We start from the raw sequence: 427,527 nt of genomic DNA, 5'->3' as shown, positions 1-427,527 counted from the left end.
CAATGCCAAACTGCATAAAGGGATTGGGTCATTCATAATCCGTCATGAAGATGGTAGAGCTAGAAATAGACTTCGGTTTTGCTGGTTCGACCTACAAACTTCACAGTGCCAAGGACCTTTGGTCGTCACATTGAACGGTTTATTGAAAGGCGATGAAGGACAAGAAGCATTGTGAGACTTATCGCCCTCTCCAAGCAGGGACAGTCTCAGAACGATTGCATTGTTTTGGACCTGAGTTGCATCAGTAACAAAGATAAATGTTGATGTTGAAAGAATAGCATTGAATGGGCCCGGACTTACCCTTCAATTTTCCTTCCTTTGTCTTGGCTTTCATGGTCACAAAGAGGTTATGAAAGATGTTGTGCCGGTAAAACATAATGAAGTTTTGGTGATCTAAAGACAAAGGATATGCTGAAACCAAGAACCAGGAGATCCTCAAGAAGCATGAAAGCAGCCGCTTGTTTGAGATTCGTCTATTCATCTGTTCGTAGCTCCAAAAATGGAAGTCAAAGAACAGCATTCTAAGTTATAACAAGAAGGTCCTGAAGTGACAATATCATCAAACATGACGCGAGATCTGTCACCAATCCAATCCTTAGAAGAAGAATGCTGCCAAACGCTCTTCCCTCAATCAAACTCCTCCCGCGCCGGAGTCTTATGCAGCCCATACAGAATTGAAAAAATGAGTCCTAGTGTAAACGCAATGAAATGGAGAATTGCAAATGAACCAAAGGAAACCGTGGGCGATGCTGATAACTGGATATACTTGATAGAACGATTCCAGTACGGTTACTTATTGTGGCACATAGGGGGATCCACGAAAATGGTCGAGCATCCAGACGAGGGGATATCCTGCAAACCGAGGGTAAAATCGTATGAGATGAGGTGGTAGATGGAATGTTGCAAGAAGGTTAAATCCACGAACGCGAGGGGGGAAAAGCATTAGATAATAGGTAGTTCGAGGGCAATATATGCCCATCCAAGAATTAGGAAATATCGTCAAAGTGAGTAGAGCCGTTGATTATAAGGTCGGAAAGATGAGGGGATGTATAAAAACGGGCCGCAATTTCGATGACGGTCATCGAAACACTCGCCCATTCTGCGCAACGGTTTCGAAGTCGATTTTGCCTTTGTATCTGAGGGGCCCGCCGTCTTCGAGCCATGGAAGAAGGTTTTTGCACTGACTGACATCAAACGACTCCAGCTGATTGCAGCCCTCTGCGACCGCTTCAACGCCCACGCCAGTGACCCGGACGCAGCCACGGACTGATAGCCGTTTGAGATTTAGGAGGTGGAGTCCAATGCTGCGCAAGGAAGGGTCCGAGATCGCGGACCCGCAGAACGACATGTTGAGATAGGTCAACTGCGAGCATTGGAGTGCGAGAACTTCTGTCGCTGTGTCTGACAAAGCGCAGCAAAACGACTGGTCACGGTCAGCGGTACTGCAAGATAGCTCCTGTAACAGTGATAAGCTTACCAAATCCAGTTCTTGTAGCTGTTTGGCTGCGTTGGTTAGGTAAACAATGGCATTGTCGGTGAGATAAGTGCAGTCCGCCAACGTGAGTTTGCGCAAATTGATAAATTGGGCATTTCCCCAGTACTGGAAGCCTTGGTCAGTGATGGTCGTACATCGGGTCAAATCCATCTGCTCGATTCTGGAGGCAGCGTGCGACGCAATATGGTGCATCGAGCGATCCGTGACATGTTTGCAGTAAGACAAGGTTAATTTCTTCAATTGCGGACAGCCATATACAGTGCCCGCTTCAGTCTGCATCGTGGGCTTCAGAGCTGCTTTGCCCATCTTTCCAGTCTCACCGTTGGGCTTATGTTGTCCAGGAGCAACCCAGCCTATTATCCGAGCCAGCAGCGTGTCCCCGACTTTTCTACAATTACTCAAATCAACCTCCTGTAGACCAGTCGCCTTGCCAGTCATCTCAAGAATGGCAGTTGCAGTAACATCCCAGACACTTTTCATCTTCCAACTGACGACGTTAGCGCCGCATGTAGCGGCTAAATTCGAGAAGCCCTCGTCGGTGATGTGGAAACAATTACTGATATTGACGTGGCGAGGTCGTTCCCCAACAAAAGGGCAGATTATTTTGACCAAAACATCATCGCTAAGTTTGCGATTGTATATGCTCAGATCAAGATAACGAACGAGTTCAGAGGATTTGGTAAGAATCTCAGACCAATGCAGAGAGACAGCTCGAAGGCGCATAAGTTCGTGAAGCTCCAGGTGTTGGAAAATCCTCACGAGTATATTATCCGGTAGAATGCCGACATTATCGCCGCGCGACTCGCGGTGTGCCTTCTGTGTTGTCGACAAAGTCGATGTGTCGGAAAGGGAGTGAAGAGACGACCTAGTCGAACGAGTCCCAGACGGAGGGGATTGTCGCTGTTGCTCCCCAGACACTTCGTCTGGTGTCAATGGGGCGACGGACCCGCGCCGGCTGCGTAGTCGAACCTTGTCCAAGCCAACATTCAGAAAAGGGTCAGGATCTGAGGGTTTCAGCACATTCTGATCCTCCATGGCACCGGGAGCTCGCGGGCTATCCAACTCTGTCTCTGTAAGCGTCAAAAGCGGCATTGATTGTCTCCGAGCAGCTCTGATTTTGAACTCCCCATCGGTGGGCTGATCAGCGCTTCCTGCATCTGACATGACAACGTCACCATCAGAGGCAGACTGAAGTCTCTCCTTGGCCGTGTTCTCGACCTGCTGGCGGACAGTTTGGGGAAGCTTGTCCCAGAATTCGGCGAGGACATCGCCACTAAGCATGAGGCACTCGACTGCAGTAACGGAGCGTACCGTCGCTGTCCTGCGGGGCGCCAGCGACAGACTCACAACCTCTCCAAAGTATTGCCCTTGTTTGAGTCTTGCTTTGACCTCGAATGGTGGATTCTCGATAGAAGCTGCTAGAGAATGGCGGTCTTGTGCGTCCGTTCTTTCCGTGAGGACTTCAACTTCGCCCCGCACAATGAAATAGATTTCACGTCCCTGGGAGTCTTGTCGGATAATGTCCGTGAATGGAGGGTACGATCGTGGTTGAGCATTGAGCCCTAGAAAGTGGAGTATGTCGGGGGGTAGGCTAGAGAAGAGAGGCAACTCCTTAAGCAATAGGCGGACATTGACCGACCCGGTCGCCAGCGCGCTTGACGAAGCGTCTGCAACACCGACTCCAGGACTTGGCGACTTGCGCTTTTTGTTGCCCGCCTTCAAGGATGTGCCTTCACGTTCGATAGGTGATAGGTCCCCAGAAGACGAATCTCTTAGTCTCTTCGAGCCTCTGCGTACAGGGCTAGTGAGGTCAGCCGAAGGGGTTGATGTTTCCTTCTTCTTCTTCTCCAGTATCATCAATCGTTCCTGGGCCTCATCCCGTATCGCTTGCTCCACCTCTGGAAATCGGGGAAGAATGTTCCTGAAGTCCTCCTTGGACAGAACGACCAGGAGACATCGCGTTCGAGCGATGATGGTGGCTGTTCGGGGCCGGTCCATCAAGACCCCAATCTCGCCAAAGAACGCGCCCGGTTCCAAATCGGCATAGATACTTTCGCCATCGCGAGAAGTGGCTGAGACAGCGCCCCGAACCAACCAGTATATCGCCTTGGCCTCGTCACCCTCTGTCAGGATATAATCGTTCGGCGCACTGAGTTGGGGGCGGAGATGCTGTGCGACCTCCACCAGAAACGATTCGGGAGTGGATTGGAACAGGGGAAAGGAACGTAGTCGATCAATCAAGTCCAGGGGTAATGCTTGGATATGCGAGGATGCCAACGGGGACGGTCGTGCAGGTCGATTTGGATTTGTGACCGAGTCGAATGAGTGTATCAACGAGACGGTATCGGAGACGGGCGTGACGGCCTTGGTTCCTCCGCCAGCCCTGCCGTGACGCCGCATGATGAATGGGTTTCAATGGCTTGCGAAGTGGGAACGGACTCTAGAAAGGACTGATCTTGTGTCGTCCGATTAAGCAGCATATAGTTTGCCGGGAAGCGATCAATGGGCCGATGACGTCGACGAGAATAGTGATCACGGGAGCTTCAGAAAAGCACCGCCGAGGGGGCGGGGAGGACAAGGACGGGCGTCAGTAGTGGCGCGACATATGAGGTCGTGGAGTTTTCGATTATGAGGACGCAACGATTAGATGGGAACTGGGACGTTTCAGCGATTTGCGGAATTTCGCGAAAGACGAAGCATAGCACACAGGTAGTACTAGTGCTAGGTGCTTAGCGGACGGCAGAAACCGTTCCAACAGAATATAATACCAAATGTTAATGGAAAGCGGGGATCACCAACGTCAAATCATAGTGAGAGTGTGGTAGAGCTCCACCATTAAATCAGTAGAGCCAAGTCAGTAAGCACACCAACTACGAAGAACTTCTTCAGCTGTTTTTCCTGGGTATTAGAAATATTCTCTATCCGGCAGAGATAGAAAGTGATATGTTTATGGTGGAGAGGCTAAGGAGGCTGAAAATGCAAGACAAAATATTGAGTAATGCTCAGCAGGGGAAGGAATCATCCATCCTTGTACTGCAAATGCGGGACAACAATTTGAGTCGGCAGATTGGTCATGTATATGGGAGCCGAAACTGACAAGAGGTGTCAGTGGTGGGGGTACTCACAGCGATCTATCCAACAGTGCTTACAGCGGCGGTCAGAATTTATCTAATCCAGGTAGGATCAGCAGGTAATATCGGTAGAGAACGATATCAATCACACATCCAAGCGTAGGAAGTAGATACCTTGGTAAGATTAGACATTAGGATGCTCAATCTATGCGAAGAATCTTAGGATTGTTTCATCTTCATTGGCGTTTTTCTGTGCTTTGAGTCTCTTTCATTTGTTTGCTTTCAGATGGTAGAATTCGGCCGAATAGACAGCCGTTGTTTTAAGACTTCCATACTAACCATAGGTATCTACTTTGGGTACTGAGTACAGAGTACTTCATACATACGTCTACGGAGATCGTCAGTTGTATTTTCAATGGGTAATGCAGTGGATATGCATATTATTAAATTGTGACGCCCACAGACGTTCAGAACCCTGTGTCCTAATAAAGATGCCTAACGGAGGATTTAGGTATCCCTTACATACCTACCGATAATGTCACCTGATCATTGGCTATGTCAAGTACATACCTCCGAGTCAGCATTTGTATTGATCGGACTTGATTGGCTCAGCAGCCGTATGATAAGCATATTTTAATCTACAGTTTCTTTTGTCACCTCTTTATATGGAGTTCTACGAGAGATTTGTACCCACGACTAGCAGGAAATGCTGAAGCCATTGATATTATCTGTGAAAGACCTAGTCCTTTGATCTAGCACCAGGAGCGAGACATTATACTTCCAGAGTCTAAAATGTTATTACATCTGAGGCCTGAGGAGAGTACATAGGCCAGATAAAGCCTGAGAATCATAAGATCAAAGTTAGAGGGTGCCACTCCCTCATGGTGTGGACGATGTTCTTGGTCGGCCAAACATGACTCTGTCCCTAAGGGAAGGCGTCTTGTCTCGTACACAACTGCTAGGTAGTCCGTATACTGAGAATGAGGGGCAGCTACCAGATTGTTCATCGACAGTCCAAGCCTGCCCAAACTGGCATAATTGAATTCAACCCCGATGCTGCCACCCCAGCCTGGAAAAGGAATGGTCTCGTCGAGGAACGATGAATTGTTCCCCTACCAAATCTCATTGTGCCAAGTGATCTTTCTGCGGATTTGGGTGACGTAGACCTCGAGTCAAAGGCATCACTTTCTGCCTGATGTGAAGTATCAGGGAAGTCTGACATTCAAGCCGCGTCTGTGATTGTGTACCCATCTGCCGTCACTTCTGTGTTGACCATCAAGGTATCTCCAGGTGACGTGCAGGTATGAAAGTCACGTCGGACCTTAGGTTCAGTATCGTCACCAGAGGGAGGAAAGATTCAGTTGTGAATATGCCTCAATCCTCGCTTTTGCTCACGCGGTTGCCTAAAATGAAGTCGACATAGGCTGGACGGTTTCCTTTGAGAGTCTCAAGAGCATCCTGCATCAGCCCATAAGCCATACTCAATTTCAAGCCGAGTTTCGTTGTGCGAGCAGCCGTGTAGACGTCGTGTCGGGCTATGAAATATCTTCAGTTAGCTGTGATCTTATTATATGGGTACACTGCGCCAAACGGGATTATACCTAGCAAACTGTAAATGCCAGAAAAGGACAGCCCGGCCGTGACAGTCGAGAGGAAATCCCTCCTGTCGTGCCGAGCATAGTCCACAGTCTCTTCGAAAATGCAGAACGCAAGCGCACCAGCACTCAGTTTAAATCCCATCTTCATACCCTCTTTCACACCTCCAACTATCGCTATGTAATTTTTGGTCTTGTGGTATTGAAACCACCCCGTCGATGTGGTCGGAAAGCGGTGCGCATTTTCAGCGCGAAAACGGTATGCGGCCTTTTTGCTTCCATGCGATGAACCAATTGCCATACCAACAGAGAAAGCCGACAAAGCTGTAAACGGCAATCGCTTCCCAACCTCAATACCTAACCTTGGTGGAGTATCAGATTCGAAAAGCTTGTCCCAGTGGAGGATCTTTAATAAGGTTGAAGGCTCGGTAGAGCGCGTCTCGGTCGGGGAATCGGTGTCCATATTGAAGTAGGGAGAGTCTGATGTCAAATTATGAGAACTGAACGGTCTCGTTCAATAGAAATTTGTGACAGACTCTAGGTCGGATCAGTCGACGCAAGGAGCGGTGCGTTGGATATTTGCAGCTTTCTTGTGTAGGTTGAGAATGAAGGACGCACTAGACTATTCGGAGGTCCCGAGTCAGTATGGAGTATCTACGGAGTAGTTGATTACTTACTCCGAGGTCCCACCAAAGCTTCTTTTAGACGCGCATCATCAGAAATCAAAGGCCACTATGGTAAGTAACTAGCTTCAGCGCAGCAGTGGAATTATTGAAACTTGTGCTGACATGACACTATATTACAGTCGCAGGTGGACCCTCTGAGCTTGACCCTTCTGTTCAAGAAGCACAAAACTACAGTGCTTCTAATGCTTCCGCCCCACGAGACGATCGCGACAGCCCAGGAGATGCTTCTCACAGCTCTCCGATCGCGAGGTATCAGGGAGATTAACGGGGATCCTGTACCTGACGACTTCTCAGACATTGAATTTGGTGTTACGGTGGACAAAAATGACCTAGAAAAAGGATGGTCGAAACTGGAGATAGCGATGCCAGAACTTGAGAACAGCGGAACATCTAAACGAGGTGCTCGAAAGCAGACCAGTCTGAAAGCAGCGGATATACGGAATGGACAGGTGATCGCTTTCAGGTTTCGCAAGCCTCGTGAGGAATCTGAGAAAGATGGCGACCTCGACATCGACCTCGAGTTGGAAGATCCTGGCTGGGACGTCGTTGTTCCAAGCCTTGATGACGAGGAAGGAGAGCCAAATTAACCAAGAGAGACTCATTTCATTTCGTCTGCTCCTTGCTTTTGGCGCTCGGCTGGGTATATGGGTTTAAAATAGAGTGTTCATATGATGCTTTGTACTATAAGGTGGCAGGGCCTTTCTTTTTAATTTGATGACGGACTTGAACCGTCCAGATAACAAATACTGCAACATGATGAATGAATGAATGAATCTTATACCTAATCAGAATATAGCTCTATACACGTAGTAGAATAATAGGTTCTACTTACGAACGCATATCGCATGCTAAATCGTCTTTTCTCTCATGTTCCGCGAGAAAAAGATATTGTTTTAGTCTAGCTCACCACAGTAGAATATTACATCGTAACCAAGATTTCACGCTCATATGTTATCGCTGCTGTCCTTAATAGTCGCAGCGATTTTGTGAGGAGAGAAGGCCGGTCGAGTGCTGAAGACAACGGTCGTCGAACCTGGGAAACCAAGAAGTATTCTGATAAGATCTTTTGCACCATCCATGTTGAACTCGGCAATAACAAAGGCTCTTGGCTGTGGCTAGACTCTCTATTTCATAGTACCCCTTTTAAAGTATCTCGGAAAGCGACTGTTGTGGATGCCAATCTCTTCGAATACTTAGTGATGATCAAACCAATCACGATCGAGTTGTGTGTGGCCATAAGGATCGAATGTTACGTTGCTTGCCATTTCTATGCATAATCGGGTTCAATCCGGTGGAAGTAGCTACGCACACGCGCAATGACGCTAATCGACACCGCTGATGGTTGCTCGGAGCAACGCAACGTGGACAAACAACCAAAAGTCAACAGCTTGACGTGAAGACAACTCATTGGAGAGTAACTCAATCAGGAACAGTCTAGAGAGGTACCAGAGTGTCGAAAAGGCCCACTGTCAACATTCCTCAGCTGTGGACTTTCGACACCTCTTTCTCTATTGATAAGTTCCTTTTACCTCATTCTCTCCATAATTTTCCGCGTGGCCGAAGGGTGGCAGGGCATCGCGGGATACCCAGAAATCGCCCTTCACTTTGTATCGTCTTCGACGACTAATTCACAGCCCAAACTGGAGAAACGCTAACATATAGACGCCATGGCAGCCGAAGGCGGCTCCTCATCGATCACAGTCACCGTTCGAGTCCGACCTTTTACAATCCGAGAAGCAGCACAGCTTCCAAAATGTGAAGACGGTCCCCTATTTCTAGGAGATGGCTCCCTGGCCGGAGCACCAACCCCCAAGCTCAATCAGAAGGGAATCCGGTCCATTATCAAAGTTATTGATGACAGATGCTTGTGAGCGCAATTTTCAATCAGCTTATTGATTCACAAGAAAAACTGACATGCTCAAAGAGTCTTTGACCCTCCGGAGGACAATCCAGTCCAGAAGTTCTCGAGAAGCGTTGTGCCAAACGGCAAACGCGTTAAGGACCAGACATTCGCCTTCGACCGCATCTTTGACCAAAACGCCACACAGGGTGAGGTGTATGAAGCGACTACACGAACCCTCCTGGACAGCGTACTTGACGGTTACAATGCCACGGTTTTCGCTTACGGTGCCACAGGATGTGGAAAGACGCACACAATCACCGGCACAGCACAACAGCCCGGCATCATCTTCCTTACCATGCAGGAGTTATTCGAACGAATCGAGGAGCGGAAAGGAGAGAAACACACCGAAGTATCACTCTCATACCTGGAAATTTACAATGAAACAATTCGCGATCTTCTGGTCCCTGGCGGCAGCAAAGGGGGCTTGATGCTCCGTGAAGATTCGAATAAGTCGGTTTCTGTCTCCGGGCTATCAAGTCACCATCCGCAAAACGTACAACAGGTGATGGACATGATCATGCGGGGCAACGAATGCCGAACAATGTCGCCAACGGAAGCTAATGCCACGTCCTCTCGGTCGCATGCAGTTCTTCAGATCAATATCGCCCAGAAGGATCGCAATGCGGATGTCAACGAACCACATACAATGGCGACATTGAGCATCATTGACCTTGCGGGAAGCGAGCGAGCTAGTGCCACTAAGAACAGAGGCGAGCGGCTCCTGGAAGGAGCCAATATCAACAAGTCCCTTCTCGCTCTAGGCAGCTGTATCAACGCCCTCTGCGACCCTCGAAAGCGCAATCATGTTCCTTACCGGAACTCAAAGCTGACTCGTCTTCTGAAATTCTCCCTGGGCGGCAACTGTAGGACGGTGATGATTGTGTGCGTTAGCCCATCTAGCCAACATTTCGATGAGACACAAAACACGCTGCGCTACGCAAACCGAGCGAAAAATATACAGACTAAGGTCACGCGCAACGTATTCAACGTCAACCGCCATGTGAAAGACTTCTTAGTGAAGATCGATGAGCAAATGAATCTGATCAATGAGCTCAAAGCTCAACAGAAAGAATCTGAAAAACTGGCCTTCGCAAAGTTCAAGAAGCAGACTGAAAAGAAGGACGCAGCTATTCGGGAAGGTGTCTCACGTATTCGCAACGCATATGATCACTCGTTGCTAGAAAGGCAAGAGAAGATCAATACTATGATCAAATTGAAGCAGGTAAACCGCCGGATCGGCATGTTATCTTCATGGATTGCGGCTTTCGACGCGGTGTGCGCGAACTCTGGAAACGATGAACCTTTATCCAATCTGCAAGCGATTCGGAAAACGGCGCAAGGTATCCTCCTCGAACTGGAGGGTAGCAGGCAACATTACCATCAGCGACTGGCCAAGAATAACTGGGACCGAGCTATGAATTCTGCTGTAGAGAACGCCATCCGTCAACTCAGAGACTTCGAGATTAGTGACAATAGTGACTTTGCCAATTTCGATCGGGAGGCGGAGCTGCTCCGGGCAAATGCGGAGCGAGAGGCATTGTCCGCAATGGCCGACCAAGACAAGGCAGGCGAGGTGGCAACAATTCAAGTTCTTCTCCAAGCTCAATTTGAAATCATTGCCTCCATTGAGCAGATAATGCGACTGAGCGAGGAAGAGGCAGTTGAAATGGGCAAGAAGATTCTTCTGAAGATGCTCAACTCGTCAGCTAACGTCGCCACCAATGTCGTGAAACCGGACGGCACACTACTGTCTGCTCAACCATTCAGCCCGTTGAAGCATAGTTCTCCCAAACAAAAGAGGAGATCGAGCGTAGCTCATCTTCCCACTGTGAAAGGCTTGGGGGCACCAATATCGTTTACTCCCGCTGCCCCGGCATCACCAACAAAGGGATCTCCACGACGGCGTAAAGTGGGTGCCGGAAGGAAGAGTGTCAGTTTCTCGCCGAAGAAGACACAGGCAAAAACAACGAAGAGAAGTGTCCGCTGGAAGGACGACGAGCAAGATGGTGCCTTGACGGAGTATCAAAAGACACCTCAAAAACCACTTACTGAGACTATCCCTGAAGAACCTCCCAGCGAGGAGCCCCAACTGCCCCGAGCCTCTCCAATCCCACGTGGAATCCCTGTGCCCAGCCGAAACATCAGTCCTTCTGGCTCCTCTCCCATCCCGCCTCCTTCCAATGAACCAACGCTGCACGTTCAAAAGAACAATCGATTTAAAGCGGGATTTCTGTCAAAGAAGGCCGGCAGCTCGCCTGTGGGGCCGCCTCCAACCTCCACTCTCCCGCTCTCTGACAATGAGAATTCACCTTTGCGAGATATTGAAAACAGCAGTTTCCTGAATCGCAGCTCTATGGACCGTCCGTCTCGAATCGCAGTTCGAACATCCAGCGGAAGCTACTCCAGTAGCCCACTGCCCGACAGTAGGGATAGCTGGAAGGCTAGCAAAGATGATGCCATAAAGATCACTTCAGCTATGAGGCGAATTTCTGGCGGACAATTTGGCTCCGCTGCCTCTACCAACTCCCTCCGCATCAACCGCCGGCGCAGCCCGACATCTGCAACATATGGAAGCTCTCCAAGCGAAAACACAATGTTTACCGCGTCGCAGGCCAGGCGGATGGTCAAAAGTGAGAAGGAGCTTGATCCCAAGCCTAGGGTTTTGAGTCCTCGAACTCTCCCAATTATGAAAAGCACAAGTCATAGACGAACCACATTCGGTGGTGACATTCGGCCCCGAGATATCAGTCTTACTAGCAGAGACGCTATAAGGCTTAGTACTATGGCCGCTCCAAGTATCGAGCGACCCCCGGAGACTCTCTACCCCAGCTCTGGAGCAGGCTGGAGGTAGTCGTTGATTGCTAACTTACATTGGTTACTTGCGGGCGATATGGAGTATTTGGGACGGTGTTCAGGAAGACAGATACCACAGTTTTTGTTATTTTTCCTTCCTCTCCTTCTTTTTCACTGTTCAAGGCATCTTTACAGGGAATCTTGCCTTTTTCTAACTTACCAATGCATGGCCAAGGATAGGCCCACCCCACCGACAGAAAATAGGAACACTTGCCGTAAACTTGATTGTTCTTCAATGTTGATACCTCTTTTTTGTACAATATGTGCCAATTTGACTCGAAAGATTGAAGGAATTCTGAGAAGTTGTCTTGCTCGTCCAGCGGTGGCTTTTGTTCGCCATACTATCGCATATCACAACTAATCTGTACCCCAAATCTCGTGCGGAGAGCTTAAGCTCGATTATGTCATCGCGTTAAATGACGCCAGTTGAGCGTCGACGAAGCCATAGTGGGATCTAAGGAAGAAGACATCTGTAAAGAAGTTGACTTGCCTTCTTGTATCTCAGTGAGCCGCTTGTCTCATAAAAATCCAAATGTCTAATAGAAGGGGGGTCCGCCTTTTCTCCTCATCTGACGCATCATCAACCCCCGAAATCACAACATTCCGCCTTTTGCCGTTCCCTCAGAAAATTTCCTATCTCCAAAGTCCGGATTTCTGATTATCTGAGTACATATTCCATCTGATTGATGGCTTTCGCTCCATCGGCAATCAGATCGACTTTGTTCTCACGATACTTTCGCGCTTTCTCGACTATCTCTACTTTCCTATCCTTGACCTCTGAATCCACAGCTCGGAACATGTCCGAAATCACGCAAACGGCAACATTGGCCGCGGGCTGCTTCTGGGGAGTTGAGCATCTCTTCCGCAAGCACTTTGGCAATGGAAAGGGCCTGCTCGAAGCTAAAGTAGGCTACTGTGGTGGATCAACGTCTTCCCCATCGTATCGCGCTGTGTGCACTGGAACTACTGGTCGTATGTTGCCTTTCCTTGGGACTTGTTGGTCAAAGTTATGATGCTCACGTTATTCTTTTTTTTCTGTGACAGACGCTGAAGCTGTTCAATTAACCTTTGATCCCTCGGTCGTCAGCTACGGCTCCCTGTTGGAATTCTTCTACCGCATGCATGATCCTACAACCAAAGACCGCCAGGGCCCTGACGTCGGCACACAGTACCGCAGTGCGATCTTCACGCATGGCGAGGAGCAGCACAAGATTGCGGAGGAAATCACGGATAAAGTCTCCAAGCAGTGGTACAAGCAACCTGTCTCAACGCAGATTATACCTGCAGGCCAGTGGTGGGATGCCGAGGAGTACCACCAGCTTTACCTAACCAAGAACCCGTCCGGCTACGAATGTCCTGCTCAGTAAGTTTGAACTAGATACATCTGTAGTTACTAATCTGTTGCTGACTTTGTTCTCGTATAGCTTCGTGAGAGACTTCCCTCCCCTCTCTTGACTGTCCACCAAAATTTAGATATTGTATATATAATCTCCATGTGTGCTATCTATGGTCAAACTCTTTCCAATACTTCATTGTGACCTTGGTTCACACGGGAAAACTCACCCCTTCAGGACTAGTTTGCTTGTATATGCAGCAATGCTGGAGATAGTATGGTCTTTTTGCAAAATCCAAATCAGTACAACAATACTTTGTCTGTCTCAGAGGCCTGTTTCACAGACCAGTTTCTGAATGTCAATATTTTCTACAGCTTCCGTGAAAAACGTCAGAGACTGGGGATGTTATTGTAGGAAGTTGCAAATACCAAGGCAGCTTCAGACACAGATACTTATGATAACCAAGCATCCACAGTCAAAGGGTATGTGTTTCTACTTATACTAGATGTGAAGGGGCTTACAGTATGCTATGAATGAAGTAAGAGGATCTCACTAGGGTTTCTAATAATCAAACTACAGTGCCTTATATCGTGAGAAACTAGTTAGAGAATGTCTAAGGAGATTATGTACTCACTTAACAGAGGGAGGAATATAATCCTTTAGTACCTAGTAGTCACTTTAAGTTTACAGAGAAAGGGTATTAGAATCTTCTAGGGTGATAATAGTAGAATATAATTACTTTAATAGTATAATATATGACTTAAATCAAGAACAGTACCTTGCTTCTCTATGAGAGATTGCACCTACAGCCATTTCCTAAGCTCACTTTTCTCCTCTTTCTTTCAGTTGCTCCAGCTTCTTCTATTCCTCTTCTCTACATCTCTCCTTCTTTTGTAATCAGACTAGGCTATGAGGGCTTATTTATCAATTTAGATGCTCAATTACTCGCGAGACACATTCACCTTCCTCACAGAGTAACACTGGGACAATAAAGGTCCTTTTGAGGCCTGCAAATACTCTCTGCTCATTTTCAACGTCCTTTATTTACGTCTACTCAACTTCCATTGTCTGTCATTAGTACAAAGAGCACCACAATCTGTGTTGATCTTTGCCTTGCCTTCTCGTCTGGCTGTATCTCTGACAACTCGGCGTCGTGGTCGCTCCCTCCTACAGTTTTCTGTCCCGTGAAAACTCATTTAACCCTTTTCAAAAGCTTAAGCAGTGAGTAACCCTATGGCTCAGAAAGACCTTGCTGTCCTGCACCTGTGTCTAACATTGGCATCATTGAAAGCAGCATAAACGGAGCTTGAGCTCTCAGATACAGACACCTCTCAACACACAATTGGGAACCTACGACAAACTGGCTTAACATCTCGATCCTACTGAAAATGGCAATGTATACCATTGATGGGGCTATGGCTGAGGCCTTGGGCCATCTGAATCGCATTGCGTGTCACGTAAGTCTCACAGAGTGGAGGTAATGGGGACGGCTGGCTGATGACAGCAGTTCCGGAAGCATGAGCAACACAGGCCAGCCAATGAACTGGGAAAGTTGAGCATCATGATTGTCAACGCCTTTTCTGAGGGAATCGAGCATATTCCAGATAGCGACTATGTGCTCGACGACAAGGTAAGTACTTCGGGTCATCTTGTTACATGGTCCCGGAACTAAAACACAATAGCTCCCTACCAGGAACATGGGTGCAGAAAACCAGCAGATCATGCGTTATGACATAATCCAGAAGCAAGCTGTTGCTGCCCTCATGAACGAGGTTGAGAAGGAGAACAAAGAGCCTGTCAAGGGCCACGGCAATCGAGCTGGAAGCTGGGCGCAGATTGCCGGATCCATGACGAAGGTTCAGTGCCAACCAAAGGAAACACTGCACTATCTGTCGCCTATGTCAATGTCATCTGTTTCTGGATCCAAGCAGAGTCACAGCATTGATGGCGAGAATGGCGCGAGAGCCATGAATTTCTCCGGGGCACCACTCTCACCGGAGATTGCTGAAGCCAAAGCGGGCGTCGTACGTATTTACGGCAGGGTCACCAGGGAGGCGATCCGCTTCGTCACCACCCGTATCCACGAGGGTCCGCTGCAGGAGATCCGCATTGAGACAAACGAAAGGACCAGAGTCACCTTCCAGTATGCTTCTCACGCACTTGCCTTTGTGAAGTCAAACCAGGACATGGAGGAAATGCTCGGATACGGGCGCTTTGGCACCGGCTACACTGTCGAGATGGCCGAGATCATCAATTGGAACGATGAACACCGTCGGATGAACCAGCCCATCCGAGAGCGTCGGCGCCTGTCCTTCGCGAGAAAGAGGTTGTTTGCCGATAATATGTCGCCGGAGAAATGGAAGTCGGACGTTCGTGCCGTCGCTGGACTCGGCAACATCGACTTTCTCTGGGTTTTTAACTCTGGAAACGGTGAGTTTCATGTTATAGGTTCCTTGTATACACATGAAGGCTAACAATAAACATAGCAACTGCTGTGTTCACGAGCACCGCTGTTGCTCGCAGAGTCCTGGAGGCCTTCAACAAGTGGAAGGACACCCGTGCTGTCTACAGTGGCGTTTCAGTGACTTACTCCTCGGATCCCTGCGAAAAGGAGTTGGTTCTGGTCAATGATACAGCACGGTCCGGCTTTGCGAAGAACTTGAACTTCGCGAAGAAATCGATGCGTTGAACATGTCGCGGAGAGGCGGAGAAAAAGTCATGGTATGGCCACGATACTGATGGATGAAATAATGTGAGGGAACGAAGTGGATATATCAGGAGCCGAGAAGAGAACGGTTAAGCAAGGGCAATTTGTCCACGAGTTGGAGCTTTCTGTGGAAACCATGGAATGGGAGCACGACACGGATAGTTCCTTTAGCTCGTGGGAACAAACCCCTCGACCTCTTTGAGGTTGATATCATTTTACAAGCCATTCCAGTTCAAATGAGGCCATGGAATTGCAGTTGAGCAAGTCATCCTACAGTAGATTGAGTCAGAATGTCCTGTAATGGAAAGAATTTTAACTATCTGATATCAAGCACTACTGCACAGTTTTAGACTATCGTTTCTACAAAGTACATGTTTTTCAACCATAAGACTCAACTTTCAACTCGAATTATGACTCAGTGCTATGGGAACACTTGTCTTCATCTACATTGCTCAAGGCGTCGATCCTGTTGGTTGGATGTTGACTGATGCTGTAATTAGTGACCACCGTTTGGTGGAAGAAATATATCTCTGCTTTCCTACCAGACTTAGACTTGCAGCAATACCCAACCTCCTTACATGAAAAGATTGATGGCATATCACAAATGTCGTAAACAGCACACGTACACTTCCTACAATACGATGCAGCCGGCAATGTTCATCATCAGGGGGGATAGAATAATCTGACTGTGTCGCAGATATGGCGTCCATATGATGTCTGTTGGAATGTAGGATTGTTCCACAATATGTATGGAAGGGTCATGGAAGGATGGCCAGGTGTTACGGACTGTTTTCTGCTTGTTTGTTACATGGAAGGTGCTATAAGTAACCTTGTGATGGTTTAGAGGTTAGAATCAGCTGTTTGTTTATTGGAGTAAGGAGATTATACGTTGTAAAACTCGTGCTGGCATGGCTGCAAGTAAAGGAGTAATCAATGTGACGTTACCATTCACTGCTGTTACTCCAACCAGCAGTTCTGGTATCATCGTCATGGACCATGGCGATCAAATCAAAGATGACAATGATATGCATCACTTAAGGTATATATTTTACCTGATCGAATCAGTTCGATCGAAATGCATGGTCGGAGACGCGAATGTGTTTCCTTTTTCTGCAGCTCTCTTACTTAGTTGTCCAGCCGCAAGTAGTAATAACCATTCAGCGGCATTCCAATGAGCGCATAAAACAGACTTTTGTGGCGAGAGGTAAGACTTTGTAGCAATCTAAAAATAAACAACCGTATAAATTCTTCAAAAACCCTACTGTGGAGTTGTCACTTGTCAGTAGTCACGCTTCTGGAAGTTCATTCAGGGCATCATCACAGGTTCCTTTGGTTGAGTACTGCTGGTTAGTGCTGTGTTTTCTCTTTGTCATTGCCAACTCATACCAAGTCACCAGTCGATTGACGGTCGCTAATCCAAGAAGCCAACCAAGAGTCCAAGAAATTGAAACTCTTGTTCTTGACTTCATGGAGTAAAGAGAACAATATGCATAGCAGAAGTAGCGGTATATATATATATATTTTTTTTTATTTTTTTATTTTTTTTATTTTTTTTTATCGAAGCAATATGTACTCCGTAGTTCATATCGAATAGACCCTTGGGAGATTATCTGATTGGCTCAGAGCAGTTCATCGATTCGAACATACCTAAATGGTGGGTGCATGTGGGTTGATTATCATCTGTTGTGTTTCCGGAGGGTCTGTCTGTTTCTCCCTTCCACCTTGGGATCGATCAATAGTCCGGCGTATGGCGTGAGACAGATTGGAACTCTTTTCTTAGTGGTCGGGTGTCTCTCTTCGGCGTCTCCTTTGAGGGTCCCGTGCCTGTCTTGGGCGTATTTTTTCACTTTCCTTGTCCACCAAAGACTTTTACCCTACACTGGATAATTTCTTCTAGAGAGTCAAGCATCGCGCGCTCCTGGAAATGAAGGGTAGCGCTATGAAATCTAAAAACCCCATAGTCCGGAGTAATGACTTGTGCTTGGACTGTTGACCAGGCAGAAGCCGCAAAATTGACTTTGGGGGCTGTGGGTCCTGCCACTGGGCCCTGTAAGTACTCTGTATTGTAAATACAAGGATCTTGACTCCGGCTTATCAATGGGCAATAATACCTTACCATTCTGATTCGGTAGTTGTGGCTGGTGAATGGACCGACTGGATTGACTGTTCTCGAAATTTCGCCCTCAGATGATTTGCATGGTTGAGGTCATTCTTCTCTTCCTTGAAGAAGTGAGATCACAACTATTATCATTTTCGATCGGAGATCGAGATTATTCCATCGTCGAGGAATTGACTTGACCGAATGCGGGCCCTGTTCAGGGCCATCAGGGTCAAGCCGCCTCCAGATGACCTGAAGCTGCTGTATGGAAACGGAACGCTAGTAAGACACCCTCACGGCTGGAGCATCCAACTATACAGTACTCCAAGGTACAAGTTGGTGGATTTTATGCATCCAGACCAGTGATAGTTCGATTCTAGGACCAATAATCTTCTGATGTCTCTAAACTGTATTATTATTATCGACACTTATTAAATTCACTCTCTTCTTGTTTCATTATTTAAAATCGCCCCCGACTTCTGATCGCTTCTCCTTTTCCTCCTCTTGGTTTGACGGAAGAATATCACTACGCTTGGTACTACGTACTGACTGATCTATCTGGAGACAGAGTCGACAAAGAGCTCAAGAGGGGCAAAGGAAAAGAACCACACTCGTTTCTCTTATTCTTATTTGCTTCTCTCTTTTCCTCCTCTTCTTTCCCCCTTAATTCTCCAGCGATTGCTGATTCCCCTCGTTGAAATCTTCCACGGCCTTTCGTTGATTGGTGCGTCATCCTGAGTGCATACGGGAGTACTTCTCCATATAATCACCCACTGTTCCAGTCCGACCCTCACGATCTTGGGTCTGGCTCAACTTTCGTAATCGTTTGGTATGTTCCATGCATCAAAAGATCCCAAAAATAATTCGTAATCAGATGGGTTCTGTGGTTCTCATTACTGATTCTTCACAGTCCTCCATCCGTTCACCCTCCTGGTGATCTTTCTTTGTCTTTCAATTATTCTTTTTACCGGTGTCTGCACATATCTATTCTCTTGTACAATATCAGCCACCATGGTGCGGATCGGCTCTTCACTTCTCCTGGCCACTCTGGCTGCTACAACAGTCTCGGCTGCCTCCGACCCTCCAAAGTGCAGCCAGGACTCTCACTGCCCTGAAGAATGGCCTTGCTGCTCTCGTAAGTTCAAGACTACCTAGTTGCTCGAACCTAACCTAACCATTCCTCTACCTCAGTGTACGGCCAGTGTGGTACGGGCGCTTACTGCTTGGGCGGATGCGATCCTCTCATGTCCTTCTCTCTCGACTCCTGTACCCCTGAACCGATTTGCCAGGGCAAGACCTACAAGGACTGGTCGAACCTCGACAATCTTGCTTCGAACACCAAATACCTGGGCGATGCGAGCAAATCCGACTGGGTCTACAGCGGTTATCCCAAGGTTGAGGATGGAAACCTCCTGCTCACCATGCCTAAGAACAGCGTCGGCACCCTGATCGCAAACAACCACTACATTTGGTACGGCAAGATTACGGCCAAGATTAAGAGCAGCCGTGGCGCTGGTGTGGTCACTGGTTTCATTCTGTTGTCTGACACTAAGGATGAGATTGACTACGAGTTCGTCGGTGCTGACCTGACCAATGTTCAGACTAACTACTACTTCCAGGGTGTTCTTGACTGTAAGTTCAACTGTGGATCCCGGACCATGGTTTTCTGCAATTTAACTCACATATGTTTTTTCTTTTTCTAGACAACCACGGCGGAAACGCATCCGTCTCAGGTGGTAACACCTTTGGCGACTGGCACGAGTACACCATTGACTGGAAACCCGACGCCATCACCTGGTCTGTTGATGGTGAGGTGAAGAGAACTCTTAAAAAGGAATCCACCTACAACGAGACCAGCAAACAATACATGTACCCTCAGACGCCCTCCAGAATGCAGCTGTCCCTGTGGCCCGCTGGTCAAGCCAGCAACGCCCCGGGTACCATTGCCTGGGCCGGCGGTGAGATCGACTGGGATAGCGAGGACATCAAGGACCCCGGTTACTACTACGCCACCTTTGGCGAAATCACCGTCGAATGCTACGACCCTCCCAGTGGCGCGGATATCAAGGGCACCAAGGCATACATCTTCAAGGACAAAGCCGGCCTCGAAAGCTCCGTCCAAATCACCAACAACAAAACCGTGCTCGCCTCCTTTGGCGCTACTGGACTTGACATGGACGTTGGCGCCAGCTCTTCCGCTTCGGGATCTGCGAACAAGACCAGCAGCAGCGCCAACACTGTTCCCTCTGGCAATGGTGGCTCTGGAAACGAGCCTGGCAACTCCCATAGCGGTAGCAGCGGCTCCGGTACCAGCACCTCGGACGGCTCTGGCAGTTCCACCGGATTCAGCCAGGGCAGCGAGACTTCTGCTTCGAGCAACAAAAACGCTGCTCCGTCTCAGAACGAGCGAGTCCTGAATGGTTCCTTCTTTGCTGTTCTGGTTGCCGTTGTTGCCCTGGTCACCCTGTGAGCGTGGGGTACTTGACACTTTCCACACTTTCTTTCTTGGATATTCTTTCTTTATACTTTTTCTTACCCATGACTTGGATATTCCTGTGCATGCCTTCTTCCGGTCACCTCGGCGCATGTTCAACTTCTTGCCCTATCCTTCTTGTTCTATACCTGGCGTTCCCCTCTCCCTCAGAAGCCGACCGGAACGCCATTGATATACACTCGATTAACTAGTTCATTTTTTTGGCCCACCGTTTCCGATTGGGATGTTTCATGTTAAAGTAATGATGTGCGCATGGAACGACCCAGCGCCCACCTGGAGAGACCGGTCTCTATGGCGAGTCCGGCCTTTCAATATACATACACATACACATACGCATATGCATATGCATATGCACCATTCTGCTAATACCCTCGGTCTGTGATGAAGGTTTATTGCGCTCATGTTTCGACTAATATGGTTGTTTCTGCATCTGTTGGTGTTTGACAGTGTAATACCCTAGTCAATGCATGATTGTTCTATTAAAGTGCCCCTGAAGCTCTGTAAACTCAGTATTCCTTCTAGTCTATTCTTTCTTCCCACACTATTCCTACTTACACAGGGTATACCGCCATCTGCGATACAATCCTCCCAGTTTATGGACCACTCACTATCCCTCAACATCTCACATCGCATTCAGAGACTGTGGGTCAACACAGCAACGTACGTCCCAACTGTAACACCCACACCTCCACCTTGATATTTTCTGTCAGCGGTACCACCGTCTGTTCATGCATCAGTACTATCAAAACTTGTCATTCAAGCTCTACGCCATTGGGCACGCACTCAAACACGTGAAGAATGACAGGTACAGCTTATCCCGACGCCCAACATCCACATGCACACAATGCGTTAGCAGACAGCGGCCGTCGACAGGAACAAATAGTTATCTACCTGTGTATATGACTCTCTGTTAAATCTAAACAGGTACATACGACCATAGGGTGTGGAAAACAGGGCTTCCCGTCCGCTCAGCCGTACTTAAGCCACACGCCGGCCGGTTAGTAGTTGGGTGGGTGACCACCAGCGAATCCCGGCTGTTGTATGTGTTTTTTTTCTTCTTCTTTGTTGTGCTTCGTGTCTGTTTGAAGATAGGAATGGCCCGTCAGTGTAAGACCTGACCTCTTTGAGACGTCGGCACCCCTGTTTCGGAGGCAATCTATTTGGTGGGCGATGTCTATGAGTGGTCAAGCATGGAGAAAGACAAGGTAACTGGATCCGACGGTTTGATTGGGATGGTTGCCCCAAGAAATGTCATTGATGCTTGATATGGTAGTATGTCCAAACGCCGTGCTTCTGAAGGAAAATAATATATTACCCTGTTCCATCAAATCAATGCATCCCTCCGCACCCGCACTCCCTCTTCTCCATGCCGTCCACGTCCATAGAGCGTTTCCTGAACTCTCCGTGGTAGGTATCAAAGCCCTCGGTGCGGACATCCGCGCCCAAAGGATTTCCTAGCCAGGCGAAGGGCCGCTCTACGTCACCGCCGGCGAACGACCAGGCGCTGGATGATTGTAGGTGCTTGGTGATGTTCTCCACGTCCAGGTCAAGGTAGTCTGAAATGAACTGGCCGATCTCGGTATTTTCGTGGTTCCCAACCAGGGGCCAGGCATCTTTAGAAGAGGATGCATAGATGTTGACGTCAACACCTGCGACAGTTAGCCGATCTCCACTGCTCCATGGTATAGAGCCTGGGACTTACCAGAGTGGCCATGGGTTGACCAGCCGATCTGGGCTCTTCGACTGATCATGTCCGCAAGCTGATACTGCGAGCTTACTGGCGAATTTGGATCGAGAATAGAATCGATCTCCTCGTCTGTGGCATCGGTAATACCTAGACCCTTCTCCAAGAGCTCTCGGACATAATGTTGCTGCTTGTTCTTTTCCGTCTCCGTGGAGAGAAACTCCCGAAGCTTGTTGTCAATGTATTCGGTGGAATGGCTGGCGTTGGCCAGAACCCCGGGAAGCCACTTGTACTCCGGGTAGGAGGTATGCAGCTGCCGAGCGGCCGCCAGGCCACCCGTTTCATGGTCAGATGTGCTAACCACAACACCGGGCGTCGAGTCTTTCCCAAGGAAGTCCAGCACTGCAGCGAATGCCTTATCGTACGCAATAACCTCGTGGACCTGCGCTGCGGGATCATTGCCGTGCCCGGCATGATCAATACGAGAACCTTCGATCATCAAGAAAAACCCCTGCTCGCTATCAGCGGTAGCATCGCTGAGTATCTTGAGTGCGGTGCGGGCCATCTCTTCCAGGGACGGGTAAACGTCGTTCTGATTACGACGGTCAATCTCAAACGGAATGTCCTTCTCCGCAAACAGACCCAGGAGGGGCAGCTTGGCCTCCGATCCGCCATTCAGCGAGTCAAAGCCCTTCCTATCATCAAGGTAGCTGAATCCCCTCTTCTTTGCGACACTGACCAAGTCGCGATCGTCTGCCCGGCAGCTCCCCTCAGTCGAATTGGGCAGGAAATGGCAACGACCACCACCAAAGATAAGATCGACCACGCGCCCGAGTGGGTGCTCGCCAATTTCCTGCTCGGCAATCCGATCTTCGTATTGCCGCAAGTTCACGTGCGACGCAAAACAAGCAGGGGTGGCATCGGTGATCCGAGTCGTTACAACAAGTCCGGTCTTGTAACCGGCCAACGACGCAGCCTCGAGGACGGTTCCACAGGGCGAATGATCCGGAAGCACAGAGATGGCACCATTGTAACTCTTGAAACCGCAAGAGAAAGCCGTTGCACCGGCCGCCGAATCCGTTACCAGACTGGAACTCGACCTCGTCCTGGAAGTTCCAATGATGTGGCCATCCAGCACCAAAATGTCGTCAATCGGCAATCCCTCCACGAACTGTCTATAGCTTCTGGTCATGGTAAGACTGGTAGGGCCCATTCCGTCCGACACCATGAAGATTAGGTTGCGCTTGCCGGTCGGCTTCCCTCCGGGACCCCAGGGGGGTCTCGAGCCACCGTTCGGGTTGCTCGTTTCATGCTGGTAGACGACTGCGAGCACGATAACAGCAATTGTAGCTAGGAGCGCCCAGCTGAAGAGACCGACTTCTCGCCAGAAAGTCCAACCCCGTCGCTCCTGGCCACGCCCAGTCCGCTCCCCGGTCAACAGTGCGTCCTCCTCTTCCGCATTCCGAATGGAGTTGTTCTCCGAAGATGGGCGCGGAGCCAAAAGAGGCTCGTCTCGCGCCATACTAGGCAGGATATTTCAGGTTGAATCGGAGGATGGAATCGACGAGATCTATTTGTTGTACTGAATCATTTAACGAACGTAATGCGAGAGATTAAGGTCCTGAAGCTGGGATCAGGCGTCCCTCCTGGCTGCAGCTGAATTGGGCTTGGCAGCTCACGGGACCAGGAAAACGTCACGCGCTGAGTCGGTTGATAAGCCGCGATGGGATAACCAACTTACAAATACTCTGTACCCCGTACGTAGGTACCCCTCGACTGTAGCTATAATAGGACCCAAATTGCGTGTAAGCCCTAGTTAGCTTCTGACGTCCTACGGTGATGAAGATGTATAATGAATCATTGGGAGGGTATGCATTAGATGGTGCACAACTAGCGGACAGAATGGATGGGTGTAAAAGAAGCATTAATGACTGATTCCACTCAAATATATCCATCTAGTAGAAGAACGATGCTTCTACTTCCCATTCCACCCAATAGGAATCATAGCTGCAGCAATTTCCGAAACGCCTCTCTCGGTCGCAAGCAGATTAAACTGCGCAGCCGCATTCCGAGTATCCAGCACCTCAACACGAATACCCAGGGAATTGATAAGCCGTCTTGTTTCAGGAGATAGAGGAAACACCGAAGCCCCCATACCAATAAGCAGCAAGTCTATCACACGAAGTAATCCAACAGTCAACACGCACGCCTTTAAAACAGTATCGGGGAAAAGTGGCCGACTCACCAGGACGAGGCCACACAAGCCCCAGGAGCCCCCACGCCTGCTCGTCCACCTCAAACTGGCCCTTCTTATTCAACATGTCGGATTTCATGCCCGCATTGACTTTCCAGGGCCTCCAGGCGAATGCCTCCCCGCCAACGAGCAGCACCCCATCTCCACCGGTCACCTTGACCCCACTATTCAGGTGGAATCCGGTATCAAGGCAGGCATCAATGGCGGTGGTCGGCGCAGGAATGTTACCAAGCACATTGAGCGCGGCAAAATCTGTCTGCGTGTCCTCCTTTGAAGGTGGGCCTCGGTCATGGCTGGTTGGCTTTGGCGTATGGGAGCGAGGAATCATTCGGGTCGGGCGGGCATTGTTGTTGCTGTAGCGGCGGGAAGGCCCTGATAGAGCAGTTTGTCGTATAGCACAGCGGGATCGAGGGATAGCTGAGCAAAGACTGCCGGTGTTGACGCCGGAGATGCTGGTGCGCAGCGCTCGGAGTAACTGGGTTGATGGAGGTTGCATCATCGAATCGAAACGATTTCGCGAGTGATTGTAACACAGAGACGTTGACGGTTGAATCCCTATTCCAGCGATCGATGCTCGGTGGGATACTTATGAAAGTTATTTGAAGCTGACCGGTTCAATGAAAAAGGATGCCCAGGAGTCGAAAAAGCTATTGAGCTAGGCTGCTAAATGCCTGGGATTTCAGGCCAACAAAAACCTGCATCCATACGAGGAACAGTGATGTAAGCGGGTAAACGGTAGCCAATCGAAGCCTGCGCAATGGCAATCCTTCCCCAACACGTCGTTGGGGGACATATAAACGGCCTCAGGCATCAAGCTTATCACTGTTTCCTATGGAAATCACGTTTATGTATTCAAGGAGCAAAGCTGCCAAAGAAGCCCTTCTGGCGATGTGATTAGATTAGGTAGTCTATGTTCTTGCTATCCAAGCATTGATCCCTTTTTGTTCCACCTGTGCTTCAAAATAAAGCCTAGGCATTTACAAAAGTCCCAGAAACTTCTTGCCATCTCATAAGCCACTCGGAACGCCAATAAACTCGATAGTACGACAGCAAGACAGCACAGAAAGGCAGAAATTCAGTCGGTAAACCCGAGAATGGTATCTCATCACTCCGTCAACTCTATAATGACAAACGAAATCGCTCTTCATAGTATGAACTGTTTCTTTACCCGAGAAGAATAAAGACTGGGTTGGATGACGCTTTAACCGTTTCCATACTCTACCCTTTCTGACTATCTTCCAATGATTTGCTTGAAAATTGACCTTGCGCTGGTCGAGTTGTGGTCGGATGATCTTTGCCGTTGCGATCCTCATCAGACTGGCTCGAGCTGTCGTCTCCAACAGCAGCCGTAGATGCACTTCGCAGACGTTGGGCGCGATCTTGAAGGACCTGTGCTTCTGCGGCAGCGCGCTGAGCTCGAATCTGTTTGCGCCACATGCTAGCATACCGGCCTTTCATAGCCAGTAGCTGCTCATGTGTGCCGCTTTCTGCGACCCTACCCTCATGTAAGACCAAGATGCGATCCGCTGTGGTAATAGTACTGAGGCGGTGCGCTATAACCAGCATGGTGCGGCCACGTGAAAGAGTCGATAGCGCGCCTTGGATGTGCTCTTCAGTCTCTGTATCCAGTGCGGCCGTCGCCTCATCCAAGAGGATGATCCGGGGGTTCTTTAAGATGGTTCGAGCAATCGCCACCCGCTGTTTCTCTCCTCCACTGAGTCGGAGACCACGCTCGCCCACCTTGGTGTTGTAGCCATCAGGGAAGGACATGATTTTATCATGAATGCTGGCAGCACGGCAAGCCTCGTAAACTTCCTCATCCGTAGCGTTCTGGTTGGCATATTTCAGGTTGTACATCAACGTTTCGTTGAAAAGAACCGTGTCTTGCGGCACAACGCCGATGTGTCTTCGGAGCGAGTCAATCGTAATGTCCTCCACGTCGTGTCCGTCGATCCGGATGTGTCCATTCCTCGCATTGTAGAATCGGAACAGGAGACGAAAAACGGTTGACTTGCCACCGCCTGACTCGCCAACAAGTGCTGTGCTCGTGCCCGGTTCGCAATGGAACGTAAGGCCATTTAGAGCAGGCTTGCGGGTATCGTACGCGAACTCAACGTCCTCGAACTTGATGTCACCTTTGCATACGGCCAGAGGCATTGCGCCAGGCTTATCAACCACAGTGGGCTGCTCCCTGAATAATTCTAGCATTCGTTCCGAGTTTATCAAGGCCGATTGGATCGAACGGTAAAAGGTGCCGAAAAAATTGAGTGGTCCTTGAAGCTGTGCCATGTACGTGAGAAGGGAGACAAATTGGCCGACATCACGCTGGCCGAGAGAGACTTGATAGGCGGCAATGAAACATGCGATCAGTAAACCCAGCATGAAAACGGTATTTTGGGAGGTATTCATCAGGGTCAAAGAGAAGAGAACATGGTATTCGGCTTTTTGATAGTCCGAAACGGCGCCTCGATATCTGTTAAATTCGTACTCCTCTGCGTTGAAGTACTTGACAGTCTCATATGAGACCATAGAATCGTTCCTGATCCACCATGTCAACCTTCAGATTCCTCCTGATATTTCATGGGCAGTACTTACTTCACGGCATCCTCTTGCCTCGACGCGTTGACCATCTGCCGTCTGATCTCTGCTCTCCACTGGGCCATGCGTACAGTAACATAAAGGTAGCAAAAGGTGACGATAGTAACAACGAGTGCATAATAAGCGTCAAGGGCGATAAGCAAGTATCCGATGGCGACACAGAGATCTACCAGCATTGGCACAACCTGAAACGTAACCTGTTCCAGGAAGGTATTGATAGAGCTGCCTTTGCTCAGGGCAGACAGCACCTCACCGGTCTTCTTTCCCAAGTGGAAATCGAGACTGAGACCGTGCACGTGTTCAAAGGCAGCCGTCGATAGCTCCATGTAAGAATACTGGCTCACTGGGATCCATAGGCTAGACCGCAGCGAACCAATCAAGCCCTGATTACCTTGTAGCCACCGATAAAGAATGTAGAGACAGATTTCAAACCACGGGACACGGAAGTCACCGTCCGTTTTCGACAAGATGTTGGTAATCACTCCCACCTGATAGGGGACCAGAACGTTGACGACACATTGGAGAACAATCAGCACAAAACAGATGACCACAATGAACTGCAATCGACGAGACTTGGAAGGCCACAGGTAAGGAAAGAATAAAGAATAGCCGCTGAGATATTCCCACCAGCTGGTTGAAGGGACTGTGGTGGGACGGACCCATGGATCGGTCGGTCTGGAAGGCTGCTGGTTTCCTTGAGAGGTATGAGTCGTGCCGTAAGCCGTGCCATTAGTGCCTGTTTCTGCGTGCGCGGGATCGAGCAATCCTGTCGACTCGGTTGGGCCATCGGTCTGATCTCGGGCTGGCTTCCGTGCACTGGTCCTCGCACTGATCGAGCAGAACAGGTAGATCATAACCAAGCTCGCCAGAATGAGTACTCTTATACAATTTGACACGACCTCCATTGACTCCCACCCCGTCATGCCCTGCCGTAGTCGACCACCGGAAGGGTTCCCAACCACGGGTTCATGGTGAACGGTGGAGTAGATCGAAAGGGAGGCTCCCACAATGGCCAATTCGATAGGGATTGCCACAATCCATGGAATGAGCTGGGTTGAGGACGGAGAGGGTTTACTGTCTAACAGAGAGACGAGGATTACCGCGTAAACGAAGAACGACCCCACAACGTAGATCTAAACGTATCTATCAGCCACCGGGTCGACAATCGACGCATCAGTCGTCCAAGCCTCGAGTTAGCTGACTTACCACCACAGCCTGGCCACACCACCAGTGCTCCGATCTGGCAACCATAACATGCGCCACGTTGATGGCGGCATCGGCAACCAAGGTGACGAGCACACCAGCCGACAGCCACTTGAAAAGCAATTTTGCGCTCTGAGAGAACTTCTGTGTTTCTTTCACAACAACCATTGTGCTCCTTGACCGCTTTGGTAGAGGTCGTCCACCCGGCCCTGTGCACACTGCATTGCGGTTTTGATTCACTGTTCTAGCAGTGCGAATGGAATTGGTCACAAAAGCCACGACGAAAACAAGGAGAAGTGCAATGGGGGCGGCTGTGCGAAGATACGCCAACAGCTCACGTGTTCCATGATGAGAAGCCATCATGATCGATCCTCCGCACAGTGTCCGACACAATCACACGTTCATCAAAATGTTTCCATGACACAATTGCCGTATTATTCCGTCTTTGACCGAGGGATACAAAAAAGAAGCGGTAGGGACAGCGGGTTGGAGTAGGAGCCGGGCCGGAAACGACTGTCAGCGTAGGGACAAAGGCCAGAGGACAGTCGAGAAGTAGAGAGCCTGCAGATTAACTGTTATGTAGGCTTGTAGAGACTGAACGAAGCAACAGCTCTTCGTTATTTCCCCTTCCTGGTTGTGATAACGGACCTCGGTACCAATTCAGGTGGCGGAGAACGACAAAAGCAAGAAAAACACAGAGAGAAGAATAGAAGAATGCAGACAATAGGTACAATAGAACAAAAACGCGTATTGATTAAAAAGCTATATGTGGGACGAGGACACGAACAGGGATGAAGGAAAAACCCCTACTATATGGTGAAGCATTGGGCCATACAAGAAATAGGAGGATAACGAAAGAAGAGATCAGGAAGGAGAGAGGAAGGAGATTGAGAGTGAAAGGAAAGGTAGAGCAGATCAATGGAGAAATCCAGCTCAGGATCGATCATCAAGGACAGAGGAAAATAATTACTAGTCCGTCTGGGTGGAATGACGGTGTGGGTTCCGCCATGCAGGATCCGGACTGGGTGTCGAGAACTCTCTGTTTCTGTCTCTGGGACTGGTTTATCTACTCCATAGTCTGGTTAGCTCCGTTTGAGCCCTGCTGAAGCTTGTGGATACTGGGAGGCGAAATTCTAGCAGGCGGTACGTTCTATACGTACTAGTCAATTGCCAGATAGATACTAGCACGAAATAAATCAAATCAAATTAAATAAAAAAAATATTGTTAAAAAAATATTCCGATACAGCAGAAAATTCCAAGCAAAATCGACAAAATTCAGTGGGCTACATTAGTTGTAGGTTACTTTGGTATGCATCTCCGCCCATATTTTTGGTGTACGTATTCCTAAGGTCGGATGACTATTTTTTTTAAGGTATCTTTCGAACACCTATTTTTTGATCCTTCCTGCGTTCTGAGAGTATCTTTGAATCTAATTTCCTTCAAAACTGTCCTTTGTCAATCCACTTCGTGGGATCGAGGTTTGTGTCTAACTCGTTCCTGTCATTGTTTGTCTAGGGTGGAAGCAAGAATGTCCACGGAGACGCCAGTTGGCAAGGTTCTCAAGGATTCTATAAATCGAACATACAAGGTCAGAGCTTCATGCCCAAACCCTACAGGGGTCCAACAGCTCCACTGAAAGTTATGATTGGCTTATGGAGCAGAATGACCCTTCCGATGGGGAGGAGTGATGATGGGGTAGAAGGGAGGAGATTGGATGTCAGGGATTAACTTCAATGACGCAAGTAGTGCTCGTAGTCCAACCTGTCGGGAGACAGAGGACACTCTAGACTCTAGGATGAAACAGAAAGATGACTGGTCAGCAGGCGAAAGGAAATCGTTGTGGAACAGGTCAAGATAGATCTTCAATATACCATAGGTACTAAATTTTTACTGCTTACTTCGAGAGATGAATGGGTCCGAGCTGCAATCAAAACATGCGGCTTTGTTTGTGAAGATCGTTGACTGCCAGCCCTATGGGTACTCTGTCTGGATGCTGGACTACGGTCCAAATTCAACCTGATATATTTGGATTTCCGATTTCCATCTTGGCTTGAATCGCATATGTGAAGTAACTACATTCGATGACACAGGCCTAGCACCTTGGGTGTTGACGCTTAGTTTAAAGTGATATTCCGAGTGAGACGCGCAGTCCAGCATTTCAATGCTGGGAGTATGAGAGGTATTACTCTGCGTAAGTGGCTGACAGCAGGTTGAGGCTTTCAGGGGTGGTATACCTGTTCAATCACAAACGTCTCGGAAATTTGTACCCGGTCTTGGAAGTCATAACCCATCTGCAGATATACCTGAAAACCCGAAGTACAATAATTAACACCTATGGAGGAATATATCCGAACCGGACTCTTTCGTTTGAGTACATGAGGCCCCGGTTAGGCCACTTGACGTTTGTTATTGGTTTTTTTCTGATTAGATAGTTTGTCCCACCACTTCGTCCCGAGCGTCCGGATGATCTAAAACATCTCTCAGGGTTGGTATGTACCCATGCGATGTACCACATCAGCATGGATGTTTAAGACACAAAGCTCAAAGCTCTACAGAGTACACCACCAGGTAAGACACGAGTCTCAGCTATTAATAATTGAAGAAATCCGGATTTAGGCCGTGAACTAGTTCGATTGCCCGAATCATCTACTTAATTCAACCGAATTATCATCTTTTACCTTGGGGTTTGGTTGACTACAATCCATGTGTCTTGAGACAGTAGATGCAGAAAGCTTCCAGACCGCCTCTTATCATGCATGCATGCAGCCAACGCTTTGATATTCGATTTGCATACATCTAGATGTCTACAGTAGTACCTCTCTGCGTAGGATTAAAGACAACACATTTTTTCAGACCCATGATCTCGGCTGATATGCAATCCTTTTCACCTGTCTTTCCAACAGCCGTGCACCGCGGTATTATTCCAAGGATTCTCCTTGTCAACTTGCTGGTCCCTAACTGCTTATGATCTATCAGCTGGACAGGTAGCATACCAGTGTTTGCCTTTGGACAGACTGCTAACTAGTAGTACCTTGCCTACTCTATTTGCCCTAGTATGACGGATTCTCAACCTGAGTGGTTGCTATTATTATTTAGTCTCACAGGTCTTAGGTAATCTCAGCTCCATGAGCTCAAAAGTTTCAGATTATCTATCGACTAGATGCTTCCCGCCTGCAAACAAATGAACCCACTCTGGACGCTAATCATTCCCGCACCAAAAGCGCACACATCACGAGCCCTTGCCACTCTTCTTTTGATCCTCATCTTCCTACCTATCGATCTGTGACTATTACGCTAAGGTACTCCGTACTGGGTTGATCATTACTATCTGACTACGTCGATAGTACGTTGCAATTTGTACATTGATCCATTATGACAGCGTGCCAAGCAATCGAAGCATAGTGTGGAGCATTGCAATTGGCCTGTTCACTTCATTGCCATAAACCATCATAGGCATCTTCCTCACTTCTTGTCATCTACGGAGTACTCCGTATTCCTCCCCTCAATCGAGCTTGGAAGCAGCATCCAACCAGTACTCCCTTCTTGTCCGTTTTCTTTGGAGCTGCATTAACTCGGTCATCCGCTGCCTGGTTCCAACCAATAATTATAACACCAAGCCTACATGTAACCTTCTAGCTCCAATCCCCAGCTTCCCCTACTTGAAGGCATACACAAATTCCACACCTTTTTGCAACCGCTTGTGGCTCCGCCTCCCCCTTTCTGCCCCCACCCCCAGACAATCCATGGATTGCTGCCATCATTGACCATCAAGTGACTTGACTCCCCCGTATTCTGTGTTCTGTTCTACAGCTTTTGTAAGCATTTCGCTGTTCACCTGACTCTTGCTGGGTACCTACCTAATGATCGAGGATGAAGCTTCGACTTCATCAGGATGAGTCTTGATCGACTAACCTTGTCTCGATGCTGAGTCGTGCATCGTTTGATCCACCATGACTGATGTTCCTCGACTGCCCACTCGTGGCAACACATCTACTTCACATCAATCTCCAGCTCCTCCCCCTCCCCCTCCTCCTGCGCCTGTGCATCAAGGCCAAAAATACTCCCACCGAGCGGCCAATGCTCTAGCAAGATTTGCCCAGCCTTTCTTCTCTGGGTCTCGGCCCCCCAGCCCACAGACTTCAACGGGTCGTGCAGACCTATCTGCTGGTCCCCGCTCAACCAGGTCTAAGTCATTGTACGGCTTTCTTTTCCTTTTTCGGTCTGGGTTTCTATCATTCTAATTTTATCGTTCATTGTCACACCTACTTCCCTTGCTTGGCTTCACTTTCACCACTCCACCGCCGATTAGTTTACAGCCGGCATAGAGCTTGAGTTCAAGCCTCTTAGGAACGATCCAACTAACGTCACTCCTAGACCCGGGGCATCTCAAACGGTTACACATAAGACCGGTATCCCTATAGCCGCCCTAGACATCTCTCCGCAACGGACGCACGCCGTCATTGGTGGAAAGGAAATCTTGAAGACCATTCGCGTCTCTCCCGATCGTCTGTCAGAGGAATTCAATCTTCGCAATGCTATCATCAGTTACTCCTCCACGCATCATGGTGGGAGTGGGCTTTCCGCGCGCCACAAGGACCAGCTGACCGTCAGGGACGTGAAATGGTCACATGGCAATTATGACCGAACCATCGCCACCGCTGTGGCCAATGGTCGCATTGTCGTCTATGATCTCAATCGGACTGGCTTGGAGTTTTGCCGCTTTCAAGGACACAGCCGTCAGGTTCATCGCCTAGCGTTCAATCCCTACGCTCCGGCATTGCTTTTGTCGGGGAGTCAGGATTCTACGATCCGGATGTGGGACTTGCGGACAGCGTCCGCCGAGCGTGGAGTGTCTATGTGCGGGAGTAAGGAACAGTACGTTGGCAACAGTGACGCCGTCCGTGACATCAGATGGTCACCGAGCGACCGTTTCGTGTTTGCGACCGCTACGGATAGCGGTGCGATTCAACTGTGGGACTCGCGGAAAAACTGTGCTCCCTTAATGAGGATTACTGCTCATGATAGACCATGTTTTTCAGTAGATTGGCACCCGGATGGACAACATGTTGTCAGTGGCGGCACAGACAGGCAGGTCAAAGTCTGGGACTTCTCCTCGACTGCTGAGCGGAGACAAAAGCCTACTTTCCAGTTCAGGACACCCCAGGCCGTCCTCAATGTACGATGGCGCCCGCCTTCCACAGATAAGGAATCCGGCGATTGGCAGTCCTGCCAGGTGGTCACGTCGTACGACAAAGAAGATCCGCGAGTTCACCTCTGGGACCTTCGACGACCCCATATTCCCTTCCGGGAATTCGATCGGTATGACGCTCACGCTTCAGACCTGCTCTGGCATTCTAAGGATCTTTTGTGGACAGTAGGCGAAACCGGTGCTTTCACACAGACCGACATTCGTTATGCTCCGCATGTGATCCATCAGCGGCCCACGTGCGCCGCCGCTTGGAGCCCTACTGGAGAGGTGCTCGCTTTCGTTCAGAAACGAGCTCGGCGAAGTATATCGGGTCTCAGTGCAACCGACTTCACAGATCGTCTAGAGATGGAGCACAGTAGCGGAGAACTTCTCGGCCAGAGTCCGACGGAAGAGGTCCTTGATGAACCTTCGTTTATCTCCGTTCGCGCTCGACCCAGTAAGCCCAGTAGCACTCGTCCTCCTAAATCCTTGAGCAGTACCCCGCCGGGGCCTCCCGAAAATCCTCCCGTCCTTCCGTTGGGAGAGACGCTATCCAAGATTCCCCCACCTGGACCACGCCAGCTCGGTGTAGTGGGTAGCGTTTCCGGAGCCACTTCGGATCCTGTGGTCTTCCGATTCCTCGCTCGCCACTATTCTCCCTTACTCGAAGCTCCCGAGGATAGCTGCAAACATGCGGACTTACTTCGCGCCTTGTTGGACTCGTTGACTCAGAATTCAGAGCGCGCAGAAGATGTGTCCCTACCCAAGCTAGCACAGACTTGGAGGATAGTCAAATTTGCTGTTATTCAGGAGCTTGAATCCAGGGCCAGGTCGCAACGACAGGCCCCGGAAAGAGGCTCACGCAATGTCAAGAAAAAGCTCTCCAAAGAGGGGCAGCATGCCGAGCGACCTCCCGCCCTGGAAGATGGGAGGACTGACAGATTGAGAAACCGCTTGTTCAGAGGGGTAATGGAAACAGATGCATCAAAGCATTCCACAACTGAAATTGAAAGCACGTCAAACATCACCACACCTCTCGCGCGACCCTTACCGGACTCACCCGTCGAGTCACTGCATAGTCCGCACTCGCAAATGACCTCTGTGAACGATGACGCGGCGGATATTGAGCCCTTACCGCCCTCTGTTCTGAGCTCTAACCAAGGCACCATGAACACGATGAACTCGAACGGTTGGTCGTCAATGTCAGATGTCGAGCCCCATTCCATACCCCAATTTGAAAAAAGCCATTCAGATGCAGGCGAGAGTTCTCTCAGTTCGTTCGAAAGCCCGCCACGGGACCTTGCTGGAACATCGGCAATTCAAAGTCCGGAAAGTGACCAAAGATCAGCACCGCGGGCCATTAATCGTCAGGCGGACTGGCGTCTTCGAAACCACCCCGATTATGTCAAAGGAGCGTCAGAAGACGAGTTTGACCAGAAAATGGAGGACAAAAGGGCAGCGATTCGTGATTACAAGCTCTTTCCTAAGAAGGTCTTATCGCTTGAGTCCCATATCGAGCCCCCAAGACCACCGCCTTTCCACCGACATGAATCCTCGGAGAGCTTTCCAATGTTCTCAGAATCTACAGGAAGCTCACACCCTTCCAAATCACTGGCTACATCTTTTTCCTCTGCGGCACGACTGTACGATAGCTCGAAGATTGCTGAAGCGGACGAATCCGTCATTGAGGACTATCCTCGCGAGCATGAGAATCTAGAGCTTGCTCACACCCCGGTATTGAACGAACAGGCGGTTCAGGATGACGGATTGTTTCAAGAAAGTGTCATTGATGCTAGCCGTGTTCATCTGGAACGTCCTTCGAGCCCTCCGCAACTTCTAACGGAGTCTAGTCCCCTGCAGATTCCTAAGGACAGTTCAACATCGGCCAAGAATGCACCGGATTTACGATCTGTACCAGAGTCGACCGAGGACCTTTCCGACATCGTTATTCCTCTCAGCCCAAACCTGAGTGGGAACAAGCCTTGGAGTCCAGAAATACTGCTGAAAGAAGCGATCAGGTATAATCACAGCAGCACGCATGTTGATATACAGTCTGCTGCCCATCTTCTTCAGAAACTCTGCATACTCTTCGGAGAATGCGAGAAACTTCTCCCAAGGGAGGAGTGTGAGCTCATCTTCAAAACTTACCATGAGCACCTCGTTCGCCAGTCGATGTACCTGGAGGCTGCCGAGCTTCGACTTTTGTGTGTACCATCATACCCAGCGGTGTATGAGTATGCCCAGACAAATACTTTCATAAATGTGTTCTGCTTCACATGCAAGCGACCATACGAGAATCCGAAACAGGATAACCGCAGCTGTTACCAATGCAACACCCCGCAAGAACCTTGTGCCATTTGCATGAGCGTTGACCCACCGGCCGACTGGATTACAGAGCAGATCTCATCATTTGCCGATACCGAGGAGCACTCTGAGGCTACCTCACATTTGCTATCCTCATCGCGATCCTCACTCAAGACAGAGCAGATCCCTCTCTCCGAGTTGCAGCGTTTGGATGGTGCATTGCTGGGTGATTACACTGCTCCTCGACCAATGGGCTCCACTCTCTGGACCTGGTGTCAAGGTTGCGGCCATGGAGGCCACATGGCTTGTATTACCACGTGGCTGAGCGACCCTTCCCTCAGTGAAGGGGGTTGCGCTACCCCTGGCTGTATGCACGACTGTGGACCAGGACCACGCCGTGAGTTCAATCGGGCCGTTTTGCAGGATGTATCCAGAAAGCGAGACGCTGCCAGCAGAAAAGCCGGATTGGGGTTCGTCAAACGCGACCCATGGGCAAAAGGCGAGAGCAAAGCGGTCGAAAAGGTCCGTGGTATGCTCGGTGTTGCCACATCAGGCGGAAGCACTGTTGCACCTGTGTCCGCCAATATAGGGGCCGCGTCATCTTCTGGCACGATGTCACCTAAGAAAGTACGATTGGTGACACCGATTGAGCAAGGCAAGCGACGGAGTGGTCCGTCGCGGGCGAGCACCGGGGGCAGTAGCGGAATCAACATTTAACGACTGACGACTTACAGCTTACTGTATACACATTAGAACTTTTATGGGGTCACTCATGGGAATCACGTTATGAGTACGATGGTTTAGGAGGGGTTGTGATAGATGACTAGACACAGCATCTTGGTTCCGATGAAGGAAGTTAGACAGATCAGATGCTAAACAGAAGTTTATGTCCAAATGTGCTCCAAAGCGCTCTCGAACCACGAGTACCTTGAAATATCCACGACACATTTTGTTATAGACAAGCCCAAAGCTAGGTTAGAATCTCCTTTTCTTCTTCGCCGGAGCCCTGCTCTTCGCTTCAAGCTGCCTTTTCAGTTCCTCTCGTTTGCGATCAGCGCGCTCCTGCTCCGTCTCCTGTGGCGGTGGTTTCACTGGCGAAGAAGATCGCTTTACAGCACCTCGCCGGGAAAACTCGCCGCTCTCGGACTTTGCTGGAGGCGGCGATGTCGTCGTCTCGGCCCGATTCTTGGGAGAGGCAGCTGGGAAAACCTCAGTGGTCTTGCGGGCTTTATCTCCGATCATACCCAGCTTGCCCCCGTGTTTTTGCTTTGGCTCTGAAGTGAGAACTTCTTGCGCTTCCGGCGAGAGGGAAGGCTGAGGAATCTGCTGTGGTGATTGTTCTTTCTTCTTGCCTCCGATGACGCCTAGGCCGCGTGGTTTCGATGCAGTTGTTACACTTGCGCTGGGTTTGAGAGCGGCTGGTGGTCGAGGAGGAGACGGCAAGGGTTGAGTGTCACGGTCAGTACCCGAGTCCGTTGCCTTGTGCTCATGGGATGCGAAATCTCGTGGCGGAGAGGGCGGTGGAGGTGTTTGAGACTTCTGCTTGATCTGCTTTTTACCGCCTATGATACCCAGTCCTCCTGACTTCTTTGCTGGAGGCTTCTGTGGCGAGGGTGATCTTCGTTTCGTGGGTACATGTTCATGATCTATCTCACTGTCGGTTCCAGCGGCGGTAGGGGGTGAATGTCGTTCAGGTTTTTTGGCTTTTTTGAGCCTGGGTGGTGTTTGTTGTCGCTGAGGCAATAGCATTAAAACAAGTACAGGGATACCTGAGGGTTGTACGCACCTCAAACTCATCGTCATCATCGTCATCATCGTTGTCTTTGTCCGTGTCCATATTTGAAACAGGCTTCGTGGGCTTTTCCGCCGCGGTTTTTGTGACTTCTCCACGCTTTGAGGGCGCTCTAATGCTGACTCTGGTTGCTGAGAGCTTCACCCACCAGCTGTCTGGGGGTGGTCCGAGTCTCTCTATCTCTCTGGTCTCTACGGATCCAGATACTTCCGCTACAATGTTGGCAGCAACAACTGAATCAGGCGACGATTTGGCGACTCCGTCAAGCCATTCTTGTTCATCAAAGGGCGCCACTCCTTTGACGTAATTAGCAGCGTGGGAGAGTAACGTATCCCCATGAGCTTTCCGTAGCCCCGCAACTCCAGGAAAGATGGTACTCAGATCGATACCCATACTCTCGATCTTATCGAAAAGCTTCCCTAGAACCCAGTCTTTCTTACTAAGGTGGTCAAGGAGAGTTCGCTGGCGCGACTCCCATCCGGCTTCTGCCCGAAGTAATGGGAGAATAAGATGCTGAGATGTAGAAGATTGCGGTTCCTTCGAAAGATAAATAGTCCATATTAAAGGTCTCAACGGTGCAGGAAGCTTTGTTGATACTGTCAATTTCATAGAATCCTCTCGCAATCCATTTTCTAGTGATGCAGTACAGCCAGATTCGCCACTTAGAGCTTCACCTATCTTTCTAAGAAGCACTTCAAACTGTTCTGGGTCTTCGCTCGGGTCAATCGTAGTAGCATCTTCATCAGCTCTGTTGAGAATGTCCTGGCGACTCATATGCTCGGTCCAGACATTGGAAAGGTCAGTCATGTAAACATTGTAACTATCAAGTGTTCTGGAGTATCTTAAAAGAAGAGGAGGCAAGCCATCCTGCTTTGGAAGATGAAGTCTCCTCCATTTCGAGGACATCATCAGAATCTATCGCTGAGTAGTTGTAAGTGATTAATATCATCCCAGGCAGCAGCACTCCCAGTTGATTGTATTCGGCGTGATAGCGGAGAACGGAGCACGTGCCGAACTGTGGAAACTCTGCCGCTCGGCTAACCTTCCACCCTGGAAGCTTCTCCAGAGTCCAGACTATTCGCGGATCTTCCAGAGTGACAGCCATTCGTGACGTTCAGCAAAAACAACTGCTGCGACTGAAAGTCTCTTTAACAAAACCCCAGGCGATCGGACCACGAGGATGTCGTCACGACTGCCTGACAGAACAGGCTCTAAGCGAAGCCGCTCTCGTTCCCCTTCATCAATGCGCCAGCCCCAAAAATATCACCGCAAATACGACGAGAGAGACCGACACCGGGACGGTGGAAAATGGGAGGATGGAAACAGTCGATCATCGCAGCCGCCGGTAAGGAACATGCGAGACCAGGTGCGTCTCAATCAGTTACAGGAAGACGAGCAAGTGCGTGAATGGGTGGCGCAGGAAGACATGTTTGTTCTCAAGCAAGCGAAAAAGAAGGCCGAGATCCGCGTCAAAGAGGGTCGTGCGAAACCAATAGATTGGCTTACGGTTACTCTGCGAGTTATTGATCCAACGCGTAATCCTCTTGACGACGAGATTGCGGACTCAGAGCTGGATCTGGTGGACCCCGATGGTGTTTTCGAGGGGTTATCTCAAAGTCAATTACTTGAGCTGGAGAAGGATATCGATACATTCCTGAGTCTGGAGAAGAACTCAAAAAATAGGGATTTTTGGAAAGTAAGCCCTATCTGCGTCTCGCTCTCATTCGCTCGAGACTAATCCCGCTGCGCCTCCGTTCAGACAATGAAGGTTATCTGTCGAGATCGCCAGAAAGCGACTGCCCCTGAAGGACGTGCCCTCAGCTCCGTTGCCGCTGACATCAATCGATTGTTAACCCCGAAAACATACGAGCAACTCGAGACCCTTGAGGTGCAGGTCAGGAAGAAGCTGGACTCTAACGAGCCTATTGATACCGATTATTGGGAGGAGCTTTTGCGCAGCCTGACGGTGTGGAAAGCTCGCGCTAAGGTGAAGAAGGTCCACAGGGCCGTGATCGATGAGCGTGTTAGAGGGTTGCGCAAACAACAATATGAAGAGGCTGAATCTATCCGAACGAAGCTCGCTCCTCTTGCGCCCGTGATTCAGACCTATCAGGAACGACCTCAACAGCTTTGCGAAAAAGAAATTCGTGATCTAGATCCAGAGCCACTGCTTCAGATTCGTCCAGAGGATAAAGGGTTGGAAATATTGGATGAAGGGGCTTTTCTCAATCAAGTCGTAAGTTTCCCTTGCTCTTATGTCTGTGGTCCCAGTTTGTTGCTGACTACGCTTGAAGGCACGAGAGCGACAAAAGATTCTAAAGATGGGCTTTGTTCCCCTTCGTCAGCGGCAGACGGAGAGACCCTCTGCAGCTTCCGCAAGCCAGTCAACGAACATTTCTGCTGCTACAGCATCCACCCGCTTCTCATCGATTACCAACGAGGATTTCTCGCAAGCGACGAAAGCTCTTTACGAGAGAGAACTTGCTAAAGGAGTCAGTGAAAACGAAGAGATATTCACGGGCGAGGAGTCTGTTAGCACGGGTGCGCAACCACAGTGGGCCAGCAAGTACCGACCTCGCAAGCCGCGGTACTTCAACCGGGTGCAAATGGGGTACGAGTGGAACAAGTACAACCAGACGCACTATGATCATGACAACCCGCCACCAAAAGTTGTCCAGGGCTACAAGTTCAACATTTTCTACCCCGACCTCATCGATAAGACAAAAGCCCCTACCTACCGCATTGAACGCGAACATGGACGGAAACGTGGACAATCATTTGCCGCGGCTGGCGAAGAGGATACGTGCCTTATTCGATTCATGGCCGGACCCCCGTACGAAGATATCGCATTCCGGATCGTAGACAAAGAGTGGGACTACAGCGCCAAGAGAGAGAGAGGATTTAAGAGCACGTTTGACAAGGTATATCCTGGGCCCCCTCCTATTGTATTTACAAGTATTGACATCCTAAGGGAATCCTACAACTTCATTTTCAGTTCAAGCGAGTAAGCTTTCTTCCCAATTTCCTAACTTGAGTCGCATTTGCTTGTATGGGCAGCAGATACTAATCTGTCATAGATCTACTACCGGAAGTGAACCGTCAACGCAGGCTTACCAACCGAACGATCTCACCGATTTGTATCTCTTCGGCTGTCTGTGTGTGGCCACTCACTTTCGATGTGTCAATAGCTACGTACCTTGGATCAGGTAGATTCCGTACTCGCGAATATTTCGGTTCAGGGCAGTCTACCACGAGAGGAAATCCTGTTCTATGATTGGCTGGGAAATACTTTCCATATGCTTCCACACTGAATCTCAGATGGCCGAAAGGTCCCTTTCTTAGTGGAAGGGCTAAGACGTGTCATACGAAGCTACCTTGCCTTGCGGAGATGTCAACTAGGGTCTGGCTCCGGTTCTATGACCGCACTCGCATATGAGAGGTTCCACGTCGGGGAGATCACTATCCGATGCTTAAATCTACCTTATCTGCGACCCCTTTCAAGTATTGCACTTCTTCAGCTTTGAGCAATGTTGATGAAATCACGTGGGAACCCGCAACGCATCCTTGGCACCTTATGGCATCTCGGATTCTTCGCCACGAAATTGATACGGAGCAGGTTGTGGTGAAGCGGCGGCTATGTGGCACCTTATGTCACCTGCAGGCCGTTTGACGGCTTCCGGCTGGACAGGGAACAGAGGAAGTGCTTGAGTATCTACAGGATGGATCGAAAGAGAAGCACTTGGGGTTCCTCAAGACCCTATGGCAATATCGATTCCAGAAAGGCCTGTGTCCTGTATCTTCTTTTTTTTTCTTTTCTGTGTTCTCATAGTTCCTTTTTCGGTTTGCTCCATGTATTCAACATGGACCATAGGAAGACTTTCTGCAGGCATCCGCTATCTGCGAGCTCTAAGCTAATCCCGGTCGGCCTAGCTTGTAAAAATTTCACTATTGATCCGTTGCAGCCCCCTGTAGTACCAGATCCAGTCTCTTCACAGTCATGGAGGCCATAGTTGCGACCCTATACTGGATCCCTGTTCCACAGCCTGGGAAAACATTTCCTGCAGAAGGAATGGCTTGAAGCACGACCACTGCATGAGTCTACCACACTCAAGACACATGACACGGCCAAAAAGTAGTCCCCCTACGTCTCAGACCCTTTCCCCCTTGTTCGTTGGGGCCAGATGTGCATGAATCTATCGGGTAGTCCGCAGCAGAAAGGGCGACAGAAGGAAGGACGTCAACTTTAGGTATGAGCTGGCACTATGCTTTCACCTCATGATAGTTCACCTTGAAAGACCTGTGCATCTTCTCTTGCTCAATGGTCCCGCCTTTCCTTTTTTTTTTTTCTTTTCTTTTTCCTTTTCTTTTTTTGTTTTTTCTCTTTCCTTTGTCTTTGGAATTTCTGTCAATTTTCGGGGCTCTTTCTGGCTTCTAACCCTTTATTTTGCATTTACTCTCACAATCCTGGTCTACTCTTCCCTGTATCTGACGGAGCCATCTCCTCATCAGAGCGCTTGATCTTTCTCTCTCTCTCGTGAGCCAGTCTTACACCTTATTAAACACTACTACTATTATCGCTTCTCTGTGGATGTTATCTTCTGATGTCACTTCACCAAGGTTGTGTGGGGAGTTTCAAAACAGCCTGTGATTGACATTAGCCTGTCTTAAGAGTAGACAATATGGTTCACTCCAATCCCTCCTACGATTTACCCGCAAATTACTCTGACTATCAAGCCTATCATCATTATTCTTCGCAGCTGTCACAATCATCATCCCCCTCTTCTGATGGCTCCTCAGCAGAGAATCCTGATAATTCCACTCCCTGCTCGATAGTGTGGGTCAATACCCTGGAGACAGCATTCACTTTTCTTGACCCATGGGCGCTCAGTACGACTCAGGTTTATCCCCTCGGTGCTTCTACTTCGCTGCTGGAAGCTCCAAAAGATGGAAAACTTGATCTATTTTCATACTGCGATGAAGGGACGTCTCATACGACAGCGCCCAACACCAGACCGGACCATGTGGAAATTTCGTTGGGATACCCTCGTGCGACTGAAAGTTCGTCGGGCTGGATTCATGGAGTAGAGGGCTACGGTCGCAATGGCCCTGATTTTCAGATTTACCTTACGCCTTCCCCAGCCGCTGAACACTTTCCACAACCCTCTGAGGCGATGCATAACACGCCCTCTCCTGCAACAACATCAACTACGTCTTCCGATTCTTCACAGCATGTCAATTGGGGGAGAACAGAAGTTGAGCGAGAAATTGAGCGCAATGACGCAGAAAAGAATTCAATTCCAGATGACAGTGGCCCCACAGACCTTCCCTATTCTCATTTGATTGCGGAAGCTCTCAAGGCCGCTCCTGATAGGAAGCGTACACTTCAGGAGATCTACAGCTGGTTCGAGCAGAATACAAGCAAAGGGAGAGATCAGCGCTCAAAAGGATGGCAGAACAGTATCCGGCACAATCTTTCAATGAATGCGGTATGTAATCCCACAGATCTCCATAGTTTCACCTTTTCTTTGTTTTGATCTCTGTTGGAGTTGTGTGCTAAGATCTGACATGACTCGTAGGGATTTGAAGCCGTAAGGGTAGAATCTCCCAATGGCAAAAAGGCCGTGAACTACTGGCGCCTCACGGACGAGGCATACAGGAAAGGCATCCAGTCGACTACCCGGTATAGGAAGCAAGCAAATCATAAGAGGCCTTTGGGCTCGGATCCGCCGGCTCCCCAGCGCCAACGATCTGGGGCCAAAGGAGGGAAGGCGACCAAGATTGCAACCAAGTATCGCGGCCAGATGGTTTTGATGACAGGAGACCAGCAGGACGCTGCACCAAGGGAACGACTGTATCTGCATCCCGCCCCTCTGCATCTGCAGCAGCAGCTACCGTCACAGATGGTGAATCGCCCTCCGTACCTTCGCGCAGCTACTTCTGTGGCGACAGTGTCACCAACCCGTGCGTCAGGTCCGGCCACGCTGATGCATCGACCATCAGTGGAACAGTACAATTCGGGTAGCATCATTGGCTGCACGGAAGCCCCACTGTACCCCTATGTTCTATGACATGGCGGGGCCTAGCGAAGAATATTGTTTTGCATATGAAAGTAAGATTGGAGGTCCCGATTGATTACCTACAGTTCACAAACCATGGCTGGTGGACCGGCCCGGAACCTTCATCAGATCTTCAGCTCAGTGTATGACAATTTCTGGACAATTGAGAAGGGAAGAGTGGGCCGCTGTCAAACGGATTTCTCAGACACCAGGGCCAGTGCTCTGATACTTGACTTGCACAAACTAAATTTGTAGTGTAGCTGACTATTTTCAGTCCCAGCCAGCATTTGCTCATGAATTCAAGTCGATGCATTTTCCTTTTTGCTCATCTTCTTTTCATTTCTGGCTTAGTAAGAGCAAAAAAGTTTTCCTGGCTGGGCGTCGAAGATTTTGTATTTGTTATGTGTCCTGGCCTTATTACCTCTCCAGGCTGATTTGATTTGTCCCTCTATTCAACGTTGATCATGTGGACAGTAATTGCAGACACTGACGCAACGATGATGGTGATGATAATGATAGGTCAATGCCAGTTCCGAAGAGGCTTTCAGCATCCATGTCAGCTTGTCGTAGGACTCGCCTCATTAAGGACAAAGGATGCTGCCCGATGTCCTCCGTTCTCCCTATAGATCGTTCCTCTACACGAGTCAGCACACAAAAACATGCCAACATAATACATGCAGATAGGACGAGCGATCATTCGGCCGAAGATTCAGCCGTCCTCGAGCTCAATTTTCTGCCATACAGCCGGGCGGCTGGTGGTGTTTCTGCCTTGTGATTACCTACGCAAGGCATCTAATTGATAATGACAGGGAGCTAAGGTGCCATCTTCAAGGGTGTGTGCATGTACGTATGTACACAGTATGTATGTATGCATGGAGTATGTGGAATATGTAAGTAAATGTCTCTGGGGGAGTGGTGGGGTCGATTGACAGTTGGACGATCCCTCATTACGCCGCGGACGGATGAGATGAGAAGAGACTTCGTTGTCATCTCGTTGGTCTGATTGAGGCGACATGGACATCTGGCGAGTCATCTCTCCAGAAGACCGATGTCTCCAGCGCGCTAGATGACCCTAAGGCTCTAAGCATGTACCCTTGGTGTTTTAGCGCAGAAAATTAAACTCCGCGAGAAGGCGCTATCAAAAATACCATACAAATGTCTAACTGGCAGGTATCCAAAAAGATAGAGTCTAAATATGTTAATGCCAGACTCTGACGTTTCACGTATGTAATTGCTGTCAGCCTATCCCATTCGACCCGAGTTTGGATGTAACTCCTTACACTCTCATATCTCAGTCGGCTTCGTGGATGTCAATCTGCCTGTAATGCAGCCAAGCCCAATGGTACGCGACGACAGCGACGCCAGACAGAGTAACGGCTGTGGATTCTGAGTGGCTCTGGACTTGATTCGATGGTTTCCATTTCTCGTGTGCTCTATTATTCGATGGTTCGAGTACGATATCTGTTTTTCTTCGGGCGTGGATTGTACCGGAGAAAGGAGTCCGAGGTGAGTATCCACGTCAAATCCTCTGGGATGAGTCACCGATCAAGGTCATCAACATCTGACAATGAGATTCAAATCCTTAGGTCTGATGACACTCCTCCAGTAATTACAGTGCCCCTCTACTTATAAGCGAGTTGGACCGCTTTTTCCTGCAGGAACTTGCGACATGAACTCCACTGCCAAACTCAGTCAAGTGAAGATCACATTTATGTCCGGGAGTAATCACTTACTTCATGCTTTCAAAGCTTCAACGAAAAGCCAAGAAGAAACGTTCTCTATAGAAATAATGGTCCACTCCAAACTCTAAACTGCTTGACGTAGTCTACCTGAGGGCAATTGGCCGAGATACAGTCTAGCCCAGCCATTGTCCTACAACTACAAAAAGGGATCACCATCAAAACGCTGCTTTCTCATTATCCTTCTATTGCGGCTGCATACTCCGTAGAGTGATCGACTCTTAAGTGCTTGACGAATTCTACGTCTTCATGAACTAGCATCATGACTTGAGCGCCATGATTGGAGATTCAAGGTGAAAAGAGTAAGCAGACCACGGTTTTCCTCCATCTCGTCCTTTGTTGGGCCTCATGTGGTTTCTTATTGTTTTCCCTGCTTTACATTGCTGGGGCTTATGGGATGTTCCTCATGGTGCATGCTGCTCATCAAAGAATAGAACATGGTTCCACTTCGGACTAGCTCGTTGCCTTCACAATCTGGGTTGCCTGGATTCTCCTTCCACCTGTCCTCACCGGATCTTAAACGCCCGGGGTTGTCGCAGCAGGGATTCATTTCGTATCAGCCTCTAAACTAGGTTATATTCGGTGCGTCCTTATTTCTCACCCCTCTTGCAGTTGCAGGGAATAGTTTCTAGTGTTTACAAGTCAAAAGGGGACTCTCCGCCGTTTCCGCCATCCCCGAGCATATGATCTCCTTCCTAGATCCCGCTTCGGGATCAGCTTCCGTGAATGCTATTATAGATCCCTCGGGGTACCAGCACGGAGATACAGCTGATTTCATGGGTTACCAGTTCATTTGACGACCGGTTTCCGTGTCGAAGACAAGGTTCTCACGAGGATCACGGGTACCTCGAACGCGAGAAGAAGGCGCCGATAGCTGGGTGACGTTCACCGCCTCCATAGGATGCCTACAGCAGTGTGATCTGTACAGCAATATGCGTCAGGTGTCTGAGCCGAAAAGGTATATAGGTGTGATCTTTCCATGGCTGGTTACATAATTGACAGGTGACGTTCCTCTGTCGATCAACCTTTCTGTGACAGATCTCTATCTATTGATACTATACTAGCCTGCGTTCCTCAGACGGCAGACCTACAGCACAGCTTCTTCTTTTTGTCCAAAATAAATCTTCAGAAACGCTGATCAGTAGAGATCGTCAAGCACCAAACGATAGATGCATGACTTAGACTCGTGCTGATGGGGCCATTGGGCCTCCCTCAGAATCGATGACCGACTCTCTCCAGTCAGATCCCCCAAGATCTACAGCACGGCAGTCGATTTCACAATCGTGGAACACCTTGTTAGACCCTCAGCAGTGTACTAGCTCGGTGCATGCTGTCCTCATAACCGACCAGGATTCACCCCGGTCTCGGTACCTGAGTACTTTGACATGGTTAAAAAAAAAGGGATATTGTCAAAAATACGGAGTAGATCGACGCGATTTGTTTAGTGATGAGTTCAAGGATGCGTGTATATTACGACATGGTCCACATCCCCTACATAGTTTCATAGTTTTATGGATTGATAGGATAAGAGCAGCACTCTAGCAGGTTGATAATTGCCTTGTCGAAATGGCCTTCGTGATGGTAGACTTGTATTATTGATCACGAGGGGGGAGCTCCGACATTATTCATCCATCTGTGCGCTCTTTGGGAAGGGTATTGTTACTTCTGCCGCAAGAGATCTGGTCCTCATTTTCACATTTTGCCGATGTAGCACAATGGTACCCGGAGTAGTAGGTGTCGGATCCTAGTACATGTACGAGCAGCCACCCTCTTCATCAGATATATTATCACGCCTGACTCTGATTTCCACACTGTGCTTTCCCAAATGTCAGTGCAGTGTATTGTTCTTTTCTTTTCTTTCTTTTTCTTTTGTTTTTGGAAGTACTCAATATTTCGACTGGGTCCATAAGAATTTTCTTCTCGAGGAGAAATTGCAAGTACGTTGCAGCGTGCCCCAAGGTATCTTTCAAAAGCAATTGATGCCCGACCATTCAGGCATCGCCACATCGGAAGACGCTGGCAATCTACCATGACTATTTGAACATGACCATCGAAATCTTCGTTTGAACCCTGAACAGATGACTTGAGTCCTAAGGTAAAGGAAACGATTTTTTAACGACCGACGAGTAATCCGTAACTACGTTATAATCAAATGAGGTCGGCCTGCATAAGTGGGAAGCTACGGGTCTGGACAGACTGAAATGGTCCTCTGATGAGCGTGATCATTATTTCATCGCTGGATCTCTCGTGTATTCCCTCTGGACAGATCAACAGTGACAGGGAGAGCTGATAACTCATGGTGAAAATGAAATTTCATTGATAGCCACGACCTTACAAGGTTCGCATGCTAGCCGTGTCTGTTCATCTTTTATTTCTAAGAGAACCGTACTCGGCCGAATTTTTCCATATCATTCGCTTCCCACTTTAAAAAAGACCAACACCGAGAACAAAACGTAATCCGTTTAGCGCTTGCCAGCGGCCTTCTCCTGAGACTCCTTGAGGACCTTCTTGACGATTTTCTGCTCCTCAATCAGGAAAGCACGGACGATACGGTCCTTGACGCAACCGGCGCAGCGAGAACCACCGTAGGCACGGCTGACGGTCTTCTTGGGCCGGGAGATCTGGGAGTATTCACGGGGACGGAGGGCAGGAATCTAAGCATTTCAATCAGTGATCCTGCTCATCTTCCTATAAATTGGCCAGAGGCGATCGGGATGTGCGCTTTCCGTCCTCGAACTTGTCATGTTTCGAATTGACAGTACAATCGAAGGACACCAAAAAAGCGCACAGAAGACCACTTCCTAGCCAGAATTTCACTCGGGAGTACTCACGCCGGGGAGCTTGATGCCGCAGTCACCGCACTTGGGAGCAGTACCCTTCTTCTTGATGTGGAGGTAACGGAGCTCGCCGCCAGGAGTCTTGATGATGCGGACCTTGTTGGACCGCGTGTTGTACCTGTAGAACAAAAACCTATCAATATCGTGCTCCAAGGGCAGACTCGAAACTGATGTGTCTCGTCGCGCCAAATATCATGCCATATGTCACTGAACTAAAGCGAAAAAAAAACCGATGATTAAAGCGACGCAGGGGCATAGGATTGTGCACTTCTGGGAGGGAATTTCAAACGTACGGGTTCCGTCTCCGCTGTGTAATAAAAAGAGAATCAGTATTTCATCCAAGTAGAAGTTATATACCAGCATAAGAAACTCACGTATTGCAATCTGTTGTTCGCCATTTTGATTGTCCTTGAACCTCTAAAACGGTGATCAAGAGATTGGCGGCGGCGTCGTCGGTTGTCGTCGTTGTCCTCGTAGAATTCTCAAAGTCATCTGGATTTGTGTGGGTTTCGCTCGGAGCCCTGGAAGGCCGCGCTAGCGCAAATTTGGCGAGCTTGCGCTAACACCAATATGGACTAGCGGCTTTTTGCGGAGAGCCGCCACCTCTGCTCAAGCTTGCCCATCACCAAGAAAGGAGCCAGAACAGCGTCTTCCATCACCCATTGTGAGAAGGGGATCGTTCGGGAGTTGGGATTTTCTCTTCGGGGCTATCATTTCATTTTTCCGACGCGAATATATCTTCATAACCATCAGTCTTGTGAAATCCCGTCGGTGCTTTCGCCTTGGATTTGATGATTTTTCTCGACGTGGTTTGACGCGACTTTTGCTCCTTTATCACAGTCGGCTTAAGTCGAAAGCGTCTTTCTTTCATTAATCGCCATCACCATGGCGTCGTTGCCTCCCCCCCCTCCCCCAGGATGGGGTGCAGCCCCTCCTTCCATGCCTTTGGCGCCGCCGCCGCCAGGATACCAGCCCCCAGCGGATCCGAATGTCGCAAAGTTTGCTCAGAAGAAGAACGAATGGCTGCGGACGCAGCGCAATCGTTTTGGAGAGAAGAGGAAAGGCGGGTTTGTTGAGACACAGAAGGCGGACATGCCTCCGGAGCACTTGCGGAAGATTGTCAGAGATATCGGCGACGTATCACAGAAGAAGTTCAGCAACGAGAAGCGCAGCTATCTCGGTGCGCTGAAGTTCATGCCTCATGCCGTGTTGAAGCTGCTGGAGAACATGCCCATGCCTTGGGAATCGGCGCGTGAGGTCAAGGTGCTCTACCATGTGAATGGTTGCCTTACGCTCGTGAACGAGACTCCGAGGGTCATCGAACCGGTTTTCCATGCTCAGTGGGCTACCATGTGGGTGTGTATGCGGCGAGAAAAGTGCGACCGCAGACATTTCAAACGGATGCGCTTTCCCCCTTTCGATGACGAGGAACCTCCCCTATCGTGGTCGGAGAATATCGAAGACGTCGAGCCCTTGGAGCCGGTCCAGATGGAGCTCGACGAATCCGAAGATGCTCCCGTGTACGAGTGGTTCTACGATCACCGGCCGCTACTTGATACCCCTCATGTCAATGGACCAAGCTATAAGAGCTGGAATTTGACCCTTCCGCAGATGGCAACTCTCTACCGGTTAAGCCATCAGTTACTCAGTGATGTGGTTGACCAGAATTACTTTCACATGTTTGATCTCAACAGTTTCCTTACGGCAAAGGCCCTGAACGTTGCTATCCCCGGTGGCCCACGCTTTGAGCCTTTGTACAAGGACATCGATCCCAATGACGAGGATTTCAGTGAATTCAATGCGATCGACCGCATCATCTTCCGAGCACCCATCCGGACAGAGTACAGAGTCGCTTTCCCTTTCTTATATAACACCCTACCGAGAAGCGTGAAAGTTTCCTGGTATTCTCATCCTCAAGTCGTTTACGTCCGAGCCGACCCTAACCTTCCTGCTTTCTACTTCGACCCTGTCATCAATCCCATCTCGTCGCGCTCTGTCGCCCCCAAAAACATTACAGTCAGTCATGAGGATGAGATCTTTGGACCTGGAAACAATGAGGATGACTTTGAACTCCCACCAGAGGTGAAGCCCTTCTTCGCTGACGAGGAACTGTACACACCTGATACCGCCTCAGCGATCGCCCTGTGGTGGGCTCCTCATCCGTTCAATAAGAGATCAGGGAAGATGGTGCGCGCGCAGGACGTGCCACTCGTCAAGCAGTGGTACCTGGAGCATTGCCCTCAGGGCCAGCCTGTGAAGGTCCGAGTCTCGTATCAGAAGCTTCTTAAGACGTATGTGCTTAATGAGTTGCACAAGAAGAAGCCTAAGGCCCAGAACAAGCAGAATCTGCTGAGGACCCTGAAATCTACCAAGTTTTTCCAGCAGACGACAATCGACTGGGTTGAAGCTGGTCTTCAGGTTTGCCGCCAGGGTTTCAACATGCTCAACCTCTTGATTCACCGAAAGAATTTGACTTACCTGCATCTCGACTACAACTTCAATTTGAAGCCAGTTAAGACACTGACCACTAAGGAGCGAAAGAAGTCCCGCTTCGGTAACGCTTTTCACTTGATGCGTGAGATTTTGCGCCTTACGAAGTTGATTGTCGATGCGCAAGTTCAATACCGTCTGGGTAACATCGATGCTTTTCAATTGGCGGATGGCATTCTGTATGCTTTCAATCATGTTGGACAGTTGACCGGTATGTACCGTTACAAGTACAAGTTGATGCATCAAATCCGTTCCTGCAAGGACCTGAAGCATTTGATCTACTACCGATTCAACTCTGGCCCTGTGGGTAAAGGTCCTGGCTGCGGTTTCTGGGCTCCTGCTTGGCGCGTTTGGCTGTTCTTCATGCGCGGTATCATTCCTCTCCTTGAGAGATGGCTTGGAAACTTGCTTTCTCGTCAGTTTGAGGGTCGTCATAGCAAGGGCGTTGCCAAGACCGTCACCAAACAGCGTGTCGAGTCGCACTTCGATCTTGAACTGCGAGCCTCCGTCATGGCGGATCTGATGGACATGATGCCTGAAGGTATCAAACAGAACAAAGTCAACACAGTTCTGCAACATCTGTCTGAAGCATGGCGATGCTGGAAGAGTAATATTCCTTGGAAGGTGCCGGGGCTCCCAGCACCTATCGAGAATATTATTTTGCGATATGTGAAGAGCAAGGCCGATTGGTGGATATCCGTCGCACACTACAATCGTGAACGTATCCGCCGCGGTGCCACCGTGGATAAGACTGTTGCCAAGAAGAATCTTGGTCGACTGACTCGGCTTTGGCTCAAGGCTGAGCAGGAGAGACAGCACAACTATTTAAAGGATGGTCCTTATGTATCTTCCGAAGAAGCGGTGGCGATTTACACAACCATGGTGCATTGGCTCGAGTCTCGCAAGTTCTCGCCAATTCCGTTCCCAAGTGTCTCATACAAGCATGACACCAAGATTCTTATTCTTGCTCTCGAACGCCTCCGCGAGGCCTACTCTGTGAAGGGTAGACTGAACCAGAGTCAGCGAGAAGAACTTGCTCTCATTGAGCAGGCATATGACTCTCCTGGAACCACGCTAGCCCGAATCAAGAGATTCCTGCTCACCCAGAGAGCATTTAAGGAAGTTGGAATCGACATGAATGACAATTACAGCCACATCAACCCCGTTTACGATGTTGAGCCGATCGAGAAGATCACGGACGCGTACCTGGACCAGTATCTTTGGTATCAGGCAGAGCAGCGCCACCTCTTCCCAGCTTGGATCAAACCTTCCGATTCTGAAGTCCCTCCACTGTTGACCTACAAGTGGGCTCAGGGAATCAATAATTTGTCCAACGTCTGGGAAACTGCCGATGGCGAGACGAATGTCATGATCGAAACGGAGTTATCCAAGGTCTATGAGAAGATTGATCTTACTCTCTTGAATCGTCTGCTACGTTTGATCATGGATCACAACTTGGCTGATTACATTACTTCGAAGAACAATGTGCAGCTGAGCTATAAGGACATGAACCATACCAACAGCTACGGATTGATCAGGGGTCTGCAGTTTTCTGGTTTCGTCTTTCAGTATTATGGTCTTATGATTGATCTGCTGCTCCTTGGTCTGCAAAGAGCCAGTGAGATGGCAGGTCCGCCGCAGAGTCCCAACGACTTCTTGCAATTTAGAGACCGTGCCACTGAGACAAGACATCCCATTCGTTTGTACACTCGCTATGTCGACAAGATCTGGGTATTCTTCAGATTCACCGCCGACGAGTCCAGGGATCTTATTCAGCGCTTCCTTACAGAGAACCCTGATCCTAATTTTGAGAACGTTATTGGATATAAGAACAAGAAGTGCTGGCCGCGTGATTGCCGTATGCGTCTGATGCGACACGATGTTAATCTCGGTCGCGCTGCCTTCTGGGATCTGAAGAACCGTCTGCCGCGGTCAATTACGACGATTGAATGGGATGATACCTTTGCTAGCGTGTACAGCAAGGACAACCCGAACCTGCTGTTCTCCATGTGTGGCTTTGAGGTCCGTATTCTACCAAAGATTCGCAATCAGAACGAGGAGTTCTCTGTCAAGGACAGTGTGTGGTCTCTGGTAGACAACGCCACCAAGGAGCGCACAGCCCATGCTTTCTTGCAAGTAACGGAGGAGGACATCCAGAAATTCAACAACCGAATCCGGCAAATCCTCATGTCCTCGGGTTCAACCACTTTCACCAAAATTGCCAACAAGTGGAACACCGCCCTTATCGCGCTCTTTACGTACTATCGTGAAGCTGCTGTCTCCACCGTCAATCTTTTGGACACGATTGTCAAATGTGAGACCAAGATTCAGACTCGTGTTAAGATTGGTCTGAACTCCAAGATGCCCTCGCGTTTCCCTCCTGCGGTCTTCTACACGCCAAAGGAATTGGGTGGTCTGGGCATGATTTCGGGTTCTCATATTTTGATTCCCGCCAGTGACAAGCGATGGTCGAAGCAGACGGATACCGGCATTACCCACTTCCGTGCGGGTATGTCACATGACGAGGAGACCCTCATTCCTAACATCTTCCGATACATTATTCCATGGGAGGCCGAATTCATTGACTCTCAGCGAGTCTGGATGGAATACTCTCAGAAGCGGATGGAAGCTCAGCAGCAGAATCGCCGTTTGACTTTGGAGGACTTGGAAGATAGCTGGGATCGCGGTCTCCCTCGTATCAACACTCTTTTCCAAAAGGATCGAAGCACACTCAGCTTCGATAAAGGCTTCCGTCTCAGAGCCGAGTTCAAGCAGTACCAGCTGATGAAGAGCAATCCATTCTGGTGGACAAGTCAACGTCATGACGGTAAACTCTGGAACTTGAACGCTTACCGCACAGATGTCATCCAAGCACTTGGTGGTGTTGAGACTATTCTCGAGCACACCTTGTTCAAGGCAACTGCTTTTCCATCTTGGGAAGGTCTCTTTTGGGAAAGAGCATGCCTTGCCAAGGGGACACGGCTGCTACGGTATGACGGTAGCGAAATTGAGGTCCAGGATGTCAAAGAGGGAGATTTGCTCCTTGGTCCTGACGGCGGTCCTCGCCGGGCTTTCAACATCGTGAACGGTAAAGACCGTCTCTATCGTATCAAGATTGGTGGAAGTAAAGAGGACCTTGTTGTTACGCCAAACCATATTCTGGTTCTTCACCGGGAGAAGAGAGCGAGAAATGTGTATACTGGACCGTCCGTCCAAGGTCATATCCAACGTTCCGAAAACGGGCATGGTAACCTTCCGATGCTCAGTTCCAGCCCTGCGGCCGCCCATCACCCGAATAACCTTGTAAAGAACCGTGGAGATTTCTGGTCTGCTTTGAAGAGTGCTATCGCTTGGGTTCTCCATGCCGAACGAAGTTCGACCGGCGCCAACATGGTGCGGAATGTCCTCAATGGTACCGTTGGTCTTACGGCTCATAAAGAGAGCTATACTGTTACCAATCCTCAGCAAAAAGGCGTATACTACACCTATGTATGGGGAAACCCTCAACGAACGAGCATCAAGGGCCATCGCGACCACCCGCCCGTCTTCCTACCAACCAAGGAGGATGCTTTCTCTGCTGCAATTGCGAAAAGTCGTGAACTCTATTCGCAAAGCGAAGTTACGCTGGCTACACTTCGTCAAAGATTCCTTGCAAAGTCTGCCGATGGTAAAGGCGGAGAGATTCTGGTCGACGCCAACTTGCCAAACATATTCCTTCTGTGGGACAAGAACAGATCTAACCTCAAGTTCCGCGTGCTCTGTTCCCGCAACTTCAAGACATACGGGCGCGTATATACTTTCGAGTCAATGCCAAGCACCAACGCTGAAGAACCAGGATATGGAGACGATGACGAGCTACCTCAGGTTTCAGCAGAAGAGCGCTACGATACCGTTGAAATGACAGCAGCTGAGTTCGCCTCACTGAGCACAGAAGAACGGAGTCGGTATCGTGTGTTCAGATGTCCTGGCTTCGAGTTGCCTGAGCAGCCAGTGCCGGTAAACCCGTATTTCCTCGGACTTTGGCTTGGCGATGATAACCATGAGAAAACCACGAATCACAACATTCATGAAGAGAATGTTCGCGAATTCCTCGTGAACCATGCTGCTGAGTTGGATATGTACCTTGCATGGCAGGGTCTGATTGACTATGCGACTGTCGCCAACCCTGCACCTATGATGGTTCGGCTCCCGCCCACCAATCCTGATACCATTGAGCATCGTCCGGTTGTTTGTCAAGCACGGCAGAGCATTCGGAAGCTACGCCTTGCTGCTAAAAATATCGCACAACCAGAAGTGGTATTATCGACGTCTCCACGTCCCGAGTCGCAGATGCAACCAAAGCGAGAATTGCCGTCGAATACGGAAACTGCTCTCCGATCGGAGGCTGAAGCCTCGAGTATCTCGGCAATTCTTGATTCGAAGGCCGGTCATTCCAGTCTGGATACTGGTGATCCCAATTCTGATGTCGTTCCTGAGTCTATTCCCAACGACGTCGCCGATTTTGGCCTCGATGGAGTCCCCGAACTCACTTCTAGCGGTTTCTCAGAGCTTACCTCAGATTCTGAACTCATGCGGTTGATCGAACAAGTGGAGCGGTCAAGCCAAGGTTCGACGGAAGAACCAAGCCAGGCTTCTGTGGTAGAGCAGGAAGCTGATCTCAATCTGCTTGAAACCGATAGCGAGGACGAGGAAGCCGACAGCGCTGACGATGATGAGTTTGGAGACCCAGAGGCTTCCGAATTTCGGCCGGAGCCAGAAAGCCAACTTTCCCAGTCTCACTTCTCCAATCGTCGGCGGAACCACCGCTTGCGAACAGGTCGTCGAGTATACGGAGATTTGAATGGCGAGGAGGAAGGTATACTTCTTGACCAGATCGTGGAGCAATCTGAAGGCAGTCGTGTTAACTCGCTCCTCCGGGCGCTCGATGCCTTGGGGATTATTGCTCAAAAAGGAACAGGTCCTGAAACCAACCGGAAGCATATTCCGTCGATCTACATGAAGAACTCTCGGTCTGTCCGTCTTGCCGTTCTGGCAGGACTCATTGACAGTGACGGTTGGTATGTCTATCCAGAAAATGTGCTTGGATTTGCCCAGAGTGAGCGTTGGCATTCCAAGCTCTTTTGGGACGTCGTCGCGCTGGCACGTTCTTTAGGTCTCAGTGTCTTGACGAAGCGACGTATGATGTGGAACCCTGCTCGCACGGAGAGGTATCCCCAGCTCTTTGCCCAGATCTCTGGGAATGTGGCCGAGGTTCCTTGTCTCATTGCGCGGAAGAAAGGCGTTGAGCGTTTGATTCCTCAGACTCACAGTTTCATGATCAAGGACATTTCCCTTGAACCTGAGGCTACGGAGTGGGCTGGTTTTAGAGTCGACAAAGACCAGCTTTACCTGCGACATGATTACCTTGTCTTGCATAACAGTGGATTTGAAGAGTAAGACTGTCGTCGTTTCCATATTTGAACAATCTGCTAACGAATATTTAGATCGATGAAATTTAAGAAGCTCACAAATGCTCAGCGGTCTGGTTTGAACCAAATCCCTAACCGTCGGTTCACTCTGTGGTGGTCCCCCACCATCAACCGTGCCAACGTCTATGTCGGTTTCCAGGTGCAGCTTGACCTTACAGGTATCTTCTTGCACGGCAAGATCCCCACTTTGAAAATTTCCTTGATTCAGATCTTCCGAGCGCACTTGTGGCAGAAAATCCACGAATCTGTCGTCATGGACTTGTGCCAGGTGTTTGATCAGGAACTCGAGCAGTTGGGCATCGAAGCTGTCCAGAAGGAGACCATTCACCCACGTAAGTCTTACAAGATGAACAGTTCGTGCGCAGACATCCTGCTCTTTGCAACAAACAAGTGGAACGTGACTAGACCATCCATTTTGTTCGACACGAAAGACGTTTACGAGCCGACCACTACGAACAAGTTCTGGCTTGATGTGCAATTAAGATACGGCGATTACGATTCTCATGATATCGAGAGATATGTCCGCGCCAAGTACCTCGACTACACTACTGATAGCATGAGTATCTATCCTTCCGCCACTGGCCTTATGATTGGTATTGATCTTGCATACAACCTCTATTCGGCGTACGGACAGTACTTTCCAGGCTTGAAGACTCTCATCCAGCAGGCCATGGCCAAGATCATGAAGGCAAACCCTGCCTTGTATGTACTAAGAGAGCGTATTCGAAAGGGTCTGCAGTTGTATGCTTCTGAAAGCAACCAGGAGTTCCTCAACTCTCAGAATTACTCTGAGTTGTTCAGCCCGCAGATTCAATTGTTCATTGACGATACCAATGTTTACCGTGTCACCATTCATAAGACCTTCGAAGGCAACTTGACCACAAAACCCATCAACGGTGCCATCTTCATTTTCAACCCTCGGACTGGTCAACTGTTCCTCAAGATTATTCATACAAGTGTTTGGGCTGGCCAGAAGCGTCTTGGCCAATTGGCGAAGTGGAAGACAGCCGAAGAAGTTGCAGCACTCATTCGGTCTCTGCCTGTGGAAGAACAGCCTAAGCAGCTCATTGTCACTCGGAAAGGTCTTCTGGATCCCCTTGAAGTCCATCTCCTCGACTTCCCCAACATCTCCATCCGTGCCTCTGAGCTCCAGTTGCCGTTCCAGGCTGCCATGAAGGTCGAGAAGCTGGCAGATATGATTCTGCGGGCCACCGAACCTCAGATGGTACTCTTCAACCTCTACGATGAATGGCTCAAGTCCATCTCTCCGTATACCGCCTTCTCCCGTCTAATTCTTATTCTGCGAGCCCTGCACGTCAATATTGACAAAGCCAAGATCATCTTGAGGCCTGACAAGACGGTAATTACACAAGAGCATCATATCTGGCCTACGCTCTCGGACGAGGACTGGATCAAGGTTGAAGTCCAGCTTCGTGACCTGATTCTGAACGATTATGGAAAGAAGAACAACGTGAACGTGCAAAGTTTAACGAGCAGCGAAGTCCGAGACATAATTCTTGGCATGGAGATCAGCGCGCCTTCCCTTCAGCGGCAGCAGGCCGCAGAAATTGAGAAGCAGCAGGAGGAGGCCAAGCAGCTTACAGCTGTCACGACGAAGACGCAGAATGTTCGCGGTGAAGAAATCATCGTCACGACCACGTCTCAGTACGAACAGCAGTCGTTTGCTTCGAAGACCGAATGGCGTACACGGGCAATTGCGACATCAAATCTTCGCACGAGAGCCAACAATATTTACATTTCGTCAGACGATGTTTCAGAGGAAGGATACACTTATATCATGCCAAAGAACATTCTTCGTCGCTTCATCACTATCGCGGACCTTCGAGTGCAGGTTGCTGGGTATCTCTACGGTAGCTCCCCACCTGATAACGACCAAGTGAAGGAGATTCGGACCATTGTCATGATTCCGCAAGTCGGAAATACTCGAGATGTTCAGTTGCCCCAACAGTTGCCACAGCATGAGTATCTGAACGGACTTGAGCCTCTCGGTATCATCCACACGATCTCTGGCAATGAACCACATTACATGACTGCTATGGATGTGACTCAGCATGCACGGTTGATGAATGCTCACCCCTCGTGGGACAAGAAGACCGTCACGATGACAGTGTCATTTACCCCTGGATCTGTTTCCCTTGCAGCATGGGGCTTGACGCCCCAAGGTTACAAGTGGGGAGCTGAGAACAAAGACACCACATCTGACCAACCACAAGGGTTCTCGACCAGCATGGGTCAGAAATGCCAACTGCTGCTCAGCGACAAGATTCGTGGATACTTCCTGGTCCCTGAAGATAACGTGTGGAACTATAGCTTCATGGGAAGCTCTTTCAGCAGCGTCGAAAAGCGACCTGTTTATGTCAAGATTGATACGCCGTTGAGATTCTATGACGACCAACATCGTCCTTTGCACTTCCAGAACTTTGCTGAACTCGAGGACATTTGGGTTGATCGTTCCGATAATTTCGCTTAAAGCAAGGACTTGTGTTGAATTCCCTTTTCCTTTCTCTATATTGTCTTATTGTCCCTGATATCGAGGCGTTTTCCGTTTCTTGCATTGTTCCCCAAGCATGACCGAAATGTTTCCCCATTGATCTGTTTTTTTAGGGCGACATAATTTGAGCCACGGCTAAAAGAAAAGCGAGGAACGATCATCTTTATGCGATGCAGACTACAAGTAGAAATGAATACTGGGGCCTTGTATGTACAGTAGTTAGTACAATCATCAGTTGTTTGATTAATATTCTATGGTCACTCTACCCTGCGACTTGATTCGTTCTATCGAGTTCGATGTTTGCTTGATTCTTGATAAGCAGGTCGACTACGCTCCATAGATGGATCAGAGAGTAGTATCCTTTATTTTCTATTTAAAAAAAATAAATAAAATAAAAAAAACTAGTACGGGCTTAGAAGGATTGGTAAATCGGATAGTGCAGTCTAGTGAAAGACACACTCAAGACGGAGCTGGGCTGGAATCATCTTTAATTGGGAGATGATTTGATTGTTTGACGATGGCTTCAGATCATCCCACCAACAGGACCCACGCTACGTCGACATTTGACAACCACTTCTTCCTGTCTATCTGTCTTTCTACCCAGCAGACTAGTGATGAAGCAACTCAGCCATCTCCCAACCTCCCGGCTTCCTGCTGCTCCATTCTGGCTCAGTCTTTTTGAAGGCTTAGACTAACGCCATTCCTTCCGGCTGGCTCCGGTGGCTCCAGGGTACACAGTAGGTCTCGGTTTCTAAGTCATGGGGATCGCGCAACCTCAATTTTTTTATTTCTTGGCCAACTATTAGCGGTTTCTTTTGAGAGAGCGAAAATTCGTTTCACCATTGCCTCAAGGGACTTTAGAACCAAAGTCAAATTCTATGCGGCCCAACAGTTGTTACAGTCGTGAGGAGTGGGTGGAAATCATCGATTGCAAGGCATGCTGAAGATTGCGATCATATCCACCAGCGTTCGCTATGACAGATCCTAATCAACTGACGGGTCTAGCTTACTTCGCATACGGATTGCCCGTCAAACACACCATGTTGATGGCGATCTCGACGGATTTAGATAAAGCTCATGAGAACGACGGTTGACAGTCCCTCGCCGAGTCCCAACTCACAAGTCAACGAACGTACACGGACCACAAGCCTTCTCGGAAACTAGGCAATTGAAATCCGACCGTTAGTTGGGGAGGGCGTACCCTTCTCATTCAGGAGGTATTTTCTGTTTTCCAAAAACCTCAGCGAAACAAACTCGGGAAAAGCTCCCTCCGACAGTCCTTTGACGGTCTCGAACTTATGCTGCAGGGGACTCAGGTATCCCGTTGTTGGTTTCTGACAGCCGTTCTGGCGAAAAAGGAAAAAAGAAAGAAAAAGAAAAATCCATCCGAAGAGAAACAGGGAAGCTGTCGACGAAAATAAAACAAAGGGAACTTTGAGTGGGTACGTTTTCAGGTCACAAACACTAGCCTGCGTGAGATCCTACGTCTCCTGCTTGACAGCATTGCCACTTGCTCTATCACGGATTCGGAGCCTGGCATTCGCAGCTTGATTCCATGACATTACCCCGAGGTCCCACACCATTTTTTGAGACCTACAGGAGTTATAGACCAGGATCGTTCTCTTATGCTCGAGTCAGAACGCTAGGCTGGAACTGCCTGGCAGGGCCAGGCCCACCAAACACCAGCCATAAGCTAGCTAGCATCCTTGCGCTAGTAGTAGTTCTGATACTCTGGTCACCTCCCGTCTTACCTCGTGGAAATTTCGCCGGTTGCTCCTGTGTGCTCAGCGCCTTTCTCATTGATTGGCCTGTCTTTGGGTGGAGTCTCTACCACACAAGTACCACCCTGTCTTGCCTCGACGGTCAACCAGGGGCGTTGGCTATTTCAGTCTGACTAGTCTACGACATGTCGGTATCTAAAACGAATCCCTTTAGCCCGACGTCCAGCATCCTGCTCATCATCTTTCGTATCCAATAGGTGAGCATTAGTTTATCCTAGCCCAGCCCTGGTATAAGTGGACTTGACTGTCTCCGCTCCTGTTGATCCTGTAGGCATACATGCATGGTGACAGAGAAGATAAAAATGAGACTCTCTTTGTCTAGCGCAGTGTTTCAAGCTTAGGTGTTGATGTCGGTTTGCTTCCCGCCTTCTTGACCTTTCCGGAACCTGCTATACTCCGTACTTTGGCAGTCATCGGGCAGCCTGGCAAGGAGCAAATAACCTCTCAGTGCCTTAAATTGCCTTGTTCCAGTACAGTCGTCATTGTATGCTTTAGGTCCCATCTGCGGCTAGGTAAGCTTGACTGGAGACGCAGATCCGTCGAATGGGCGATTTTCTTGCTCAGTACCGATTCTGCGATGTATGAATTCCGCCTCTCGTCTACCATCTGATGACCCTTTTCATTCTAGAACTTTTCTCCTGTCTTCGCATCCATTATTCTGTATTGTTGGCCGGCATAAAGAGACTGCGGTTTATTACCGAAGAGGGTGTGCGCCTTACGAGAGATTTATCTGAGCCTGTCTCGGTCTTTGTAATTTCCTTTTTCTCTTCGTTTATCTCCGTGTCCTTGCACACTTCAGTAACGACAAGGAAGGCCTCGAAAGTTCCATTTCCACATATAATCTCCCCTGATGCCAATTGAGCTCTGTGTCTGAGCTGTCCGTTCCTCGATCCGGTCAAGCTGACCCATCGCAACTAGTGCGTTGACGACCGTGTTTAAAACATTCCATTTCAGAGACCCAACTGGCCATCGTACCCTGGTAAGAGGAAGCTGTTTCCATTTGCCAAGTTCACCCCCAAGTAAGCTATAGCCTGGGACTTCATCAGAAACAGAAGTCCTAAATGGCCCTTCCTGCCCCCGGACATTTCTCGACTTGATATGCATCCCACGCTTCTATTCGCCCCCCCCCCCCCCCCAGCTCAACATCATCTGGATATATTCCATCTTATTGACCAGTGGGACAGTCAGCGCGTATCAGCGCGTATCAACGCGCACCACATCGCTGGCGGCCAGTCAGGGTAGGACCGGTTTACTCAAGAGTCTCGCTGTCGTTGTGCATGGAGAAATCATCTCGTATCGCAGCTCCTCGCATTAGCTAACGATCGCATCGCAATCTCTGACATTAACGAAGCGTTTCCCCTTGTCACAATACCCAATCACCAATCATCTTCTATACAGTCAGATCTCGTTCGAAGCTTTTCATAAAAAGATCGAATAGCCTGCCGGGGCTTCGGAGCCCTAGCAGAGCTGATGTATGTCTGTGACGCTGGCGGATCCGTACCGAGATTATGCTCTTGATTATGCCCAACATGCTAAACCGGAGGGGCATGAGAACGCACTCGCCTACCAAACGCAGCATTCGCATCTTCAACGTCATAAAGAGGCCAACCCTCCGTTCCCGCAGGGTAGTCCACACAACACGGCATACGAGCAACATCATGCAAGCACGACCGTTCTCCCAGCAGCAAATCCTGACATCTCGCAGTCCGTTGTTCTCACAGCAGCGCACATGCTCCCTAGACAGCTTCCAATGCAGTACACCCCTACCACCTTCGAGATCCCACCAGTTCAACGCGGCAAGAAACGACCCCATTCCGAGGCGGAGGGCGAGGGTGACTACGGGGACCATGGAGTTCGCCCGCGCTTGTCAGCGCTTCCCACGCAGGCATCTACAGAGACAGCACAATCCCCAGGGATGCTCTTTTCTGTCCAAGGCGATTCCTCACAGCAACAAGCACACCATCAACAGCAGCAGCGACCGCCACAACAACACCACCATCATCAGCCGATGCCGAGCCATGGGTTCGGGCCACCTGAGTCGATGGCGCTCCCTCAACAACATCACCACCACCGTCTACCCCCGCAGGCATCGCTTCACTCTGCAGAGCGGCATGGCACGAATGCAGAAACGTCTCCTATACCTTCAGGACTACCAAGCGTGGTGGGCCAACCAGGCATGCCTGATCCGGCTCCCAGGCCACGAGGCCCAAAACTTAAATTTACGCAAGAGGAGGACGCCTTACTGGTTGAGTTGAAAGAGAACAAGAATCTGACGTGGAAGCAAATTGCCGATTTCTTTCCTGGTCGAACGAGTGGCACGCTGCAAGTTCGTTATTGTACCAAGCTGAAGGCCAAGGATGTGACATGGACAGATGAGATGGTAAGTATTGCTCTATGGGGGCGTTCCGTCAACTTACCAAGGGAACCATTGACGTACTAACTGATACCTGTCTAGGTTCAACGACTGCAACGTGCGATACAAGAATACGAGAATGATCGATGGCGAATAGTCGCAGGGAAGGTTGGCAATGGCTTTACTCCAGCAGCTTGTCGGGAAAAAGCGTCTCAACTGTGACAAATGTTTTGATGGATATCATATGGCATACCCAAGGACGGGAATGGTCAATGATGCGTGGGATTTCCTACTTCTTCTTTTCTCGAATTTCTCCTTTTCCCTTCTGTGACGGATGGACAGAGAGAAGCCATGGCTGGCTATGGAAGATACCTATTACAGCATTGTGTATATATTTGTATTATAGGGATTAGAACAGTCTTTTGGACCAAAGGCGTTGTAATGCTGCGATGCCGTCATGGAAGCAATTATTTAGCCCTAAGCCCTGAGTGGACAACCGGAACGGGAAGGAATGCTATACTGGTATTAGTGGTGTACCGTAGAAGCTCCGCAACCAATCAATTGGGTCTGCTGAGTAAGACACAGCGCACGACTCGGAAGTTTGGGCGGCTCTCAGTCAGGTGCTCCAGTCGTCAGCGGGCCGAAACGGCTTCAAACTCACCTCAAACCTCCAAACTCCCTCTCCACCAACCCTTCTCCCTCCCCTCGTCCAGCCGTGATACCATCAATTGCCTAGGACAATGTTCCTCCAACGCACAGCTTTCGCCCTTGCAAGGCGCGCCCCTGTTAGAGCCGTTGCTGCTCGTCCATTTTCCTCTTCCGTCGTCCGCTGTACGTGAACCCACATAAATAGCCAGCACCACCTCGATGACACCATTGTCCCTTGCGTGACCCAATTGAGTCTGCACAAGGCAATGGATAACTTTGTCGATAACCTCTGTATGGTACTCTGGCTAACATTGGAATTCATGCTTTAGGCCAAAAGAAATATGAGGTGAAGAAGGAGGGCAAGATTCTTCCTTTTGAAGGTTGGTGATAACTCGATCGTCCGGTCTCCTATCTATCATGCAACATTACGAGAACGCCGCAGAATACCAATCGGTGTCTCTGTCGAGAAGTACCTATTTATGCTATGCGATGTGCCACTGGGCTCGTTCTTGGTCTCGTTCTTACATTTTCGTCATGCGGGATCCCATTGACTTTCCCTCGGCTACAACACCCCTGTGTATCAGGCATTGTGCTGACCTTTATGATTGCTTTGCAGAAATCAAGACTGAAGATGACCTCATTGCTCCCGGTGCTAAGCCCGGTACCGTCCCCACGGACGTTGAGCAGGCCACCGGTCTTGAGCGTCTGGAACTTATCGGAAAGATGCAGGGCATTGACATCTTCGACATGAGACCCCTCGACGCCTCCAGAAAGGGTATGCGGATCTCCTTGCAGGAAATAAGGCGTGGGAGCAGCAAATGTCACGCGTTTGAATCGTGACTAACGAAGCTTGCGTCATTAGGAACCCTTGACAACCCCATCATTGTCAAGAGCGCTGGTGACGAGCAGTACGCCGGTTGCACTGGATACCCCGCTGACTCTCACCACACTGTCTGGCTGACGGTAAGTATTGCATGCTTTGTGGCTCTGTGCCCCCAAATTGCGCAGATGGCTAAAACATATCTCTTCTCTCACCATAGGTATCTCGTGATCGTCCTATCGAGCGCTGCGGCGAGTGTGGTAATGTCGTCAAGCTCGAGTATATTGGACCTGATGAGGACCCCCATGCTCGTAAGTTCCCTTCACTTGGATCATATCGCTCCTTGCCTTTTCTCGGTTAGTTTTTCGGCTTCTTACATATCCATTCACAGACGAGCATCACAGCCACCACCCCCCTCACGAGGAACCCAAGACCTTCGCCGACTACGTCAAGCCTGAGTACTGGTACCGGTAAATATTCCATGCTACGAATATTGTGCGATTGTCCTTTGGCCTCTTCCTCCACGAAAAACGATTTAGGAGAAAGAACGGACGATAAACAGCAAACGTCAAATAGCTAGTATTCCCACCTGACCGCTTATTTGTCACGCGTCTAAGGCGGTTGTAGCTTTACTGTTAACCGTCCCTGGGATTTTTTATTTTGTTTTCTGTAGAATATAGTTGAAGTTGATTGAAAGGAGTGCAATTAGTGTTTGTGTAGTGTCGATTTCTCTTCTTCCTAGCTCCACTGATTTACTGTAGATTGTCTTCCATGACGGACTTCGTCCAAAGGCCAAGTCTATGCAAGATTGAGGAAGGATGTGACGACACGTGCTGAGATGCAACCACGGCTGGATGGCATGACATGGCCTAGTACGAATTAAGGAGTATGGCCTGATCTACGGGAATACCGAAGAACTGGAGGTAGACTGAGACCCCGTGCCGTCATTTGTGGCTTGGCCTTTGACTGGCATAAATGCCAGTCAAGTGCGCGAATGGATGTGAATTAGGCATCAGCAATTTTAACGACGGAACGAACTGATGGCTTAAATTCGTCAATGGCATAATCGCTATAGAATAGGCGTATATGCATTAGGAATCCAACAACGAACTTTTCAATATTATTCTCGCGACGAAACATTCTTCTGGGCCTTTACATTTCTAAAAGTTGTATATGCCTATTTCTTAGGCTGAGACAACTCTTTGTCGCATCTAAAGTACTCAGTTGCCAGAAGACTCACCGTTTGAGCCAGCGGAGTTCAATGTACCGTAGAGGAGGGTAGACGAGGCCGGCCCACGTGAATCCCACGTAGTTGCCCATCTATGAAAGTCAGGGGGAATTTACTGGAACGGGAACGATGATAGCACTTACATCTGCACCATATTCCCCGACCAACTTGGCAAGCGGTCCAATGTACCACAGCTGCGCCATGCAGAGGACTGCACCGGCCCAGCCCACCAGAAATGCGATAAAGGCTGCAATGCCCATGGGCAACTTGGACGGATCGTTCCAGGCGTACCAGTTGTATCCGCTGCGCAAGCGGAAGATGCACCGCTCTTCGAGAATGATGGCGAACCAGATCGCGACCCAGTATCCCATAAGCGCCAGGAAGTTGGTGAAAATCTCGGATAAGTGGCTCCGCCCTGCCAGCCCGCAGACGATGTAGATGACTACGCCAATGGTGTTCCAGATAGCGCGAGGAACCATCTCCGCGTATCGGCCAAGGATCTGGAAGTCGACCCCGGCAGAGTATGTCGGCGCAACGGTGTTGGCGATCAAGCCGAGGGCGACAACCACGGAGCAGAACTTGCCGAATCCGTGCAGAGGGCCGAATCCTTCGACGATGAGGGCACCTGCACCCTTGGCGTATGCTGCGCTGTATTCTAGGTGGGAAGGTATACCGGAGGCGAGTCCAATACCGGCGAGGAAGGCCAGGGTGAAGGAAACCATCAGGCCGGACAAGGATAGGGAGAAGATGGCTAACTTGGAGGTTCCTTCTGGATAGTAGACAAAAAAGTCTGCCGCCAGGGGAGCATAGGTGATGGCAGCACTCACGCAAATCGAAAAGAATGATAGCCTAATGGCGTCAGACGCGCGAACAAAGTCTTGTCACGATATATCTCTGAAACCTACCGGTTCCCAATGATTGTGCGAGTATCTCCCATCGATGGCGTCGACAGATCATATTTCGTGGAGGAGACGCCGAACAAGATGCAGACGACAATCATCTGAGGAAGGAAGGCGTAGCTGGATACGTTCAGTCTTTGTCTGTACAACTCTTTCAAGCTCTACATACCGCTCATAGTAATGGAAGGCATCAATGCCGAAGGTGGCAACGACCCAACTTATCAGAGCTATAATTACGATACCTTCGTCTTGTCAATTTAAGGACATGTAGTAATAAGTGACATGTTACTCACCAACTGCAACTGACAGATTCCCATTTGGTGAAACAGCGGACAAGATCTGTCCTCCAACTACGCAGTCAATGAGGCAATACCCGAGCATTTGAATCAAGTTCAAAATCACGACGATCTTGCTGGGCCACCATCCCATCGCATAACGGCCGAAAGCCTGCATCACTGTCAGAGAAAGGTGCTTATCGCGCAAATCCCTTAAGCGAGACGAGAACATACCATGGTGCGGATTCCAGAGAGAGGTCCTCGAGTAGCCATCCACGACGATACAATGGAACCAAGCAACGCACCCAGTACAGAACACAACGCCGAATCGAGGAAGCTGAGCCCATAAACAACAGGGCCCAACATTCCCAGAGTTATGTTGTTTGCTGCCAGGTTGATCGAGACCCAGAGTAGGAAGGCCTGGGTGTAGGAAACCCAGGTGAGCTTTTTCATGCGTTCACCCTCATGCACTCGTTCGATGCCGCGAGCCTCGAAGTTATACTCGACGAGCTGTTGCTCGAATCTCCTAAGATACATACCCACGCGAGACGGGATAACGCGGCCACTGGGGCTCTCGCTATTGGTTTCACCAGTCTTGTGAGGACGAGGAGTCGGTTGCTCCTCGGAACGGAAGCCCGAAGGCTCCTTTTCGGAGTGCATCCCTAGCGATGGATTTGCGATTTCAGACGACATGCTGTTATCCTGAGTTAGTCTTCATATACATTTGAAAGGGCTTGAAGCTGAAAGAGCGCGCATGAGTCCTTTCGCTGGAATTATCCAGATCAAGTTCAACCGTATGATCTCAGAACGACAACAGCGACGCCACATGTACCCAGGAACCATTGGCGATAATCTGACGATGCGACTAGCGACAATGACCACCGGATGATATGTGAAACGCAACACTGAAGCCGAACACCGGTCTTCATGCGGGTAGATTATCTAGATACCTTGATCGATAGACAAAACCAGGCTACTCGTCTTCATGATTGGCTTGAAAGCTATCTGTTGCAGATTAAAGAAGACAGGAGAGATGTACTGGAATGCTGCTTCGGGGCGCAATGGAGATTGAACCGGTGTGATACTCGATGACTCGGTAATCGACGGCAGGAGAATCTTTTGACTATGCGAATTTTGATCCGATGAAGGATTGTCTCCACACCCTGATGGAGAGAACTCCGTACTGAATAAGTAGTATGTGGGGAACTCGATGATATGCCAATGGGCGCAAGCCTCTTCCTCTTTGACAAAATTTGATCGACGCAAGGATAAGTACCACGAGTATGATGAAGAGGAGAAAGAAAAGAAAAAAAACAGAGTCAAAGAAACGAGCGGGGATCCGAGGAAAGTTTCTCAAGTACTTATTTCCCACCGTGGAAAACTTTTTTCAACGTCAAAAACGTTTCTTTTCTGGTCTCCGCCCTTCGCGCCTTGGCGAAAATCATCCTCAACGGGACTATGGGTCGAAATTTGGAGGTACAAGATAAACAACAGATTAAGTATCGGATAACCATGACAAGTAGTTGTGATCTCTATCTCTTTTGTCGCGGGGCCCCCAGACCCTCAACGATCAGCCCTCGGAGAGCTTGGGCCATCCAAGCCCTACTACGATGTACATTATCGTCTTGGTAGCACTGTGTATGATAATATTGTTAAGCAAAGGGGAATGAAACAAGGGACGGCTCCATTGGCTCGTGTGGCTCGGGATGTCTTAAGCAATCACATTGACTCTAGCGCATGCATCAACCTTGATAGAGAGATGCTTATAATCGAAAATGAACAAGTGAAGTCAAGTGCATATAGTGACAGTAGAAGAGCACGGCCGAAAGAAAACCCAACGAAACGAAAGAACATAGACTGGATAAATGAAAAACGACGAACTCCATGAACCTGTGCCGTTCCTAAACCTGGTTTCCGTGTCATGCGCTCTGTGCCCACCAAGAAGCTCCGAACTTCAATATATAGAGCGTTGCATCATTATCCTGCATGAAAATCGTCACGTCATTGAATGCCATATCACAATCAAAGATTCTTAAAATGCTCCTTCGCATATTGCTCGCATGCCTGTTTATACACAATGATTTAGGAATCGAACATCAAGCAAGTTAGGGGAAGAGGCAACCAACTTTGGCAGGCTTTCCAACCTTCTGTCCGATGACCTTCCACTTGTTGGCTTCGTATTCTTTTATTGCCTCCCGTAGGGCAACCGACTAAATGGTGTCAACGCGCAAAGATCATGCAATAATCATTCAGGCAGTACCTCTTCTTCTGCGAACTCAGCATAATGCATATCCTGTGACCGATATAAGTATCATGTCTGAGTTCATGGGAGTGAGAACACGCCCGACCTTGTACCAGTGCTTTTTCACACTCCCCTCAGTTCGGGTGGGAAAGGTCTGCAGGGTTCGCAAAGGAGCAAACAATCAGCGAAGCGAGATCTATCAAGAAAAGGTGGATCATCGAGACGAACCTTGGCAATCTCGCTCCAGCTGCGACCCGCGTCGCGCATCGTCTTGAGTCTCTGTTCTTCCTCCGCCGTCCACGGAGTATTGGTCCGTCCTTTCTTCTTTGGGGCCGCTTCTGGGGCACTTTGGGGGGTCTGTGTTGCATCTGCTGAAGCAGAAGTGACTGGTGCAGCCATGGCTGCTGCGGCACTTGACTGGGGTGAAGCGCGGCGTTTGCGGGAGTTCTGAGGCGCCACCTGAGCAGAAGGCATAGGAATGCCCTCGTAAGTAGGGATTCTCTGGAAGGGATTGATTTGTTGCTGTGTTAGGAGTTGTGGTGGTACGCTGGTGGAGACAGTTGTCTTGATGCGCTTGGATGTTGGAGGCGACCTAGTCAAATAGAGAATGAAGAGAGACTCCAGGTCAGTCTAGTAAGTGAGACTTGCTCCTTTTCCCGCCATGAGCGGAAAGTGTATCAAGAGAAACATGCCTATGGCATGTACATGTATGTCCCATGTATATGGGGTACATGGAAAGGGAAAGAAGGTCTTCAGCTCCCGCGCAGGACAAGAAAGAGTTCACTTACGACATGCTGGAAGATACGCCGCTGTCCCAGTCACGCTGCGACGATTCATCTGTCAATACACATGCGTAGGAGATTAGCCCATCTGCTACTGACAGGAGTTTTGTGTAGATTGGCCGTCAAAGCCTAGGGAAGTGGGCTCGTTTTGTTACACTAGACGCGGTGATGACACGGGCGCATATCACAGTGTGGCGGTAGCGCCGCAGAAAAGGAAGGAGGGAAAATGAGCGAAGGGTAGAAAGGAGCGACCGTAGGGTGATACATGCATGCATGCATGTACTGTATGTATGCGATTAAGTCAAAAAAAGAGAGTGCCGGGATGGAGTGGGTAGGAAAGTGAGTGTTCAGAGGGAAGAGTAGGCGAGGGAAGGGAAAGAGAAAGGGATGTATAAACAGGTTCAGGCACAATCACAGGAGTAGTTTTCTAGCATCTTTGGATACATTGGCTGAAAATAGTACGGACTGACTCGATGTTGTTGACTGGAGTCGATGATGATAAGACACTCTTTGTCAGGACCTGGTGGAGATACAGGAGGGAACGGAGAGGAGTGTGAGATCAGAGTGAGGCTTACTGATCGTCAGAGTTCATTTTATTGGTATCTTTATCCTCAAGGAGAGTAAATGAGGGGAAACATCAGAAGTATTTAACGCGAGCTGAAGAGTGGGTAATGGTAATAGTTGTCAGTAGCAGAGACAAGTTACATTCGGAGGTTGAAGAAGCAGCAGTGGGAGGACGAGTAGAAGTAGACTGACGAAGTGATCGATAAACAAATAGGGAGAGGGGAGGGCAAGGGAAACAGAAAAAGGAACTAATAATAATGATGGGAAGGGAGCAGTAAGACCAACAGTTCGTCTTTCTCTGTAACAATGCTGGACGCCAGATCCAGTAACCGTCAGCTAGTCTAAAAGTGTGAGCTACAGTACCTAGAACCAGGTAGGTAAAGTACGTCAACTAGCTACATTACATACATCTCGAAAGTACTTGGTACTTGAATACTTGATGTATATTCACTGTTAGACTCATATTTCGAAACATCAGTATGTTACGGATAAATCACTACGATTTATAGAGGATAGGCAAGAGTTGATAGGTACCTCTGGCTAAAAGTCTGCGGAGGGTTGAAGAAAGACTGTGATAGAAAAGACCAGGGGAGCATCGAGAACCATCCTCCATCCATTCTTCGTTCATTCCCGCTCAGTCCGAATCCACTTACTTGCGTTTTCGCCTCTGTCTTTGGACAGTGCTAACCAATGAACATCTGATGCCGATAGAGATTACCCTCATAAGAAAGAGACCATCACTTGTGATTTGCCTGCATCCCTTCAGAGAGCATTTCCGTTCCTAATGTGACGGCTCAAACCTGGGACAGGCTCTCGTACCATGTGAGAAGGCAAGCAGGATCTGGTACTGTCCTTCATACAGCAAGCCACATTTGCTAACTGCAGGGTATGTGGGTTCTCCAACATGTCCAAAGCACGCTTGACGACTTCGTGCTTTGCTCCATTAGATGAGTTGATACTTGTATAGAATTACTGATTCTTCTCCATAGTCTCTGTAAGCTTATTTATAGGGTGAATCTATACTCTTTTGCAGAATCAAGGTCAATCACAACAACAAGGCCAGCTTCATCATCCTTTAAGGGAACAACCGCTTAGATGGTAGGCAACGGAGAAGCCAAGACGAAGATGGAGGGGGAGGTGGCGGGATTTGTCCTGTGCAAGTTGCGATCCTGTAAACTACTGGTACGAGAGGCGGCAGCTAGATTACTCCGTAGAGAAATAACACAGAGTAAGGACAAGTGGGGGGCCAGTACCTAGTAATATGGCCCAGCTACTTTACCGAGTATCTCTTCATGGTGGACAAGAAACTGAAACCAAGCTGACGCCAGGAACTCCGGAGAACTTTGTATATCTACTACTGTTCTGTAGTCTCCAGAAGCGACAGCGTGGAACGGAGTACGACCTCAGAAATCCAAAGATGCTCTCGTCTATTGGTGTAATTGTATGTATTGCGACACCTTCTCTGTACCGTACCCAAGATACACAGTCCAGCCCTGTACACCGAGCGTCAATGCTCCAGACAAGTGCGGGGTAAGCTGAAGGCCTCAATCAGGCAGAATCCGACCAGTCAGACAATACGAAACTTGTCCGTTGAGGACAGAAGTGCCTGCTCCGTCGGGATATGTTGCAAAATCACGTACATCAGTGACTTGACCAGTGATATAGGTACTACCACCTTTGACAGAAGATGGCGAGATCTGATGTAATGACTCTTGCAACATTGTGCTGATCCCCACTGGTAATCTGCCAGTATGACAGAGTTCCTGTCTAGCATGTACCGACCATCGATTAGAAAATAAGATAGGAGATACCTCAAATGGTTCAGGGTTGAAGAGCTCAAGATCGTATAGTGGTTTGAGTTAGTGATCATCCAGATAAGCATTATCTCAATTTATCGAGATCCACATCAGGTAAGCAGTCATATTTCTGTTCCTGTCGACGACTGAGCTATTGGAACTCCATATAAGGTGTCCAATCTTCAGCGTAACATCATAAGCGACTGACCTGCAATAGAGAAAGGCATGTCGAGCTGAAATGCGAAGTACCGGCATTCTTTTCAGCCAAGCACTTGATGACCGTGCTTATCGCGGAATAAAAAGAGACCCAGATGTACGGAGTACTCCGTACGGCAAGCCCATCAAAAGCATTCTCTAATCTGGTACCACTGAACATCCAGTACCATCAGAGTTTGTACTAAATTTATTGTACAAGATTATGCTTATTCGATCTCTAATAAGCATATCGCCTAAGCGTCCAGTAGACACCAAACTGGTAAGCAGACAGAACCTTCAAGTACGACGCAACAGTCCTATCTCATCACTACAAATGCACTTACCCCTAGCGCTGTCGAGTCAGCAAATCTCAGATGCTCGGTAATGGAGAATATAGCAAGGATACGGAGAGCAAAAAGAATAAGCTCGCTCGCGAAATTATCTTAACCTATCCTAGGAAAAAGATTGTCGGTTTACGCCATTGAAGAGCTACTTATGTTCGCAAAGAGCTGGAGTGGCTGGAGCGCCTGGACCAAGAGCTAAGAGTCGATGTCGGTCACATTATCTGGAGCTACTCACGTGATGGGCAACGCGGCCCCGTGTTCTAAGACCATATTGGGGAAAGCCGGATGGGCGGTGGATCACTGAGGAGAAGCTGAGATAACAGATTCACGGCTGCTACCTCTTGTTACGTACCTCGACCTCTGGTTCTGTTCTATCAGTCACCATGCACTATCAGCATTTGATTCTTTTTTAAGTGATTATCTTCCTTGAGTATACAAGTCTTCTTTCTTTCCTTGCCGACACCACCTGTCGACAATTCCAACTGTCATCTCGCAGCCCAACAACGTTCAGCTACCGCCGCAACCAGGTAATCTTATCTTGGCCTCCCGTGAGGAGTCCCAACACACCCCAAGCTCCAAAAGTTGTCTTCTCCACAAACCAAGCTTCAGTAACGAGATTACCTGAGCGCCTGCTTGGATCCATTGAACGTTATTGACGGTGGTTTTGACGGTGACTCTCCAGACTGTATCTCAGCGTTTCCCCATCAGAGTGCAAGTCGGGGCTCCCTCAAGTCCTCGAAGAATAAACCAAGATGAGTATGAACGTCTTTCGCCTGTTAGGCGATCTGTCTCACATATCGTCGAAATGCATCCTGATGTGGGCCATTCATCGGAACAAAAGTGCGGAAGGTATGTACAGACACTCCCGCCCTTCGCCATTGGCTAGGAACGTGCAACTGACTCTTCGATTCTGAACGTCAGGTGTCTCGCTACTTACACAGATGCTTTATGCTGTTGTGTTTGTCACACGCTACCTTGATCTGTTCCGAGGGAGTGGTTGGAGAAGCATCTACCTCGTTTTCTTCAAGTTTTTCTATATACTGTCTTCTTTCTACATCATTTTTTTGATGATGAAGGTCTATCCGCGGACACGTGAGAGAGAGAGGGCATGGAAGATGGCTCTCGGTTCTGTCGTGCTTTCGCTTGTCCTAGCGCCAATCGTGACTCCAATTTTAGATGATAAAGAATTCTTCAAAATCCACTGGTTCACCGAGGTGGGTCTAGCATGCCGTACACACAGAGATCTTGTTGCCCCAGTGCTAATTGAAGTATTATGCAGACAATGTGGTCTTTCTCCATCATCCTAGAATCCGTATGCGTGCTTCCCCAGCTCCTTCTACTCCGCCAGACTACCGTTCCTACGGTCATCGACTCATACTATCTCCTGGCTCTGGGCTCTTACCGCGCGTTTTACATACTGAACTGGTTTGTGAGAGGCTTCGGTCCTGAGAAACACTGGGATCCAATCGCTATGATATTTGGTATCGTTCAAACTGCCTTCTACGTTGATTTTGCTTGGGTCTACTATTCTCGTCAGCGCGTCAAGCTTCGAAATGGTGGTGTGGTCGATTCGGAAGATTATAGCAAAAGTTGGATAGTTAACAAGGTGTTCAATATCCGACGGCGACGAGAAAGCCTGGACGAAGAGCAGAACCTTACCGGAGAAGGAATGGAAGGGGAGAGCGGTGATGGTGGTGATAGGCCTCGCAACAACCGCTGGGGTGCTCGCGGCATTTCCATCTCAGCGGACGATATGTTGGACGAGCACACCCGGCGCAAGCCCGGGGATGCGGATAACGAAGGCTTGGAGGGATTTCTGGAGGATGAGGATAACAGTATGGACGATCAAACTGGTGGGCGGAGCCCATTGCATCACACATCGGTCACGTCCAATCGTGACTGATAATCGCTGCCGTTGGCGATACTTATATATAGGAACCCTGGAGCAAGTGGATTGATCTCCCCTATCCCAGTGTCTCTTTGGCTTTGGAGTATCAGTTAGTGATTCCGGCAATGTTTTGGGGATTATTCGGATAATGGCTCAAGGCGCAATCATCGATCAATGCTATTTTTGATAATGGGCAGTTCGCCTTATCTACCTTTAGGTTATAACAAGATCATGAGGATCATACAGGTCCTTTGACTAGGTCATCAATTTAAAGTAGTGCGGAGAACCATGGTAGTCCGCCGACTAAGCTGTGATTTTATTTTTTAGTGGAACCTGAAACAAAAGCCAGACAGAGTCCAGTGTTTCAGAGTCACTCTAAGCCATTGCTGCGCCAGGGCATAGCCACGGAAGAAGGGTCGAGTTATACTTCTATCCGTCCAAGATGCAAATAGACAAGGATCCAATGATTTCTGGAGAAGAAGAACGCCTTGCAAGGCGGATGATTCTTCTTTCGAGTATCAACTTCAGACATTGTTGTCCCCATCATGAGTTGATGAAGACGGAAAGCACTACGGAGTAGGAGTAAGCTAAATCTTGGCACCGCCTGCCGAAATCCAGCGATATCACGTGCCAATGTCTTCCTGTGTCATTTCGATGATTTTAGAGCCGAAAATTGCCAAAAAGAAATAGCCTTGGAAGAAAAGAATGACAAATCATTCGTCAAATTAACTAACTACCCATCAGACAAAAAGTACCATTATGAATTTGTCAAGAAATGCCAAGCTCGACGAGACACTGCTCAGCTGAATCGACCTTGGTTTCTTTCAGCGGGTCATCCTTTTATTCTTGAGCAAACGGTTCATGCTCTTTAAGCGCCAACGCCAGCGCCATCCCGGAGATAACGTTGATTTGGAAAATGATGGCTCAACCCGCTCAACCGACTGGCAGGAAGCATGTTCTCTGGCGCGTATGCGGCATGGTCTTTGTGGGACACGTGGCTCTGAATCGAGCGATGCAGACAACCGGGGAGACATTAATAATGATGGGAATACTTTTCATTGAAAGCTTGCTAGTCATGCAACCAAACCAGTTAGCGATGCGCAATTACGGGAGATTGATTGAGGCTTTGAGCCAGGCTCTGCTTAAAATCTCACCTTCATGGCTCAGGCTTCGAACTAGTTCCTCTAACTAGTTTAGCTCGGTCAGATCAGGCGTCTAAGACACATCTCGGAGCCCATTGAATAAGCCAAATCCTTCAGTGGTTTGCGGCCGCAATTACGAACAAGCGCTTAATGGGCCGCTATCCGTGCATCCGTGCCTGGCTCAGGACACGGACTGTTCCTTCATAGACCTGTCTTCTCTGACATAGTCCAAGTGGGTTTCTAGTAATGATTTCCTGCCCCCTAAGTCATGCTGAGCAGTCAATTATTCCGTACCTTGGCCCCATAGCTGTCTGGAATCAAGGATGTAAACTTGCTTTTCTGGAACTTCAGCCCTTTTTCTTTTTTTTTTTATTGCACTCATCCTATGATCCGCTTACTGGCATCATGGAGAGCGTCCAATTCCTATCCTACTCCACTAGCTAGTTAGTCCTTCGACATCTTTAGCGCTAACCCCTTTACTATCATTTGACTCCTGAACTGCTACAGCGGGCCACTAAGCGACTGATGCCATTCAAATGCCATTTTACAGGCTCCCGCCGTCCCTTACTGGGTGATCCGATGCATTGGGACTTTGATGCTGCGGGACCTACCCTTCGTTCCATCGATCAGGGTGGGCCAGATGCTGATGTCTGCGCCCCGAGAGTTTGGGGGCTGGAATTCTAGCTGTCATGTCATCGCAGGAGAAGATATTGCTTCCTTTTGATAACATTTCGGACCCCATCTCCGGGATAGCCAGGCGCTTAAATGCAGAGCCATCGTCGTGTCTACACCTCTCGTTACGAGCATCTTTGTGCGGCACGGTGATAGACGGCGGTATATCCGATGCTCTCTGGGGCTTTTTGGCCCGTTGACGTGAGAGATACTCGAATCTGGGCCTGCCTTGCAAGGCACTTCGACCAGGTTTGATCATCCCGACTGGCGTATATGAACCTGGATCAGACTTTTGTTGGATGTTCTTCTCGTCTGCAAATCATTCTATACCTTCATTTCGTACCTCGAGAAATAAAAATCAGCTGTTGTGCAGAAGTGACTACTCTGAAGTCGTCCTGGCGGGCTTTTATATTACTTTCAGTCGTCCATCCCTTCTGCTTCTTGCCGCCGACACCTGTTTTGTCCTCCTGCTTGTTTCATCAAGCGTTTCATCTTTTCACCACACATCAGTTCACTGGCTCTCGCTCTGGTCTAAGCGCGTGTCCCGTGTTTGCTCTATGTATCCTCAAACTCCTTCCGGGTTCGCCGGTCAAATGCCCTATGGCCAGGCCACTCCAGGAAGACAGGGTGATGACTTGGATGAATACTATGAGCCACTACCGCCTCAATGGTCCTGTGTTGAAACGGTAGGCCAACCTTCCGTAACGTCTGTCCGGTGTTTCAGCTCGCTGACCAAACATTTGTGCGGCTTAGTCTCCGTATCTGGCAATGAACCATCCGAACTCTACCACAGCAGCTGCATATCCGTCCGCCGCTATCTTAACACCAATCAGTCTCCCAGACAGCTCCTTTATCCAGGCAAGACCGAGCCCGGTTGTCAGCCATCGTTCGCAAGAATATCAGTATAATATATCTGAAACGGTCGCGCAACATGGGCTCGGGATCACAGCACCGTTTCCGAGTGATTTTCCCCGAACAGTAACGGCGGGTCTGGGACACGCTATAGATCAGTACGACTTTGGCCATGCTGAAGCTACACTGTCTCCACATCCACCTCCAGCGAAACGAGCTCGAAGAAGCAGCCCGAAAGCCGCAAGTTCGAATCGCGAAACCCCGGTCTCAATACTGCCTCATCCTGAGGGACTTCAGCGACTAGAGCAAGAACGGCGACAAGGACATATTGATCTGCATTCCCACCACAGGTCCCGCGCTCCCGGCCGGGGCCGGCGCGACCCGCAAGCCGAGGAAGAAGATGCTTTTGTCGAGGGATTGCGAGAACAGAACCTGGCATGGAAAGTCATCCGGGAGATGTTTCGCGAAAAGTTCAACAAAGATGCATCGGAAGCACGCCTGCAAATGCGGATGCTGCGCCGGCGCAAAGAACGGCTAGCGCGGTGGGATGAGCATGATGTGAGTATGTGTGTCATGTCTCTAGCCTCTGATTTGTCGTGAGTTAATAATAACCCAGAGCCCCAGATCCCACTTCTCATAAGAGCTCGAGATCATTGGAAACGTGAAAAGTATCGTATCATTGCTCAAAAGGTGAGGTCGTTCCATTACTTCTTCCATGACGTACCCATACATGCTCCGTGTGCTAACATTCGTTGATGCAGATGAGGGACCTAGGCGCTAGAGGGACGTACACCCCGCAGCAGTGTGAGGCTCAACTAAAAGACATGGAAGCTGAAAGCCGAGAGCGTGCCGATGGCTTATTATCGCAGATGACGGAGCGCTCACGGACTGGAAAACGAGTTAGAGCCAACAGCGACGCGGGGCCGTATCTTTACTGAACTCTCTATCTTCTTCTTTTTTGGCTGACTTCCACAAACATTGTCCACAAGCGCATTGATTTCATCTTGCACATGCCGTGTTGGATAGCATTTCTGATAAGCAGGGTTAGGCGCAGCGCATAGCATTGCGTTCCCATTGCCTTAGTGGCATCTCACCTCCTTTGCATATTTTTCTCTTCGCCGATTTTTTCATGGACATAATTTTTCTATACGACTCATGTAGAGCCATGTCAATACGAAGTTTGCCATGAGCACGTCTACTGGTCATATGAATACATAGAACCTTCTATATTTCGGGGTTTCAAAAACAAGTGAGACAGTATTTAGTCTGAAGGAACACTAGAGAGGTCCGGGGCGGCCACTGCAGTACCCTCCAAGGCATAAAAACAGGGCCCGATCGATTCCCTACGCTTACATGTGGAAATACCCAAATCCTGCTTTTCGAGAATTGAATCTAGAACCTCCCACAAGCCAAATCAGGCCTTATGCATACTTAGAATCATCTGCGGCTGAAAACTAGGTCCAAGGAGATAAGCAGTAGAGCATGTGCATCTGTCCCTCTTTTCAAAAAGAAAATTAGACTACGCCACGGCGGTGGGGGCTATATGTATGGATTAACTACGCACCAGTGAGCATACGGTGTAGGCGCTTAACCTGCAGGACATGCAGCAGACCCCGCGCAAAGGAGTGGTGAGCCGGGCTTGAGTTTCAGACATGCGGCTAAAGATGGAGCATGAGCTAGGGGATATTATTCCGGGCTAGGCTATGTAATCATCGCTTTAACATAGAACAGGGATATCCACGCAATCGGACATATACGGACATGAGGAACTTTATTTCCGTTCTGGGATGCATGTGGGCGGAAGATGATGGTATCGGATCGTTGTCTATGGTCAAAAATGTAATCGCTAGTGCAAAGATACACGCGCCGAGATTTGTTCTGTTCAACGGTATCTTTCTAAAACGTGTCGGTCATGTCGGCATGTCTGCCCCCACTTCTGAAGACCATGGATTTCCGTTGCGCGTTGCTCAAAGATGATCAGCTAGCTTCAGCAGGTTCTTCGTCCGATTCAAAGTCCTCCTCGACTACTGGGAACGTGCACAAAGCGGCCACACCTCCCAATCCGTCCAGTCTTCTCCCGCTCTCATGGTCGGAGCTGAGTACACGCACTTCGCCCCCCTCGACGTCCCGGACTCGGTCAACAAGGGACACCCATCGTTTGCGCTCCGCCACGTCCTGTGACCGGAACAACCGATTTGAGATAATGAGGACACCGCCCCCACGGCCCACGGCTCCTTGGTCGACTGCCGCCTCGACCTCACGAGGTCCATAGATGGCCTTGTTAGTCTCTTTGCGGAGGTGCCCAAGAAAGTCGTCCATCAGTTTGGTCTCACGGGCATATTTGGTATCCGCAAGGATGGTCTTCACTGCAGGCGATTGCAGAACCTCCGCGAGAGAATGCAAATAGCCCGAGGCTGAGTGAACGACGACAATACTCGGCAAGAGTCGTTTGAGGGCAGGTGTAGTCGTCGAGGCAACAGACTGTATGTATTTCTGGAATCCGGCAGCGACAAAGCCAGGCGACGCAAGAAGAACGGGCTTGACGGGCTCGTTGCTCGTGAGAGAAGTAGCGCTGGTGTTAAACTCCATCTGTCGGAGAAGTGTGTCCAATGTTACCTGGTAGAATTTTGACATTCCCTGTTTCGCGTAAGTAACTATTTCTACGCCAGTGGATTAGCAGATGGGTGGAGTACCTTATCATGATCCCCGCCTCCGCCGCCTTGTCGTTTTCGCGGAACCGACATCTCGACCTTCTGCTTCAAGACGGTTTGGAATTGCCCAATGAAGCAAATGTGGGCCAGTCCCTCCTGCATCACAACAGCAACCGCTTCCGCCCTCCGTTTGCCGCTCTCGTCAACGGCATCCTGGAGCATCTGTACAGCAATACTGTCCCACCCAACTCCTTCCCCATTCGCACCGATCTCTTTCTCCAAGGTGAAATTGCGATTCAGCTCCAAATCCAATGTATGATGTTGTCCGACTTTGGTGTGCGGTGTCTCGTTCACAATTGTTCCTCCGACATGCAGTTGGGAGCTCTGAGGGTCGAAATCTAAACTTTTCACGCGGATTTCGAGCGTTAAGTGGACCCGGGATGAAGTTGTTGTACCGGTGTCGTGTGTCGTTGTGACGCGACGGATTGCGCTTGCGCGAAGGAGGTCACCAGGTCTGATCAGGTTGTAGGCGTGCCACTTAATGCAGGGCCGTCGTCAGAGCAGCTAAGTATCCAGTGGAGCAACGGGTCGCATACCATATCCTCTGGCTCTTCAGGACATAGAGTGACGGTGCCTGAGCCACCGTGCTCTATCTTGTTCTTTATTAGACGCATTTGACCAGTAGGTGTATAGATGTGGGATGTTGAAAAAATAGACAGCCAATAGTATGTATATTCCAAAGTAAGAGCGTTATAAGTTGTTCTGATAGGATTATACTTCCCCCAAGGAGGTGCTTAACACTCAATCAAGCCAATGGAGGAAGAGACACTGTTGCCTTCACAAATCATGAAGAAAACCGACGTCAAGTTGAGAGACGATTCAACTTCAGGCGCCAAGGCAACTTCAGGAGATGCGGGACAGTTCCTGAATAGGACTAGCGCAGTTGCTTATCGATAAGAAAGATGGAACCCTAAACCCTGAAACCATCAGTTGTGCAGATAGACAAGCAATGTCATTCATAGTATGCAGTATTTGTCGATGATAGGAACGTACATCGCCTCAGGAGAGTCCCGAGATCATCAGAATGGCTTGCCTCTGGGCCAAAACGAAGGTTCAGGAACACCAAGGCCGGTTTATGGCCGGTTTTCTCCAACAATTTTAGTCTTCCTGATATTGAGCCAAGCCAACTCAATGCCGTTATCCTTTCCCAAAAACCGGCAATTGCCCCACGTTTAGGTGAACCCCACCGCAAGACCCATCAGGAAACTCATGATGGCATTGACTGAGTTTCGGGGAGGGAAACGGGAGCGACTATCGGTCTCCAAGGTCTCCAAATCGTCATGGACTCCAATGAATAACCGGTGGTATAAATACGGCTCCAAGTCCGTGCAGCTGTGTGTGTTTTCTCAACCATCCGCTCTATTTGTCCACTGATTGTCCCTTTTTGTCATTATACCACTCCGTAGTAACTGCAACAATGGCGCCCCCATCTCTTCAGTCGACCTACAAAATGGTCTCAGGATATGAAATCCCGGTTGTTGGGTTCGGTGTGAGTAACAAACCACCAGTGATGTAGTTTCGCCTATGAAAATCAGCTGCTGACGCAAGGATCGTAAGGTCTATCAAACGTGTGTTGAAATACGATAGCAAGTCATCATTCAGGATTGAAACTCCATGCCTAACCTGTAGATGGCAATGCAGGCCACCCGAAATCACCGAGAAGGCCACTCTCAAGGCCCTGGAAACTGGATACCGCCATGTAGGTGCCATGAGAACTATTGAAGCACCAGGCAATCGAGGCTAACCAGCCCTGCTCCACTAGATTGACAGCGCGAAATACTATGCGAATGAGAAAGAATGTGCGGTAGCTATGAAAAAGTCTGGAATTGACCGTTCCAAGATCTTTTTCACCACCAAGGTTCCCGCGTCTTCCATGTCCTATGAAAAGGCCAAGGAAGCCATTGAGCAAAGTGTCGCTGCTACTGATCTTGGTTACATCGATCTGTAAGGCGGATAAACCCGGCCTTCGACGATCGAGCAACGCCCCTAGCTAACTTGGGTGCAGAATTCTGCTGCACGCGCCCTACGGTGGAAAGGAGGGCCGTCTTGGTGCCTGGCGCGCCCTCGTGGAGGCTCAGAAGGCAGGCCACGTTCGTTCCATTGGTGTCTCCAACTATGGCATTCACCATCTGGAGGAGTTGGAGGAGTACATTAACAGCGGTGTTGGAGGCGAGATTTCTGTTGGCCAGTATGAGATTCATCCCTGGTGTGCGCGAGAGGACATCGTTGCCTGGCTGAAGAAGCGCAACGTTGTCATTGAAGCCTATTCTCCTCTTGTTCAAGCTCAGCGCCTGGACGAGCCTGTGTTACAGAACTTGGCCAAGAAGCACAACAAGACAGGAGCTCAAATACTGATCCGGTGGAGTCTGCAGAAGGTACCTCCTTTGTCGCTATTATCGACTGAGTCCGTGACTAATGGAGTCTTGCAGGGGTACGTTCCTCTTCCGAAGTCTGTAACCGATTCCCGTATAGTTGAGAATACGCAAGTCTTTGACTTTGAATTGTCTGGCGAAGACATGGAGAGTCTGAACACCGGCATTTATGCTCCTGTTTGCTGGGATCCTGCTAAGGATGTTCCACTGTAGAGCGACTCCTTAAATGCACAGAAGTCTTGGAGAAAGAGTTGCAGCAGGCGAAAAATATATGCACGTCTATTCGCTCATGTATAGAAGTAGCAACACGTCGACTTAGATAAATGCAGTATTTCGATAGGCAACACCGACCAAATTATAAAGAAGTTGTATCTGTAGATATAACGAGCACTTTTGTGACTTTTCAGTGGTGGTGGTGACTGCCGTGGGAAACTCCTGTTGATCTTCAGGCCGGGACAACATATCGCCGCCGGACAAGGATGTCAACAATAACTCTCTGCGCGATGTCTGTACAATCTATTGCGGTCAACTAGCAGAGAGAAGCCTACTGTTACGATTTTCAAATGCACCGCTACATCTCGATCTCGAAAACTTAGATTTTAGCCTACCTGTCGTCCCTCTACCATGCCCGATCAGCCGCGGCGCATTATTCTGGAAAAATCCAAGACAGTGCGCCGCCGGTATCAACGCAGCAACAAACGTTTCCAATTTACAGCTTCACAAATAGAGCGCATCCAACGCGAAGAGGAACGCGAAGCACGAGCTAAAAGGCTCAGAGAAAAGGAGAAGAAACGCCAAGCCAATAAGAAGAAAAAGGCCGAAAAGGAAGCCAAAGCACGCGAAGCACGACGCCGCCTTGGTCTTCCCGATCCTCATGCTCTCCCCATACCCTCCAGTCAGCCGTTGCTTTCCAAATTCCTCAAGAAGCCTGCAGCGAAACCGGATACAGAGACCGAGACTTGTGAGGATACCGAACCAGACAGCCACAGCCAGGGGAGCATCGCGACCGAGATCGACGAGAGCCTGCTCTCGGATTTAGATGTCGCTGCCTTCGACGGTCAGACGGCTGCTGGCGCGTCAGGTCCAGATAATCATCCTGCAAGCATTGATGAGAAGGGTCACGTTGGTCGGACACAGGGTGATGATGACGAGTTCTCCGAATGCTCGATTTTCTACGACGAAGACATCATCAAAGAAGTGGAAACAATTGCTACTGCACAAGTTACGACAGGCAGGCTGGGGGAAATAGATCAGGCGATGAAAGAATCATGCAAACCTGCGTTAACGGTAGGAGAATCATTTCAAGACGACACGGCGATACTCCTTGAAGAGTTTGGCCACGAATTCGCAAGCGATGAAGAATTCGAGCAGGAATTGATTAGACTCGATACTGTATCCGTTGGAAAACAATCTTGAGTGGACTACACGAATATTGGATATTAAATATGCGATTGGGGACATTGTCTAATGGTGCATCCAACGTACAAACCCGTCGCACAAGTTCATACTTGTGGGGTCAGCATTAATGCATTGGGAACTATCCTTTGATAATAGACTATGATCCCACAACCGCCCAGAGGACAGCCGTCTCTGACCCGACGGACGGTCAAACGGTCAGACCCGCACTGATCGGATCGTGATGCCCCTCTGTCGGGTCGGACATTGATAAGCTGGGCGGCTCCTCAACCCCGCCCTGGTCGCAGGCATTCCGACAGAATCAATTATTCTGAATGAGACGTATGAAGGCAGCTTTCACGAACAGAGATTGCCGCCTTATGGTGCTGAAGACTTGATCGGAGTGCATTATCGATAAGATAGGAGAACCAAGCCGAAGGGTTGACGTCAATGCGGAATAAAACATAGCGCATCGGCTCGTTTTGTTTGTGATTCATTGCTAGGTATGTATTCTCGCATTCAGTTTATTCGACCGCTATTACAATCTCCTTCTCGCCTTTCCTCACATTTTGTGCTGGAATCGTTTACTTTTAGTCTCAACGTATCGAAAAGATGCCCTGCCTCGAAGTCTGTGGGCACTCAATCCACTATGCTGATTCCCATCCCAACGGAGCTCCCAAAGACGGTGCGACCATAGTCTTCATACATGGCCTTGGCTCCTCTCAAAATTACTACTTTCCTATTCTCCACCATCTGACCCTGAAGCACCGCTGTATCACCCTCGACACCTATGGTTCTGCCCGCTCCCCGTACACGGGCCAGGCCATCACCATTTCCACCATTGCCTCGGATGTCATTGCGGTGCTGGATGCTCTACATATCCCTAAGGCCGTCGTAGTCGGCCACTCGATGGGTGGACTGGTCGTGACACTGTTGGGTGCGCAGTACAGCGATCGCATCACGACTGTAGTAGCCGTGGGCCCCACCCATCCCTCGGAGAGTCTAGCATCCACAATGCGCCAGAGGAGCGACACTGTGCTCGAGGGTAGGTTGCTTCCATAGAGTCCATATCATCGTCGAAATGCACCATATGAGCTAACCCAAAATAGTCGGAATGGAAGCAATGGCCAACACCGTCCCCAACGCCGCTACAGGCTCCCAAGCCTCCCCGCTCGCCAAAGCGTTCATTCGTGAGCTCCTTCTAGGCCAGAACCCGAATGGCTACGCCACGCTATGTCAGGCTATTGCCAAGGCTTCCGCAATCGACTACTCGCGCATCACAGTGCCGTTTCTGCTCATTGCCGGCGAAGAGGATAAGTCTGCGTCATTGGAAGGATGCAAATATATCTTTGACCGGGTGTCCAGTAAGACGAAGAAGATAGAGGTATTGCCCAAGGTCGGCCATTGGCACTGCATCGAGGCACCAGATCTGGTGGGTGGGATGATCGCGGGGTTTATTGAGAGAGTGTGATATGCTGTAAAGTCATAGTATCTTGGCAGAGGCAGAGATTAAGCAAATTGCCTTTAGTCAAATATTTAGCGCTTTGTCGCTCTTTAATATCCAGCTGTATCATTGCATCTGTCGAGCATCAAGCTAGGATGGCAATCTCGACAAGTCCAGATCACAACAACATAGGCTCAGAGCTGACTCCAGGGAAAAGAGAATCCATCATCGCATTTACGGTATCACGGAAGAACACAAATATGTATATATACACAAATCCCAGCTATTGTCAGCCTCCAGTCCGTTCCACGGGCCTACGCCTGGTCCGCCACCAGCTTGACGTCGTATTCAAGCTCAAGTCCAGCCTGCGGGTCATCCTTGCGCGGCACAAAGTCCACGATCAGCGAGTCCTTGACGGCAAATACTGAGTCGTTTGTTAGGTACTTGTCCTGGCGGTCGAAGATCTGCGTGGTGAGGGGCTTGTAGCCATCGTGCGTAGCCTGCAGTGCAGTTAGCCCAGGCTGACTCTTTACTCAACAGCAGCGTATACTCACAATGATGTGGATATGGGCAGGGCGGAAGGGGTGTCGGTCCATGAGCTCGAGTAACTTCCCGGCGGGACCTGTACGTCGTTCAAGATTAGCGTTTGCAAAGTCTCCAATGCGATAGGCGATGGAGCATCAGAATACGCACCATCATTCGGAACAGGATACGGCGTCGGACGCAGGCAGTAAAAGTAGTACCGCCCGTCAGCATCCGTCTTGAACTTCCCCCGCAAGTTAAACTCCTCCTGGTTCGGATCCTGCTGCTCATACAGCCCGTTCGTGGACGCCTGCCACACCTCCACCGTCGCTCCAACGAGCGGCTTCTTGGTCTGGAAATCGATCACCCGGCCGTGCATGAACACCATCTCGCCGTCCGGCACGTCCTTGACGATATTGTCGCCGTTGTTGCGGTAGGGGGTATCAGCGCGGAAGAAGGGGCCGAGGATGGCGGTCGCGGTGGGTGCGTCGGCGGCCTCATCAGCAAGCTTGAAGGTGATTTCGTCGACAAGCCTGGACACGCACAGCAAGCGAGGCGGTTAGTACTTGATGTCTGGGACTGTGAGTTTGGTGGATGTAACACATACGACTCGAGCCCGATCACGTCACAGACAAGTTGACCTTCGTTGCGCTTGTCATCGCTCATCTGGCCGGCCCAGTTAAGCAGCTTGACGCCGGCCATCCACTCGTCGACGGTAAGTTCGTTCTCGCGCGCAAAGTCATGCACATGGCGGATTAGGCTGGCCATGACCTTCCGGAAGCGCGGATTGGTCTTGGGACCCATCGCGTTGATGACATTATCGGTAAAGTTGGGGTCAAATCGATGAGTAGCCATGACTGTATGTGCCTCAAGGGTCGTATCCGGTAGAGAGGTCAGGTATATCCTGTATCGACGTTGGGAAGAGAGGATGGGAATGAGGATCAGCAGTAGTTAACGAAAGAGACAGTCGCAAGGACTATCGTGCAGCTTATATTCCAACGAAATCTTAATCAACAGAGTAAGATTGGAAATACTCGCTTTCCGGATGGCAATATGTGCGCCAGATCCCAAAAGACCCCGCAATTGGTGAGAGACTGTCAACTGCTATTGAACGCCGGCTCACCAACGTGATGGTTGTTGGACAGTTCACCGATTGGCCATTTAGTATTGACAGACATTGCAATCGGAAGCAGGCTCAAGCCATCAATCCAATTGCGCATTGTTCCGCCCTGTCATTTGCAATGCAAAACCGTATGACATTTTTTTCGGATAGGGAGTACGGAGCAGAGGACTACGGTGCTGATCCGATCCCCCGCAATCCGTCGGATGTCGGAAGGTCCCAGCATTGTCCCCGCACCGTCAGGTGATTGTACTTTGCTTAGGGCTATGTACAGCTTCCAGAGCTAGGTAGGTGTAAATTTAAGCATATACGTTCAGATATACTCCGTAGATCGGTTAGACTTGTTCATGACAGGATCATGGAGTTCATCCATTTCTCTTACTACCCCTCCTCCCATCCAATCGTGCTTTTGGACCCTTGGGATTGCCTTTCTGAAGCAATTCCTCCGGCAGTTCCTTGATCGTTTGCCCGCGTTCCCAAATCTTCCCCAGCCCACATTTCCGTTCCACAACAACGTCAAAGAATTCAAGGGGAATGATTTTCTGCGATGCGCCATCTCCAACCTCCTGATTCTCCCCTACATCCACGCCCTCACTGAGGATGACTCCATTCTCACTGCGCCAGAACGGACAACCCGCGGCCATTGCCTTCTTGATGTCAATGTAGATCAGAATCTGCGCATCTCGCCTCATCCCAGAGATTACCCGCCCATCGTTCAGACCCGAGGACCCCATAGCCGAGTGCGCTGTCCCGTCTACATGCGCAGGTAGCACGGATTCCACGGAAGGCCCCGTTGCAAAATGGACCTGGTTCCGCCCCATGCACCGCAGCCCACCGGACTGCAGAATGGCCGGCCAAACGGGATGGTATGTCCCGTGCACAACAGTGTCCGGTAACCTCGACTCGTCTTCCAATGTCAGTCTCTCCAGGAACGCGGCCGCGTCCACGCTCTTAATGCTGTGTCCCTGCGTCGCTCGAATCAGGAAATGAGACGGATCTGTATCGTTCACGGCGAGTGCCGTCGCCGTAGCGTTCTCTTGTCCCGCGCTGGTGGTTGGAACTTGTGATGTAGGCATCGAGCTCGGCTCTGTCTCGCAGACGGGGGTTTCCCCTTCGCGTGCCCCAGTCGTTGTTTTGTCGCTTAGAGCCTTCGCCGAAGGGATGTGTAACAGCGCAAACCGCTTTTTGTCGGACGAAGCAACCGCGTGGATGATTTCAGGAAGCGTAACCTTAAGTGACTTGAGTTTCTTCCATGCTAGCTGTGCGAGATCTGTGTATCAGTCATATACCCCATTGAACGGTTCCGTCTGTCCTGCATACCACGTCCGCCACGTTGGCATAACCTTGAGAATCCATTTTCAGGCCTTCCTTTTCTGCCGCATGGCGCAATAGCAGACTTAACGCTTTGGAAATTGTTACTTCACGGCTCTGGTTACCTCCTCTGCCCCTGCGTTGATTTTGCGACATTGTGACGGACTGGGCAAGCGGAGAGGAGGGGTATCTCGTCAACGAACGGAGGTTCCGGATTCGGCGTAGAAGAATGGTTATGAAACGGAACTTTCGGTTGATCGTGCTGACTTTTCTACTGTATAGAAGCTCACAGTGTCAGTAACTAACTGACTCGATAGACGACTCATCCGGAGGCTGAAACTCATGCGATGACTCAATATGACTGCAGGATGACTGGGCAATAGTCTTCCCATACCATGAGATTAGGGAAGCTATGAAAACCGAGTCCACTTGAGCGCCTCAAGCTGTGGAAAGAACATTTGCCATCAGCATCAGCGAGGACAGGGATTTGATTTAATCTGGACATACAATAATGACAGTTCGGCAATGTCAGCTGTACAATAAACGGAGAAATTTTGTTTACATCATCGGCGGGGCGGGCAATAACATAACTAGTTAACCAATACCCCCCAACCAGCCCACCGGACTAGTAAGAAAGGTCGATTCCGTCCAATTCGTTATAACAGTGAATTGTAGACTTGGCCACCCATCGAATCTAAGCTTATAAAGAAAAATACTTGAGGGAAGAGTATGTATAGTGGTCAATGTAATGTATTAGCGAAAATACTTAATCAATAACCTCATGCCGCCATAAATGGGTATCAAGAGTAACAAAAAAAAGTATCCCACCATCCCTCATGAACTTCTAAAACCATCCTCGTTGCAAGCCAAATATACGAACGAAATTCCTAGGGTATAGGTATAGGTCATGGTCATCGATCACAAATGCAGCTGCATTCTGCGACGGGGCAAACTTTATGCTTTGCAAACCATTCTCTGGCGTGATGTGCATGGAAACCATGATTGCAATTAATACAGAAGACGATGAATCGGCGCATGATGTCGGCCTCTGTGGGCTTGCGCTGCTCCTGACCAGCATCGGCGGCGATACACGCCCTGGACATTGGATCTGGGGAGCCCATCCAGAGCGTGCAAACTCCACAGCGGGGCATCGGCCGTCCACACCTGGCGCAAACCATTCCTGACATAACAGCTGTACCCAAGGGATTGCCAGCGGTTTGATGCGCCCCTTCCCCTGAAGCCGATGGAGAAAATTGGGAGGATGCATCATGTTGGGTGAGAGGTCGAGTGCAGTAGTTACAAGTCAAGCTGACTTGTTGCCGGGGCGGCTCGACGAGTTTGCGCCCATCCCAGGTGACGGCGAACTTGCGCGAGCCGACATCGAATCGCGCTCTCTCTAATTGGAGTTTCCATGAGTTCATCTGCCAGCGATAGGTCTCACGCCATGCTTCATATCGAGCCCTGCCCCAACCAGTCCTGATGAAGCGTGGGACTGTGTGGCTCATGGCTAGAACCGGCGTCTGAACATCATTGAATTTGTTGATGTAAGATTGGAAAAGGTCCAAGGCAGAGTGGCCAAGCCCCGTGAGAACTATACCTTCAATGTCGCCTTGCCGGATGACTTCAGCAATTGTTTCCTTCAAGTAGCCTGACAGTTCGGCGTCAGGAAGCCAACGTAGAGCTACCTCGATCCGGTATCTCAAGGGAAGGGTAGACTCGTGGATAACAGACTTCCAGTCTCCTTTACTCACGAGCGCCAATATGGCTCGTGCGTAGGGGTCAGTGAGTTCCTTGGCGATCTCCGCGCATGTCTCTTCCCAATCTGAGTCGGTATCGCCTTTGGCCGCACCTGCGATAGCCATGGCAAGCAGCTTATGCGCCTGGGTGGGTGTGTGACTGCGCAACGCCTGATATGCCAGTTTAGCCTCGTCCTGGAAGACGGCCAACGCCGCTGCTTTAGTATGTTGATTGTCTGCGGAAAGCATTTTGACAAGTTCCTCCAATTCGCGATGAGATTGTGCCGCACCACAGAGACGCAAACAAAGCCGTCGATGTTCCGGACGAGCTGTCTGACACCCTTTTGATTCGGGCAATCTTAATTGCTCCCGCACAATTCCGATAATACTTTCGCTGATCGACGGAGGCTCATCGCCGCTTGGACCGATGTGCCGGCTGTCGTAACTTTGACCTGCAAAGAGATGAGCAGGCCGCATAATCAACAAAGACGGAATTACCTACCTAGGTCATTGTTCCAGACATCGTAAATCCCGAGGTAATTGAAATCCAAGCCATTAATGATCATCGACTCGTCAGACGAGTCTGAACGTGCGCCTGATCGCCTGTCAGAGAATCTTTACCAAAGCTATCGTAAACATTGACTCACGTTCGACCCAATCCCAAAGGCACTGAAGTTGAGGGTCATCGGCTAGAATTTGCTTGTTGCGCGTTTCGTCGAATAAGTAGCCTTCCTTGCACCGTAGTCTGTTCACGGTTAATAACGCCAAGGCTTCCTCTGCAGTGAGAGGTTGACCCAGAGTTCCCAGTGATAAATTCCTTTCGCGAGATTCACGACTGGAGAAAGGATCTCTGACGCGGGACTCCGATCGTGCAGCCCGGCCTCCTTGCGACACCTTCCTCTCTTCTAGAGCTGCGAGATTCGCCTCGCGAATGTTCTCGACTACTTCTGAGACCTTTGTCTGATCCCCGAATGCGGGCCGTAACTCAGTAAAATCGAGATGATTCTCGGAGCTACCGCGGATCAGAACACCCTGGGAGGATAGCCGCACAGGTGGGCACGGAAGCTGTACCGTCACCAGGCTGACCTGGCCATTTCCAGCTAACGTTATGGCAGTGGGCTCGCTGGAGGTACTCAGGTTCAGAAAGTCGAACGCCACGATTCTATCTGACTCCTTACAGCCTCGGGTCGGATGATCGAATGGGCTGAGGACATCGCGGATCGATTTCGTATAGATCTGTTCTGGATAGGTATGGAACGACCCCTGCCCGAGGGTCTCCTCCACGGACATTCGGTACTCTTCTGACAAGTATTCTTTGACGATGTCAAAGGTTTTGAAGCTTCCAGTGTTCGAGAGCGCACCCAGACAACCTCTTTTGGTCTTAGAGAATCGCAAGCTCCAAAGAGATGTTTTGGGCCCAAAGGCATTCTTGAATTCAAGCGCTGGGCCCGAATATCCAGACTCCAGCATATTCGCACCCCCGGTGACGTTGAACCGGGAGCTGGCCCGTCGGTCCCAGAGGCAGATGGTAGGGTCGTTGGTTGGATAACAGGATGCTATATAGTTCTCATCAAGCGAGTCGATCGCAAGATTGTGGACGCATCGCGTGGGAAATTGTAGAGATGGATGGCCAGGGCCTTCTGTAGGGAATCAGTCGCGCACTCCAGCCAGAAGAAGGAAGACGACAGTGCACAACACCTCTGCAAAGAGTGGCAACACTTACCTCGAAGATCATATATTCTCACATACTGGCCCTTCACCCCGGTGACCAGCACATCCGGTTGGTCTCTAAAGAATTTGACACTCGTGATCGGCTCCGAGCTAGCCAATTTTCTGAGAGGCTCGACATATCCCTTGGCACTTTTGTTGATCATACGCTGATTGACATCCCAAATATTCAAACAAAAGTCATTGCGAACTCGGTCCAGCCCAGCAGCCAGCAGGCCATGTCTGCTGAACGAGACAGCATTACAATACCGCTGATGGCGAATGGGGAATGAAATAGACTCCGCATTCTCGCTGCTCAAACGCAAGACAGTCGCGTCACCAGAGGATTGACCGACAGCAACTAGGGACTCATCCACAGGAGACCAATCGAAGGCGCGAAAGGCGGGCACCTTGGTGTGCGTCAACAGTACTTCATGTTCCAGATTCTTGCCGTCGAATCCAGTGACTCTGCAGAGTCGGAAGGTTTTCCCTGTCACGTCCACCAAGAGAAAGCGCTGCTCCGCTGTGTTGGAGGACGGGGACCAGCGAATGGCGGTCTCCATTATTTCCTTGCGGATTGTCCGGGCTGCTGAGGGTGCTCACAGGAGGTACCGTCGTCAAGCAACCTGGCCCATTCTAAGAAACAACGACCAGCTTGCAAAGCTAAGCTGACTCGAATCGAATGACCGGGCACATAGTAGCAACTGGAACTCTTTAGTAGTCAAGGTTGACGATACGTGGGTGCAATCCCAGTGTTTCCCAACTTGCATTGATTAATGGACAGGGTAATTCCTCCCGTGCTCTCTTGAATCGCTAAGCGCGTCATTACAACCGGCCCCGCTCTGATTGGTTGCAGCTGCTATCCTGGGGAACTCCTCGGGCCGACTGCTGTCCGCTAATTTTTTTGTCGCTGTATTTTTATCTTCACCTGTGATCAGCAGTGAACTACTGGACGGCATTACAACCGTTTTTAGTGACAATATGCCTAGAGAATTCTCGAGGGAGAAGCGCGCCCATTCTGATTCCACGACGACCAGTAAACGAAAATACCACGAAGGCTCGGAAGACTCTCAACCAGCAAAGAAGAAGAAGGTCCATCCTCCTAAACACGAACACAATTATCCCTCCGTCAACGAGTTGAAGAAGCGTATCCGGGATGTCAAGCGCCTGCTCAACCGGGTCGATCTGCCAGCCGATGCACGCATTGTCCAGGAGCGTGCGCTTGCGGGATACGAGAAGGATCTCGAGGACGAGTTGGCGAGACGCCATCGGTCACAGATGATCAAGAAGTATCATTTTGTTCGATTCCTTGGTACGAAAACTCCGACCACGGTTCGATGATTATCTGGAGCTAATATGAACGATCGCAGACCGGAAAGCCGCCTCAAAGGACCTCAAGCGTCTGCTCCGCCGCGAACAGGAAATCTCCAATTCTGACCTCGATCCAGCAGCCAAGAAAGAGAAACTAGCTGCTCTCGCAGGAAAGATCCACGCTGCACAGGTGAATCACAACTACACCATCTATTACCCACTTACGCAGAAATACGTCGCGCTCTACGCAGAGCAGAAGAAGAAAAAGAAGGAGTCTAGTGCACAATCGGAAAAACCGAGCGAGCCCGAAGCGGAAGTTGCCAGCAAACTCATATATGACACTACGGGTGAGAGACCGCCCATGTGGCGTGTAGTTGAGAAGTGCATGGAAGACGGCACGCTGGATCTTCTCCGTGAAGGGAAATTGGACGGTAGTGAAAAAGGCGAGAAGAGCTCACAAGCGCCCGAGCAAAAGAAGTCGAAGAAAAGTACGGATGACGATCAGTATGCGCGCAACAAATCCAGTACGGAGAAGGTCTCCGACAAGCCTAGCGGAAAGTCGAGAAAATCAGGGGGGAAGCAAGACAGGAAACCAAAACGGTCCGCGGCAATGGAGGGCGCATACTGGAGTGCTAATGAGCACGATGACGATGATATTGAGAGTGACGGTGGTTTCTTCGAGGCGTGATACATCAATGCCCATTGCATTTGCGGCATGTTCATTGAGCGGTCTGTTTTCAAGTTGGTTAGCGTGTGTATCCGGCTCTCGCATTCATCCTGTCAGGAAGCATTCATGTCGTTGTCACTATCTTGTACATCTTCTATTTGATACCCAAATCATGAAGACCTCTCAGTGGGACTGGAACTTTTTGCGTAGTGGTTCGTGACATGGTTTTGCTCACTCTAGGTGCCTGGATATTCTTGGAAAAGAAATCTCTTTCTGCACCAACCGATAAATGATTTTTGAGTCAAATCACTCTAATATGAAGACTCGATCAAAGAAACTCCATTTTACCATTTCCTCTCTAAGTAACTGCAAGACATAGATACTGCTCAAAAATACACCATGAACACCGAACCATAGCACCGGGTCAAAGAAGACAAACAAGTAACTGCGAAGGAAAGGTACCAATCAAATAGACTGGAGGCACGACCCAGACTTTCAGGCTCGGCTTGAGCAAATCGCTCGAGTGCTTCCTGACATGAAGAGATTTGCTGCAACAGGTGACTTCGAGCCTCATAGAAGCAGCCGATATGTATTGGGAAAGTGCGGCAGCCCTCCAGCATGACCAGCACTGAAACTGCCTGTGTCCTGGTTCCTCCTGTTCCTGAGGAGGCGGCATGCGCTAAATTTGCTCGGAATTTCAAGTATTCACCCGGTGGATGAATAGAATGAAAAGAGCCTGCTCATCCCACATAACCACAAAACGCCCGCTGATGCAGTATAAATAGAAAGGGAGACTGAGGTACCAAGGCACTTGGATGCTTTTTACATGACAGTGCAACCTCCACTCTGCGCCCTTCTGCGCCTTCCTCCAAGAGCGGAAATACCGCCAATGCCATACGCATCTTCATCATCGTCGGCATTGTAGAGTCGCTCGGCCTCACGAGCTCGGCGCCGTCTGCGTCGCGCACCGGCTCCACCAGCACCAGCTTCTTCTGTCGCCATCATATAATCGGCCCATTTGCGGTCTAGCCTACTTGCAGCAGCCAGGTCCCCGCGCAAGACTCGCTTGTTATGCTCATCAACGGTCATTTGCCATCCATAGAAGCATTTGAGTTGGATGATCTCGTTGGGAAACACCGGCGGTGGCGGTGGCGGAGTAATCGAGGAAGTACTCATCATTGCTGTTGTTGGTGAATTGTCTTCCTCAAGCTCGCGTGTCACCGCTGTGACCGCCGAACTAGGTTTGCGAGAGCGTGGTATGTATGCGTTGCTCGAAAGTACCTCCTTCACCCCTGCCCAAGTGACATTGGCACAATCAAAAACTACCAGGCGCAAGCCAACCTTGGGAAGATTTTCAGAGTAGCCGCGCTTACGGACGCGGAAACTGGCCTCCATCAAAGTGAGATCAGAGATCCGAGTATTATCCATCTCCACGAACCGAATGTTGGGGCAGCTCTTCATCACCTGAAGCATTCCAACGTCACCTATGCTCTCGCAATAGCTGATATTGAGGTGTTCAAGACGTTCGGCACACGGACACTTGGCAAGTTCAACTAGAGTGTTGTTGGTGAGCTGTTCCAAGTCTTCAAGTTCAAGATGAGTTAACAAAGGAGTCGTGCGGATGACATCGATGACTGAATCGTCGCTCAACTGCGGGCATTGAGAAAGCTGAAGGCCTTCGAGCTCAGGAACGTTGTGGGCCAGACTCTTTACTCCAACATCCGTCAATTCTGGGCACTGGTGCACGTCCAGATGTTTGAGACGCCGGGGTGGGACGATTGGCCGGTCCGTAAGCACATCAATTTCCGGGTCAATACCATGCATGAGAACCTTGAGGCTGTCGTCCGTCAGATCGGTACGGCTGATGATTAACCTTTCCAAGGTGTTCCTCCTGAATAACTCAAGGGTAAATTCTTCATCGTGAAAACCACTGATTTCACTAGCCCGCAAATCTTTCAATCTCGGGCAGGCCTGGATAACTTTCCTCAAGCCGGTCGTGTTGACTCCAGTGCACCACGAGATATTAAGAATCTCTAAATGCGGGCATTTCTGGGCGATAATCTTCATGGCGGAGTTGGTCACAGTCGATAATCCAGAGACATTGATGTATTGAAGACGAGGATTTCGTAACAGGAAACAGTGAATGGAAGTTTTGTCAATGCGGCACCCTTCAAGAGAAAAGTTGACAATGTTGCGACAAAGGTCCGTGATACGCTCGCCCTCAGTAGCCCACTTTTCTCGAAGTTGAATGCAGCCTCGTAGGTTGAGGTCTCGAACGAAAGGACCACCAGAGGTCATAAGTTTCACGAGGCTGTCGCTGGGAATCTCCCGGTAGTAGTCTGCGGCATCGACACAGGTCCACAGCTGGCCATCAAAACACATCTTGTGCCAGGCTCGCGAAACAGCAGAACAACGTACGATTTCCTTTGGGGTCAAATAGCGGAGGATGTTCATTTTGATTTCGTCGGGCATGCGGCCCCAAAAGTCGAAAACGACCTTCGGCTCAGACGCGGGCTGCTCCGTAACCACAGTCTCTTCTACTGGTGCAAATTCCAATGGCGACCCACGGGATGCCGGTCTCAACTCGGTTGGCAAGGGAATGGTCTTCGCATTGGAGCCATTCGGCGGATCGGTCCCAACTAAGCGGATGCGGGCATTCCCATCAGTGTGCTCACCCTGCGAGCCCGGGGTTACAGGACGGACATTCAAACCCCCATATAATTGTGACGAGCTTCCATTTCCGAGGCACGGATTATATGCAGACTGGCCGAGCGAGACGCAGGATAAAGAAGCTTTCCCATCCCGACGGTAACCGGTCGAATGAGATCTGCCGCGTCTGGTGAGACTCGGGCTGGACGACATCCGCTGGAGACTTTGCAACAGCTTGTGCCTCCCTTTGAGCTTCTGGGGTTGTTCTATGGGTATTTGGCCCGTCGATGAAGTCGGACTTGCCGGAGAGACCGCCCCAGGTGAGGGCTCAATCTCGTCGGGAAATGCGGCGGCCATACTGGCGATAGTGGAATCAAAGTACGACGGACGGTTGGTCGAAGGGTGCGATGAGCTGCAAGGACTTTTCCTATTTGCGAACGGATGCAATCAAGACAATTCGTGAGAAGGCCCTGAGGCACAGATAGGGAAAGCCGTGAAACTGACGACAGGCGGGGGGATCCGCAATTGAAATTGGCCTAGAAACTCATAGTGAGGTGATGCAAACCATTCCGCAACGATACACAGCCAGATAATCCGATGATGCCAAAACCACGTTCTGAAGACAAGGACCGTCCTTTCTAAGGATCAAGCACTGCTCAGAAACGCTGAATAGAAAAAAAGGGAATATGATGGTGGACAGTCGAGTTTGGGTGAAGGAAGTGTCAAGCAACAGTCGTTGAGGTGTTTTCTCGGCTATGGGACCGTCACAAAGCGTACCATGGACCCCATTAACCGCGTAACCCGGGGCTGGCCAGAGAATCGACCGGGGAGAGAGCCAAGATAGTTTAGCAAACGTCACCCAGGCATCACCCACAGGTGTTTCGTGAGAAATAGATGAGAGAGAGAGGGAGAGATGGAAGTCTATGATGGCCTAGAGTGACATGGAGCGAATGTCGACAAACAGAAAGGGGAGGAGAAGGAGGAAAGAGATGCCTTACCCTTACAGAATAGAAGAGGGGAGACTAAGACATCCAGTCAGACTTTGGGGAGATGTGGGTAAACCTAGTAACGAATGTGTCAGACGGCCATTGATAGCGAATAATTACTATTGTATGATCATACATCTAGAGTGTCAGCAGACATTTGGCAACAGTGTCGGCTGAGCCCCCATTTAGTCTCAATCTACCATCCTCTTCCTTATCATCACACCAATTGATTTTAATATGTCCTCTTTGAAACAGCCATATTGGTGAGGAATATTGGTAACATTGATACAGAGAGTCAAAGACATGTGGGAGTATCCAAGGTCTCTTCCGCCACCAAACTGCTCCATACCTATTACTTGTTAGGATTGATCAGACCCCCACCAGCCTTATCATTTATCGATAGGTATCTTGTGTTATCCTTAGGCTCCCCACTTAGTGTCCGCCAGTGGCTCGTCTTGAATGTCACACATCAATTTTCCTCTTCTCCCAAAAAACATATGGCCATAGATAATATTAAACCTCGTTTTAGACTGTCAAGAGACAAGAGCTTAGAGAAATGGTAGAGACTTTGTTATTCACAGAGTAGCGTCGTTCACTGATGAAAGTGCTCAAGCTACCAGCACAGTGTGACAGGAGAGTGAGACCACCAGAAGGTCATTCTCCGGAGTACTAGAAGTTAATGTCCTGTCATCAATCAATCAACAAATCTCAACCGAAAACAACCCTCAGTCAAACAAGACAAAGACGATCCAAGGCATTTCGCCCGAGTGGCAAGTTGCAACGGGTACAAACCCACACACACACTAGATCCAATTTCAAAACCCAATAAAATCACCCGCAGTCTCTCCGTTCCTGACCATCACTGGAGGCGACTAGTACTGAGATGGTATTCCCGGTGACTTTAGATGGTAGTACATTGAATATGGAGTGAGAAATTTACTTCCAACACTCCACTGGAGTGTTTTTTTCGGACAATCTGCAGCCCAAGTACATCTGGACACTGCCTTGGACTCTTTTTGCCTCTTCACCTCACTCTTTCACGACGGGAGTCGCTGTAAGGTACTATTGGTAACGTCACGCCACTTACAAGGGGTTATTGATGCATGTGCATCTTCTTTGACAATATATAGCTCACTCACTCTGGTGTACCTATTATTAATATTAACATCCCTCATGCCCCATCACAAGTATTGAACACTAGCCAGCGTTCCCTCATACGCCATAGTCGTAGTTTAGTCCCTACCACAGAATCCGGTGTAGTATTCCACAGGACGACACTCCGTATCGCCCTACCCATCTGGCCCGTTGCAATGGTGGCTGATACAGTTAACTTAGATCCGTACGGACCCTGTAATCGAGTCAAGTCACCGGCCGAACAGAAAAGGCCAAGACTGATCATGGGCTGGACAACCAACCATCGAGCGAACCGATGCGCATTGACCAACTAAGGAATTTCTCTCTCCCTCTGGTAGAAAAGGTACTTCCTCTGCAAAGCGTGGGGGTATCCCTGATTGGTCTACACAATAAAACTACTTGGTAAGGTAACCCCATGTCTCCATATTAGAGACTTGTTGGTCTAAAAGCGGCCTAAGGGGACTAAACATCCTTAGTTTAGACATAGTCTCACTTCCCCGCGATGCCCCGCACCTAATCGAAAACAGTACCTCGAGACTAAGCCAGTACGGAGTTAGTTAAGGATATGTATGAACATGGCCATCCCACTAGTATGGCTGTGATACGCTTGGTGCTTCATGGAATTCTTGCGCCTTGGAATCTAATAGGCCTATAGATCTTCCACAAAGACTTTCACCAATTCGTCTCGTTGCATGTCTAAGCCTATCCATTATATTAACATATTTGCTGCTTCATTAATGTGCCTCCGGACTACGCCATGCTATCCAGAATTGGAGACAAAAGCGAATATCTGCAGCGGCGAAGAAAAGCCAAGTATATAGACTATGATGATGGGTATCTCAACTTTTCTATGCATCATCATCTCTCATTCCGCCGAAAACGTTTTTTGTTGTTCCCACCCTGTGTCCCATTGATGCTTCTTATCTCCTTCAGCCTTGAGGAAATGCCAATATCATACAGCTTCGTGACTCCATCTTCTATTGTCATCGTGCCTGTCATCAAGAGCAACTGCGATCGTTTGGAAAGATCTTCAACGCCATGCAAATTGGGTTCGTGACTAACAAGAGCGCAGACGAAAAGAAACAAAAACCATAGGTGGGTTAGACGCAAGGGTTGTGGATGAGTGGTTCATAAAAAGAAAACCGTAATAAGAGCATGTCGCCATATTTCTTCCAGCGAAAAAATGTCGGTATATAGAACTCTTAATTCCTAGGTGTGTCCCAGCTGTTATCCAAAAGAAAAGAATCTCGTCGCGAGTCGGAAGTGCAGGAAGCGTTGTAGCTCAGTTGTAAAGCATCCATGGATGCTCCATAACTTCTGTGATCGTCAAGCGGTTGTCAACATCGCGATCAAGCATCTTTTTGATCAGATCAATGCAGTCCTCCGAGAACGGCAAAAATGGTATTCGGAGCGGATGGTCCAGGATCTCATCGATGTTGTAGAATGGGTTTTCTTTGTAGACGATGGTGTAGAGAAGAATACCGAGTGCCCAAATATCCTGCTCCTTGCCTCTGTAAGACTTGCCTTGCAGTACTTCCGGGGCAGCATAGTCTAGAAGTCCGGTATGTCAGTCTAGACGATAACCGTTAGGAGCAGCATGATGATGGACTTACCAATAGTTCCTACAAAGACATCAAAAGGCCCATTCTTGATATAGGCAGCGCTTCCAAAGTCGATGATTTTGATCCTGCCTTCGCCGTCCAGAATCACATTCTCGTCTTTGATATCCCGATGAACAACCAGCGCTTTCGTATGAAGATGATGGATAGCATCCACCACCTGTCGGAAGATGTTCCTGCACTCGACCTCATCCATATTCACCTTGAGTTCGATGTAATCGAAAAGATCCATTCCCGGAAGACCGTGGGGCATCATTTCGATATAGTAGTTGACATCATCTTCAAAGAACCCCTCCATCTCGACAATATTCGGGTGCTTCAGGCCGTCACGCCGAAGGTAGTCGAGAACGTGGATCTCCAGAGGCACTGTCCCCAGCCGACGGTCGCGAGTCCAGGTGTCCACCAGAATCCGCTTCTTTGTGACGTACTTCAAAACGACCTTCTTGGACGGGTTCTTCTTTAAGCGAGCGAGTTTGACTTCACCGTACGCTCCTTGTCCCATCTCCTCCAGTATCACATAGTCCGCAATTGTTCGTTTCTTCTGATTCTCCTTAGCTTTGGCATGGTTCACCTCAGGGACAGGTTGAACAGGCCGATCTGTCAGTGGTTCCGATGCTGCTTCGCTGAGTTGTTGACTTAACGTAGAAGATGGTATCCGAGGCTCCAGCGATGGCTTTTCGAGGCCGGGAGAGCGCGCAATAGATGGGCTTGCCGTCTCGGATCGTTGTCGCGGGGGAGGAAAGGTTGCTGACGGCCCTATTGAGTGGATCTTTCTCGAATACGTGACCCATAAAGCATAAACAAGTTCCTTTATGGCGATTGCATCTTCTTGGTAATCACTTGATTCGTCATGGCTTTCCGTGTCCTCACTGTGGTTTTGACGGAAAAAGGTCTCGCTTTCCACAACGCGCAATTGAACGTCTACGGCAATTGTTGACCCGTCACGATGGGCAGCAGTGATGCCCATCGGTTCCAGGAACACGGAAGCCACGTTCGCCTTACCGTCGCGGAGGATGGAAAGTGTCCGTGCTCTTCGGAAGCTGGGTTCAGGAATCACCACTCCCTCCACCAAGGGCAAATTTTCCTCTTCGCTGAGCACGTTGAGCAGGGTGTCAAAGCCAGGTATTAGGTCGTTGACATGCATACCCTCCGGTCGTGCGTGGCCGAAGAGGGCCGACGAAAACACTGGATTAGAACTAATCACCTTTAGCGTGGACGAAGACAGGACCATCATGCCCGCAACGTGAGGGAAACTGGATACTCGGAGACAGCGCGGATCTTCTTCCTTTCCAACAATAGCCGGGATACAGATCTCAGCAGAAGCCCGGGCAGCAAAGTATTTTATATCGGCAAGTTTTGGTATACCTTTGCTAGGTGAAGCCTTTAGGCAATCCGTCGGCAAGTGGGGGAGAAGGTCTGTGATATGTGATCCAAGCTTCACCACGCCCTGGCCCCAGATCTTGTCGGTTTCCCCACGGGTGCCAGTGATGGTCCAGGAGTCGTCGCAGAAGATGTAGGCGACATTCTCCTGTATTTCCTCAAGAACCCAGATAAGGCCCCCGCGTTTCTCCATGACCCAGACGCTGGCAGAGCCTTTCGTTCCATTACGCTTCTGAATAGGTATAACATCCCCACATAACAGGACACCTCGCGATTTTGTAGCTGGATGATTCAGATGTCTCGAGTTGCGTTTGCTGGAGCCGTACCCGTCATCGGTCTGGGCTCGCCCCGATTTGGCCATTCGAGAAGGCGGCTTACTGAGGAGTTGTGCGGTGACACCATTGCCCATCCCCATAGATTTTGGGTGGACCGGTCTGATTTGTGATCTCTCGGCTAAAGGTTGGAGTTTCGCTGCGGCGCTAGTTTTGGGGTCTCGCAATTTGGATTCCAGCCATTGTCGATGGTCCGGTTGGACGACCTCTAGGATACTCAACCTGCGGAGCTCCGATTGTGTGACACCAAATACGAGACAGGACAGGTCATTGGCAGCTAGTATCGTCCATGGCGCTTGCGACTCGGTCCTAAAGACGGCTTGTGAGATGGGATTCCATTTGCTGCTATGGGTATGTAAGGCGGGAACGGGGAGGCCCAGGCCCAAGATCGAAGAACTGGCAGATGTAACAGAGTCCGCAATAGAGTACGGTTGTGCTAGATTCTCCATCAGCTTGTTCTGGGAGCAGACAGAGCTGGCATCCGTGTATGTACGTTTTAAGCTTACGCGCCTGGAGGAAGGAGCAGACTTCATCTCCCTTCTTTGGTGAGGTATGTTTCCAGTGGATAAAAGATTCCCTCCACTCGCATCATGTCCTTGTCGTGTCGCTTTGCTCTCAATCGCAGAGCCTCCAGGCCCAGTGAAAGCTTGATCAAAAATATTGCCGCTGTCCACATCTGCGGGGCTCGTCAACGGGCCACGCGATAAGCCAGCATAATTGTGTCTGTCGTCCTTCCCCGCAATACTTGTTTTGGACATGAGCTCTACCATACTTTGGGCCTCCGCATCGCCAGCCATGCGAGCCTGCGCGTTGGCAATGGCGGAATTGCCAGCGGACCAGCCGAAACGGTCACGCATAAAATCTATGGATCGTTTCAGAATGTTATGACGACTGTTGAGTAATTCGTCGGATTGCTGGGCAAAGGAAAATGAATGTAACGACTCCAGGGGGAAGCGATGAAGGTCTTCCAACGTGCTGATGCTGTCATTTGAGGATATGCGCATGAGGCTGGGTTTCGAGGCCGTGCTGGATCGACGAGAAGGAGTGTTGCTTTGGGGCGATAGGGGAACAAGCGATGAGGCAGATCTGTTAGGGAGATTCAGAGTTCGTGAAGGTGGTTGGCGGATGCGGTCCAACCCCGATGGGCCTAGTCCATGCTCGTGCTCGAGTAGAGAAGATCTGCAGTATATAAAGATTCCATCTCAGTACCGCTATTTCTGCACCATCACATGCAACATTCTTCGAAATGCAAGGAAACCCGTCAACTGCTGCTTTTCGCATTTCTTACCTCGAGAGATCATATCCAGAGGGAAGGCTATCGACCGAAAGCTTCATCGGTTCATCACGCTGTAAAGAAAGCCCTCCCATGAAATATTCGGATTCGGGGGATTCTGAAAGTGGTCCCAAGGGGGACGACAAAGGACTCGGTTCACCTATAGTTTTAGAGGCGTTGTTAACCGTTGATTCACAACGTATCAGACGATAAGCTCGCTCGTTCCCGTCTCCACCTACGCGCCTTTTCTTTCTCTGCTTCCTCACTTTCTACTCTGATCCTTGAAAGGGCCAAGAGTGCCGGTTGTGGAGGCTCTAGTTGTTATTCGCAGCAGGCTTGATCACTCGGCCAACGGATACCTCCATGTCACAAGAAACAGATACTATTGAAGCACAACTGACACATGAAAGGGCGGGGCAGAGAGGGGAGACAGAACGAAAGACTCATGGACAACAAGGCAAAGGGAAGAGCGCATGACTAACCATCGGAGTTGTATGATGTATTGCCCATAATGGCCGAAGAAACAACGATGTAACGACCCGCGATAACGATCGGATCGGGTGAAGAGCTCAAATCGCAAAAAGCCCGGGTACTGAAGGGGGTGGAAGAGAAAGAGAGAAGAAGACCCGGTATAATAATGCTACATGAGATGGATATTCGGCATTTGTGGCCTGCAGGCAGGAAGTTGGGTCGCGGACCGTTTTCTGGTGTGTTTCCCTTTTTTTTCCTGGTCGGCGGGCGCGCAGGGACCAACAAGTGCAATCGATGAACCGACCCCCCTTTTTCCAATTATTCGAAATTGCAGAACAGGTGCACAGAATAGTAATTGTCTCCTCTAAAAGAAGGTCGCCTGCCGTCTGATTGAAGAATAGGCAATCAGCGGACTGAGTGCGAAAAGCGTAATTTCTAGAGGGCAGCTGCCTCGTAGGTCACAGGCACCACCACCAGGTATACGTTGCTGTAGCACGCGGAGCTCCAGGGTATGGTAGACAAATCTAACGTCTCATTGAAAATTAAAGAATACCTACGCTTTTGTTCTCGTCATTGACTAATGACAGAAGGTAGATATATCCACGTTCAGGTAGACAAAGGCGAGAACTTGAGATATAGAAGAAAGGATAAAAGCTATCCAAAAGCCTAGAGAGAGCGGACAAAAAGGCGGGGAGATGTGATGAGATGACATTGAATAGAAAAGGCAAGTCTGGTTAACGGTGGATAATAACCACAGGCCATTTGTCGTTTTTATCGTTGTGGAGACTATGGATGTGCTTAGAACGTAGGGTCTTAGGCATTTAAGTAGGATCGTCCGTCTATGCCGGAGGCAATGACGTCCTTTGATTGTTGGGCTTCTCTTTGATTGTATGGACGGATTGAGACATATGGAGCACAGTGTTTTCTTTAGTCTGTTTTAAGTCATACGTGGGGTACAACTGGTAAGCCAGGATCATGGAGGAATAGCAGAATAGAGTATAGATATGAGGTTGTAACTATAAAGATGACGGGAGAAGCGAAACTTGAAAGATTTGGCAGTAAGATTTAATCAAGATGCAGTTACAAGATTTATCAGTCAGGCATACTGAAACCTGGGTAGGATATGTCTACAGAGATCCAGTTTCCTCCCTCTCTATATGGAGTAGATGTAGATACATGAACAACAAAAAACAATCACTGGTGATGTAATGTGGCAACCCGGTATGGAGTCCTATGGAGTCCTTAAGGGTTATACCAGTCAACGCGGCGGAGCGGCTGCCCATCACATCAGGTAACTGTTTGCTATCATTTGAAGGTGGATTCTGGTCCCATCTTCTTCACCCCTCCATACGCCTTTCGACCACAATGGTTGATCCTTCTATCTTGTGATATTGTGATTAGCCTACTCCGTAGAGAGGTACTCCGTACAACTTCTCTCTTTCCTTTGTTAACAGTGGGTCAGTGGAAATTTCATGGCCGCTCCAGAGAGACCATTGTAGGCTGGGCTTGCAGACTTAGGTAGCTGTTAACTACCCTTGATTCCAATCGGCGCAATCTGGGGATGTACGCTCCGACCAGCCTTCGTCCACACAGTAGGCTTACTCTGAGAACTGACTTGAGTCTCATTTGAGGAGCATAGTAATATGACATTGTATAATGTAAGCTGTGCTAAGTTCTATTATACTTCAACCGACCACTCCATATCACGCATCGGATTCAAGGGAGTGAAGGTCGGAGTGTTCCTATGGCATGCCATCCTCCTAATACGTGCTGTTGCTTTGACCTTGAACCTTGGCGCCCCCAAGACTGCGCAACGCGAGACTATCGACCTCATCCGAATAGCGTTGCTGTTCATCGGCTCCATTGCCAAATAGTGTATGGGGTTTGTTCCTTGTGTCGCCGTATCGAGTCTCCTCCGGCGGTACTGAGGCCGGGCTGACAAAACTGGAAAGATGCCGGTTACCGCCAAGCATCCAGGAGAACTCGGAATCTGCCAGAGATGAGCGAGCTGCCGGCCTTAATGGCAGTGATGAAGGCACTTTGTTACTTGACGGCAACTTATGAACCTTATTTTCCACTGCGATAGATGAGACGGATGGCCATCCAGGATCGCTGGGGGCTTGCTGCCCTTCTTTTGCCCCTCCGTCTTCGGCCTCCTTGTCCGTGGATATTGGAGGCTGAGAAGGGACATTCAAAGAGGTTGCATTAGTCGCACTCTCACGTCCAACAACAGTGATCAAAGCCTTGGAAGGGTCTTCCAGGCATGTTTGAACCGACTGAATCTGCGTAAGAGCTTGTCTCAGGGCGTCCGCAGTCGTGGTTTTGAGATCTTCTGCTTTCATCAGTTCAGTCCGTATGTCGTTCAGAGCTTTACTGAGCGTCTTGGCCAGCGATTTGTTTCGTTCCTCCAAGGTCTGTATCTGAGCTTTGAGAATGCTCACCCTTTCTGGTTCCTCGGATTTCGACAAATTCCTCCTATGCACCGCGGATGGCGTGCTATCATACACGGCAGTACGCGGGAACCTCTCCGGCTGCATCGCCTGCATGTTCCTCCTAGCTTCGCTGACTGCACCTCGTACTGCTTTGGCTACACCCCATGATTCAGTACGTCGCTGAAGACCTTCGGAGAAATCCTGCAGTAGACTTTCGAAGCTCTTGGGACTACTCCTCGCCGGTGATCTCGACGGAGAGCTTGTTTGGCTGTCCTCTCTGGAGTCGTTACGAAAGTGGAACCGTCTTAGTGAAAGGAATCTTTCACCTGATCTATCGAGCGTCTTGGTGGGATCGGGCGGCTTTCCCGAGTATTTAGAGATGAGAAATCTGCCTCTTTCTGGCGTGGGATTTTGCTCCAGATACAGGCCATCGTGCACAAAAGCCTGTGGTGAGTGCGGTTGCGGGGACGGATAGCGAAGTAATGTCGTCAGAGCGCTTGAATATCCGGCACTCAATACTAAGGTGTATCAGCATATTAGGCGCCAAGGATGTAATAATGGATCGTATCAGACATACATTGCCACCGAATGCGTAGGAGCATCGCAACACATGTGAACTCAATAAGCTCCGACCGTAATCCCTCTGCAAAGAGGATATCCCACAAGGAAAGTACATCTTGGAAGGGAAATTCACGACCAAATAACAGGCGCATCCACCGACTACTCGAAAATTAGCAAGCCTTCTCAGCTGACAAATAGAATATAGAATATAGATTTGCTCGTCCTGGTGCACTTACGTGAGGAATATTTGAGGCAGAATTTCCAGCGCTTGTAGATGATCGGCTAACTCGAGGTCGGTTGTCGTCAGGAGATTCTGATGAATGTGCTGACACTGGTTGACAATAGGTATCTCATCCATCTGGCCGTTGGCAGAGCGTTCTTTGTTATGCTCATAATACACTCGAGTAGTTTGCATAACAGAGCAAAACAGCGCGAAAGAGTCGTGCTCAACGTAGTCAAAGTTGAGCAAGTGCAGCATCAAATCATCTCCCTCTTCTTTAACTGAAGACTCTTCGAGCACCTTCCCATCAACCGCATCCCCGTGTATAACCCACAGAATAGGCGCCAATAGCTCATGCATTCCTTGTCGGTAACCAAGATCTGGGTTTAACTTTGCATAGATAAACAGAATATCAATCATTTTCGCCTTGGTGGCGGGTTCACGGAAGAAGTAGTTCTCTTGTAAGCATCGATCAACATCCTGGGATATATCCGCTCTCATCTGCTCATCTTGTCGTAGAGTTTGCCAGGGAGACTTTTTGCGGCAGAAAACAGGGTCAGATGTGCGAGCAAATGACAAGCCACGGTAGCAGACTAGAAGTAGCATACCTCTGCATCATCCGCTAGTGGGTCGATTGTTGACGGTAAATCATCTGGGTGCTCAATATATTTCAGATAGTGCGCTTTCAGCGCGGTATATGCATCCCGCGACTCGGATGTCCTTCGTGACCATTGTGAGCGATCGAGATCGTCGAACAGCAGGAACGCCTGCAGGCAGGTAAGCTAAATTGACCGTCTTGCCAAGTGCCGCAGCTGCATGCCTTCCAGCAGACAGATCTCAATCCGTCATTGCATAACTTGTCTCCTTGTTCTGATTTGATCGCATCTCGGAGGGCGGAGGGCGTAGCATTGTAGCGAAACAGGGTATTCCATCTCTCTCTAGAGAACCATTAGCAAGTCTTTTTTGTCTGGCGTCACACGCAATTGTACCTCGTATCTGAAAGGGTTCTCATCTCTCCATAGGGCCTTTTAGGGCCTTTCAGCAGTGATGTCTGAATGAGCAGACATGCGATGACGGAAGGTGGATTGTCAAGTGATGCGGATTGGATCATATGAATGGGGCCTTAGTGTTTAGTGGCGGGCGGTGGTCCCGCCGTATGGAAATGCACTTCTTCATGGTTATTATGGTCGCCTCAAGATCCTCCAAAGCCTCGGCCTCTTATCTGAAACCACACAATGATCTATATTATCTGTATAGACTCGAGAAGCGGGCTCACGCCATAGAGAATCTGGTGTATTTGGACAGCGGATTACGACTGGAACGGATGACATTTTTTCCACATTATCGGAGTTTGACTGAGAGCTGAAAGCATTCTACCTGCTCATACAGAATCTCTGAACCTACGAAGTGACTGTTATTCTCTCCTTCTATTTCAATGTCCGCAGACTTATTCGCCGAATTTGGAATCAAGGCACCAGCTGTGCAGCCTTCAAATGTTTCACATCAGCGGCAGCAAGGGTCACAAGCACACCCGCTAATCCCGGATTTGGACGTATTAGATGTGGTCTCCTCTAATCCTCGAACCGATGTTCAAGATCAGGCCTCGTCATCATATATAAACAAGTCACAGGCATCGCCAAACCAGTTTGCATTAGCCTCGACTGCGGATTTTCCAAAGTTGCAGGATTATAGCAATGGAAGTAACGTCGTATTATTTGACGCTACTTTGGAGTCTATGCCCGATGACGAGGACGAGGACTGGGGCGAATTTGAATCTGCGGAGTCAGCGATAGGCAAGAACCAGCCAGCAGCACGCTTTCAACAGCAGGACGGCCTACGGGACAGCCAAAGTCGAAACAAAGATGCTACTACGCTGATTGACATGATGGATACTCCATCAATTGCGGACTCGAAACTACCAAACGCTAGTAAGCCCGCTGTCAAACAGCCGATTGATAAGCCTAGGTCACATATGAAAGCTGCTGATCCTACTGCTGTACCCGACCCTGTGCAGGACGATTCTTTTGAAGATTGGGGTGAATTCATTGATGGGCCACCTGCAGAGGTCAAACCAACGAAGTTCCAAAGCTTTTCCAAATCGAGAAGTCCTCAAGGCAAAATCGCGCAGGCTCGAACAACTGTCATTACGCCTCCTAGTTTTACTATCCCAGGAGAAAAAGTCTCCGAGTCTCAGATCCGTCCTACAAACATACCCCCGCCATCTGTTCTCTTGGAGTTGTTTCCCAGGCTTTTTGAGCAACTTCGTGAAGAAGCTACCAAGACGAGGAGAGGTCTGCAACAGGAAGTCCAAGTCGAGACCGCCGCATCCCTTGTGCTCTGCACTTTAAAAGTGGTCGCAAGAGTAGTTGCTGGTCGCACTCTGCGATGGAAACGGGATACAATATTGAGTCAAAGCATGCGAATAGGCCCAGCGCGCTCAGGGAAGCCAGGCGGAATGAAACTCAGTACCGTAAACAAGAACGAGAACATCAAGGAACAACAGGAGGCTGTTGACGTCCTCACAATGTGGCGTGATCAAGCCGCACTCTTCAATTCTGTGATCCAGGCGTCCGGAAGGCAGCCGGTCCAGGCCATTGCAGAGAATACTCGTGTAGTAACAGCTACCGCGGCTGAGGGAGCCATCAAAGCCCCTCATGCTTGCGCCCTTTGCGGGCTGAAGCGTGATGAGAGATTGCCGAAAATCGATGAGAACGTGCAAGACAGCTTCGGAGAATGGTGGGTTGAGCACTGGGGTCATAGCGAGTGCAAAGGCTTTTGGGAAACGAACATGGGCCTCCTAGCTCAACGATAATAGTGACATACAGACCATGAGTATAATGCCACATTCTGCGAGTTTCTAGGATTTGCAGCATTTTAGCGAGGTTTTTGGGCTCCTTAGTTGATGTCAAAACTTTCTTTGCGCCATTCTAGCTCTTTGTCTTCGCAGTGCAGAGTATGTGACATCCATCAAACGTTCCACTGTGTAGCCAAGATACCAGTTGATTGCTCGAGCTGACATATCACTGGGTTAGTCTAGCTCGGCATATACTGTGATATCAGAGGAAAGACCATCTTGCCTCCAAAACAGAAGGGCTCTTGTAAATAAAGAACTTGAGGTTTGTCCACCTGAACACGGCTAATTCCTTAAGATGAATAGAGGTGGTTCAGGATGTTAAATGATCAGGAGCTGAGTGGCTGCTCTTGCGCCACTGGTGGTGGCTGGTCTGGGTGTCCAGACTGTGTCACGTAGTTGACCTTGTGGTCCCGTGCGGGGGTACTTAAGCGTCAGCCTGGAATGAGCTTATGAGCAACTGCCTGATCACTGCGCCTCCTTTTCCCTGCCTATGTATCTTGAGTACCACTTTGTACCTGCCGCGTCATTTGTATCACATCTTCACTGATTACACTTACCTCCTTATTAGCTTACTTTGAAGCAAATTTAGAACATTCGGTACTGCCTACTGTGGTCAACATACATGATCCCTTTCACCCGGTGCTACAGCCGCTGTTTCCGAATTCCCCCATATATACTTTCCTACTTCCAAAGTTGTACAGTCAGTCCATAAAGCGGGGAGCGTATCTTCGGAAACTCCCCATTCGTTCAGGCTTGAAGCCACGTCGACTATAAGTATTGTTGGCGGGGTTCTTCTCAGACCGGGAACTCCTTGAGAGGACATCAAGAAGGGCGGGCAATTCAGAACGCCAGTATAACTCGTTGATCACTCCTCTCAGACTTGTTCCAAACTCCATACACTGAGGCCACTACGGATTACCCACCTTATCTCGTTGAGCTTGCACGCCAGGACTTTCCTTGAGAGGTCGGTGGTAGTGGGAAGGCAAAGCGATACAGGTCACCATGGGTCTTGCGTACAACGTCTATCTCACTTCCAATAAGATATTCGGGTGCAAGAAATGCAAAACGCACCTTGCCGATTACAATGATATCATCAGCCGGGTCAGTATTACCGTACTGTGGTTCTTCTCTATTACATGATTGATGCATCTGCTGATCCAGTCATCTACTGCAGAATTTCCGTGGCCAACATGGCAAGGCGTACTTGTTCAACACTGTTGTCAATGTAACCCACTCCGAGGCTGTGGAGCGTAACATGACCACCGGAAGGCATATCGTCCGAGACATATTCTGCAGGCAATGCGCCGAACTAGTAGGGTGGAAGTACGACAAAGCGTACGAGTCGAGTGAGAAATACAAGGAAGGAAAGTTCATTTTGGAGGAAGAATTATTATGTGTGGTGTGTTGAAGCCAGTTTCCATTCCCTGATGATGGGCTGTCCTTTCGACGGCACAAGAGGCATTCAACTACCTGACAGCAACGTCGTCATTGAACGATTTGGAGAAGGGTTTGTGACTCAGATCTTCAGAGCTTCATTCGAATGAGCGTTCTACTATGAGTGTTTAGGGGAAAGGCGTTGGACAAGGTGTTCTGGACTTCATCTGTTTCATACTGCATGGCGTTTACATCAGGCTAGGGTGCAATAGAGGCTCCCTATCTCAATAAACCGACAAACGGCTCTTCTTCATGGCCCTTCATATATCGAACCTGTGTAAATGCAGATACCTACTATTCTACATTTTCACCTGGATTGTAGTCTGGCTTTCCAGTGAGTCGTAATTTCGCACCAAACCGCACATAACTAGGTTTTTGTCTTGTAGCATGCATAAATTGTCAGCGTGGACAATTGTGCTCTGTTTGTTTTCAATACCCGAAAAAAGTGTCGTAAGCCAATGCCAGTTCCTAGATCTATGATGCCCTGCCCGGAGACATCATGAAATGCAAACGGTGGATACTATGCGCAATGACGAAGACCAATTACCCGAAGCAAGCCTCCCAAATCTGGTATCCAATTATTTTTAGTCATAAATGAAATACCTGCAAGCTGGATGCTGCCCCGCATCAAAGAACAATATGTGAGGGACTGCCGTTATCGGTGTGGAGCAGCCCAATCTTTCTAAATTCACTCCGCACCCTTGCTTTTGGAGACAAACTCATATGTAGATGTCTACCATTGAGGCCTATTGCAAGAACAGTAGCTCGTCATATTGACACAGCATGGCCACCAAGGATACGATGCGCGGGGTCGTGTTCCACGAGCCCTTCAAGGTGGCCGTTGAGGAACGACCAGTGCCCAAAATCCAGGATTCGGCCGATATCGTCGTGAAGGTCACCTATACTGCCCTCTGTGGGAGGTAAGTACAGCCGCAGCTACGATAGTGATTGTATATGTGCTAATTGAGCCGGGGGGTGGTAGCGACCTTCATACGTACCGTGGCATTGAGCCTTCTGGCTCGGGATTTATCATGGGCCATGAATTCACCGGTGTTGTTGTTGAGACCGGTGATGCCGTCACAAAGTTCCAGAAGGGGGATAAGGTTGTGAGTGCCTTTACAACGTCCTGGTATGTTGCGTCACAAATGGGAGCGTTGGTTAGAATTAGCCTACGGAGTACATGTTGATATAGACCAACAACAGCGGGAAATGCTTCTACTGCAAACAAGGATACTCCTCCCGATGCGAGGAGAATATCCTGTTCGGATGCGAAGCCTTGGATGGAGGGCAGGCGGAGTATGTGAGTGCTCTTTACTGGCCCATGGTTACCGCTTAGACATTTACCAAGGCCACATAGGTTCGAATTCCAAATGCAGAGGGCACTGCAATGAAGGCACCCGAGGGCATTGACGAAAAGTTCCTTGTTCTCATGGGCGACATCTTCCCAACTGGCTACTTTGCGGCCAGCAACGCGTTCAAAGGACGGACCCCAGAGCAGATCTCCGAGCAGACAGTCGTGCTCATCGGCTGCGGCCCCGTCGGCATGTGTGCTTTGATCAACGCACTGGAGTTCAAACCGAAGCATTTACTGGCAGTTGACTCTGTCCCGTCCAGACTCGAACTTGCCAGGTCGCTCGGTGCCGAGCCTTGGAACTTCAAAACAGACGGAGAAGGATTGCGCAAACGCGTCGAAGAGTTGACCAATGGGCGAGGAGCGGATGCTGTCATTGAGGTGGTTGGGCTTAGCCCAGCGCTGAGGACTGGATTTGATCTGCTGCGGCCATGGGGCATTCTCAGCAGTGTGGGTGTTCACAACGGGGAGGTGAGTCTTCATCAGCCGTCAGGAATCCAAGCATGATGGTCCTGACCACTTTCAAGATTCCGTGGAATGGAAGCGAGGCATACGGAAAGAACCTCATTGTCCAGATGGGCAGATGCCCCGTCAGGTCTGTTTCTGAGGCAGCGTTGGAGGTTCTAAAGAAGAACCAGCATCTACTAGGGTACGTCTGCGCATCATTTTGTGGAAAGCTCCTGCGGAAGCATGGTTTTTGACTTCTGTTTTGGCTAATGATGTATCAGATTCATGACCGAGAATATCATGCCCCTTTCGCGCGCGGCGGAGGCCTACGAGCTCTTCAATGCGATGAAAGTCCAGAAGGTCATCTTCGAAGCTGATAAATGAGGTAAAATCCATGTCCCAGGGCAGTGTAAGAGTCATCCATCTCCTGTGGCGCAAAGTCACCTATAGAATAGAGAGGTACCCTTAATAGAAACGCCTTCTTCTACAGTGGAAAAGCTATCTAGATCAATGAAGCGTGACCAAACTTCATCTCCGCCTGCCAAAAACAAACAGAATCCCCAACCCAATAGGAGCCAAGCCAAAGCTTCCCGCAGTAAGGTAAGGTAAAATAATGAACCACGTACCCAAAGCAAAGCGGCACTACTTTCTTCTCCTCTTTTCCTCTAACATTATTATTCTGTCTTCTTTCCTCTCCTCCACCTCTTCCACCTCATACCCCCTCCTCCCTCCCTTCAGTAACTTATCCTCTTTCTCCTCCATCTACCATCTTCTCCCACTCCATCCCTCAATTTCCTTCCCTTCTTCCTCTCCGTCTCCTCTACTTCTCTTCCTCTTCCTCCTCTTTCTCACCGTTCCGTTTCCCTGTCTCTCTTGGGATTTCTTCTCCGCCTCCCCCGCCTACGGAAACCCCTCTGAACAGCTCAACGCCTTACACCCCTCCCGACATTTCTTTGTCCGCCGTTATACCCTCGTCTATTCCGTCTCATCTCTCCTCATCGGTTATCCGCCTCTTCTGGACCTTGATCATCTTTCCTAGGTAGGCCATCTCCGTTTCGTCTTGTTCTTTTGATGCTCCATGCGCACAAATCAACATCAAATCTGGTCCTCTCTGGGGTCTGTCTATACTATGCTCTCCGCTCCATGAGCTCGTCATGATCGTTCTGGAGGAAACCGCCAGTCAACCATTTCCGTGTTTTGAACGTATTCTCTGACCAGCGATAGAACGATCCATTCTCGCAGTTTTTTGTCGAATTCTACACTCTCACCTGCCAAGACCTATCTCAATCACTCATCTCCGCTTCTAAACCATGGACACCACCGAGATGCGCGATGCCCCTCCGGTTGACGAGACGATGGCCGATGCCGTGAATGTCGCCGATGAGGGTGACATGGAAGTCACTCCGAAGACCGAAGAGGAATACGCGCAGTCTATGCTGACCCTCCGCGCCATCGTCTCCTCTAAGGAAGCAGGCGTGATCATCGGCAAAGCCGGTAAAAACGTGGCTGATCTCCGTGATGAAACCGGTGTCAAGGCTGGCGTGAGCAAGGTTGTTCCTGGTGTTCATGATCGTGTCTTGACCGTCACGGGGCCCCTGCAAGGTACAGCGCGGGCTTATGCCTTGGTTGCAAAGGGCTTGCTTGAAGGAGCCCCGCAAATGGGCATGGGTGGCATTGTGAACAACAATGGAACTCATCGTATGTTTCCCTTTCTCCATGGAGGATTCCGGACCATCTGCAACGACGGTGTCCAAGCACGCGCTTATGCAGCTTTTGAACCCCATTCACTAACTTGTAATGTCTAGCTGTCCGCCTCCTGATCTCCCACAATCAAATGGGCACCATTATCGGTCGACAGGGTTTGAAGATCAAACATATCCAGGATGCTTCCGGTGTGCGAATGGTCGCTCAGAAGGAGATGCTTCCTCAGTCTACCGAACGGATCGTGGAAGTGCAGGGCACTCCAGAGGGTATTGAGAAGGCTGTTTGGGAGATTGGAAAATGCCTCATCGACGACTGGCAGCGGGGAACCGGCACAATCCTTTACAATCCTGCGGTTCGTGCATCGGTTGGCGGATCCACCTCGATGAACACCAGCAGCGTGGGCAATGGCTACAGCAGTCGTCCGTACAACCGCACTGGTAACGGCGCCGATTTCAGCGACGGTCAATCCGGTGGCTATGGCAGACGCTCTAATCCCGATACCTCCAACCGCGGCTATCCCCTTGTCACTGAGGACGGCGAAGAAATTCAAACTCAGAATATCAGCATTCCTGCGGACATGGTCGGTTGCATCATCGGCAGGGGTGGAAGCAAAATCACCGAGATACGCAGAAGCTCTGGAGCCCGCATTTCCATCGCTAAAGCGCCTCACGATGAGACCGGAGAGCGCATGTTCACTATCATGGGCAGCGCTCAGGCTAATGAGAAGGCTCTGTACTTGCTGTACGAAAACCTCGAGGCTGAGAAGACCCGCCGAAGCCAGTTGCCTCAGGAATAAATGCGCTGTATGGTTTAATGGGTCGACACGTCTCGTCATAGCACCCGCCTTATTCCGAGGAGCAAGAATTTCTTCTTCAATGTCTTGCTTTCATTGTCGTGTGTCTCTTTTTGTTCATTTCGTCGGTCTCATTATTTTACATACAATTCAGCTGCCTTGATTACAGGCAAGCCACAGAGTTGCTGCGGTGGAGCACACATACCTATCAATTACCATGGATCTCACAATCTTCCACCGGTCGCCTCATGCTGAATGACTTTTGAGCTCAGAAATACGAATGACACCATCTACTGATACTGAGTATTTACGTCTCCTCCCAGCTCCCTCTCTTTGAGCATCTTCGTTATCAGATTCTCCTCTGGCTCCTCCTTTACCCGCTCACGTCTCCTCTGAAAAGTTGCTCGCTGCAATGTCGTTGTCCTCTAGCTCCCTATTCTCAAGATCAGACCTGAACATTCTTCCCTAATATTTTACACTAAACCAACCTACGATGTATCATGCCCATTTCCATGGCTTTTTTCCGGTGCAACTGTCCTCTGTGACTCATACTGTAAGCACACATCATGGGGGCTTTTCTGTTTCCTGTCTCCCCCTGTTGTCACATCTTGACAAGACCATCCAACATGCGTGTCCGCATGCGCTCATCGTGTTCACCGTGGATCAAGAGAAGAATAATGATTTTTACGAGGCTAATTTATCTGAAAATGAAATAAATGGACTGCAGTGAGCGAACGAGTGTATCTGGGTAGCCGACGCCTGACCTCAACTGATTGAATCGTAGTTTTCACCCTTACGACTTAATCTCTCCAGTAGTCAAAACAATCACTGTTACATTGTAGACAAGCATGACGTCGGATAACATGGAGACCCATCCAACTTGGTATCAAATTTGGTGTCGCATTTGAGATCGTTCATCATGCAAGTGTTGGCTTGGAAACAGTTACAACAGAAAGTCAACTTTATACATGAGTTTCGGAGACGGGAGGTTAAAAAAAAATAAAAAAAATAAAATAAACGCGAATGAAAGTAGCCTATGCTGTATGCACCTGAATGTGCGGATGCAAATCAAGAATAGATTGGTGGCGCTCTTCCGACCCAGAGCAGGAGGTACAGATATGTATAGGTAGAAAGTAGAATGAGTTAGAAAGGGAAGGGACTGTAGGCCAGACCATGTACTGTGCTGAGCACGAAACATCGAATGGGATGTGGATGTCATCAATGCATGCAGGTATGCATGAGTCGGGGTAAGTCGGGAAATTGAAATTCAGCGTTGATCGTGAGGATATGCTTCAGTGCGAAAAGAATTTATGATGCGTCGCAATTGAGCCCGTATCGCCGTGATTGTTTAATGTTCTGGTGACAAGAAACGCCAGGGCACTTGAATAAGCCGCATGCTAAAGACGAAAGGAAAAAAAGCGCCAGCTGAAGAATATCCAAAACCCAGGTATGAATCGCTGCGTTAGGTGGGGAAAAAAAGGCCGTAAATGAAACCGACGGACTCCGGGTGGGTTCAAAGACGAAAAAAGTACAATGGACGAACAATAAGGGCCGATTGATCAGTCAATGCTCACGTCTAAAGGGTCTTCATGTGTGGCCGTCGGTCGCTGCCTGAGGCCATATGTTCGTACTCCCAAACTATTTGCTCGTACTCGGTTCTGCTGTATGGGGGTATAACTGGCTGCCTGCTTGCTCGACGGTGCAGTAATTCTTGTCTGACACAGACCTTGTTGAGAGGACATACCGTCACTCTGGCCATCTGGCACTGAACCATCACCTGCGGCTGAAGGAATGCCAGAGGTACCATATCTGCGAGAACCAGCAAGGATATTTAAGCGGGATGTGGTCGGTGTATAGTTCGCAGGAATTGCAAGGCTTCTGCGTAGTGGAATGCTAGACTGTGGTGCGGTCGGGGTGCGTGGTTGCTGTAGCTGTGTACGCGTGGATTGATACGACAATCTGGAACCTTGGGGTCGCTGAGGATCTGAGACCTGTTGGGAGGTGGTATAACCATGCGCCACCTGCTGCCGCGGTGAGAGGCGCTGTGCCGCTGCTGAATTGTCAATGTCGGTCATCGCTCTTGAGATCGAGCGACTATGCGGACTTGGCAGGTCGGTGTCTGCGTCCTCGGGCTGTAGCCTCTTGCTACGCAATGAAGCCGAAAGGCGACTGAGTCGGCTTTTGGGAGCAGATGCGCTGGGCGATGAGGGACTATTGCCATCTGGGAGAGCAGAGAGGTCCTTCTTGATGCTGCTGTTGCCGTTCGCGGTGGCCAGGCTTTGCCGACGTGCTTCCAGACGACTTGTTACATGAGTGGTGCTCTTTTGTCGGCCTGGGATTCCAGGTTCCAAGGTCATACTACGTCGAAGGGAACGATTGAGCGTCGACGACTCCTCGTTCGAGCTGGTATGTAACTGGGTTATAGTGTCATCGTCGCTGGCCGGCATTTGCTGCTTAGAAAGCTGTTCGTCTGATAAAGCGAGACAGAGTTCCGTCAAGCTGCGGCAGACACTGTCGGCTTTTCGCCTAGACTGCCGGTCAGAGGAGCTGTAGCCATTGACAACCGAAACTCCGCCAGAGGGAGCTTTGTTGGTGCCTAATAAGCTGGAGAGAGCCAGCGCATCTGTGACTGCGGCCTCGAGCGACTTGTACACCTCGTTGTTCAATACATCTCTCGCCTTGAGTAGGGCCGATTGCAAAAGCGGGTGCACTGGATTAGTGGCCGTGGAAGCCTCCGTTTCCGCCCCCGAGGGGCTGATCTTATGGTTGTAGTTGGGAGACGAGGATACGGTCGTTACTGTAGTGGTTGCAGTTCGGGGTCGCTCTCCGGAGGCTGTCGATATCGCAGCTTGAGACGATGGCGGCAGCTTTCCGGTCAATTCCAGCTTCTTGATTCGCGACTTCAGATCCTCCAGCTCATCCCAGACTGTAGACGGAGCGGTCGTTGACAAGGTCGACTCGGTGCCATCATGCCGGGATCGTTCAGGCTCGGGCCGCGGCCGTTCTGTGACATCGGAGCCCGACGCCTGTCGACTGGTTCGAAGGCTGGCAAGAGCAGAATGGCGGTAAACTCGAGGATCTTGCAGCGAACCTCTTCTTTCTATGTGAAGTTCGGCTGAGTATGGTGACGAGTCTGGGCTTGCCTGACCAAGCCTACTTCTCGATATGCCAAGAGTGGACCTCGAACTCGAACCTACTACGGAATGTCGGGAGCGGGGATGGTCATCAAGGGGATGAGCGGAGGCCGAGTAGGAGTAAGGAAGGGCGCTGTAAGGGTTTGATGGGGAATTGTTGAGGGAGTGCAAGGGGGTGTCGTAAGTGCTCAACCGTAATTGACCAGGGGAAGACGTCTGTTCATTTAATCGAGAATTGGGTGAACGAAGGTGACCATTAGACAACCCAAGCCGCGACTATATTGTATTCAAATGTTGTCAGTAAAACATGCGTGAGGAAATTCGGACAGGATTACAAGAGTGTCATGATCGTCGTCGAACACAGGTTGTCACTCACCCGTCTATGTTCTGAGCGCCCCAAAGAGTCGCGCCGCTTTGAGTCTGATCGGGCAATATTCAAGAAGATGTCCTCGTTCTTGGATTTGGAATCTTCTGCGACTGGCGTTCTAGCGCCATCTTCTTGATCGGTCTGGTCTAAGTCGTGGATTGCGCGATCGCGGTCGCTTGCCTGTGGGCTCCCCTGGACGTAAGTCGCTGTTGACACTGGCATCCTCCTCTTCACATCTGCCTGGCTTTCCTGCTGAGACTGTGACAAGGATTGTTTACGACGACGCTTCGATGCATTGAAACTCAGGGCGTTGTCGATCGAGTTGGCATCGAACGGTAGGGGCAAGTCGCTAGACTTCTCTGAGATTGATAACGGGGACGGCAATTGGGACGGAGAAGCAAGCGCGGTTGATTTGCGAACACGGGAGGTACTGAAGGTTGACACTGACCGCCGAGATCTGTCGTACAAGAAAGCGCGCTGGGGGTTCGGAGTCGGATCAGTGTCTGAGGGGATTTCACTGGGAAAGCTAGCGGAGGTCGGCAGGGCCTGCTTGTGCCGGGGAGGCTGATACTCGAAGCTAAATCGACTTTGTGGTAAACGAGGTGGTGAAGCAGAAGATGGATAAGGATGCGATGCTGATGATGAGGTCGAGTTTGCTGGTGTCGTTGTTGTTGTTCCTGGTACTGATGGGGAGGCACTGGGACCAGCGGATATTAGCGTGGCTGCCCTGCCCGTGTCACGGGAAGCTGCCGCAAACATAATGGTCTGACGGCTGAAAACTTTAGTTCTAGCGATACTCTGGTCGTCGCGATGAGACTTGTAGCCGGAGTCTTGGTTATGTTGACGATCATCTAGGTCATGGCGTGCTGTCTGCCGGCGTTTCTGAGAGTCCTCAGTCTTTGTTGGACCTGCCGATGACCCTGTCAGGCTCAACCTGGACGAGACTGAAGAGATAGTAGGAGAGAAAAAAGAAGGAATCGAGTCTGCCGCCCAATCAGGATTCGCAATAGATCGTCGAGCCAGAATGGGGTGCTGGTCTCTCTGGGGCCCATGAGTGGTACGTTTCAGAACCACCGCGGAATCTGTCTGTCGGCGCCGGCGTCGAATATAAGGGTTTGTGGGATCGTTCGGAGGAGATCGTGGGATGATGGTGGACACGGGGGAGAAAGTTACGTCTTTGGACATCTGCAATGTAGGTCAGGCATCGACAAGATGCACAATTGCATGTTCGAATCGAATTGGTGGGAAGACTGGCAGGTGATGATGGGATCATGGGAGAGATCTGAACTTGAACGTTTGGATTTCTGGGAACAAACAGGGAAGCGAGTCTCGCAGAAAGAAAAGGGGAAAAAATGCATCATAATTATCTACGGAGTACCACTCTACTCTAATCAACCAGCTCTCTACGGATACTAATAGCAGTAATCTCCATGACGATGGGCTCTGATCTCATTAGACAGGAAAAAAGAACGCTAAATGGCCACCAGGAACAGAAACTGATGGTGGCTGGGATAATCCGGAGCTGTGGAGCACCTTCAGACGGGGCTACAGATGCCGGATAATAAATGTTGATCAAGAGGATGTGTCCATTTCTCTATCCGAGATAAGAGAAATGACATTTGGATGCAAGACTTAAAAAAGAAGATGGAGTTTCGGGTAGCCGAATTCCTTGGGGTTCGTCCGCCAGCGGAAAATACAGAGACACTGTGCTGATGGATAGGTCTCCTGGCACAGAAAACCGTGTCAATTCCAACACAGCCAGTGTTTGGAAAGAAGTGGATAAGAAAACGCCGTTTGAGTATTTGGTACAAAACCCTAAGAACCGAGCACGCATTCTCTCTTCTTTCACCGAGATTCTCTGCCTCGTTTACATAAGATGGATATAGTTTCTGGAGCAACAACAAACACGAAGTCGCTGAACCATGGTTTATATAGTGTCCATCTCTGGGCCACATTTTCCATAAACTCCCGAGGAAAATTATTTGCCTAATCTGACAGTGTCCGCTCACGACTTCTCTCTTGAAGTTGACATGAAATGCTTCCTAAGTTAGCAAACCGACAATTCAACTGTTGTTGGCATTTGGGTCATCAGGGACTGCCACGTCCTCTGCAGACAGAGCCCTTGCTCGATCATTCGAAGAGCATATCGCAGTCATTTGCATGATGCGAGCTTGATAATAGTCTCTGTCGACCGCCGCGTATACACAAGACCAAGTTCGCATCGCTTACCTTCCGAGACAAGACCCCTTACTTCCTCTTACACCTCTGCTGTAGTGTATCATCATCGACTGGCAGAGAATTGTCTTGCGGGGAGAGATAGATCATATCTCTGAACGTAGATATTATTGGGAAATGAGAAAGGGAAGACCCTGTTCTTATCTGAAGTGGTAACTAGGGTCAGGTTCCTTTAGAGGGTACCTCCTGATTGTAGTTTGAAAAAATGCAGTCATACTGAGGCCCAGCTTGGTCTGAAAAAGACGAGACATGGAGGACGAGTGGCTAGTTGGAGTGGTCGTGTATGTGTAGATAGATCGAATCTGTCCTCGTCAAACAGGGCTCAGTATGATGCTGATGCCTCCTATTGCTCAGTAAAAATTCAATGTCTGGAAGGTCTTGATCACTAAGAAAATGAACGGAGATAAGCATTAGTATACTTGTTTTAATAGAGTCCTTGAATAGCTCACCTGAAGCACGCAATAACATTATGGGGCGAGTGTGTGATGTTCTTCACAGATTTTGGGATTCAGGAAGATTCTCTTCGTCCTCGAAGAGCATAACTGAACCGAGGCCAAGCGTTCACAGTGAAAGGACCGGTTCGGAAAGGCCAAGAAGGTCGATGATCTCCGGAAACGAACAAGCCCAGAAAGGTCAGAAAATGCAACTTTGATCTCACGGTAGGTCAACTCAGAGCACCAGCTTATGAATCATTACAAGGGCAGCTTCTTTTATGTTCCAGGAGGGTCCAAAATTCTTATTTTCTGAGCCATAGCCATATTTGAAACAAGTCCAACTTGAGACACATCAACTATCAAATGGTTCGATGGTAATCAGATTAGTTTATCACATGCATCAATAGCACTGGGTGATAAAGGCCCCAGATACAAGCGATTGGGTAGAACCTCATCGCTATGCCAACGACAGTGAGTTTATACATGCCTGGGGCCGTTTTGGCTGGATAACTTCATATCGTTCGGGTAAGGGCAACATTTCGGAAGCAGTTGAGAACCATGTGATCTGTGATTTGACCCAATTCATCCAAGCGATGACTCCTACCGAAACCTGAGTCAAGAACAATGATAGTACGGAGTAGAGCGCCCCTTTACGGAGCCGAAGAGCTGAGGACTACTCCGTATACGCCGTCTGAATTATATTGGTCTGGCATGCGGGATCACGGAAACAATCTGAAACATGTTCTGAATCCTCATATGTCACTACTTGGCACTAAAAGTGACAGAGCTCTCCGATTGAAGCTTTGGCCAAGTGGCCCCTGATGCTTGAGGAGCTGTTAATGCTAGCTACCTCTAGTCTGAGACATGAATGATCAGTTAATGAATAATGACGCAGTCTTATGGAGCCGCTGGCCTTGGTTTGCGATAATGGATTTTCGAACTGAAGCAACGCATCCGGTTCTCGGCAGTTCCATGAAGCATTTGACTATGGATGGATGTAGATCAAAGTCGCCATAGACCATCAAAGCTAAGTACTTTCCTTAGCTTGTATCGACCGCTGCAAAAGGGCGAAAAGCCGACTGCAACGAGATGCCATCAAACATGACTCTGTGGCTCGAGTAATAATAGGGCGCAATAAGCCCAACTCAACAGTATCCCTGCTTGATTCACGTTAGAAGTCGAACTAGAGGTCCGAGTTCTTGGAATAGTGCAAATGGCGATTCACCTCAATGATCATGACGTTGTTCAATATAACAGTTTGTTTCAGAATGACCGAATAGCCACGTGGAAAAGATGATGGCTTGCTACCCATCTTAGTAGGAACTGGACTATGAAACTGCGCACAGGGCACTTGGGTTAATTGAGTCCAACAATCATAGCTGCTGCGTACTTCAGTGGAAAAAAACAGCACTTATCATTTATAGCGAAGCAAAGACCCATTGAGACGGGGGATACCTCGTAACCCCAGTCGGTGTCACCGCAGAGTTGAATGATGATCGGATGTCATCTCTTCGTTGATGGAAAAGATCAGGTTGATCGGTTCAGGAGGTGATTGGCCTGGAGACGAACAAGTTGCTGTCCAGCAAACAGCACGTGACTGGTCCTGAGTCCTAGTTTTGGAACTAGCAGCTCAGCAACTCATCTGGTGCGTTTCAGAAACTGACTCTAAACTGCAAGAGTTTGAGCTAGCGCGCGCCATTATTGCTAAGGTCGACTAGTTTGCCTCTGGCCTGTTTCAGATTTCAATCCCACTGAAGACGGATTTCTTCATGTCTTGTCTTTCTCCTCTGCATAGCCTGGCAAGTCAGCGGAAATATTTCACTTTCAGAAGATCAGAATAGCAATGGTGTTGATTTTCAGACTACATACGGAGTAAAGGCAAAACATGCAGCTAGACACATCTGTGTGGACTCAGGACACAGCTTCCAGAGTTTTTAAGTTGTTTGGTTACGTGGTCTTGAGGATCAAATTACAAATTGCTAGCCTAATTTCCATCCTTGGCGAATTTGATCAGGAGTTCTCCATATCGCCTTGCTGATTCTCCTCCAACGCCCCCAGGGGCGCGTCTAGGATGATCTCGATGCAATCCTATGGTAGGACGGCCATTTCTTATGTTTCACCTTTGTTCAGATTCAGCTTATTTGAGGCACCTAAAACAATTTGCCTAGGCAGCGATTACAGAGCCTCTCTTCCGAATTACCAGCTGCCTAACTAGGGTAGTACCTGAGCGTGTGCAATGTAGTCAACGGGATAAAGAGACTTAGAGGTGTTCCTTGATATTTTACCATGTTATTGCATGCCGACATACTTTTCCAGTATTTTTAGCTTTAATTTTTCATCCCCTGTCAATCCAGAACGAACCAGCTCGATTCGAGCCTTGAATAGAAGCAAACAGCCGCAGAACCAGGTAACCGTGCACAATTAAAACGGGTCAGATGGGCAGCGGATTTGGAATTTATCAAGTGTGGCTTTCTGATAAATACTCATTGATCTGTGATTTCTGTTTCGGAGAATTTCTTCATCTTCATCTGCAATTGTCCTGTGCTTCTTCTGGAAAATGATCTCTCTGCTTGTTGTGCTCATACCTTCTTCGAGATTCCTTGACCATTCGCCGGAAAAGGAGAGTTATTGGATGCGTGCTTGTTGGGGTTGGAGTATGGAGCCCATGGAAAGAGTACTCACTGTTCTGTACAACCCGTGTGCAAATGAAAATCCTATCCGGATCTAGTACGACTGTGGCATAGACCCATGTTGAGCCGTGATACCCCAAATCAAACAGAGCGAAGGGACCCTTGAGTGTTCTGAGGACAACAGCACAAAGATATCCCACATAGCATCTGATTTGTATTTTTCTTCGTAATTGACTCTGTCAACGTCTGTTTCCTATCAGGGTCGTCCTTTGTTCAGAATATTTGTCATGACCTTTTTATCGATCTGTCTATTGGGTTGACATCTGCCACACCGTCGACCTTTCCCGATCTTGTTTTTGACTTCCTTTGTCACTTCCCAAATCTTTCGCCCCAGTAGCGTCGATTGTGGAGCCCGGTTCTGTGAATCAATGTTGGGCTTGGACTTGCACCAGACCTCTCTTGATTGACGAAGAAATAAGAGAGGGGGATCCAAAGGGGCAGCCCAAGGGCCCTAGGTTTTCTTTTTTTTTCTTTTTTTTTTTTAAGAGAAATTCGAAACAAGGAAACCCTCGATTCAGGACCGCAACGGGCATAGGTTCCATTCACCAGATAAGTGTGGTATTCTTGTTTACATAGTCAGGTCCTCGAAATGTTGCATGAGAATTTATGCTTACCCACCAGCCCCGGTTTCAGTTCCATTTTCAGCTGGAAGATCACCTCAATGACTAAAGAGACTAGGAAACTTGGTGAGAAGATGAGCAATACAGATGCAAATCAGTTGTACTCTGTACAATCTACATCAGACCTAGGACAAGCCGACTAGCTGATACCGCTCGTGTTGGCAGGATCTAGTACGGAGTACTGTATGTAGGTAGTATCTGATTTGCGAGCTCTTTGGCGCCCATGCTGCACATACCAGCCTCCCATATCAAGCTGGGCGGCTAAATTTAGAGCTGCAGGCGCTAAATATCCCGCGGTACTGCAATATGATTGGCCTCCCACTTCTGGCTTACTGGGGTCAATCAGTCTACTCCACGACTGGAAGTATTTTGATAGGCTGACCATTAGAACGCAGGCCGCCATCCTGCCGGGGCTGTTTCCAATCACTTTTGGCTCCTTCCCGTTGGCTCAAACCTCTTGCTCCGGCGTTGTTTTATTCTTAGTGATCTCTGTTCGTTTTATTACTACGTTTATTATTTATTATTATACAGTGTATATTTTTTTTTCTTTCTTTCGCGGTCTCTACAGTTTTATGATGGGCTTTCTGTGACTAGAGAGGGAACAAGTCGTTCCTCCTCCTCTGCCTCTGCCCACACTTATCGTGGGTCATTGTTGGAGGAACCTCTTTCGTTTCGTTCTCATCTTTCCTTTCTCCTCTTCTCTTCTCTTCTCTCCTTCCCCTCCCTCCGTCTCCCCTCCTCAGTTGTCTTTCTCCCCTCCTTCTTGATAGGATCCTTTCCTACATACTCGACTCGCCCTCAATCTCTCTATCTGTGGGCAGTCGGTCTTGTCGCCGTTCCCCTCCCTCCCTCCCTTCTTCTTGAGCTCAGACCTGGGATAAGTACTTTCGATACCTTATTCATTTCGTCATTCCCCGGAGGAACGACTGCCCATAGAAGACACGGGCGGCAATTCTCTCCCCAGTGCTTTGCCTGCCAAAACCTGAATCCATCATAAGTCATCTTTATTACTATAGTCTCTTGCAGTAATCCTTGAGAAACGGAGCAGACTTCTTTATCCTTTTATCTCTTTATTTTTTCCCGGACGGGCTTCGTTGTTTTGTGGCTACTCTGTCCGGCTTCCTTCTGTTTCACAAATACAATCCTTTACCCGTTCGGCATTGGCATATTTCAAAGAGGAAACGGTCCTCTTGTGACATTCCTTGGTATGTTCAACGTTGTCTCAAGAGTCAGTCCATCCGTCCACAGGCTGGCTCTATCCCCTCTGTTTAACTACCTTGCTCTTCTCAGTCTTTCTTTCAAAGCATTTGTTCCTCCGCTCGCCTTTTCGACCTTCGCTTACTCGTCCCTGATGAAGTCAATGGCTTTTTGATCCCTTTCTCATTTCTCGATAATCAGCCTTGTTGTCGTTCGTTCTATACTTCAGTCTGATCGTCGGCCTGGTCTCACTCCTTACAGCCGCCTTTGCTTCATTCTTCCACTTTGGGATGCTTATGTTTTGGTAAAGCGAATGGAAGTTGGGAAGATGGACGCTGATCGCTCTTCGTCGAAAAGGTCGTTTGCGCAGGTAGCAAGTGCGACACTTCTTTCCTTTCAACTGTCTGGATGCAATCAGTGTACATCGGTTTTTGCACCAGCACCTCGCGAGAGTTGCGATCCTGAGAGCGTGTCCCCTTTCAAACGCAGATCCACATCAAGGCCTTGGTCCATCATGCCCGTGCAGACTAGCCCACCGTCACTCCCGGACTCGTTCCCGTCCTTGATGTCGGTATTCGGTGGAATCTCGCCCAAATTCGCCGAGGGTGGAGAGCATAGCGCAGCACTCAAACCTCTCAGAGTCCCTCCACATGTTACCATCAATACATCTCGGCGTCCACTTCCCTTTCGGCACCGGACGAGTATCTCATCCGTGACTTCGGGATCCACAGATTCATCTCCTACCACTACTATCTCTACGTTCGACTCGCCAGTGGCCGCAGATACCACTCCCAGCTCTTCACCTGAATCTCCGTCGGCGATGCCATTGTCGTTTCCTAAATTTATGCCACCATCGCGCAATATTGAACATCAATCACTCTCAGGAGAGCCAAGTACCATGTCGAAACCCTCGCAGGATGTAATAAGCCGAGCGCGTCCGGATTCTCCAGGACGGCGGGCGCGCAATCTCAAGAATCTTTCCTTGAGAATGCCTCCGCCGTCGCAATCGTCGCGACCAGCTATCGCAACAGCCTCGGTAGTTGAGACAGCCTCCCAGCGCAATCTTTCCGCCCCACCCTCCCCCGCGCATATCCCTCCCAAAAGCAGTCGACGAAAGCCGGCAAACCTCACTATTCAAACTCCTGGACTTGACAGATCCTTCTCAAGCAATGTCATGGAAATGGTCCCACCAACACCTGGTGGCCTCCATTCCTTGAGACACACAGAGTCATCGCCTTCTCTGACTTCAGTGTTCTCGCCGTCTTTTGGTCCCAAGGGGGGCATGCAATTGCCGCGACCAGTGACGCACCATGGGAGCCGACGCCCGTCAGGAGCTTCGGAACATAATTTCTCGCCCATTCAGTCGGCCGTCGAAGAGGGCTCACCTGTGGGTGGAGTCCTGCATGAACTGGAGGAAGAAGAGGACCACCTGGACTCGAGAGAGTCAACCCGGCAAAACGAGCGCGGCTATCCGAATGGTCCCGTGCAAATATATGATTCTGGAGTCTATCTTTATTTGGAGCCGACGATGCAAGAGGCTGCTCAATTCGATGTTGTTGTGAACGTTGCGAAGGAAGTTGCAAACCCATTCGCTAATGCCCAAGGGGATAATGGAACGGTGATGAGCGCTTGGCGAAGTGCCTCAGCCGGCGCCAATCGCTCATCAACTGCAGAGCCGCCGACTGCGGTCTCGGAAGTTTCTTTCAAGTCTGCCTTCGAATACCTCCCATCCGAGACCGAGTCTCCGGTCACGCCCTGCAGTGACTCCTCCCGGCCAGAATATATCCACGTAGGCTGGGACCATAACTCCGAGATTCTGGACGACTTATTACCACTGTGCCAGTTGATCGATTCCCGTGTTTCTCAGGGAAAGAAGGTCCTCATTCACTGTCAACTGGGCGCTAGCCGATCCGCCTCTCTAGTAATTGCCTATGGCCTTTACAAGAACCGGCACCTGGACTTTAATTCCATGTACGAGATCGTGAAGGGACGGAGTCGCTGGGTTGGGCCCAACATGAGTCTCATCTATCAATTGACTGATTTTCGCTCAAGGCTGCAGCAGCTGAGTGGTACGTCCAAGCCTGCGCCGGAGGAATGGTTTGTGAATGGACCCCGAAGAGGCTCAGAACCGCAGTCATCGAGATCTGAGAGGACAACCGAAGCGAGTCTCACTCCTCCAAGCAGTAGTAGCTGCAACTCAGGCTACTCTAGGATCGCAACCCCTGCCAGCTGGTCACAGACATCCTCGGGTACTCTCTCTGTTCCCTCGACAGAGCGAGCCACGCCCCCGTCAGTCAGCCCCTGGAGGATCCCCAAGTCTCTGTCTCACAAGCGAAGCTTGTCTCCTCGTCCCTTACCCCTTCGCCAGCGATTCGAAACGGCACAGACAGCGGCTAAGGATGTTGGGACGCGTTCTCTGGCACCGGCAGATGCCATTGAAAAAGACACTGTCGAGGATCCGCTAAACTTGTTTTCTCCACGGACGAGCCAATTCCTGGCGCCATCTCTCGCTCCTCCATTCCCGGATGGGCTGGAAGATCGCCTCCCTGGTGGTCCTCATTTTCGGACAGAGACGGCAGATCCTCGGTCTCCCCCTCCTGGGAACGAGCGACTTATAATGAGGAATATTGATGAATTTTTATAAACACTGCCTTAATGGTTTTTAAGGCAGCCTGTCTCTGCCGTGATGCCTTGGGCTTACGTCGGAGGAATGATTCCATGACCTGATTCTTTTCATCATTCATTCTTTGAGCATTACTTACTTTCGCTCTGTCTCTTTCCGCATCTTCATCCTTCTACTGGGCTACATTCTTTCTCTCCTTGATCTTCATTCCTTTTCATTTTATTCGCCATTCACTTCCGCTTTCATTTGATCTTCCAGTATTTACCCTTATGTTTACTATACTTTGATGACTCGATGACCAAAGCAGGCTTTGATGTCGTGATTTGCATTCTTATTCCCAACCTTTATCTGCATTTTTTTTTCTTTTTGACAAGTGGGTGACTGGTCGACTGGAGGCCTTATTGTTGCATTGATTCGGCATCGACTCGGTCTCGCATGCTTTGTTGGTCGAATGGCGTCCGGGGTTATTCAAAAGAACCAAGTGTGGCATTGTTTGCCTAATAACCTGTAATATTAGTGGTGTACTGTGAGTTGGCCATGGCTTCAACAGTCAGAAGCGTCTGGCGTGGTGCTCATTTTTTCACACTTGTTGGTGTGAATTGCACCTTAAAGAACGGCGAACGCGGAATACCCATTGAACAATATGCTTGAAACATTGTTAAAATCTTTACTGAAGTAGATTCCTGAGTCGTCTTGAAATTGCGAGTAGATCTGTCCACAGTACTCCGTACTGGAGGTCTTATCCACAGCGGGCCGAAACCCCGAGCAGACAGGCACTGATTTGGCACTTCGCGTCATCCAGGGACTTTTATCCGTATCAACTTTTCATCGCCGCAGCTATAGACTATTGTAGCCATAGCATTGCACAGCGAAATAATGGCAGACGAGAATCATCCGGCGCACCTGTCTCCCAGCGAACTGGGCACAAAGAATTAGTAGGTAGCCGCATACTATCGGCCTTTCAGAAAATCTTCAAAGCCTACCCCGCGTACCCCTCCACCCGCATGTCAGCAAGGGGAAAAAAAAAAAAAACCAACACCACGAACAAGTTGAATAGCTCAAGCCACCATGTCTATGAATCAGATTGAGTCCGCTTGCTAATTGAAGCTCCATGCAGCTGGGAAACCTACTACGCCCGAACTCTCGCTCACCTCTCCAGTAAACACCAGCCAAACGCCCGACCAACCCCCACCGCCGACGCAGATGCCGACTCCGCCGAATCCGAGTCCGAGACTGAATCTGTGGATGACGATGACGACCCAGGCACATCGTGGTTCTCCGAGCACAAAGCCCCGGAAAAAGTCCTCCGCTTCCTAACGGATGAGAGCTTCCCGCTTGCGCCGTGCAATACACTCCCCGCAACATCTACAGCGAAAACCGCCGCGAAAAAACCACAGAGCGATGAGGAGAGGGGCAGGCAGCCTAGCATCCTGGACCTGGGGACGGGAAATGGGAGTATGCTTGCGCTGTTGAGGAAGAGGGGCGGGTTCCGGGGGGTGATGGTCGGGGTGGATTATTCGGCGAGGAGTGTGGAGTTGGCGAGGGAGTTGCAGCGATTGAAGATTCATTCGGCTTATTTGAGTGGGAGTGAATCTGAAGGGGAGGAACAAGAAGAAGGGGAGGAGGAGGATGTGGTGGTTTCGAACGGGGCGGAGACTGCGGAGGCGATTCCGGTCCCTGAGGAGGATAAGGACATGATGATCAGGTTTGAGGAGTGGGATATTTTGAATTCGGAGGGGCAGTTGGAGGGGGAGGGTCGGCTGGATTGGTTCCCGTATGCGCAGGGCGGGTTTGATATTGTGCTTGATAAGGGGACATTTGATGCGGTTTCGTTGTCAGAGGAGGTGGTGGTTGAGGGGAAGAGCGAGGGGAAGGTGATCCAGCGCCGTGTATGCGAGCGGTATCCCAGTATTGCGCGCAGGTTAGTGCGCAAGGGCGGGTTCCTGGTTGTGACGAGTTGCAATTGGACCGAGGAGGAGTTGGTTCGCTGGTTCACAGGCGAGGAGGCCAAGGGTCCTGGCGCTGATCGGCTGGAGGTCTGGGGACGTGTGGAATATCCCAAGTTTAGATTTGGAGGGCAAGAGGGTCAGGGTGTTTGCACGGTATGCTTCCAGAGAGTGGACTAGATAGATCTTTGATATATATATGCGGTCATCATACAAAACATCATCTATGACACGCTAGTAAACATGGCTCTCATCATGTTAAATGCATGAACCGTGACTTTTTGAGACCTTTTCGGTACAGCCATAACACACTTATCTCCTGTACTCCTGTTGCCTCAACCTCCCCCACAGGCACCAACCTCTGCGGACCTCTTCTTCTCTTGTTGCCTAATTGTCCCATTCACGATCCTCTCACTTGCCGAATCATTCTGCACTGCGGCCTGAAGAAAGCAACAATTTGCTCGACCTAAGTTGAAGCCAGCAACGACCCAGATCTTGTCCATGCAACATCCTCATGCTGAGAACGCATCCAGTAGCAGCGCGGCGGTCCTAAGAGTAAAGGCACCCTTATCCCGAGATGAAAAAGAGTCGTCGGAAACGCTCCAATCATGCGGTTGGGGAGAAACATTTGGTCTTTACTTCTGTCGGGGTGACCTCTCGCGACAAATATAGGTACACTCCAGAGGAAGTGGGTAAACAGGTTTCAGCGTCCCTCGTCCTAAATCACCGTCCCTTCCTGCGACAGGGTCACAATATCTTTGGCCCGTTCCTCACTTTGGCGAAGGCACGAACGCACCGTCATGGGATATATGAGGCAGGAATGCGCTCAAGAAATCCTCGGATTTTCATCGCATTCCAGGTCGGTCGACTTCACCTAGAGATTCGGGCGCTGGTGCAGAAGCCTAAGAAGTTGGAGGATGGAGGGGTACTTGCGGGGGAGGGGAAGAAGCCGAGGAGCGACATTGAAAAATTTGAGGCAATCCGGCGAAATGGTGGTGGTAGGAGTGGCCACGGAAAAGAAAGCTGAGCAATGTGTTAGAGCTGTGAGTCAATAAAGCTGTTGAGAAGCCCTGTGATTAGTTAGTAAGGAGCAAATGGTTCCTTTTTTGTTGATGAATTTGACGCATTTCTCCGCTCTCCGGAATAGAATAATGGGGTCTGAATGCTGGGCATTATTTAGGTTGATGGGTACCAAGTCGGCATGATATCTATCAATAGGGGTCTCTCGCTCCCTCGTAATTGGAGTGGACTGCAAATGAAGCCCTGGAGAAACAGCTTGTTTATCATAGTACCTCTCCTCTCGAGAGGTCCAGTAGCAAGTTCCGGGCGATCATGATTGAGCAACGTAACTAAGGCATGCTGGACTTGGCAAGCAACGTGGGTTTCTGGTAAGCCATGGGTAATGATACCGGCATGTAACATTGAAACAGGCCTATCTGGGATGGGATGGGATGGACACGGGGATCAGGTGCTCAGTGTACTGTAAGGCATAGATGACATCATTTGCCTTTTTCCCAAAGCCCTAGACCGGTCGATGGGAGAGCAGCGCCAGCGAACCAGAGTACAGAGTGTTCGGCGTCAGTGACCAAAATTACGGGAGTTACAGTATGCCCATACATGAGACTGAACAGTGGGGTCAGCATCTCATACAATCAATAGGATGAGGCAATTCCGATACGGGCAATGGGTGGTGCTAGTGGGGCAGCGCTTTAAGGAAGTCTCCGTAACTGAGTAAATTACCTGATTGATTACGCCTAATGATGCGATCTCCTGCTAAAGAGCCCGTGCGAATGACAGGGCAGCTGATCTCTGAAGTCTTTGCCCAGTTCAGTTTTCACGTTCAGGTCATATTAGGTGCTCTCACTGGTATTGCCGATTTTTGTGTCCTGTGTGCTGGAATTCCGTCCGGGTCAGTACTCCATCTAGATATTGGCCTCCATCTACTATGATGTTCGAGCTGATTCTGGTAAGTTATCATAAGCAGGTTCTCCCCAGATCCAAAGTGGATCCTGAATGATCACATCCTTGCCAACTATTTTCAACCCAAGTTCTCTACAGCCATTTTCTCTTTGTCCCTGCAACTAAGGTAACTGGTTGTATCCACGCTGTATTTCTTCCTGACTCTCGCCACTGTTTTTCGCCGCTGGCACTTTCGGCCCTTTAGTCAGGAACCTGCGCGATATCAAATCAAGCTGATCGGAACTCTTTTGTTTTTTTCAGCCAGGGGAGATCATCATTTTTTTTTGGCCTTTCCCCTCTTTTGTCAAGGTTCAATAATAATTATCCTGCAATCTTCAAACATCAATGATCTTTCTCTTTACTAACTTACCGTCTGATCAATTGCATTCCCTCTATTCAGGTACATTTTACTGCTCAGTGTCCAGAGTCCCCGCATCGTCTTGACTAGCGAATTTCCACTGGAGCCAAACCACAACCCCCCCCCCCGCAAAAAAAGGAACTGACAGTCAATCAAGCACGTACAGTACAGAGCACATAGCAACTGTTGATTATTATTATTAACTATCGTTATTGGCATTGGCATTTTTATATTACGATTGTTATTATTATTATCATCATCATCATCACTATCTCAACATTCTTTATGATAACTAGAGAAATGTTTCCTGTACGGTTCATGTTTGCGCTTGATTTTATTTTATATCGCTCATTGATTATAATTAGTACCTACCTAGCAGTAACTCCGTCGTAGCAGCAGCAGTATTAGTATTACCGAATGGTTTACCTAGTTGCAGCAGCAGGTGGATTACTTCCCAACTTACTTATCCAAAGGTACCTGGACCTCCTCTTGCTTGTCCACCAAATACCACGTACCTACTTACATCGACTGCTGCTGCTCTCTTCAGCTTCTCCTCTTATCTTTCTTTTCTTCCTTTTGCTTTCTCTTCCTCCTACATTCCCTCTCCTCTCCTCTTCTCTTCTCTTCTCCCTACGTATCGTATCCTCTCATCCTCTGGTCTTTCCACTTTCCGGCATTCTATCTACTTTCCAATTGCTCATCTCGTCATTTGACTTCCAGCCCATATTACTCATTCAGCCTCCCCAGAACAATTCCAGGTGACTTTCCTCTTATAACCGGCCCAACCACACCACCCTCTCACCACTTTTTTTTGGGGACGATCACGACCAAACCTTAACACACGCACAAAAAGAGTTGCCTTACCAACTGCCTTGTGTTCACGGGGCTCTCAGCGATTGAAAGTTTGAGAGTCCACGTATACAGCATGGCTTCATTCAAGGTATTTTACCTACCTTCTTTCACTTACTCTTCTCGCCTCCTCTCTACAGATCAGTTATGAGCCATGAATGACCGCCTTGAGATGACCGCGCTAACTGATGTGCCTGCTCCCTATTTGAAGGAATTATCCCTGTCCCGCCCACTACCTCAATCCACTCCTCGTCACCATGCCCACTCCATATCCCTTGGGGCGGTCAATCATAACCACCGTGTTACTCGTCGGAAGAGTGTCACCACCACTGCTGCTGCAAATGCCGCTGCCGCGGTCGCCGCATCCATGAAGGACACCAATGGGGAACCGATAGGTGTGCCGATGCCTTCTCACCGTCGAAGCAGCACCAGGAGGGGCCTGGAATCCACTTCGGTCGGAGCTCCCTCCGGCTTCGGCCACTATCTTTCTCGGAGCATGAACAGCCCCAGCCAAGAACCCGCGGTCGCTCGCAAACCCTCGCCCAATCATTCCAACATCGGCGCTTCTTCCGTCGCCGCAGCTGGCGGCGAGGAGAGTAGTTCGGATAACAAACCCGTCAACACCAAGAGTCGAAACCGTCGCGCCAGCGAAGGATCGCACTTGGTCAAAGGCGAAGGAAAGCGCGCCTTGGCGGAACTACGCTGCGATCGCTGCGGGAAAGGGTATAAGCATGGCAGCTGCTTGTCCAAGCATATGTGTGTATACTCCCCCCCAAAATGCCATCCTGCCGCTTGGATCGAATCGGAGCAATGCGCCATGTCGGCTCTGTTGCAAGGTCGCCCTCGTGGTCATGCAGCTCCCCTCGTCTCCCCAGACCCCTTCCCCCCCCTCTGAGGCTTTCTCTCCCCTCATGGCGGTTCCAGTCGGTTGACGCTTGTGGTCGAAAATCTTTAGGTGGGAACATGACCCGGCATGGGCCATTACGTCGAAGCTCCTGATCTCCAAGCACCAGCAAGTTCAACTGCTGGAGGCCGCAAGCGTCCTGGTTAACATGAACCAGCACGCACCTTCAGAAAGCGCCGAAGCCGAGTCCGACCAGTCATCTGCGTCACCCGACACGTCATCGGAGCTTCGCGACGGCATCAGCTCGGCGGAAACTACCCCTCCTCCTATGGATGAGGACGACGAGAACGAAGAGGACATGGAGATGTCGGGCATGCCCGTGTTCCCAAACAAACGATACAGCGTGGGCAATGTATCGGCTCAGTATTCTCACTCCTACCAATCTGTTCCCTCGAGCTCCTTCAATGGTGATGCACCCCTGCATTCACCTGCCTTTTCGCACTTTCGGCACTCTAGCATCGACACCCGACCTTCCACCGCCGAAGCCAAGTTGCATGAGGACGATGAAGCGGATTTGGCCGCTGCCATTGGCCTCTGCAATTTCGGAACGCCGCGCACTAGACCGGTGCCGATGTCCCCTGGCATTCCCCCGGTACCCCCGCTCCCGTCTCGCTACCTCGATCTTAGCAACGGTACTGGCAGCATTAGTCAAAGTCTGGACCCTGCCGCTACTGTCAATGCCACTTCGTCTCTCACCGAGTCCACCCCGAACATCTTCCTCTCTGTATCATATAACCCATCACTCTCCTACAAGATCTCCGACGAGCGGGAGGTGAAAATGGGTGATGCGGATCGCGTGCAAAGGCAGAACCGCAATGCCGATGTTGACTTCAGCAACCGTCCTGCTCATGCGGATGACGATGACGATGGCGTCTTTGGTCGCATGGAGGAGTAGAGGGTTTGCAGGTACCATCCTCTCAGTATGTGCCGCATGTTTCCCTTTAGCCCTCCTATTCTCTCATCCGTCCTATCCTTGCGGGTAGTTGACACAGCTGTGCCTCAATTTGTGGTATTTACGATGATGTATGAGCATTGCTTTCGTCCCAGCCATTTGTCCGTGGTCTCTGCTTTTCTCTTTTCCTTTTCCTTTCCTTTTCTTTTCTTTTTTTTTTGGACTTAGCATCCCCGTTCGCGTCTAGGATCATTGTCAGGAACTGTATTACCCGAGGCTTGCACCTCGATACCACCTGACTACCTGGGCTTCTGAGATGCATGATGGATACTACTGGCCTATTCAGCTGCGTCGCATGGGCTCTTCCTATTGACCTAATGTCATAGTTTTTATATCCTTCCCTCATTATACCTTTTCATTGTTCCTGTCTTGGTACAAACCATCTCATGTATCATTGGTCTCAGGATGCCCACCCCCGGCATGTTTCCTTTTCCATATACAACATGACATTCCTCATTTGTCGATGTCTACGATTGTCCACTTTTCCTTGTTCTTTGTATACAAATCCGCTGTCGAGTGAGTGGTCAATACGACAATATCATACCTTATCAAGCATCCATGTGACAATTGTAGAAGTGATTAGATGGTGTTGCAGTGGAGCAGCATTGACGTGTTATGGAGAACTCGTGCCAGCACATCCCTCCACAATTTGAAATAAATACATGAGTCAGCAGAGATCGAACTCCAGGTGCGTCCCGAAATCAGATAGCACCAACCCTACAAGTCCAAAAATAATAACACAGGTCCAGTATCCACGCAATGCATCATCCATCCCGGGTCATAATATCATAAGTCAGCGACCTTGCTTCAGAGACAACCTTAGACAACCCTTCCTCTTAGCAACTTCTCCTTCTCCTTTGTAAGATACTGCCTATATCACCATTGCATCCTTCTTGTCGGCAGTAACCAATGTTCAGCATAGATGCCCGTTTTATGCGGACAACGCGTCCATGGGCGAGCAAAGGGGGCGGACTTCCATGTGTGAGTGGAGATCTCGCTGATTGCATAGAGCGCAGGTGAGATGAGTTTTGAGTAAGCCCGAGTGAGAGTGTGAAGGGTCCAAGAATCAGGCGAATGGAGATGTATATCGCCGCTTGCATGTTGTAGCAAGCAGGCTTGCGCGACGACGTGATGATGAGAATCTGGAAGGCATTGATCCAGGTTGAGATTCAGTTTGTGTCAGAGACGGAAGGCATGTGGCTCAACAGAGGGAACTTTGTTTCTCCGGTCATGAGCTTCGCGATGTGCGAGCAGAGAGGGAAGTCTTCCGAGTTTGTAAAGCAGAAGGTCGTGGTCTGTGCCAGACAGCGACTCTGGTTAGTCAAATTGATGATCTTGATCGAGGAGGGTTGCTAATGAAGGGCCCGTTGCTTTTGAGGCAGTGGCTGATCTTACACGTTGGCTCGATATTGCCTGCCGGTTGGCTCTGAAGGTCTGATATCCTGCGAAACGAGAAGGATGCGTCTGTTTCTGCGGAGCGTGGAGCCGGTATGACGACGGTTGTGTTGCTTTCTGTGGCTGCAGTAGGTTAGAGCAGATGAATGTGCTGGATCTCCCTTACTCACCTGTTCATGTGCTGGGTTCTGACATGATAATATCGGCATTTATCCAGTATGGGCAGTCCCAGCAGCATAGTGCATTCATCCTAGGGCATCGCGCTGGACGTGCTCCAGAACGAGCAGTCCAGCAGGCTTGAATAGAAGCTGAATGGAGGTTAGGGAAACGACGCAACTCCGATATTTTAGACTGAAGTAGCTCCTGAGACTGCGACTCGAAGGAGTCAGGTTGAAGCATTGTTACACAGATCGTCGGCCCGAGGTTGCAAAGTTGCTTCATGTGTTATGACCGAGTGATGTGGCAGAAAAGCATGCGCAGGAGCACTCATGCGGAGAGAACAGCCATTGCAAGACAAAAAAAAAAAAAAAAAAAAAATATTGCCTGAGTGCTCGCACGGACCGTTTGCACCGAGGTGTTTTGTCAACGTGTAAAACGTGGTGTCGTCGGTCGTCAAGGTATAAATAAACGTGGTATTGCCGGGCTCAATCTCGGACCTTCAACAAGACGAGCAGTTTCTTCTCAAAGGGAGAACAACGAATAATAACTCATTCCCCGAGGGAAAAGTACTACCACCCACGTCAAAAAATGAATTGCAAGGCAAGATATGGGAGACACTCGACAACCACGCTTTACGTGCCGTACCGTCACTCACTCCCGAGCTCCACCGCCAGACGCACAACTGACACCATGTCTCTCCTTAAAACTATCCCAACTCGCAAGAAATCGTGGCGACCTAAGAGCAGCCGAGCCAGGATTCACAGAAAGCAACCAGACTGCAAGACCGGGAGGTCCAGTCCGAGGACTGGCCCTATCAACCTACCTTGCCTTCGGCTCCTGAGGAATGACTGGCCAAAGAAGAAGGGGGGAGATACGGAGGCACACATCTTGGTCCCAGTCGAAAACTGCGAAGTCAGATTGGCGCAGTACTAGACGAGCTAGTACTGGCCGTAGTAGTAGTAGTAAGGAGGCGATTGGCTGTACATGGGTTGCTGCCAGTCGTACGGCGACGGATACACACCCATGACAGGTGTGGGGGCCGGGCGAGGACCACCAAATTGCCCGTGCCTCGCGTCTTGCGACGGGACCCTGTTGCCTACAACAAGAGGCGCCCGGCTTTGATTCGGCGCCGGAGGGTCACAGGCGGTTGGACGAGCTGCCGGGGAGGGCGTTTCATGCGCCGCCCCGTTCAGACCTTCTTCCAGTTCCCTGAGTCTCCTTGCGTAGCGCCTCCTCTTGGCCTGGCTGGGTCGCTTGCGTCTCCGACTGCCAGGGGTAGGCGCGCGTTCTGCGTCGGCCTCTGGCTCTTCGGCCACCTGTGAACCTGGAGAGTCAGGAGCCGCCGAAGCGGTATGGCTCTCCCAGCCGGCGAGAAAAACACACACAACTTGGAGCACCAAGATTGGTGACAGGTTCTCAGGACGGCGGAGCACGAGGGCCCACTTCCGGGACGGGTGGAGAGCAGACGAACCGACTACATCGGACGCGCCTCGGGCGGTGCCCGTGAGTCCATCGACGACGCCGTTGGTATTGACTTTCAGCCCTTTGACGGTGCAAGAATCCAGTTCCATGGACACTGTGACGATCCGCTGGCGCTCCGAACGAGATATCGCTTTCTCCACCTCAGGGTGGATACTCACGAATCTCCACGTCTGTTGCTCTTCCAAGGGGGCCACAATGGTGGATATGGTGAGAGCGTCAACATCGGAGCTGGACACGGCAACCCCTGAGGGCATTTTGCCTTCGACCAGAGCGTCCACCTCTTCGTACAGAGATGGAGCACTGTCGGCCGCAAGGCAGTGGGCTACCTTGGGTGTACCCTCGAGAAATTGGCCGAGCCAACCGAGTTTATCTCCCAGTGCGGAAACACCATAAGAGAGAAGTCCCTTGCAAAGGAGCGCAATGAAAGCCAATAAGCCCCATGCAACGATCAGACCGGCATGAGAAGACGACGTGGGCGAGTTTGATGCCGCCGTGTCGTAGCCCACGGGACTAGAGTCCACGCAGATCTGCAATACGTCGGCCACCTCCCACAGCGGGATAGCCACGCTGATCGTCGACTTCCGCGTGCCGGTGGCGTTCGGGAAACCTACATGGGCCGCAGGACTTGGAAAACCAGTCGAGCGGACGTACAGGAGCTCTTTGTGCCCAGGAGCCGTGTACGTGGAGGTTATGGCCTCCGCCAGGTCGTAGATCCCCTTGGCCAATGCTGTTGCACCTACGGCGTCGGATATGGTCCTCACGAACCTCCCGTGAGAATCATTGTTTCCTGGCACTTGGAAGAATGATCCCCAGAGAGTGAGGAAGATAAATCCTCCGACAAAAAGTAAAAGCATTGTCTGTTCTCCACAGTACGTTAGCCACTAACACCCGAGTGAGCTTTGAACGGAGAACAAGAAAAGAGAGCACAGCAAAGCTGCTTAATACTTTTTTCTGTTTTGTTTAAAATTGTTTAAAACGACGCAGAAAAGCAGTCTGACTTGCTAGTGCGAGTTGGTGGGTAACGATCAGTGTTGAGGTAATAAGCTTAGTGACGATGAAAAGAGAGAGAGGAGAGAAGAGAGAAGGAGAGGAAGAGAAGAGGGGGGAGAAGGATACCTGTGAGCAACACTTACTGCTGCGTCGATGGCAACTCTCGTTCACTTTTGAAGGTGAATGTCTCGACAGTGAGTGCTGTCAGGGTGGCTGGCAGGTGAGCTGATGCAAGCGAGTGAGAAACACCCAATATATAGGGATAGAAACACAAACAAGCAGGAAATTAGTGTCAGGCATTGTATTTGAATAGAAATGAATCATATATGAACACCAGAAGGGCTGGAAAGGTCACATATAGGACAAATGCTCGTCATAGGGTCCTCAGGATATGCTTTTGTGATAGAAAACTGTTGAGACACAGAAAGAAACCTAACTCCACCATGTAAACCCAAGATATCATATCTGATGAAAAGGAAAGCAAGCAAGAATTCAGCAAAGAGAACCCCCCTAGTCGAGGTCCATTTCCTCCTCGACACCTCCATCCACCAACAATCTTGTCTTCTTCTTCTGTCTGAGCTTCTCCTCGCCGACCACTCTGCTTGATATCTTGCTGACATCCAAAGGCTGGCCCTCTTCTCTCTCCCGCAGTTCCTTGCGGATGAGGTGCTCGCCCTCCGCAACGACCCTGCGGTCTTCCTCGCGCTTGCGCTCGCGGGCCAGCTTGCCGCCCAGCCTGCGTTTTGTGAAAGCACGCTCTCTGCGGGCTCTGATCTCTTCCACTCTCTCCATGGCCTTGATGGTAGCAGCAACCAAGTTTCTGTCGTATTTGACGGGGATATTCCTCTTCTTGGCGAACTGAGACAGCACCAAGGACGAGTCGACAATCATTTCCTTTCCGCGGGCGGCACGGTGAGTCTTGGTCCACTTCAGCTTTCGGGGTTGACGCTTCATCTTGAAATTTGCATGACACTTGCTCCGACCTGCAACCGAGTTAGATCTATTGTCGTGCGTGGGGTGGATGAAGAAGTAAGTACTGACAGAATCGGAAAGATTTCGCATCGTTGCGGACGAATGTGATGCCCTTGCTCGGGTATACGGGCCTGTTTGAGGAGTCAGTGTTGGATCGCAATTTCTGTGATCAGACAGATATTACCTGGAGCAAAAATGACAAGTTTCTACTCTCATCGTGATGTTATAGGACCCGGTTTATTGCAGGAAGTTGTTATCGTGAGAAAGGCGGCTCGAAAATCCTAGAAACTTTTGCAAAGCTTCAAAGCGTGGAGGAGGCGGCGCTAAACCCAAATAGGCATCGTGGCGGCGGTCCGATTTTTATCTCGACAGCGCTCCGATCTTCTCCAACATCAGAACTTCGATTGCCCATCTCGAAGTCATAACGCATCGATATATTGCTTGAGCAGTTCTTCGCTCTGCTTCATCTGCAGCCCACTTGAGCATGGCTTCGACTTTCGCTATCGGCCTGGGTGTCGCTACAGCGGCCTTTCTGGTAAGGAAGGAGTTCTGGATGTTCCTTTGCGATACGTAGTCGGCTGACTGTTTGCTTTCTATTCTGCAGGGTCGCGCTGGTTACGTTGCTCTTCGTCGCTACCAGGGAGGTATAAATGCTATGGGAAAGGCATTTTACAAGGGGTAGGTCCCATCAGACCTGATCATACAGTTAGGACGAGTCGCGGTTGGCTGACAGATGTTTAGAGGATTTGAGCCACGCATGACCCGTCGTGAAGCAGCCCTGATCCTGGAACTTCCGTACGTCTAGCAATCCGTCCCTTCTACCGTCCGGTTTGACTAACAGAGCACAGCGAGCGGACTCTGAACAAGGAGAAGGTCCGCAAGAAGCACCGCCAACTGATGCTGCTGAACCACCCTGATCGTGGTGGAAGCCCTTATCTCGCAACCAAGATCAACGAAGCGAAGGAATTTTTGGACAAGCACATATGATGATTCCTCTATTATCATCGATAAATCGCTCTCAACAAATCCGGGACCAATGTCGGTATGCTAGGATTCTGATCTCGTTTCGAGCATCCGTTCGTCCATTGTACAAAACATGACTTTTTGTGGGTGCATAGCGTGGGCGTTTGGTTGGATTTTGAGGACGGGACATAATCATACTTATAACCTCCCAGGCTCCTTTTCGGAGTTGTATATTTTCACCGCATATGTCCTGACGACATCGCCGCTCTTGATTGATAAGTTCTGCGCTTCATAATTGTATCTGACTATGCATATTCGAATCACACTGCATTTGAATCTTACCCGCCCTACACAGTCACTGGACGCTTAGAACAATGTGGAAAGGGATGCTGATAGTCTTAATCCCTGTCGATGTCGGTCTCTGACAAGGATGGCTGTGTATAAACCAAACAAATGACACACTTTCTGCCAAGGAGATGGAAGGTTAACGAATACGGCCATACGAAATACGAATACGGCTAGCACCGAGAAATAGAGGCAGCAAACAAGAGATCAGGCAGTAGACTGGTAGATAGCCCCGAACGATGACCTTTCGTTGTAGACTCTTTCACACACACACACAATTGCATCAATTACGGGATCCGTTTTGATACTCTATGGATCGTAAGTCCTAGATCCTGGATTCATGGCTCATGAGACCATCAGAAACTCGGAAGGGGGGAAGCAAATGACCACCGCCACCTCTCGCCAACCCACCGGGTTCCAGCGATGAAAGGACGGAACCTCGAAAATCCCAGAATCCCTTGCGGTGATTTTGCTCGGATTTCGGGGTTAACGGCTTCCGTTGCGCTGATCCCGCCCAGTCGATTGTGGTTAGTCGCGGAGGGAAAAAAAGAGTAGGGGAACAATCATAGCCTAGTCTAATTCTAGTTGAAACGCTGCACCACGGGAGACGGACTCTTCGTTCAGCGTCTCCGACTAGATAGAGTTAGAACTCTGGAAATTATTCATCCGTTGATACCAGAAACAAAAGGAACAGCGCTCTATCTGTATGGCCAGGGAGCTTCAGCCCAAGTCTTCTGTGGCAGCCTGTGAGAAATTAGCTGCACTTTAGTCTCTCAACTAAGCGGACTTGGTCAACCAAAGGCAGCACCGTTTGATACGTAACCGCTATCTGCAAACCGAACTATGATTCCTTCTTTCTTCTTGCAACGAGTTTTATCTTGTTCTTCTTGATAATCGTCCTTGTTGCCTACATGGTACCTAAATCATAGCAGATATTGTCTGCAGCTGACACGAGAGAAGGCTTTTCTCATTCCCCGCCTTTGAAAGAGTAGTATCTGGGCTCGCCACGTGCTTGCCTCGGGGCAAAGATCGAGTAAGCCAGGTCTTTGATTCATCCTTTTATTCTTTCTCGACAGCCTATACCGCCTCTTCCAGCGATTTCGCGCTGGATGGCGAACGTCACCGACCATCCCTAGTCACTCATTTTGCATACTGGTCGAATTGGAGCGCATACCAACCTGCTTATCCTCTACTTCCCCTCCGCATCTAGATACCGAAACCCCGCATTGATCAGATCACTCGAGTCAAACGCCTGTTTAACTCCACTCTGCCATTGGAGAGCTACTTGCGACAACAGGCATCATCGACCATACATGCAACTGCGATGGACGGTATAGGGGATGGAACCGAGAGCATGGGTTTCGATATGCCCATGCTAATGAATCAGCAACCCCATTTGTTCGGGTCATATGGACATGATGGCTCTCCCGTCGCTCCTATTTTCTCCAATCCCACCTTTCAGGATGAACCTTCCATCGGCGCGGCGGACGATAACAGTGACGCGAAACGCAGAAGGATCGCGAGGGTGAGTGGGGACGCATCTCTTGCTCTGAAGTCGAGCTCACCCGTTGACTTACTGTCTTTGAGGTAGGCCTGCGACATGTGTCGGAAGAAGAAGATCAAATGTGACGGGAAGATGCCCAAATGCTCGCATTGTACCAACTACAAGACGGATTGTGTGTTCACCCAGGTTGAGAAAAAGCGGAATCCTCCTAAAGGGTATGCTTACTTCTCTGCTTTGCCCCTGGGTGCCCATGCTGACTTTCCGTCGCGATTAGTGCCAAGTATATCGAGGGCCTCGAAAACCGATTAGGGAGGATGGAGTCTTTACTGCGTCTTTCTGGTCTCTTGTCAGAAGACGATGGAGGAAAAACAGACCTTGGAACGCTGGAGAAGCGTCTTGCTGACCGGTATCATGCAAGCGGCTCGAATACTCCGCATAATCCGCAGAAGATCAACATCCCCAGCCAGAGTCAGATCGCTATGTCACAGCAAAATAGCTCATCGCACTATTCAACCCCACGCTTAGAGTCTCAATCAAGCCCACGGACAGCTGCTACGTCCCCGGAATCGCAAAAAGAATCAGAGACGGAGGTTGAAGGCCTATCAGACATGATGTGTTCCCTCGTAACAAACAATTGTGGGGAAACGCGATACATCGGTAATCATCTCGATAACGGACATTGCTGGTACGATAATTTACTGACCGTCCTGATCACAGGTTCGTCATCAGGCTTTTCGATCTTCTCTCCCAAAGGCATCCAATGGGTAAATGAGAAAACGGGCGACAACTCATTCCAAGAAATGATTTCGTCGGCATATGTAGATGATAACAAATGGATGTACTGGAAGCCTGAAATTTTTAGCGATATATTTGCTCGCCGCGTGTTCAAGCCGTTGCCACCGAAGGATGAAGCTATGTCGCTTTTCAAAGACTTCTTCGACAACTTCAACTGCATGTTTCCGCTCTACCACGAGCCGACTTTCATGCACCTGGTTGAACGACAATATTCCCGAGATCCTTATGAAGGTTCGGGCTGGTGGGCCAGCATCAACGTTGTGCTAGCCATTGCTCACAGATTACGAGTTATGAGCAATCTGGTCCCACAAGAAGAGGACAGGAAAGCCTGGCTGTATTTGAAAAATGCCATGGGAGTGCTGACGGAACTGACCATGCGGAATACAGATCTTCTCAGTGTTCAAGCGCTGCTTGGAATGGTAAGTTTGAGACAATGACAAGAACGCGTAACCGTTGCGTGTGCTGACAGCAAATTAGTCTCTTTTTCTACAGGGAACTCCAAACCCCCAGCCGTCCTTCTTCTTAGTTGCGGCGGCAATCAGACTTTCTCACAGTATTGGCCTCCATAAGAGAGGTTCTGGCTTCGGTCTGAACCCAGTGGAAGTTGAACAGCGAAAGAGAGTTTTCTGGATAGCCTATCTTCTTGACAAGGAGTAGGTAGAACTAAACACAAGTATCTTGCAATTGTGCTAATCTGCCACATAGCATCTGTCTCCGTTCCGGGCGTCCGCCGGTACAAGACGATGACGACATGAATGTGGAATTACCAAGCGACGATCCACCCGACAACATCGGCAATGTCCCATTATCTGACGGTAGAAGCAAGTTTAACCTGTTCCGATCCATGTGTCGCTTCGCTACTATTGAAAGCAAGGTGTACAAACGGCTTTATTCCGCAAAGGCGTCAAAACAGTCTGATGGAGAGCTTCTGAATACCATCGGAGAACTCGACAAGGAACTTGAAGACTGGAAGGACAGTATCCCACTGGATTTTCGGCCAGAACATGAAATCAAGGCTTCGCACACACCTCTCATTCTCCATGTTGTTGTCCTACATTTCGCCTACTATAACTGTTTAACCACCATTCACCGTATGTCTGTGCATCACGGTTATTGGACAAGCCGTCTCTCCAATTACGCCATCCAGGGCCTGAATGCCAGGCCCTTGAATCCTAGGGTCTTCTTATCGGCGGTACTCTGTGTGACTGCAGCCAGGGCGTCTATTAACCTAATCAAATACATTCCACAGGGTGATTTCGCCTGTGTCTGGTGAGTGCATCGTGCTTTGGAAAAAAGGGATTGCTTCTTAAGTTAACAATACTCAGGTTGATACTATACTATCCCGTGTCAGCTCTTGTCACACTCTTTGCCAATATTCTCCAGAATCCCAGTGATGCTCGCGCTCGGTCAGATGTCAAGTTGATGAATGTAGTGGTCAATTTCCTGTCGACCTTGGTCTCGGATGAGTCGAACGGCAGCATCAAGCGAATGCTTGGTCTATGCGGAGAATTCGAGAGGATTGCGAAGGTGGTACTTGATAAAGCTGAGAAGGAGTCATATTCGAAAAAGAAGCGCAAATCACCCGAGGAACCGGTCAACCTACAGCAAAGTACCCCCGAAGAGCATCCCGCACCCTCCCCCTCGACAACGCAGCCCACTCAGGCGCCGTCAAGAAATGTCCCAATGTCGTCGCCTTTGTTCGCTGAAAATCCAGGTGATCCCGGCGGTAATACTATGGCCGACGATGCAGGAGGCTTTGCCTCCAGTCGTGAAATCCCTGGGACGACTGGTGTCTCAACCAATATCCCTCCAAACATACAGGCTATGCCCGGTATTGCACAGGATTACCAGGACATGTTGAGTCCCGATCCGCTGGAAGGTGTCAGTTTTGCCGATCAACCACCATATTCGGCTACCGCAAATACCCCTTTGTCATCCTTTCAACAGCCCTTCGTCCCTCAAGATTTGTGGCAGATGCCGATGACCATCGAATGGGACTGGGCAGACATGTCAACAAATTTCCCGGTCTTCGACACCAATGGTCCACCCCACGGTGGATTGTGATGACAGCCTAATATTGATTAAAACCGAATAACGAATCGGACACCAGCGTGGGAGGCTTATTTGGGCTCAGTAGAGCATCGGAGTTAACGGAGTCAAGCCGGGCTTTCTCTACTCGCTCGCTGCGGTGCATTTATTTTTCTTTCTTTCACATTCTCGGGCATAAAAGGCGTTTATGGCTTTTCAAGGAACTCGACAACACTCCACTTGCTCACCTTTTCCATTGGACAATATTTATCACGATTTGGACAAAGTAGTAGAATGCCTCTGGACAAGACGGAAAGGAAGGGTTGACCTTAATATGAAACAGATACTCATACAAACGACGTCTGACAATATACCTTGAACAAGATGAATGTGTCTGATGTAAAATGACCCGTAAAAGGTCATAAAATAACACATTAACGGATTCATTTCGAACAATTATACCAAAATCATATTGTAAAATCATGTTCGTTGAGATTTTGATGCGACCTCTCTGGTTGCGACTGATGAGTCAGCAAACCAGCGGAACTGCGAAAAATCCCAGGCCGACGGAAGGTGTCAAGGGCCGGCGGCGAACTGCGTCCGCAAGAGCTCCTCTCAGGCCCGAACAAACATCTACCTATCCTCTTTTTTATCTCATCTAGAGCCTCTATGGCTTCTGCGGACTTTTTTTCTAACTGAAGTGAGCCTAATCTAATTCCTTGACCTCGCCTTCGGGCTCATCTACCTCGTCCATGGCCACCTTACTCCGACGGCCAGGCAATCTTGCTCGATATTCGAGGAGAGCCGCAGAATGCATAAATCGCACACGTCCGCTGTCTGCGCGTGCTCCGCAGTCGAGATTATCATCGTTGATAACGGCCCACCGTGTCAGGACCTATGCTACTGGAACTCCCGGGGGTCCGAACCCCCCGAACGACAAACGCAGCCAGAACAAAGCAGCGACGGGACCGGGGAATGACGGCGGGAAATCTGGAGATGGGAAGACGCCGAACGATCCCGAATCCTCTCTTAGCAAGGAGGAGCAGGAACAAGTCAATCTATTCGTCGACCACCTGAAGAATAAGGTGCCGCCATCGCAACATCAGATGCTGGATGATATCCGGACACTCTTGCTAAGAGAGGGGTTACCGGCGGAGATGCGGCAGTTCATTGAGAAGCACGTTCAGTCCGGAAGGCCGGCGTCTCTGATGGATTATGTCAAGTTAACACGATACATGTCGCAGCACATGACCGACTACGCCTACAAACTGAACCAGATCGAGGAGGAACGGAATAAGGAGAAAGCTAAGTCAGAGGGCGGTGCACAGGGCGAGCAGCAAAAGCAACAACAGCAGCAGGAGCAGCAGCGAGAGCAAAAGAAGGGGCGAGATCAGGCGAACAAGCAAATACCTCCGAATTTTCGGACCTTCGAGATCAAGTTCGACCCCGCCTCGTTTTTGATCACCTCGCTCATCACCTACTATGTATACCGCAGCTTTTTTCCTGGGGAAAACGGCAAGGAGATCACATGGCAAGAGTTTAGAGCAAACTTCTTCGACAAGGGTCTTGTGGAAAAACTGACCGTTGTTAATCGTGCCGTAGTCAAGGTAGACTTGCACCGCGACGCGTTGGCTCGGGTATACCCTGACTCGCCGGCGCTACAGCCGAATTTCCGCTATTACTTTAGTATTGGTTCTGTGGACAGCTTTGAGCGCAGGCTAGATGAAGCTCAAGATGAGCTTGGGATTCCAAGCTCCGAGCGGATTCCCGTCGCCTACGTTGACGAGGTACCATGGTTTACCACGTTTTTGTCCGTCGCTCCTACACTTTTCGTGATAGGTACTTTCTTCTGGTTGTCAAGACGTGCCGCCGGCGGTGCAGGTGGTCAGAGCGGGATCTTTGGTATGGGAAGGAGCCGGGCCAAGCGCTTCAATCACGAAACCGATATCAAGATCAAGTTCTCCGACGTTGCGGGTATGGACGAAGCAAAAGTCGAAATCATGGAGTTCGTCAGCTTCCTCAAGACTCCTGAAAAGTTCCAGAAACTCGGTGCCAAGATCCCTCGCGGTGCCATCCTCTCAGGTCCTCCCGGCACAGGTAAGACATTGCTCGCAAAGGCCACTGCTGGTGAATCCGGCGTGCCTTTCTTCAGCGTCAGCGGTTCCGAGTTCGTCGAGATGTTCGTTGGTGTCGGTCCTTCCCGTGTCCGTGATCTTTTCGCCAACGCCCGGAAGAATGCCCCTTGCATCATCTTCATTGATGAAATCGATGCTATTGGTAAATCTAGAGCTAAACAGGGCTTCAGTGGAGGTAATGATGAGCGGGAGAGCACCCTGAACCAGATCCTGACGGAGATGGATGGTTTCAACACTACGGAACAAGTTGTCGTTCTCGCTGGCACCAACAGACCCGATGTCTTGGACAAGGCTTTGATGCGGCCTGGACGCTTTGATCGGCACATTACTATCGACCGACCAACGATGGAGGGCCGGAAACAGATCTTCCGCGTCCATCTGAAGAAGATTGTGACCAAGGAGGATATGGATTATCTGGAAGGCAGACTCGCTGCTTTGACACCTGGCTTCGCTGGTGCTGACATTGCTAACTGTGTCAATGAGGCAGCTTTGGTTGGTAAGTTTCAAAACTTAAGTCTGTGGGTGTCCAGTAATGTTAATTTTTCTTTCATCAGCGGCTCGTGAGAACGCGGAGTCCATCACCATGAAGCACTTCGAGCAGGCTATTGAGCGTGTCGTCGGCGGTTTGGAAAAGAAATCACTTGTGCTCTCTCCTGAAGAAAAGCGGACGGTTGCTTACCACGAGGCTGGACACGCCATCTGTGGCTGGTATTTCCGTTGGGCTGATCCCCTGCTCAAAGTCTCGATTATTCCTCGGGGCCAAGGAGCTCTGGGTTACGCACAGTATCTGCCAGCAGGTGGTGACACATACCTGATGAACGTAAACCAGCTGATGGATCGCATGGCTATGACTCTGGGAGGTCGTGTCAGCGAAGAGCTGCACTTCGACACGGTTACCAGCGGCGCCAGCGATGATTTCAACAAGGTTACCCGCATGGCAACAGCCATGGTAACCAAGTTCGGCATGTCGCCCAAACTCAAATACATCTACTACGAGGAGGATCCTCAACAGCAGCTTCACAAGCCCTTCTCCGAGGACACCGCTCGGGAGATCGACAGCGAAGTCCGCCGCATCGTCAATGAGGCATACAACCAATGCCGCGCTCTACTCACTGAGAAAAAGAAGGAAGTTGGCATTGTCGCCGAAGAGCTCCTGGCCAAGGAAGTTCTCAGTCGTGATGACATGATTAGACTCCTCGGTCCTAGACCCTATCCCGACTCTGGAGAGTTCGCCAAGTACTTTGGTGCCGCCAATGGACAGACCATTGCTCCTCCGGAACCTACGCCGCCGATTGAAGGAGGTTCCGAGAGTGGTGCTAAACCGCCCTCGTAGACAACGAACTATAGAAACAGCGGGTATCCATGGTTAGGCGAGGTGGGTGTTACATGTTTTTTTATGCTAGGATTTGTATTTATTGAACGACTGAAGCCTCTCCGCTGTATTCACATCTTATTCTCCCCGTTGGGTTTCCCTTGTATCATAAATATGAGGATTTCTGTGATATCTCTGCATTTCCCTTCCTCTTCACTCATATCGCTCTCTTTTCAACTTCTGATTTTTGACTTATCTAGAGTACACTTGTATATCTTGTAACCATCTAGGCTTGGGTGGTGGGTGATGGAGTGTCATTTGACACAATTAGATCGCTACCTGACTTGAGTTTCTCATATTCTCTTGAATTATGGGTGTAGCAGCCTCGTGTCCCCCCTGATAGCAAAACTAACCAAAAGTCGATATAGCGGACCCAATACTCTAACCAGAAACAGATGTCAAATTCCACTCAAAACTAACAATATATATATATCAAGAAATTTCAGTCTCCCAGTACCCCAGAGATTAAAAGTAACAAAAATCAATCGACAGAAATCATGCATTGGAGATCTCCCATCACTGACTTTTCTTGCCCTCCTGCGTCGCAGTGCCTGCCGACTCAGTCTTGGACCGAGAGGTCTTCTTCTTACTGCCATTGTACTTGGGCTTGACAGAAAAGCGAGGAATGAAGCGGCCGACACGCGCCTGATACTCGCTGTACTCAGGGTACTTGCCTGCACTGATCGACTCGGTGAGCCGGGTGCTTGACTGGAAAATGAGCATGTAGCCCAAAATGCCCAGACCAGTCCACTGGATGTAGCTGCCGGTGCGGTAGCAGTTCCACAGGTACAGAGTAAGCCAGATGGCTTGCTCTGCGACAAAATTCGGGTGACGGGACAGTGACCAGAGGCCGCTAACGACGAAGCCGCGCTCCAGGTCCTCGGGAGTGAATTGGCCCTTGTACTGATCAGGGATGCGAGCTGTCTTCTGGTACTCCTTCTTTGCGCTTTGGAAGTTCCATTGCTGCTGGTCGGCGAAGTATTCGATGATGAGGAAGAAGAATGCAAGGCGCGAGAAGGCAAGGTCGGGGAGACCGAACGGTTCAGCTCCAGGGAGGCGCGAGAGGAGAATGAAGTTGTAGGTAGGCGCCGTCACGAGCAGAAGCAGCAACGGCTGAATGAGGCTGATAAAGGTAACGTTGAACAGGAAGAGGAAGAAGCGGTTGTTAATATGAGACTTCACGATCTCCCAGCGGTAGTCCTCAGAACCGATCTGGTACCCTCCCTTGCGCCAGTAGTTGAACGTCAGTCGGATCTAAGCGGAGTTAGAGTCAGCGGCAGATACAAAGTCCTCGCTTTAATATACTTACACCCCAGAGCAAAGTGATGAGAGCGATGGTATCCAAGCTCTGATTCTTGATACCCCACAGGCGCGCCCAAGCGACAAAGTGCACAGTATACACAGACGGCAGGATACTCCAAAACCGATCAACCTGCGAATAGTTGCGGTTGAATTCCGCTGCCACAGCGAAGAGCACCCACAAAACCAAAGTGAACCCGAGCGCCGATATAAACGGGTTTGTCGAAAGATAGATATCTTTCAAAGAGTCCACATCTTTTGTTGAGGCGGCCACTTGCAGCTGCGCAGGAAGCGTTGTCAACTGAGACAGGAAGGGCAGCACGGTCCGGTTGAAAGAAGCACAGTCCACAACAGAGTGAACTTGAGGAAGCGGAATCGCCATTTCGAACGAATTCAAAGCAGTGTCGCAGTTTGAAGTTATTGGACACCCCACTGTGATTCTGTATGTTTTTCTTGTCGATCAAGGTGAATCAAAACATCGAGGCAAAACAAAGAGATGGATGCCATCATGACAACGCGGACGAGCGCTCTCATTGGACAGAATGCTTACCGCTTTGGGCAAAAACAATGGGGGCGATGATATGGCTGCCTCAGGCGTTAAGGCTCTCAGGCATACTGGCAGACAGGCAGAAATCTACTATCTCCGTTTCTGGAAGTCATTCGCGTCTTTTGCGCGTCTTGGTTGTTTCTCAACTCGAAGACGCAATGATGTCGGGTTCATGACAAAAGTTGGCAACAAGGGCGGATCGGGTATGGCATAAACGAGACTTCTTGAATCGACTAGCCATTTGCTATGCCTGTCCCAAGGATTCTCTGCGTGGCAGAGAAACCTGCCATCGCTAAAGCTGTGGCTCAGCATCTTTCTGGGGGTTCCATGCAAACTGTGAGTGACCGTTGGCTTAAGACGGCACGGGTTATTGAAGTCACACATACTGAGATAGACATAGATATCTATACACGGTAACAAATATGTGAAGAACTATTTATTTGAATTCAATTTCGGTGACCCCTGGGGCACCTGCTCAGTCACAATGACCAGCGTCCTGGGACATTTGATGGCCCTCGACTTTGAGAGTCAATACAAAAGCTGGCTCTCATGCCCACCTGGCGCACTCTTTGAAGCTCCTGTGCGCGAATTTGTGGAAGAAGTATGCAATATCAACTTCTTTTCGGTCGTCAAGGGCCTGGTTATGGGCATCTCTTGAAACACGCAGCAAGGTTAACTCTGTGTATAGGACAATAAGCCAATCGCCGAAAACATCAAGGAGCAGGCCAGGATGTCCAAGGCTCTATTTATCTGGACCGACTGTGATCGAGAGGGAGAGCACATCGGTACCGAAGTCCGCAAAAAAGCCAAAGAGGGAAACCAGCGTATTCTGGTCAAAAGAGCTCGATTCAGCAACACAGAGAGGGCGTGAGTATATATGGATTAAGCTTTTTTTCCATCGGCAATGCTCACCCCATAACAGGCATGTTCTACGCGCTGCTCGGGCCCTCACAGATGTGGATGAGAACCAAGCGAATGCAGTTGCTGCCAGAATTGAACTCGACCTTAGAATTGGTGCTGCATTTACGCGACTGCAGAGTCTTCAACTGCAGCGTATGTGTGCTGATCTGTCAAATAAACTCATCAGTTACGGTACGTACCTTCTACAATATATTTATTATAAATAATTCTACGCGGCCTACCTTTGAGCTTGTCTGATGCCAGTATCAATCTAAACTGACTCAATCAACAGGATCATGTCAATTCCCCACCCTGGGTTTTGTTGTTGATCGATATCTACGAGTGAAGAATTTCAAACCGGAGACTTTCTGGGGAATCAAAGTGGTGCATGTCCAAGAAAGGAAAAAGGTCAACTTCTTGTGGAGGAGAGTCCATCTTTTCGACAGGGCGGCCGTGACCGTCATGCTGGAAAGGTGTCTGCTAGCAAAGACCGCTAAAGTCACAAAAGTTAACCAAAAACCCACGAGCAAATGGAGACCTCTGCCGTTAACGACGGTGGACTTACAGATGATGGGGAGCAGGTACCTTCGCATGGACAGTTCGGCGGTCATGAAGGTATGTCATTGTACGATGTGCTGAAGCTCTCGCCGGCAAACTTATTCAAGATTAGGCCGCAGAATCTCTCTATACCAAGGGTTACATCAGCTATCCTCGTACTGAGACAGATCAATTTGACAAAGGAATCGATTTGAAGAAGTTAATTGAGAAACAATACCCTGATACTAACTGGGGCGAATACGCCCGAGGGTAAGAGTTCTCTAAAGGTGACATTCTCTGACATTACTGACTTTCTCAACTATGAAGTCTCATCAATGGCGCGTTCAAAACTCCTCGTTCTGGGCGCCACAATGACCGCGCGCATCCACCTATCCACCCAGTATGCTGGGTCTCACCAAGTGCACTGAACTCTGACGAGAAGAAGGTCTACGAGTTTGTGGTCAGGCGATTCCTCGCATGCTGCTCCGATGACGCGAAGGGTCAAAGCACCGAGATTGAGATCCAATATGGCGACGAGATGTTTCACGCCAATGGACTGATCGTTCTAGAAAAAAACTACCTCGAAGTTTACATATACGACAAGTGGGAGAGTAGCCAACAATTGCCCAACTTCCGAGTGGGTGAAGTTTTCGTGCCAACTGAAGCGAACATGTTCGAGGGCAAGACAACGGCCCCCAACTACTTGACCGAACCAGAACTCATCGGGCTCATGGACGCGAACGGAATAGGGACGGACGCTACCATGGCCGAACACATTGCCAAAATCAAGGAACGCGAGTATGTCGCCGTTCATTCGCGAGGAAGTGGTCGCAACGCTGTGAAGGAATTCATCCCAACTCGCCTAGGTATTGCCTTGGTGGAAGGCTATGACAACGTGGTCGCCAATCTACCGGATAAACCATCTCTCAGCAAACCATTTCTACGTAAAGAGATGGAGCTCCGTATGCGTGAGATCTGCGCAGGCTCCAAATCGCGCCAGGAGGTTGTTCAGGAGAGCTTGGATATGTACCGCGAGGTCTTCATTCATACCCAGAGACGTATCGATATGCTGAAGGCTGCCTGTCGAAAATACCTGATTGAGCAGGCCACCGTGTGAATTTGTTGAGGACTTCAGTTCATTGATTTGGCGCTGAAGCTTGCAGTGGCCCTTTCGACTTGACGATTATGATACCCTTGATCGATGCCTCAACACGAAAGACCTCACATTCGCAACTACGTGAACCGATATGACTTGTCCCAAACAACCAAAACTGAATCTCAGACGGCAGAAACTAACAAAACAACTCACATGAGCATCAACCTTAGGATTCCCCAAACAGACAAAAGACAAGTAATCCAGCTGGCACAAAGAGCGACAAATCTTCTGCAGAAACATTAGAACTAAATCACAGAAGTCTACTGAAAGAGCATCAATTCTGAACTATGCCGTCAAGTTCAAAAGGTTTCACCAAGGTCTCCTTTCGGGTACTTTTCGGAGGGCAAGGAAACACCCTTTGACCTCTTCGCGTCTGGAGAGTCATCCGCCCACCTGCTTTTGCTCAGTTCACCAGAAGCGGGTGGCTTTGACGGAACTTCTGGGGTTGAAGCTGAACTAGCCGGCTGATCCCCTTTAGTCCCTCCATGAGTAGGTGTTTTGGACTGAGTCTGGGTCGGGGTTGAGGCCCACCTGCTCTTGCTCATTTCGGCAGAGGCAGACTCAGTGCTTGACTTTGAAGGCGACTGAGCTGAAGCCGTATCAGCTCCTTTGCTCTTCTCTCGCTTTGCGGAGAAGGCAGATGCCTCCTGCTTCAAACCGGGTGTTCTTGGGGTGTGCTTCTTAGATGATTTGCCCTCCGCAGAACCCGATGTCTGAAGCGATTGGGTTCTTTCTAATGTCTCCGGTTGCGCTTGAGTCGTAGTTGAGGGAGCCCACTTACTGTTGCTCATTCCGGAGGAGATAGACTCAGTGATTGGCTTCGAAGGCGGCTCGGTTAGAGTTGGCGTAATCAACTGGCCCTCTTCAGTCTCGCCATGAGTAGGTGTTTTGGACTGAGGCTGGGTCGGAGTTGAGAGAGCCCACCTACTCTTGCTCAGTTTAGCAGAGGTAGATTCAATGCTGGGCTTCGAAGGCAACTGAGCCGAAGCCTGGTCCTTCTCGTGCCTCGCGGAGGTATGTGTCTCGATCTTCAGACGGAGGGGCTCTGGGGCGTGCTTCTCAGATGACCTGCCCTTCACAGAACCTGGTACCTGAAGAGACTGGGTTCCTACTGATGCCTTCGGTTGCGCTATAGCCTCTTTGTGTGTTTCATATGAAGCAGATTCGTGGCCCTTCTCATCCTCTTGATTATGTTCTGCGCGCGATTGTGCTGTATCCGCTTTGTCGTGCTTTACAGCTTCATCACTCCGGCCTGCTACGGGTGATTGCTTTGGACCACTAATTGCTTGGGAAGCTGGATTTGAAGTCCTAGGATTGATCGGCTCAGACTGGGCACTCGCACAGTGTTGATCGTCGGATGTCTGTATTTGTTCTTTTATTTGAGCCTCGCCCTTTGGGCTTTTGGCTTCATCCTTTGTAGGTTGGGCTGTCTTCTTTAGTGATTGAACCCCAAATCCTGCGGCTTGAGCTTCGTCCTGTGAAGGCCATTTATCGGCCACGTCAGTTTCGGTCTTGTGTGCGCCATGCTCTGCAGCAAGATGCTCATCATTCGACTCAGGCTTTTCGACAGGATCCTGGTTCTTATCGTGTACAGTCACTAGATTAGCGGCGCTCAAGTCGAATCTGATGCCAAGAGCGTTCATGCATTTATGTAGGTGTCCCCAAATACTCATGTTCATGTTCCTTTGATGCCACTTGTATTCTTCGAGCTTATCCCTGGTTTCGGTTGATATATGCATCCGGGCATTCGTTTCCAAGATAGTCTCTGTTACTCTGCTGATCTTCTGCTTAATTCCGTCCTCAAGCTCCTTATTCCACTCTAAGGCACGGTTAACGGCCTCGCGCAGACTTTTGTGTTCCACAGCATGTGTGTCAAGATCTTTTTTGAAGCATTGTACCTTCCTTGCTGAATCATCGATCGCCCTTTCAATATCTTCCAATTGTTTGGCAAGTTCAGGGTCATTGTTCTTCGACTGAATCGCAGCGTGCTTGACTTCGTCCAAAGCTTCCACGAGCCCGCGGAGTTGGCTTTTCATTCCTCCAGTTTCTTGCTCGAGGTGCGCGGCTATTTGTTTCAGGGCTTCTTTCACTTGTGTTTCGGTGACGGTTGAGTCGAGCTTCGACTGGATTTCCGCATGCGAATTCTTCATATTAATTACGGCTTGGTCGAGTTCGTCAAGTTCTTGTTCAATCTGCTTCTTGTCGAGTGGAGTCACTGAAGCCGCACGCTCGAGGGACCGCACACGATTCTCAAGGCTTTGCAGTTGCTCGTGAACGATGGTATCGACACCAACTTGCGAGTCACTACCTTCGCGAGAAAGTGATTGCAATGACGTTCGGAGATTCCCCATGTCTGCTTTGAGACCACCGACAGTCTCGTTCAGCTGTTCCTGATCAACGACACCAACAGACAGGGATTGTTGAACCTTTACAAGTGCGGACTCTATATTATCAATCCGCCTCTTTGTTTCCTCGTGAAGGGCTGAGATATTTGCAAGTGCAGACTCAATACCAATCCGCTTCTTCGCTTCCTCGTCAAGGGCTGGAGTATGATCGTCCACTGTTCCGAGAATGCGCTTTTCCATGGCTGATGTTGTCACCTCCAGGGTGTCCTTGGTGAGAAGCTCTTGCTGATACAGACTAAACTCATTAGTTGGATCTATAAGCTTCTGATCTCCTTGACTGTGGCCGTAGCTGTCTACCGGTTGTTCTTGTAGGTTGATTTTGTGGTCCACCCGTCTACTGAGTTGGTTAAGCACTTCCAGGGTACTTTTCACTGTTTCGGTGCAAAACCGAAGGTGACCATCAAAGACATGGGCGAGTGTCGTTTTGTTTCTTTCCACATCATCTCCTTCCTTGGATTCGGCGAGCATGGAATCAGACTGGAGAATGCTTTGGAATCGACGCAGATTTTTTGGAATCTCCATGATCTTTGCTCTAATGTTGACGCTGTCATGGGAAATATCGTCTTTGATATCCAAAACGACTGCAAAGCGAGCGATACGGATCCAATCCAGGACCTCTTTCTCGCTTGAAAGGTCTGCTGACTTGTTTGATTTTTGACCCGATGTAGTATCCGTGTCATGCTTGCAGCCTCCCTGGGTAAATCCCTTCCAGAGCACGAGAATGATAGCAATCAGTACAAGGGCCGTGAAGAAGACAGTCCAGCATATATCGACAGAATTCTGACTGACAGGGATGTCAAAATTTCTTCCGAAGAGTGTGTGATGGATCGTGGTAAGTGGTGGCGGTTGATCACTGCAAGAATTGCCACTATTTCTGGGACGAGGGATCACCAAGTTTGATTTCTGGACATACTGATCCATGAGATTCTTCAGCATGCCACCAAGTTCGATTGTTGTATTCTGTGCTGGGCTCTCACATGGACCTTCGCATCTGCTTTCATATTTTGCAGCTTCGGGAAACACAAGAGGATGCCAATACCTGAGAGTGTAGATGGTGCAGGACACCTGAACAGAGCCAACAAGTCGCTCAAGGAACGTGTGATGAGGATCAACGACGGTGAAGGGGACTTGCCTGTAGATTCCAGCGAGATTGGTGGCCAGAGAACTGAGCACGAATATCGTGGCCTCCATCCTCAGCCAGGAGGAAGGAATTTGCTTTGAGTAGGCAATGTGATATTCGAGAATCCTGTTGAGTACGGGGTAATACTTACAATGTGAAAAAGAGGATAAGAGCGAGAAAACCAAAGAACGAAACCTGTTCGAGACCTCTTAGTCCCTGGGCAGTACATAGAATATATAGCCTTGGATGGGTACTGCTCTTGGATGAGAACATACTGTGGCAGTGAACGTTCTTTGACAGATAAGACTTTGAGAGGACGCCATATTTACAAACAAGTTGAGTCAAAGAAATGGTTCGAGAGTGAACAGAGTCTAGGTCGTGCTTCGGTTATATAAAGTTGCGAAAGAAGATGAAACTTCCAAAGACAGATTGCTGTTGAAGGGCCAAAGCAGTTAGCAAAAAGCAGTCGGACTAAGGACAAAGTGATAAAGATTCGTGGTCAAGTCTACAGTAGTAAAAATGGTAGAAGAAGAAGAAGAGAGAGGAATACAGGACATGGGTTATTGTCTTTGAGATCTAAGAGGACTTGCCCTTTGTGGACTTTCTTTGTCCTGGGGAGCTCTGAGCAACAACAACAACAACAAACACCACCACCACCAATACGTCCTGATCCAAGCCAGATGAATACCTTCACTTCCCGTACCAGAGGAATATTGGCTCATGTCTTTGATATTCCCATTACGGATACACCCATTTATCGTTTTAGAAGTTTACCCGTGGCACTCATCCTTTGGAAGAGATCTAGCTAGGCGCATCCCACTGACAATGCTACCTAGCTTGACTGATCGAGGTACTCCCATAACAAACAATAATCAATGCAGACACAAAATTTCTTGCTCCATGCATCTCAACCTTCTTTCCCAAAAGATAATCTAGTGCAAGGTAAGGTTGAGGGACTGGCGAGCCGCTGCGTGGTCTTGCTTGTGCAACCCATGAAGCCTGTTTCGGAACAAGCATCTGTGCTTTCTGGGCCCAGACTCGCTTCTCACATATCGCTGACCATTGTTCTCTGTCAAACGTTTTGCGACTCTCTCACGCCGAATTCTCCGTCCTTCTTCGATTTCCGCTGGTGTGGGTGCAGGGTACCCAGACGCTGTTGCCCACAGCCCCATTGTCGAGATTGGCTCCTCAGCTTCTGAGCATTGCTTTTCGCTCACAGTAAGGCTTGCAGGTTCGTTTTTGTCCACTTTGTCTTGCATGGCCTCATATTTAGTCTGAGTAGCCTGAGCGGTCGGTGCTTTCTCTGGGAGCTCCATGATACGCTTGACAGGGATCTGTATATTATCACTCCTTTCAGCCTCGGAACTGGCGTGCTCGAGAAAGTTGCCCATTCGCTGTCTCCAGCGTTGGAAGACAGACTGCAAACCCTTGCATTCTGCTTCAATGCCTCCAGGATCTGGAAATCTTCGTCGTGCACGTTCCAAGTTGTCCGCAGAATTCTTCACTCCCAGGATATGGTGGTCATCTTCGTTCTGGAATTGGGTGTCGAGAGCATCTCGTAGTTCTCTGACTTCAGCATCAAGGAAGGTGGGTAGTTCAGCTGAAACTCGCTCATGTTCCATCACGATCTGCTTTATCATGCTGTCAATTTTGCCGTTCAGTATTGAAACAGCAGCGCTCATTCTTTTAAATAGAAACTCTCTCCAGGAACGCACTTCGTTAATGAAATCTAGAATCTCAATGTTCGCTACTTGGAAGCAGTGCCTGCGAGAATACCAAGTGCATATTGATGTTACTGCTGGTATGATCAACAGAAAAATCATCATGAAAAGCAAAACTTGCCAGTTGAGCAGCAAAACTTCACTGTGAAGGCTCCCGAAAGTTGGTCCATTGTTAAGATGGCCCGAGGTGGGAACCAGATTCTGACTGATTCGACCGAGCCATAGTGAGCCCAGATCACCCAAATCCAGATCAAAGAATGTGTGGTTTTTGTGGTGGAGATTATCGGTCCCTAAGCACGCATTATCGAACTCAGGCACCGGCGTAGAAGCAGAGAATGGTTTCACGTTTGATGTGTGCAGTTCCCGCCACAGATCAAGCTTTTTCAAGATACCGTCAAGCTTGAAAGCAGACATCCATCTAAAAGCCTTCGAAATATAGATATTGGCGCAAGCAAGATATTCTAAGATCGATTTGACGGCTGATATGAACATAGGGCTGACGACGGCGACCACGACAATTGCATCGGACAGGATAGACATCTTACGATGGCAGGTTGAGGACTGTCTGAAGCAGGATAAGGGAGCAGGAATAAATATCGGTAGAAAAAAGGCCTTCTTTTTCGGGAAGAGGGAAAGATGAATATCCAGATGCTGAAGCAATGGATGCAATCATCTCTGACACAAAGAGCTGAATGGCATTCAATTTGCAGCGGCCATTCCGCGTACATGTCTCAGTTGCTTCAAAGCATGCATGCAAGTGTGCTCAACAGGGACAAAAGAATACACCACAGATATTGGTTCTTAATCTGCTTCTTGGTTTCTGGCTAGTGACACATGTATTACGACCGAAGCCAGAGACGTTTTAAGCCAGACGCTGGTGGATAGTGTGTCTCAACGCCATAAGAAACCTCAAAGCGGAATTCAGGCAATGCAATCCACTGCAACAGAAGACAAGATATTTAAAGAGTCTTCTTTATACTTGCAGACGGGTTGATGTATGGTCACCTTGTTGGAACGATATATACAGAGCGTTAAGGACATAAAGGAAGAGCTTGATAGACTGGTAAGCAATCCTGAGATTAGCGATCAACAGAAATGTTCCATTCAGAGAGCCCTTCAAGACAAGCGCTTGCTGAGAACTACACCGTAATAGACTGTAGCAATAAGGCTGACCATGTTGATCAGACTTGACAGACCATGAAGTCTGCCGAATTTCTTGTTCAGAGCCATCATCTCCTTTGAGTGGGGTGCAGGGTCGTAGCTCTTCTTGCCATCACGAGTTTCTGTAAAAGTTTAGCAGCAAGTAAGTGAGATGAGATAGCAGGGCCCAAGCATACCCTGGTGCTTCCTCTCTTTCATCGTCCTGACAGTGAGTGGGCGCAGGATGACCTGATTGATCAGCCCAGACACTGCAACAGTTGCGAGAGGCAGGAGTGTCCCAAATCGACTTTCAGGAGCGAGAAGTCCGGAAATGCCATTGAGCTGGCCACCTTTGCTGGAAGTCAAGGCGATAACTACGGGGAGTGCGGACTGAAGCGTGAAGTACACCGGGAATATCGAAGTTTGCAACGCTGAGAACTGAGGACGAGGGAGCACTCGGAAAGCAATAACGCCCCCAATAAATGTCTGTTGCGCCTTTGAGTTAACAGCGTAGTGGATATCTAGCTGGCAGAATGAAGTTCACCTGGGACACTTGCACACCCAATAGGGTACCGTAGCTTGCGCCCGAAGTCAGCGACATGTTCACATCCTGATAACCAGGGATTCTGTACCTAAGAAGATGGTAGGGGCGAGGATCAGTCATATTGCCTGTCCAGCAATTAATGATGCACTTTATAATCTGTCAACTGCTGGGTCTGGGATATTCGGATGCAGATAAGACGACAAGACGGGATCAGATGGTTGTTGGAAGATGAAGAGCTAGGGAATGCCGGAACATATTTCGACGCACCCGTCCTGCGGAATATGACAGGTGCAACGGCTTTTCATTGGACCCGAAGTATGTACACTTACTACGTGCAATGTCCACGCACCTTCCATTAATGATGTCATGTGCCTTCGCGTTCTGCCTAACACCCAATCGGGAAATATTGCGCGTCTGCCTGGAGAGTCGTGTTTGTCCATGCATCAATGAGCTACCTTTATCTGGCTCTTCCTTCCCTCATGCCCTGACTCAATTTCTATTCTAGAGCATCTTGATCATGGCTGAAAAGGAAGCAACCGTCTATATCGTGGATGTAGGGAAATCCATGGGAGAGAAGCGCAATGGCCGATCAATGACGGATCTAGAGTGGGCCATGCAGTATGTTTGGGATTGCATCACAGCAACTGTGAGCATAGCATTGAGCATGAGAGGCTATGGTCGTGAGGCTAATTGTTGATAATCAGGTGGCCACAGGTCGCAAAACAGCCACAATCGGTGTAATTGGCCTCAAAACAGACGGTAAAGACACCAATGGGTCATCAAGTGTCGTCCCTGTTTTACTGACGCAGTCGGACAGAAACCTCCAACGAGCTTGACGATGACCCTCATTTTAAACACATATCGGTGTTTACTGAGATTCAGCAGTAGGTTTTTTTGTTATGCAGGCTTCATTTGCTGTTCTAATGTACCAGGTTTCTTATGCCAGATATCCGAAGATTGGGTGCGTTAGTCAAGCCGAGCGAGACGGATAAGGGAGATGGTAAACAATTTTCTCATAATTTCGTTACTCGGGATGTCAGCAAGTTTTCTAACTCTTTCAAGCTATTTCTGCCATAATTTTGGCTATCCAAATGATTGTTACATATTGCAAGAAATTGAAGTACAAACGGAAAATTGTGCTGGTCACAAATGGCCAAGGATGGATGAGCAATGAGGATCTCGACCAAATAACAAAAAAAATAAAGGAAGATAACATCGACTTGGTTGTTTTGTTAGTAGTACCGGCAAAGAGCATGAGGCAGTGTGCTGACTATATACAGAGGTACTGACTTTGACGACCCTGAGTATGGCTTCAAAGAGGAGGGAAAGGATCCGCGAAAGGTGAGGTCTTATCTTGCTACTAGGAATGGTCCTTTTTGACAGAGAATTATAGGCCGAAAACGAGGCTCTTCTCCGCGGACTGGTTGAAGATTGTAACGGCGCATTTGGAACGCTGGAACAAGCTGTCTCAGAGATGGACATTCCGCGGGCCAAAAGGGTAAGAACGGTAGCAACTTTCAAAGGATTTCTGCAACTAGGTAATCCGGAGGAGTATGACACTGCTCTCCGCATTCCGGTTGAACGGTACTATCGGACATATGTGGCAAAACCTCCAAGCGCAAGTAGCTTTGTGCTACGCTCAGACGTCGGAGCTGAAGGAGAGCAAGGCGAATCGTCTCAACTACCAAAGTCCCCTCCCGAGGGGGGCGCTCTCACAAGTGTCAGGAACCTGAGAACATACGAGGTCCCTGATGAGAATGCTCCTGGCGGTAAATTCGACGTGGAGCGGGAGGAACTAGCCAAGGGGTATGAATATGGACGGACGGCAGTACATATAAGTGAGACAGACGAAAACATCACAACCCTCGAAACATACGCAGCATTGGAACTGGTTGGGTTCATACAAACTGACAAAGTGAGTTTAGCTTCTTTGATCTGCACGTGCGAAACAGGAACTGATGGTCTATTCTAGTATGATCGCTATATGCACATGTCGACAACCAATATTATCATTGGGCAACGTGGCAATGATAAAGCTTCACTAGCACTCTCCTCTTTCATTCATGCTCTCTTTGAACTGGAGTGCTATGCCGTTGCTCGCTTGGTGGTCAAAGAGAACAAGCCTCCTGTCATGGTGTTGCTTGCTCCTTCCATTGAACCTGATTATGAGTGCCTCCTCGAGGTCCAGCTACCCTTCGCGGAAGATGTCCGAACGTATCGTTTTCCTCCTCTGGACAAGGTGATCACCGTCTCTGGCAAAGTAGTAACCGAACATCGAAATCTGCCGAACAAAGATTTGCTTGATGCAATGAGTGAATATGTGGATAGCATGGAGCTTGTTGATACCGACGAGACCGGGTAAGTTCGTCAATTAGTACCAGTCTGCGCGCTTTCGCTAATATATCACCAGAAATCCGGTAGAGGGCCTCCCCATCGACGATTCATTCTCGCCGGTATTGCATCGCATTGACTCTGCGATCCGCTACCGTGCTATACACCCAGATGATCCAGTGCTTCCGCCCTCGAAGAATCTAACAAAGCTGTCTCAGCCGCCACAAGACCTGGTCGAGAAGTCAAAAGCGTATCTACAGAAGCTTATGGAGGCTGCCGATGTCAAAAAGGGTGCGCCATAATCAGTCCCTTCAGGAATGGCTCTACTTGCTAACCTTTCTCTAGTACCGCCCAAAGTTAAAGGGCGCAAGCGCATTCGTGAGAGCGAGAAGCCGCTTTCTGGTCTCGACGTTGATGCTTTACTCCATCAAGAGAAACGGGCCAGAATCTCTCCTACCAATGCGATTCCCGAGTTCAAACAGACCCTCACACAGGCAGAAACGATCGAGACGATCAAAGACGCCGTGAAGCAGATGACGTCAATCATTGAGGATCAGATCAAAAATAGTCTTGGTGATGCAAACTATGATAGGGTCATTGAGGAGATGGGAGTAATGCGAGAGGAGCTTATTTCATTCGAGGAACCGGCGCTGTACAATGACTTCCTAAGGCAGCTGAAAGACAAGTTGTTAAAGGAGGAACTAGGTGGGGATCGGCGAGAACTTTGGTGGTTACTTCGACGAAGTCAGCTGGGGCTGATCAACCAGCGTGAATCTGATCAATCGGATGTGACTGAGGAACAGGCCAAAGAGGTGAGTCTTCGATGCCATTTGAGTTCGAGAGGCATATACTGATCTTCTATGAACACCTAGTTCTTGTCTGCCCGACCTGCCAAATCTTGATGCAGGATGTATTAGCTAGCAGTTACGGGGAAGTATGACAATATATACCAATTTGACGAGCTTCCAGACGGTGCCGCCGCCAGAGTAGAATAAAGACTGGGCAAAGTGATAGCCCGCTCAATTGCCAAAAGTAACATGCAAGTCGCTCCTCTAAATGGTTCAGAAACAATGAATAAGCTGTGTAGAAGCAGAAGTGCCCGTGAGATGCCAAGCTAAGATATTTTGCCAACCCTCTTGTTCCCGATTTCGATCTTCTTCCCTAACCTTTAGGCGACAGATGTTAGAATGGGTTATTAGAGCCGAAGCCTGGGTCCACACATACCTGTCCGTATCTTCATCCGTGAGCTTCAGAAGCTCATTCTGAATCTCCAACTCAGCATTGATAGCAATCCCCAGTTCCTTCTGGCGTTGTACAATCTTCCTCAACTCTTCAATGCTCATATCTTGATCCTCCATCGTCCGCTTCTGTAACTGCAAAACGCCTTGGTTATCTAGCTCGCGAGTCCGCTCCGTCTCCTTGCCCAGCACCCTCCCCGAACGAGGTGGCTTCCGGCTCGCAGACCCAACCAACGCCTCCTTGTCTTGTATCGACGCAACCGCATTATCAATCCTGCTCTTAGCAGCCATGGCGTTTAACAAATCCTCCAATCCATTCTTCTCCTTCTTCGCATTAACCAGCAAGTCCTTTCTTCGTCGAATCTCCCCGTCGCCCAGCCCATTTCCGCTCCCCCAAGCACCCCTCTTCCCAGACGCAGTGGACCTCGCATCCGCATTGGCATCCCCAAGATTCTTCAGGCCGTCCTCCAGCGCCCCGATCAGACTTCCAGCTCGTACAAGACTGCTCTTCGCCCGCGCAGAGCTCTCATGCTGCTTTTGCGGCGTCGTTTCCTGGTCCCGTCTTGTGAGATGGAGTCGCGCATCGTGCAGATGCGCCTTCATGTCGCGGTAGCAGTCAAGCCACAGCGTCGGATCCGTAATCGCGCTTTGGGTGCCCGCCGCGCCGGGCTCCGTGATGGCCGCATGCAGCTTGGCGGAAGTTGTGGTGCTGCCGTTGCCGTTGCCGATGGCGGAACTGGGGAGGTTCAGGAATGCGCGCCAGGCGCTGCAGGTGCGCCACCGGGGATCGTCTGCTTCGTTGATGGCGCGGAGGTAGGATTCGAGGCCCTGTCGGCGCTCTTCCCGGAGGACTTGGTTTGAGACGGTGTTGGAGAACCAGTGTTTGCCGGGAAGGGGGGCTGGTGGCGGGGCGTTGGTTTGGTTCAGGAGGGAGGTGTGGAAGGCAACGAAGTCGGAGTAGCGCTTGGAGATGGTGAAGGAGCGCAGGGGGAGGCGCAGAGTGATGTTGTAGATTGTGTAGGGGGGTGAGGTGTGTGAGGTGGTAGTGGTTGGGATGGAGATTTCGACTTTGGGCGCCATGGCGGCGACTTTACCGGAGGTGCAAGATATTAGTTATGTAGCTTCTTCATCTATGTATGGGCTTCATCAGCAAGTGAGTACAAACTAACCCCTCTTCAGCGTTCGATGGAATTGAGGTGCTGAGGAAAGGCAAGGGTGTTGATGGATGAATGATGGACGGAGATAAAGTCGGCTGGGGCGTGCAGCCTAAACAATGACGCAAAGAGTCATTCGTCCGCTGTTCATTATACAGGACCACATGTCACAGCAGGCGCCAGCAGATAGATGTCAGGATATCCCTTAGTCGTAAGGGTATGTATAGCCCCTGAAGCAGATAGATACATTTTATTTCCTAAATCTATAAATTTAGATTTTCTACGTCCTTTGCAGTAGGTAACAGAAGACTGATACGGAGTACTGGTCCTCAGTCATACTAACTGGAAATATCGACACAAGTCAAATTGGGTATCTCGGCTTTTCCTGGGATAAAAGACTGTCTAGGGGCGTTTCAAATACGACATTATGTAGAGACCACACTATGTGGCAGGCGACGAGGAACCAATCCATACCTCCCGTTCCTTGAGAAGATCCCTTTGCCCAAAGTACTCGCCAACAACAGTGATAATCATATCGAGCATAGCACGAGTCTGCATCGCCACTTCTATGGCACTATCCTTTCGGCTCTCTTCAGCGTGATTGGCAACGTCGACATTGTCTGATTTGTCGGGTTCAAGAGTTTCATTTGCATTTCCCTGAAGCATCGCTTGAAGACGCGCTTTGGCTGCGTCAAGGTCTTCTGCAGGCGGCTCCCTGTCCGAATCTTGCATTTCATGGCCAATCTGCTCCGCAGCCAGATCATTCTCTTGAGCATTTTCGGGTTGTCCGTGGTCGTCTTCCTGAAACTCGTCATCATCCGATTCCTCATTCGATAGACCACCGTCTCGCCGGGCAGCCGTGGTCTTCTCATCCTCCTCCCTCATCTTTTGCAGTATCTTCACAGCCCTTTTGCCCAAATCTCGGATATCCCCCACTTCCTCGGTCCCCAATTGTCCGACATCGCGGCACTTGCCCAACAGTCCCCAAGCCCAAGCTCCAATCCGTCTGACTCGTTCCGCATCCCCACTTCTGACATTCTCGGACATCAGCCTGGCCATTATTCCCAGCACAGCCAGTACGCTGTCCATATCCATACAGGCCAGCTGAACAGTCTGCGGGTCCACCGCCAACAGAAGCCGTCGCCACTCCTTGCGGGCAGTCTTCGAATGTCGGGGGAAACTAATTGGATGCGAATCGTCCAGGGCAGCAATCGCGCTGGATGGTGGCGTGCATTTTAGGATGGATCGGAGAAGGAGAAAGCGATGGTGGAGAAGATTGTAGTAGCTCGACTGCGCTTCGGAGTATTTGTCTTCCTGTGGTCCCGTAGCGACTTGGGCAATTTCCGGTTCCGCAGGAGCGGCAATATAGACACCATCTGCATAGATACCGTCGCGCAATGGCGCAGATGCTGGTTCAGGCTCTTGCTCTTCTGTGATCACGACTTTGGTCGTCTCTGTTGGCGTCCCCGCAGGTTTGGGCGCGGTAAACAGGAAAGGTAGGGAGTTAGCTTCGGATCTGTACTCTCATGAAAGAGTCATTGACCGGCGATTAGCCACGAAACTGTCAAATGCTCGTCGCAAAAAAGGACTATACATGGGGCAAGTGACATGTAGACTTTTAGCAAGCGGGGAACAGAAAAAGAATTAGCCAGGATCCGCAAGGAAAAGCTTACCGAACCATGCGAAGGTACTCCATTCCATCCTCTGCTTCGCCGTAGAACAGCTCATCCTCCACGTCGACATCCAAGCCTGGAAAGGCGCTCTTTTGCCCATACACGGGGTGGTTGCGAGGGCGTTCGTAAGGCGTCAGGGCGGGCGTCATTTCGTCGGCGTCATCCTCTTCAGCATACGATGGACGGGGACGCTTCGAATAAGGGGATAAACCAGAGGCAGATGTGGGTGGTTTCCGCTTTTCCGGCATGATTTGAACGTGGGTTTGAGTTTCAGGGCGTTGTTGTTCTGGTGCTGGCAGGATTCACGATTCTCCGACCAAAAAGTTCCAGCCTCGGGAGCTTGGGCCACCTCTTATAAGGGCAGCTCAACGGATGCCTTGCACCCTTGGCAACTGAAATGGCCTCTTTTGAAAGCACGCTACGCAGACACAATCTGATCTGAGATTGTCTCTTGAAAGTGATTATGTGGCTTGTTCAGTTCCATGTTTCCCATTATACTTTTGTTCATACGGGTATGTAATGTCGTCGCTAGCTAAACTAAATGCTTAAGGGCGCAGGCGCTGGGGGTCGCGAGGGAACAGACTTGCCAAACGAACATTAGGCAGGCCCAGGAAGAACATGACGATACGGTTCAAGCCCAAGCCACCACCCGCGTGGGGAGGACAGCCCTGGCGGAAAGCAGCCAGGTAATCTTCGAAGCCCTCCTGCTTGGGATCGAGGCCCTTCGCGATCATCGACTCCTCGAGCTCCTTGATGTCATTGATACGCTGCGCTCCAGACATGATTTCCTCGCCACGCATGAAGAAATCATAAGAGTTCGAGAACCTGGGGTCCTGGGGACAGGCCTTAGTGTAGAAGGGCCGGACGGCCATAGGGAACTTGTCCAGCACGTAGAAATCGGTGTCGTACTTATCGCGAATGATCTGACCCAACTGCTTCTCCATTGCGGTGGTCAGATCGTTCTCGAATCGCTCCTGCTCAGAAACATCGACTCCGGCTTCCTTAAGCAGAGCCACACCGTCCATGTAGTTAAGTCTCAGCGCCTTGCCATCCTTGGGAAGCTTGAAGTCGCCAGCCTTGGGGTACGACTTCTGGATAATGGCAATCTGATCCTTGTAGCGCTCCTTGAGTTGGCTGAGAATGAAGACGAGGAGGTTCTCGGCAAACTCCAAGACCTCGTGGTAATGGCTGCGGAATGTCTTCTCGAAATCGAGACCGGCGAACTTTAAAAAGAAGGATTAGTATTAATCGATGTTCAAAAGAAAACAGATCGGTTAGCATACCTCAGTCAGGTGTCTGTGAGTGTTGCTGTCCTCAGCACGGAAGACAGGAGCAATCTCGAAAACGCTCTCCATGTCACCCGCAATGCACATCTGTTTGTACAATTGGGGGCTCTGCGCCAAATAGGCGTTGCGCTTGAAGTACTTGACCTCAAACACATTGCTGCCACCCTCTGTGGCGGCACCGACCAACTTGGGTGTGAAAATCCACCTTGATCCACTCTTGATCATGTACTCTGCGAACAGCTCTGCAACACCACTCGAAATCCAAGTAATGGCCTGGCTAGTCTCTGTTTGTAGATCAAGAACGCGGTTGTCCAGACGAGTCTTGAGAGTCACAATAGGAGCGCCCTCTGCGTCGACCAGATTGCCCTCCTCAGTCGTCTCTGGCGGTGGTCTCTCGGCATCCTTAACCTGCATAGGAAGCATCTGGGCGGCCTCTGAGATCATGTAGACTTTTTGAATGTGAATTTCGAGGTCGCTAAGAGTAGCAGAGGAGATGGGGATGGCAGGCTTCTTGACGATACCGGTAACCTGGACGATGGAGTTGACGTTCAGACCGCCCGTATACTTGACCATCTGTCTCGAGATGGGCTCCGCAGCCGCAATGACAGCCTGCACCTTCTTCCCCTGCTGCCTCAGCATCAGGAAAGCAAGTTTAGCACTCTGAACGCGTGCATTGTCCACACGGGCCACCACTGTAACCTGCTTCTCATAGTGGTCCTCGCCGAGCTCGGAGAACTTCGTAGATGGAACGACATCTTCAGAATCGGGGAGCTTGCCGTACAGGCCCTTGGCGGTATCGTTGGCTTCAGCAGCAGCAGCTTGAGCCTTTTCCTGGGCTGCACGAGCCGCAGCCTTCTCGGCCTTGGCCTTTTCCTTTGCGGCCTTCTTCAAGGCACTCTTGCTAGGACCTTTTTCGGCTCCTTCGGCGGGGGGCGCCGCGGGGGTTTCCTCGGGCTTGGGACGAACGGGCAATTCGGAGTCCGCCATGGTCGCTGGTGTTTCACGGAGTTTGCAGACTGGATCGGGGAGAGGTGGGCGTTGTTATGACTCTCCAAGTTCATGAGTCAATGAGATCCTTTCGACTCACCCCGCCAACCCATACTAGCCCTGAGCCCTAGGAGGGGCTCCTCTAGAGTCACGTGCCTGTACTCCTGTGCCTTAGGTATCAGCTTATACGGTTGTCTTGGAAAGGCGAACGAAATGTACTTGAACCGGTTCTATAATAATGCTACATGTTCCGAGAGCAATTCAATACAGAAAGTCCGTGGTATCTCAGATATGGACCTATTAAAACGCAGGTCTGCCAACACTACCTATATACATGCTTTGCTTTCTTCCACGGGCATAAACCCTAATGCAATGCAGTCAGTTCGCTCTATAGAAAATGAACTGTCCAGTTGATCCAGTCTTTCACTCTGTGAGTTTCCACCCAGAAGACTTTATTCCCCATTCGACAGCCTTTTTTACATCGTCAACGATGACTTTTGGAGTCCAAGCGGGCTCTCCTCCTCTGTAGACACCAGTGCGCACAAGAATTGAATGCCAGTTGCTGCCATTTCCGCTACGGTAGCTGTTTGCGCCTCGGATATCGGACTCGGGGTTGTCCCCGACCATATAGACGTTCCGGAGTGGCTTAGTGCCATCCGTTCCAAAGATCTCTGTGCGATTGCGCAGCAGTTGTCGCTCCGCGAACTCATACGTTCCTTGGTATGGCTTCCCGATGATCGTCTTCTTCAGCTCGACGCCTTTGCTTGGCCCTCCGGTAATCGCGGCCCAGGTGCCTTCCAAGGCCTCGCGAAAACCTCCTTGGCCCAAACGCGGTAAATGGTAAGCAGCTGCCCACCACAAGTCGGGGTTTGAAAAGTACAGATGTGGCTGGCCGTCTTGCAAGAATCCCCTATTTGGGAGATCGGCTCGCCCATTCTTGTCCGATATTGTACCCAACACACCCTGCGATGATAGTAGAAGGTCGATAATCAGATGAGCGTCCAAGCCCCAGTCGCGGGAGTCATTAAACACGAAGATGGCATCAATCTTCAACCCTCTGGTTGGATCCCGAGGGTCCAGCGGGTTCGGTATCGGCCTTGCAAATTTCTCGTAGTAATCTTTAAACCCTTTGGAGAAAGGCCAAATGGATGGATTGGCCATAAAAATATCGCCAGGAGTGAGCACATTCTTGAAGCCGTACTGCTCCGCAACCCGACGACAGCCATCACCATCACCTCCGACAACTAGCACGCGTTTATCCTCCAAAGAGCTGTGTTCATCTGGCCCCTTCACAAGCTCCGCAAAAGGAGAATGGCTCTGGATGATGACTGAGGCGTCCAATGGTACCTTGAGCTTCTCACTAATCTCCGCCACTCTCTCTGTCTCATGTTTTCCACCGCCATTTGTCAAAAGAATAAAGGGAATTCCTTGGTCCTTGAGCAATGCTAGAGACTCCGCTGCACCGGGGATAGGCTTGGACGACCGGAGGAGTACACCATCGATGCTAGGTCACAATATGGTTAGCGAGGACATTCGCACATTGCGATGGTCTCGCACTTACTCAAATGCAAATGCAAAGTCTGGAATCTGAGATGTGGAAGTTGCAGTCCGGATGGCTCTGCGACAAGAGTAAGAGTATGCGCTCTGGAATCGTCCAAGAGAGCGCCAAAGGAGTTGCGGTCTCATTCTAAGCAGACGTAGCTAAACGAAAGATATATGTACATAAATATATTATGACAATGGTGCAATTGTGCAATTGAGTGTAGAAAGTGAATTGACGCGAGTCGGAGACGGGGAGACAACGAGGAGTCACACAGCGGGCAGCGGACCGACACCAATGAGATCATTCCCCGGTTCTTTAATCTCTTATCTTCTGGACCAACGACAAGGGCCCCTCTACCTCTCTACACGGCATTTCATCTTAGGTGTCTCTCTACTCTGCGCCAGTATCATGGCATTCAGCATTATATACGCCCCCGATGCACTCTACTCGCCAAATCTACCTGCCTACTGAGATTGTTGTGCAAATTGTCCGCTTTGTGGCTACAGATGAAGCCCATCGTCAAGAAGCGCTTTACGCATGCTGCTTAGTATCGCGTCAGTGGTATTCCGCAGCCGTCTCCCTCCTGTATGAAAAGCCCCGGCTACATATCGGAAACTCTTTCCAGCAGTTTGTATCAACTTGCTCAGGAGTCGGTGGACGGAGAAATAAATTGAATCTGGGAAGTTTTGTCCGTCGCCTGGACCTCAGTCGGCTGGTGCACCATAGCTCCAACAGCGTGACTGCCCGACTGCTTGGCCGAGTCAAAGAGAACCTGGAAGTTTTCGTGGCTCCAAGAGTGTCATTTGCGTAAGTATTGGTTTTCCCGTTTGGATTCTGTCGGTTTTCTTCTCTTAATGCTTCCGACCTTGCATCAATCGAAATTTGCCGCTAACATGAGTTACAGTGTCAATAGCCTTCCTGCTCTGTCAAAATGCACGAATCTCCGCCATCTTGATCTCTCCCTAGTTGCGGATCCGATTGCCTTCCCCAATCTCAAGAAAGCGTTAAGTCGTCTGCCGCGACTGCGTACTCTTCGAGTTCCCCGCTCAACCAATCTTGATGTCCCGGACTCATCACGAGCAGAATGGCCTCCCCTCCTTCATAAACTGCAACTGAGCGGTAACTTCTCAGCCACTACGATCCCCTCATTTTCCTGGCCGCCTGCTCTCACCAGCTTGACTTTGAAGAATTGCACGGATTTGTCGGTGACGAGCATTGCCTGCTTGTTCAGTAGTCCGCAGCTGAGCGAGACCCTAAAGCATCTTACAATATCCTATGCAAATCGGGGACTTGAGCCCGGGTCTATCAACGCTGTGACAGCGTTCTTACCCAACCTAACATATCTAAGCGTACCCGGCGATATGGTAGATGAGACATTCTTCGATGTTCTATACTTCCTGTCGCCTCCTTTGGCTCTTGAAGTGCTCGAGTTTGGCATGCCTTACTTGGACCCAGTGCTCCATTTTGAAACAGGATCCTTGATCATGGCGCTGGACAAGGGTCTGGGTAATGTCCGTTCCGTCGGATTTTCGGATATATTCTGCACCGACGAGCGCATTGTCGAAGACGAAGAAGTTGACGATGTCCTTCATAAACATGCTAGGCAGAGAGCTGAACAAGGTGCGCCGACCGCAGTCGACGAAACTGAAGTCGGAGTATATTACATGTGACTATCATGGCTCCCCAATTCTATGAAATTGCATGTACCTGCCGCAGATGACTGATGATAATGACTGATGACCTCACTACACTCTTACCTCCATGATGACAAAAGTACCTGGCCAGTGTGAACTTAAAAGCATATTTCTTTACATTCTGTCGACGTCATGTACTCTAGACTCAGTTGCTTCACAGCTAGAGTGTGTGAATCACAATGTACTGCCAAAAGGCATGACCTGTTTACCATGTACAGGCCGACAAGTCCAGAATTTATGGTATGTAAGAATTTCCGAACCTTAAATCATCAACTTCTTGACGCTTATTCAGGAAAGGTTTCTTTTAATAACTACGGATGCAGGGCTGTTGATGGGAAATCGCCTGCACGCTGTGTAAACATATAGATCTTTCCCCGATGAACAGCAATTTTAGACAAAAGCTCAAAGCGCTGGCACAGTTAGCGCTTGAGTGACAACAGAGATGTCTGGTCGAACAACAAGGTTAGGAAGACACCAATACTATAGCTCTGCCAGTCTTATTGCGGCGAGGTTTTCGTGGGCAGCTGTCGACTTTGAAATCCCGTGGAATGGCCCCGAGACTGAGGTATCAAGAAGAGCTGGTCATAATGAATCCTTCTAGCCTACACTATCACGCTGCATAAGTCTGATCGACAGATATGGAACAGTGACCTGAAACATTTTTGATCGGTTTGCTTCTTCGACGACTAAGTACATCCAAGGTCTAACTAAGAATCCTCGAGTCATGATACTGCCCTCCGGGGACAGTAATGATCTGAGGGTGAGAACCAAAGGTACGGAACGTCCAGAAGGGGGACGAAACAGGTGATACGGCCAAATGGATATAAGAAAATGTAGAAATCAAGTGGATAACGGGGTTTGGCGCGACTACACAAAATGATCATCGCATCTAGCTTGACACCTGAATTATAGGTAGAAACTGGCAATTGAAGGAAAAGGAACAAAACGCAGGAAATGGTTCTGGTCTCATGAAAATGCAGAATCCGTCGTTAGTGCACGCCTGCTGAAACGTGCACCCATTACAATATACAACCTTAAGCAAGAGCTGCCATGACAGCGGGAGCCACACCTTCCTCCTCTGCTCGAATGGTGATCTTGGTAGTGACACCTGTCTTGCTTGAGAAAGCCATTTTGATCAAAGCTGCAACTCTACCACCTGACACAGTTTTTCCGAAAAGCTTGAGCGTATGTGTGCTGTTGCTTAGAGCCATATCTGAGCCTTCTAGAGGCTGGAGAGAAAGGGCAGTGATCAATTGCTCAGTGGCATCTGCAGTCAAGTCAGTATATCGAATTGAATTCACATTGAAACGTCGAATTCGAGACGCACCTGAGATGTTCTTCATGTTACTGAGTTGCAGAGTCTCGCTGACTTCCTCCCCGTTCGCGCCGGTCTGCTCCCAGACGTGGTCAAAGCTGCCGGCAAACGTGGGAATGACATAGTCGCTGCCAGTAAGTTCCAAGTCCTCGACCTGATACTCGTCCTCATATCCGCTATCCTCCGGCTCTCCGGAGCTAGGGTCAATCTCTTTGCTGGTAAATTTTAAGATGTTTGTAAATGATGTGACAGGGAAGCTGTGTTCGCCGGAGAGTTTCTTGAAGGTGACGTATACGATACCAGGCTCGTTTGCAGCTAGCTTGGGAGCTGGCACGATGAACTCTTCTTCCAGGACCTCTTCCTCAGAAGGAGTGGCGACTACCGTTACATCCTCCAGTACCGTATCGGGCAGAGTGTTCTTAATGTCGTATTGCACCACAATGTGCTCCTTGAAAACATGTTTGACGGCTGTTACCACGTATTCGGTCTCACTCTCAGTAAGCTCAACAGGCACAGAGGACTTGAGCAAAGTTCCGTAGGCCTTGAGCTCGGGAATCTGCATGAGCTGCTCGGCATATTTCTGAGTTGCCGCTGCGGTTGCCGCCTCGGCGACGCCATTGGCCTTGCCTTTGGGAGGACCTGCAGAAGGAGCCTTGAGGGTGGGTGTTGCAGTTGTGAGCTTCTTGGTCCTCTCTTCAGCCAATGCCTGTTCTTGTGTGACAACAGGAACAGTGGAAATGTCGAAAGCCGCGGCAAATGTCTCCTTGTCTGTCGATGTCACGTACATGACAAGCTGGTGCTCGAACGTAGAAAGTGAAAACATAGAATCTAGTTATGTAAGTTTTCGAAAACAATATCAGATTGGATCAGAAAATGTATACATACCGTTCTTAATGAACCGTTCGGCCATCTCGTCCTCTTCCGCCATGAGACGAAGATTGAGGGCAGCTCGGTCTCGAACCTCATCGTCCGTATCGTCAAGACAGCGTGTAAGGAGGACGGAGACACTGGATTTCACTTCAGGGTCCTTCTGTCCGACGCCAAACTTGGCCAGGGCCGTTACAGCGGCAGCTCGTACGATAGCATTCTCCAGGACAACTCTATTGTAGATGTAGCGGATGTACTTAGTGGGGTGAGATGTCTTGGGCCCTTCCACACCGAGAAGGTGTAGAATTCGGACGGACAACTTGGTGAATTCACAGTCCTCAATGAACTCGCAGAGGTGGGCAAGGGCTAGTTATTGTTAGTTGGGTTGGTTGCCAATAGTAGGGTTGGGGGTTCGCACCATCTTCTTTGCTCTCAGGAACGAATTTTATCAGGTCAAACATGCTTTCAACGACACTCCGCTTGAATTCATATCCACCCTCGTCCCTGAGAATGCCGCTGAGGAACGCCAGCATACCGGCTTGCTTGCTGGGGAATTTCAAGCAGAGAGTCCGAATAGCCTCAACAATAGTGATCTTGAACTCATCCGTGATATCAGCCATGAAACCAGATATCTGCTTCATCAAGCGATCAACACTGGCCTCGTTGCCAGTCTTGAGCAGCGTTGTGATGGCAAAAGTGGCGATGGAACGGTTGGAGTTGGAGATAAGAGATTCAATGTCAGGGTTGCACACATTGACAACATGAGGCTTGAAACTGGCAAAGTTGTGGAGAATACGAATGGCAGCAAACTTGGTGATGGCGCGTGGAGAAGAGAGGAACAACTGGAGAACATGAACAGCCTGCGACGCTTCCGCATCGGTGACATCGCGCATATTGCAGATTGCCTTTGCCGCCTCGAAGTTGACCATTTCATGCTTATGCCGGAGCCAGCCATCAAGCATTTGCATCATCGGTTTCCTCAGGCCCGGATCCTCCTCCGCCAACTTGGCTGCTAATCGCACCAACAATACCAGCGCGGCGGGGCTCTTCACAACGCCAGCTGCTCCATACTGCTGAACCATCTTCACCAACGCCATCCTATCGTGCGAGCGCATCTGGTACAGAAGACCAATGGCATGATATTGAGTCATGAAGTTTGATTGTGAGATAGCGTGACTCGAGGAGCTGCCGCCGAAGCCAAGGAAACCGGTCGACGACTTCGATGCGGATGCAGCTTCCTGCGTCTCACTCTGCCATCTACGAACGACATCGCGCGCAATTGGAAGGAGGTGGTATGAAGAAACCAGAGCGGCAGAGGAGACAGAAGGGGTCTTGTCGACAATCGCGGTTTTGATCAATCGCTCGATACCTTGCACGGTGGTGGCCTTTAGAGATTGCATCAGCTACTAAGCTTAAGGAATGTAGTATAACGAAGGATGCTCACATCAATGATGCGGCACAGAGCCCGAATGGCGTTTGCTCTGTAGAGGATGTCGCTACCGACAGCGGTATCCTTCATGATAATGCTTGTTGACATGATAACATCCTCGGCCGTGTTCGCGAGTTCCTTCAGAATCAGATAGACCATTTGCCGCAGGGAAGGATCCTTATTCTGAAACAGCTTCGAAATGCCGAAGAACAGAGTGGTCGCCTCATTCGTGGGGAATTGCTCCCCCGTAAACATAAGGACAGCAATCTTGGTCAAGAGGGTTCGACATCTTCGTGGAGAGATTGGAGAGGAATTGAAGAGACGTGCTATCAGCCGATAAAGGGAAGAACATGATTAGTTAATTGCTTGGTAGTTTGGTGGCCTCTTCAGGGGAACTGAGAATCCCCTTACCATCTTGGAAGACGGAGGTCCGATCGAGCTTGATCATCACCTGATCAGCGTCCTCATCTTTTTTAACGTAACTCATGGCGAAAAAAGCTGCTGATCTAACAGCAGCAGAGAGGTCTGTTCTGATACCCTCTTCTGTTGTAGGTTATCGGTAAAGGTTACGCCGGAGTCAACAATGGAATAAGGACGGGTGGGTAAAGTATTATGGGGAAGTCAGTAGCAATTGGGGTGTGCAGGCGGTGTAAACGATTAACGCGCCCTCATTATCCGTGAGGGGTGAAGTAAAAAAAGAGAAAAGCGAAAGGCCAGGCGAGTAGAGGCAGCGTCCAATGTCAGGGCAAGGCTACCGACCCTGTTCAAGGGGAGAATCGAGCATGAAAGGAGAGGTTGTTGCCAAAGCAGCTCCCAATACCGTCGTACAATCTCCAGGTGGCCTTCCGCGTCTGTGGGTGCTCTAGCCACTGTGGCTAATGCTGCAAACAGAGCAAACCCGCGGCATGCATCATATCATCATCTCTGGTGCTTGGGAGCCTCAACAAACAATTGCATGCGAGCTCTCATTCTACCTACCTAAACTTGCAATTTTCATTTTTCACGATAGATCAACTTATTTCTCATTATGGAGGTCCAGGTAAACCCCAACGAGGACACCGAGTGGTAGGCAAATTCAATCTCCGTAGTTTCCTCAGCAAAGCCCCCGATAATCGCTCACCCCGCCCTAGGAATGACATTCTCCGCAAGCATGGCATTATCCCCGAAAAGCCCCAGGACCCTGAACCATTGATCCAAGAGGCCCTCGTGGAGGCCGAACGAAAAGCACATGAGAACAGGCTCGAAGACAAAGACCTCGATGAGCTGCACGATCTCGAAGATGAAGAAGACGAAGAGTTCCTCGAACAATACCGGTACGTCGCTAACCATGAGAGTTCTGGTATCCTCGGCTGCGGGCTTTGGGCTTTCAAGAACTGACCAAATCCAGCAAAAAGCGCCTCGCCGAACTCTCTACCCTTCAGAAAACCAGCATCTACAACCAAGTCTACCCCTTACAAAAAGTTGATTACGCCCGCGAGGTAACAGAAGCCTCCAGCAAATCGTTCGTGCTCGTCCACCTCACATCTACCAGCGGGAACGTCGAGTCGCGGGTCCTGTCCGACCTGTGGCGTCAACTAGCTATGAAATACGGTGACATTAAATTCTGCGAGATCCGCGGCGATATGTGCATTGAAGGGTACCCAGAACGGAATACGCCGACGATTCTGGTATACAAGGACGGAGAAATTAGGAGGCAGCTTGTCACACTACGGGAGCTCAATGGACCCAAGACTAAGCTTGAGAGTGCGTTTACTAATGATTAATGTTGTATAAATGTTGGCTGAAGTTGTCTCGCAGACCTTGAGCGTATGCTAGTGGATCTGGGCGCCTTAAAAGAAAGCGATGTCCGGCTAAAGAAGCGATCTTACTCGTTCGACGAGGAGCGTCAATCAAACATTCGGAGTGCGAACGTCGAAGATTACGACGATGATTGGGACTAAGGAAACGATGACTGCGAATTATCTTCTAGTACAACATTGCCATTATCATGCTGATTATACCATATCGGTTCGTCGATCTTTTCAAACTCAAACGATGCATTCGTTGAAATCTGGGGCAAACTGAAAACGACATGGGTGAACTGGTGTTGTTGATCAACTATCTGCATTCAATATTGCGACTTTTAGGTTCATGTCAAAGGATAGGTGTCTGCGGAATGACAATTGTCTTTCATGATTATAAGCATGCATATACCGAATTGTGAACCATTTAGTCGGCCGATAATGCTGCCGCAAACGCTAGCATTCTCGACAATCATTACTTCAAATCCCATTACCAGCATTCTTGCGTGCATTGATAACATAAATGAGAAATATCATCTGATGAGCGTATATCAAACCCAGACACGATCCCTGCGCCAAATAACACCCTTCTACATAGCGCCGTATCCTCCCATAAGTAGCTTCCAAACGCACCAAAATCCATGTACCAGATCATAACTCAGTCCAAATTCGCCCTGCCAAGGTCATATCAATTCATCGCGGCAAGCCGCAGCACTCGCCTCAATGGCCTGGAGCACCTGGCCCTCCCTGAACGCCGGACCCTGTCCATTACACTGAGCCATTCCCTTCAAACGATTAGAGACATCCCCGATATCGACCAGACCCTGCTTGTACAGCTCATGCCCCTGGATCAGATCCCAGGTCGCCCCGGCATCGAGGAGCCTCTCGCCCGTCTTCTCACAGACCGTCACTCGATGTGTAGGCGCCGGCTCCCCCTTCGGCACGAGGTTCGTGTAAAAGTCAGTAGGGGTGTACTTCATCGGACCTGTGATGGTTGGCTCCGAGTCCAGATGACGGCCTTGCGAGCTCGCCAATTGGCCCGTGGTAGCCCGTAGGACCTCATTCTCAGTTGCGAACTTGGCCAGCTCCCGCTTCAGCCGTTCGTTATCGGCGGCTAGGGTGGTGGATTCTTGCTCGAGTGCGCTGACTTTCTCTTCCAGTTCGCGGACATGGCGCTCCTTTCGCTCGCGGAACGCTCGCTGACTGAAGGCATCGATGGGGGATATGTCAGTCGCTCTTATTCCACAGTATGCTTTCAGCGCGGGCATGTATTGCAGCCCTAACACTTTCACAGGAACGAATGAATCACATACGCAGCTCGGTTCTGTGCCTTGCGCTTGCTTTGTGCTGGAGTCAAATTGTCCTTTTCTTCGCTGCTGCTCCGATGCTGAAGTTGGTCGTCGCCGCCTTCGACGGATCCAGGCTCCGCATGGCTATTGGGGAAATCATTGCTCGAAACTGAGTGTTTGGAGAAGGATTCGGGTGGGGAGTGCGGCGGAGGGACAAACGACGAAGGGGCGGCGGGGTTCTGAATGCGAAAGGAAGGGTGGAACGAATGATAATTCTAGGGTAGGACAGGATTAGTATCAGTTTAGCAGAATGGGCGACGTAGGCCAACAACTAGAGAGCTAAATGGATCATTAATATCATCGCCATTAGGCGCTGGGTTGTTCTGATCGGGTGTAGGTAGTCCGTGGAGATCGTAGACGGAGAATGGCTGCTGTGACTGAGGATTGGAATAAAATGAGTAGTCCATATCTGTGCACTTCCCTCAACCGAAGTACGTCTTTTTGCAATGGATGGCTGGCTTATAAGAGAGCAGGTAAGAATACAATATTGATAAAATCGCTGAGATACTTTCTCTCTTATCGATGGGAGACAGCGGTCAGGATGGTACGGAGACGGATTTAATGGGGCTGAGTCTTGGATCTGCTTTTGTTCGGAGAACCCAAGAAATTACAAGGAAAGGAACAACTTAGAATAACATAGATGCAAAGCAACCGTTAATTTGGCCGCTCCCAATAATTGACACCAGCTTCTAAGCAGCATGGCATGATTCTGCGTAATCATAATGATGAAGATGTAGATGTAGATGTAGATATTAAAAGCACTTCGGAACAACATGGGTTGGTGGGTATGATGGCAGCTTCATGTATGTCAACGAAAGGAATCGCCTCTGATAATCTGATCGAATAGAGGGCAAGAATTTCCAGGTAGCTTATCGGTGTCATCACTCCACGAGAGACTTAGATTCTTTACATCAAATTTACCAATGACTTCCGCATTTGCTCCCTGGAGCACAAAAGGAGCTATAGACAGCTACGGAAGTGCCAGCCTAGTGATACTGCAAAGATAAAGGAGATTGATTCACAACAAAAGACTGAAATATTATCTGAGTGACCGGAGAGACAGTATGAGAGAACCTAGCCGATAGTTTTGAGAGTTGGCTCGCGTTAGGCCCTCACAACTTGACCCCTTCACACAAATGCCAAAGAGAGTAAAAAACACATCAAAGCCATAAGATGCCGTTAAAGTGAACACAAATCGACGTGATACCCCCCCGGAAGCGACCCTATCCATTTTCCGTCGCCAATTACCCAAATGCAAAGACGCAATTCCCTCATGCCTGACCCACTGCAAGTCGTCCCATAATCCTCATAACCGGGTAGTCGTGAGATAAGTTTGTTGAGAAGGACAACAGCAGAGGCCTCGAAAGTGGACACTCAGAGATTGCCGTCTTCACCACATCATCGCAGGTCGTTCCTTCCGTCATCGTCCCCTGTTGACACGTCGATAACTCACAAGCAAAACGGTGGAAAGTACATGAAAGCATGCAGGACATAAGAGAACGATGAGAAGTGCAAGAGCAAGGTTGGGTTGAGAAAGTGTTGAAACAGGACGGCAGATGATCAACCTGAGGATCCCCAGTGACATTTGTCGACATTCTGATAAAGCTGCTTCGTCACAATACTGATGATCCCGTTCATGCATCTCTTATCACCCGACCCACCCGGCAAAATGCAGAGACTGAAAATCTCGATTCAAACATGAATTCGAGTGACTGGACCAAGGTGGGTAAACGGGTAAAATATAGCCGCAGTAAAAAGCATTTCGAGGCTGCTATCGATTTCACTTCAAAGAAGCGTCCGCGTATCGAGTACCGAAGTAGTGAAAAATGGTGGTGTTGTCGAGCGTTGAAGAAAAACCTCCACCGAGTGAAAACACAAGCGAACTGACGAAGTAGAGAACGATGAGCGGTCCGTCGAAGCGTTGTAGATCGAAAAACGATCAGGTCCGGATAAAGGGCCGATAAGAGTGCACGGGAACAACAAAAGAAAAAAAAAATGAATGGAGATCCAAGGCAAAGAAGTCCGAGAAAATTGCTGCACGATGTCAGATAGGTACCGTGATCACAGGAGGTCCCGGGCTTCGAAGTTGGTGTAAGTTGTTGGCATGCAGGAAGCTGAAAATACGATCAAAAGACGAGTAAAATCAAGCTGCGCTGCCATGCTGCACAATTAGTACCACTGAGCACCGTATCCATCGTCCCGCTTCGTACGGCTACCGGTAGGCCCATAAGCACCTGAAGCAGCAACCTTGGAAGCAGAGCGCAGCCTAATGCCGAAGACTATGAGATTAGTCAGATTCTAGAAACTGAAGAGGACCTCCACGCGCAGAGCGGATCTTGAACACCAAACGCAGAGGAAAGGGGTTCCCTACACGGAACCTAGGTTTCAGATACTCACATCCTGTCACTCCCTCCCATAGCACGGTTGGTGTCAGGGGTGTTGTTGAGCGTGTTGTGATCAAGGACCTTGCGACGCTGGCTGGAGATAGCACCAGGTTTGGCAGCAGTAGCAGTGGTAGCCATGGGGGCCTGAGCTCCAGCTGCATTTTGGCGGCCATCAGCCTCCTTGTCCTTCTTGTTATTGGTAGCATCCGCAATCATGGCAGCGTTCTTCTGGTATTTGTAGACGGTCCAGTCGAACACGTAATCGTACTGGTAGGACTCGCGGACGAACAGGTCGCGGAAGATCTTGCGGAGGTAGGAGTAGTCAGGCTTGTCATCAAAACGCAGGGAGCGAGTGTAGTTGAGGTAGATGGAGAACTCGTTGGGGAATCCACGGCAGAGGACCTCGGTGGGCGTGGTCATCTTCTTTTCCATGATGCGGTCATATTTTTGCTTCTTGGTGGCCGCCTTCAACCCCTGCCAAGGGAGAGTGCCACGGCAGAAGTAGAGCATGACATATCCGAGAGATTCCATATCATCACGACGAGACTGCTCAACACCAAGGTGAGTGTTGATACTAGCATAACGAGCCGTTCCGGTGAGGTTCTTGTTCTCACGGTACGGGATGTGGAAGTGCGTCTTGGGATCGCGGTACTTCTTGGCAAGGCCGAAATCAATCACATTGACTTGGTTTCCACGCTTGCCGATACCCATTAGGAAGTTGTCGGGCTTGATATCACGATGGATGAAGGACTTGGCGTGGATATATTCGATACGGGAGATGAGTTGATCTGCCAGGAGAAGCACAGTCTTCAGGGAGAATTTGCGGTTGCAGAAGTTGAAGAGGTCCTCCAGGCTGGGACCCAAAAGGTCGATGACCATAGCGTTGTAGTCACATTCGGTACCGAACCAGCGGACAAATGGGATTCCAACACCACCAGCGAGGGATTTGTAAACTCGAGCTTCATACTCGAGTTGGGGGTGCTTGGCCTTGACGCTCTCGAGCTTGATGGCGATTTCCTCCCCAGAGATGATGTTGGTACCTGTATCCTTTTGTAAGCGGTTGCTCACCAACTGACTTCCTCAGAAAATATCAATGCCATACCGAGATAGATGTCACCAAAGCTACCGCTTCCGATCTTACGGCCGATGCGGTATTTATTACCGACTCGCAAATCCTGTGTTGTGACAATATTAGTACAAAGTACAAGGTTCGAAGGATGCATTGATGCAAAAACTAACCATTGTCGTCATCTTGACTGTCGATTTTAGGCACAGCTGAAAGCTGTGATTGGAGATGATGTCAAAGACTGTAGAAAAAGAAAGTGAGTTGTTAGTCAAACAATTGACAATGCTGTGAACAAATGCTAGGACGAGTCGAACGGGGCAAAATAACGGGAAAAGCCTAATGCAGTGAGGAACAAGTCAAGAGATTGAGAGTGGAAGAAAATGGGGCAAAAAGTGCAAGCTCCAGCTTCCAGCGCGTAGTTGCTTGGCAAAGTGAGTGAATGGTGATGAGGCTGCTACGGGAAGCTGCTGACGGAAGGGCGCCTCAACGACTCAGCAGAAGAAGAAGGGCCACCAAATAGACGTAGGAGCTTGAGAGAAGTGAGAGCAAAATGTTGAGAAAAAGTACTCCTTGTTGTTTTGTTGCAGACAAAACGGGAGTGGCGATGAGGACATTTGATTCCGACTGTAAAAGCCCGACCGAAGAAAAGGCGGAGGAGAAGAGAGGGAAAAAAAGGAGACTGGGAGGCCAACTCACCTTAATAATGGGACACGTTGGAAATACAGAGAGGAGACGCGTAGGAATTAACAGACAGGAAAGAAGTACCTGCTGTTGAAAACAAGAAGGAAAAGAGAAAACGAAAACCAAGGGCAGAGCCTTGATATCGGAAGGTGGAATTGGAAAAGAGGGAGGAGAAGGGAAGAGGAGGAAGGAGAATAAGAAGTGAGTTTGGGTGAGTGTTGGGTGTACTCAGAGAGGAGACTAAGCAGTACTGAGAGAGTAGGTAGCCAGTACACAGGGAAGAGGGGGCCGGGTATTGACAAGTAAAAGCGGTGATGGAAGGTCAGCCTGAGGTTAGGCACTACTTTGCGGGAAAAATGAAGGCAAAGAGGAGGCAAAATCTGTTTCAGGAAGCAGCTAGGCAGGTATCGTAGGTAAGAAGACAGTATGGTATATTACGGTATCACATACATAAGTCTAGGCACGGAGTAGATTACAGATTATCTTCACCTGATATCAGGCAATCTAATAATAACAACACCATCAACACAATTTGGCTACTACATTCATCATGCGACGAAGGGCCATTGTGCCATCGATCATCAAGTAAACCAAGAACAAGAACAAGAAATGGTCTTCAGACGAGATTCCCGGCCATGAAAGGAGTAATCAAAATGGTATGGAGTAGACGGTCAACATCCGATGATAGCCAAATAGAGCGGTCAGCCCGAAACCTGATTGACTAACCTTCTTCCTTGGGTCTATTATTATACTACCGACTGCAACATCGAAGACACTCATCCAGACAATAGCAACCTATGTCTCGGGCAAGAATCACATCGCAAAGGAGATTCCCACCACTCTTCATCCATTTCCTCTTGCATCAGATACAGTGAGTTCCATCAATGGGTGGCAACTGACTGGTTGGGGCAGATAGGGCGGCGAAACAGTAGAGAGGAAACAGCTGAGAGGTACAAAAGGCTGTGTTCTTCGCATAATCTGATCATCTCACCTCATAGCCACACTCATACCTGGATCAAATAGCTTATAGGCAGATAACAATCTGGAAAATTCCAGCATCTCACTCCTCATTCTATGTACCCTGTCGACGACCCCGGGGCTCTCCAATATCTTTGTATGGGCGTTGCTGCTCAGATGACCTCGTCTAGATACGTAAGTACCAAGGTACCTGTGGAAGTGATACCACGTTATCTGTATTGTAATTACAAATACTATCCCAAGATATAATGTGCATCAACAGATTGACCAGAAGAATCGAGTGACACCTACTCAGTATTTGGGCAGAAACAGCTACATGGCAGCCAGGTCATGTGTTTTGCTGTCAGTGTTCTTGTACCTTGCTCCATGCCATGTACATATCAAGGATATACCGCATTCCAGTCTGCACACTTCATCCACTTCTGCACAAGGCTCGATTGGATGGTCAATCGCCACAATCTCATGAATCAAGATTCGATGTCCAGAGCTGCATATATGGAGACGCGGCGGCACAGCAAGATGATTATCACATCACCCACTCATCAGAAATTACCCTTGGAGATTTCGATCTCTATGGACTCGGCCAAAGCATGCATCTAGAAGTGCTTGCTCTATTGTAGGCTGTAGCCAACTGGTTTCAAGCCAGAAGATGACACCATACACGCAGCCAGACCAATCAACGACCCATGAGACTGAAGTGACAGACATTAGGACACCTGGTATTACTCAAATGGTTGTTCGGAGAAATCTGTGTTTCATTGCAAATGATGATCATATTAAATATCACCCCTTATGTGCCAGCGAACACTCTGAACTCCCAACGAGCCAGGATACGAGTTTGCTGGCACCAGTCTTTGTGGAGCAAGCAAGCTGGACGTCGACTTGCTGTTCTATGATTAGTTGCAATGCCAGACAACTACATCAGACCGAGCGAACCCAAGGTTCAGGAGCAACCAGCTTTCATTGAGAAAGTTACATCTGACTAGGATTAGGCAGAGGCTCCTTTGAAGCATAAGAAACTAGTAGTACAGTCAGGATGAGGTAGCGAGATATTGAAGGGGTATAAAAGAGGGCTCAACAGAAAACGGAGAAGAGAAAAACCAGGAAGGAAAAGATAGTATAGTGCGAAATAAGAAGTAAAAGGAAATAATCTCGAACATGAAGCCGTTTTCAAATCATTTTCCCACGGAATCGGAATTCGGACTGAATTCCATAGGGAAAGAAAGCACAGGCGATTTTGGCATCGCAAACATGCCTAGAGACAAACAACATGAGATAACACAGGATAGAAACAATCCCCAAGGGAGATGATATGGTGATCGCACGGTTTTGGACTGGATGAGAGGCGGTGGCATTCCTGATTTCATGGCAACGTTAGGAATTGGAGAGTCACATCATTATGCTGTTAGACCGGTCTAGATCATGTTCGCTGCGGCTTGTTCCCCGGCCGCGCGAGGCTTATTCTTCTCTGGAGAGCCTGCTCTTGCTTCCTCCTCGTCCAGTTTGCGCCGCCACTCGGCCAGACTGTCACTCAACCCATGGGTCTCCTTGGTAGGAGTTCGATCAAAGTCCGATTGCGTGCTCAGTCGATAGTTGCGGTTGGTACTCTCCCAGTGACTGCGCAATGCCTCCAGCTCATTAGCAAGGGAGTCCAACGCCATAGAGCCACGATTGTCAGGGAACGGGTCATCTTGCGACACGGCGCTGTCCGCTCTTGACCGACCAGTGACGCCACTGATCGTGTTGCTCGACGCATTGCTGTGGGTTCGCGAGATGCCGTTCATGCCCTGGACAGGCTGCGACTGTCGTCGGTAATGCCCAACGGAGGCCTCGACTTGATCCAGAAGCATGGCGACCTTTTGGTCAGCGTCTAATGCGCGAGCCTCGAGCAGGGCGTTCTCCTGCTTCAGCTGCTCCAGTTCCGCCCGATTCTTCTCCGCTGCAGCAATGAGCTCCTGTTTGACGCTCTCATATTCTGACCGCGATTTGTCCTTCTCAGCCTCGGCGGCAGACAAGTCCTCCTTCAGTTTCGCAATCTGACTCTCGAGGTTGGCAATGGAAGATGCAGTATCTTGCTGCAAGTCAGAGATGGACTGCTGCAGCTTCGAGCGTTCAGATTCCCATTCCGCTGGTGGTTCTGACCCCAGGCCAGATGCCTGACTTATGCTTCTTTGCGCCGCTTCGAGATCGGCCTGAATCTTAGCATTTTGTGCTTTATAGCGGGTCAATTCATCTTTCATCCGCTTGAGCATCTTTTCGGTCCCCTTGACATAGTGAACAGCAGACTGGTAGTCGTTTTCCAGTTGCTCCAGCTTCTCTCTGTACGCACGGTCCGCTTCCTGTTCGCGAGTTTCAAAGGATGCTTTGAGTTCTTCATGAGCCTTCAAGCTAGCCGATAGTTGCTGTTCCAGCTCACGAAGTCGGGTTTGCTCGGGCGTACCGAACCGAGAGCCTGGGGATTCCAGCCTGGGAGAACGCCTGCTGTCAGTATAGCTGACTCCACGCTCTGCGAGAAGGTCCTTCAGAGCGGCGTGTTGGATGGCCAAGGCTCCAGCCTCTCGCTGTTGATTCTCCAGCTTTGACTTGAGCTCTCTGTTCTCCGCAGCATGCGCTTGGCTCTCCTTCATAATGGCTTGCAGCTGTCTGCGAAGTTGCAGGCCTTCTCGACTTGCTTGCTCTTGGTAGGCCTCAAGCCCAGCGATCCTCTCTTCGGCTCGCCTCAGTTTGTCGGCTGCCTCATCAGCCGCAGCTTGGTTGGCCTTGGCCAGTTTGTTAGCCCTGTCAACCTGAGCTTCCAGAGCAGCCACTCGCTGGTCGGCCATTGAGCGGATAGACGTTTCGGAATCGAAGGAGGAGGCGCGTTCAAGTCCCGCCAGAAATGCGTTCTTGTGGGTCTCCGCTTCTCTAGCATTGCTTTCAGCCAACTCCTCTGCGTCCCGCAGGCGGCGGGTGGCGTTCTCCAGCTCCGCAGTCCTTTCTTCATGCTCTGACCTCAACTGCAGCAGCTTTCTTTCAAGTCCTTCGCGCAGCTCACGTTCTTCCTCCAGTTGCCTTTCCAGCAGGGCAGTCTTCTCCGAGGATGCAGTCACCGCTTCCCGAAGATTGCCAAGATTGTTACCAAAGTCCCTCAGGCGAGATGATGAGTCCTCGAGCCTCTTTAGCAGTTCCTCCTTATCCAAGGTGAGTTGTTTCAGGGAGGCTTCGGCTTCTGAGCGCAGTAATGACTCCTCTCTTGCTGTCGCTTCCACGCGGTGAAATTCTGCGCGCAAGCTCTCCACCTCCAGCGTATTGTTCTGCATCTCCAGCTCTGCCAGCCGCCTCCTTGTGGCTTCACAAGTCTCTTCCGCCAGTTCCCTGCCGCGCTTCTCTTGATCCAGCTCTGCGGAGACTGCTTCCAGCTTGGATTTTAGTTCATTTTGAGACGCGAGAGCCAGAGCTAGCCGTCGGCCCATTTCGGTTGCACGGTCGGCTATCGCTTCATCTGGATCCTGCGAGCTTCCGTCCGGTTGCGGAGTACCCCTTTGGCTTCCACCGTGAGCTGCAAGCTTGGCGCGCGAGTAAGCTGCTTCATTGACAGCCACATCTCGCTGATGTTCTACTTCGGCGACTCTCTTAGATGCGATGGCAGCCTGTCGATCCACTGTAGCCTGCATTTTTGCAAGCTCTGCCCGCATTGCAAGGAAGGCCTCAATCAAGGGCCGATCCTCATCCGCAAACATGTCTACCGCACGCTCGTCGGCGATGGCATTGTTCGAAAAGTTTATCGTGTATCCGGCTCTCTTGGCCAGTGCAAGTTCAGAAGCATACCAAGCATTGCGATTCTTGGCTGCTTCCAGCTCCTTGATCAGAGCCTCCTGGTGAGCAGTCAGCCGGGGAGACCTGGGCTCATCCCCCATGGACTTGGAATTCCTGTGACCTCGGGATTCGATGGATCCATCAATACTGGCATGTCGCCCCAGGACAGACTCGTCCGCACTATCCATGGAGCTGCGTTGGCGATGCTGACGTAGAGAGCGCTGTCTGGCTAAAGGAGCAGCTTCGCCAGCCTCCATGGCTCTGGCAGACATTCTTGACGGCGTTTGAGTGGGAGTTCGATGTCCACTTGACATAGACCCTGGGTCGTTAGCAGAGCGAGGGTCTTTAGAAGAATCTCTCGCGACTGGAGACTCCCTGTCTCTCTCGGATTCCATCGTCCGGACAGTGTCCGCTGCCGGACCGCCGTAGTTACGATCGGTTGGCGTTTTACTTCTGGGGTTCATGGCGTGTTGTGGTGTGCTGCCTCGGGGACCAGGTGTAGGTGCCTGACCTGGCGGAGGAGGGCCCGCAGGCGCCTGCGCGATGGACGCTCGTGGTAATCGAGAGCCCGGCCCTGGACCATGGTCGCCTGGTCGACCGTTCGGGGCTACCATCATACTCTCCCTTGTTTGACCTGGTCCTCGCCGTTGCTGTGAGTCTGCAGGTGGGGTAATCTGCGCCTCTCGTGACGTTCTGCCAGTTGGCGCCCCGTGTCGGTCACTGCTTCCTTTCCTCATGGCCAGAGGAGGTGCACCGACCTTGTCTCCATTCTGGGTTTCGGTTGGGTAACGAATCTTGGAGGTGTCAAGAATATATGTCATACTGAGCTCCACGGGATCCCGAGGTGCAGAGCTTGGCTCACCGGCCAAGACAATGATTTGTTTGCCAAAAGCTGTCATACTGTGGCCTGATCTCGGGGAAGGCGCTGGTCCCATGTTCTGAAAAGAATACCATCGCCGAGTCGTAATGCGGAAAGCGGCTAAATCACCCAGGTCAATGCCCTCATCCGTACGACCACCGAATATATACATGACGTCGTTGACAAGAGCCGCGGCATGTCCTTCGCGAGGAGTAGGAATAAATCCAACACAGTCCAACTGAGACCATTGATTCGCTCGCGGGTCGTAAGACCAGACATCGTTGAACCATTGCAGGCCATTTGTGCCACCAAACCTTTATGAGATGAGTAAGCCAGCCCGACAGGCATTAAAAGAGAAGAGTTGCGAGTCTTACAAGTAAAGCTTGTCGTTGAAACTGACCATTGTATGATTGGTCCTCGCCGGAGGAATTTGACCAGGGGACGGTCCTCCCTCATGGCTATTGTGAATCAGAAACTCCCATTTATTCGTAGGATTCTGAAGCTGATTGAGATCAAAGGCGACAAGATCGTTGAAAAAGTAACCTTCGACCTGACCACCAAAAACGTAGAGCTTGGAGCCCAGAATATTAATGGTGTGACCATAACGTCCTGCTGGACGAGGGTTGGGGGGAATTGCCCGCGACCACTGTCGGGACGCTGAGGGAAATCATAACGTCAGCAAGGTGAACGTGCGCTGCAAGTGACCGAAAAGAGCTGGAAACCCACAGGTGTTGAGAAGGTATAGAGTATCGTCCAAGGTGTCATTTTCATCGACCTTTGTATCTCCTCCAAACACGATGAAAGCATTTCCAACTAGCAAACTTGCATGGCCGACTCTGGGACCGGGTCCTTCGGAAACAGTAGCAATTGGAAAGCACGACAAATTCCCGCCGCTGCTCTCAACCATCCAAAGATCGCCCTTGACAGTAGATCCATCGATCAATCCACCCATCATGTAAATGTCACCTTCTTTCGAAGCGACCGCGTTGATTGCTGCACCATATCGCGGAAACGGATTTCCTTGGGGTGTAGAGAAATTGAGTCGACGTTGCGACCAGGGATAGAGCGAAGCACCGGGGCTAGAATTAGGAGAGGTGGTGTTCGCGGCCTGTGGTGGTCGGTGTGCCTATAATGCCAGAGTCAGAATGAACAATGTAGCGCTCCTTTGCTCCGCAAGCGCCCAATCACCAACCTGAGATTCGGACTCGGCTCTCGGCCGCGCCCTTTGATGTTCAGGACTGTTCGTGCTGTTGACCGAATTCAATGAATTATTGTAGCTGCTGCTGGGTGTAGGCGTTTGGGAGATTCCTCCGCTCTGCTCCTTCGCTCCATTAGGAGCACCCAGCGATGCGACTGTCGGAGCACCTTCTGAGGTATGTACATGCCTTGTCGCCGGTGGTAGGCCGCTAGCCTGCTGATTCTTCTTTGATTTGAACAAGAATGCCATCGTGGGTATTCGATTCGTAACGGTCGTTCAGAGTGCAAGATCGTGTGGTGCAGAACACTTCGAACAAAAACACAGCTAGTGTAAACCGGCCCAATCACGACTCTCCACGAGTCTCAATGGCAAGCTGCATAGAGCAAGAAATCGTAGCGAAAGTCAGTGGAAAGGAGCAAGCGCCAGGCTGAAGGTTACCCATACGAGCGAAGAGACCGACTGATTGATGGAGGGAGGCGATGCAACGTTCGTGTTCGAATATTGAAGCCAGCAATGAGAGTCTAAAGACGTTGTCAGAGTATTATGCGACTGGGATCATAATTGATTCTGGGGGTTGTAAATAATACCTTGGTGCAGTAGTGGCCGCAGAACCCCCTACTATCCCTACAACAACCTCACACAAGCGCAACTGCGAGTCCAAGTGAGCATGAGAGATTATACGTGAAGCGAAAACAAAACGCAAATAGGACGGAAGAAAGGAAATCGTATTAAAGAAAACAAAAAGAATGGAAGATGAGAAAGAGGGAGAATGAGGAAGATAGAGAGAAAGGAAACGAGGAAAAAGAAATGAAAGGCAAGCGGAGAGGGACGATGTCAAGAACTCAAGATGGCCAAATCAATGGAGGTAAGGCAGTTTGGGGGTTCGTATGGCGTGGGATTGGAGAACCGCAGCAGCAACAGCAGACAGGTTCTTTGGGCGGTGCCGGCGTTTCAAAGTTCCCTGAACAGCATTAATTATTATTCGTGGTACGGAGGAGAATATCTATTCTGCATTAAGGCTGGTAAACTGCCTTAAGTTGGTGGCTGATTATTATCGAGCGGTTGACGGAAGGGGGAAATTTTGAGCCACACCAGGGCCACGAGGTTGGAATCGTTTCTGCACCACAGTTCAGATACTTAGTTGATAGATAGATAGGTAGTCGTATCCAGAAAGATAGCAGTGGCTTACGGTATAGAGTAGCTACTTTCAAACTTGCTCAAGACTAGGCTGCGTTCCAATTGCTTCAGCTGAACACAAGTTCTTCCTCAACAATACTAGGAATACTCAGTGGTCGACATGGAGCGTTTCCAAAATCTAGCTCGTCCAGCATCCAAATTAAACCAACCTCCCCTACAGCCATGGATATGGTACTTTGTGTTAATCGGTACCTTACAGCTTCAACCAAGAACAGCCTCAACACGCCACAGAAAATTATTGCTCTTGTGATACCTCTTTACCTCGAGGCAATCACTAAACATGCACCGAGTTCTTTTTGCAAACCAAACCTGAAAGATCAAGGATCAAGATACCATTCCTTCCAAATGAACATGTAAGGGCCTGAGGATCCTTGTCTATGTCGGAACGAAGATTAAGTGTGGCTCCTTCATTCCAGTGCTTGGGTTGTTGTTATGACAGTGCAACCTGAAGACCCTGGACTAACACTATCTAGACTGAGGTATATTCATGAGAACTGTTTGTTTGGTGAATGCATCGCGATCTTGGTTCCGAGTCGAATCCTTGCCTAAGATGCATCCTAATTTATGAGGAGCAACCTGCCTTACTTTGCAATGTGTGCTCACGGCCGCAAAGATCTCCTTCGGATCATTATTGTGACAACCTAGGAATCAGGGAAGGTCAACTCTCAAAGCAGTTGGTGAGGACGATCTCACTAAAGTAGGTAGGGTCAGATGATGGACGGGATTCAGGGGATTCTGCTCTTTGGCCGTTGCAAGAAGGTGGAGAAGCAAATTATGGAAGAGATGATGAACATCGTGATCGGCTGTGTGAGTATGTGTTTGCATCATTCATTCCATGGCCCATGGACGGGGGAGAAGGGGGATCACCAATTAATCTCATTGGGGGTTCCTGGATTGAAAATTCAGGTACCAACGGGAGGTTGGGAGGGGATTCGCACGGTTACTGGGCCTATCAGCGGCCGCATATCCTATTTAGCGCCCCCTGACAGAAGCCAAGTACGTAGGAAAGGGGACGATGGAGAACATAAGTATAACAAGTGAGATGAAATTCCATTCTGTCTGCTCTGAGGATTGAGTGCTTTGGGCGCCTTCTGCTACTAATGATACTACTGCTAGATAGGTATCTGGTACTCCATAAATCTGTCTACTATCTACTCCGTACTTTGGTGATAAATTGGCAGCTGGACCGTTTTATGCTCTTGCTTTCAACACTAGTGGCGCCTTGTTTGTGATAGCCTTTGGTATTTCACCTCAATGCACGTGTCATCTTTAATCCCTGTTCACGACGGCATTCATACTCGAACAAATCGAGATGCATCTGGGAGACAGCAAGGTAGTTTCAGAGATACATATCCTGTTTGGAAAGCTTTTTTAAAACTGAGGGATCTTTGCACAGTCGAGCTCTCGCTTGATGGGGGCTCGTACAGTGCGGAGTCAAGTGCTTATCGTCCTACAACAGCGAACCTGGAATACTGTCGGACTGCAATTCAGGTCAGATATCTAATTGTGAGCCATAAGCAGGGTCGATCTGCAGTACACATGGCTGATAGTTCTTTCTTCCTTGCTCAGCAATAGTACCAAAAGCCGAGTATTTGAGTCGCTGTGTATCTGTGATGTAATAATGCTACCGTCAGTTACGGAGTGAATGAAGACAAAGATGGGGACCGGATTAAGTACGTTCCGGCGATCTCCCACGCCAATACATCACCGCCGTAGCTCATGAATCCGTTCACTCCCAACCACGGCGACAGACAGCTGCTTGTAACGCTGTGGGCCCGAGATTGAGGCTGCTTGTCACAGACTTGTAGGCAAGCTTGCACTCATTTATCTTGTTGACTTAAGTTCGGATATTCCAGCGAAACCGTCCCTTTGTTGACCGAGGACTTCCTGTTTGGACTGCTCCCAGAGGAGGCATGATAGGCATCTACAACGTACAAGGTAGGAATTTCAATCTCTGCTACCCCGCCGGCAAAGAATTTACTTTGAACTTGTGGTCAATGTCATAGCAGACATGATACCTAGCGATATGACCGGCGGCTAATAAAGCGCAATTTTGATATTCAGACCCTCCTTTCTTACGGTGACGCCATTCGGAAGATGATCACCTCTCATACACCATGAGGGATCCCACCATCAACATGGAGCAAGACATTGCAGCGAAACCGCAGGCGACAAGCCTTCAAGTTGAACCACGCAAGAATCAAAAGTCCGTCCGTGTCGCTTTCGGTCCGGATTTGGACACTTATATTCCTCCGCGCGATAAGTCACCCGCGCCGTCCTCAGGCCACCACAGATCTTACACCACTGTTGAACATTCGCAACCATCTATATCGTCGCTTCACCGTCCAGCCAGTTCATCAGCAGGAGATAATGCGGCAGCCTTCGAGCCGAGTCCTCGGTTGACGTCAGATCGAGCTTCAGACTCCGGCGGAAGACCGACAGCAGCTCTGAAAAGGGCTCGAAGTGACTATGGACCGAGATTGGGATTCGACAAGTCTGCTGTTGCCGATGAGGAAGAAGACTTTGCCATGCGACATGGGTGGCAGGAGGAGTACACCTCAAGCGAGTACCTTAAGGTTCTACACTCGGTAAGTAGTCGGCGCGGCGCAACTTCACCATGGTCGTTTGGCCCGAATGATTGGCTGACTCTTTCAAGAACTTTTACATGTACTTCACAGAGAAGCGGCACGATACGAACGGCATCCCAAGAGACCCAGTTGGAAGCTGGCCCAGTCAGGATTGGCGCATGAAGGATCGTTTGAAGACAGTTTCGGCTGCCCTCGCCATCTGCTTGAACATCGGTGTCGACCCTCCTGACGTGGTGAAGACGAACCCATCAGCCAAGTTGGAATGCTGGGTGGATCCTACATCGACCACGGGCGGTGGCCAGAACAAGATAATGGAGCAGATTGGAAAGAAGTTGCAGGAGCAGTACGAAACTCTCAGCTTAAGAACTAGATACAAGCAGTATCTTGACCCTTCAGTTGATGAGACGAAAAAGTTCTGCATTTCTCTGCGCCGTAACGCTAAGGATGAGAGGGTTCTCTTTCACTACAACGGTCACGGTGTTCCGTTGCCTACACAATCGGGAGAAATCTGGGTGTTTAACAAGAACTATACCCAGTACATTCCAGTTAGTTTGTATGATTTGCAATCCTGGCTCGCTGGTCCCAGTCTCTTCGTTTTTGATGTTTCCCACGCAGGGAACATCGTGCAGAATTTCCACATTTTTGTGGAGAAGCACGAAAAGGAGAACCTTGAAGCCAAAAAGCGTGATCCAAATGCCGTGGTTCAGAACTACGGGGATTGCATCCTTCTGGCAGCTTGTCAGAAGAACGAGTCACTACCTACCAATCCCGACCTCCCCGCAGACCTTTTCACCTGCTGCCTGACCACACCGATAGAGATAGCACTGCGCTACTTCATTCTCCAGAATCCCCTCCAGACAAATCTCTCAATTGACGAATTCAGAGTCCCTGGTCGTTTGCAGGACCGCAGAAGCCCTCTCGGCGAGTTGAACTGGATCTTCACCGCAATCACTGACACCATTGCATGGAACACATTGCCACGGGCATTGTTCAAGAAGCTTTTCCGACAAGATTTGATGGTGGCTGCACTTTTCAGGAACTTTCTTCTCAGCGAGCGCATCATGCGCACGTACAAGTGTCACCCGATATCCTCACCCGAACTCCCAGAGACTCATCATCATCCGCTTTGGAAAAGCTGGGATCTTGCTGTTGAGATGGTGCTATCTCAGCTACCAGCTCTCATTGACCATGAAGAAGGCCGCAGACAATACGAGTACCAACATTCCACTTTTTTCGCGGAACAACTCACTGCTTTTGAGGTCTACCTCTCATCCGGTCCAACCGAGAAGAACCCGCCGGATCAACTCCCTATCGTTCTGCAAGTTCTACTTAGCCAGGCACATCGACTAAGGGCCCTCATCCTCTTGAGTAAGTTTCTTGACTTGGGACCGTGGGCTGTTCATCTCGCTCTGAGCATCGGTATTTTCCCGTATGTTGTCAAACTGCTACAATCAGCAGCCCAAGAGCTGAAACCTGTCATGGTGTTCATTTGGGCACGGATTATGGCAGTGGATCACACCGTTCAGAACGATCTGCTGAAGGACAATGGCATCCATTATTTCATCTCTATCCTTAACCCTTCATCACCCATTCCTGTGGGTAACGCGAGTGAGCACCGAGCAATGTGTGCCTTTATTGTTTCGATATTTTGTAAGAACTATCCTCAGGGACAGAATGTGTGCCTTTCTGGCGAGCTTTTTGACTCTTGTCTGAAGCATCTGACTGATGTGGAAAATCCTTTACTCCGACAATGGTCATGTCTCTGCATCAGCATGCTCTGGTCCGACTTTCCCGAAGCCAAGTGGATGGGAATCCGGTGTGCTGCACCCGCAAGACTCTGTGAGCTCAATTTCGACCCCGTTCCGGAGGTCAGGGCAGCGATGCTCCATGCAGCGACCACATTCTTAGGCATTCCTGATTTGACCGATCAGGTGGCACAGATTGAAGAATCCCTGGCATTGGCTGTGCTGCCCATGGCATCAGACGGTAGTGTCCTGGTGAGAAAGGAGCTCCTTGTCTTCTTCTCGACCTTTGTCAAACGCTACCAGAACAAATTCCTGGTCGCCGCATACGAAGAGTTCCAGGACGAGAAGCAAACCCTTCTCCTTCGGTTAGAGCACGACGGCTCTCGAGGCTTCACAATGGAAGATGTGCAGAATGGAACTGCAAACTCACGCAACAAATCACAGAAATTGTCGCAGAATACCGCGTTCGGCACGATCTGGAAACAACTTCTTATACTCTCTGTTGACCCACACCCTGATATTGCGCAAGACGCTAGCACGATTATTGACTACATCCACCTCACCCTTCTAGCGTCTCCCATGGCGTCGCTTACTGACAAGGCCCGAAAGGAAATTATGGAACTCACTAGCCGGTTGTCACAGAAATTACAAGTTCGCGAGAGAGCGGAATCGAAAAAGGCCGCGCCTCCACCAGCTCCTCCTTCCCAGACGGCTGCTCCCAAACAGGAAGGATACTTGTCATTGAGTATCAAAAGAACAGCCAGTGTGGCCGCTTCACTCAAGAACCTTGCTTTCGGTGGACCCCCTCAGAACGAGCAACAATCATCGCAGAACGTAACATCGCCCACAAAGAGCCGCACTCCCGTCACCCCTCGAGGACGTGCCCCCCCCGAATGGACCCGGCCTCCGGAAGTCAACGACCAGGTCGCTTCCGCGGCCGCTTATCACCAGGCTCCAATTCCTCCCTCGCGCGGTTTTGAACCCCGAGACCCATCTCTAGCCCCCATGATACCCCTTCTGAGTCGGTTTCTTGATTGGTCCACAGAGGTAAGCCCGAGCCTTTCTCCATTTGATTCGCGAACTACACCCACATGTATGGACATTTTCTTACCCATCTTCAGTATTTCCGTGAGCCCCAGATGAAGCCCAACGAGCCCGACGAACCCGGTAGCGCCGACTACAACGAGCGCCTCTGGAGACGTGGCCGCAACGAGAAGATCATCACGGAAACCCAGCCTCTCAAGGGAAAAGCAGGCAGCAGTCGCTGGGATAACTCTTTGGCCCTGCTTACTAATACCAGTCAGCCCCTGAAGATGTGTTTCCATCAATTTGAGGATCACCTCGCAGTTGCGGATGACCGGGACACGATCGCGTAAGTAAGACTGTCGCAAAGTAGTGTCTTGATGCTAATTTTCTTTACCTGGTCAGAATTTGGGACTGGCAGAGACACAAGCGTCTTAATAGGTTTTCCAACGGGAACCCGCCGGGCTCAAGGATCAACGAAGTTCGCTATATCAACGAGGACGATCAAGCGCTGCTGATGACCGGGTCCTCCGACGGGGTACTCAAAGTATTCAGAAATTACGAATCCCCGAAAGAGGTGGAGATAGTGACAGCTTTCCGTGCTTTGCCGGAACTAATCCCAAGCAATAGAAATGCCGGTCTTGTTTTCGATTGGCAGCAAGGCCAAGGCAAAGCATTGGTTGCTGGGGATGTGAAGGTGATCCGTGTGTGGAACGCGGCCACTGAAGTCTGCACCAACGTATGCTCCTCTTAAACTCTCTACCTTGTGAGGTGACTACTGACGCAGGTGTTGAAAGGACATCCCCGCTCGCTCAGGGTCTTGCATTACCTCCCTGACTTCCGACCAGGTGGCAGGGAACATCTTTGTGGCCGGATTCGGCGACGGTGCAGTCCGCGTCTTTGATCAACGTCTAAAACCTACAACCTCGATGGTGAAGGTTTGGCGTGAGCACAAGCAATGGATCACCAACGTCCACATGCAACGGGGTGGGTTGAGGGAGCTCGTGTCCGGCAGTCGAAATGGCGAGATCAGATTGTGGGATCTTCGCATGGATGGCCCGATCTCAACAATTTATGCCACCAAAGATACCCTCAGGACGTTGAGTGTTCACGAGCACGCTCCCGTATTCATGGTGTATGTGGTTCTCCTTTCCTTCTGGATGCTCTCCAGTCCTGTAGCTGACTGATTCAATCAAAGCGGCACGAATCGCCATGAGGTCAAGACATTCAACATGGATGGAACATATCTGTCCACGTTCGAACCATACTCTAGCTTCCTGCACCACAACCGCTCTTCCCCCATTGCCAGCACTGCCTTCCACCCACATCGTACCATTCTTGCCTGCGCCGCGCTTAATGATAACCACATCAACCTTGTGAGTTGCTAGGCATCGACTCATCCCCTCAAGCCCCGGTACACGATCCACACGACCTTGTTTCTCTTTCCCCTTTTTTTTTTTTTTTTTTTTTTTTTTTTTTTTGGTTTCTTTATGGCTCTCGGCATGCATGTCGCACGAGTAGATACGGCGCTTTGGGTTATGATTCTTAATGAAGGGTTCGGTTTCTTTTCAGATGATATGAGACACATGTGTCTGGGTAGGACAGTCGAGCTGCAGCAACTCATGGCGTTTGTCATTTCTATCTCATCCTTGCCATCTGTTGAAATCTGTTAGCCCTTTCAGCAGTGTACAGCTGCCTCATAATGTACAGCGAAGCTGCAAATGCTCGATGTCGTTTTCCAAATTTTCCTACTCATGGGACTGCCTCTCGCCAAGTGATCTTCTCATTTACTGCTTCAGTTATGATTCCATGTATCTCTGGCAGTATTGAAGATTCAATATGAACTCGGCGAGAACATTTACCCTCCTGGGCTGAGCTGAGCTCTAGCAGGTTCCCAATGTAGGCAACCGCACTAGACGCCTCCTTAGAGCAGCAAATCCCAACTCTCACGTAACAGGCGCGCAGGCATCGCGGAAGGCATCGAATAATGGTTTCATTTTGTTCGGCCTCAGTTGGTTTAACAGTTCCACGTCAGATCTGCGCCCCTCGAGGCGCACACACCCTTGCAGAGAGGCCAAGCTCCACTCCTGACTCACGAGTCACAACATCTCGTATAGAACAGCCTGAGCTGCCTGCTAGCAGATCAGCACCGCCACAACTGCGCATTTAAAGTCATTTCTCTCACTTCTGATTTAAGTCACGTAAGTCTTCACAACATCAATGCAATAAGAAATTATATGAGCCACAATTCACACAACCAGACCGCCAAAATAACAAACAACTACAGAAGCGTTCCCGCGCAGAATGTCTATCCTAAAACCACCCAACAACGCGCAACGCCAGCGCCTCGCCGCCGAGACCCTCTCCCTAACCGAGTACGTCATCAAAGCAACAACAGGCGCCTCGCAAGCGTCCCGCGCGCACCCTCACCTCCTCCCACCCATCAAAGGCATCTCCAACAGCGCAACCCAGAAACCCACGCTGAGCGTCACGAGCCAGGACAGCTTCACCGCCGCGCAGGACATCCTGCAGCGCACAGGCGGCAGAGCCAGGGTAGGTGTTCTCAATATGGCGAGCGAGCGGACTCCCGGCGGCGGGTGGTTGAATGGGGCGCTGGCGCAGGAGGAGGCGCTCTGTCTGCGGAGTACGTTGGCGGCGACGCTTGACCGGAAGTATTACCCGCTGCCGGTGTATGGGGCTGTGTGGTCGCCAGCGGTGGTGGTCTTCCGCGATGAGGTTGCGAATGGGTGTCGACTGTACCGGGACGAGGAAAAGTTTGTTGTTGGAGTGGTGAGTTTGGCGGCGTTGAGGAGGCCGGTGTTGACGGCTGATGGGAGACATTTTGGTATGTTCTTTCTCTCTTCTGCAGGGATGGGTGGGGGGGCGAGACTTAACGTGTGTGACAGCCAATCCGAATGATATGTTGGTTTTGAAGAACAAGATGCGCCAGGTTTTCCGCGTTCTTGCCGAGAATGGGATATCGCATTGCGTGCTTGGGGCGATGGGCTGTGGCGCGTTCAGGAATCCGCCGTATGAGGTTGCCAGGATCTACAAGGAGGTTTTGCAGGAGGCGGAGTGGGATGGAGTGTTCGAGGAGATTGTCTTTGCGGTGCTGGATACGAAGGGAGAATCGAACTATACCATATTCAAGAATGTCCTGCTATCTCGGAATGGTAGATGAGCAGGAGGATATAAATATATTACTACTCCAGGTCATTATGAACGATTCTGGTCCGTCATGCTGATCCTGTGTGGTAAGAGAACTGGTTGGTCATCACAACTTTCCAGGAACAGTAAACTTCCAATCCTCCGGAAACCTTGCATACTGGATATCATCACGATCAGGGAAGATATTCTCATACCGCTCCATATGAGACTCCGGAAGCTCCGCCTGGCGGTAATACTTGTGCGCCAACTTCTGCATGGTAGGGTCATTCCACATGGTCTCGATCCACTTCACCACATCAGCGCTGGCGCCTTCGAGAGGGAGATTGTACGTGCGGAAGCGCTATTCAAGCTACGAGTTAGCCACTGGTTCAACCGCTCAATAGCAAACACAATAAACAAGCGAGTTCGCACGTACCCAGAGCACCGGCCAGAAGAACGCATCCGCAATACTGAACCCCCCAAACAAGAACCCGTCGTCCTTCTCGCCCAGCTCAGCCAACCGCGTCTTCGCTGCCTGTCGCGCATTATCCCAAATTGTAAATAGACGCTGGATATCTTTCTTCGCGGCCTCAGGCACGGGGATATTGCCTGTATACTGCACTATAAAGTTTGTGGGGTATGTGTTTCGCAGTGCCGCGAATCCAGAGTGCATTTCGGCCGCGGCACTGCGCGCCATGGCTCTGAGGAGGCGGTCAGGCGGCCACAGGCTGAGATGGGGATTTGACTCTGCGAGAAACTCGCAGATGGCGAGTGAGTCATTAATGCGCATGGTCGAGCTCAGAGAGTGACATTCGAGCAGGGGGACAAGTCCCGAGGGGGAGAATTTGCGGATCTGGTTTTGGTTAATAGTTGGGGGTGTTTAAATGACCAGGACAACGGACATCGTCAACTTTGATTTGTTGCTCTGTATATGGGATTTGGAAATACTCCAGGACTATTTCGACGCGCGCAGTCCAGCCTGAGACGATAGCTTAGCAATTCCCTCTACAACTGGAGAGGCACGACAGCGTACGTACTTGAATATCGGGTGAAGAGCCCGATGAGGTGATAGTCTGCTTGTTCCTGCTTTGCGGCCATTGCTTGACTTTCTGCTTCCGATCTAGTTAGAATATCTGAAATGACAGAGCAGAAGTGACAGGGGAAAGAGAAGATAACTGATGACAAGATATTTATCCTCCCTCGGAACCATTGGTGGGATGACTCACCACGATGCTCTTTCAGTGACCCACTAAGCCTTAGATACGATTGACTTATGTATGTCCTTTTGAATAGTTAGTTACTATAGATTTGATTAATAATGGATGTTTTGTTCTGTTCCCAGCGGGTTGTGGATAATCATCTACATTGGAATAGAAACCAATATTCATAATAACAACTTGGTGCACTAATCAGACCTTATCATTAACATACACCAGCTTGTCATGGTGCGTCATTGAGGGACTATCTGAGGCATGTGTACTTCTCAAGCAGAATCTTAGCTTATATCACCCCAACAGTGCCCCTTGTCGATACCTTTTATCTTAGAATAACGATGAAGGGTTTCTGGAAAACACGTGACTGACTTTCAAGGTTGAGAACTGATTCCAAGCATTAAGCAGAGTCTTTAAAAACTAGTCCGAGGCTGCATAAGGCCGATAACTGATTGCTGGCAGTATCCCTGCTGCACCCATAAGAACTGACCTATTATTTCAAGAAGAAAATTCTGACTAGGAGTCTGTTATAGTTCCCTCAGTCAATGAAGCTACTAGCTAGGCATGATCCACAGCTTCTGCCCTTGATAAGTATCTGCATAATATGTGGCTCTTTTATACTTTACCTATGGACAGTGTTAATTTGGTCCCTGGGAGGCTTTTAGGAGAGGATGGAACAAGCACGAATACCTGCCGGCCGGTAGTTTTCGCTCTAGAGAGTTCGAGATATGTGAAGGTGAATGGCCAGACAGACCTTGACTCAGTGATGAAGACTAGATGCATAAAAATAATTTACCGAAATGGGAAATTATCACGGCGGATGGCAGGTATCATAGCCCTGATTCGAGCTGTTAGCTCGTTCTTAACGCTGTGCAGCATGATTTTGATAGCTTGCGAGGCGCCATAAGCAACATGATATGGGTCTGTGTAATAAAAGTACCATATTATACAAGATGTAACTGGCGATATTCTAAAGATGAGTCTCTCGTGTGAAAAAAAGAAATCATCCGCTGGAAAAACCAGACAAAGGAAACTGGTCGGAAATGCTCGACCTGTATGGTCTTCTTTCTAGAGCACGTCCAACTTCTTCCTGAGCTTCATCTCAGTCAAATCACCCGGCTGACACACCCTCACACGGCAACCTTGGTAGGCGACTGTCGACGCGTTTCAGTCCCTTACATAACTGTGGGATGTTTTTACAGCATGGCCACACTCACAAAAGTTCGGCTCGAAATTGACCTGCATGTGCTTATTTATCCCCTCCGTGGTGAGATCAAGGATGGACGTCATGTCGAACAACTCACCAGCTGCCCCATCATGCAATCACATGTCTGGTCAGCCAAAATGCCTACCATATACACACTCCGGTGAAAATACAGACCACCTGCAGCATATACCGGCAACTTCCCCTTCCGCACTTTCTCTACTACACCCTTTACTCTCCGATCAGACATGATGTCCGCCTCTACCGTCGTGATGCCCTCGTGAGCCCCTACATTGTAGAACAGCTTCTCCGCCGAAATATGCTTGCGCACCATGGCGAGGACGTGAAATTCGGAGCTCAGAGCGGCGTGAATGGCCGAGGCGCCAATTTTGCCTGCTGCTCCAACGCTCAGGACTGTCTGCATCTGGTTTGTGGTGGTGGGGGTCACGATGGTTATGGTGTTGGTGCGTGCTTCAGAGTTTAGAGCACGGCAAGATAGTTTCGACAGAGATACATAGGGCATTGCTAGGCAGCAACCCGTCTGACTGTCATGCTCTCTCTACAACTCCACTGCCATCTCGCTCACCCAGTCGTTCCCCTGTCTGCATCTCCGACCTGTAACCAGTCTGCATGGCCTTCTTGAAGCTCCGGACTCCGGACTCCGGACTAAAACCGGATGGAAAAAGCGCTTATCTCCGTACGTACACAGATCTTGCAGGTCCTCACTATAGGTAAGATTCAAGTTGCATCAGATAATTTCATAGTTTGTGCCTCAGAGGCTTCCATTCCCTTTCTGCTTCACCCCCGCCGTCCATGTCTCAATCAACTCTCAAGGAGCACTCGGTGCTCACGGTCATGCCGGCGATGATATGAATTGGGGAGAGCAAGTATTGAGGTGATGAACATATACCGGCAGATGGATATTACGTTGGTAGTCACTCTCAAGTAATTCAAGATCTCATTTGATTGAACGCCATGTCTCGCATAATTTCCCTGATCAACATAGATAGTGCTCGAGCTTTTTATGCTAGATATCATAAGATCCACGTTTGATTTGAAAAGTATCTATCCCCGAAAGCTGCATGATCATTGTCGGTGCACACGGTCGCTGTCAAACCCTGAGCACAGTGGGGATGGGAAACTGATCTTTGTGCATGGCGCGGAACGGGTAGCTGAAATGCTACAAAAGCCCAAGAGAGTGGCTTGCATCAATAGTTAAAGGCCGTCTGTATGCTATATCCGATAACTGCAATTTACCATGTACCAATTTTAGTCCCAAGTCCGTCTTAGACAGACCCAAATCTACTGCATCGCCTTCTCCATGTCCGTAGCCCAGAGCGCCGCACCAACCGCATTCGTGAACGAAAACATCAACGAGGCAAACGGAATCATTTCAAACAGAAACGCAGCCATTCCAAACCTGCTCTCAATTAGCAATCCCATAAGCATAGCACAAAAGCCAAGCTGAATCATACCCAGTATACCCTCCCTGATTCTTCTTCACCCACTCCTCTCTCTTCCTCTCATCCCACCCCTTCAACTGAAAATATCTCAAATGCGCCACTGGCCCAGTCTTCTTCCCCTGCATATACACATACAGTATTGTCCCTATGACTGGAATAAAATTCAACGGCAGGAGCATCAGCGACCTTACCAGCGCCGATGGTCTCATCCGCTCCAGCGGCCGGTTCAGCAACCTCCCCAGTCTAGACACCGCTCCTCCACCAGAGGCTTTGATCTGGCGCCCTTTTGCCACCAGCTCCGTGTGTCCGCGTGCGACAAGAGTGCCATCAAAGGTATCGGTCAGCGCGTCAGCGAGGACAAACGACCGCGCGAGAAGATTGGTGATGGTCGAGCTTTCGCTGAGGACGAGCAGCGCGGCGGAAATCGGGGCCAGCGGGCCGCTGGTGAAGGTCATGATGGCTGCTTGCGGGACGTAGGTGAAGAAGAACATGGCGGTTGTGACGCCGAGGCCAAGACCGATGGTCTGGACAGCACGAGAGATGAAAGGGCGCCAAAGGTCTTTGTGGTAGGAGAAGAAGAGAATGCCCTGCATTATATGTCAGTCAAACAGGTACTTAGAATGTTCTCGGACTTCTGAGCTCACTTTCACTGGGTAGAGATACGCGCCTGATACGGCGATGCCGTGGGCAACAGCTTTGAAATTGTCTGCCTCTTCGTGGAGGGCGCCTTTCAGTTTATCCGCCATTGTTTATCAATACCCACAGTGCGATTGACAGCTGTCGTCTGACTATAATCTGAGTATGGAGAAGAATTGGGCGTGGTGGTGCAGTTGGAGTGAAGAGTGTTGATGTGGAGACAACTGATAAGGATGGACGCAGCTATGACGTCATGCGGCATCGCCAATTTGGACGTAGATTTCCCTCGCCGTTACATAGTAAGGTACGTCTGACGTCTGACGTCTGACTAATTTGACTTGTAGGCAGACTGTCTATAATGCAGAAGGATGTGTATACAGATACCTGATAACCATGATTTAATAAGAATCCGTCCAGTCACCCTGCCTAGCCAATTGTGTTAGTTGTCATGGACTGAGCCTGCACCCCAAGTAAACAACGCCCCCAACGCCTAGCCAAGCTTATTATTCAATACCAAATGTTCGCTAATGCAGTACATCCCAAGTGTCTCAAAGTTAAGGGAAATATCGTGATGAACAAAGAAGCTAGAGTAGAGAGAAAACCTGGTGATAGGGCTGCCCTCTCTTCATCGGTCGTTATCTGGCTGAGTCTGATGCCAAATAGTATCGCCACTCAAGGCTGAAAGGCTAAGCGATGCCATATTCCTCCAACTGGAAGACGGAGGTGCAGAGGAGGCATGACCTTGCAGTGGCCCCAAATCTGAGGCTCCGTAGTGTTCAGGGGCAGAGGTCTCTTCCTCCCCCGGGTTCGCAATGAGCATAGGGGCGGACGAAACGCTTCGATGGGATTCGAAGCCATGATGATCATCACCATCAACCATTCGCTGTGACGAGTCACGTGATTCCGCAGTGGTGTTTTGAGCCATGGAGCGAACGACGTCTCCCTTACAAATTGGGCACGTCCGCCGACGGGTCGTCAGCCATGGAGTTCTGCGCTGAAGTTAGCAGACTGTAGAAATACAAAACTATCAGAGAGAGCTACTTACATGCATTCCGCATGGAACTCATGGCCGCAAGGTAGGCTCATCACTCTGCTTTGCCCATCAATGTATTCTTCGAGACATACAACACATTCCACCTGCCGTCCAGTGTACTTGCGGCGCCAAACAGAGGAGGCCGAACCGGACTTCTCGCCTTTTGCCGAGTCCATGTTCCGAGTCTTCTTGGCTTCAGCTGTACCGCTACGCAAGAACGAGGAGCGTGATGGGGCCAGCTCCGGCCGACTCCGAGAACCTAGCAATGGGGAAGTCGGCGAGACTGGTCCAGGACTGGAAGATCGAGAGGAACTTGCTGCAGACGAAGGCGTCGGGATTGTGTGGTAGGTCCTCACCGGAAGGCGTTCCACGATGGACTTCGGAGCCCGCCAACGCCTTCGACGAATACGAGATCGAATCAAAAGCAGAGCATACACGACCGTCAAAGTGAGCAGGGGACTGACAACTAGAACAAGCAGGGTATCGAAGAAGGGGCTTGTAGACATGCTTGTTGGGGTCAACGTCACCCACAGGCCCTCATGTTCGGTAACCTTGGCATTTTGATCGGTATTCCTGCGCATCTTGTTGTTTGCTGGTTTATACAAGTTGGCGCCTTCTGTACGTCTAGGTGCAAAGAAGCGCTTGAAAAACCAACCCTTGTCTGATCCGGCGTTTCCAGCAGAATTTACCGGAGAGCCATCACGCGAAGGGACTTCTTTGTTGTCGCTAGATCTATCAACGCTCCGATATTCACCGCTTCCTGGAGTGATGCTACCGCCCTTCGGTGAATTAGAAGTCTTCTTTTGGCTCTTCGCACTGTTGCCCGACTCAGTCTTCGCCGAGCTTGCAACGCTACTCGGCGACGGCAGAGAGATGGTTCTGGCGGGTACAAGATCTGGATCTCGCCAGTCCTGCACACCAATGATGAAGCCATCGCCGTCGGCAAGGCTCGAAACGCTCTCAGATTCTTTGCGATCATGAGCAGCACTGTTGTGTGGCTTATTCGATTGCTGCTTATCACCCAGCCGAACCCAGTCAATGTTTCCGCTGTTAGGTGGTCGTCGACTGTCTTCAAATTTCTGCAAGGCGTGTCCATTGTTGCTCCTACCCAAACCTAGTAGTGAAAGGAGAGAATGAAAGAATCCAGTTTTCGGTCTTGGGGCAGTCTGAAGCTGCTCATCCACCGCAGCCTGGGTCGTAGGGGTAGAAGACGGGGTGACCGATGTGGTTGTTGTTGGACTCAAACGCTGCTTGTCCGGACCGCTGGAGACTACAGTGCGACTAGACGCGGCTTTTTCGTCCAAGCTTGACTCTGCTCCGGCCTGCGGAGGCATCAAAGATGATAGCAAGTGCGCGGTCGTGTAAGACGTGAAAACAGCCGGTATAGTCACATTGGATGTGTCCCCTCGGGCATACATCGTCACGAGACTTCCTCCTCGCGTATCATCACCCACAATCACGGCGATCGCTCCGCGTCGTTGGGCCCATTTGACCTTTTCCAGAAAACCACAGCCGCCTCTGCTTAGCAATACAACTTTGCCATCTATCTCAGCGCTCTCCTGCAAGGATTGTATATCTGCATGAGCAGCCGGCTTATTTTGGCGCTCTCGAGGCTTTTCCGGCGCACCTGCGTCTACCACATCTGAATCAGGTAAAGGATGATGCAAATGGTCGTCGGTGCCGTCGTTCGTCGAGGGTGGAGAGGCTACCCCAGCTGCAAGATGTTCTGAATCTGATTCTTGCTGGGGATCAGCCCGGTGTTGACCTAAAGAGGCCGCAAGACCATCCCTAATACCAGATGAAGAGGTCTTGTCTGCGGCTATCGTGGACTTATCCGGGCTGCGACGGCTGTCACCATCCCCCCATCCTGGGATATCCGAACAGCCCAACTCTCCCTCTGCGCCACCACTAGTTTTCTCCCCAAAACCACTGCCCACCCAGAGCGGGCCACTTAGTCCCTTATCTGAAAGAAGAGGGCCAAATGCTGCAGGTCTGGCCAGGAAAAAAGTCGAGTTGTCATCGGTAAGGCTGATTATAGCGGATGGTGGGAAAAGCGAGGAAGGTATATTGAAGGAGAAGAAAGCGTGAAATCCAGTCGTTTGACCAGCGAGCGAACTGGGATCAGCCACGCGAGGAGATGACGAAAGAGCTGAGAACAGGGTAAGGAAAATGGGAAAGAAGAGGATACAAAAGACTATAGATACTAGGCGTGGCGGTCGCATGGTTGATGATTTCTGAGTACAAATAACCCAGATATGGTCCTGCTAGGGAGACTGAAATTGACCAAAGTGTGATTTAGGTGCAGATGCCCTCTTGTAGGCTGCTGTTTTATGACCAATCACAAGGTCGATCAAGGGGGATAGAGCCGGGGCTCATCGAGGATAATCACAAAGCGGATGTAAGGGCAGGAATTTGACGGAAAGGCTATAGGGACAGGAGATAACGGAAGAAGATAACTCAGAAACAGAGAACCCGATGAGAAAATGGAAACGGCAGGATGGACAGACAGTTTTGAGGAGACGGAGAAAGAGGAGAAGAGGGTAGAAGCCACCACCACCACATGGAGCGAGCGTCACTGCGTCAGAGAAACAACAGAGTACAACACGCCATAATAAAGGTGGGAACGGCAGCTAGAAAACGCAAGGCAGGCCCTCAGGCAGGACAGCACAGCCTCGGAGTCACGTGGTTCTGCGGGACTGAGGCGGCGATCCATCAGGCAACGAACATTCTGTTTCGATGGCGGTATCACTGTATCGTACCTTGCCTTTATTACACTGGTTGTATCTAGGTAAGGTAGTAAGAAAGTGTCTACAGAGTAATGGATATATCGGTTAGTATTTCCACTTTGTATGATGATTGCTTTATTGCTTTAAAATTGTCCTTTTTTCCCCTGGGTAGAAGTTCAAATGATGGAGGTACGTACTTGGCCCCCTCATGCCTAACCAGACTGTCTTACTTTACTCATTTATAGTGCATTTTACACCGGTCTCCACAAATCGTGCTATATTTACTCCGTAGACAGCCCGCACAGCCCGCCCCACATCTTCAACTGCTTAGTTGTGCCTGAAGATTTAGGTCGTTTCTACTCTTCTTACTCCGTATCATCTTTGCAATCTTAAGGCACCTGCATGATGGACGGACCGCTCACAAGTCCCCTGGAGCGGAAACTCAAAAGACTATCCATACATCAGCGAACGACGCAGCCTATGATTTTGTTTAGTTCTACCAGTCTGCTTTGATCAATGAACCCAAGACCATGTCATCTTAGTGGCTGTCACACAGTACTATTTTCTATTAACACCAGTAACAATTATTCATGATGAGGGATCATCCCTGTCTCAGAAAAGAAAAAGAAAAAGAATAATGATAATGATAAGCATAATAAGTTAGCTCATGATACAGTCGCTTTGGAGATAAGGCAACGGGCTGGTGGATATGTCGTCACTATTATTCTCTACCGCAACTCGCCGTAGAGCGTCTCTGGATCAGATGACGCCGGATGACACAAGACTGATCCCACCACCTTTGCGGTCGATACTGGTCCTAGTCATACTTCATGACTCCTCTAAGCTTTGGGAACAATTGGTCCGATATCGTCACGCTTGGTTGCTTGGTGGCGGAGGATTGTTTGGCTTTGTATATAGTGAGCCACGCATCGCTCCGTTAGACGTCCAAGTGGCGGGAAATCATCAAATCGATTCGAATTCAGTTGCACATAATCATCATGGACAGCATCTTCCGCGGGGCCAAAGATGTCTTGAGTGGGCGTCTAAATGATCCCAACGACACCGCTCAATACAGTGACGGTGGTAAGTAGATGGCTGACCGAACTTGCGTGTGGACGGTGTGGCACCGGGTCTGACTTGTTTGTAGACAAGCGTACTTACAATGATAGCGCAAGTGGTATTGATTTCGGGTCTGGTGTCCACGATGCTCTTCCTGGTTCTGGTAACAGTAGGCCGAACGTTGGTGAGCCCGAGACCGACAGGAATGAGCAACCTCCTTCTTCCGCAAAGGAACACCGTGGCTCGCGAGGCTATTACGGGTCAAATTCGAGCAGTGAAAAATATGCATCTATTGAATAGCATTTCTGCGGAACAGCATCGTCTTTTCATTTCCAGAACAAGCTTAGGTCAGCGCTGCTTTTTTTGCTCTGGGATCAGCTGGGATTGTTGCATGAGTGCCCTTAGTGTGTGTACTGATTGCTCTTGGGATCATGCATAGAGTAATTTAGGCGTGATTAGGAGCAAGTTTTAATCACTTCTAGATTTGTCACTGGCTGCCTAGACTAGATGCACTTAGCCATGATTCCTACAAAATACCGTTAAAAATTATTATGCTAAGTGAGTCCAGACCCCATACAGTTCAGCGGCCTGTTATAGGTCCTAAAATTCAGGAACCATATCCATAGGGGGATAATAAATCCTTTCTAGCATCATGAACTATACCAGTACTATGGCAGAAGATAGCAGAAGATCCGAGCAAAGGAAGAGGTGAGTGACTGCTCTAATGAAAGTAATTCAGGTACACTGTATCAATGCAATGCGACAAGATCTCCCTTCTCTAGGCGTAAACAAGCATTCAGTCATCCGATATCAACATGGTCATTTCTCATTTTCTCTTCTTTTTGTCTTATAGCCATCCCCACCCAGATGGCCAAGAACAGGATATAAGGACAGACACCATTACCATGTACTTAGTTCTTGTTTAGTTCTTTGTGTTCAATACAGCTGTCCTTGATAACTACAAAGTTACCACTGCTAGTACAATTCGTCCATACTCTTATTACACGTGGATATATGTATCCTCTTGGCCTTGCTTCTACCTTCGCTGCTTGGATCTTAGGATCGTTGTGTTAGTTCTCCAGAACCTTGACACAGCTCTCAGGAGCCGTCCCGCTCCCAGGATAAGTATTGTAACCTCCTCGGGCTAGTTGGATTATAGCCAACCTCGTGCTTGAACTACTACGCCAGCAAGTCGCGCAGCTTAGGCGGATCCCAGGGTTTGACACACAATTGCTAACACGACATCGTGCCGAAACTGCCTTAGCCCGCCATCTAGGGAGCATACAGCGCCTCAACAAAGTTCTTTCCTAAGACAGCACCTACAGCCTCCGATACAATTCTCGATAAGCGAGCAGCTGTGTTCATGGCGAACAGAACACGCAAATCTCGACGCGAGGATCAGATCTTAACACCGGACTTGTTGACCCTAATCAACGCCAATATACGTGGTCTCCTTCCGTATAGTGGCTTGAAACGCATAGCTCACATAATCATATCTTGTGGAACCGCACTTATTATTTCTTGTGGCTTATAAGAGAGTTATGATATACAAAGCTAGCAGATCTTCCGTCGAGCCCAGGTCGGCTCCGGAGAACCTGAAAAGTATTACCACTTAAACCGCCGAATATGGTGCATTGACTATGCCGGATCCCTTCGTTGAAAGACAATAACTCTAAGAATGCCCGACAAGGCCTTCTTCCGATACCAATTGAATAGCAAGACTCAGTAGCCTCCCGGTGCACACCAACCATGTAGGAAGATATAGCAGCACTTTACATCCTTCGTGAATCCTATGAAATCAAATTCTTCATTCGGTATCTATCACATGGAACTAAAACTACAAGTCTATGTAAGAATGTTCCAACATGTGATGCTTGCCTCTGCGTTGTAGATCATACTCTGCTTTTTCTTCGAGAACAAACGCTGGTTGTCTTGCGTGTTGCCAATTCTCATCCTGAAAAGGTGGCGTACAAGCAGAGGCTATTTTCGATCTATATCTTATATACTTGGTATGTAATGTCTTCACTTGACCTGTTTTTGATTACTGGAAGACTTATCCGACTCCCAGGACTCCTCATGACAGCCTTGAAAGGTAACCTTGTTACTTCCGCCAGGCAAGACCTGGATGGGCCAACCTGATTACCATTCCATGTGCTTTCCCGGAAACCTTGAGTCTGTATTAACGATCGGTCCAGATCAGATTATTCAGATACTTTTTCTGGCGTTCTGCCTTCTGGGGAATCCGAGAATAGTTTATCCCTCCACGTGTTCCAGTGGATATAGAGGAGACTCGGCCATCTGCATGTACAAAAAAGTAGCGCATGATTGAATAAGTCGGGTTCAAAGGAGAGGACAGTTGCTAGGAATTGACTGAGAGACTGAGCTGAGAGCCATTGGTCGAATCTTTGACAAGTCCTGGCTCACTGGTGAGAGCACTTGCTCCTCCAGGTGAGCATATGACAACAAATAGAACAAACAGGAAAGACTTGGGTGACTCCTTCTGGGAGTAGGCATTCTCACCTTTCACTATGACTATTCTAACCTTTGCATCTTCTACCACGTCCATCACAGCATCTCAGGTGAGCGGGTCAACAAAGTGACTAGACTCTCAAGCACAGCACGTTACGTCTTGGTCTCGGCACCATCTGACGTCCCAGTTCGAAGGCCCCCATGTTGAAACTTCTTGTATTTTGTCTCTTCTGCAGCAACACAAACTGTCTGCACCAGCCATCCGGTCTACATTTCTCAGTGTTCCATTCCATCCCTTCTCCTACATCAAAACACATCCATTCTACGCATATCATCCTTGAGCTTCAAGTATCACGATTGATTGAATCTCATTCGGGCCAGCCTCTCACGCTTCTCATAGCTTTCCCCAGGGCGCAAAGCGTTGTTGAGCGCTGTCTCTATCACCCGAAGCCGAACACCAACATCCTCGCGACGTGCATTCCACAGCTTCTAGTCGGAAACCCTCAGAACAAGCCAACCATGATGAGTCAGATACTGTCTCGTACTCATCAGAGTAAGCAGGGTCTAGTTAGAGCTGCCACCGGAGACGGCATAAACATGGGCGTGCAACATCCACTGCACAGTCTCGATGACATTGCTTCCTCTCAACCGATTGCATTGAGTGAGCTCTGGAATAGAGCAAGCTTGCGTGGCAAGGTCACAAAGCCATTGAAGCCCCTGCAGATTGCCGATAGACAGTTTCACGATGCCAAGGAGATCTCAACAGACACTGGATCTATTGTCGTCGCACAATGCAAGCCTCGTTCTCACCTTGTTCCGATGCACCGCCCTTGTACCGAGACTGGTCACCACAGTGGTCCGCAAACCGAAATATTGCAACGCTCCCGTATTCGTTCGGAAGCATACTATCCGACATACGCACATGAGGCGAAAGAGTACCTCTGGCAAGAAAAGGCTGATGGTCATGTTCAACAGAACCCGCTAAGCTACTGCGGCGGCTACGATCCTTCCTATCCTCAGTGTCTCCGCCATGATTATCGCAGCATATCAGATGGGCTTTTCTACAAACATCAGAACATCTTGCAATCCGAACATGCGATCTGGCCTGCAGAACCATGTGCGGCCACGAACAACACTCGTGTTGCCTCCTACGAGCAATGCCGCGTCGCTGATCACAAGTACATACAGGAGTCGTACATTGAGCTCCCGCATGACGGCATCAGAACTAGAGATGATCTCTCAGGCTATCTGTCGCTGGAGGGTCCAGGCTACCATTATAGTCAGAGAGACATGCGTGGAGCGGCCCTCCCAATTGAGAATGCGTATTCCAACCAAGCCCAGCTAAATTATACCTGCCACGACTCCGTTCAAGCCGATGCAGAAGTTTTGAAGGTCGTCCGTCAAAAGCTTCTGAGAAATATCTCCAGTTCAACTCGGGCAGAGGCTTTAGGCGATGCTGAAGCTCAGGCTCCCAATTCTATCCGGGTTTCCTTACCGTCTCATGACAGGAAGCCAAGCTCTGCTGAGAGCGATTCGTCCAAAGCTAGCAGCAAACGATCGATCAAAGAAGAGGCAACTGCATTCCTTCAGAGCGTCGTTGAGAACTCTCACTTGGATGCCAAAGGAACCAGGTCCCTGGCTGTGACGGTGCAGTCCGAGGAGTCTGCTGTTGCGCGGCTCCAACAAGGAAGTCAGGAAACAGAATATGTGAAATCAGAGCCTGTTAGCATGTGTGACCGTAATGCAAGCCTGGAAGACACGCGCCTAATCAATGAACAGATCAACCTTGGAGACAAAGGTACCATTTCGCTTTTAAACGCGGGCACTAATGAATACCTTCTCCGCAACACGAATCATCATCTTGTTCATAGGGCAGATATAATAAAGGACAACCAAGGAAACACTTACCATAAGCTGTTTATTGCTAACAGCAAGGCTGTCCCACCTCCACCGGGGCTTCCTATACCATTGGAGCAACAGAAGGATGCTGATTCCTTGTTCTTCGATACCTTAGCACCAAACAGAGCTAGGCTCGAGGAAGCGAATTCTTGGTTCCATACCGATAACAGGGGTGCCAGTGAGCTCCGACAGCTGGTTTCGTCCATCGCTTATGATAACGTTGAAAGAGGAGCATTGCTTCACGGTAATTCTCGCCCTACTTCAGAGACTACAACTGCATGGCAGACGACTCTGCTTCTGGGAAATGTTATTGCCAATCTTCAATTGCATGCATCCAGTGATCTTACCCAACAGGCAGACTACTTTTCAGATTACGCAGTGGTCGATTCGGCTTGTTGCGAGCCTAGCCACGGCGGGCGCCGCAGTTATTTCTTTCAGGACCCTGCAGTTACCCATTGGAAACTTCCAGCCGATCGAGCTACCCCGGGAACTGCAAAAGAGTCAGAATATGAACTTGCCGGGCCTCAAATCTACAGTCAGCCTTCTGGTACTTGGTAGAACCCTTGCACAGATATGTGATAACCCATGTTATTACTATATGGTGGGTCACACAACCAGGCTCGGAAGCATGGATAGCATGGTAGAAGCTGGTGTTCTATATGGCAATGGGAAAAGAGAGAAGGAGGATGGAGGATCTACAGGGCAGATGGTTCAGTAAATAGCTTTGGAGTCTGCAGTGTGTAGTTCGAAGATCTAGGTTACCTTGCGACTTTTCGTAGCTCTACACAACCTAGAAACTACAGCTTAGCTTCTCCAAATTGGAAGACTTAGTGCCTATCCATTGTAGGATCCTAGTCTGAGTTTCTAAGGGGAGAAAAATTTCGATCAATCTTGGATCACGCACTATCTTTACGTAGTGTGCTCTGGAAGCGTCTTCTTTGTCTGATATTTCCCAAGGTCGAGCCACAATAGCCATACAATATATCCCATTCACAGGATGACCAGTCGTCTTCTTTGCCCACCTTCCTCCTTCATGAAGCCTTCCAGCTTCCCATCTACTTATCTTCCAGCAATCCTCTGAGTGGGAAGTTCTTTAGCTTTTCTCCTACTAATTAGGAAAACGCCTCTCCCCTTGGTGACTTGGTCTTTTAAATTTACTGAGAGGCCATAGGTTGATCCTTTCATTCACAATTGAATAACCTTCTAAGTATCATGCGTTTTACAGCTCCCAGTCTCCACGCTCCAGTCAATGTCAGATTTGGCAATATCGGTTCGAGTGTGTGCATTGGCAGTTGAGATACTACATCGAGAACATTTCAGTGTGTCTTCAGCTTGCACAGCCGGTTCACCTGGAGAGACTCGAGATCTGACATGACGGCATATATGCAAGCATTCTGAAGTCATCATTGGTCAAGATTTCCATGCTGAGTGGCGTAATGAATCTCCAATATCTCTCCGCTGTTCCCTAACTTTATTGTTCTCTGTATATAGGTACCATAATACTCCGTAGTCTGAGCTCCTTTCCACAGAGCAAGTGGTGTTGGACACTCAGTATATGGCATGATATGCCTAGTCCCCGACTCCGGATTTGTTAATCTACCTATTGCCTCAGGCAATACTATTAAGCCTCTCCAAAGCTTGCGATGATAGCAAACCGCCGTGTCAGGGACTGAGTCTAATAGAGTAAAGCTAAATTTGCTCTTAGCTAATTGACTCCCAATCCCGTGGCAGTTAAAGCAGTGCATAAAAGTATGAAAACATTTGACGTCGAGTTGTACATTCAGTCTGCGGTCCGTAGACCTGCAGCATCTGCTTAGCAAGCCCAGGCCCCAGGGAGCCTAATTGCCTGAGGCATCTGAAGCACAACATTCCTATGAAAGAGACTACCCAGTCATATGCTGGTCGGTTATGCAGGTTTCAAATCAAGAGAGTATTGGGAGCAGCCCAGTCTTATTGTTGTGCATCTAAAACAACAATAGACATCTATCGCTAAGGTCGACGTCCTTCGCTGGCCTGACTGAGCCTCTGCTCATGTTGGGCGTCTTACTAGGTCGTGCTCTCCATCAGCTCGAGAACGCTCTTGGCGGGCATGCAGCGTTTATGGGCTTTGTGGGAATCGATGGATTCCATGCGCATCGCCAGATATCAGGTTCTCGCCGTGTCTAAGGATTTGACTTATAGTGGAGTTTCCCCTGCGGGCCATTCGGCTGAACCCAAGGTAAAGGCGTACGGTTTGGAGACTTTTTATACCTCTCAAGATAGGGGGGTGATCAGACGGTGGGCTTTCAAGTAAGCCATCCTCAGACGTAAACTCGGACCCTGCATCATAATAAATCCTCAGCTTCCTGAGCCTGGGTAGCTGCGCAAGTTGAAGAGCTTCAATTATCTGCTCGATGTGGCCACCAGCAGTCATGCTGCTTTCCCTCTTAGGATATCTGAAGAACGCTAGTACAACGCATCTTAAGAACGGGAAATGCTCGAGACGAAGCGCGAACTTTTTGCAAGAGCAAGCAAAGTCCCCGGGATTATATGCAGCTGGACCTCTCGTCCTTTCGCAGCATTTGATAACCAATCTTTTAACATAGCGAACGTTGGCATTGCGGCAGAGCTCTTCAAATTTGCGAAAGGGAAAGCTATGACCCTGAGCTTCACGATCCAGGGGGATCAGAAAGGTTGGAACATCAAGCGTGTGGCGCTGTAATAGAACGCCTTATTCACTTGACGAAGGTCACAACATCTCATCACACGCTTCTCGTCCATATATGACAAGGAACAAGTATCCTCAGGACATCGCGCACAATAGTTTCTCACAATCTTTTATGCCTAATCAGCTCCTGTCTGGGGAAGTGATAGATCCTGATCTATTAACATACCTCATCATATAGCTCCATGGGTAGGGATGCTATCCCAGTCATTTTCTGTTCTGCGGATATGCTTTGCTTCAGTAGTTGTATGAGCAGATGAGGAGGGATAAAACAGGATAATGTCCTTGGTGGAATGTGTGTTTTTTAGTGATGCTTTGTCGTATCAGCATTATGTCAGAATCTTAAAATGAGTTTTCACGGCTCAGTGTTCTCAGAACCTGAGAATAATTCTGATATTACCAGGTTGGGACCATTCAAGAAGCCCTGGAAAGTATGGTTATCGGCGGTTAGTTGAACAGACCACCCAAGGTTAGAGTTGAAGCTGATGACTTACCATTCTCTCCAGTTCAAACTCACATGTCCGGATATCTTCACTTAACTTATGTAGGTAGTGCTAATCACTTGACTTAGCACCTCCTGGTGTATGTATGCAAGTATTCTGGCAATCTGAATCAAGAACCATCATCAAGGTAAGGTTTAGCCTCTCTCTTAAGGCTTTCTTTGCCTTGATATGCAGTGTGCTGGAGGATACGGCCCAAGATGGGTGGTGTTGATGAGGATGAAGCGCTCATCTCTTGTGTCTTACAGGTGAAGGGTCACCGTGGTGTAGCCCGTTTTCTGACGGTGTGCTGTTGTCGACGGTGAGGAAATTGGCGAACGGGTCGATGTCCAGTGTCCAAATCGATGATCGGACTGTGGACTCCTCAAGGTTCCATGGCTTTGGCGAAGCCTACATTCAAGTCTCCGACGGAACCATCAGCATACATGCCATTCAACAACTGAGCTATTGAACGGGGTTCTAGATAGAGCGCTTCAACGTTCACAGATGAAAGTGCCCGAAACACTGGATCGTCCTTCTGTTATAGGGCTGTCACATACCGTTAAGGATCTGATATCTGGTGAGTTTTCCGGGAAAAAAGTCCAAAAGAGAAGCTGTTGACCGAAAGTTGTCTTACTGAAAGAGGAACGAGGGGCTGAGTAGACGTCATAGCTTATGCTACAGAGCAATCAAATGCATGATGGCGAATATACACCAACATATGTACAGCATACATGATACAGTCTATCGACAGTCGCTTAGAATCACACAATGCACATGCCCATACCAACTTCCAAATGACGCTATTAGCCTTGTTGGCCAGTTTCCGCTTGGAGCATTGACTCTTCGGCTTCGGGAACGCATGCCCAACTGCAACCAAACCTTCGAAATGGCAATGGGCGTAGTTGCTCCCCAGGACACCGAGGTCTCTTGAGCCCGTTTTCGTAGGTGCTGCAGTCCCACCACTCAATCCATTCGGTGCGAGGAATTACGAAGCTCCGGTGACATATCGAGCAGCTTCTACCACCGGCATTTCTAACACCCTTAGCCTGTCGAAGGAGGCGAACCATTAATTCTGGATAGCCGATCATTTCGGACTCGGATATCTGGTCGCAATAGGCAGATTTGCTGAAAGCCAGGAGGGATACCTCACGCAACGAGGGTACATGGGACGGGGTATCGTCCGATGATCTCAACGGTAAGGCGCCGCTTTGGCCATCCGTTATGGGAATACCTTCCATGTTGAATCGTCGGATGGGGCTGATCGCCACTTGAATTGGGGCCCATGCTTCCTCAGGTGGGGGTCCTTCATAATGGCACGCTTTCAACGCCTCCTCCGGTGATGCTGCATCGCTGCCATCGGGCGTGTACCACCTTGTAACTTCTACATCATTGGTCTGAAGAAGGGGGTTGGGTCGGACCATCAGATGTTTCAGGTCACCCTTCCTGATTAACCATAGTAACTCCCAAGGAAGACACCGCAGGCGATTGACTGCAAGATTGATCTCTTGTAGCATTGTCAGCTTTCTTATAGCAGGAGGAATCTCCGTCAGCTTGTTGTTCCGCAAGCTGAGAACTCTGAGCGAGTCGAGTTCGAATATTTCTCCCGAAACCGCAGTAAGCGCATTGCCAGCCAGGAACAACCGCAGAAACGGTTTCAAGGAGCTGTAGCCCTCTTCCGATATTGGAGGCTCTCTGACTGAGGGCAACTTGGTGAGGTATTGAAGAGGACGGAGCAAGCCCGACGGAAGCGCTCTCAGATTGCCATTGCTGCAAGAGTTAGCGCAATTTCACATTACTCAAACAGAAATTTTCTCACCTCAAGTCGACGCTATCCTGCCCTTTTTCAAGACAGTCATTGACAATCGTCCTAGCGAGCTGATGTTCCCTCGGCTCCTCCACCTTCCTGGGACCCCGCGGCTGTGACACCGTCGGACGCAGCTGTGAATTCGCAGGTTGTGAACTGGCTGCGCCCATTTGTCTCTCACTGCACGCCCCAGCTGACGTAGAAGTCTGCATGTTCCGCATCAAGTCTTCCCCCCATATCGACGCATCCTCAGACGGCAAGAGCGATTCTGCCGTCGACTCATCACTTCCCATCCACACACCGCTATCCACAAGCCGCTTGTCCTTAAAGTCTGCTCTCTTCCGCTTCGGATCGACTACCGTCTCTCCCCACCAGGTCCCCCGGTAGCGTCGTTTCCTGCCCACTGCATCTCCAGAGGAGACGGGGGCGTTGTAGTTTTCAAGACCGGACGCAGGGATATCATCGCTGGAGAAGAGCGCAGGATCACTGGATGGCTGGCTGGAGCGGTCATCAAAGCGCGAGAGTCGGTATGTCTTTCTGAACGAGGAGGCAGTTGGAGGGTTTGCAGTGGAGGAACTGGAACTGGCGGGGGAGCGGTGCCGGATCCGTCGCGGCGGGGGAAGAGGGATTTCACTATCCATGCCGGGCGCAGCTCTTTTTCAGTGTATTTCAATAAAGTTGGTTATCAGTGAAGAACAATGAGATGGAATTCTTGTTTGTCTGCGACCACGCCACTTGTTTTGGACTGGGGCGCGTCACCTCCGGAGTGGGGAAAAGGATCTGCGACGGACGTCAACAGGCCTTAGCGAGCAGGCGCAATCGAGACCACGAGGGAGAATCTCAAGTCAGGCATGTGGAAGCCATGACGTCCGCAAGAATGTGGAATCAGACTGTCCGAGACGTGACGGTCAACCGGTGGTCAGTCGACTGTTTACCGAAAACGGCGCACGCGTCGGCTTCCAACTCCACGCGTTCTGCCAATCGGGCCGGGTGTTCCTCATAAGAGAACTCCACTTGATGATTAGACGGGAGCATCAAGCATTGACTATCTTCGTTTTGATCGGCAGAATACTATCTAAGGCTCAACATGGGGAATTGATTCAATTGATCTGATGCACTGGTCATTTAAAACCTGGGCGCTACCGTTTGGTTGTGTACCAGAGGTTACAGAAATGCAAATGGACGAAACCAGGCCAAGGGATTCTCTAATGAAGGGGAAAATGGATCTTGACCAGCAGCTTTGAAATTGCTATTAACTTGGCCTATGTACTACGCTATATGCAACATAATAGTATCCTCCAAGCTCAACAAACCACCTCGCAGGTCGAATGAAACCGAAACTCCGTGATCATAACCGTATAACCGGTAGACATCATGGAGGTAAAAGGGGAATAATCACCATCAACTCGTAGAAGAAGTCGTAAAAAGGGGTATATGAATCCAAAGCGCCTCGACCACTGCCTCATTCTTCAAATCGTAGAATCTCAGACGAGGAGGAAGAAGAAGTTGTGGAAAGAAAGAAAGAAAGAATCAAAAGTATGAATATAATCGAAGACCGCATTCGAAGTAACAAGGTGATATACCATGAGGGCATAACCTGTACTTCACTTGGCGCGTAGAAAAGAATTCAATGAACTCGTTCGCAAGCTGCCAGGGAGCGACGAGCGCGATGTTGATCAAGTACAGCTCTCGCATTGTGCTTATTTGCAACGCAAACAAAGTCGGATTGCTGTTCATTCAATTACAGCGCAGCACCCAAAAGGATGGCAACGGATCCGGCGACGAGCGCGACAGGCATACGGACATCGGCAACACTTCCCGCTCCAGAATGATTCACGAGGCCAGATGCGGACGGAGTGCTGGACGCAGGAGTCGAAGTGGCAGCAGCACTGCTGCTGGCAACCCAGCTGCTAGAGGGAGTAGCAGAGCCTGAGGGAATGACATAGGAGCTGACGCTTGCGGAAGCTCCTGGGGTCTCTGAATTCACGCGAATCAGCGTCTTGGTGATGGTTTGGGTGTAGGTCGAAGTGGTGGTATCTGCGGCGACAAGCTGGGTCGCGGCCAGGCAGAGTACGGACGAAACAATGGCATTGATCTTCATATTGACAGGATGGATGAAAATCGCCGGGTTTTATAGACACCTAGGAAATTGATGTTGTGCACGCGACAGCACTATATTCGTATGAATCGATTGAGATATCCTTATTCAAGGGTAAGGATCGAGAACGCAATGCGCAAGAGAGCAAGGTGTGTATCTGCGATGATTGGACGCAGCACCGTAATTTGCGATCGTTGTGTAAGGTTGACCAAGGTTGACAGACTGGGATGAAGGAGCGCTGAGAAGTCAAGACTCGGTACGCGAACGAGTGAGCGCCGGAGTCAAGAAGTAAAGGAGGTTATTGTAAGGAACGTGGGGAGCACTGCTCGAGGGCTAAGAAGGAGTGTAAGTGGAATAATATTCCCCAGACAACGAACGTGTGAAGGAGGTTTTATGAAGGAGAAATTCCAAACCAGACAGGGGCGGCGCTTTGTTATTTAATAACATGCGTCTGTTTTTGCAGCTTGGCCTGGGGGGAATTTCTTAACCAATCGCAAGGGGTCCGTCCATCCCATCAATGTACACTATACGAGATTTTTACTTTGTTTTCTATTGGGCTGAGTTGTCCTAACTCATAAGGTATGCTAGCTTAGTTGGTGACTTGGTTCGCCATCACTGCTCATACTGGTAGTCTAGTCCACAGTTCATGAACAGCGGTAGTAGTCTTAAGGGTCCAGACAGACGATGAAAACCTTTTCCTTAGAATTGTGGAGCGAATGGCGAGGATCAAGTTGTAGCCGCCTGACTAGTTGGAACTCCGTGGAGGTTCCTGAAGAAGGAAGACCTCGTCATCAAAGCGGATCGTTGTGTGATGTGTGTGGCCGACAATGGATGGTTGGAAGGGCTCAACTGTGCATGCGACTTCATAAACCTACTCCGTAAACTCGCCCCAGGAACGCCATGGGATGATTCGCTGCAGGGGCACTAGGAGCCCCGACAAACGAGATTAGTACATCTCTAGTGCCTCACCGGAAATTGGCGCATCGTCACTTCGTCAGGTACGATCGAAGTTACTGGACCATTTAATCAAATGGACCCTCACCAGACCAGTGTTCTTTTACCTTGTTGGGTTGCACTTCTGGCTGGGAAGAGTAGAGAAATTCTCAGAAGCAACAAACACCACTTTGATTATTTGAGCATCACTCCTAGGGGATCTTCGTCCTTCATTCAACTCCTGTAGAAATGGTGGTCCTAAATTCCAGAACTTCCTTCTGGCGCTCACCTCCCATTGTCTCTGGGCTGTTTCACGCAGGTCTGAGAGCGGCATGTTGAGTGTCGCACCTTTGGAGTTCGAACCCTCAGGGACCTAAACTCACCCCGTGGCGCAGCATCATCGACTGAATTGGTTGATGAATATAGGAGATCGGAGGATTTCTCACAGAAAGCTTCTCGTAATGAATAACTCTGTCAACTCTGTTTCCTGGGGCGAATCGTGCCAGCTAAGCGCGAGATTACATGCGTTGGCTAAACTCCAATAGTCCCTGATGGCAAATGGCAAAGTAAAAATTCCCAACTCGTCACACCGTCTACGAAGGAACTAACAAACTCAGTGGATGCAAGCAAACGGCACCAAATCCGATTATCCAGTCTTAGTTCATCCACCTGTTCGGCTGTTCCTGAAAATCCAGTCATGACCCACGGAAAGGTGGCTCCAGGCACTCCATTATGCCTGAGGTTTCCACAGGTCTAAGGTCACTCGGAGCAGTATTATCATTGGAAAGGGGACTGACGCAACGATACTATTAACAATAATTATCAAGGTTCGATGGAGTGTACACGATTCTTAATACTGTTCCTGAGAGAGGGTCTCCCATAGATCATCTCTCACTGCCTCGGCTCCAGGGAGTAGACTACTGGTTTTTGCCCTACTGAAATCTAAGCGTTCAGATCAACATGATCGTCAAGGTTCACCGAGCAACTGCTCAAACTTCTCTTTCCGGTCTCTTTCCGCCCTGGTGTACTCAAGTATGATCATCTTTCATTGAAGCAAGGGCACGATGATCGGTATTCCACGAAGTAAAAAGGTGGCCATGCATACATCTCTGCATTAACACTTCATGTTACCTGCCCAATCTCGTTGTCACCACCAGCTCAATACATCGTCAGGCAGAATTGTGATTAGGTCAAAGCGCGTTATTGCAGTCCTTCAGTCACCTCTCTCTTGAATAAAGGCAGCAGCATACAATATCCTGTCGTGCATCGACAATTGGACACTAATCAATGCCCGTACATCTCCTCAGAGGTGGGGTCATTTCGAGCCCAAAAAAACGGCTAGTTGCCATGTACGGAGTACGGATGATTGTCCACTTCCTTGGACCTCGAAGATTTTCAGAGCTCGACATGCCAGCATTCTGTCTGGCCAGTTGTTCAATACGGCTGATGAGCAACTTGCCAGGGTCCTCATAGTTTAAGGTTAGTTGAAACTTTTACCAACGTAATGACATAATGATTGCACCTATACCATAGCTCTTTCTATACTAACCATGGATGCGTTGCTTCAATATTCAATGTTATGCGACCAATTGATTTGATATCTCATCAATCTTCTCATTAAATGATATCCCTTGGTTCAACGCCAGAAAAAAAGTGCATCGCTGGAGGCACCTTCCATCCGACCCAATGTTCGATGCCTCCATGTTATGTACAAGAGGTAGGGAGAGTCCCTCCGCTGCGCCGACATTTTGCAGCCATCCAGCAGCAAATAGCCACACCGCGTGTCTTGCTCCCTGCAGTACAAAAGGTTCCTATCCCGGTAAATAATATTGTACAAGTCGTCCCCACGGGTCGTGACATATCTCCCTCTCACTTTCTGCGGCAGAAGCAGTATTATTCGCCTACTGACGCATGGGTCGTAGAGGAGACTGACGAGGAAGCATCATTGGGGGACCCCGAGCACGCAGCCAAGCGTCGTTGTGAGGCCCTTCGGTACGGATAACACTACCAATCGACATGAAAAGACTGTCGGGAAGCAAGTATAGCATTAGCACAAGAAAATTCGGCCGGGACAATTTGAATCTCCTCGGTCCATATAACAGATGGCAATATCAAATGTAAGATGCTGGCTAGAAAAAAAAGCTTACCCGAAAGTTGCACCCGAACCAAGCATGTATTTTCCCAAAGTGCGCATCACACCGTTAGGCCCAGCGCCATACTGGAAGATAGTGACGGTTCCTTAGACCATGTAAGCGACATATTCGCATAAATCGGTATTTTAATGGCACGAACCGATGATAAATCCCATGATACCACCAACGGCTAGAAAGAACGCTTTGTTTAGCGACACTTCCATGCGAAAGGACGTTAAGTTTCCGCAAACTCACTCGATCCCATCAGAGCACCCATCTTCACTGTCGCACACAGTTAGCTCACTATCTACAGATGTACGTAGACATAGTCAAGTGACCCAGTGGTCTCCAAACTCACTCTTGTCAAAGGTGGAGGGGCCGTGGCCTTGAGGCGGAGCTGCAACGACAGGCATTTTTGAGAAACAAGGGAGGAAATATACTGTTTTTCTGAATGCACCAAGCGCTTGAGGGAGATATCGAAGACGGGATGTCAGGGTCCCAATGCAGTTTGTGCAGGTCTTTGATGCTAAGCAGCTTCTTATTGAGCAGCCAAAGCTCCAAAAGGTCACTCCACCTACAGAGCCGCGGGCCTATTCCGTCAGGTGCACGTGACCTGGAAGAACATCCTGTGCATTTTGAAGCGGCTCCTTGTTTCATGATGGCACGTGCGTAGTCACGTGGATAAAGGCCTCAGGCGTCCAAAGGCCTAAACTGACCTCCTCTCCTGTTGTGGTGTTTGTGCATCCCATGTGAATTATCTTGGAACTTCCAGCCTTTGTGCGTCAAAATTATAGCTGTGTCAACGGTCCAGAAGCCTGTATAAGGCGGCAGTCCCGTCACTTGCCTCCTTCCTTCCCCTTGGACGGCGTTCTTTCATCAACCGGTCGCTTCCCCGGCTCGGACCAAGAATCACACGGCTCCCTTGACTTGACGCACCCAGTGTCTCATTTCCATACTTTATCTTAACTTTGCTCTCCGGATTCCATTTCAGAGGTAGGTTTAACATCTCGTCTTTTGAACACAGGCCTCAGCGACTGTGTATTTGCTTGCTTTTTGGTGGAAATGACACGAGTTTGGTTATTTTGGCATAGGAACAATGCTAACGTGACCTCAGTATCGGTAGGGATCAAAACCCGGGCATCGCAACAATTCAGCACCAATTAGTCTTCATCATAAACAATCAGAGACGAGGCTTGGTAGTCGATAAATCATTGATATTTTAAACATTTATCGACTCGCTCCTCGACTTCGCGCCCATGCGATAGGTGGTGTTCGCACATTGAGTTTCTAATATTGTCTATCACGCCAGGCCATTTCTCCATGACTGCTGTTGCATCACCGCCTAGTGTGCAAGAAGGTCCTCGCTTGGGATGGTACGACTCTGGTAAAGGAGGACAAGGAGCCCTGACTTCAATGAACGACGAAGTTTCACGGATGTTCATGCCACGGAAGTCGATTCAGAGATCCAACTCCTCGTCGTCGTTAGGATCAAACTCCTCCACCTCCACCGTAGTCGCCGGTTCACAAAACGTTCATGCAGTACAAAGTAACACCGCTGAATCTTGCACCTGGTCTTCGAAGAAAAAGTCCTCCAGGAGCATTTGGCCGAGTACCAAGTCTGAACCGGCAACTGGAGTGAGTACCACACGCACGCAGGTGATGCCTGCATTCTCCTCTGGACCCGGTGCTACTTCGGCCATGTCCGTTCTCCATCAGCCTTCGTCTATTGTTCCCTCGCAGCACATGCTCCAGTCTTCCCAGCAAAACGGCGTCCGCGCTGGCAGCGCGCCATCTGGGGAGCCGCCGGCCATATTGACGCTTCTGCCAATCAACGGCACCTTTGAGAAGAAGCAGATCACTGTTCCTTTTTACCCAGAGGTTTTGCGAATTGGACGGCAAACAAATGCGAAAACTGTTCCTACCCCTGTGAACGGGTTTTTCGATTCCAAGGTGCTTTCTCGACAACACGCGGAGATATGGGCGGACAAGAGTGGCAAAATCTGGATTCGAGATGTCAAATCGTCGAACGGGACCTTTGTCAATGGCCAGCGCCTGTCTCCGGAGAACCGCGAGTCGGAACCACACGAACTTCGCGAAAACGACACCCTGGAGCTGGGGATTGACATCGTCAGTGAGGATCAAAAGACGATCGTCCATCACAAGGTCTCCGCTAAAGTTGAGCACGCTGGGATCTATGGGACTATGCCAAACATCTTCGACCTCACCCTAGGAGATTTGGATCCCGCTTCTGGTAACGGTCTTCTCCCTTCCCCGCTCAGTCAGCCCCTGTCACATCTCCGAGGGCGGTCTGGGAGCGCGATGAGCAATAGAAGCTCACAAAGCGCTGCGAGCAGTCAACTCAGTGCATTGCAGCAGCAACGTCAGATGAACTACTGGAATTCTCCAATATCCATCGAACAGATTGTCAAGCGGCTTACAGTACGTTTGTTGCTCGCCTTTCCTCCAAAGGTTGCATCCCACTAATTCTTTTTTCTTGTGTCTAGAGTGAAATGAAACAGGCAAAGCAGCAAGCTCAAGATCTCCGGCAAACCGATGAATTTTTGACTTCTTTGACGAAACAGGGTCACCAAGAAAGAGAGAAAGCAAAGCACTCGCCACCAGACAGTGGTGTCTCGCGTCAAGTCAACGGCAGACCTAAAATGCCGCGCGTTGATTCTTTCTCAAGATTCTCAGATCCCCCTGCACCACCACCACAGCAACCACTTCCCGAAAAGCCTGATGCACCACCCCGCACGGGTGCAGATGCATTCTCTCCTCTCAAACGGTCAGATACAGAGAAGCCGAAATTAGGTTCGAATAACTCTCCTGCTTCGCGTGAGTCCAGTCAAATTCTGTCTTTGATTGAGGCATTGTCGTCCGCCAAGCGGGAGCTGGATAGTCAGGGTGCCCGGGTAAAGGAATTGGAGACTCTATTGCTGCAAGAACGCAACGCACGGGAGTCTGCGGAGGAGAAGGCCAGAAATCTGGAGCTGCAGGCAAAGGGCGTCAACGGAGAATCGCTCGAACAGGGTATGAATGGTCGGTCTGATGATGCGGCGATCAGCGAGAAGCACGCGCATGAGCAGCCTGCCAACGCGGAATTGCCTCCTAACTCGGGCTCAGACAAATCATCTACCTCAGAAAGTCTAGCAGACACTCAGGCTTATCATTTGCAACTTCGCCTTGAAACGATGATGGAAGAAATGGAGGAAATGAAGAAGCAAGTCGCAATGTTTAGAAGTATGGCAGAAAAGGCGGAGAGTGAGACGGCGGAAGCGCGCAAGTCTTTGGCGGAGATGATCGAGACTCTGCGGCGTGAGCGTGCAGAGAAGTGCGAACTAAGCAACGAATCTGCAGCGAAGGACATTACTATTACTCGCGATGATTCGGCGACTGCCGATGCCGGCTATGTTGCCGGCGGAGAAGTCGAGGAGCAAGCGCATCCAAATACAACACCGTCATCGCCCTATACCAACGTCAATAATTCTGGCACGGCGTTCGCGAAACAGCCCTTGAAACACGATGTTCTGGAACAGACCAGCCCGTATGCGTCGATGCTTGGAGTGGTGCTTCTAGGGGTAGGCCTTATGGCATACCTGAACGGATGGCAGAAGATGGACAAGTAATTGCCTTCTCGACTGTCTTCTTCATCTTTCGGGACCTCGTCTTGAATTATGGTGTTGAGCGCATATGAGCACCGTCATCATCTTGTTTGGCCCTCGGCCTGTCCCTCCCTTTTTTTTAACCTTTCCTATTGTCTTGAGTGCTTAGCTTCCCACTGGTTGGTTCTCTCCTTTTCCTTCATGTACGCTGGCTACGGGCCCTTGATTCATTTCTTATCACAGGCTGATGGGGTATTTGGTGTTTGCTGTTTTCTTTACTCTCTCTTGACCCTGCAGTTATGACGTTGCATAACGTGCATCACCGGACCCTTCCACATTTCCTCCTGTTCTAGCGCCCTGTTGACCCAGTTACGACTTTCTGGCAGCAGTTGGTTTTCTAGTCATTTCATGTTAATGTCTCTTTCTTTTTCGGGGCAGTAGCAAGTCGCGTAGGGCTCACCCTCTGTGTATTAGTTCTATCATAGCAGCATCACTTCCTTTGAATTTTCCGCAAAGCGATGAATGACTTGTTTCCTTTTATGAATGCATAATCAATACATTGCCCAACTTTCTGGTTGCACTTCTGCGGATTACCAATAGCTCAATTCTCAGGATTACAATTAAGCTTTAACAGCGAATCTACACATGCCTCTGTCTGCATTATAATCGCGGCCTGAATAGCTTAGAAAAGTCTTCAGTGCGCTCGTGGATAGCTTTTACTAGTGAATTCTAAGATATTCTCACCTATATAGCTCATTACATGTTGTTTGCTGATAAGCGGAAGATATAATCCAAGATCTCCTCCATGGTAGACCAGGGCTATATATAATCATGATCATATCTCTCTGATAAGATAGTTCACAACGTTGACGTAACTCTAGCTCTAATTGCCGGATCAAGATGTAGTGCCTATGGGGACAATATGGCATATTCTCTTGATTTGAAGCAGCATCACTCATCACGGCTACGTAGATATCGGCCGGCTGCGACTGAATCGGCCACTATCAAGTCTGTCAACCAGAATGGTAGCGGAGGCAATGAGGTTGTGGGCATGCGTGTCGGATCGTTGCAGTAGATAAATGCGGTGGGCATTTCTGTAGGTATGACGCCTCGCACGGTGCCAGCTGACGCTGAGGCAGGGTGCACATTTGTATGGAGTCCTCGGTCTGCTACAGGAAACTCGCTCTGCGGAGGAATGTGGAAGGACACCATTCATAGCCACTATGAGGCTGCGACGCAACATGCGACCTGAGAGGCGAGTACTTTTTTAGTGCCATTCTCAGGGGTGTTCACTTAAGCGTCACGGCGATCTCCACCATGTTGACCCATCGCGTTCGTGTCTCCGGCAACTCCTCACTGGAGGCTGAGGCCAGAACATTCGCAGCGCGTTTCCTCTTCTTCGTTTCTGATTTCGATACAGGCTGCGCGGGAGCGTCGACAGACTGATCCGCGGCTGGCTGACCATCATCTTTCTCGTCTTCCTTCTTCTTCTGCGCCTGTTCCTGCTGCAGAACCCTCTCCGCCTCCACAATCGCCTTCCGCTTCGCCTCCTCGTCTTCCTCAATATCATCCACGACGAGCACACTCCCCGTCTTCACCCGCACGGCATACTCATTCCCCCGCTCCTCGAACCACCGCCCAACGCTTAGCGCCTTCTCGATCGCCCGGCCCGTGGCCTTGACAAACACCGCCTCCTCACTCAGCTGCTCCTGTCCACGCGCTACCTCAGCCAGCTTCTGCCGATCTGTCGTCTTGCTACTTGAGAGATTGACCGCCGCCGTGGCGCGTTTTTCAGCCTGTCGGAGAAGCTTCTGGACGCGTTTGACGGCGCTCATGAAGGGGGACTTGGTGGAGACGTAGACGATTTTCGGGACCGAGGCGCCGGCGTAGGGGGATGCGACGGGGGCATGTGGAATAGGGCGTTTTTGGACGCGAGCGTCTGTATTGGTCTTGTCAGTGGGTTTCCTTCCTCCAGTCAGGCGTCGAGTTGGGTAGGACAGGACAGTACAGTACATTTTGGGAGCTTGAGCATGTCTTTGTTCTTTTTCTCGAACTGGAGGGTTTTGACGAGAGGTTGTTTGGCCATGGTGGTGATGGGAGTTCTGGTGATTTGGTCAGGGTTTGCTCTAGTGACTGTATCTCTTGTTGTGTGCAACTGGTCTAATGGTGGTGCTCCGAATGATGCTATCATCAAAAGTTCCTATCGTTGGTCTTGGCAGTTGGCGGTGTTGGTGCCTTAGTGCCTCAGTCCCGACCATCAGGGACTTGCTCTCGAGTCTCCAGAAGTGTCTCATAGATATTGACGAGGAGTTAGAGTCGTGAAATATCATTAGAACTCTATGCAATCATCTGCAGCGTCCTGACAAGATTATTCTAAAGCTCAATATTATATGAATCTGAAAGGTACAGTGTTGCAGCACTCAAATACGGCAAAATGCCAGTCCAAAGTGCAGTATCCTACCACCGGCAACACGCAGCAATTCGAGGAAAAATTTCGGGTAAAAGACACAGATTGCTGCAGGATTCTACCGGCAATTCTAGGCTTTACTGTTGCCATAGGAAGGTTCGAAAAGTCCTCAAGTTTGGACCCGCAATCATGGCAGCAGCGTCTAGAACATTGCTCCCATGGGATCTAGATAGTTGGAAGGACCATTGTTCCTGCGCTACAAGAACCAACGTAATCCAGCCAGAATTCGGATTCCACCTCCAGCAAAGTTAAATTCGCTGGGCCGGCCATTTCCGACTAGGTAGAACAGTTGAGATATTATCTCTCTATCCAATGAGACAAACACCGAGGACAACCGCTGCTCATATCGGAATTGTGGGGAACAACTGCGACGGATCAATGTCGATAGAGTCAATCGGCAAACTTTAAAGGGCCTACCTCTCTAGGGTGATGACTTTCTGACACAATCTAATTAATTAGTGAGACGGAGACATGAGCGTATTGCTGGCTCTACAATGAGGGAGTATTGAACAAAGTTTCTAATCTCTTATTTTGTCGAACCTAACGCAAACCAAGCCTCGACATTCATTGATTGATAAGGTATGAAAAGACGTCGCTAGTATCTAACAGTATCTGCTCGCTCAGTCGCTTGCCCAATAAAGACTATTCGTAACTTCGTAAGATCCGTCATAACCGCGTAGAGGTGCGCGGACAGTCTCAATGGTGTGTGATTCGAAAGCAATTGAAGTGGGTCAGAAGACGGCATTCGTATGTAATATGGAAGAAGGACAGGTGAACATCCTCCGCCCCGGCACAAGCATGGATGCATATTTCCGACTCTTGGTAGCAAATCTGTTCTTCTTTTCCGTTGCCCGTTGAAATGTATCGCTCTTGTGAGACCCGTGTGACGACGTACGCGCCAATGAATTGGCCTTTTCCGATCCAGAGCCTCGAGGTGTGCCTGTGACGGAGCGACGGCGAATCATCGTCTTGACTATCCTGGAAACTTGTTCTCGGAAGGCAAAAATATCCATCTCGGTCGTATCGTTGGCTCCATAGTTGGGTCCGTTGTCTTCGTAGTAACTCAGACGGTGCATCTGATGTCTGCGTTCTTTCTGGGTTGCTTCCATCGTGTTGCGAAGAACAGCGGTATGGCCGACGCAACGACGCAGATTGGGCGACGGCGACGCAGTTTCTTGTTGCAATTTGTCATGGGACATATTTGCTACCTTGTAGGGCACGGCAGCTTTCCTGGCGATAGGAAGTAGACGACTATTGATCCGTGAAACCCGGCGGAAAAAGGTAGCAGCAGTCGGAAGTACTTCCACTTCCTCAGAAAGACCTTTGGGGCGATGGAACCCAGACATCGCATTCAAGGTGCTCCTCTTGGAGTTACCTTTCACTTAAAGGGTGTGAACTTCATCAACGATTTGTTGTCGCTGGATTCGGGTCGCGCAGGGACCAGAGACCTTATATCTTCGTCCAGGAGAATCGATGAAAGCTATTTAACTTCACAGCCTCTTTCTCAAAATGGACAAAGGCCGGGGATGACCGATCACTTAGGCTATCATGTATAGCTCCACTTTTCGTGGCCGTCCATGGTTCACGAAGATCTTCTTCCTGTCAACTGCTGCGTCCCGCAGGCTGGACGCCAGCCACCAACTCTATTGACCTCCAACCGAGAACTTGAATGGGCTCTCTCTCCTCCCTATTTGAGATAGTGGTGTTTGTGTTTCGAGAGTGGCGAGTTATCAGATCGAGTCTTTGATATCATGACTTGGCCATTGTAGAGCGCGGTCATGAATAAACCAACAGTGATAATGATATAGTCATTGCCAGCCAATGAACGCGTAGCCACCAAGATGAATGGTTGATCCGACCTGATATAATGCATTGAGTTTGCCAGCCAAAGTGTACCTCTTCCATCTCAGAAAAAGTATGGGGCACTAATCAGTTCTATACAGTCATCATTGCATTAATGCTCGCTGTGAGGTTGTTCCAATATGGTTAGAAATGATAGTCATTAATTCACTCACTGCGTAGTTTCATGGTCGTTCAGCCCCAATGCGAGGCCCCTTCAGATGCGTATTAGTTCTAGCCCCCTTACAGAAACGGATGTTAGAGAAAGCTGGTAAAGGACTGGGATGAAAGACGGCTGTGGAAACCTTTGACGCCTGAGGCACCACATTCTGGCCTCCTCATGAATTTCTCCCTTGTCTCTTTTGCACCCTTACTTTATGAAGCATCCCCTTCACCAAGTGGGGTGTATTGAAATCTATCTTAGCCTTGAAATGCTCGTGGTGTCTTTGATTTGCCATTCATATATGACATTTTTTTTTGGTTCCTCCCTTTCCTCGATATTGCATTTTGGATTCTGATTTCTGACTTTCATGAAGATGTCAATTTTGTTACTGTGTACAGCACCTCCATTGATCTCGTTAGCAAGAGAGATTACCACGTTCTAGCGCGATGTCGGACTTGAGGACTAGTTTCGAATATAAATGATCACAGCCAGAGGAGTCGCTAAGCGCTTGCAAGCATGGCAGGTCAAGAAAAGCCCTCTGACAAGCACTCTCAGGGGGCGCTACAGTTCGGTCAATAGACACGATACTTCGTGTCGCTGACACTCCATAAACCTCTTAGCCCACTCGTACTTTCTGAAACAGCTCTTTGGGCTTGAAGACACAAAGCATAATGCGTAACAGCTGACACCGTTGAACCGTTCTTCCTGGTCTGGTGCCTAGATGACCAAGCCCTGGAGATCTGTGCCTGTGAAACCACAATTGCTCCACTTGGACCAGCATGCTGCTTGGCGTGATATCAGGTTATGTATGGTGTAGATGCACGGTCCAGCATGATTGATTCAATGTTCTGGAGAGAATGGGTCTGAGTCCATCTTCAAGGTGATAGGCTGTTCCTTGTAAGAGCATCACAGTACCCTGTGCAAGACCCTGACAGGTAGCCTGGCTGACGGGCCTCAAACCCATAAAATTGCCAGGGACCGTTGCAAGAAGGCTTGATGCCATCCACCCTGTGCAGGGGTGACTAGGTAAATCTGTCAAAGGCTTGAAACGATAGAGGCCAAGAGATGAAGACGAGGAAGAAAAGATGGAAGGGGAAACAAATGATATACGGAGTAGGAGAATGATACTGAACTATATTTAGTGTCTAGGTAGACATCATGAAGCTAGACAATGACATTAAGGATAGATGTCCAACTATTTAGTCTAAGCTGAAGCATAATGCACGCTTTCTTTCATCATCCAAAGCTTAGTGCACGTCAAATGCCAAATGTTTATGTCAGTAAGGTTTGATTTGCAAACAGACCGAATAGCTGTAGCAAGTGGTCATCGAGGTATTCAACCATAGATGATGAACAGATATGTCTCTGTTGACTACGTAGATTTTACTTATTCACCAGTAGAAATGCTAGAGTGAGACTCAGTCAGATCTGGGTACCTACTTCCTGACAATGAATCTTCAACTTGAGAAACACAAATGGTACGTTGTGAAGTATGCTGAACTCATGCTGCCTCTGCCTTGCCTCATTCGGACTCCTTCGCTTAAATGCAGATGCAATAGAACCATAAGAGGCTGGCCCATCATGACCGTTTCAGCACGGATTGTGATCCCAAGAAACTGGTTGAGCGGGGTCCAGGGACGAGTCCGACAAGCTGGGGATGCTAGGCTTACTGGGTCACTACCAGAACATAACTACTTAACTACGGAGTAGTTAATTCACTAACCAACCCCCTTCAATTGATTTTAGTCTACGGGGTCGCGCATAGCGTTAGCCAGCATGCCGTTAGTAGTAAACTGCTTCATAATTCTCATCGTGTTTCAGCGACCTCCAGATAGCAGTGTCTGTGCAGGATTGGAATGCTTTGTTGGCTAGTTTGAAAGCAATCCAAGAGGTCGCGGTAGGATTCTCAAACTTGGGACTGTGGGTTTCGGAACGTCTCTTTCGGCTTGACTGAAATGGGGCCCGAAAGACCTCTCATGCTACTGACATCAGCTGAAGTTGATCCCTCGATCGTCGAGAGCGATCGACAGCAAAATTTGAAAGATCAACGTTTGGCATTACAGAAGCCTATGACGTCCAACGGTGCTGCGTCTTAAAAGTAAAATGCCTGATGTTGGCTATATTCTGAGTTTCAACTCGTGTACCCCGTATGGAGTGAAATATGATGCCAGTGTTCAATCATCCACCCGCGAGTCGGTAGACAGAATGGTATTACTTCTGAAAATGAACCACCATTTCGAAGTGCTGCTCATAAGGCAGTTTGAGACAGTTACGCAATACCTAAGCGACCTACCAGTAGTACGCAGGAATCGAACGGAGCTGTTTTTTACACTTGTCTCAGCTCAGCACTGCGCAATGTTAAATAAGGAAAATCAATCTCAGGGACGTCCGGACTTGTGTCCAACGCAGCGTGTCGCATGTAAAATCCAAGATTGATCGCTTGACGCATTATGCAAGATAACAGCACGGCTAAATTTCGAGCAATTCAACTGACTGCTCACTTCGGTTAACTGGAAAAAGAGATGTTTGATTGTGGGCCTGGACTCGAAAAGTGTGGCTGTATGAGGCAGCCAGTCCGGTTCGCTTACGCTAGTAATGCCTTAGACTGTTAGATTTTTAGGAACTCGGTACATACGTACGAGGTTGATGGTACCTGAACGGACAAAAGGACAACGGCGCACTAGGTAAGATGATGACGGAACCCAGCACACTGGGGCCGGCAAGCAGCTCGCCAACCTATGGGGCTTGTTTGATCCACCTCAGCACCTCTGATTTGTTCGTCCTGGATGTCTGGTCCGCGCGGAAGGTCGGGAGCCTGCAAGGTCAAACCATCAAGCAAACTACAATGACAGACTAATCCCTAGCAAGACTGGTTTCTCGTTAGGATGTTTCCAACGGGCTGGATTTATCGAGTCTGGACTTTTTTGAGTTGGACAGTAGTCACAGTGCGGAGTAATAATGAACTCATTATTTCCATGTGAACCTGAACGAACGCCGATCGTAAGAATTAATATGATGCATGAGGGTTTCCTTTGTTGATCGAAAGATAGGTGATCGACTTTCAGCGTCGCATTGATGATGTGTGCTCTGCAAGTTTCATCGTACATCAGCGTCTGCACTGCAAGTTGATGTCAATCCGTCCGCATTTCGAAAAGTGATTGAGAATAGAAAACGAAGCTTCCTATCTATATACCTTAAAATCCATTCATTGATACATATACTGAGTCCAGAATAACAGACTGCCAGACAGCAATTGGGTATCGTTGGGTGGCAGCATCCATCTCACAGTTTCCACACGGCGGAAGGCGAAAATCCACGGAATCGGAACAAAGATCGGAGGATTCGGTTCTATCGAAGCTCGAAATGGTGTCAAATTGCCAAACTTTCAAAAAGTGGATGATGGTTCAGGAGACAGGAAGCAATTACGTCGCAGGTAAGACTGATCGACTGTATCGTAATTATTGACCGGTGGGAGGGGCAAAAGTGGGACTGCGAAAGAGAGTCCAGAAGCCTCGATCAGCTCTTCCTTGCAATCATTAATGAACCCAATGAACCCGATCAGTGCGCTGCTTATTAGTACTACGAGGACCCATTTTCACTCGGAAGCCCGGCCATAAGGCAGGTAACATTTATTCCTGGTTCTACCTCTTTCCCCTCCTTCTGGCTATTGTTGATGATGTTGTTCTGGAACTGGTGATTGATAGATCTTGTTCTTATTCCAGTATTGCCGCTTTTGTTGTTGTTGTTGTCTCATTTCCACGCGACTGCGTCTGCGTCTGTCTTATTCTTTGTTCTGACGCCACATTCGTTGCTTCTCACTCCTCGTCGTCGCTGGATCTTAAAATTTCCGTTCTATTCGCTCTTTGACTCGCAAGACTTGGTTTTGGATCTATCCAAAATCTACAAAGCACCAATCTTCTCGGCTTCTTTTAGCGCACTGATCCTCGATCACTGTTTGCTTTTTGCTTTGACAGCATCCCCGCTGAGTTTATCGACTTTTCGTCATACCAAGCACACCACCCTTTTTAATCCAATCCTTATCGGCATCTTTCGAGTGCTCCAACAGCTTGATTAGGACTCGGAACAAAGAGGACCAAGAGGGAAACAAAAGCCAAATTCCGCTTTCAATCAATTGACTTGACCAGTGGAAATCAAAGCAAACCGGAACTTCTTCCGTTTGCCTTCCTAAAGACACTTTCCCCCCTTCTCCCCCCCCCTTCTCCTCTCACGCCGGAACGGACCCAAGGGATAGTACTTCTCACTTGTGCTCCTCTTCCCAGTTCAGCAAACCCTTCATCCACTTTGGTCAATTGCTGTTTTTGAGGTGCAGATTCGTGGTATGGAGTCGCGGGTTTCACAGGTTACACGCAAGTGATACCAGCCGTCTTTGCGATCCGCGTTTTCGGTACTATTTGGATTGACCCTTCAACCTGCATCTCCATCACGTCGCACACACGTCCCCTAAACGTAAACTCTGGGTTTGATTTACTCAGGGCATTTCCTGACCTGCAATCCTTTTAAAATCCGCTCCTTTCCGAGAGGTGTCGTTCTGAATTTTCAACGAGGTTTAATCGACCATTTGACTTTCCATTCTCTTATCGACCAACATGGCACATTTAGAAGAACGCCCGAGCAGCCTAGATGGCTCTGCCTGGACCTGGATCTTCGACCACTGCCTACGTTATCCTGAAACCTACGAGATTCCGCTTCGTACTATGTACGCGCTGAACTGCAACCCGACCAGACAACCTAGCTCGGGAACCCGCACCCCCGAAACTGCTTTTTCAAATCGCTCTTCCAGCTCGTCGAAAACCTCCGTCTCCTCTCAGGACTTCATCTTGGATCCCGCTGCGGACTTCAGGGCACAGTTGACTCATCATATTGCTCGAATGCCATCCCAGCCCTGCTCCCTACCGCCGAGTTTCGTGACCTCGTTCCTTCGTCGCTGTTTCGCTCCTCAATTGGACGAGGTTGATTTCCCTCAAGCCTTGACCGCCCTGGACTATCTAAAGGACCTAGAAAATCGTCGGAGAAGAGAGGTTGCGGCCGCATTGCAGCGACTGAATATCCATCCCGACGACCTCAAGGAAAAGACTGAGCTTGCAAAGAAATATCCGGGGGTTCTCACATGGATTGAATCGATCAATGTCCAAGGTCGTAAAGTTGAAGCTCTCTACACTCAAATCTACCTCGGACTTCGCCGCTGGGTAAGCTGGTTCCCCTCTTTCCCTGGATGACTACTTGCCTTTGCTGACATGGTTCGCCAGATCTTGATCAACGAGATGTTGTTGGCGCCATTCAACAAGGCCAATTGCATTGCCATGCTGAACACGCTCTTCCCCCCTGTGACGGAAGCGACGGTTACGCCCACTTCTCAGCTGACTCCGCAAATCCTCAAATCTCAGCGTGACGGATTTTTCCGATACATCTCTGCTTTTGAGACCAACGGCAGGCAGATACTAGACAAGGTGATCACCCAGGGAGCACCCGAGGGTGAAGCAAATGGATGGCCATTGGTTCGGGAAGCCCTGGACAAGTATCTGCGAATTGCCAATGAGATCATCGACGAGTGTGTGCTGGTGAACGGACCTTCCAGCTTCGAAGAACGAGAGGACCCTGCACCCCGTGGCCACAAGAGTCGCAAAGTCGACTCCGGCATCAGCCTCGAATCGAACGATAAACTTCCCCCACCTTCGATCCGCAGTGGCAACGGTAACGAGGACATTTTGGACAAGCCTCTTCCACCACCGCCGGAGAAACTGCCTCACTTCAAATCGGGTGGTTCGGCTCTTGATCGACTGGCCCGCGAACTTCGAAAGCTCGGGGACGTTGGAAAGGCCAAAAGCCTCAAGAAAATGAGGTCTACAAGCGCCCTCGGTATCCGCCCAGAGAACCTCCCTAGCCACGCGCCAGATGAAGAATCATACTTCGACACAGATGAATTGAAGCGGAGGAACCTGATTTGGGAGGCTACCACTCGCAAGCGAACTCATTCAAAACAGTCGACTTCTGATTCTCGATGACAGTTGGATTTATATGTACTGCACTCCCATTTTCTTCAAAAGGTAACGGAGCGACAGAGAAAAATCGTGGGTCTGGAGTATTGGTGGTATTCGGAGTTTGTTTTTCTCTTTTTGTGGCCTTGATGTTCATATGAAGTTCAGGATGTGTTTTTTGTCTTCGGCATCTGGGTCGGCTTAGCATGTCTTTGATGGGAGGATTGGCGTCTGGAAAGCGTTTGATACTGCACAAAATGTACCTAGAGAAGACTTGTCGCACGACTACCAGCTTATGATACACATGTTTTATGACCATCTTTGGCACGATCAATTTGAATCTGTTGTCGAACGTCGTTGGGAGCCTGTAGAAACGATAGATAGTCCAAAAAGCTCATTTCTTGTACTACAATTCCTTTGCCATGGCTGTTAAAGATGAGGAGACCTGCTGCCTTGAGAAGATGGCTGAGCTGTACCACTTGCCATTCCATCCTATATTCATGCTGTTTCCACCATATGAATCAATGATAACAGTCTCTTTTTTTTGGTTGGGTCAATATTACAGCTTGAGCTGCTGTTTGATGTACCCCGAATAGTAAAAACATAGACTTGCATCAGGTATAACCCGATCGAAAAACACTCGAATGAACCAGAGTAGCTGGCTGTGAATTTTCCAAATCTTCTTCAACCTGGACTCTTAGACCTGGAGAAACACTTGGGCCTCTCTCTTTCAAGTCCTGGACTCTCACTTTCCTTCTTGCCCCATCGAAATCAACTCGACAAGCCTCTCACACACCGTGGTTGTACTCGTAACTCACCTCCATGCCGCCATCTACGAATACCCTTACGTCTCCTGAAGTCAAGGCAAAACTCAGGCCCAAACTGAAAGAATACATAGTTCGCAATCGTGAGGATGACACGGCCCAATTCCTTGAGACTTGTTACATGTTTTTGCCCCCTGACGGACAGAAGAATCTCTATGACGATATTTGGGCTTGTCAGTCCAACGATGAACTTCACGAACTAGCTGAAACGCTCGACACTGGGCTCATTCGACCTCTCCTAGCCAACGCAAACCACACCCCTGAACTCGGCTCATCTTATTCTGCAGAGGAAGACGCCATCGACCTCATTGGTTCAGACTACCGGAAAGTACTAGAACGACTGCGGAAAAAGTGCCTTGAGCGAGACGCAAATAAATGCGTCATTTCCGGCTCTTACGACCAGAACTCAGACGCTCCAGACGAAGCTCTCACGGGTCCTCTAGAAGCTGTTCACATACTACCGTCCGTACTAGGAGGCCCAAAAGACGAGAGGAAGGCGTTGTCAGACGCATGGGCAAACCTATACCGATACTTCCCTGCCCTGCGCTCTCGACTCAAGTTCACATTGGAGGACATCAACCGCGAGCATAACGCGATCATGATGTTGTTCCCGCTTGGTCGTGAATTCAAGGCTTTCAGCTTGATATTAGAGGAAACGAGCACTCCAAACCGTTACAGAGTCAAGACGTTTCCGCACTTTGCGACGGCGTACAGAGGCTTTCTACCGGCAGATGGATTGGTCACTTTGACGAGTCAGAGCAAGCGGTGTCAGCCACCGAGCCCTATTCTATTGGCCGTGCATGCTGCGATCGGGAACATCCTGCATGCTTCTGGGCGGGGAAAGGCAATTGAAAATGTTATGCAGGAGGCGAGGGAGGATTGGGTGTGTATGGCTGGGGATGGCAGTACAGATGTTGGAGAGCTTCTCTCCGTCACCAGTTTGGCGCTCTTAGCCTCAAGCGACCGGGCCAGACGTCACCAGAATGGACAGAGAAGAGGGAAAAGACGCAGTTCGCCTCCGGAAGCAGACGCTAGCAGGAAGAAGAAGGGCGATATTCTTGGAGGGAACGATGGTATCTAAACTCTCATCAACTCAGCTGCTCTGGTGTAAGGCGCTGGGCCACAGTGAACAGCATAGGTGATAGAGCAACAACAGCCACAAATAGCAGCAATTTCAATCCTGTGGATATAATAAGTCAAAGGCCAAGCTGTTCTCCTTCAAGAAGAACAGTGTATAGTACTAGCTACCTTACTTTGTACAGAACAACGCAGTTTCATGAAGTGATGGAGAAGAAACCGGCCAATAGGAAGCTTGCTTCTTCTACACGGAAGTTCTGCGCTAGTGGCCGCTGCGCCTCCCGTAGGAACTCTCAGCAAGGTGGCCTGAAGAGCTCCTGTAGACATGTAACGAACGAGGTAACTTGCTTACAGATTTCTCTCGTTGAGACGGAGACGAATGCTTCTCTTCATGCCTGATTAAGATTACGCATTTTATCTGCCTGTACGCCACCTGCAACCAAACATCGAGCTTAAACCGTCGGCCCGTTATGCTTGCTATTCGGCTGCCGTTCCACATAGCAACTTGATAAACAGTGCGACAAAGAAGGTGTGGATTAGAAGCCTTGCTTCAATCATGGCTATAGGCTTAGGCTCCGTCACATCGTGGCGGCTTTGCCTTGTAATACTGGCTGCGTTTACCCCTTTGGTCTGTGGCAGCCCATCTGTCAATGTTGCTTTACAAGCATCATTCGATTCAGCACCGTATCTTTTAGAGCTATTGTAAGCATGTCCAGCCATCTATTCCGTATGCTCATCGCTTGCTCATCAAGGAATCAGAGAAACAGCTGCGGAGGAGAACTCAACGTCGTACTTTCCCTTACTCGATCGTATCGCGGAGGGAACCTTTGACGATGCGACCACAGAAAAGCAGCTTTATGACCGTTTCCTACAAGTCGTTTATGATGATGGGCATCTCAGCACTCCGGAACTTTTGTCGTCGTTTAAGCTGTCTTTAGCGATTCGGTCGGCGGCCCCTCGAATCACGGCCCACTATCATTTCTATAATGCGTCTGTCCAGCATTCGTTGATGGCGGCGCAGGATGCCGCATGTCCTGTCTGGGTTCATTCGGAGGGTAAACAGTATTGCTCCTCCAGTATGGAGCGTGCCCAGCAGGACGTGATGGGAGAGTCGTGAGTTGCTATTGTTCTCGGCTGTAGGTTTACGGGTGTCTAATATGCTATGGTGTGCAGAGATCCGCGAGAACTTCCCTTCGATCGTGTGCTAGGAGATTTATCGCTCCCACCGGCTGTTCTCTATGCCGATATTGCGTCTCCCATGTTCAAGGACTTTCATCATACCTTGAGTGCGCTCGCCAAGGACGGGCAGGTCTCGTATCGTGTGCGCTACCGACCACCTCAGCATTGGATATCTCGTCCCCTCTTTGTGTCTGGCTATGGTGTCGAACTTGCTCTCAAGCGGACGGATTATATCGTGATTGATGACCGTGATGCTGAGAAAAGGAGCCAAAAGGATTCGGGGAGTTCTGAGTGGGCTAGCGTGGAGGAAGAATCGCCTGATGACCTGGGAGCCCTGTCTTCCTCAGAAGTGGCCCGTCTCGGTCTGAACACGGTCAGCTACGTGATGGACAGTGAGGAGCCCTTGGATACGCTTGTGAGGATTTCTCAGGATTTTCCCAAGCACTCAGCCAAGATCGCGGCCTACAATGCGTCTGACGCTCTGCTGAAAGATATTCGTACGAGCCGGCTTGGAATGCTTCCTTCAGGCGTCAATGTCATGTGGATCAATGGCGTGCAGATTGATCCTCGTCAGATAGACGCATTCTCTCTTTTGGATCACCTCCGCCGCGAAAGAAAACTAATCGATAAATTTCGAAGCATTGGACTTTCTGCTCAGGAAGCTGTCGATCTGCTCTGCCATCAGACCCTCGGAGAGACACTGGCGAAGGATTCGCCTCCGCGTTACAACTACCGAGACCAAATTGAGGGCGGCGGCGTGATCATCTGGATGAACGACCTAGAAAAGGATACAAAATACCAATCATGGCCGGACGACCTCTCGGCAGTAAGCTTCCACCTTCAATTCTGTGTTTGTGTGGCATACTTACCATGAGCAGTATCTCCAGCCCATGTACCCGGGCCAACTCCCTGCTGTGCGGCGTGATGCGCATAATATTGTCGCTCCTGTGGACCTCACTAGCTCTGACGACATGGAGCTGGTCGTCAAAACTCTCCAGGTGTTTGTCAAGAGGAAGATCCCAGTGCGATTTGGTTTGGTACCCCTTGCTTCGTCTCCCGGATCCGTCGCGCAACTCAAAGTCGCTCATTATCTCCATGAGACTTTTGGTCTGGCCAGTCTAATCCACTATTTGGAAGAGGTATCTCACACTAGGTGTTGTTTCGTCGTCTGTGTGCTAATGATGGTAATAGTCCGCAGCCAAGAAAAAGATAGGGTCTCCGGACAAGGCCATCTTCCAGCATGCCATCAAGGATCGAACTTCGCGGCCTAATAAGCAAATTCTGTCATTCGACGAGATTTTGAAGAGCGATGAGCTTGAGATCCTGGTTTCCCGAACCAAGCAATATCAAGATCGACTTGGAATCAAGGGCAACGCTCCATATATCTTGGTGAATGGAGTCTTTGTGCCTCGGGACGACAACTGGCCTCAAGAAATGAGTATGAGGGTTGGTCGCGACTTGCAGACTATCCAACAAGGAGTAGTGGATGGATCTATCGAGGAAGATACCTGGCTTCCCGAACTTTTCCTCTCGGAAGCATTCGATCGCCGCAATCCCTTGATAATCCCCGAGGATTCAAAGGATATCCGAATTGTGGACATTTCGAAACTCGCAAAGTCTAGGGGAGACTCCGCTGATACTCTTCGCATTGCATCTGAGATGGATACACTCGACAGTAAGCACTTGATCGTTGTCGGAGACTTTGACTCCGAGAACGGCCTGAAGTTGCTTGTTGAGGCTCTTGAACTTCGGGCGACACACGGCGAAGTGGAGATGGTTCTGATTCATAACCCAGCTCCTGATGTAGAGACGGAAAGCGGATCTGCCCTGATCTATAACGCATTGAAGGGGACAGACAAAGTGGATGCTTCCCGAGTTCTAAGACATTTGAAGACTGCGGAAAACACCAACTTTCCCGAAGCAGAGGCAAAGAAAATGTCCCAATTTTGGGAGGCGCAGCAAGCCTTGGCTAGAGATCTCGGGTTTTTGCCTGGAACGAATGGTGTCATTGTCAACGGCAGAGCGATTGGGCCTCTCCCAGATGGATCGACGCTATCGAAGGAAGATCTGGACGGACTTCTGACCTACGAAGAGGCGAGGAGAATAGGTCCTGTTGCAAAGGCCGCAAAAGATCTCGGTTTGGAGTCGAAGCTCTCTGGCCCTCTTGCGCTTGCCGAACTCAGCTCTCTTGCGGCTCTTTCGACCGTGTCCGACGTTCCTGAGGGCATTTTTGAGCAGATGTCCAGCATTAGAATGGATTTGTTCAAGAAATGGAACGATTTGCTGTCTGTCATAACTGTTTCTACTTCTGAAGATCCAGCTATCATAATCGCTGCTTCTATTGATCCTACATCGGAAACAGCACAGAGATGGCTGCCAATCTTGAAGGTGCTCTCGAGATTAGCTGGTGTCCGGGTCACATTGGCCCTGAACCCACGTGATCAGATCCAGGAGCTACCAACGAAGCGATTCTATCGCTATGTCTTGGACTCGGAGCCATCGTTCAACGATGATGGAACTCTTGCAAGGCCCACTGCCACCTTTTCTGGCGTGCCAGTAGAGGCACTTCTCACATTGGGCATGGATGTCCCATCCCCCTGGCTCGTTGCTCCTAAGGAATCGATCTACGACCTGGACAACATCAAATTGAGCTCCTTGAAACCAGATGCCAATGTTGACGCCATCTACGCACTCGAACACATCTTGATTGAAGGACATTCGCGCGATGTCACGGTCAAGACTGCCCCGAGGGGAGTACAGCTAATTCTCGGCACCGAAGACAATCCTCACTTCGCTGATACTATCATCATGGCGAATTTGGGTTATTTCCAGTTCAAAGCTCAGCCGGGACTGTGGAAGATCAACCTTAAACCTGGCCGCAGTCAGCGCATTTTCAACCTTGACAGTGTCGGCGGCCAGGGGTACAGTCCGCAACCGGGTGATGAGAACAACGAAGTTGCACTCCTCTCATTCCAAGGGAAGACTCTATTCCCTCGCCTTTCGCGTAAGAAGGGCCAGGAGATGGAAGATGTCTTAGACACAGACGTCAAATCCGGCTCAGCGATGGACTACGTATCTAAGGGCTTCAACTTTGCTCAGGGTGTACTCTCAAGTGTAGGTGTTGGTTCTAAAGATGGTTTGGCTGAGAAGCAGGCGGACATCAACATCTTCTCTGTGGCGAGCGGTCACCTGTACGAGCGAATGCTGAACATCATGATGGTATCCGTGATGCGAAACACCAAGCATACCGTCAAATTCTGGTTTATTGAACAATTCCTCTCGCCTTCATTCAAATCCTTCCTTCCTCATTTGGCAAGAGAATATGGCTTTTCGTACGAAATGGTCACCTACAAATGGCCGCACTGGCTTCGAGCGCAGCGGGAGAAACAAAGGGAGATCTGGGGATACAAGATCCTCTTTTTGGACGTCCTTTTCCCGCTTTCACTAGATAAGGTCATCTTCGTGGATGCCGATCAAATCGTGCGCACAGATATGTACGACCTCGTCTCTCTAGATCTCGAGGGCGCGCCATACGGCTTCACACCCATGTGCGATTCCCGCGAAGAGATGGAAGGCTTCCGTTTCTGGAAGCAAGGATACTGGAAGAACTTTCTCCGCGGTCTCCCCTATCACATCTCAGCACTGTACGTGGTAGATCTAAACCGCTTCCGGGCGCTTGCGGCCGGCGATCGCCTTCGCGGACAGTATCAGATGCTCTCCGCGGATCCTAACAGTCTGAGTAATCTCGACCAAGACCTGCCGAACCATATGCAGCATCACATCCCGATCAAGAGCCTTCCCCAGGAGTGGCTGTGGTGCGAGACCTGGTGCTCGGACGACTCGCTTAGCACGGCGAGGACGATTGACCTGTGTAACAACCCGCAAACAAAGGAGCCCAAACTGGACAGGGCCCGAAGACAGGTCCCTGAATGGACGAAATATGACGATGAAATTGCGGCATTGGCGGAAAGAGTCGCCTTGGAGCAACAACGACAACAGCTAGAAGAGATGGAGTCTGCAGACGAAGACGAGGAGTCTGGTTGGGAAAAGGATGAGCTCTAGTGTACAGCTTCTACCTTCATATCAGGAATTACCTCTATATAAATGAGGCCTGCAGCTTCCACCTTTGGGTCTTAATTGCCGTTAGAAGAGAATGTCAGATTGGAGACATTCAAGACTACGTTTTTATCCATTTATCCAGTATATATTAGGCGTGTCGAGCCGAGATCTTCGAGTTTATCGTACAATACACACCGAATTAGCGTATACCCAAGTTCTGATTAGAAACCAAATCATCATCACTCATAAGTCAGTCAATCGTCTATACCATACTTGTATCCCATCACTTGGAATTTTTCCCCTTTGACACGGGGGCTGATCCCAGTTTGCTCTTTTCCTTCTTTCCATCTTTCCCGACCTGAGGAAGGGAAGGTTTGACTTGCTTCGACTTCTGCTTCGCTCCGCTTTGCCCATTCTTGACATTGCCTCCCTCCTTTGATACTGGAGTGCGTGGCTTTGAGAGCTCCGGTTTTTGTCCATTAACAGCCTTGTCTACTTTTGGCTGAGCGCTAGGCTGCTTGGGGTCGGACTTGGATTTGGGCTGAGGCTCAGACGCGGAGTCTGAACTGTCAGATGCCGAGCTTGACTCATCGGTATCGGCTTCTGAATCGCTGTCGGCGTCATCCTCGCTTTCGCTATCTTCTGACGAGGAGGTAGCGGAGGCGGATGACGTAGATAACTTCTTGCTTGGTTTCTGACCTGTTTTCGGACGTTTCGACTCGGATGTTCCGGCCTTGTCCGCGGGTTGCTGAGCTTTACGTTTGGTGCCCTTAAGTGCGGCTGCCTTCGGCGATTCCACCGGCTTGTCGGCGCTAGCGCTAGAGCTATTGTCACTGTCGCTGTCGCTGTCATCATCGGCTTCACTGTCATCGGTGTTATCATCACCGGAAGACGTCTCATCTGACGTTGAGGAGCTCTCTTCGGGCTCATCCTTTTTTTGAGTCTTCTGAGAGACCTGACCCTTCACGCTTGCTTTCTGCATCGACGTTGGTGCTTTTGGCGTTACTTTTGCGGGCTTCCTGTCCGAAGGTTCTTCGGGGCCGGATACAGACTCATCTTCTGAATCGGAAGTATCGGACGCGGACTCGGAATCTGATTCAGACTCGGACAACGTCTCTTGCGGTGGTTCCTCTTCCTTGATAGTTGGCTTTGATGGCTTTGAAGCTTTAGGCCGTGGAGTTGTGTTCGTCTCAGCATTGACCACTGAGTCAGAAGCAGATTTCTTTGTAGCCTGACTCCCGGATTGTTTACCGTCACTTGTTTTGGGTTTCGACCGCTCAACAAGCTTCTGTTTCGGCATGGGTTTCGTAGGCTCTAACGACGACTTTACAGAGGATGCTTTGTTATTTCTCACATCTTTCTCCTGCCTCTTTGACGATTGTGCCCTCATCCTGGCGTCGACTTTTGCGTCGCTTTCGACACTGGAGTCGGCGTCCGAGCCAGATTCAGAACCTAACTTGATTTCGGCTTCGGAAGCATCGTCTGAGGCCGAATCAGCCGAGTCAGATGATGCGTCGGATTCAGAGTCAACGTCATTCTCGGTCTGGGACTCCTTAAATTGAGAGGTTTCATTGAGTGCCTTCACTGAGGGAGCCGGCGGTTTTTCTGGAGCGGGAATGATGATAGATTCCTTTTCAGCAGATTCACCCTCGTCCTTGATGTTTGGTGACTGAGACTCTGTACCTAGAGACTGTTCCACATCCTCTTCGTCTCCATCCTCGGAATCAACGTACTCGGAGCTCTTCAGCATCCTCTCCATTTCCATCTGCTCCGCGAGCGTGATGGACTTGGCTCTGCCTTGTGGCTTTGCTTCCGTTGCTGGGTCGTAGATAGCGTCCTGATTTCCAGTGCGACGCTGTCCCATAATCTTGCGTCTGATCTTGCGCCATTTATCCGCGCACTGTTGTCTTGACCGGCAGTTCTGAAGTTTGTTACTAACTGTGCCCCAGGATACTAAGCCCTCGTCCATTTCGTAGATGTCTCGGCCCACATCTTGGCCGTCCTTTTTCAGATTGTTCCAGGACTCTTGAAGAGCATCGAGCAGCCCGCGGACTTCCTCTTCGGACCATGCACCCCTTCTCATGGTGCTCCGGTGCTCGAGCCGATTCTTCCATCTCTGAACCACATCATCCTCAACTCGACCAAGTATCTTGGCAATATGAGCGAATCTAGGGCCATACTGTCCTACCAAGTCGATGAGTTCGTCATCTTGTTCATGTGTCCAGTGGTGCGGCTTTTGAGATGAATCCTGGAAATGTCGCCTCATGAATCGGTAGACCGACCTTCGATCTCTGCTTGGTAATACCTCATAAATCTGTTGCCAAAACTCCGGCTTCTTGATGATGCCGTCATCACAGGGCCAGCCGCTGTCTTTGCGTCGGTCCACATGCTGTACCATCTTATCAAATTTTTCGCTGGAGATAGCATGCTGGTTGCAAAACTGAAGTTTGAAGGTCTCCAGCGCGCTGACCTCGGATGGAGCGAAGAAGCCGATCATTTTGTCCGTCTTTCCTTTTCTGGGTCCCCGGACGGCCGATGTGTCCGTCAAATCCTTCTGGTCCGTTGAGCTATCCGCCAGTGATGGGTTCGCAGACGCCATCCGAATCGGCTTAGTCTCGGCAGGGTTCTGAGGAGGGGCCGACAAGTCTCTTTCCTCGTCCTGCTGTGTGGTCTTCGCCTTGGACTTCTTGGGTTTCTTGGACGCGGTTTCGTTCGTATGCGCTACGTCCGCTAGAGGTTGCATACCAGTCGACTGGCGCTGAGCTTCCGTCATCTCGGAGATGTTGGCAACCACAGGGGTTTCTGGAGACGGAATGGCTTCTCGACTGCCATTCTTTTCTGGTCTGCGGGCCTCCTTCGTGTTTGTAGTCGAGGGGACGATCTTCGTGCGCTTCACTGGGCGCGCGCCTGCCCGGTCCAGGGGTGATTCTTGCGACTGGTTTGGGGTTTTCGAAGGCATGCCAGTGTTGGTATCGTTGACGGTCTGCTTTCTTTTTCGCTTGGGAGTGGCTGTCTCTCCGACCTGTGTTTCTAATTTCCCTTTCATGGAGGTTGTTGGAGAGTCCGGAGAACCAACAGCATCGCGTTCTTCATTCATATCTTGCAAATAGTAATAGTCAGGCTCAAAGTACAGCGCAGTAATTCTTTCAAAAGTACGTATATGGTCTTTCGCAAAAGGCACTATGTGTAAAGCATACCTGGATTCTCAGGCTCACTGAGCCCTCCATTCATGGGCTGCGAGGACCCTTGACCCATTTAGACAAACTAATAGGGAGAATGCATGAATCTGAGTGAGTTTCGAGAGGTATCTTAGGGGGAAAAATGTTTTGCGAGTCAGTAGCTCTCGCCATATAAGATAGTGGAAAAAATTCCTCAAGCTGCGCGACCGGCGCGACTTCTTGCGGATCTTCTCCGCCCCCAACAAAGCCCTCCACCGACTGTTGTTTATGAGCCACTACAACAACTCTGCGCATCGTGCTTTTGACTATAATTACTGGTGACTTTCTATCTTGGTAATAATAGTATATTTCGCAATAATGGATACAAGGAAATGAGTGATATTCAAGAGAACAGGACAGCCGGTTGGGTATACGAGGAGCTACTCGGTGTATCACATGCAACGTCAAGACTCAACCTTCATTTCTCGTAGAATCCGCGTCACAAGTTTCCTCTGATCCGTTTGATTCAGATCATGCTCGTCAATCGCGGTGAGACAGCGTCCTATTGCCACTGTCGCTTTAACAGCAGCATCGCCTCCATTTGAGCAGTCAACCCAGACCTTTCCGTTTCTTCCCACGGCGATCTCGAAGCCTCCGACTTTTTCTAACTTCCTCCCAAGTTCCTCCAAGACCACTAATCCATCTACACCATCCTCTTGCTCGGAGGTCGACGAGCTAGCTCTCATTAATCTGGCAGCCATGCCAGTAGAGACGTCAAACACCATTCCTCCGTTCAATGGGCCCAATCCTCCAGGCTCAGCCTTGCCGGTTGCTGGGTTTACGCAGGTAAGCTCAACTTCTGCGCCAGCACCGAGACCGATGGATAGAACTCGAGCATAGACCAAATCGCCTTGCCTTAACATTGGCCTCGTCTTCTTTGTGGCACCCTCGAAAGCCAGCTGGCCGAGCAGCACATGAGGCGATTGCGGCGTAATCATGCAGTAGAAGTATTCCGCACTGGAATGATGAACTTGTGCGATCACCAAATCGTTGGGCGTGGGGATGTAGCGGCGATTAGGAAACGACAAGACGGAAACAGCATTTTTCTTGTAATCTGTAGAGAGGAGACCGGCCTGTGTAGAAGCAATAACATGACCAGATGACGGAGAAGGAATTGCTGGAGAAAGCAGTCGAAGGCCAGGTCCTAGTCTCAGTGGAGCAGATTTGTTGGAGGGCAGTTTATCTGACGGCACATGATCACCTGGGAGCAAAATAACAGGCGACGACATTTTGCCGAATCGTTCTAATTGACGACTACAGCGTCCGGCTGCCACTAGATGAACGTGGATCAATGGCTTGACTGGCAGCGAGATGACTTGAACTAGAACATGAAATTCATGCGAAAGAATGCCCGCATTATCAGACTATCAGCACGTGACATTACAGCCTTGGTAGAGAGTGTCAGCCCAGAGACTAAATTGACGATACTGAGATAAGTAGTAAATTATTGCCGATAGGAAACCTAGGAATCTTCATGGAATCTAAGCATGCTTCGGTAACTAAAAGTCGACGGGTCTCTCAGGTTGTCCAACTAGAAATCCGTGTTGTCGGACTACTTCAATTGGTTGAATTCTTTGCTGCACCGCCACATCTGATATCGATAAGCGCAAAGCCACAGTTGCCTCCCGCTGCCAAACAAATCAAAAGATTTTTTTTTCTGCTCGGAGGAAGACGAAATCCAACAGCGATCAGAGCAGAGTCAAATTTCTGGGCCTGACTCCGCCTTTCCTCACACACCTCTTTCATCTTCACCTTATTCCCGTCCTCATTTATTTCTCTTAGCCCTTCTCTCCATCAAAAATGGGTGATTCGAACGGTGTCGCCGCTGAAGCACCGGAGAGATTCGCTATCGGTATCTCGTTTGGTAACTCCTCGAGTTCCATTGCTCGCCTCACTCCTGTATGATCCCACTAATCCAACATCCGATTATGAAGCAGTGTTCTAACGATTTGATGTATAGGAGGGCAAGGCTGAAGTCATCGCCAACGAGGAAGGAGGTGCGTTGATCGCAGCCCCGCTTCTTGATCCCACGCATTTCTGGGCAATATTACAATAATGAAACGGAAGCTAACCAAGACCTGTAGATCGTCAAATCCCTACTGTTCTGTCCTACATCGATGGTGAAGAATACCACGGCACTCAAGCCAAGGCCCAGCTTGTCCGCAATCCCCAGAACACTGTTGCATACTTCAGAGACTATGTTGGCAAGAAGTAATTAGTCCTGGACCTGGATTTCGCTATTCGGAGAACAGACATGCTGATTTTGCTTTACACAGCTTCAAGTCGATAGATCCCACTCCCTGCCATCAGTCAGCGCACCCTCAGCAAGTTGACTCCACTGTTGCCTTCACCATCCGGGATACCGCCAGCGAGACCCCCAACACCGTCACCGTCTCTGAGATCACAACTCGCCATCTCCGCCGTTTGAAGCAATCTGCCTCCGACTACCTCGGTAAGGACGTCAACGCTGCCGTCATCACCGTTCCCACCGACTTCACCGACGTTCAGCGCGAAGCTCTTATCGCTGCCGCTGGCGCCGCTGGCCTTGAGGTGCTCCAGCTCATCCACGAGCCGGTTGCTGCCGTCCTGGCTTACGATGCCAGACCCGAGGCTACCGTTACTGACAAGCTTGTTGTGGTCGCTGATTTTGGTGGTACCCGTTCCGATGCGGCTGTGATTGCTTGCCGCGGTGGCATGTACACTATCCTCGCAACTGCCCACGATTACGAACTCGGAGGAGCATCCTTGGATCAGATTGTCATCGATCACTTTGCCAAGGAGTTCATCAAGAAGCACAAGACCGACCCTCGCGAGAACGCTCGCGGCCTCGCTAAATTGAAGCTGGAAGGCGAGGCTACAAGACGGGCCTTGAGTCTGGGTACCAATGCTAGCTTGAGCATTGAGAGTCTTGCGGACGGTATTGATTTCAGCTCAACTATCAACCGGACCCGTTACGAGCTGCTCTCTGGCAAGGTCTTTGCTCAGTTCACTCGCCTGATCGAGCAGGTTGTCCAGAAGGCGGAGTTGGATGTTCTGGATATCGACGAGGTCATCTTCTCTGGTGGTACCTCTCACACACCCAAGATTGCTCAGCTGGCCCGCAACATGTTCTCCGAGAAGACCAAGATCCTCGCCCCCTCGACCTCTGCCAGCGCTATTAACCCGTCCGAGTTGGCTCCTCGTGGTGCTGCCATCCAGGCATCTTTGATCCAGGAGTTCGACAAGGAAGACATTGAGCAGAACATCCATCCAATGGTTACCGCCACTCCTCATCTGCGCAATGCAATTGGCGTTGAATTTGTGCACGGAGAGACTGTCGAGTTCAAGCCTCTCCTGAACGCCGAGACCGCCTTGCCTGCTCGCCGCGTCGCTCAGTACTCAGCCCCTAAGGATGGTGGTGACGTCCTTGTGCGTGTCTGCGAGGGTGTCCGCGAAATCAAGGTCACCAAGCCCGAGCCGAAGCCCAAGGAGGAGAAGCCCCCCAAGGCTGAGGATGACGAAGACGAAGACTCTGACTTTGACTCGGACGAAGATGAAGAGGAGGAAATTCGTGAGATTGTATGGAAGACTGAGAAACCGATTGCCGAACTTGCGGTCAAGGGCGTCAAGGCTGGCAGCAAGGTTGAGCTGATGGTTCACGTCAACGCCGATCTGGGCATGCAGATCACTGCTCGGGAAGTCGGTGGTCAGAATGCTGTCCGTGGCGCCGTCGAGTCGCCCAAGGCTTAAGTAGTAGCCCGGTCCTTCGTAATTTCCTTCTCAGAAAACTATCTACCGTCTTGAAACAGGCAACGTCATGGGTAATGTCCTCCTTTATATGAGTTCATAGAGTATCTAGATGTGATCAATTTCACTTTTGGCATTTTCTATACTTTCATCTTGCTCTTCCTGGATCTGAACAATGTCTGGGCCGCCGCACCATAGAAGGTTCTGTCGGTTTGATTTCCGAGTATGCTCATTGAACTTGTCATTATTTTTGTCCATTGACACATTACACGCACATAGATCAATACATCACCTGTTGAGATAACAGTACCTCTTGGTTATTTAAAGTACTTTACAAAATAGGGTGGTGACCTATTGGAACAGAGGAGCTATATTACAGATTATTAAATGGTTAAGATAATCGTCCAAACATCGCCAAGAGGCGTCAAACAAGCAGCAAGGATACAGTAACAAGGGCAACTGAGGAATTAGAAGCGCCGTAAATGTCAAACACGTCAAATGAGCGTGAGGTTGGAAGGGGGTCGAGGGTCAAAGGATAAATTATAAATCGTCTTCTAGGCCAGTGTTCAGGAATGCTTGGTGAGGGATAACGCAAGAATCCTATATCCGGTATATTGACGTTTCCGTGCAGCAAAAGCCTTGCACTCAGGAAAATGGATCGTGATGCTACGAGCTTGGCCACGCCGACATTCGCTCATCTCGTGCAAAAGAGACGAAACGAATTTACGGTGCGGTTTCCTTGTTGCTTCTCAAGCTTCCTGATCGGTGGGAATTGAAGAAACCACGCCGTCTCTGTTCCCGTCCGCTGTATCCTCCGTCTTTTCGGCCGACGGCGCCTCCCATGCAGTAGATCACGCAGGAGAGGAAAAGGAGAGCGACGGAAGTCCACATGAAGGCGAAAGCCTTGACACCGAGATGAGAGGATTGGCCGTTGTTGTTGAATTTATCGCGACCCTGGACGTAGACAGCGCTATTCGAGTTGTCAGTTATATCGAGATCTATATTCTAGACGGCATTAATGATGAACTCACGTCATCAGGCAAGTGGTGATGGTCTGGAAAGTCAACGCAAAGTACGCTGAGAATGCCGAGACCCAATTTCCAATCCGGGTGCACATGGCAAGGAAACCCGTGAGGAGCGAGCAGGTAGCAAAGAACAATGCAATAATGTGGAATGGGAACATAAAGCGGGAGGTCAAGAAGTAATGACGGGTCCTATGTATCGTTAGTTGTTGTCATACAAGCCTAATCATTGATGTCAAGAAACATGCTTGCTGCTACTCACCCAATGAAAGCCGCAGGGATGTTGACATGGGTATTAAAGTTCCGGTGGCTAGGGGGATCAAAGGGGTAGTCGGGGTACGACTTCCCACATTCATTGTGTCCCTCGCTGTTCACTGCGCACAGATTCCAGTATGTCCATCGGGACAGGGCTGGTGCGCCAGGGATGTTGCCCGTGGCAGCTTCAAGCCAGTAAATCCTGTCCAGAGGGTTCGAGTTCCTTGCTCCTCCGAGAAAAGCGAGGAACATCAACAGAAGGGCGCTGGCTGTAAAGAAAAGGCCTAGGAACCCTAGACCTACTCCTATCGCGGTGTGTTAGACGTGACTCTCTCAGACTATTAGAGCGATACTCACTGCTCAAAGCCATCTTACTATCTCTTAACTCGGCGTAGGGCTTGAAGGACGTAGTATTTCGGCAGAAAGTAATTGGGGAAGTTACTTGGTAAAGCTAAGAAACTAGCATCAAAGGCCCAAACGACGTTATTTAGACGGTCAGAACAGAGTCGTGAAGAAGATTTCGAACATGTGCCGCAGAAAAAGGCAACCTGGGCGTTGCAATTATATCAACGATCCGGTGATCCCGGGTACCTCTGCGGGAAAGGACAGAAACTATTGGGGTAGTGATATAATAATGAGGATGCATCATGAGCCTCCGTGTTCATTGAAAGTTAATTGCTCGATGTGTGGCACGACCAGCAGATAGCATCCACTGATTCTTGCTTTTTCCGCAGTACAGAAGAGCCAAGAACACTAAGTGATGATCTCGACGTCATCATTAACCGGATCCCGCTAACCTCTTCCAGATAGCCGCTACCTTAATGCCTAGTACTAACCTCAACTGGGACTAGTGCATATCACGTCCATGACGTTGTCCAACTCACTCTCAACTGCAACTGTCTCCATTCCTCCCCATTCTCCTCTTCTCGGCCCAGTGGCTCTGACGTTGCACCATCCTTGGTGATCGATCGGGTTGTGAACTGGCTCCAGCTATGAACCTATGACTTTTACTTGGCTGGAATTGGACATAGTCTTTCGAAATTTTTCTGCCTGGCCAGTCCAACTCCCCACCACTGTGGACCTGGCTGTACGCTCTCTACCTTCCCTGCCCTGTACCTCATCCCAATAGGTGGGTGCTACTTTCCACTGCAGCTTGGGTACTAGTTTTGTAGTTTGGGTGTCTTCGATAATTGGGTTACTTGTGAAAACTCGTGATGGCAACTTGGGCATACCCACCGTTGCCTCCGGATTCGTTGGAACGGGAAGCGGACAGTGCTTTGGTACGCAGCCCATGTACCCTTGTGCGTAGATTAACTACTCATCTCTAAACATTGTTCCAGGCACGGGAACTAGAATGGCTACTTCGGTCTCTACAGGGCTCTCTAGCGGCATTGAGGGAGGGCCTTCGTGATTGTGCTGCATTGCTGGCTCCAAAGGAGCCAGGTTCGACGCTGGTGCTGTCCTCTCACCGGTCGGAGTGCGTCAAGGGCTTCGTGACTAGAGTTGGAACCAAAGTCGTGAAGGGGGTACGCTTTTGAGCAACCCTTCTTGCATCGTCAAACATGTTACTTTTACTTGCGATGTGGCAGCTAATGTGATGGCGACGTGATAGGACATACAACTGCGCCTTAGCTCTCTTGCATCTACCCGTGGCGCTCCCACTACCCGTCTATGCTTATCCAATGCTCCTGGCACTCCAGAGCTCGTCCTCAAACAGCTGTCGTCCGTGCGAGATCTCGTCAATCAGAGCCTCGATGTCGTAGATGTAAGCACATGGACCGGCGACCCACTGAATGCCAGTTTCATCTTCGGTCAACTGCGTCTTCTGCATGAGACTATTACGGAGGCGCGACACATGCTGAAAGGGGAGAACAATAATGTGCAAGGCAAGTGGTGGGAAACCAGCGTGGAGGATAATGTAAGTCACTCAACATTACATGCGCCTGGTAGTGCCTCGGGGCTGATTGGACTACAAGATTTTCGACCCTCCAATACCACCAGATCTCTCGTTCCACCTCTCTATTGCGGACTCGGCTCTTGTGCTCCATTTGAGAACGCTTGAAACCACTGCGCCTTCGTCTCATGCACCGACCGCCTTCGCTGCCGATATTTCGCTTACCGGTTTCAACATTCGAGACCGATTGTTCGGGCCACGGCATCGCCCTCATGACGAGATGGGCGATGTTTTCTTCTGGAAAGGAGAAGAGGTAAAAGTAAAGGAGAAGATTCGAGTCGAGAGCCAGGACCCTAGTTTGATGGCGGTCATGGCCAAACTCACGGCACTGGAGCATGAAGTCATGAAATGGCTGACTTCCCTGAAAGTGCTAATGGGCACTGAAGACACAGACAGCGAATCATGATATCCACCGTCACTTCCAAAGCTGAATACCCCTCTACAAATACCTGCTTTTGAATGAAGAGTACCAACCACGCTCGCGGCTGTCTGGACAAATCTTTCCTAGATAAGTGTATTATGTAATCGTAGATATTCTGAGTGACCAATGAGAGCTGTGAAATTTCACCAGGAACACTGCGTCTTGGCGAAAGTTTCCCCATGCAAAGCTCCCTGGGTGGCGTTACAATTTCTGCCTTCACTCACGGCTCACTAGAATCCTGGCTCGGTGCGCGTGGGAGAAGCTGTTAGGATGCTGTCAAGGTCGCCAGCATTGAGGGCACATCGATCATGTTCGCATGATCTTTTGCGCCCAGTCTACAATTTGCCGCGGCCAGCAACACAACTGCTCCGTTGCGGAGCTGCAAATTGCATCGCTCAACGCCTGAAAAGCACTTTGTCTCGCCGAGCGCCATCTCCTACCTCACATACGATATCATTAAGAAGTGCCTTCAGCAACAGTAGCAAGCGATGGCAGGTCGGGCGAAGACATGTGTCGAGCAATACGCCCTCGGATACTCATCCTTATGCGGACCGGAAAGATGCCATTTACGCTCTAATCGATAAGATCAATGAGACCGAACTGGAGCTTGCGGAGCTTATGGATGATTTGGGACTGTTGGAAGAGTATCAAGGAGCTTTGAATCTTGATGGCCCCGAACCCGACCACGTATTCAGCCACTGGATCGGTCATCGAGACGAACAGGCGTTGGAATCACGAGTACGATCTGCGAGGCAAGAATTCGGCGAGTATCTTCCAGCGGGCTATTTGAATGAAACCGAGCTTCGATTGTATACACGGCTCTACGGCGAACCGATAATCAAGGTAGAAGAGCCACAGTCGGAGTTGGAAGCTGAGTCGTCCGAAGAGGATAGAGATCCCAACCGCTTGTTTCAAGAGGATGGCCAGGGAGGCTGGAAAGAAGTAGAGTTTGAGAGGGGTGAGTCGCAAGATGATGGACCTCCACTCGTCTACGACATGGATGTCGGTCCTCCTGTGGAAGAGTCGGCCGCTATGCGTCGCACGAGAGAAGTGGCAGAGCAGCTTGGTGGGGAGCTGATGCTGGAACAATTCGAAGATGAAGCGGTGCCAGATGCGGCCCCTCGTTTGCATCCCTTGACGCGTCAGGGCAAGTTCTCTACAGACCCAAGCACTGTATTTCTGCCGAAAGACACCGTAACTGGTCCGATCTCCGTCATTCTATCCGAATACTCGAACAAGCATATCGCAGACGTCGCTCACCGGACTTTTGGAGGCAGGTTGCTGCCTCACTCTACCACAACCCCCCCTCCGCGCGCTCAGGTACCTCAGCTTCCGATTCCTCTCGAGGCTTCTCAGCGCCACATGAGCCAGATGGAAGGGAATGTGTACATGGCAGCTTTATACCCCGGCATGTACGCGTCTGCCTTGAGCGTACTTGTCGAGGTTCGAAAGCGACTGGGCACAAACTGGATACGTCGACTGATGGCACAGCAGGACGGTCCCCATGTCTTGGATGCTGGCGCTGGTGGTGCCGGAATTCTGGCTTGGAGAGACGTCCTTCGTGCAGAATGGGAGGCCATGGTCCCAGATCATCCCGAGACGGATCCTATTCCACTGGGTAGGTCGACGGTGGTCACAGCCTCTGAAGCGCTCCGCAATCGGGCGAGTGTCATGCTCGACAACACAACATTTCTTCCACGCTTGCCCGACTATATTCATGTCCGTGAGAAGCCAACTCTCGACGACGAGCGGCCTCCGCCGCCGCGCAAACAATACGATGTCATTATAGCGCCACATACTCTACTCGGCCTGGAGGAAGAGTATATGCGGAAAGAACATGTCGAAAATCTCTGGACCCTTCTAAATCCCCACGGCGGAGTTCTGATTCTTCTTGAAAAGGGTCACCAGAAGGGATTCGAAGCGATAGCCGGCGCTCGTGAGATGTTGCTGAAACGCTATATCTCAAGTCCCGGTTCTACACAATACGATGAACTAACCGAGTCTCCTAACGAGAACAAGCATATTGACAAAGAGGAAGGCATGATTATTGCACCTTGCACAAACCATGCGAAATGTCCCATGTATACTGTTGCTGGCCACGCCAAAGGACGCAGAGACTTCTGCCATTTCGAGCAGAGATATATCAGACCCGCTTTCCTTCAACGAATCCTAGGCGCCAAGGATCGCAACCATGAGGATGTCAAATTCAGTTACCTAGCGGTTCAACGCGGCGTGGATCTTCGCAAGGAGATGAACATCGTCCAAGGTCCCGAGGCCGCTGAAGCAGCCTTTGCCGGCTACGAGCACCTTCACGATATGGAGTCGGAAGATGCCCAAGTTTCAGATGATGCTGCGACTAGCGAGCCCTCGGCCGCCCAAGACGGCCGAGATTTCCATACGTTGTCTCTCCCTCGCGCCGTCTACGCCCCAATGAAACGCCGTGGACACGTCATTTTTGATTTCTGTACACCAGCAGGAAAGATTGAACGCTGGACCGTTCCTCGTTCCTACAGTAAGCAAGCTTACAGGGATGCACGCAAAGCCCGCTGGGGAGATCTGTGGGCTCTTGGTGCGAAGACTCGCGTCCCACGAAGTTTGAGGCTCGGTGCAAAGCATGGCGAGGGAAAGAAAGAGCGATTGGAGAAGCGAGCTGCTTCAAAAGCCGCTCTTGGTGAATCTGAGGATGGTGGTCTGGAATCTGCTCCGTCTGATAACTGGGATGTATTTACAACCCCTGTGAGAAAGAAGGGTCAAACAATTCCCAGCTGGAAGAAGCATCAGGACAAGAAGAAGATCAGACAAGCCTCGAAGAAGCAATCCACTGTCAAATTGACAGACCATGATCTTGATTGAGCCTCATGAATCAACAATGGATATTTTGGGGGATAAAGGAATAGGTTTGCGGCGTATCATGGTTGATTGTTTATGGGCATACTACAGCTTTGAAAAGAAGGGATCGGAATACTTGTACTTGTACTGCATTTGTGTGTATAATAGAATATCCCTGCATAGAGCGCAGTCACAATAAAAGCTCTTCACTCAGAATCACTATTCTTAATGACTGCAATCCTTCCGGGTGCTCATTCACACTCTCGTCACGTTATTATGAATGGCGGCCATCTTAGGGCAGTAGAAGCAGCAATTTTGGTCGGCCACCATAGTAATCTGCTCAAGTCAGCGTAAGCCCTGTTCGTCGTCTGCACGTTGCTCGCAAAATCAGTTCGGGAGTGATCGAAGGCATGCGGCCTTGGTCATCGGGCTCGCCCCACGCGCTGTCCCTAAGAACGAGGGGTGGACTCGTTTCCTTCTAGATGTTATCCACAGGTGTAGATAGCCATGTTTCGGCTTCATTGACTGTTTTGGACCCGGCAACATAATCCCTAAATGTAGCGTCCGCCAAAGTCATATTCAGATCGACGTTAAATTCCCAACTCCGCTTGTCGGCTTATTGAAAAGCCATACTTTTTCTCAGCTGACGTTCACGTTGCTGACTCTGCAGCTCCAATCGCTCAACAGTGTACTTCAGCCGTTCCTTCTTCTGGACGAGTCGTCTGTATTCCGCTGCTTTTGCGACAGCGCTACCAGCGTCCTGTCTCTGTCGATCGCGCATGGCGCCCAGACCGCGACTCGAAGATTGACGGCTGTCATTGGAGTGAAGTCGGCCCTCTTGGAGCTCGCACTTAGCTTTAAGGGCCTGTTCGCGACGGGAGAGCTTTTCGACGTGGTTTGAGGCTAAGGATAATAGATGCGCGATACTCGGTGAGATTTCATCCAAGAGTGACTGCTGCGCTTCGCGCAGAGTAGGTTCGGGAAGGAGCTCAAAGTGCTAGCATTCAACCCAAGTATCAGCAAATCAAAGAAAGTGATAGGCTTGTCGTACTGTCATATCTCTTACCCGCGTTGTTTGTAAGACCTTACACAATCGGGGAAAGTCGCTAACAGCAGAGTCGAGGGTAGAGATGGATGAATCGAGTGTTTGCAGCGAGGATTGAAGTGAGTCAACTGAGGCTTGAAGTGATGCAGCCATATTGAAGTATCCGTTACTAGTATAATTGTCTGGGTGTAGATGTGTTGCTGTCTTCTTGCCTGCTGTTCCTCATTGTTTATTCCCTGGAGGGTCTACAGGCCAATAAAAGCAGCACTGGATTATTGCCCATTCCGTAAAAGCGGCCGGACATCGGCCTTCCGGGCAAACCTCGTTGCTTTCCGCTTCTCCTCGTTGCACCGTTCTCAAGCTCTATCAACTCTCTGAACCTTCCGCAACCAGAAGTCAGCTTCAAATTGCATAATAAGTCGCAATGTCTCTCCTCGGAAAGAAGTTCCCTGCCCCTGTGGGTATGTTATAAGACCCCTACTACGCTCGTGCGATGGCGATCGGAGTATGTCACTAACCACTCAATCACAGCCAAGCCTATGGCTCCTTTCTTCGCTGCCGGTATGCCATCTTGATTTTATCGCGAATATTTTGCGTTCGCAGTTTGAACCCGAGAAAGCGGTCTCGATCCTAGCCAAAGCTGAGTGCCCGAGTCTAACGAGGATTTTGCTGCAGGTGTCGTCATCCTCTACGGAGTCAACTCTCTCGCCAACGCTCTGATGAACAGTGAGCCTCCCTCTTGTCCTGCAATTAGAGGGAAGGAACCCTCGGCGGATGCGCCTCGACAATGCGTTTTGAATTTCATCTATCCAATCAACAATGGCTAACATTTGCTGTTCTTCTATTCTAGCCGAGGAGTTCAAGAACGATCCCCGCAACCCTAACGCTAAGAACGTCAAGCACTGATTTCATTTCAAAAATCTCAATGATACCAGTATGGCGGAGGAAATAAGACGGTCAATGGTGGCATCACTCCTGCATTGCTCTTGCACTTCGGCCTGAGTTTGTGTGCAGCCAACCTGTACCAGCATATAGAATTTACCACATCGGGGTACTCTGACGAATAGCAAAAGGTGTACAATTACTTGTGTGGTCTCATCTCCGGTCTTTGTCGCACGTACTCTTCAGTAACTGATTTTCGTTCATGGTTATCTCGGGGCTGTCCGGAACGGCACTGGAATTGTAGGAGCATGCAGAGCGTACACTCTAGCCCTCAACCACCGGATAGGAACAACACACACTAACTAACTGTCACTGATGGAATCACTATAAGCGAGATTGTCTATTCGTGACTTTTGTTTTCTGCTGTGATCACTTTTAAGGCAAGGCAATGAGGCCGTATTGATATTAGAGTACCTCGAAAGGATGGTGGCAGACCGAATTGTAAGATCTGATTAGACTAAAATATAATCAGTTCGATGAGCAGCATAATCATATTCTAAACAGCATAATCCTATTTTATAGAGTATTGTATAGGTTTAATCAAATTGGATCCTTCTGTTATCTGGGCCATCTGAGCTAACCCGATCTGGAAGGCACATTTTGCCAACTCCGCCGCTCCGTTTGAACCGCTTTCCATTGCGCCGGTGCTCCAAGACATTCATTTGACAGCGACAAGAGCTACCTCTTCACATTCAATCCACTGATCACAATGTCGCATTTCAGGTCGAAGAGGCTGGATCTCAGCGGGTTTATCAATGCCCGCGTGATTCGCGACCACACGAAGCGCAAGGTCTTCGAGCAATATGAGCCTGAACGGTATGACCACCCTAGAAACCCAGCGGCCTCTAGCTAGGAAGCTTGCCAAAGTAAATCAGAACTGACTTGTCCTCTTCACACTATGTAGTCAAGCACTCCGCTACATCATCCGCAACACTACCCTCCCCCAGCGTGTCCGTGCCCAGGCTCAGCTGCAGCTTAGTCAAATGCACGCCTACACCAGGCCGACGCAGATCAAGAACAGATGTGTAGCAGGAGGAATCGCCAGGAGTGTGATACGCGATTTCAGAATTGCCAGAGTAAGTGATTTCATTGCCTGTTGATTGTCGATGGTCTGAGCGAATTGGCTAATCCAAACTGTCCGTCACAGTATCAATTCCGTCAGCAAGCGCTTAATGGTGAACTCCCTGGCGTGAAGAAGGCGAGCTGGTAGAGTTCTTCTATCTTGCAAGTTGTATTATGTTGGCGATTTTGGGACGGCCGGTTTGCACGCAGGCGTTTTATTCTCCTTTCCTTCTTCGAGAGAAATGTACAATAGATGCGATGCTCGATTGAAAAATTCCAGTCAGTGGACATTTGAGTGTTAGGGCCACGGTAATAGATGGGGAAGTGAAATTACACCCGTATGATATTTCTCTCATTTTGAGGGTGCTGGTGAAGTTAGGTGAATCTGAGTCTAAGATTCCCTCGAAGGCAGTCAACACCTCAATGCCTCGTGCTCAGTCAAACGCATTCAAAGCGGCTGAGGGAAAGAGAAGTTACTTCATATTCATCTCAAAGCAAACGACTATCTCTCACTATCACGTCTCGTCGGATGCTTGCAGACCTCATCACCTGCCATCTTCTTCAGATTCGACACCTCTCTCACTATAGCTTTAGTCCTATTCTTTGTTCTATTCCTACATCATCTTGGCTGAAAACTCTCAAAAGTGTCCCTCTTCGCTTCTGCTTTTAGGGGACACCTTATAGAACTTCTATCAAAGATCGTGTTTCCTTCCCGTACCTCTTCAGCGTTCAACTTCTGAGAAAGCAAGAAACGAAATCCGTGAGGATGTTTGTCTACCGTCCGCAGGATCTTCCTCGGGATCCTATCTTTCCTGCTGACTTGGAGAAACTTGGGTAAGGGACGGAGAGATGGGTTTGAATCTTTATCAAGCCTAACACATGGTGCAGGTACTTCATCAACGAAAAAGATCAGATCAGAAAGATTGCCAATCCCGAACAGGAATTTCAGTTCAAGATCAATAGAAATGACCGATGGAATGATTTACAACGAGGGGCAATGAATGGTAAGAATCTTGGAACTCTTCTTCAGCCTGAGGAGTCCGGACAGCTTGACCTACTGACATGACTAGAATGCGTTCGCACTGTCGTCTCTTCACGCCTGCGCAATCTGGGACTCACTACTATCCGACTTCCCCTCACATCTGGTCCAAAAGATCCTCATGTCCCAATTTGGGCCTCTGCAAACCTGGCTTGCGCTTCCCGCGTCATCGTTGTGTTTGGGGAGCCCATTCAGGACCTTGGCATCTGGGCATATCGTACTGTAGGCACAGAAGGCGTCGACGCAGGTTCAGCAGTGGCTTTTGCCAGAGCAGTCTTGGGACCGAATTGCGCAGCAGGCTTCAAAGATGCAGACACTGCTCTACTTCTGGCGAACACAGGTCAGCTGATCTGGCACTGTGGTTCTAGTCGAGCAGTCACCCATCAAACGTGGCTTGCCCTTCCGCGGTCTTCAGCTGTCGATGCGCCGTTGATGATGACTCGTCGAAACAAGATTCCTTTGAACCAGGACTGGCAAGAACATGTTGCTTGCGTTTTCGACGAGATACTCTCGGCCCGCGGTCGCCTCGTCAGAGAGGATGCGAAGATAGACATCATTGGCTTGTCTGAGGGAGGCCTAGGGGCGATGCGGTATCTCGCAGCTGAGTGTATTATCGCCTTTGCCCTTCTTTCTCTGTGCCAGGGCTTTTGTAGAAACCTGCTGACACAAGCTGATGATAAGGGGACGCATGGAGACCCTACATATCCGCCATCGCATTGTCCAACCCCCTCCATTATACCCATTTTGACCTTGTCAAGGAGAGCCCGGCCGTGCCATCATCTTTCATCTCTTTCATATCCTCTCACTGCCGCGCTTATGTGCTCTCCGACAAACCCGTTGGCGTCCCGGTGTCAGGCTTTCAAGAACACGGCTGCAATTGCTACTCGTCTGGTGAGGCGCTGCATACGGAATGCATCATGCCAAAGGCTTGGAAAGATATGCTTGATTGGCTAGCAAAGACGTATGCAGACCCTTTTGGCGGCGAAGCACATCTTGAGTTCAGGGAGTTGGAGGGCGCCACTTCGGAGGATGTTGTTGAGGACGGGGACCAGTTGAATGGCCGATGCCCTTATAGTCCGTATGCCTTTTGAATTTCAATGGCTATACCGTAAAGGCCGGCGAAGAGCATCCCTTCTACAATGGTGGGTGCAGTTGACATGTTAAGGCCCCAAAAGGGTCCGGTCAGAAAGTCTCGATTAGTATGCATTGTCAACGAGCAGTCCGTACTGGGTGCTCTCAATGATCCAAAAGGAGAGAACTCAAATTTGGCCTTTTCTGCGTATCACCATTCTTTAATAGAACACTTGTCTCGGAAGATCCCCTCTTACCTCTTGATCTCATACTTATAATTCAAGTATTGTTGTCATCCATCTATCCAGTTGAAATAGGTCTAAGCCATCAGGCTCATCTCATTATTTATTCTCAGCATACAATTTCAGCATGCCATCCCAGTTGGCAATATGCCGGTTTTGAAATTCAAGCAGCTGCCATTGCCAATGGGACAACCCATTTCTAAACATGGAATCCCGTAATTTCTGCGGGAAGCACGCAATGATCATGCCAGCAGTCCAAAAATGCAATTATGCATCATAGCGTGGTAATTTCATGAAGATATAAGCACCTAATTTAACCCCCCAGTGTTTAATACATTTTTGCTAACTACAATGATAGTCTCAACATCTGAGGATTCGCATGGCGCATGTATGTGGGACTCTGACCCTCCCAAGCAGGAAATGCGCTACGCTGAATCTGCTTCTCCAGTGAAGAGACTGGATGCGAGTTCTTCCATTCTTCATGAACAAACTGGATTGACCTTGACTATTGCTGCCTTCTCTGCACCTTTAGGACTTGCTCAATCATTCTAATCCTGTCATAGTTCTTGTTTTTTAGTCCCCCTATGTTGGCCCACTTGCCGGCGGGTCGGTCCGGTGGATCGCTTGTTCAAATCAACTCCGGAGGGTTCATTTTTGGGGTTTTGATTCAGCGAGACAAATTTTTGGTTTCTTAACGGCAGATACTTGATCAGGCTATTCCTCATTTGATGTGAGTGGGTGGGTTGAGTCTGAAAAGATGGCCCAGTAAGCACTCCACAAATCCGCAAGAAACATGGAAGTAATAGGTGATGCAACCTACAAGTTACTTGAGAGATGACCTTTGTTAACTACTACCGAGAATACCTCTCTTTTGAAGGGGTGAATGCCAATATGAGAAAACATCGATCGATGAAAGGTACAATTTGAGTATTATCATCTAACTTTGGTAGATCTCTCTCTGTTGAGGATATATATACCCATGCACTTCGTGCAACCGGATACATCCCTTCTGCCTATGTTTCCTCCAAACTTCTGGTTATATATTTTGAACTGAATCGATACAATGACGGATCATTGCTGCTGGCGTCGATACAGCCAGTTCTCTACCTTGCATTTCTGAGGTAGGCGGGAGTGTCTGAGACCTGACCAGTTTCGATGCCAAACTACTTCGGGCTAAAGACACTGCTGCACGAGCACTGCTCATGCAACTGTGAACTCACAGGCCAACTGTCCCGGCTGGGAGGGCCTTGCCCTGGAAAAGGATGGAGAAGCGAAACCTGAAGCTCTATGCTCTGATACAAATTGTCGTCCATCATCAAAGGTTGGTCTGTCGAGATTAACTTCGATCAATACGGCATGGATTGACGTCTTAATATTGACATGTCTCTCTTAAGTCTCTTAAACATGCTATTTCGTCTTAAGGCGAACCCTCTTGTATATGAGGTATGCTAACGTTAGGGTGTCTATCCACAGGTCAGCTGCTACCCTCTGCCCCTGAGCGCTGAACCACGAGCCTCTAGATCTCATGCTGACGGCCAGTGCTGTCTACAGCCGCGAAAGTACCAAACAAAGGAAGATACGAGGGCTCAAGTGACGTTTTGAGGTGGCTGCGATCCATCCGTTTAACGCCCCGCCAACGATTCTTACATTAGCCATCTGAAGTTTATAGTGAGGAAAAACCAATGGATCCGCTTATACGCGGTCATGATTTCCCCGTCGAGTCAGATGACGGTTTGGGATTGCGTGACCACGAGGAAGGAACACAGCAGAAAGCTAGAGCGGCGTGCTGATCCGCAGTCACATTTGCTTCGTGCCGAATCAGACTGACACAATTGTTGAGCGAATGTGCTGATACCACCTTGACGAGACATGATGTATTGACGAGAATGATCGAACAAGCATGACAATACACTACGATCTCGATAGTACGCGGACATGTTGCACTATGCACGCTGGGCCTACGTTGATGCACTCACCCCCTCAACCTAAGCGACTTGAGGACGAAGGACGGCCAAGCCTTGAGTCAAACCTGACGGAGGCCGCCGAAAGGAGGGGGAGAGCACAGAATTTTCGAGACTATTAACAGTCTTCCTAAGCACCCAATTATAGAGAGTAATGGCTATCACATCCATCGTGACACCATTCGTCAAGTCATTCTGATCGAGTAAAAGGAAACGGCCGAGGAGTTTCGATCGAGTAAGAGGGATGAGAAATTCACAGGGAGATGGCCGATTGAACCAGCGGAGACGCCCGATAGATTGCCTCGCCCGTCCAGCCCTCCTTGGTGGAAAGCCTTGTGATTGGCTCGGAAGTGCGGCCATTGTTACGAAGTATGAAAAATGTTACACGGCCGGTATCGTACGGACCGCTTGCCACTTTACCTGTGGACTTGCGTTCCGAGAACCGGATCTGGTAAGCATGAGGGTATCCAGACAATGCACACTGTCCTCCATACAGTGCGTATGACAAGCTTCTGGGTAGTATGGAGGGGTAATTGTTCTGGAGAGAAGGAGTAGATTGTGACTGTCAGGTTTGCTGAAACAGGAGCCTGAGCAATAGGCAGGAGCCTGTTTGTTCAAAGCGATAACCGAGGCCGATGCTGCCAACCTTTGAGGTATAGTCTACTCCGCAATTCCCATCGAGTAATCCGAGCTGAAGCAGTGGGTATTTTGAAGGATTGTGATCTCCATCGCCATTCTGGCTGTGCGGATGGCCCATGCACCCCGTGGACGACGTTCTGGGTTACTCGACCGTGGTATATATAAGTGGTGAGTCCATTCGGGGTCAGCCATGATAATAATAGGAAATCTCTGAGATAGGCCTTGTGTTCCTCCTCTGTTTCCCCGTCTCAACTTCCCCCGATTTTCGGCCGAGTGGCGGTTCCAGAACAATTCTCTTACCCTTATCAGCAACTATCAGAACCTTCTTTATCTTCTTATCCTCCCTTATCAGCACTCGATCAACAAGCAATTTCTCTCCTTTTCCCCGCCAATCTTCTCTAGCGGAAACAGCAGAGTTTCTCTCTTTCACTGCTCCATACCCATCCTCTCGTTCTCAGTCGTTCTGTTCTCCTTATATCCCTTTTCTTCATACCCCTTGACACCATGGAGGCTCCTCCTCAAATGCCTTCAATCTCCGTGGTGGCATCCTCGCGCGCCGTTATCTCAGGCCGTTTGACATCAGCCACGATTGTTATCTCTCGTACCACTGGCAAGATCACTGCAGTATTTGACTCGGTCATTCTTGCGTCTGAATTTCCCGCGGGGACTCCATACACCGACTATTCCCCTCATGTCCTCTTGCCTGGTCTGGTCGATGCACATGTCCACCTCAATGAGCCTGGCCGGACCGAGTGGGAGGGCTTCTACACTGGGACGCAAGCCGCCGCCTTTGGTGGTGTCACCACAGTCATTGACATGCCTTTGAATGCCATTCCTCCAACAACAACCGTTGCTGGCCTAAAGGAAAAGATTCAGGCCGCCGAGGGCAAGTGCTGGGTGGATGTCGGCTTCTATGGCGGTATCGTCCCCGGGAATGCTGGCGAGCTCAAGGCTCTGGTCCAGCAGGGTGTCCGCGGTTTCAAGGGTTTCCTTATCGATAGTGGTGTATGTATCTGTTCTCTCGCGCGTTCTTCGGTGCACACTGACCGCTTTATCCTTTGACAGGTGGAAGAGTTTCCCGCTGTCTCGTCTGAGGACATCAAGTTGGCTATGAAGGAGTTGGCCGACGAACCCACAACCCTCATGTTCCACGCAGAGATGTTGCCCCCTATCGCGGCCTCTGTTGGAGACGCTGTCAGTACCTCTGACCCCCCTGCGGCCCCAGCAGGTCCCGTGGAAGCTTACTCCACTTTCCTTGCCTCCCGTCCCTCAGTCTTCGAGACTTGCGCCGTGCAGGAGATCCTGTCACTCGCTCACTTGGCCCCCAATCTCCCACTGCATATTGTCCACTTATCAGCCATGGAGGTGATTCCTCTCTTGCACAAAGCCCGCACCGATGGTGTCAAAATCACAGCCGAAACGTGTTTCCACTATCTGTCACTCGCCGCTGAGGAGATTCGCGATGGTGACACCCGTCATAAGTGCTGCCCTCCCATCCGCTCCAAACTGAACCAGGACGGCCTCTGGGCCGAACTCGAACGTCATGCCGAGGACGGAGTCATCAAGACTGTAGTGTCGGACCACTCCCCCTGCACACCGGACCTGAAACTCCTGCCATCCCACATTCCCGGCCATCATGCCGCCAATGGCGAGGTCGAAAATTCCGGCAGCTTTTTCTCCGCCTGGGGCGGAATCTCATCCGTCGGTCTTGGACTCCCTATCATGTGGACCGAGCTCAGCCATCGCAAGAACCTGACTTCCGCTCCCGATGACGCAAACACCAAGCGTGCACTTCAGGATATTGTGCGATGGTGTTGTGCCAACACTGCGGCGCAGGTTGGCCTGCAGAATCAAAAGGGCGACCTCGTGCCGGGCTTTGACGCCGATATCTGTGTCTTTGACGACACCGCAGAATGGGTCGTTAAGCCCAGCACCATGCTTTTCCGCAACAAGTGCTCCCCCTACCAGGGTCGCACCCTTCGAGGCATGGTCCGCGAAACCTGGGTGCGAGGCGAGAAAGTCTTCAGCCGAGACGATGGTTTTGTCGCCAAGATCCCAACCGGTCGCCTCCTTCTGGAGAAGCGGGTTTGATTCTTTTCATTTCCCCTGATACCCATTTTCTCGATCGAGACTGTTAACAGTCTGCCAGTCTCAACAAAAGCGATTTCTCCCGACCTATTGACATGACGAAGCGATGCATGATGCACCCCATTACTGATGACCATTAATTATAATGACTTGAGCAGCAGCATATCCGCTGATTCGGATGCCCCAAGCGACGCTGTAGATTTGAGGTTAGATTCTGATAGACGAATACCATGCATTGATTCATGACTCTGTTTGTTATTTCCGCTCCGGTGTCTAGAGATCTGGAACGTCCGGAGGAATAGATCCATTTCTTTGACCTTTCAACAGTACGAAACCGTAACTTACAATCATCCCACATTACCCATCGTGGTTCCACTGACTCTCCTTCTCTTCCCATTTCTCCCTCACCCTTCGCCGCACGCCTCCATTCGCACCCCTTCCCCATATCGTCTCCTGCTCTCCATCAATTCTCTGGACGCCCTCTTTACCCGCCTGGCCGGGCCCGGCCCGGACCACATCAGTCTCCACCACCTCCTTCCTCTCCTTGATGCGCCTCTCGCGCGCCCGCGCCTGGTCAACCTTTTGAAGATAGATCGCATAGATCAACACCTCCGCCACACCCACCATCAGCGCGGCCAACAGGGAGACCAGAACCCGTACGGGCTCTGTCGCGCCCCCGCTCACCCTATTCGCACTCGGTTTGCTGGGTGGCTGTCCCCGCCACAAAGAGGATACAGAGCTCACTAAAATGTCAGGCGTACGGAAGCTCGTCAGCGCCCAGTACACGCTGAACCCGGTGATGAGCACCGAGAGGAAAATGTTCAGTACCAGTGATGGGGTGAGCGGGTCTTTCGTCCCCGTATCGCCGGCGAGTGCTTTAGAGTCGTGAAGGGCGGAGAGAGTCGGCGTGGAGGAGGAGAAGATCGGCGAGGGCCCGCTTTGCCCTGGTGCGGAGGATGTGAATGTTGAGGCTGTCATGCGGTTGTAGGCATCTGTTTCGGCAGCAGCGAGCAGGCGGGCCTTTAGAGCGAGGTACTCGGGACTCTGGTGGTCATATTAGTTAATAGTTGCAGAAGGGGGAGGGAAGTAATGGGTAGATCATACAGGTTCAGGTTTCTTAGACGGAGGAGGGACGTAGACTCTTGTGCCGCGGAGGAGCGAGTTGAGGCTTCTGTCTGGTTTTGGGTGGGGGCTGGTGCTGTTGGCTCCATTGTTGGAATAGCGTGATAGACGGATCACTTGCTCATGTGAAATTGGGGAACCGATACTCAGAGAGTCGGGGAGGTCCAGCTCCTTGCGAGAAGAGGGGGGAACGGCCTCGAATGCGGAGATAATATGAGTGGTTGTGACGAGGAGCACCATGGAGGTTGTGGTGGGTAGTTGGATGTCGATAGTGTAGATGGGATTTCAGTTTTCAGTCCATATCTCATCAATAGTCCGTTGTCAATATCAATATAATTGCGATAGTTGATATGGAGGTTGTCTAGGTACCTTGTAGATACTTGGAAGGATGGAAACTTTGGTCGGACGATAATGTATGTGATGACGGCTGATGGGACCTTGCCAGATTAGGGAAGTGAGCTCCCCCCACATCCATCACCTTCAACTGATAATAAATATCACCAGCTTCATCGCCCGCCATCCTCAGATCGGCGCTCCTTCGCCATATCCCTCTCTAGTTGCATAATATCGTATTCTGGGGCTCGGACTTTGTCTGCCGCCACCCAACTCCACAATGGCAGACAAGAAATCCAGGTAAGTTGGAAACACGAGGGAGAAGAAAAAAAGTTCCATCACCCCTCACATACTCCCCTCCAGTCCACCGCAGCAGCACTTCTGAACTGACAACCACTCTCCTCCAGCACCGTAACAACACAAACGAACCCGCGCGGAATTCCCGCCGCTCCCTTCATCGACAATGTCAGCGACTATGTCGCCTCGCGCGCAGACGTGGAACCCACACTACAGCGTTTCCAGGAGATGATCTCCAAATATCAATTTATGGAGCTCAATACCCAGCGCCGAGCGGCGGGCCTCCGAGAAAAGATTCCCGACATCAAGAAGACATTAGACGTCGTGCGGTTCTTGAAGATGCAGAAAGAAGTAGGTCATCGAGTCCAGTCACCGGTGATTGTATGCTGAAGATGGGTAATGACAGACAAACTCCTCATCAACCCTGGAAACCAGCTTTGAGTTAAACGATACGCTCTATGCGCGCGCGCAAATCTCCCCGGCCGACACGGACGAAGTATACCTCTGGCTCGGGGCGAACGTTATGCTCGCGTACCCCATCCCCGAGGCCGAGACGATGCTGTCGGAGAAGCTCTCTGCCGCAGAGCAGAGTCTAGCGAACTGTGATGAGGATCTGGAGTTCCTGAGGGAGCAGATTACCGTGCGTGCGGGAGTACAGTTTCTTTTCCTGTTGAGCTCAGACTGACGTTTAAATAGACCATCGAAGTCGCTACCGCTCGTGTCTACAACTGGGACGTTGTACAGCGGCGGAAAGAGAAGGCTGAAGGCAAGGGGGATGACGACGATGAAGCGACCGACAAGCGCAAGTCAGGGGGCTAAACGTTTAAAGCCAGTAATGCAATTCCTCAATTATTATGTCATGACGAGCGCCTTACATAGCATTCATATCCGACGAGGAGAGGCCTCTCCTTTTCTCCTCCGTATTCTATGTTGACCAATCTTCTGGGATTGGATTGCTGAAACGCTGCCGCGTTCATTTAATACAGCAAAAGCCTGACGGGTCATGGCCATCAGGCGACCATTACCAGGACGGTAGAATCATGTGGCCCATCAGTTATGCTACGCGAGATCAAGGATATAAATAGACTTGCCGCGCTATTCGCTCAAAGTTCAATTCATTCTATCATCAATACCCGCTGACCAAGCGATATAAAGGCTTCAGCTCCTCTGATCGCCAGGATGAAGTAGACCCAATTTGAAGGAAGGTGTCGTGTTGGAAATGACATCGTAGCATCATATATCAGACGCCATCCAGAAAGACAATTATGACTTCTGGAACTGGGAGATACAACAAGGTAGCCCAATGGGTCCACACAGATGATCATGGTAGGTCAAACGCCAACTCCATGGTATCCAAACGATCAAACCTTATACTCTACGCAGAATAAACACCGAACCAAGAACGAGGGCTGGAGTGCCTTCTAAACACAACTCCCTAACCGAATCATTAAACGACGTAGCGAATCGCAATATCAAGAAAGAAAACGTCATCAAATCGTGAAATATCCCGGAAATCTTGGATGTCGCGAGGCAGCAACGCCACCGCTCGTCGCGTTTAGCGGCCACTCAGTTTCTTCCTGGTCCAGAATCTCCAGGAACGGAATTGGCAAGCAATCGATCGGGCAGCATATCAGCATCGGAGATTGCCCTATCTCGGAGCCTCCTTGACATCTCCACGTCGGTATCGTCGCCAACAAACGTCCATTCCTCACTGTCTTCGACATCATCATCAGCATCTTGCTCGGCCGCCGTTTTGGCAGAAGGCGTTGGCGAAAAAGGCGTGGACGAAGCAATGGAGCGCTGGCGGGCTAGTGTTTTGGCGTATTCAAGGTCGCGGTAAATGGCCTGGATAGCAGTTGCCACTCCATCCTCCTGTGATCGATCGTCAGCGTATCTGTTGTCACAAGAACTTGATCGTCAGAATGTCACTCACACTACGGATCCTTGCGCCTAGATCTTGGGCTCTGATGATCATTCGCTCGCTATGGGTGGCTTCCCAGAGTGCCCGCGAGAAAACGCTCACGTTAAGCTTCTTCATGCAAATCCCCACGCCCAAATCTTCTACTCTCGACCCAAAAAAGAACTGGTCACCGAAGAAAGGCTTGATGATCGTAGGAACGCCAGCACGTAAGCTCGCCCCAGTGGTACCCGCTCCTCCATGATGAACGGCAGCGTCGATGTGCGAGAAGAGCCAGTCATGCGGTGCAGCCTGAATCTGGTGGATCTCTGACGGCAATGGTACTTCCGGCTTAGCACTAGCAGGATCTCCGAGCCTATCGGACCATCCTTTGGAGAGAATACAGCGAACATCAGCCTTCAGAACTGACTCAATGACAGTCTTGGTGAGTGCCGAGGGATCAGACACAACTATTGATCCGAACCCAATATAAACTATCTTTTTCCCATCTTCGCGGGCACGGTGAATGAATTCGGACAGAGCAGTTGGAGGAGTCCAGTCGCTTCCCTCGTTAAGGAACCAATATCCGGTGATCCGAATCCAGTCGGGGTAGTCCAATGGTGGCGGTACTACCGAGGGAGAGTAGTTATAGAGGAATGGGACTTTGTTCGGTTGCATCTTGTCCAGAGTAGTCGCCTTTAGGCCGAGCTCGTTTTTCCGCCATCTGTTCACCTGCCCGGCGATCGCCTTCCAGAAGACATTGTCAAACATCACGTAGGTTATATAGTTGTACGCACCACCCATTCTGTGCTCGGGCACTGCAAAGGCGTGCGGGTAAGCTCTTGTCCGTGACCACGGCATTGTGAAGGCACGAAAGTAAGGGATTCTCAGCGCCTCGGCGATGTGTATACCCGCCATTGCACTGGGTGATTCAATGAGAAGGTCGCTGTCCTGGCAGCTAGCCCATGCCGATGACAAAAGATCATCAATCCAGCCCCTGAACTTTTGTGACGCCTCTTTCAGAAAGGAATACGTGAACATCCCATTCTCAACGCAAATGCGCATGAGTTCCGCTGGGTCACCCTCCACCGGAGCAAAATCAATGCCATGCTTTCTCACCCATGGCTCGAATTCTGCATGGGTTGCAATCTTTGGCCTATGGCCTTCTGCAAGTAGCCCTTTACATAGGGCTATGTATGGCTGCACATCGCCTCGCGAGCCAATCGTCAGGCAGGTGATCCGAAGAGACTCGGCGGGTTTGAAGTTGACGATGGAAGCGCGAGGATCGTCAAAAATTGGATGTAGCTCAGAAGACTCATTTAAGGGCCGCAAGTCATTTTCGCCATAATCATAGTATCTGGCCTCTTGAAGCATACGGTGTTCTGTCATCGCTGCCTCGGACTCATTCTGCTCCTGCTCGGCTAGCAAGCCTGACTCTGCCATAAACTTCACAGCCTCCAGATGTTGATGGAGCGTAACTGCGCAGTCATCCCGAGCATCAGACGTACGGAACTCGAAGAATAACTCCTCATGTCCGCGGATAATAATAACAAGACCGTGATAGCCAAATCTGAAGCCTTTCTCCTTCTCAACGTTCTCAATGTCTCTCAGAGGAAGAATCATCTTTGTACGAGTCCCAGGAATAAGACTGCGGAAACATAGCTTCTTCTGACTGACGTATATCTTGCCATAGAGAGGAAGCACCCGGTGCAAGTATGCAAAGTATGTAGCTTGCAGCTTCTCCGTCGGCGGTAATGCAAAGTGCGCACGAAAACGGTCGCCATAGTTGCAGCCGTCCTCCTTGTCTTCTGGGTCGACATCTTGATCATCAGGCAAAACATCTTCTGCCTCGCCATAATGTTTTCGACCACCAGTCCACATTCCCGAGACTTTCTCTATATAGCCCATAGATTCACTGGCCAGGAGATTACTCATTTGCTTTGACCGTGTCCTCAAGTACTCGGCAAGACCTGCTGCACGCTGGAGAGGATATACCCCGGCTTTGACAAGCTCGTTCAGAGAAGGTGCACCTGAGAAGGATTTAGTCGGATCTTGCGTGTATTGGTCTGATTCACTGGTGGTATCCCGAGCCTCACGTCCACTCGTATTACCATCCGTTCGTCTGTCAAGCTCATCGATCTGTTGACCGGTACCAACATTGACACGCGTAGATGGTGATCGAGCCGTTTCATCAGAATTGCGTCGCCCTCTTCTTTCCCTGCCAGAAGGTCTTCTGTCCAGACCATAAATAGTAGGAGACTGAAAGACATCACTGCGATTCAAGATCTGGCTCGCTGATTCTGCCGCATCCGTTATCGATTGCCAGGCAGCCGAAGACTCAGTCGCTTGCTCGAAAGAATTCAATATTGAGTCTGACGAGTCCTGGTGTCGAGTTGCCGGCGATGATTTTACAATATCATGGGCGAGGCTCATATGGCTTGTGCTTGCACTCCTTTTCCGCTGCGTCTCAGCTCGACTCGTCCCGCTGGTCAATGACCACCTGTTTCGAGATTTGCGGGTACGATCAGACCGAGGTGACCGGTCCGGTTGCGGCGAAAGGTGCTGAGAAGAAATTTTCAAAGATTGGTCATTAATAAGGATTTTAAGAAACTCGAATGCTTCTCGGCCGGAGTTGAAGAATGTGAAGAAATACTGCGAACCATGAGCCTTGTACAGACGGATCGTAGTAAAGAGACATACCTCGTCAATCGCGTACGAATCATCATCCTCAATCACGCGGATTTTGAACGTCTCGGCAAAGTCTACCATAGGACTTTCCTCTATGTCTATAATGCTTTCGATCGGAAAAGATATCTTGACGCTTTCCCCCTCGTTGTGAGTCCGAAAAATCACTTTTTGCAGGGCTTTTACCCATTCCTTCGCACTCATGGCGCTGTCAGCTCTGAAATAGTACGTTCTCTGGTCTGTAGTGACTTGAAAATCTCTAGGCTCCCTCCCTTTCTCTTTCGGGTCGCCCAATGAGGCAGAAATCCCGTATCGAAGATCGACATGACCACTCGGAAAGTAGAGATTTGACGGGTCGGCATAGTAGGAAAGAACGTCACCCTTCAAAGAAAACCAGTAGCGGCTATACTTGGGGTTCTTTCGGCCACGCTTGTGAAGATATCCAGACTTGATAGCTACTGTAGATTTCTTGGGGAGATAGGCGTAGAAGCAGATGTGTCCCTCGGTGACGTACATGTACCCCTGTAAAAGCATGCTCTGAAGAAGTGAGCAGGCATACTCAACAAGAACTTTTTCTGGTTTGTCAAAGCCGAACATATCCATCAGCCTTGTAGAAAGGGGGGACACAGATGCGTCGCGAGGGCCCTTCGCGCCAGTTTCATTGAGAGAAGATTGGGAGCGTTCGGTAGACGACGCTTTCAAATCAAATTGGGCTTGAGCTTCAACCATGCGGCTCAGGATAGGAGCTGCTCGAGGAGTGGCACTACGCGGCCGCGAAGGAGGTGAAACGGTGGGCATTTCATCGCCCGTTGAAGGATCTGGCTCATGCTTGGAGTTCGACATGAATGGCCGTAATAATTTATGGTCCGATATTGTCCTTCGATGGCGACGGCCTCTTGTGCCCAAGTCCTTCTCTGAATTCCCATCGGTCTGCGAACTGGATCTTTGGCTTGGATCGAGGGAAGACGTATTCACCGACACAGACGTTCCTTTCCTGACAGACGACTCCTTCCTTGGCCGCTGCCCTGTTTCTCCATCACTGTCACTTGACTCATCAAACCGCGCATGAAAATCAGACCTGGAGCCAACAGCGGCGATCATCCCGAATATGGATTGTTGCATGTATTGAAGATGGCCCTCGCGAGAGCCAGATCCTCCAGGAGGAGCAGTAAAGTCGACCTGGGCATCGTGGTTGTCCTTCAGTCTGTCCGGCAAAGCACTGGGAAGAAAACGGCTTGCGGACAGGGACTGTCTCCTCGCGCTGAGCTTGCGGTCCACCCGTCGCTTTGCATCGTCCAGAAATGGGCGCATTCTCGACGTGGATCAGAACGTAAGTTATTCTCCAAGACCCGAAGAAAATAACAGAAATGCAGTTGTAAATCGCGACCGCAGCCTTAAGATGTGGAGGGACGAGGCTATGATGACTGCGGTTGAAGGAGTGCGTTGTCCACAGATATGGCTGGAGGCAACAAGTCAGATGTCGCAACCAGGGCTTTGAGTAAACCTAGCGTTACAATAAACTCATAATCCCGTCAATCAGTTCACTGGTCCACAACAAGCAGAATGCGCTATACACGATGAGGAAAAGGGAATGAAAGAGAGCGAGATAAATGAACGCTCACCGTCTCTATAGTACTCCAAACTGACAAGGGCCTCCCACAAGATTGTAATCAGAGTACTAAAACTCTCGAAGAGGGTGTCATTAGGGCGACAGAAGGGAAGGGCTCTGAGTCATGCTGAAGAGAAAGATTAAGGCATGATCTTCCAGATGAAGATCCACAAAGCGAAAGAGTTGCAGTAAATGAACAACGTGCAGTGATTCCAAGCAAGTATGTACTTACAAAGAGGAACAAGCCCAACGCCCTAGCTTAGCTTCTGGCGTCACTTGTCTGTATCAGCTGTTCACAAGTTCCCAGCCCCACCAATCATGGAGATCACATGTGATTGAAGGACAGTATTCTTCCAATCAGAAGCAGAGTGGCATCACTCAACTGGCTTATGTCATCGCTCTCTTAATCGGCCTGTATTTTACATTACCGTCGCATCTCTGAGCTGGACATGACATGAAGATGTTAAGATCGTAGGTCGATCAAGCAAAATTCCATGTGCCTAAGCCGCATTTGAGATCCAAGATCATATGATATCTGATTGATCTTTCTGTACTACGTATTTGCCGCTCATCGGGTACCTTTGGGCCTAGTCCAAGCTCGAGGCTGCTTGTCGGTATCAGTGGCTGTGCATCATGCTCCAAATTGGCTTGGGCGCCTGGAGCAACGGAGTCTGGTAGAGCAGCACTGTATTGTGGATATCTTCAAGGCTGTATAGCTTGTTTTTAGAGAAATATGGTAATGCTAGATTTCAGACTCGAGCATCGAGGACTTCGTCGTTAGTCCAAAGATGATGCTTTCTGGGAATCGAAAGAAAAATCAGTGCAGGCACCATTGGCCATGATGCGCAACTTTGGACAACTTTTTTCGCTTATGAACAACATGAAAATACAGTTCTCATTTCGACGTTCATCACGCCTTCTCCTTCTTCCGTTTCTTCTCATCTCGCTTTTTGCTTGATTGTGATGTATCGACAGTTTGCTTTTTGGTCTTCTTCCTGGGCAAGCCAGCCGATTGGGATCCTTCCACTTCTTCGGCATGCTTCCGTTTTCTTTCCTCGCGCTCGGTCTTTGATTCTCTGGGAAACTTGGAATTCGGCTTTCCCTCTCCCTCGGACTCTTCCGAACTCGAACCGATCGTCTCTGGTGGACCCTCTTCACTACCGACCGGGCGAAACCGCATCTTCAGATGTTTCGGTTGCTTCCGTGGAGGCTTGATCTGATCCTGTGCTGCTGCCAATACTGCATCCTCGGTCCCTAAGCTTTTAGGGAGGTCGATCAGTTGCTGTACGTGATAGGTAGGCATGGTAGTGGCAGGTGCGCTGTAGTATGTCTGTGTCTTCGAATCGTATAGAAGGAGACTCTTTCCACCCAAATCACCGTGGCCAATGTTCTCGGATGGGATACCATATTGCACGCCCTCGTGCTCAAGTATCGGCTCCCCTTGTAAGATCTTCGCCAGCGACACCTCTTTGACTTTGGAGAGAGGGAGGAAGGAGGGCGCAGTGATGTGGAAGAGTTGTTTGCCGCGAAGGTCAGAAAGGAGGGAGGATGTGGTAGAAGATGGCGGTAATTGCTTCTTCGCAGCCTTGAAGCCTGACGGTGGCTTGTAGGAAGGTTTCGGGTAGAGGGAGTCGTTTGAAGACGAGCTAGTGCTTGTGAGCTTGACAGTCTTCCGAGAGCAACGTAAGCCATAGAACTTACATATTGGAAGCCTTGATCTCTGGGGACGAAGGGACACTCTCAGAATCGGAGCTGGCCGAATCTTCAGTCTCGCGATCCGATTTCGACTTTGTTGTTGGTTCCGGCGATGTCGATCTGCTGCTCGAGATGCTCGAGCTGCCCGAGGAAGTCTTCTTAATTGACTTGGCTGGCGCCATTGTGCTTCGACAGAGCCGTCTGTCAAAGAGTGTTTGAGATTACGATGCGGTGTGTTCGGGACTTGCAGCCTCGGCCTGCTGACTGCGCTCAAGGTATATTTGCAAAATACAAGCAAATCAATATTCTTCGGTTCCGAACAGAAGCATATATGTGTGATTAGGTGAAGTTTTGGTGAAGAGCTGACTCCGCAAGGCGTGAGGTTACTCGGCGCGGAATTAAGTGAGCGACAACTTTTTTTTCTCCTCCGCGGAGCACAGACCACCCTCTAAAGTCCGCAATCCATGATGATATGAGATTTTCGTAGTGCCGCCTGGTAATTGAATATATATTTTCATTCTCGCAATCTTGAGCCAATTGCGCTCAAAATTCATATCTGATGAAAAGAAAAGCTGAGAAGCAGCAGGCGACTGGTACGTACAGACTCAATTTCCTTCCCTGCTCTTGCTCGCTTGCTGATAGCTGACTGAAATTCTGTCTTAGCTCCGGTCAGCGCTTTTGCAGCGCGCAAAGCTCGGCAACAGCAAGCACGGCTTTTAGAGCCAGAGAAGACTGCGCAGAATGAACCCGCCGTCGAGCCGCCATCTAAAAGAGCGCGGCGGTCACCTGAGGAAGGTGCCGCAAGGCAGGCCGCTAACGAAAATGATCGGGTACAGACGAGGCGCTCTGCGAGGACGAAGGCAGAGACCTTGAGCTCTGCTGAGCTTGCTGAAAAGCAGCCTCAGGAGTCTGCTGCCGCTGCAAGAGCACAGACCGCAGAGCGGACACCACCTCCGGAGAAGGGAGATGCGGATACCTTCGACGCTGCCGAAGAAGAGGAGGAGGAGGAGAAGGAGGAGGATATACTGGAGCGAGAGAATGGCGTAGGAGTCATTGCTGTGGAGGACGATGCTGAAGGGTGAGATAAGATTGTTGTTTTCGAATAGCACATGCACTGACTCTCTACAGCTATGAATCACCGGCCGATGACGTCCCACAGGTCCAGAATTTTCCACTCTCAAAGACACGGTTGAACAAGAGCAATATTGTATCTAGTGATGAGCGTACACTCTGTGTTCGTATCAAAGAGAAGATGGTACGAAACGGCATGAGACATGTATATGTGCTGTACTAATGGCGAACTAGACTCTTGTGTTGTTAGGACATTACGACCTTTGGGTCAAACGAGGTGTGATCAGCCTGATGGGCGCAAAGCTGCATCCTTCGCCACGGCTCTACAGGGTTTACGCACCGTCTACGCACTCGTTGCCCGTCATCAAGTGTGTAGCCGGGGTCGATGGTGAATCCGAGATCGAAGTCAAGTCATGTAACAGTGGCATCTATCGACTCAGGCACTTGTCGCCATTGTATCAGCGGATATGGAATGGGAAGCACACAGCGGCGGACAAACTGACATTGAAGAAAGTTTCTGCGTCCACCAAGAGAACTTTCTCAGTGGTAGGTTTTTCTCCTTTCCAGTGGAGGGGTTTATTAGCCACCTAACTTTGACAGTTATATACTTCATCCGACGACTCCTGGAACCGTCATCTGAGGCCACTACATCTTGAGAAGCAATGGAGCTCCGCGATTAGATCGCTTTCGCAGCGAGGGGGACGATTGAAAGTCCTGATCTGTGGTCCCAAAGCGTCAGGGAAATCAACTTTTAGCCGCTACCTCTTGAATCATCTTCTCAGCCCAGCACCGCAAACCGAGAATAACCACCGGAATACTGATGGAGTCGCTTTTCTGGACCTTGACCCTGGACAGCCGGAATTCTGTCCGATGGGACAGGTTTATTTAGCACACCTTCGCTCTCCATTCTTTGGGCCGCCATTCACACATCCATCGTTGGCTGAATCCCAGGATGGTTCGATCATCCGGAGTCACCACATCGGAGCTATATCTCCGAAGGAAGACCCTGACCATTACGTTTTGGCAGCAATGGATCTTATGGACCGCTACCGAGCCCTACTGGCAAGCTACCCTCAATGTCCACTCATCATCAATTACCCCGGATGGATCTTCGGGCTCGGTCTAGAAGTCGCGACATGGCTAGTGAAATCTTTGGGTCTGTCAGATGTCGTCTACATGAGTGAAAAAGGCCCGGCCGAGGTCGTAGAGCCCCTTGGCCATGCTGCCCAGGAAGCTAGAGTTCCTCTCACCACGCTGCCGTCTCAGCCCACCGATTTCGTCAGCAGATCAAGCGCTCAATTACGCTCGATGCAAGTACAGTCCTACTTCCATATGTCCCACCCGAGCGAGATTCATAATCCACAATGGCTGGATACAACCATGTCCCGAACTCGACCGCTCGTTGTCGATTACGCCGGGCCACGGCAAGGCATTCGTGGAATAATGGTAATGGGCTCTCAGATAAGCCCTAACCTTCTCCATGAAGCCCTCGATGGAGCGCTCGTCGGCGTTGTTGCCGTTGAGTCTCCCAATGCAATCATGGGCCAAGCCGATGCAGCCGGATTTTCGGGTAGCTCTCACGGGGACGCGACGCAAGGCGCTGAAGATCTGTCAAGTGCCGCTTCAGACATCGACATGAACGACGTTACGGATGCTTGCCACGGTGACGTGGCTCCTACATCGTCCTCCTCTTTTGAATCAATGATCATACGTACCCCGAACGAAGATTTACCATATCTCTTTGTCGGCTCCGGGAGCTGCAACCCTCTTGACCCCAAGGCCTCAAACTGCCTGGGTCTGGCTCTTGTCCGCTCCATCGATGTTCCATCACGCAAGCTGGAACTCATCACTCCAATCCCAGCGTCCAAACTTCGCGATGCCCTAGAACAAGGCCACGGCATCGTGCTCGTTCGCGGAATGCTAGATAACCCCAGCTGGGCCATCAGCGAAGACTACTACGCCGCGCGGGCAGCGGAAAGGCGCCACCAGGAACTTGTCGCCAAAGCACGCAAGGAAACCAATACTCGGGATGGTCAGGACGCAGCGGTTGATGCAGACACGCAAGGTATGGTGTCTGCCTTGCTCAAGGACCGGATACGGCGCGCTAGCAACGTGCCTTGGATGACGGTGATAGAGGATAACAGCCGGCGACACCGGGAGGCCGCCCAGCGGAAAAAGTCTCTGTGGAAGCTACGCAAGAAAGCATACCCTGGTAGCGAGAGTGAAACCGACTGGTAGTTTTGCTCGTCGCGGAAATACAACAGTTCATGCTTACTTGATTTGCTATTTTTACTGACCGCTACTCCGTATAGCAGCGGCGCATGCCATTTACCTGAAACCACAGAGTAGCGATCTTCATCTCCAAGGGGGCCTTTTTCATCCCGCTGCCAGATCTACGTATCTTGGACAACTAATCGCCCTCGGGGAGGAAAACGGGGCATCAGAAGAAAAAAAAAAAAAAAAAAAAAAAAAAAAAAAAAAAAAAAAAAAAAGGAAGAATACCAAACGCCTCCCGCCATAGACAGACCCTGGTCATACATACGGTCACTCGTACATCGCCACCATCCTGTCCACGCTCAACCGCCCTACTCAAGCAGACAGACAGAAGGCAGGCGGCAGGCATTCAGCCACTAAAAGCAAATATCAACTGTGCTGCCTGAGCGCCCATTGTTGAGATTAGCCCCGTGAGCATTAACATGTATCCACACGGAGGAGATCACCAGGTGACCGATTGACTCTTGATGCCCAAATGATGTTCTCGTCGCTACCCCCTGAGATTCCTGCAGGTGGCCGGACGAAAGCGGGTCTGAGGCTGGATTGGCCCCTTGTGCAGGGTGCGTGCATTGCCTTCCTGCAGGTTGCGAAGAACCAATTCGGAACTGAAGGCTCGAGATGTCACAATGCAATGAAATGTGACAGGTCTCACCTCAGGAGCTCCTTTATCAGCAGGTCATCTGCGTTGCGGCTGCGGCGGTGGACGGTGCTATGGGAGATCCAACCACGGTGTCAATGTCAGCCTGATCATAGGTTTTAGAGTATCTACTCCGTAGTAAGGATAGCGATTATGCTCCGTGTGAATGATATCCAGCCGAGTGTTGCACAACCCCTAAGCTGATATAATCAAAGGTCTCAGTAGTTACTTAACCAGTCATTGCCTTACCAACCACTTCTGCTAACATCAATGATGATCATTCCGATTGCACCAATGACCTGCGATTCTATCTCGGAATCAAATAAGCAAATGCATGTTAATGCATGCTTCTGCCTGATTACGCATAACGACGGCGTTAATTGATCCACCCCCACCAGAATGCAACGCATGAAGATCTTGATGCATACGTACTCGACTCTACGAATGCTTCAGGGAGGAGGACAAGTAGGTAGGTCTGCTTGCAGTATCATGCTCGAGGGGGAACAACTCGAATTGGCCACCCAGGGTACGGAGTACTCATCAGACATACAAAGGAGGATGGAGATCTGCAGGATGAAGGATTCGTCAACACAGCCCAACGTTGATCATCAGATACCTAGCCAATCTAAACCCAAATAAAGCATCAGCATCGCAGCGCAGCGAAGAAGGCACCGGCGGTGCCTCAGCGGGAAGCGCGGGGTTATCGACTACTGTGAATACAATAGTCGAATTCTCGTAGGTTCCACTACGTGAGGCTAAAGTAGAAAGCAGTCTGCAGGAACCGGAAATAGGAAGCTGCAACGCGACCCAATCAGACGTTTAACGCAGAGACAGATGAGATCGGCGAGACAATCCCATTAAAAAGGTCGAGCATAGGGCAGGTACGATATCAGGCGCGGTTTGCCACGTGGAGAAATGTCTCGATCGACAAGACAGACGCTCGAATCACATTGGACTAGTTTGCTTTCTCAAAGGACAGATGGGTTGAGGTTGGATGGAGTCGAGTCGTGCCAATTTGCCATCCGTGGACACCGATGTGGAACCCGCGCGATTTAAATGTCGGGTTAAGGTGGATCATGCAGTCTCCATCTCGTGTGCTTGCTTACTTGATCAATTCTGCTGGACTGGGTTTGAAGAGTATATGAATTTTTTTCAAGCTATGTAGAAGTCCTTGATGGAGCTTATACCAGATGCCTTGATGGCGCTGGTCCTTGTGAAACCATGGGCCGGTATCTAGACAGACTTATATAAGCTCCAACTAGGATCAGAGTATCCGTCAAATTGGATAGTCAACAATAAAAACACATCCTGGAGAGTTAAGAGTGCGAACTCAATATCATATCCTTCTTTCATTAAATGTGAGACATGGACCATCGTGGAATACAACAAATTGAAGACGTCTGATAGCTCCTATCCACACAAGCACCACGTGATAACGACACAGGAACAGCTCCTTGGAGCTGAAAAGCTTCCTTATCGATGGGAGTTTATCAATATGATCCATCACCACATATTCAGGACGCCATTGATAGACAGATAGGAAGAACCAAGTACCGCCGTGCTAAGTACGGGGCAAAGTAGAGGTCTAAACCAGTTAACAATTATAAGCCCTTGAGGAATGGAAACAAGGAACTTCAAAACAAACATCACTCTGACGTTGACTTCTGCTGTGGCAACGACTAGTTCGAAACTCCAAAGGAACTAACAGTCCAGACTATCGTTATGGCCGGTCGCAGCACCCAAAACCCTGGCGCCATCCTGGTCAATATCAACGAGTGTTAAGTTGGTTCTCCAAAACTCGAAGAAGCAGGAGATTGGAAACCGTGGAATCCTTCCGAGAGCAGTCGGCTTAATTCCATTATTACCTTATTATTTTGCCGATGTCCCTGTACCAGAGTAATCGGTGTACTGACTTCGAGATGAGAAGACGGCAGATCGAGAAGAGCACATGGAACACGAGGCACGCAATTCTCCATATTAATTAATTAATAATTAATCAACTATGTACCTTAGGCTACACCTGCACTACACATGCAAATGCAATATATTTCCATCATTTGAGGGTAAAATCAGCCGCATCCCGGCGATTGAGCTGGGGTTCCTAAAACGTGTAAGGCAATATGCTCCAAGCGAATTCTCTCCTCAGCAGTCAATTCCGCCGTAGTCAAGTTGTTCTTTCGTTTTTGAAACTACTTCTTGAACAGTGAGACCTCCTCCCGTTTCGGGGCAACGAGTGACAGTCGCCAGTCCCCAAAATTGCCGGGTGCCGAGATGACAATCCTGACACTGGTTAGTGATTATGCGGGTATTACCAATTTCAAATTTCATCTCGATGGATTAGACATGTCGTTCACGAGCTTAGTTTCAAATGTGCTTATTGACCGACTTTACTTGAGCCCCCCACGACGAAGCTGGAACAAATCGGAGACATAGGAATAAATGCCGTAGATATCCTGCCGTTTGTCTCACCGGCTATCGACAACTTTCCCATGTGGTGCGGGTGACTGACGACTCACAAGTAGGAGCTGACTGTGCTCCGTAGTCCGTTAGTTAGTATACTCTGAAGACTTGACCGTCTCTCTGTCAAGGCCGGGAATGTAGCCTGTTCGGTGATAGAGACCGTAAAACATCACAAGCAAATGATTGCCTCAATATACCACAGAGTATACTAGAGTGAGTAATTAACCCGGAAGAAGAATATGGTCCGTTTTCTGTCGAGGCGTACGGAGTAGTATGCTGACTACGGAGTATCAACTAGGAAAAAGAGATCGTGACGAGTAATGGATCAAGGAGGCTAAAGATGGACCAGACTTGACACGGTGTGTTTCAAATCTACAATAAACGGCCGTTAAGCTAGAGTAGGGGGCCTGACATTACTAACTACCGTTGTCATCTACCTCCGACGTCCTCCGTACTCCATGGGGAAACTTCCTGACTGAGATCTGGGTCGAGGATACAACTACATAGACTACCCGAAGATCCCTTCCCAGTCATCACATGTGAGACAGCAATACAGTAGGAGGTTCAAATTGAAAGTTTGCAAACTGCAGGTTGTGACTTGGTGGCTGGCGGCTAAGTCTGAACCGTTTGCACCTTGACAATACGGATCTTGTAGCGAGCTACTCGAGTGCTCTGGTGGGCTTCCGACAATCATCATTCAAAAAACATTGTATGTACCGATTTTTGGCATATGTCTTTCCATCCTAGTACTCGGAGGCTTAAACGGCATCTTCTCTGTGGGGGTGATGCCAGGATACTTGCCTTTTAAGCGTTCTAACTGGGAACCCAAAACAGAACGATCGCACTTTTTAGGTTCGAAGGTATGGTATTTGTCGAGGTTTCTGATGACATCCCGTGGAAGTTGTGGAACTCGAAGTCGCTGGGTCACTGGGTGGCTTTCGTCTAGACCCCGTCTTCGTAGTAAGCATCGACTTTGTGTTATTGCTTCCGGGAGCCTGGGATGCTGCCGATGGGCCGTAGGGCCGGCAATTCTCATGCGAGTCGGTTACTGCGCTCTTGGTGGATGATGCATGATCATCTCAAATAGAAACATGCATTGCTTTTCTTACCCGTGCAATGATAAAGCCCTTTAGTCTTTGACGCATGAAATTTATCTATCGATTCTTCGGTAATATGCAACATGCAGAAGCAATCAAGTCACTCAGGTGACTCAAAAGGGTTCCAATTCCGAGGTAAGCTGCAGGCTGCAGCAGCGGATGTTTTCTTGCACTTAGCAATATAATAATCTGTATTTTTATTCTCCTCTGATTACCATCGTTCATCCTACCCGACGGAGCTAGACTAAAGGGGCATCCAAATAATGCTGCCCAATTATAATCAGAGACAACCATGTCCATCGAGCGACCAGAAAATAGCGCAGGAAACGACGGATCTGGATTCTGGGACGGATTGACTTCTTCTATTTTTCGTTCTACAAACCTTCGATTGCGTACCCGTCGACTTGGGTACGCCATGGCCGGATGAAACCCCGACCAGCATTACTTCCATGCTTTAATCGTCTATAGATGCTTATATGCTGGAAAGTCCATGATAAACAAGAAATAGATAGCTAGAACCCAGAATAGCCCTCGTCTGACGACGTTCAAGTACTGACCTACCGACTGACAGTGTAGAAGTGTGTTCGGGCTGTACGGATATACCCTGTATGCCCTCCGATACTTTCCCCGTACATTTACTAGCGGTTACTAGTCAGACAGTACCGGATCCCTCATCTTTACCCATAAAGTCTACTGGTCATTGGGCCTCTTGCTGTGTTCGGCAATCCTCCACCAGCTTAATGACAATACCATACGCATCCAATACCATTCTCCCATCTTCCCCGTCTCCCTTTACCTTCCGATAATGGCTGGAAACAGCAAAAGTTACGGATCGAGTAAATGTTCTAGAAAGACGCTACTTTGTTGACTATTGTGGACTTGGAGACAAGTCAGAGACCATGTACTGAGCAGAGGAAAATAATCCAAGGGACGAAGAAAAGAAAAAAAAGTTGTTTAAAATTTAGAAATGCAAAAGTAGGTTGCTCCATCAATCGAACCACTAGGAGTAAGTACTGCTCCATACTGAGCATCGCAGTTTATCTCTTTCTTTTGCTTCTGTTTCTCCAAGAATAATATTATTTGTTATTCTTCTTTGATGACAATTACTTATTATTATATTGTTATTCGCCGCCTGTCTCTCTATTATATTCCTTGATACTTCCTACTGCCGTTCTCAGTCAATCTATCTATCTGTCCACCTCCTCCCACTTTAATGTGGCCTGCAAGCTGGCCCTCGCAGCTTTATTAATTCTGGTCCATTCACATTTCACTGTCACTCCTGGTCTGACAGGTCTCATTGGTCTGGTATAGTCCATTCTTCCCCATCTGCAAACATAGCAGTAGCGCATACTCTTGCCTCCGCACAATCTCTCTATTGTTATCGTTCGCCCTGCGTCATTGCCACACGGACTCGTCCGCTCTCGCCATCACCACCTCTCTTGACCTTGAGAAGCATGTATAGCAACAATGATCTGAAATGGTTGCCCGAATACTGCTAGACGTTAATCTTCCCTGGCGATGGACTTCATTGTGAGTAAACCTACTTCTCTGCTTTCTTTTCCCATCCTTTGCCATTTTGGCGCATGCATGTGTTTCTTATATACAGACCAACGCCTCCCTTTCACATGTGGCGCTGTGTCAACATCGCGCGCATTCTCTTATATCATCATGCTGGCAATGGATACGCCTCGTTTCTCACTGCCAGCTATATGCTTTTGACATTTCCATATCAGTCCTGGCTTCTGGGTGCTCATGGAAGCTTTCAGTGTGAGAAAAGACTCGGTGCTGACAATGCCGCTCTACCAGCTCTCTTTAACGCATTTCTGCGAAGTGCATGGTCCCACCTCGATCATTTGTTCGCAGGTCCTACCCTTTTCATGCTCTCAGTGCTATCCTGAGACCTCCGATTTCTCGCCCGACGATACCCCCGCAACTTCTCACGATACCCAGTCCTCTCATGGCATGCGCAACCGCCTCGGCGACGCCAGGGATACCAAAGCAACGAAACGCCCAGACGCATCCGGCGCAACAGTTGGCAAATCTCCCAAGATTGAAGATTCGCCATATTTCCTGAAGAATCAACCAAACTCGAGCGAACCCTCCAAGTTGAACATTCTGGGGGGAGCTGACGGTGATACTTGCGCCAGCTGTAGCTTGACTCTCCCCGACGATGTGAGTAGGCAGCTGCCCCCGGGCGCTCCAGGCACCGCGAGTCGCGACGGCAAGGGAAGGAATAGTAGCCCAGTTTTGCGATCCAGAGAAGTTGTCTACTCTTGCGGGACGAGTCATTCCGACGGTGACGACAGTGCGCATGATCTGCACGGCCATGCCTCCCTTCCAGATTCCATCCACTCGTCCTCCGTCGCCTCCGATGCTTCGTGTCACACTCACATTCTCACATATCTATCACTCCGGGGCCCTCCGAACCCATCAGATTATGCACTACTCCGCCGCTCCTCCATCCGCACTCTCAGCTGCGAGCTTCTCCCTCGCGGCCTGTCCTCGGGACCACTGTGTTTTGGTGATGCGACTGCGGGCTATACTATCGCTTACGTCTTCCGCCTGCCCGATCCCATGGCTCGGGGCAAAAGGCGTAGCTATGCGCTTGTCGCGTTGGCCGGCAAGGATGCGGGCAGGGCCTTCCGCGCGTGCCCGGTAATATGGCGTGCATTTGGGAGAATCGCAACCGGCATCGTCAATTCCGCCGAGAAATACCAGGAGGAGGAGGCAAAGCGTCTCGAGGAACAGAATGACGCAGCGAACCGGGCCAACAATCGGCACTACACTCCCGTCTCGTCCTTCCTCACCGGCCGCAGAGTCGATCCGGATGGTCAGCCCCGCCGGCTTGGGCAGATTCGGGCGCGGAACCTCTCCGAAATTGTGGGCAATCAGTATATCTTCGCCGAAATACATGCGCACTTTGTTGCTCTTTTGCAACAGCTCGGCTCCATGTTTGGCGCTGTGCCAATTTCGGAAGAACGATTCATTTGCAGCACACTAGGCGACGACGTCGACGTAAAATCGCGACGCGGTACGTCAATCGATAACGGAAAGGACTCGACATCCAAAGGCAAGTCGGAGAGTGACCTTGGATTATCGGGTCTGGATTTGTCTTCTGGCCCTAAGCCCATCCCTATCGCGGCTCGTCGAACTGTCATTGCCTAAGAGCTGAAGCCGTAGCTTCAACTTGATTCCCTTACATACCCATATCACCAGCTCTTACCTACATCGCCTGGCTCTCGAGAACAACCATTGTGACAGATAGTCATTGTTCTCTCGTCCTATTGCCACTATCCGATAACCACTCGATACGACTGTCCTACCTTGCATACGGCTGGTTTCCCTTCATCTGATTTATCTCTGAATGAATTGCAGCATAGACTATGGCGTCCGAATACATGGATACGGAGTTCATGGTACAATCACGGGTTTCGGTTCCCTCTCTGTTTACGTCTCTGTTTACTTTCCTGTCTCCTTCTTTTTCTTCTTTTTTTCTCACGTTCCTCATCCACGCTTCTCTACCCGAATGTGTGGACAAGTCACAGGTCACCCTGGGCGGATACGTCTTTTTTTTTTATCTTGATTCCCCTTCGCTGTCTTCTTACTTACATCGCTTTTACTCCCGCTTTTAATGTTAATTACGAAGGAAGGCAGGGATTGCCGGCGCTTGGTTCCTCATGATGTGAATGTCAATGTCGTTACGAAGGTGACGAAACGAAGCGCTTGCAATGTGAGAGCTCATGTTCGCAATGCATATCATGCCACACGCCTCTTTGTAATCTATATCAGCTGTCTCCCTTGCCTACCCTCTCTCTTCGGGGTTTTGAGTAGATTAATACACGTGATCGTCGCGGATGTCTTACTTGGTCTTTGATATCGGTAGATAATATTCTTGAACCCAGATAGCGTAGGTCACTCACTGTAGAGGATCTGAGATGGGACAATGTCCTGATCACATTACACTCTAAGTCTACCCACACTGTGAAGATTGTTGAGCAGATATATATTCTGGTAGAACATATAAGCAATGACCGCTCAGATCCGTATATGTGCGAAATTGACCTCAACAGTAGAAGAGAAAGTATATACCACGAATGCAAGCCCAGACCCTTCAACCAGTTCAAAGAAGACTCAACAACAGGAACACCGTAATGAAGCTTGCTACCAGTAACATAGTCCCACAAACATAAGAAAACAAGGAACATATCCACATCCATTTCCGGCCGTAAAAGACATGAGCGATAAACACATGAAACCCATCATCCTTATCGCCCTGTGATGTAGTCTTTATTTTCGATCGTGACACTCTTCGTCATATGGCTGACCTTGTAGACACCGACAAGTCGGGAGGCAAGCTCGAACTACTTGTTGTTAGCCTTTTGGATATGAATGGCTTGGGGATGGATCGCTGCTGACCATGTTGTTTCTCAGTGAGATGACAATAAATTGCGCGTTCTTGGTCCTCTCTCTGATGTAAGAGGCCACAATGGAGACCTGTAGAGGGTCCGTTAGTTAAGACAGCCTAGTCTTGTCCCGAGGTAGTGAATGTACTCACGTTTCTGAAGTCCAAAGCCGCATCAATCTCGTCCATCACGTACAGAGGAGTGGGCTTGTAATGGTGAAGCGCAAAGACGAGCGCCAAACTAGAGAGCGTTTTCTCGCCACCGGACAAGTTACCAATATTCTTCCAGCTCTTCTTCGGAGGCATGACGGAAAACAAGATACCCTCCGAGAAGGGATCTAGCGAGTCAACCAGTTCCAGCTCAGCGTTGCCTCCCATGGTGATCATCTGGTACATTTCCTTCAGACGCAAGGAGATAATGCCGAAGCCCTCCATGAATCCGTTCAGACGAGCGGATCGGAGACCGTCCAGTCGAGCCTTGGCGCTATCACGAGATGCCAGAGCCGTGGCCAAATCAGCGGCGCGAGACTCATACTCAGCCGCTCGGCGGCGATACTCCTCAATCACAGACAGGTCCACGGAGGCGTTCTGGGTCTTCTCCTCGAGGGCAGCAATGACTGCCTTCAGCGACTCCTTGTTCATTTCTGAGAGCTCATCCTTGGTGTACATCTGGAGCTCAGTAGGCTGCTGTTCCTCACCCAGATCGCTCACGTTCTGCAGGGTCAGTTTCGAGAGTTTCTCGGACCAGTATCGCTGGCGCTTCTCGTTTTCTGTCAAGGCCTTCTGATTCTCTTCCAGCTTGTTACGCATCTCAATCTCCGTGGCCCGGGTTTCGTTCAATTCAGCCACCTTCTCGTCCAATTCTTGCTTGAGGGTCTTGAGTTCTCCCTTCTTCGTCTCCAAGGCCTGCGCGTAATGTGTTAGTCCGGCTGCTCACCATTGGTGACTGTTGCACTCTTACCTCTTGTGCCTCTTCCACTCCCTGCTTCCAACCTGATGCGTCATTTGCTTGGTTCTCAACGTCGGCATTCAGCTTCTCGAGGCCTTCCGCGACCTGTTCCAGCTCCCTTTCTGCTTCCGCACGAGCCTTCTGATGCTTCATGATTAGCTTCTCATTCTTGGATTTTCCGATTTCTGCATTAGAAATTTCTTCTGCGAGGAGACTGATCTGTTCCTTCAGCCCGTCAACCTTCGCCTTTTGACTTCTCAGCCTAACTCCGCCAACTTCCATGATTTTGTTTTGGAGAGTCTGGATTTCTTCCTCAATACCGCCCTTTTGGGCTCGGAGGTCTTCGATTTCTTCCTCAAGGGCAGCAATTTGGGCTTCAAGTTGCTCAGCCTGGTTTGCGTCAGCCTTTGATGGCTTGTGCGCGACGCTCAATTCCTTGACTCTCCGCTGAGCATCTGCTAGACTGCGATTTGCGCTCTCAATCTCTATCATGATCTTCTGAATCTTCGTCTCCACACGAGGGATCTCTTCCGACTTCTCTCTGATGGCAGCCTCCACGTGTTTCTGTTTATTCTGGAAGTTTTGGAATTTCCTCTCCATCTCTTCGAGATCAGATTCTAGCTTTGAAACCTGCTCCCGGCTCACCTCAGCCACCTGCTTCGAGGACATGCCACCTCGTGCAACTCGAGTGCCACCTCCACTCATGGTTCCTGACACGTCGATCAACTGGCCATCAAGAGTGACTACTCTCCACCGTCTAGCACCGTAAGCAATGCGGTTGGCCTGTTCCAGGTCTTTGGCGACCAATGTGTTCTGCATAACACTGTAGAACGCAGGCGCGAACTTGGGATCCTTGGGCTTCACTAAGTCGAATAACCTTGGTACACTCTCAGGAGTAAAGATTGGAGACATGTCGCGGCGGGGAAGACGATCGAGCAGAATGAAATTGGCGCGGCCGAGGTTGTTTTTGCGAAGATAATCTATACATTGCTGACCGACCTCAACGGTGTCAACCACCATGTTGTCCAATGCAGGGCAAGCGGTCGATATAGCAACGTCGTATTTTTCGTCGATGGTGCCAAGGTTACCAAGGCGGCCATGGAAACCATCAATACGACCCGACTCCTTGAGACGCATAAGACCAGCCAGCACACTGCCGCGGTTCTGGGTGCTCGCAAGGCTAGCTCTGGCCTCCTCGGCCTTCTGTCGGGCGCTAGAAACATGAGCACGAACCTCGGTCTCTCTGCTGGTAAATTTCTTGAGATCCCGTTTCAGACTGGCGACCTCTTCTTCAAGAGTAGCTTTTTGAGCCTTGCGCTCCTCGAGATCTGTTTGCTTGGTCGCCAGCGTCTCCTCGATAGATGTGACTTTGGACTGCGCTTCTTCTAGTTGTACAGCCCCTGCATTGCTTCGTTCGCGGAGGATGTCGAGCTCGCTTTGGGCCACAGCGATAGCTGAAAGCTTCTTGTTGATTCTCTCATCCCATGGCTCCAAGGATTTCTGCTTAGCAGCTATCTGCTCAGAAAGACCCTGGGTCTTTCCCTTCAAGCCCTCTCGAATTGTGGACAGCTCTTCCTCCTCTGCCTTCATCTCCTCTTCAAGCTTGGCAGTCTCAGCTGTCTTCTTGTTGATATCATCGGTATGTTTCTGCACCAAGCTTTCGCACTCGGACGCGGCAAGACGAGCAGCCTGCATGGATTTCTCGAGTTTCTTTTGCTTTCCCAACAAAAATTTCTTCTTCTCTTCGAACTTAACTGATTCTTTGTCGTACTTCGCCATCTCCTTCATCAAGCCCTGCAGCTCCTTCTCCATAGTCTCATACTCCCGCATACCACGTTTGTAAGCTTTTTCCAGTTCCTTGATACCAGATTCGTTACCCTCATGCTTCTCGAGCTCCATGTTTAGGAGCTCTTGCATCTGCAGGATAGCTTCTTGAGTGACCCGAATATTGTCAGCACATTCATCAATGTAAATTTGGTAAAGGGCCGACTGCTTCTGGGCCAACTCATTCTCGTCCTGAATGTAGGCCAAAGCTTTGTTCTTCTTGTCTTCCAACGCAGTCTTTTCCTTCTCGACGTGCTGAACACGATTGTTTTTTTCAACGCACACTTCGTTGAGCTGCTCCAATTCAGCTGCTGCCTCTTCAATGGGAGCCTTGTATTTGGACGTCCCGATGATATCTTCGAGATACTCGAGCAGTCCGTCTTCGTGTTCATTTGCGGCCTTGGGCTTCATTTGAGCGATGGACTCGACTTCTCCCTGAAGGATGAGGAATCGCTTGTGATCAAGATCAATACCTCGTTCTCGAAGCAGAGTCGTTACCGCCGTGAAGTTTGTCTCCTTCCCATTCATGTAATATTTGCTGGTATTGTTTTTGAATGCTTTACGGGATATCATCAGTTGGGAATCAGGGACGACTTCGTGTTCTCCACCTGGCAGATCAAGGATTTCCTGAAAGTGAACCTCGACTTCACAGAATGGTAGGTTGGGGAAGTTCGCGGAGTTGTGGATCAGAGCAGATATTTTGCCTTGTCGCATTTTGCTTGCTCGAAATCCGAATACGAACAGCAACGAATCGATGACATTCGATTTGCCAGATCCATTGGGCCCGACAACAGAGGAGAATGAAGCATGGAAAGGACCTACAATCTGTTTCCCTGCGTAACTCTTGAAGTTTGTCAGAACCAGGTGGGTGATAATCAACCGGGGCTTGGGTCCAGATGGCTCTTCTGGTACAGAGGGTGCCAGATTGCGTGACTTCATAACAATGTCCATCGGTCTCTCTAGGATCGTCGAATTTGGATTGATGATGGAGATCTGCGACTTCGGATCGTCTGACGGCTTCGCTGGTGTTTGATTGACCACAGATTCGGTAATATCGGCTAGCGGAGGCACGCTACCTCTTTGCGATCGCGGCTCTGGTTCGGGCGAGACTGAGGGCCCTGGAGTTGGCAATGAGGACTTTTCCGGATGGAGCGTGGAAGAAACCCGACTCTTGCGGGGATGAGCCATACTTTTTCTTTTCAGAGCTGCAGCCGCATTCTGTAAAGGAGATTCGGGTTCCTCTTCCTTGGGGACGACAGAGTCGCCTTCGTCATTTTTATTGTTGATTTCTAAGGTATCACCTTGCTCTGCTGTTGTCGACCGTCGCGTTTTTCGTACCTTACGTGCGGTGGTGGGTGTTATCGCTTCATTCGTCGTTCGCCGTCGGGACACGCTCTTCGCTCTTTTAGCAGGGACCGGAGTATATTCTTCTTCCTCATCTTCGTCGTCGTCATCGTTGTCGCTGTGGTTGGATGCAGTGGGGGTTACATTGCCAGGGTCTTCTGACTCGGATGCTTCCTCAATCACGTAACTCCTTCGGGGAGCAGAGCGCCTAGACGGCCGGGCTCTTGCTAGCGAAGATGACATTATGTCGTAAAAATGCAACTGGTATCAGAAAGCCTCATGAAGGCAATGGGGGGATAATTGCTCGTTATTGAGATGTTTTCGACCAGCGATGGTAGTGGATTAGGTGGGTTGTTTACCTTTTGACCTGAAGGGGAAAGGCGTGATTTTCTGCCATAACAACATGAAACAAAGCTGACTCACGTGATCCACCGCCTTCGGCTGTAATTGACCTGTAAGATACCGTTAATCTGAGCTCCAATATGACGCCTTCAGCCAAGTCCCCGATAAGAGCGGAAGACCAACAGCGAGCCAACAGCGTCACTGTAACTCATCCTGGCGCAATCATCATGGGTACTTGGGAGGATTTCGACAGCATTTTCTACTTCAATAAGAGTTTTAACTACGATGACAAGGTCATTGAACAGATCCTTTCCAACCGTCGCGCGTTAGGAAACCAATTGTTTGCCGACCGACTCTTGGGATTGCTCGGTGTTCAAGCTGGTAGGCAATTCGCTCCATAATTGGAGATTGGAGCGCGAAAGAGGCATGTGCTGACGACCCTAATCTGCTAGTAAAACAACTGTACCCTCCAAGATCGAATGCGGATCTTCGCGCACTTGTTAATCACATTGTCTCTTCCGCGCTGGACATCCATCACAAGCAAGCGTTGATCTACTATATTCTGAAGGACTGTCGTGCAGCGAGCGATGCCGCTTCCCAGTTTGCCCGCCGATGCCATTTGCCGGAGAAGTACAGATTGTTCATTGAAGGCCTCTGGAACCTGGATAGATTAGAATTGAGAGTATGTTCACACACACAGTGCACCTACCTCATCATACTGACAAAGTGACACAATCACAGCGAGCGATTGAATATCTGACTGAGCCCTCAATCATTCCCACCTTCCCCGATGAGATTCTTTATGTCCTGACCCTTCCGCAACTGCCCAAGCACGATGATAATCTTGCTATGGCCTATTACCTCACCGTGACTCCGCCGTTGGCGTCCGAGAAAGTACAGAAAGCCTTTTTCGAAATACTTTGCCGTTCCAGTATAACAGAAGCATTCTATTTCACAAGGAAGCGGGACGAGTCCCTTCGCCGCGCTTATCTTGAACAACTCATCGAATTTGTCCTTAAAACCAGTCCCGGTCAAATGCGAAGCCAAAGAGCCATGGAATTGATCAGTCTTCCTTTGGACAATACTGAAGAAGAGTGGTTTGAAGAAGCGCTGCTTCGCGGATGCGCAAAGACACTGCACGGTGCGAAGGATACGGCAATGATGCGACGATTCGCAACTGGGAAATTGGATGCACTCTCTCCAGAATTAGAGTCACTAGGTGGAAAGAAGATCGATGGACTGGACTGGGATGCCCTCAGACAGAGCGTAAGAACCGCTCACACATCGGTTCCCACCGCTAGCGGCCAACCTTGATGGAACAGACTGGCTTGAAAAGGAGCTCATGCAAAGGTTCTTTCTGTTACAGGAGTTTAGAGTGGATTCGGCTTTGTTTTCTTTCGCCAATAAAAGTAGATATAGTGATACCAATGCAGTAGAAAGGCCAGCGGTAAGCAAATTTACGGAATTTGGACTGAACGATACCTCAGTAGCTGATGAACTTTTTAAGTTCATCGTCTACAGTCATTGTCGAGGAGATACTGTAGGTTAAGCCCTAATTATTGAATGTGTTGACTTAAGGAATGGGCTTCATACTTGCCTTTTTTCTTCTTGGGGAAGACTTCGGGTCGGTGAAATGTATTGTCATCGGACGTAAATGTTGTCTTCCCCTCCAACAAAAGATCATCTCCATCGAACAGAACTTCCATTTTCATCTCGAGTACTCTTCTTCTGTCAAAATTCACGATACCTATAGCATCGACCGTGATGAATTCGCCAGAGTGATCTGCAGGCCTGACATTCAGTATACATCCATCAAGGGCACAGTTATCTACTGGCTTGCTCTTCCACGATCACTTGGCGCAGCCGAGAAAAGAAACATGGTTGTCTGTACTTTCTTTCAGCAAGGCAGATGTAAATTTGGAGGTATTTAGCAGATTTTCATCGTTATTTTGGAGAACGCCTTGCTGATAATCATTACAGAGCGATGCAAATTTGAACATCCTGGCCAGCAGACAGTAGGGTCTAGCAATCGTTTTGGAGCCCTCGCTCCTGGAGGAGGCTTCGGAGGTATGCATATCTTCAATTCCATCTTACGCAATGGACAAGCAAGTTATTTGTTTCTATGATCGGCAATGACTCTACTGTCATTCCATGAACTGCATCCATCTGAGTAATCCTGTCACTCTCTTCGTCTTTCGATCGAAGTCTGTGCCTGCCCATGTTCCTGCAATTTTCTTCTTTGTCTACTATTCGGTCTACCCGTTTTTAAGCATGTTCTATGTCACATGCTTCTCGCAATGATGCCGCGTCTTGCTAATAGTAATCAAAGGTCGTTCTGCGCCTCAAGCTCAGCAACCCGTCAAGTAAGTATAATCTCTGTGATCAGACTCGTCAACCTATCTAACAGCACCTCAGCTATGGTATTACTGCAGAAGATATCAAAGCCGACTTGACTGCTGGTAAAGGGCTGCCAGAATGGATATTCTCTGCTTATGGACCCGGCCGAAACGCTCCAAGGCAACTGTTCGGTGGCCCTCAGCGAGAGCAGAGCTTTGAAGAACTACGATTGCGGCATTACGAAGCTGCGGCAGCAGGAAACATCGAGGTCGCTGTCCAAGAAGCTCAAGCTTTGTATGCAGAGTCGATAAAGCAGATGGAGGCTGCTTTGAATGATGTTAATGGCGCTGTCAAGTTCATCCTCGACGGAATCAATGAGCATCCGAATCGGATCGACATCACGGAGGGGAAGGCAGGCCCTGCTTCTGGTCAAGGCCCGTCCCCGTTTGGTCAACCGGCTGCCGTGGCACAGACGTCTGCCTTTGGCCAGCCTTCGGCATTAGGCGGCGCGGGTGCCCCAGCCTTTGGCAAGCCGGCTGGATTTGGGCAACCATCGGCCTTCGGTCAACCCTCTACTCTGGGACAGACACCTGGCTTTGGACAACCTAGTGCCTTGGGTCAAAGTACCCCGTTTGGAAAGCCCTCAGCGCTTGGGCAACCTGCATTCGGAAAACCGGCATTCGGGCAACCCAGCTTTGGACAGCCTGCTTTTGGCCAGCCGTCAGCGCCAGGAACAGGGACAGGACCATTCGGTCAGCCAAGTACCACATCTCCGTTTGGTCAGATATCGAGTCAAAATCAGGGGCAAGGCGGCGGGTTTGCTCAGGCTGCTGGAGCAACGACTACTTCCCCGTTTGCACAAGCTGCTGGTGGCCAACAGCCTGCGGCACCTACTGGATTTGGTCAAACTTCGACAACAACACAAACGTCAGCAACGCCCTTTGGACGACCTGTCCAGGCGCCATCGCCCTTCGGACAGCCTCAGGCACCGACAGCTCCTTTTGGCCAACCCGCTGCAGCCCCGAGCCCATTCGGAGCTGCGGCTCAACAGGCAACTCCGTCACCTTTCAATCAACCTACTGGAGGTTTTGGTCAAGCAGCTCAAGCGGCTCCAACAACCTCAGCATCTAAACCGATCACAGACAATGGTCCTCCCCCAACGATCAAAATTGATGATCCAAATGAGTTGAATCCGATTCCACCTCTAAGTGGGCAGACGGTTAAGGACCCTATGACGCAGAGACTATCAATGTGGAAGGGTCAGCCGGTGAAGTACATTGACAACGTCCCTTGCTATCTTCATCCTCAAGACCGTCAAACCTATGTTCGCATCTTTTTCCCGGATGGACCACCCGATCAAGCGAGCCTAAGAGATGCGCACGGCAAACCGGAAGAATACACACCAGAAGTCACCGAACAATATGAGTTTTTTTTGAAAAATGGCTATTTCAAAGACGGCGTTATACCCAGCGTGCCTCCCAAATCTGAGTGGGTGAGCTTCGATTTTTGATCACATGTATTAGTGGACCTTTTTACTCTGGAGCGAAGCACATTTGCGCCGTTCATGTATTATATGATTATCTTATCGATCGCACTACACGTACTTTTGCTATGGGTTTGATGCTGGGAGTTGAGCGGCACTGTTGGATCATTGGGCTCGGACACGAAGACTACACTTTTACTACATTATTCTCGACTACAAGGACAGATAATCCATTAGACGAGTGAGACTTCTTCGTTTTGCAATTTTTCCCATTTTTGATTGCAGGATTTAACGGGTATCGACGTTGCCTCGGTAGAAGCCTTCCGGCCTGAAGATAACAATCCATTCAACGGCTCAACGAGCACAGCGCGAGTGCCATCCCAGTTAAGAGTTGACACCAAACCCTGCCTGATCCCAACTAGATGGAAAACATCTAGGCGGCAATGGTAACCTCAACCTCAACACCAGCCTCGATGTTGATGATGATCTGCTTGACGGTCTCAGTGGGGGCAAGGAGACTATTGCTCTCGTTAGTGATCTCATGATCAGTCATAAAGTCGAGCAGGGTAGCTTACTCAATGAGACGCTTGTGGATGCGCATCTCGTACTTGTCCCAGGTCTTGGAACCCTCACCGCAAGGGGTCTTACGGGTGGAGATGTGGAGAGTCTTAGTAGGGAGACGGACAGGGCCCTTGACCTGGAGGGACTTGGAGCGGGCACGGTCGATCAGCTCAGAGCACACCTTCTCGAGAGAGGCGACCTTGCGAGAGGTGAGGGTGATACGGATCTTGTGGACCTTCTATATTCGCGGGGAAATAAACTGATTAGTTATGCGCAATTGTAGCTCGTCTCACTGAGGGCGTGAGCGCAGATTTCAAGATGAGTGGAACGTACGGGGCCTTCGCCGAACTCCTTCTCAGGCTTCTGGAAAGACATCTTGCTGATTAGAGCGGTGGGTTGACCGGGATTGACGAGATGGCTGTCACACACAATTCGATTAGTCGCTGCTCAAGAAAAACTAGACAGAAATGACAGAAGAATCATACCTGTATGAGGCTAGTTGCCAATCAAGACCTGAACTTCGAGGTTCGGTAAGGTGATGATGGCCGTTGAAGAGCTATCGTGAAATGCAACAGACGAATGAATTCCATTTTTTTTATCTTGTCTTCTAGCGTCTCTTGTGCGGGCGGATTGTCTTGGCACTCGGCTATCTCGACCTAGTCCCAATTTGGAAAGCGACTCGGTATCCGATCTGTCATCATCATCGGAAACCGTATTAGGAAAAGGAGATTTTGACGACAGGTTATGCGACGGCCGGTGATGATTGTGATGATTAGATTTGGTATCTTCTTCTTTATCTGAGCTCCCTTCTCTTGTTGCTTTTATCTTGACGTACATATGAGCGGCGCGATCATGGAAAAATTGCCACCTCTCGCACCAGTCCCGCCGCCCGCAGTACAGAGGAGCATATCACATGAAGAATGGGAATCATTTCTGGATGCATGGATTCTACTTCTAGGGATACGCATCGAAGCTTCTGATTCAGTATTTAAGGAGGTTGTCTCCAAAGATGAGTATACGAGGGGCTTTTTATCGTCTTTCTACCAACAGCTCGCCACGACAAATGCGCCTGAGCTACGGACAGGGACGAAGGCACGAACATTACGGAAGTGTTGTTTCTTGCTGACGAGGAGACTTCTCTTGGAGGCGCCTACTTCACCATCTGAAATGCTAGAATGGAATTTCCTCGGTGCTATGTGCTGTTGTTATCCATCAAGCTCGGCTTTGAAGAGGTTGTTGTCCGAAACATGGGGTAGACACCATGAGGCAATAACATCCAGTCTCGAGAAAGCAAAGTCCATAGTTATCAAGCGACTCTCAGTACCGAACCCATCGGGGAATTTGGAAGTAACATCTGACATCCGCTTGCTGACGATATTGTGTTCTGCACTTCCTCCTTGCGGCCAGGTGCTTATGGCTGGTTCCGACTTCATAGACACACTCTCTGACGCGTATCAGTCCGAGAGGAGAGTTGATTTTCACAAGGTTCTTGTTGCGAACGTCTATGTTGGCTTGACCTCTTTGTTGAAAGGAGCCAAGCCCAACTTATCGTTGCTTCTGGATCAATTGTTTGGCTTAAAAGCGAGCGCTGGGGTGGGCACTCCAACGGCAAAGAGAGAGCCTACAATACTTTCAGATCTAATCTGCAGCTCAGATCTATTAGCCCGTCTGGAGAGGTACTTGAATATGCATCCGCAAAAACGGGGTGAAGATCTACTATCCAGCTTGCGGTCGTATCGGGATGAGTCGAAAGCATTCCACCACCGGTATCAGAAGCAAAGGAAGAAGACGGACAAAGGCAAAGGTCGTGTCTTAGATCTTCCTACTGCCGAGAATATGCATGTCCACAAGATGTCACTCGTGACACAGGTGCAAGATCTCTTCCCTGATTTGGGCTCCGGGTACATCGTTCGATTGCTCGATCACTACGGCGACAACCCAGAGGCGGTCGTCGCACACCTTCTGGATGACTCTCTACCACCTGAACTTCAAGAACTCGATCAATCCGAGCAACTTCCTGTCTCAGAAACGTCACCCCGTCACGACCCTCTACCCCCACACGCAACTCCACCAGAAATACCATCGCCCGCCGCACCGGCCCCTCGCAAGAACATCTTCGACAACGATGTCGACCTCGCCGAACTAGCCCGCTCAGCCGACCAGGCCAGGCAAGGCAAATTGCATTTCGGCCGCAGAGATTCAGATCTCACCGCGGACACCATCCTAGCTGACCGCAGCCAGCACGCCGTCAACAAGGCAGCCATCATGTCCGCACTGGCAGCCTTCGACTCTGATGATGACGAGCACGACGACACGTACGACGTCGCCGACGTTGGTGGCACAGTCGACGGCCTCACCGCAGTCACAGATGCCGAAGCAGACGCCGACATCCGCAATCGTAGAGCCGAGGACCTCGACATGACCCTCTTCCAAGCCTACAAGGCCAACCCGGCCCTCTTCGCCCGTGATTCTGCCACGCGCCGCTCACAACCTCGGGCATCGCTCAAGCGCGAGACCGGCATGACTGACGAGGCCATTGAGGGCTGGAGCGTAATGTTGGCCCGAGATCCAAAGCGTTTGGCCAAGTTGGAAGACCGATTTACGATGTTGGCTGGTGCTCCGGGCGGCGCCTTGGCGCAGCCTGAACTGCCGTCGACGGCGTACAGGAAGCCTGGGCCTAGAGAGGATGGTGAATCAGATAGTGACACCGATCAGCCCAGTTCCGCTTCTGGTGGCAGAGGAGGTCCCCGACGGGGCGGTGGTCGCGGTGGTCGACGAGGTGGCGGTGGTGGCAGGGCGCGCAGAGGAGGGACTAATGCTGGAGCTTCTGGAGACCAGAACCCCACTGTGGCTCGACAAAGGAAGGAAGAAAATAAGGCTAGCAGGGCGAATCACAACAGACGCCAACAGAGAGCCAGGAAGATTGCCCGGGGTGGTGGCATGCCAGGTTGATCTGTTACGAAGTACGAAAGAGACACTACACATTTTGTACATTTTATGATGTGTGTCCCTTGATAGACGGTAGTTACGGATGTATACCATACCTAAGGGACAAAATATCAACTCAGTCATCCATGCTAACTATGAAGAAGACTAGGGCAGATTGGCTTGCGCTCGCTCCAACAGTGCTAGCAATCCAGTGCCAGCTCTAATGTCATAATCTAGCAGCGTCAACCACAAAAAGCATGACGGTCATTAAAGTGGCTCAAAAGAGCCTCACAAGCATAGTGTAACACACAGGGCCAAACCCAAGCTCGAAACAGCCGCCAACGATAGAAAATGTACAGTGACAGTATAGGATTCAGGAAACTGGACATCTGGCTTCGGAATGACGAGCTCAACCATGAGCAAGCAACAGCTCCCGTTCAGTGATGATGATCTGAAAAAACGCCCTGCTCGGCGCACGACTTCCGACATTCTTCCAGGATACGGACTTGCTTCGCGACATCCCCAAGTTTGCCAATTACTTTCTTGTTGCCGTCATAAAAGGTGAAAACGGCGTAGGGTATGCCAGTATCGCGACAGAAGTCGATCACGAGTTTCTGGGTACGACGCAGGTTGTGACGGGGAATGCGAGGGTAGAGGTGGTGGATAGCTTGGAACTGCAGTCCACCATGGAAGAAGTCGAGCCATGTAGGGCAGTCGACATCCATGGTGGTGCGCAGCATCTTTTGAGGAAATGATTCTTGCGCACCCAAGTCGGCAGTTGACATGGCGAAATGGGACAGCGTGATCTGCACATGCAGAGGAGCAGTGACCATGTGAGAAACCAGGATGTAGGCTATGCGGCTGCTCCAGTTTGGGATAGAGCGGTATAGCACACCGTAGCCGAACCAATACCAGAAGAATACCTGTCCTCCGATCTCGAACCAGCGATGCCACCAGGCAGGACCTTTCTTTGGGGCTTGGCCGCAAAACAGGTATTCCCAGCTTAGTCGGTAGAGATTGAACCGACCAAACAAGAGGATGGGATAGTAGAGGTAATTCTGATACCGCAACATGAAATTCGCCATAGCGTCAAAATGCATGATACGGTCATAGTAGGTGCTTCGAAGACTCGTCAAGAAGCGATGTGATATGGCAAAGAAAGGCATGTGCTCAATGTCGGGGTCATGCTCTGGAGCATTGGTGACAATATGGTGGACATTGTGATTTCGTTTCCACCAGCCCAGGCTCAGGCCGCCTAAATAATCCGCAATGATGATGCCAATGACTGAGTCGACATGAAAATAGTGAGTGATGCCCATATGGCCAGCATCATGGGCTGTGAAAACGAGCTGATGCCAGAAGCACCCTAGAAGGAAGGCCGATATCCCATACCACCCTAGGCGAAGAAAGGTATATGACAGGGTAGCGAGAAGAGTGTAGCGACAGCATTCAATAAAGTACGAGAAATAGTTGCAATTGTAAAGACCTTCCGCGCGGATCCGCTCATTCAGTTCGCGGTATTTCCGCTTGATTTCTTCCTGGTTCGCCGTGTCGAGGGACGGGTACTTGGCGACATCAAAGATGATCTCTTCTTGAGTTCGGGCATCAAGGAAGAAGGGTTTCGGCTCGAACCCTTCTGTGGGGGTGGTTGAGACTGATGTATCCGAAATTGTTGCTGATTTCCTTCGGCGGCGGACTCTTGGTGCTTTGTCTCCTGCGTCTGCTGCATCAAAAACTGGAGAAGGGGGCTGTGAGATATCCTGATCTGTGCTGTCCTCGTCGCTTGAACATGTCTCGCCTGGATATGGCCGGAACTTCCCGCCCTGGATGGGAGGGAGAAAGTTCAACCACGGTCCCTGGATGCGACCGATCTGGAAAGACAACATTCGCTGGCGTGCCTCTGATGAATGCAGCCTATACAAAAGCGGATGTCAGTCGTTGCAGGTTACTATCGTCTTGGATTCCTCGGAAACCGTACGCATTGATTTCATCCGTCGCATCCCGGCCAACCATGTGTTTAATAGACTTGTCTCCTCCCGGGTGAAATTTGATCCACGCATCGACCTTGAGCACTCGATCATCGAAAATGATGATATGTTTGCCATCAGCGATTTGACCCTCAATGTACCGCCGTGACAAGATTGCGTCCTTTCGCGCCCTAAAGCCTGGCGTACGGGCTGCTTCCTGTGTCTGGGCCATCCTGAGGTTGTCTTAGGCTGGATCGATAGACTCGAGCTCAGGAGTGAGTACGGATCTGGATAGACTCCAGCATCGCCTTGTCTATGGATTGAAAATAAAGGAAAAGAAAACCAACAGGGATGATCCCTAATGAAGGTCCAGTCTGGAAACCTCGGAATCGGCCTGCGTCGCTCTGGGGCGGGAAGCGGTGACTCTGGATTGCTCAAACACGCACAAAGCGGGGACAAGACAAGCCCAACAGAAGCACATGAAACGTGCTCCATCGCACTGGCGATCATCATCCCACCCATGATCCATCCATTCCATTCCAGTTCAAAAGCCACAATCAGCCATCGGCCTATCACACTGTCTTTTCTATCCATCCGATCTGTCTACTCCGTCCATATTCACCATCGTATGATCCACCATGTCTGTTCCTACATCTACAACCGAGGTACTGCAGTGGAATCTTCATAGGTAGTCGAAATATATTTCTGATTGCCGTGGGACTGTGTTGTGTAGGAGCCTCTTTCTTTACTGGTTCAGAAATGGCTTGAGTGGGACCGAGTAAGTTGACTCCGTGCTCGCAAGTATCTCCAATGATGCATTGAGCGATTGCTGATCTCAAAACGCAGAATCCCGAGACGCGGGCTGAAATTGAGCAGCTACAGAAGGCTGGAGCGACTGCAGAGCTCGAGCTGCGTCTTCGGCAGCGTACGTATATTCTACAATACGGGCTCCTTTGTCTCCTGCACCAGCCGCCTTTCTAACCACACAAGTGCAGGCATTCAATTCGGAACAGCCGGCCTTCGTGGTCGGATGGCGGCAGGGTTCTCCTGCATGAACTCCCTAACCGTCATTCAGGCATCGCAAGGGTTGGCCAAATACATTCGAGACAAACACTCCGACATTGCGCCGAATGGTGTGGTCATTGGCCATGACGCTCGGCACAACTCTGCTAAATTTGCTGCTCTGGCAGCCAATGCCTTTATTGCGATGGGAATACCGGTCTGGTATTATTCAAAACCCACGTTGACACCATCAGTACCATTTGGTGTGACGCATGTGCGAGCTGCGGCTGGCGTCATGATAACTGCAAGCCATGTATGTCTCCTTACGATTCGCGCAGTGACAAGAGCAAAGAGGTCTGACACAGATGATTTGGTCGACAGAACCCAGCCCAAGACAACGGTATGAATTGCACTCCCTACATCTCGGTTCTGATTGCTAATTGCGTACAGGTTACAAAGTGTTCGGCTCACGCTTCCTTGATTCAAATGGACGATGCTGACTGGTGGACTAGGTATTTCAAGAACGGCGCTCAGATCAACACGCCCATGGATGTTGAGATAGCGCAATCCATTGACAACAACCTAGAACCGTGGCCAAATGCTTGGGACAGCCTAGAAGCCACGGCGTATCTCCATGCTGAAGCTCTTCAGACGATTCTGCCTCGGTATACCGAGGCGGTTTGGAACTATGCGGTGAGGATCTTGCCACCCTGATTTGGGATTTTTGACTAATAGCGTGCTTAGAAATCCACCGTCCCTAGCTGGTCAAGCCCGCGTCCATTCATGTATACTCCTTTGCATGGGGTCGGAGGTTTGATCTTTCCCGAGCTATGCCGCTCGGTTGGGATAACCGACTTCGCTGCTGTAACAGAGCAAGTGGAACCGAACCCTGATTTCCCAACAGTCGCATTCCCAAACCCGGAGGAGAATGGATCCCTGGACTTGGCCATGCAATCAGCTGATAAAGAGGGCAAAACGCTCATTATTGCTAATGACCCTGATGCAGATCGGTTCGCTGCTGCCGAGAAAGTTGAGTAAGTCGGCATGACAAGCGAAGGACGGTTCTATATTCTTGGAGATAATCACTAATTGTAGAGTAGCGGTTCTTGGTTCACCTTCACGGGGAACCACCTTGGCGTTCTACTGGCGTCGCATTTGTTTGATTCGCTTGAAGGCCGAAATGACAAATCACGCATAGCTGTGTTGAACTCCGCGGTCTCCACAGGCATGCTTGAGAAGATGGCAAGGTCAAAGGGCTTCCACTTTGAGGAAACATTGACTGGATTCAAGTGGATGGGAAACATTGCCCGGAGACTAGAAGAGTCAGGGTACCATGTACCTTTTGCTTTCGAGGAAGCCCTGGGATATATGTTCCCAGATGTGTGCCACGACAAGGACGGTGTGACTGCTGCTATGGTTTTCCTAGCAGCGGAAGCTCGATGGAGATCTCAGGGCCTCACCCCATATTCGAAACTACAGCAGCTGTTCAAGGATTTTGGGTACTTTGAAACACTCAATAACTACTTCCGATCACCTAGCCCGGAAATCACAAAAAGCCTGTTCGGAGCCATCAGGAACGGGCCTTACCGAACACAAAAATCCCTTGGTTCATTCAAGATCTTGAGATGGAGAGACATGACAGAGGGCTATGATTCGGGTGCTGAGGATCAGAAACCAGCATTGCCAATTGATAAAAGTAGTCAGATGTTGACCATATGGCTGGACCGAGATGTTCGGTTCACCATCCGTGGCTCTGGCACAGAACCAAAAGTCAAGGGTAACTCCCACAACAGGAACATGCGCAAAGCATTGCTAATTCACTTCCTTAGTCTACATCGAAAGCTGCAGTGCTTCTCATGCGCAGGCTGTGGATGCTGTCTGTGACACCTTTCGAACAGTTTTGAAAGAGTGGATCCGGCCCTTTGCTCCTTCGATGAGCTACAGCAAGAATCTCCCGACGTCGTCTGGTCATATTCTCAACATTGATTGAAGAGTGATCTAGACGACTTGCGACAGCTAAACCCTAATAACCTAACCTACTGCGTTTGGCTCTTGTATGGTCATAAAGCGCGTCGTTCGGCTGTTCTAGCATCCTTCTTTGTGACACCTTGGCAACCCTTGAGAAAATCAAGTCGGTAGCACAACATTTCCGAATCGACATCGGATTCGCTGCAGCAATAACCTGCTTTTGGATAGAGCCAGGAAGAGCCTCCCGTAGTGCAACCTCGCTTTCGAAAAGGCTTCTTCTGTTGTGGTTGAGATGAGGGCTTGACCGGCGAACTACATCCGATGTTGCACAGCCCATACTTTGTACGACGAGTTCCGTCGGGCTCAGTCGCTATCATCATCGTGTGAAGGGTTACGTCTCCCTCTGAAGTTGACTTGTATCGGACAATGTACCGCACCGGCATTTAAGTAGTTGTAGTTCCCAACGCTGATTGCCAACACCGAGCGTTTCCAAACCCCTCCCATCGAGCTGGCTTGTTACCCATACATACCGTTCACTGATTCTCTGTAATGGCTGTCCGTTCATCCAGCTGGTCTAAACATGTGCATCGACACACTGTTCAGCAGCCAACCGACAACGATTGCAATGCGTGTCAGTATAATACAGATGTTGGCGGGCAAGATTGCAAGGTCACCACCCACCACAGGGATACGGACTCTTCGACATACGGCTCCCATATTCACCGAGGCATTGGAGCTTGTTGCCAGGGCACTGCAAGGGATAGGCATGGCTGTGAGAACATGTGCGTACATCACACTTTGGCCTTGATAGTGCCCCTACCGTCAATATTTACTAATATGGACACTGGGTTACAGGCTCAAACATGCCCATGCTCTAGTCGAGGGAATGCACCAGCACCACTATCATCAACAAACCACCAGCACAAGCCATTGCAACCGCAAGGCTCATTTCCACTCCTCTGAAGGCTGTCCGCGCTATCTTACCTGCCACAGTCACACCCACGTCCAGCAGCACAGACACCATCATCACCATCACCATCAGCAATTGACGCACTTTACGCATTATGACGGAGCAAGGGAGACTAGTCAATCTTGCACTTGCAGTCATTCGTATGGAAGTGAGACTCGTGCTCACAGTGATGGGTACCGGGGTTGTCGTGGTTTGACACAGGTGTGTCTGTGTCGGCGGCCGTATGGCCCACCGTTGCCGGGTGGGTTGATGTGCGTGGGGAGGGGAAGGGTGGGATGTGTTTGTAGGAGATAGTCCTTATCTGGAATTTGAGGCCAAGTTTTGTGAAATATCCATTTTATTCCCGTGTTATTTGACATTTATTCGTTCAATAGGTATAGATGCGACGGATTCTCGAGACGAGTCAGAACCATCCATTTCATGATCCGTTATCTTGTATTTCATAAGCCGGCGTGCATTACATTGTCCTGACCAAAATACCCAGTCCAGAAGGTCGCTACTCAGACGACACATTTTCCTCATGCTGGGTTGTTTGAGCAGCGGGCTTACCGACACCAGCCTCAGAATCCAGGAGACTGTTCTTCCGGCCGGCAGTCTCAATATACCCAGGGTTCTCAGCTTTGAGGCGCGCAAAGGTCCGCTCCGCATCCCACACCCACGGCGTCTCCGCCGCGAAAAGCAGATCCATGTCCTCCAGCGTCCGCTGGTTACTTTCCGGGTACAGAGCCCAGACCATGGGGATTGTGATGACGTTGCTAATGGCGAAGATGTACAGAGTCTTTTCGCCGATGGAGCTGAACATCACTGGGCAAAGGAGGGTCTATGAATGTCTCAGTTTGATATTCCGTATAAGAGGGGTTGTGGATGCTTACCAGCCAGCCGTTTCCAATACTCCATCCTACCACACCCCAGGCGTTTCCTCTGGCGCGGACGGCTAGAGGGAAGATTTCTGCGGGATAGATCCAGGGGACTAGTGAGAGTTAGCGGAAGTTCTGAGTGAGTGAAGACTGAAGGTTGAAAGTACCAGTGAGCCATGTGGCGCCGAAGACCGAGGTGAAGATGAAGATCATCGATGCGGCGGCCGCACCGTATGAGCTTGCTTTGCTCGCATCTCCGGCCTCCCTAGCGTTGATTGCGAGCCTTGAGAAGCCTCCTGCAAGAAACATGGCGATTCCTTGGGCGACAGATCCCCAGTAGAGGGTCCACCTACGCCCGATACGATCGAGGGTGAACACGCAAATAAGTGTCGCGAACTGGAGAATCGCAATTAGACAAAGTCGGAGGTTCTGGGATGATGGGGACGCACCATGTAGAAAATGTTGTTCAGACCACTGATCCACTGGCTTTTCATCGAATCGAACCCGGCAATGCTGAAAATAGTCGGGGCATCTGGACACATCAGTCAGGCTGGAATCATATACAAGGGGTTGACCTTGGCAGCAATGACGTACAGACTGTGACACCAGCGATTCCAACCCATTCCTGCATAATCTGCAGCCAGATGACCAGTTGCACACGGCGTCCCAGGTGCAACTTCCCGCTCTTGTAGCCGAAAAGCATGGAAAGGTAGGAATTGCTATGGTTAATTGTCTTCTCAAGCTCCGCCACGCTTTGGATATCACGGAACTCGGCTTCGGCTCGGACTGCGTCATCGCCGCTGCTGCCACGGAGACGACCGAGGATGTAGCGCGCTTCCTGCTCTCTCCCAACCTTGACTAGCCATCTTGGGGACTCTGGGAAGAACCAGACAGCTGCGAACAACACGATCAGGAAGATGATCTGAAAGGCGATTGGAAATCTCCAACGGAACGGAGATCTCCCGCCATCGATGAACGATAGACCACTAATACTCATTAGAAACGACCTCTTCAGACGAAGTGGGAGAGGAGAAGGGGACCCACAATTCCAGCCAGTACGCCAAAACGACACCGAAAATGTTGAGGGTAAACTCGATGGCAATGAACTGTCCACGAGACGTGTGTTCAGCAGTCTCTGTAGCCCAGACCGGCACGATTGCGTTCAGAATACCGGTGCCAATCCCGTTGATAAAGCGGGCTGAGTTTGGTCAGTCACAGCGAACCTATCGGTTGATGGTAAGAATGAAGCCTTACCGCAGATCATCCAGTTGTGGTTTTGCGCTGAGCATTGCAAAGCGGCGCCAAATATAGCCCACACAGCGCCCGAAGCAATGGTCTTGATTCTACCGATAGAGTCTCCGATCCATCCACCAAGGAGGCACCCGCAAAGCGTTCCGAGATAGTAGACGGAGACAATTCCTCCTTGTAACAAGCTATTTGTGACAACTGGAGTAGGCTGGCCATCTTTCATCTCGGTGTAACCAAAGCCCATCAGATCAATGTAGTCTTTGGCGTTGTTTACTCCGCCCATCATTCCCTGGTCGTAACCTGAATATCTGATCAGTAGAAGCATTAGTGATGCTATACGACAGACTAACCAAAGAAGAGGATTGACAGAGCAGCAACACAATTGATCGCGATCAGGAGCTTCTTTTTCTCCAGCTTGTGTACGATATTCCATGATGATATTTGGTCACTCATTTTGACGGTAGGGTAATCTAGGGACTCAGCAGAGGTGCAAGGGAAGTGACAGACGCCTCAAAAGCCGTAGTCAATAGGTGGTGCTTCCGATCACGGTTCAAACGCGTAAGATAGCCTGAGGGCCGATGGGCACTCTAGCATGAACACACCGTAGAGAGTGGACGACGAGAGATCACAACTATCCGAGGGGTCCTCTTGCCTGTGGGGTGCTAGACAGCCTTTAAATGTGCAGGTTTGCAAGAGAACCCGGCGGAGGACGATCATCCTAGTGATGATCGGCTGAGGTCCGACCAAAGAATTGGAGTATAGTTCTCTATAGAATAACGAATATGGTTACATCCCGCGTGGGAGAAGTCTGAGCCCTGGGGCCGACTAGGAAAAATGGTCGAAGGAGTCGTATTCCCCACTCGGAGAATAAAAAACACGCTCTGACTCGTCGGGATGGGAACCTGGTCGATGTGATTTTGGAGACAGACCGGCAAAGATGGCTTAACAAAATCGGTAATCCGGGCATGTGGCAGCGGCCAGATGCGCCAGGCGATGGTCGCATCCGGTCACTGGGTCGGGAGGCGTTCGGGGAGGAGTCTGATGCAGATGTCAGGAACTTTGGAGCCAAGTCCAATGAATTCGCTTGATGAAGATGAATGGCGCAATGTTTCATTCGACAAAAGGCTGAGAGCACCGATGAAATCTGCACTTTTCCATTGGAAGCATAGAGCGGCTGCTGTCAGTGTGATACCCTGATGAAGATCCCTCCTAAGGCACGCTCGGTAAATTAATGGGAACCGTTCGGCCGTTGTAGCCTGTGGATCGATGGTCTATACGGGCTCACACCAAGATTCTTTGGCCATCATTTCCTTGAAAATATGAATGATTCATTTCATCTGGGTCAAAGACGACGTTCTATCCAATGGTGTTGGCGAGTCGGGATGGAATCGGCCTTGCGGGGAGCGCAGAGGGAAGTTCTGGGGTCGTTGGGTGGAGAGTCGGAAATCGCCCGACAATGAGCCTGGGAATTGCCTATTTGGGATGCGTGAGAGGACCTCATGCTATTGATCGGAACGATGACGATGCCAAGGACATACTGAGTAGAAGAGAATCGAAGTAATCCTTCTTAATGAGATGCCCACTTTCATGCCAGTCAAGTCGATAAAAAACATAATGGAGATAGTGGACTTGGAGGTCATGGGCCAGATGCAGATAGCATTGGAGCCTGAGGAACAATGCATCTCCAAATACTACCAGACTCCTCCAACACTAAGTCTAGAACAAGACTTATACGAGGATCCATTCGGCTCCGGACTACAGATCTCCATGCCACAGTTATGGATCGATCCTACAACACCTGGAGCAGTTAAATATGGCCGTTGCCCAGTCGTCACTGATGTCTTGATTGTCTTCAGGACGCTAGCCACATTCTTCGGGCAGTAAGCCCGAGCGATTCATCCACCTGAGGTTCAAAATGTTCTGATTGTCCTGTTTCATCCCTACAGGTGAGGACATCTGACGACTAACTCTCGATGGATAGTGATACGCTCCATCTACGATAGCTGGCGCTTAGAAACTGGTCATGCTTCTCGAGAGGACCGAAATAACGGCAGCCAGATATTGAACTTTGCATAACTCTATACTTCCACAAACTCTCTCAAGCAGGGTTTCCTCTGAACGCCGACGGTAGCCATTACTTTACGTTACCCGCGGAGACCAACGTAATATCGAGAGTGACACGCTACTTCTGAGGATCTGATGGCAGACAACCATTTGCAAGCATGATATTGAGCCAGTTCCTCTGAAAGTAGATCATCTTCGGCGACGGCCGATGCTTTCGAACCACCTGGGTCCGGGGATCATGGTGGTGATGTTTTTCCGCAGGCTTAAAGAGACCTTATCCACCTTTAAAACCGACGAGTGTGGAATTAGTCCGTTCCGGTATACTGGTATACTGCATTACCGATCTGATGTCAACCTCAACACCTTCATAGTTTCCCCATCTACGCTACAGTTGCGATCATTAAGCAGATCTCGTAGCTCGTAGACGTCTGCGCTCTTATACAGCATAATATATGGCTTGCCCACCGATGTCCGTGAAGTCTTATTATCAAGCATCACTTGCCGGCAATATGGAATTAGATAGCCGATTTGACCCGATGCTCACTGGTCCGGATGATTACATACGCGACCAATACCGTATTGATACCGGCCCGCCAGCTTTTGCTGCCAGAACCTCAATGAAGCTTTCGTCGTCCCAACATCCTTTTCCCTATACAATTAGCCTGCCATCTCCAATTGTTGCCCTCCCATTCCTCCCCAGTTTCTTGATCTGGAGGATTGGTATTTCTTTTAATCTCCCTTATACCTGGTATTTTTTCTTCTCTATAATCAGCACACAATGTTCCGGAGTATGATGCCGCGGGCGACACCGCGGGCTGCCCTCCGCACCTCTGGCCCTCAGACTATCCCTTCCAGCTTTGTTGCTGCTCCTTCCTTGTCCGTATATGGACGCTTCAGACGCGGCTATGCTTCTGAGACTGGTGAGAGATTGATTGTTCCCGAGGGCATCCATTTGACGGTGCCTGCGCTTCCGAAGGAAAGGCAGTGGCTGATTGACGGAACTCAAATGTTACAGAGCACGATGTGGTTATCATTGGTGGTGGTGTCGCTGGTTACGTCGCTGCTATCAAGGCCGGCCAAGAAGGTCTGAAGGTGGGTTTTGACACTTTCTGAATGTGATTTCGCTTTGCGCGATTTTTTATTTTATTTTATTTTATTTTATTTTTTTTTTGACTCCTTTGCTAACATTCATCGATCTTGCGTAGACCGCTTGTATTGAAAAGCGTGGACGTCTCGGTGGTACTTGCCTGAATGTCGGCTGCATTCCCTCGAAATCCCTGCTTAACAACTCCCACCTCTACCACCAGATCCTCCACGACACAAAAAAGCGCGGTATTGAGGTCGGTGATGTCAAGTTGAACCTCGAGCAGATGATGAAGGCCAAGGACACCTCCGTGGAAGGTCTCACAAAAGGTATTGAGTTTCTGTTCAAGAAGAACGGCGTCGACTACATCAAGGGTACCGGTGCTTTTGTCGACGAGCACACCGTCAAGGTGAACCTGCTGGATGGTGGTGAACAGACTCTGCGCGGAAAGAACATTGTCATTGCCACCGGAAGTGAGGCCACTCCTTTCCCTGGCCTCAACATTGATGAGAAGAGAATCATCACCAGTACCGGCGCTCTTTCCCTGAAGGAGGTCCCCAAGAAGATGGTTGTCATTGGCGGTGGTATCATCGGTTTGGAGATGGTATGTGAACTTGATGACGAAAATTCGGACGACTTTGAATTTTCCTTGTACTGATTGTGTCTGAAACACAGGCTTCCGTTTGGTCCCGTCTCGGCGCCGACGTTACCGTTGTTGAATTCCTTGGCCAGATTGGTGGACCTGGTATGGACGCCGACATCGCCAAGCAGGCCCAGAAGATTCTGCAGAAGCAGGGTATCAAGTTCAAGACCAACACCAAGGTCACCAAGGGTGATGACAGCGGCGCGACTGTCAAGCTGAGCATTGAGGCCGCCAAGGGTGGAAAGGAGGAGACCCTGGATGCTGACGTTGTTTTGGTTGCCATCGGCCGCAGACCCTACACCGAAGGACTGGGTCTGGAGAACATTGGAATTGACAAGGATGAGAGAGGCCGCCTTGTGATCGACCAGGAGTACCGCACCAAGATCCCCCACATCCGTGTCATCGGTGACTGCACCTTCGGTCCCATGCTTGCCCATAAGGCCGAGGAAGAGGCTGTTGCTGCTGTCGAGTACATTAAGAAGGGTCACGGCCACGTCAACTATGCTGCTATCCCTAGCGTCATGTACACCCACCCCGAAGTCGCCTGGGTTGGCCAGAACGAGGCCGAGGTCAAGGCCGCTGGCATAAAGTACCGCGTCGGTACCTTCCCCTTCAGCGCCAACTCTCGTGCCAAGACCAACCTCGACACTGAGGGCCAGGTGAAGTTCATCGCCGATGCTGAGACCGACCGCATTCTCGGTGTCCACATCATCGGTCCCAACGCTGGTGAGATGATTGCTGAGGCCACTCTGGCCGTCGAATACGGTGCTTCTTGCGAGGATATTGCCCGCACATGCCACGCTCACCCTACCTTGGCCGAGGCCTTCAAGGAGGCTGCCATGGCCACCTACTCCAAGGCCATCCACTTCTAAACTCCCTGAAAATCCTCTTGCTCCGCCGCCCTGTATTTTCTCCTCTAGCCTAGCCACGCTAGCGAACCACATGTAGCATTTCGCCTTATTATTTTTCCTATGTTGGTTATTTTGTCTACTAGAGAATCTATGACGAAAAGGTATATCATTATAACTCCCAACTGGTCATTGAGAATAAACTCCCAGTTCCGTAAAATGTCCAGAAGGTCACGTGACAGTCTGTCTCCCTTGTCAGGACAGCACTTTTGATGCCGGAGATACCATTCAAGCTTAAGCTTCAAAAACGGTGTAAATGTAAATTCAGGCTCGACAGCAGTTTGTGTTACTATGTGAGGAGCTCATTGATTTTATTGCAGTGAGTGCTACCTCGGCGCTCTACAGTGGTTCGTATCGTGGCCTGACCAGAGGACTCTGATTTGCTACATTGAGAGCAGCGGCTTGAGCCACCCAAACAACAGTCTCTCATATAAAACAAGTCGCGTAGCCATTTGCACTCTTCTTAGACTACATAACTACCCAGAACAACTAGACTAGGTGAGTCTCATCATTCCACTGATAAAGTTCATATTATTGATGAAAGATATAGGTCCCTGTATGATCACATGCGATCCACCTCTGCAAAGGTCACATCACCGTTATCCAATACTTGCAGAAGAGAGCTTGGTGGTTCATATTGGATAACCACCCGAGAATAACTATGGCATCTCTTATGAGAACCAAGCAGTCCCCATCCAAACCCACACCAACACCCCCGTCGTCACAAGAATGCATATCCCTCAGCCCCCAAACCAAGAAATTCCTCCACCGCATCTCCCTCCATCCCACCCTAACCCCTTACCGCCGCCGCGTCTACCGCACCCTCCTCTCCGTGCCGAAAGGGCGCTGGACCACGTACTCGGCGCTCGCGACACACCTAGGCTCCAGCGCACGGGCCGTGGGGAATGCAATGCGCACGAACCCGTTTGCGCCAGAGGTGCCCTGCCATCGGGTGCTGGCGACGAATGGGACGTTGGGGGGATATAAGGGAGAGTGGATCTTGGGTGGGAAGTATCAGGTTGAGAAGCGGCTGTTGTTGGAGGCGGAAGGAGTGGTGTTTGATGAGCGTGGGAGGGCGCAAGGGGAGTGCTTTCGAGGGTTTGTGGATTTGGGGAGTGGAAAGTAGGTGTAGGTAGTGAATGCTGTTTGGGGTTTGATGCTAATAGTGAAGATAATTGAGTCTATTGAATGATCTGGACGGGTATTATGAATGCTATGCCATTGCGGAGTGAATGGATTTTATTTAACCCCCTGCTCTTGATCGGTTGTCCGGTTAGCGTAGTTCCATTAACTCCTTCTCCATATCAACCTTCCGGATATAGGTCTCGGCGTCAGTATTTATGTATGGCTCCTATCCTTTGATAAGATGGGTATGACTGAGCTTCCGTGGATTGATAGCAGTCGAGTATCGCCGGGGAGCAACATAATGACAACTTCGAAGGAGACAAACGAAGATGAGCGATGGGCATGCTGAATAGAGTACAAGAAGTCTGTTGCTCCTTTCCCAATAGTCAGCTTGACTAGGTTCTAACCGATGAAGAACGACAGGCAGGAGTCCCAGCTGCTCACTCAAAAAAAGTGGTGGAGATCGCCCCTCGAGGCCCCAAAAAAGAATAACAGAGAGGATGACAGAGAGTACCTACGAGGTGTTCTACTTGCAGAATACAGAACCAGAAGACAAACTGGTATACCCACCCTAATGGAACAAGCAAAAGGAATTTCCTTTTGCTCCCAGAATGAGCTGGAAAACCAGTCCTAGCATCGAACACTGTGATTGGGAGAGCCACTAGAGACTGCTAGAGCTGATCCTTCGAGCAATACTGCGGCTTTCACGGGAATCATCTCTCATGCATGAACTGAAGGCAATTATCTAGACGATGTTTCCTGCCGAGTGTGTGTGTATGCTGCGGCTCACTTTCACAGAGCGCGCGACGCTCATCGAGGACTATGCTACTTGTCGTGCTATCATGGTCCTAGTATGCTCATACTTGGTATATGCAGCAGCAATTGTGCAGAAGCGTGTACATATCTGCTATACAGTCCAACCAGTGGAGAGGTATATTCGTCTCTCCTCGGCACCAGGCTATGGACGGTACTAGCCGAGTCGATGGTCTGTCGCACGTTGCTTTCCCGAATCCCATTCGACTCAACAGTTATAATCGGCATGGTATCACCACCTTGAAAGAACGTTGAAGAGTGCTGTTGACCAAGCTGTTTTGTCACATTGATAGACAATGCGTGGGCCGTCCTTACCGTACAAGAGCGAAGCTCCATCTCGACGAAGACGGAATTGTAGGTAAGCATTTCAGCTGTCAGGTAATAATAGTACTTAGAACTAACTATTATTCAAGCCTTTTGAGAGGTAATAGGCCCCAAAGTCTATTCTAGGTTGGCCAGTCCTGACACACTATGCATGACCCTGTATATCCTATCCAGACGAGATGATCTCATTCCCAGAGGGGCAAATACCACCTGTGACATTAAGACCTAAGACCTCGCAGCTCCATACTTGGAGTCAGATATTGTTGTTTCTTTGTTTGGCTGGAGCATGCTCCACACTTTCTCTATGGGAGAAAGTTCATAATCACTCATGATTAAGAACAGACATCAAGAGCAGTCCGCAATAAGACCATAAAGGCCCTTCACCTGGCCTGACGGTATCGCGACACCTTAAGCAAAGCGAACCGGGACAACCTAAGCAGCAAGAGGAGCCCGCATGACAGCGTCCAAGTTGAGGCAACAAGACGCTTTATTGCCGAAGGCGAACCTGCTGCGAAAGACGAACAAATTATCGTTACAACTCTTGCTTGTAAGACACGGCGCGGGAAGAGAGGATGGATGCCGGTCCAAGTAGCCAGGTTCAAGGTGGAGAAAATATGGCATAATGGGCTACCATTCTGGAGCTCGACTGACATTGGTTCCACTAGGGTTTGTCGAGGATTGCTGCTTGAAGTGGGTTCGTCTTGGTCCTTCCGGGAGGCCTCAAAGTGTGTCGCCAGGTCAGGACTTTGGGCTGCTATATGGCTGCCGGTTGCCAGCTGGGCTTCGTTCACGGTCTTCTATTTTGCCAGATAAAATCAAATCTTTCGTTTTGAATCTCGCCGGATCGGTAACATTTTCTTGTCGAGGACCTGGCGTACCTCGGACGGCAAGGTCAGTTGGTATACTTCCTCTGAAGGTATACTTCGTGAGAACCATATCCGACGCAGGGGTTGCTCGCGGACTCTTGGAAAGAATTGCACTATACATTGGCTGCTTACAGTGGCTTGGTGAAGATGACCTCACCAGCTCGAAATAAACGTCACTAAAGCAACATGAGGCTGTGGCTGAACTACATGTGATCTTAACCAGGTGCATCCAAACACCTAAGCACCATGGCTTCTCACAACTGGGTCTCATCTTCGGCGCTCTCATTCATGCACGTTAATAGGGTGTGAACATGTCGTGCAGCTCAGACTAGGTGACATCCTTGATTAGACTCGTCAACCCACTGGATAACTGTGTCCAGGACCTGGAGATACCCAAATAATCAAGGCCTTGCAGGACTTCGACAAGAGCGGAACCAGGTATACAGGGGTTGACCCAGGGGCTAAACAAATGCCAGCTATTCTGACTTTGATGGCGCCATTCTTGCCTTTGAGAAGCTTGAAAGACTTGATTTTCTTCATGAAAACCCGAAGAAGTGGCTTATTCCATCCATGGCGAGAGATCCAAGAATGGAATATGATCCAAATGGAAACCTCAAATCCCTTCCTCACAAAGAAGTCTGCGCCGGACTCTGAGCAAGCAGCCGGACACGAGACACCGCAGCTCAATCCCAGTCGATATGTTGCACACAGAAAGGCACGGCTGATGAACCGTGTTTCAACATGAGCATGACATGGCCCCCTTTTTCGCTGGTTCTCAATTGACTAAACATTTCGAGTCTATACTTGCAGTGTCAATCAACGAACAATATACCTGTTATTGTGTTTCAGAAATATGATCAAGTGCATCGATCTATAAAGCCAGATATGAACACCAGAAGAAATATGTATAAGTGAAACATAGGAACAATTTCAAAGTCAATGAAAGCAGCCATTCGCCGTCCAGTCTACCATGAATCACAGGGACAAGAAAAGAAATCATCACACATGGTGGCCTTGACACATCCGTCCGACCTGTACTGTCGTCCAGGGCAGGAAACAAACACAGAGTAGCTATAACAAAACGACGCATGCCTTTACCTGTCTCCAAAACGCCTCTATACCTCATGTTCGTTGCATCGTCAAACCAACAAATGTAAAAATATAAAATATAAAAAGAACATCGAAAGGAAAACAAAGTGGCAATCCCCAAAGAAAGGATGCTAGGAGCGAGAAACGGGGATGGAGAATCAATAGAATCGTACATGTCTAGAACCGGCAAATCAATCATAGAGACGGGCATGAACAAAGGGAGACATGGAAAGATCAGGCAGACGCCTTCGAGACTCGCTTCGTCATCCGGCGCTTTGGCAGATCCATGTGATGGGATGAGCGAAGATGCTCAATGAGATGGTCTCGGCGCGGGAAGCCATTGCGATCCTTCCGCGGGCAGTCCTCCACGGGACAATCTTGGTAGACCGGATAATGGACGCTGCTCTGGTGCCGTTTGAGGTCAGCGGATCGGGTGAAGGCCTTTCCACAGTCTTCGCACGCATAGGGTTTGGATAATCTGGAGGTCCAGAGTTAGTTTACTGCTGGATCCAGTCAAGAGAGCGCATTACAAGAACTGGGTGCTTACTTGGGAGAGTCGGATGAGGACGCGCTGGTGCTGAGCGAGTATTGAGCGAGCAACGAATCTTCGAAGCTCGGAGTGAATGCAAACTGGGTCTCGTAGGATGAGGAGTAGGACGGGATGGGGACGCTGTAGGAGGTGTTCAAAGCGTAGAGGTCTGGGATGGTGGTAGCGTTATAGGGACTTGGCGGCGAGAACTCGTAGACCGAGTCGAAAGGATGACCGAGAGGGATTTCGAGCTCGTTTCCGCCAGGGAAGACGTCTGCAAAGCTGAAGGACTGAGCCGAGTGTGGGCTTGAGGACGGCTCCATGGGGGTGGATGAAGGACGAGACGAGTTCTGGGAGTCCCGAGTCAGTTCAAATTGTTGTAGTAAAAGAGTTCAGTCGGTAGTTACCACTGTGAACCGAGGGTAGAGTCTGTCATTCATCTGAGAGTACATGATGATCGAAGAGCGTAGGTGTAGACGAAGAAGAAACAAAAGAAAAGGATCTGGGAGTTCTTATAATGATAACTAAGGCAGTAAGAAGAAACCGAACGCGACAGCCATGAAATCAAATGGTCGCACGTGCATCGAGAACTGGATTTCTCCTAATCGGTGGCCTAGCCGGCATCGCGGCGGGCTATACATCAAGTATTTAAGAAGAGACTCTTGAACTCAGGCGACGTCACCTGAACGGGGGATCAAGGTACCTGATTTGACCGACCCAACGATGGCTGGGGTAAGCGAAGACGAGAGGAGAGACGGCCTGAGAGTCGATTTCCAATGATCCAACTTGACCGAATTATTTGGCTAATCTGCTAGCTTTATCATGGTAACACTCAGCCACTATCCAGCGGGACGGTGATTGGAGGGGGTGCTGTGGGAGAGTGAAGCGGTCGATCATCACCAGGCAAGAACCCTGCTTAGTGTCTGCGCCAGAAGACTCGGGGAACAATGTAAACTTCTTTGGCCCTTCTAGCGTCAAACGCGAGGGCTTCTTGGGATTTCCCCTGCGGTGGGATTGACTGTTGTGATTGGAGGCAGTAGACGGGGATGAATAGCCCACACCAACCGACTGCAGTGGAAAACCACGATAAGGATGATGAGAGGAGTAATCATCCAATGCCAACATCATCATTCTACTGACCAGATAATCGAAATGCGTTCATTCATTCCCGCTCCTCCACTTGAATGTGCCGCGGAGCCGCTGCTGATTTTCCTTTTGGCCGTGAGGCTTTCGAGATACCTAGACCCGTACTCTGTCGTTCGTAGAAATCTGCCCATTTTCGTAAGACGATTGTTTTGGTTACTGGGTAAGGATTGGCTTGAGGATCATCTGCGATGAAGCACATCGACAATGGGTGATCTTGATTCGCTGAGAGGTTCACCGGGAAAGGCACTGGTACTAGTCAGTACCACTTGGACGAAAAGTATCTAGAAAACGGGTGCCAAAGGGTGAAATCCCCGCAAAGAACGACAGCCCAAGAGGAAGTACCTGGAAGGGCGAGGGGGACAGAGAGAGAGAGAGCGCTAGCAAAAGTACGGATTGTCGAGTCATGTGTCCCTCTGCTGACCCTCAGGCAACGATCTTGTCATCAAGTCTGTTATTCTCTGCTTCGATGAGATCACAATCACTGAACCAAATTCAATTAACTCGGCAGTCGGCACATTTTCCGGGGAGAAACAATCTCAATCATCACTCTGTTCTCCCTTCTACTCCGGAGTAGACTACGGAGTACAGTCCATCTAGTCGACCAAGTGGCCCAAGAACAACTGTTTCCTACTCCACAGTCCACTCACAGTAAATCTGCGATTCGACAGCCTTGTGGGCTTGTTCCCGTCCAAGTCCACTGTGCAAGGAATCATCCCCTATTCTATCCAATGACAACTGTTACAGCTGTGCCAAGAAAGCCGGTTACAATTGATCGCTTGGCCTCGGATTCGGGGGCTTGGACTTTGAGACTGAACTTTGACGAAGCCAAAAGGGAGATCACAACACAATCGCACAGCCCCCCGGTTACTTTAGCGTCTTGACTTAGCCTGTTGAGGACTAGGCGATTTGCAAGGCTCCCAGGCGTACACGGTACATCGGGTGCATCGAGCTGCTCCTCAAGGATGGTGAAGATGCAGGTTCAAAAATCCCGCACCTCCTGGTTGCTGTGAGAGTAGGATGCAAACTATAGCAGTTCTGCATGGGAGAATACGAGAAGTGGGCAAGTGAGGCGGATAGAGATCTGTGTCAGCTAGTTGTCTTTTTCCGACGACCGGGGCAAAGAGGTACTTTACTCCTGTCTACTTACTACCTCTAGTCAGCCCCCGCTCCTGTGATGCAGGGAAACGTTTATCTTGGTTAGAGGAGCTATGATAGACGACAGCGAGTAAGCTTCAGCCAGGTCCTACCAAGGTGTCATCTGCTTGCTTCACAGCCCAGAGGAGCTATTGATTCATCTTAAGCTTTGACACAGGCCGAAAACCTTCGGTGAGTCTATCTCCTCGGCACCTCGAATTGCGCTGTCTTGTACTTTGCTGGGTCAGCCAACCAAGGAATAGCAGTAGCATAAGCAGAACTCCCATGTTTCTGCTGTCCCATTCATTTACTCGTTCACAGATGTCACCATAGAAGAACTATGAGTGAGAACGGAAATAGACAAGGAGGGGAAAAACAGGGGCAGGAAATAGATGAAGTAAATATCACATATTCCCGCCATCACCAGTCAAAACCCAACCAGCCTAATGCGGATATTCAAGACTACCACAAGTATCAAAGATGATGGTGAAGATGAAGATGAACCTGTCAAAAAATCCATATTCGCCACCTGTCCAGTAGAAAAAAAAAAGAAAAGCCCGTCCCATATGCACCCAAGATACACTTCCCTATAATTCATCCTCCAGATACTTGTAGATAAATTTGAAATCCGCCTTGCGCCGGTTCATCCTGAGTCTCCATTAGCTTGTTGCATGGAAAAAATCAAAGAAAACAGAGAATCGACGAATGGAATGAGACGTACCAGGTACTCTCGTAATCAAAGAATCGATATGTACCCTGTTCATAGTCCTCGGTGATGTTCTTCGGCTCCTCATGGCGTTGGAACCAGGTCTGGTACTGTTTATGGAAGCGCCAGCTCTGGTTCTTGAGCGCCTTTGCCGCCAGGTACTGCTGGTAGCTTCCCTGACGGTAGTAAAACAAGTAGAAAAGCGTATCGGTATCGATCCGTCCGGTGTCATACAGACGAGGATCATCGAATATGGCGAGTGGTTCTTGCGGGTAGTAGAGAGGGGTGTTGTACGGATTGGAAGGTCGGTAATGACGGGGTTTCTCTGCATCGGCAGGCTCCGGGCAAGTTGCCAGTGATGCTGCGAGCAATCGCTGGACCGACGGTGACGAGCTTGAAGCACTGTTCGTCGCGCGGCTCTTGGTGATTTCAAATGACTGGATCAGGTCCTGCAGCCCGGGAGGCAGATGGTATATCGACTCGTCGCGCTGTTCATCTTCCTTGGCTGTCTCGCCGTTGGCTGTCGCTGACTGTTCCTTGGCAGCCGTGGTGTTCGCCTTGTCCGTCGCTGGAGTGGAAGGCATCGTATTCGAAGCACTGGCGGCTGCAGGAGTCGCCGTCGCGCTGGGGTTGAGAGCTGGAGTCTTGGACCGACCGTGTCCGCCAGGCTCTTCCGTGGCGGTTGCTGCCGCTTTCGACACTGGCTGGACCGAAGACACAACTGGCGATGCTGTGGATGACGCTCTCGAGACTGGGATGGCGGCGGTATAGGCAGGGCTCGTGCCAGGCGGTGGGGGCAGAGGGGCAATACCGACACCGTTTTTGTCGCTCGCCGCTGCGGCAGCCGCTGCTGACGCGTATTTGAGAGTCTCACCGGGGGGGCGAGTTGGAGGAGGGGCGGGTTTCATGCCAGAGGTGGCGTTTGTAGATGTTGGAGGGTGAAGTGTTGCGAGAACTGGCAAAGGTGACTTCATCTGCGCTGATGGCCGGCGGAGCCCACTAGCGTCAGCTTTCGACGATTTCGCCTTCACTTCCGGCTCGTCCTCCTGGATCGATTGTGTGTCCTGCGACGAAACGCGATCGTTGTCCCCAATCATTCCAAATTGCGCTTCGGTATCTTCACCCAGATTGAGATCGTCATAGAGTGTCTCGTCTTCACCGCAATAATCGACATTGTGTCCATCATCCACGTAGTACTTGATACTCTCCTTCAGATCCATCACCTGGCTGGTTTCGACCGCGCCGTTCTGAAGGGCTCGTAGCAGCAACTCGAGTTTGTTGACGTGCCACTTATGCCGCTCCAGTATCCGCGAGAGGTCCGATAAACGATTTGTCTTGGTGATATCCTTCTTGCCCTTCTTCATCTGCACGTGGAGGGTCTCCTCTTCGGCCTCCATCGCCTCGATCTTCAGTTGAAGTTCGTCCACGCAGGTCGATAGGAAGTCGCACGCTTCGAGTTTTTCTTTTTCTTTGGGATCGAGTCGCGACGCAGCCGAAAGGCCTTCCTTGGAGTACGCTTTGGTCTTCATCTCCTTTTCCACGGCTTTGAACTGCTCCATACACTGCAACCTCTGTTAGCTTTCTCCCATGTCCCAGAAAGGCGATGTCAGTCGGTTTGGAATCGTTAGCCCACAGTTTCGATTGCTCTGCGCTGCTCGAGCAGCGGTCCTTTGTCTTTGACCTCATTACCGGAAGCCCATGACTTAATCTGATCACGGAATCGCTGCAACTTCTTGATCTCTCGTTTCAGGTTCTCCTCCAGCTTATCTCGCTGGGTAGGATTCGATGTGGAGCGGATCTTTTCATAGATGCCCTCAAATGTCTGTATGCCTTCCGCGACCTTCTTGAAGGTCTTGTCGATCTCTTGCTGCGTTTTGCGGGACGTCATGGCTGCTGTTCACATGGACAGATCGCCGTGGGAAGAAAGGGAATTCCCGTAGATTTAGGGAAATATGGAAAGGTGTCGGCGAGTTGGAAGCTGCGGTTCCAGTTGGAAAGGAGGAGAAGGATGTTGGGCGACAATGCGAAAGTCGACGCGCTGGGAGATGATGCCAGAAAAGGCCGGGAATGTTAACGAATCTCCTGGTGCTCGTTGGAGTTGTCAAGACCTGGTGAAGGCGGTGAGTTTGGCGGGCAGCAAGCAATGTGCGGGAGGGTTCATCGAAGGCGGAGGAGGCGAAACCACTGTTATCGCCATCTGCTTTACGTGAATGTTCCTTCGTTATTTTTTTATGAGTTGAATACATTCTAGTGCTCTTCATCAAAGGAATCTTGATCAGAGCTTTCTACTGAGAACTGATGATATCTCTATTTTGTTTTTTGAACCAGGTATATTATCTCCGCTCCCGGCTATTACCCGATGCGTCTCTACTATGATGCATAGTTTGCGCAGCCTCATTAAGGCAATATTTTCACCTTGACAATAGAATCTAACAATTGACCAGTCTACTTAGTTTCCGTTGATTATATCTTTTCTCCTCGGATTCTGAGCGAATCCTCCGCGATATACCCCGACATGAAAGGTGCGCCTTGCTCTCTCCACGCAGTCCCTCTCTGCTAATTCATGAGTAGCGGTCATCCAGAGAGTTAAATCTGCGTCAGTCACAGTAGACGAGAAACTCGTGTCGTCAATCGGCCGCGGCTTGCTTGTTCTTGCTGGTGTAGGCAAGGAGGATACCGAAAAGGACGCAGACACTCTCATTCAGCGGGTATTGAAGGCCAAATTATGGCCTGCCGAAGAAGGCGGCCAAGTGAGTAGTCTGTAACGTCGGGGACAGAGCGTACCAGAAGCTAACTATGGCTTTTTATTCAGTGGAAAAGGAACGTGCAGGACATTGAGGGAGAGGTGCTCTGTGGTGGGTTTGGCTGTTCTGAGATCCTCGAATGCGCCCCTTTAACAGTTGACGCAGTATCACAATTTACGCTCTACGGTCAATTGAAGAAAGGCAGCAAACCAGATTTTCACGATGCAGCCGATGCGGAGACAGCACGGAAACTATACGAATACTTCTTCCGCCGGCTGGGCGAAGCATACAAACCCGACCGGGTCAAGAACGGTGTCTTCCAGGCCATGATGGATGTCGAACTGAAGAATGATGGGCCGGTGGGTGTAGATTACCGCAGTGAGGATGCGGCGGTTAGCTTTTGCTCCTCCTCGTACCTCGTCTCCGACTGAGAATGTCAATCCATGCTGACAACGAGTGTCAACTTTAGGTCACAATCGAGATCAACACCAAACTGGCGAAGGAGAAGAAACCCGCGGAGGGACAGAATAAGCCGCAGGGCGAACGGAAAGATGGAGAGACGCAGACCATTGAGTTTGAACTACCAGCATCACTGCTGGAATAAGGAGCTAACATACTGTATGCTGCAAAGGTGGTTAGTTGCTTGGCTTCAATGTAAATATTAGATAGGTTCACAAAATGCACATAATATAATGATTTCAGCTAGTTCCGTTCCTAAATCAACCTGAACGGACCCTCACTGCATCTAAAATTGGAAGAAGTGGTCTTATATTGTTCAGTTCCTGCCCGTAGACTGAGTGAGTGCGGAGTCGATGGAAGCTTCTTGAAGCATCGCAAAAAAGGGCTGGTCCAGCCCACTTCGTCCGTCAATTCCTCAGCTTTTCCTCACTAACTTCTCTCACTTTCTGACACAGCACTTTCACTCTGCTACTGTTTGTCTTTACTACTCACTTCTTAGCACGTTCATTCATTATTGCACTACTTCCAGCGCGCAATCATGGCTGAGACTCAACGTACGTACTGCCCCGTCCAGTGTGGGGTTCTGGGCCTCAGGATGAGGGGTCACTGACTTGGTGAGATTACAGGTCGTCCTCGCGTCTACTTCGACATTCAGATTGGCAGCCAGAAGGCTGGTCGTATTGCGCTTGAATTGGTGAGATTACCGGTCTTTTTTGGGTCAATTGGGCCGCTCAGCTAATGTTTGTCTGTGTAATCGCAGTTCAACGATGGTACGAAAGATGATTCCAATTTTCGTCACTGAGGTACTAACGGTCTCCCAGTTGTTCCCAAGACCGCAGAGAACTTTCGCGCTCTCTGTACAGGCGAGAAGGGTGTGGGAAAACAAAGGAAACCATTGAGCTACAAGGGTACGACCTCCGTCCTGTCTCTTCAGGTGCGATTCAGAGTCTTACGGTTCGAGCTTAGGATCCATTTTCCACCGTGTGATCAAGCAGTTTATGATCCAGGGTGGTGACTTTACCAATTTCAATGGAACCGGTGGTGAATCCATTTACGGCGAGAAATTCCCCGATGAGAACTTCGAGCTCAAGCACGACAGACCTTTCCTCCTCTCAATGGCCAACTCCGGTCCAGGCACCAATGGCAGCCAGTTTTTCATCACCACTGTCCCAACCCCTCACCTCGATGGCAAGCACGTGGTCTTCGGTGAGGTGATCAACGGAAAGAGTATTGTTCGCAAGATCGAGAACATGCCTACCCAAGCCGACAAGCCTACCACCGACGTGACCATTGTTGACTGCGGTGAGCTGTCTGGCGAGGATTACGAGAACGCCACTAAGCAGGTTGCCGATGCCACTGGAGACCCCTACGAGGATTACCCCGATGATCACCAGGGCGAGGAGCTCAACGCTCAGGTCTGCTTCAAGATCGCTTCCGAGCTGAAGAACTTTGGCAACACTGCATTCAAGAGCGGCGACGTTGCCCTTGGTCTTGACAAGTACCAGAAGGGCCTGCGCTACCTGAACGAATTTCCTGATCCCGATGAGAACGATCCCAAGGACCTCGAGCCTCAGATGAAATCTCTTCGCTTCACTCTTCACTCCAACTCGTCTCTACTCGCGAACAAGCTTGGTCAATACAAGAATGCCCAGAACTGGGCTACCTACGCCCTTGAAGTCGCCGACGCCGCCAACGCCAAGGAAGCAGATAGAGCCAAGGCCTACTATCGCCGCGCTGTTGCATACAGTGGCCAGAAGGAGGAAGATGAGGCTCTGAAGGATCTCCAGGAGGCATTGAAGCTGGCCCCCGGTGACGCTGGCATTCTCAACGAGATCGCCAAGGTCAAGAAGGCGATCAAGGACAGTGAAGCCAAGGAGAAGGCCGCCGCTCGGAAGTTTTTCTCGTAACCATCGGCGTCATGGTTCATCGGTCAATGACTCATGATTTTGTGTATTCTCTTTTCCTTTCAGTTGCGCACAAAAGCGGCGATGCTCATTGCATTTCCCTTGCGGTTCCTCAGGAGCTGATGGGGGTTTCTCGGCCAATGTTTTTACCAGCTCTGAAGTATGGTGATTGGCGCACTGTGTTCGTTCTCGCGTGATTACGTCCAGCACTTGTTCAACTAGCGTTTGAATAAAATATTTCCAACAAGAGGTCGAGTATATGAATCTCTGAGCGAACCGCAAATTGAAACTTTGTAGATGTAGATCACCATCGATTATCCGCCCTGCAAGGCGATGGATATGCGTCTTGCGGCCGGAGTCTGATATTCTAATAATCGTATACAGATTCCCTGTGGTTCAATAGAGACATTCAACAAGTGAGGAATGCGACTACACATTCTCTCGATACCGAACTGATATCTCATGCCTGATCCGCAAAGCACAGACAACCCGAGAGAATATCTACAAAACCGAGCGTCCAGTCTCAGCAAGGAATTTCTCATACCGGCCCTTACACCTCCGTCTCCAGCTCTTGCCCCAGATCAACATCGGCCCGGCCATAAGCATGGACAAAAGCACCCAGATACCAAAGAATGTAAGCGTCCAGCCGTAATTCGTTGCGTCAATGAAATGCTGCACTGAGAAGGAAATGGCGAAGTTGATGCAAGAGGAACAAATGGCCAGAACGATGACGAGTTCTCCGGATATCTAACCTTGTCAGACGATGCGTGCCTCACTTAGGGGGATAATGGGGGTCTGGGAAGTTTTTGAGGGAATACCCACCCGGTCGAAGCACTCCATTGCATATGCGGTTGCGATACTCGTCGCCGAGACTTGCTGTGCGATCATGCAGCAGAGCCCGACGGCGATCGAGATCCAATGGTCACCGGCTGTGGCGCCCCAGCCGTAGGTGAAGTAGCCGATAGCAGCGAGAATAATCGGAAGGATGTATGCCCAAAGACGCATCTCGGGCTCTTTGTAGCCTTTGTTCCGACGGGCTAGGAAGAGCACGATCCAGTCTGAGAAGGATCCGATGCCCATGCTGGTCCACTGTTAGATTGGGACAGTCAACACTCCCTTGTTTGGGGGAGGCTCTTAGCATGCTTACCCGATGAAGTTACCAACGAGCGCTGCTAGGAATAGTAGGCCTACTGAGCCTGCACTCCAGTTGTATGGTGGCTCCGTCATAATCTCCGAGATGGTGTTAAAAGAGATGATGCCGGCTGTACAGCCAAATGCGAATTGAATGCCGGCCAGCACGATGTTTGGAAAGGCAAAGAGGAAAAATGGGCGACGGAAGTACTGATACCAAGTCGTCTGGTCATCCTCGAGGTAGTGGATCAGGGCGATTTTCTGGCGATAGGTCCGAGGGGGAATGTCGACTTCACCAGCGCCCTGGCTTACGGCGACAGATGTCGACGGCTCCAGCTTCTGGTCCTTCTCAGAGGTGACTTGTGCGTCTTCCTGTGTGGTGCAAGTCTCAATCTTTGCAGCTGAAAAGCCGCTGTTCCTGAATCGGTATCTCGGGAACATTGTATCATCGAAAGTGAAGATAAACAGTAAGATCAAGATACCCTGATGGGAGTCAGCTCCTATATCTTGGGTCAAGGTCAGGACAGTCGAAACTCACGCAGGCAATCGCAACGATAGGCTGACTCCATCTCCAGCCGATACCATCGGTGATGTACCCTCCCAGAATCAGGCCCAAAATAGAGCCCAGTTGCTGGAAGAATATATAGATGGCCACCATGCTACCGCGCTCGTGTGAAAAGAAGAGATCAAAGATCTGGGGTAGATCGTCAGCAAAAGGAAAGGACCCCAATCAAGAAGGGACTCAATGCAGACCGTTAATTGAATAAGGGCTTGATATGCGGCTGTTCCGATGCCACCAATGGCAAGCATAACGTAATATTGGGCTGTGCCTTCGAAGAACCGCCCCCAAATACCGCTGCCGAGAACGAAGAGTAAACTCAGAATATAAACAATCTTTCGCCCAAGCTTCATCGCTGTGGGGATCCAGATCACATTGAAGAATCCAAGCAGGAGGTAGTTGAGGGCAGAGCCCCCGTTCATATTCTCCAGCGTAACTCCAGTCTCCTTGGCTATGGTTGTCCATGCTGCACCCCAATTGTTTTCACCAAAGGAGTTAACGCACGCATAGGCAGAGATAAGAAATAGAGACCAGTATTTCTTGCTTCTCGACCAATTCTAGCCAAGCAATCAGTACCAGACCTAGAGACGCCAGACAAACCAAACTCACCAGAGGATCAGCAGGGGACGATGAAGGCTGTGGGATCAGAAGAATATCCTGCCCTGCATGGGCAGCACCCGTTAAAGATGCGGATGCTATACAAAGATTAGTTGATCGCCATGTATTCGTTCAAAGGATGAGATTATCACCATCGACCAGGTATACAGTTCCTGGGACATCAGTGTACACATCATCCGAACGAGCCATCATATGTCAAATTGATATTCACAAGAGAATTGCTGCTTCCACTATCGAGCATCACGGGAAATCGAGCCTCTTAAATACCTTCACAGGCATGATAGACTCGTGATAGAGTTACAATGGCTCTTTTTGGGCCGAGGGGTTCAGCATGTAACTTTCCAATGACAATCTCGTTCTAGTGATGGTGATCCCTAATGCCTTCGATTACTCCTAATACCCCTCACAGTAGCCCTGACAAGGTACGCCATTTGATAGCAGGATACTGCCTCTGAGACAGGACTGATGCAATGAGATACGCTCGCCGTGGGTCATTTTGCGTTCCCCTCATGAGAGGGGAAGATACGATAAGTGGTTGAAACGAGGAAGCTCCAAACGACAATCAGATAGCAAGATCCAATGGAAGACAGCATAGCAGACAGAACGATGAGAAGATTCTCACGGGTTTCATTGTCTTGTCTGTGTACAAGCAACAGGGGGTTATCAATTCGGCGAGCTCGACCAATGCCTTCGTCTCAGGGTTGGTCAGGCGATAAGACAGATCAAGCATATCGACCAAGGCTCTTCTTCCATCCTTATGGGTCTGATTAAAGATGCAGAGATGCGATGATCTTTGATGATTTCCCCAGATTTTCTGGATGTGTCTAAGAGACGAGGAAGGTCCAACCGGTGCAGCTTCAAGAGATCCCGAGGCGGGGCAAAACGAGCCGAACAACAGGACTGTCTCTGTCAGTAGCGTCATTCTTGAGGCAGACAGCTCGGAATGATCCGACTCTCTGATTTGAATAGATATGGCATGATAGTGTGCCCCATTTCTGTCATTGAAATACAGCTTCACTCCCAATCGCAGTCTCGCAGATGAGTATCTGGTTCACATCCGTCCAATCCGCGTTGCCAGCGTAAAACACTGCCTCAAACTGGTTCAATGGCGCCTTCAATTTTGAGCACTGAATCTTCCATTATCGTTATCGGAGCAGGCACATGGGGCTGCTCAACTGCTCTGCATCTCGCTCGTCGAGGCTACAAAGATGTCACTGTTCTCGACCCTCATCCAGTTCCTTCGCCCATTGCAGCAGGCAATGACATCAACAAGATTATGGAGCACAGCGAGCTGAAAGGTACGACTGGAGTTATTTGAGATATGAAAAGGATTTTCCATTTTCTAACAGTTAGACAGATGGCTCATCCGACCCTCGAAGCGCAGCCTTCTCGACATTTACGCGAGCTGCTCTTAAGGCGTGGAAAACTGACCCGGTTTTCCAGCCTTACTTTCACGAAACTGGCTTTATCATATCGGGGCACACACCTGCTCTGATTGACCACATACGAAAAGACGAGGTAGAACCGTCAGAAACAAACTTCGTCAAGCTGGAGACAGCCGAGGACTTCCGCCGGACCATGCCGCCAGGTGTACTGACAGGCGACTTCCCTGGCTGGAAAGGCTGGTTGCACAAGTCTGGTGCTGGGTGGATTCATGCCAAAAAGGCTATGATCTCTGCTTTCAATGAAGCTAAGCGCTTGGGAGTCAGATTTGTCACTGGCTCTCCGGAAGGGAATGTTGTATCGTTGGTATACGAGGACGGAGACGTCGTTGGAGCCAGAACTGCCGATGGTCGCGTGCACAAAGCCCATCGCACTATTCTTTCGGCAGGTGCTGGCAGTGACAGTCTCCTAGACTTCAAGAAGCAGCTTCGGCCTACCGCGTGGACTCTCTGTCATATTCAGATGGGCCCTGAAGAGGTCAAGCAATATCGGAACCTTCCTGTGTTGTTCAACATCGCCAAAGGGTTCTTCATTGAGCCTGATGAGGATAAACTCGAGCTCAAGATTTGTGACGAGCATCCAGGGTACTGCAACTTTCTCCCTGACCCAAACAGACCGGGCCAGGAGAAGAGTGTCCCCTTCGCAAAGCATCAGATCCCGCTCGAGGCCGAAGCCCGCGCACGAGACTTTCTCCATGATACAATGCCGCATCTGGCTGACAGGCCACTGTCTTTCGCGCGTATTTGCTGGGATGCTGATACCCCAGACCGTGCTTTCTTGATCGATAGACATCCTGAACACCCCTCACTGCTAGTCGCTGTTGGAGGTTCCGGCAATGGCGCCATGCAAATGCCTACAATTGGCGGTTTTATCGCAGATGCTCTAGAGAGTAAACTACAGAAGGAGGTGAAGGACATCGTTCGATGGAGGCCAGAGACGGCTGTCGATCGAGATTGGAGAGCGACTCAGAATCGCTTTGGCGGGCCTGACAGGATCATGGATTTTCAGCAGGTCGGAGAGGATCAGTGGACCAAGATTGGAGAGAGCAGAGGTCCGTAATAGACCTTGCGGCGTGTTCGCCACATTGAAGGCTAGCATATCTTGAGGAGAAGTCGTCTAGACAACATGCTTTGGAGCTAGCCACAGTACTTTGAGAGTTATGAAGAGACTCACTGTTCTGCTCAACGCGCTCGACGAGAAAGAAGAAGAGCTCGACGGGATTATATTGGGTAAGTCTCGTTCTGTAAGCCAGAAGAAGATGCAACGGGAGAATATAACAACTAGACTAGCGTAAAGGATGCCTAGTATGAGTAGAACATGGTCACTTGCTGGCAAATGCACAGCTTCCCATATCCATCTTGACCACCTCTGCCTCAGGCCGGATATCAAAATCGAAAATGTCCATCGGCACCCCCAACGTCGTGCACGCATTGGGAATATCCACAAGTCCCGCAATATGTCCCTGAACAGGGGCGCAGCTCAACAGCAGATAGATCTGATAATCATTGTACCCATAGCGGCGAAGATACTCAATAACCCGCAGACAAGTCTGGCGATACGCAACCGTCGCATCCAGATAATGCTGCTTGCCGTGCTCATCAACGGAGAACCCTTCGAACGTCAGATACCGGCCGGGCCCGAACTGGGGTTCCACAGGGCCGGGGTGGAAGATGGGAGACTTCATCCCCATCTTCGCCATCCCGTCTTTGATGACTGTGAATTTGAGTGTTATGACGCCCGCCATCTCGATGGCGCCGCAGAATGAGATTTCCCCGTCACCTTGCGAGAAGTGGAGGTCTCCAACGGAGAATTTGGCCCCTGGGACGTGCACGGGGAGGTAGACTTTGGAACCGCGGGAGAGGTTCTTGATGTCGCAGTTTCCTCCGTGTTCGGGGCGGCCCTAATCAGGTCTCTTAGGTCATGTCCATGGGATGCTGGGGGTAAGGTGTATACGAACGGGGATTGTCCTTGCGCCTTCTCTGCCGATCTTGGCTTTTAGGTCCTCGTCCGCACTGCCGGCATGGACATTCTTCGGTTCGGGGGGCTTTGCGACATCGCGGCCCCTGGTGTTCGTGGCGATCAGTTCGCCTTCACGACGATTCCACTCGGCGAGGACCTCGGCTGAAGGAGCGCAGCCCAGGATACCCGGGTGGATGAGGCCAGCGAACCGCACGTGGGGGATGTGTCGTGAAGAACAGAAGATTCCCTCGAAGTCCCAGATTGCTTTGGCGCTATAGGGTAGAGAAGTCAGCTATGTGCAGTGGTGCAGTGTAGGGAGAAGACAAGCGCACGGCTCAGGATAGATCTCGTCCAGAAACCCTCCACCATTATGGCGGCTGAAGATTCCCGTGAAGCCCCAGGGCTGGTCCTCAAACGGCTGGACGTCTTGGATTTCAACAAGCAGGACATCTCCGGGTTCGGCCGTCTCAATTTCAAATGGACCGGAGAGATAGTGGATTTGCGTTAGATCGACGTTCTTAATATCGTCGGCAGAGTCATTGTTCTTGATCTGGCCACCAGTCCAATCGAGACATTCGATCTTGACCACTTCGTTGTTGGCGATCTTGCCATAGGCCGGCACTGTAAGAATGTTCATATTGAATAAGGGGAGTACTTCGACGATGTCATTCCAGCAGACGTACCATCTGGATGCCAGCGATTCTAGCGATGTGTCAGTAGTGTAAACATTCAGGGCTCTTTGACAGCACATACATGTAAGCCCGATTGCTCCCAAGCAGGCTTATCGAGATCGACTTTGAGAGCGGTACGAATTCCTTTGACGCCCATATTTAGGTGACTTAGCCGTTCCTATCGGCAATATACCAAAGAAGGGTAGTGTTATGGTTCGAGGGCGCGCATAGTCAACCAACCTAAGATTGATAGGATCGCACAGGAACAACGCATCCTTTTGAATCCTCGCCTCAGCTTCAGGAACCGAGGAAACCATCCTGTGAACCTATCCTTTCATCCGATGTCGAGCATACCCCGCAGGCGGGGATGATAGGTAGGATAAGATGCTACTCCAAACTGCAGATGTTACTCCAAAGTGGACTGAGCGCATTACGCGATGTCTACGTATCAGCAACGCATTCTTATCACCGGATCTCGCTTATCAGCGGGCCTCCGCAGTGGAATAGCAAATCATATCCAACCAAGAAAGGTTTTCTGACACTAAGATAATGAACATGGCAGGAAAAGCCTTCGATGTGATAGGTATGGTAGGTGCGGGATCCTATATACGACAGCCCGGGATTTACCCTTCACGCTCAGGCTATTGACTCTCGGTATCTGCCACTATGCTCGGGAGGGATCCGCTGATCCCAACCGTTGTGCCTTCTGCTACATTGGAACCTTACCGCTCCATACAACTGGACTTTTCAAGAGAACTTCCGTCCCGGACTTTGGGGTACTTTTGTCTCCTGCACTTCCCCCTCACTCTGTAAAGGGAGATTCAGTTTGTCCAGGTTATCCAATGACAGCCGCAGGAAGTCGTGCTTGTTCTTCCAGGTGACTTGGCTCTCGGCGAAACCTTCACTCTCGGCGGGACTGGGCGGGGGATCTGTGCACTTTGTGATCAAGTATGCAGTCGATGCTTGTGCAACGCCGTACATCAGCACTCCGATGTAGGGTGCCTTCAGGACCACGGTGAAGGCGAAGGCGAAACCGAACAGAACACCTTGACGGTCCATAAACCAGCGGCGTTTCTGTTCGGGTGTGAAGTGGATCCGGCAAAAGTAGGGCTCAAGCTATACGCCATGTCAGACAAAAAATGAGGAGTGACGCCACCTCAACTCACCAGTTCACGCATTAGACTGCGAGATGCAAAGTACGTGTGCAAGAACCTGACAATGAATCTCTTTGGGAGAACCAGACCTGTTCCGAAGATTACCGCTGCAGGAGTTGTTCCCACGCTGCTTTGGAATGTATAAAAGGAGGCTGTGGGCATGACGAATCTTCCCACAACAGGAAGAAGCGAGATCAGGTAGAGCCCCAAGAGCGTCCCGAACTTGCGCCCGTATCGCCGCAGAAACAGAATGATTGCCTCTGGAATCGGCTTTGAGACACCAGTAGCTCCTTTGGTTGAGTACATCGCCAGGTGCGGGTAGTACATAGCACGAAGTGTTTTTGGGTCGTCAGCCTTGTGCTTTTGAACGTAAGTTGAGTCAACCCATTTCAGAGACTCCATAAAGCTAAGCAATCAGCAAAAGGGCCGTTCAATGCCCGGGTGTAAAAGGCTTACATCTCATCCAAAGTTGGCGTAACGTATCGCATTAAAGTCATGAGCAAAAATGGTATCTGAAGGACGGAATTGTTGAGGAAATCCAGGCCATTCAGGATGAACTCGTCCCATGAGCTACGATCTAGATCGGAGAACCATGAGGCAATCCAGAGGAGAAGCTTGACACCGACGATCTAGTCAAGAAATCTTAGCAATCGGCAACCCAGGTAAGCAAAGAGTCAATAGTACGCACCGGAATTTGGATAATCAGATGAATGATTACTCCAACAGCTATTGCTAGAGCGGCCTGCCGAAAATGGTCATACTTGAAGAGCTCCGGATTCCGCAGAGCTCGAACAGCTTTCAGGAGATGTTAGCATTGAACTAAACTCACAATAGCATGCACTGGGCCTCTTTGGTTTAATCGTCTAAAGTTCCTCGGAACTACTAGACCAACCGAAAAGGGATTGACACAACTAAACGAAAGGCTTGGTTTCCACTTACTTCCGACGACTGTGAGCTGGAAACCGCGGATGATGGCATTAGGCTCGAAATTGGACATGATGGACGTTGAGCAAACCAAAGAGCTGGGTTAATCTCAGGAGAGAAAACAGAGCAGGCTGCCTACCAGCGACAATCGTCCTTTAAATAGAAGTAGTCAACATTGCGATGCTAGCATGTAGTCTAGTCATAAAGCTGCCACAGGCAGCCAAATAGTTAATACAGGAAACATGAGCAGATGCGTCATCGCATTTGATGATTGGCCAGTTAGACGCCAGCCGCAAATTCTTTACTAAGCCGACCTGAGGCGCGCGGACCCACCCGTTCATGTGGCTTCTGATGCCTCAGGCGACGTTCCCCGCCTGCCGAAGCAGATCACGAGGGAGAACAATAATGCTCGGTCCCTTCTTAGTGAACAGCCGATGTCAATGATGACGATGATGATAATTTCCGTCTCTCAGAAGATAACTTAATCGCTGTTCGTTCCTTGGGTCCATCCTTCTTTCACTCTCCTTGGTTACATAGTCATTCCTTGTCTTTCCCTACACCATACTTCTCTATTTTAGCTTAATAATTCACCCTTCTGCTACTGCTTTTCAATGTAACCCTTTTATCGGTCGTTTCTTCTGCTATCAATATGCCCGAGTCCTCGGCTGTACTCCCCACTCACATCCAGTCTATCCGTCGATCTGCTACCCTGCCGACCAAACTACATCCCCGGAAGCAGCCCAGCTCCGAGTTTTTACGCACGGCAGCCTCCGAAAATGACCTGCTCTTCCACCCGTCTGCGAAGATAGTGCACTTCTCTCCCAGAGCGCTTGCACCTATACCCTCGAGTACCGCGCCCGCCGATTTTGATTACCCAGTCGACACTATCGAAACTCTTCCATGGCGATCGGCGACTGAGCGAACAGTTGCCTGTGCACCTCTGAGGCTTGAGAAGGTGCATGGCCTGACTGTCTTTCTGAAGTGTGGGAGTGTCGTTCATGCAATACTCAAAAACTCTCAGTGTTGGTGTGTGGATGGGGAGTCAACGTTTGTTCTGCGCATACGGCCTCTCACATATTATCGCATCGAACTTCCGAATGAGACCGAGGAAGATAAGAAACTTGTAGTGGCTATGAAAGAGGCACTTTCTAAAGTTTTGCGATATGAAGTAACGCCATGCCCCTTCAAAAGAGGTTTTACTGTTGAGATACCCGAAGAAGCGAAAGCTCCAAGGAGGAAACGGGCCTGGCGCCCAAAGGGGCGAAGAGAAAGTGCCCCCGTTCGATCGATGTCGTTATTGGAAAACACTCCCGCGGCGGAAGACCTGACTTTGCTTAATGCGAGCGCTGGGGAAGATACGGATGGAAATACAACCGACGATAGCGGCTTCACCACGAAAGACAGTAATAGCACAATTCTGGAGACAGTCCCCGATGTTGAGGAGGAGGCGCCGTCTTCAGTCACCGTTCCTGGGGAGCTGCCTCTTCCCACAACCTCCGTGGCAGAAACACAACAAAGCTTCGAAACCTTGCTGGCAAGGTTCGAGGAGGCCTCCGACCTGCAAGTTGATCCGGACATGTCCTACTCCTCAAGTATCGAGTCATTTCACTCGATTGAAATCCCACCATCTCCAGCCTCTGAGATCCATTCCCCATTGACAACCGCATCGCCGTTGTCAGTCGCTTGTCGGGACAAAATGCCGGATCAACAAGAATTTTTGGCGGAAGACATGGCATTCCATCTGGCGGATTCGTCCGAGAAGAAAATCCCTTCAGCAGCAGAACGCATCAATAGCACGGATTCTCAGGCTGAGACTTCCCCGATGAACCAGTCCTCAGGATCGAATTCTACCTCGTTTCTCGACATTCCCTCGAACGCTGAGACTGACCATGCAAAGAATCTGAGCGACATGAGCATAGAATTCCGCCGGCGCTCCAGAGCCTCGCGAGAAAGAGAGATATCACCAATGCCACCACCGTCCATTCTGGTCAGTAGTAGTCCGCCGGAAAAGCAAGATGCGTCCTCCTTCATCCAGAAGACGGCCACTCTTGTCCTGGTGCCTCCAGTGCAATTGTTCATATTGTTGATTCACATTGCGGCGAAAATTGTCCTAGGCCCAGCTCTCAACTCAGCAATGGGCGACTTCAGCCGAAGACTGGAATATCATGCTACCAATTCTCAAGAAGCCGTGGATGACTACGATATCCCAATTGCGCCCGACCGTCGAACAGCAACAGGATCGGATGTTACGAAGAAAGTCGATCCCTAGGATCTGGACTAACTATGTCATAACCCACCTTCCATCGTCTTTCCCTGATATCTTTCTCTTGCCTATTTTTTCAATACTGCGTTTTAATGCCCTCCCAATTCTCATTCAGGTGCCTTCCCGCTTGGGCACGGCGCATTCTTGTTCTCTAATGACTCCTCTTACATGATTTTTCCTTGCTGTTTCCTGTCTGTTCCCGGGCGATTGTAGGACTCTTGGGTGGATCAAGTCTCGCATTGGATATGTACTGCCTAATGAAGCCTGTACCTTTAGCGTGTATCATCATTTGTCAATATACCCGTTTCAATTGAATTGCGCAGATGAAGCATTGATCCTGGACAAGGCAGACTGCGTTTAAGACCTCCAGCAAACCATATGCCATGACAATTAAGGTACCTTTACATACCACCAGTACTGCAACAAGATCTATTGCAAGAGGATACAGAAAGAAGCCAGAATTAACGCCATAAATGCAAGTCCCGAACATCAGCCGCGTCACAACAATCAAACCCCAGATCAAGCCTTGGTAACCTTCGAAGCACCACCCTTGGCTTTCGCCTTTCCCTTTTTCCGATCCCGCTTCTTCAGCCCCGTCATGCTCGCCTTGCAAACTTCAGCATACCGCGCAAAGAACGTCTCGAGATCCTCCTGCGCGACTACAGTCGAAAGCTTGACCTTGGATGTCCTTGCGGCCTTCTGGCTCTGGTCTTTGGCTGTCTTGGGATTCGGTGCGTTTGTGTTTCCGTCTGTTGCTCTGATAAGAATGGGAGGAAGAGATGATGACGAAGAGGCATTCTCTGATGTGCTCGTGTTGGCGTTGTTTGGGAGGAGGGGCTTTTGGGTGAGGAAGACTGAGCCGCGGGCTTTTTGGGATGTTTTGGAGAGGAGGTCGGAGAGGGAAGAGAAGAACTGGAATGGATCAGCTGCGGTTCAATATAGACAAATCTGTACAGGGATGTAAGGCGCAGCTAGTGACCTCCTACCTCTTCGTGACTGAGGTGTTTTGCCATCGTGATTGTGTTACGCTGGGATGTAAGCGCAAAGCTGCGGGATGTTTTGTGCGATGTGACAGATGACAGTATCCAGCGAGGACCTTCTGTTGCAGAGTATAGGTAAGTATCGGATGCAGTCTCAATGAGATTTTGCCTATCAGTATCTCTCCCCAGCTGCCCAATGTCTCGCTGCGCTCTCGACCTTCGTGCTACACAGCCTACGCTGTCATGGTGGGGAGACAAATCTCCGCAACCTTGCCCACACCGCCTTTGCTGAGTGCCGCCTCCGCTCCGCAACTTTTTTTTCCGACGGCATAAAAATTACCAGCGGACATATGTGTTGCGCAGCCTAACAATAATAATCAATATATTTGTCGCGGAGATGAGACGACCCAGACCAAAACACAATACTACGTCTTTACCCCGGGCGCTTCGCGCCGAACTGGGGATCAAAGATCACTACGGCGAAAAGAAGCATAAACGGAACGGACCTGGATCGCGAAAAGACCGACGTCAAGCGGAACGGACGGAGAAGAAACGGGGACCTCCTCCAAGATCGAAAGCTCGACAATATGATGGCGAGGACGATGATGATGACGATCTTGCAGAATTTGGAAACGAGTCAGATTTTGATTCAGATTCAGACGAAGATGTACCGGCGTCAAAATCAAAGTCTGCGAAATCCGAACCGAAGCCCAAGTCGATACTCAAGAAGAATCGGAAGGGAGTTGAGGAGTCCGAGTCGGAGGACGCCGCCCATACCTCGAGCGTAAAGCCCCGCAAGATTTCTCAGGCCGTGAAAGACAAGCTTGACGAAGATGCTGCTGAAATTGCGGCGCTAGAGAAAAAGCTGGGATTGAAGAAGGGGAAAAAGCTACCAAAGTCGTTCGAAGAGGACGGACTGCTTGACTTGCTAGGGGACTTGGGTGATGGGTCCGAAGACGAAAGTCGAAAGCGCAAACGAGAGGCCGACGAATGGCTGAAGAACAAGAGAAGGAAGGCGCAAGGTCTTGCGCCAGAGGCCGTTTCGGAGGAGGACGACAGCGATCTGGCAAGTGACGAGGAGCTTGGAGATTTTGACGGTGATGGCTTTGACGATATGGATGAAGACGAAGACGAAGATGAGGAGGAAGAGAAGCCTGCCCCGAAAAAAAGAGAAAATCCATATGTTGCACCTGTCGCTCCGTCTTCCGAGAACAAGCCCGGCAAATATATTCCTCCGTCACTACGAGCAACCTCTTCGTCTGAATCCGAGTCACTCACGAGACTGAGACGTCAGGCTCAAGGACATCTGAACAAGCTGTCGGAAGCTAATCTCATCTCTATCCTTGGCGAATTTGAGAAGCTCTATCGTGAATACCCCCGACAAAACGTTACATCTACGCTTCTGACACTACTGTTCGGTCTTGTATGCGAAGGATCTGCTCTGCAGGATACATTTATCATCTTACATGCGGGCTTCATCGCTGCTCTCTATAAAGTCATTGGGCCTGACTTTGGCGCGGAGCTTGTTCAGAAGCTGGTTGAGACATTCGACGCAGCCGGGGATGAACGTGGCAAGTTCCAAGGAAAGGAAATGATCAACTTAATCTCTCTACTCTCGCAACTTTATAACTTTCACGTCGTCGGAAGCACCTTGGTGTTCGACTACATCCGGCTGTTCCTGCAAGAGATCAACGAGGAGAGCACAGAATTACTGCTCAAAATCATCCGAAGTACGTTGTCAACCCTCTTTTTTGCCTAAGAGTGCGTTACTGACAGAATTAGACTCTGGGCCCCAGCTCCGACAAGATGACCCGTCTTCCTTGAAAGACATTGTTCTCCTGATCCAACCTGCCGTAGCAAAGGTCGGCGAAGAATCGCTGTCAGTCCGGACAAAATTTATGATCGACACTATCACCGATCTCAAGAACAACCGTCTAAAAGCGGCCCCCGGCTCAAGTGTGACCTCGGAACATATAACCAAGATGCGAAAGATCCTAGGCTCTCTGAACAACTCCCGAGTCCTCCGCGCCTCGGAGCCCATCAGTATTTCACGAGAGGACATTCACAATGCCTCCCAGAAGGGCAAGTGGTGGCTTGTCGGTGCAAGCTGGAAGGAAGATCCCCTTGTGTCCGCTCGTCAGGAGCTAGCCAGCCTACCGCAGGACAACAAAGCTGCTGTGCAGGAAGAAGACAGCGAGGTGGAGCCCGACCTAGCCAGCATTGCCAAGGCACACCGCATGAACACCGATATTCGCCGCTCCATCTTTGTCGCTATCATGTCCGCAACAGACTACCAGGATGCCCACGTCCGACTAATGAAACTTCGACTGAAACGCGCACAGGAATTTGAAATTCCCCGCGTCCTCACTCACTGCGCCATGGAAGAGGAGGCTTATAACCCCTACTACACGCTGATTGCACGGCGGCTCTGCGGCGAAATGGGCCGCCGCATGAAGGTCTCCTTCATGTACACCCTGTGGAACAACTTCAAGCGAATGGGTGAATCAGACGACATGGACGACGACGAGGAGGAGGATGCCGGGTTCCGCGACGACAACGACGAGCGCAACCAGCTCTCGATGAAATCTGCCGTCAACCTCGCCAAGATGTACGCCAGCCTTATTGCCGACGGCGCACTGACACTGAGCGTGCTGAAAACGCTCAATTTCGCCTACCTTCAGCCCAAGACGAAGGCCTTCCTTGAGATTCTCATCATCACAATCATCCAGCAATCTCAGAAATCGAAAAAGGGGAAGAAAAATGGCAAGAAGGCTGGCCAGGAGGAGGAAGCCGAGAGGAATGAAAAGCCGCTGATGGAGATCTTCCTGCGCGCGCGGGACACGCCGCAGATCGTCAAGGGGCTGATATACTTCATACGAAAGGTCGTCGCGAAAACAGATATTGTAGAGTCCGAGAGGGAGCAGAAGTTGGTTCGGTGGGGCTGCAGGGTCGCTGTGGATGCCTTGAAGGTTGTGGCGAATGAAGATGTTAGTCTTGGATGATTGCTTGGGACACCCTTTTGTATCTATATTCTTATTCTCTCTGGCGTTTATTGGCCTACTTTGGAGCATGGTGTCTGGTCCGGATAAGAAAAGCATTGCATGAGTGTATAGATACCAAAAAACTGATTTATAATATTGGCCTTTTGGATAGGGACGTCCATCCCATACCAAGTAATTTGAAGTTAAACAAGGGTATCATCAAAGCAAGTAAAGCGAAGCGTACATGCGACCATCTCAACCCTGGTCGATCAGTTCCCATTCCACCCCGACGAGCCATTTCTCCAGATGCTCAGTACTTGTATTGCGCCCAAGGCTGCTCGCCGGCTCTTCTTTCTTCTGCGTGTCTTCACTCGGCACATTGCCATCTAAATGCGTCTGGTCCAAGCCAACCTCCCAGACCAGATTCCGAAACACTCCGACCAGATGACCAGTGCGAAGCTCAGGAACTTGAGCTCTTGCACGGGAGGACTGCAAGCTAGCTGGCCTAGGCGGTCCAAGAAGGAGAACTCTCCTTGACTGCGAGGTCGCACTTTCTGACTCATCGGGGAGAGTCACTTCTACGCCGTGTATATACGCTACTGGACCAGAGCTGCCCAGTGCAGACTGCCGAACGTCCAGGATGCGAAGAACAAGGTAATACTGGCTTAGATCAGGGGGACCTTGGGCGTGGTGCGTGCTAGAATGAGCATCTAGGCTCTTCTGCATCTGTTCGCTTTTGGTCCCCATTTCCAGGATCCAGCTGCGGACGTCCGAGGCCATGCCGCCGGGTAAGTAGTCTGCAGTGCTGGATCGGGGACGGCCTCGCCGACGAAGAGCATGAGAGGAAGGGGAGAATGGTGTTGGAATCATTGATTCATCATCCATTCGTGATGGAGACGGAGAGCGAGGAAGGACAAAGACTGGCTTCTGTCTTTGAGGGCCAGGGGTCGGTAATTGCGACGCAGATCCTGCCGTCGGTCTTGGGGTGAATTGTGACTGACTGCTCAATGCTGGCTGAAACACCTTGAAGCGTGGATGGTCACGGAACGGTGCTGTACTTACCGGAGTCGCAGGCCTCGGCGTTTGTTGTACAGCAGGTACAGTCCTCAGCGAAGCAGCTGTCGGAGTTTTCGTCTTTGGAGTACGGAAGGGGATCGGCGATGAAGGTGGATCTGCCATGAGCGCTGAAGTTTCCGGCGAAGAAGTCAGAATCATGTCTGCGCTGTGCCTAGCAGGTCGAGCCGTAGATGGCTCTTCATCCAGTGATATACGGCGTCTCTTCCTGCGATCCACTGTAGTCGGCTCGAAGAGTGCCTCAAAAGCGGCCTCTGCATCGCTGGCACCCTCCGGCGGAGATGAGTGGTTTGTCTCACTATCAGATATCTCATCGACGGCCTTTCTCAGCCCGGAGTCGAAGAGATGAGTGGCATCATCTTGGAAGTCCTCGATTAATTCTCGTCCTCTTTGCTGCGGCGCGACACGTGCCGTGGACAGAGGAGGTGATCGTGGTGACTCCTCCGTATCACTAGTGCTGATCTCATCATCTGCTTTTGCTTTTTTCGGGTCAGTCGGCTTTTGAGATAGCAAAAAGCGAGGAGTGGATGCAAATTGAGATGCAGCACTAGGCCGAGCATATGAACCCGGACGTGGGGGGAAGCGGAACGAAGAAGGCGTCTGAGGAACCGTTAGCTGAAGCAAGCCTTGATAAGGCGTACCGAATCATCTTACTCCTACGGGCATCTAAACGAATTGTACAAGCTACAGAGTAGCTTCAGTATTCTTAGAAATTGCGATATCTTCTTGAAAGAACTGTGATGCATCACCGAGATGATCTCATTTGGCGATGCGCGACGGCCGACACTGAGCCATAAAGCATCAGGCATACAGTTACACCTGAGGCATCAACACAACCGTCTGATTCTGCAAAACTAAACTTCTCGTTGAAGTTCTCACATTCGCTCAAGGGAGTTTACAGAAGATGTTACCACTCAAAGGCAGGCTGAAGTCAAGTACGTCTATGACTGGACAGGGAATGGCAGAGTCAGCAGATACAAACCGAAATATATCACGAAACACTCCACCTCTTCCACAACGATAATAACGACATGAAACTCGGCACCAAAGGAGCTCGAGCAAGTTAAAAAGGCATGCCTGAACAGGCAGGCAAGTATCTTGCTTCCTGGTCGTCCGAATGTATTCCTAACTCTTTCGTCATTGCCCTTGGCCCCTCCATCACAGTGCAGGGTCTCTCAGCAATCGACAACCGGAGTACGCACCGCGAATCAGACATCTGGTACTTGAGAGTATTTGTAAAGAACTAGCTCGGATTCTGTGCCAGAAGGTTGCATGGCTTCGTGCTGTGAGTTTGTGGCAACCTTAGGCTGCGGGGAGAGAGTCATTCAGACCGAATCCGCAGGCATCAGGACATTCAGAGTCCTGTCTTGTTGCACACAATTCAGACTCTGCTTTACTCGAAAGGCAATACGGCAAAAGTGTATGGCCTAGAGCCGTGTGGACCATTGACTTGTCGCGCAAACTTAGAATCGTGAAGGTCGTACTCTGCACAGGTTCCTCTTCTGGCTTCCCACAGCTTTCATGCCTACCAAGTCCTCAATTGATATCGGAGTCTACATTAGTGTGACCCACGATATTACGACGCTCTCGTTTCGGCTGTCCTGATGGCATTGAGTGCCCGCTGGATATCAGGATTTTCGCAGCCCTTACTCTACTAGTACACATCTAGCGTTCTGGACTCACCTATAAGCTTTTCTAACCAACGCAGACAAATCATTCAGCATCAGCTTGTTATCAGATTCTGTGCAGTGTCTCATTGGAGGATTTGCAGCGGGGCTAGCAAGCAGACTGTGCGAAGACGCGCTTCGAGTATGGCACGACCCAGAATATTGGAAACATCGGGGTCACTTCTTTGGGATAGTCGGCAGAGATTGGACAAGGAGAGAGGTAATCCCAGAGACGCGGTTATATCGTTCAGGTCCGTCTGGAGTTCGTCTGGGGTCTGTACCCCCATGCCATCGCTGATGGTACTAAAGTACTGAGTGGGCCTTCGGAAGAGGGGACTCGACATGACGTCAAATCAGGAAAGTTCAGTGCGTCTAAACGAGCATTGTTGCTGCATTCCTCGCTGAACAAAGCCATTCTCTGCTGCATGAGTATAAGGGGGTTAACCCATTCATCGTACGTGGCTACGTGCAGACGGATGTGCGCTGCAGAACGTGCAGACAACGTACCTTTGCAAGGCTACTACGTCGGGGTCTCCTTCTCTTAAAGTCGTAGTAGGCTCCTAGGATCCAGAATATTCAAAAATTCCAAATCCCGGTGCCAAGGGCCCGGTTATGGGGGGTGTCATATTGCAGACGACTGATCACCCCATGGTGGAGGTGTTACTCAATTTGGGTAAGTCCTCCTCAGCCCCATTTGTGCTTGGATATCATGTTGATACTTTCCATCCATATCAATAGCCAGTCATTACTGGCCACGACTGCTACTTGCCATAATGAGCCTAAGATCTTCGACCGATGGGGTTGGATGACTTGTCAGCGCAACGCAACGCCTTGATACCTTCACGCGGGTTTGGTTCGAATCCTTCAACCACGGTCTACGCAAGCATGGTCTGTGAACGTAGAATGATGCTTGCACATTGTTCGTCCGACTAAGTATATTGGCTCGGTTATTGTTCATCGAATCTATCGGTTGAAGGTCTGCAATGAACACCAACGCACCCAAACCTGAATAATAGCAGGACATGTGTGGACAGTGTGAGTCGCATATGCATCAAGGCAACCGTTTCCTGACCCAGTCCCAAGGCAGAGGATTCAGTTCTGCAGGCCGGGTTACGCAGGACACCACCACCTGCACCTAAGCGTGTCAGCGACGCCTAGCGGCAGGCTAAAGTACCACCGAACTTTGACGGTTTCCAAATTGCTCCTCGTGCAGATTGCAGAAACACAGAACTGCAGAGCTGCAGAATTGCATCCCCTCCACTCTCCTGTTACAGGCATACAGTGCAGAAACATGCTGGTTGGTAGGATTCCAATGAGCAAAGGGATGGAAATGCTGGCTGCTTTTCTTTTGCAGTGCCAATGATCCACTGTCCAAAAAGCTGGTATCCAATCGTTCACCAGTTGGCCTACCCCTAGACGTCAAAGATACCCAAAACAGATTATATCTGTCCTGCAGATAATGATGTTTGGAGACAGAGGGACCACATAATTTGGATATGGCAGGATACAGAAATGTCTCGGTACTTTCGGTGTCTTGATCGGAGTAGAACTGACTAGGAGTTGGCCCTATGTCCAGGTCGCGATGAGTTTCGCACCATTCAGTGCCAGCGTGATGTCCACCATAGTCAATCTATATATCGGCCTCCCTGTTGTAGTAACCACCGGCCGTCTTGGATCTGATAGCACCGGGGCTCTTTCTATTTGCACCGTTCAGCAAGAATGCATTTACGCTTACTATGTTCTCTTTACCAGGGATCCGATTCTACAGAAGAGCACGGGGCAATTCGCACCCGAATGCAGGAGAAACACCCTCTCACCGGAGTTCTCCAGGAGCTGCTGGTTACCTGGCGGCTCCTTTACGCCAACGCCGGTGAGGGACTCGTTCTACCTGTCGTTGGCATGCTGGCTCGCTTCCTGCCTACTCCTAGTCTTCTTGACAGCACCCCCTGGCTCCAGCTCTTGTCCGTTCTCCTCAAGACGGTCTTCCTCTTCATCTGCCATCTCTATGTCTTCGAGATTGTCAACCAAGTCACCTCCGTCGAGGAAGACCGAATCAACAAACCTCAACGTCCGATTCCGTCTGGTCTGCTCACCGTCGCCGGTGGTCGCAAGCGCTGGGCAGTCAGCTGGATCGTCTGTCCGCTCCTAGCATATTACCTCGCGGGCTTCCAGGCTGGCTGCCTCTTTCTTGAGTACCAGCTCTGGACGTGCTTCTGTTATGTCTGGCCAAAGATCAACCACTTCATGTTCCGCAATGCCTTCGCCTCCGTGGGAGTCTACAACATGTTCCGGCTGATCGACGTGATCATCTCCAGCGAAGTTCCGTCCTTTCCTCTGCCACCGATCGACTTTTACCTTGTCCTCTCCGCCTGGGTCATGCTGACCGTCCACATGCAAGAATTCCATGATCGCGAGGGAGACAAGAAGACGAACCGCCAGACGTTGCCAGTCATTGTTGGCCCCCGATGGCATGGAGCTCTACGCTGGGCAACCGCTCTTTTGGTTATGGGGACTGGAATCATGCCTTTGTGTATAACTGGCAAGCTCGTCTGGAACGGCCAAGACACGGGGTTTCGCAACAAGCGTTGGATATACACCGGCACCGTCATCACCGCAATACTGCATGTCGTCTTTGCGTCTCTTTCGGGCCTTCGATGCGCCTTCAGCTGGGGAGAAGCAGCTTACGACCGTCAGACCTACAAGCGTTTCTACATGCTCGCGGCCTACACCATGGTCTGCTACCTATCCTTTGCTTATTTGACCGCATGATGCACGATGTCTTAACGGCCTCTGTCTACGGATCTACTATTTTTGTTTATCTGCGTCTGTTATGTTATGTTTAGCCAGGCAGCATACATTGGAGTTGGAATATAATGTGGTTGAATAGCACAGACATTGGATGTCTTTGCACAATGGGCTATATTCATGGCAGTGATATTAGTCTTGTGTGCCAGCGCTCGTGGACGAATATACGGTGAATGATACTCCGACACAACAGTCGACGGCCGAATTGGCCAGACAGTTCCAGACTCCCGTCACGCAGCGAACCAAGATAAGGAATTAGCTCGATGCTGGAACCAAGGCTGAGTAGATGGAATAGAAGAATAAATGCAGGCCATTCTTAGTTTCATCATATCATCAGATTCACGCCAGCCTGGCGTCGCGAGAGTGATGTCTATGGTGTATCTGCATCAGCAAACTAACTATATACAAACACAAATATGATCGACTCTGGCCCAGAAGAGAAAGAAAAGAAGATGCTTACGCAAAATACTCATCACACCGCTCCTCCGTCACCCTCTGACAGTCAAACCCGTATATCTCGCGCTGCACATCCGCATCCGCCCACTTATCCGGCACGGGGCCCTTCCCCGTCCCCTGCCTCAGCGCGGCAAACTGCCTGTCGCGCTCTTCCTTGGCCGCGCCCTCGCCCAGATGCAGCGCCCGCCCCGATGCAGCCGCCAGCTCGACCAGCGCATATGCCCGGTCCTTGCGCACACTCTCATACACCTTCAGCGCCTTGGTGATGCTCGCCGGCGAGGGGTCCGGCATGCGGCGCAGGGCGATGGCGATCGTCGCGCCGTCCTCGATCGCCTGCGCGGCGCCCTGCGCGAGATGCGGCAGGGTGGGGTGGCAGGCGTCGCCGACGAGGGCGGTCTGTTCGTGGACCCAGGTGGGGAGGGGTTCGTGGACGCGCAGCTTCCACTCGCAGACTTCGCCTTCGGGCACGTAGTTGAGCATGCGCTGGACGAGGGGGCAGAAGTCGGCGAAGACACGGAGCATGGTGGCCTTGGAGCCCTTGGTGGTGTAGGTGGCGTTGGTGGCGGCGGCGAAGTTGGTGTCGGGCTGGGTGGTGGAGAGGTTGTAGATGGTGTTGTTGGAGACCGGGTAGGCGATGATGTGGCGGCGCTCGCCGATCCAGCGGATCACCCGGTTGCTGTTGATGAGGGCTTGCAGCTCGGGGTCGTCCTGGCATTGGTCCTTGTGAATCATGATGCGGTAGGCGGCCTGGTTGGTGTCCTTGACGGTGGCGGTGATGCCGAGCGTTTGCAGCATCGCGACGCGCGTCTTGGACTTGATGCCGTCGGCGGCGAGTAGGACGTCCGCCTCGACCGGGTAGGGGGCGCTGCCGTCGCGGGGGACGGCTGTAAAGGTTGCACGCGGGCCGAACGAGGTCACATCCTCGGCGGCCGTGGAGAAGTGGAACTTGATTTGGTCGGGGCAGCGCAGACAGCCCTTGTACAGGCCGTTGGCCAGCGAGTGCCGGTGGCCGACCATGTGAGGGTATCCGTATGTTTCGCGGATGTAGCCGAGTTGAACGTGCGCGAGTTCAGAGTCGGAAGCGCCAACTGGGTCCCGATCAGTAAGCCACTTGCGAAGCATGGAATATGCGACTGGGTCATACCCCGCACACTTGTGTCCTTGATCTCTACAGCCTCGGCCTCGATCTCCTTCCACACGCCCAAGCGGTCCAGCACGCGGGCCATGTTGGGGGCCAGTTGGATGCCTGCTCCAACGAAACCCAGGTCGGCCGCGTACTCGAACACGTCGATGTGCTTGAATCCCTCTTTGGCCAGCGCCAGCGCACAGGTCAATCCGCCCATACCTGTCGTCGTTAGCCTCCCCATCCGAGGAACCCTTGCTCGGGTGCAAGTTCACATACCTGCGCCGATGATGGCGATTCTGAGATCCTGCGGTGTCTGCGCCATGGTTGATGTGCAGATGAGGTGAAGGGACACTCGGGTGATAGTAACCGAACACTGTGCGACAATTGGAGATATCGCGAGCGAGTTTGATATCTTAAATAAAGGCCTCGTGTTCAGGCCCATCCATGGCTTGACTTTGGCATTGATGAATGATGATGATGGGCCGGTTGAATACTTTTCCGGAGGGAACTCCCACAGTCCCACATCCCACAGACGTAAGGTCTGGTTATGACGGATCTCTCTGGGCAGAATCCTCCGTGGTAATTGGTGAGCCCCTGCTAGAGCTCAGTTCTGAACTGACTGCTAATTCGTTCTTTGGTACTGTGCAGTCGGTAGTCGATGCAGGAAGCCGGAAATCGTATCCTCTTCCCCACGGCGGCAAATGTCCCCCACGGGGAGAATTCCTCTTATTCATTCTCCAGCAGAGTACAGAGTAACCAGCAGCAGTTTTCTCGGGGATAGAGCCCTAAGCAGAAATCCAGTCCGAGTCTCGGATATACTGTGATTCCTTGCTCGGGAACACGATCAGTCTATCACGCCGGATGTACGGAGTAGATGTATACGCTCGGCATTATTGTATGTTCAGTGTCATAACATAACTATATAGCCTCAAGTCCAACGACCTATCTAGGCCGGATACGTCCCCAATATCTAGAGCCCTCCCCGTATGGTTGATTCGCATCGCGGCACTGCGGGTGCTCGTAATCCTCCACTGTACCCATCGGCCAGATAGGAATAACACAGATCTCATGGTCGCCACAGCCACTGCATCTCTTCCAGGTCGTCCACGATAGATACTCCATTAGATCGTTGATTTGGTTCACTGCCAGACTGTAGTCTGTCTGGCCCCACGCCTCCAGCAAGGTCGAGCAGATCGCCCGAACAACGGACCGGATAGCATGTGCAGCTACACCGTGTGCCGGACTGCGCGCAGACAGGAGCTTCGCACTGCATCGATCTACCTCGAGCGTGCTGTTCCGGTCGCCATAGTCGATAAATGGGCTCAGGATGGTTTCCAGCTCCGCATGCAGCTGTTCCGTGGTCGAGAGCTCCCCAGAAGCCAGGTACCGCAGCTCGTGTGCGTACCGCTCAATCACCATGTCTGTGACGGCCTGCCAGTCGAATGAAGACTCGTTCGTGTCATGAGTCATGATCAACCGGTGTAAATCCCGGCGGAGAGGATCCAGGTCAGCAGACGACAGGTGTTGCAGTCGGGGTAGTCGGCGGCCTCCCTCCGCTGAGGCGAAAAGGTCCAAGCCGTAGGCGTATGCTGTGACAAAGTGATCGTAGTTCAACGCTACCCTGCGTCCCCCAATCCCATCATACCGGGCCGCAATGGCCCTCAACCACCGGGTCGGTCCAGCCTTTCCACCAGGCCCTTTCTCCATCTCTTTGCCCCGCCCAGGCTCGCATCCAGGCCCAGCTCCTGGGCCAATCCCGTCGAGTTTCACCCGCACCACATGGAGCAGGTCCAAATCGCGAGCGAAATCACATAAGATGATCTCAAACCCAGCCTCCATACGAATCACCCCGTCAATCCGATCCTCCCATTCCTCCCTCGCCATCCGGCAAATCGTCTCCGCGCGCCGCTTTTCGTCGCGCATCAGGTCCCCGTTTCCGTCATCCAGCGCATCCCGCAGCAAAATGCGATCCTGAGAGTCCAGCGTCCCGTTCGAGGACTTGGCAGCGGACATTCCGTCGATATACACAAGTCGCAAGTCCTTGGCAGCCACGTACGTATGCAGCCAGCCACCAAGTTCGGGGTCCTTGTCCTTTTCCGTCTCGCCAATCTGTGCCAGGAGCTTTTGGAACGAAGGCCTGTGTGGATCATCAGAACCAGGACTGTCCGGACCGCCAGGTGGAGGTCCACGACCTGGTCCGAACGCGGCAAAGACCATGGCGTGTTCGGGTTCAAAGGCGAGCCATTCTGTCCCATTCACTCGATCCCGCTGGTGTGTGCCATGATACAGCTGGGTGCCTGCAGGCACGGATGCGAGGAAAAACGACATGCCATTGTGATGGAGGGACGAGCCCCATTGTCTCATTGAGGAATGGATGGCGTTGAATATGTGATTCGCATTGTCAGGGAACTGGACGGCGGACAAGGCTGCTGCCAGACTGGCCAAGAGCAAAATGACGACGCAACTTATCATCTCGAAACATGAATCCCAAAAAGCACGACCTGCTCATGACCGAATAATCGGTCTTATGATCCCTTTTAAAGGACGAACGGGAGATTGGGAAGACGCTACGAGCGGAAATCGGGCGACGACGCGTCAGCAGCTGCCGACGGCGCCGGGGTCTTCTGGCCTCGTTTCGCCATCTCTTTTCCTTCAGTCGTCTGACATGAAAGCACTCGCAGTCGACAACATTTGTGAACTTGCTGAACTCTTCTGGCTGGCCCCTTGCGGTGATCAGAAGGCCTCGTACCGATATCATCCTCTGTGCAGAGTACCATGAATGGATACAACAGAGAATCAGGTGATCTACCACCTTACTAAGCAGCCATACGCCTTTCGATCCGCAGTGTCGAGTAACAGGCGAATTCAACGCGCATCCTGAGTAGCTTATATTGAAGGATTGCGTAGAATAAACCAGTATTACTCCACTGTATCTGTTGCTGTCACTGAGGATCCAGCATATCGGAGTTGCTTAATGGGATCTCCCCTATGTGCTTAGTCATGCTGTAGTATAACTAGTCAACAAACATAACAGCGTAGTCGACGCGTTTACACCGAAGCCATCCAACCAGCTACCATGCCATCCACACCGCATCAAACCTCTGGGAGATGGGTGGAGCAAGAGGGAAGGATTCAACTAGCAATATCAGCGTTGCAAAAGAATGAAGTGGCCAGCATCCGCCGCGCTGCAGAGATCTTCCATGTGCCTCGATCTACCCTTCGAGGCCGACTGAACGGATGCCAATGTCGAGTTGAAAAGCGCGCCAATCATCACCGGCTATCTCCTACGCAGGAAGAATCAAGGCTTGCAACGCCTCATGCACTTCGGCAATCACAAAAGCAAGCATCCTTAGTCAAGAAGCTCCTAAAACAACGATCTCAAAGCACTTCGACGACTTCGAAATTGGCCATCCAGCAGATTATCAAGGGTTGCGAGATGATTATGCAGGGTGCCGCCCTCCTAGCGAAGGAAAATCATAACCTACGCGCAGCCCTTGAAGAGGAGAGGCAGAAATCAAAGGGGTCTACACGCCAGATTAGTCCTGATGAAGGACGCTTCGTCCAGGAAGCCAGGGATCTCATCCAGGCAAGCAATACGCAAGATGGGGGTTCATCCATGGATTCTGCCCCTTTACCTCTAGAACCACCAAAACGCGCACCACCAAGGTGTTCGAATTGTTTTATTATTGGACATACGAGAGTTCGATGCCCCACACGCAGGACTAGCTAGATCTAATGAAGTAAGGTAATCTTCGATTTTGGTTGATCTGGATAGCTTCGAACGCCGGCTCGGCTCGCCCGGGAATTGCATTAGTTAGTAATTAGTTGCTAGTTATCGTTAGTTAACTTATCTCACCATTACCAAATCAATCAACAACACTTTCCCCAAACCAAGTCCAAGCCAAAGCCAAAAAGAAGAAAAATGAGCCATCGCAAACCCCGAACTCTCCTCCTTACCCTCGACGCCTTCGGCACAGTCTTCCACCCCCGCCGCCCCGTCCCAGACCAATACGCCGAGGCCGCGCGCGCCTTCGGCCTCCCCCGCTCAACCAGCATCACCCCCGACCGCCTCAAAACAGCCTTCCAATCAACCTTCAAGAAACAGTCGCGGACACACCCAAACTACGGCCGGGAGGAGGTCCTGCGCGGCCGGTATGGCGGCCCACGGCAGTGGTGGGAGGAGGTTATCCGGGGGAGTTTTGCGCAGGTGTTGACATCTGGGGAACAGGGCGGCGGCGGCGCGGACGTCGCCGTGCCAGATGCGCTGGTGTCGCATCTGCTGGATCGCTTTGCGGGTAGCGAGGGGTATGCGCTTTTCGAAGATGTGGCGCCATTTCTGGCGGTGGTGAGGGCGGTTAAGAGCCGGCGGCGGGGGCTTGGGCCGTTTGAGCGCGTGCTTGTAGGTGTGATTTCGAACTCGGATGATCGGGTTCCCGCGGTGCTGCGGGCGTTGGGGGTGAGCGTTGGCGATGTGCGGGCCGATCAGGGGGTGGAGAGTCTGCGGTTGCCTGGGTTTGAGGAGAGAGATGCCAACCGGACGAATGCGTCGACTACGGTAGATCAAGTGGATGATGTTGATCTGGTGATTACCAGCTACGAGGCGGGAGAGGAGAAGCCGAGCCGGGTTATCTTCGACGTGGCGAGGAGGCAGGCTCGGCGGTTGCTTGGGGACGACGGCGAGTCGGGGGACAACTGGGTCTGTGTCCATGTTGGTGATGATTTGGACAAAGACTATCGGGCTGCCTTGAATGCGGGATGGGATGGGTACTATCTTCCTCGGGGCCCTGTTCATCCCACGCAAGGTACCAAGACCATCCATTCGCTTATGGAGTTGATTCCAGAGCTCGAAGCGTACAGATGAACCCGATGTCGAGAATCGGGACTACCCAAAGCAAGTGAGGATCTATGCTAAATGCCATTCCTTCAGATAAGTGCAGAATACCCCAACAGATTCGCCTCTAACATGACAAAGCTCCTTATGCTCATGACCACATGTACCACATTAATCATACTGAAAGATATGCACGCAAACACCGAGAGATACCAAACGGTACACACATGTAAGCAGACATTTTCTCATTTAGAAAAAAAAAAAAAAAAAAAAAAAAAACCCTATGTGTTCAGGTTTTACCCTGAGTATCCTTCAAAGTGACGATGCGATTCAAGACCACATTGTCCGCCGTCGAATCCGTATCCACACAGAAGTATGCGGTCCGCATACCCTGGAATCGAATGGAATAGGGGTTCACTTCGCCCCCGGTCTCACCACTCGTCTTGGGCCAGGGAGCCGACTTGGAGACATCGTGGAATCCAATGTCGATATAGGCGCCCTCATAGATCTCCTCGGAATCGGGGTTGATATCGGCCAGGAATCCGTCAGGATGGGCGCTGGGGTCGTTGGACTTGAAGAGAGAGTTGAACGCGCGAACTTCGGCCTTGACGGGGCTCTTGTGGGCGGCCGACTCGCCAACCCAGTGGATATACGTTTTCGCCTTCTTGGCAGGGCCGTCAGAGCCTTCTTCGGGCTTCTCGTAATGTGCGTAGACGCAGGTAACCGCGCCGGTCTGAGGGTCCTTGTCAAACGCGGTGGCGGTGATCGGGAAAGGCACCTTCAGAAGACCAACGGTCTTTCCAGGAGCAAGACGGAAGTAGTCGGGCGAGTCCTCTTCGCGGAAGTCACTGCGCTCAATGTAGACATTCTTGGTGAAAGGCACGAGATGGGAGCCGAAAGCAGGGTCCTTGGAGAAGGGGACCTCCACCATCTCCTCATAGCCGTCGGGCAGGTTTGAGATGACAACCTTGAGGGGCTCGAGAACAACCATCAGACGTGGCACGGTAGTCTCCAGGTACTGACGGACAATCTGGTCAAGCTTGGCCGTCTGGACGATGGCAGTAGCCTTGGTGACACCGAGGTTGTTGACGAAGGAGAGAATAGCGCCAGGAGGTATACCGCGTCTGCGGATGGCAATCAGCGTGTAGAGGCGAGGATCGTCCCATCCCCGCACATAACCCTTCTTGACCAGCTCAATAATCTTACGCTTCGATAGCACAGTCCCTGTGAGATTCAGGCGACCGTACTCACGCTGCATCGGCCGGTAAACATCCAGCTTGTCGTTGAGCCACTCATAAGACTGGCGCGACATCTCGAACTCAACCGTGCAAAGGGAGTGTGTAATCTCCTCGATGCTGTCACAGAGAGGGTGCGCAAAGTCGTACGTAGGATACATCTTCCACTGGCCACCAGTGCGGAAGTGGCCCTTCTGGTCGACGTCCAGAATACGCCACGCGAAGATATCCCACATCTGAGGGTTCGGATCGTCCAAATCCATCTTCATACGCAGCGCAGCCTCTCCCGCCTTGTACTTGCCCTCCTTCATAGCTTCAAACTCCTGCAGCGACTCCTCAATAGGTCGCGATCGGTGAGGGCACGCATACCTCGCTTTGCCCCGCGCACCATCCGCCTCGCCACGCTGGGCCTTGATCTCCGCCTTGGTGCAGTGGCACACATAGGCACCATCTCGTCGGATAAGCTCCTTCGCAAGCTCATACAGTCGGTCGAAGTTGTCACTAGCATTAGTGACCCGGACAGGCTTGTATCCCAACCAGCTCACAATATCCTCAATACCGCGATAGTATATCTCCTCCTCACCCTCGGGGTTCGTGTCATCGAAGCGCAGGATGCATTCGCCGCCATGGTACTTCGCGAACCCGAAATTGACCGCAATTGCCTTGCTGTGACCGATGTGCAGGAAGCCGTTGGGCTCGGGAGGGAACCGAGTCCGGATCTTGGGGTGTTTCTCGGAGATGGGCCGTTCCTGGTATACATCTGCGAGGAAGCCGACCTTGAACATGGCGTCGGGGTCGACAGAGCGCAGATCAGTTGCGGCCTCTTTGGCGTTGGCGGCCTTAGGCTTGCCGCCTCCCTTCTTGCCATTGTTGTTATTGTTTTTGCCGTCGGGGTTCTTGGGTGCCTTCTGCTTGGGAGCTTTCGGCTTGGGTGCTTTGGCGGACTTCTCTTCAGAGGGCTTTTCACCTGCGGGGGCAGGGCTCTGCTCTGCAGGAGCAGCTGCCTCCTTTGGTCGCTCGGGAAGAGTAGTTTCTCCTGTTGATGCCATGGTTGGCAAGAATCTGATATTCCAATGTGGTGAAGATCAGATCAACAGAGATAAGAAACGCCGCTGCTGAGGGGCAAAGCGTGCCTTTTTTTGTTCCCGACGCCGATCATAAAATGGGTGGTCCGGACCGAGAGTTTATCCGGTGTGGGTGAGTCAACCATGGTTCTGCCTGAGTCATCATCAGGCACCGTTGGAGATAACGGGAAGCGATGTCATTCGGTCAACGACCAATGAAAGATGACCTGAATTGTTGGGAATACGGAGTAGGTACTTAAAGATAATGGCGAAACTCTTATCAAAGCCTATGATAACATGCTCATTCAAGACGCCAACCCATGACCTCGCCAATGAAACACCAGGACAAACTCAACCCAATACGCCGTAGTGTCAAGTACAATCTACCATCATTCCCATTGGCCTGTTCCTCCCAGAGAACCCAGCCGGTTGCTGGCATACTTGTTCAACAGAGCTGTAATGTTGGAACCGCCGGAGCGGTTTTTGGCCCGAATCTCACGTTCGCGCTCCCTCTCTCTTGCGGCAGTGTAGTAATTGACTGCGCCTTTCTTGGCGACAGACGCTCCAGCAGCGGGTTTGGTGACTCGCTTTGATGAGTCAGACTTGGACGACGTAGAACCAGAGGACGAGCTTGTTGTAGTCTTGCGCAGCAAGGGAGGAGGGCGGAAGGACAAGTCGTTGCCTCCACCAGCGAAGAACGCTAGACGGTTGCTGGAAGAAGCGGACGTGGCAGAATTGGATGATGCTTGCCGGAGCAGTGCAAGACGGTCAACAACTGGACCTCTTGTGCGGCGTGGATGGCGGGGGACAGCGAAGGTTTCCTTTGGCTGCTCTTGTGCTGAGCCGCTGTCATCTTCATCGTCGTCCTGTGCCTCATCCACATCGTCTATTGACGCATCTTCGTGGAAGGAGTCATACTCGGGCGTCTCGGTCAAGAAAGAGACGGTTTCCCGAATCTCGGCGAGAGTCGCAGGCTTCTTGGATATAACGCTCGCTGGCTTGCGACGTAAATGAGGCGGGGGACGGTTGTTGATGTCCTCTGCAGAGGGTTCGAGAGGCCTTTTCCTCTTTTTGCTCTCTTCGGCAGCTGAGTGTTGCTGTGGTGCGTCTGATGAGACACCTTGAGACGAGACCTGCTGGGAGCCGGGATCTTCCTCGCCGTCCAAGAAATCGAGACCTGTATCGTCATCCGAGTCGCGATCTTCAATCGCCTTGAAGAAGGCCGCTTTCTTAGGGTTCTCAGCGATCTCGCCGATCTTTTCATCGGCAAGGAGAGCTTTTCGCATTCGCGCAAACTCCCTTTGCTTTTGCCGCCGACGTGCAAGCAGCTCATCGTCTGAATCATCTAGATCGAATTCATCGTCTGCGTGCCTCCGGCGGCGCAGGGCACCAGTTGTGATATCTTTCAACAGTTTGGCGACCTGCTTTTCATCCGCGTTTCTCTGGTGGAGCCTGTAACTGGGTCAGTTCGCGAACATCTTCGGACAGTTGACGCGGGGAACGCACGCATTCAGAGCAGCCAGCTGCTTCTCGTCTACTGTCTCTCCACTATTGTCATTGATCATCTGTCGATCGTAGGCATCTTCCTCGTCTTCACTCTCGTCGCTAGCGCCTCCAAGACCGGCATATTCGTCATCGGATTCTTCGGCGGCATCTTCCACCATTTCCTTAGCCTTGCTAGTCTTTGGGTCAAATGGAACATGCGTCTTCGTCTTCGCTGCCTTTTTCATAACATCAAAAGCACTGGCATCAATCTCGAATCCTTCCTCTTCTTGCTCTTCAATCATGGATAGGTTTGCTGCTCGCCCACGCCGAAGATGCTTCGATTTCCCGTCAGGAACAGGCGTGGTGTTCCGGGATTCATTTTGTCCCACAAGCACGGTTTCGATAGTCGAATGGGGGGTCCCTAGGAATCTCTTCGACGGATCAAAGGGCGAGAGAACAAAGCCGGCGTCCTGCGTAGGGTCAGGGATTTGGGAGTACTGCGACATGGCTCTTGGCGCTGGTGACTCGGAGACTCGGCTCTCGGGTGGTGTATAACCTGCCAGTATGTCTGTCGATTCGACGCGCTGCTCCTGGCTATCCTTGATGATGATTTGTGACTCCGAATCTCGGCGATCGTGGGTGATTTGTGCAGGATCAGGCAAAGAGTCCGGAATAGCCGGCGAACCTTCCTGGGTAACTGGTTGACTGGCCCCAAGTGTACCAGCAAAGGCTTGCGTGAGGCTCATTGTCAGTCCGTCAGAGGTCATGCCAGGGAACTGAGGCCGTTCAACAGAGTTTACTGTTGAGGGAGTCGGTTTGGCTGGTGTTTTAGGTGCCTGTCTTTCATCTTCGTCCTCATCGTCGCTGATTACTCGAGTTGGTCGCTTGCGTCGCACAGCGGGCACTTCCGACTCGTCTGCTGACATGACTTCGGTCTGCTCGTCCTCAGACTCCTCATCCTCACCAGCCTCCGAGTCAACAAATCCCTGCTCGTTCTCTTCATCATCTTCCTCGGCTTCATCTTCCTCGTCTCCCTCGCCATCGCCGTAGCCTTCTTGATCGGAGCCGGAGAGCTCGAAGTCTTCATCTTCCTCGTCGTCCACGTCATCTACATCCTCCAATTTTTTGGTTTTAGACCCTCTCTCCTTCTTGGCAATCGCGTCGGCTTCTTGGCGTGCCTTTTCGACAAGATTTTCAAGCTCATCTTCCATAGCAGCGCGCTCTTCGGCGGTCTCAACGATTACTCCCTTGGCCCGTAGTTCTTGTATCCTCTCCTGTCTTTCTTTGGCGGCTTGCTGCCTCGCCTGGAGTAATAGCATGGCCGAGAGTTCTGCTGTGTTCATAGTCTTACTCCGTCGAGTAGGTGAAGTAAGATGAGCCAATGCCTTCAGCTTGAGCATAGATGCTGATTCCTGCATCTTCTTCGCCGGGAGGTTTTCGAACGCCGCGATACGCCTGCATTTGGCGGGGTCAGTAACAACCTCCAGGTCGTCGTCAGAATCCTCCAGTTGTTTCTGAGCGATGGACTGTCGGGACACTCGCACGCGGATGGGAGGCTTGGTCAGAGCTCTTCGTTCGGGCTTTGTTGGCTCGAGCGGTTTCTTGCTTTCGTTCTCCTCCACTTCCACACGTCCAACAGTAACTTGCTGATGTTGATCCTGTGATCTAGACAACATCTCATCTACCGTTGGGAAGTCTTCCACCCCGAGATCGGCACCACCTTCCTTGTTACTTTCATCCACAGCCTCGTCGGGTTTGAGCTTATCTGATGGCCCAAGAACAGGTGAGGTCTGTGGCGTCTCCTTAGCTTTCTGGGCCTCATTATCCGACGATTGCTGAGACCCAGCCGTTGTGGACGAGTTCTCCTCAGTATGACCTGCGACATTCGACTCCTCCTGTTGCACGAAATTGAATCGCGCAAAGAAGCTCTCCTTGGTGATCTTTTTCTTTGTTCGCGCCTGATGGGCCAGCTGCATGTTCCTGCTGATTCTCTGCGTTTCGCGGTTCATCTCCTCCAAAGCTTTTTTGCTAGCCTTACGAGCAGCGGGCCGCTGCTGTGTTAGCTTCCGTCCAGCTTCTTCCTCATCACTATCTTCGACCGAAGCGATTTCCGAGCTGGACTGATCCCTCTGAGCCAGCCGCGCGGTCTGCTTCTCCGCTTCGAGCCTTTCCTTTTCTTCGCGCTCCTTCCGCTTCTGCATAATGAGCGCGCGAACACGGGGGTCGGCCTTCAAATCCTCTTCATCGTCATCATTCGCCTCGTCGTCTGAAAGTGCCTTATTGCGCTGCGGCGCGGGGGAGGACATGAAAAGAGGGGAAAAGGACCGAGCGCGAGACGACGAGGCAGGCGTGTTGTTCTCACCTGGCTCCGGTGTCTTTCTTACATTGCGCCTCCTCCTAGGACCAGCCTTAGGAAGGTCATCCTCGTCCTCCGAAGCAGAAGCAGATTCAAGACGCGCTTGCTCGCCTTCCTTGGACTGCTCTCTTTCGGCTCGTAAGAACTTCGAAACACGGTCGAATGCCGTTCGTTCCGTCACTGGTGGGCTAGCGCTTGTCTGATCATGCGCTTGCATACGAGCCGCTAGCCGGCCCTTAGGCTTCACAATGTCGTCGTCATCGTCGTCTTCGCTTTCCACATCATTCATGGTTTCAACTGGCTTCTGTATCGTTCGCTGTTTGTTGTTGGCATTGTCTGACTCTGAATCGCTATCGAAAGCGGCCAGGATGGCCCTGATCTTTCTTCCTGGTGTAAGGATGGGGGTGCCACTCTCCGACGCTGAGCGCGCCGTCCGCGGTGTGGAGGGGGTTGACATGGTGTAGTTGGTGCAATCAGAGTATAAGGTGCATAACAGATATGTCAATTGATCATTAGTATATTCAGCGAAGCCCGTGATAGTCCCTCCGCATTGAAGTAGGACGGTGCAGGGTGTCAAGCGATAATACGAACCCAGGGCGGAAATGGTCCCATTCTGCTTGTACGACGACGCGAGGCGCGTCCAAGCGCGTGGAGCACGTCCCTGTTATCTACACGTGACCGTAGATAAGATAAGATACGTTTGCTGTCCCAACTGAAAGGCTTGCCAGATGGTAGCCGACAGGAAATAATACCTTAGTAATGTTCAATGGTTTATCTTATCAGTGATAAATACAAATTCCCATGCTAGGTGTGGTATGACGCCGATGTTTAAAGCCCGCCCGTAGTGACAAAAATACAGAATCCGACGCTGATCTGATGTAACACCCGCCTATGTTCAATCAAAAAGTCATGTCCGGTTCAAAGTCCTTTCCATAAGTCATCCTCAGGGGATATTGTCAAGCCTTGATCTGCGCGCTCATCATGCTCTTCCAGCATGGAAAATTATGCAACGATGATTAGATGATGTCACAATCAGATTTCAATATCCAACTCCAGGTCCAGGGCCGCAATATTCTCGTCGTCCATATTGCGATGACGGATCGACCCAATGCCACCCTTCGATTGCTTCTTTTGTGTAGTGACGGCAGGCTTAGGCGTACTGGGCTTAGATGGCGTCTCAGATCCTGTAGCAGGAGTTCCGCCGCGGCTGGACAGTGAGTCCGGTATCAGGCTGTTTCCGTTGGCATCGTAGTGGGTCTTGGCGAGGGTGCGAACACGCATGAATGGATTGGCTTGAGCTTCACCACGAGCAACTGCTGCAGCTGCTTTCCGACTCGCCTTTCTCTCCTCGAGCTGGGCACGACGCACACTTTCGGTGTTCAGTTTCTGGTTGCGCAGGTTCAACTCAGCGAGGCGCTCATAATCCGACTTCTCCTTGCGAGGTTTCGAAGGTTGGGTGCTGAAAGCGAGCTTTGGTCCCATCAGTTCCGCCAACTCCTTCTCCAAGCGGGACACCTCCTCATCGTCACCAGCAGCTCGAGCCAACTTCAACTGCTTCTCGGTTTCAAGGCGTTTAAAGGTGCGCATCTTGTTATCCAGTGAACCTTGTTTGCGCAACTTCTCATTCAGCTCCTCCTTGGTAAACTGGTGGTTGATTAAACGGTTAATGTCTGCTACTTTCTTAGCGAGCATTGACTTCGTGGCCATCTTGCAATCTTCAACTGCCATGGTCTGACGGTAGCGATTGAATTCAGCCTGAGAGGCGTTAGTATAATAATGAGGGCTGCAGCGGTAAGAAAATGATAGTTACCTCGGTAAATGGTGAATCAGAGCAAGCTATGAATGGGAATTCGCGCTCTGCTTTCCCATGCGCCAACACAGCGTACTGGTTTGTCACAAACGACCGACCGTTCGGGCTTTCCATGGCGTAAGGACGTCCTTCTGTGAATCCTGGGATGGGTCAGTAAGAGAGTTCTATAGGTGGTGCAGTTAGAATCGAGGCAACCCGGCGACATACTCTTGATCAAGCAGAGACGATATTCGTTGATACCAGTATCTCTGTTCGGTCCGATATTTACTCGAGCATAGCACCCAGAAATGGCTTCGTCGAATCCAGGATAGAAGCAAACTTGTGCGAAATTGGTACGTCCCACGCGAGCACGTTGAATATCACGAAGGTCCGCAGGCGGGTCATCCTTTGGAGGAGAGGGAGAGCGCTCGCGATTATCCCACTCGACCTCGCTTTCCCCTTCAGCATCCTTGTCCGATGGTGCTTCGTCCTTCACTGGAGCTGCTTCACCAGCAGCCATATCCCGACGACGAAGCTCATCGCGCCTGCCCTTCTTCTCACGCTGACGCTTGTATGCCTCAATGGCCTCAGAAGCCTCGCCAACTTTGCGCCCGCCAAGTGTGGTCTTCTGCCGGGAGCTCTTGCGCTGGCCTTCTTCCAAATCCGCTACGCTCGCCTTTCGCTTAGACTTTTTCACCCGGCGAGCCTCATCACGTTCGCGAGATGCTAAGAGACGGCGAAGAGCCAAGTCCTGGTTGCGTCGGTCGACCTCTTGAGCTCGCTCAGAAAGGATCTGTTCTCGCTGGATTTCTGGCAACGCCATGATTTCTTCTTTGTCTTTGGCGGAGTAGTAGAGCTTTTCGTAAGGAAAGATAGGGCGATCTTCTTCAGCGTCCTCACTTGCTCCCTCAGAATCGGAGGCGGCGTCAGACTCGGACATGCTGGCCGACTCGAGTGAATGGTGAGACCCAGCATCAGACCTGGTGGGGCCAGTGTTGTCAGTTCCCAGCCACCGAACACAAAGGACACAGTTGAGATCAAAAGGTGTACAAAGAAAACGGCAAACCTACACTTCGCCATCTTCCTCATCGCCCTCATCTTCATTCCGCGACTTCTTGCTCCTTTTAATCGATTTTGCCGTTCCTTTTCGAGCCATGGCTGATGATGGAGAAGCTGAAGGAGCAGGAGATTCAGAATTCTGCTTGGGTTGAGGTGATGACTCCTCATCAGAGGAGTCGCCCGCTAGAGCGAGCAGCTCGGCATCCAGATCGTCCGCCATAGTGAATATCGTTGCAAAACTGTCGCTGAAAATCAGGTGTCGTTGGGCTCAAAATAGAATGTCTGGCAAGCGCAAGCAGGGAAAAGCCGATTCGAGTGCGCAACAGCCCCCTAATTCACCGTCGCAATTCAAAGCGACGGCCTTAGCGACTGGAACCTACGGACCCGAACGCGGTACCGATATAAGAATTATTTAAATATTTGGCTAGGGCGGAGCCACCGGTATATAAAAAAAAAATCTCGCGACACAAAAAAATGCCCAAGCAGGTTGTGAGGATGGAGGTGGGTGGCGGATTATAAGTGAATAATAAAGAGGACGGATGGCTTTTGAGGTGAAGAGAAGCAATCGGACGGAGTGCATGGCGGCATCCGCACGATTTGGTTCGTCCATGACGTTCCAGCCGCAGGACCCCCGAGATTGATGCCTTGCCAAGAAGGCCGCAAGCGCGCGTCTGCAGCCATGCGTTTGGATTGGACCACCTCGGAATATCCGGTATATCAGCACCTCAGGCCTACAATTGCTGATGATTTACCCATCTATTAACTGTTCGTGATATTACCCAAGTGTTTATGATTGTATTAAAATCACCCACAGAATGAATTCATTATCTTCCTTTCGAAAATATTTTCTCAGCCGATCCGCTCAGTCAACATCACCATTGATGCTCGACTTTCTCGTTCCGTCAGTTTTGCGCCAGAGTCGCACCCGGCACAGCTCTACAGCAGCGTCTAGTTCTCCGGATGGAGCCCAACAGTCCTCTCAGAATTCGGGGGCTGGATCCTCGAAGCCCACATACATTTTGAGCAAGAAACAACGAGAGTACCTGGACAGCGCACTTCGAGTCAACCAAGCCGGCGAACTTGCCGCAACGCTCATCTATGCTGCGCAAACACCCCAGGTCGTGCGCTCGCATCCCCACCTCCGACCGCTCATGAAGCACATGTACGACCAAGAAGTCGGACACTTCTCGACATTCAACAAACTCATTGCAAAGCACCGGATCCGCCCGACGGTCATGTATCCGATTTGGAAAGTCGCAGCGACATTCTTGGGATGGTCGACGGCAGCCATGGGCCGGGAGGCGGCCATGGCTTGTACGGAGGCAGTGGAGACGGAGATTGGGACTCATTATAACGACCAAGTGCGGGAGATACTTTCATGGGAGGCAGACGCGAAGAGTCGGGGAGAGGAGCTCGATGATGAACTCAAAGAGATGCTGGTAACGTTCCGTCGGATTCGTGATGAGGAGCTAGAGCATTTGGATCATGCTATTGAGAACGATGCCAAGGAGGCGCAGCCTTATGATCCCTTGGTCAATGTGATCCGCTTGGGCTGTAGAGCGGCCATCAAGATCAGTGAACGGGTCTGAGAGACTGCTAGCCACCACTTGTATGGCCATTGTTTTTTGGGACCATCTCCTTCGCCCAATTGTGCAATATTACAGCGATGTGTACTATACTATCTGAGAAAACGGAACCATTGATGAAGCCTCAGTGCACCAAGTATGACTTTGAACTCGAAATTCCTCCCAAAATTCTCCAAGTCATCTATTGATCGATCATTTCTATAAGTTATCGGGTATCACTCAACATGCAAGAACGCAGTATGCCATCCTCAGATCAGGAATCACTCCTCAACCTCAGAGCCCTGCTTCTTCTCCAAGTACTCTAAAAACGACTTGGAAAACCGCACAACTTGCTGATAAACCTCCTCGAACCCATTAACACCACCGTAATAAGGATCCTGCACAACCTCACCACCACCTACTCGGTCGTGGAGAACACCGCCCGGCCCAAAATCACCAAACAACCTCACCTCCGCAACTTTCGCGCCGGCACCTCCGCTCGACGCCCGAGGACCCTTGGCACCTCCAGACTTTCGCAACGAAGCAACAACCGATTCGCGCACATCCAGCAGATCCCGCAGGTTGTATTTATCCATCGCGAGGAGGTAGTCAAAGTGCAAGAAGTCATCCTTGGTAATCTTCCGCGCCGCGTGGTTGTAGTTTGTGATGCCGTGGCGGCGGAGGGTGGACATGGTGCGGGAATCGGGGGGCTCGAGTGTGTGATAGGCTCCTGTGCCTGCGGAATCGATCTCGTTGATCAATGGATGGGTGCTTGCCATGTTGCGGAAGACTCCTTCTGCCATGGTGGAGCGGCCTGGTGTGGGGGATATTAGATTCGAGTTCCAAGGTGACGGCCGGGGGTTTCGTGCTTACAAATATTCCCCAGGCAGACAAAGAGGACATTGACTTTGTGCTCAGCTGAAGGGGACTCGGAGGCGGTCATTGCGATCGTTGTCTGTTGAGAAGCTGCTTGGTGATTGAACAAGCACTGTGACAGGTGCATGTATGCATCTCCGATCAAAATGTTGCAGACCCCGCCACAGCGATAAGAATTCTGCCACGTTGCACCGCCTTCAGCCACAAGACATTCTTCTGGAACATCCACCAGTTCAACAAATAGAGCACCTGCTACTGCATGGTATGACGAACTTTTTTGTTGATAAGGAGCTATAAGGTTGTCCCTGATATAACCATGAAAAATACTGATGCCTAAGACACTGGAAAGGAAGAAGATCTGCAATCGTTTATCGAGAAAACTTGCGCTAGGGCTTAATATACTCTACGGCAAAACTATATAACCCTGCTAATTCACATGATTATGTTGAAACAAATAGGGAATTTTCCCGAATCTCAAGCGTCTGTGATGTTTATTTAAACAATCATGATCGTCACTCAACTCTAATACCATACAAAAGATAAAATTCTTCGATACAACTAGTGATATTAGTCCCTTTGCGGCGCAGGGTTATTTTTAGAGGGCTGAGCCACAGGGCGGACATGTTGGGGGTGTGGCACTGTGGCAGTGACAGGCAGATTGGTTTCCCGTTGGCCCAGTGACCAAGGACTACGCCCAAGTCTCTCCACTGTAGCCCGTGGACCAAGGCACCTATATCCACGGCTTGATTGATGAATTGAAGTTCATTTTTACGGTTGTCAAGATGAGGAATATTACATGCAAAACAATGCTCTGCAGCTGCATAATACATTGTACAGGTGTGCAGATTACTCGCTAAGCAGGGACTTATAGAAGCCTTCCACTATAAGTACTCTGTAGACGGAGGATAAGCATATCAGATAGCTGCGTCACTTTGCGGGGCGTACTCCGTAGACTAATTGGATGTATAGTAAACAGTGTACCTTTTCTGTTTCTCGTCATCAAAGTATTATTTCCCCGAATTCTAAAATCCAAGAAGTGATCATCCACAAGCCTGCCAAGCAAAGCCTTTTTTCTACTCCGTTCTCAGCCAACACCTTTTGCTTCTCCTTCTTGTCCTCCCCAGTTCCCCATCACCTTTACAGCCACCACTAGTGGCGTCGCGCCCAACAGGCAGCAGTTGGCAGATGAAAAAGCTCCTTTATTCGCTCAGAATCCTCGATCTCTTCATTCCCTTCCCTGCTGTTTGTCTTGGAAGACACCAAATTCTCCGTCCAGCCGCGACAAATTATCAAGTGACTGGACGCTTGACCTCATTCCACCAACGTTCTTGGCGCATTCCCAATCACTCCTCGTGGGGAATACAAAGGGGTAGCTCATTCAAACGATCAATATCCGAAGATCTCTACTCTCACAATGTCCTATAATCGCTTAGGTTAGTCTATAGCTTGTTTTGGTCCTTGTTACGCTGTTGTTATTGCAGGGCTGCGGGATCCGTCGCAGCTCCGCATCCTCTGTCTTTCTGAAACATACCCCCCGATAAAGCGACTTTGACGAGACTAGCTCCCATTGGCACTTGCGCAAGCTATTCGGCGGTCATTCTGCAATTGTTTCTGCCTACCATTTCATACTTTCTTTTGACACTGTTTATCACACGCTCAAATTCGTGAGCATTCCCAACTGACATTCGATCTCTGTAGACCACTACGGGGAGGATGGCGATCGCTCTCCCACCATGAACCCTCAGCATTTGGCCGATCGAACGCCGTCGCCAGGTCGGCCTTTGAACACTTACCAGCTGTCAGATAATCCATACGTACATGACCATCTGCAGATGCCTTCCAGCGACCGTCTAGCAGAGCAGCCAACTGTGAGAAACACCATTGCACTCAAAGTGCCCGTGACTTCAGAGATTGACTCGAGATAATAGTACTCGGTAGAACGAATCCCCAACTCCTACGGTCATAATGAAGCATACGAGCAACGTCATCACGAGCAATATCCCGCCTACGATTATGCTGTGAACCCGGAAGCTCATCACGACGCATACTATACCCAGCCATACGAGCCAACAGTCACGCCGCAAGATGATTATGATCTAGGGCAGTACCACGAGCAACATCAGCCTTACCAAGATGACCAAGTGCCCATTTTACAACCTGAGAACCCGTTCGGCCCAGACCCGTACAGTGAAGAGTACCATGACGACCCTGCGGCTGTGCCCACTCCGAGTCCAGCGCCAATACGACGCTGGAAGACGGTCAAGGAAGTACAACTCTTCCACGGTAACCTGGTCCTGGACTGTCCCATTGCGCCGAAGCTGCTCAGTCAAGTTCCTCATGCGGAGCCTCCTGGTCGTGACGAGTTCACTCACATGCGCTACTCGGCGGCAACCTGCGATCCCGCTGATTTTTACGAGGAGCGGTTTACATTGCGCCAGAAACTGTTCGCGAAGCCTCGTCACACCGAGCTTTTCATCGTCATTACCATGTACAACGAGGACGACTTTCTTTTCGCTCGAACATTAATCGGTGTGTTCAAGAACATCGAGTACATGTGCAATCGGACGCAGAGTAAAACCTGGGGCAAGGACGCATGGAAAAAGATTGTCGTTTGCGTCATCAGCGATGGTCGTGCCAAGATCAACCCTCGGACACGGGCTGTCCTAGCCGGTCTCGGAGTGTACCAGGATGGTATCGCGAAGCAGCAGGTGAACGGCAAGGACGTGACGGCGCATATCTACGAGTATACTACGCAGGTTGGTCTCGAGCTCAAAGGAACTCAGGTACACATAAAAGGGCGATCGGCCTGCCCAGTCCAGATGATCTTCTGCTTGAAGGAAAAGAACCAGAAGAAGATCAACTCCCATCGTTGGTTCTTCCAGGCCTTTGGCCGTGTATTGGACCCCAATATCTGTGTGCTTCTGGACGCTGGAACGAAGCCTGGACGGGACTCCATCTATCAGCTATGGAAGGCATTCGACGTCGAGCCCATGTGCGGAGGAGCTTGTGGTGAGATCAAAGTCATGCTGTCGCATGGCAAGAAATTGCTCAACCCGTTAGTGGCCGGGCAAAACTTCGAATACAAGCTCAGCAACATCCTAGATAAGCCGCTGGAATCAGCTTTTGGTTTCATTTCCGTCTTGCCTGGTGCTTTTTCTGCGTACAGATACGTCGCGTTACAGAACGACAAGAACGGCCAAGGTCCACTGGAGCGCTACTTCCTGGGTGAAAAGATGCATGGCGCCAATGCGGGTATCTTCACAGCCAACATGTACCTGGCCGAGGATCGAATTCTGTGTTTCGAGATTGTGACCAAACGCAATTGCCGTTGGCTCCTGCAATATGTAAAGTCATCAACTGGAGAGACCGATGTGCCTGACCGAATGGCGGAATTCATTCTACAGCGGCGCAGATGGCTGAACGGAAGTTTCTTTGCTGCCGTTTATGCGATCGCCCATTTCTACCAGATCTGGCGGAGCGACCACAGCTTCATGCGCAAGTTCATGTTGTTGGTTGAGTTCATCTACCAGACTATCAACATGATCTTTGCGTGGTTCAATATTGTATGTGCTGTCTTCTCCTCGCCGGAATGGACAAATGCTAATGTGAATCGCAGGGCAACTTCTTCTTGGTCTTTCACATTCTCACCACCTACCTTGGTGACGCCGAACTTCTGGGGACTACGGGTAAAGTCCTTGGTGTGGTCTTCGAGTGGCTCTATCTTGCCACCCTGGTGACCTGCTTCGTTCTGTCCCTCGGCAACCGCCCTGGCGGTTCAAACAAGTTCTACATGACCATGGTCTACTTCTGGATTGGCATCATGATCTACCTGACCTTTGCAGCAATCTTTGTGACTGTCAAATCTATTCAGAAGGAAGTCGCCGATAACTCGTTTAGCGTTGGACAATTGTTCAGCAACAGCCAATTCTTCTCGATCTTTGTCTCCTTGGGGTCGACTTATGTTATGTGGCTTTTGGCTTCACTTATCTTCCTCGACCCCTGGCACATGTTCACCTCCGTAAGTCTCCTCCGAACATTGGCTATATGCGAAGCTAACCTGTACCAGTTTATCCAATACATGCTGCTTACGCCAACGTACATCAACGTGCTCAATATCTACGCCTTCTGCAACACCCACGACATCACATGGGGTACCAAGGGAGACGACAAGGCCGAGAAATTGCCTTCAGCCAACATGAAACCCGGCGGGAAGGTTGACGTTGATATCCCACAGGACGATGGAGATCTTAACGCGCAGTATGAGGCAGAACTGGCCAAATTCGCACAGAAACCACCCAAGGAGACCAAAGTCATTTCGGAAGAGGAACGTCAGGCCGACTATTACAAAGGGTTCCGAAGCGCGGTCGTGCTCGCTTGGGTGTTTTGCAACTTTGCACTGGGCGCTGTTGTCCTGAGCGCAGCTGGTCTGGACCGATTCAACAGCGACAAAAATGCGACGGATGATGACAGGGCCACAATCTACATGGCTGTCGTGCTCTGGAGTGTGGCTGGTCTCTCGATATTTAAATTCATTGGAGCAATGTGGTTCCTGGTCGTTCGCATGGTATGTTCAAGGATATTCGACTTTTCCATACTGCTTTCACACGCTAATGCTTCGCACAGTTCCGAGGCGTTTGATGTTATTTCTCTAGTCTTTTCCTTCCCATGTGATTGTACGCACCCCGCTCTATACTGACGTTTGGCCACGATACCACTGCGGGCTCAGTATGGTACTCTGAATGATGAAGAAATGTTTTATGATACGGAGCGGCCAACGATGCTCTTGATGTTTTGTTTGATTCTGTTTTGTTAAAAGATGATTGCGATGTATTGTGTAGATACCATTTGTTTGGGAGGGGCATACAGGGCATCATACAATGTGTGGGATTGCCTTAAGTATGGGATGTGACATCATTATGCTATATTGTACTTGAGATATAAATATCTAGATAATGAATTATACTGTCTCTTTTCACAAATTCTGTCCTTTCGTCTCTCTCTGCTCGATCCTTAAGGCTGGGATACCCATGGAGATTGTTGCCCGTGCTGTTGAAGATAAGCATTGGTTTCTCAGATTCTATCCTCATTTCTAGCCTTGCTTCACTCTTGGATGCAGTCTGATTTGATGATCGAGGTTTACATTCATTCAGCAGGAGCATAGGACTGCCGTCGTCCTTGGTAGTCTCTGGAGCCCTATGCATCATGGAACTTATAGCCAAAAGAATAAAGATCTTTTAATAAGAAGCATCATTGGTCTAGTGGTAGAATTCGTCGTTGCCATCGACGAGGCCCGTGTTCGATTCACGGATGATGCAATCACTTTTCATTTTTGGCCCACCGTTCTTCTGCGATTACCCTCGAAGGGTTTATTTTACTGCAACCTATTTGAATGCAACATAACAACTAATTCTGATTCTTTGAATGCACACAGATCCCAATACCGCCGAGGACAAGCGCCATTCCCAACCACGTCTCTTTCTCAATGACCTTACGCTCAACATACCACTCCCCGAGGACCGTGAAGAGGAATGCACTCGAATTCGCCAATGGGACGGTTAATGACAACTCTATGAGATATCAGCATGGTCAACAATAAAAAAAAATAAAGGTTGAGTTAGGTGAGGTAGTGTATGTAGTGTGTGAGAGAGCGAGGACATACCATGCTTCCCAACCAACAAAAAGAACCAAATACTCCCCGTCAGATTGATAACAAGCGGGACGGAATACGCCGGCGTGCGGAGGAGATTAAAAACCGTCCAGAAGACAGTCACGATTTTGGTCTTGAGCCACGAGGATGTGGACTTTGGTTTCATCCACGCTGGGACACGAGAGCTACCCTCCGCTGCTGCTGTGCTTGCTGCTGTTGATCGCCCCGTCAGAGGTTGATCCTCCTCTCCCGATTCCGAGTCCTGGTCCTCTTCGCTTTCGTGACCATGTCCATTCTTTGTACTGCAGGCTACGCCCTGGTTTTGATCCTGTAGCTCCTGCTCTTCTGTCGACTGTGCCGATTGTGTCTGTGGCACCATCTGGGACTGTGGTTTCTGGAGTGCTTCCTGCCGAGCGTTGAAGTCCGCTGCCGCGCGGCGGATGAATGGCGTCGTGAAGCCCCATGCTATGCCGACGAGGAGGAAGGAGAGGACGTAGTTGAAGACGGATGGCTCATCGACTGGTACGCTTGCGTCGGGATCCATTTTCACCTAGGTTTCTTTGTTGAGATTGAGCTGATGATGGGTAGATAATAGGTGGGTGACAGCTGTCAGGGGTGCGGCGGATATACTGTAGACCGAAATGCACCGCTTTGGGAGGGATCTGATAAGATAAGGGACTATGGGGTACTGGAGGAGAGATGCCATCCCACAGGCTGCATCTATCTACAAAATAGCTAACCATGATCAAATGGCGCCAGTTCATTACAGTCATCCGAATAAGTAGAAACAAAGAGAGTCGGTATTTAAGCTAATATCAGGTCATGTTGGAACGTTGGGAGCGAGGCATGGTCACTACCTACTGGCCTTGAATAGTCTTGTACTAGCACATCGCTATCTTTATAACAAGCAAATCAGACAAACTGCCTCGTACTGCGACCAATGACTGACGATAGGCCTGGTGGCCCTAGTAGATTGGCGAGAAAAAAAAGTAAATCATGAACATAGAAAATACAAAAAAACGTCAGCGATAGGACTCGAACCTATGCGGCCGAAGCCAAGTGATTTCTAATCACTCCCCTTAACCACTCGGGCACACTGACTGAGCTTATAACCCAAGTCTACTTTTTTGTATTATGAGGCAAACTCATACGCTACATCTCGTACAGTTGACTACGTTGGCATATTCCTCCTAGTCCCAAGGACTAGGTATGGGTCAGTGAAAGTGCAAGCCTGCTGCCGTAGCTGCAGGAAACATTGCAAGAGGGTCAACAGCTAGACGGTGATTGTGACGCAGAGACAACCCAGAATGACGGGCTTCTATGCTACATGATATTGGACACAATCTGGAAGCCTATGCAGACTGGCGTTTCAGATGTCTAAGAGGTCACCTCAAACCAGTAGAAAGATATATACAATGCTGCTGGTCTCCTACCGATACAGCTTGGAGAACTCTCCGCCCTCCGGAGGCTGCAGCCAGTTCCTCTCATCATAATCCCATCCGTCCGCACCCTCAATGACATGGAATGTATATGCAAACCGGCTGCGCGGGCTGGTATTTTTCTCGCTCATATGCAGCACGTTCCCATGAATCAGCACTAGCGACCCGGCCTTGATATCCAGAATCTCGAAATTCTCATCCTTAACATCCGGTCCCTGGTCCGGATCCTGACCGTCACCCTCCGCACCCCTCGGCATCTTAGGCCCATCATTCTCCACAAACTCCGTCCCAAGAACCTTCCCATTCTCCCCGACCTTCCTCACGAACCGCCGCTTGATCCCCTGCCGATGCGAACCTTTCCACATCCCCAGCGTCGCATTCCCCGGGCCCGCATCCTGCAGCGCAAACCACCATCCCACCGCTGACGGCGGCCTCGTATACAGAAACTCCGAGTCCCGGTGCGGCGGCACCGCGCCCCCGATCCCGGGCTGCTTGCAGATCACCATACTCTGCAGCACGCGCGGGTCCACGAAGCCCAGCGACTTGGCGATAGCGGCATTGCGCGCGCTCAGGGAGACTTTCTCGAAGGGAGAGGAGAGTGAGTGCAATGCATGTCCGATCTTGTTGATTGCTTGCTGTTTGGGCTTGAGGAGGGTGGGCTTGCCTGTTGCGGGGTCGGGGGTGGAGGAGAAGGCTTCCGGTTCAAAGAAGAAGCGGATTTTGTCGCCGGAGGTCAGGAAGTAGTCGTCGCCGACGTGGGTGTTGTTTTCGTCGGTTTCGTCATCGCCAGTGGTGAATTTGGTGAGTGGGTGGGATTCTAGTGGGAAGTCGTCGAGGAATTTGTTGGTCTCGGTCAGGAGGGAGGTGATGTCCTCTGGGGAGAGAAAGCCGGGAATGACGAGGTAGCCGTTCTCACGGAAGAAGGCGAGTTGTGAGGGAGTGAGGCCTTCCATGCTTTAGATGTAAAGAATGATTGAGTGTGATATGGGAGAAAGTGGAAGAAGTGGGATGAGTTGAGGGAAGAATGCGGGGAAAAATGATGCTTAAGTAGTGGGCTTATCAGTATCAGTCGGAGATGCCCGAATGCATCAATGATGGTCATGGCACGTTGACACCATATAGAAAGACGGAATATGAATCAATATCTTTATATGTGTCGAATGCTCCCACGGAAATCTTCTGAGCTAGCCTCACTCTTAGTGTTCTCCATCCCCTCATCAGGCCCAGATATATTTCCTTTCTGGGCTGGAATTGTGTGCTCAAGTAACTCTTAGACACCTTTATTAACAGCCTCCGCTAGTCATACTGAAGTTTCATGTTTAGTCTACGACATTCTCTAGAGTCCTCCAAAAGCTCCGTGGCATGATCACTGAAGGCAGAACTGCTTGGTTGTACAGTAAGCGTCATTTATGTTCTCCTTGCGTTTGCTAAGATATTACTTTGCGCCTGCTGGTCGCTATATCGCAACCGTTATTGCATGCCCATAATGAGGTCGCTGTAGCCACTTGCTTGACTCCTGCCCAGAAACCTGATCAAGATGGCCTTCAAGGAGCAGAGCAATGGCTGGTCTCCAGAATTCTGGTTTGTCCAAGCAAATGCTTGACGAAAGTGAGTACCGAAGCCGTCTCGATGAGCATATCCGAGCAACGTTCACTATCGTCATAAAGGATAAGACGCTGATCCAATCACAATACGGGAGAACAACTGGGCATTATTTTCGTCCTTGCAGCCCGTCCACTATGGCGTTCGAGGTTGTCAGAGCTCAGGAGGTAGCAGGAGAACTGTCCTTCGTAAAGACTTCCTTCGATAGATCATGTTAGCTGGCATCATTTCACCTGGGTATATATAATAGACGATGCACATGCACAGGCCACTATGCCTATGCCAAAATCACCATGAACCCTCTCACGGCCACTTGAGATCAATTCTTACAAACCGGCGCCGTCGTAGGAGGATCAATATGCATTTTCGGCAATGGCCCAGCCACTCGCTCTACCTTGACCAGAACCGGAATGACAGCACCCGTAGCGAGCGCAAATTTCCGGTGCCCCGTGACTTGCAAGATACTTGTAATGGCGCCTGAATGTGCCGTTAAAGAGATAAAAGTGTTTTTGTCGTGAGTGAAGATGTTCTGGAGTAAGTCGCGAAGGCGAGCGTCACGCGCGGTGTCGGACTCCCGTAGCTTTGGATCATACAGGGGGTCTTCCTCTGCGAAGCCATCTTCAATGATATACTCGGGGTACTCGGCCTGTATGGCTGCTTTCGACGATCGACTGTCGCAGGTGTGAAGGCCGATCGTTTCTCGGAGGAGCTGCTGATGTAAGTTTTCATAGTTGATGAAGGTGATACCGTTGACTTACCTCTTTAACGACCGGGCGGAAGGGCTCCGTATGCGGCATCTTCAGGCCGCGGAACGTGATATTGGCGGTAGCCAGGCATCGGTTCAACGGACTCACGTAGTACGACTGAGGGGATGGAATCTTGCTCTCGATCTGCGTCTCCCAAGCCCGGTGCGCGGTTTCCGCCTGGGCTATGCCCACAGGAGTGAGACGGGCGTCCACCCATGTCCCGTTATCGTCGCCGTCGAGAAGGGACCAATAGCACTGTAACAGTCAATTGCGCCCATATAAGGAGTCTCGGGTAGAGGGCATTAGCGGAAATACTTACATCCCATGCTTCCCTTCCATAGCGGCGCTCGGCAACATTGTGGTATCCCTCTCCATGTCTGCCCAGGAAGAGCAGTCTGTAGCTTGTATCGGGGCCACTCTCTTCATTGAGCTTGTTGATCTGGTACTCAAAGCGCTCCCATTGGGTTCTTCGGCCGTCTGGATCAAACCCGGCGTCCGAGTCATAGCTTCGAGGTATTAGACCAAAGTTTGATGCGACCTGGTCAGCATCAGCTATGTCTGTAGGTGATGGCAATGTTTCAACAGCAGCTCACATAGTCGAAAGTGTCCGGATCAGTCGTTGGCTCATCTTGCATGAAATACCCGGTCACACTGTTCAGTTTTAGATGCGACTCGGATGTAATTGATTCAGCCATCATCACCAAGCCAGCTACAATGACAGTGACTACAAGCAGGAATGGTCTGGATGGTGTTAGTAGGGGGAAAGCGTCGAGGGGTGAGCACGTACACGATGAAAGTTATGTGAAAGAACTGTGGGAAGCCAAGCGCCTTCGGATGGTTCGAATGCGGGCCTTCACTCTCATGTGGAGGTTGATATTGATATCGTAGCTCGTTGCCCTGCCTCGGTGGGCGACCTCTGGAGGGCCATATCCAAGTGCCCGTGCGCTTCATTGGCCGTTGGTGCGTGTGGGGCAATCAATCACCCGCTACACTGGACCAGGTCAGTTATATGTTCATTTGTTCGTCCCATTCAGAACGAGATTGTGAGAAAATTGGGAAATAAGTAATTGTCTAGAGTAGGCGGTCGACAATGATTCGATTGGACCGGATGAAAAAGGACGCATATACATGTCGATGTTCCGGTGAAATAGAAGACGTCACATTCTAAAGGTACCCGACTTAGGAACTATAGGGAAAAACCTAATGCGTCCAGAAATGTATATTTCAGTATTGTACAAGGTGAGCCCACGATCGGCTCACTGCTTTAGACCACAAACGGTGTTGGCAAGAATGACCTCGCATCACCAAGAGGAGATAGATATGCGGGGAGAAGCGCTGAAACATCCGCTCGACGGAGAGTGCTTTCAGAAATCTAGGAAAATAGAAACGAACAACGCCGGATAACATGGAACCCATCAAATCGCCTGGTCATGGCCATAAAACAACGAAGCGAACGAGTCGATCACCAGCTATAGTACTGGTTCTGCGCGGTGATCTTCCGGTCCGGAAGCTGGGTCCAGAGTTGGGCTTTCCGCTTGCGCAGTGCCTCAGCCTCACGGTCCCGCCACTCTCTGATCCGGGTATGCTCTTCCTTGAGCAAGACGCTCAGGGAAGTGTAAGGGGGCCGCAGCCGATTAATCTGGCCTCGAGCGCGATGGTCGTAGTCGACTCCGTATGGACCTCGGTTGACCCAAGCCTGGGCAATGTAAATTGATGAAGGGTTGGTGATCGTTTTCCGTTCACCATTTTTGAGAGTAATGGTGATCGGCTTCTGATCTGCGGCGTTGCCCAGACCCATACCTGACCGAACAATGGCAACGTTCTTGGCGTGCTCGAGGTGTTCAAGGACGTCTTTGGCGACCTTCTTCTTACTGAAGCGCATCTGTAACATAGCCTCGTCGATATTCTTTCCTGCGATCTGACGTGCAAGAGGTCCCAGCTTCTTCACGGACGTCTTGAACCAATGGGACTTGGATAGTGACTCGCGCTCCGTTCGCATGATCCGCTCGGTCTTCGTCAGACGGCCCCGACGACGTACTTCCCGAACAATCATCTTGCGCTCCCAGCGCATCCTCGCCTTCGGACGAGGATCGAGCACGGCCGCCATGGTGATACGGTTTCGGTTTTCCACCTCCAGATTGGCTTCCTCCTGGCCTTCCGCCGCTTCGATAGCTTGTTTGCGTGCTGCTGGCGTTCGACCGGATGCAATAAGCTTCGGGCTTGCTTCATCTTCGGCGAAAATTGAGTCTGCACTCAATGAACCTTCACGCTTGGGAGGGGCGGTTGCTCTGCGGGTGATTTTCGGCTTTGCGGTCTCGGACCGGCCACCGAAGAAGAAATTCTTGATGGAGGACAAGGCAGACGGTTTGGATTGCTCCTCCGGTTTCTCGTTAGGCCCATTATTGCCGTCATCCTGAGCACGGCGAGGGAGGGAATATGTCAGGGTGCGTCGAGGGACGAAAGTAACACCTCTCCGGGCTACACAAAATGTGTCAGGGATAAAAGAGTACTACAGGTGACAGATAAAGCAATTGGAAGGGTAAAGACTTACCTGACCGGATCAGTTGCCCGTAGGGATATACAGCACCCATTGTGGCCATGACAAGCGAGCGTTAACAACCCCCAGAGCGAGCCTGATATTCGGAGACTGAAGGGAAAATTGCAACCAGAAAGTCGAGAGCACATGATGCGCGTTTCTTGGCTGCGGAGGGGGTTCCCATGGTCTACCGTACAAGGTGGCTAGTGGATCAAGCCACACTTTTTGTTTTGCTTTGCTTTGGAGGCTTGACTGGCGCCAGCAATCTTTTACGAGTCTAGCTCTCAGACAGCGGCCCCGAAGCTCTAACTCCTTGCAAGTTCGGCAACTTTTCTGCAATTTGCTTGCAGCTAGTCTCCGGAGTAATCTACCTGTGGACTAGTCCCTTACTAAATTTCTCAGCGCTTTGCTAGTAAGAGTCCTACCATTAGTTACGGAATACTTCTTCATGCAACATGACCTCATCATCGGACTGGTGTCGGCAAGTTCTGGTGCTGTCGGCTAAAGCGGCAGCCCTTCAATTGTCTGCTCCATTTTGTATTAATTATACGTGGCTGTGTTTGAGGTAATTTGACCAGTTGCGAAATGATGCGGTGATTGCTTGCCTGAAATACGAAGGTACATGAGTGCCAGTGTTCCATTGAACACCTCTACTCGAGTCGTCATGGCTTCATCTGTTTCGCTCAACCATTTTCCGGTTGTTTGCACCTCCTGAAATGGGATGTGGATGATTGATGATTCGAGCCACAGGCCAACTCAGACATATCCACTCACTATCCTCGACTGTTGACTAACAGTTTGAGCCGATAACTTCATAAACAGGGAAGGGCACGTCCTCCTCGGCGCACAGGGCAATGCCAGTGGCTGTTGATCATGGGCACGTGGTGGTGCTCAAACTCCAGTGTTGTAAAGCAGCTTCAGATCCAGCTCTTTCAGCTAGGCCTTATCGAAATGGCATCGAGCAGCAGGGACCTAGGCTTGTCATCCATAGCATTACACCTAAGCCTCGTAAAAGCAATCTATAGATTCTTGATCACTACGTCAAGGCAGCTGTGGTATCTATCGATCAAAATGCCCTGAGTAACAAATCGTGTCTTGTAAAACCATCGGTTACACAGTCCGTTCGATCCACAGGAGTCGAGAATCTGTCGTAGGAATCAGAGTAGAACTCCTGCTTCGTAGTACGGGAATTCTACGGAGTTCAAATTTCAGGTCGACGCTGTTAGCTAAAGCCTTGAGGATTGTTCAAGCGTTCATTCCTGAGCTAGCTTGGCTGATCACTACTACGCTTGTTTGTCGCATGTACACACTGGTACCTCAGGTATCTATCCCATGCTGCGCGCTCTTTTTGTTCTACTCCCATGAGTCTCTTCTTCAAAACTGTGGAAAGCGACAGTCTCTTTGTCTTTTTGCTGCTCTGCTCTTTTCTCGACCTCTTTCTGGTCGCCCGTCCGTTTGTAGGTCTCTCTTTCCCCATATTTTCCCGTCATCGTGACCGCCGCTTACCCGCTTTTTAGCTCTCGACCTGGATAGCTTGGTCCCCCTCCTCTCTCCCCTTCGGCTTTCCCGCTCACCCCAGTCGTCCCATTTTCCGTCCCAGAAATCCTTGTCAGTTCTGCCCCCGAGCATCAACGTATCCAGTCAAGAATCAACTACTGACAGGGGAGACAAAGAGAGAGAGAGAGAAGAAACGGAACAAGAGGAAATTTACTCACGCGGAGGGAAGATTCCTCGGTCCTAATCTTTCCATTTGCGCAGTTCGTTCGTGGTTTGGAACTTTTTCCGCACCATTTGAAAGGACGACAAGAGTCCTGCTTCCTGAGGCGCAAACGAGGCTCTGGCCAAAGCAGGAATGGACTCGTTGATGAGGCTATCATCAGTTCTCTAATTTTCGAAGCCATTCGTTTCTTCCTTCCCTTCTTTTTTCCTTGGGGGGTTTGCGTCCGCGCCAGCGCGTTAACTGGCGATTCTCATTTACCTTCCCCTTCGTTCTCTATCATCAAAACCTTTGGTAGAAAATATATCCATTATGGATATCAACTCACTTCTTTCGCCAGACTCGAATCCTCAATCTGGGCGTTCCACCCCTGGAAACGGATCGATGTCTGCCAACAATGCTCCTGCCGCGACCTCACGTCCATCGAACAAGCCGCTACGGAAAGGTCGCACAACTCCTGCACGGCCAACCATGACTTCATCTCCTCTTGCGCATTACGTATATGCCCCTTCGCACTTAAACGACCCTTCTCCGCCGGCGACGAGTAGTCCAAGTGTGGGTCCGAACATAGGAGGAGGAAATGGCACGCCTCCATCTGTTGATCTGCCTCCATCCCGACAAGCATCCACGCCTGGGATGGATACCCTCGCAGATTTGGCGTCAATGCAACATCATCAGCCCCAGCGTTCCAATACCTCCATTCTGCGCGGCACAGAGTCCTATGAGAGCCAACTATCGCCATCCACCATGTACCCTCATGTTAACCCGATCTCTCATAATACGCCTACTCCCAGGACTTCGTTTGACATCGCAATGTCGGAGGGCCCGAGGGAAGGCGCTGCTCGGAGGAACTATGCGGACACTTCTTTGCGGCCCGATGCTCAAAGGATGGCGACGGAGCTCTTCGCTCAGATTCAAGACAATCCGCATATCTACGAGGCGCACGTGAATTTTATCCGTCTGCTCCACGAGGGCTTTGTCAACCATGTCTACCCGCCCAATAACCCGGATATCCATGGCGACCCAAGAAAATACGATCTCCTTAGGGATATGCGCACTGCCCGGGAGGAGATGGACAAGCTGTTCGCCATGGGTGAGGATCTCTGGGCGGAGTGGATTCAGGACGAGAGTATGCTGGCGCAATCGGTGGAGGAACGCATCGCGGTAATGGAACTCTGCCAGCGATCCATTGAGGAGGAGTACGGTAGTACCAAGCTATGGACCATCTACGGTGAATGGGTACTATACCTCTACAACTCCGCAAACGGGGATACTGGTTCGAACCAATGGTCCGAGGAGGACAAGCTGGTCGGTCGTGAGGTCTTTACCTGGCAATCAGTTCTGGATGTGTGGCAGCGAGGTGCCGAGGCAACCCGATGGAGGATTCATGATAGCCATCTGGTGTGGGATCGATTTTTGGACCTGCAAGTCCAGGACCTTTCTCGTCGCCCATCGCAAGAACGTGCCAGCCAAGTCAAGGCCTTCTTCGATGTCCGCTTGCAGACCCCACATGCTACCTGGGACCAGACCTTCCAGGCCTTTTCGGGATTCGTGTCGACCTACTACAACGCCAACTACGAGGAGATCATGGCCGACACGGCGGGTCGACTTGCGACGCCAGTCAAAGAGAAGTACAACGCGCGGGAGCATCTGGAGATCAAGTTGCGCAACGCGGTCGATGCGGGCGAGTTTGGCCTGGAGTGGGCGGCGTACTCGGAGTACATTGACTGGGAAGTGAGCCGACACCGGCGGAGACGCCAGTCGAATTTCGATCTTGTGAACGCTATCTACCAGCGTGCGGTCCTGCGTTTCCCGACCGACTCCAACCTCTGGGAAGACTACGTCATGTTCCTCATTGACCAGAATACGCACGGCAACGCGGGAGCGACCACAATATCGACGCTCGAAAGAGCCACCAGGCATTGCCCCTGCTCTGGTACCCTTTGGTCGCAGTACCTCCTAAGCTCCGAGCGGGAAGGCCAATCTTTCCAACGGATCGCTGACATCAAACACAAAGCCACAAGTACTGGCTTGCTGGACGCCGGTGGTATGGAGGAGGTACTGAAAGTCCATACCGCCTGGTGCAGCTACCTTCGTCGGCGCGCCTTTCTGTCAGATTCGACCGATGAGGACCTGGATGTTGCCGAAGTTGGCATCCGATCCGCCATCGAAAGTGTACAGGAACTCGGAGAGAAGAAGTACGGTCGCTCATACCAGGGTGATCCGCTGTTTCGCCTCGAACGCATCTATATCCGCTACCTGAGCGAAAGCGGCAGTTGGGACAGTGCACGCGAAACCTTCAAGGGGCTGGTCGGTCGCCGTGGCAATAGTTACGAATTCTGGCTCACCTACTATCACTGGGAGCTGATCTCATGGAGCAAATTTGTACAGGGAGAAGGGACGGCAGATGCGGCTCGGCGGACTCCCAACCCCAGCTTTGCAACTGCCGTGTTGAAACAGGCCATCAAGCGGACAGACCTAGATTGGCCGGAGAAGATCATGCAGGTCTACATCGCGCACTGTGAAGACTACGAGGACTCGGATGAACTCCAACAGGCTATACTGGAGACCCGGAAAGCCATGAAGGCCATCACCGCACGGCGAGAAAAGGAAGCTGCGGCCGCGTTGCAGCAACAGCAGCAGGCGGCGGCCAATTATGCATCTCAAGCCGAGAAGCGTAAGCGCCAGGATGACACTGGAGTAAACGGCTATCCCAGCAGTAAAAAGGCCCGTGCCGAGGAGCCAACGCCAGCGCCAGCACCGGCTGCGCCGCAACCCGAGTCTGTGGCACTCCGGCGCGACCGCGAAAATGCCACAGTAGTTGTCAAGAATTTGCCTCACCATATTACGGAACACCGTGTCCGACAGTTCTTCCGTCATGTAAGTTTTCTCCCCTGGTTTCCTGTTGTCTTCACTACCTCATCTAACTTGGACAGTGCGGGACAATCAAAGGCTTGAAGATGCTGCCAGGCGACGATGGAAACTCTGAGACCGCCATCATTGAGTTCGAAACAAGAGAGGAAGCTCTCGTGGCTCAAACGCGTGATCAGAAGTTGCTTGACGATAACGCTATTGAGGTTCATCTTGGCTCCGGATCCACATTGTTCGTAACCAACTTTCCATCGACCGCTGACGAAAGTTATATCCAAAATCTGTTCCGCGAGGTAGGCACCTGCCCAATAGCTCCATCTAATGTGAAACTCACCAGTCTTAGTATGGCGAGATTGTCGATATACGCTTCCCATCTCTCAAGTACAACACCCATCGACGATTCTGTTACGTGCAGTTCAAATCCTCTGGGGATGCCCATAACGCGACCAGGCTCAATGGCACCCGGGTTGGAAGCGACCTCAGCCTGGTAGTCAAGATCTCCGATCCGACGCGTAGAGAGGACCGTCATGGACCTGTTTACGAAGGGCGGGAGATTCACATCTCCAACATTGACTGGAAAGCCAATGAGGATGATCTCAAGGAAGTGTTTCAAAAGTACGGCACTATCGAGACGGTGCGGATTCCAAGAAAGGTCGATGGTGGCAGTAAAGGGTTTGGCTATATTGTCTTCTCCACTAAGGTATGTCTTGTGGCCATCCGGCTACTGAGTTTTATGACTGATCTCTCGCATAGGAGGAGGCAGAAACCGCCCTTGCTATGCATGAACAGGAATTCCGCTCGCGGCCGCTACAGGTACGAATCTCGACCCCCCAAGGTGCCAAACGAACTGCAACCACAATCGTGAACCGCGTCCAATCCCCTGCGACCGAGGCAAATGGGACCAAAGCGCCATCAGTCGAGCCTGAAGGCACAGCCAAGGAGCGCTCGGCGCGGACCTTGGGGCTCATGAACGTTCCCGACACGGTGAATGATGCGCGGATCCGTGCCATGGTTGAACCTTATGGGCCGCTCATCAAAATCGTCCTGCGCCCTGATCATCAAGGGGCTATTGTCGAATTTGCGGATGTCAACCATGCCGGCAAGGCTTCGCTCGAACTTGAGGGACAGGAAATTGCGCCGGGTCGAAGATTGCATGTGGGCACAGTCTCGGAACTGCTGAAGCAGTCGGCGGAGAAGAAGGGGGGACCCGGTCAGGCAACCAAGTCAAAGGACAAGGCCACATTCCTCCAGCCGACCGGACCGATCAAGCGTCCCGTGCAACCCGGTCAGCGCGGTGGCCGAAGAGGTGGGCTGGGGGTGAAGCGGGTCACGATGTCTTCGACAGCCTCGCAGGGGGCCAGCACGAAAGCCGAAGAAGGCGTCCAAAGCGCGACGACGATGACGACCACGAATGTGACGACAGAAAGCGGCGCTCACCCAGTTGGCGGTGAGAAGTTGAGGAAGAGTAATGATGATTTCCGTGCCATGATCCAGCGGAATCGAGGTGAATGAAAATTAAAACCTGTGTGCGCGGCGCTTCGGATTGTAATGACCGGGTTGGCGTTTCCCCCCCCCCCCCTTTGTCCTTCCACTGATGTCCCTCTCCTGGATGTGTTCCCTGCCATGGTGACCTGAGCCGGAGAGCTCCCTCGCTGTCGTGATGGTTTCCTTGATTATGCCATTCTACGCCCGCATGGTGGAAAGGCGAATGATGCTTCTTTTGCGTCTGTAAATTACCATAACGCTTCTTTTTTTTTTCTTTGTTCTTTGTCTGAGTTCAACATGTTGGCCATGTAATGATTTTTCTTCTTGTACCTGACCGTTGACCGGGGAGATACCGCAGGCATATGCGGGCTGGGTGATGGCCGCTGATACTACCTCTGCTATGACATTGACTGTTATCCTACATGGAGTAACAGGCGACATTATGTGATCAATTGAAAGACATTGCTATCTCTGTCAGGCAGACTTTCCTCAGTATAGCGCACCTGTATTCCTGGCCTCCCGCCATGCGCTACGCTATGCAACCCCCGCAATGACTGACGCTTTGACCGACCAGATAAGCCTGTTTCGAAGTTAAGTTAACTGTCTGAGGTCGGCCGTTCTCCGTAATTCTGTCATCCTGCGACAGACCGCAAGGTTATCCTCGAGTATCCTCGAGTCTAGATCAGGTAGAAGGAGAGATGATTGGACGGGAATGGCGATGATAATGGCTCGGTTGATCGACGGGTCATTCGGACAGAGGAATTCACCAGCCGGAGTGCATGACCATTGAAGAGGCATGAGAGGGATCTATCTAATTAAATTTGGGGGGAAGATAGGTAAGATAGGTAGTACCGAGTACATATCTGGCGATGTTGCGGTGATTTTGGTCGAATCAGAGGAAGCGACTGCGTGGGATGGTGGTGGTACTTCTGTGTGTGTCCTGTGTACCTATGACGCTGCCTTAGGATATCCTCCTCCCCCAAGCCTCAACTTCCTCTGTTTCCAACTTCTTCTATCATTTGAATGACTGCACCCAAGTCCTGTCTTTTCATCATTATCTATTAGACTTGTTTTCTAGTTGATTCTCTCATCTCACTGATTGAATTGTCGACATCAGAGCCGAATTCCCCATTTCACTCAGCTCGTCCTGCCTGATCGTCTTGGTCACCACTTAACTAACCGCTTGCGGGTTCTCCAGCTTTCGACGCTCAAGTCCATCTTCTTATCAATAACATCAGTCCTTCCTGTCGCATCGACTTACTCACTCTGTACCATACTCCGGTTGAGTGACAACCCTCGCTGCCGGTCAGTGAGCGTTGACCGTTCCCCGTCCGACCATAGCAGCAGTGGCGTCATCACCCACTCGCTGCCCTTGCTACACTTTCCTCCTGGTCGGGTCAATTCGACCGCATACGCCAGAAATGGATTTCCATCTCGTTCCTCGAGGAACAGACCGGAATTACACGGGGTTTTTGACAAAAACCATCGTCTACGCCAGCACCTTGCTTTTGTTTCTTGCTGGTACTTTGAACCTCATGCATTACGCTGGCGACTGGTGGAGGCTAACATACCACAGCATTCGGCCTGACAATCTCATCCATCGTCGTCCCGAAATGGGTCAGCTATCATAGCGAAAAGGTAGGCATCCTTTTTTTTTTCTTTTTCTTTTTTTTCCCCCCTTTTTCCTATGGTTTTTTCCTATGGGCTGAGGACAGGCTGGGCTGGACTGGACTGATTGACTGACTTGGCTAGTTCCACTACTCCTACGGCCTCCACCGTCGGTGCTCCTCCCTCACCAACGTCTGCGAGAGTTTCCCCCAGCGCGAAGACTGCCATGGCGAAGACCGGTACTTTTGCTCCATGTGGCGGACCGTCGGGTTCCTGATGTCGTTTGCTGTGGTGCTGGAGGGGATGAGCGTGGTTGCGTATCTGATTGTGCTGTCGGGCGGGAAGCGGCTGCGCGAGTCGGGGTGGAAGGTGCTGAGTCTGCTGATTATCCTGTCTGCGCTTGTGCAGGCGGCGAGTATGTCGATTGTCGTAAGTCTATTTCTATCTCCCACTCTCGTTCGCTCCGTAGTTGACCCCTTGGCGGCAGGCGTACCTGTATGACAATGAGGACCGCTTCTTTGTCGGCTGGCGGCTGGGCGAGTCCTGGATTTATTGCACCGTCAGCTGGTGCGTGAGTCTTTTCTGTGCGGTGGCCATGATACTTGCGGGGAATAGTCTTCCCTCCGAGGGGGGATATGAGTTGATTCCGGATCATTCTTAAGATGAAGAGTTAGAATTTCACTGATTTAGCAACGCACGGCTGGCAAGTTATTGTCTTTTCTATGTTGAGGACTTTTTGATACTTTCCAGTGTTGTACGTACTAGCCTACGGGCGTCACGATTAATGCTAATGAGATCGCATCCCATCTACTGGATCACCTTTGTGCCTTTCTGCACCGCTCCCTTCCTACTTACCCTCGACTTCTTGCTCGTGTTCTCCCCATCCGCCGTGGCCTGCTCGAGAACCCAGCTCCGAAACGTCGGCAGAATCTCAATATCCGGAAACAACACCTGCTCTTTACTTTTGCCGGTGCCTTTTGTCTTTTGGGTCAGCCGATGCTGCTGCTCCGTCAGATCCTCTCGGATCCGCTCAACCATGGCCCGGATCTCCGCAAACGACTTCCCAGGCCCTGTCTCGGCGCGCAACCACCCGGGCACAGGACACGCTTTGATCCGCGGCTTGCGTCTCCGTCGTCTCCCACCGTCGTCCGACTCCTCTTCGTCATCTCCATACTCCTCCCCAGAAGCACCCGTAGAGGTACAAGCCGAGGCCTCCCCTCCCCCTCCCCGTCTCCCCTTTCTCAAAGCCCGCCCCGTCCCCTTCTTCCCACTGCCCTGCCGCTGCTCCGCAGAGGAAAGCCTTTCCATCTCCCTCCTCCGAAGCACGACTTCGAAACTCTCCACCCCGCCCCAAGCCTCCATCCTCCCCAAACTATCCAGCAGCAGCTCGCACTGTGTAAACGGCCATGCGCGCGACCGGTACCGCGCCCGCTGGTAGTGTTTGCGGCAGTAGTGCACCCACACGGTGGAGGGGAAGAGCTTCGTGGATGTTTTGTTGCGGCCGAAGATGTGCGAGATTAGTTTGCGGGGGTGGCTGCCGCTGCCGCTGCCGCTGCCGGAGAGGGATGTTGTGGAGGTGGTGCAGGGGTGGGTGAATTCGCAGGGGGGTTCCTGGGTCTGTTCTTGTCTTGTAGGAGTCGGATGGAGGGGTTGTTTGGATGGGGTTGCTTTGGGTTTGGGGGTCATGGTTGTAGATGCATTGGGGGAATGAGAAGAGGAGGGGGGGGACATGGGATATGCTATATAGCTTGTTTGGGGCGTTATTGATCCCCCATTCTGCTAGCATTGGCATTGTAGTGAAAATGTCTTAGTTGAAAAAAATGAAAGAATCGTTGACTCATGTATGTTCTCTAGCTACAAGCAGGTCATGCGATGCCACATTCATCAATCAACCCAAATCAACCAACGCCATTGTTGCAATTTGTCCATATGCTCTTAAGTTGTCCGTTTCTCGAAATTTAACCGTTATACCCATAGGTCTCATAATCACATAGCGTACGTTATCGCCTTGGGAACGTGTTTTCGCGGCGCCCGGACGACGCTACACCCCACAGACCCCAGGTCAATGCTGCTCAGCTCCCGGCTCAGCGCATCCATGCCGGCGTGGCCGCCCATCACGGGGTAGCTTGGGCCCGCTGGAGGTGCAATAGGTACTTTGGCCGGGATGGGTGGCCCGACGTTGGCGTACAGGCTAGAAACAGAGTGCGAGGAGCGCGCACTCGGCGCGGGTGAGACGGACTTTCGGTGCGACGATCGCGGCCGGGCTACCTCAGTCGTGCTGTGATTTCGTCCATGTCCATATCCTCCGTACTCCTGGCGACCACGCTCGTTCTCCGCGCCCGTGGATGTCCCTCTGGACCGCGGACGGGGTCCTCCAACCTCCCGGGCGGAAGGATGCTTAAAGCGGAGAACCACTTCGGGCTTTCTGTTCTTGCGTTCCGGTTCTGGTGCCCACGTCTCAGAAGGAAGGTGATCCGAGGGATCAATCTCGCGCCCATCGTCACCAATGATCGGTCTTGAGGTATCCGGCTTCATCTCGTTGAGTCGGGCCGTCTGCATTGCCTGTGCGACGGTCTCATACGCCGGTGCTGTATCGCGGGTGACGGCAGACCGGGCCGCGTTTGGATTCAGCGCATCGTACGAGTCTGGTGAAAAGGGGGTCTGGGACACCTGGCGTTCCGCCAAGGAAGGTGGCCGCGGACTGACCGACTTGCGCCGAGGGACGATGCGAGACTCGGAACTGACAGACTTTCGAAGAACCAAGGAACGATGGGGATCGGTGTCGGCAGGGTAGGGTGGGGAGGCAGGATTCGACTCGGCCGCGCGAATCATGGCGTCCTCCTCGAAGAAGCTACGCCGGCGGTTCGCTGGGCGTTCCCGCGCGGTCCGGGCGGCCTCCCCCTCGGCAATGGCCGGGTCAAAGCCGGCGACCAGGCTGCGCGGCACCGATGGATTCTTCATATGAGGGTGGTCCTGTAGGCGGTTCCCGTGCGAGGGGCGCAGCGGCTGGGGCGCGGTCATATCGGTGGTATTGCGGGGGGACGGTGCAAACTCTGGAGAGTAAGCCTTGTACGAGGAAGTTGGTGACGGTACTAACTGTTGACTCGGCTGGACCAGGCCTGACCGATGGGCCGGTGGTGGAGGTGGAGGTCCCTCCTCTTCTTCGTCGTCGTCCACACGGGGCTGCATTGCTGCATATTCCGGGTGGAAGGTTTCGTGCGCAAGGGAATTGCGATGTCGGCTGTTGATGCTCGCTCCCGAGTTGCTATGCAGCCGGTAGTGATGTTCCGGTTCCGGGCCCGGAGGAGCGCCATGCGTGTAATCTACGGGAGGGGGATTGTACGACCTCGTCGACGAATGAGGGGAGTATTGAGCAGCTTCGTGTCCATGACTGTGACGCAGCACATCTCCCTCATATCCGTACTGCTCCGGTGCAGGAAATTGACGGTTGCTGTGATGGCTGGTGGGGCGAGACGTTGATTCGTATGCATGTCTTGGGTGCATGTCTGGCACTGGTGGGGATTGGTACTCTGGTCTGCTCGGTGGCATACTGCGGTAATCCGGCGCCGGTCCATTGCCATAGCCGGAACGGGGCCGCGCATGCTGCCGATTGTCATAGGCATCGGGTCTCTCCCGGTACGGATAGCTCTCTTCTTGTGGGGATCGCCTTGGCGGTGCGGGTGCGGGTGCGGGATGGGCCGGCGCCGCGTAATTCCACTCTCGATGAAAGTCGTCAGGCGTGTCATACACCTTTGCCGGGGGCGGCGCCTGCGACGCGGATGCATATGCATCGTACGGCGCCTCGGGTGCTTGTCGTTGCGAATAGCGCATGTGATCGGGGCTATTCATGGCAGGCATGGAATGAGCATGCTCATGGTGCACCGGTCTCCCTGGAGCCGGATGAGACGGCACAGGCGCCGCGGGAGTCTTTTCGGGGGGTCCCGGACGCGCAGGAGTCGCGGCGGTAGGGTCGCTCGGAAGCGGACGTCTCTTGACCTTCTCGAGCTGGCGAGGGCCCGACAGAGACGATGACGACGACGACGACGAGGTGACAGGAGCGGCCGGGGCCGGTCTCGAACTATTGCTCTTGGCATGGGCCTTCTCGGCGGCTTGCGTTCGCCGTTCAATCACCGCCTCGTCTTCTGGCCTGGTATCGTAGTAAGTCATCTCGATGCGAACCTCACCGGCATACTTTCCTCGGTACTGCAACGGATGCCATTGGTCGCTCTGGCTGCCTCCGGGGATGATCAAGTCCTTCAGATCGATCCAGGTTTCGCCGATCAGGTCGGTCTTTTTGTCATCGTTGAAGACCGAGACCTTGAGTCTGAAGTAGTCGGGTGACTCGTGCACCGTGAACCGAAGTTCCTGATCCCTGGCATTGCGGTCAGCATGATTCGACCGCTCAAGGGACAATGGGGCGATACCATTTCGGCGTCTGCCCTCCGCGCAGGTCAGTCTCTGTTTTCTTCGCTTCCTTCCCCAACCGTGCAGCACAGTACGGGTTCTGTTTCCCCATAGTCTTTCGATTCGGCAGATTCTTCGCGCGATCAATGACGGCGACCAGCGTGCCGATTGCCGGACCATCCACCGACATGTCCGCGTAGATGCCGGCGGCATGGTTAATATTGGCTATCCTGGGTAGTTTGGAAGCCATGATGGCACCTTTCTCTCTGAAAGAGCGTTCACTCCACGGAGAGGATCAAATGAGATCTAGGGAAGCTATGTAACCATCAATTGACGGAGAGAGTGTAGTGTCCTGCGACTGAGGGGCGTAGCAAAGGTCAAGAGTATTTGATCAATCGGAAGTTACAAAATTGTAGACCAACGCTGCAGGTCGAAATTAAGAAGAAAAAGCCAAGCGAGAAGTGGATGATAGACGAGCAAGTGACCTCTCGACTCGCTTGACTTGCGAATGATGCAGGAGAGAGGAAAGAGGAAAGAGGAAAGATGAAGAAGAGCCGAGAGGAGGGAGGATGAGGAGGACCAAAACAAGGCGGCGATAACCTAAAGCGGGTGAGATCGCGATAACCCGTATGGTGGCCCAGCGTTGTGATTGGCTGGGGTGGACATGGAGGGAGGCTGGGAGGCTGGGAGGAGGCTGGAAGCAATCTATTTGCAACGGTCTGATTGGTGGACAGAAGCTGTTCCTGCATGAAATCCGGATCTGAATACAAGCCGTACGGTATTTTACGCCCGGTTTCCAGCTCCCAGCCACAATCGAGTGAATCGACACTGACCTGTCTCACTCCTGGCAGCTCCTCCTGACGGCCATCAAAGAAGAAGCCTATTTTCTCATCAGGGAATTCGAATCCGTACCAGACAATGGCTATTCTCCAATGATTCCGAGTCGGGATTGTATCGGGTGCAGCGACAGGGAGACTGTTCCAGAGCTGACGATCATGGGCCTGGCTGAGACAGCAATCGTCATACCTGATACCTACCTACCTTAATACCTGACTGTTACAGTCCCACATGAGTTCTCCACAGGGATCGCCTTGCAGCCTTGGGCACCTGTCTCCATCTATCCAGACGACAACTGTCTACCCACCAAGCCATTCCACTCTGTCTGGAGTAGTCGATCCGAATGATGGGGACATGACGAGCAAAAGGATCAAAGGGACGAGTCTAACCTGGGTATCTCCCGAGTATACTCAATGCCAACATCGCAAGCTGACAGACGCAATTAGAACTAGAATCTTGCTGCCTGTAAGAAACTCCGTCCACCGCCACAACCGAGTGGATTCGATTCGGCACGTCAGCTCCTCTGTCTAGAAATTATATTGCCTGATCAGTCTCGGCTCCGCTATCGTCAAACATGCGGGGCCCATTGGGTAGAATTCCACATCAATCGCGCCTTGCGCCATCGGGCCATGCATGCTGGGCCGTTGCACTACTTGTTCTGCGGAGTTCTATATAGTGATTACGTCTGACCTTTTTTCGGGCTACGCCATGCAAGGTGTCGAGTAACAAGACCGGAAGACCGGAAGCGTCCTCGAGATTTGTAGAGAAGAGAGAGGTCGATTCTCGAGCCATCCATGCCCAAAATCCACTGGGGGACTGTAAATGTAAAATCTCTCTGTCAACTATGGATACCTGTTTGACCGTGGTGGAGCTGCGCGGAATGTTATGTGTCATGCTCAATCTGCATGGACAGAGAGAAGCATGCCTCGTTCATAGATCTATGTAAGGGATATGTCCATGCACTGGCACAATGGACCCTACATCAATCATGACTGCGGTGGACATATCTCGCTGCCTATCTGCGGGAGACGGATATATACTGAACTGGGCGCAGAATCAACTGAAGAGTACACAGATTTAAGAAGGCAGATAATAAATATGACAGCCAGACCAAATAAGCGCACGGCCCCTTGAAGTATATCATTTGCTTTTTTGACAGTTGGCACCCCCACTGCATGACAGGTAATATATAATCGCTTTTCCTACTGATGTAAGTATTCGGTGTTGAGCCATGGCTTTCTGTGGCTCCAATATCAGCTCTTTAACTCTCCATGCCGCTTCTTACACGTTCTGTGGCTTCCCAACGCCTGGGGCTCATGATCGCATCATGAAAAGGGCAGCTGCAGCTTTGACCAGATTGGATGATGGATTGGCGGCACAGTTGAAGCCGTAGGTGCAAATAGACACTAGTTGATTGTCTCGTCTGACGGCTAGAGCAATATCACACCTCGCTGCTAAAGGTCATCGAGTCGCGAGGAAATGATAGCAAGACAAAGCACAGGCGACTGCCGAGAATGGGATAGAGGAGCTAGCCATGGCCTGCAATCTAGCTGGAGCTAAATCGCTGTGTCTCCTGCTGACCATTTTTCATTCTCTGCCATCTCAGCAGCGCCATAAGCCCCAGACTCCGGCCACGGCGCATCCACGATCTGAACCTGAGTGTCCTCATGGTTGAAGAACTGACGACGCAAGAATTTGTGCTGATCTGCGTAAAAGCTACTGCGAAAGTAGCAGACAACTGACCGTGCCTCTACCAAGTACGTTACTGCTATTCTACAGGTTAACCGGAGTACAAGACCAGAAAAAGCAAAATGAAGCTCTCCTGTTTCCTGAGTCTCTGAATCTGACACGTCCGATGCAGACTTCTAGGAGTAGACTCTTTGACCGTTGTGCATTATCTTTTCTACAATGACTAGCTGCCAATAGAAGCATGCTGTGAAAAATCCCAAAAACAAAATCCACACTTCTGACGGCAGCCTGCAGCCCTTAGCCGTCAGCCTCACGAGCATCTGGACAAATCCGACCAACTCAGCTCTTCGCGCAGTTTTTGGCAAATCCCCGGAAATAGATCAGGACCTTTTCTTCCCACAAGACCGGGTTCAAAAAGAAGTCATACTGCGTCTGGCAATTCGTCGTCAGAACGGGCCACAGGCTCAAGGCGTTGTCCGGGGGAAACACTCCACGCGTTGGCCTTGACACAGGTCGCCTCTCCGTCTGCGCATTATGTCCGGGCCATGTGGGTGATGCTGTCCACCCCGCTGAAGTAGGCGTCATTCAACTGCGATGTGCCCATGTTGGGGGTTTCGGCCTCGATAATGGAAATGCCAAAGTTGCGCAGGTTGGGCTTGCACTCGGAGAGATTGACTTTGCAGCCTTTGTTGCAGATCTCCCGCTAAACTTGGCCGAAGAAACGCTCGACGTCGACGATTGGATTATGGATTAGAGGTTCCAGCAGGCTGTGGAGGGAAGGTTGACGGCTGATGCGAGGCCAGCGCTCATGGCGAGGGTGACAAGAGTGGGGACTGAGAACGCATAATGACGGTCCGGCAACGCTTGCAATGCAATGCAGAATGTATGGATGAGACGGAGATGCGCGGCTGCTCCTGTCCAGGTCCACGGGCAGGGAGGAGGTATGTACATCTACTCTCCGGAAGCTAGGTAGGCTTGTTGATCCTCTCGCCGATTCTACGCTGGGCCGCGAATATGCCACTATTAAGGATGCGCAAGCCACAGAGTGACATGTACAGCTTCTCGCATAGCGGCATGTACTACAGGAGGCAAACGACTCCCTGAAGAGGGAATGGCGGACCATATGCTCCGTATGTCATATCCCATTGTACTGGTGTCTTCCCACACATATTAGCTGAGCCAATTGATGTTTGCTTTTATTCCCTGCGCTGGCTCATTGGCCGAGTAAGCCACTCTGCATTTGGACTGTGTTTGCCTTACTTATGGCAATTCGGGAGTTCAACTGTTGTTGTATAGAATGCAGCTAATTGGCAAAAGCATCACAATCTAGGCAGCTTCGCTTACTAGGCAGCTCTGTGATCTGCCTTCTAGCTTTTTGGATGGCGCTTAAATAGAGTCAACCTGCTAGTGTCCTTTATAAAGCATTGTTCTGAATGAATTAGGGCTCCGATCGATGCCTCAGGCACAAGAAAAACTAAAATACCGGAGATGTATTGAGACACCGCCAAATACACAATGAATACAGATAAATTACTAGCGGTATCTGCCAATCGGCGTTGCGATAGAACTTTTACTGTTTGATGTAACAGAAAAAACTTCAAGATCACCAGATTCAACAGCTTCAACCAACACACCACGCCAGTCACTGAGAACGAGGATTCTCTCAACTCATTGATAATCAGATATATCGTTCCGATCGGTAATTAGTCAACGGAAGCAGCCATGGCTGCCCCCGTCCTCCCCCTGCAGCAGGTCAAGCTGCCTGCGCTGCCCTCAACCCGCTTGACGCCAGAGCAGCAGTACTGGAAGACCTTCAAGAATCCGCTCCTCATCCCCTCTCCCGCCAACGGACCCGTCAACCTCATCACGCAGCCGTCCGCTCCGTCATCCGCCTCCGCCTTCCCGTCCCTCACCCAGCCGCCCGACGTCTTCACCGTGACGACCGGCGCGCGCGTGCAGATCTACTCCATCCGCACCCGCAAACTCCTCCGCACAATCACCCGCTTCGACGATACCGTCCGCGGGACCGATGTGCGGCCCGACGGCCGGGTCGTCGTGACAGGCGACGACACAGGCACAGTGCAGGTCTTCGACGTCGCGTCGCGGGCGATCCTGAAGACGTGGAAGGACCACCGGCAGCCGGTGTGGGTGACCAAGTTCTCGCCGAGCGACCCAACCTCGGTGCTGAGCGCCAGCGACGACCGGACCGTGCGGCTGTGGGATTTGCCGAGCCAGAGCGCCGCGCGGACGTTCCTGGGGCATACAGACTACGTGCGTAGCGGGGCGTACATGCCTGGCTCGCTGGCGGCGTCGGGCTTGGTGGTCTCGGGGAGTTATGATCGGACGGTGAGGCTGTGGGATCCCCGCGTGGAGAACCGGGCGGCGATGACGTTTAAGATGGCGGCGCCGATTGAGAGTGTGTTGCCGATGCCGACGGGGACGACGCTGCTGGCGTCGGCGGAGAATAAAATCGCGGTCCTGGATATTGTGGCGGGGAAGCCGCTGCATATGATCCAGAGTCACCAGAAGACGGTGACGGCGCTGGCGCTGGCGTCGAATGGGGAGAGGTTGCTGAGTGGTGCGTTGGACGGGCACATGAAGGTGTTTGAGACGACTGGGTGGAACGTTGTGTCTGGGTCCAAGTACCCCTCTCCGATTCTATCGCTGCGGGTGATCACGTCTGGTGTCGCGCGGGAAGACAAGCACATCGCGGTGGGCATGCAGTCGGGCCTGTTATCGATCAAGACCCGGCTGTCGGGCCAGCAGAAGATCCGGGAGCGGGAACGACGCAAGGAGATGCAGGCATTGCTTGAAGGCAAGCTGGAAGAGCACGACCGGAAGGTGGCCAAGCAGAAGAAACTGCGCGGGTCAGGCTGGGAGAAGCGGCTGCGCGGGCGGGATTTCATCGGCGAAGGCGTGGAGATCGTGATCGAGGGCCAGGACAAGAAGAAGCGCAAGAAGGAGCAGACGTGGGAGTACGACCTGCGCAAGGCGCGGTACTCGGCGGCGCTGGACCAGGTGCTGGCGTCGAGCGACAAGACGGCGCAGCTGACGCTGTTCACGGCGCTGCGGCACCGCTCCGCGCTGCGGGCCGCGCTGCAGGGCCGCGACGAGGAGACGCTGCAGCCGGTGCTGCAGTGGGTGCACAGGAACATCACGGAGCCGCGGCTGGTGACGCTGTGCGTGGAGGTCGCCATGAACGTGTTGGACATCTACTCGGGCAATCTGGGACAGTCGGCGCAGATCGACAAGATGGTGGAGCGCCTGCATCGGCGGGTGCGCGAGGAGGTGGAAATGGCGCATCAGGCGTGTCAGACCAAGGGGATGCTGGATATGTTGCAGGCCGTATAGCACGCACGCGCGCGAGAGTACAGCGAGCAATAGCAAGCATTTTACGCAGAGGTCAAAAAGTGTTTATCTACTTAGACTTGTTACATTACGGATACCTGGAAGGAGTTAGGGAATTCATCGTTCATTTTTTTTTTTTTTTGTCTTTCTTCAATCTTCTCTCCCATCCAATATAATATCCGCCGCTCTCTCAGCCACCGCATACAACGTCGCCGTGAGATGTCCGCTCACCTGCAGCGGAATCACCGACGCATCTACAACTCTGACATTCTCCGTGCCGTAAACCTTGAGCCTTGAGTCGACGACGCCCCCTAGTTCCCGAGCCATCATACTCGCCGTCCCGACGGGGTGGTAATTCGGCCCAACTAATCATATCAATCAGTATGCCCCTTTTCTTCATTTTTCTCTGCCAGATGCAACTCACAGGTTTCTTTAGTAAACGCTGTCCATTCTGTGTCTGTTGCATTATCATCCAATGCCCTGCCGGGCATCGGAACGGGATGTAGACTCTTCACGGGCCCCTGTTCCCAGAATGACTGCGCTAGTCTCCCTATGGCCATCTCGGTCTGGAGATCAAAGTCCACCTGGAAGAAATTTGTGTCAATGCTGGGTGCGTTTATATCTTCTCGCCTTGTTGAGGAGAGGTGCACGCTGCCCCGGGAGAAAGGGAGGAGGAGCCAGAAGGCCGAGAGGAGGGTGGTTCCGGACGCGCTGGTGAGAATTTCTGCTATAGTGACGTTGGATTTGAAGATGAGGGCGTGCTGGAGGGTGAGGAGGCGTTCTATCGCGCTGCTGTTGAGGTTGTTGGATGAGGATGAGGCGAGGGAGTCGGCCCAGGACGGAACGGAGGAGAGTGTCTCTCTGCGGCATGTCAGCCAGTGTGCAAGCCAGACGGAGGGAACTTACGCAGCTACAGCTTCGAGATTCTCGCCAAAGAGCTGTGATGCCATGAGGAACGTGGCGTACGGCGAGGTCCCTGAGATATTGAGGTTTCCCGTGTATAGCAGAGGCACGTTTGCCTGGTCTTGCAGGTTCTCTCCTACGCCAGGGAGATCGATTCGCGTCTCTATCCCAAGTCCTCTGAGCCTGTCTGCGTCGCCAACGCCTGATGCTTCCAGGATGGGGGGTGTCCGCAGTGCCCCAGCTGACAGGATCACTTCTTTGCGGGCCGTTGCAGTTCGCATCTGTCCGTTCTCATCCAGATACTCGACTCCCGCCGCCACATGCTCTCCTCCCCGGGTGTCAGCCCAAAGAATCCTTCTGACGGTCCCCTTCACAACCCTCAGATTCTCCCTCCCCTCAACAGGATAATAAAACGCCTTCGCAGAACTACACCTCACATCCTCCTGACAATCAATCGTCTGCGGCCACACCGACACCCCTGCAACCGACCCCCCATTCGGATCTCTATTCCAATTCACCCCTAGAACCCTCCACGCATCCCTCACCCTCTCCCAAAACCCTACCCGTGACAACTCCATCGAGAAACACACATCCACACTCCCCGTTCTCCCATGTAAATCAGGCACATAATCCGCCCCAGCACCCACCTGCCATCCCAGCGGCGGACTGAACTTCTCCGTGCGCAAATAATACGGCCACAAGCTCCCCCAATTCCACCCCTTAGCACCTAATGCCTCCCACGCATCGATCTCGGGCTTGTCGGCGCGCAGGTACGTCATCCCGTTGATCATGCTCGTGCCGCCTAGGATGCGGCCGGCGGTGTAGGAGAGGATGCGGTTGAGGGCGTGGGACTGGGGGGTGGAGGGGTAGGCCCAGTCGATCTCTGTGTGTGCGTTGCGGAGCCAGAGTGTTGGATCGGTGACATTGGGGTTCGTGCGGATGTCGTTGCCGGGGTCGAGGATCAAAACGGTGGTCGTGGGTGTTGAAGAGAGGCGGTTGGCGAGGAGGAGGCCGGTTGTGCCGCCACCGGTGACGAGATAGTCTGCTTCTGCTTCTGCATCTGCTTTAGCTGAAGCTGAAGCTGTGGCTGTGGCTGTTGGCGCGGTGATGGTAAAGGTGAGGGTGATAGAGAGGAGGCGTTGGAGCTTCATAGTGATGGTAGTACGCCGTATGGAAGATGGAGGATGGACGGGGATGGCATCCCCGCATTGACGAGGCTGCACGACTTGTATATCAACATCAGTGAGAATGGTTATGCCCGTTGGAGTAATAGATTGACTCAGCTTACTACATAGTATCAGAGCCACTCTTGTTCATTTTCCACCACTAAGCTTTGGATCTGCATGTCAGTTAGTGCTTATGCATCAGCCAGCTAATGCCGCAGAATCCTCTCAAAAAGGCATACCTATATACTCCCATGAATGGAGTGCTTGCTTTTGGTCGTTTATTGTGTCCATATTTCGAGGCTGCTTAATGTGTTCTCTATTATGGAGGATCAGCAGTACTGAAGTGAGCTGGTTGTGCAGGATAAGGTGAATGTACAAGGCATCTATGTGATGGGTGTATTCACCTATACACTACTTAGACATAGCATTGAATGACATGCCTAGTTGAAAATGCAATAGAAGGAAGCATTGAGAATGTGAATGGAGCTAAGATGGAATATCGCATTACATCTGACTACAATTAAGCAATTTGATATCGACCTTAACAAGAGAGACAAACACAAGAATAAACTACAACTCAACATACAAAGGAAAAAAAAATTATTACCCCTCGACTGGCGCAGGCCCTTCCAGGAACTCCCATCCCTTGAACTCAGTATCCAAAATGTCTGCATTCCCTTCTGCCTTGCCTGCCCCATAGGCCTTCAGATCCCACTTCTCCACTCCCTCCACACCCTTCAGATCAGACGCAAACTCCCGGAAGAGGTCCGCATTCAGCCGCTCATACTCGCTGTAGTCCTTGGGCCAATCGCCCAACCGTTGCACGGCAAGTTTCAGCAGGTACAGGTGCCGACGCACACTCTCGCCGTCCGGGACGTGGCCGATCGGCTCACCCAGGTCAAAATCGTACGCGGACCCATCCAGGCTCATGCTGTTGTCGAGACCGCACTCGAGTTCCGCAAACGAGGGGTCGCTGAAATTGCGCAGCAGCAATTCGTGCAGCGCCGCGCTCTTCTTGTAGTACCGGTTGGCCATCTCCTGTCCGTTCTTGTGGGACTGGTACCGCAGGCCGACGCCAATGTACAGCTGGGACAAAAGAACAGAGGAATCCAGTGTAGCGGGGTGGCAGGCGCCGTGCACGCGGCGGCAATTGTACACAATGTCCTCAGCCAAGCGCAGCGCCGTCTTCGCGTCGCCGATAAGGTAGCGGGCCAGGACGAGGCGACGGCCCAGCGCGAGTGTGATATATGGCTTCCAGGTACGCTGAGCTTCGCGGCTGGTCCAGAGCTTGGTCAGGAGCCAAGCCAGAGTTTGGTAGTCTTGCTGCTCGCCCAGCAGGCCGATGAGGTTGTTCAGCTGATGGAGGCCGATCTGCGACAGGTCGATCTTCAGTCCGTCAATGACACGGAGAGCGTCCTGGATGATGACTGCGGACACCCCGAGGAGCTTCTTGCGAATGGCGTCGTCGGGGTAGAGGACAATATCGCGCCCGGCAATGGCCATACCCAAGATAAACGCGAACTTGACGAGAACAGGGCTCCGGTAGGAATCGTGAGCTGACAGGTATTTGAAGCTGGCCAGTGCCAGGTCACAAGCCGCTTCATAACGTTGTTCCTTAAGAAGTTCCGTGACCCGATGGACGCTTGCAATGCCAATGGAACGGACAAAGTTGTGCGAAAGATGGGTGCTGAAGTGGTCCAAAATAGTAATGACCAGGATCTTCACCCGCGACGTCTCGGGCAGATCCACACGCTTGCCCTCCGTGGCAGCGAAATAGCTAAGGAAATCATTGAAGACCCGGGCCGCCGCGACTTGCCGGCCATTAGCAACCAGGAAGTGATACAGGCGAGCAGCAGACACGGTGAGAGTCTGGATGGAGCTGCTCTTCGACGTGAGCAACCTCCGGAACTCCTCGAAGTAGACATATTCCGTCGTCAACGAGGCAAGGATCTCCGTCACGGTGACAGAAGTGTTGCGCCGAAGGCTATACTCGAGCTGCGCCAAGAATGTGAGACTCGTGCGCTCCTTGGAGGAGAGATCAAACTGAACACTCTCAACGTTGACGACGTCTTTCATCACAATCTGCCGATAAATCTCGTGCGAGAGCTCGACCGCTTTCTGGGTCTGGCCCGCTTCTATATAGCACGACGCGATGGTGCTGGCGGCAGCGATCAAGCGAGTGGAAGAAGTTTCGGACATGAGAATTTGCACGGTCGCCTCGGTGAGTTCGCGCACCACAGTTTCAGTCTCCTTCCGCTCAGTGTAGATGGTGATCATCTCTTTCATCCGAGTCAGAGATTCCTCATGGGCCCATCCATGCGTCTCACGCACGTCAGTGATGCGCTTCCGCATGACCTTGAAAGTCCGTTCACTGTGAGTGGAAGAGCTAGAAGACTCTGCTTGTTCTTCAGAGAGACCATCCAGTATGACGGAAATCTCATCCCTGTCCAGCTCCGCGGATTCGATCTTGAGAAGCTCCTCATAGAGAGTGATCGCCTCAGACAAGAAGCGCTTGGACTCCTGACAGAGCTTCGCAAGGGTCAGGGTGGCTCGGATGGTAATAGATGCAGTCACACCAAAAACTGCCGTACACCGAGCTCGGTATTCCACAGTGACCTTGTGTAGCACAGTGAGCTCGGCGTGGACGCTGCGCAAGCAGCGTGTGTAGCGCTCGAAAAGCTCCTGGACAAGTTCCTGGACCTGGAACTTGGGATCGAGCTTGGGCTGGGTCAGGAACGTATTGAAAATGACCTTGTAGTAGGCCAGGGCGTCCACATAGCGTCCTTGATTCCACAGCTCGGTGGCCACAATGACCATCGGCTCAATGGCCTCTGGATGACAGACCTGCGAGTCTTTGTTCAACGCTCGAATGATTTGCTGGTAATACTCGATGAAAATTGGACGAGGACGCGTTAGCTCGGCTAGGACCCAGAGAATTTTGATAACACGCTCATGCTCAGCCCCGTAGGCTTCAATATAATCGCCCAGCATCTCCTGTCGGAGGTTGATGATCATCTCCGTCTGCGACGTATGCTCGAAGAAACGAAGCAACTCGGCAGTAGCGCGCTCACGCAGCTTGTCTTCCACTTTCCTCTCGGCACGGACTGCTCGGTACACCCTCAGGCGGATGTCCTCTTCCTTGCTCAAGCGACGCCGGGAATGATAACATAGACTGAGACGGGCAGCAAGTTCCACGCAATGATCGACATACTTCTCGGGGAGGGTGACATCCTGAACCGATGGCGCAAAGAGAGAAGGCCAGACAAAACGTAGGATTTTCTTGTGCAGGCGCGTAGCATCTTGCCAGCGATGCTGAGAAATATACAGCTCAAGAGACCGATGCAGAGCTGTAAATGAAGACTCCTCAACGGTCTCGGTCGAGCTGGAGCCACCGATAAAGATCTCCTCGATGGTGGTTTCTGATATGACCGAGTTCGACGAACTGAAGGACTTGACAACTTCCTTCGAAGTCGTTCGGATGTTCTCCTGAATCTCCTTGTACGTCGAGCTGTGGGTTGAATTGATGCTCTCATAGTATCTGGAGCAACGCTTGTAGACTAAGAGTGCCACGTCGTAGATACCAACGACCTTCATCATTTTGGCGACTTCCTGGAAGTAGGACACGGAAGTTTCGGAGATCGAGATGCTTGCCTGTTCATACTCTTGCCACAGACTGGTCAACACAGAGGATGCCTCGAATGCTCTCTTCTGAGACACGAGGAATTTGGAGTACGCCAGCACAGTAGTCATCTTCCGCTCCTCCCAGTACGCAGAGTAATGAGTGCGGTACTCTCTGCTCACCCGCTGCCAGATCTCGACATAAGTACGCTCGGCGAGTTCGACCTTGCCTTCGGCCACGTAGATCTCGGCCTTTTTGATCCATTCCTTAACGTTGTACGACTCGGATTCTTGGATGATTTCATCGCCTTCTTCATAATCCAGCGAAAGCCCGACACCGATATCAACTGATCTGTCAATGCCCTTGTTGAGATGGATCTCCAGGCCTCCGTTAGCACTGCTGGAACCATGACGACCATGGTGGGTGGTAATGGACGTAATTGAAGCGGCGATCTCCTTAACCCTCTCCTCTTCCTTGATCAGGGTGTAGTGGTCGATCAATTGCCTGAGAAGAGTGACCACAGTTTCAGAACGCTCTCCATAGTGACGCTTGTAGCACTCAACCAACAGCAACAGGACCTCTTCTCTCTTGACCATAATCTCGGTCTTGGTGCTTGTGGTCATCTGTTGGGTCAACTCGATGAAGGTTCTAGCCATTTGCATTGTCACGATATGACGTGAAGTCAAAAGCGTGCGGCTCAGCGTGGCCGCTTCAAAGAACAGAGGAATGGCGTCAGAGGTATATTCCAGGCGCTGGTTCAAAAGAGCCAAGAAGATGATGGACTGAAGAGTTACAACGTGATTCGCTGACAGCATCTGGCGGTAGATGTTGGTGACAGTGGTCAAGTAGAGCAGCAGCGTGGGTGTAGGTACGTTTTCCCACAGTGTGCTCTCAAGCCGCAGGGTCGTGATCGAAGCCGGTAGCACCTTGGCAAACTCCTGCGCTGCTGCGACCTCACCTTTGGCTGTGAACGCTGAGGTTTGCCGAACATGGTGCACCCAGTAGCGGACGGCGAATTCGAGCAGGGGATTTCTGTTGATAAGGCGGTCGGTATCGTGCCAGTCCAGCGACACAAGGGAGAGTTCGTTCTCCTGCGTCACCGTCGCCCGGATGTAAATCAACAGGCGAGTCACGAGATCGGCGTGGTGGTCTTTGACGGTCGAAACGAGTTTGCCTTTGCTAAAAATCTCCAAAAGGGAGGCTCGGAAGAGGCCATGACGAATAAAAACCTGTCCATCCTGCACGAATACCAGACCATTGAGTGGTTTCAAGACTTGCAATACGTCCAGCTTACGGTCCGCCACCGTGAGCTTGTCGATCTGTATAGACGCCAAAAGCTCGAGTTCTTTGAATGAAAGTGGCCGATCGGCTGTAATAAGCCAGACCAACATGTTCTTTGCATCCTCCGTGACGTTGGGTCCTTGCAGAAGTTGGAGGGCAAAGTCAGTAAGAGTAAGCTTGGCACTCAACAAGGCATCCACGGCCTTGTGGAGGCTTTCCTCAGTCCCCTCGTAGCGAACCCGTTTTGCGGCGAGCTTCCCCCAGAGGAATGAGCCCTGGGACGCTTCCGTAATGCGGCCAACGATGGTCTCCTGGTCCAGCTCAGACATGCCCAAGAAGACACGACTCTGCTGTAACTGACTTCGTACAACAGCGGCGATATCATCGAAGATGAGTTCCTCGGTGATCTGGACAAAGGCTTGACCTGCTGCAGTGGGAGGCTTGAGTGCACCGAGAGTGATCAGTTTCACGTTACTCCCCTTAGCAGTGGCTGTGGCCAGCTGGTTGAGCATGGCGATTTCACTGCAGGATGCCTCGTCAACGCCATCAACGACAATAACAAGCTCTTTGGCACCAGGCAAAGCCACGCTGAGGGCTGCCTCCAAAGCATTCCACAGCAGACTGTCATAATCCTGCTCACTAGTGGCCTTCTTGCTGCGTTCATGGGCGACACTCAGGATCTGCAGCAACTGCACGTTTCCGATGCGCTTATCGAAAAGCTGATACAGAATGCTTCGGGCTACCGCACGCGGTGTTGCCTCTGCTGGCACTCTTGCATCTGAGGACAAGATTAGGAGGTTGGTTGCAGAATGGACTCTCTGGAATACTCACTGATGGGAACGAACAATGTGGCGTAGGAAACACCTCCGATCGTGTGCTGCAGCTGATCAACAATCACAGAGGCCAAAACCGTTCGTCCGGCACCAGGCTTGCCAGCGATAGCAAGAGTTTTGAGCGGACTCTTCAAAAAGCGCGCCAAGTAAGGCGCCATCCAAAGACAGGTCATTTCCTCCCGGTCATGGGCCAGATGGGAACTTTGCTCCGCGACATTACCCAGAACACGATCTTCAGGGCTCAGCCATAGCTTGATTGCCTTGGGATCAGACACTGTTTTGGGTCAGCGGCTTTTCAAATGGATAAGGCGATAAATATACCTTTTTCAAGGTCCAAGTTCTCCCGCAGGAGTTGATGGCGCCACATGGCCTCGGAAATCTTCTCGCATCGATCACGGAATGTCTGAATCTGGCCAGGAAAGGTCTTGTAAAGGTCAATCGAGATCGATGCTGTGGTCAGGCCGAGGATCGCTTTGTGAAAGTGCATGGACACACTGGCGACCAGGGTGACCAAGTCCGCAAGAGCGAGAACCAGCTGCTCCCGAATTTCTTGGGAGACGCTGAACAGCTCCGTCCGCTCAAGTAGATTTCCAAGTTTCATCGAAGTGCTGTAGAAGAAACTGAAGGAAATCATCAGCGCCGATGCATTTTCTTGTCCTAGCTGCAAGTGTGTCAGCGTCGTGCAGTCGTTCGAGGAAGACTCATGATTGTACCTCGAGCAACAGAGCACAATAGCCATAAGCCAACCGCGCAGCTAAATAGCTATCACCAGCAAACTCCTCAATCGCCTCGTCAAAGGAGTGCAGTCGCTCGACAAAAAGCTGCGCCCATGATAGCACCTTGTCGTAGCTGCTCCCTTCAGGGGGGACCAGGCTCATGCGTTGGGAGCGAATCCAGTCCAAGGCCGAGTCATGTGTATGGTTTAACAACTTGGCCGATGCACCGGCACCGAGCTCGTCGCCACTTCGACGCTTGAGGGAGTGTACCAAACTGGATACTTCTGTTGTTTCGACAGACTTGAACTTCCTGGAGGACACCCTACGGGAAGTGACCGAACGGGCGACGCCATTGTTTGAGAGGACATCGCTGTCCATGAGACCCGAGATACGTCGGTTACTAGCTAGCAAACCAGGAGGCAAGGGAGAGGAAACTGTGGCTGCCATGGTAGCGAAGATGGCCGGGGCTGTAGTAGAGGTGGAGTTATCTGTTGACTCTTGGGAAGCCTGAATGTGGAGGACAGGTGGAAGGGTATTAGAACCTGCAGATAATGATTGCTTTGGATTACTAGTTGGAGGGACAATGGGTGTGGGCCTGGTAGGGGAGTCGTGATCAACTGTCGTCTTGATTGAGTCCCGACGACGACTCGCAAAGCAACAAAAAAAGCAACTCAAAACAACATCAGAAGGAAAGGACCATTGAGTAAGAGGAGAAAAGACGTTGCAGGCCAGAGCAGCGAGACGATTTTGAGAGGGCATAGGTTCTTTAGATTATTATATAGGGGATGAGTTGGGAAATTTGTGGGAAATTTCCGTATGCTACGTCGCTGGATGCCATGGCAAGCACTGGGCAGAGTAATCCGGCTGGACTGCATGTAGTCAAAGCTGCATTGGGATGAAAGTCTCTGAACGGAGCGCCCGACATCAGTCTGAGCTTCTTACTACCATGGTATAGGAAGACGTTCCAGATCCACCGTCTCCCACGGCGTCGCCGGTAACAGGCTGGCTGAATGACAGGGGATTCGAGACAGTGGCGCTCAATGCCTACCATCTGCATTCGGGACTTTGTTGCACTGTGATTGAGCGAGATGGCTCTGCTCGGAGATCACCCGGCGGAGCGATTCGACGGATCTAGGAATTGACATGTCTGCTACCAGAGAAAAGCAAGCACGAGCATACCCTCATTTGTCCTCTCGATGCATAAGTACGCGGTAGAGGAGGGGGAAAGAAGTTGGTCTATGCGAGCTTCATCCGCAGCAGGTAGACGCTCGATATTGCAGCAGTTCCCAGTCACCCGGTTGTTACTTGCACATTGGTGGATTGGAGGGCCGTGCCACCGAGGCTTGCTCTCTTCATGCAAACTGCTGGGAATGTCAAGGTTAGCGGGAGCCAGATTACTCCATTGTTCATAGAGTGAGCGAGGCCAGTAACTGCAAGTAGTTGTGCAAGTAGTTGGGAGGCTGACGCTATTGGTCCATCGTGGTTCTCGTAAGTCACAGCGATCCCTGTCGAAATGTTGCGTGCAGACTGTGGCTACCTGAAGTCAGGCTGGTCCCCCACACTACAGGGTACTATTTTCCTGCTGTCAGCTGGCTGTCGTAAATTGCACGGCGAGTGAGAAGTGACAGGTCAATACAAGCTGGAGGATCCGGCGATGTCCGGACGAACTGTCCATCGAAGCACTTGAGCAAAGAGGGAGACGAGACGTCTGAGATCTCGCTTGGCCAAGGCCATTCCTCATGATTTGCCGGTTTATTGTCGGATGAATCGGGCTCAGGTGCTTGAAACAGTTTCGCAGACTATATCGATATTTCTTTTGGTCCCTCTCTTTCTTTCTTTCTTTCTTTCTTTCTTTCTTTCTTTCTTTCTTTCTTTCTTTCTTTCTTTCTTTTCTGTTTCCTTTTTTTCTTTTCTTTTCTTTTCTTTTTCTTTCTTTTCTTTTTTCTCGTGTCTGACAGAGGACGTTGCATGGAGAGACAAAGGGCCTGCAAAAGAGGGGGGGAAAGAGGGCGCATACAATTGGCACCTTAGCGGTTCATCGAAGCGTCCATAGCGAGGAGTGGTAATTGCAAGGATGATGAGATGACCTGGGGTTTGGCAAATCTCTTACATGCATTCCAATCAACTTCGTCCGTCCCATTGTATCTTACCATGAGCGTGTTAGGACTAGATAGAGGGTACACAGACCTATGAGGACTGGCAAGCGCTTGACTCAAAATCACTGGCAGTCCATAAGCGTTGGATTGAGCAGGCACAGGCCGTTGTCGAGTCTGCACAGATCACCTCCTAGTTCGACAGTAGTGACAGAATAGGCCGATGATTGTGGTGGCAGAAGAATAAATAATAACCCCTGGAGCGTAGATAGTCGTGCTCGGCATAAATGTCTCGATTTGTATCCGAGAGCAAAAACATGCAAACCAGACCTTTTAAGGCAAGGGATTGTCAGGCAACCGTCAGCAGTCAAACAGTCAGCCACATTCCATCCCCGCTTTTTCTTTTTTCTGACAACTGACAACCGACAACATCGTCAAATTAGCTCGCCATCAGTTCATGTCAGCACTGCAATCTAGAACCACAGCATGGGATCAAAGAGCCCTGAAGGACACCGACAGGCACCTCATGGTATGAATGACTTTTATACTCTCCCAAACAACAACCGACAGCAACGCTAATTCATCCTTCCCTTACAGCCTCCAACTGCAATGAGCTCAAGCCAGCCAATCCCGACCCTCAGATCTCTCAAAATGGCTCGGGATCAGCCGATTTGGATCGCGGAGTCATTGGTGATGATGATGACGACGAGGATGCCGAAGAAAATGGGGTGAACACCGAGACTCCCAATGTTGGTAAGCTCAACCAACCACCCTTCCCAAATTTGGATCAAGTGCATGTAACCACCACTGACGGTCTATGCATAACAGAAAAAAAGAAGAAACGTAAAAAGTCCAACAAGAAGAAGAAGAAGACCAAGTCGGGAGCCCTTCCGGCGACGGAGCTCAAGCAAACTAGCCCACCGCGTGTGCTGGTCTCGACTTTGTTCCCTTCGGAGTATCCAGTAGGAGAACTCGTCCCATACGACTGTACGGCGCGCACGACCGATGAAGAGTTGCGCTACAACTCGCGTCTTTGGGACGACGACTTCCTCCCCGATTACCGCCAGGCTGCCGAAATCCATCGCCAGGTCCGCCAATATGCGCAGAAAGAGCTTATCAAGCCGGGAGCCACTCTCCTATCAATCGCCGAGGGTATCGAAGACGGTGTTCGTGCGCTTTCCGGCCATCAGGGACTTGAACCTGGAGACTTCTTCAAAGCCGGCATGGGTTTCCCCACTGGCTTATGCCTGAATCACATTGCCGCTCATTGGACCCCAAATCCACGCGAGAAGGACGTCATTTTAGACAAGGGGGATGTCCTCAAGGTAGACTTTGGTGTGCATGTGAATGGTCGCATTGTTGATTCGGCATTTACCGTCGCTTTTGACGACAAGTATGATAATCTTCTTACTGCAGTGAGGGAGGCAACGAATACCGGCATCAAGGTATGTCTGTCCATGCAAGAACTTTGAGCTGAATACTATGATGCTGATGCGCAGGTAGCATGCCGGGGTGGATGCAAGGATGAGTGATATTGGCGCCGCGATCCAGGAGGTGATGGAGAGCTACGAAGTCGAAATTGACGGAAAAGTCTTCCCGGTCAAGGCGATCCGCAACATCACCGGCCACGATATTCTCCGGTACCATATCCATGGCGGGAAACAGATCCCCTTTATCAAGAACAATAACCAGGACAAGATGGAAGAGGGAGAAGTATATGCCATTGAGACTTTTGGGAGTACCGGCAGGGGATTCCTCGACGACGATGTAGGGCACAAGAGATTTTCTTTTCCCCTTCCGTACATTGCAGTTTGCTAATGCTGCAGAAGGTCGGAGTCTACGGCTACGGGAGAAACGAGAACATGTCGGGTGCCAATCTGCGTCTTTCCTCGGCCAAGTCACTCCTCAAAACCATCGATGCCAGTTTTGGCAGCATCGTCTTTTCTCGCCGGTATCTCGAGCGTCTTGGGGTGAAGAACTATCTTCTTGGGGTAAGCAACTGAGAGACCGTTGTGTATACGTTATTGACTTTACTGCACAGATGAAGAATCTGATCGACAACGGCATTGTTGAATGCTATTCGCCGCTTGTTGACGTGAAGGGTTCCTACACGGCCCAGTTCGAGCATACGATTCTCCTCCACAGCGGTGGGAAAGAAGTCATCAGTCGTGGCGATGACTACTAACTGGAATACATGAGCCACTGCCCGTTCAACGAGTTGGCTACCTAGTTGCCGTCCAGTCCTTACCTCGCTATGTCTAGTTTCCCACCCTTGTCACTCGCTTCTCTGCAGTGAGTTTAAACTGCACAGACTCTCTCTATCAAGGATAACCTTTGAAGTGAAATGCGAAACTTGTACTGTTCGACCAACTTCTCCGTAGTGTATCGTAAGAAATGATTATATTCGTCTGGATGCTATTGGTAGTCTAATGCGTAACTCGGCGGCTATCCATGCCTCTTGGCCCTGCCTGGAGGAACTAGCAACACATCATGGATCTCTGCTGAGAAGATGACTTCCACGTATGCCATAACATTCGCATCATCATCATTACAGGATGTCTGGATCTTCTGATCTTCTGATCGTGGATCCCTAGCTTATCTTGCTTTGGATCCTTGGCGAGGGACAGCCAACGTGGGGCCCGCACGACTCCGCGTCATCGTTCTGTTGTTTTCTCTACTTTTACCATGGCTCCTCCACGGTATCCTATTAGTCCCCCATATCTCCCCTTTTCTCGACACCGGTAGACAAACATCGATTGATCGGTTCAATTGGAATAATTTACTATGACGATTGAAACTCTTCGCGAAATCTCCTCGCACAACCTGCGAACCTTCCAAAATCACTATGTTTCCGAGGTCTCCGGTTCGCTTGGCGATCTGGGAACCTTTCTTCCCATCGCCATCGCCCTGGCTGTCAATGGCACCGTCTCGCTGTCCAGTACGCTAATTTTCTCCGGCAGCTTCAACATCCTGACCGGTCTGTTCTTCGGAATCCCACTCCCCGTGCAGCCTATGAAGGCCATTGCCGCGGTAGCCATTGCCCGGTCCTTCAGTAACGGGACCATCGCTGCCGCAGGCATCTTCGTCGGCGCATGCATCCTGTTTTTCAGCGTGACGGGTCTACTTCACTGGTTTGCCAACGCGATTCCCATCCCGGTCATCAAGGGGATCCAGGTCGGCGCGGGGTTGTCCCTGGTTATCGCCGCGGCGGGGAAGACCCTCGCACCGCTAGGGTGGCTCCAGCCTTCGTGGGCGGATAATCGTCTGTGGGCCATTGCGGCGTTCGTCTTTCTGCTATTCACGAACGTCTATCGCACTGTGCCGTATGCGCTGATCGTGTTCGCCTTGGGATTGGCATTTGCGCTTGTCCTGTCGACGGTGGCGGCGGATCTGCCGTCGCTGGAGATCTGGCGGCCATTTGTGGTGATGCCTGGGGTGTCGGAGTGGAAGGTTGGCGCGCTGGATGCGGGAGTCGGGCAGATCCCGCTGACCACGCTCAATTCGATTGTGGCGGTCGTGCATCTAGCGGGCGATCTTTTGCCGCGGGTGAAGACGCCGTCCATCACGGCCATCGGGTTGAGTGTGGCTGGGATGAATCTCGTTGGGTGCTGGTTCGGGGCGATGCCGGTCTGCCATGGCTCTGGTGGGTTAGCGGCGCAGTACCGATTTGGGGCCCGTTCTGGCTCCAGTGTCATTGTCCTGGGCTTGTTGAAACTACTGATTGGCGTTTTCTTCGGGGAGACTCTGGTCGGGCTGCTGAAGCGGTTTCCTTCCGCGCTGCTTGGTGTGATGGTCATCGCGGCGGGTCTGGAGCTGGTCAGCGTTGGCGAGAGCCTCAACACCACTGGAGCCAGGGATATCGCCGGGTTTGGGCAAGGACTAACAGGCGATAGCGAGCACGAAATTGGGCCCATGCTCAGTGATATCGAGCGAAAGAGGCGGTGGGCCGTCATGATGGTTACCGTGGGGTTGCTCGTGGGGTTCAAGAATGATGCCATCGGCTTCGTGGCGGGCATGCTTTGCCACTGGGGGTTTCAGCTACCGTGGGCATTTGAGAGGGCGCGAGCGAGATGGAGCGAGGGAAGAATCAGGGTATAACAACCTCGATGCAACAGATCAGATCACATTGTGCTACGACTTTTCTTTTTTTTTATAAATGACGATTTTGCAACACGACTTGTACGACATCCATTCTGTACAGCTATTTCAACAACACGACATTCAGAAAACTACATCAGCACATCCGACATATCCACATCCGTCTCCCTCTTCAACCTCGTCCCCTGATCGGTCTCAAACTCCCGACTCGCCCTCTGCTCCGCCGAATACCCGCTCTGGCCCTGCCCACGTCCCCGGCCTCGGTCCCGGTATCGCGGCACCCCATCGGCATCGTAATCGGCACGCTGCTCCTCATACGCCCCTGTGTACGCATTGTAAGTCCTAGCACCAGGTAATGGGGGCCCGATATCGTACGACGATCTCCCCACCGACGAACTCCACCACTCATCGCCGTGGCTGCTCTCCTCGCGCTCATTTGCTGAGCCGGTCGGAATCCCATACTGCGTCCCCGCGTCGTAGGTGGTCGCCCCCGTCTCGTCGTCCAGGTCGGTAATGCGCCGGACGCCCCCCGGGAGCGTCTCCGTCCCCGACGCCAGCATCAGCTGCTCCTGGCCGGTGCGGTCGTAGCGGCGCTCCTCGACGACGGCCGGCTGGCCGAGGTCTTGGTGCGCGGTGCGGACCACCGTGTTCCCGTCCGGGTCGGTGTGCGAGGTGGTCGTGTACCGGTGGCCGGTGGTGGAGCTGCCGTTGGTGGTGTTGGTGGTGGAGCTGTAGTAGTACGAAGAGCTGGTGTAGGAGTCGGCCATTTTGTTTTCCCCTTTTTTGCTTTCTTTGACCGTGTAAGAAAAAGCCAAGCTATGTATATATGCAAGCTATGTAGATGGAATCTGCACGATATTTACGGCGAATATGCAGTTGCAAAAAACGTGTTGTGCAGTCGTTTGTTTATATATACTTCCCGTGGCGAGGAGAAGCCGTTTGACATCATCGCATCATAACAATGGCGAATCTCTCCGCCTCCACACTCGGCACCAGGCTTTGTTTCATTCGGAGTCTAGAATCCTAGCTAATGGCCACGATGACCAGAACTAGAGGGACCATGGTCGTAGTCAAGGCTCACTACTACTACTATTGTTGAGCTTCTACTCTTCGGTTACTTCGAGTCCAGGGCTCTGGAGGCGTCTTACGTCAGATTAAATATTGTTAGAGAACAAGTACATTCGACGTTAGTGATCTGAGAAGTTCAGATACTGCATCATGAGATGATGAAAAAGTCTATTCAAATACAACTTTTAACGTACTATCGGGATATCAAGTGCAAAATCGCTAAGAAACTCCACAATCAAGCATCAAGCACAAGGACGGAAACGCTCAAGGGACAGACGATACTGAGGGCTTTGGACCTTAGGCCAGTCCCAATCCTTTCCTGGCCAGCATATGCTGACGAGAAGAGGATAGGACCAACTGACCAAGGAGTACTCCTGCCCATGAAGTGAGCGAGGTAGAGGATTGCCAGAAGGCCAAGAACGCCAGGGCGGTTTTGCGAATAACCACACCAGCATATTCGGCAACAGTAGAATTCTGGACCACCTCTGCTTGGCTTCCAGGTAGACTCCAAGCCCAGCTGCTGGGCCAGAAGGTTGCTTTGCCCTTTGCGTGCTTGTTTGCCTGGGTGCTTGGGGCTTCGACCAGCTTTCCAACGTCGTGCTGGGAAGTCGGTTTGTATCTGAACGGCCGGAGTACACCGGACGACTCGCGGAGTAGGCCTGGAGTGAATTGAACAGCACAAACAGCACCGTCTTGCCGGCCGCGGAATCCAGCAGTCGCCACTTGGACGTTCTGGGTTACCGATGCACCTTGCACCGGCGAAGTGTGGCGGTCTGTACGCCAAGGTCTTGCCTCCTTTGGTGACTGACGAACTTGAGTATACCCATGCGCGGTGTTTTGCTGTCCGACAAGATTCTGGGCCGAACGTTCTGAACGTTGGACATTCGCCGGAGATCTCAGCGAAACAACGTGTCCACCAGAATTCTGAACAATACGCCCCATGACTTGGGTGTTTGGTGCGGGCGTCCATGAAATGGCCATGCTTGCACGTCCAGCAGAATTGTGAGCGGAACGCTCCGAGGGTCGGACATTCGTTGGAACGGTTGGTGAGATTGCGGTGTTCACCCGTCCAGCGGAATCGTGAACAGTACGTTCCACACGTTGTACATTCGCCTTTATCGTTGGCGAAATCGCAATGCTTGGTTGAACAAATCCAGGTACCGCTTTGACCGCACGGCTCCTGTCCAAAATTGCGGGTGATGGAGTCGGCAGCGTATTGGGGCCGAGGCGCTTGGTTACGATTACGTTCTGGCCAGTGTTTCTGACCTCCAGTCGGGCATTGGTAGATTGGGCTAGCGCTGCGACGGCAGAGTCGTTCAGAACACGAGAAGTAGACTTGTCGAGGCAATTACACTGTACAGCATTAGCATGATACGATCTGGACCGGCGATGTGGGACTTACCCGCTTATGCTGTTTTCGATGTTTCTCGCAGGCCCCATGTTTCCGAACTTTGATGTAGTTTTCTTTCTGAGCTTGGGATCGGGGTTTCTGCTTTTTCGGCAGATTGGTGGTAGTGTTCATATTCAGATCAAGCACCAACTCAACTCCCCCGTTGGCCGGGCTCGGTCTTGAAGAGGGTGGGGTAGATGACTTGGTGGAGGGTTCAGAGGCTGATGTGCTGGATGGGCTCCCCCGAGACTGCGGCTCAGATGCGCTTCCTGCAGCAGAGCCGGGCCAGCATGGAGAGGAAAAGCTGCCGCATGACTCTGAAGAGAGATTGAAATCAGTCGTTGCAGCATCTTGCAGGCGCTGTAGGTGCAAAGCAATGGAAGCCTCAAGACGCTTTTCTTTTTTCGAGAAGCAGCGCGGGTCCGCGGCTGCCTGAGATTCAATCAGTTGTCGGTAGTTCGAAGGTGAGTAGAAGGCTTCTTCCATATTTGAGACGTTGAATGATGACCATGTGGCGTCAAACGTCGAGGAGGAGCACTCCATTTCGGGAAACGACGGTAGTGGAGGAACATTTTCGGAGAAGCCAGCCATGTCCATTGGCATTTCTGTGCTTCCTATTAAAGGGTCCTCGAATGCCACAAGGTCGGAGAAGGCTGACTGAGGCCATTGAGCGGCTTCCGAGTCCCAGTTCAGAGCGTCTGCATCACTGTAGACTAACTCCAAGTCTTTTGGAGAGATCGAGTCCAGGGAGGGTGGATTGCTTTCCAGATACCCTGATGCAAACTCGAAGGAGTTGTCAAAGGTAGCCCACTCGTCAGCGCGAGCAGGGTTCTCAAGGTGAAACAGCGATTGGTTTGCAGACATTGCTTTGATTGCACTAAGAATGACGCTGAATAAATAAGATGATGCCGAATGACAATGGAAAGATCGATTAAGCTTAGAGATGAGGCCGTCCGTCTTCGAGATAAGATCTCGGCTATTTACGGCCTTGGGAGCGTGAAAGAATGTACTTTTTGAGGTTGTGCTCGCCAAAAGGCAAAAGGTCGTGCACCAAGATGAACAGGCGTATGGGCTGAGAGTAGAGGAGGAGAGGATGCGAAGAACGAAGGATGAAGAAGAGAAAGAGATGCCTGAAGTTGAGGGAAGGTGGTTCAACTCAAGCAAGATACGAGGAATTGACTACCTTAATTACCCTTCACAGCCTCAGTCACCAACCTAAGGCACCCGTCTTTCCTCTTTTAGGTCCCCGCCTGTTGCGCGGCCTAAACCGCTTTGGGACCCCGACGACCTCCCCCACCCGCGTGTTTGTAGTCTCTGATTGGTTGATTAGTGTATTTCATAGAGCTCCCGAAGTTCCATGTGACTCATACTGTAAGGTATTGTCCAAGAAAACTGAGACCGAGATACCGATCTACAGTAGCATTACTGGCTCGGGAGGCAAGTATGAACCACATGCATATGGAGAGTACTCCGTAGCAGGATAGGATATTACCAGGCTGACCTCAGTGACGCTCGTTATGACTACTCTGGCTCTACGACCTCGCCAAACGGTGTTATCAGCCACGTAGCAATGGCTGCTGAGAAATATATACTAACGTTGAGGCCAGAACCTATATCGAGTCTCCCCGACTATGCATTCTTTCATTTGTCAACACTAAAAGACACACAAACTCACAATCACTGACAAAAACACAAACCTACGATTGATTCCCACAGAACCAGCCCGGCTTTTCTTCGCCTCAGCCGTGGCAGCCTTACCTACAGCAGACGATACTGAAGTAGGAGTCGGAGTTGGAGTAGGAGAACTGTATTCGCCGCTCTCCGAATCAAACTGCAAGCACGCCGTGGGCAGAGGGTATGAAGTTGAAGCCAATACGGTTTGCACAGCGGCTGTTTCGGTGAAGACGCGTGGGACATCAACCTCGAAATTCGCCAGCGCTCCCAGATTGATGTCCACGGTGGGAACAATATTCGTAAAGTCCCCAACGATATTGTCCAGCATTGATGTAAGCTTACCCTCGCCGTTTGAGACGGACTCGCACTTTTCGTTGACGTTACGGAGCTGTGTCACATTGACGGAAACTTTGGGTAGTTCGAGAAAAGCGCCTACTCCTCCCTGGACGCTTCCAACTGCCGTGTTGATGCCGAGAAGGACCCGAGGCTTGAAGCCGATACTGGCTATAAGGGAAACCAGAGCGGCTTTTGCTTGAAATGGCAAGGCATGGACGGTTGTTTTGTCACTGAGCAGGGGTTAGTCGAACAGAGTCGTGAAATGGCGGGGTTTCTTACAAGCCTGTAATTGAGGAGTTGGAGATCTCGTCCATATTCAGTTCCACTTTGGAATTTGCAGGGACCTGAGTACAAGTCAGTGTACGGAAGAATGGGTGCTATGGTGGGGTGGACTAACGGAGAGGTTGAAGCCATATGAAAAGCCAGTGTTTTGGTCAAGGCTCAAGCTCATATCAAACTCCGCCACAACTATGGGGCCAAACACAAGGACTCCGGGAATCTAGTACACATCAGTGACCGGCTCTTGCAGTCTTCTGAGCGGACAATACCTCGAAAGGAATGAGGGGAATAGCAGGAAGCTGAGCCGTAAAGGAGCCCAGGTCTTGACTCGCAGAAAGATCGAACTCGAGTTCGATCTGCGCAAAGAGCCCGTTTGCAATTACTTCAATGCTGCCATGGTCAAAGAAAGCGATGGTGCTGTTGACGGCATCTATCAACCCATCAGATCCAGAAATCTCAAAAGACCCCTTGTCTAAGACGATGTTGCCTTCTAGGGAGCAATTCTTGCAAGACACGGTGAGTCCTGACGGTCTGCGAAATGAGCTTCTCTTCTCGGCTTGGATCTGGAGATGAACTGCGGTTCAAGGCACTTACAAAAGCATGTCCGCCGCGGGAATGTCAGGGGGGAATATCTTTCGGTCCACATAATGCTCATTGAGCTCCTTCGCCGAGGTTGAGGCGAGTCCCGACGTTGCGCTTGGCGCAGGAAATGTGACCGTTGGAGTCTCGGTGGACCCTCCCATTGTTTTAGTTTGTTCTGGTGGTTCAGACTGCGACTGCTGCTGTCGCTTCGTAGGCGTGTTCGAACGTCTCCGGACTTCGGATGGATGTCTCCGCGAAAAAGAGACTCGAGTTGTGTGGAACGCGTCTTGCCAGCCACAGTCGGATTTCCCTAGTGACAGCACGTTGCGAGTCGGATCTATTACGACCTTGTTGACTCTGTACACAATTAATGATGCTCCCTTATGTAAACATTCGGGCTACTGACCGATATGTTGACCTTGCTCCATCAGGATTACACCCACTATGTGAGGTGACTAGGATGAATCCATCGATCTGCTCGAGTCCTCGATGGACTGAGCGGACTTGCTCAATTGATCCAAACAATATGTCCACCTGCGATTCCTTGCAGATCACATCTTGGACCGAGTCATCCAACTCCTCTAATGCCAGGATGGGTGACTTCGACTTGACATCCAAGGTGGCCACAAAGACCGAATGGGGATCTTGATCCCCATGTAGGAAGTCAAAACTCGCTTCTCTTCTGAGGAGATTGGATGCAAGCTCTGCTCTGGATTCAAGCTTTGAGCGAGAAACCGCAGCAGAGAGACGTCTTGCCTTGGGGAAGTTGAACGGTTGAGCCTCTCTGGAGAGCGACCTCACTGTAGCAGCGCTAACATTCTCCAGAACAGTGAGAGCAAGGATAAAGAAGACTACTACATCCATGATTGATTAAGTAGAATGGCTTGCAAAAATAGAAGAGTTCACTTCAATAGCACCCCCGTCACCTTTTATACTGTCACTACTACTTCGAACGAGCCACCCTAGCCATGATGCATCGACCGGGTCAAACATATTTGGCCCCGTCAGACAGAAATAACTAACAGCCAAAAGGGCAAGATAAGGCTCACAGCCGTCTTGCTAATCCCACTAGCATTCTCCGCATGGTTCGTAAGGACAGGGGTCAGTCCAACTCTAGTATGGTCTCTTGAAGCCGGCGCTGCAAGGTGCTGTGCCGCACCGGCTGAAACATGCTCACTTTGGCACAGCCTCCACATCTGTGCCTTACTATCCAAGCTAACTGATAACTTAGGATGCTCTCAATATATCAGCCGATCTGACATATAGCACAGACCTTATGTATTCCTGATGGTCACTCGGTCTTGTTGGATGGAGTCATCCAATAAGTTTCGGAAAGATCCGCCATAACGGCTTTAATTGATTACTTAGACAAGCCAAGACACAAATGTGGGCAATCGTCTTGGCTCAGCAACTGGAGGATCGAGGATGGATCATTTAAAAGAATCAGTCATTCGAATGTCTTTGCTGTTCTCTCTGTGTAGACTCTAGTATGACAGCCAGGATGAAATCCTGGTTAAGATAGAGGAAACCAGGAATTAATCGGCAGGGTTGATGCAGATATTCCGAGTGAGCGACTGTATCTGAGACCAAAGTAATTTATTAACATCTAACCAGGCTTCTTCACAGACATGAAATGACAGGAATGTAGGCAAGAATGAGGCTAAGCATAAATGACGGAAGAAACTCTTATGAGTTCGCGTTGGAAGCTGTCACTGTACTCCGTGAACACTCAGCGAATAATAGGCCATCAGATTGACTTTGTTTGATTTCTTGATTGTCTTAGGATTAGGTACTAATGTACTCTCCCCAGATCCTTATATGAGGGATCAGATTCCCCCCCCGAACATGTATGAATGAGTCTATGACGCTCCTTCAACTTGGCTCTTCATTTCCCCTCAATCTCCGGTCTTTTCCCTCCTTGACTACCTCTAATTCAACTGGCAGACCGAATTTCAACTCCATAATCCTCATATCCATCACTATTCGATGGTATCCTCTTTGTCTTTCTCTACTTTTGCCGGTCCATACAGGAGGAACAGTCAAAAATCATAGGGAACCTCCCCGCCGCTCGGTTTGTCTCCGCTCCACTTTCACCCTGAACTTCTGGGTCGGTGGCCTCGTGGGGGACTATCACATTCGGCTGCTATTATTACTACTTTTACTGGTGTCTCCATAATTCTAGACGAGTTTTTAGTCGGTTCCAGACTAAAGGGGAGAAAGGCTAGCTTGGGGTGCAAAAAAAAGCTGGAAAGTCAGCAGGACGGACCGTTGGGACCGCCCGGAGAAATCCATCACGTCACGTTGTCTTGTCCGTCCTCCCGTCTAGCAATGGCAGCTGCCTTTGACGACGAGGACCTTTCTGTCTCCCTCCCTTCCTACAATTCCGATCGTCATCGTGAATGTCCCATTGGAGCCGGTCCTCCTCCTAACGCCTCGAATTATCCTGCCAGGCCAATGCCTCCGCCCACACGCCCGACCGGGATGGCCGCCGACCCCTCCAAGCAGTCCCCGGCGACCATGAGGGACATGCAGCGGCTCGATCAGTACCAGACGGTTAAGATTCTGGGCGAAGGCTCGTTTGGAAAGGTAAAGCTGGCGATTCATCAGCCTAGCGGCCGTCAGGTCGCTCTGAAGATCATCTCCCGTCGCAAATTGCTATCCAGAGACATGGTCGGTCGTGTGGAGCGGGAGATTCAATATCTGCAATTGCTACGGCATCCTCATATTATCAAATTGTATGTTCAAGTCCGGGTCTTGTCTGTGTTCACGGATAGAAATAGACTAATGCTTTCTTGACTTCGCAGGTACACTGTCATTGCTACCAAAACCGACATCATTATGGTCCTCGAGTATGCCGAACGAGAATTGTTCGATTACCTGGTCAAAAGAGGCCGGTGCAACGATGCAGAAGCTCGCAAATTCTTTCAGCAGATCATCTGTGCTGTCGAATACTGCCACCGGCATAAAATCGTGCATCGGGATTTGAAGCCGGAGAACCTGCTTATTGACAAGGATAAGAATGTCAAGATTGCGGATTTTGGGCTGAGCAACATCATGACAGATGGGAATTTCCTCAAGACCAGCTGCGGCAGTCCTAACTATGCTGCTCCCGAGGTCATCTCTGGGAAACTCTATGCTGGGCCTGAGGTCGACGTATGGAGCTGTGGCGTGATTCTCTATGTATTGTTGGTGGGACGGCTCCCATTTGACGACGACTATATTCCAGCCTTGTTCAAGAAGATCGCCGCGGGAAATTTCCACATGCCCCCGTATATTTCGTCTGGAGCGGCTCGCCTGATCAGATCGATGCTCCAAGTCCACCCTGTCCACCGAATCACTATTCCGGAGATCCGCCAGGACCCTTGGTTTCTGCAGGACCTACCCAAATATCTTCAACCCCCTCCGGAAGAATTCATTGCTACCGGGGTGGATCCGAACAAGGCTATAGACCTTAAGAAGATTGCCCCGGGGAAGCCCCTCTCGGTGCAGCACAAGATCCACCAGATTGCCATCTCCAAGTTGGAGCGGAGCATGGGATATGCGCGGGAAGATATCGAGGATGCACTCAAGAGCCCCGAGCCCAGCGCTATCAAGGATGCTTTTTTCATTATCGTAGAAAACGAAATGATGCAGACCAATTGTGAGTGATATCCCAAATATAGCAACTCCTGACTGCATCGTCCGGCTAACAGCGGGCAGCTCCCACAGAGGACAACCTGATGGGTGGTCCTGTCGCACCTTCACCTCCCCCGAACCGAACTCCTTTGACTACACCTGCAGTTGGCCGGCCCGCTGCACCCCGCCCCCAAGGATCCCCTCATTATGATTCACATCGCGCGCCCTCACAAGCACCACAACAGGCCGATTCGGATGACTTCGAAAGTTCCCGAATCAGCCATGTTCGCATTCTGCCGACCAGCTTGCCCTATGTGCATGATCAACTCATGGAACAACGGGAGCGGGAGCGGGAGCAGCGGGCACGTGACGCGGACCGATTACGAGAAGAACGTGCTCAGGCCAGTCTCGACGACGATCTTTCCGGCGCACGGTCCCCCGAGGAGCAGGAAGCAACCGCTCGAGCCTTGAAACCGCACTCCCGTAGTATCATAGACTTGAACAAACTGCGCCTGGAACCGCCAGAGGGTCGGAGTGCACCCCAGCAGCCCAAGAGGACGCGCAAGTGGCAGTTTGGTATTCGGTCTCGCAATCAACCTTACGAGGCGATGCTCTATCTATACAAAGCCATTGCCTCACAGGGCGGCGTGTGGGAGATCCAGCCCTCCGAAGCAGGTTCGTTTTCTTCCACGTTACTGACTCACGTACGTGTCGTGAACTAATCCGTGCTACAGAAGGCACAACGCCCATTGGGGTCGAACGGCGACCAGGAGAAAGACCTCTGCAAGCAAAATATCCAGATCTTCCGGTCGATTACTACATCCCGAAGGACTCCTGGTTCATCCGGGCGCGTCTTTTGAAGCAAGGCGTCACGGCCCCGGGCCGCTCAGCTAGTGTGCAGAGCAGCAAGAGTGATCTGGACGAGCTTCGCCGTCGATTCAACGTCTCCAGCCTGTCGCAGTCGGCCGAGGAGAAGAATCCTCTGACGATGGAGAATGTGACCGGCTCCGGCCCATCCTCCGCAACGCCGTCACACGTGCCTGGACGAATTTTCCATGGGGTGTGGGTGTTTGTGGACATTCAGCTATACCAGCTGGAGGAAAACAACTACATGGTGGACTTCAAGTGTGACGGATACCAGAACGTGATCCGCGCGGAGGGCGAGACGGACTGGCATCCCATCAGCAAACGATACTTCAACAAGGAGAAGGAGATCACGAGCCCCTATCCTTTCCTCGACGTGGCGTCGGACTTGGTGGCTCAACTGGCTGTCGCCAGCTAATTGCATTTTTGCCTGCATTATCTTTGAGTTTTGGCGGCCGGCGTATAACGGAGTTCCTGCTTTTGGTGCATGGCGCACACTGGCGTCTTATGATCTACGGCCTTTCTTCCTGTATCTTATTTTAATTTTATGGGCCTATGCGGAGAACGCAGCTCGATTGAGCACCGACTGCCTAGTCAGATGGCTATTGTTATTCTAGATCTAGGGTTGTAATGCATATTTCAGGAAGAATTACGTTTAAGGAGGTCTGCTTTCCGACATGGTCTCAATTCGTATGCCATTCATTGCATGTAGGGATTTCCCACCATCAGCCGTTTCACAATACCAAGGCTGGCTCCTACCTTCTGCAATCAACCCAAACATCCATATCACCGAATGCCGATGATCGAGATGACAGTACCAAGTGAAGTGCTGGATAGAGACGTGTGTGGGTGGGGGAGTGAGTCGGGGATAATTTCCCGTCAAGAGGAGGTCGGAGAATCCGTTTAATGAGAGTGGATATGGGGGAAATGAGAAATGAACCAGCAGCCTGACCGACTAACTCGACTAACTGGTTAGTTAAGTCACAGTTCGGACTGGAGGCAAGACACAAGGCACAAGACACAAGACACAAGACACAACATCCTGGACTTGCTCTGGAGCTGCTCTGTACTGGCAGGCGGAAAAGCAGTTTGCCGCTCTCCACAGTGGGAGTGGGAGGAGAGTCGGAGAGTGGAGTGTGGAGAATCAATCGATCAGTCCATCATCACCGAGACGCAACAGTGAGCCGATGTGCAGCCGATGGTTAGTGGATATTTAGTAGATAAAGTCGTTGGCTGCTGGTTGATCTCGGACAGGTAGTGATGTTTGTTCAAACCTGTCAACCATCATGTCGTCCGAACGGCTGGCTCAATCGCAGAAGCCGACAGGCGAATATCGCCAGTATCTCCCGGATCTCAGTCTGAAACGCTTCCAGGTGATGCGCGGCCAGGATGCGCATGAGTACGCGCATGACTTCAAGACGCTGCGCCAGCCGCCGTGGCTGCATGCGCTGTATATGCACTGGTTGGATCTGCTGCAGGAGCCTTTCAAGGGTGTTACAACTGATGGTCTGTTAGCCCTTATGTATCTTGTCGGGTTAGTGTTGATGTTGACTGATTGTCAGGAAACGTGCGCCCCGGTCTGTTCACATTACAAGACGAAGGCGTCCCCATCGACAAGATCGTCGCTGCGACACAGTCGCTGCTCTCCATTCTTGACGACAAGCAGCGCCAGTCCCTCAGCTACCACATCGACTCGCCTGAATGGCGCACATGGTCCAACCCCGAATTCCTTCTCAGCCACAAAGGCTTGCGTCTCGACGAAGTCACCCCTCCCATCCGCGACGCCATCATGCACATCCTCGAGACGACGCTCTCTCCAGAAGGCTACGACAAGGCCGTCAAAGCCATGCGCATCAACCACTTTCTCGGCGAGCTGGTCGACTCCCCCCGCGTCATGAACGAATTCTCCTACAACTTCGTGCTCTTCGGCCGCCCCTCCCCCGACAGGCCCTGGGGCTGGTCGTTCTACGGCCACCACCTCTGCCTGAACATCTTCCTCTACAAGTCCCAGATCGTCGCCTCCCCCTGGTTCACCGGCGCCGAGCCCAACGAGATCGACAGCGGTCCCTACGCAGGCACCCGCATCATGCAAGTCGAGGAGCGGCTTGGCCTGCAGCTCATGCAGTCGCTCGCCCCTGAGCTCCAAGCCCAGGCGCGCATCTTCGCCCAGATGCATGATCCCGCGATGCCGCCGGGCCGCTGGAACAAGGACGACCAGCGCCACCTCTGCGGCGCGTACCGCGACAACCGCGTCGTGCCCTACGAGGGCATCCCCGCCATCTCCCTCACGGAACCCCAGAAACAACTCCTCTACGGCATTCTGGAGCAGTACCTCCTCTATCTGCCCGCGCGGGCGCGGCAGCTCAAACTGGCCCAGGTCCGCCAGTATGAACCCGAGACATACTTCTGCTGGATTGGCGGGTTCGGCGACCAGGACCCTTTTTACTATCGGATCCAGAGCCCTGTTATTCTCGTCGAGTTCGATCACCACTCCGGTGTGTTTCTGAATAATGAGGAGCCGAAGAAATTCCATATCCATACGCTGTTAAGGACGCCCAACGGGGGCGATTACGGGATGGCGCTGCGGCCGCTGATTCCGGCAGTGGAGGGGCTCAACGGGAAGGAGATTACCTGGGAGAAGTCGGCGTTGTAGTTGTCATTATCTGTCAGTGGCGTTCTGTCTCTACATCAGCGTAGCAGATGCCCCATGTCATGGCTATTTGTACATACTGAGAAATGGATCAGCTGATTGCTTCTGGTCTTGCTATAATCACGTACGAAGATCCAGAATGATGGCTCTGTTTAGTCTGCTGGACCCATTGCTGCAGTATATATTCCTTAGACTACGGGGAGTGCAACATCTGGAACTATTCTGGATTCCATTGATAATCTACCGTGTATCTAATTTCCCAATTCTGAAGGAGCGAGGCTATATCCAATTCACCCACGACGTAACCACGGACATCTCAGGGGAAGATCAGAAGACATGTTTCCTAGAGGAATCTTCCTAGAGGAATAGAAGACGCTCCTTGGGTCAAACCGAGTAGCTAGAGTACGGCGAAATGCTCGACGAGTGGGAGGTGTGTTCTGCCATGGTGAGAGCTCGGAAATTCTGAGTTCATCGCTTGAGGGGGGTTCTGGAAGGAGATTGAGCCGAGGTACGCTCCAGTCTCACGATAGCCTGAAGGTACCGCGCAAGGACCATTCGCTGTTTCCAATGAGATTACTGGGAATCATGAGCCAGAAGAGAATGCAATGTTTGCGAAAGTAATTGCACAAATTCTGCGTTCTGGCCGTGTACAAGGCGACAAGCACCGGGAAATCCGGCTCAGTCTCGGTATTTCCGAGCTGTTTGTGAGCCTCCACAGACATCTAGCATCCTGCGGAATAACAGCCGGCAGTCTATCCACTTGCTGATCGGCTGATGGAGGCGCTTACTAGCTGCTTGATATGGGGGTTTAAAGTATTATAACATCTGCTTCCGGGGTGTCAAGTCTTCAATGACGAATCCTCAACATTGTCCCTCCCGCACATCAGCGAGATCTGTCAATTGCAACACAATGGTGAGAGGCTACTGCAATTCTCGTATATGATTAATTAACTAAGTCCAAATAGGTTTCTGAACAAGCTCATCTCCACATTATCATTGCCGGTGCTGGCCTTGGTGGTCTTGCCGCGGCAGTCTCCTGTGCACTCGCCGGACATACAGTCGAAGTAGTCGAGCAAGCAAAGGAACTCGTCGAGGTCAGTGATGTACAGGAGGTGCCACACTGCTGTTTCTAAAAGAAAAATTAAGTAGGTTGGTGCAGGTCTTCAGATAACCCCCAACGCCTCACGACTTTTCGAATACTGGCAACTTCCCAACTCCATCTGGCAAGCCGCAGCTGAGCCCACGGCGCTCACCGTCCATCGCTATACCGGCCCGATTCTCGCCAACGAACCCGTCTTTCACAAGAATATCCGCGCAAAGTATGGCGCCCCGTTCATCGACCTGCATAGAGTCGATCTGCAGCAAGCTTTGTTTACCCGTGCAAAGGAGCTCGGCGTCACATTCCATCTCAACGAGAGAGTCGACTCCATAGACTTTGCTACAACAACAGTCCAAACCCTAGCGGGCAATCGATATACCGGCGACTTGATTATTGCTGCCGATGGGCTCTGGTCTCGCTGCCGCGAGTGTTTCCTAGGCAAGAAGGATGCGCCACTGCCCACTGGCGATCTGGCCTACAGGATCGTGCTGACGGCGGACCAAATCTCGGATCCGGAGCTGAGAGCATGGGTTGAGAACCCAGAGTGCCACTTCTGGATCGGCCCCGGTGCACATGCGGTTGCCTACTCGCTCCGCAATGGACGCATGTTCAACATTGTGCTGCTTGTGCCGGATAATCTGCCCCCCCGAGTCTCCCGGCAGTCTGGTTCCGTAGAAGAAATGCGGAAGCTCTTTGAGGGCTGGGATCCAGTGTAGGTTGCCTGCCTTTCTCCCTCCTTTGCTTCTTTTTCGTCTCCTTTGATACTGACAATAACAGTCTGAATCGCTTCCTGAGCTATGTCGACAGCGTGGACAAGTGGAAGCTGATGCACCGTGAGTATCCCGCAACAAAGCAGTTGCAGCACCGGCTGATGTTATCCTAAGACGCTGAAATGGAAACTTGGGTCAACGACAAGTCAAACTTGGTCTTCCTGTACGCATCCCCCCCCCCTTCTTTCCGTTTCTTAATATCCACCACCTAACCCCCACACAGCGGTGACGCTTGCCATCCCATGCTCCCCTATCTCGCACAAGGCGCCAACTCATCCCTCGAAGACGGCGCAGTCCTGGGCCAATTACTCGGCCACATGAAGAACAAATCACATCTACCCCAGATCCTCCGCCTGTACGAGAGCTTGCGGAAATCCCGCGGCGAGGCCATCGTCAAGGAGACTTTCAAGCAGGTCAGTCTACCATCTCATTCCGTCCACTGCCGCGCATTGACATTCTTCAGCGACATGATTTCCACATGCCAGATGGCGAGGAACAGGAAAAGAGAGATGCGATCTTCTTGTCTCAACTCGGAAAGGAGATTAAGGGCGCGTTTCCCAGTAGATGGTGAGTGCAGTACTCTCTGCGGGACAGTCAGCCGCTCACACGATACCAGGACATGTCCAGAGGTGCAGCCCTGGCTTTATGGCTACGATGCAATCAAGGAAGTCGAGAAGGCGGTTATGCAGCACCCAGAGTTGTTTGCTAGGACGGCTGCGAGTCTGTAGTTTGTTTCTCCTTACATAGATATTATATATCAGATTGCAAGATACGATTGCTCCCATCAACCTCTTTGCGAGTGCATATGGATCAGCCATTCACCATTGGTAGTCCACCCAAATGATCAAACAACCACGCAGAGAATTGCAAATACCTCACTTACTGGCACCTGCGCACTCCGCTGATTATCCTGCCAGACGCACTCAAGACTGCTTCCGGCACTTCATGAGTCTGATAAAGAAGACATCATATGTGATGGCGCGTTGTCGCTTTAGTCGCGGTGCGGGTTTATCCGCCGAAGCACGAGGTACAGGCGCGGTGTGTCGGTGGGGCTGATGCAGCATCGACCGTCGACCTTCGTCATCGTTCATCGTTCAGTGATTTAGGTATTATCCATACGATGCAAGTAAGTAGATACATGACGTGGACAAGAGGCCGCGCCGTTTGTCCCAACTCTACAGAGAAGATGGACTAGATATCCCGAAAATCCGGGATCAACTGCCGGATGCTTCCCCACGGGGTTCCCCGCTTTTTCACTTTGCGGCCGTAACCTGATGGATCCATTTGGAGCACTCCGTACTCCGTACACAAGGATAATTGCCGACTGTATCCGCATTCATGCCTATTCATATAACAAGCGCATATAATAATCTACACATTTAGTTTCTACATATGGGTGGGTTTTCTGATATGGTTATCATTCCCAGGACATCCGTCGACGCGTTGAATTCGAGGTACCAGTACCCGACAAGAAAGGGAAATCGGAGTGATCGCTATTGATTTTCAAAATTGCTCCTTGATATACGTTGGAGACATACATACCCGCATTCGGGATACTGATCCCTCGACTTGAGTTAGACGAATGCAAGACGAGTCGCCTCGTCGCAAAGGAAGACCAGCAGCACATATGATATATGGGAAATGGACTCAATTGGAGGTTGGCACTAGAGGTCTTCCGTGGCCCTCCTTGTGGTTACCTTGAAGGATCGTTGATTGCTCAGAATCAATACACAATATATAATCTCAGCACTGCGTTCACTGTCTCTATCAGCTATCAGCTTTAAATTCATATACTTCCTGTAGATGATAGAATAGAAGATAGTTAGGTTAGGTTAGGTTTATCTTCTACCATAATCTTCCCATTACCAATGGTACTGCAACTATTGGCATTGAGCATCATGGGTACTACTACACCACTGTAGCCTAAAAGATCAACACTACCCCGTACTGCAGAGTGCCACACATCGCATTCAGACCCACGGAGTAGCTCTAACATGTTACCCACTAAAAGGTCAAGGATAAATGGTTGATACCGTACGCTCTTCCATAGACCCATTTAGAAGGGAGACCTCTTGTCTGGCCTGATAGGAAGTATATACAAAGAATGTCTCGAATCTTCACACGTGAAGTGACTCAGGTGTGCATCAACGCCTGTATCTTTTATTTCAACCCCGAAACTCCTCTTCGCCAGCATCCCAGTGTCACCATGCATGGCGTAGCTGGTAGCTCCCACGTAACATCTTCCGATGCACTTGAATAAATCATGTGGAGCACTTATTATATATTGCTCATACACTCCGTGGTGTATTAGCACTCGTTCCAATCCTCCCTCCTCCGGGACCCCCGTCGCCATCGCCGAAGCGCCTCCACGGCCGAGCAGCTGCTGGATCATTGCGCGATGGCATCGAAGTCGACGAGCTGCGGCTTAACGATGCAGGCGAGGAGAGCCTAGATGATTCAGCCGACGGAGCAGTATTCCTGGCATGTAAAGCAGCGGCCGCCGGGTTGCAATGCGCACAGATGAAGATGCCAAACCCGCGGCCATTGCAGCTGGCACATACGGCTCCTCTGCGGGATATCAGATTTGGTGCAATACTTTTCTGATAGACATGGAGAATGTACCTTGGTGCGTTACCTGCGCAATCCTGACAGCTTAGGACGGTCCGCCCTCCTATGCAAGATGTATGCTCCGGATCAAGGTTCAGCGACGACATAGTGCGATAGGATTCTGTGCTGTCTCAACAATCACGGTATTGCGATAATGTCTTTAGACTTTGGAGCTTGCGCCGAGGACTTAAAGGTTGAAGGCAGACTGTAGACACAATTGCATTTCAAAGCAAGCGATCCGTGAAGCCTGACTCACATCTGTTGGCTGTGCCTAGAGGAACAGCCCTGTTCAGCTGAGGAAATGCGTTGCTTATCAGTCTCGCCTTAATACAGCTTCTATAACTGCGCAGGTGGTATGATTAGATTAGACGAGCAAAAAGAAACTTGGCCTTGCAGGCCGAACAAGGCCCCTCCCTGTCTAGTCCAAACGGCGATTTCCCCGTATACCGTAAGCAAAAGACCATAGGGTCGCCGGGCCGTGCGACTAGAGTTTCGAGGCTATTCATCTTGTTCAGATCCTTGCTGGTGGCGAATCAACGTCTGTCGTTCC

General features: G+C 50.4%; 150 protein-coding genes and 3 non-coding genes across 153 annotated transcripts; 75 read left to right on the top strand and 78 right to left on the bottom strand.

Moving 5' to 3' along the window:
- Nucleotides 1-319: 319 nt before the first annotated feature.
- Nucleotides 320-4,236, bottom strand: AFUA_2G03170 (uncharacterized protein). Its single transcript, XM_077804062.1, has 2 exons — nucleotides 1,478-4,236; nucleotides 320-1,423 (listed from the first exon to the last, which is right to left on the bottom strand). Exons 1-2 carry the CDS (start codon nucleotides 3,893-3,895, stop codon nucleotides 1,079-1,081), a joined length of 2,763 nt encoding a protein of 920 aa, XP_077660226.1. The 5' UTR covers nucleotides 3,896-4,236; the 3' UTR covers nucleotides 320-1,078.
- Nucleotides 4,237-5,243: 1,007 nt separating this feature from the next.
- On the bottom strand, nucleotides 5,244-6,771 carry AFUA_2G03160 (uncharacterized protein). The gene is made up of 2 exons (XM_744358.2): nucleotides 6,168-6,771; nucleotides 5,244-6,101 (listed from the first exon to the last, which is right to left on the bottom strand). The coding sequence occupies exons 1-2, from the start codon at nucleotides 6,622-6,624 to the stop codon at nucleotides 5,941-5,943; spliced, it is 618 nt and encodes a 205-aa protein (XP_749451.1). The 5' UTR covers nucleotides 6,625-6,771; the 3' UTR covers nucleotides 5,244-5,940.
- Nucleotides 6,772-6,827: 56 nt separating this feature from the next.
- Nucleotides 6,828-7,638, top strand: AFUA_2G03155 (uncharacterized protein). Its single transcript, XM_001481601.2, has 2 exons — nucleotides 6,828-6,898; nucleotides 6,967-7,638. Exons 1-2 carry the CDS (start codon nucleotides 6,896-6,898, stop codon nucleotides 7,432-7,434), a joined length of 471 nt encoding a protein of 156 aa, XP_001481651.2. The 5' UTR covers nucleotides 6,828-6,895; the 3' UTR covers nucleotides 7,435-7,638.
- A 542-nt stretch (nucleotides 7,639-8,180) lies between these two features.
- Nucleotides 8,181-11,951, top strand: AFUA_2G03150 (kinesin family protein). Its single transcript, XM_744357.2, has 2 exons — nucleotides 8,181-8,714; nucleotides 8,772-11,951. Exons 1-2 carry the CDS (start codon nucleotides 8,515-8,517, stop codon nucleotides 11,599-11,601), a joined length of 3,030 nt encoding a protein of 1,009 aa, XP_749450.1. The 5' UTR covers nucleotides 8,181-8,514; the 3' UTR covers nucleotides 11,602-11,951.
- Nucleotides 11,952-11,971: 20 nt separating this feature from the next.
- Nucleotides 11,972-13,448, top strand: AFUA_2G03140 (peptide-methionine-S-sulfoxide reductase). Its single transcript, XM_744356.2, has 3 exons — nucleotides 11,972-12,575; nucleotides 12,648-12,966; nucleotides 13,028-13,448. Exons 1-3 carry the CDS (start codon nucleotides 12,290-12,292, stop codon nucleotides 13,056-13,058), a joined length of 636 nt encoding a protein of 211 aa, XP_749449.2. The 5' UTR covers nucleotides 11,972-12,289; the 3' UTR covers nucleotides 13,059-13,448.
- Nucleotides 13,449-14,634: 1,186 nt separating this feature from the next.
- AFUA_2G03130 (uncharacterized protein) lies at nucleotides 14,635-15,626 on the top strand (the record flags this gene model as incomplete). The annotated part of the gene is made up of 2 exons (XM_744355.1): nucleotides 14,635-15,367; nucleotides 15,424-15,626. The coding sequence occupies 2 exons, from the start codon at nucleotides 14,635-14,637 to the stop codon at nucleotides 15,624-15,626; spliced, it is 936 nt and encodes a 311-aa protein (XP_749448.1).
- A 2,531-nt stretch (nucleotides 15,627-18,157) lies between these two features.
- On the top strand, nucleotides 18,158-21,219 carry utr2 (putative cell wall glucanase (Utr2)). Its single transcript, XM_744354.2, has 4 exons — nucleotides 18,158-18,571; nucleotides 18,653-18,877; nucleotides 18,934-19,374; nucleotides 19,446-21,219. Exons 2-4 carry the CDS (start codon nucleotides 18,754-18,756, stop codon nucleotides 20,210-20,212), a joined length of 1,332 nt encoding a protein of 443 aa, XP_749447.1. The 5' UTR covers nucleotides 18,158-18,571; nucleotides 18,653-18,753; the 3' UTR covers nucleotides 20,213-21,219.
- On the top strand, nucleotides 21,167-21,282 carry AFUA_2G03115. The gene has a single exon (XR_013344480.1). It is a non-coding gene; the product is annotated as a ribosomal RNA (ribosomal RNA).
- pho8 (alkaline phosphatase) lies at nucleotides 21,256-23,545 on the bottom strand. Its single transcript, XM_744353.2, has 2 exons — nucleotides 21,939-23,545; nucleotides 21,256-21,885 (listed from the first exon to the last, which is right to left on the bottom strand). Exons 1-2 carry the CDS (start codon nucleotides 23,440-23,442, stop codon nucleotides 21,566-21,568), a joined length of 1,824 nt encoding a protein of 607 aa, XP_749446.1. The 5' UTR covers nucleotides 23,443-23,545; the 3' UTR covers nucleotides 21,256-21,565.
- Nucleotides 23,546-23,677: 132 nt separating this feature from the next.
- Nucleotides 23,678-25,001, bottom strand: AFUA_2G03100 (Mth938-like domain-containing protein). Its single transcript, XM_744352.2, has 2 exons — nucleotides 24,166-25,001; nucleotides 23,678-24,092 (listed from the first exon to the last, which is right to left on the bottom strand). The coding sequence occupies exons 1-2, from the start codon at nucleotides 24,671-24,673 to the stop codon at nucleotides 23,896-23,898; spliced, it is 705 nt and encodes a 234-aa protein (XP_749445.1). The 5' UTR covers nucleotides 24,674-25,001; the 3' UTR covers nucleotides 23,678-23,895.
- Nucleotides 25,002-25,039: 38 nt separating this feature from the next.
- On the bottom strand, nucleotides 25,040-29,011 carry hmt1 (putative vacuolar ABC heavy metal transporter (Hmt1)). Its single transcript, XM_744351.2, has 3 exons — nucleotides 27,979-29,011; nucleotides 26,770-27,905; nucleotides 25,040-26,713 (listed from the first exon to the last, which is right to left on the bottom strand). The coding sequence occupies exons 1-3, from the start codon at nucleotides 28,336-28,338 to the stop codon at nucleotides 25,393-25,395; spliced, it is 2,817 nt and encodes a 938-aa protein (XP_749444.2). The 5' UTR covers nucleotides 28,339-29,011; the 3' UTR covers nucleotides 25,040-25,392.
- A 2,145-nt stretch (nucleotides 29,012-31,156) lies between these two features.
- AFUA_2G03080 (WD repeat protein) lies at nucleotides 31,157-36,185 on the top strand (the record flags this gene model as incomplete). Its single annotated transcript, XM_744350.2, has 3 exons — nucleotides 31,157-31,791; nucleotides 31,853-32,171; nucleotides 32,351-36,185. Exons 2-3 carry the CDS (start codon nucleotides 31,927-31,929, stop codon nucleotides 36,183-36,185), a joined length of 4,080 nt encoding a protein of 1,359 aa, XP_749443.1. The 5' UTR covers nucleotides 31,157-31,791; nucleotides 31,853-31,926.
- Nucleotides 36,186-36,443: 258 nt separating this feature from the next.
- AFUA_2G03070 (uncharacterized protein) lies at nucleotides 36,444-38,169 on the bottom strand (the record flags this gene model as incomplete). The annotated part of the gene is made up of 2 exons (XM_744349.1): nucleotides 36,444-37,202; nucleotides 37,255-38,169. 2 exons carry the CDS (start codon nucleotides 38,167-38,169, stop codon nucleotides 36,444-36,446), a joined length of 1,674 nt encoding a protein of 557 aa, XP_749442.1.
- A 271-nt stretch (nucleotides 38,170-38,440) lies between these two features.
- Nucleotides 38,441-40,268, top strand: AFUA_2G03060 (splicing factor cactin; the record flags this gene model as incomplete). Its single annotated transcript, XM_744348.1, has 3 exons — nucleotides 38,441-38,956; nucleotides 39,020-39,496; nucleotides 39,555-40,268. 3 exons carry the CDS (start codon nucleotides 38,441-38,443, stop codon nucleotides 40,266-40,268), a joined length of 1,707 nt encoding a protein of 568 aa, XP_749441.1.
- Nucleotides 40,269-41,727: 1,459 nt separating this feature from the next.
- AFUA_2G03050 (forkhead box transcription factor) lies at nucleotides 41,728-44,016 on the top strand. Its single transcript, XM_744347.2, has 2 exons — nucleotides 41,728-42,746; nucleotides 42,837-44,016. The coding sequence occupies exons 1-2, from the start codon at nucleotides 41,940-41,942 to the stop codon at nucleotides 43,326-43,328; spliced, it is 1,299 nt and encodes a 432-aa protein (XP_749440.1). The 5' UTR covers nucleotides 41,728-41,939; the 3' UTR covers nucleotides 43,329-44,016.
- A 3,501-nt stretch (nucleotides 44,017-47,517) lies between these two features.
- AFUA_2G03040 (60S ribosomal eL34 domain-containing protein) lies at nucleotides 47,518-48,548 on the bottom strand (the record flags this gene model as incomplete). The annotated part of the gene is made up of 5 exons (XM_744346.1): nucleotides 47,518-47,709; nucleotides 47,887-48,059; nucleotides 48,186-48,199; nucleotides 48,267-48,413; nucleotides 48,496-48,548. 5 exons carry the CDS (start codon nucleotides 48,546-48,548, stop codon nucleotides 47,518-47,520), a joined length of 579 nt encoding a protein of 192 aa, XP_749439.1.
- Nucleotides 48,549-48,777: 229 nt separating this feature from the next.
- prp8 (U4/U6-U5 snRNP complex subunit PRP8) lies at nucleotides 48,778-58,634 on the top strand (the record flags this gene model as incomplete). The annotated part of the gene is made up of 2 exons (XM_744345.2): nucleotides 48,778-55,814; nucleotides 55,866-58,634. 2 exons carry the CDS (start codon nucleotides 48,778-48,780, stop codon nucleotides 58,339-58,341), a joined length of 9,513 nt encoding a protein of 3,170 aa, XP_749438.1. The 3' UTR covers nucleotides 58,342-58,634.
- Nucleotides 58,635-61,617: 2,983 nt separating this feature from the next.
- Nucleotides 61,618-62,718, top strand: AFUA_2G03020 (SANT/Myb-like DNA-binding domain-containing protein; the record flags this gene model as incomplete). The annotated part of the gene is made up of 2 exons (XM_744344.1): nucleotides 61,618-62,523; nucleotides 62,599-62,718. 2 exons carry the CDS (start codon nucleotides 61,618-61,620, stop codon nucleotides 62,716-62,718), a joined length of 1,026 nt encoding a protein of 341 aa, XP_749437.1.
- A 518-nt stretch (nucleotides 62,719-63,236) lies between these two features.
- Nucleotides 63,237-64,438, top strand: cox5b (cytochrome c oxidase subunit IV; the record flags this gene model as incomplete). The annotated part of the gene is made up of 6 exons (XM_744343.2): nucleotides 63,237-63,327; nucleotides 63,474-63,524; nucleotides 63,761-63,919; nucleotides 64,007-64,107; nucleotides 64,185-64,275; nucleotides 64,356-64,438. The coding sequence occupies 6 exons, from the start codon at nucleotides 63,237-63,239 to the stop codon at nucleotides 64,436-64,438; spliced, it is 576 nt and encodes a 191-aa protein (XP_749436.2).
- A 512-nt stretch (nucleotides 64,439-64,950) lies between these two features.
- AFUA_2G03000 (purine-cytosine permease family protein) lies at nucleotides 64,951-67,950 on the bottom strand. The gene is made up of 7 exons (XM_077804061.1): nucleotides 67,317-67,950; nucleotides 66,601-67,060; nucleotides 66,385-66,538; nucleotides 66,261-66,333; nucleotides 66,098-66,211; nucleotides 65,336-66,041; nucleotides 64,951-65,284 (listed from the first exon to the last, which is right to left on the bottom strand). The coding sequence occupies exons 2-7, from the start codon at nucleotides 67,057-67,059 to the stop codon at nucleotides 65,201-65,203; spliced, it is 1,590 nt and encodes a 529-aa protein (XP_077660225.1). The 5' UTR covers nucleotide 67,060; nucleotides 67,317-67,950; the 3' UTR covers nucleotides 64,951-65,200.
- Nucleotides 67,951-67,986: 36 nt separating this feature from the next.
- Nucleotides 67,987-70,200, bottom strand: AFUA_2G02990 (SANT/Myb-like DNA-binding domain-containing protein). The gene is made up of 7 exons (XM_077804060.1): nucleotides 69,966-70,200; nucleotides 69,397-69,445; nucleotides 68,837-69,200; nucleotides 68,715-68,762; nucleotides 68,627-68,659; nucleotides 68,493-68,576; nucleotides 67,987-68,430 (listed from the first exon to the last, which is right to left on the bottom strand). The coding sequence occupies exons 2-7, from the start codon at nucleotides 69,399-69,401 to the stop codon at nucleotides 68,389-68,391; spliced, it is 576 nt and encodes a 191-aa protein (XP_077660224.1). The 5' UTR covers nucleotides 69,402-69,445; nucleotides 69,966-70,200; the 3' UTR covers nucleotides 67,987-68,388.
- Nucleotides 70,201-71,967: 1,767 nt separating this feature from the next.
- AFUA_2G02980 (ER lumen protein-retaining receptor) lies at nucleotides 71,968-74,782 on the top strand. The gene is made up of 3 exons (XM_744340.2): nucleotides 71,968-73,138; nucleotides 73,211-73,503; nucleotides 73,569-74,782. The coding sequence occupies exons 1-3, from the start codon at nucleotides 73,042-73,044 to the stop codon at nucleotides 74,190-74,192; spliced, it is 1,014 nt and encodes a 337-aa protein (XP_749433.1). The 5' UTR covers nucleotides 71,968-73,041; the 3' UTR covers nucleotides 74,193-74,782.
- A 917-nt stretch (nucleotides 74,783-75,699) lies between these two features.
- AFUA_2G02970 (uncharacterized protein) lies at nucleotides 75,700-78,041 on the top strand. Its single transcript, XM_077804059.1, has 4 exons — nucleotides 75,700-76,677; nucleotides 76,745-77,405; nucleotides 77,468-77,533; nucleotides 77,605-78,041. Exons 1-3 carry the CDS (start codon nucleotides 76,291-76,293, stop codon nucleotides 77,506-77,508), a joined length of 1,089 nt encoding a protein of 362 aa, XP_077660223.1. The 5' UTR covers nucleotides 75,700-76,290; the 3' UTR covers nucleotides 77,509-77,533; nucleotides 77,605-78,041.
- Nucleotides 78,042-78,820: 779 nt separating this feature from the next.
- On the bottom strand, nucleotides 78,821-80,168 carry AFUA_2G02960 (putative translation factor pelota; the record flags this gene model as incomplete). Its single annotated transcript, XM_744338.1, has 3 exons — nucleotides 78,821-79,480; nucleotides 79,537-80,031; nucleotides 80,091-80,168. 3 exons carry the CDS (start codon nucleotides 80,166-80,168, stop codon nucleotides 78,821-78,823), a joined length of 1,233 nt encoding a protein of 410 aa, XP_749431.1.
- A 558-nt stretch (nucleotides 80,169-80,726) lies between these two features.
- AFUA_2G02940 (uncharacterized protein) lies at nucleotides 80,727-81,264 on the bottom strand (the record flags this gene model as incomplete). The annotated part of the gene is made up of 2 exons (XM_077804058.1): nucleotides 80,727-80,805; nucleotides 81,002-81,264. The coding sequence occupies 2 exons, from the start codon at nucleotides 81,262-81,264 to the stop codon at nucleotides 80,727-80,729; spliced, it is 342 nt and encodes a 113-aa protein (XP_077660222.1).
- Nucleotides 80,972-82,320, top strand: AFUA_2G02950 (aldo/keto reductase family protein; the record flags this gene model as incomplete). Its single annotated transcript, XM_744336.3, has 5 exons — nucleotides 80,972-81,043; nucleotides 81,146-81,253; nucleotides 81,317-81,498; nucleotides 81,560-81,929; nucleotides 81,984-82,320. The coding sequence occupies 5 exons, from the start codon at nucleotides 80,972-80,974 to the stop codon at nucleotides 82,137-82,139; spliced, it is 888 nt and encodes a 295-aa protein (XP_749429.2). The 3' UTR covers nucleotides 82,140-82,320.
- Nucleotides 82,321-82,550: 230 nt separating this feature from the next.
- On the top strand, nucleotides 82,551-83,342 carry AFUA_2G02930 (uncharacterized protein; the record flags this gene model as incomplete). The annotated part of the gene is made up of 1 exon (XM_744335.1): nucleotides 82,551-83,342. The coding sequence occupies one exon, from the start codon at nucleotides 82,551-82,553 to the stop codon at nucleotides 83,340-83,342; it is 792 nt and encodes a 263-aa protein (XP_749428.1).
- Nucleotides 83,343-83,933: 591 nt separating this feature from the next.
- AFUA_2G02920 (alpha/beta fold hydrolase) lies at nucleotides 83,934-84,792 on the top strand (the record flags this gene model as incomplete). Its single annotated transcript, XM_744334.1, has 2 exons — nucleotides 83,934-84,366; nucleotides 84,431-84,792. 2 exons carry the CDS (start codon nucleotides 83,934-83,936, stop codon nucleotides 84,790-84,792), a joined length of 795 nt encoding a protein of 264 aa, XP_749427.1.
- Nucleotides 84,793-85,079: 287 nt separating this feature from the next.
- AFUA_2G02910 (intradiol ring-cleavage dioxygenase) lies at nucleotides 85,080-86,142 on the bottom strand (the record flags this gene model as incomplete). The annotated part of the gene is made up of 4 exons (XM_744333.1): nucleotides 85,080-85,265; nucleotides 85,320-85,387; nucleotides 85,459-85,820; nucleotides 85,895-86,142. 4 exons carry the CDS (start codon nucleotides 86,140-86,142, stop codon nucleotides 85,080-85,082), a joined length of 864 nt encoding a protein of 287 aa, XP_749426.1.
- Nucleotides 86,143-86,772: 630 nt separating this feature from the next.
- AFUA_2G02890 (tRNA 2'-phosphotransferase) lies at nucleotides 86,773-87,874 on the bottom strand (the record flags this gene model as incomplete). Its single annotated transcript, XM_744331.1, has 2 exons — nucleotides 86,773-87,666; nucleotides 87,728-87,874. 2 exons carry the CDS (start codon nucleotides 87,872-87,874, stop codon nucleotides 86,773-86,775), a joined length of 1,041 nt encoding a protein of 346 aa, XP_749424.1.
- A 755-nt stretch (nucleotides 87,875-88,629) lies between these two features.
- On the bottom strand, nucleotides 88,630-91,724 carry AFUA_2G02880 (uncharacterized protein; the record flags this gene model as incomplete). Its single annotated transcript, XM_744330.1, has 4 exons — nucleotides 88,630-89,906; nucleotides 89,957-90,049; nucleotides 90,102-91,094; nucleotides 91,178-91,724. 4 exons carry the CDS (start codon nucleotides 91,722-91,724, stop codon nucleotides 88,630-88,632), a joined length of 2,910 nt encoding a protein of 969 aa, XP_749423.1.
- A 418-nt stretch (nucleotides 91,725-92,142) lies between these two features.
- On the top strand, nucleotides 92,143-93,160 carry efg1 (Efg1 domain-containing protein; the record flags this gene model as incomplete). The annotated part of the gene is made up of 2 exons (XM_744329.1): nucleotides 92,143-92,473; nucleotides 92,532-93,160. The coding sequence occupies 2 exons, from the start codon at nucleotides 92,143-92,145 to the stop codon at nucleotides 93,158-93,160; spliced, it is 960 nt and encodes a 319-aa protein (XP_749422.1).
- An 801-nt stretch (nucleotides 93,161-93,961) lies between these two features.
- AFUA_2G02860 (F-box domain protein) lies at nucleotides 93,962-96,145 on the bottom strand (the record flags this gene model as incomplete). Its single annotated transcript, XM_744328.1, has 1 exon — nucleotides 93,962-96,145. The coding sequence occupies one exon, from the start codon at nucleotides 96,143-96,145 to the stop codon at nucleotides 93,962-93,964; it is 2,184 nt and encodes a 727-aa protein (XP_749421.1).
- Nucleotides 96,146-98,535: 2,390 nt separating this feature from the next.
- On the bottom strand, nucleotides 98,536-103,618 carry AFUA_2G02850 (serine/threonine-protein kinase). The gene is made up of 5 exons (XM_077804057.1): nucleotides 102,756-103,618; nucleotides 102,528-102,672; nucleotides 101,733-102,418; nucleotides 99,522-101,675; nucleotides 98,536-99,459 (listed from the first exon to the last, which is right to left on the bottom strand). Exons 2-5 carry the CDS (start codon nucleotides 102,605-102,607, stop codon nucleotides 99,191-99,193), a joined length of 3,189 nt encoding a protein of 1,062 aa, XP_077660221.1. The 5' UTR covers nucleotides 102,608-102,672; nucleotides 102,756-103,618; the 3' UTR covers nucleotides 98,536-99,190.
- A 990-nt stretch (nucleotides 103,619-104,608) lies between these two features.
- On the bottom strand, nucleotides 104,609-107,328 carry AFUA_2G02840 (GTPase-activating protein GYP6). The gene is made up of 5 exons (XM_744326.2): nucleotides 107,186-107,328; nucleotides 107,017-107,134; nucleotides 106,213-106,963; nucleotides 105,993-106,135; nucleotides 104,609-105,933 (listed from the first exon to the last, which is right to left on the bottom strand). The coding sequence occupies exons 3-5, from the start codon at nucleotides 106,800-106,802 to the stop codon at nucleotides 104,744-104,746; spliced, it is 1,923 nt and encodes a 640-aa protein (XP_749419.1). The 5' UTR covers nucleotides 106,803-106,963; nucleotides 107,017-107,134; nucleotides 107,186-107,328; the 3' UTR covers nucleotides 104,609-104,743.
- A 303-nt stretch (nucleotides 107,329-107,631) lies between these two features.
- Nucleotides 107,632-109,008, top strand: AFUA_2G02830 (uncharacterized protein; the record flags this gene model as incomplete). The annotated part of the gene is made up of 1 exon (XM_744325.1): nucleotides 107,632-109,008. The coding sequence occupies one exon, from the start codon at nucleotides 107,632-107,634 to the stop codon at nucleotides 109,006-109,008; it is 1,377 nt and encodes a 458-aa protein (XP_749418.1).
- A 1,044-nt stretch (nucleotides 109,009-110,052) lies between these two features.
- Nucleotides 110,053-110,458, top strand: AFUA_2G02820 (putative Yippee zinc-binding protein Moh1; the record flags this gene model as incomplete). The annotated part of the gene is made up of 2 exons (XM_744324.1): nucleotides 110,053-110,151; nucleotides 110,225-110,458. The coding sequence occupies 2 exons, from the start codon at nucleotides 110,053-110,055 to the stop codon at nucleotides 110,456-110,458; spliced, it is 333 nt and encodes a 110-aa protein (XP_749417.1).
- An 809-nt stretch (nucleotides 110,459-111,267) lies between these two features.
- Nucleotides 111,268-112,666, top strand: AFUA_2G02810 (alcohol dehydrogenase family protein; the record flags this gene model as incomplete). Its single annotated transcript, XM_744321.1, has 6 exons — nucleotides 111,268-111,397; nucleotides 111,430-111,590; nucleotides 111,677-111,784; nucleotides 111,842-112,306; nucleotides 112,363-112,484; nucleotides 112,564-112,666. 6 exons carry the CDS (start codon nucleotides 111,268-111,270, stop codon nucleotides 112,664-112,666), a joined length of 1,089 nt encoding a protein of 362 aa, XP_749414.1.
- Nucleotides 112,667-113,607: 941 nt separating this feature from the next.
- On the top strand, nucleotides 113,608-114,782 carry AFUA_2G02780 (KH domain-containing protein; the record flags this gene model as incomplete). The annotated part of the gene is made up of 2 exons (XM_744320.1): nucleotides 113,608-113,980; nucleotides 114,088-114,782. The coding sequence occupies 2 exons, from the start codon at nucleotides 113,608-113,610 to the stop codon at nucleotides 114,780-114,782; spliced, it is 1,068 nt and encodes a 355-aa protein (XP_749413.1).
- Nucleotides 114,783-115,475: 693 nt separating this feature from the next.
- AFUA_2G02770 (putative LPXTG-motif cell wall anchor domain protein) lies at nucleotides 115,476-124,202 on the bottom strand. Its single transcript, XM_744319.2, has 7 exons — nucleotides 123,632-124,202; nucleotides 122,340-123,548; nucleotides 122,175-122,285; nucleotides 121,863-122,106; nucleotides 120,965-121,806; nucleotides 118,290-120,900; nucleotides 115,476-118,189 (listed from the first exon to the last, which is right to left on the bottom strand). Exons 6-7 carry the CDS (start codon nucleotides 119,463-119,465, stop codon nucleotides 116,339-116,341), a joined length of 3,027 nt encoding a protein of 1,008 aa, XP_749412.1. The 5' UTR covers nucleotides 119,466-120,900; nucleotides 120,965-121,806; nucleotides 121,863-122,106; nucleotides 122,175-122,285; nucleotides 122,340-123,548; nucleotides 123,632-124,202; the 3' UTR covers nucleotides 115,476-116,338.
- A 611-nt stretch (nucleotides 124,203-124,813) lies between these two features.
- dspD (putative protein-tyrosine phosphatase) lies at nucleotides 124,814-128,631 on the top strand. Its single transcript, XM_744318.2, has one exon. The coding sequence runs from the start codon at nucleotides 125,770-125,772 to the stop codon at nucleotides 128,098-128,100; it is 2,331 nt and encodes a 776-aa protein (XP_749411.1). The 5' UTR covers nucleotides 124,814-125,769; the 3' UTR covers nucleotides 128,101-128,631.
- Nucleotides 128,632-128,955: 324 nt separating this feature from the next.
- Nucleotides 128,956-130,205, top strand: AFUA_2G02750 (putative S-adenosylmethionine-dependent methyltransferase; the record flags this gene model as incomplete). Its single annotated transcript, XM_744317.1, has 2 exons — nucleotides 128,956-129,014; nucleotides 129,197-130,205. The coding sequence occupies 2 exons, from the start codon at nucleotides 128,956-128,958 to the stop codon at nucleotides 130,203-130,205; spliced, it is 1,068 nt and encodes a 355-aa protein (XP_749410.1).
- A 397-nt stretch (nucleotides 130,206-130,602) lies between these two features.
- Nucleotides 130,603-131,052, top strand: AFUA_2G02740 (uncharacterized protein; the record flags this gene model as incomplete). The annotated part of the gene is made up of 1 exon (XM_744316.1): nucleotides 130,603-131,052. One exon carries the CDS (start codon nucleotides 130,603-130,605, stop codon nucleotides 131,050-131,052), a length of 450 nt encoding a protein of 149 aa, XP_749409.1.
- Nucleotides 131,053-132,724: 1,672 nt separating this feature from the next.
- Nucleotides 132,725-136,956, top strand: AFUA_2G02730 (putative C2H2 finger domain protein). The gene is made up of 3 exons (XM_744315.2): nucleotides 132,725-133,282; nucleotides 133,403-133,947; nucleotides 134,147-136,956. The coding sequence occupies exons 1-3, from the start codon at nucleotides 133,268-133,270 to the stop codon at nucleotides 134,988-134,990; spliced, it is 1,404 nt and encodes a 467-aa protein (XP_749408.2). The 5' UTR covers nucleotides 132,725-133,267; the 3' UTR covers nucleotides 134,991-136,956.
- Nucleotides 136,957-137,539: 583 nt separating this feature from the next.
- AFUA_2G02720 (uncharacterized protein) lies at nucleotides 137,540-138,937 on the bottom strand (the record flags this gene model as incomplete). Its single annotated transcript, XM_744314.1, has 1 exon — nucleotides 137,540-138,937. The coding sequence occupies one exon, from the start codon at nucleotides 138,935-138,937 to the stop codon at nucleotides 137,540-137,542; it is 1,398 nt and encodes a 465-aa protein (XP_749407.1).
- Nucleotides 138,938-139,583: 646 nt separating this feature from the next.
- On the bottom strand, nucleotides 139,584-140,261 carry AFUA_2G02710 (ribosomal eL24 family protein; the record flags this gene model as incomplete). Its single annotated transcript, XM_744313.1, has 3 exons — nucleotides 139,584-140,056; nucleotides 140,115-140,176; nucleotides 140,230-140,261. The coding sequence occupies 3 exons, from the start codon at nucleotides 140,259-140,261 to the stop codon at nucleotides 139,584-139,586; spliced, it is 567 nt and encodes a 188-aa protein (XP_749406.1).
- Nucleotides 140,262-140,390: 129 nt separating this feature from the next.
- Nucleotides 140,391-141,825, top strand: pam18 (putative mitochondrial DnaJ chaperone (Tim14)). Its single transcript, XM_744312.2, has 4 exons — nucleotides 140,391-140,580; nucleotides 140,650-140,723; nucleotides 140,787-140,840; nucleotides 140,894-141,825. The coding sequence occupies exons 1-4, from the start codon at nucleotides 140,530-140,532 to the stop codon at nucleotides 141,030-141,032; spliced, it is 318 nt and encodes a 105-aa protein (XP_749405.1). The 5' UTR covers nucleotides 140,391-140,529; the 3' UTR covers nucleotides 141,033-141,825.
- Nucleotides 141,826-141,973: 148 nt separating this feature from the next.
- atrR (transcription factor atrR) lies at nucleotides 141,974-146,066 on the top strand. Its single transcript, XM_077804056.1, has 8 exons — nucleotides 141,974-142,386; nucleotides 142,564-142,878; nucleotides 142,945-143,072; nucleotides 143,132-143,514; nucleotides 143,575-144,071; nucleotides 144,130-144,305; nucleotides 144,358-144,921; nucleotides 144,978-146,066. Exons 2-8 carry the CDS (start codon nucleotides 142,678-142,680, stop codon nucleotides 145,714-145,716), a joined length of 2,688 nt encoding a protein of 895 aa, XP_077660220.1. The 5' UTR covers nucleotides 141,974-142,386; nucleotides 142,564-142,677; the 3' UTR covers nucleotides 145,717-146,066.
- Nucleotides 146,067-146,274: 208 nt separating this feature from the next.
- On the top strand, nucleotides 146,275-149,148 carry yta12 (ATP-dependent metallopeptidase FtsH/Yme1/Tma family protein; the record flags this gene model as incomplete). Its single annotated transcript, XM_744310.2, has 2 exons — nucleotides 146,275-148,311; nucleotides 148,370-149,148. Exons 1-2 carry the CDS (start codon nucleotides 146,433-146,435, stop codon nucleotides 149,146-149,148), a joined length of 2,658 nt encoding a protein of 885 aa, XP_749403.1. The 5' UTR covers nucleotides 146,275-146,432.
- A 555-nt stretch (nucleotides 149,149-149,703) lies between these two features.
- AFUA_2G02670 (DUF1295 domain protein) lies at nucleotides 149,704-151,008 on the bottom strand (the record flags this gene model as incomplete). The annotated part of the gene is made up of 2 exons (XM_744309.2): nucleotides 150,497-151,008; nucleotides 149,704-150,441 (listed from the first exon to the last, which is right to left on the bottom strand). The coding sequence occupies exons 1-2, from the start codon at nucleotides 150,866-150,868 to the stop codon at nucleotides 149,704-149,706; spliced, it is 1,110 nt and encodes a 369-aa protein (XP_749402.1). The 5' UTR covers nucleotides 150,869-151,008.
- Nucleotides 151,009-151,027: 19 nt separating this feature from the next.
- Nucleotides 151,028-153,587, top strand: AFUA_2G02660 (DNA topoisomerase 3; the record flags this gene model as incomplete). Its single annotated transcript, XM_744308.2, has 7 exons — nucleotides 151,028-151,369; nucleotides 151,434-151,634; nucleotides 151,722-151,900; nucleotides 151,956-152,125; nucleotides 152,226-152,548; nucleotides 152,604-152,740; nucleotides 152,798-153,587. The coding sequence occupies exons 1-7, from the start codon at nucleotides 151,280-151,282 to the stop codon at nucleotides 153,585-153,587; spliced, it is 1,890 nt and encodes a 629-aa protein (XP_749401.1). The 5' UTR covers nucleotides 151,028-151,279.
- Nucleotides 153,588-153,925: 338 nt separating this feature from the next.
- On the bottom strand, nucleotides 153,926-157,222 carry AFUA_2G02650 (uncharacterized protein; the record flags this gene model as incomplete). Its single annotated transcript, XM_744307.1, has 1 exon — nucleotides 153,926-157,222. One exon carries the CDS (start codon nucleotides 157,220-157,222, stop codon nucleotides 153,926-153,928), a length of 3,297 nt encoding a protein of 1,098 aa, XP_749400.1.
- An 851-nt stretch (nucleotides 157,223-158,073) lies between these two features.
- Nucleotides 158,074-159,412, bottom strand: AFUA_2G02640 (uncharacterized protein; the record flags this gene model as incomplete). The annotated part of the gene is made up of 1 exon (XM_744306.2): nucleotides 158,074-159,412. The coding sequence occupies one exon, from the start codon at nucleotides 159,410-159,412 to the stop codon at nucleotides 158,084-158,086; it is 1,329 nt and encodes a 442-aa protein (XP_749399.1). The 3' UTR covers nucleotides 158,074-158,083.
- Nucleotides 159,413-159,988: 576 nt separating this feature from the next.
- AFUA_2G02630 (DUF4149 domain-containing protein) lies at nucleotides 159,989-161,000 on the bottom strand (the record flags this gene model as incomplete). The annotated part of the gene is made up of 3 exons (XM_744305.1): nucleotides 159,989-160,155; nucleotides 160,210-160,537; nucleotides 160,824-161,000. The coding sequence occupies 3 exons, from the start codon at nucleotides 160,998-161,000 to the stop codon at nucleotides 159,989-159,991; spliced, it is 672 nt and encodes a 223-aa protein (XP_749398.1).
- A 73-nt stretch (nucleotides 161,001-161,073) lies between these two features.
- Nucleotides 161,074-163,741, top strand: akuB (ATP-dependent DNA helicase 2 subunit KU80; the record flags this gene model as incomplete). The annotated part of the gene is made up of 10 exons (XM_744304.1): nucleotides 161,074-161,202; nucleotides 161,261-161,315; nucleotides 161,374-161,440; nucleotides 161,489-161,556; nucleotides 161,619-161,787; nucleotides 161,837-161,897; nucleotides 161,950-162,471; nucleotides 162,529-162,914; nucleotides 162,967-163,178; nucleotides 163,233-163,741. The coding sequence occupies 10 exons, from the start codon at nucleotides 161,074-161,076 to the stop codon at nucleotides 163,739-163,741; spliced, it is 2,178 nt and encodes a 725-aa protein (XP_749397.1).
- A 260-nt stretch (nucleotides 163,742-164,001) lies between these two features.
- On the bottom strand, nucleotides 164,002-165,367 carry AFUA_2G02610 (Qc-SNARE protein; the record flags this gene model as incomplete). The annotated part of the gene is made up of 2 exons (XM_077804055.1): nucleotides 164,112-165,367; nucleotides 164,002-164,053 (listed from the first exon to the last, which is right to left on the bottom strand). The coding sequence occupies exons 1-2, from the start codon at nucleotides 165,203-165,205 to the stop codon at nucleotides 164,002-164,004; spliced, it is 1,146 nt and encodes a 381-aa protein (XP_077660219.1). The 5' UTR covers nucleotides 165,206-165,367.
- Nucleotides 165,368-165,622: 255 nt separating this feature from the next.
- Nucleotides 165,623-167,355, bottom strand: AFUA_2G02600 (SIP1 domain-containing protein). The gene is made up of 2 exons (XM_744302.2): nucleotides 166,953-167,355; nucleotides 165,623-166,795 (listed from the first exon to the last, which is right to left on the bottom strand). Exons 1-2 carry the CDS (start codon nucleotides 167,198-167,200, stop codon nucleotides 165,721-165,723), a joined length of 1,323 nt encoding a protein of 440 aa, XP_749395.1. The 5' UTR covers nucleotides 167,201-167,355; the 3' UTR covers nucleotides 165,623-165,720.
- Nucleotides 167,356-167,415: 60 nt separating this feature from the next.
- dps1 (putative aspartyl-tRNA synthetase Dps1) lies at nucleotides 167,416-169,471 on the bottom strand. The gene is made up of 3 exons (XM_744301.2): nucleotides 169,445-169,471; nucleotides 168,236-169,389; nucleotides 167,416-168,175 (listed from the first exon to the last, which is right to left on the bottom strand). Exons 2-3 carry the CDS (start codon nucleotides 169,223-169,225, stop codon nucleotides 167,498-167,500), a joined length of 1,668 nt encoding a protein of 555 aa, XP_749394.1. The 5' UTR covers nucleotides 169,226-169,389; nucleotides 169,445-169,471; the 3' UTR covers nucleotides 167,416-167,497.
- Nucleotides 169,472-169,485: 14 nt separating this feature from the next.
- On the bottom strand, nucleotides 169,486-171,064 carry AFUA_2G02580 (putative HAD superfamily hydrolase). The gene is made up of 2 exons (XM_744300.2): nucleotides 170,787-171,064; nucleotides 169,486-170,729 (listed from the first exon to the last, which is right to left on the bottom strand). The coding sequence occupies exons 1-2, from the start codon at nucleotides 170,909-170,911 to the stop codon at nucleotides 169,649-169,651; spliced, it is 1,206 nt and encodes a 401-aa protein (XP_749393.1). The 5' UTR covers nucleotides 170,912-171,064; the 3' UTR covers nucleotides 169,486-169,648.
- A 32-nt stretch (nucleotides 171,065-171,096) lies between these two features.
- Nucleotides 171,097-172,702, top strand: AFUA_2G02570 (F-box domain protein). The gene is made up of 2 exons (XM_744299.2): nucleotides 171,097-171,575; nucleotides 171,673-172,702. The coding sequence occupies exons 1-2, from the start codon at nucleotides 171,205-171,207 to the stop codon at nucleotides 172,436-172,438; spliced, it is 1,137 nt and encodes a 378-aa protein (XP_749392.1). The 5' UTR covers nucleotides 171,097-171,204; the 3' UTR covers nucleotides 172,439-172,702.
- Nucleotides 172,703-172,795: 93 nt separating this feature from the next.
- On the bottom strand, nucleotides 172,796-176,894 carry AFUA_2G02560 (coatomer subunit gamma). Its single transcript, XM_744298.2, has 6 exons — nucleotides 176,485-176,894; nucleotides 176,089-176,399; nucleotides 175,063-176,029; nucleotides 174,663-175,010; nucleotides 173,790-174,605; nucleotides 172,796-173,729 (listed from the first exon to the last, which is right to left on the bottom strand). Exons 1-6 carry the CDS (start codon nucleotides 176,558-176,560, stop codon nucleotides 173,497-173,499), a joined length of 2,751 nt encoding a protein of 916 aa, XP_749391.1. The 5' UTR covers nucleotides 176,561-176,894; the 3' UTR covers nucleotides 172,796-173,496.
- An 84-nt stretch (nucleotides 176,895-176,978) lies between these two features.
- AFUA_2G02550 (phosducin family protein) lies at nucleotides 176,979-178,013 on the top strand (the record flags this gene model as incomplete). Its single annotated transcript, XM_744297.1, has 4 exons — nucleotides 176,979-177,112; nucleotides 177,162-177,386; nucleotides 177,461-177,816; nucleotides 177,871-178,013. 4 exons carry the CDS (start codon nucleotides 176,979-176,981, stop codon nucleotides 178,011-178,013), a joined length of 858 nt encoding a protein of 285 aa, XP_749390.1.
- Nucleotides 178,014-178,537: 524 nt separating this feature from the next.
- rsmA (putative bZIP transcription factor (Fcr3)) lies at nucleotides 178,538-179,610 on the bottom strand (the record flags this gene model as incomplete). The annotated part of the gene is made up of 3 exons (XM_744296.1): nucleotides 178,538-179,057; nucleotides 179,168-179,418; nucleotides 179,473-179,610. The coding sequence occupies 3 exons, from the start codon at nucleotides 179,608-179,610 to the stop codon at nucleotides 178,538-178,540; spliced, it is 909 nt and encodes a 302-aa protein (XP_749389.1).
- Nucleotides 179,611-180,200: 590 nt separating this feature from the next.
- On the bottom strand, nucleotides 180,201-183,780 carry AFUA_2G02530 (casein kinase 1 family protein). Its single transcript, XM_744295.2, has 5 exons — nucleotides 183,350-183,780; nucleotides 182,827-182,894; nucleotides 182,690-182,762; nucleotides 181,575-182,627; nucleotides 180,201-181,469 (listed from the first exon to the last, which is right to left on the bottom strand). The coding sequence occupies exons 2-4, from the start codon at nucleotides 182,836-182,838 to the stop codon at nucleotides 181,597-181,599; spliced, it is 1,116 nt and encodes a 371-aa protein (XP_749388.2). The 5' UTR covers nucleotides 182,839-182,894; nucleotides 183,350-183,780; the 3' UTR covers nucleotides 180,201-181,469; nucleotides 181,575-181,596.
- A 34-nt stretch (nucleotides 183,781-183,814) lies between these two features.
- AFUA_2G02520 (putative cell polarity protein (Tea1)) lies at nucleotides 183,815-191,061 on the bottom strand. Its single transcript, XM_744294.2, has 6 exons — nucleotides 190,752-191,061; nucleotides 190,609-190,685; nucleotides 190,159-190,537; nucleotides 189,693-190,092; nucleotides 189,341-189,623; nucleotides 183,815-189,280 (listed from the first exon to the last, which is right to left on the bottom strand). The coding sequence occupies exons 3-6, from the start codon at nucleotides 190,411-190,413 to the stop codon at nucleotides 185,728-185,730; spliced, it is 4,491 nt and encodes a 1,496-aa protein (XP_749387.1). The 5' UTR covers nucleotides 190,414-190,537; nucleotides 190,609-190,685; nucleotides 190,752-191,061; the 3' UTR covers nucleotides 183,815-185,727.
- Nucleotides 191,062-193,070: 2,009 nt separating this feature from the next.
- Nucleotides 193,071-198,198, top strand: AFUA_2G02510 (ubiquitin-binding TORC1 subunit KOG1). Its single transcript, XM_744293.2, has 7 exons — nucleotides 193,071-193,299; nucleotides 193,371-193,949; nucleotides 194,018-196,741; nucleotides 196,816-197,066; nucleotides 197,123-197,456; nucleotides 197,515-197,852; nucleotides 197,916-198,198. The coding sequence occupies exons 2-7, from the start codon at nucleotides 193,479-193,481 to the stop codon at nucleotides 198,103-198,105; spliced, it is 4,308 nt and encodes a 1,435-aa protein (XP_749386.1). The 5' UTR covers nucleotides 193,071-193,299; nucleotides 193,371-193,478; the 3' UTR covers nucleotides 198,106-198,198.
- Nucleotides 198,199-198,619: 421 nt separating this feature from the next.
- Nucleotides 198,620-199,898, top strand: AFUA_2G02500 (uncharacterized protein; the record flags this gene model as incomplete). Its single annotated transcript, XM_744292.2, has 3 exons — nucleotides 198,620-198,918; nucleotides 199,005-199,562; nucleotides 199,624-199,898. Exons 2-3 carry the CDS (start codon nucleotides 199,022-199,024, stop codon nucleotides 199,896-199,898), a joined length of 816 nt encoding a protein of 271 aa, XP_749385.1. The 5' UTR covers nucleotides 198,620-198,918; nucleotides 199,005-199,021.
- A 93-nt stretch (nucleotides 199,899-199,991) lies between these two features.
- On the bottom strand, nucleotides 199,992-201,209 carry AFUA_2G02490 (glutathione S-transferase; the record flags this gene model as incomplete). The annotated part of the gene is made up of 4 exons (XM_001481600.2): nucleotides 200,902-201,209; nucleotides 200,767-200,843; nucleotides 200,301-200,717; nucleotides 199,992-200,225 (listed from the first exon to the last, which is right to left on the bottom strand). The coding sequence occupies exons 1-4, from the start codon at nucleotides 200,960-200,962 to the stop codon at nucleotides 199,992-199,994; spliced, it is 789 nt and encodes a 262-aa protein (XP_001481650.1). The 5' UTR covers nucleotides 200,963-201,209.
- Nucleotides 201,210-202,143: 934 nt separating this feature from the next.
- On the bottom strand, nucleotides 202,144-202,703 carry AFUA_2G02485 (uncharacterized protein; the record flags this gene model as incomplete). Its single annotated transcript, XM_001481599.1, has 3 exons — nucleotides 202,144-202,229; nucleotides 202,293-202,382; nucleotides 202,457-202,703. 3 exons carry the CDS (start codon nucleotides 202,701-202,703, stop codon nucleotides 202,144-202,146), a joined length of 423 nt encoding a protein of 140 aa, XP_001481649.1.
- Nucleotides 202,704-203,581: 878 nt separating this feature from the next.
- AFUA_2G02480 (EI24 domain-containing protein) lies at nucleotides 203,582-204,488 on the bottom strand (the record flags this gene model as incomplete). Its single annotated transcript, XM_744290.1, has 3 exons — nucleotides 203,582-203,699; nucleotides 203,755-204,329; nucleotides 204,387-204,488. 3 exons carry the CDS (start codon nucleotides 204,486-204,488, stop codon nucleotides 203,582-203,584), a joined length of 795 nt encoding a protein of 264 aa, XP_749383.1.
- Nucleotides 204,489-205,003: 515 nt separating this feature from the next.
- AFUA_2G02470 (PA and RING finger domain protein) lies at nucleotides 205,004-207,633 on the bottom strand (the record flags this gene model as incomplete). The annotated part of the gene is made up of 2 exons (XM_744289.1): nucleotides 205,004-205,367; nucleotides 205,424-207,633. The coding sequence occupies 2 exons, from the start codon at nucleotides 207,631-207,633 to the stop codon at nucleotides 205,004-205,006; spliced, it is 2,574 nt and encodes an 857-aa protein (XP_749382.1).
- Nucleotides 207,634-211,656: 4,023 nt separating this feature from the next.
- AFUA_2G02460 (uncharacterized protein) lies at nucleotides 211,657-214,122 on the top strand (the record flags this gene model as incomplete). Its single annotated transcript, XM_744288.2, has 1 exon — nucleotides 211,657-214,122. The coding sequence occupies exon 1, from the start codon at nucleotides 211,867-211,869 to the stop codon at nucleotides 214,120-214,122; it is 2,256 nt and encodes a 751-aa protein (XP_749381.1). The 5' UTR covers nucleotides 211,657-211,866.
- Nucleotides 214,123-217,398: 3,276 nt separating this feature from the next.
- Nucleotides 217,399-219,477, bottom strand: AFUA_2G02450 (leucine-rich repeat domain-containing protein). Its single transcript, XM_744287.2, has 2 exons — nucleotides 218,567-219,477; nucleotides 217,399-218,517 (listed from the first exon to the last, which is right to left on the bottom strand). Exons 1-2 carry the CDS (start codon nucleotides 219,193-219,195, stop codon nucleotides 217,554-217,556), a joined length of 1,593 nt encoding a protein of 530 aa, XP_749380.1. The 5' UTR covers nucleotides 219,196-219,477; the 3' UTR covers nucleotides 217,399-217,553.
- A 270-nt stretch (nucleotides 219,478-219,747) lies between these two features.
- Nucleotides 219,748-221,327, bottom strand: AFUA_2G02440 (uncharacterized protein). The gene has a single exon (XM_077804054.1). The coding sequence runs from the start codon at nucleotides 220,653-220,655 to the stop codon at nucleotides 220,296-220,298; it is 360 nt and encodes a 119-aa protein (XP_077659899.1). The 5' UTR covers nucleotides 220,656-221,327; the 3' UTR covers nucleotides 219,748-220,295.
- Nucleotides 221,328-222,278: 951 nt separating this feature from the next.
- On the bottom strand, nucleotides 222,279-224,327 carry AFUA_2G02430 (MGR2/ROMO1 family protein). The gene is made up of 5 exons (XM_744285.2): nucleotides 224,076-224,327; nucleotides 223,973-223,999; nucleotides 223,878-223,907; nucleotides 223,733-223,823; nucleotides 222,279-223,610 (listed from the first exon to the last, which is right to left on the bottom strand). The coding sequence occupies exons 1-5, from the start codon at nucleotides 224,128-224,130 to the stop codon at nucleotides 223,487-223,489; spliced, it is 327 nt and encodes a 108-aa protein (XP_749378.1). The 5' UTR covers nucleotides 224,131-224,327; the 3' UTR covers nucleotides 222,279-223,486.
- A 2-nt stretch (nucleotides 224,328-224,329) lies between these two features.
- Nucleotides 224,330-228,052, top strand: AFUA_2G02420 (uncharacterized protein). Its single transcript, XM_077804053.1, has 3 exons — nucleotides 224,330-224,710; nucleotides 224,832-226,156; nucleotides 226,222-228,052. Exons 2-3 carry the CDS (start codon nucleotides 225,038-225,040, stop codon nucleotides 227,341-227,343), a joined length of 2,241 nt encoding a protein of 746 aa, XP_077660218.1. The 5' UTR covers nucleotides 224,330-224,710; nucleotides 224,832-225,037; the 3' UTR covers nucleotides 227,344-228,052.
- Nucleotides 228,053-228,241: 189 nt separating this feature from the next.
- On the top strand, nucleotides 228,242-228,394 carry AFUA_2G02410 (uncharacterized protein; the record flags this gene model as incomplete). The annotated part of the gene is made up of 1 exon (XM_744283.1): nucleotides 228,242-228,394. One exon carries the CDS (start codon nucleotides 228,242-228,244, stop codon nucleotides 228,392-228,394), a length of 153 nt encoding a protein of 50 aa, XP_749376.1.
- Nucleotides 228,395-228,608: 214 nt separating this feature from the next.
- On the bottom strand, nucleotides 228,609-229,787 carry AFUA_2G02400 (ribonuclease P subunit p20 family protein; the record flags this gene model as incomplete). The annotated part of the gene is made up of 2 exons (XM_744282.2): nucleotides 229,333-229,787; nucleotides 228,609-229,258 (listed from the first exon to the last, which is right to left on the bottom strand). The coding sequence occupies exons 1-2, from the start codon at nucleotides 229,508-229,510 to the stop codon at nucleotides 228,609-228,611; spliced, it is 828 nt and encodes a 275-aa protein (XP_749375.2). The 5' UTR covers nucleotides 229,511-229,787.
- Nucleotides 229,788-230,012: 225 nt separating this feature from the next.
- Nucleotides 230,013-231,881, bottom strand: AFUA_2G02390 (uncharacterized protein). The gene is made up of 2 exons (XM_077804052.1): nucleotides 231,802-231,881; nucleotides 230,013-231,721 (listed from the first exon to the last, which is right to left on the bottom strand). Exon 2 carries the CDS (start codon nucleotides 231,130-231,132, stop codon nucleotides 230,518-230,520), a length of 615 nt encoding a protein of 204 aa, XP_077659898.1. The 5' UTR covers nucleotides 231,133-231,721; nucleotides 231,802-231,881; the 3' UTR covers nucleotides 230,013-230,517.
- A 1,559-nt stretch (nucleotides 231,882-233,440) lies between these two features.
- On the top strand, nucleotides 233,441-238,185 carry AFUA_2G02380 (uncharacterized protein). The gene is made up of 2 exons (XM_744280.2): nucleotides 233,441-236,995; nucleotides 237,056-238,185. Exons 1-2 carry the CDS (start codon nucleotides 236,396-236,398, stop codon nucleotides 237,809-237,811), a joined length of 1,356 nt encoding a protein of 451 aa, XP_749373.1. The 5' UTR covers nucleotides 233,441-236,395; the 3' UTR covers nucleotides 237,812-238,185.
- Nucleotides 238,186-238,423: 238 nt separating this feature from the next.
- AFUA_2G02370 (uncharacterized protein) lies at nucleotides 238,424-239,876 on the top strand. Its single transcript, XM_744279.2, has one exon. The coding sequence runs from the start codon at nucleotides 238,607-238,609 to the stop codon at nucleotides 239,687-239,689; it is 1,083 nt and encodes a 360-aa protein (XP_749372.1). The 5' UTR covers nucleotides 238,424-238,606; the 3' UTR covers nucleotides 239,690-239,876.
- Nucleotides 239,877-240,017: 141 nt separating this feature from the next.
- On the top strand, nucleotides 240,018-244,926 carry AFUA_2G02360 (putative UDP-glucose:glycoprotein glucosyltransferase; the record flags this gene model as incomplete). The annotated part of the gene is made up of 5 exons (XM_744278.2): nucleotides 240,018-240,387; nucleotides 240,445-240,798; nucleotides 240,859-241,690; nucleotides 241,743-242,003; nucleotides 242,056-244,926. Exons 1-5 carry the CDS (start codon nucleotides 240,242-240,244, stop codon nucleotides 244,924-244,926), a joined length of 4,464 nt encoding a protein of 1,487 aa, XP_749371.1. The 5' UTR covers nucleotides 240,018-240,241.
- A 280-nt stretch (nucleotides 244,927-245,206) lies between these two features.
- On the bottom strand, nucleotides 245,207-248,267 carry AFUA_2G02350 (MYB DNA-binding domain protein; the record flags this gene model as incomplete). The annotated part of the gene is made up of 2 exons (XM_744277.2): nucleotides 248,121-248,267; nucleotides 245,207-248,022 (listed from the first exon to the last, which is right to left on the bottom strand). The coding sequence occupies exons 1-2, from the start codon at nucleotides 248,176-248,178 to the stop codon at nucleotides 245,207-245,209; spliced, it is 2,874 nt and encodes a 957-aa protein (XP_749370.2). The 5' UTR covers nucleotides 248,179-248,267.
- Nucleotides 248,268-248,399: 132 nt separating this feature from the next.
- AFUA_2G02340 (exosome non-catalytic core subunit RRP40) lies at nucleotides 248,400-249,452 on the bottom strand. Its single transcript, XM_744276.2, has one exon. The coding sequence runs from the start codon at nucleotides 249,368-249,370 to the stop codon at nucleotides 248,546-248,548; it is 825 nt and encodes a 274-aa protein (XP_749369.1). The 5' UTR covers nucleotides 249,371-249,452; the 3' UTR covers nucleotides 248,400-248,545.
- A 246-nt stretch (nucleotides 249,453-249,698) lies between these two features.
- AFUA_2G02330 (uncharacterized protein) lies at nucleotides 249,699-249,887 on the bottom strand (the record flags this gene model as incomplete). The annotated part of the gene is made up of 1 exon (XM_744275.1): nucleotides 249,699-249,887. The coding sequence occupies one exon, from the start codon at nucleotides 249,885-249,887 to the stop codon at nucleotides 249,699-249,701; it is 189 nt and encodes a 62-aa protein (XP_749368.1).
- A 54-nt stretch (nucleotides 249,888-249,941) lies between these two features.
- Nucleotides 249,942-252,138, top strand: AFUA_2G02320 (ribosome-associated complex protein SSZ1; the record flags this gene model as incomplete). The annotated part of the gene is made up of 4 exons (XM_077804051.1): nucleotides 249,942-250,040; nucleotides 250,102-250,138; nucleotides 250,226-250,352; nucleotides 250,418-252,138. The coding sequence occupies 4 exons, from the start codon at nucleotides 249,942-249,944 to the stop codon at nucleotides 251,868-251,870; spliced, it is 1,716 nt and encodes a 571-aa protein (XP_077660217.1). The 3' UTR covers nucleotides 251,871-252,138.
- Nucleotides 252,139-252,156: 18 nt separating this feature from the next.
- Nucleotides 252,157-253,845, bottom strand: sur7 (SUR7/PalI family protein). The gene is made up of 4 exons (XM_077804050.1): nucleotides 253,502-253,845; nucleotides 253,152-253,449; nucleotides 252,899-253,081; nucleotides 252,157-252,837 (listed from the first exon to the last, which is right to left on the bottom strand). Exons 1-4 carry the CDS (start codon nucleotides 253,512-253,514, stop codon nucleotides 252,591-252,593), a joined length of 741 nt encoding a protein of 246 aa, XP_077660216.1. The 5' UTR covers nucleotides 253,515-253,845; the 3' UTR covers nucleotides 252,157-252,590.
- A 110-nt stretch (nucleotides 253,846-253,955) lies between these two features.
- Nucleotides 253,956-255,593, top strand: AFUA_2G02300 (uncharacterized protein). Its single transcript, XM_077804049.1, has 4 exons — nucleotides 253,956-254,424; nucleotides 254,485-254,670; nucleotides 254,757-255,062; nucleotides 255,121-255,593. The coding sequence occupies exons 1-4, from the start codon at nucleotides 254,359-254,361 to the stop codon at nucleotides 255,502-255,504; spliced, it is 942 nt and encodes a 313-aa protein (XP_077660215.1). The 5' UTR covers nucleotides 253,956-254,358; the 3' UTR covers nucleotides 255,505-255,593.
- Nucleotides 255,594-255,789: 196 nt separating this feature from the next.
- Nucleotides 255,790-258,372, top strand: AFUA_2G02290 (tRNA methyltransferase RSM22; the record flags this gene model as incomplete). Its single annotated transcript, XM_744271.1, has 1 exon — nucleotides 255,790-258,372. One exon carries the CDS (start codon nucleotides 255,790-255,792, stop codon nucleotides 258,370-258,372), a length of 2,583 nt encoding a protein of 860 aa, XP_749364.1.
- Nucleotides 258,373-258,964: 592 nt separating this feature from the next.
- Nucleotides 258,965-259,691, bottom strand: AFUA_2G02280 (DASH complex subunit SPC19; the record flags this gene model as incomplete). Its single annotated transcript, XM_744270.2, has 2 exons — nucleotides 259,415-259,691; nucleotides 258,965-259,345 (listed from the first exon to the last, which is right to left on the bottom strand). Exons 1-2 carry the CDS (start codon nucleotides 259,544-259,546, stop codon nucleotides 258,965-258,967), a joined length of 513 nt encoding a protein of 170 aa, XP_749363.1. The 5' UTR covers nucleotides 259,547-259,691.
- A 49-nt stretch (nucleotides 259,692-259,740) lies between these two features.
- AFUA_2G02275 (F1F0 ATP synthase subunit i) lies at nucleotides 259,741-260,824 on the top strand. Its single transcript, XM_001481598.2, has 4 exons — nucleotides 259,741-259,854; nucleotides 259,925-259,954; nucleotides 260,069-260,119; nucleotides 260,244-260,824. The coding sequence occupies exons 1-4, from the start codon at nucleotides 259,818-259,820 to the stop codon at nucleotides 260,297-260,299; spliced, it is 174 nt and encodes a 57-aa protein (XP_001481648.1). The 5' UTR covers nucleotides 259,741-259,817; the 3' UTR covers nucleotides 260,300-260,824.
- A 107-nt stretch (nucleotides 260,825-260,931) lies between these two features.
- On the top strand, nucleotides 260,932-261,777 carry AFUA_2G02270 (mitochondrial 37S ribosomal protein uS14m). Its single transcript, XM_744269.2, has 3 exons — nucleotides 260,932-261,151; nucleotides 261,240-261,411; nucleotides 261,483-261,777. The coding sequence occupies exons 1-3, from the start codon at nucleotides 261,045-261,047 to the stop codon at nucleotides 261,543-261,545; spliced, it is 342 nt and encodes a 113-aa protein (XP_749362.1). The 5' UTR covers nucleotides 260,932-261,044; the 3' UTR covers nucleotides 261,546-261,777.
- A 386-nt stretch (nucleotides 261,778-262,163) lies between these two features.
- On the top strand, nucleotides 262,164-263,777 carry AFUA_2G02260 (uncharacterized protein; the record flags this gene model as incomplete). Its single annotated transcript, XM_744268.2, has 4 exons — nucleotides 262,164-262,231; nucleotides 262,286-262,401; nucleotides 262,468-263,043; nucleotides 263,118-263,777. 4 exons carry the CDS (start codon nucleotides 262,164-262,166, stop codon nucleotides 263,525-263,527), a joined length of 1,170 nt encoding a protein of 389 aa, XP_749361.1. The 3' UTR covers nucleotides 263,528-263,777.
- A 330-nt stretch (nucleotides 263,778-264,107) lies between these two features.
- On the top strand, nucleotides 264,108-268,682 carry AFUA_2G02250 (allantoinase alX). Its single transcript, XM_744267.2, has 4 exons — nucleotides 264,108-265,861; nucleotides 265,921-266,363; nucleotides 266,425-267,354; nucleotides 267,415-268,682. The coding sequence occupies exons 3-4, from the start codon at nucleotides 266,854-266,856 to the stop codon at nucleotides 268,438-268,440; spliced, it is 1,527 nt and encodes a 508-aa protein (XP_749360.1). The 5' UTR covers nucleotides 264,108-265,861; nucleotides 265,921-266,363; nucleotides 266,425-266,853; the 3' UTR covers nucleotides 268,441-268,682.
- Nucleotides 268,683-268,689: 7 nt separating this feature from the next.
- On the bottom strand, nucleotides 268,690-269,799 carry AFUA_2G02240 (TMEM199/VMA12 family protein; the record flags this gene model as incomplete). The annotated part of the gene is made up of 2 exons (XM_744266.2): nucleotides 268,690-269,481; nucleotides 269,542-269,799. The coding sequence occupies 2 exons, from the start codon at nucleotides 269,797-269,799 to the stop codon at nucleotides 268,795-268,797; spliced, it is 945 nt and encodes a 314-aa protein (XP_749359.1). The 3' UTR covers nucleotides 268,690-268,794.
- Nucleotides 269,800-270,172: 373 nt separating this feature from the next.
- Nucleotides 270,173-271,515, top strand: AFUA_2G02230 (tubulin-binding prefolding complex subunit PAC10; the record flags this gene model as incomplete). The annotated part of the gene is made up of 4 exons (XM_744265.2): nucleotides 270,173-270,192; nucleotides 270,300-270,540; nucleotides 270,596-270,829; nucleotides 270,886-271,515. The coding sequence occupies 4 exons, from the start codon at nucleotides 270,173-270,175 to the stop codon at nucleotides 271,006-271,008; spliced, it is 618 nt and encodes a 205-aa protein (XP_749358.2). The 3' UTR covers nucleotides 271,009-271,515.
- Nucleotides 271,516-271,755: 240 nt separating this feature from the next.
- Nucleotides 271,756-276,607, bottom strand: atg26 (uncharacterized protein; the record flags this gene model as incomplete). The annotated part of the gene is made up of 4 exons (XM_077804048.1): nucleotides 276,394-276,607; nucleotides 274,787-276,275; nucleotides 272,123-274,738; nucleotides 271,756-272,061 (listed from the first exon to the last, which is right to left on the bottom strand). Exons 2-4 carry the CDS (start codon nucleotides 276,080-276,082, stop codon nucleotides 271,756-271,758), a joined length of 4,218 nt encoding a protein of 1,405 aa, XP_077660214.1. The 5' UTR covers nucleotides 276,083-276,275; nucleotides 276,394-276,607.
- A 428-nt stretch (nucleotides 276,608-277,035) lies between these two features.
- Nucleotides 277,036-278,443, bottom strand: AFUA_2G02210 (DNA-directed RNA polymerase I subunit RPA34). The gene is made up of 2 exons (XM_744263.2): nucleotides 278,082-278,443; nucleotides 277,036-278,026 (listed from the first exon to the last, which is right to left on the bottom strand). Exons 1-2 carry the CDS (start codon nucleotides 278,255-278,257, stop codon nucleotides 277,291-277,293), a joined length of 912 nt encoding a protein of 303 aa, XP_749356.1. The 5' UTR covers nucleotides 278,258-278,443; the 3' UTR covers nucleotides 277,036-277,290.
- Nucleotides 278,444-278,556: 113 nt separating this feature from the next.
- On the top strand, nucleotides 278,557-286,426 carry grc3 (uncharacterized protein). The gene is made up of 6 exons (XM_077804047.1): nucleotides 278,557-278,668; nucleotides 278,739-279,153; nucleotides 279,204-279,330; nucleotides 279,381-279,692; nucleotides 279,747-284,730; nucleotides 284,816-286,426. The coding sequence occupies exons 1-5, from the start codon at nucleotides 278,635-278,637 to the stop codon at nucleotides 281,382-281,384; spliced, it is 2,526 nt and encodes an 841-aa protein (XP_077660213.1). The 5' UTR covers nucleotides 278,557-278,634; the 3' UTR covers nucleotides 281,385-284,730; nucleotides 284,816-286,426.
- A 695-nt stretch (nucleotides 286,427-287,121) lies between these two features.
- Nucleotides 287,122-289,468, top strand: AFUA_2G02180 (folliculin domain-containing protein). Its single transcript, XM_744260.2, has one exon. It carries the CDS (start codon nucleotides 287,367-287,369, stop codon nucleotides 288,777-288,779), a length of 1,413 nt encoding a protein of 470 aa, XP_749353.1. The 5' UTR covers nucleotides 287,122-287,366; the 3' UTR covers nucleotides 288,780-289,468.
- A 129-nt stretch (nucleotides 289,469-289,597) lies between these two features.
- Nucleotides 289,598-294,487, bottom strand: smc4 (condensin subunit SMC4). The gene is made up of 4 exons (XM_744259.3): nucleotides 290,978-294,487; nucleotides 290,170-290,922; nucleotides 290,031-290,108; nucleotides 289,598-289,975 (listed from the first exon to the last, which is right to left on the bottom strand). Exons 1-4 carry the CDS (start codon nucleotides 294,374-294,376, stop codon nucleotides 289,880-289,882), a joined length of 4,326 nt encoding a protein of 1,441 aa, XP_749352.2. The 5' UTR covers nucleotides 294,377-294,487; the 3' UTR covers nucleotides 289,598-289,879.
- Nucleotides 294,488-294,615: 128 nt separating this feature from the next.
- AFUA_2G02165 (ELYS family protein) lies at nucleotides 294,616-295,947 on the top strand (the record flags this gene model as incomplete). Its single annotated transcript, XM_001481596.2, has 3 exons — nucleotides 294,616-294,856; nucleotides 294,928-295,157; nucleotides 295,217-295,947. The coding sequence occupies 3 exons, from the start codon at nucleotides 294,616-294,618 to the stop codon at nucleotides 295,787-295,789; spliced, it is 1,044 nt and encodes a 347-aa protein (XP_001481646.1). The 3' UTR covers nucleotides 295,790-295,947.
- Nucleotides 295,948-296,093: 146 nt separating this feature from the next.
- AFUA_2G02160 (FG-nucleoporin nup42) lies at nucleotides 296,094-298,545 on the top strand. The gene is made up of 4 exons (XM_001481595.2): nucleotides 296,094-296,398; nucleotides 296,456-296,542; nucleotides 296,805-296,838; nucleotides 296,891-298,545. Exons 1-4 carry the CDS (start codon nucleotides 296,353-296,355, stop codon nucleotides 298,320-298,322), a joined length of 1,599 nt encoding a protein of 532 aa, XP_001481645.1. The 5' UTR covers nucleotides 296,094-296,352; the 3' UTR covers nucleotides 298,323-298,545.
- A 183-nt stretch (nucleotides 298,546-298,728) lies between these two features.
- S10a (40S ribosomal protein uS10) lies at nucleotides 298,729-299,231 on the bottom strand (the record flags this gene model as incomplete). The annotated part of the gene is made up of 3 exons (XM_744257.1): nucleotides 298,729-298,813; nucleotides 298,871-299,094; nucleotides 299,190-299,231. 3 exons carry the CDS (start codon nucleotides 299,229-299,231, stop codon nucleotides 298,729-298,731), a joined length of 351 nt encoding a protein of 116 aa, XP_749350.1.
- A 462-nt stretch (nucleotides 299,232-299,693) lies between these two features.
- Nucleotides 299,694-301,808, top strand: AFUA_2G02140 (ASCC2 family CUE domain-containing protein; the record flags this gene model as incomplete). The annotated part of the gene is made up of 1 exon (XM_744256.1): nucleotides 299,694-301,808. One exon carries the CDS (start codon nucleotides 299,694-299,696, stop codon nucleotides 301,806-301,808), a length of 2,115 nt encoding a protein of 704 aa, XP_749349.1.
- Nucleotides 301,809-302,221: 413 nt separating this feature from the next.
- Nucleotides 302,222-303,983, bottom strand: AFUA_2G02130 (fatty acid desaturase; the record flags this gene model as incomplete). Its single annotated transcript, XM_744255.1, has 2 exons — nucleotides 302,222-303,698; nucleotides 303,763-303,983. The coding sequence occupies 2 exons, from the start codon at nucleotides 303,981-303,983 to the stop codon at nucleotides 302,222-302,224; spliced, it is 1,698 nt and encodes a 565-aa protein (XP_749348.1).
- Nucleotides 303,984-304,112: 129 nt separating this feature from the next.
- AFUA_2G02120 (phosphoribomutase PRM15) lies at nucleotides 304,113-306,743 on the top strand (the record flags this gene model as incomplete). Its single annotated transcript, XM_744254.1, has 8 exons — nucleotides 304,113-304,391; nucleotides 304,485-304,529; nucleotides 304,598-304,676; nucleotides 304,747-305,066; nucleotides 305,204-305,446; nucleotides 305,498-305,787; nucleotides 305,854-306,530; nucleotides 306,583-306,743. 8 exons carry the CDS (start codon nucleotides 304,113-304,115, stop codon nucleotides 306,741-306,743), a joined length of 2,094 nt encoding a protein of 697 aa, XP_749347.1.
- Nucleotides 306,744-308,187: 1,444 nt separating this feature from the next.
- Nucleotides 308,188-311,344, bottom strand: AFUA_2G02110 (uncharacterized protein; the record flags this gene model as incomplete). The annotated part of the gene is made up of 8 exons (XM_077804046.1): nucleotides 310,147-311,344; nucleotides 309,803-310,096; nucleotides 309,593-309,746; nucleotides 309,143-309,534; nucleotides 308,998-309,080; nucleotides 308,716-308,944; nucleotides 308,564-308,661; nucleotides 308,188-308,511 (listed from the first exon to the last, which is right to left on the bottom strand). The coding sequence occupies exons 1-8, from the start codon at nucleotides 310,247-310,249 to the stop codon at nucleotides 308,188-308,190; spliced, it is 1,677 nt and encodes a 558-aa protein (XP_077660212.1). The 5' UTR covers nucleotides 310,250-311,344.
- A 238-nt stretch (nucleotides 311,345-311,582) lies between these two features.
- On the top strand, nucleotides 311,583-314,655 carry AFUA_2G02100 (dihydrolipoyl dehydrogenase). Its single transcript, XM_744252.2, has 4 exons — nucleotides 311,583-312,780; nucleotides 312,876-312,952; nucleotides 313,066-313,548; nucleotides 313,620-314,655. Exons 1-4 carry the CDS (start codon nucleotides 312,639-312,641, stop codon nucleotides 314,457-314,459), a joined length of 1,542 nt encoding a protein of 513 aa, XP_749345.1. The 5' UTR covers nucleotides 311,583-312,638; the 3' UTR covers nucleotides 314,460-314,655.
- An 82-nt stretch (nucleotides 314,656-314,737) lies between these two features.
- Nucleotides 314,738-316,178, top strand: agt (MGMT family protein). Its single transcript, XM_077804045.1, has 2 exons — nucleotides 314,738-314,993; nucleotides 315,046-316,178. Exon 2 carries the CDS (start codon nucleotides 315,157-315,159, stop codon nucleotides 315,619-315,621), a length of 465 nt encoding a protein of 154 aa, XP_077660211.1. The 5' UTR covers nucleotides 314,738-314,993; nucleotides 315,046-315,156; the 3' UTR covers nucleotides 315,622-316,178.
- Nucleotides 316,179-318,946: 2,768 nt separating this feature from the next.
- AFUA_2G02080 (C2H2-type zinc finger protein) lies at nucleotides 318,947-319,693 on the bottom strand (the record flags this gene model as incomplete). Its single annotated transcript, XM_744250.1, has 3 exons — nucleotides 318,947-319,190; nucleotides 319,260-319,591; nucleotides 319,649-319,693. 3 exons carry the CDS (start codon nucleotides 319,691-319,693, stop codon nucleotides 318,947-318,949), a joined length of 621 nt encoding a protein of 206 aa, XP_749343.1.
- Nucleotides 319,694-322,108: 2,415 nt separating this feature from the next.
- On the bottom strand, nucleotides 322,109-324,115 carry AFUA_2G02070 (CNOT2/3/5 family protein; the record flags this gene model as incomplete). The annotated part of the gene is made up of 3 exons (XM_744249.1): nucleotides 322,109-322,169; nucleotides 322,243-323,789; nucleotides 323,861-324,115. The coding sequence occupies 3 exons, from the start codon at nucleotides 324,113-324,115 to the stop codon at nucleotides 322,109-322,111; spliced, it is 1,863 nt and encodes a 620-aa protein (XP_749342.1).
- Nucleotides 324,116-324,742: 627 nt separating this feature from the next.
- AFUA_2G02060 (D-aminoacyl-tRNA deacylase) lies at nucleotides 324,743-325,656 on the top strand (the record flags this gene model as incomplete). The annotated part of the gene is made up of 5 exons (XM_077804044.1): nucleotides 324,743-324,749; nucleotides 324,799-324,977; nucleotides 325,040-325,082; nucleotides 325,137-325,330; nucleotides 325,441-325,656. The coding sequence occupies 5 exons, from the start codon at nucleotides 324,743-324,745 to the stop codon at nucleotides 325,573-325,575; spliced, it is 558 nt and encodes a 185-aa protein (XP_077660210.1). The 3' UTR covers nucleotides 325,576-325,656.
- Nucleotides 325,657-325,785: 129 nt separating this feature from the next.
- Nucleotides 325,786-327,621, top strand: cyp7 (CYP40/PPID family peptidylprolyl isomerase). Its single transcript, XM_077804043.1, has 5 exons — nucleotides 325,786-325,984; nucleotides 326,057-326,124; nucleotides 326,191-326,200; nucleotides 326,252-326,338; nucleotides 326,397-327,621. Exons 1-5 carry the CDS (start codon nucleotides 325,969-325,971, stop codon nucleotides 327,335-327,337), a joined length of 1,122 nt encoding a protein of 373 aa, XP_077660209.1. The 5' UTR covers nucleotides 325,786-325,968; the 3' UTR covers nucleotides 327,338-327,621.
- Nucleotides 327,622-327,835: 214 nt separating this feature from the next.
- Nucleotides 327,836-329,921, bottom strand: AFUA_2G02040 (putative MFS transporter; the record flags this gene model as incomplete). The annotated part of the gene is made up of 8 exons (XM_744246.1): nucleotides 327,836-328,081; nucleotides 328,157-328,415; nucleotides 328,482-328,948; nucleotides 329,004-329,159; nucleotides 329,219-329,581; nucleotides 329,634-329,660; nucleotides 329,726-329,794; nucleotides 329,910-329,921. 8 exons carry the CDS (start codon nucleotides 329,919-329,921, stop codon nucleotides 327,836-327,838), a joined length of 1,599 nt encoding a protein of 532 aa, XP_749339.1.
- Nucleotides 329,922-330,491: 570 nt separating this feature from the next.
- Nucleotides 330,492-332,144, top strand: AFUA_2G02030 (NAD(P)/FAD-dependent oxidoreductase; the record flags this gene model as incomplete). The annotated part of the gene is made up of 2 exons (XM_744245.2): nucleotides 330,492-330,940; nucleotides 331,000-332,144. The coding sequence occupies exons 1-2, from the start codon at nucleotides 330,748-330,750 to the stop codon at nucleotides 332,142-332,144; spliced, it is 1,338 nt and encodes a 445-aa protein (XP_749338.1). The 5' UTR covers nucleotides 330,492-330,747.
- A 262-nt stretch (nucleotides 332,145-332,406) lies between these two features.
- fmdS (acetamidase/formamidase family protein) lies at nucleotides 332,407-334,009 on the bottom strand (the record flags this gene model as incomplete). Its single annotated transcript, XM_744244.2, has 5 exons — nucleotides 333,798-334,009; nucleotides 333,728-333,746; nucleotides 333,377-333,665; nucleotides 333,043-333,316; nucleotides 332,407-332,985 (listed from the first exon to the last, which is right to left on the bottom strand). Exons 1-5 carry the CDS (start codon nucleotides 333,870-333,872, stop codon nucleotides 332,407-332,409), a joined length of 1,236 nt encoding a protein of 411 aa, XP_749337.1. The 5' UTR covers nucleotides 333,873-334,009.
- Nucleotides 334,010-334,164: 155 nt separating this feature from the next.
- usgS (transmembrane protein UsgS) lies at nucleotides 334,165-336,007 on the bottom strand. Its single transcript, XM_744243.2, has 5 exons — nucleotides 335,809-336,007; nucleotides 335,558-335,664; nucleotides 335,326-335,498; nucleotides 334,882-335,275; nucleotides 334,165-334,831 (listed from the first exon to the last, which is right to left on the bottom strand). Exons 1-5 carry the CDS (start codon nucleotides 335,864-335,866, stop codon nucleotides 334,463-334,465), a joined length of 1,101 nt encoding a protein of 366 aa, XP_749336.1. The 5' UTR covers nucleotides 335,867-336,007; the 3' UTR covers nucleotides 334,165-334,462.
- Nucleotides 336,008-336,442: 435 nt separating this feature from the next.
- Nucleotides 336,443-338,062, top strand: AFUA_2G02000 (uncharacterized protein; the record flags this gene model as incomplete). Its single annotated transcript, XM_744242.1, has 1 exon — nucleotides 336,443-338,062. The coding sequence occupies one exon, from the start codon at nucleotides 336,443-336,445 to the stop codon at nucleotides 338,060-338,062; it is 1,620 nt and encodes a 539-aa protein (XP_749335.1).
- Nucleotides 338,063-338,575: 513 nt separating this feature from the next.
- Nucleotides 338,576-339,069, bottom strand: AFUA_2G01990 (signal recognition particle 14 kDa protein; the record flags this gene model as incomplete). The annotated part of the gene is made up of 2 exons (XM_744241.1): nucleotides 338,576-338,968; nucleotides 339,043-339,069. 2 exons carry the CDS (start codon nucleotides 339,067-339,069, stop codon nucleotides 338,576-338,578), a joined length of 420 nt encoding a protein of 139 aa, XP_749334.1.
- A 327-nt stretch (nucleotides 339,070-339,396) lies between these two features.
- On the top strand, nucleotides 339,397-342,038 carry AFUA_2G01980 (MIF4G domain-containing protein; the record flags this gene model as incomplete). Its single annotated transcript, XM_744240.2, has 2 exons — nucleotides 339,397-340,766; nucleotides 340,819-342,038. Exons 1-2 carry the CDS (start codon nucleotides 339,434-339,436, stop codon nucleotides 342,036-342,038), a joined length of 2,553 nt encoding a protein of 850 aa, XP_749333.1. The 5' UTR covers nucleotides 339,397-339,433.
- A 234-nt stretch (nucleotides 342,039-342,272) lies between these two features.
- On the bottom strand, nucleotides 342,273-343,867 carry AFUA_2G01970 (uncharacterized protein; the record flags this gene model as incomplete). Its single annotated transcript, XM_077804042.1, has 2 exons — nucleotides 343,746-343,867; nucleotides 342,273-343,691 (listed from the first exon to the last, which is right to left on the bottom strand). Exons 1-2 carry the CDS (start codon nucleotides 343,755-343,757, stop codon nucleotides 342,273-342,275), a joined length of 1,431 nt encoding a protein of 476 aa, XP_077660208.1. The 5' UTR covers nucleotides 343,758-343,867.
- Nucleotides 343,868-346,178: 2,311 nt separating this feature from the next.
- Nucleotides 346,179-347,527, top strand: AFUA_2G01960 (UbiA family prenyltransferase; the record flags this gene model as incomplete). Its single annotated transcript, XM_744238.2, has 1 exon — nucleotides 346,179-347,527. The coding sequence occupies exon 1, from the start codon at nucleotides 346,478-346,480 to the stop codon at nucleotides 347,525-347,527; it is 1,050 nt and encodes a 349-aa protein (XP_749331.1). The 5' UTR covers nucleotides 346,179-346,477.
- Nucleotides 347,528-347,567: 40 nt separating this feature from the next.
- Nucleotides 347,568-349,467, bottom strand: AFUA_2G01950 (putative monooxygenase; the record flags this gene model as incomplete). The annotated part of the gene is made up of 4 exons (XM_744237.2): nucleotides 347,568-347,933; nucleotides 348,024-349,107; nucleotides 349,164-349,364; nucleotides 349,422-349,467. 4 exons carry the CDS (start codon nucleotides 349,465-349,467, stop codon nucleotides 347,903-347,905), a joined length of 1,362 nt encoding a protein of 453 aa, XP_749330.2. The 3' UTR covers nucleotides 347,568-347,902.
- A 620-nt stretch (nucleotides 349,468-350,087) lies between these two features.
- On the bottom strand, nucleotides 350,088-351,617 carry AFUA_2G01940 (uncharacterized protein; the record flags this gene model as incomplete). Its single annotated transcript, XM_744236.1, has 1 exon — nucleotides 350,088-351,617. The coding sequence occupies one exon, from the start codon at nucleotides 351,615-351,617 to the stop codon at nucleotides 350,088-350,090; it is 1,530 nt and encodes a 509-aa protein (XP_749329.1).
- Nucleotides 351,618-352,221: 604 nt separating this feature from the next.
- AFUA_2G01930 (uncharacterized protein) lies at nucleotides 352,222-354,006 on the top strand (the record flags this gene model as incomplete). The annotated part of the gene is made up of 2 exons (XM_077804041.1): nucleotides 352,222-352,811; nucleotides 353,073-354,006. The coding sequence occupies 2 exons, from the start codon at nucleotides 352,222-352,224 to the stop codon at nucleotides 354,004-354,006; spliced, it is 1,524 nt and encodes a 507-aa protein (XP_077660207.1).
- Nucleotides 354,007-354,265: 259 nt separating this feature from the next.
- AFUA_2G01920 (glutamine--tRNA ligase) lies at nucleotides 354,266-356,260 on the bottom strand (the record flags this gene model as incomplete). The annotated part of the gene is made up of 1 exon (XM_744234.1): nucleotides 354,266-356,260. The coding sequence occupies one exon, from the start codon at nucleotides 356,258-356,260 to the stop codon at nucleotides 354,266-354,268; it is 1,995 nt and encodes a 664-aa protein (XP_749327.1).
- Nucleotides 356,261-356,664: 404 nt separating this feature from the next.
- Nucleotides 356,665-360,573, bottom strand: AFUA_2G01910 (uncharacterized protein; the record flags this gene model as incomplete). The annotated part of the gene is made up of 2 exons (XM_744233.1): nucleotides 356,665-357,727; nucleotides 357,782-360,573. 2 exons carry the CDS (start codon nucleotides 360,571-360,573, stop codon nucleotides 356,665-356,667), a joined length of 3,855 nt encoding a protein of 1,284 aa, XP_749326.1.
- Nucleotides 360,574-361,148: 575 nt separating this feature from the next.
- AFUA_2G01900 (RNA polymerase-associated protein) lies at nucleotides 361,149-363,184 on the bottom strand (the record flags this gene model as incomplete). The annotated part of the gene is made up of 4 exons (XM_744232.1): nucleotides 361,149-361,871; nucleotides 361,927-362,066; nucleotides 362,134-362,885; nucleotides 362,976-363,184. 4 exons carry the CDS (start codon nucleotides 363,182-363,184, stop codon nucleotides 361,149-361,151), a joined length of 1,824 nt encoding a protein of 607 aa, XP_749325.1.
- A 595-nt stretch (nucleotides 363,185-363,779) lies between these two features.
- Nucleotides 363,780-364,553, top strand: AFUA_2G01890 (demethoxyubiquinone hydroxylase family protein; the record flags this gene model as incomplete). Its single annotated transcript, XM_744231.1, has 1 exon — nucleotides 363,780-364,553. The coding sequence occupies one exon, from the start codon at nucleotides 363,780-363,782 to the stop codon at nucleotides 364,551-364,553; it is 774 nt and encodes a 257-aa protein (XP_749324.1).
- A 257-nt stretch (nucleotides 364,554-364,810) lies between these two features.
- On the bottom strand, nucleotides 364,811-366,235 carry ltpA (tyrosine protein phosphatase LTP1; the record flags this gene model as incomplete). Its single annotated transcript, XM_744230.1, has 4 exons — nucleotides 364,811-365,343; nucleotides 365,403-365,763; nucleotides 365,842-365,887; nucleotides 365,940-366,235. 4 exons carry the CDS (start codon nucleotides 366,233-366,235, stop codon nucleotides 364,811-364,813), a joined length of 1,236 nt encoding a protein of 411 aa, XP_749323.1.
- A 158-nt stretch (nucleotides 366,236-366,393) lies between these two features.
- On the top strand, nucleotides 366,394-370,402 carry chsA (uncharacterized protein). Its single transcript, XM_077804040.1, has 6 exons — nucleotides 366,394-366,838; nucleotides 367,104-367,273; nucleotides 367,334-368,968; nucleotides 369,022-369,423; nucleotides 369,472-369,969; nucleotides 370,029-370,402. Exons 1-6 carry the CDS (start codon nucleotides 366,820-366,822, stop codon nucleotides 370,041-370,043), a joined length of 2,739 nt encoding a protein of 912 aa, XP_077660206.1. The 5' UTR covers nucleotides 366,394-366,819; the 3' UTR covers nucleotides 370,044-370,402.
- A 247-nt stretch (nucleotides 370,403-370,649) lies between these two features.
- tG(GCC)3 lies at nucleotides 370,650-370,720 on the top strand. Its single transcript has one exon. It is a non-coding gene (tRNA).
- On the bottom strand, nucleotides 370,667-371,944 carry AFUA_2G01860 (uncharacterized protein). The gene is made up of 2 exons (XM_744228.2): nucleotides 371,065-371,944; nucleotides 370,667-370,972 (listed from the first exon to the last, which is right to left on the bottom strand). The coding sequence occupies exons 1-2, from the start codon at nucleotides 371,594-371,596 to the stop codon at nucleotides 370,809-370,811; spliced, it is 696 nt and encodes a 231-aa protein (XP_749321.1). The 5' UTR covers nucleotides 371,597-371,944; the 3' UTR covers nucleotides 370,667-370,808.
- A 128-nt stretch (nucleotides 371,945-372,072) lies between these two features.
- tS(AGA)1 lies at nucleotides 372,073-372,153 on the bottom strand. The gene has a single exon. It is a non-coding gene (tRNA).
- Nucleotides 372,154-372,286: 133 nt separating this feature from the next.
- Nucleotides 372,287-373,654, bottom strand: AFUA_2G01850 (phytanoyl-CoA dioxygenase family protein). The gene has a single exon (XM_744227.2). It carries the CDS (start codon nucleotides 373,442-373,444, stop codon nucleotides 372,482-372,484), a length of 963 nt encoding a protein of 320 aa, XP_749320.1. The 5' UTR covers nucleotides 373,445-373,654; the 3' UTR covers nucleotides 372,287-372,481.
- A 152-nt stretch (nucleotides 373,655-373,806) lies between these two features.
- On the bottom strand, nucleotides 373,807-375,778 carry AFUA_2G01840 (histidine phosphatase family protein). Its single transcript, XM_744226.2, has 5 exons — nucleotides 375,627-375,778; nucleotides 375,433-375,580; nucleotides 375,159-375,377; nucleotides 374,852-375,094; nucleotides 373,807-374,802 (listed from the first exon to the last, which is right to left on the bottom strand). The coding sequence occupies exons 2-5, from the start codon at nucleotides 375,535-375,537 to the stop codon at nucleotides 374,413-374,415; spliced, it is 957 nt and encodes a 318-aa protein (XP_749319.1). The 5' UTR covers nucleotides 375,538-375,580; nucleotides 375,627-375,778; the 3' UTR covers nucleotides 373,807-374,412.
- A 78-nt stretch (nucleotides 375,779-375,856) lies between these two features.
- AFUA_2G01830 (mitochondrial 54S ribosomal protein uL22m) lies at nucleotides 375,857-377,941 on the bottom strand. Its single transcript, XM_744225.2, has 2 exons — nucleotides 377,391-377,941; nucleotides 375,857-377,317 (listed from the first exon to the last, which is right to left on the bottom strand). Exons 1-2 carry the CDS (start codon nucleotides 377,437-377,439, stop codon nucleotides 376,302-376,304), a joined length of 1,065 nt encoding a protein of 354 aa, XP_749318.1. The 5' UTR covers nucleotides 377,440-377,941; the 3' UTR covers nucleotides 375,857-376,301.
- A 1,463-nt stretch (nucleotides 377,942-379,404) lies between these two features.
- Nucleotides 379,405-383,475, top strand: AFUA_2G01820 (U6 snRNP complex subunit PRP24; the record flags this gene model as incomplete). The annotated part of the gene is made up of 4 exons (XM_744224.1): nucleotides 379,405-381,972; nucleotides 382,029-382,256; nucleotides 382,307-382,663; nucleotides 382,717-383,475. The coding sequence occupies 4 exons, from the start codon at nucleotides 379,405-379,407 to the stop codon at nucleotides 383,473-383,475; spliced, it is 3,912 nt and encodes a 1,303-aa protein (XP_749317.1).
- A 1,394-nt stretch (nucleotides 383,476-384,869) lies between these two features.
- Nucleotides 384,870-385,717, top strand: AFUA_2G01810 (uncharacterized protein; the record flags this gene model as incomplete). Its single annotated transcript, XM_744223.2, has 4 exons — nucleotides 384,870-384,969; nucleotides 385,025-385,086; nucleotides 385,201-385,485; nucleotides 385,544-385,717. The coding sequence occupies 4 exons, from the start codon at nucleotides 384,870-384,872 to the stop codon at nucleotides 385,715-385,717; spliced, it is 621 nt and encodes a 206-aa protein (XP_749316.2).
- A 146-nt stretch (nucleotides 385,718-385,863) lies between these two features.
- On the bottom strand, nucleotides 385,864-386,796 carry AFUA_2G01800 (putative pathogenicity factor; the record flags this gene model as incomplete). The annotated part of the gene is made up of 1 exon (XM_744222.2): nucleotides 385,864-386,796. The coding sequence occupies exon 1, from the start codon at nucleotides 386,785-386,787 to the stop codon at nucleotides 385,864-385,866; it is 924 nt and encodes a 307-aa protein (XP_749315.1). The 5' UTR covers nucleotides 386,788-386,796.
- Nucleotides 386,797-391,566, bottom strand: AFUA_2G01790 (uncharacterized protein). Its single transcript, XM_744221.3, has 2 exons — nucleotides 389,481-391,566; nucleotides 386,797-389,428 (listed from the first exon to the last, which is right to left on the bottom strand). Exons 1-2 carry the CDS (start codon nucleotides 389,708-389,710, stop codon nucleotides 387,043-387,045), a joined length of 2,616 nt encoding a protein of 871 aa, XP_749314.2. The 5' UTR covers nucleotides 389,711-391,566; the 3' UTR covers nucleotides 386,797-387,042.
- Nucleotides 391,567-393,708: 2,142 nt separating this feature from the next.
- AFUA_2G01780 (snoRNA-binding rRNA-processing protein UTP15) lies at nucleotides 393,709-395,337 on the top strand (the record flags this gene model as incomplete). The annotated part of the gene is made up of 1 exon (XM_744220.1): nucleotides 393,709-395,337. One exon carries the CDS (start codon nucleotides 393,709-393,711, stop codon nucleotides 395,335-395,337), a length of 1,629 nt encoding a protein of 542 aa, XP_749313.1.
- Nucleotides 395,338-395,484: 147 nt separating this feature from the next.
- AFUA_2G01770 (GMC family oxidoreductase) lies at nucleotides 395,485-397,388 on the bottom strand (the record flags this gene model as incomplete). The annotated part of the gene is made up of 3 exons (XM_744219.1): nucleotides 395,485-395,699; nucleotides 395,759-396,195; nucleotides 396,241-397,388. 3 exons carry the CDS (start codon nucleotides 397,386-397,388, stop codon nucleotides 395,485-395,487), a joined length of 1,800 nt encoding a protein of 599 aa, XP_749312.1.
- Nucleotides 397,389-397,739: 351 nt separating this feature from the next.
- Nucleotides 397,740-405,729, bottom strand: AFUA_2G01760 (NACHT domain protein). Its single transcript, XM_744218.2, has 5 exons — nucleotides 405,318-405,729; nucleotides 403,850-405,213; nucleotides 403,458-403,797; nucleotides 403,135-403,410; nucleotides 397,740-403,081 (listed from the first exon to the last, which is right to left on the bottom strand). Exons 2-5 carry the CDS (start codon nucleotides 404,609-404,611, stop codon nucleotides 398,007-398,009), a joined length of 6,453 nt encoding a protein of 2,150 aa, XP_749311.2. The 5' UTR covers nucleotides 404,612-405,213; nucleotides 405,318-405,729; the 3' UTR covers nucleotides 397,740-398,006.
- Nucleotides 405,730-406,308: 579 nt separating this feature from the next.
- AFUA_2G01750 (uncharacterized protein) lies at nucleotides 406,309-408,314 on the top strand. Its single transcript, XM_077804039.1, has 6 exons — nucleotides 406,309-406,474; nucleotides 406,543-406,698; nucleotides 406,774-407,390; nucleotides 407,449-407,712; nucleotides 407,775-407,936; nucleotides 407,987-408,314. The coding sequence occupies exons 1-6, from the start codon at nucleotides 406,432-406,434 to the stop codon at nucleotides 408,128-408,130; spliced, it is 1,386 nt and encodes a 461-aa protein (XP_077660205.1). The 5' UTR covers nucleotides 406,309-406,431; the 3' UTR covers nucleotides 408,131-408,314.
- A 415-nt stretch (nucleotides 408,315-408,729) lies between these two features.
- On the top strand, nucleotides 408,730-410,043 carry AFUA_2G01740 (putative sulfate/molybdate transporter; the record flags this gene model as incomplete). The annotated part of the gene is made up of 1 exon (XM_744216.1): nucleotides 408,730-410,043. The coding sequence occupies one exon, from the start codon at nucleotides 408,730-408,732 to the stop codon at nucleotides 410,041-410,043; it is 1,314 nt and encodes a 437-aa protein (XP_749309.1).
- Nucleotides 410,044-410,174: 131 nt separating this feature from the next.
- On the bottom strand, nucleotides 410,175-410,810 carry AFUA_2G01730 (uncharacterized protein; the record flags this gene model as incomplete). The annotated part of the gene is made up of 1 exon (XM_744215.1): nucleotides 410,175-410,810. The coding sequence occupies one exon, from the start codon at nucleotides 410,808-410,810 to the stop codon at nucleotides 410,175-410,177; it is 636 nt and encodes a 211-aa protein (XP_749308.1).
- Nucleotides 410,811-411,142: 332 nt separating this feature from the next.
- Nucleotides 411,143-413,678, bottom strand: AFUA_2G01720 (uncharacterized protein). Its single transcript, XM_744214.2, has 3 exons — nucleotides 413,512-413,678; nucleotides 412,514-413,390; nucleotides 411,143-412,464 (listed from the first exon to the last, which is right to left on the bottom strand). Exons 2-3 carry the CDS (start codon nucleotides 413,363-413,365, stop codon nucleotides 411,409-411,411), a joined length of 1,908 nt encoding a protein of 635 aa, XP_749307.1. The 5' UTR covers nucleotides 413,366-413,390; nucleotides 413,512-413,678; the 3' UTR covers nucleotides 411,143-411,408.
- A 1,301-nt stretch (nucleotides 413,679-414,979) lies between these two features.
- On the bottom strand, nucleotides 414,980-416,236 carry AFUA_2G01710 (putative GPI anchored protein; the record flags this gene model as incomplete). The annotated part of the gene is made up of 4 exons (XM_744213.1): nucleotides 414,980-415,010; nucleotides 415,055-415,321; nucleotides 415,385-415,729; nucleotides 415,779-416,236. 4 exons carry the CDS (start codon nucleotides 416,234-416,236, stop codon nucleotides 414,980-414,982), a joined length of 1,101 nt encoding a protein of 366 aa, XP_749306.1.
- Nucleotides 416,237-417,105: 869 nt separating this feature from the next.
- On the top strand, nucleotides 417,106-420,529 carry AFUA_2G01700 (serine/threonine-protein kinase). The gene is made up of 4 exons (XM_744212.2): nucleotides 417,106-418,107; nucleotides 418,177-419,012; nucleotides 419,072-419,662; nucleotides 419,722-420,529. The coding sequence occupies exons 1-4, from the start codon at nucleotides 417,701-417,703 to the stop codon at nucleotides 420,267-420,269; spliced, it is 2,382 nt and encodes a 793-aa protein (XP_749305.1). The 5' UTR covers nucleotides 417,106-417,700; the 3' UTR covers nucleotides 420,270-420,529.
- Nucleotides 420,530-420,922: 393 nt separating this feature from the next.
- On the top strand, nucleotides 420,923-422,504 carry AFUA_2G01690 (DUF3500 domain-containing protein; the record flags this gene model as incomplete). The annotated part of the gene is made up of 3 exons (XM_744211.2): nucleotides 420,923-421,052; nucleotides 421,106-421,357; nucleotides 421,414-422,504. Exons 2-3 carry the CDS (start codon nucleotides 421,138-421,140, stop codon nucleotides 422,502-422,504), a joined length of 1,311 nt encoding a protein of 436 aa, XP_749304.1. The 5' UTR covers nucleotides 420,923-421,052; nucleotides 421,106-421,137.
- Nucleotides 422,505-423,106: 602 nt separating this feature from the next.
- On the top strand, nucleotides 423,107-425,098 carry AFUA_2G01680 (putative monooxygenase; the record flags this gene model as incomplete). The annotated part of the gene is made up of 4 exons (XM_744210.1): nucleotides 423,107-423,205; nucleotides 423,467-423,595; nucleotides 423,651-424,312; nucleotides 424,594-425,098. 4 exons carry the CDS (start codon nucleotides 423,107-423,109, stop codon nucleotides 425,096-425,098), a joined length of 1,395 nt encoding a protein of 464 aa, XP_749303.1.
- Between the last annotated feature and the right edge of the window lie 2,429 nt (nucleotides 425,099-427,527).

Source organism: Aspergillus fumigatus, chromosome 2 (assembly GCF_000002655.1).
Source record: "Aspergillus fumigatus Af293 chromosome 2, whole genome shotgun sequence".
NCBI lineage: Eukaryota > Fungi > Ascomycota > Eurotiomycetes > Eurotiales > Aspergillaceae > Aspergillus > Aspergillus fumigatus.
Note: the sequence above shows the minus strand (reverse complement) of the source record. Positions and strands in the feature narration are given on the sequence as shown.

Excerpts from the sequence above, each read along its gene's own strand:
- AFUA_2G01700 (XM_744212.2), top strand. The coding sequence starts at position 417,701 with ATGGCAGCTGCCTTTGACGACGAGGACCTTTCTGTCTCCCTCCCTTCC. Across the intron at positions 418,108-418,176 it reads CATCCTCATATTATCAAATT|GTACACTGTCATTGCTACCA; the intron begins GTATGTTCAAGT and ends TTGACTTCGCAG. Across the intron at positions 419,013-419,071 it reads CGAAATGATGCAGACCAATT|CTCCCACAGAGGACAACCTG; the intron begins GTGAGTGATATC and ends AACAGCGGGCAG.
- AFUA_2G03170 (XM_077804062.1), bottom strand. The coding sequence starts at position 3,895 with ATGCGGCGTCACGGCAGGGCTGGCGGAGGAACCAAGGCCGTCACGCCC. Across the intron at positions 1,424-1,477 it reads AGCTACAAGAACTGGATTTG|TCGTTTTGCTGCGCTTTGTC; the intron begins GTAAGCTTATCA and ends GACCGTGACCAG.
- utr2 (XM_744354.2), top strand. The coding sequence starts at position 18,754 with ATGGTGCGGATCGGCTCTTCACTTCTCCTGGCCACTCTGGCTGCTACA. Across the intron at positions 18,878-18,933 it reads AGAATGGCCTTGCTGCTCTC|TGTACGGCCAGTGTGGTACG; the intron begins GTAAGTTCAAGA and ends CCTCTACCTCAG. Across the intron at positions 19,375-19,445 it reads CTTCCAGGGTGTTCTTGACT|ACAACCACGGCGGAAACGCA; the intron begins GTAAGTTCAACT and ends TTCTTTTTCTAG.
- AFUA_2G02210 (XM_744263.2), bottom strand. The coding sequence starts at position 278,257 with ATGGCGCCAGCCAAGTCAATTAAGAAGACTTCCTCGGGCAGCTCGAGC. Across the intron at positions 278,027-278,081 it reads GAGATCAAGGCTTCCAATAT|CTCGTCTTCAAACGACTCCC; the intron begins GTAAGTTCTATG and ends CACAAGCACTAG.
- AFUA_2G02570 (XM_744299.2), top strand. The coding sequence starts at position 171,205 with ATGCACTCTACTCGCCAAATCTACCTGCCTACTGAGATTGTTGTGCAA. Across the intron at positions 171,576-171,672 it reads GCTCCAAGAGTGTCATTTGC|TGTCAATAGCCTTCCTGCTC; the intron begins GTAAGTATTGGT and ends CATGAGTTACAG.
- AFUA_2G01790 (XM_744221.3), bottom strand. The coding sequence starts at position 389,710 with ATGGCTTCCAAACTACCCAGGATAGCCAATATTAACCATGCCGCCGGC. Across the intron at positions 389,429-389,480 it reads GGAGGGCAGACGCCGAAATG|GGATCAGGAACTTCGGTTCA; the intron begins GTATCGCCCCAT and ends CCGCAATGCCAG.
- atrR (XM_077804056.1), top strand. The coding sequence starts at position 142,678 with ATGGACGGTATAGGGGATGGAACCGAGAGCATGGGTTTCGATATGCCC. Across the intron at positions 143,073-143,131 it reads AAGCGGAATCCTCCTAAAGG|TGCCAAGTATATCGAGGGCC; the intron begins GTATGCTTACTT and ends CGTCGCGATTAG. Across the intron at positions 143,515-143,574 it reads TGGGGAAACGCGATACATCG|GTTCGTCATCAGGCTTTTCG; the intron begins GTAATCATCTCG and ends TCCTGATCACAG.
- pho8 (XM_744353.2), bottom strand. The coding sequence starts at position 23,442 with ATGGCGCGAGACGAGCCTCTTTTGGCTCCGCGCCCATCTTCGGAGAAC. Across the intron at positions 21,886-21,938 it reads GTCAACCCATGGCCACTCTG|GTGTTGACGTCAACATCTAT; the intron begins GTAAGTCCCAGG and ends TAACTGTCGCAG.
- smc4 (XM_744259.3), bottom strand. The coding sequence starts at position 294,376 with ATGTCATCTTCGCTAGCAAGAGCCCGGCCGTCTAGGCGCTCTGCTCCC. Across the intron at positions 290,923-290,977 it reads GAGTGGAAGAGGCACAAGAG|GCCTTGGAGACGAAGAAGGG; the intron begins GTAAGAGTGCAA and ends CATTACGCGCAG. Across the intron at positions 290,109-290,169 it reads CGGCTTTGGACTTCAGAAAC|GTCTCCATTGTGGCCTCTTA; the intron begins GTGAGTACATTC and ends GACCCTCTACAG.
- AFUA_2G02510 (XM_744293.2), top strand. The coding sequence starts at position 193,479 with ATGAGGGATCCCACCATCAACATGGAGCAAGACATTGCAGCGAAACCG. Across the intron at positions 193,950-194,017 it reads ACCTTAAGGTTCTACACTCG|AACTTTTACATGTACTTCAC; the intron begins GTAAGTAGTCGG and ends GACTCTTTCAAG. Across the intron at positions 197,853-197,915 it reads CACGCTCCCGTATTCATGGT|CGGCACGAATCGCCATGAGG; the intron begins GTATGTGGTTCT and ends ATTCAATCAAAG.
- AFUA_2G02440 (XM_077804054.1), bottom strand. The coding sequence starts at position 220,655 with ATGAAGATCAATGCCATTGTTTCGTCCGTACTCTGCCTGGCCGCGACC.
- AFUA_2G02380 (XM_744280.2), top strand. The coding sequence starts at position 236,396 with ATGGCACATTTAGAAGAACGCCCGAGCAGCCTAGATGGCTCTGCCTGG. Across the intron at positions 236,996-237,055 it reads ACCTCGGACTTCGCCGCTGG|ATCTTGATCAACGAGATGTT; the intron begins GTAAGCTGGTTC and ends ATGGTTCGCCAG.
- grc3 (XM_077804047.1), top strand. The coding sequence starts at position 278,635 with ATGAAAAGAAAAGCTGAGAAGCAGCAGGCGACTG. Across the intron at positions 278,669-278,738 it reads TGAGAAGCAGCAGGCGACTG|CTCCGGTCAGCGCTTTTGCA; the intron begins GTACGTACAGAC and ends ATTCTGTCTTAG. Across the intron at positions 279,693-279,746 it reads CCAAGAGAACTTTCTCAGTG|TTATATACTTCATCCGACGA; the intron begins GTAGGTTTTTCT and ends TAACTTTGACAG.
- AFUA_2G02390 (XM_077804052.1), bottom strand. The coding sequence starts at position 231,132 with ATGTCTGGGTTCCATCGCCCCAAAGGTCTTTCTGAGGAAGTGGAAGTA.
- sur7 (XM_077804050.1), bottom strand. Across the intron at positions 253,082-253,151 it reads ATCCCTGCGGCTTTCATTGG|GACCCGTCATTACTTCTTGA; the intron begins GTGAGTAGCAGC and ends AACGATACATAG. Across the intron at positions 252,838-252,898 it reads ATCACCACTTGCCTGATGAC|CGCTGTCTACGTCCAGGGTC; the intron begins GTGAGTTCATCA and ends CAACTCGAATAG.
- AFUA_2G02520 (XM_744294.2), bottom strand. The coding sequence starts at position 190,413 with ATGGCATTCTTGTTCAAATCAAAGAAGAATCAGCAGGCTAGCGGCCTA. Across the intron at positions 189,624-189,692 it reads TCTATACCTTCTCAACACCT|CGTCCCGACAGTGGTCGCGG; the intron begins GTGGGTTTCCAG and ends GATTTCCCTCAG. Across the intron at positions 189,281-189,340 it reads TTCAACGACAAGCTTTACTT|GTTTGGTGGCACAAATGGCC; the intron begins GTAAGACTCGCA and ends CATCTCATAAAG.
- AFUA_2G02340 (XM_744276.2), bottom strand. The coding sequence starts at position 249,370 with ATGTCGTCGCCTGTTATTTTGCTCCCAGGTGATCATGTGCCGTCAGAT.
- AFUA_2G02160 (XM_001481595.2), top strand. The coding sequence starts at position 296,353 with ATGGTTGTCTGTACTTTCTTTCAGCAAGGCAGATGTAAATTTGGAG. Across the intron at positions 296,399-296,455 it reads AGGCAGATGTAAATTTGGAG|AGCGATGCAAATTTGAACAT; the intron begins GTATTTAGCAGA and ends TAATCATTACAG. Across the intron at positions 296,839-296,890 it reads CAAGCTCAGCAACCCGTCAA|CTATGGTATTACTGCAGAAG; the intron begins GTAAGTATAATC and ends ACAGCACCTCAG.
- AFUA_2G03150 (XM_744357.2), top strand. The coding sequence starts at position 8,515 with ATGGCAGCCGAAGGCGGCTCCTCATCGATCACAGTCACCGTTCGAGTC. Across the intron at positions 8,715-8,771 it reads GTTATTGATGACAGATGCTT|AGTCTTTGACCCTCCGGAGG; the intron begins GTGAGCGCAATT and ends ACATGCTCAAAG.
- AFUA_2G02850 (XM_077804057.1), bottom strand. The coding sequence starts at position 102,607 with ATGGGAGGGCTTTCTTTACAGCGTGATGAACCGATGAAGCTTTCGGTC. Across the intron at positions 102,419-102,527 it reads TCTGGATATGATCTCTCGAG|ATCTTCTCTACTCGAGCACG; the intron begins GTAAGAAATGCG and ends TATATACTGCAG. Across the intron at positions 101,676-101,732 it reads CAGGCGCGTAAGCTTAAAAC|CACAACCGTACTCTATTGCG; the intron begins GTACATACACGG and ends TGGAGAATCTAG.
- AFUA_2G02370 (XM_744279.2), top strand. The coding sequence starts at position 238,607 with ATGCCGCCATCTACGAATACCCTTACGTCTCCTGAAGTCAAGGCAAAA.
- AFUA_2G02180 (XM_744260.2), top strand. The coding sequence starts at position 287,367 with ATGGAAGCTTTCAGTGTGAGAAAAGACTCGGTGCTGACAATGCCGCTC.
- AFUA_2G01830 (XM_744225.2), bottom strand. The coding sequence starts at position 377,439 with ATGGCCACAATGGGTGCTGTATATCCCTACGGGCAACTGATCCGGTCA. Across the intron at positions 377,318-377,390 it reads CGGGCAACTGATCCGGTCAG|CCCGGAGAGGTGTTACTTTC; the intron begins GTAAGTCTTTAC and ends CATTTTGTGTAG.
- AFUA_2G02980 (XM_744340.2), top strand. The coding sequence starts at position 73,042 with ATGAGTATGAACGTCTTTCGCCTGTTAGGCGATCTGTCTCACATATCG. Across the intron at positions 73,139-73,210 it reads TCGGAACAAAAGTGCGGAAG|GTGTCTCGCTACTTACACAG; the intron begins GTATGTACAGAC and ends TCTGAACGTCAG. Across the intron at positions 73,504-73,568 it reads AAATCCACTGGTTCACCGAG|ACAATGTGGTCTTTCTCCAT; the intron begins GTGGGTCTAGCA and ends AGTATTATGCAG.
- AFUA_2G02430 (XM_744285.2), bottom strand. The coding sequence starts at position 224,130 with ATGCCTGTCGTTGCAGCTCCGCCTCAAGGCCACGGCCCCTCCACCTTT. Across the intron at positions 223,908-223,972 it reads GGGTGCTCTGATGGGATCGA|CCGTTGGTGGTATCATGGGA; the intron begins GTGAGTTTGCGG and ends CGTTCTTTCTAG. Across the intron at positions 223,611-223,732 it reads GGTTCGGGTGCAACTTTCGG|TCTTTTCATGTCGATTGGTA; the intron begins GTAAGCTTTTTT and ends GCTTCCCGACAG.
- AFUA_2G02420 (XM_077804053.1), top strand. The coding sequence starts at position 225,038 with ATGACTGCTGTTGCATCACCGCCTAGTGTGCAAGAAGGTCCTCGCTTG. Across the intron at positions 226,157-226,221 it reads AGATTGTCAAGCGGCTTACA|AGTGAAATGAAACAGGCAAA; the intron begins GTACGTTTGTTG and ends TCTTGTGTCTAG.
- AFUA_2G02100 (XM_744252.2), top strand. The coding sequence starts at position 312,639 with ATGTTCCGGAGTATGATGCCGCGGGCGACACCGCGGGCTGCCCTCCGC. Across the intron at positions 312,781-312,875 it reads CGGCTATGCTTCTGAGACTG|AGCACGATGTGGTTATCATT; the intron begins GTGAGAGATTGA and ends CAAATGTTACAG. Across the intron at positions 312,953-313,065 it reads CCGGCCAAGAAGGTCTGAAG|ACCGCTTGTATTGAAAAGCG; the intron begins GTGGGTTTTGAC and ends GATCTTGCGTAG.
- AFUA_2G03100 (XM_744352.2), bottom strand. The coding sequence starts at position 24,673 with ATGATGCAACCTCCATCAACCCAGTTACTCCGAGCGCTGCGCACCAGC. Across the intron at positions 24,093-24,165 it reads GCTTGTGTGGCCTCGTCCTG|ACTTGCTGCTTATTGGTATG; the intron begins GTGAGTCGGCCA and ends TTCGTGTGATAG.
- hmt1 (XM_744351.2), bottom strand. The coding sequence starts at position 28,338 with ATGATGGCTTCTCATCATGGAACACGTGAGCTGTTGGCGTATCTTCGC. Across the intron at positions 27,906-27,978 it reads GGTGTGGCCAGGCTGTGGTG|ATCTACGTTGTGGGGTCGTT; the intron begins GTAAGTCAGCTA and ends AGATACGTTTAG. Across the intron at positions 26,714-26,769 it reads AGGCAAGAGGATGCCGTGAA|GAACGATTCTATGGTCTCAT; the intron begins GTAAGTACTGCC and ends ATGGTGGATCAG.
- chsA (XM_077804040.1), top strand. Across the intron at positions 367,274-367,333 it reads GTCTAGCAGAGCAGCCAACT|TACTCGGTAGAACGAATCCC; the intron begins GTGAGAAACACC and ends TCGAGATAATAG. Across the intron at positions 368,969-369,021 it reads TCTTTGCGTGGTTCAATATT|GGCAACTTCTTCTTGGTCTT; the intron begins GTATGTGCTGTC and ends TGTGAATCGCAG.
- AFUA_2G01720 (XM_744214.2), bottom strand. The coding sequence starts at position 413,365 with ATGTCTGCAAACCAATCGCTGTTTCACCTTGAGAACCCTGCTCGCGCT. Across the intron at positions 412,465-412,513 it reads ATCGAAAACAGCATAAGCGG|TGTAATTGCCTCGACAAGTC; the intron begins GTAAGTCCCACA and ends AATGCTGTACAG.
- AFUA_2G01860 (XM_744228.2), bottom strand. The coding sequence starts at position 371,596 with ATGGATCCCGACGCAAGCGTACCAGTCGATGAGCCATCCGTCTTCAAC. Across the intron at positions 370,973-371,064 it reads TTTGTTGGTTGGGAAGCATG|AGTTGTCATTAACCGTCCCA; the intron begins GTATGTCCTCGC and ends GATATCTCATAG.
- AFUA_2G02270 (XM_744269.2), top strand. The coding sequence starts at position 261,045 with ATGTCGCATTTCAGGTCGAAGAGGCTGGATCTCAGCGGGTTTATCAAT. Across the intron at positions 261,152-261,239 it reads GAGCAATATGAGCCTGAACG|TCAAGCACTCCGCTACATCA; the intron begins GTATGACCACCC and ends CACACTATGTAG. Across the intron at positions 261,412-261,482 it reads GCGATTTCAGAATTGCCAGA|TATCAATTCCGTCAGCAAGC; the intron begins GTAAGTGATTTC and ends TGTCCGTCACAG.
- agt (XM_077804045.1), top strand. The coding sequence starts at position 315,157 with ATGGCATCTCTTATGAGAACCAAGCAGTCCCCATCCAAACCCACACCA.
- AFUA_2G02450 (XM_744287.2), bottom strand. The coding sequence starts at position 219,195 with ATGGATAGTGAAATCCCTCTTCCCCCGCCGCGACGGATCCGGCACCGC. Across the intron at positions 218,518-218,566 it reads CAGGATAGCGTCGACTTGAG|CAATGGCAATCTGAGAGCGC; the intron begins GTGAGAAAATTT and ends TAACTCTTGCAG.
- AFUA_2G01850 (XM_744227.2), bottom strand. The coding sequence starts at position 373,444 with ATGGAAGGCCTCACTCCCTCACAACTCGCCTTCTTCCGTGAGAACGGC.
- AFUA_2G02600 (XM_744302.2), bottom strand. The coding sequence starts at position 167,200 with ATGCCGGAAAAGCGGAAACCACCCACATCTGCCTCTGGTTTATCCCCT. Across the intron at positions 166,796-166,952 it reads GAGTACCTTCGCATGGTTCG|ATCCGAAGCTAACTCCCTAC; the intron begins GTAAGCTTTTCC and ends ATGAGAGTACAG.
- AFUA_2G02250 (XM_744267.2), top strand. The coding sequence starts at position 266,854 with ATGGAGGCTCCTCCTCAAATGCCTTCAATCTCCGTGGTGGCATCCTCG. Across the intron at positions 267,355-267,414 it reads GTTTCCTTATCGATAGTGGT|GTGGAAGAGTTTCCCGCTGT; the intron begins GTATGTATCTGT and ends ATCCTTTGACAG.
- AFUA_2G02990 (XM_077804060.1), bottom strand. Across the intron at positions 68,577-68,626 it reads CTGAGTTCGCAGAAGAAGAG|TCGGTTGCCCTACGGGAGGC; the intron begins GTACTGCCTGAA and ends GACACCATTTAG. Across the intron at positions 68,431-68,492 it reads AGGTTGGAAAGCCTGCCAAA|GCATGCGAGCAATATGCGAA; the intron begins GTTGGTTGCCTC and ends GTGTATAAACAG.
- AFUA_2G02730 (XM_744315.2), top strand. Across the intron at positions 133,948-134,146 it reads AGCTGCTTGTCCAAGCATAT|GTGGGAACATGACCCGGCAT; the intron begins GTGTGTATACTC and ends GAAAATCTTTAG.
- AFUA_2G02840 (XM_744326.2), bottom strand. The coding sequence starts at position 106,802 with ATGCTACTTCTAGTCTGCTACCGTGGCTTGTCATTTGCTCGCACATCT. Across the intron at positions 106,136-106,212 it reads CTGCCTCAAATATTCCTCAC|TCGGTGGATGCGCCTGTTAT; the intron begins GTAAGTGCACCA and ends ATTTTCGAGTAG. Across the intron at positions 105,934-105,992 it reads CCTACGCATTCGGTGGCAAT|TATTGAGTGCCGGATATTCA; the intron begins GTATGTCTGATA and ends GATACACCTTAG.
- AFUA_2G01840 (XM_744226.2), bottom strand. The coding sequence starts at position 375,537 with ATGATGGCTGAATCAATTACATCCGAGTCGCATCTAAAACTGAACAGT. Across the intron at positions 375,378-375,432 it reads ATCCGGACACTTTCGACTAT|GTCGCATCAAACTTTGGTCT; the intron begins GTGAGCTGCTGT and ends GATGCTGACCAG. Across the intron at positions 375,095-375,158 it reads ATGGAAGGGAAGCATGGGAT|TGCTATTGGTCCCTTCTCGA; the intron begins GTAAGTATTTCC and ends TGACTGTTACAG.
- AFUA_2G01760 (XM_744218.2), bottom strand. The coding sequence starts at position 404,611 with ATGCCCTCTCAAAATCGTCTCGCTGCTCTGGCCTGCAACGTCTTTTCT. Across the intron at positions 403,411-403,457 it reads GAACTTGGACCTTGAAAAAG|TGTCTGATCCCAAGGCAATC; the intron begins GTATATTTATCG and ends GACCCAAAACAG. Across the intron at positions 403,082-403,134 it reads CACATTGTTCGTTCCCATCA|ATGCAAGAGTGCCAGCAGAG; the intron begins GTGAGTATTCCA and ends TCTTGTCCTCAG.
- AFUA_2G03050 (XM_744347.2), top strand. The coding sequence starts at position 41,940 with ATGGTTCACTCCAATCCCTCCTACGATTTACCCGCAAATTACTCTGAC. Across the intron at positions 42,747-42,836 it reads ACAATCTTTCAATGAATGCG|GGATTTGAAGCCGTAAGGGT; the intron begins GTATGTAATCCC and ends CATGACTCGTAG.
- AFUA_2G02770 (XM_744319.2), bottom strand. The coding sequence starts at position 119,465 with ATGTCCAAAGACGTAACTTTCTCCCCCGTGTCCACCATCATCCCACGA. Across the intron at positions 118,190-118,289 it reads GGCGCTCAGAACATAGACGG|TCGCGGCTTGGGTTGTCTAA; the intron begins GTGAGTGACAAC and ends AATACAATATAG.
- dps1 (XM_744301.2), bottom strand. The coding sequence starts at position 169,225 with ATGGCGGACTCCGAATTGCCCGTTCGTCCCAAGCCCGAGGAAACCCCC. Across the intron at positions 168,176-168,235 it reads CTCACAGACACCTGACTGAG|TTCGCCGGTCTCGATTTCGA; the intron begins GTATGCTAACCG and ends TTCTTTTTAAAG.
- AFUA_2G01750 (XM_077804039.1), top strand. The coding sequence starts at position 406,432 with ATGGGATCAAAGAGCCCTGAAGGACACCGACAGGCACCTCATG. Across the intron at positions 406,475-406,542 it reads ACACCGACAGGCACCTCATG|CCTCCAACTGCAATGAGCTC; the intron begins GTATGAATGACT and ends CTTCCCTTACAG. Across the intron at positions 406,699-406,773 it reads CACCGAGACTCCCAATGTTG|AAAAAAAGAAGAAACGTAAA; the intron begins GTAAGCTCAACC and ends TATGCATAACAG.
- AFUA_2G03140 (XM_744356.2), top strand. The coding sequence starts at position 12,290 with ATGGCTTTCGCTCCATCGGCAATCAGATCGACTTTGTTCTCACGATAC. Across the intron at positions 12,576-12,647 it reads GTGCACTGGAACTACTGGTC|ACGCTGAAGCTGTTCAATTA; the intron begins GTATGTTGCCTT and ends TTTCTGTGACAG. Across the intron at positions 12,967-13,027 it reads GGCTACGAATGTCCTGCTCA|CTTCGTGAGAGACTTCCCTC; the intron begins GTAAGTTTGAAC and ends GTTCTCGTATAG.
- AFUA_2G02970 (XM_077804059.1), top strand. The coding sequence starts at position 76,291 with ATGTTCTTCTCGTCTGCAAATCATTCTATACCTTCATTTCGTACCTCG. Across the intron at positions 76,678-76,744 it reads AATGGTCCTGTGTTGAAACG|TCTCCGTATCTGGCAATGAA; the intron begins GTAGGCCAACCT and ends TGTGCGGCTTAG. Across the intron at positions 77,406-77,467 it reads GTGGGATGAGCATGATGTGA|ATCCCACTTCTCATAAGAGC; the intron begins GTATGTGTGTCA and ends CCAGAGCCCCAG.
- AFUA_2G02530 (XM_744295.2), bottom strand. Across the intron at positions 182,628-182,689 it reads CTTTGGTGACATCTATCTCG|GTACCAACATCATCTCTGGG; the intron begins GTATGGCATTGA and ends AAAAGGATACAG.
- AFUA_2G02275 (XM_001481598.2), top strand. The coding sequence starts at position 259,818 with ATGTCTCTCCTCGGAAAGAAGTTCCCTGCCCCTGTGG. Across the intron at positions 259,855-259,924 it reads GAAGTTCCCTGCCCCTGTGG|CCAAGCCTATGGCTCCTTTC; the intron begins GTATGTTATAAG and ends ACTCAATCACAG. Across the intron at positions 259,955-260,068 it reads GGCTCCTTTCTTCGCTGCCG|GTGTCGTCATCCTCTACGGA; the intron begins GTATGCCATCTT and ends ATTTTGCTGCAG.
- AFUA_2G03000 (XM_077804061.1), bottom strand. The coding sequence starts at position 67,059 with ATGTCGTCTGAAATCGCAAATCCATCGCTAGGGATGCACTCCGAAAAG. Across the intron at positions 66,334-66,384 it reads GAATCTGTCAGTTGCAGTTG|GTATCGTAATTATAGCTCTG; the intron begins GTGAGTAACATG and ends GACAAGACGAAG. Across the intron at positions 66,212-66,260 it reads GCCTTCCATTACTATGAGCG|CTACGCCTTCCTTCCTCAGA; the intron begins GTATGTAGAGCT and ends GAACGTATCCAG.
- cyp7 (XM_077804043.1), top strand. Across the intron at positions 326,339-326,396 it reads GAAACCATTGAGCTACAAGG|GATCCATTTTCCACCGTGTG; the intron begins GTACGACCTCCG and ends GTTCGAGCTTAG.
- usgS (XM_744243.2), bottom strand. The coding sequence starts at position 335,866 with ATGTCCAATTTCGAGCCTAATGCCATCATCCGCGGTTTCCAGCTCACA. Across the intron at positions 335,665-335,808 it reads CCAGCTCACAGTCGTCGGAA|CTGTTCGAGCTCTGCGGAAT; the intron begins GTAAGTGGAAAC and ends ATCTCCTGAAAG. Across the intron at positions 335,499-335,557 it reads ATCTGATTATCCAAATTCCG|ATCGTCGGTGTCAAGCTTCT; the intron begins GTGCGTACTATT and ends TTTCTTGACTAG.
- AFUA_2G02580 (XM_744300.2), bottom strand. The coding sequence starts at position 170,911 with ATGAGACCGCAACTCCTTTGGCGCTCTCTTGGACGATTCCAGAGCGCA. Across the intron at positions 170,730-170,786 it reads GACTTTGCATTTGCATTTGA|CATCGATGGTGTACTCCTCC; the intron begins GTAAGTGCGAGA and ends ATTGTGACCTAG.
- AFUA_2G02560 (XM_744298.2), bottom strand. The coding sequence starts at position 176,560 with ATGAGTTACGTTAAAAAAGATGAGGACGCTGATCAGGTGATGATCAAG. Across the intron at positions 176,400-176,484 it reads GACCTCCGTCTTCCAAGATG|CACGTCTCTTCAATTCCTCT; the intron begins GTAAGGGGATTC and ends ATCGGCTGATAG. Across the intron at positions 175,011-175,062 it reads TCCTGAGAGCAAAGAAGATG|CCCTTGCCCACCTCTGCGAG; the intron begins GTGCGAACCCCC and ends AACAATAACTAG.
- AFUA_2G03160 (XM_744358.2), bottom strand. The coding sequence starts at position 6,624 with ATGGACACCGATTCCCCGACCGAGACGCGCTCTACCGAGCCTTCAACC. Across the intron at positions 6,102-6,167 it reads TGGCATTTACAGTTTGCTAG|CCCGACACGACGTCTACACG; the intron begins GTATAATCCCGT and ends GATATTTCATAG.
- AFUA_2G02300 (XM_077804049.1), top strand. The coding sequence starts at position 254,359 with ATGGCAACTTGGGCATACCCACCGTTGCCTCCGGATTCGTTGGAACGG. Across the intron at positions 254,425-254,484 it reads GGGAAGCGGACAGTGCTTTG|GCACGGGAACTAGAATGGCT; the intron begins GTACGCAGCCCA and ends ACATTGTTCCAG. Across the intron at positions 255,063-255,120 it reads AAACCAGCGTGGAGGATAAT|ATTTTCGACCCTCCAATACC; the intron begins GTAAGTCACTCA and ends TTGGACTACAAG.
- dspD (XM_744318.2), top strand. The coding sequence starts at position 125,770 with ATGGAAGTTGGGAAGATGGACGCTGATCGCTCTTCGTCGAAAAGGTCG.
- pam18 (XM_744312.2), top strand. The coding sequence starts at position 140,530 with ATGGCTTCGACTTTCGCTATCGGCCTGGGTGTCGCTACAGCGGCCTTT. Across the intron at positions 140,581-140,649 it reads TCGCTACAGCGGCCTTTCTG|GGTCGCGCTGGTTACGTTGC; the intron begins GTAAGGAAGGAG and ends TCTATTCTGCAG. Across the intron at positions 140,841-140,893 it reads GCCCTGATCCTGGAACTTCC|CGAGCGGACTCTGAACAAGG; the intron begins GTACGTCTAGCA and ends AACAGAGCACAG.